The sequence below is a fragment of the Panthera tigris genome, chromosome X (assembly GCF_018350195.1).
Source record: "Panthera tigris isolate Pti1 chromosome X, P.tigris_Pti1_mat1.1, whole genome shotgun sequence".
NCBI lineage: Eukaryota > Metazoa > Chordata > Mammalia > Carnivora > Felidae > Panthera > Panthera tigris.
The window spans coordinates 57,237,514-57,797,349 of NC_056677.1; the positions used below are offsets into that span (position 1 = coordinate 57,237,514).

Below are 559,836 nucleotides of genomic sequence, written 5' to 3' on the forward strand. Positions count from 1 at the left end.
GAGAGAGTGTGTGTGTGTGTGTGCGCGCGTGTGCATGCGTGTGCGAGCATACTCGCTCATTTGCAGAGTCAGCGTAGAAATTGGTGTGCAGAGCGAGACACTGGGTCTCTCATCCAGCTGCTCACTCTGAAAGAATGTTGGAGGCTCTAAGGAAGAAATGGTTCCAAGCCTGCCCTAGCAGGAAGTCCCTGGCACTGGTTTTGGGGGTGCCAGGCTGAGCTCTGCCACGGTGGTGATGAGCAATATTCAGCTATAGTGTCAGGTTTGGAAGAATGTTTTTTAAGAGAACCAGGTCTAGGGACACAGTGTTGCTCTCCTGGCTTCTTCCTCTTGTGTTTTCTTTCCCTGAACTTCACTCCTCTATGTTAAGAGAAGAGCTCTCTTTTCCCTAGACACCTGGAGTGGGACCTGCTTCCTGAATTACATGCATGTGCATATGCACCCAGGGTGTCCACACGGCTCCAACAGACTCAGTGCCATCCCAGAGTGATTACAGAGCCAGCCTTCAAAATAAAATCCTTCCTGCTTACAGGAATTGACATGGAAGGGGGATTACTTGACATTGTCTAAGTAAAGATTTATTGCAAAACAATAAACAGTAGAAAAGGCCATAACTGAGCTATATAAACTTTTAAGAACCAATTTAATCCTGAGAAGTACTCATGTTCTGCCATATGCCTTGGAAACTAACTGTTCTGACCCTAACCTTAAACACCAGGTCACGCTGGTGAAATATTTCTCATATGGCTCATGGTGAATTGTAAACGTCTCCCCTGCTGCCTCACAAGGAGGGGCTCTGGGGTCCTGGGCTGTGGGAACTGGCAGGAGATGGACTAGTTCCAGTTGGGAAGGTCCTTTGTGTAGGCCAGCCTGATTCACAGTCATGGTCTACGTAGGTCATTGCCATCTGGACTGGTAGCTACTAGATCCAAGGGTGCCCTCATCCAAATGGAGGTTAAGTCTCATAATCCTGGCCAGTTCAGTAAGAAGCACTAGGTGCAGTTAGTTCTGCTTGTGAGCAGTAGGAGGTGGTCTGAAGTGAGATCAGTTCACTTCAGTTCACTGGATCAGCCTCAGAACCTCCATGCCAGACCCAGCCTGGTGAGGGTTTGCTGTTGGGTGGCCCAGCTAAGGGTTGGGGTGAGAGTTGAAACTGCCTAGTGCTTATTGTCTAGAAGCTGGGCTCATCCCCTGTGGTCTGTGCAACTCGGGTCAGTGTTGAAGGCCATACCTCACACTGCATGAAGCTTTCCTTGAAGGGTTTGGACAGAGTGAGTCAGTATTGGGCAAAAAGCTCCTTGGGATGACGATAATTCTGCTTGCTCTTTTGTGCACCCTTGGAGGGAAATGGTGATTTCAGGGGCAGAGCAGAGACCTGGGTTCTGTAGCTATAAATTTAGTCAAACCAGGTACTCTAAGCCTTGGAAAGTCACCAGGCCGGTCCTGTTGGGCTGTAGACTATAGATCACTTCAGAAAGGCCCTCCGGCAGCAAGTTGGACAGCATAAAATACATGTATCTTATCTGACGTTGGGGCATTCTATCTGTAGCAAAGTTCTTAACCTCACTATAATTATAGGTCTTCATAGTATTTCATACTTCTGTCGCTAATGCTCACCTGACTCTGTATTCTTCCTTCCCCTTGTCTTTTTTCTCTATTTTCTCTTTTGTCCCCATTTCTTTCCCTCCCTCCCCCACCCCCTCCTTCCCTCCCTCTTTGTCCTTGCTGTCTGTGAAATCAGGACTTCCCTGGGTTAAGTGACGATTATTATGGAGCAAAGAACCTGAGTAAGTCAAACTTACACACCACTAACTATTTCTGGCATGAGTGGAGGTGCTGGGGATGGGGGTATAGGGAACATGGGTGAGGGCAAAGGGTTAGGGGAGGACAGTGTTGAGAGAACTCATACCACAGCAGGAAGAGGAACAAGTGGCTCTGAGTGTCACACTTTTGCTCTGGATCCCTGGTACCCTAATAAAAGCCTGTCACTCATGTCTGTGTTTTCCTTTTGTACCTTGAAGGAATGGGGAGCCATCTTGGCTCCCCGCCTTAGAAACAAGGTGGGCAAGAAGTACTTCTTCAGGGGTGGCCACTCAGCTCATCTAGCCTATTGTTGAGGTGAGGGGTGCCTGCTGGTTGGATTCTTCTAGTGACACAACATTAAAGAATTGGGCTTAGGAATGAGGTGTTTCAGTCTCTCTGAGGGCAAGAGTACTATGGAGCCCTTTACCCAACATGCATCTGGGACATCCCAGCAGGTTCCAGGGGTCTCAGCAAACAACTGTGGGCTGGCTTTCCATGGAGCATCTCTAAGGGGCTGAGCCGGGGGGCAGGTCTCAGTAGCATTTATGGACCATATATATCTAATGCCTTAGCTTGGGAAAACTCTGACCTCTCCCGTCTGGAAGATAATTCTGGAGTTGAAAATGAAGGAACCTAGATGGCAGGACCTTAGCGTCCCCTCTGTGCACAGAGGGGTGCATACACACGGCTCTGCCGGGCAGGTTCTGTCCAGGTATACTCTCCTTCAATAAGTAATAAAGTCACAAAGGCAAAGGAGCTTCCTCAGGGGATTGCTCAGGAACTAGCCTTGGGGGCCACCACAGCCAGTCCTTCCTATGGGGGCCACAGCATATCACAGTCTGGAACAGTGTCATCTTGGCTGAAACGAGCAGTGTCTCTGTCCATAGTTTGTTGTATCTGTGTCCCATCTTCATTTGCCTGTTGTCTTGGGAGCAGTGGGCTCTGTTTGGGCCACACTGTGCCTTGTGCCTCCTTTGAGCATGGCTGCTCTGTCCACACTCAGATGTGGGCAAGTCCTGGTGGTCCGAGGCAGGAGGGTTGCCATGGCCTCCATATGTTCTTTGTTGTCTCTGTGTTTTGACATGTCTGTCTTCTTGTGGCTGGAGGAGCATCATCCCTCACCATTGAGGCCAAGCTAGGAGGAGGAAACTAGATAGTGGTGGCAGGAGGGCTCTTGGTGCCACCGAATGGTCAGAGCATTGTTCCCTGGTGACAGCTCAACTTAGCCAGTGCTTAGCCTCTTATTTCTGGAGCACTGCACAGTTCTGTACACTTCAGGGGCTCTGTCTGGGCAGGAAATTCAAGAGCAACCTGGTCCCTGGACTTCTCTTTGCTGCTGTCCCTGCCTTGCCTTTCCTATTGTTAGCTTTGGGAGATGTGTTTTGAGATAGGATTTGGAAACCACCCAAGTCAGTTCTTTTGATTCAGACGAAGAAGATGCTGCCAAAGAACGGAAGGCTTGTAGTGTCCAGGGAGGGACTTGGCAGACCGAGAGGGCTCTGGGGACAAGTGCAAGATGGTCAGGGGCTCTGGATTGGAGCTGTGCCTCCCAGTTGGTAGCCCGGATGTGGCAGGCCTCTCGTGGCCTGACTTGGTTGGCAGCTCAGAGTCTTGCTCCTGGAGCATTTTTGAGTTTTGTGCCACGTGTGACCTCTCAGTGGTGTGTTCTGAATCGGAGTCTCTTTCTTGTTGGCTTGCAGAGGGAGTGACATCCAACACCAGTGACAGCGAAAGCAGTTCCAGTAAGTGTGTGTCGCTCTCCCTCATGTCGTGTAGCTCCACCACATGTCCTGGCCATCATCCTCATTCCGGCATTGCATGGCTGCCGTTTCCGTTCAGAGGCTACTGCTTCTTTTAGCCATGTACACTTTGAGATCCTGGAAATGCTGTGGCCATTTTGTCCTTATGGGGTGGGGTTCGGGCCATGAATTAAAGGAGAGTATAAGCCCCACACTTCTGGCCAGGACCTGGCTGAAAGCTGTCCCTGGGGCCCTGGGAAGGGTGAGCTGCCAGTAAGTCAATCCCTGCCATGGGCCTCACAGGCTATAAATGCTGCCAGTTTTACACATTGGTTTGGAGACCAAAAGGCAAATGGCTCCCATGGGATACTGTCCCGAATTGCCTTTCCAGGTCTCTAGGATCTCCTGGGTTAAGGCTTGGTGTCCTTGTCTTTTTTTTCCTGACTTAAATGATCCAGGAACTGCCTAGTTTTCCTTCAGAGATCCTATGACCAAGTCAGAGAAGCCACAGTTGAAACCCTATGACCTTTGGGAGCACTGGCCTCTTGGGAGCTGTGGCGAGAGGGCCTTCTACAGTCTGCCCACGAGTCTTAGGCTCAGAGGAAGCCTGTGAGCAAGCATCCCAGGGCCTGATGCAGATGTTGCTGCCTTCCCCAGCACTGCCACCAGCTACCTGGGGACCTCTGGGCACCCGGCACCAAGTGGCTTGGTGACTGTTTTAGGAAAAGCTTGTCACTGCTGGATATACAGAGCTCTACCATGAGGAGAGAACAGGGCTCAGCATTGTTCTAAAGGGCGCTGGGGACCTTAGCCCAGCCTTGAGCCACTTGTCTGGATGTTTGTCCTAGTGCAGGGGGGAGGGAGAGGTAAACCGTTAAAAGGGCAAAGTTAGGCTGCAGCTTTGGGGGCCTGTGTGAGTGCCCTGATTCCCCTGCCTGCAGATTATGGGATATGGGTAGTGTTTCTCGACCTGTTGAAGCTTCCTCATAATCCTTACCAGAGCAAGAGGGTAACTGAGCACTGAGGGTAACTGTGACCTCTAAGGACAGTTCCTGAGAAATTGGGGTGGGTTTGGGTGGAGGCTTCCTGGCTGGCGGGTCGTGTCCCTTTGGTCAGCTATATTTTGCTGAACAAGAGGACTCCTGATTCCCGTCCCAGGGGTGGCGAAGGGCTTCCCGTCCTTTCTTGTTGGTGAGAAGCAGACAGGCCCACAGGGCAGGTGTTAGCAATTACTTCCTGACCAGGCTGTTTTCTGGCAGAGGTGGGGGTGGGGTGAATGTTGTAGGGGGACCAGGACACAGGGAGGCAGATTATAAAGTGCTAACATGTCTCCCTGTTTTGTTGCAGAAGGACAAGAGGACGCAATTTTGTCATATGAGCCAGTGACGCGGCAAGAAAGTAAGCCCCCTTCTGAGAGTCTTGCCTTCAAGCTTGTGTCATGGTCGTGGGCCAGCACAGCGGTTGGCCGTGTGGGCAGAGGGGAGAGCGCAGGTGGAGTATGAAGGCATGGCTCATTGCACATCCAGCCCCTGGGCACCTCCTTCTCTTCGACAACTTTCTATCATTCATAGAGAAGGGGGAAAGGGAACCCAGTGTGCACCCCTTGCCATACCTTTGTTGCTGCCCCGGGTGCCTTCCAGAAGATAGGGCAGGTTTGCAAAGATGGCAAAAGTCAATTTTGGTGGGTGTGACTGTTGCCAAAAGAAAGGTTCTGGTCCCTCCCTCCAGTGGCTCCTCTGAGAAAACCTTGCCTAGCTGCAGGTGCCCATGCAGAGATTTCTCCTGAATCTGCTGGGAGGGGAGATGTTTCTGACTTCAGACTTGCCTTGGCCTTAGATATTTTCAAATTAAAGGCTCTTTGATGTCTTTGTAGTTAAAAGCTAGAAAATGGGCTGCATACACTCTGCTCTGTCTGACTGGCGGCTCCAGAGCCTAGGTGTTCTAGGCAGACTTGGAGGTAGAATAGGCTGTCTGGTGGGAGGCCTCACTCACTGCCTCCATGCTCTGTCTCTCCAGTTCACTATGCAAGGCCTGTGATCATCCTGGGCCCAATGAAGGACAGAGTGAACGATGACCTGATCTCGGAGTTCCCACATAAATTTGGATCCTGTGTGCCACGTAAGAGCCCAGGAGGGTTTTGGGAGTGAGGCATCAGTGCCCAGGGAACTATTGCTCTGATGTTTTATGGAAAGGGTCTGGGGCCAGGTTCTAGGGTTCTCTGGGTACATGGTATATCTAACACTCTGGAAGAGATTAGGTAGCAATAGATCCCCACAAAGCTCATGGGGTTGGGAGGCCTAAGACATCAGGCTGGCCTGCTTCCTTCCTTGGAGAGAAGTTTGAACGGCAATGGTCAGGAAGGATTGGACTGATGGCAGGGGGTGGGCAGCCCGAGTGGTGTTGACATGGCCTGGTGGGCAGCTTGTTGGGTTTGCTGGCTCCCATACCACATTAGGCATCCTCTGCCAGGTTTTGGCCCAGGAAACCCCACCTTTCTGGTCCAGTTTAAGCTAAAGCAAATAGCTCCCTGTGTGTGAGACCTGGTAATTATAACAGGAGTAGACAAGACAAACTTCTTTTCAGCTGCTTCCCCCCTCACCCCACCACTCATCTGGAAAATACTTGAGTGGCCTCGGGACCCAGGTAGAGAGGAACAGGTCATCTCTTTGGGCCTGGGGTAGGTCATTGTCCTCGACCACACAGCATTTCTTCTCTTCCTTCAGATACTACTCGGCCTCGGCGTGATAATGAGGTGGATGGACAAGACTACCACTTTGTGGTCTCCCGAGAACAAATGGAGAAGGATATTCAGGACAACAAGTTCATCGAAGCGGGCCAATTCAATGATAATCTCTATGGGACCAGCATCCAGTCGGTGCGGGCAGTTGCAGAGAGGGTAAGAGGAGAGGAGATGGCCCTGCTAAATGTAACCCTCAAAGGAAAAACAGAAAAGTTCCTGCTGACTCTCCGTTAGGATCCTCCTCCTCCTCCTGGCACAGGGCCAACCAAAGGCGTGTCGGCTCTGTGTGTTCCCAGCTGCTGGAAGGAGGTGGCTGTCTGTCTCCTCCATGCAGCTCACCCCAGCGTGTCCCCCACATGAATAGGGACCCTTCTGCAGATGTGGCCTTTTCTGGGGGTAGGAGAAAAAGGTGGAACCTGGGTGCCTCAGGGGTAGAATCTTCTAGGCCTCTCTGGGTGGCCCCAGGTTCCTCCTCCCGCCCCCCCCCCCCAGGCAGATGTTTGGGTTGCCACCCGGTAAGTGCTTGGGACTGGGTAGACAGGGACTGGGTGGGCTGAGAACAAGTCTTTGCCTTTTCAGGGCAAGCACTGCATCTTAGATGTTTCCGGCAATGCAATCAAGAGGCTGCAGCAAGCACAACTTTATCCCATTGCCATTTTCATCAAGCCCAAGTCCATCGAAGCACTTATGTAAGTATTTGCTGAGACTCAGACACTTCCAGCTAGGAGAGGGCCCTGGAAAGGAACAAGAAAATAAACTGTTTTGTTGGGCAGGGGTGAGCCCCAGTGGAAGGTCAAAGGAAAGTCTGTACCCCATCCCTGGTCACTGAAGGCTCCTTCTGATTTGAGTGCCCATGCGTGTTATTCCCGGTTGTGCATTTACTTACTTACTTACTTACTTACTTACTTACTATTTATTTATTTATTTAATTTAAAGTTTACTTCTTGATTTTGAGAGGAGAGAGAACACAGCCAAGGGAACGGCAGAGAGAGATGGAAAGAGAGAATCCCAGGCAGGCTCCGCACCATCAGTGCAGAGCCCAACATGGGGCTCAATCCCACGAACTGTGAGCTCATGACCTGAGCCGAAATCCAGAGCCAGACTCTTAACCAAGTCAGCAACCCAGGCGCTCCATCCTGGTTGTGCTCTTAAACCTGGAAGGTTTGTGGAAGATGTTTAGCTATGAGCCACTGCTGCTCTCAGAGAGCAGCTGAGTAGCTTTTCAAGGAGCCTGGAGCAACTCTTTATGTCAATCAAAATGTAGAATCCGGTTTGCTAACCATTTTTCTTCCGTGTCTGTGGCAGGGAAATGAACCGACGGCAGACATACGAACAAGCCAATAAGATCTATGACAAAGCCATGAAACTGGAGCAGGAGTTTGGAGAATACTTCACAGGTAAGAGTTCCTGCTGCCCGGCTTGGGTAACATGGGACAAGCCAGACGCCTATTCTGGAAGTGTCTCCAAGAGGCTTAGATACCCGACACAGACTTTCTGGATGCGTTCGAGGTCACACCTTTTGAAAATACTCAAGTGCCTCCCATCCAGCTGGAGGATAATCATTTTGCAGTATCAACCACCACCACCCAGCTGCTTTAGATCATTTTGTTCATCCTATCTTCGTGTCCTTGCCACATCTAAGGCTCCCTATGTCACTTTGCTCCCCTCCCAACTTGTCCCCTCCCCGATCCAATACTCAGTTTTGCACGTTGTAGGTGCTGAATATATGTTTGTCGATGCTGTTGGTTCCTCTGTGTGGTATTCAAGTTGTCTGGCAGCATGTGTCTGTGTTGTGTGCGTGTGCGTGTGTGTGTACCTGCTCACCTATCCCGGAAGGTCAGTTCCTAAAAGGTTGTGATGCTTTCTGTGTCCCATGTTGCTTACCTTTAAAGGACAGTGCCCTATATGTGCAGGTTGGTGCTAAGTAAACCCCTGCTGGTGGTGCCACCAGGTTAAGTAGGGAAAGGATGCATGGCCATACTCTCAGACCTGGGCTTTTGGAGCTCCCTTTACCATTATGTCCCTGTCCTTCCTCATGTGCTGGGCTGGCCTCTGACATGGAGCAGATATGACAGCCCCAGGAGCACTGCCTCTTGCTGAAAACTGTTTCTTTCAGTTTTTTCTTTGGATAACTGAGATTTTCCCAGTCTTCTGCTAAGGCTGTTGAGAATGACCTGCTGCTGGCCTGACGGCAGCCTAGAGCAACATGAGCCACGAGGTCTGGCATCTAATGGATGCTCAGTAAACCTTTTTTAAGCAATACGTGTTCCTCTTCGTTGCTGCTTAGTCTCACTGTCTCAGCAAGTTGACATTAAGCCCTGGGCTTGGAGCACCTGCCAGTTTCCCTCGCTGCCCTGGGCTCACAGGCTGGTGAGACTGGCACCCACATCCACGTGGGCGTCTCTGCTGGACTGAGCTGTAGGGTGGCGGGGTCAGGCTAGATTGCCGGGTTGGGGGGTATTGTGGAGCACATTAATAATTTTGTTTTCCTCTTCACTGTAGCCATTGTACAGGGTGACTCACTGGAAGAGATTTATAACAAAATCAAACAGATCATTGAGGACCAGTCTGGGCACTACATTTGGGTCCCATCCCCTGAAAAACTCTGAAGAATCCCCACCAAGCACTCTCTTGTGAACAGAAGACATCAAGTCCCTCTTCCCTCCTCCCTCTTCAGTCCTGTCCCCACCAGGAGAACAAATGACTACTGTTCTTGTCCCCTTTTTTAGATATGTCCCAAAAATTGAGTTTTCTAGTCCTGTTCTGTTTTTTTAAATTTTCGTTTGATTTTAGTTTACTTTTTGGGATGATGCCATCTCACTTCATCATGTGACTGTGCCCATTCCTGCATGGACCTTTCCCAAGCGCTAGCACAGGTGCAAATCCATCAGAGTCATTGTTTTCATAAGAACCAAGCAGAAGCGAAGAGAAGAGAAGAGGACCTGCCAGAAAGATAGGCTTTGGACAGCTGCACGGCTTGTGAGGCGAGCTCAGTGCGCCGCGTGCCGAGATGCCCCGGGCATTTCTGCCTGTCGTGCTGCTGTCATGCGGCGCTGAACGGTGTAACGTATGGTGACAGAAAGTATCTTATTTATATATAGATATATATATGTAATTTATATAAAATATATAGAAATTATTATATATATATATTATACACTCTCATATAATATATATATATTCACTCACATTTGGACTAGAAAATCTATGGAGACTTCATCAATGGTACTGTGTTATTAGAGAAATGCTTTAATTTTCATAATCCAATCAGATGGCATCTTATATCCCAACTGGTTGGGGAGGGATCGAAAGCGGTAGTAAGTGCTGTACCAAGGGCACTCGCATATGGTCATTCTCTTGAAAGCGGAGGTTTGCTCTAGGACTGGTCGTGAGCGGGGCTTGTGCCTGGGGGGCGAGAGGGTTGGAGACTTGACCCAAAGGCGCTGCTGCCCTCGAGGTGCGGTCAGTCCTGTGTGTGGACAGAGAGAGAATGGCTAACGATGCTCCATATTAAATTGCCTATTGTTTTCTGCCACCTGATGTGTCTGCATGAGAGGTTTCCTTTTTGTTCATTTTTAAGCTGCTGTTAAACCAAAACCATGTTGTGCTACCGTGTCAGCCTTTTCATTATTCCAAATTTTACTTTTACTATTTAAGTGAATGCGTAGAATCCAATTTGACCGTGTTTTAAAGGCTCATGATGTGGAGGAGCCGGGCCTTGTGATAGAGTAGGTGATCCGGGCTCTGCCGTCCAGTCAGCAGAGGGGAAGTGGGGGCTGCTGAGAAGCGGGAGCTGGGGCTCTGTGTTGCGATGTGTCCCTTTCTTTACTCATGCACCTGGGACGCACTGGACTCCACTAAGACCCCTTCGTGCCCCCCCCAACAGGGACGGGGTGTCACTTGCCTTCCAGTTCTGTGCTAGGACGATGGGACAGCACTGGGCTTGGCCAGCCACGTAACAAGGAGTTTGATTTGGGTTTTGTTCACAGCTGCTTCATATGCCCTACCCTTGCGCCCTCACCAACAGCTGGTAGCTTACTGTTTCCTCAAGAAAGTAGACTTTAAGGCTGTCAGTTTGACCTGTAGAGCTGAGAGTCACTCACTGGCGAGACGTGAAACCTTGTTGGTTTTCCCCAGAGTCAGAAGGCAGTGACTGTGGTCAAAGGAGTTTTTCCCTGACCACGAGAGCAGGTGGCAGGTGCGGCTCGGGCCCCGCCCCTCCGTGCCCTTTGGAAGCCACCAAGCCTCTCTCGCCCCCACAATGGAGGCATCATGCAGGGGAGGAAGGGGTGGACATGCTTAGCCCCAGGGGTGAGTCTGTTGTTTTCTACCCGCTGGGTTGTGACCAGTGCAGATGATGCCACGTTGAAGACGCTTTGAGCACCACCAGCCAAACATAGGAAATCTGTTAACAGTCCTCCTACCAGCATAGTGAGGCCAGCTGTAAAGTGTGGGGTCCAGACCGAGGGTAAAGAAAGGGCAGCAGCTTTACCTGGGCAGTTCACTGGATTGAAGGCAAAGAGGGATAAGGCGATGGCCGATGGTGACTCTGGTGAGGAGGGGGGTGAGCAGGGAGTGTTGATTTCTCCAGTGTTAACTGATGTACTCTGAGTGGTGCTCAACCCTCTGCCCCTCCCAGGGAAGAAAATCAAGATTCAAAGTAAGCATGACACTAGTTGATTTACCAGTGTTCCTTCCAAGGAGACATATATTTTTTAATAAATGATAGTTGAAATGAACTGTGGCTTGGAGACCTTCTTGAAGGAGTGGAGAAGGGAGGGTGGGGGCACAGGGAGGGTGGGAGAAAGGCTCAAACCTCTGGGGTCCTCAGTGACCGTCTGCTGATTGAGTCAGGTTTTCCTCTGAATGGTTCGAGACCCTGGCGGTTGCACCAGTTCCTTTGTGAAGGCTGTACGCTTGGTCTTCTGCCATAGCCCCCAAATGTTGCCTCAGCACCAGCCAGTGGGGGGCGCGTCCATATTCTTGGTGGCAAGATGCTGACATTTCCCCCAAAGGTACAAAAGATGTGAGCCGCCTGCTGCAGCAAAGACATTCGGTAGAGAAAGCAGGGGCCAATCTAGCAGCAGGGGGCTGAGTCATAAATATGGCAAGAAAAACCTGGCCTGCCAGCTCCCAATGTTTCCAGAAAGCACTGAGGGCTCAGGGAAGGCCCCAATTAGCAGGGCAGGTGGCCATCCCCCTGCCGCCTCCTGAAGACAGCAGGAGCACCGAGAGCAGGAATGCGAGACATGGCTGATGGCGTTGCAGCTTCTGTGGAACAGCCTGAGGAGGTACCACCGTGATTATCGTCAAGAGCAATGACTGACCAGAAGAGCAGCCCTGACATGTGGGCTGAACCACACAAAGGGTGATAACCCTTAACTGTTTGTGGCACTTTCTAGTTTGCAAGGTGCTTCTTTTGACATGCTCTCTCATTTGCTAGAAGGTAGGCCGACAAAAGAGAGTCCCCAAGTGTTCTGTGAGGGCTTAAGGGAGTCTGGCTCCCAAGTACAAAGGGAACCAAGAACTGGCCTTGTCACCCCACCATGTGAGGCTCAGTCTGTCTTGACAGCAGCTGTTCCTCCTAGGGGAGGCTCAGCTGAAGAAAATTCAGCCCCAGCGGGAACATACTGAGCAACTCGGAAACCCCCAAAGTATACTACCCACCGACCCTAAGCTCTGCCATGACCAGAGGGATAGAGCCCCATCTCCATGAGGAGTCCGCGCCAGGATCTCTCCCCAGTTCTGCTGCTGATGGCCCAGCTAGTCACGCCTCACTTCCTTCATCTCTAACAGACCTTAAGTGAAAACATTCATAAGATCATACTCATGACTACAAAAAACATTTGTTCAGAGACACATGACCAACTTTGTCTTAAGGCGAAAGCACTGCTAGAAATTAGCTAGTGAAAGCCAAATCTGTATCCAAAATGTGTGTAGAAGTGCTCAAGGATGAAGCTGATATGGAGGCAGAAGAAAGTGGGATCGAGCAGCAGGACTGGAGAGAGCCTGGAGGTCAAGGGTCAAGCAAAAAAGGATGGGACTGTAGGGAACCTGGACTCGAGCAGAAAGGCAAGTGCTAAAGGGAATGGAGCCCTTTCCAAGGGACAGTGCTTGCCTGGTGCCAACCCCTGGAAGCCCAAGGTGTCAGAGAACCTTGTAGGAATTAGATGAGCATGTGTACAGAGAGCCGTTAGCTTTCTCGAGGCAATCCAGTCCAAAAAATGAGTGCCAAAGTTGGGGAGTAGTGCACCAAGCTGTCCTGGCCCTGGCAGGATTCATTTAGTCTCCATATTCTCAAGTTCTGTCCTTCATGCCCATTCCTACCTTGGATTTCATGGCTTTGGTTCCATTGATCTTTTTATCCATTTAGTCATTGCCTTGGCACCGCTAGGATATTTTGCCACCACACAAATAATTTTTTTGTATGACTTTTTTTTTTTTTTAGAGAGAGGGTGCAAACGAATGAGGGGCAGAGAGAGAGAGAGAGGCAGAAGTGGGGCTCATGCTCACTTGACGTGGGGCTCACACTCACGAACCGTGAGATCATGACCTTAGCCGCAGTCAGATGCTTAACCGACCACCGAGCCACCCAGGCCTCTACAAATAACTTTCTGAAGCTCAAATTACAGATGTGGAGAAACCTCCCCCACCCATCACTTGCAAGAAAGAGCAGAACTGGCTGCCACAACGCCTCTGTCCCTCCCCAGCAAGTGGGGTCTTCGTACCACGCGCTCTGCCCGAGAATAGAGGAGCTGCTTTAGCAGTGACGCCCTAGATTTTTTCTCTGCAGAGCCGTGCCCCTTGTCACACTATGACACCCACTGGTGGTTTTCATGCTGCAGATGAACTACCTGTGTGTCCGGTCCCTGTCCCGCCACTGGCACTCTAACCGGATGTATCCAGCGTAGTTTGAGGAACTGGAAAAGGGGTGGTTTGAGAACAAGGATTCAGACCTGCCTGGTCACCGTGAAGGGCATGTGCAAGAGGATGTTCTCCTGACTGGCTTTCCTGTCCCCAGAGTCATCCTCCCCGTAGTGGACAGAACCAGCCATCTTATGCTCTTCCCTTCCCATGGGGCCCACAGGAAGAAGTTCAATTCAAGCTCCTTAGCATGGCCCTTCTGCCACCAGGCCTTGGCCCTTCTCTTCTGCTTTATCTTTTGCTATGTCCCCATCTGCTCTGACCATGAATTCCCTGAACACCACAACCCCATGTTTTTGCTCACACTTTTCTGTGCAGTGTGGCCACCCCATCTTGAAGACTCCTCTTAATGTTTTCAGACTCAAGAGTTACCCTCCTACACTGCCTTTCCTGAAGCACCTCTTCTTCCCTCCCACCTCTTAGGTCAACTTGACTGTCCGTTCCTCTGTGCTCCGTTAGACCTCTAAAACCGTTTGTCACTGTAACAGCTGACATTTTGTGTTCCTATGTGACAAGCACTGTACCAAGTGCTTTACACATTGAAAAAAAAATTTTAATGTTTATTTTTGAGAGAGAGAGACCAAGCATGAGAGGGGGAGGAGCAGAGAGAGGGAGACACAGAATCAGAAGCAGGCTCCAGGTTCTGAGCTGTCAGCACAGAGTGTGACGTGGGGCTTGAACCCACCAACTGTGAGATCATGACCTGAGCTGAATTGGATGCTTAACCGACTGAGCCACCCAGGCACCCCACTGCTTTGCCCATTTTAATTCACTTATTGCCAACAACAGCCCTATGAGATAGGTGCTCATATTATCTCATTTTCCGGATGAGGAAACTGAGGCACAAGGAGGTGACACAGCTAACAACCAGCAGGGCTGAGTCAAACACAGGCTGTCTGTAGTAGTTGTGCTCTTAAGAGCTACACTGTGCTGCCTCTCACTTTGCCACACTTGGAACATTTTATTGCCCTTATCTCTTTCTGCCTTCCTGCCCTTGACTCCTCTTTGAGAGCAGAGACCACATCTTATTCATGTGTAAACCCGCAGCATTTAGCACAATATCTGTCATGTAGCAGGTGCTCAGTAAAAAAGGAGAGATGCACTAGTCTTTGGTTCAACCTTGCTAGGGAGAGATTTGACTAGGCCTAAACCTGTGGGAAATACAAATTTTGTTTTTATGGTCTATGGAGAGCTTCCGTTCTGGAGTCCCTGCAACTTCCTCTGGGATCTTTCTCCATCAATTATGACTCCTTTTCATCTCCAACCACTTCCTCTCCTTTAGCTCCTACCCCCTTCTTTTCACTCTGCTGTCTTCTCACCAAGAATTCAACAGTCTCCCTACTCTACCACTTACATCCGTGTGTTCATTCAACACGCTTATCGAGAGTGCCAGAAAGTTCTCAATGTCAGCCACAACCTCCCAAGCATGATGTTCAGTTCAAAGACTCCTTTCTGAGTCTTAACATGGCAGAAAGAAGAAAATGCCATGTCCCTGCTCTCACGGTCGATGTCATTTCTCCCTGGGCCACTTGGGCTTTTTTTTGACTCCTTCCCTCACTCCTCTCCCACTTCCTGAGTGCCACCATTTTCCTAGTCACTTGGGCCCCAAACCTGATGTCTCCCCCTTTGGTCATTGTATTCAACTTCTTACCACAACATGTTGATTCCTTATGGTATCTGTTCAATTTGGTCCTTTGCTCTCATCATCGCTGCTCCTATTCTCACAATAACAAGAGCCACAGCCTGGTAAGTACTTAGTGATAGGGACTGTGAGTGATGCTGAAAATACAACGGCAAGTCAAAGAATACAGTCCCTGCTCTCAAGGACCTAATAGTCTAGTTGGGGGAGAGCAACGAATAAGTCAAGTATATAAATACACATTATATGAAACGTTCTGAAGGGCGTACACAGGATGTAGCAATGGATTAATATAGTGAGAGGACCTGCTGAGGGAAGGTGCCCGAGAAGGCTTCCCTGAGGAGGTGACATTCGGGTTGAGACTTGTAAGATCAGTAGGATCAGCCTGGTGGAAGAGGGGGTGTGAGATGTGGGATACGGATTTATTCACCACCCTCCACTGGCCCCATTGTGCTTATCCAGGATTATCTCCTGATGGTTCTCTACAAACCACCCTAGACTATTTGTCTTTTTTTTTTTTTTTTTTTTTACCTGTGAGCCAGGTCTTTGTGTGGAGTGTTTCTGGTCCTCATGTCTATGAAATCCATCAAGCTCCAGCTCAAATGTCACTTTCCACGAAGATGTCACTGATCACTCGAGGAGAGCCTTCCCCTTGCCTTCTTTTGCACCACTCCACCAGGTTATAGGGAACATACCCTGTTCTTCCTTGCATGCTAGCTAGCTGTCCATTATGTACTTCTCTAGCCAGGCAAAAAACTTCTAGAAGGCTGGGATTGCATCTGGTATCTTTGTATCCCTCACAGCAGCTAAAATGTGCCAGACGCTCAATAAATGATTCTTGAGTGAGCTTCTTCTTTCTGGACCTGTCTTAATCTAAAACATGAGGGAAGTTGCACAGATGAGCTCCAAGGCCTCTCTTATCAATGATGATGAAGAGAAATCCTAAGGGACATGCACTATGAATCCTCAAAAAGAAAGTTCATGCCTTTTGCAATGTTTGGTTCAGAAAAACATGAACAGTGATGGAGATGACAGAGAAGGTTTAACTACAGCTGCCAAATAACATGGCACATGGCACATGAGCACATTAGGTTCCTACACAATTAAACATTACACACACACACACACACACACAGAGGCCATGTGCCTGCTGTGAGAGAGCAAAGGATACAGAAGAGATGCATGGACTATGACAGCGCAAATATCCTTTCCCCAGCTGGGAAGATGGGTAGGATTCCAGAACAGCTTAAAACATGGAAAATTTTGTCATAGAACAGAGTGCAGATTCCGATTACTTACAGCTGGACAAAGAAACGGTGCTACACGGCAGGGGGGCAGCGTGCCTGGCTGGCTCATTCGGAAGAGCATGCGACTCTTGATCTCGGAGTTGTGAGTTTGAGTCACACATGGGGTGTAGAGATTACTTAAAACTCTACAAAACTGAAGAAACTTCTAAAAAACTGAAGAAAGGGGCACCTGGGTGGCTCAGTTGGTTGAGTGGCCATCTTCAGCTCAGGTCATGATCACATAGCTCGTGAGTTCGAGCCCCATTTCAGGCTCTGTGCTGAGAGCTCAGAGCCTGGAGTCTGCTTCAGATTCTCTGTCTCCCCCTCTCTCTCTCAGCCCCTCCTTTGCTCATACTCTTTCTCTCTCTCAAAAATAAAGAAATGTTAAAAAAATTTAAAAAAAGAAATGGTGCCAGGGAACTAGGAGAATGGACATGCCAAATATACCACTCAATGCCCTTGTATGGAGGGTTCAGGTGCCCCACGGTGGCAAATAGCATTTCCTGGCAGGATTTCCAGATGAAGTTTATTTTGAGAGAGAGAGAGAAAGCATGAGTCAGGGAGAGGCAGAGAGAGAGGGAGACACAGAATCCCAAGCTTTGCACTGTCAGCACGAGGTCAGCAGGGCTGAAACCCACGAACTGTGAGATCATGACCTGAGCCAAAGTCGAATGTTTAATCGACTGAGCCACCTCAGCACCCCTGATTTGAATCATTCTGGAGAAGAGATGGCAAACAATAGGGAAGACGGAGGGGAAAAAAACCACAGTCAGGACTACTATGAGCAGAAGAACACAAAACACGAAATAAGAACCCATATCACTGGAGTTGCCCCATAATAAGTAGGAAGCCTTTCCAGGAGGTGATAAATACAGGTCTCCCAGAGTATGAGAGAACAAGAGGGTGTCAAGATTTAGTGGGTGTGGGGAAACAAAGAACCCCTACCACAGGGCATGAGTCGAACAGCAGCATTCAAAAAACACTTATATATCAGACATCACTGTAAGAGCTTGGCATGTTTACTCATCTGTTCTTTCCAACAACTCTGACTACATTTTATAGATGAAGAGACTGAGGCATGGACAAGTTGAGTCATTTACCCAAGGTCGTACAGCAAATAAGTGCAAGAGCAAAGACTTGAACGCAGGTGATTTTGTTCCAGGGTGCACGCTTCTGTGCTACACTGTCTCGTCTAGTTTTTACCATGTCCCATCTCAATTTTTCTTTGCAGTCTGGCTTTTGCCCTGAGCATGCCACTGAAACTGTGCTCTCCAAAGTCAGTATGGCTTCCAAGTTACCAGATTTTATGCCTTTGCAGGCCTCATACTCATCAACCTGTCTGCCACATTCAACATTGTTGAAATATTCTCCCACCCAGAATTGAAACCTCATCTCTGATTATGACTCTACAGTAGTCCTCACATTCACCATCACTGTTGGCACAACTGTAATTCCAGTTCAATTCTTCATTATTTCCATTCATTCAACAAACCCCTAATTGTATGTCAGGCCCTGCGGATACAGTAGTGAACAAAACATATAGGTCTCTGCCCTTATAGAGCTTACTGTTGAGGAGATAGACATTAAACAAATAATCACACAAATAAACACATATTTATAAACCAATAAGTGCTGTTAATGAAGACATGGGGCTTTATAAAAGGGTGAAATAGGAAAATTACAGTGGCCTCCAAATAAGTCTTCCTTCCTCTACACTCTTCCTTCTCCAATCCAATGTACCTACTATTGCCTAAATTAATATTACTAGAGTCCGTCTCTGACCCTACCACTCGCCAGCTCAAATTCCTTCAGTGACTTACAGAATAAAGTCCAAACTCCTTACCCAGATATTTGAGATCCTCCCTAATCTGGTTCCAACCTAGCTTTTTAAGCTTTTCCCCACCATTCCCCAAGCACTCTATGCTACAAATATACAGAACCATTCACTGTTCCTCAGATGGAAGGACTGCATGCCTCTGCCATGCTGTCATTTTTTTTTTTTTTTTTGGTCAGGAATCCCTTCTCATTCCTTATGTTCAAATTTTATATACATCTTTAAAGTCCAGTTCGACCTTCCCCATAAAGCACTTTCTCATCACCTCCTTTGGAATCTCAGCACTTTCCCTTCACTTTTTATAGGATTCATATTCTATCTTTAATATTCTAGTCACTCTAATGCAGTAAATGTAAGCCTAACCTCTTCCTATATTAGAGCGTAAACTCATCGAGGGCAAGATCTTGGTCTAGACCACCATTATTCATTGGTTGTAGATAGATTAATGAATGAGAGAACGAATGAATGAATGAACAGATGAATGAATGGTTGGTGAATTCCTGATTGACAATATGGAGGGATCATAAATATCCATATATATATGAATATTTTCCTTGATGTGTTGTCACTGCAGTTTAACAGAGAGCTGTGGGAAAGCTATTATATCAAACACATGCTGCTCATTTCCACCTGACTCTACCTCTCTTTTTTTGAAGATTTTTTTTTTAAGTAGGAGCACCTGGGTGGCTCAGTCAGTTAAGCGTCTGACTTCGGCTCAGGTCATGATCTCACGGTTTGTGAGTTCAAGCCCCATGTCAGGCTCTTTGCTGACAGCTCAGAGCCTGGAGCCTGCTTCAGTTTCTGTGTCTCCCTCTCTGCCCTTCCCCTGTTCACGTTTTGTCTCTCTCTGTCTCTCAATAAACGTTAAAAAAATTTTTTTTAAATTTATTTTAAGAGGAGAGAGAGAGAGAGAGAGAGAGAACCGGGAGGGGCAGAGGAGAGAGAGAATCCCAAGCAGGCTCCATGCTATCAGCGTGGAGCCCCACACAGGGCTTCATGTCACAATCTTGGGGTCATGACATGAGCCAAAATCAAGAGTGGGACACTAACCGACTGAGCCACCCAGATGCCCCTAAAGATTTTAAGTAATCTCTACACCTAACGTGGGGCTCAAATTCCTGACCCCAAGATCAAGAGTCCCGTGCTCTCCCAACCGAGCCAGCCAGGCTGCCCTCACCTTCCTCCACCTCTTAATCTAACAGGTGTACGCCTTCTAGGGGGGAGGGGCCCCACCAACGGAGACATGGAAATCATCTTCAAGGACTATGAAATTGTGGATAGCAAATTCAAGGACTTGGGGGACGATGTGGTGTTTTCTCTTCTTATTACAAAGGAAAACTGGTACTTAGGAATAGAAAAGAATATGTGGAAGATGAAATGGCTGCCTATAGAAATGGAATTTTAGAATAGGATTTGTTTTGTCTGGACCATAGTTTAAAATATCAGATTGCTTGGCTCTTGGCTAGGGACAGAGTTCTCTATGATAACTAAAAAAAAAAAAAATGTGTTTACCCAGAGCCTTGCTGATCTGATAAAGAGAAATTGAAAATGGAAGGGAAAGCAGAAATGCCCTGATAATATTATAAAATCAATTACTATGGATGATATCAGATATGACAAGAGCACTATTGTAAGAGGTGCCCATTCAGTCACAGAATACATCTGGGAAAAGAGAGTCATAAACAGAACTTACGGGGTTAAGGTGTTTCTGCATCAATGCACAGCACATGCATCGTGTTGCCATATGAAATTGCCAACATTCAACCATTTGGGGCTTATAAATTTGCAACTTCATATGGTACCACCTAATATTATGAAGTAAATATGAAATTTTAGTTTATTAAGACTTGAAGGAATGAAACTTACAACTGGAATTTTGCATCTAGAGGAACATATTGTTAAGAAAAACAATGGCTTTGAGAATGGGAGGTTACATAGTGCAGTCTGCATAGAAATCCACAAACATGAGGGGTGCCTGGGTAGCTCAGTCAGTTAAGCGTCCAACGTCGGCTCAGGTCATGATCTCACTATTCGTGCATTCAAGCTCCACATTGGGCTCTGTGCTGACAGCTCAGAGCCTGGAGCCTGCTTCGGATTCTGTGTCTCTCTCTCCCTCTGCCCCTTCCCAGCTCGTACTTTGTCTCACTCTAAAAAAAAAAAAAAACAAAAACAAAAAAAAACAAAAAAAAAAAAAAAAAAAACAGTAAAAAAAATTTGCTAAATATAAAAAAACCCAACAAATCAGCAAGAGGGACTCTTTGTTCTTTAGGTCCTAATTCTGACTAGTAATGAAGAGCTGATTGGTGAAGGGGAAATTTGAAGAGCAAGCATTTTAGCTAAGAGTTTGTAAGAATGTAAGGCTGGACACAGTAAGGTATTTTGCCATAGAACTTAAGAAGGCAGACTTCAAACAGCTCAGAGGAAAAAAAGGTAGCACGAGGGCAAAGAAAAAGCAGGGGTCCAGGGGCGCCTGGGTGGTTCAATGGGTTAAAGTGCCTGACTCGAATTTGGCTCAGGTCATGATCTCATGGTTCTTGGGATCAAGCCCCTTGACCGGCTCTGTGCTGAAGGTGAAGAGCCTGCTTAGGATTCTCTCTTTACTCTCTGCCCCTCCCCTACTTGTGCTCTCTCTCTCTAAATAAATAAATAAATAAACTTAAAAAAAAAGAAGAAAAAGCAGGGGTCCAATAGATCTTAGCTTCAAATCATGGTTCTGTCATTTTGCAGCTGTGTGACCTTGGTTAAGTTACTTATACTTTCTGAGGTTCCATTTCTCACAGAAATGACAAGGGAGGGAGGGAGAAAGAAGAAAGGAAAGAAGGAACAATAACAGAATGCCACTGACTACTTTCTGGGCTTGTTATAACAATTAGAAAAGATAGCACATGTGAAGTGCTTAGCACTTAGTAGGTATTCATTCATATCTACTAAGTTTTCTGGCATTTTCTGTTTGGCCACCCTTCCAAAGGGCTGAAAGGTTCTTAGAAACTAAATTCTGACCATGTAATTGTGAAATGTTTTAATGAAGAAATAAAAGGAAAGGTATCTAAAGGAAATGATGTAGATGCACAGAGAATTCTTTGATGATGAGAAATGAGAAAGGTAGAGAGGAGGGCAGCTGACCAATGCCGAATATGAAACAGTAACACCAGAACCGCCAAAATTCTATTAGGAAGGCCTGACCCAAAATGAGCTAATTCCAGGAGTAAGAAAAAGAGGCTGCTTTCACTTTTGTTTGCATGAAAAAGCAAATGAAGGCGGCCTTGAAGTCGGCAAGATGGGGCAGATAGTACATTTTGTTTTAATTAAAATTAGTTTTTAAAATTATAAGCATGTGCCAAAAGAATTCCAGTAGTGCCACAAGGTATAAAATAAAAAAGGAAATGGAGTACTGTTGTCAGACAACACAGATCAAGAAACCTCTTTAATTCCCACTTTGCTTTGTTTGGTCTTCTCTGCCATACAAACTCTGCCTGTGAGCCTGGAAAGGGTCAAGCAGACATTGCTAAGAGGGAACCATCATAGTAAGTACAAAAATTCTTTAAAAAAATTTTTTTGACAGTTTATTTTTGAGAGAGAAAGAGAGAGTGGGCGTGCATGGGGGAGGGGCAGAGAGAGAAGGGAGAGAGAATCCTAAGCAGGTTTTGCACTGTCAGTGCTGAGACAAATGTGGGGCTCAAACTCACAAACCACGAGATCAAGACCTGAGCCGAAACCAAGAGTCGGATGCTTCACTGACTGAGCCACCCAGGTGCCCCCATAAGTTCAAAAATTCTAAGAAGCATCAAGGTGCTTTAAATGATTTTGAGTCTCTTGGCCCAAATTCTATTTCAGGAGGTTGGGAGAACCCACAGATGAGATCACTGCACTGGAATCTGTGACCCTTGGGGAGCCAGGGGGAATAAGAAAGATGCTGGAAGCCTAGAGAAGGCCGTATGCTCCTTTTTAAAGGGAAGATGGTAGGCATCACAAGCTTCCGACAGGTACGTTTCATCTTGATCACAGGCAAGTTTCCAGAATACATTATGGGAAGGGATGGCTTGCATGACACCTAGAAGGGAACTCGTGATCACAAAGGGTTCAGAAAGCCCTTTACTTAAGAATAGCTCAAGACAGACTAAGCTCATTTCCTCTGCTGAGACGACCTTAGTAAGTGTAAGTAAACGGGTAAAGCAGAGGAACATCGCATAGTGTATCTAGATTCCAGCAAGGCATTGACAAAGTCATTCATGATATCCTTGTGAAAAAGTTGGGAAAATGTAGATAGTACCTTAGTACCTTTATCAAAGGGGTGAGTGATCATCCTCAAGTGTGCTAACTGATGGGCCAATGTTTATTTACGTACTAGTTTGTTATCTATCCTGCCCCCACCACTCAAATGTTAAAGCAAGCTCCTCGCGGGAGAGACTTTGTTTTCTATTTTGTTCACTCTATTCCCAGTACCTATCGTAGTGCCCAGTATATGGTCTACCGTGTACTTTCTCCAAGTGTTCGGGAAGTACTTGTTGCATGAATGAATAAACTTGGAAGTAGGACCGCGAGGCATGTCACCAAGCTTTGTCTCAGCCCTCTCCCTATTCAGGACGTTTGATCATTTATTTGGATAAAGGCATTAGAGGGGCGCCTGGGTGGCTCCGTCGGTTAAGTGTCCGACTTCGGCTCAGGTCATGATCTCATGGTCTGTGAGTTCAAGCCCCGCATCGGGCTCTGTGCTGACGGCTCGGAGCCTGGAGCCTTCTTCAGATTCTGTGTCTTCCTCTCTCTCTGCCCTTCCCCCGTTCATGCTCTGTCTCTGTCTGAAAAATAAACAAACATTAAAAAAAAAAAGGCATTAGATGGCATGTGGACAGAATATGCAGATAAAGTAGGTCTGACAGGGGCGCCTGGGTGGCTCAGTTGGTGAAGCATCGGACTCTTGATTTCGGTTCAGGTCATGATCTCATGGCTTCGTGGGTTCCATCCCCACATCGTGGTCTGTGCTGGCAGTGCACAGCCTGCTTGGGATTCTCTCTTGTGCTGTCTCTGAAAATAAACTTTAAAAAAATTTTATTCAAGATAAAAAGTAGGTCTGAGAGGCATAATGACATAATACAGATAGACTCTACCCAAAAAGAACAACTGGCAAGAGCAACGTAATAGGGATGAATGCAATTAGATGAAAAAACTGGAAGTACAACTGAGGTGCTAATTAATGACAGGAAGGTATGAAAACAAACCAAGTTCTCACTCATTCCTTCAACAACTATTTGCTGAAGATGCCAGGACTGCGCTAGACAATGGAGATATACTCTGGTGAGGAAAACATACTGTCTGCCCTTACGGAACTTAAACACTATTGGGAGAGACTCATATTAATCAAACTAGTCCACGAACAAACATATATTGACAAATTATGATGAATAACAACTGAGTGCTAGGAGACATATGACAGAGGAACCTGACCCAGGCAGGGAAGTTTTCTCTGAGGAACTTGCCTTTGAGCTGACTTCTCAAAGCTAAGTACGAATAAACTAAGGTGAAGGCCGGGGAGAGTCAACAGTAAGTCCAGTGAGTCGACAATAAGAAATGCCTGTTTAAATGCGAATGGGGTATGGAAACCAATTTGACAATAAATTTCATATATTAAAAAAAATAAATAAATAAATAAATAAATAAATGCGAATGGGGTCCTTTGCCCTTTACCTTGATGGGGACTCAGCTAAGGGCTCAACTTGCTTCCTAGAGAGGCATGGGGGCTTGGCTGATGACTTGGTCAGTGTGTTTTCCAGGGCTTGCCAAAGGGGCAGCCCTCACAGGCCAGGATGGTGGGGTTAGGACTGAGGAGACAGCCGCATGGCTGGGAGAGTGTTCTCAAACAGGGAGATTGAGCCAGTAAGTGGTTATTTGGAAGTCACAGGAGCCAGGTTTCTCACTGTTGGAAGAGACAGTTGCAAATACGGAAGGGGAAGATGGCTAGAACAGTCTCGTGTTGGATTGGAAATGGAGGTATCGGTATGAACTCAGTTTTAACATACGTATGTACACATAGGCTTTTTTTTTGTCGATACAGTACTGTGAATGTATTTTCCCTATGATTTTCTTAATAAATTTTTCTTTTCTCTAGCTTACTTTAAGAATGCAGTGTATAATACACATACACATTATATGTTGGTCGACTGTTTCTGTTATTGGTAAGGCTTCCAGTCAACAGTAGGCTATTTGTAGTTAGGTTTTGAGGAGTCAAAAATTGTATGTGCATTTTTGACTATGCAGAGATTGGCATCCCTATCTAGGGTCAACTTTATCTATATCTGTCTATAGATATGCATGTACATGTGTAGATGTACATACACATACACACATTTTATTTCCTAGCACTGGGGGGCGGGCTGGCTGGGAGAGTATGTGACCCTTTATCTTGAGGTTATGAGTTTGACCACATTGGCTGTGCAGATTACATAAAAAAAGGTCTCTGGGGGTGCCTTGGTGGCCCAGTCGGTTAAGCACTAGACTTGATTTTGGCTCAGGTCATGATCTCATGGTTGGTGAGTATGAGCCCTGCATCGGGCTCTGTGCTGACAGTGTGGAGCCTGCTTAGATTCTCTCTCTCTTCCTCTCTCTCTGCCCCTCCCTGCCTCTCTCTTTCTCTCAAAATAAATAAGTAACCTTAAAAAAATATCTCTGGCTACTATTTCCTAGCTCTGTCCACTGAGAGGACCTAGAAACAATGGTGTCCGGTAATGAGTGCCTCAGATCTTGGGCACTAGCTACCATTCAATTAAAAAGGAACCAGAGATTCTTGGAGAAATTACTGATTCCAGTGCTGGGACAGGGAAACTATAACATGAGCCTGGAACATCTTACTGTGTCCCAAAGAAAGGAAGTGTTCAAAAACTGATAGGGACATGTCAAAAGGGCATAGGAGCCAGCTTTGAGCAAAATGATGATCTAGAAGTTCTGCACATGCCTGGCACCATTTCCTGCGAACACCAATGGGAGGTCATGCCTGATCTCTACCTCTACAGAGATCCTGAAGAGATTGAGAAGGAAGAGCAGGCCGCTGCTGAAAAGGCTGTGACCAAGGTGGAATATCAGGGTGAATGGACTGCTCCAGCTCCTGAATCCACTGCTACTTAACCTGAAGTCACAGACTGGTCTGAAGGCATGCAGGTTCCCTCTGTGCCTATTCAGTGGTTCTCTGCTGAAGACTGGTCCGCAGCTCCCATGGCTCAGACCACTGAATGGGGAGGAACAACCACTGAGTGGCCTTAAGCTACTCTTCCACAAAGGCAAATGAAATGGAAATAGGTGGACAGAAAAGAAACAGTTTCTTAAAAAACAAAGATATAGTGGATTATAACTCACTGAGTAAACCAGAAATCCATCAGTCTGTATTTAAACATTTTTAGGGGCACCTGGATGGCTCTGTCAGTTAAGTGTCCCACTCTTAATCTCAGCTGAGGTCTTGATCTCAGGGTTGTGAGTTCCAGCCTGCATTGAGTGTGGAGCCTACTTACAAAAAATTGTTTTAAAAATATGAATAAATAAATGGGGGAGAAGAAAATGTTCCACCTAACAGATGCCAACTAATAAATGAAGTGGGAATGATGGAAATTAAAAAATCAACATTTAGCAACCATCACAGTAAAAATGGATTCAGGCAAGAATCATCAATGGATGCTAAAACTAGTAAGTGGAAGCTTAATGAGGAATGGAAAATCTGGTCTCAAATTATCTTCCACAAAGCACTTCATAATTACTTTTTAATTACTAAGTACCTGGTCGATGCCATCTTAACCTTAACCAGTGATGGGACAAATTGACATTGTGTGCCTGTTGGTACAATGCACCAGGAAGAACATACCAATCTTGTTGCAGGCCTTCCCAAAATACGTAAATGGAATCTAATCATTAGGAAACATCAAACAGACCCTGGCTGCAGTTCATGCGACAAAGTAATTAGCCTGTACTCTTTAAAAATGTCAAGGTCATGAAAAGCAAGGAAAGACTGAGAACCTATTTCCATTTGTAGGAGATGAAAGAGACATGACCCTAAATGCAACTTATGATTCTAAACTTAGGGAGGGCTTTATTAGGACAACTGGTGAAATTTGAATGAGGTCTGTAGAATTGCATCCTTGTTAATTTCTTAATTTTGATGGATTAACTGTGGTCCTGTATGAGAGTCTCCTTGTTTTTACGAAATATGCACTGAGATATTAAGGGGTAACAGATCAGCCAATGTGATCTTATAGTACACTAATTCAAGTCCTGCCAGAATGAGGCTGCTGAATTCTGTGTGGGTCAGACCTTACTGGAATGTGGGATGTGGCTCTTGGAAGGTACGAGCCCGTATCATATGAGGAACAGTGGAGGGGTCTGGGAATGTTCAAGCAGAAGAAGAAAAAGCCAGGAAGACAGGGAGGAGACTGACTTCTGTCTTCAGTTCTCCAAAGTGTATCTGGGGCAGAGAAAGCAGACTTGTTATAGGGAGACAAATTTCTGTCTCCCTATCAGCAAAAAAGGTGGACTGAGCTATCTTGGGCGTTCCTGTCATACGATATGCTCTGATAGAGGCTGGATGACCCATTCTCAAGGGTGTCATAGAGCAAGTTTATGAATCTGATCAATTCAGGGCCCAGTGACGACTAAGGTTCTTCTATTGAATAGTCCGTGGTTCTCTGTTACCTTCAGGTAGTGGGAATTCAAGCACTTCTGGAATAGAATGCAACTTGTGTTGGACTAGAATGTTTTTGCTCACATGGGCCATGAATACTCTTACTCTCATATGGCTATTTCAATATATAATAACATCCTTGGCACTTTGGAAAATTTGTCCCCCAGAAATGAGCTGGCCACAGCAGTAAAAGTCAAAATGCTTTAATTCAGAAAATTTCATGTAACAACAAGAAAACAGGGTTTGACAAAACAGAAACAAGAACTCAAGATAAAGTCTGGCAAGAATTTAGGTATTCAACATCTTCAAGTAGATGTCAGCTTGTCTGCTTAGATGCCTTATTCCAGCTCTTCTCACTCTTCGTTGAAAACTGAGCCCTTGCTTTTGCTTAATGCTTCCACCAGCTCGCCATACAGAGTATTCATCTAGGAAAGAGAACAGCAAATAGATTTCCTGAGAGATGCAAGGTGATAGCACGGAAGTCTAACCTTGACCTTCTGAGTTCTGAGGAACCACTTTGGGGAAAAAATATAGTACTCTCTTAGGGAAGAAGGACCCCATAGCACCAGGTCCATTTGCTAGGGACAGGCAGCTATTGTAAGGGAGGTGGTACTTAAAACATAAAATATCCCCTGCCCTTATTTGGTAGCAAGACTTTTTTTTCCCCACCAAGCTTCTCCTGGTTAGCTAATGGCCTAAAAGTCTGCAACTAGTTTCTAGAGAAAATACTTTCGTAAACAGTGATCTTTTGCATGGTGCTCAGTCCTTCCCTACTTGCACTGGCATTGACAGTGATGCATCTTTCCTGAGCTCTGTCTTGGCATTCTTCTAATTTTTTTAATGTTTATTTTTGAGGAAGAGGTGGGGGAAATGAGAGAGAGAACACACATGCCCAAGTGGGGGAGGGGCAGAGAGAGAAGGGGACAGAGGATCCGAAGCAGCCTCCATGCTGTCAGCGCAGAGCTTGATGTGGGGCTTAAACACACGAACCCGTGAGATCATGACTTGAGCCAAAGTCAGACACTCAACCCACTGAGCCACCTAGGCGCCCCTATCTCGGCATTCTTCTTATTTAGATTCCATTTGCTATCCTTAAGTTCCCCTCTGTTCATCGCCCTTCCTGGTTTCCACTCTAAAACATTACTGTTTACAGTCCCCTAACTCTTGCTGTTCTATGGAACCACTGTGAGGAACAATGATCATGATTCTTTCCCAGACAAGGAAGGTAGGACTGAGTCTTTACTGAGTGCCCAGATAGAACCTCTCTGCTCCCCGAGTCATATCATCCACCCCTACTCTCTCCCTCCTCACCTGAGTTTCATAGTTTCTCTTGAGGGAGCCAAGGTGGTCAAGAAAATGCAGTGAAAGGTCACACCATTTTTCTGCAGATACATACTTCTTCCCACCGTACATATATATCCCAATATTCCAGGACTTGACCATCAGCCAGAGAGTCTCTGATTCTGGGTAGTCTTCCTGAAATCCAAGAACAGTGGGTTTATAGTTATTACTGTCACAGTCATTGTAGCACTGACTGTATCAGTGCTGTACCCCATTATTATTAAGCAAACAATGGGTGCTCTGCTAACGCGAAGAAGGAGCCACAGCCTCCATGAACAATCCTGTATTCCTTGAAGGTAGGAGGAGAGCATCTTAAAAGTTTGTCAGCTGTACATAAGGCAAGACGACTTCATGAAGGGACACATAAATTGAAAAAGCTCTGAGGCCTGCTTGGACTCATTCCTGGTCTCGTCTAAGCAGGAGAAAAGCCTCTATACTGTCTGGGGCTTCTCTTGGTGCTGTCCTCTGTCGATTATCTCACCAACACCTACCCCTAATTTTCAGAGAAGTGTGTCAAGAAGCAGTTTTTAAAATTTTTTAAAAATGTTTCCTTATTTTTGACAGAGAGACAGAGCATGAGTAGGGGAGGGGCAGAGAGGGAGGGAGACACAGAATCTGAAGCAGGCTCCAGGCTCTGAACCGTCAGCACAGAGCCCAATACAGGGCTTGAACCCACAGACCATGAGATAATGACCTGAGCTGACACTCAACCAACAGAACCATCCAGGCACCCCTAGAATTTCGGTCTTTAAAAGCAATGGGAAACCACAGAAGATTAAGCAAGGTCACATATTTGAAAATTTAAAAGATCATTCTGGTTGCTGGATGGAGAAAGGTATAAATGAAAGCAAGAGATGCAAGGAAACCAGCTAAAAGTTTCCTACAGTAGCTGAGGTAAAAGATGATAACTTGTGGGGTTCCTGGGTGGCTCAGGCGGTTGAATGTCCGACTTCATCTCAGGCCATGATCTCACGGCTCATGAGTTCGAACCCCGCGTCGGGCTCTGTGCTGACAGCTCAGAGCCTGGAGCCTGCTTCGGATTCTGTCTCCCTCTCTCTGCCCCTCCCCCGCTCACACTCTGTCTCTCTCTCCCTCAAGAATAAATAAACATTTAAAAAAGTTAAAAAAAAAAGATGATAACTTGAACTAGGTTTGGGACAGTGGAATATGGGAGGTGAATGAATTTGAGATATTTAGGAGGCAGAATTGACAAGACTTGGTGATATATTAGAAATGGGGGATGATTCCTAGATGCCTGGCTTGGGCAACTGGAAGAATGATGGCGCCATTCAATGAGTTAGGGAACACTGCAGGAGTTTTATTTTCATTTGTATTAGCTGCCCTCATGTCCAGTGTTGCTCAGGAGAATCATTAATCTTCAGTAAAGTAATGCATCAGTGCAGCTACTCACTCCAGAGTGACATGGACTGGCCTATGTGAAATACAAGTCACTGATGGCAAATAGAGGTGTTTGCTCTTAGGACTTTCTGGGGCTCATGATCGAAGCCAGTTTTTTCTATCTTTAACATCATAATAAATACGGCCGTCGTGAATATCTCTAATAAAACTGTAGGTGTTCTGGAACACGAATGCCTACATTTATAGGCTCTCCTCAGTGTTCCTGAAGTGATAATTGTGTACATCAGTTTTATTGAGATATAATTCACATACCATAAAATTTACCTACTTAAAGTATACAATTCAGTGGTTTTTATATTCACAGAGTTCTGTAATCATCACCACAATTAATTTTTATCCCCTTTAAAGGAAACCCTGTGCCATTAGCAGTCACTCTCCATTTCCCCCCATACCCACCCTACATCTCTGGGCAACCAGTAATCTAATTTCTCTCTCTTACAGATTGGCCTATTCTGGACATTTCAGATAAACGGAGTCACACAGTATATGTACTCCTTTATAACCAGCATATTTCACTTAGCATAATGCTTTCCAGATCCATCCATGTTGCAGCATGTGGCAATAATTAATTCCTTTTTATGGCAAAGTCTGTTTCCCTCACATGTGAAGCTTCTTACATTGCTTCTCAGAGGACACAGACTCTGTTCTCATAGATTGCCCTTCCCCTTGGGAAAAATCTCTAAGCCCCTGCTCCAGAGCTTTGAGGGGGGACAGTGGACCCTTTTTTTCTGAGTGATACATCTGCTTTTAGAGGTTACTGGGTAAGGTGGTAGTTTCTAGTGTTTTTGGCTTGCCTCTTTGGGTGTGGAACCTCTGCCCTAAGAGTTAGCTGAGGCAAGGGCTCCAGTGGTCTGACTTGCCTAAGGTAGGTCCTTTGCCCCACAAGTGGGGTTGGGTAAAGGAAGGGAGGCCTCATTCTTTTGGCCATACTTGCTCAAAATTGAGCTTTTGCAGCCTGGAGCTGAAGGTGGGATAGTAAGTCCTGGCAGCCTGCTGTTCTTTGTGGGACACCATATCCCTTGACTGGGAGACTGAGGAAAGTGAGAGCATTGTTTCCTTGGCCACACTTTCCTGGGGTGGAGCTTGCTAATGCAATGCTGAGCTGGGGGTAGGACAGGGAGGGAGTAGGTCATGGCTCCAGTACTATGGACTCTCAAGGTTCTTATCAAGATTTAGTAGATTTTCTTGAATGGATCCTTCTTCATCTTCTATATGCTCTTAAAAAAATTTCCAAAGACTTTAAATAGCTGTTTTTCCTATAATTTTCACCAATATGGCTGTTTTTCTGGGGAACATATCCATTTAGATTCTCATAGATTTAGATATTCCAGAAGTAGAAGTCTCTAGAAACCTTTTGTTACTGGTAAAGAAACTGACGCCAAGAGAGGCAGTGCCATCTGCCTAAGGCCACACAGTGTGTCTGTGGCACAGATGAGAGTAGAGGCCAGGGGCACTTACTCTTGATTGAGTGCTCCTTTGACCTTATATATTTTTAACATTATCCCAAACACACGCTCTAATTTAGAGAAAAATCTCTCCATTTTCACCTGATTTATCAATGAAATGTATTTTTGTTTATACAGATTTCCTTGATTAATTGTGTGGTTGAACAACTTTTGCATGTGTTTTATTAGGCAATTGCATGTCTTCTTTTGTAGCTTACCTGGTCACAGCTTTTGCCCGTTTTTTCTAGTGTAGGTAACCTTTTTCTTATTGATTTTTAACTCAAAAATGGATACATAGATCAATGGAGCAGAAAAGAGACCCCAGAAATAGACCCATGATTATATAGTCAATTAATCTATGACAAAGGAGGTAAGAATATACAATGGGGAAAAGACAGCATTTTCAATAAATGGTGCTGGGAAAACTGGACAGTCACATGTAAAAGAATGAAAATGGACCGCTTTTTAACACCATACACAAAAATAAACTCAAAATGGATTAAAGACCTAAATGTAAGCCTGAAACCATAAAAATCCTAGAAGAGAACACAGGCAGTACCTTCTCTGACACTGGCCATAGCGACATTTTTCTAGATGTTTCCAAAGGCAAGGGAAACAAAAGCAAAAATAAATTATTGGGACTACTTATAAATAAAAAGCTTTTGCACAGCAAAGAAAACCATCAACAAAACAAAAAGAACCTACTGAATGGGGGGGGGGGATATTGCAAATCATTTATCTGATAAGGTGTTAATATCCAAAATATATTAAAAACGTACACAACTCAACCCCCCCAAAACAAACAATCCAATTAAAAAGTGGACAGAGGGGGTGCCTGGGTGGCTCAACAAGTTAAGTGTCTGACTTCAACTTGGGTCATGAGCTCATGGTTCGTGAGTTCGAGCCCCGCATCAGGCTCTCTACTATCAGCACGGAGCCTGCTTTGGAACTTTGGTCTCCCCCTCTCTCTCAAGAATAAATAAACATTAAAAAAAGGGACCTGAGTAGACATTTTCCAAAGGAGACATACAGATGGCCAACAGACACATGAAAAGATGTTCAACATTACTAATCATCAGGGAAATGCAAATCAAAGCCATATCACCTTATACCAGTTAGAATGGCTAAAATCAAAATGACAAGTTATAGCAAGTGTTGGCAAGGATGTGAAAAAATAAGAACCCTCATGCATTCTTGGTAGGAATGCAAACTGGTGCAGCCATTGTGGAAAACAGTATAGAGATCCCTCAAAAAATTAAAAATAGAAATACCATATGATCCAATAATTCCATAATGTGAGTATTTTACCCAAAGAAAACAAGAATACTAATTAAAAAATATATATATATACACCCCTATGTTTTACTGCAGCATTATAGCCAAGTATAAAGCAACATAAATGTCTGACAGATGAATGGGTAAGGAAAATGTGGTACACACACGCACACACACACACATACACACACAAACACACACAGTGGAATATTACATAGCAATAAAAAGGATGAGATTGTGCCACTTAAGACAACATGGATGGATGAACCTGGAAGGTATTACGCTAAGTGAAATAAGTCAGACTGAAAAAGACAAACACCATATGATTCTACTCATAAGTGGAATCTAAAAAAAAAAAAACCCAAAAATAAATGAATAAACAAACAAAAAGCATAATCAGACCTATAAATGCAGAGAACTAACTGATTATTGCCAGAGGGGAGGGAGGTGGGGGGTTGGGCAAAATAGATCAAGGGGAGAGAGAGATAAAGGCTTCCAGTTATGGAATGAATGATTCACGGGAATAAAAAGCACAGCATAAGGAATACAGGCAATGATATTGTAATAGTGATATAATGGAACAGATGGTATCTACACTTGTGTTGAACATAGCATAATGTATACACTTGTCAAATCACTAAGTTGTACACCTGAAACTAACAATATTATGTGTCAACTGTACTAAAAAAAATAAAAATAAAAATGTTACAAATATTTTATCCAAGTCTGTGGCTTATTTTAAAGTTTTCTATGGTATCTTGGGTCATTTATTAATTTTATGTAACTGAATCTATTTTTATTCTGTACCAGCTTCTGGATGGGTCCTCTCCACCCCAGAGTTAAAAAAAGTACTTTCCTATATTTTTCCTCATACCTTTACAGCTTTGATTTTATGTTTAGTTTCTTAATCCATCTGGATATTCTTTCTTTCTTTTGGTGGTCATTTTGGTACATGGTATGAGGTAAAAACAGTGTGAATACTTACCACTTATATACTACTTATTATGTGCTAGACACCTAAGTACTTTACATGTATTATTTAATACTACTAACAACACTGTAATATTACAGATGAGGAGACAGAGGCACAGAGAGTTAGGTAACAGAACTCACATACAGCTAATAAATGGTATAGCCAGATTTTAAGATGGGCAGTCTGGCTCCAAAGTCTGTGCTCAACCACTGTGTTATAATGCCTCTCAGTTTACAGGTAAGGATTTAACTTTACTTTTTAAATTGTCCTAATGTCATGTTTTAAATAGATCATCCTCTCAGTGATTTAATATACCTCCTTCATTCCATACTAAATTCTCATAGGTATGTGGTCTTTTTCTGGGTTCTATCCTCTCCTATTACTATTTATGATTTCATTTAAGCGAAAATCATACTTTTTTTTTTGACAGAGAGAGAGAGGGCGCAAGTGAGTAAGAGGCAGAGAGAGAGGGAGAGAGAAGTGGGGCTTACCTGAAGCAGGGCTCGTGTTCACCTGAAGAACAGCTTGAGCTCACCCGGTGTGGGACTCAAACTCTTGAACCATGAGATCATGATGTGAGCTGAAGTCAGATGCTTAACCACTGAGCCACCCAGGTGCCATAAACTAATACCATATTCTTAAAATTAATAACACTTTATAATTTTTATATTTGATAGGACAAATCTTGCCTTGTTCTTTTGCAAAGATGTATTAGCTATTGTGGCTTATTTCCTTTGGGGAAAGAATTTTAGAATTATCAAGTTTCACTAAAAAAATCCTATTAAGAAATCTTATTGAGATTTTTATTTTGATTGAATTTAGGGAAACTGATCCCTATTAAGCCATCCAGGAACATGGTATTTTGTTGGAGACCTATGCCTTTTTTTAGAGTAGAAAGGGAAGATACGTAGAAAGACAGAGACTGAAAATAATGGAGAGATATTAAGGTACTTCAAGAAGTATAAGGAGATTGAACTAACAGTTTAAGGTTGAGGGAATCTCTCTTCTTTTGAGAAAAAGGTTAAGATGAGTAAAGAGGTACAGTGGCAAAACATTATGTTTGAGACATGGGGCAATGGAGGAACTCACACTTGATGCCCTTGATCTTCTCAATTAGAAAGATACAATGAGGCCATCTGCTGGGGTCATTGTGAAGTAGTTCTAAGTTTTTATGAAAGTAGGAAAGGCAGAAAAAACCTGAAGCAGACATTTTACTTGAGTTTGGAAAAAACTTGAGTGCAAGAATTCTGAGGAGTGTTAAGAACCCATTTAAAACTCAACATAGGGGCGCCTGGGTGGCTCAGTCGGTTGAGCGGCCGACTTCGGCTCAGGTCATGATCTCACGGTCCGTGAGTTCGAGCCCCATGTCAGGCTCTGTGCTGACAGCTTGGAGCCTGGAGCCTGTTTCGGATTCTGTGTCTCCCTCTCTCTGACCTTCCCCCGTTCATGCTCTGTCTCTCTCTGTCTCAAAAATAAATAAACGTTTTAAAAAAAACTCAACATAAATTTGTATTAGTTTTGTGCTTTTCTCTAGTGATTCTGCTTCTTAATATCAGGAGAAGAACTGATATTGGTGGGTCATTAGGCTAGAAAAAAATTAAACGGGAGGTATAACCAAATGAAAGAAAGAAAGAAAGAAAGAAAGAAAGAAAGAAAGAAAGAAAGAAAAGGAAACGGAAAAAAAGGAATGTGGCTAGACTGGACTATAAGAGAATGGGAAGGGTTGAGTTATTTGAAGTATAAGTGATAGCAAAGAACAAGTATGGAGAAGTAGGAGAGATTATAGTAACTCGAAAAACTTTGAGTTAACAATCTTGGAAGTGGAGCTTATATGGGGTACAGACAGAGGCTAAAGAAGGGCAAAAAACTGTGAAGTGGATGAATAGATAACAGGGATGCCAAAGTCACTTAGGATAATAAACTGAAGTTACCAAGGAAGGAAAAACTGGCTCAGAAAGTGCTAGTTCATGACAACACTGATAACTAAAAGATAGAAGACACAGATTACAAGTGAAGAGAAGCAGCAAGAAGATGGTGTGTAACAAGTACAAAGGAAGCAAGGATTCAGGTAATTTAGTTCCTTCTTCTGATGAGAAAAACGGAATGGGAGAAGATGAGACCTCCACAAAAACAATTAGTGACAGACATATCTTGAGGAAAGATCTTGCTTTGTTCTAAGAGGAAGAGGGAGAAGAGGTAAAGATTGATAATAAGGAGAATATTGCCTACATTTGTGTGTGGGAAAACACTGTCTTTTTTGGGGGGGGTGGTGGTGGTGGATGAAATTAGAGGTAGCCTTTAGAGTGAGGGTAAGGATTTAGAAAATGCAGAGCTTTTAGAAATCTAGAGGGAAAAAGAGATTTGGGGGAAAAGGACTGATAAAGTTTGTGTTTTAGGGAGATACATTTAATAGAGATGAACAGGTAAAACTGGAGAAGAGAAGAAAGAGTTACAGACCACTTAGGAAACCAACTACAGAAATCCAGAAGAGACACAATATCAAAGCCTGAATCAAAGATATATTTGCCTGAACCTCAATTCCAGTTTCAAGGAGATGTGAAGCTTGGAAGAAGAAAGATTTAGATGAAGGAAAACCCAAGGACCATTGTGCTATGAAGGAAGTGCACTGGGTTCAATTCTCAGCTTTGCTGTTACATAGTTGTATGAGCTTGTGTTAGATATTTAATCTTTCAATGCTTCAGTTTACAAATTAATGGAATAAATAACCTTTTTCAAAGATCATTAATTTCACTTCTAAATTCTATCAGACAATGAAGCTTTACCTTTCATTTACTTTAGATCCCAAGTCTTGTTTATAAACTATTTTAAGATTGGCAGAAGTAGTAATTCTTTCAGTTGAACTAAAAGATCAAATGTGAGATGTTAAGATGATACCGACAAATGAGTAAGCAGTGTTTCTCAATCTTTAAAGTGCATACAAGTCACATGGGAATACTGTTAAAATGTAGATTCTGACTCATTTGGTCTGGGATGGGGCACAAGATTCTACACTACTCATAAGCTCCCAGGGGATGTTGATGCTGCTGGTCCATGGACTATACTCTGAGGAGCAAACTCCTAGAAAATGTAGCTCAGTAGTTTGGACCACCTTAGCTTCCCTTGTAAAAGAATAGAGGCTGATTTCTTCTGGGCTTCTTCCTGGTTATGCAACATGCCTTTGTGACTCTTTGTGACTCTGATGTCAGCTACGAGGGTTTGGTTTGTCCCTTCTATTTAAGTGTAGGGATTCCCCACTCCCCATTATCTATGTTTCTGTATGGTGAGAAAAATGAACCAGGGAACTTCCACTTCTATGAGATGGAGTAGATGTACTCATCCCTATTCCTTCTACTAAGTAGAACTAAAACCCTAGACATAAAATAAACATAAGACTCAAAAAAGACACTATTCATAAACATAAGGAGACTGAAAGGTAGAGAGAAGAAAGATTGGTTAGAGACCTTGGGGCCAAGGAATGATACAGTGGTGAGTTCTCTGGGTTTTCATTTGCTTCATATAGCTCAGAGTTGGTGGTACAGATGCCAACAGGCATAGACAAACCAAAGCCCCAAGAAAAGACTGTTCTCTCTAGACAAAGGACCAGAAAAAGGGCAGCAATGCAAGACAGAAAACCTTTAGACATTAACGGCTCTAATATAGCTGAACATCACAGAAAAGCCTGTGATCCCAGCCCCACCCACTCCAGAAAAAGCTAACTGGGGAGCCTAAATTTTTCCCCTTGTGAGGGTGTAAGGAGGCACCCTGCATAGTATCAGAAGGCCAGATAGGGAGACAAGACTTTCATATCCAATGGCTGGTAATAAGGCATTCCCCTACCCCCTGAAATATCAGTGGAACCTACATTTCCACCCCCAGAGAAGGTGGAACAAAGGAGGAACAAAGTCTGTAAACACTCATGAAGAGGCAGGACTTTCACCATCACACAGCAGATAATGAGGCCACCTCTATCATGGTGTTAATGGAGACCATGTGGGATACTATCTCCACCCAGCAGTAACAAGGAATCCTCCACCCTAAGTATCAATGGAGGCCAAGTGGGGAACCTGAGCATCTACTTCCACCTAGAAGTAATAACGTCATACTCTCTTCCCTGGCATAGCAGTGTCAGAAAAGTCCAGCTGAAACAGAGGTTTAAATGAGATCCAGAATTTCAGAAACATAATATGAAAATGTCCATGTTTCAATAAAAAAAACCACTCATTAGACCAAGAACCAGGAAGAACTCAAAACTGAATTAAATCAATTGATGCTAGCACCAAGGTTAGAGAAATGTCAATATCTGACAAAGATTTTAAAGTAACCATCACAGCACAGTGAAGGAAACAAAACAAAACTAAAAGGCAACCTATAGAATGGGAGAAGATATTTGCAAATGACATATCCAATAAAGGGTTAGTATCCAAAATATATAAAGAACTTGTAAAACTCAACACCCTCAAAACAAATAAGCCAATACAAAAATGGACAGAAGACATGAAGAGACATTTTCCCAAAGACATACAGATGGCCAACAGACACATGAAAAATGCTCAACATCACTCATCATCAGGGAAATACATATCAAAACTACAATGAGATGCCACTTCACACCTGTAAGATTGGCTAAAATCAACAACACAAGAAATAATAGGTGTTGGCGAGGCTATGGAGAATGGGGAGGAACCCTCATGCTCTGTTTATGGAAATGCAAACTGGTACAGACAGTCTGTAAAACAGTATGGAAGTTCCTCAAAAAGTTAAAAATAGAACTATCCTATGATCCAGCAATTACAGTACTAGGTATTTACCCAAAGAACACAAAAATACTAACTCGAAGGGATACGTGCACCCTGATGTTTATAGCAGCATTATATACAATAGCCAAATTATGGAAAGAGCCCAAATGTCCAATGACTGATGAATGGATAAAGAAGAGGGGGTGTGTGCGTATATATATATATATATATACACACACACACACACACACACACACACACACACATACATACATACAATGGAATATTACTCAGCCATCAAAAAGAATGAAATCTTGGGGCATCTGGGTGGCTCAGTTGGCTAAGCGTCTGACTTTGGCTCAAGTCATGATCTCATGGCTTGTGGGTTCAAGCCCTGCATCAGGCTCTCTGCTGTCAGCACAGAGCCCACTTGGGTTCCTGTCTCCCCCTCTCTCTGTCCCTCCCTAGCTCGTGCTGTCTCAAAAATAAATAAAAACATCAAAAAAATTAAATCTTGCCATTTGCAACGATGTGGATAAAGCTAGAGAGTATTATGCTAAGTGAAATAAGTCAGTCAGAAAAGACAAATGCCATACAATTTCATTCATTGTGGAATTTAAGAAACAAACAATCAATCATAGGGGGAAAAATGAGAGGCAAACAGGAAAGATTCTTTTTGTTTTTTTTAAAGAATCTGTTCTCCTTTTTTTTTCAGAGTCTTTTTTTTTTAAGTTTATTTATTTTTAAAAGAGAGAGAAAGAGAGAGAACGAGTGGAGGGACAGAGAGAGAGAATCCCAAGCATGCTCTGCACTGTCAGCATGGAGCCTGATTCAGGGCTTGAACTCATGAACTGTAAGATTATGACCTCAGGTGAAATCAAGAGTTAGATGCTTAACTGACTGAGCCCCCCCCCCCCCAGGTGCTCCAGGAAAGAGATTCTTAACTATAGAGAACTGATAGTTACCAGAGGGGAGGGAGGGGGATAGGTTAAATAGGTGGTGGGGATTAAGGAATGCACTTGTTATGATGATCACTGGATATTGTACTGAAGTGTTGAATCACTGAATTGTACACCTGAAACTAATATTATACTGTATGTTAACTAACTGCAACTTAAATTAAAACTGGGGTGCCTGGGTGGCTAAGGTGGTTAAGCATCCGACTTCAGCTCAGGTCATAATCTCACAGTTCATGGGTTCGAGCCCCATGGTGGGCTCTGTGCTGACAGCTCAGAGCCTGCTTCAGATTCTGTGTCTCCTTCTCTCTCTGCCCCTCCCCTGCTCAAACTCTGTCTCACTCTCTTTCTCAAAAATAAACATTAAAAACTTTAAAAAATATAAATTAAAACTTAAAAAATCATAAAATGTTTCAGTAATGTACATACTTCATAGAAAAAAATGGGAAGTCTCAGAAAAAAATAAAAAACAGAAGATATAAAGATCATACGGAAATCTTAGAACTGAAAAATATTATAGCTGAAACAAAAACCTCCACTAATAGGTTCAACAGCAGAATGGAGGAGGCAGAGGAAAGATCAGTGAACTCAAAGACAGAACAACAGAAATTACTGAATCTGAACAACAGAGAGAAATAGGCAAAAAATAATAGAATAAAGCCACCAGGGACTCGTGGAACAATAACAAAGGTTCTAACCTTCCTGTCATTGGAGTCCCAGAAAGAGGAGAAAGAGGGTGGGGGCTGAAAAAGTACTCAAAGAAATTATATCTGAAAACTTACCAAATTTGGCAAAGATATAAACCTACAGATTCACAAAGCAGAGTGAACCCCAAACAATACAAACCCAAAGAAATCTACCCAAGAGACATCACAGTCCAGCTTCTGAAACCAAAGACAAAGGAAAAATGTTGAAGGAGGTCAAAGAAAAATAACACTTTATTTATAGAAAGAAAACAAGTTGAAGATTAGCAGATTTCTCACCAGAAGCCTTGGAGGCCTGAGAGGAGTGGCACAGTATTTTTGAAGTACTGAATGAAAAGGATCATCAACCTGGAATGCTATAACCAACAAAAACATCTTTTGGGAATGAAGGGGGGATAGAGACATTATCAGATAAAGGGAAACTATGAGAATTTATCAACAGAGCTTCTCTAAAAATAATGTCTAAAGGAAGCTCTCTAAACAAAAGAAATGATAGAAAAGGTACCCTGCAACATCAAAAAGGAAGAAAGAAAATGATAAGCCTGCATTTTTATATTATGTAAATACAATAAAATACAATTCCTTCTTCTTTTGAGTTTTCTCAATTATTTTATTTATATTTTTTAAATGTTTATTTATTTGCTTTGAGAGAGAGAGAGAAGGCACAAATGGGCAGTGGAGAGGCAGAGAGAGAAGCCCAAGCTTCTCCTAAGCTCAGGTCATGATCTGCACTGACAGTGCAGAGCCCAATTTGGGGCTTGATCTGACAAACTGCAAGATCATGACCTGAGCCAAAATCAAGAGTTGGATGCTTGACCAACTGAGTCACCCAGGCATCCCAAGTTTTCTAAATTATGGTTGAAGGATTAAGTAAAAATTATAACACTGATGTAGTTCTAAATGTAGGTACAGGAAAATTTAGGACAATTATAAGTGGGGGAAGGTAAAGAGAAGTAAGGTTTCTATACTTCACTTGAACTGGTAACATGATGACAGATGTAGACAGTAGTAAGTTTTACACACACACACACACACACACACACACACACACACACGTATGCACTCTGTAATACCTAGAGCAACCACTAAAAAAGAAGCTGTACAAAGAAATACAGTTAATAATACTACAGATGATGCAACATGGAATTCTAAAAAATGTTCAAGTAATTCACAGGAAGGCAGGAAAGAGAAAAGAGAAATGAAAAACAGAGAGAACAAAACAAACAAAACAAAAAACAAAAAAATGAAGTGGCAGACTTACACCCTAACAGATTAGTGATCTAAACATACTGATTAAAAGACAGAGATTAGTTGGGGCGCCTGGGTGGCTCAGTCGGTGGAGCATCCAACTTTGGTTCAGGTCATGATCTCACGGCTTATGAGTTCAAGTCCCACATGGGGCTCTGTGCTGTCAGCTCAGAGACTGGAGCCTGCTTCGGATTCTGTGTCTCCTCTCTCTGCCCCTTCCCCACTCGTGCTCTGTCTCTCTCTCTCAAAAATAAATAAACATTAAAAAAAATTTAAAAATTAGCAAAGTGGACTAAAAAATGTGCTGTCTATATGCAGTCTACAAGAAATTCACTTCAAATATACAATTGTAGGGGCACTTGGGTGGCTCAGTCGGTTGGGCGTCTGACTTCAGCTCAGGTCATGATCTCATGGCTTGTGGATTCGAGCCCTGCATCGGGCTCTGTGCTGACAGCTCAGAGCCTGGAGCCTGCTTCAGATTTTGTGTTCCTCTCTTGCTCTGCCCGTCACCCGCTCATGATCTGTCTCTCTCTCTCTCTCTCTCTTAAGAATAAATAAAACATTAAAAAATATATACAATTGTAGGCAGGCTGAAAGTAAAAAGATGGAAACAGGTATAACACATAAACATTAATCTCTGCTGCTCCCCCATTCACGTACTTGCTCTCTCTCTCTCCCCCCTTTCAAAGTTAAGTACATAAACATTTTAAAAAAGAATTCTCAAAACTGAACAGTAAACAAGCAAAACAATCCAATTACAAAATGGACAAAAGGCATGAACAGGCATTTCACCAGAGAAGATACAGAAGGCAAATAAGCACATGAAAAGATGGTCAGGATCATTAGCAATTAGGAAAATGCAAATTAAAAACACAGTAAGATATTGTGACACACCTATCAGAATGGCTAAAATAAAACAAAGGTGGCAACACCAAATACTGACAAGGATGTAGAGATTCCATATTATTCACACATTTCTGGCAAGAATGTAAAATGTTACAGACACTCTGGAAAACAGTTTGGTAGTTTCTTTAAAATCTAAACATGCAATTACTATATGAGCCTGCAATTGCCTTCTTAGGTACTATTCCAAAAAAATGAAGACTCATGTTCACACAAAAACCTGTACACAAATGTTGACAGCAGCTTTATTTGTAATAGCCCCAAACTGGAAACAGCGCAGATGTCCTTCAATAGGTGAATGGTTAAGCGAACTCTGCTACATCCATACCATGGAATACTACTTAGCCAAAAAAGAGATGAAATACTGATATAACCAACAACTTGAAACTTGAAGAATTTCCAGAGAATTCTGCTGACAGACAAAAAGCTAATCTCAAAAGGTTATATACTATATCATTCCTAATCTCAAAAATTATATACTGTATGATTCAATTGATAGAACATTATGGAAATGACAAAATTATAGAAATCGATAATAGCTTCATGGTTGCCAGGAAATAAGGAGGGGCTGGGGTGGGAAAGAATTGGGTGGACGCTATAAAAGGGCAACATGAGGTATCCCTGTGATGGAAAAGTTCTGTGTCTTGACTGTAATAATGTCAACATCCTGGTTGTGATACTGTTTTATAAGATTTTACCACTGGGGAAACTGGGTAAAGCATATCTAAGATCTCTTATATTTAATTCTTATGACTGCAAGTGAATCTACAGTTATTTCAAAATAAAATTTTAACTTAGAAAAACAACCAGAGCAATCCATTTTCTCTTAAAAATAATCTAGAATATCAACCTACTGTATATAATCTTGCCTGCTTAAGCATAAAAGTCATCCAACCTGGTTTTTCATTGCCAGTAGCTTCTGAATACCAACTTGAGCCTTTTCCTTTGAACGGAATCCTAGTAAGAGCAGGTAAGGAAGATGTGTGTTCTGGTGGAAAGAGCCCTGGAACTGAGGTCAGATGATCTGAGTTCTAGTCCTCTCATTCATTAACCATATGACCTTAGGGAAATTGGTAACTTGACTTTTTTGGAAGGCAGCTATGCTCACCACTATATGACCAATGTGGTAACTTGACTTTTTTAAATCTTAAAAATTTCCTCATTGTCAAGGTTAATAATACAGCACTCTCTACTTCACAGAATTGCTGGTGGGGGGGGGGGGAAGGAGGATATCGTATGAAATAATGGAGGTAAGAATGCTTTGTAAAATATAAAGCACGATACTGTGAGACACGAGGTTTTATATCTGTGCCATAGCCATTTTGCCAAGTATGGAGGCATTTGATAAAGGTTATCTGCTCAATAAATAATGAATGAGTGCCTGGTCATTAGAAAAGTCAAACAAGGGCAGAATTTTCTCTCAAGCATTTAAAACAAAGGAGATACACAACACATCCAATTGAAAGGAAAAAGCAACATATACTCTATAAAGAGCCAAGGGTATTACTAAAATAATCTCTGTATAAGGAAGTATACCTTCCCGTCATGTTTCAGGGGATGAGCAATAATGGATGGGAGACTTATCAAAAAAGTAGAAAAAACATTAAGCTCTCCAGCAGGAAACCCAAGAGCCAGAGAGATGGAACAGTAAGAGACAGAATAAAAGTGGCACAAAAATGCTCAGAGTAGTTTGGGCCTTATATAGAGACTATGGAAATGGATCAATTTGGATTTACAGTAAAATTTAATTTTAGTTTGTATTAGTTACTATGGCAAACACATCTGAAGGTCCAGATGAGGCTCATGGCTTAGAAATAGAATTTTCTCTTCTTCCCAAAAGAAAGTAAAAAAATATACACATCCAAAATGTTCAATGCTAAAGTTTTTTTTTAAAACTTAAATTCACACAGGCCATAATTACATAGCTCCAGGAGAATTCTAGGTTTTTGAAGTCGATGCTGGTTTGTACCAGGTTGTCACCCTACTATATTGTTCTGCCATCTGCTGTGGATTGCAGATATTTTTATATGAAGAGGTAACTGAGCCTAAAGCAGGGTCAGGATCCTCAGTTATTAACATGGACTCAAATAATGACTTTCTGAGTGACTTTAAGCAAGTCGTTTAACCTTACTATTTTATAGCTCCCCTATAATAACAATACCACCTTACATGTGTATAAGCTGTTTATATAAGGTTTACAACACATATTATTATTTCAACTGATCCTTAAAACCTCAGTGTGGGAATCAAAGAAGGTATTATTTCCATTTTACAAATGAGAAAACTGAAGTCAAACAGCATAGGAAGGATATCCATATGGAAAGTCAAACAAATAAAAGACTTACCTTACACCATCAACAAAACTGAAAACTCAAAATGGATCATAAACATGTATTTAAGGGATAAAAGCATAACAATTTCTACAAGAAAACACAGGAGAAAATCTTTGTAAATTTGAGACAGGCAAAGATTTCTTATCATGGCCAAAATATGAACCATAAAAGAAAAAACTGATAAATTAGACTTCATGAAAACTTAGAACTTTTGCTTTTCAAATGATGTCATTAAGAAAATGAAAAGACAAGCCAAAGACTGGGAGAAAACATTTACAAACTGTATGTTTGATAAAGGATTTATACCTATAATATATAAATAATTCTTACAACTCAACAAGAACCCAATTTTTAAAATGGGAAAATAACCATAGACATTTTTCCAAAGAAGGTAGACAAACGATCAATAAACACATAAAAAAAATATCAACACCATTAACCATCAAGGAAATGCGAATCAAAATCACAACAAGCTGCCACCACACACCTACTAAAATGGTTATAACAAAGAAGATGGACAGTAACAAGTGTTGATGAGGATGTGGGGAAATTAGAACCCTCATACACTGCTGGTAGGAATGTAAAATAGTGCAACCACTTTGGAAAACAGATTGTAGCTCCTCCAAAAGTTAAACATGAAGTTACCATATGACCCAGAAATTCATGTATTCAAGAGAACTGAAAACATATGTCCACATAAAGACTTGTACACAAATGTCATAGCAGTATTATTCATAATAGCTAAAAAGTGGAACCAACTCAAATGTCTACCAGCTATTGAGTCAGTGCAAAAAGAAAATGTGACATATCCCATTAAGTAGAACATAATATTCTATTTATTCAGCAATAGGAAGGATTAAAATACTGATACATGCTTCAACATGCACCAGCCTCAAAAATATTATGCTAAATTGAAAGAAGCCACACACAAGAGATCACGTATTGCATGGTCTCATTCATATCAAGGGTCCAGAAAGAGAAAATCTACAGAGATAGAAAGCAGATCAGTGGTCGCCTGGGCCTGCAGGTAGGAACAGGGATTGACTGCAAATAGGTAAGAAGAAACTTTGTGGTAATAGAAATATTCTATAACTGGATTGTGGTGACAGTTGCATAACACTATAAATTTACTATAATCACTGAATGGTACACATGTAAAGGGTGCATTTTGTGATATGTAAATCACACCTCAATAAAGCTAATTTAAAAATCATTGAATAAACCTGTGCTGAAAAGAAAAAAATCAACAGAGGAGGGACTAAAATACAGGTCCTCAGTGTTCCTCCTTCTCTATTACCTGCCTCTGAGAAATGGAAGGAATAACAATAAGGTTTTTCAAAGGCTTAGTACCTCACTGGGAAGTAACAATTCTACCAGGTTTTGAAAACACAAATAATTTAAAATACCAGGTGGTACTGTTATTTTCACTTAATCCATAGTATACTTGTATCAGAAATTTTCTACTTTTAACTATTTACATTTCATAAACCAAGGGAAATTTTATAATATTTAAGTATATTGTAATATGAACTTATTTACCCTAAAATTCATATCAGAAAGCACTAATTCTGTGTAATTTCTAACACAAAAGACAGTTCTTTAAAATTAGCTGATGGCTTAATATCACTGTTCGACTTACGGTGTGGCTAATAAAGCTCAGAGCATCTTCAAAATAACCCCAAATTTCTTCTGGGGGACAGAGTTCTGTACTTGGCACCCCATCTGGCACCAAGAGGTTAATCAAGTTTCGCACACATTTGCTGAAATCAAAAAGAGAAAACTCATCCCATAAGGAAATAAATCATTGGCTTCGTGGCTAAGATAAGTAAAATCTGGATCTCATCCCAGACTACGAGCTTCAAAACACTTCTGTTCTTCCCTCATTTTTATCTGGCCTCCAACCTCAGAAGACAGATTTTTGAAGCTATAAAAGGGGCTGACCAATCCTCCTTTTTATTATGCCTATGGTTTCTTTCACCTTTTTTTAGTTTCCTGCATCAAGGAGTAGTGGCTGTTTATTATATTTTATGAGCTGGTTCAATCTATAGGCACTTTAAAGCATCTCTTTATATCCTCAAACGGGCAAGGAAATTGGGATTTAACCTGGGAATAATTCCAGGAGAACTGTTTCTCACGTCTCAGAAAAGAAAGTCTGTAATAAAGTTTTCCGCAGAAAACTCACATAGCATCATTTTCCTCCATGTCTAGGTACAGAAAACATAAAATATGTAATAAATAATATTTTGTACTATGATGTACAGCACTTACTGGTCCTTAAAGAAAGGTGCTTAGGAAAAATAAACGTCTGAGGCAAAACTAGCAAAATGTCAACATTTGTTAAATTTGGGTGGTGGATACACTGGTGTTTGTTATATTAATCTCTGAAAGGTATTCAATAATTTTATCATATATATAGTCTCACAACAAAGAAGCAACTTTCTCCCTTTTTTTCTCTTTTGGGAAAACCAGACTCTGTGACATAACTAATTCTTGGTCTATAATACAACTCTAAATATGAAGCTGTTCTGAGGGCTTTTTAGTTCAAGAGTCTACAGGAGTGCCCCTGATCAACTTTTAAATTGGACCAGTTGAGTATGATTGATGACTTATATAGCTCTTTTGACTATCGAAAAGCTTGGCTTCAGTGTTGAGTTACATTTACTAACCTGTATTTCACAGCATCAATTGATTGTTTCTTTTTGTAGAGCAATAAAGCCCTATTCAAGGCCTTCAGAGCAATGGAAGGATAGTGTGCAGGCTTTTCCACTGCTAACACTATAAGAGGGAAAGAAAAAAGGCTGTGAACACCATAGTCTCATCCATCACCATTTTCATCCCAGGCTACAACTTGATTTTTCTAATGAAACTAGCCTGAAACAGATGAACACAAACCAACCAACGAACAAAAAAAAACCCACAAAAATTAATTTAATGAAATGATGAGTCCATGGTGGCTTTCAGAGAAAGTTTATAGTTTCTGGGCAAAGTAATATGGTAGGGTTATCAGGATTGTCTTTTATTCAGCAAACATCAAGAGAACCTACTGTTTCTGTGACCCTACACATAGTCATATAGGTAAAGCAATAATCTTATGAACCAGAGTCAAGGAGGGGCACACCAAGATGGAAACAAAAAGCATACCAGTAAAAGAGCAATAATCAAAAACAGATTTATACAATATACTGCTTTGGTCTGATACTATAAACAGGAATCACTTGACATAAGAGTGAGTGTCGGAGATGACAAACCTTGTAACTTCCAAATGCATTTACCAGGCCTCTGTAATTGGAGATCCATTATACAAGGAGAAGTGGTCACCATCACATGTCTACAAAGTATAGACCACGGGCTCCATGTCTCTAGAATTTTGTCTTGCAAGATAAGGAAAAGCAAATGTGTCCTTTGTGCACCTGGGGCTATCTAATACCTTTATTAACCACACATAGGCTCCCAAGGAGGGTGAGGGAGAAAAAAGGGAAAATAATTAGGTTATTTCCTGCAGCATATTCCCATACAGGCTCTGGGACCCCAACGACTACTTACTTAGAGCCCAACCAAAAATTTGAGAGTGGTAATTGTGTTAAAAAAATATTACCAGTATTTCTTTGTACACTTTTTTTGGGGAAAGATTATATTTTTAAGTAATCTCTACACCCAACATGGGGCTTGAACCTACAACCCCAAGATCCAGAGTCACATGCTCTACCAACTGAGTCAGCCTGGTGCTCCTCTTTGTACACTTTAATAAATTGCTGAGATTGCATTACCTTTGATTAGTGAAGCAGCTGTCATTTCTAGCTACCTGAGTAAAACTAACTTTCTGAAGGTTAAGCTCCCTCTACTGTGTAGTTATATAATTCAATTCCACACCTAGAATGACCATTGATTATGATTAATGCACTTCACTCAGGTTTATAAGTACAACAAATACAAGCACTTATTTTTCATGACCTTAAGGAGTTTATAGTCTCATATAAATAAAAAGATAAATGCATAAATGATTATAATACATGACAGTTCAAGAATGCCATTAGAGAAGGAGAAACATTATTATTATTTCCCATCTGAGGGCAAAGAATGAAGAATAGAGACTGGAATAAAAAGTATTGCAATCTAAATGGGTAGGTACCAGCCTACCAAAAACATAAATATAGCACTTACAGGCAATTGTTTCAAATGTTTTACTTTCCAAATGAGGCAGTTCCCACAGTGATTCCAGGAAACTGTCAAGTAATGGATCATTCATTTTGGCTTTAACTTCAAACTCATATAGCAGAAGCAGTGTCTCACATGGATCACCTGAGAAGTTCCCTAAGAAGGAGGCAAAAATGCAACATTCTCTGTGATTACATTTTATTATTCTATTCCAAGCTCTCTTCTGGGGAGATTTTCCTGTTGAGGAAAATTAATTTTATTTACAATTTGAAGACTGTCCCAGGTTCTGTATATAGATTTTTCACATTTTTAAAATTATAAAAAATGTTTATTTCTTTTCAGAGAGAGAGAGAATACCAGAGGGGAAGGGGCAGAGAGATGGAGGGAGAGAGAGAATCCCAAGCAGGCTCTGCATAGTGCAGAGTCCAACACAGGGCTCGATCTCATGAACTGTGAGATCATGACCTGAGCTGATATGAAGAGTCAGAAACTTAACCAACTTAACCAACCAAGGCAACCCAGATTTTTTATATGTTTAAATCTACAAACTCACCAATTCTTTCAGCACCCTATAATGCATTCAGCAGCATTGCTTACATTTCTTGAAATTATTGCCATGATGTTCCTGAATAGCCTGAAAAAGTCCTGCTGTTCATCTGCCTCAATCCAGATCCAATGTTTATCTGCCTCACTTTAATGACTGAGTTAACTGAAAGATACAGTGCTGTATAAACTAACTGTGGTTTTATTTCAAGCAAAGTAAAAGAGAGTTTCCAAATCGTTTCATTTAGTCAGTCAATATTTCTTGGGTATCACCATGGGCAGAATATTATATCAGGTGGCATATAACACATGATGTGAGATAGTTTTCATTCATGTTTGTTAGACTGAATTAAAAAAAAAAAAGTTTTGAGGTATAGCACCGATAAAATAAACTGAATAAAGCATGTTCATCTTAAACAAGCAGCTTATTGAGTTTTTAGATGTTTAAACCCATATAACCATTACCCAGATCATGATATAGAACACTTCTAACACCCGTGTTCCTTACCAGTCAATATCATCTTAGTATTGGGGCACCCGGGTGGCTCCGTCAGTTGGGCATCCGACTTTGGCTCGGGTCATGATCTCACGGTTCGCGGGTTCGAGCCCCTGTTAGCTGTGCTAACAGTTCAGAGACTGGAGCCTGCTTCAGATTCTGTGTCTGTCTCTCTCTCTGCCCCTCCCCCACTCACATTCTGTATCTTTCTCTCAAAAATAAATGTTAAAAAAAATCACCTTAGCAGAGTTAACAACTATTTTGGTTTCTATTCCTATTGATTGCTATTGCCTGTTCTTGAATGTCATTGCTAGTATAACAGAAATATAGTCAACTTTTGAAAATCTGACTTTGTATTCTGTAACTTGCTAAAACTCACTAATTTCAGTAACTTTTCTGTAGATTCTTTGGGATTTTCTATGTAGACAATCATGTAATCTGCAAATACAGGTGGTTTTATTTCTTCTTTTTCACTCTATGTCTTTTTTCCATTCTTTTGCTTGCCTTATTGCACTGGCTAGGACTTCTAGAATGATGTTGAACAGGAGTGAGAATAGAAAACCTTGACTTGTTCCTGCCCTTAGAAGGAAAGCATTCAGTTTTTTAATGTTTATTTATTTTTGACAGAGAGAGAGAGAGATAGAACATGAGTGAGGGAGAGGCAGAGAGAGAGGGAGACACAGAATCCGAAGCAGGCTCCAGGCTCTGAGCTGTCAGCACAGAGCCTGATGCAGGGCTTGAACTCACAGACCATGAGATCATGATCTGAGCCAAAGGATGCTCAACCAACTGAGCCACCCACGTGTCCCAGCATTCAGTTTTCCATCACTAAATATGATATGAGCTGTGATTTAATTTTTGTACACACCCTTTATCAGGTTGAGAAACTTCCCTACGATTCCTAGTTTCCTGAGAACTTTTTTTAAAATCATAAATGTATGTTCAATCTTTTCACTTAATCTGTTGATATGGTAAATTAATTGAGTTTACAGTATTGAACCTAGGATAAACCTGATTTGCTTGTGGTCTATTACCCTTTTCAAATTTTACTAAATTCACCTTGCTAATATTTTGTTGAGGATTTCTGCATCTATTTTCATGAAGAATATTGGTTCATAATTTTTTATCATATTTTTTGTCTAGTATTGGTATCAGGGTAAATATGATCTCATAAAGTGAGCTGGGAAGTATGCCCTCTTCTTTCTGGAAGAGTTTGTATAAAACTGGTATTGTCTTTAAATGGTTGGCAGACTTCCTTAGTGGAGTTTTCTGTTAGAAGATTTTAAACGACAAATTCAATGGGTATAAGACTATTCAAATTATCTATTTCTTCTTGAGGGAGCTTTGTTGGTTTGTGCCTTTCAAGGAATTTATCCATCTCATCTAAGCTGTCAAAGTCATGGGCATATAGCTGTTCATAATAGTCCTTAATCATCTTTTTAAATGTCTGTAGGATCTGTAGTGATGCCTCTATTTTCATTCTTGACATTATTAATTTGTATCTTTATTAATTTTGTATAGATAATGCTGCTATAAACATTGGGGTGCACGTATCCCTTTGAATTCATATTTTTGTATTTTGATATTAATATAGCCACTCCAGCTTTGTTTTTATTAGCATTTGTTTAGTGTACCTTTTCCAATTCCTTTTATTTTCAACTTATCTATGTCTTCATATTTAAGTGTTTTTTTAAAAATAGAAAGCATGTAGTTGGGTCTTGATTTTTTATCCAATCTGACATTCTTCATCTTTTAATTGGTATGTTTACACCAGGGGTGAGCAAACTACAATCTGTGAGCTGACTGCCTGTTTTGCAAATAAAGTTTAATTTGAACACAATCATGTCCTTTGTTTAAATATGGCCCATGTGTTCCTGTGACAACAGCACAGTTGAGTAGTTGTGTCCAAGATTGTATGCCTGTTAGCCTAAAATATTCACTACTGGCACTTTAAAAAACATTCCCTGACCTCTGATTTAGACCATTTATATACAATGCAATTATTGATATAGTTGGGTATTCTTGAACTTGATAAAAATGAATTGTACTTAGAACAACTAGACAGAAGATAAGGAAATTTAAAAAATGAAAACATTGTAAGCCAACTAGACCTAACAGACATCTATTTTTTTTTAATTTTTTTTAATGTTTATTTATTTTTGAGGCAGAGAAAGAGACAGAGTATGAACGGGGGAGGGGCAGAGAGAGAGGGAGACACAGAATCGGAAGCAGGCTCCAGGCTCTGGGCCATCAGCCCAGAGCCCGACGCGGGCTCGAACTCACGGACCGCGAGATCGTGACCTGAGCTGAAGTCGGACGCTTAACTGACTGAGCCACCCAGGCGCCCCGACAGACATCTATAAAACACTCCTTTCAACAGCAGCAGAATATACATTCTTTGTAAGTACCCACAGAATATTTTCTAGGATAGACATATGCTAGGTCATAAAACAAACTTCAATAAATTTCAAAATATAAAATAATGCAGAGTATCTTCTGTGATCACAATGTAATAAAATTACAAATTAATAACAGAAAAAAGTTGGGATATGCACAAATATATGGAAAATAAACACTCCCTTAAACAACCAATAGGTCAAAAAATAAATCAAAAGAAAAATCAGAACACACTTTGAAATGAATAAAAATGAAGACACAATATACCAAAACATAAGAGATACAGCTAAAGTAGTGCCTAGAGGGAAATTTATATCTGTAAACACCTACATTAAGAAAGAAGAAAAACACCTCAAATCAGTAATCTGAACTTCCAACTTAGTTAAGAGAAAAATAACATAAACAAGTAGAAGGTAGAGAATAACAAAGACTGGAGTGGAAATGAATAAGTTAGACAATAGGAAAACAATAGAAAAACTAATGAAACCAGAAGCTGGTTCTTTGAAAAGATCAACAAAATTAACATATCTTTAGAAGCCTCATTACTAGAATCAGAAATGGAAAAGGAGACATCACTACCAACCTTAGAGAAATAAAAAGGATTACAAAGGACTGCTATGGACAATCTTATGCCAATAAATTAGATAAACTGGATGAAATGGACAATTTTCTAGAAAGAAAAACTACTGAAATCGATTCAAGAATAAATACAGTATCTAAATAGACCTATAATGAATAAAGTAATTGCAATAGTTTTAAAAACTATAGAAAAAGAAAAGCCCAGGCCTAGACAGTTTTACCACTGGACTTTATCAAACATTTAAAGAAGAATTAATACTAATTCTCACAAATTCTTTTAAAAATAGAAGGGGACAGACCATTTGACAACTCATTCTAAGAGGCCAGTATTAATGTGATACCCAAAACCAAAGACATCACAAGAAAAAAAAAATCACAAAATACTAGTAAACTTAATTCAGCAATGTAAAAAAGAATTATACTTAACAAACTAGAAGGGAACTTCCTCGATCTGATAAAGGGCATCTCTGAAAAACCCACAGATAACATCATACTTACTGGTGAAAGACTGGATTATTTCCCTCTAAGATATAGGACAAGAAAAGGATGTCAACTTTCACCACTGCCATTCAACACTGTACTGGAAATTGCAACCAAATAGACAAGAAAAATAAAAGACATCAAGACTGGAAAAGAAGTAGTGAAACTATCTCTAGTCATACAGGATGTAATCTTGTAAATAAGGTTCCTAGGGAATTCAGTAAAATACCATTAGAACTGATAAATAAGTTTAAGATCAACAAATAAAAATCAATTCTAAATTCTATAAAGTAGTAATGAGCAAAGCGAAAATAAGATTGAGAAAATAATTCTACTTACAATAGCATCAGAAACAATAAAATATTTAAGAATGAATTAAACAAAAGAAGTGCAGGACTTATACAATGAAAGTTATAAAACATCATTGAAAGAAGTTAAAGATGTAAATAAATGGAAAAATATTCCATGTTCATAGATTAGAAGACTTAACATTGTTAAGATGGTAATACACCCCAAAATGATCTACAGATTCAACATAATACCTATCATAATGCCAGCTGGATTTCTTCTTTTTTCAGAAATTGCCAGGCTGATTCTAAAATTGATATGGAAATTCAAGGAACCCAAAATAGCCAAAATGATCTTGAAAAAAGAACAAATTTGGAGGACTAACACTTCCAGACCTGAAAACTTACTACAAAGCAGTGATAATCAAGACAGTGTGGTACTGGCATAAGGACAGATATACATATAAATGGGATATAATTGACAATCCAGAAATAAAAACATTGCCTATGATCAACTAATATTCCACAAAGAGGCAAAGATTATCCAATGTGGAAAGAATATTAAAAAAAATGGCTCTGAAGATGGTGGAATAGCATGGAAGCTTTTTGTGTGTCTCGCGTCCATGAAATACAGCCAGACTAACACTAAACCATCCTACACACCTAGAAAACTGATTGGAAGATTAACACAACAATCTGCACAACCGGAACCACAGATTTTAGCAGTCCTTTTCTCCCTTCAAAATGACAAAATGAAGGAATTCACCCGAAAAGAAAGAGCATGAAGAAACGATAGCCAGGGATTTAACCAACACAGACACAAGCAAGATGTCTGAACCAGAATTTAGAATCACGATAATAAGAATACTAGCTGGAGTCGAAAATAATAAATTAGAATCCCTTTCTGCAGAGATAAAAGAAGTAAAAAATAGCCAGAATGAAATAAAAAATGCTATAACTGAGCTGCAATCACGGATGGATGCAGTGGCGTCAAGGATGGATGAGGCAGAACAGAGAATCACCGATATAGAGGACAAACTTATAGAGAATAACAAAGCAGAAAAAAAGAGGGAGATTAAGGCAAAAGAGCATGATTTAAGAATTAGAGAAATCAGTGACTCATTAAAGAGGAACAACATCAGAATCATAGGGGTCCCAGAGGAGGAAGAGAGAGAAATAGGGGTAGAAGGGCTATGTGAGCAACTCATAGTGGAAAACTTTCCTAACCTGGGGAAAGACACAGACATCAAAACCCAGGAAGCACAGAGGACTCCCATTAGATTCAACAAAAACCGACCATCAACAAGGCATATCATAGTCAAATTCACAAAATACTCAGTCAAGGAGAGAATCATGAAAGCAGCAAGGGAAAATAACTCCCTAACCTACAAGGGAAGACAGATGAGGTTTGCAAGCAGACCTATCCACAGAAACTTGGCAGGCCAGAAAGGAGTGGCGGGATATATTCAGTGGGCTAAATCAGAAAAATACACAGCCAAGAATTCTTTATCCAGCAAGGCTGTCATTCTAAATAGAAGGAGAGATAAAAAGTTTCCCAGACAAAAATTAAAAGAATTTGTGACCACTAAACAAGCCTGCAAGAAATTTTAAGGGGGACTCTCTGAGGGGAGAAAAGATGACAATATAAATAAATAAATAAATAAATACCAAAAGCAACAAAAGATTAGAAAAGACCAGAGAACACCACCAGACACTCTAACTCTACAAGTATCATAATGGCAATAAATTCATATCTTTCAGTACTCACTCTAAATGTCAGTACTCACTCTAAATGTCAATGGACTCAATGCTCCAATCAAAAGACATAGGGTAACAGAATGTATAAGAAAACAAGACCCATCTATATGCTGTTTACAAGAGACCCACTTTAGACCTAAAGACACCTACAGATTGAAAATAAGGGGATGGAGAACCATCTATCATGCTAATGGTCAACAAAAGAAAGCTGGAGTAGCTATACTTATATCAGACAATCTAGACTTTAAAATAAAGACTGTATCAAGAGATGCAGAAGGGCATTATATCATAATCAAGGGGTGTATAGACCAAAAAGACCTGGGGCGCCTGGGTGGCTTAGTCGGTTAAGTGGCCGACTTCGGCTCAGGTCATGATCTCACGGTCTGTGAGTTCGAGCCCCGCGTTGGGCTCTGTGCTGACAGCTCAGAGCCTGGAGCCTGTTTTAGATTCTGTGTCTCCCTCTCTCTGACCCCCCCGCCCCGTTCATGCTATGTCCCTCTCTGTCTCAAAAATAAATAAAACGTTAAAAAAAAATTTATAGACCAAAAAGACCTAACAACTGTAAACATTTATGTGCCAAATGTGGAAACACCCAAATATATAAATCAATTAACCACAAACATAAAGAAACTCATCGATAGTAATACCATAATAGTAGGAGACTTCAACACCCCACTCACAGCAATGGACAGATCATCTAATCAAAAATCAACAAGGAAACAATGGCTTTGAATGACACATTGGACCAGATGGACTTAACAGATATATTCAGAACATTTCATCTTAAAGCAGCAAAATATGCATTCTTCTCCAGTGCACATGGAACGTTCTCCAGAATAGACCATATACTGGGACACAAATCAGCCCTAAGTAAGTACAAAAAGATTGAGATCATACCGCACATATTTTCAGACCACAACGCTATGAAACTTGAAATCAACCACAAGAAAAAATTTGGAAAGGTAACAAATACTTGGAGACTGAAGAACATCCTACTAAAGAATGAATGGGCTAACCAAGCAGTTAAAGAGGAAATTAAAAAGTATATGGAAGTCAATGAAAATGATAGCACCACAACCCAAAACCTGTGGGACGCAGCAAAGGTGGTCATAAGAGTGTATAGCAATACAGGCCTAGGATTCCTAAAGAAGGAAGAACGATCTCAGATATACAACCTAACCTTACACTTTAAGGAGCTGGAAAAAGAATAGCAAAAACCCAAAACCAGCAGAAGACAGGAAATAATAAAGATTAGAGCAGAAATTAATGCTATTGAAACCAAAAAAACAGTAGAACAGATCAATGAAACCAGAAGCTGGTTCTTTGAAAGAATTAACAAAATTGACAAACCACTAGCCAGTTTGATCAAGAAGAAAAAGGAAAGGTCCCAAATAACTAAAATCAAGAATGAAAGAGAAGAAATCACAACTAACACAACAGAAATAAAAACAATAATAAGAGAATATTATGAGCAATTATATGCCAACAAAATGGGCAATCTGGAAGAAATGGACAAATTCCTAGAAACATATACACTACCAAAACTGAAACAGGAAGAAATAGAAAATTTGAACGGATCCATAACCAGTAAGGAAATCGAATTAGTAATCAAAAATCTACCAAAAAACAAGAGTCCAGGGCCAGATGGCTTTCCAGGGGAATTCTACCAAACATTTAAGGAAGAGTTAACACCTATTCTCTTGAAACTGTTCCAAAAAATAGAAATGGAAGGAAAACTTCCAAACTCTTTCTATGAAGCCAGCATTACCCTGATTCCAAAACCAGACAGAAACTCCACTAAAAAGGAGAACTATAGGCCAATTTCCCTGATGAACATGGATGCAAAAATCCTCAACAAGACATTAGCCAACTGGATCCAACAATACATTAAAAAAATTACTCACCACAACCAAGTGGGATTTAGACCTGGGATGCAGGGCTGGTTCAATATCCTCAAAACAATTAACGTGATTCATCACATCAATAAAAGAAAGGACAAGAACCATACGATCCTCTCAATAGATGCAGAGAAAGCATTTGACAAAATATAGAATCCTTTCTTGATAAAAACCCTCAAGAAAGTAGGGCTAGAAGGATCATACCTCGAGATGACAAAAGCCTTATATGAGCGACCCAACGCTAATACCATCCTCAGTGGGGAAAAACTGAGAGCTTTCCCCCTAAGGTCAGGAACAAAACAGGGATGTCCACTCTCGCCACTGTTATTCAACATAGTATTGGAAGTCTTAGCCTCGGCAATCAGACAACACAAAGAAATAAAAGACATCCAAATCGGCCAGGAGGAGGTCAAACTTTCACTCTTTGTAGATGACATGATACTCTATATGGAAAACCCAAAAAGATTCCATCAAAAAACTGCTACAACTGATTCATGAATTAAGCAAAGTTGCAGGATATAAAAATCAATGCACAGAAATCAGTTGCATTCCTATACACCAACAATGAAGCAACAGAAAGAGAAATCAAGGAATCAATCCCATTTACAGTTGCACCAGAAACCATAAAATACCTAGGAATAAATCTAACCAAAGAGGTGAAAAATCTATACACTGAAAAATATAGAAAGCTTATGAAAGAAATTGAAGAAGACACAAAAAAATGGAAAAAGATTCCATGCTCCTGGATAGAAAGAACAAATATTGTTAAAATGTCGATACTACCCAAGGCAATCTACATATTCAACGCAATCCCTATCAAAGTAACACCAGCATTCTTCACAGAGCTAGAACAAATAATCCTAAAATTTGTATGGAACCAGAAAAGACCCCGAATAGCCAAAGCAATCTTGCAAAAGAAAACCAAAGCAGGAGGCATCACAATCCCAGACTTTAAGCTATACTACAAAGCTGTAATCATCAAGACAGTATGGTACAGACACTCAGATCAGTGGAATAGAATAGAGAACCCAGAAATGGACCCACAAACGTATGGCCAACTAATCTTTGAAAAAGCAGAAAAGAATAACCAATGTAATAAAGACAGTCTCTTCAGCAAGTGGTGCTGGGAAAACTGGACAGCGACATGCAGAAGACTGAACCTGGACCACTTTCTTACACCATACACAAAAATAAACTCAAAGTAGATGAAAGACCTCAATGTAAGACAGGAAGCCATCAAAATTCTCGAGGAGAAAGCAGGCAAAAGCCTCTTTGATCTTGCCCGCAGCAACTTCTTACTCAACACGTCTACGGAGGCAAGGAAACAAAAGCAAAAATGAACTACTGGGACCTCATCAAAATAAAAAGCTTCTGCACAGTGAAGGAAACAATCAGCAAAATTAAAAGGCAACCGACAGAATGGGAGAAGATATTTGCAAATGACATATCAAAAAAGGGTTAGTATCCAAAATCTACAAAGAACTTATCAAACTCAACACCCAAAAAACAAATAATCCAGTGGAGAAATGGGCAAAAGACATGAATAGACACTTCTCCAAAGAAGATATCCAGATGGCCAACTGACACATGAAAAAATGCTCAACTTCACTCATCATCAGGGAAATACAAATCAAAACCACAATGAGATACCACCTTACACATGTCAGAATGGCTAACATTAACTCAGGCAACAACAGATGTTGGCAAGGATGCAGAGAAAGAGCATCTCTTTTGCATTGTTGGTGGCAATGCAAGCTGGTGCAGCCACTCTGGAAAACAGTATGGAGGTTTCTCAAAAAACTAAAAAGAGAACTACCCTACGACCCAGCAATTGCACTACTAGGCATTTATCCAAGGGATACAGGTGTGCTGTTTCAAAGGGACACATGCACCCCATGTTTTTAGCAGCACTATCAACAATAGCCAAAGTATGGAAAGAGCCCAAATGTCCATCGATGGATGAATGCATAAAGAAGAAGTGGTATATATATACAATGGAGTATTACTCAGCAATCAAAAAGAATGAAATCTTGCCATTTGCAACTATGTGGATGCAACTGGAGGGTATTATGCTAAGTGAAATTAGTCAGAGAAAGACAAAAATCATATGACTTCACTCATATGAGGACTTTAAGAGACAAAACAAATGAACATAAGGGAAGGGAAGGGAAACAAAAATAATATAAAAACAGGGAGGGGAACAAAACAAAAGAGACTCATAAATATGCAGAACAAACTGAGGGTTGCTGGAGGGGTTGTGAAGTGGGGATGGGCTAAATGGGTAAGGGGCATTAAGGAATCTACTGAAATCATTGCTTCACTATACGCTAACTAATTTGGATGTAAATTTTAAAAATTAAAAAATAAAGTTAAATTAAAAAATAAAAATAAAAAATAAAATAAAATTAAAAAATGGCTCTGAAACAACTGGATAACCACATGGAAAAGAGTGAAATTGGACTCTTACCTCATACCACATACACAAATTCACTCAAAATGGATCAAAGACCTAAATGTAACAGCTAAAAGTATAAAACTTTTCAGAAGAAAACATAGACATAAACAGTCATGAATTTGGAATTGGCAGTTGATTCTTACACATGATATCAAAAGCATGAGCAACAAAAGAAAAATAAATTGTACTTCATCAAAGTTAAAAAATTTTGTGCTTCAAAGGACACTGTCTAGAAAGGGAAATGACAAGTTACAGAATGAAAAACAACAACAATGAGATACTACTACATTCCTATTAGAATCACTCTGCACTCACTAGGATGGCTAGAAAGAAAATCAGATAATACAAGTATGCTGGAGGTGGAGAAATCAGAACCCGCACATATTGCTGATGACAATATAAAATAGTGCAGCCACTTTGGAAAACTGTCCTGCAGCTCCTCAAATGATTAAAATGCAGTTACCATATTACCTAGGTGTAACCAAGAGAAATGAAAACATACACTCACACAAAAACTTATATACTAATGTCTATAGCAGCATTATTCAAAATAGCCAAAAAATTAAATTAATTTTAATTTTAATCTATCAACTGATGAGTGGATTTTTAAAATGTGGTAATCAATAGTGGAGTATTATTTGGCCATAAAATGGAACGAAATATTGATACATGCCACAACAAGGATGAACTTTGAAAGTGTTACATTAAGTGAAAGAAGTCACAAAAGTCCTCATATTGTATGATTCTATTTATATAAAATGTCCAAAATATGCAAATCTAGAGAGATACAAAGTAGATTGGTGGTTGCATAGGGCTATTGGGGGAAATGCAGGGATAGGAATGTGATGGTGGTTTCTTTCTGACGGGATGAAATGTTCTAAAATTTACTGTTGGTGGTGGTGTATATATCTGTGAATATACTAAAATCTACTGAATCATACACTTTAATGTGTGAATTGTATGGCATATGAATTATATCTCTATAAAGCTGTTTTCTAAAATGAATTTATACCCTGTGAGATAATTCTTTTTGCCTGACTTCTTTTGTTCATGATAATGTCTGTGATATTTATATTTTTCTGTGTCAGAAGTACATTCCTTTATTTTATTGCCTTGTAGTATTCTGTTACATGAATGTACAATTCATTTAGTCCATCCTCCTGTTGATGACACTAAAATTTTCAATCTTTAGCTCTTATGAATAGAGCTGTCTTGAACATTCTGGTACACATTATGGTAAACAGATACACTCATTTCACCTGAGTATATACCTAGGAGTGGGATTGCTGGATCATTGCTATAACAGAAGCATGTTTGGTTTTAGCAGATACTGCCAAAAGGTCTTCTAAACGAGCTGTACCAATTTACATTTCTACCAGCAATGTATCAGAGCTCCAATTGCTTCCCATCCTTACTAACACTTGGTATCTTAATTTTAGCCATTTCAGTGAGTATGTAATGATCCCTCACTGTGGACTTAATTGGCATTCCTTGATGAGTAATGATGTTGAACATTTTTCCTTTGTTTGTTGCCCATTTGTATATCTTCTTTTGTGAAGTTCTTGTTTAATTCTGTTGCCATTTTTTATTTGGTTGTCTTTTCTCATTAAATTTTAAGAGTTCTTTATATACTCTGGAATTTGTCCGGCTTATGTATTAACACATCTTCTGCCTGTCTATCCATGACTTGTCTTTTTCCTATCTTGATTGTATCTTTTGACAAACTGAAATTCCCAATTGTAATGAAGTGCACACTATCAATATTTTATTTTACAGTTGGAATTTTTTGTGTCTCCAAGGTCATGAGGATATTCTCCTGTTTGTTTTTAGAAACCTTACTGTTGTACCTTTCACTATGATACATCTCAAATCAATGTTTCTGTATGGCAGTAGGGAGGGTCAAGGTTCATTTTTTTCCATATGGATATCTAATTGTTTCAGCATCATTTATTATTAAAAAAATATTTTCCCCACTGAACAGCACTGGCACATTTGCTGTAAATAAAATGATCATGTGTGAGTCTATTTCTGGACTCTATTCTGTGGTGTAAATTCTCAGACTCTATTCATCTTTTTCAAAATTATCCTTTCATCTCCATAGAAATTTTAATATCATCCTGTCAATTTCCATAAGTAAATCAGCTGGGATTTCAATTGGGATTGTCTTGAGTCTATGGATCAAACTGGGAAAATTGACATTTTAACAAATTTGAGTTTTCCAGTCCATGAACATGGTATGTATTTTCATTCATTTAGGCCTTTAAAGTTTTCCCTCAGCAATGTTTCAGTGTTTTTTTAGTTTTCAGTGTATTTATTACACTATATTGATTCAATACATTCACTATATTGATTACTAAACATTTGATGGGTATTCATGCTATTAAAAATGGGATACTTTATTTTAAGTTTATTTATTTTGAGAGAGATTGAGAGAGAGAGAGAGAGAATGAGAGGGGGAGGGGAAGAGAGAGGATCCCAAAACTGAATATCAGAAAAGGCCAGGAAAAGTATAACATTCCAAAGTGAAGGGCACACCCCAAGGTGCATTTCCTTTATCTATAATAACGAAAACAGAGTTTTTAGGCTGGTGTAAGGAACATATCTGGAAGACAGAAGATAAAGCGCTGAAGAGTATGTAGCTCGTTAGTGAGGCAGTAGAGAAGAATCTCTGTTATGAGAAGCCCTATAGCCACCTCTATCAAATGTAGAGACTACAAGAAATCATTTATACAACAACAACCTTATGTCATAACCATTAATTTCTGCAAGACTGAATCATGGCCCTGGCCTCCTTTCCACATGAATCTTCTGCAAATACACTAGTTGTAAAAACAAACAAACAAACAAAAAAAAAAGTAACTCAATTAAAGATAACTTATCACAACTCAATAGCAAAAATAACTCAATTCAAAAATGAGGTAAAGACATGAATAGATATTTCTCCAACGAAGACATACTAATGGCCAACAGGTATATGAAAAGATATTCAACATCACTAACCATCACATAAATGCAAATCAAAACCACAACGAGGGGCACCTGGCTGGCTCAGTCAGTAGAGCATGTGACTTTTGATTTCAGAGTTGTGAGTTCAAGTCCAACGTTGGGTGTAGAGATTACTTACAAATAAAATCTATAAAGAAAAACCACAATGAGACATCACTCGCCCTTTCAGAATGGCTACTATATACATGAAGACATACATATATATATAAAGATAACAAGTTTTGGTAAGGATGTGGAGAAATTGGAACTCTTATACATTGTTGGTTGGAATGCACAATGGTACAGCCACTATAGGAAACAGTAGAGAGGTTCCTCAAAAAATTAAAAATAGAGCCACTTTGTAATCCAGCAATCCTATTTCTAGTATTTATCCAAAATAACTGAAATCAGGATCTTGAAGAGATATTAGCACTGCAATGTTCACTGCAGTATTATTCACAATAGCCAAGATGTGAAAACAATGTAAATATCCATTGAAGGAAGAATGGATAAAGAAAATGTGTTATTTACATGTAACAGAATACTATTCAGCCTTAAAAAGGAAGAAAATTATTCAATATGTGACAACATGGATTAACCTTGAGGACATTACACTAAGTAAAATAAACCAGTCAGTAAAGGACAAATGCTATATGATTCCACTTATATGTGATAACTAAAAGAGTCAAATGTATAGAATCAAAGAGTGGAATGGTAGTTGCTAAGAGCTGGGGGCAAGGGAAACAAAGAAATGCTAGTCAACAGGCATAAAGTTACATTTGAACAAGATGAATACATTCTGGAGATCTTCTATACAACACAACACCTATAGTAAACACTACTATATTGTACATTCCATACTCTGTTAAGAGGATAGATGTCATGTTAAGTGTTCTTACCACAACAAAATAAAACTTTAAAAAAGATAAAAGAAATAACAGTAGAAGATATTACTTGAAAACGAGATAAGGAAAAATGGTAGGAAGAAAATTCTCACCAGAGAAATATTGTTATAAAGCAGAATAAAATAGTGACCAAATATGTCAGCCTGAATTTCAAAATATTAATTAAGTAATCATGTCTATAAAATAAGAATATAAAGCAGGGATTCAAGAGCTCAGGAATGGCTTGTAGACAAAGAAAGTGAAATATGAGCCATTTCAGACATATAAAAGGAAATGAGAAGACAAAATAAAACCATCACAGAAATAACAGTAAACTATAAACAACAAAAGAGAGAAGAGATACTGCTGAATTAACAGTAAGAATATAAAAAACAAGAGAAAAACAAGCAAAGTGAAATTAAAATTGAAATTGGTTCTAAAATCTTTAGGCTTCTTCATCAATTAGTGACCTAAATAAAATCTTTAACACATGTTCATTTTCATGGACTGCTTAAACTCATCTTCTCTTGGCTTCCAGGTTGAATTTCAAGCGCCAACAAAACTTTGATGAATACTTTTTTCTTGCCTATTGAGTTTATGTTTCATTTTGTTTCTGGTTTGCATATAGCCAGTAAGCTATTCCCCCTGCCCCCAGTAGCAGCAATGAATGGGAATGTGGTCAGACCATTTGGTGACTTCTGTAAATGGATTCAATGGATTATGTCCCTGGGTAAGAAACAACAGGCAATTTAATTTGTTAGCCTTTTTTGTTGCTTTTTTTTGCCCATTTTGAGCTCAAATTATACAATTATTTCAAGTCTTCTGGAAGGGAAAACAGCACTATGGTATCTGGACTGGTGAGTTTCTGTGTTTACTGTTGACCTGTAGCTACTGAAGTTGTAGTTCTGAATCCATAAGCTCCCTATGTCTGTGCCTCTCTGTCAATAATTGAGAAAGGCCTTGACCTCACATCATGTGAGAGTGAAATGTTTTCTCATGTCTGGCTGGTCCCCACAAAATATTATAAAGTCTTGTACGTTAAAGGAGCTCTCTTCTGGCTTATAGACATGAGTAAGCACTTATATACAAATATTCTTAAAATTCCCACAAAAAGGAAATTGAACTTCTAATACTTTAAACATGCTAATCTAGAAGTATTCTTATAAAAAAATTCTGCCAACTCAGAAACATTTTAAGGTTAGGGTAAATCTTTGGCAAATGAGCTTAGTTAAATAATTTTGGTTTAAAATAAAGAGTGGTCTTTTTTGAGATTTATCTGTATAAAGTATAAAACAAGCATATATTTAATTTTACTTGGGTCTGTTTTTTCCTAATGTATACAGGTTTACTGATTAAATGTTATACAGTTCTCATATATAACATTTAAGATTATAAAAAATGTAAAGTGTATTTGACTAAAATTGAATCACTGTTGTGACAAACTTGATTTCAGCAGTAACTATATGCTGTAGTATGTTAGATTTAAGATAATTTCCAAGATATTTAGTCAACTTAAAATGTTAGACTACTATTGAGTTAATTAATAAACAATTACTGGATAAAAAGACAAATTTTAAGTAAAATCGAATACTTAAATATTAATTACAAAGCACAGATTTAAGTTTTATACTATCACTTCTTAATTTATGCAGAGTTGGTATCTCTGAGTGATGTTAATGAACGTGTTCATTTTTCCTTTAAAAAAATAAATAAAAGGGATGGGGGTGGCCACAGAAAGCTATGCTATGTGTGCTCATGAACTTTGCTATGGGTAAGAGATGGTTCTCAACTGCACCTCTCTAAATTTTCTTTTTGAAATAAAAATTATTTTGGTTAAAAGTTACAATTAAAACAAGTGGCTGACATTATATTATAAGCAATATCTAACAAATGGATATGTGTTTTTGTTTTTAAAGGAAAATGTAGTTTATTCCTAAAGCAGTACTTCTCAAGCTTCTGTTCTTGGGACCCCTTTGCACTCTGGAAAAATTATAAGGAGCTTCCAAAGAGATTTTTCATATGTAGATTATATCTACCAATAACTTCCATATTAGAAATTAGAACAGAAAACTTATATATACTGATTGAACTTATCTGAGACAAAATCACTGAATGCTAATGTCAATTTTCAAAATAAAATTGTATTTCAAAAATCAATGAGGGGCGCCTGGGTGGCTCTGTCGGTTAAGCATCCAACTTCAGCTCAGGTCATGATCTCACGGTCCGAGAGTCCGAGCCCCGCGTCGGGCTCTGTGCTGACAGCTCAGAGCCTGGAGCCTGTTTCAGGTTCTGTGTCTCCCTCTCTCTCTGACCCTCCCTGGTTCATGCTCTGTCTCTCTCTCTGTCTCAAAAATAAATAAATGTTAAAAAAAAATCAATGAGAAGACTTGTAAATTTCTGAAAATCTCCTTAATCTGACTTAATAGAAATAGCTAGATTCTTATATATGCTTCTGTATTCAATCTATTACAGTATCACATATCACATAGACTCTGGGAAACTACATGTCTTAGTACTGTGAAAATAGTTTTGACCTGGCAGATCACAGAATAGATTGTCAGTTTGTTTCAGAATATAAAAGAGCATATAATGAAGGAATGATTTGGAAAGTAAATTTTATTTGCACTGGTTTAAACCTGAGTCTGAAATAAAGTTCTGTAACATATTTAAATGTAGCAAAATTATATTGATTTTGATGGGACTTCTTCCTTTAGTTCACTGATTAATGCCTTCATTTATAATAAGAAAGGTTATTCTTTATTTTCTATGTAATCTGCCTAGATAGCAGAGTCTGTGTTTTACTTGCATAATTTTCTGATCTTTATGTTGTCTTTATGCTTGATCATTTAATGGCAGGCAAAGAACAAAAGTTTCCTCATTTATCAAAGAGCTAAATTTCTTTATAATTGTGTTATCTCCTATGCTTCTTTTTAAAATGTTTTGATGTCAGGGCACCAGGGTGGCTTAGTTGGTTAAGCATCTGACTCAGGTCAAGATCTCATGGTTCGTGAGTTTGGGCCCCATGTTGGGCTCTGTGGTGACAGCTCAGAGCCTTGAGCCTGCTTCCAATTCTGTGTCTCCCTCTCTCTCTGCTCCTCCCTTACTCGCGGTCTCTCTCAAAAAACATTAAAAAAATTAAAAATAAATAAGTTAAATGTTTTGATGTCAGTTTGTTTAGATAGGTAACCACGTGTTGTTTCTGAGGCATCCATGATCCTATCTTAATCAAGTACCCAAATCCCCTCTAACAACTTTTGATTTGCCTTCCAAAAAGCCACTTTACCAGATATAAAAGATATAAAGGTTTCAGGATAACTTTTAAACCTAAAACTATCTTTCAGATTTCCAAAAGGAACCCTGAAAAAATGCAAAAATTCATTCTTTCTCCTCATAAAGAGAGAAATGTGAGAAGTAATTAGGTTCATTTGATGGGTTAGTATTCCTTAAGAGTTGTAAGAGTTGCAAAATCAGAAGAGATACTTAGCCTTCCTTATATTAAAGTTTTATAAGTAAAACTCTACTAACATAAAAATTTTTGGAAATTGCACACCTTCTGAGCAGTTCCTAGAGATTATTATCTTGAGTAAAACCTCAAGAGAAAACTAATCATAAGTCTTATAAGTTTTTTTTCAATGGACAGAATATCAGGATAGAGGATCAACTAGGAAATACAGGATGGGAACAACAGTATAAATCAATTAGGCCTAATAGGCATATAGAAAATACTCCACCTAACAATATCACAATACATATTCTTCTCAAGTGCTCATGAAATATTCTCCAGAATAGGCCATATATCTGGCTACAAAACAAGTTTCAATAAATTTAATAAGACTAAAATCATACAAAGCATATTCTCTGATCACCATAGAATACAGAAATCTGTAACAGAGAGAAAAGTGGAAAATTCACAAATATATGGAAATTAAATAACATAATCTTAAATAATCAGCGGGTCAGAGAAAAAAATCAGAGGCACCTGGGTGGCTCAGTTGGTTAAATGTCTTGACTCTTGGTTTTGGCTCAGGTCATGATCTCAGGCTCATGAGTTCAAGCCCTGCATCAGGCTCTGCCTGCTTGGGATTGTTTCTCTCCATCTCTCTCTGCCTCTCCCCCACTTTCTCTCTCTCTCAAAACAAATAAATAAACTTAAAAAACTCTCATGATGTAGTTATGTACTGTACCCCAACAGAGAATTTTACTTTCCTTCCATTCTGATATTATTGGTTACTTTACTAAATTAACCACAGACATTAAATCTCTGTAATGTACAAACAGTTTTTGTTTTACTCTGATGTTTTCCTGAACACTCTACCATAAGTGACAGGCAAGAGTTTGTATATTTAACCAAGTACTACAGTCTCAGAGCCTCACAGGAAAGGGCTATATCAGGTACTTCAAACTGTCGACATGTCAGAATAGACTCTAGATTACAAGTTTCTGAGTTGACACTGCATAGACAACTTTGGGACCATACCAGTGCACTTAATGAGGATTTCCAGGTTTTTTTTCTAGTTTAAAAGCATACAGTTTTATGAAAGCAGACGGCTGGCCCAAGATTCAGCAGAACATCAATTACATAGGACTGAATAAATTGACGTGGGAAATCTTATTGTGGTTATGTATTTGGAATATTGTTGATGTTGTTTTAATGTTCTATTTTCTGAATATAGGAGAAAATCTTTTCTTAGTAAATTATTTGTAATTCAAAACAATTTAGTAGACACTATATCTGTAAATTAAATTAAAATACTTAAAATAATATGGTTCTCATTCATCTCTTCCCTATCTTATCCCTCCTTCTTTTACAAAGTCTCCCTACTTTTCATGGCAGTATAGTTATCTGCATTGGTTGTATAAGAATCTGTCCTTTTTTATAAACTTCTAAATAATAGTTTGTTAGTTTATATTTTTATATTTTTTATTATGGTTACAGAGACTTGACAGTAGATTATCATTAAGCTTGAATACTGCAGATTTTTATACAACAGAATTGAAAAACAAATACCATATGATTTCACTCATACGTGGAACTTAAGAAACAAAAGAAACAAGAAAAGGGAAAAAAGTAAGAGATAAAGCCAGAAACAGACTCTTAATTATAGAGAACAATCTGATAGTTACGAGGGGGGACGGTGGTGGTGGGGGGATGGGTTAAATAGGTGATGGGGATTACGAAGGGCACTTGTCCTAATGAGCACAGAGTGATGTATGGGACTGTTGAATTACCATATTGTACATCTGAAACTAGTGTAGCAGTGTATGTTAATTAACTAGGATTAAAAAAATTTTAAAAATAAACATTATAAATGTACTCAACATCTGCTATTCCATTTAATCTAACATACGACAGCATCAAAACCTAAAAATCAATTCTGTTGCCTTTTTAAAAATTTTTTATTTTACTTTAAATGCTATTTATTTATTTATTTACTTACTTACTTACTGGGAGAAAGAGGGAAGCAAGCAGGAGAGGGGCAGAGGGAGGGGGAGAGAGAATCCCAAACAGCCTCCACACTCCGCATGGAGCCTGACGTGGAGCTCAAACCCATGAACTGTGAGATCATGACTTGAGCTGAAATCAAGAGTTGGACACTCAACTGACTGAACCACCCAGGTGCCTGGAGTATGTTTAGTTCTGTAAGAAAGTACCAAACTGTCTTCCAAGTGTCTATACCATTTTCCATTCCTGCTAGCAACGAATAGGAGTTTCCTGTTGCTCCACATACCTGTCAGCATTTGGTGTTGTTAGTGTTTTAGATTTTTGTGATTCTAATAGGTATGTAGTAGTATCTCATTGTTGTTTTAATTTTCAATTCTGTAATAACATACAGATAGATAGAGATACAGATACAGATATAGAAATATATAGGTATATATATAGTCCGGCTATGTTCCTAGAAAGAAGAAATTATTTTCTCAGTGGACAGTTGACATTCTGACATACTTGTTAAATGAAAGTCATTGAAGCTATGAATTTTGCTCTGAGAACTGCTTTAGTACTTTAGATTCTGTTATAAAGTATTTTCATGATCAGTATTTTTTAAGTATTTTGTAGTTTCTGTGTTTTAAAATGTCCCAAGTGGTCAAGGGTTTTGTTTCTAGATTCCATCAATTAGTTGTTTTACTTCTATGTTTTGGAATTTATTTAGGCTTTCCTTGTGATCAATTTTGTAAATGTTCAAAGGGCACATAAAGAGAAGATTAATTTTCTATTTTCAGGCTATAGTGTATATTTCTAATAAATCTTCTATAAATGTTACTCAGGTATTCTCTACCCTTTCTTTTGGTTGTTTTAATTCTTTTAAATGCCTATCAGAGACTGAGAGAGGTGAATTAAATTTTATGTGTTTATGTTCTTCCTTATAATTCCTAGAGCTCAATACCAAAATTCATCAAAGATGTCACATATACACAAAAAGAAAATAACAGAACAATAATTTCTAAATATTAGGAAACCAAATTCATCAACATTTATAGTAACATACCATGATCAAATAGGGTTTATTCCAGAAATGCAATGATGACTTAATTTTGGAAATCTATTACTTTAATTCAATATATTAATACTTCAAAAGAGAAAAACCATATAGTTATCTCTATAGAAGCTGAAAAGGCATGTAATTCAATTCAATATTGATTTTTTAAAATTCTAAGTGAAATAGGAACAGACGGACAAAATATATAAAAGTCTGTCTAAACCTAAAAGCCACTACCATCCTTAATGAAGAAACATTAGCAAGTTACTACATAACTTTAAAAGGTTTATTACTATTTTTATTATTTCATAACAAAATGTTAATAGTATCTGATATGATTATCATTTGGAAGGCTCTGTAGCCTACATTCACTCAGAATCAGAGCTTGATTAAATTAGACACAAAATCTAGTGACCTAAGGGCAATAATGTCATATTGAACAATAATGATCCTATTTTTATACTCAATACTATACCTCCACAAAAAGCAAAGTAAAAAAATTATTAGTCCAAGCAGTGTGTCAGAGTCAAACTACATACAGACAGTAGGGAAAAATTAGTCTTCAAAGAAACACTTGACTGGTTATTAAGCACTGAAGTGGCACAGATTTCTGGTAATAAAGACTGGGTTATTTAGACTTGAAATGCCTTTCATAACTGTGTTACCAAACTCCTAGTTCCCACTGTACCTGTTTCTTTCAGAATATTCCAGATGTGTTTGCATTCATTTATCTCCTCAAGTGCACGATTCAGTAGCTGGGTCTATTTGGCAACAATGGAACAAGAAAATTAGTCTCAACCAGACAAAACTTTAAGCAAGTTAAAATAATATATCTTATTCATGAAAAACAGTTAAAATACAATGATAGAAAAGTAACAGTTGAAACTGGACATTTCATAGTTTATATAAAAATAACTCTATTTGTAGTTTTCTTAATGTCCCAGGAAATGAAGATTAAATAGAAAATCTTGAGCACTACCGATTTGTTTAATAATCTAGGAAAAAAGAGTAGCACTTCCAGAATGATAGTATGAGGAGTTCCATGGACCCTCTCCCTAGCAAAACAAACATAACTGGTGAATTATAAAACACAATTATGTAAACTCTCAGGAAACTATCCAAAAGGCAAACAGAAAACAGACAAACCTCTATTTACAGAAATCTCCTAATCTCAGTAAGAACAGTAAGCACCTGTGATAGTTGGAACCATGATTTGCTCACCAACCACCCCCAGCTCAGTATGAGTGCGACTTTAGGTGGGTATGGCCAAGAAGATGGGGGTCCCTCTACTCTCAGCTTCCAGGTTAGGGATTTCCAGAAGGCATCCTGCCAGCATCTCTCCTCCTCCTCCCCCAGGTCTGTATTGCAGAAGCTCTATTATAAAAAAGCACAAATGTGGGGCGCCTGGGTGGCTCAGTCGGTTAAGCGTCCGACTTCGGCTCAGGTCACGATCTCGCGGTCCGTGAGTTGGAGCCCCGCGTCGGGCTCTGGGCTGACGGCTCAGGACCTGGAGCCTGCTTCCGATTCTGTGTCTCCCTCTCTCTCTGCCCCTCCCCCATTCATGCTCTGTCTCTCTCTCTCTGTATCAAAAATAAATAAACGTTAAAAAAAATTTAAAAAAAAAAAAAAGCACAAATGAGAGGCCTGGAGCGCTCTTCCTCTGTTCAGGCCCAATAACCAGGCATGGAAAACTATGATTATTTGGTCTCAATTTCCCTCACTTCAGCTTGCTTATAGGACAGGATTTCCATGGAAGATGGAATCTTTGGATTCCAGCTTGCTGGAAGAAGCAAGCTCAGAATGACAGGTACTATGACTCCTGCTCAGCCCCTTACTCATACAGCTGCACTGTCACTCTGAGAGAAATGTGCCACTGTTCCCACCTCCAGCTCTAAAACAGTGGTACAAAATTTCTTCTCAGGAGGAGGAGAGGCAGGTTATTAGAAGAATGAGCTTAAGGGGAGTCTGCGTGGCTCAACCAGTTAAGTGTCCAACTCTTGATTTGGGCTCTGGTCATGATCTCATGGTCATGAGATTGAGCCCCACATCAGGTTCTATGCTGGGCGTGGAGCCTGCTTAAGATTCTCTCTCCCCCTCTGCCTCTTGCTCATCTGTGTGTGTGTGTGTGTGTGTGTGTGTGTGTGTGTGTGTCTCAAAGAAAAATAGAAAAAAGAAGAGTGAGCTCTATATCTCCCCCTAAGGGGACTGACTTTAATTGGAACAGAGGTTGGGGATGTTCAAGTCTAAGACCACTACAAAAAAAAAACAAAAACCAAAACAAAAACCACAGAGGAGATTCTGGTATTGGGTGCTTAAAAAGAGGCTGACAGCTCAATGATATCAACATGCAAAACAGAAGATCAGCCACAGGTTTACAGAGGGAACCAGAGAAAGAGAAAGTTAAGAAGATCCCTACTACTTCAAAGGGGACTTACATTAATTGGATCAGACTCTGGAACAATTTATGCCAAAAAGCATTTTTAAACACACACAAATGCACATGTGCTCACACACACACCTACAACCTACACATAAAGCAACCACCCTAGTAATTAGTCAAGATTAACATCTGTGTGTAATACCAACAGAAGATAGTTTAGAAGTTAACAGAGAAGGGGGGCCTGGGTGGCTCAGTCGGTTAAGTGACCTCAGCTCTGGTCATGATCTTGCAGTTCGTGGGTTCGAGCCCTCTGTCAGACTCTGTGATGACAACTTGGAGCCTGAGACCTGCTTTGGATTCTGTGTCTCCCTGTCTCTTTCTCTGCCCCTCCCCTGTTCACACTCTGTCTCACTCTTTCTCTCAAAAATAAATAAACATTAAAAAAAATTTTAAAGAAAAATGCAAATCAATACTGCAATGAGATAGCACTTCATACTCACTAGCATGACCATAATCCAAAGGACAGAACAGCAAGTGGTGGCAAGGAGGTGGAGAAAGTGGAACCCTTGTCCAGTGCTGGTGGGAGTGGAAAATGGTGTAGCTGCTTTGGAAAATAGTCTAGTAGTTCCTCAAAAGATTGAGCATAAAACCTAGCAATTCCACTCCTAGGTATATACTCAAGGGAAATGAAAAGCATATCCATACAAAATTTGTACATGAATGATCATCATAGCATTATTTGGAAAATAAGCTAAAAATCGGAAAAACTCAATATCCATCAAAGGATTAGTGGATAAACAAAATGTGGTATATTCATACAATGGAATATCATTCAGCCATCAATGGGAATGGAGTACCGATCCAACTGAAACATGGAGAACCTATTAAACATTATTGAAAAATTATAAAAGGAGCCAGTCAGAAAAGACTAAGTCCTATGATGCAGTTTATATGAAATATCCAGAATTGGCAAATCTATAGAGACAGAAAATAGATTAGTGGTTGCCTAGGTTTGGTGCTTGGGATGGGGAATGACTACTAATAGGTAAGGGATTTCTTTTTAGATTGATGAAAATGTTTTAAAATTCTGTTGTGTTGACAGTTGCACAAACCTAAATATTCTAAATATCATTAAATTGTATACTTCACAGTGTAAACTGTAAGGTATGTTAATTATACCTCAATAAATCCGTTAAAAAATAATCTAGGATAGGGGTCAGGATATTTTTCCATAAAATGTCAAACAGTAAATGTTTTAGGCTTTGCCAGCCACACAAACTTTCATTGACATTTTAAAAAAAATTTTCATTTACAACCTTTTACCAATGTAAAAACCATTCTTAACACTCAGGCTGTAGAAACAGAGGCCATGGGCCTGATTTGGCCAGTCAGCAGTAGTTTAACCACCCCATTCTAGGAAAGTGATATAGTGCCTTGATAAATTTAAATTGCTGTATATTTTTTTTGAAGTATAACTGACATACAATGTTTATTAGTTTCATTTGCAAGACATATTGATTTGAAAATTCTATACAGTACTCAATGCTCACCGTGATAAGTGTAGTCACCACACAACGTTATTAAAATATTATGGAATATATTCCCTATGCTGTACTTTTCATGTCCATGAATTATTTATTTTATAACTGAAAGTTTATACCTCTTAATCTACTTCATCTATTTTGCCCATCACCATAATCACTTCCCCTCTGGCAATCACCAGTTTGTTCTCTGTACTTAAGACTCTGCTTGCTTGTTTTCTTTTTTATATTTTATTATTTTTAATATACATATTTTTAATGTTTACTGTTTATTTTTGAGAGACATAGAGCATGAGCAGGGGAGGGGCAGAGAGAGAGGGAGACAATCTGAAGAATGCTCCAGGCTCTGAGTTGTCAGCACAGAGCCTGACACAGGACTCGAACCCATGAACCATGAGATCATGACCTGAGCCAAAGTGGGATGCTTAACTGACTGAGCCACTCAGGCACCCCTAATTATTATTATTTTTAAAATATGTATTTATTTTGGGAAGAGCGCAAGCAGGGGAAGGGTACAGAGAGGGGGATAAAGGATCTGAAGTGGGCTCTGCGCTAACAGTCTGACAGCAGTGAGCCCAATGTGGGGCTCAAACTCACAAACCACAAGATCATGACCTGAACCAAAGTCAGACACTCAACTGACTGAGCCACCTAGATGCCCCATTATATTTTATTATTATTTTTAAAATGCTGAATGATTTGCTCAGTTTCTATTTTGACACCAGCTTTCCCCAACAAATTCCTGCCCTGTTTCTTTTTCCTTTTTATTTAATGTTTATTTATTTTGAGAGAAAGAGAGAGAGACAGCATGCGAGCACGAGCAGGGGAGAGGCAGAGAGAGAATCCCAAGCAGACAGTGCAGAGTCTGATGTGGGCTCAATCTCACAGACCGTGACATCACAACCTGAGCCAAAATCAAGAGACGCTTCAAGAGACACTCAACCAACTGAGCCAGCCAGGGCGCCCCTTTGTTTTCTTTTTTAGATTCCACATATTAATGAGATCATATGGTATATATTTCCTTTCTCTGTCTGACTTATTTCACTTAGCATAATATACTCTATATCCATCCATATTGTTGCAAATCATCAAATTTCATTCTTTTTTTATGGGTCAAAAAATTAAACATAGAAGGAAGAAAGGAAGATGGTAGGAGAGTAGGAGAACACGAGGCTTGTCTCTCCCCATGAACATGACTAGATAACTATCAAATCAGGGGCACCTGGGTGGCTCAGTTGGTTAAACATCTGACTCTTGATTTCGGCTCAGGTCATGATCTAATGGTTTTTGAGATCAAGCCCCATGTCAGGTGTTGCACTGACAGCACAGAGCCTGCTTGGGATTCTCACTATCCCTCTCCCTCTGCCCCTCCCCTGTTCACTCATGTGTGCATGCTCTCTCTCAAAAATAAATTAACTTAAAAAAATAACTATCAAATCATCCTAAATTCCCCAGAAACCAACCTGAAGACTGACAGAACAAACCACAAATAAAAGGACAGAAGAGACCACACTGAAAAAGGTAGGTAGTACAGAGACTTTGTTTAGGGGAGAAACAGATCATGAGTGCTGTGGAGGGGAGGGAGCTGTGGTTGCAGAGAAGAGGGAGGGAGGGAGGCAGGGGGGGCAGTGGGCACATAAGGGAATGCACAAGGAGAATGTTTCACCAAAGCCACTGGCTTGTAAAATGAGGAAAATGAGAAGGGCTGAATTTCGTGTTTTGCAACCAGTGGGCTTAAAGCATGAAGTTTGAAAGGTCAGCAGGCTTCGCTGGGATAGAAAATGGAGGGCACTGCACTGCTCCTGGAAAGAAGGCAGGCAAATAACCTGGGGTAAGACAGCATGGAAACAGCAATCTGAAGAACGCCTGGGGTACACAGGAGGAAGACTATTCCTTCAGGCCTCTCTGGGAATGAAAGAGCTAGCTGGCAGTGTTTCCCTCCCCAGCCCCTCAGCATAAACACAGAGCCACCTGAGGGATGCAGCTCAGCACGGACACTGGCTGCCAGACTTGCTTACACCAATTCCCACCCCGCTGTGCGCTAGTGGGACTGCCCTTCTCAGTTAAGCTTGCCTCAGTCTCAGCACAGCAAGCCACTTCCCCAAAAGACCGGCACAAACCCCTGCCCACACATCTCCCAACCAGAGAGTTCTGTAAGGCCTCAGTTCTGGTGGAGCTGATGTCAGGTCTGGTTTCACAAAAAGACTGAAGCACACCTAGTTTAAAACTTGCCATATTCAGGCCAAGGACCAAACATTGCCCACAGAAGGCAAGGAGAACCTCTGCAAACAAGTGGCCTAAAAGAGCAGCCAAATCACAAAAGCAGATCACATGCAGCACACACTGGAGACACTCCCTGAAGTGTCATGTCTTGGGTACTACATAACCTCTTCTTCAAAAGGACATTTCAGGAGCAGAAGACATTAACTGGCTTTTCTTTTCTTAATTTTTTTATGTTTATTTTTGAGAGAGAGAGAGAGTGTGAGCAGAGGAGGGGCAGAGAGAAAGGGAGACACAGAATCTGAAGCAAGCCCCAGGCTCTGAGCTGTCAGCACAAAGCCCAACGTGGGGCCAAAACTCACGAACTGGGAGATCATGACCTGAGCCGAACTTGGACACCTAACCCACTGAGCCACCCAGGCGCCCCACATAACTGGCTTTTCTAACACACAGAAGGCAGAGACTCAGACAAAATGCAAAGATGGAGGAATTTATACCAAATGAAAGAACAAGATAAGGCCACAGGCAGAGATCTAAATGGAACAGATACAAGTAACATGCCTGACAGAGAATGTAAAGCAACAATCATAAGGTACTCACTGGGCTTGAGAAAATAATAGAAAACATCAGTGAGACCTTTACCACAGAGATAAATGAGCTGAAAAAGAGTCAGAGATGAAGAGTGTAATACACAAGATTAAAAACTTGCTTGATGCAATGAACAGTATGCTGGTTAGAAGTAGAGGAATGAATTAGTGAACTAGAAGACAAAATAATCAAAAATAATGAAGCTGCACAAGAGGAAGATGAATTAAGCAACACAAGAATAGATTTGGGGAACTCAGTGACTCCATCAAATGTAGTAACATTCATTTTATAAGAGTCCCAGAAGAAATAAGGGGGCAGAAAATTTATTTCAAGAAATAATAGCAGAAAACTTTCCTAATATGGGGAAGGAAACAGACATCCAGATCCAGGAGGCACAGAGAACTCCCATCAAAATTAGCAAATGCAGGCCAACAGCACATACTATAATTAAGCTGGAAAAATACAGTGATAAAGAAAAAAATCTTAAAAGCAGCAAGGCAAAAAAGTCCTTAACTTACAAGGGAAAACCCATAAGCCTAGGTGGAGAATTCTCAACAGAAACTTGGCAAGCCAGAACACAGTGGTATGACATATTCAAAGTGCTGAATGGGAAAACTCTGCAGCCAATAATACTCTATCCAGCAAGGCTATCATTCAGAATAGAAGGAGAGATAATGGGTTTCCCAGACAAAAACTAAAGGAGTTCATGACCATTAAACCAGCCCTGGAAGAAATATTATAAGGGACTCTTTTTTTAAAAATTTTTTTTAGTGTTTATTTTTGAAAGAGAGAGGCAGAAAGAGAGGGAGACACAGAATCTGAAGCAGGCTCCAGGCTCTGAGCTGTCAGCAGAGAGCCCGACGCAGGGCTCAAACCCACAGACTATGGGATCATGACCTGGGCCAAAGTTGGATGCTTTACTGACTGAGCCACCCAGGCACCCCTATAAGGGACTCTTTTGAGTACAAAGGAGAGACTAAAAGTGACAAAGACATAAAAAGGATCAGAGACAATCTCCAGGAACAATGACAAAAGTAGTAATAAAATGGCATTAAATACATATATATCAAGAATTACTCTGAATGTAAATGGACTAAACGATCCAATCAAAAGACACAGGGTGTCAGAATGGATAATAAAAACAAGACCTATTTATACGCTGTCTATAAGAGACTCATTTAAAAATTTTTTTAAATGTTTATTTATTTTTGATAGAAAGACAGAGTGACAGCAGGGGTGGGGGGGTGCAGAGATGGAGGAGACACAGAATCTAAAGCAGGATCCAGGGTTTGAGCTGTCAGCACAGAGGGACTCAAACCCACAAACCATGAGATCATGACCTGAGCCAAAATCAGATGCTTAACCGACTGAGCCACCCAGGTGCCCCAAGAGACTAATTTTTAGACCTAAAGACACCTACAGATTGAAAGTGAGGAGGTGGAGAAACTTTATCACACAAATGGATGTCAAAAGAAGGCCAGAGTACCAATATTTATATCAGACAAATTGGAATTTTTTTGTTCTTGTACTGTTTTTATCCTGCTTTGGTATCAGGGTAATGTTGGCCTCACAGAATGATTTTGAATGTGTTCCCTCTATTCCATTATTTGTAAGATTTTGATAGATTGTCATCAATTATGTTTTTTAAAGTTTGGTAGAATTCACCAATGATACCATGTAGTCTTGGGCTATTCTGTGCTAGGAAATTTTTTATTCCTAATTCAACTTTCATTCTTGTTAATGGTCTAAGATTTCTTATTTCTTGGATTCAAGATTCATGATTCAATCTTGGTAACTTGTGCATTTTTAGGAATTATCTGTTTTTATTTTTCTAAGTTATCTTATTTGTTAGTATATAATTGTTTATCCTAATCTATTATCACAATAATAATAATAATAATCTGATTAACTCTTGTATTATTTTCTCTTCCATTTCTCATTTTGGTTTTTGAGTCTTCTCTCTTTTTTTCTTAGTTAATGTAGTTAAAGCATAGCCAATTTTATTTTTTTGGAAAAACTGGTAATTACTTTCAATGTTATGTTGCTGTTTATTCTGGTCTCTATTTTATTTATTTATTTTTATTTCCTTCCTCTACTAAATTTCAGCTAAGTTTCTTCTTTTTCTAGTTCTTTGTGGTGTATTATTTATTTAAACTTTTTTTAGAGAACTTTTTAAAAAAATGTTCACTTATTTTTGAGAGAGAGAGAAAGAGACAGAGTGCGAGCAGGGGAGGGGCAGAGAGAAAAGGAGACACAGAATCCGAAGCAGGCTACAAGCTCCAAACTGTCAGCACAGAGCCCAATGCCGGCTCAAACTCACAAACTGTAAGATCATGACCTAAGCCAAAGTTGGACACGTAACCGACTGAGCCACCCAGGCACCCCTTTAGAGAACTTTTTTTAAAGTTTATTTTTGAGAGTGAGGGGCAGAGAGAGAGAGAGAGAAAGAGACAGAGTATCCAAAGCAGGCTCTGTGCTGACTGCAGAGAGCCCAAGGTGGGGGGTTGAACCCATGAACAGTGAGATCATGACCTGAGCTGAAGTTGGATGCTTAATCTGACTGAGCCACCCAGGTGCCCCTGAATTTGTTTCTTAACACAAGCATTTATAGCATAAATATCTCTCTAAAACCTGTTTTTGCTGCATCTCAAGGTTTTGGAATATTCTATTTTCTTTTTTATTTGTTTGTTTGGAGACATATTTTGATTTGCAGTTTGATTTTTGATTTGGTCCATTGCTTGTGCAGTAGTGTGTTATTTAATGTTTACATATTAAATATTTAATACCTACATTGAAGAAATGAGAAAAAAAGAAATATCACAACACACAAGACCTGTGGTACAAAATACCATATAGTCTACTATATGTGTAAATTGAACCCTAGGAGGAGAAAAGAGATTAATGGGACAGAAGAAATGTTTGAAAAGATAGTAGTCAAGAAGTTTTTTCAAATTTAATGAAACACATCAAACCATAATTGCAAAAAGCTCAAAGAATGGCAAGGATTTAAAAAGAAATTTTTTAAAAACCTAGATATGCTATATTCAAACTGCTAAAAAGCAAAGATGAAAAGAAATTCCTGTAGGCAATCAATGGGAAAAATAAGATATCTATATACCAAATAAAGATGAGACCAACAGACTCCTCAGCAATTGTGCAAGCCCAACAGCGGAGTGATATCTCTAAAGTGCTAAAGTTAAAAAGAACTGATGAAAAAGGAAAAAAGAAAAAAAACCTTAACGTTCTAAAGTCTATGCACAGCAAAACAATGTTTGAAAAATAAAGGAAGAGGCAGAACGGAGTCTCCAGAGCCAAGCGCAGACGAGAGGCCCACGGAAGAGGGTAGGAAGGGCGGCGAGGCAGTGCGCGCTCCACGGACTGGCGGGAGGGAGCCGGGGCGGAGGGGCGGCTCGCAGGCCAAGCAGAGCCCCCGAGTCTGGCTGGCAAAAGCGGAGGGGCCAGACAGACTGTGTTCCGACAGCAAGCGCGACTTAGCGTCTGGGAGGTCATAAGTTAACAGCTCTGCTCAGAAAGCGGGAAGGCTGGAGGACAAAGGGAGGGAGAGCTGCTGAGCCCCCGGACAGCAGAGCTCAGCTTGGCGGGGAACAAGGGCGCTCGCCAGCGCCATCTCCCCCGCCCATCCCCCAGCCAAAATCCCAAAGGGAACCAGTTCCTGCCAGGGAACTTGCTCGCTCCGCGCAAACACCCAACTCTGTGCTTCTGCGGAGCCAAACCTCCGGCAGCGGATCTGACTCCCTCCCGCTGCCACAGGGCCCCTCCTGAACTGGATCACCTAAGGAGAAGCGAGCTAAGCCTGCCCCTCCTGCCCCCGTGCACCTTGCCTACCCACCCCAGCTAATACGCCAGATCCCCAGCAACACAAGCCTGGCAGTGGGCAAGTAGCCCAGACGGGCCACGCCACCCCACAGGGAATCTCGCCCCTAGGAGAGGGGAAGAGAAGGCACACACCAGTCTGTGACCCCAGCGGTGGGCTGGGGGCAGACAATCAGGTCGGACTGCGGCCCCGCCCAGCAACTCCAGTTATACACCACAGCACAGGGGAAGTGCCCTGCAGGTCCTCACCACTCCAGGGACTATCCAAAATGACCAAACGGAAGAATTCCCCTCAGAAGAATCTCCGGGAAATAACAACAGCTAATGAACTGATCAAAAAGGATTTAAATAATATAACTGAAAAATAAAGGAAGAATGCTTTTTCAGAAAAACATTAAAGAAATTCAATAGATTTACGCTACAAAAAAATTGTTCATAAAGTTCTTGAGGTAGAAGGAATAGGGTATCAGACAGTAATTTGGATCTCCACAAAGAAATTAAGATTTGAAGAAGTACTTAAAATGTACATAAATATAAAGAACATTTTACTTCTATTTCATAGCTCCTAAAAATTTATGGCCCAATAAAAAATAAGAACAATATACTGAAGGTTTATAACATATGTAAAGTAAAATGTGTAACAACAATAGTACAAAAGATGGAAGGGAAAATTGAAAGCATGTTAGTATAATATTCTTAGATGACTTACATTAATTATAATGTGCTTTAATATGTTTTCAATTCTTGGTTGAGCTTAAGGTAAGTACAGATTTCATTTTCACCTGAAATAAATAAGCCTATTCACACATGTAAGGAGTTAAAAAAATTAAATATAGAAATACCATATGATCTAGTAATTCTGGATCACCAAAGAAAACAAAAACACTAATTTAAAAAGATGTATGTATCCTTGTTTATTGCAGCATTATTTTATAATAGCCAAGTTATAGAAGAACCCAAGTATTCATTCATAGGTGAATGAATAAGATGCAATCTCTCTCTCTCTCTCTCTCTCTCTCTCTCTCTCTCTCACACACACACACACACACACACACACACAGATATATTACACCTGCTGTATTTTTTAAAGCATCTTTTACTTCCCCCTAACTCATACTCAGGGGAGTACAGACAATGTTGATAACATTACATATTCCATCTATATTCCTTCATCATCTATTTATTTGGAAAACTCTAATTCATGAGTATTTAGAGAACAAGGAGTAGATAAATATAATAGAATTCCACAAGTCTTTACTGAGAGACAGCACCAAGGTCTAATTCATAGGGATCAGACTTAGATGGTGATAGGAAGAAGTGCATCTTCAATGATCTATTCTTTCAAAAGCAAAGAAGATTATAGAAGGGTTACTAGGTTAGAGTTTTTAGGGAACATTAATGTATGCAAGAGAAAGAATACAGAAAAAAAGAACAGTTGTTGGAAAAAGACAAAACAAAGGAATGAATTTAAGAGTGTGAAATTTCCCTCACATCAATTTGATCTCTATTCACTGAGATACAAAATTTAACAAAGTCAGGACTATCAACTTAAGGAAAAACTTTTAAAAGGTTAAAAGCACTATGCAAAAACAAGATATTATTACTATTTTTAAGTAAAGCAAAAGACCCTATCGAGAATAAAATCACATTTACTCATACTTGTTAAGAAGCAAAATGGTTGGTTTGATTTTGCTCTGGGGCACAAAGATTCTTTTCTCATCTTTTACAATGGAAAGATTTCTAAAAAGAGGCCCCTTTACTCCTCAAGGATAAGGATTTTGTCCTCTTTATCTCCAGTACCTAGCAGAGTACTTGGTACTCAAATGGTCTTCTTTTCTTTCTTTTTTTTCTGTCGTTGTTTTTTAGAGAGAGAGGGAGAATGAGCACGAATAGGGGAAGGGGCGGCGGGGGGGGGGGGGGGAGAGGGAGAGGGAGAGGGAGAGGGGGGGAGAGAGAGAGAGAGAGAGAGAGAGAGAGAGAGAGAGAGAGAGAGAGAATCCCAAGCAGGTTCCATGCTCAGTGCAGAGCCCTACAAAGGGCTCAATCCCACGACCCTGGGACCATGACCTGAGTCGAAATCAAGAGTCAGAGAATCAACTGACTGAGCCACCCAGGTGCTCCTCTAATGTTTAGTTGAACTCAACAAGGGAACAGAAAGGAAGGGAAATATGTTGGCAGAGATGTGGTGACAGTTTGTTCCAGATCTGAAGAATAATATGAAAGAAGAAATTAACAGAAGGAAGGAAATAAACAGCAGGAAGGATTTTATACGATTTGGAAAGAAAAGCTGGCAAATATGGGAAATTGGGAAGTTTTCTTTGTCTAGGTAAGAGATAATAAGCAGAGAGATCTAGATTTTAAAATCATACCAAAATGCTACTGGTCTAACTTAGAGACAATTTTCTTAGCTTGGAAGAAAGATGGTAAAAAACTAAAGATAAACCAATACTCTGGTCCATGGGAGACAGGGATGTTGATGTTGGTATTTCTTAAAAGGGGTAAGATTTACGAAGCTAAGAGTGGAATTCAGGCAAAGGCAGTAATTCTGTCTTCTTGTTAAAATTCAGTTACTGATAAAATATTTAAGGGTGTGGGCCAAAGAAAGCAAATCCAATTAGAGTGAAGAAAAACAAGCCAAGTAAATAATCAGATGGTTATCAAAGCTGTGGAGGTAGATGAATTCTTCCTTAGAGAATGTGTAAAAGGAAACAAAAATAGAAAAAAATCTCATTCTTATAGGCCACATATGATTGCAGGGAGATGATGAAGAATAGCTAAAAACAGATTCAGAAAGAGTGGTCCATGGAAAGAGACATTTTAAAAGAAGAGATATTCAATCTTTTTAAAAGAAGAGGCCAAGCCAAATGTGACCTTTCCTTAGGGAGGAATGAGCCATTACAAACCTTTGAAATCAAGATGCTGCTGGAAAGGATGAAAGGATTCTTTAAAGAGAATCAGAAAGAACTGCATCAGGGAAGGCAAACACACCAAATGGCACACTAAACTCTTCCTTGTGTTTTCTTTGAAGGTTGCACATTACCTGTTCAGAAGTTGTTGAAGCTTTTCTCCCTTGCTCTAGATCAACTGCAGCTGCCATAAGTAAACATGTTTTCTGTGCAATCAGAATTACTTGATCAGAAGGACAAAACCGGGACAGCTGATAAGAAATAACCAGAACATCAATGAATAGTGCGAATTCTGCCAGGTGAACACAAACAATCAAAATGAATATCAGCAACATCCTGTCTGAATGAAAAAATTCAGCTGGAAAAACACACCTCACCTTATACAGACTATAACACTGATTTACGGTTTTAATTTTATATTACTTTCCATTGTTTTTAAGGAACTTTCTAGAGATAAAAAGCTTCATGTCTTCACAATTTTCTTATCTTCCCAGTGATAAGTACTGTCATTTGGCCCTGTATTTCTATCTAGTGATTTACTTCTTGCTTTATGTTGTAATTTCTAAGTGAGTTTTCCCCTGGCAAATAGATTTCTCCTTTGTATTGAATAGAGCTGAAAATACCACACATATTGTCATGGTTGAAAGAGACAATACCAAATCTTGACAGGCATTAGGATAACCTAATCATTAAACCTTGTCCTCTAACTTTAGAAAAAGCTCCCAGCTTTTACTACAATAAACCACTGGGCCACTTCGGATTCTTACATAGAACCCTGCTAGTACTATCAAAAATGTTCAAACTAAAACTAATTTATTTCACCTAATTTAAATAGCAATTATACCTAAGCTGTGAAAGACTATTTCTTTTTTTTTTTTTAATTTTTTTTTTAACGTTTATTTATTTTTCAGACAGAGAGAGACACAGCATGAACGGGGGAGGGGCAGAGAGAGCGGGAAACACAGAATCCGAAGCAGGCTCCAGGCTCTGAGCCATCAGCCCAGAGCCCGACGCGGGGCTCGAACCCGCGGACCGCGAGATCGTGACCTGAGCCGAAGTCAGATGCCCAACCGACTGAGCCACCCAGGCGCCCCGAAAGACTATTTCTTAATCTCTCAGAATGTTTAGTGATCATAATCATCACTGTCATTGAATTAACAGCATTTCAAAACACCCAATATCTCTAGGTCTCAGGTTACTCGTATTTAAAATGAGGGAGTATACTAGATTAGCTCTATAGTTCATTTCAGTTCTAAAACTCTTAACATTTCATCTATATCAACATATCAGACTGTGTACTCCTCAATGTGTAAGACAGATATTCTTAGCCCCTCTTTTTTTATTCTCTCATCAATATTGTTTCCTTTCTGGCATTTGATCTCTCCAACTTGGAGGCTAATGACTGTTTTAAAATGTTTCTAATTGCAAAATAATCTTACAAATACTTATACCCAGAACCTGTTCTAGGAAAAATTATAAAGTAGGCCTAAGATTCTTAGCATTCTTTTCACATCCTGATGACCCCAGTTGCCTATTCTATACTCCTATTGACTTATAACTGTTCCAAAACTTTATTAGTTGACAACTTAGAGTATTCCAATCCTAAAGAGAGTTATATTTTAATATAGGACTCTGAGAGACTGAAATTCCTTCAAAAGTAAGGGAATAAGTCCCTTACGGTAGAACTTTAGGTTCCCTGATTGTTGTTCGTGCTATTTTGGTATGGGGAGACCTGCTCCATGTTTGCACATTGTTCCCCTAGGGATCTAATTCTCCGTAGGCCATTCCTGTTTAGATGTGTATTCTAAAAGTTCCCAGTGTAAAAGTCAATACCACTCTATATTTAGTCCTTGGCCATAGCCAGAGTGGACATACCCTTGTTGCGGTCCCTTCATGAGATTCTTATTAGAAGAGACTTACCTTGTAAGAAAGGATGAAAAACTCTCTCATTGTCACTGGGTCTTTGTCGCATTGCACAGCCAAATTCCAAGCTGAAAGTTAACAAATATGAAATGTAATTATGGAAATCTACTCTTTAATCTGTACCATTATAATCTTCACTACCTGCATCTTTAATATTAATATGCTGAGGTATTTCTTGGGTTTAAAAAGCTAACTTTAGATTTTTAGAGAATTTTTTTTCCAGGTAAATTTAAAGACTTCTGTCACTTCCAATCTTTGATTCTAGCCAATAACTAATGGAGGTAGTGCTGAATATTTTTTAAAAACTGGGGACATACGATATGTTCTTAGATGGAATAAATCTATCTAAAAAATAAGGATCACCAAGGAGCTCACCACTGGAATTGATAAAAGTATGTTAAAATTCAGCAAAGGGTAGAACTGATACATGAATTCAGCAAAGTTGCAGGATACAAAATCAATGTACAGAAATCAGTTGCATTCTTATACACTAACAATGAAGCAACAGAAAGACAAATAAAGAAACTGATCCCATTCACAATTGCACCAAGAAGCATAAAATACCTAGGGATAAATCTAACCAAAGATGTAAAAGATCTGTATGCCGAAAACTATAGAAAGCTTATGAAGGTACTTGAAGAAGATATAAAGAAATGGAAAGACATTCCCTGCTCATGGATTGGAAGAATAAATATTGTCAAAATGTCCATACTACCCAAAGCTATCTACACATTCAATGCAATCCCAATCAAAATTGCACCAGCATTCTTCTCGAAACTAGAACAAGCAATTCTAAAATTCATATGGAACCACAAAAGGCCCCGAATAGCCAAAGCAATTTTGAAGAAGAAGACCAAAGCAGGAGGCAGCACAATCCCAGACTTTAGCCTCTACTACAAAGCTGTCATCATCAAGACAGCATGGTATTGGCACAAAAACAGACACATAGACCAATGGAATAGAATAGAAACCCCAGAACTAGACCCACAAACATATGGCCAACTCATCTTTGACAAAGCAGGAAAGAACAATCAATGGAAAAAAGACAGTCTCTTTAACAAATGGTGCTGGGAGAACTGGACAGCAACATGCAGAAGGTTGAAACTAGACCACTTTCTCACACCATTCACAAAAATAAACTCAAAATGGATAAAGGACCTGAATGTGAGACAGGAAACAATCAAAACCTTAGAGGAGAAAGTAGGAAAAGACCTCTCTGACCTCAGCCGTAGCAATCTCTTACTCGACATATCCCCAAAGGCAAGGGAATTAAAAGCAAAAATGAATTACTGGGACCTTATGAAGATAAAAAGCTTCTGCACAGCAAAGGAAACAACCAACAAAACTAAAAGGCAACCAACGGAATGGGAAAAGATATTTGCAAATGACATATCGGACAAAGGGCTAGTATCCAAAATCTATAAAGAGCTCACCAAACTCCACACCCGAAAAACAAATAACCCAGTGAAGAAATGGGCAGAAAACATGAATAGACACTTCTCTAAAGAAGACATCAGGATGGCCAACAGGCACATGAAAAGATGCTCAACGTCGCTCCTTATCAGGGAAATACAAATCAAAACCACACTCAGATATCACCTCACACCAGTCAGAGTGGCCAAAATGAACAAATCAGGAGACTATAGATGCTGGCGAGGATGTGGAGAAACGGGAACCCTCTTGCACTGTTGGTGGCAATGCAAATTGGTGCAGCCACTCTGGAAAGCAGTGTGGAGGTTCCTCAGAAAATTAAAAATAGACCTACCCTATGACCCAGCAATAGCACTGCTAGGAATTTACCCAAGGGATACAGGAGTACTGATGCATAGGGGCACTTGTACCCCAATGTTTATAGCAGCACTCTCAACAATAGCCAAATTATGGAAAGAGCCTAAATGTCCATCAACTGACGAATGGATAAAGAAATTGTGGTTTATATACACAATGGAGTACTACATGGCAATGAGAAAGAACGAAATATGGCCCTTTGTAGCAACGTGGATGGAACTGGAGAGTGTGATGCTAAGTGAAATAAGCCATACAGAGAAAGACAGATACCATATGTTTTCACTCTTATGTGGATCCTGAGAAACTCAACAGAAACCCATGAAGGAGGGGAAGGAAAAAAAAAAAAAAAGAGGTTAGAGTGGGAGAGAGTCAAAGCATAAGAGACTGTTAAAAACTGAGAACAAACTGAGGGTTGATGGGGGGTGGAAGAGAGGGGAGGGTGGGTGATGGGTATTGAGGAGGGCACCTTTTGGGATGAGCACTGGGTGTTGTATGGAAACCAATTTGACAATAAATTTAATATATTGAAAAAAAATAAAAATAAAAATAAAAAAAAATAAAGTTCAGCAAAGGGGACAGAAGTTTTTTGAGGAAATAATAGCTGAGAACTTCCTTAATCTGGAGAAAGAAACATACAAATCCAGGAGGCAGAGAGAACTCCCACGTAAATCAACAAAGCAGGGTAACATCAAGACATACTGTAATTAAATTTGTAATTAAATTAGCAAGTCAGAAGGGAGTGGGGTATGATATATTCAACATGCTGAATGAGAAAAATCTGTAGCCAAGAATACTGTATCCAGCAAGGCTATCATTCAAAATAGAAGGAGAGATAAAGAGTTTCCTCAAACAAAAACTAAAGCAGTTTGTGACCACTAAACCAACCCTGAAAGAAATATTAAAGGGGACTCTAAGTGGGAAAGAAAGACCAAAAGCAACAAAGACTAGAAATATTAGGGAAAATCTCCAGAAACAATGACAAAACAAGTAATAAAGTGGCACTACATATCTATCAATAATTATTACTGTGAATGTAAATGGACTAAATGCTCCAATCAACGCACAGGGTGTCAGAATGAAAAAAAAAACAAGACCCAGTTTTGTTTTTATGCGCCTACAAGAGACTCATTTTAGACCTAAAGACACCTACAGATTGAAATGAGGTGATGGAGAAATATTTATCATGCAAATGGAAGTCAAAAGCAAGCCAGAGTAGCAATACTTATATTAGACAAACTAAATGTTTTTTTTAATATAATTCGTTGTCAGATTGGATTACATACAACATCCAGTGCTCATCCCAACAGGTGCCTTCCTCCATGCCCAGCACCCATTTTCTCCTCTCCCTCACCCCTTCCCATCCACCCTCAGTTTGTTCTCTGTATTTAAGAATCTCCTGTGGTTTGCCTCCCTCCCTCTCTGTAGACAAACTAAATTTTAAACCAAAGACTCTAACAAAAGATGAACAAAGATACTATATTATAAGAAAGGGGACTATCCATCAAGAATATCTGACAGTCCTAAATATTTATGCCCCCAACTCGGAACACCCAAATATATATAACAATTACTAGGAAACATAAAGGAACTTATTGATAAATAACACAATAGTAGGGGACTTTAACACTCCACTTAGGGCAATGGACATATCATCTAAGCAGAAAATCAACAAGGAAACAATGGCTTTGAATAACACACTAGTTTAGATGGACTTAACAGATATATTCAGAACATTTCATCCTAAAGCAACAGAATACACATTTTTTTCAAGTGTACATAAGACATTCTCCAGAACATATCACATACTAGGTCACAAATCAGGCCTCAGCAAGTACAAAAAGACTAAGATCATACCAGGCATATTTTCTGACCACAACACTATGAAATTTGAAGTCAACCACAAGATACAAATTGGAACAACCACAAACACATGGAGATTAAACAACATGCTACTAAAGAACGAATGGGTCAACCAGGAAATCAGGGAAGAAATTAAAAAATACATGAAAACAAATGAAAATGAAAACATAATGGTCCAAAACCTTTGGGATGCAGCAAAAGTGGTCTTAAAAGGGAAGTATAACAATACAGGCCTACCTGAAGAAGCAAGAAAAATCTGAAATAAACAACCTAACCTTACACTTAAAGTAGCTAGAAAAACAACAACAAATGAAGCCTAAAGCCAAAGAAGGAAATAATAAAGATTAGAACAGAAAGAAATTATATAGAAACTACAAAAACAGTATAACAAACCAATGAAGCTAGGAGCCGGTTCTTTGAAAAAATTAATAAAGTTGATAAACCGCATGCCATACTTATCAAAAAGAAAAGAGAAAGGACGCAAATAAATAAAATCACAAATGAGAGAGGAGAAATAACAACCAACACCACAGAAATACAAACAATTATAAAAGAATATTATGAAAAATTATATGACAACAAATTGGACAACCTAGAATAAATGGATAAATTCCTAAAAACATATAAACTACCAAAACTGAAACAGGAAGAAATAGAAAACTTGAACAGACACATAACCAGCAAAGAAATTGAATCAGCAATCAGAAAACTCCCAGCAAACAAAAGTCCAAGGCCAGACAGCTTCACAGGGGAATTCTACATAACATTTAAAGAAGAGCTAATGGGGTGCCTGGGTGGCTCAGTCAGTTAAGTGTCAGACTTCAGCTCAGGTCATGATCTCACAGTTCGTGATTTGGGCCCCATGTTGGGCTCTGTGCTGACCACTCAGAGCCTGGAGCTGGCTTCAGATTCTGTATTTCCCTCTTTCTCTCTCTGCCCTTCCCCTGCTTGCGCCGTCTCTCTCTCTCAAAAATAAACATTAAAAGAAAATTTTAAGAAAACAAATAAAGAAGAGCTAACATCTATTCTTCTCAAACTATTCTAAAAAACTAGAAATGTAAAGAAAACTTCCAAATTCATTCTATGAGGCCAGCATTACCCAAAACCAGACAAAGAATCCACCAAAAAAGAGAATGATAGGTCAATATCTCTGATGCACATGGATGTGAACAATTCTCAACAAAATCCTAGCAAATTGAATCCAACACCACATTAAAAGAATCATTTACTATGATCACATGGGATTTATTCCTGGTCTGCAAGAGTAGATCAATATTTGTAAATCAATCAATATGATACACCACATTAAAAAAAATTCATTAAGCAATCAATGTGATATACCACATTAATAAAAGAAAGGATAAGAAACATGATCCTTTCAATAGATGCAGAAAAAGCATTTAACAAGGTACAACAACTATTCATGATAAACACCCTCAATAAAGTAGGGATAGAGAGAACATATTTCAAACTTATAAAGGCCATATATGAAACACCCACAACTAATATCATCCTTGATGGGGAAAAACTGAGAGCTATTCATCTATGCTCAGGAACAAGACAGGGATGTCCACTCTCACCACTGTTATTTAACATAGTTCTGGAAGTCCTAGCCACATTTTTTTGGAGTCTACCAAAAAATTGCTAGAACTGATACACAATTTCCTTAAAGTCACAGGATACAAAATCAATGTACAGAAATCTATTGCATTTCCATACACCAATAATGAAGCAGCTGAAAGAGAAATCAAGGTATTAATCCCATTCATAATTGCATCCAAAACCATAAGACACCGAGGGATGAACATAACCAAAGAGATAAAAGGCTTGTACTCTGAAAACTATAAAATACTGATGAAAGAAACTGAGGATGACACAAAGAAATGGAAAGACATTCCACGCTCATAGATTGGAAGAACAAATATTGTTACAATATCTATACTACCTAAAACAATCTACACATTTAATGCAATCCCTATTCAAAATACCACCAGTATTTTTCACAGAGCCAAAACAAACATACCTAAAATTTGAATCTAACTGCAAAAGACCCTAAATAGCCAAATATTTTCAATATTTTGAAAAAGAAAAGCAAAGCCAGAGGCATCACAATTCCAGAATTCTGGTTATATTACAAAGTTGTAGTGATCAGTTCAGTATGTTACTGGCACAAAAACAGACACATATAGATCAATGGAACAGAAGAGAAAACCCAAAAATGAACCCACAACTATATGGTCAACTAATCTTCGACAAATCAGGAAAGAATACCCAATGGAAAAAGAGTCTCTTCAACAAATGGTGTTGACACAACTGGACAGCAACATGCCAAAGTATGGAACTGGACCACTTTCTTACACCATCATGAAAATAAATTCGCCACCATGTAAATAAAAAGTGGATGCAAGACCTAATTGTGAGACAGGAAACCATCAAAATCCTAGAGAACACAGGCAGTAACCACTTTGACAATGGCCATAAGCAACTTCTTTCTAGATATCTCTCTGGATGCCAGGGAAACAAAAAGCAAAAGAAACTATGAGGAGTACATCAAAATAAAAAGCTTCTGCACAGCAAAGAAAACAATCAACAAAACTAAAAGGCAACCTATGAAATGAGAGAAGGTATTTGCAAATGACACATCTGATAAAAGGTTAGTATCCAAAATATATAAACAACTTATACAACTTAACACACCAAAAACAAATAACCCAATTAAAAAATGGGCAGAAGACATGAATAGACATTTTTCCAAAGAAGACATCCAGATGGCCAACAGACAAATGAAAAGATGCTCAATATCACTCATCATCAGGGAAATACAAATCAAAAGTACAGTGAGATACCACCTCACACCAGTCAGATTGCCTAAAATTAACAACACAGGAAAACAACAGATATTGGCAAGGATGTGGAGAAGGGGGAACTTTCTTACACTGCTGGTCAGAATGCAAACTGGTGCAGCCATTCTGGAAAAAAGTATGGAGGTTCCTCAAAAAGTTAAAAATAGAGCTACACTACAATCCAGCAATTGCACTAGCAGGTATTTACCCAAAGGATACAAAATACTGAACAGAGGGAAATAAAAAAGAGAGGCAAACCATGAAACAGATTCTTGACTATAGAGAACAAACTCAGGGTTATCGGAGGGAGGTGGGTGGGGGATGAGTTAAATAGGTGATGGGTATTATGGAGGGCACTTGTGATGAGCACTGGGTGTTGTATGTACGTAATGAATCACTAAATTCTACAACTGAAACTAATATTACACTATATATTAACTACTGGAATTTAAAAACTTGAAAAGAAAAAAAAATCAGCAAAGAACACAATACACTAGAATCAAAGGATGAAGAAAATTGCTGGAAAGATTCATATCTTTCATAGAGCACTGGAAGACCCCATTAGGCAACATTTAGTATAATCTTCACATTGGAAAATGAAAATGAAAATGAAAAGTCAGTAAAAGAAGTATTGGAAAATAACTTTTCAAACGTCCAAAAGATCTAAGTCATTGATCCTTTATGTAGTTTAAATATCTGTTATTTTCCATTATTTCCATAGGTTTTTTAGAAGCCAGACCAATGTGTTTATTCCATTTTCTCCTAGATTAGAGCCCCAGTAAATCCTGTAAAGTAGAAAAAGATTCATGTAGAATGAGTCTACTTTGTGACATTGCTGGTTAATTGCTCTTGATTACTTATCACTGTAGTTACCGCCTCCACAATTTCTGTACTTGATTTTAGCCAAAAGGCTGAGAAGGAATTGCCTCCACAATTTTTAAAATGGTTTTACTGAAATTAAACCTACAAAAAGTAAATTACACAACATATAATTGGACATCTTGATTAATTTTCAAAGTGAATATATCCATGTAACCAATCCAGATCAAGACAGATCTTGATTATTAGCAAAAACTCAGAAGCAACCCAATTACCCCTTTTCAAGTCCAACCCTTTTTAAGGGTAACCACCATCTTGAGCTCTAATATCATCAATTAGTTTTGCCTGCTTTTTTTGCTACATATAAATAGAATCCATGTCTGACTTCTGTTCAACATTAGTTTGTGAGATTCATCCATTTTGTTGCATGTAGTTTATTACTTGTTTATTTATTTTAAGTAATCTCTATGCCCAACATACGGCTGGAATTCATGACCTTGAGATCAAGAGTCGTATGGTGTACTGACTGAGCCAGCCAGGCGCTCTGAATGTAGTTTATTCTGATAAATCAAACTTAGAGATAAGTTAGGCATTCTAGACCAAATTTAGGAGCACACCCTTGGGAATTTGCAGTTATAATTCATCATTTTATTCTTAGACCCATTTCTAGAGAAAAAGAAAACTAACATTTATTAAGTACCTACTATGTCCCAGGTACATACACAGTTTTACTTAAAATCCTTAGTAGCCTTATAAAGTATGTTTAATTGTTCCCCTTTTATAAATAATGAAATTGAGATTAATTTATCCTTGTACCCATAGCTACAAATAAAAGAGCCAGAATTTGAATCCATATATTTCTGATTCTATACATAGCCACGGAATTTCCTTTTACCTATTTTTCGAAACCACTGAGCTTCATTAACCGTTGAGTCTTCAGTCGAGTTCTCGTCATGAAAAGAATGAGCAATTTTCAGGACTGCTGCAATGAACAGAAAGATTTTATATTTGAAGTCTTTTACTTTAATCTTTAGCAAAATTGTTAATACTGCCTTAAAAATTCAAACATGAATTTGAAAGTAGAACGTTGTTTTGGTCTGTGTGTGTACAAGCCCATACCAAAAGTAATTAAAATGACAGCATTACCAAAGCTCTGAGAAGCCGTTAACTCAAATTTTCGGGAACAAACACATCTTTGGAGAGGTTTAAAATTTTAATTAGAGTAATCACTCAACACCTGAGGCAGAAAGATAGTATTTACATGTAAAGAAACCAAGAGTAGGAACAATCATTAAAAAGACTGAAATGGAGATAGAGAACTGGAAGAGTATCAATAGGTTGGCATTAATACTTACTGAGCTCCCAGAGCAAGCATGGTAAAGAACCAAAACATGCTGTCATCATCAGAAGGCATTCATTACATACCCACACCCCCTTCTGATAGAAAAGAATACCAACAAGCAAAGTTTAAAAGCTTTTAAACCACTTTGCTACATTTGACACCTTGTTGACAGATATTTGAGTTATAAAATTGAACAGCTGCAATAAATGGAATAGAGTTTCTAAGATAGGGACTTGGGAATGTGTTTGGACAAAAGGAAATCGGTACATGAGTAGCGGAAATAGGAAGACCGGTTAGACAAAAGAGACAGCGGGTAAGAAAGCATAGAGTTGGAAAAAAGAATTTGCTGTGGTGGCTAGGACGTTAGCTTGAAGTGCAGAGGGAAGAATTATTAATAGATAAGGGAGATGACATGGACTCGGGTAGTTAAACAAGTTTCAAAATAACAGAGTAAATAATCAAGTTTTGATTCAGAGGGCGTGAAAATTAAGCGGAAGGAAGGATGGAAAGAAGGAAGCAAGGAAGGGACGGAGGGAGGAAGGAAGGACATAAAGGTCTTTAAAACGAGTTGGAATAAAAAGAGAGCTGAAATCACATTTGGAGATGAATGTTAGTGATGACAAACTCTTCTCTGCTTGTGAATGAAGAAACCAAAGTAGACTGCTATGGCAAACATTAATAAAAGCATGACGTTTAACTCAAACATGAAGTCTGAGTCCGTGTGCTCCATGTACTTGGAGAATTTAATAGAAGACAGAGGCAAGATGAAGAACTGAAAATAAACAAGATATTTACCTTTATTCAAGCAAGCCAAAAGTCGATCCATTTCTTTCTTCCTAAAAAATAAAGAGTGTTTTCTGACTGTTCCAAGGCTTTACTTATAAAACAAAAAGTACCAAAAAGAGACCCCAAGAGAGCTGCACAAAGACAACATAAAATTGTGAAGTTTATTGTTCAAGGCTCCAACCTATCATTTCAACACCATTTTTCCTCACTATACGATACTGTTTCTCATTCCCCAGTGCCCTCACAGTTTTTTTCTCTCTTCCCCTCTACCCCCACTCTCAGCAAAGCATTTCAATGGCTGGTAAGGTTTTATGACAGAGTCACAGAATTTTGGAGCAGATAGTGATCTTTGTGATGTTAAAGTTTTTGTTTTTTTTTTTTGAAGAGGGGGAATTGGAACCCTTACTTCATTTTTTTTAAATATATGAAATTTATTGTCAAATTGGTTTCCATACAACACCCAGTGCTCATCCCAAAAGATGCCCTCTTTAATACCCATCACCCACCCTCCCCTCCCTCCCACCCCCCATCAACCCTCAGTTTGTTCTCAGTTTTTAACAGTCTCTTATGCTTTGGCTCTCTCCCACTCTAACCTCTCTCTCTTTTTTTTTTCCCTCCCCTCCCCATGGGTTCCTGTTAAGTTTCTCAGGATCCACATAAGAGTGAAAACATATGGTATCTGTCTTTCCCTGTATGGCTTATTTCACTGAGCATCACACTCTCCAGTTCCATCCACGTTGCTACAAAGGGCCATATTTCATTCTTTCTCATTGCCACATAGTACTCCATTGTGTACCACAATTTCTTTATCCATTCGTCAGTTGATGGACATTTAGGCTCTTTCCATAATTTGGCTATTGTTGAGAGTGCTGCTATAAACATTGGGGTACAAGTGCCCCTATGCATCAGTACTCCTGTATCCCTTGGGTAAATTCCTAGCAGTGCTATTGCTGGGTCATAGGGTAGGTCTATTTTTAATTTTTTGAAGAACCTCCACACTGCTTTCCAGAGTGGCTGCACCATTGCATTCCCACCAACAGTGCAAGAGGTGGAACCCTTATTTCAAATAAAGTTTTATGAAAATCTACTATATGAGAAAAGATACAAGTTTAGTTGCTCTGGTTGAACCAGTGGTGGGTAGAGGCCTAGAGCCTCATCTTCCTGGAAGTCCATGAGGCAGTGCCACAGAATTTCCAGAGTTCTGAGGAATAGATTTTAAAAACCACTTATCCAGTCCAGATCCTTTATTTCACAGATGAGGAAATAGATCTGGAAATGGGGGATTATTTGTCCAAAGTCATGCAATTAATGACAATTTCAAGACTACTACACAGGTTCTTGACCCTTTGTCAAACTTCTTTAAGGGGTATATACATTTTAACAGAGGAAAACATGCCATTTTATTAAACAAAGGAATGAATATGGAAGTACTGGCCAACTCAACTAAGGAAGTTAACAGGAGATAGGGTAGAGCATACTATAAGACTAGCCTCATCATGAAGAGCTCTAGTATTATAATAAAAGTAGCAGCTTTCTCAGGGATAAATATTAGAAGTCTGGTTTTTATAAAGTAACTTCTTAAAGTAAATTTTATTAATTTGAATTTCAGCTGCTCTAAAGTTGACTTCTTCACTTATTTAATTCAGTCACTATATAAAATAATCTAGTTAGGGTTCATTAATGCAAATAAATAGTATAAATAAGAATGAGGACCTGGAAAGGGATGTATATAGTCTATTTAAGAGACAAGTTGTGTAGAAAATTTTTAACATGTGAATTGTTATACTACTTAGGTAGATTCTGCTAAATGAAAACCATGGAATTTTTAGAAGAAAAAGGAACTTTAGAAATTACCCAGTCTAGCTTTATTTATTTATTCATTCATTCAAAAAAATTTTTAATGTTTATTTATTTTTTGAGAGAGAGAGACAGAGACAGAGTGTGAGCAGAGGGTGGGGGTGGGGGTTGCAGACAGAGGGAGACACAGAATCTGAAGCAAGCTCCAGGCTTTGAGCTGTCAGCATAGAGCCGAATGCGGAGCTCAAATTCAAGAACCGTGAGATCATGATCTGAGCTGAAGTCTGACGCTTAACCAACTGAGTCACCCAGGTGCCCCTGGCTTTTTTTATTTAACAGATGAAGAAAATAAAGCTTAGAGAAGTTAAATAAATTGTTGTTGTCTAATGTGAACCAGAGTTAGTGAAATAGCTAAAACTGGAACTCAATTCTTTGACTCTTCCATTGAATCGGGCTTAAAAAAAAAAAACAACCAACAAATTAATCTATTTGTTAAATAAGGTCCTGACTGCTATCTGAAAACACTGCTAGCAGATGTTCTTTATTACTGTATTTACTTGAAAACAATATAGGTATATATTTAAACAATTCTGTAATTTAAGTTATTATGAATTTAAACAGGATTCCTTTCCTTTCCCCATTTCCAAATTGTCTTTAATGAATGGGGTTTGACTATATGATACAATTACATGGAATATGAAGTGCTTTGTAAGACCAGTGCTAAAGATCTTCTTGTGAAGAACTGATATTCAGCCATTTCAATAAACTGAGGGAATATTATGTGTCACATACTGTCCTAGGTTTCAGAGATACAAAGATAAATACAAATAGTCCTAGCCCTCAAATAGCTGTTATAATCTATTAGCTATGTTTAGTCTCTGAGTTTCCTCTTTTATTTAAAAAAAATTTTAAGATGATTTTGTAAAGTTTTTTTTAAATTGAAGTATAATTGACACATAATGTTACTCTATTTTCAGGTGTACAACACAGTAACTGGACAAGTTTATACATCATGCATTGCTCACTACAAGTGTAGCTGCCATTAGTCACCATACAATGCTATCATCGTACCATTTTGTTTTTAAATTTTCTACTGTGGAAAATTCCCAAGATGTTTCTATGTTAACAGATAAATGAATCACCATGTACCCATTACTCAGTTTCAATAATTAGTAAACTCATCATCAATCTTATTTCAATGATACCTCCACCCACTCCTTTCCCTCCCCTACTATTTTTAAGCCAATTCCAGACATCACATCATTTCATTAATAAATATTTTAGGATGTATCTCTAAGAGATAGAAATTCCTTTAAAAGACATAACCACACTTCATCTTATGTCTAATGATTAATTTCTTAATATCATCAAATATGTGGTCATTATTAAAATTTCCAATTGTCTCTATCTTTTTGTATTTTTAGTTCGATTGGGTTCCCTCTTAATGTACTCATACAACCTATAAAGAAGAGGCCAAATTTATATTATAAAAAATAATGTCATCAGTCATATCAGTCAGACATTTCCTAAAGAATTCAGCTGAAAAAATGTATTGATCCCAAGTACAAATTATATATATAGGAAAAGCAAAGTATAGATACATTGTTACAGAGTTTTTATCTAAGCAGAGAATATAGAGATGAATAGTTACTTCTCTAAAAGTTATCCCTAAGCAAGACCTTGATGGAGTTTTCTTTCAAATCATTAGGAGGTAGTGTATTTTGTGAATGAAAAATTGGTGACCCAATTCTTCCACCAATTGTTAAGTTCCTGATGTCTTATGCCACAGAAGCTGTGAGCAGAAATGTATTTGAATACTCCTAGCTGAGCTAATACAGATTCACAATCAACAAGCCAACCAGGTTATACATTTCTGTGGGAAAGTAAGAGATATGACTATATATGCGTCATGTTAAGAAAGGGGGAAACTGGGGTGTCAGGGTGGCTCAGTTACTTAAGCGTCTGACTTCGGCTCCAGTCATGATCTCACAGTCCATGAGTTCGAGCCCTGCATCAGGCTCTGTGCTGACAGCTCAGAGCCTGGCGCCTGCTTAAGATTCTGTGTCTCCCTCTCTCTCTACCCCTCCCCTGCTCGCATTCTCTTTCTCTCTCTCTCAAAAATAAACATTAAAAAAATTAAATGGGTGAATTTTTAAAAAAGAGGGGGAAAACAGATGCAATGTCATAGTAAAATCATAGCTAATATTACTGAGAGCTTAGTAAGTGCTTGGCACTCTTTTTTTTTTTTTTTTTGAGAGAGAAAGGGGAGGGAGAGAGGGAGAGGGAGAATCCCAAGTAGGCTCCATGCCCAGTGCAGGGCCTGACATGGGGCTTGATCTCACAATTGTGAGATCATGACCCGAGCTGAAATCGTGAGTTGGACATTCAACAGACTAAGCCACCCAGGAGCCCCTTGGCACTCTTCTTTGAAGTGTTTTCACATATTTATTCATTGAGTCATAACAGCAACCCCAGAAAGTAGATACTATTATATTCTTATTTTACAGATGGGGAAACAAAAGCCCAGGTTACACATCTAATGAGTTGCAGAGATGGGCTATGAACCCAGGAAGACTGCCCCAGAGCCTATATTAATCTTACCCACAAGACTATACATCTCTCAACATAAGGTTTATACTGAAAGTTACTACAACTTTTCTAATGGCAAATACACCACTTCTACTGAAATAATGTACCTGCTTTCAGATTCTGACATCTGGGAAACTTTTGGAAGAGCCAGACGAAACAAACACCTGTATGATAAAGTAATACAAAAAAATGATGCTTAGAAAAAACATGTGAAAGAATATTTACCAAGTTATTAATCTTGATTATCCTAGGAGGCAGAAGTGAGAAAAGAGAGGGTAAGGAGGAGACTAAGTTTATTTTACTTATAGATCTTTGTATTGTTTTAATGATTGTAATGAAAACATAAATTTTATAATTTTGGAAGAGTAATTTAAGAAAATAATTTAAAACAGAAGTGATGCTTATGACGAATTCTTAAATAGTTCCCCAGTTTATATCCAAATCACCTGCTAGAACATCAGGTACAATGTAGAAATCTTACTATTTTTTTAAGGAAACTGGAACTGGCCTTTGGGTTCCACGTAAACTAGGATGACTGTTCTTTCAAGGGAATATGACAGCATCATGATGAACTGACAAAATAAGGTAGTTTATAAAGTTTCAAACCCTAAAAATCTTTTTAAAAATACCATCTAATCCTGAATGATTTTATATATTTATCTGAGGTGTACATCTATCTTTTGATAAACCTTTTGGTAAACCATTTTTCTTCACAGAAAGAGAGAGGGGAGAAATCAAATTCAACTGGTATCATTTTTTAACTTTAAGCATCCCTATCAAATTTCCAAGGACATTTCCCACAGAAATAGAAAAACAATCTTAAAATTCATATGGAAACACAAAATACCCTGAATAGCCAAAGCAACCTTGAGAAAGAAGAATAAAGCTAAAGACATCATGCTCCCTGATTTCAAACTATACTACAAAGCAACAGTACATTAGTAATCAAAACAGCATGGTAACAGCACAAAAAATAGTAACACAGACCAAAAGATAGACAGCCCAGAAATAATAAGAGAGCCAAAAATATTCAGTGGGGGAAAGAGAGTTTTTCAATAAATGTTGCTGGTAAAACTGGATATTCACATGCAAAAAAATGAAATTGGACCACTATCTTTCACTACTCACAAAAATTAACTTGAAATGGATTAAACACAGAAGACCTGAAAACAGTAAAACTCCTAAAAGAAAACATAGGGGAAAAGCTCCTTGACAATGATTTTTTGGATATGACACCCAAAGCACAAGCAACAAAAGCAAAAATAAACAATTGAGGCTACATCAAACTACAAAGCTTCTGTACAGCAAAGGAAACAAAATGAAAAGGCAATCTATGGAATAGGAGAAAATATTTACAAACCATGTATCTGATAAGGGGTTCATATACAAAACAAATAAGGAACATATACAACTCAATAGGAAAAAAAAAGCAAAAAATGTGATTAAAAAATGGGCAAAGGAGTTGAATAGACATTTTTCCTTTCTTTTTTTTTAAATATGAAGTTTATTGTCAAATTGGTTTCCATACAACACCCAGTGCTCATCCCAACAGGTGCCCTGTTCAATACCCATCACCCACCCTCTCCCCTCCTTCCCACTCCCCATCAACCCTCAGTTTGTTCTCAGTTTTTAAGAGTCTCTTATGTTTTGGCTCCCTCCCTCTCTAACCTTTTTGTTTCCTTCCCCTCCTCCATGGTCTTCTGTTAAGTTTCTCAGGATCCACATAAGAGTGAAAACATATGGTATCTGTCTTTCTCTGTATGACTTATTTCACTTAGCATAACACTCTCCAGTTCCATCCACGTTGTTACAAAAGGCCATATTTCATTCTTTCTCCTTGCCAAGTAGTATTCCATTGTATATATAAACCACAACTTCTTTATCCATTTATCAGTTGATGGACATTTAGGCTCTCTCCATAATTTGGCTATTGTTGAGAGTGCTGCTATAAACATTGGGATACAAGTGCCCCTATGCATCAGCACTCCTGTATCCCTTGGGTAAATTCCTAGCAGTGCTATTGCTGGGTCATAGGGTAGATCTATTTTTAATTTTTTGAGGAATCTCCACACTGTTTTCCAGAGCAGCTGCACCAGTTCGTATTTCCACCAACAGTGCAAGAGGATTCCCGTTTCTCCACATCCTTGCCAGCATCTATAGTCTCCTGATTTGTTCATTTTAGCCACTCTGACTGGCGTGAGGTAGTATCTGAGAGTGGTTTTGATTTGTATTTCCCTGGTGAGGAGCAACGTTGAGCATCATTACTTTGCTTCCTAAACCAGACAGAGACCCAGTAAAAAAAGAGAACTACAGGCCAATATCCCTGATGAATATGGAGGCAAAAATTCTCAATAAGATACTAGCAAATCGAATTCAACAGCATATAAAAAGAATTATTCACCATGATCAAGTGGGATTCATTCCTGGATGCAGGGCTGGTTCAACATTCACAAATCAATCAATGTGATACACCACATTAATAAAAGAAAAGATAAGAACCATATGATCCTGTCAATCGATGCAGAACAAGCATTTGACAAAATTCAGCATCCTTTCTTAATAAAAACCCTCGAGAAAGTCGGGATAGAAGGAACATACTTAAACATCACAAAATCCATTTATGAAAAGCCCACAGCTAATATCATCCTCAATGGGGAAAAACTGAGAGCTTTCCCCCTGAGATCAGGAACAAGACAGGGATGTCCACTCTCACTGCTGTTGTTTCACATAGTGTTGGAAGTCCTAGCATGAGCAATCAGACAACAAAAGGAAATCAAAGGCATCATAATTGGCAAAGATGAAGTCAAGCTTTCACTTTTTGCAGATGACATATTATACATGGAAAACCCGATAGACTCCACCAAAAGTCTGCTAGAACTGATACATGAATTCAGCAAAGTCGCAGGATACAAAACCAATGTACAGAAATCAGTTGCATTCTTATACACCAATAATGAAGCAACAGAAAGACAATTAAAGAAAATGATCCCAGTCACAATTGCACCAAGAAGCATAAAATACCTAGGAATAAACCTAACCAAAGATGCAAAAGATCTGTATACTGAAAACTATAGAAAGCTTATGAAGGAAATTGAAGAAGACATAAAGAAATGGAAAAACATTCCGTGCTCATGGAATGGAAGAATAAATATTGTTAAAATTTCAAAACTACCCAAAGCTATCTACACATTCAATGCAATCCCAATCAAAATTGCACCAGCATTCTTCTCGAAGCTAGAACAAGCAATCCTAAAATTTGTATGGAACCACAAAAGACCCCGAATAGCCAGAATAGACATTTTTCCAAAGAAGACATGCATGGTCAACAAATACATGAAAAGATGCTGAACATCACTAATCATCAGGGAAATGCAAATCAAGACCACACTGAGATATCACCTCACACCTGTTAGTATCAAAATGTAGAGGTAAGTGTTGGTGAGGATGTGGAAAAAAGGGAAACTATGAACACTGTTGGTGGAAATATAACTTGGTACAGCCACTGGAAAATAGCATGGAAGTTCCTCAAAAATTAAAAACAGAACTACCCTATGATCCAGCAATCCCACTTTTGGGTATAGATCTGAAGGAAAGAAAATCACTATCTTGAAGAGCTACCTGAACCCTCATGTACACTGCAGCATTATATACAACAGCCAAGACATGGAAATAACCTATGTCCATTGATAGATGAATGGATAAAGAAAATGTGATATTTACACACACACACACACACACACACACACACACACACACACAGACATACAACACACACACACACACAGGAATATTATTCAGCCATATAGAAAAAGGAAATCCTGCCTTTTGTGACAACGTGGATCAAGTTTGAGGGCATTGTGTTAAGTGAAAAGAAAGACAAATACTGTATTATCTCACTTACATGTTGAATCTTTAAAAAACAGCCAAACCCATAGAAGGAGAATAGAATGATGTTTGCTAGAAGGTGGGTGTGGAGGAAGGGTACAAACTTCAAATTCTACGATGCACAAGTTCTGGGGCTATAATGTAGAGCATGGTGACTATGGTTATTAAGAAGACTGTATTATGTATTTATTACATATTTGAAAGTTGGGAAGAGACGAAATCTTAAATGTTCTCACCAAACCCAAAGAAACTGTAATTTCTTGAGGTAATGAATATGTTAACTAATTCTGTTGTGCAAACCACTTCGCAGTATCAGGTTATACACCTTAAACTTACACAATATTATTTGTTGATTATATCTCAATAAAGCTTGGAAAAAAATTTAAAACAACAGTTGGTATAGTAGACCTGATCATATCAGCACCTTTTCGACAAAGCTTATAGATTAAGAATAAGATTTACAAGAAATCCTTCCACATCTATAGGATGTGAATTACTTACTTTAAAGCCGAAAGGACTTGTTGTGGGTCTTCTGAATATTGAGCTAAATATTCCAAAGCTTTTCCTGCCACAATTTGTTGTCCATTCTAAACAGGACAAATATAATATGTTAAATTATCTCTCAAAGTGATACTTAGAAAATGTTATCTATATTCCTGTCCATTAATGACAAGAAAAAATTCTGAATTTGTTCATTTTTTATTATCGAAAGAACTAATGCAAGATGGTAGAATGAAGAAATAACTCATTGACAAAAACAGAACAGGTCATGTTGGCCCCAGAAACCCACTCCTCCTTATCCATAAATACTCACTGCCTTGCCAACACTGCCTTGAATCCACTCAGACTAATCTTATTGTGCTCTTTATCCCAGTTTATTAGCAGTAACCAAAAGAACCCCGGACTCTCATTTCCAGCACTCCAATCATGATAAAGCTCTATAAATCCTTTCTTTTTTCCTCTTTTCCAATTTCTCCCCACCTCCCCCAATCTTTCTACTACGGTCTCTGAAGTTCAGTTCATTTTCATCAAAATCTTCTCTAGGAGCAACATCTTCCCTAAAGTTCCCTCCACATTCTTTCTATGATGGAAATCTAGGTCCCACCAAGGATACTGCTTCCAAAAAGCCCTCTCAAGTAGTGGTGGTTTTTCTCAGATCTCCCTTCTATCCATGGACCTGGAGATGTAATAGGTGTCATTTTTGTTCTTCATTGCTGTTTTAAAATTATTCTCCCTTCTTCCTCCCTAAACTCCCCAGCTTTGAATTTCCTGTCATCAGACTATATCACCCACCACTCCTCATTGTGCTGATCTATCAGCTCTCAGGCCATTTCTTTTTATTTCTTGATGACCTATCTATTGCACAGTTATTTTCTCAAAAAACTTCTCCTGTCTTAGTTTTTGGCACTTTCAATATATAGATAGATGATCCTCCTAATATCCTTGTCTCTTATTTCCTTGAACTCTACTCTGTCACTTACCTTAGCTGTTCACTAGCATAGTCATCAATGGGACCCTATCGTTATTGTTGAGGGTCTTTTCATGTGTCTGTTGGCCATCTGGATGTCTTCTTTGGAGAAATATCTGTTCATGTCTTCTAACCATGGATTGTTTGTTTTTAGGGTATTGAGTTGTATCAGTTCTTTATATATTTTGGATACTAACCCTTTGTCGGATATGTCATTTGCAAATATCTTCTTCCATTCCACAGGTGGCCTTGTAGGTTTGTTGATTGTTTCCTTCACTGTGGAGAAGCTTTTTATTTTGATGGCGTCCCAATAGTTTATTTTTGCTTTTATTTCCCTTGCCTCAGGAGACATATCTAGAAAAATGTTCCTATGGCTGATGTCAGAGAAATTACTGCCTGTGGTCTCTTCCAGCATTTTTATGGTTTCAGATCTCACATTTAGGTCTTTAATTCATTTCGAGTTTATTTTTGTGTATGGTGTAAAAAAGTGATCCAGTTTCATTCTTTTGCATGTATCTGTCCAGTTTTCCCAACACTGTTTGTTGATGAGACTGTCTTTTTCCCATTGCATACTCTTTCCTCCTTTGTTGAAGATTAATTGACCATATAATTGTGGGTTTATTCCTGGGTTTTCTATTCTGTTCCATTGATCTCTATGTTGGACCCTGTCAATACTAATGGTTGCAAACCTTCCACACTCATAGTCAGGGCTGGGACTAAGGTGAGCTAGGTAACTGATGCAAGTGGGGCACCTAAGGTGCAAAATTTAAGGAAGCACTCGCTCTCAGGATCACGCAAGAACTAACTCTGCACTTGCATGACTCACAAAGTGAGTGCTTCCTTAAGTGCCTCCTTTCCTCACCCTAGTCCTGCACCCTGCTCTGCTTCCTGTATTCTACTTTCTGACCACTATCTCCTACCTTTCTAATTCACTCCTTTATATTCACTCTAGCAATCCTTCAACTGCACTTAAACCTCCAATCCATTCATGCTACTAATTTTTCATTGTCTCTCATCCCCTTGATGTCCTCCTCCATGGCCAGGTGAAATTCCATGGGAATTTATTATAACCAGTACCTTGTTCCTTGATTATCCTACTCCTCTTTTGCTTCATTGTATTCATCTGGCAAAACGACAAGCCTGGTTAAATTCAACTTTCCACTGACTTTTGTGCCTACATCCATGCAGCTGAAAGTGGCTGGATAAAAACCTGTATAACTATTTGTTTTATTTTAAAAATTCATCAAATAGGCCTTAATTCTTACTGGGCAAGCATCCCACACTACCTTTGTCATTCACTTTCTTGCTTTTCTGAATGATTAGTTTACACCTTATCCTAACTTCTCAAACTCCCCAACACCTCCTCTCCCATTCTCACTCTCAGGTGATGATCTTGTTTCCTATTTCGTTGAAAAAACTGAAGCAGCCAGGAAAAAAACTTCCAGATTACCACTACTACATTTATTCACACACCAGGGACCACACCACATACTCCAACTTCTCAACTGCTAGCATAGATGAACTATGCATGTTCTTTCCTAAAGCCAATCCCTGAATGTACACACTTGTGTCCATCACTTCCCCCCTGCTTAAGGACATTGCTCTAACAATTCTCCCTTTTCTCTCTCGCAATGTCAACTTTTTGTTCTTTACTGGATCATTTCCATCAGCATATAAACATTCTCATTCATCTCAAACAAACAAACCCTTGATCCTACTTCTCACAACCAACTGACCAATTTGTTTTCTTTGTAGCAAACTCCTCTAAGGACTTCCATTAATTATATCTTAAAAAGGAAAAGAGGTAAAAAAATCTTATAGATAAATACATAAGAATTACCTCTAGAGCAAATTGGGCAATTAAACTGAGAAGCGTGACAGGTGAATCTTTGTCCACACGTAGCGCATTCTCTTTTGGTACTACACCTGTTATTAACTTCTCTAATGTATTAATTGCCCGCAAAGCTGAAAAAGAAGGAAAGAGTTAAAAAAAAAAAAAGAAAAGGAGATATTCTTATCAAAGATAATAGCAATCTAGGGTTAATTATACCACAGTGACTTTGGAACTCATTTTAAGAGCAGTAACAGCTTTAAAATATTAGTTAATTTTCATAAATTCATCTAAATTGCTAAACTGTCAAGGAAGACTTGAATGTCAGAAAAATGCCCAATTGAGCAATTCACCCCTGTGAATTTATCCCATGGATATATTTGCAAAAGTGAACAAAAACATAAAAATATGTTCATCCTGCAATTTTTTTAAGAGTGCAATATAGGGGCAACCTAAACTCCATCAATGATGGATGGGCTAAATACATTTTGGTACACTCATAAAATGGATTATAAAACAGAACGAAAACTGAAAAACGAATGGTGGTATTACATTCAATTATATATCTTAAAGGTAGAATACAGTAAGTTAAGTATATGCACTACAGAACTTAAGTAACAATTAAAATAACACAACAAAGAGAGCTAATAAGCCAAAAATGAAATAAATACAATCATAAAAGGTAATCCAGAAGAAAGTAGAAAAAAGAAGTGGCAAAAAAGAACAGGACGAACAGAAGACAAATAAGATGCTACATTTAAACCTAACCATATCAATAATCATGTTAAATAAAAATAGTCTATATGACTTGAGTAAAAGGCAGATAGTCATGCTGAATTAAAGAAAGCAACTTTCGGGGCACCTGGGTGGCTCAGTCGGTTAAGCGTCCGACTTCGGCTCAGGTCACGATCTCACGGTATGTGAGTTCGAGCCCCGCGTCGGGCTCTGTGCTGACTGCTCAGAGCCTGGAGCCTGTTTCAGATTCTGTGTCTCCCTCTCTCTCTGACCCTCCCCCGTTCATGCTCTGTCTCTCTCTGTCTCAAAAATAAATAAACGTTAAAAAAAAATTAAAAAAAAATGTTTAAAGAAAGCAACTTTCAACTATATGCTACCTACAAGAAACATACTTTAAACATAAAGACAAAATTAGTTAAAAGAAAAACCATGGGATAATATATATTATGGTAAAGGTAATCAAAAGAAAGCTGGAGTAGCTATAGTAATATCAGACAAAATGGATTTCAGAGCAAAGAATATTATCAGTGACAGAAAGTTACTCTGTGATGATAAGGAGTTAATTCATTTAACTCCTTAGATAGATATTCAATCCTAAATATCTATGCATCAAATAACAACATATCAAAACACAAAGAACAAAATCTTATAGAACTACAAGGAAAAATGAACAAATCCACAATTGTATTCAAGGATTTCAGTACCTTCTCTTAATTGATAGAACAAGTAGTAAATCAGCAAGGATATAGTACACTTTACACTATTAATCAACTTGACCTGAATGTTATAAACATCTATAGTTTATATACATTTTTCTCAAGTGCACATTGAACATTTATAAATAAAGACAATATTCTGGGTCATATAACAAGCCTCAACATAATTAAAAGTATTAAGTCACATAAAGTTATGATCTTTGACTACATGATTTCAAATTTATTACACAGCTAAACTAATTAAGACAGTGCAAAAGTGGTGTAAAGATAGATGAATAGATCAATGCAACAGAATTAAGAAACCAGAAAGAGACCCAAACACACATATTACAATTGATTTTCTTTTCTTTTCTTCTTTAAAGTTTTATTTATTTATTTTGAGAGAGAGAGAGAGAGAGAGAGAGAGAGCAAAAGCAGGGGAGGGGCAGAGTGACAGTGAGAAAGAGAGAATCCCAAGTAGGCTCCATGCTGCCAGCACAGAGCCCAACATGGGGCTGGGGCTCAAACTCAAGAACTATGAGATCATGACCTGAGCCAAAATCCAGAGTCGGATGCTTAACCGACTGAGCCACCTAGGCACCCCGACAACTGAATTTTTAATAAATGTGCAAAGGTAATTCAGTTGAAAAAAGATAGTTTTAAAATAAATAATGCTGGAAAAAATGATGCCGAATGATTAGATAGCCATGTGCAAAAAAATAAAAAATAAAAAATAACTTTGGTTCATACCTTAAATTAAATACAAAAATTAATATGAAATTGATCATAGAACTAACCATACACTTAAACCTATAAAATTTCTAGAAGAAAATATAGGAGAAAATTTTTGTGACCTTAGATTAGATGAAGATTTCCTAGGTATATTACCAAAAGCACAATCCATAAAACAAGAAAAAAGATAAATTAGACTGTCAAATTTCTCATGAAAGACATTGATATGAAAATAAAAATAAAAATTTGTAAAACACACCTGATAATTTATATCTAAAACATATAAAGAACTTTCAAATCTCAATAATAAGAAAACAAAGTTCCCTATATCTCAGTAACCAAAATATATTTCTTTCCTATGTTCGAGCTACTATGGTATAAGATGAATAAAACATATAGAGATGAATTAAAGAAAAAGAAAACAAAGTTCCCTATAGAAAACTGGTTAAAAGATTTATAAAAACACTCTGCCAAAGAAGATATATGGATGTCAAATATTAGACATTACAAAAATGCTAGTTAAAACCACAGTAAGATATCACTACCCAACTATTAGAATAGGTAGAAATTTTTTTAAAGGACAATTCAAAGTGCTGGTGAGAATGTAGACCAACTAGAACACTAATACATAGCTGGTTAGAATGTAAAATTGTATATCTACTTAGGAAAACAGGTTGGCAGTTTCTAATAAAGTTAAACACATATTTATCATACAACCCAAAAATCCAATTCCTGGAAATTTACCCTACAGAAGTTAAATCTGTCATCACACAAAATCTGTAAACAGATGTTTATAGCATGTTTATTCACAGTCACCCAAAATGGAAACCATCCATACTTCAAATGGGGAATGAAGAAACAAACTGTGGTACATACATACGATAGATTACTATTCAGCAATAAAAAAGAACTACGGAAACACAACAGTATGAATGAGTTTCAAATGCATTATCCTAAGTGAAAAAAAGGCACAAGAAGCTTCATATTGTATGATCCCATTTATATCACATTCTAGAAAAGGCAAAAATATTAGTTGTTCCCAGGGCTAAAAGTGGCAGGAAGGTATGACAACAAAGGAGCCTGAGTAATTTTATTGTTCTGTATCATGATTGTAATGGTGGTTACCTAACTGTATATACTTGTCAAAACAAATAGAATTATTCACAGAATTATTAATATAAACCCCACAGAATCATACACTAGTAAATTTTATTCTATATATCATCAATAAACATGGCTTTAAAAAATGGTCACAGGGGCGCCTGGGTGGCGCAGTCGGTTAAGCGTCCGACTTCAGCCAGGTCACGATCTCGCGGTCCGTGAGTTCGAGCCCCGCGTCGGGCTCTGGGCTGATGGCTCGGAGCCTGGGGCCTGTTTCCGATTCTGTGTCTCCCTCTCTCTCTGCCCCTCCCCCGTTCATGCTCTGTCTCTCTCTGTCCCCAAAATAAATAAAAAAATAAAAAAATAAAATAAAAAATAAAAAATAAAAAATGGTCACAGATAACTGGGGAAAAAGTAAAAAGATTGAGCTGGTGTTATGTTTAAGAAGTAAAATTATTTTATTTTAATAGAATATGACAAAGTTTAATAGGAAATCTATTTTGGGGCACCTGGGTGGCTCTGTTCAGCGTCTGACTTCAGCTCTGGTTCATGGGTTCAAGCCCCGCATTGGACTCTGTGCTGACAGCTCAGAACCTGGAGCCTACTTCAGATTCTCTGTCTCCCTCTCTCTCTGACCCTTCCCTGCTCCTGGTCTCTCTCTCTCTCTCTCTCTCTCTCTCTCTCTCTTAAAAATAAATAAACACTAATAAAAAATTAAAATAAAAGTAAGCTGGAGACTTTGATTGTCTAAAACAACTCTTAACTGAATTGGGTTTACAGTATAAACTCCCTCCTATCCCAAAGCTTTGTAAACATAATTTTTAATTACATAGGAAAGCTAGAATATAGAATATACAACTCCGCTGTCTTAAAAACAATTTTTTTCCTTTAAAGTATAAAAGGATTATTATTATTTGTATTAACAGTCAAATATAATTCATAAATAACATTTATACCTCTGGTAGAGTTTTGCTCTAAAACAGCAATCTTGAATATATAAAACTGAGTGAAAATATTTGTAGGATCATGTCGTTCAGCTTCTCTCACTGATGCTCTAGCCTGAAAAAGAGAAATATTGGACCTCTTTTATAAAAGTAATAAGGAAGACCTTACCATATTTTACTAATATTATTAACATAATCACAACGGCTGAGGATACTCATCATGAAAAGATGTGATTCTAAGTAAAATTTTTAAAGAACTGTTCTCTTAAAACACTAAAGAAGCAGTGAGTTCTGCTTATGTAAATAGTGTGCATTAAATACGTCAGACTGACCCTCCTACTGAAAACAATGAAAAATGTTAGATAACATTTTTTTCTATTCCAAAGCAACTTACAAGACACTAAAACCTAAGGAAAAGTGAGGTTCCAGAGAAACAAGCAGAGAATTAAAGCCACTTTTTTTCTGGGGGCATTTATAAATCTAAACAAATGTTAGCTTAGATTTAATGAAACTCACCAGGTCAGGGAAAAAGACATCAAGACCCAAGGGATCACACTCTTAGGCTAAGGGCAAACCACAAGTAAACTACTCCTACCCACATCCCCAGGGGAGTGCAAAGAAAGTTCCTTTGGTTCTGAGAGGAACACAGCAGAATGGGGTGGGGAGAACCAATCTCTGTGGGGTGACACAGGCTTTCTCATACATTTACAGCACCAAATTACATCATAGGGGAAGCCAAAAGACCTCAAGTGATGAATGGTTGATTCATGAATGGTTGATGTTGGTCCCAAGCATCTGAAGAAGCAAATGTAAATCCTTTCTGGGGGAAGGAAACTTCATCTTAAGCTTCAAAATGTTTCCAAAAATAATTTTTCAAGAATCATGAGTAGTAAACATAAAAAAAATCAAGCATACTAAAAAGCAAGGCACCATAAGTGAGACTCAGCAGAAACAACAAATAGCAGAAACAGATTCTCAAAATGCAGACACCAAAATTATCAAAAACTGTCTATAAAACACCTGTTTTTAAAGTTCAAGGAAATAAAAGATATATATGTATTTTTGATATATATATATAGGTTGATATTCAATAGGACATTTTGATACAATACAGTGGTTGTTTCCACCTGATATCAATTCTGACTGACTACTGCCCATGCCATATTAGTTGTTACACATCTTGTATATCACAGAACTTTGTAGGAAACATAAAACACAAAATATGACCTTGATGATTTGAAAAGGAGGAACTACTTGAAATGAAAAATACAATAACCCAAGTGGAAACATAATGGATAGGCTTAATGGCAGATTAGAAACATGAGAAGGGAAAATTAATGAACTGAAAAATAACGTAAATTAGCAAAAGTGCAGTACAGACATTGAAAACATGGACAGTTAAATAAGGACTCTACTCTTAAGACAACCATTAAAAGAACTGAAACACTAAGTAATTTCCACACTGGTAGAGGGGGTTACCAGAAATTTAAAAAAAAGAAAGAGGATAGTCCTTTCAACCAATTGTGTTGGAACAGCTGGAAATCCACATGCAAACTAAAAAAAAAAAAAAAAAAAAGAATCAGAACACAGATCATAAACCTTCCAAAAATTAAGTCAAAATGGGTCATGAACCTAAATATAAAACCCCAATGAACAGAACTCTTAGAAAGTAACATAGAAGAAAATTGAAGTGATCTTTGATCTGGTGATGACTCTTTATTTTTTACTTATTTATTTAAAGTTTTCCTTTAAATTCCAGTTAGTTAACAGACAGTGTAATATTAGTTTCATGTGTGAACATTCAACACTTCCATACAACACCCAGTATTCAGCACAAGTGCACTACCTAATCCCCATCACCTATTTAACCCATTACCCACCACTCACCTCTCCTATGGTAACCATTAGTTTCTTCTCTATAGTTAAGAGTCTGTTTATTGGTTTGCCTTTCTCTTTTGTCCCCATATACTCATTTGTTTTATTTCTTAAATTCCACATATGAGTGAAATCATATGGTATTTGTTTTTCCCTGATTTATTTATTTATTTATTTGTTGGTTTATTTATTTATTTACTTACTTATTTATTTTTGGGAGAGAACAAGCAGGGGAGCGGCAGAGAGAGGGGACAGAGGATCCTAAGTGGGCTCAGTGCTGACAGGTTGACAGGCTGACAGCAATGAGCCCAATGTGGGGCTTGAACTCATGAACTGAGAGATCTTGACCAGAGCCGATATCAGACACTCAACCAACTGAGCCACCCAGATGCCCCCTTTTCCCCAATTTATAATTTAGTAGTTTGTTGCTTTATTGTTGAATTCTTTGTATATTTTGGACACCAATTTTTTATCAGGTACATATTTTGCAAATATTTTCTCTCACAGTATGGCTTATGTTTTCATTCTCTTAACAGTCTTTCACAGATCAGAGGTTTCTAATTTTAATGATGTCCAACCCACACTTTATTCTTTCATGGATTGTGCTTGTGATGTTGCATTTTTATTTTTTATGTTTGTTTATTTATTTTGAGAGAGAGGGAGAGGGAACGTGAGTGCTCTCCCAAAATACAAACAAACAAACAAATTGGGAGAAAGACTTGAACAGACACCACACTAATGAATACATACAGATGGCAAATAAGCACAGAAAAATATGCACAACATTATATTTCACCAAGGAAATGCAAATTAGAACAATATCACTGTACAACTATTAAAATGGCTAAAATCTAAAACACTGACAAAAGCTAATGCTGGTGAGTATGTGGAGAAATTATACTTCTCATTCATTTCTAGTAAGAAAAAATATAGTAGAGCCATTTTGGAAGATAGTCTGGTAGTTTTTTATAAAACTAGACATACTCTCACAATATGATTCAGCAACTGTCCTTCTTAGCATTTACCCAAATGAGCTGAAAGCTAATGTCCACACAAAAATCTGCATGTTAATGGTTATAGAAACTTCACTCAAATTGTGCAAACTTGGAAGCATCCAAAATATCGTTCAATAGGTTATAAAAATATATAAAATTCAGAACACCCCAATTCTGTTATGATACTGTGTAAATCACTTTTATCTCTACTATAAAAGTTAAAAACAATAATATTAAAAACAACTATAGCTATAAAAATTTGTTAACAGGTGTGCAATATAAAAGTATGTAAAGTGTGACATGAATAGCATAAATGTGGGGAGAGCAGAAGCAGAAGTGTAGAGTTTCTCTATGCATTTGAAGATAAGTAGTTAACAGCTTAAAATAGACTGTTATATCTAGAAGATGTTTTATGTAAACCGCATGATAACCACAAAGAAAAAACTCATACTACATACATAAAAGATAAACAAAAAGGAATTATAGCATACTACTACAAGAATAATTTTTATTTTATTTTTTATTTTATTTTATTTTTTAATTTTTTTTAACGTTTATTTATTTTTGAGACAGAGAGAGACAGAGCATGAATGGGGGAGGGTCAGAGAGAGAGAGGGAGACACAGAATCTGAAACAGGCTCCAGGCTCTGAGCTGTCAGCACAGAGCCCGACGCGGGGCCCGAACTCACGAACCGCAAGATCATGACCTGAGCCGAAGTCGGACGCTTAACCGACTGAGCCACCCAGGCGCCCCTACAAGAATAATTTTTAAAAACACAGCAAGAGAGGGGCGTCTGGGTGGCTCAGTTAGTTGTCTGACATCAGCTCAGATCATGATCTCATAGTTCATGAGTTCGAGCCCCACTTTGGGCTCTGTGCTGACAGCTTAGAGTCTGGCACCTGCTTGGGATTCTGTGTCTCCCTCTCTCTCTGCCCCTCCTGTGCTTGCGGTCTGTCTCTCTCAAAAATAAATAAGCATTGGGGAGCCTGGGTGGCTCAGTTGGTTAAGGGTCTGACTTCAACTCAGGTCATATCTCATGGTTCGTGAGTTCGAGCCCCACGTCAGGCTCTGTGCTGACAGCTCGGAGCCTGGAGCCTGTTTCAGGTTCTGTGTCTCCCTCTCTCTCTCTGCCCCTGCCCCACTCATGCTCTGTCTGTCTCTCTCTCTATCTCTCTCTCTCAAAAATAAATAAGCATTAAAAAATTTATAAAAATAAATAAGCATTAAAAAAAGACAGCAATAGAAGGAAAGAAATACAGGAATTAAAAACTAAGAAAACAATTAACAAAATGGGAATAGTAGGTACTTACCTATCAATACTACTTTAAATATAAATGGAACAAATTCTCCAATCAAAAACACAGAGTGGCTGAATGGGTTTTTTTAAAATAATTTTTTTGGATGTTTATTTATTTTTGAGAGAGAGAGAGAGAGAGACAGAGCACGAGCGGGGGAGGGGCAGAGAGAGGGAGACACAAAATCTGAAGCAGGCTCCAGGCTCTGAGCTGTCAGCATTGAGACTGACACGGGGCTCAAACCCATGAAGTGATCATGACCTGAGCCGAAGTTGGATGCTTAACCAACTGAGCCACCCAGATGCCCCTGAATGGGTTTTTAATAATAACAATAATAATAATAATAATAATTATAAAAACTCCAACAGTATGCTACCTACTAGAGACTAACTTATCTTTAAGGAAACACATAAACTGAAAGGACTGAAAATGATATTATATGCAAATGGTGAGGAAAAGAGCAAAAGTGGCAGTGATTATATCAGATAAAATAGACTTTAGTCAAAATTGCTCACAATAGACAAAGAAGGCGGCTATATAGTGATAAAGGGGTCAATTAATCAAGGGGATATAACAATTGTAAATATATACACACTCAACATTAGAGCAAGGAAATATTTTTTAAAATTTTTTAACGTTTATTTTTGAGAGAGAGAGAGAGAGAAAGAGACAGAGCACAAGTGGGGAGGGGCAGAGAGAGAGAGGGAGACAGAATCCAAAGCAGGCTCCAGGCTCCAAGCTGTCAGCACAGAGCCCAATGTGGGGCTCAAAGCCACGAACCATGAGATCATGACCTGAGCTGAAGTCAGACACTTAACTGACTGAGCCACCCAGGTGCCCCTAGAGCAACTAAACATTTAAAACTTATATTAACCAAAAAGATATTCAACATCATTAATCATCATGGAAATGCAAATTAAAACCACAGTGAGATACCACTTCACACCTGTCAGGACGGTTAATTCAAATACACAAGAAATAACAAGTGCTGGCAAAGATATGGAGAAAAAGGAACCCTTATGTACTGTTAGTTGCAATGAAAATTGGTAGCACCACTGTGGAAATCATTATGGAGTTTCCTCAAAAACTTAAAATTAAAATTACCATATGATCCAGTAATTCTACTACTGAGCATTTACCTAAAAAAGGGAAAACACTAATTTGAAAACATTACACCCCTATGCTTATTGCAGCATTATTTACTGTATATTGCAACATTATTTAAAATAGCCAAAATATGGAAACAACCCAAATGTTCATTGATGGATTAAAAAAAAAACATAGTATATATACACTGTGGAATATTACTCAGCCATAAAAATTAATGGACTCTTGCAATTTGCAATAACATGGATGAAACTAGAGAGTCTAGAGAATATAATGTTAAGTGAAATCAGTCAGAGAAAGACAAATACCATATAATTTCACTCATATGTGTTATTTAAGAAACAAAACAAAGGCGGAAAAAGGGGACAGACATTAAGAGACTCTAAATAAAGACAACAAACTGGTGGCTGCCAGAGAAAAGGTGGGTAGGGGATAAGTGAGACAAAGGTGATTAAGAGTACACTTATCTTTTTTTTTTTAAGTTTATTTATTTTGAGAGAGAGGGAGAAAGAGCATGTGTGCATGAGTGAGTGGGGTAGGGGCAGAGAGCTATGGAGAGAGAGAATCCCAAGCAGACACGGGGCTCAATCTCACAAACCATGAGATCACAACCTGAGCTGAAACCAAGAGTGAGATGCTTAACTGACTGAACCACCCAGGCACCCCAAGAGTACACTTATCTTGATGAGCATTAAGACATGTATACAATTGTTGAATCATTAGATTGTACTCCCGAAATTAATATAACAATGTATATTAATTATACTTGAATTTAACAATTAATCAATCAAATGCTAACCAACTGAAGAGAGTAATAGAGAGCAATAATAAACAATAGGGGACTTCAACACCCCACTTTCAACAATGCATAGATCACCCAGGCAGAAAATTAAATAGTGGACTTGAATAACACTATAGACAAAATGGGCCTTACAAATATTTACAGAACATTCTATCCAATAGCATCAGAATATATACTTCTCCTAAAGAGCACCCAAGGATCATTCTCTAGGATAGACCATAAGTTGGGCTAGAAAGCAGGCCTTAACAAATTTAAGAAGACTGAAATTCTATCAAGTGTCTTTTCAAAACGCAATGGTAAAAAACTAGAAATAAATGACTGAAAAATGAAAAATTAATAAATACATGGAGATTAAACAACACATTCCCGAACAACCAATGGGTCAAAGAAGAAATCAAAAGGAAAATCACAAAGTATTTTGAGACAAAAGAAACTGGGAACACAGCATATCCAAGCTTATGGGATGCATCATGTTTGGCTTAGAACATGAAAACTGACACCACAGAAATACAAATGATCATAAATTATTACTATGAATAATTATATACCAACAAATTGAAAAAACTAAAAAAATGGATAAATACTTGAAACATGCAACCTATCTAGATTGAATCAGGTTGAAATAGAAAATCTGAACAGACCAATAACAGGTAAGATTTAATAAGTAATCAAAATCTTCAAAATCAAGTGCATATGAAAATTTCTCCAGGATATGTCACATGATAGCCCACAAAAAAAGTCTTAATAAATTTAAGAATATTGAAATCATACCAAGCATTTTTTTGACAACAATAAACTGAAATAAGAGACAAAATCTGGAGTGGCTTAGTTGGTTAAGCATCTGACTTCCACTCAGGTCATGATCTCAAGGTTCCTGAGTTCCAGCCCCGCCATCGGACTCTGTGCTACAGCTCAGAGCCTGGAGCGTGCTTCGGATTCTGTGTCTCCCTCTCTACCTCCCCCCTCTGGTGCTCTGCCTCTCTCTTGCAAAAATAAATAAATATTTAAAAAATTGTTTTTTTTAAAAAAAGATAAAATCTGGAGGAAAAAGACACATGGAGGATAAACGACATGATACTAAACACATAGGTCAACAAATAAATCAAATAGGAAATCAAAACATACATGGAGACAAATAAAGAAAACAGAAGGGTGCAAACTCTTTGGAATGCAGCAAAATAAATTCTAGGAAAGAACCTTATAGTGATACAGGCCTCTGTAAAGAAACAAGAAAAATCTGAAACAAACTAACCTTATACCTAAAAGATAAAAAAAAAGAACAAGCTTAAAACTAGTAGAAAGAAGGAAATAATAAAGATTAAGGCAGAAATAAATGAAATAGTCTTAAAAAATAGAAAAGATCAAGGAAACCAAGAGCCGGTTCTTTGAAGACATAAACAAAATTGATAAACCTTTAGCCAGACTTCTCAAGGAAAAAAGAGAGATGACTGAAATAAAATCAGAAATGAGGGAAGAGAAATAAAAACTGACACCATAGAAATACAAAGGATTCTAAAAGCATATTATGAAAAATTATAGGACAACAAATTGGCCAAACTAGAATAAATGGATAAATTCCTAGAATTATATAAACTATCACAACAGAAACAGTAAGAAATAGAAAACTTGAACAGACTGATAATCAGCAAAGAAATTGAGTCAGTAACCAAAAATCTCCCCAAAAAACAAAAGTCCAAGGCCAGATGGCTTCTTCTCAAACCATTCCAAAAAAACAGAAATGGAAGAAAAACTTCCAAATTCATTCTATGAAGCCAGCATTACTCTGACTTCAAAGCAAGGAAAAGAAAAAAAAAAAACCTCCACTGAAAAATAGAACTACAGGCCAATATCCCTGATGAACATGGATGTAAAAATTCTCAATAAAATACTAACAAATTGAATCTAAAAACACATTAAAAGAATCATTCATCATGCTCAACTAGAATTTATTCCTAAACTTTAAGAGTGGTTCATTATTCATAAATCAACCAATGTGATACACCACATTAATAAAAGAAAGGATAAAAACCATATAATCATTTCAAAAATGCAGAAAAAGCATTTGACAAAATATAGTATCCATTTTTGATTAAAAAAAAAACCCTCAACAAAGTAGAGAGAAATTACCTCAACATAATAAACACCATATCAAAAAATACCACAGCTAATATCTTCCTCAATGGGGAAAAACTGAGAGCTTTTCCTCTATGGTCAGGAACAAGACAGGAATGTCAAGTCTCACCACTGTTATTTAACATAGTCCTGGAAGTCCTAGCCTCAGCAGTCCAACAACAAAAAGAAATAAAAAGCCTCCAAGGGCGCCTGTGTGGTTCAGTCAGTTAAGCGTTCGACTTCAGCTGAGGTTATGATCTCACAGTCTGTGACTTGGAGCCCCACGTCAGGCTCTGTGCTGACAGTTCAGAGCCTGGAGCCTGCTTCAGATTCGGTGTCTCCCTCTCTCTACCTCTTCCCCCACTCATACTGTGTCTCTCTCTCAAAATAAAATAAAGACATAAAAAATTTTTTTTCAAAAAGGAAAGAAAATAAAAAGCCTCAAAATTGGCAAGGAAGTCAAACTTTCACTATTTTCAGACAACACAATACACCATATAGAAAACACGAAAAGACTCTACCCAAAAATTTGCTAGAACTGACACACAATTTCAGTAAAGTTGCCGGATACAAAATCAACATACAAAAATCTGTTGCATTTCTACACACTAAAAATGAAGAAGTAGAAAGAGAAATCAAAGACTAGATCCCATTTACTATTACACCAAAAATCATAAGACACCTAGGAATAAACCTAATGAAAAAAGTAAAAGACTTATACTCTGAAAACTATCTAACACTGATGGAATATATTATTCCATCAGTAATGACACAAAGAAATGGAAAGACACTCATGTTCATGGATTGGAAGAACAAATATTGTTAAAATGTATATATCACCCAAAACAGTCTACATATTTAATGCAATCCGTTTCAAAATACCACCAGTATTTTTCACAGAAGTAGAGCAAACAATCCTAAAATTTGTATGGAATCACAAAAGACTCCAAATAGCCAAAGCAACCTTGAAAAAGAAAAGCAAAGCTTGGAGCTATCACAATTCCATATTTCAAGTTATATTACAAAGCTGTAGTGATCAAAACAGTATGGTACTGGCACAAGATAGACACATAGATTAATGGAACAGAATAGAAAACCCAGAAATGAACCCACAACTATATGGTCAACTAATCTTTAACAAAACAGGAAAGAATATCCAATGGAAAAATGACAGTCTCTTTAACAAATGGTGTTGGGAAAACTGGACAGCAACATGTAAAAGGATTAAACTGGATCACTTCTTACAACATCATAAAAATAAATTCAAAATGAATCAAAGACCTAAATGTGAGACCTGAAACCTTAACACAGGCAGCAACCTCTTTGATATTGGCCATAAGCAACTTCTTTCTAGATATGTCCCCAGTGCAAGGGAAACAAAAAGAAAAACAACCTATTGGGACTACATCAAAATAAAAGTCTTCTGCACAGTGAAGGAAACAATCAACAGAACTAAAAGGCAACCTATGGAATGGGAGAAGATATTTGCAAATGACATAGCTGATAAAGGGTTAGTAGCTAAAATATATAAATGGTTTATAAAACTTAACGCCCTCAAAACAAATAATCCAAGTTTTAAAAAAATGGGCAGAAGACATAAATAGACATGTTTCCATGAAAAGATGCTCAACATCACTCATCATCAGGGAAATACAAATCAAAGCCAAAATGAGATAGCACCTCACACCTGTGGGAATGGCTAAAATTATCAACACAGGAAACTATAGATGTTAGCAAGGATGCGGGGAAAGGGGAAACCTCTTACACTGTTGGTGGGAATGCACACTGGTGTAGCCACTGTGGGAAACAGTATGGAGGTTCTTCAAAAAGTTAAAAATAGAACTACCCAGGACACCTGGGCAGCTCAGTTGGGTAAGCATCTGACTTTGGCTCAGGTCATGATCTCACAGTTCGTGAATTCAAGCCCTGCATCAGGGTTTCTGCTGTCAGCGTGGAGACCACTTCAGATCCTCTGTCTCCCTCTCTCTCTGGCCCTCCCGCGTGCTCTCTCTCTCTCACTCTCTCTCAAAAATAAACATTAAAAAAATAGAACTACCCTACAATCTAGCAGTTACACTACTAGGGATTTGCCCAAATGGTACAAACATACGGATTCAGTGGGGGCACATGCACCCCAATATTTATAGCAGCCTTATCAACAATAGCCAAACTATGGGAAGAGCCTAAATGTTCACTGACTGATGAATAGATAAAGAAGAATGAAGAGTGAAATCTTGCCATTTGCAACAACGTGGATGGAGCTAGAGTGTATTATGCTAAGTGAAATAACTCAGAGAAAGACAAAAACCATATGATTTCACTCATATGTGGAATTTAAGAAACAAAACAGATGAACAAAGGGGAAAAAAAGAGAGGGAAGCAAACCTCAAGAGACTCTTAACTACAGAGAACAAACTGAGGGTTAATGGAGGGAAGGGGTGGGGGATGAGCTAAATGGGTGATGGGTATTGAGGAGGGCACTTGTTCTGTGGGGCACTGGGTGTTATATGTAAGTGACAACTAAATTCTACTTCTAAAACCAATATTACACTATATGTTAACTAACTAGAGTTTAAAAATTTGAAACAAAAAAGGGAAATTATAATGTTGAAACAATGAAAGAATGGAAATATAATTTTTTAAGTTTATTAAAATTAGTCAATGATAAGAACAAAAACATTAAAATAAGATACCACCTCATACCTGTCACAGTGCCTAAAAATCAACAATGTAAGAAACAATAGGTGCTGGACAGGATGTGGAGAAAGGGAAACCTTCTTATACTGTTGGTGGAAATGCAAGCTGGTGCACACATTCTGGAAAATGGTATGGAGGTTCTTCAAGAAATTAAAAATAGAACTGTCCTACGATCCAGCAATTAGACTACTACGTATTTACATAAAGGAAACAAAATACTGATTCAAAAGGATACATGCACCCCAATGTTTATAGCAGCCTTATCTACAATAGCCAAACTATAGAAAGAATTCAAATGTCCATCGACTGATGAATGGATAAAGATGTGGTAGTGTGTGTGTGTGTGTGTGTGTGTGTGTGTGTGTGTGTGTAATGGAATATTACTCAATCATCAAAAAGAATGAAATCTTGGGGCACCTGGGTGGCTTAGTCAGTTAAGAGTCTGACTCTTGATTTTGGCTCAGGTCATGATCTGACGGTTCATGAGATTGAGCCCTGCATCAGGCTCCTGAGCATGGAGCCTGCTTGGGATCCTCTCCCTCTCTCTCTGTCCCTCTCCCAGCTCTCTCTGTCTCAAAGTCAGTAAATAAAAAGAATGAAATCTTTCATTTGCAACAATGTGGATAGAGGTAGAGAGTATTATGCTAAATGAAGGAAGTCACAGAAAGACAAATACTGTATGATTTCATTCATAGGTGGAAAATTTAAGAAACAAAACAAACAGGTAAAGGGGAAAAAAGAGAGGGAGTCAAACCTAAAAACAGACTCTTAACTATGGAGAACAAACTGATGGTTACCAGATGGGATGTGTGTGGGAGATGGGTCAAATAGGTGATGGGGATTAAGGAATGTATTTGTGATGAGCACCGGGTGTAGCATGGAAGTGTTGAATCACTATATTATACACCTGAAACTAATATTACACTGTATGTTAACTAATTCGAATTTAAATAGAATCTTTAAAAACCTGATTTATAATTGCACTAAAAAGAATAAAATAACTAGGGATAAATTTAACCAAGGAGGTGAAAGACCTATGCTCTAAATCTATAAGACACTGATGAAAGCAATCCAAGAAGACAAACGGCGAGGATGTAGAGAAACAGGAACTCTCTTGCACTGTTGGTGGAATGCAAACTGGTGCAGCCACTCTGGAAAACAGTGTGGAGGTTCCTCAAAAAATTAAAAATAAAATTACTCTATGACCCAGCAATAGCACCACTAGGAATTTATCTAAAGGATACAGGAGTACTGATTCATAGGAGCACATGTACCCCAATGTTATAGCAGTGCTTTCAACAATAGCCAATTTATTGAAAGAGCCTAAATGTCTATTAACTGATGAATGGATAAAGAAGATGTGGTTTATATATACAATGGAATCCTACTTGGGAATGAGAAAGAATGAAATCCTACCACTTGCAGCAACGTGGATGGAACTGGAGGGTGTTATGCTAAGTGAAATAAGTTAGCCAGAGGAAGACAGATATCCTATGTTTTCACTCATATGTGGATCTTGAGAAACTTAACAGAAGACCATGGGGGAAGGGAAGGGGAAAAAATAGTTATAAACAGAGAGGGAGGAAAGCAAACCATAAGACACTCTTAAATACAAGCAACAAACTGAGGGTTGATGGAGGGGGCAGGGGAGAGGGGAAATTGGGTGATGGGCATTGAGGAGGGCACTTGTTGGGATGAGCACTGGGTGTTGTATGTAAGCAATGAATCACAGGAATCTTCCCCCAAAACTAAGAGCACATTGTATACACTGTATCTTAGCCAACTTGACAATAAATCATATATAAAATTTTTTTTAAAGTTTAAAGTTTTTGAAGTCACATTAGACGAGGTAAAGAACCTCCAAAGCCTTTGAAAGCACCCTCTTCTTCCTCTAAGCCTGCTTTTCCTCATCACCTTCATTTATGAAAAATAAAAGAAACTATTTATTATATAAAAAAGGAATACAGGGGTGCTTGGGTGGCTCAGTCGGTTGAGCATTCGACTTCAGCTCAGGGCATGATCTCATGGTCCGTGAGTTCAAGCCCCGCGTCGGGCTCTGTGCTGACAGCTCAGAGCCTGAAGACTGCTTCAGATTCTGTGTCTCCCTCTTCTCTCTGCCTCTCCCCCACTTGCACTCTGTCTCTCTCTCTCTCTCAAAAATCAATAAACATTGCCACGTAGTACTCCATTGTGTATATAAACCACAATTTCTTTATCCATTCATCAGTTGATGGACATTTATGCTCTTTCCATAATTTAGCTATTGTTGAGAGTGCTGCTATAAACATTGGGGTACAAGTGCTCCTATGCATCAGTATTCCTGTATCCCTTGGGTAAATTCCTAGCCATATACAGAGAAAGACAGATACCATATGTTTTCACTTTTATGTGGATCCTGAGAAACTTAACAGAAGACCATGGGGGAGGGGAAGGAAAAAAAAAAGAGGTTAGAGTGGGAGAGAGCCAAAGCATAAGAGACTGTTAAAAACTGAGAACAAACTGAGGGTTGATGGGGGGTGGGAGGGAGGGGAGGGTGGGTGATGAGTATTGAAGAGGGCACCTGTTGGGATGAGCACTGGGTGTTGTATGGAAACCAATTTGACAATAAATTTCATATATTGAAAAAAATGAATAAACATTAAAAAAAAAAGGAATACAAACAGAAAGATATACCCAATTCATGGATTGGAAGAATATTAAAATGTGCATACTATCCAAAGTAATCTATATATTCAATGCCATCCCTCATTAAAATACCAATAGCATTTTTCACAGAACAAGAACAAATAATCTTAAATTTTGTATAGAACCAGAAAAGATCCCAAGTAGTCAAAACTATCTTTAATATTTTTAATGTTTATTTTATTTTCAGAGAGAGCGAGTGCAAACACAAGTGGGGGAGAGGCAGGGGCAGAGAGAGAGGGAGACACAGAATCTGAAGCCAGCTCTAGACTCCGAGCTGTCAGCACAGAGCCTGACGTGGGGCTCAAACCCACATGACCTGAGCTGAAGTTGGATGCTTAACCATCTGAGCTACCCAGGCACCCCCAAAACGATCTTAAGAAAGATCAAGCTGGAGGTTTCACAATTTCAGATATCAAAAGATACCACAAAGCTATAGTAATCAAAACAGTATGGTACTGACACATAAACAGAAACATAGGTCAATAGAACAGAATAGAACACTCAGAAATAGACCCACACCTGTATGGTCAATTAATCTATTGACAAAGGAGGTAAGAATATACAATGGGGAAAACAGTCTCTTCAAAAATGATGCTGTGAAAACTAGACAGCTACATGCAAAAGAATGAAACTGGACCACCTTCTTACACTATATACAAAAAATAAAATAGAAATGGATTAAAGACCTAAATGTGAGACCTGAAATCACAAAACTCCTAAAAGAAAACATAGGCAGTAATCTCTTGGACATCAGCCTTAGCAACTATTTATGGATGTGTCTTCTCAAGCAAGGGAAACAAAAGCAAACAAACTATTTGGACTATACCAAAATAAATAGCTTCTGCATAGTAAAAGAAACAACCAACAAAACTAAAAGGTAACCTATGGAATGGGAAAAGACATTTGCAAATGACATAGCCAATAAAGGGTTAGTATCCAAAATATATAAAGAACTTATATAGCTCAACACCAAAAAACAAACAACCCATTTTTTAAAAATGGGCAGAAAACCTGAATAGATATTCCTCCAAAGAAGGCATACAAATGGCCAACAGACACATGAAAAGATAACTCAACATCACTAATTGTCAGGGAAATGAAAATCAAAACCACAATGAGATATCACCTTACATCTGTTAGAATGGCTAGTATTAAAAAGACAAGAATGAACAAGTTTTGGCAAGAAATGTGGAGAAAAGGGAATCCTCATTGCAGTGTTGATTGAAATGTTAATTGTTACAACCCTTGTGGAAAACAGTACAGAGGCTCATCAGAAAAAATAAAAAACAGTAATACTATTTTTATAGTAAAAATTAATATATGATCCAACCGTTCCACTGCAGGTATTACCTAAATAAAATGAAAAGACTAATTCAAGAAGGTATATGCACCCTTATGTTTACTGTAGCATTATTTACAATAGCTAATATACAGAAGCAACCCAAGTGCTCACTGACAGATGAATAAAGTGGTGTATACAGTGTGTGTGCACGTGCACACACACACACACACACACACACACACACTGGAATATTACTCAATCATAAAAAACAATGTGGTCTTGCCATTTGCAACAACATGGATGGATCTAAAGGGTATTATGATAAGTGAGGTAAGTCAATCAGAGAAAGATAAATACTACATGATTTCACTTATATGTGAAATCTACAAAACAAACAAAAACAACAAATACTGAGAAGTAACTGGTGGCTGCCAAAGTGGAAGTTGTGGGGGGGGGGGGATGTGCAAAATAGATAAATGCGATTAAGAGGTACAAAGTTCCATTTATAAAATAAGTCATAGTGATGAAAAGTACAGCATAGGGAATATGGTCAGTAATATTGTAATAATGTATGGTGACAGATGGTGTCTACACTTATCAAGGTCAGCACTAATTATAGAACTGTTGACTGAATGTGTTGTACACCAGAAGTTAATATAACATTGTATGTTAATTATACTTCAATTACAAAAGGTCAAAACTGTAACCAACCATTTCAAAATGAGGTTGAAAACATTAAGAAAATTATACAAGATATAAAAGAATGGCATAAAATCAGAATTAGAAAAAATCAGAAATGAAGTGTTAGATATCAGAAAAAATTAGAAGAAATTACTTCAGAAATGAAGACTGACAAAAAGAAATATGAGAGTAATAAATACAGTCAATAATGTCATAAGAACACAGGGAACATTTTAAAATTTTAAAGGAGGAAATTTTTAAAATTAACTAGAATTGAAGATTATATATATTCTACCACAATAAAAGATAAACATTAAAAAAAGAAGACAACCAAAGTGATCTACAGATTCAATGCAACCCCTATGAAAATCTCAATGCCATTTGTTTTGTTTTTTGTGTGTGTGTGTAGAAATAGAAAAACTCATCCTAAAATTCATATGTAATCTTAAGGGACTCTGAGTAGCCAAAAAAACTTGGAAAAAAAAGAACAAACTTGGATGACTCACACTTCCTAATTTCAAAACTTAGTACAAAGCTACAGTAATCAAAACAGTGTGGTACTTGCATAAGGACAGACATACAGACCAATGAATCGGAATAGAAAGCCCAGATATAACCCCTCACATATATGTTCAAATGATTTTTTATTAGACTGATAAGACCATTCAATGGAAGGACAGTCTTTTCAACAAATTATCCTGGGAAAATAGGATATTCACATGGAAAAGAATGAAGTCAGATCTTTATTGTACCCCATATATAAAAAGTAACTTAAAATGGATCAAAGACCTACATGTAAAAGTTAAAATTATAAGTCTTAGAAGAAAGCATAAGAGGAAATTATGACATTGGATTTGGTGGTGATTTCCTGGATAAGACACTAAACTAAAAAATAGATACTTAGACTTCATCAGAAGTACAAAATGTTTGTGCTTCAAAGGACATTATTCAAGAAAGGAAAATGACAATCCATAGAGTGGGAGAAAATATTTACAAATTATATCTTGATAATAAAAATATCCAGAATACATAAAGAGCTCCTACAACTCATCAACTAAAAAATAAACAACCCAATTAAAAAATGGGCAGAAAGACTTGGAATTTCTCCAAAGAAGATATACAAATGACCAATAAGTACATGAAACGATGCTCAACATCAGTGCTCATTTAGGGAAATGCAAATCAAAATACAAGAGACCACTTCATACCCACTAGGATGGCTATTATCAAAAAACTAGAAATTGATCAGGATGTGGAGAAATTGGGACACTTCTGCTTTCTGGTGGGAATGTAAAATGACATAGCCATCATGTAAAAAACAGTGGCTATTCCTCAAAATGTTAAACATAGAATTACCATATAATCCTAAGTATATATACAAAAGAACTGAATTCAGGGACTCAGATACTTGTATACCTAGCTCATAGCAATTTTATTCACAAAAACTAAAAGGAAGCAACCCAAGGGTTCATCAACAGATGAATGGATAAACAAAAAGTGGTATATACATACAGTGGAATATCACTGAGTCTTAAAAAGTTAGGGAATTCTGATACATTCTACAACACAGATGAACCTTGAGGACATTACACTCTGTGATACAAACCAGTTACAAATGGACAAATATTGTCTGATTCCACTTATATGAGGTAGCTAAAGTAGTCAAAGCCATAGAAACAGAACACATAATTGTGGTTGCCAAGGGTTAAGCAGTGAAGAGATCAAGGAGTTATTGTTTAGTGGATACAGAGTTTCAGTTTTGCATGCTAAAAAGAGTTGTGGAGAGGGATGCAGAATATTGTGTATGTACTTAATGCCACAGAACTGTGCACTTAAAAAATGGTTAAGATGGTACATTTTACCATAATTTTAAAAATCAATTATATTTCTATATGTTAGCAATGAACATTTGGAAATGTTAGAATGAACATTTGGAAATTGAAATAATAAAGTAAGACCATTTACTATACCATCAAAAACACGGATTCTCGGGGCACCTGGGTGGCTCAGTAGGTTGAGCGCCTGACTTCAGCTCGGGTCATGATCTCGCAGTTCGTGAGTTCGAGCCCTGCGTTGGGCTCTGTGCTGACAGCTCAGAGCCTGGAGCCTGCTTCGGATTCTGGGTCTCCCTCTTTCTCTCTACTACTCCCCTGCTCGTGCTCTGTCTCTGTCTCTCTCTCTCAAAATTAAATAAACATTAAAAAAAAAAAACACGGATTCTCTGGGATAAAGTCAGCAAAAAATAAGCAAGATTCTTGTGCTGGAAACTATAAGATAATGATGAAAGAAATTAAAGAAGACCTAAATAAATAAAATGCTATGCTGTGTTAATGGATTTGAATACAATTCTGTTAAGATGTTAACTGTTTCTTAAGTTGACCTAAAGATTCAATGCAATCCCAATAAAAATCCCACCAGACACTTTTTTGTAGTAAATAATAAGCTGATTTTACACTTTATGTGGAAATATAAAGGATTTAGAGTAGTCAAAAGATTCTAAAAAAGAACAAAGTTGAGGACTTACCAGCTGGATTTCAAGAGTTACTGTAATACAACATTAGTCAAGACAGTGAGGTATTATTAGCATAAGGACATATACAAAGAAATCAATGGAATCAACAGAATAGAGTACAGAATAGAACAGAGTACAGAAGCAGATCTCAATATTTATGATCACCTGATATTTGACAAAGGTGCCAAGATAATTCAATTGGGTAAGGACAGTCTTTCAATACTGGTACTAGAAGAACATGGAATCTGTATGGGGGGAAAATGAACCTTAACCTTTATCTCTGTCTCTCTCTTCTTTATGTGCACACACACAAATACACACACACACATAGATTAACTCAAAATGGAACACAGGTCTAAAAACAGCTAAAACTATAAAATGTCTATAAGAAAGCATAGAAGAAATGTACAGCCAATGTACAGCCAAGCTTATTAGGAATGCTATAATAAAACATATCAAAAGTGAAAAAAAAGAAAGCACAGAAGAAAAATTCTTTCATCCTGGGGCAAGAAAAGATTTCTAAGGACATAATAAACAAACCATAACAGAAAATATAATAAATTTGACTTTATTAAAACAAACCCACAACATACCTACTAGAATTATAGAAATTAAAAAGTTGAAAATACCGTATGTTGACAAGGATGTGGATGAACTGGCACCTTCATCCATTGATGGCAGGAATGTAAAATGGTAAAACTCCTTTGGAAAACACTTTGGTGGTTTCTTATAAACTTAGAAATATTGTTACCATATAACTTACCATAACTCAGCAATTCCACTTCTGGATACTTCCCCAGAGAAATCAAAACAAATATCTATACAGAGACTTCTGCCTTGAATGTTCATAGTAGCATTATACATAATAGCCTCAAACTGGAAACAACCAAAATGTCCACCAATAGATAAATGGATAAACAAATTGTGATATATCCATGGAATATTACTCAGGAATGATAAGGAACAATCTACTGATATATGTAACAACATGAGTGATTCTCTGAAACATTATGATGAAAGAAGTTAGACCAAAAGAAAGCACAGACTGTATGATAACATGTATATGAAACTCTGTAAATCTAGATAAATCTATAAGTAAATCTAATCAATAGTGATGAATAGTGTATTAGTCATTGCCTGGGGCCGAGAGTGTAGATGGGGACTGACTTGGAAGGAGCACAAAGGAATCTTCTGAGGTAGTGAAGATATTCTATAACTAGATTGAGGTAGTGGGTATACTGGGGTGGTTTTTAGTGTAAATTATACTTCAATAAATTCAATTTTTAAAGTAAATTAATAATGATTTGTAAGAGCCCCTTTGGTTCTAAAAATTCAACAATCTTTGAACTTATGAACTCCAAAAAATCTTCTTTGACTATTTATAGATTTTGCCAGACTATAATATCTTAGACCGATATGGTTGGAAGATTCTCTTAGTCAAAAAAATTCTTCTGATGCTTGAATCTTCTTTATAACACTCACACCAAGTAGTCAGTCATTCAGTCTCTGCTTAAATACCTTCAGGGAGAGGGAATTTACTATATTTTAAGAAAATCCATTTCAGTTTGGGACAGGTCTAATCATTAGACAGAGTTTCCTTATGATGACCTGAAATCTTACTCCCTATATGTCTCACCCATGGAAATATGCATGAAATAAATATAATTCTTTTGATCATTGGCATTCATTCAAATATTAGGAGGAAGCTATTAATGTTCCTTCTAAATCTTCCGTTTTCCAAGTTTAAAATCCCTATCTACTTTTAACTATTCTTCAAGTAAGATGGTTTGAGTGGTCTCACCACCCTGAGTGCCTACCCCTTGGCACTCTATTTAGAGTTTGTCAAAATCATCCTTCAAAAGTGTTGCCTCCTAGTCCTACACAATAACTGCAGGTATGCTATAACCAGAGCAGAATACAGGGCGATTACCACTCCTTCACATTTCTATTGACACAACTTAATTTGAATTAATTTTCTTAGCATTATTGGCTTATGTTGAGCTCACAGTCAACTAAAAACAACAAATCTTTTACATGTGCTACTGTTTTTTTTTTAATTTTTTAAAATGTTTTATTTATTTTTGAGACAGAGAAAGACAGAGCGTGAACAGAGGAGGGGCAGAGAGAGAGCGAGACACAGAATCCCAAGCAGGCTTTAGGCTCTGAGCTGTAAGCACAGAGCCCGACGCGGGGCTGGAACTCACAAACCGCGAGATCATGCCCTCAGCTGAAGTCGGATGCTTAACGGACTGAGCCACCCAGGCGCCCCTACCTGTACTACTGTTAAGTGACATTTCATCTATTCTGTTCTTGTACAGTTGTTTTGGGGGATCCAAGTATGGAATATTTTGTTATTCCCATAACTGGATCTGCATCTTGTTCAAATGGGATCACCATTTCAGCCTATTGAGGTGTGATTATCTATCTGACTCTGTCTTCTGACATATTAGTTACTCTTTTCAGCTTTAAGTCATATGTACGTATTCATAAAGCTTCAGTCAGGGGCGCCTGGGTGGCTCAGTCGGTTAAGGGTCCGACTTCAGCTCAGGTCATGATCTCGCGGTCCGTGAGTTCGAGCCCCGCGTCGGGCTCTGTGCTGACAGCTCAGAGCCTGGAGCTTGTTTCAGATTCTGTGTCTCCCTCTCTCTCTGACCCTACCCCGTTCATGCTCTGTCTCTCTCTGTCTCAAAAATAAATAAATAAATAAATGTTTAAAAAAAAAAGCTTCTGTCAGTATTCATAAAGTCATTCATACAGTATTCATAGTCAGTATTCATAAAGCTTCATCGACATATTCTGATTCTAAATTCATATGATATATATATATACCACACTACTTGATATTTGAATGTGTACTTTTATTACTTTGTAATTATGTTGTACATGTAAACTTTGTTTCTACAGTAATACTTTAAGCTGATCTATATAGAAAGGATCATGTATTCTACTTATTCTATAATTCCAGGCACAAATTAGGCATTCAATAAATATTTGTTGACTTGAAACCTCAATTACAGTATTTTTATGGTATAGCTGTATCAAGAATGAGCTACAACAGAACTTCGTCTCATTTTTACTTGTGTTTTCTTTTATATTCATACAGATACATTTGTGGGAACAGCTATACCTGCCAAAGCATCACAAAATCAATGAAAAGCTATTATAATAGAAACAAAGCCCACAGTGCCACCTAGTGAACATTACTAGTTTATTTCTTCTGATCACAAGGTCATTTTCAGTCCTACAATGGAATGGCATGATTTTAAAACTCTATATAGTAAATAGAACCAATGTAAAACCGACACATGAGACGTGGTTGTCTTCACTTTAGGTTATATAAATATTCTATAAAAAGTCTTATCTTGTAAGTCTTATCACCACACTGTGCTTTGAGAATGTGCTTTAATTTCATCAATCTAGAGTAGTACTAATGATATTTCATGTAGCTAAATTGCAGTTGTTACCTGAGGATGAGATTTCTGCACTGAGTTAAAGAATGCTCAGCTGAATATTACCGTTTACCAAGATCACCAAAATATTACCCATCTCTTAATGAAAATTAAGGTTTTGTTATGATTTGCAACAAAATCTCATTATATCAAGTTCTGATCAATTGCTCCTATACTTAGACCCACTAAATCTGTCTATTCAAGCCTATGACTTACACAAACCACTTAAAAACTCTCAAAAATAATATAATAAAATTAAGATACTGGACTTAAGGTACTAGAAACTCAGAGTTGATGTCTATGAAACTACATAGTTTAATATTGTCTCAAACAAAGTATTGGAGATACTCAGTGGATAATGGCAATGAAAAATATACATTTATATGATTTCAAAAATAAACCAAAGAAATTACCTATATTTAGAATTGCTATCTCAAAAGGATGTTGCTAAATGCATGAACTAAGGAATCTGTAACATAATCTACTAAGAGTTTAGAGGAATATATTCTCCAACTCCTTTGACCCACCCAAATTAACTTCTGAAATATGATTTAGTATTTCATTTAAAAAAAAATAAAACAAAATGTGTTTCCCTCTTTCAAAAGGAAAAGAAATGATAGAAAGGAATAATGGGGTGATTTCTAATATAATACAATCTCCTTCAGTTCTGATAATCAAGCACAGATCTTGATCACTTTTAGTTTCCAATTATCAGAAATAGCATGAACAAGTGCAATTCCTTTCATCACAAGAAACTGACAGGTATTTATTGAGTTTCTATGACTATTCTTTATGTAATGAGTGTTCACTATGCATTAGGCTCTATGCTAGCTATCAGGGAAAATAAAGGTAAGCTATGGTCCCTCCCTCAAGGAGGTGGCAATCTAATAGGGGACTAAGTCAGGTATATAAATAACTAGAACACAAGGCAGAACATAAGCACCTGGGTATAAACAGAAATGTTACAAAGTTTTAGTGGAAGAGCAAGACTCAGAAATTTCCTTATAAAGCTAAGACTGTCACTAGGATAGGCTCTGAAAAGGGAAATTTCATAATGTAGGGATGCAGCGAAGAGGTATTTTGCAATGGAGAAGCATGGAAAAGGGTACAGAGGTAGAAAAGCATAGATCATGGTTAGGAAGCTACAAATAATTCAATTCAGGCTAAACATAGTATACATGTAATGGAAATAAAACAGGATCATTATGGATTCTGGAGGACACTAGAACTAAGGAATTTGGTCTTTATTTACAAGGAGCCACTGAAGACTATCGAGTGGCTCCCTGTAACTGTTAAAATATTATTCTAATAGTCATAGAGGTGATGAAAGCTTGGATTAGAGTAGTGAGGTAAAGATGGAAGAGGAGACAGCTGGCAAAAATATTGCAGAGGTAGAATTGATCAGACATGGCACATGATGAATAGAAAAGAAGGAATCCATGAATCTAAAATTTCAGTCTTAGACAAGAGCTGGATATACCCAAAGATAGTATAAAAGTGAATGTGGGCTATGACAGAGATCAGGGCTAGACATACAGATTTGGGAATGAAGAGTTGAAGCTAAAAAGGATTACTGAGGGTAGAGTGTACAGAAGAAAAAAGAGAGATCAGAGAATAAATTCATTCAACAAATGTTTATTGAAAGCATGGTTGTGGGTGTTAGGGATAAAATAGTGAACAGGATAAACATAGTACTTGCCCTCATCCAATATTTATTTGGTGAAAAGAGACAGTAACAGAAATAGAGAAAGAATAGTCAGAATAATAAATAGGATTAAGAGAAGATGTCATAGAAGCCAAAGAGAAGGTTTCTAGAAGGATGAAGTGGTTGACAGTATTATACTGTTTTGTTCTAGAGAGATCAGAAGACAAGAAGGACTGAGAAAAGATTAGACTTGATCATTAAAAGGTCACTTGTCTTCAAAAGAGCAGTTTATAGAATCATAGATGTAAAAATCAAGTGGGGAGTAGGTGGTGAGGCCAAAAACCTTAGAGTCAGCCTTGTCTATTCTTTCTCTTCTACCCTGTCTAGTATGTCAGGGAATTCTATCATCTTTACTTTTATAATCTATCCAGAATCTGATCCCGATCCACAATTCTTCCGCACTGGTCCATGCCACCTCATCTCTTGCCTTGTTATTTCAATGGCCTCCAAACTGGTCTCCTTGCTTCCACCCTTGCACCCACCCTAGTCTATCCAACACAGTGATAAGAGTGATCTTATTAAAATGCAAGTCATATCATGTGATTCCTCTGCCCAAGGCCCCTCATTAGCTTCCCATCTCACTCAGAGTTAATGACATAAATCGTTACAATGACCTACAATGTCTTTCTTATGGGATCTGTTTCCCCACTACTTCCCTGATCACAGCTTCTGCTTTTCCTAATATTACTTCTGTTGCAGCCACATTAGTCCTTTTGCTATCCCTCAAATACCCCAGGTATGCTCCTATCCCCACAACCTTTGCACTTTCAATTCCCACTATTTGGACTGCTGTTTTTTCAGATATCCACATAGCCAGATCCCTCACTTCCTCAGGTCTCTATTCAAAAGCCACCTTCTCACTGACGCCTTCCTTGGCCACTGTTATCTAAAATTTCAACCCTTCATTGCTCTTCTAAAATATTTAATGCCACCCTTTCCTGCTTAGTTTTCTCCTTAGCACTTACCACTATTTAATATAACAGGGTCAGAAAACTATGGCATTTGGGCCACTTCTAGACCACCATCTATTTTTGTACAGTCCACAAACTAAGAAGGGTTGTACATTTTTGAAAGGTTGAAAAAATTCCAAAGAAGAATAATATTTTATTACACATGAAAATTATATGAAATTCAAATTTCAGTGTTCCTAAGTAAGTTTTATTACAACACAACCATGCCAAATTGTTTACATATGGTCTACAATTGCTTTCATGGTACAAAATCAGAGTTGAGTATTTACAACAAAGGCTGTATGGCCTAGAAAACCTAAAATATTTACTACCTGGTTCTTTACAGAAAATTTGTTGACCTCTGTAATATACCATAATATTCATCTTTTTATTGTCTGTCTCTCCTAGTAGAACGATAAACTCCATGGGTATAGGTGTTTATGTCTACTTTGTTCATTACTATACTCCAATGCCTAGGACAGTACTTAATGTATAATAGTCAATAAACATTTTTTTTAATAAATGGACACTAAAAAAATGTCAGCATTAATTTTAGGTTAAAAAGATTGGTGAAAAAAGGAAGGACAAAGAGAGAACTGTAATTTGAGTAGGATGACAAGAATGAAGAAATGTTTCTGAATAAAAAAGACCTCAAAATAACTGTAGTGACAAGGAAAGAAATAGTTGAGAGAAAAATATTAAAGAGCTAAAGTGAGATTGGTAGAGAAGGTTTCCAGAGAACGTTCTTTCTAAGAGATAAGGAAGAAAGAGTAAAGAGATGAATAAAGAAAGGAGAAGTTGATGAAGTTCATGTTAGTGGCTGCAAGTTCAGAAACTTACAAGATAAAGTTTTTTTTAAAAATTTTTTAATGTTTATTTATTTTTGAGACAGAGAGAGACAGAGCATGAGCAGGGGAGGAGCAGAGAGAGAGGGAGACACAGAATCCAGGAGAGAGGGAGACACAGAATCCAAAACAGGCTCCAGGCTCTGAGCTGTCAGCACAGAGCCCGACATGGGGCTTGAACTCACAAACCGTGAGATCATGACCTGAGCCAAAGCGGGACGCTCAACCGACTGAGCCACCCAGGCACGCCACAAGATAACGTTTTTTTTTTTTTTTTTTAAGATAAAGTTGTTTGATAAAGGGAAGGGTAAGGTATGGGGGCTTAAAAACAAAAAAATCCTGGAATCACCATTGTGAGGAATATGACAGAAAGTTAACAAGAGTCCGTTTTACGGAGTGCCTAGCTGAAAAACTATGAAATTTTAGCAGATCCAATAAACATGGTTTCATAAATTTCCTGAATAGCATTCAAACAGCTCAAGGGAAGGAGTGAAAAAAAAAAGCAGACGATGAAAATTAACAAGGTGGGAACAGTAAAATAGTAAAATATAATGGACTGTGTTACTTCTTCTCACCTTTCTGTCTTAGTGCATAGGAGAGTATTCCTTACATATGAAGGGTACCAAATCAATGTTTAAGTTCGAGACAGGAAGGATGAAAGAGAAAAATACACTAACAGTAATCAAACAAGATTACATTGATCATACTGAAAATAACCTTCGGCTTCACCACCAATCTGGCCTTAAGTGATATAATCGCATACTGAACATACACTATTAGGATGGGCCTGGTTTCCTGCTCTTTTCTTCTTCCCCTTCTACCAATACCATTTGAACTCCAAATTATAGACTAAGTCCTATATTAGGCTCTAGGATCAAACTTCATATTTGTTAGAGGAGACTTAAGAAGCACTGCTTCGAGGTGCGTGGATGGCTCAATTGGTGGAACATGTGACTCTTGATCTCAGTGTCTTGAGTTCGAGCCCTACATTGGGTATACATTACTTTAAAAAAAAAAAAAAAGAAGCACTGCTTCAAGTCTTGAAAGATTGTGTCTACTCACTTCATATTCTCCTAGGAACTGCATTCCAGCCTGGCCTGCTATTCCTGACCTTTAAAACAGCCTTGTATTCTCATCCCTTTAGGTTTGGAACTCTACCTTGCTCTTTCTAGTCTGTCTACATAAAGATTTGAGTTCTGCCTTTGAATCCAAATCTCTATGGCTGAAGACCTGTTCCCTGCTGATATACTTATATGATACCAACTATTTGCATGCCTAACTTATAGAATATTTCCAACACTTAGATTTTCTTCCTTGCCATGACCTGTTTATCTGCCTATTAAAATACCCTGATGCCAACTGCTTGGTTGAATCAAAGGCAACTACGTCTTGTTCACGTCTGTAACCTCAGAGGCTATCATAGTATCTTGTGCCGTGCCCTTTCCGTTGGCATTAGCTGAACAGATATCCTTCCTTGGTGTGAAAATGCAACCATTCCCCACAAATGGCATGTCTGGCTCCAGGTGCAGGTCCTTCGCAATCTGCCAGGCCAACATAAATCATGGAAGTTACAGTAACTTTCTTATCACCTTCTTTAAGTCTTCAAGTAAGCAGTAAGCAACTATCTTTCTGAAATAGTTAATAGTATCCTATGCAGAAATATAATGAATTAGGTAACAAAATCTGTGTGATAACTTTTTCAGGACTTTCAGTAAACAGTAGTCAACTGTCTTTCTGAAACACTTAAGTGCTAGCCTGTGCTGAAATATCATGAGCTAAGTAACGTTTCAACTTCTCTTCTAGAACTATGAATTTTGAATATATAAACTAAATGGTAAATATTGTTTTGAAAGAAAATTTGAAGTATTTAGTCAAATAAACAACCCCTCAAAGTAAACAAAAACTCAAAGAAAATGTCTGGAATTACAACCCTTAATCACATATCCCCCCCTAAACTTATCATTAAAACCTGAAAAGCAACAAAGGCCTTCATATTTTATCTGGGTCCACACTTGTCCTTTTCACCTGTTCTTCCACAAGCCAATACCCTTCCCCAATATGTGCATACTACATGATACCCAAAGGAAGAAATGTCCCAATTGCTTTGGGAAATATGAATGGTTTATCTTTAAATAAGTTGTTTTCTCATTCACCTCCTAGAATTTTGTCCTGATAAACAATCAAATGCTAAACATTTTCTAGAGTGGTTGTATAGGCAACAGGTTACCCAGTAAGTAAAAGACCATTTTATACAAGTATTTTCCCACACTGAATGCTTGACCAATAAAAGCATACCTTATAATTTAGTCTGTTTCAAAGGACAATGCTGCAAATGGTTAGTAGCAGACAACTTTGCTTAAAAGTTCCAATGATATATTACTTTTCAGAAAAAGGTGCCAACTCCCCCCCCCCCAGTAACTAATGGAATTAATGGTTTTCCTAATTCTCTCCTTCTGGGAAGTCCCAATCAGGAAAATATCAATTTGAGTTCATCTTATATGAAGAAACTCTCAGACATTCTAACCTAATAGCCAAGATGTCACACCAAACTGTGTCTATCTCTCTGCCATTGCACATGACATTTTCTGCCACTGAAAAATAGATAAATCAAAGGACCTTATCAAGTTGTTTCAAATGCAGGTAACAGGAAGCCATATTCCTCTGCAGCTTGGCCAAGTCCAGATCCGTTTTATCGATTGCATAAAATCTCAGAGAATAATGGTACCAGTTTAGGGCTTCAGCATAATTTTGTACCTGAAGTTTAAAAAGAAATAAGAAAATTACAGAGGTATCTCCACATGTGACCTTAATTTTTCTAAGTCACCTCTAGAAAAAAAACAAAAGATTGTTTTATTTTCCTTTTCAGGCAACAAAACCACAACACCCTCTCTAGTTGAGTTATAAGTAAAATTTATGATCCATCTGGATCAGTGTAAGTTACAGATAAAGTGACAATTAATATTCTCTCCTTTCCCCATATTAGAAATTTCACAGAAACCATCAACAAAAGTAAAAGGCAACCTATGGAATGGGAGAAAATATCTGCAAAGCACATAGTCAATAGAGGGTTAATATCCAAAATATACAAAGAACTCCTACAACTCAATAGTAAAAAAAAAAATCCAATTTAAAAATGGGCAAAGGATCTGAATAGACATTTTTCCAAAGAAGACATATAAATGGTCACCAGGTACAAGAAAAGGTGCTCAACATCACTAATCTTTCAGAAAATGCAAATCAAAACCACAATGAGATGTCATCCATCTCACATCAAAAACTGCTATCATCAAAAAGCAAAAGATCATAAATGTTAGTGAAGATGTGGAGAAAAGGGAAACCTTGTATGATATTGGTGGGAATGTAAAATGGTAGGATCACCATGGAAAATAGTATCGAGGTTTCTCAAGAAATTAAAATTAGATCTACCATATGATCCAGCAATCCCACTTCATTATGTGAGATACCTGTACTCCCATGTTAAATATTCACAATTAGTCAAGCTATAAAAAACCCAAGTGTCCATTTACTGATGAACGGATAAAGAAAATATGGTATATGTATGTCATAGAATCTTATTCAGACATAAAAAAGAGGGAAATCCTGCCATTTGAGACAAGGATGAACCTGGAGGACTAGTATACTAGTGAAATAAGCCAGAAAGAGACAAATATTTCATGTGATCACTTATATGTGGAATCTGAAAACAAACAGTCAAACTCATAGAAACAGAGAGTACAATAGTGGTTGTGAGGGGAAGGGGTAGGGGAAATGGGGAGAGGTTGGTAAAATGGTACAAACTTTCAGTTATAAGATGAAAAAAGCCTGAAGATCTAATGTATAATATGGTGACTATAGCTGATAATACTGTATTGTATAACTGAGTTTTGCTAAGAGAGTAGGACTTAAGTGTTTTCGCCAGAAAAGGGTGACAAATATGTTAATTAAATCAATGGTTAGAACTCTTTCACAATGTATACATATACCTAACCAAATCATATTGTACACTTATATAATTTTCTCAATTTTACCTCAATAAATTTTTAAAAAGAAACGTCACATGTAGGATGAAAAGTCTGAGGGGTAATGAACTACCCTAGAAAACTCAAAATCTAATTTTTAAGTTATTAAAATGACAGTGATAAAATTTTTAAAAGAGAATATCCATAATTCACCATGCTAATACAGCTATTTTTATTTTTCTACATTCCATTTTAACTTTGTCCTTTTGTATTTGTATATAGTTGCAATCATAGCTTATGTTAAGAGTTTCACGTCCTATTCTTTCCATTTGACTTTGTTTTGTAAATGTTAAACTATGTTATTATGGAGTCTCAACAGTTGTCAATTTAAGGAATATTTATATTAAGTTAATACGCAATGATTTTCTTAATATTGGATATCTCATTGATTTCTAGGTTTTCACTCTTATAATAAAATGCCACTGTGTTTTTGTAGAATGTTTGTTTTGCTTTTTTTTCACTTTTGAGGCACCAACAAATTTTCAGTGGTAAGACACCATTAGGAAAAATGATAGAAATAACCTGGATAACTTTTTTTTAAGCTAAGAAAATTCGGATTGCTCATGCACACCAAGGTAAGGAAGATGAGTCTCTTGGACCCTCTATCATGAAGCTTCACATTTTCAATGAAGAACAAGAGCCATTAGGACCCAAATGGAATAAAACACTCTGTAACTGGAAACAGCTATACTGTGTAGCTCCAACATTGCCTTTGACTATTTAGAATTAAGATTATATTCTTCTCCAGGGATGGAAATGGGAGTTTAAAAATAAACATCCTGCAAGACTGGAAAATGAGGGGAAGGATACAGAATAATAGAAGAGAATTCTGAAGTAATTTTACATCTGCTCAGTAAAGAAATACAGGCCCTCTAAAAGAAAACAAGAATGCCATTCTATTTTGCAGTACCTGATTTTATGGAGTAAAAGAAGACATTTTGATATATGAATACATTGTGAAATAATCACCACAATCAAGCTAATTAACATATCCACCACCTCAAATAGTTACCTTTTTTGTGGTGAAAACACCTAAAAATTATTCTCTTAGCAAATTCCAAGTACACAATACATTATTATAATTATAGGCATCATGAAGTAACTTAGGTCTCTGTAACTTATTCATTCAAAAACTGAAGTTTGTATCCTTTGACCAACATACCCCCAATTCCCCCAATTCCCAAACCCTGATAACTACCATTCTATTCTGTTTTTAGGAGTTCGAATTATTTATTTATTTATTTGTTTGTTTGTTTGTTTGTTTTTTATTTTTAAAAAATGTTTATTTTTGAGAGAGAGAGAGAGAGAGAGAGAGGCGGAGCACAAGCAGGGGAGGGGCAGAGAGAGAGGGAGACACAGAATCCAAAGCAGGCTTCAGGCTCTGAGCTGTTAGCACAGAGCCTGACGCAGGCTCGAACTCATGGACCGCAAGATAATGACCTGAGCTGAAGTTGGACACTCAACCAACTAAGCCACCTAGGCGCCCTGAGTTTGACTCTTTTAGATTCCACATATAAACTGAGATCACACAGTATATGTCTTTCTGTGTCTGTCTTACTTCACTTAGCATAATGTCTTCCAGATTCATCTGTGTTGTTACAAATGACAGGTTTTCCTGTAGATATTTTGGCTAGTATGAATATTTTAACACTATTAATTCTTCCAATCTGCGAACACAAGATATCTTTCCATTTATCTGTGTCTTCAATTTCTTTCATCAATGTCTTACAGTTTTCAGTGTACAGATCTTTCATCTCCTTGGTTAAATTTATTTTTAAGTATTTTAGATGCCATGTTAAATGGGATTGTTTTCTTAGTTTCTTTTTCAGATAGTTCATGGATTATACCTAAAAGGGCAACTAATTTTTGTATACTGATTTCATATCCTGCAATTTCACTGAATTTCTTCAGCAGTTTTATTTGGTGGAGTCTTTAAGGTTTTCTATATATAATATTATGTCATCTGTAAACACAATTTTGCTTCTTCCTTTCCAATTTGAATGCCTTTTATTTATTTTTCTTGCCTAAATGATCTGGTTAGGACCTTCAATACTATGTTGAATAGAGGTGGTAAGAATGAACATCCTTGTCTAGTTCCTGATCTTTGATGAAAAGTTTTCCATTTTTCACCATGGAATATGATGTTACCTGTGGGCTTGTCATGTAAGGCCTTTATTATGTTGAGGTACATTCCTTTTACACCTAATTTGTTGAGTTTTCATAACGTAAGGATGCTGAATTCTGTGAAATGTTTTTTTCTGCATTTATTGATATAATCATATGATTTTTATCCTTCATTCTGTTCAATGTGATGTATCATATTTACTGACTTGCAGATGTTAAACCATCCTTGCATTCCAGAGGAAAATCCTACTTGGTCATTGGGTAAAATCCTTTTAAAATGCTGTTGAATTCAGTTTGCTTGTATTGTGTTGAGGGTTTTGTTCATCAGGGATATTGGCCTGTAGTTACCTTTTCTTGTAGTGTCCTTGTCTGGCTTTGTCAGGTCAATGTTGGCCATGTAAAATTAGTTTGGAAGTGTCTGGGATAAGTGTGAGTTTGAGAACAAATTGGCATTAATTCTTCTTCAAATGTTTGGTAGAATTTTACCAGTGAAACCATTTGGTAGTAGCCATTACTTCATTGGGAGATTTTTGATTACTGATTCAATCTCCTCAAATCATTATTATCTGTTCACATTTTCTATTTGTTCATGATTCAACCTAGATACATTGTGTATTTCTAGAAATTTATGCATTTCTTCTAAGTTATCCAATTTGTTGTCATATAATTGTTCACTATAGCTTCTTATAATCCTTTGTATTTATGTGGTATCAATTGTAATGTTTCCCCTTTCATTTCTAATTTTATTTGAGTTTGCTGTCTTTTTTTCCTGGTTAGTCTAGTTAAACATTTGTCAATTTCATTTATCTTTTCAAAAAACCAACTCTCATTTTCACTGAAATTTTCTACTGTTTTTTAAATCTCTATTTCATTCATTTCTGCTCCTGCTTTTTGTTGTTTCCTTCCTTCTGCTATCTTTGGGCTTATTCTTTTTCTAGTTCCTTGAGGTATAAAGTTAGGTTGTTTATTGTTTTTATGTCTATTTTAATTCTAGTGTAGTTACCTTGCAGTGTTCTATTAGTTTCATGTGTACAATACAGTGCTTCGACAATTCCATGCATCACCCAGTACTGATCATGACAACCGCAGTCCTTAATTCCCATCACCTATTTCACCTATGGCTACAAACACCTATCCCCCCACATACCACCCTTTAGATAACAATCATTTTGTTCTCTATAGTTAAGAGTTTGTTTCTTGGTTTGTCTCTCTTTTTTTTCCCCTTTGCTCACTTGCTTTGTCTCTTAAATTCCACATATAAGTGAAATCATATGGTGTTTGTCTTTCCCTGCCTGACTTATTTCACTTAGCATAATACTCTCTAGTTCCATCCATGTCATTGCAAATGGCAAGATCTCATTCTTTTTTATGGCTGATTAATATCCCATTGTATATATATACCACTTTTTCTTTATCCATTCATCTATCAATGGACACTTGGGCTGCTTCCACAATTTGGCTATTGTAAATAATGCTGTTATTATTTACAGTAATAGGTGCATTCATCCCTTTGAATTAGTGTTTTTATATTTTTTGGGTAGATACCCAGTAGTGTGATTACTGGTTAGTAGGGTAGTTCTATTATTCACTTTTTAAGGAACCACCATACCATTCTCCAGGGCAGCCGTACCATTCCCGCAAACAGTGAAAGAGGGTTCCTTTTTCTCCACATCCTCACCAACACTTGTGGTTTCTCATTTTTTTTACTTTACCCATTTTGAGAGGTGTGAAGTGGTGTCTCATTATAGTTTTGATTTGCATTTCCCTGATGATGAGTGATGTTGAGCATCTTTTCATGTGTTTGCTGGACATCTGGATGTCTTCTTTGGAGAAATGTCTCTTCATGTCTTCTGTCCATTTTTAGCTGGATTATTTGCGGGGAGACTGAGTTGTATCACTTCTTTATATATATTTTGGATACTAACCTTTTAATGGATATGTCATTTACAAGTATCTTCTCCCATTCCAAAGATTGCCTTTTAGTTTTATCGACTGTTTCCTTTGCTATGCAGATTCTTTTTATTTTAATGCAGTCCCAATAGTTTATTTTTGGTTTTGTTTCCCTTGCTTCAGGAGACATATCTAGAAAAATGTTGCTACCACCAATGTCAGATAAATTACTGCCTGTGTTTTTGAGTATTCTTAAGTTTTTTTTTTTAAGGTAAGCTCTACACTCAACATGGGATTTGAATTCACGATCCCAGTATCAAGAGTCACATGTTTCACTGAGTCAGCCAGGCACGTGTATTCTTTACTTTCTAAACAAAACAAAACAAAACAAAACAAAACAAAACAAAAAAAAACTTGTCTGAAGTTTCAAATTTTTCTACAATAAACCTGGATTCTTTTGTAAAGAGAAAAAATATTACTACTTTTTGGCATTTTTATTGCACAATACCTATTTAAAAAGCAGTTTTAGGTTTGGGGCACCTGGGTGGCTCAGTCAGTTGAGTGTCTGACTCTTGGTTTTGGCTCAAGTCATGATCCCAGGGTCATGATATTAAGCCCTGTGTCAGATTCCATGGAGAGCATGGAGCCTGCTTGGGATTTTCTCTCTCTCTCCATCTGCTCTCCACCCCAGCTCGTGAGCTCTCTCTCTCTAATAAATAAGTTAATAAAAAATTTTTTAAAAACAAAAGTTTTTAGATTCACAGAAAAATTGAGAGGAAATGTACAGAGATTGGCTATATACCTCCTGCCCCCACACATGCATAGCCTCCCGCATTATCAACATCCTCTACCAAATTGGTACATTTATTATAACTGATGAACTTACATGGACACATCATAATCACCCAAATTCCATAGTTTACATTAGGGTTCACTCTTGGTGATGTATATTCTATGGGCTTACACAAATGTATAATGACAAGTACCCATCATCATAGTATCATTCAAAATATTTTCATTGCCCTACAAATCCCCTGTGTACTCTAAATCAGTTTTTTAAAGGGAATATAACTCTTTCTTGCTCATCATGTTACAATAAATTACTTCCCTATATCTTAATATCAGATACATCATTTCCCCTTCACTGTAAGCTCCTAATGGGGATAAACCACTTCTTAGTAGCTTTAAATAAATTCTTATCCAATGCCCATTAACATTCTACATTATGAATATTTAATACATAGGTGGTACCTAAACAAAGAGATTATTCAAGTATTTGATGCTCTATTATTTTTCAGTGAACACACTTATTTGTTAGATTAGAGAAAGAAGATAAAGAATGAAAATAGATTGCTCCCAAACCTCAAAACTTCTGGCAGCTTTCTGCCACAGAATGTTGTGAAAACAGCTCACTAATTCTGGTTTCAGTTTTCTTCCTCTTCGGTGACCTGAAAATAAAAACCCAAGCTCTAAAAACAAAAATCAAGATCTATCACATTAAATAAAGAGTGCTAACTATATTCAGAACCTATAATCTTTAAGTAATGGCTACAAACACAATCACATTCAGACAGATTTTCATCATCAATTTTAGATTTACTAGCAAAACTGATTATGTAATACAATCAGAGTTTGCTATAATCACAGTAATTCTTCTATCAATTTGTGATAGTTTCCCAGCCTAGTCTCTTTTTAACGTATTTTCCATGTTCCAAATTTGATCATCATCTGGTGCTTTAATGTTACTGTGAATGAACAGACAGCAATGTTAAAAATCGTTAATAAGAACTGCTTATATTATTATGTACTAACAAGATCAGATCAAGTTCACAAGAAAGGCCAATTATACCTTAAAGCCTTTGTAAAATACTTTAAGACCACGTTTACACATAAACTTTATTACTTTAAATTGTAACTCATGTCTGATTGTTTCTGGTCTAGACATTTACAGGGCTCAAATACATTAGCACAGATTAAGGTAAAGTTTAAACTGTAATAGAATTCTATAGTCCCTTCTCTCCTACCCTTTTGGCACTATCAATTTCCACAAAACTCTTAATAAGAACACTAAGAATCTCTGACGCCCCAGCCCAGTCAGCAGACATAATTTGTTCCATGGCTTAGATAAAATAACTCACATGAGACTAAAAAGCTATTGAATATTACTTAAAATATACTTTGAGAATGTAAGTTTATAATTAGGTGTCACAACAAAACTGGCTAACTATAATCTTAGGAAAATTAGTCATTTTGGATAAACACATTTTCTAGTAAAGCGACAGTTAACTTTCATTAAACATAAAATTTTTTATTTTAAAAAGTCTAAATTATTTCACTAAAGTTCTTAATTTTTCTAAAAATTATGTTTTATAAATTATGTTTTTTTTAATATACTTTCTAGTTTTCTGAAGCACAATTTAACATTTGCTCATTCAAGGTCAACAACAGTAACAGCTATTGTATTTTACTGTACTATTAACATATCATAGTGATACCTTTGGGAATTATTATATAGTACAGATTTTTGTTTTTTAAAAAATATTTTAAATTAAAAGTATTTGAAACTGATTTATAAAATTTGTAGAGTTTTCTCCTTCCTTGTAGTCACATTATCTGTGTATTTCCCTGTAGACCCTTTCTCTGTAATATGCTACCATTAAAATCCTAAGGATTGGTTGGGACACCTGGGTGGCTCAGTAGGTTAAGCGACCGACTTTGGCTCAGGTCATGATCTCACGGTTTGTGAGTTCAAGCCCCGTGTCGGGCTCTGTACTGACGGCTCAGAGCCTAGAACCTGCTTCTGATTCTGCGTCTCCCTCTCTCTCTGCCCCTCCCTGACTCATGCTCTCTCTCTGTCTCAGAAATAAATAAACATTAAAAAAATCCTAAGGATTGGAAAACCAGGTAATCAAACTTATCAAAATTGGGTCTAAAAATAACTGGATACTTAGTGAGGGTCTGCAAGGAGCATATTATCAGTAAAATATGGTTCACAGAATCCAGAGTTCAAAAGGTTCTTCGAGATTATCTACTCAAAATATTTCCTTTTAAAAAGTATCAATGATTATGTTTTTATAAAAACATGATACAAACTTGTAAAAATTCAAGAAATCTGGTAAAATATAAAGAAAGCAGTAAGTCACCTACTACACCATTACTCAGAATACAACCCAGTATTAAGATTTACTATCACTCCTGTTATATCTCTGTATATGTGTAGAGTTAGGAGGATGTATTGGGGTGAGAATTTTCTAAGAAAGGGATCATACTTATCTGTGTTCTTCAAGGTATAGAAATCTGCAGAGAGATAGAGGGTCAGGGAAATGATGAAATCTGGTTCTACATCTCTGCTTTAACAGAAACTCTAATCTTTTATTTGGGACAGGATTCAAATAAGATTGCATTAAGAAAGGATCATGGGGTTAAAAAAGAAGTTAAAAACAGGAATGCAAAAAAAAAAAAAAATGGGGCTCCTGAGTGGCTCAGTCGGTTAAGCACCCAACTCAATTTTGGCTCAGGTCATGATCTCACAATTGGTGAGATCGAGCCCTGCATCTGGCTCTGCATGGAGTGTGGAGCCTTCTTGGGATTCTCTCTCCCCCACCCCCTCTGCTCCCCGACTTGTGCTTTCTCTCTCTCAAAATAAATAAATAAAAACTTAAAAAAAAATAGGAATGTATTTCACAACCTCTAATTTTTTTTTTAATTTTTTTTTAACATTTATTTATTTTTCAGACAGAGAGAGACAGAGCATGAACGGGGGAGAGGCAGAGAGACAGGGAGACACAGAATCGGAAGCAGGCTCCAGGCTCTGAGCCATCAGCCCAGAGCCTGATGCGGGGCTCAAACTCACGGACCGCGAGATCGTGACCTGAGCTGAAGTCAGACACTCAACCGACTGAGCCACCCAGGTGCCCCTCACAACCTCTAATTTTATAGTTAGAAAAAAACAAGATCCAGAGATGTTATTAACTTGCCAGAAGGCACACAGCTTACTTGAGATCACACTGAAATCATGATATTAGGTCTCTAATCTCACAATTTTTCACTACATAGGAGGATTTAAGCTCAGAGGTTTGTATGTTTTTGCTGTTTTGCTATTTCTGCTTAGTTTCTCATTCTAGCTTGCTGAACATGTGGAATCTGAATCCATGAGGTGTTACAGTTCATGGCGATTAGGGAGAAAAAAAGGAAGTTAGAAAAATGAATCCTCTGACCTAAGAATTTTGCCACTGTTCTGACATCTATCTAAGAATTATATGTATGTTAACACCTTTCTAAAACCTGCAGAAACCCTACTGACCTATAATGATTTCTTCAATCTTCTCCTTGGCAAGCAGTTCTTCCTTTCTTTGTAAAAGCATGTCAATGTGGAGCAGTAGAGCTTTTCCAATATCTTCTGATGACTTAAAACGTTCACAGATAATCTTCATTAAATCAAACCCAACAAATTCTCTGTTCAATGAAACACAATTTTAAATGGCATGAATAGAATAACTGGTTTTAGATCAATGGGACTATTGACAGTGAGCAAAACATGCAAGATAAAACTGTATCTGAGCTTAGGTAATATAATTACATGTCTAAATAAGCCAATTTGTTAACAATAAATTATTTAGGGGCACCTGGGTGGCTCAGTTGTTTAAGGGTCCGACTTCGGCTCAGGTCATGATCTCATGGTTCATGGATTTGAGCCCTGCGTCAGGCTCTGTGCTGACAGCTTGGAGTCTGAAGCCTGCTTCAGATTCTTGTCTCCCTCTCTCTCTGCCCCTCCCTCACTCATACTCTGTCTCTCTCTTTTTCAAAAATTAATAAACATTAAAAAAAACAAACAATAAACTATTTAATTCAATTTCAGTTTAATTTATTCAGCCACAAACATTTTCTTGTCATGAACACCTACAGTCAAATAATCATCTCTCTCCTAATGTCTAATTTATGCTTTTGCCTCCAGAACTAATGCCAATTTATAAAAATTGGAACATGAGATCAAGCAAAGACACATGAACTGACATTAGAAATTTACTAGTCCCTTGTGATGAGAACTTTTGGGATCTACTCGCTTAGCAACTTCCAAATATACCATACAGTAGTGTTAACTACAGTCATGTTGTATGTAATACCCCCAGTATTTATTTACCTTATAATTGGAGGTTTGTGCATTTTGACCATGTTAGGCCATTATGATATACTTTATTTTTTTTTAATTTTTTTAACATTTATTTATTTTTGAGAGACAGAGTACGGACTGGGGAGGGGGAGAGAGAGAAGGAGACACAGAATCCAAAGCAGGGTCCAGGCTCTGAGCTGTCGGCACAGAGCCCAATGCGGGGCTCGAACCCACAAATCGTGAGATCATGGTCTGAGCTGAAGTCAGATGCTTAACTGACTGAGCCACTCAGGTGCCCCTATGATATACACATTAAACTTACACAGTGATGAATGTCAATTATATCTCAATAAAACTGAAAGAGAAAAAAAGAAATTTACCAGTTCCCTCTGCCAACAGCTCCTTTAAAAAGTTTATTTATGCTTGATCACACAAATAGTACACCAATATATCTGGATTATTTAAAAATGCAAACAGCTCACGGATTAGAAGATGTAATATTGTTAAGATGCCAACACTACCAAAGCGATCTACAGATGTAAATGTAATCCCTACTGAGGCACCTGTGTGGCTCAGTCAGTTAAGGGCCCAACTCTTGATTTTGGCTCGGGTCATGATCTCACGGTTCTGATTTCTAGCCGGGCACGGGGCTCTGCGCTGACAGCACAGAGACTGCTTGGGATTCTCTCTTTCCCTCTTCCTCTGTTCCTCCCCCGGCTCACATGTGCTCTCTATCTCAAAAATAAATAAACATTTAAAAAAAATAAATGTAATCAATCTCTATGAAAATCCCAATGATGTTTTTTTTTTGTTTTTTTGCAGAAATGGAAAAATCCGCCCTAAAATTCATATGGAATTACAAGGGACTCCAAAGAGCCAAAACAAACCTGAAACAGAAGAACAAAGCTGTAAGACTAGCAATTCCTGATTTCAAAATTTACAACAAAGGTAATCAAAACAGTGTGGTACTGGCATAAAGACAGATATATACACCAATGGAACAGAACAGAGTTCAGAAATAAAATGCCTCACATATAATCAAATGATTTTCAACAAGGGTGCTGAGACCATTCAGCGGAGGAAAGAACAGTCTTTTCAATAAATGATCTTGGGACAATTGGATATCTGTATGCAAAAGAATGAAATTGGACATTTATATTATACCATATACAAAAATGAACTGAAAATGGATCAAATGACCTAAACAGAATAGATAAAGTATAAAACTCTTAGAAGAAAACACAGGGCTGGATGGCTTAGTTAGTTGAGCACCTGACTCAATTTTGGCTCAGATCATGATCTCACCGTTAGTGGGATCAAGCCCCAACATCAGGCTCTGTACTGACAGTGTGGAGCCTGTTTGGGATTCTCTCTCTCTTGCCCCCCTCTCTCTGCCCCTCCCATGCTTGTGCATGCTCTCTCTCTCTCTCTCTCCCTCTCTCAAAACAAATAAACATTAAAAAGAAGAAAATATAGGGGAAAATCTTCATAACACTGGATTTGGTAAGAATTTCTTGGATATGATACCAAAATCACAGGCAACAAAAGCAAAAATAGATAAACTGGACTACATTAAAATTTAAAACTTTTGTGTAACAAAGGATACAACAGAGTAAAATAAGCTATCTATGGAATGGGAGAAAAAATTTCAAATCATATCTGATATGGGATTAATATCCAGAATATGTAAAGAACTCCTAAAACTCAACAACAAAAAAAGCAAACAACCTGATTTAAAAAATGGTAAATAGGGGTGCCTGGGTGGCTTGGTCGGTTAAGCGTCCGACTTCGGCTCAGGTCATGATCTCACGGTCCGTGAGTTCGAGCCCCGTGTCGGGCTCTGTGCTGACAGCTCGGAGCCTGGAGCCTGTTTCAGATTCTGTGTCTCCCTCTCTCTCTGCTCCTCCCCTGTTCATGCTCTGTCTCTCTCTGTCTCAAAAATAAATAACGTTAAAAAAAAAAAGATTAAAAAATGGTAAATAACTTGAAAAGGCATTTCTCCAAAAAAGACATACAAGTGGCAACAATCACATGAAAAGATAATCAATATCACAAACCATTAGTGAAATGCGAATCAAAATTACATTGAGATGCCACCTTACACCCATTAGGATAGGTGCTATCAAAAAAAATAAAAAATAACAAGTGTTGGTGAGGATGTAAAAATTGGACATCTTGTGCCACTGTTGGTGGGCATGTAAAATGACATAGCTATTATGGAAAAAAATATAGCAGTTCCTTAAAAAATTAAAAATAGAATTTCCATATTATCCAGTAATTCTGTTTTGGGGTATAAACCAGAAATAACTGAAAGCAGGGTCTCAAATAAATATTTGTATATCCATTTTCATAGCATTATTCACAATAGCCAAAAGATGGAAGTAACCTAAGTCTCATCAACAGCTAAATGGATAAATGAAATGTAGTATATACATACAATGGAATATTATGCAGGTTTTAAAAGGGAGGGAATTCTGACACACGCTACAAAATGGTTGAATTTTGAGAACATTATGCTAAGTGAAATACACCAGTCAGAAAAAGGCAAATATACTGTATAATTTCACTAATATAGGGTACTTATACTAGTCCTTCATAGAGACAGAAAGTAGATTAGTATATACAAGGGGCTTGGGGAAGGGGGACTCAGGAGTTATTGTTCAGTGGGCATAGAGGTTCGGTTTTGCAAGATGAAGAGAGTGCTCTGGAGATTGGTTGCAAAACAATGTGAATGTACTTAACAATAGTGAATTGGACACTTAAAAATGGTTAAGATGGTAAATTTTATGTTATGTGTATTTTACAAAAATTTTTAAAAATTTAATAAAAAAGTACAAATAACAAAGATAAAGCTTACATTTCCTTGGACCCCTACCCTGTACCAGCCCCTTGCTAAGAGGTAGACACTTGTAAGATTAATAAGTACCTTCTTTGGGCCTTCCCTGGTACATTTATATGTCTGTACTTAAACATAGTTTTTACAATATATAAATGACATATTACATATACTTTGTTTTTTTTTCTCTCAATACCATGTCTTAGAGTTCATCACATATAGATTTACCTTATACTTTTTAATTCCCACATAGTATTTTTATAGTATAGAGATAACTTACTTTTCTAATCTATTCCTCTATTGATGGTATTCAGGATGTTTTCAATATTTCACTATTACAAGCAATGTTCCAGCAAATATCCTTGTAAACATGCGAGGTACCACATTTAAATATGAAGGAATAAAACTGCTGAGTATGAGCACTTTAAATTTTGATCCCGTCAATTTGTCCCCCAAAAGAATGGGTGCTGGAGAAGCTGGCAACTTGGAAATGTCAATCGGTGCATATAAAAATTTAAATTCCCACCAGCATCACCTAATATAATGAAACTTTGGTTTTGGCCAATTTGATTGTCAACCATCTCAAATCAGAAGGCTTTACCTAAAAGTTCTGCTTGGTTTTTTATTTATTTAAATTTTTTTAGTTCTGCTTGATTTTTAAACTTTCACTATCCCTTTTCTCCTAGTAGTCTCCTTAACACCTAAAAAGAGGAAAAAGAAAAAAATTGATATCCAAGTATCAGAAGATAACTATATAGATATAAATCATGTAACATAGATTTCTTTTTTACACAGAAATCTATAGGAAAGAAAACCAGAACTCCCAATTTGGCTTTTCCTGTCATCAATTCTGGAGAAAAATAATTAAAAAACTATTAAAATCATTCTCCCCATGAAAAACCCAAATTTTCTTCAAACATTACAAATGAAGAATATTTAATGGCATGATACAAGATACTGTTCATAGAAAATGCATAAAGAGAGTCAGTCATGAAAGTAATGAAAGGTTACAAATATTGAGTATTTGTTCTATGCTAAGTAGTGCATTAAGCACCTTATACACCCTATCTTATTAAATTTTCATAGTAACACCATAAAGTGTGTTGCATCATACTCATTTTGCAGTTGAGGCTCAGAAATCCAGAAAATAGACACAAAAGCAGCATGCAGGATTTGCAGCCAAGTCTGTTTACCCCAGAGTTTTTCCCATTTTATTCTGACTTCCTGTGAAAATAATATTCAGGGTCACAATAACAATGGTGATAGATATGATTCGAAGGAAAATTATTTAACTCCCCTATTAAATGTTTTCAATAACTTAAGTTACCTATAAATCATTTTACTTGAGTCCTCTTCCGCCCATGAGATATCTGTACAAATGCTAAAGATGTGGTCAAAATAAATGCTGACAATTAGGATATAATAAAGTCATATGAACTGCTGCCAGGAATATGCTACCATATACAAACTCTCCATCTACAGAGTGAGGCAGACAGGGTGGGTCAGGCCTTCCACATTTCTTTAAGCCCTTTCACTCACCCAACCAAGCTGCTCAGGGCTTTGACAACTCAGAACTTAACAGCAAATCCAGGCTATTTGTTGCCTCTACCAGATCCACGCTTTCAGCAACTTCCCCTTCTCTCTACAGACTCAGCCCCTATCCACAGGCCTTGTCTCTTAGTGTCAGCTCTTAGGAATCTGTTACCTGGGCATGATGTCCTCTCTAGCTTTCCCTGGAGCCCTCATCCCTTCAGGGATCTGAAGGAGAAGGAAAGGCTCCTCAACAACCCCTCCTGAAAGCCAATGGCCCTTTACTTTCTTTTTTTCTATGTGAATAAACCATTAGCTGTAAAGGAAAACGAGTATTTTACCAAAATATAATTGAAAGAAGAAACAATTGTTGGGGGGAAAAGATACAGTAAAGGAGAAAAAAACTAGAATGCATTATTATATTAGAATAAAAAAACCGAAAAACAAGATTTTGAGGCTGAAAAACTAGAGAAGCAATTCAGGCAATGGAATAAAAATGTAGATAAATACATATATAGAATCTTGAAACAGGCACATTAAAAAGGACTTGGAAATGCTACTTTACAGAAATTACAGCCTTAGGGGTATATACCCATCAGTTATATGTTTATGTTTGGTAAGAATATATACATCAGTAAATGACACAGTGCAGAAAAGAGTACACATAGCAAAGCTGAGATTGCCTATTATTAGAAAGCCCTGCTTGCACACAAGAAACAACAGGTGTTGGCAAGGATGTGGAGAAAGGGGAACCCTCTTGCACTGTTGGTGGGCATGCAAAGTGGTGCAGCCACTCTGGAAAACAGTATGGAAGTTCCTCAAAAAGTTAAAAATAGAACTACCTTACGATCCAGCAATTGCACTACTAGGTATTTACCCAAAGAGTACAAAAATACAAATTCAAAGAGATACATGCACCCCAATGTTTACAGCAGCATTATCTACAATAGCCAAATTATGGAAACAGTCCAAGTGTTCATTGACTGATGAATGGATAAAGAAGAGGTGGTATATATATGCAATGGAATATTGCTCAGCCACAAAAAGAATGAAATCTTGCCATCTGCAACTATGTGGATGGAGCTAGAGTGTATTATGCTAAGCAAAATAAGTCAGTCAAAGACAAATACCATACGATTTCACTTGTATGTGGAGTTTATAAAACAAAACAAAAGATCATAGGGAAAAAAGGGAGAGGCAAAACCAAAAAACAGACACCTAACTATAGAGAATAAACTGATGGTTACCAGAAGGGGATGGGTAGGGTGAAATAGGTGATGGGGATTGAGGAGTGCACTTCTGATGAACACCAGGTGTTATATGTAAGTGTTGAAACACTAAATTATACACCCAAAATTAATATTGCATTGTATGCTACCTAACTGGAATTTAAATGAAAACTTAAAAAAAAAGAAAGGCCTGCTGGCAAAGTTGGCCCTTGGCTGAGTTCCCTACACTGATATAAAACTTTCCCTTAACAATAAGGGTGACTCACTATGCCTGGACTGTGCAAACAAAATGGTTTATACTGAACATCTACTTCCCTTCTGGGTGTCTGGAATCTTGTATGTGCTAGGGAGGGGTACTGTAAAGCCTTAGGGACTTAGTCTCTAATGAGCTGCCTGATAACGGTTCACACGTGTTGTCATACTCATTGCTAGAAGAATTAAGCATGTCCTGTGCAACTCTATTGGGAAGGAACTCTTGGAAGCTTGTTCCCAGTGTCCTTCAGACTTTGGTCCTAGTGCCTTTTAGCTTTACTTTTCCTGACTGTGCTTTGTAGCTTTTAGTTGTTAAGAAAGCTTTGCCATGGAGGCACCTGGGTGTCTCAGTCAGTTAAGCATTCAGCTTCAGCTCAGGTCATGATCTCGCAGTTCATGGGTTCAAGCCCCATCTCTGGCTCTGAGCTGACAGCTCAGAGCCTGGAGCCTGCTTCAGATTCTGTGTCTCCCTCTCTTTCTGCCCCTGCTCCATTCATACTCTGTTTCTGTCTCTCAAAAATATACATTAAAAAATATTCTTAAAAAAGAAAGCTTTGCCATGATTATTACTAGCAAAAAAGAAGATATAAACCTACATACACACACACACACACACACACACACACACACACACACACACCTGCAAAGCACAAGAAGCAAAACCGGTTAGAACTAAAAGAAGAAATAAGTCCACAATTAGAGTTGGAGACTTCAACACTCCCTTTCAAAAATTCACAGAACTAAACAAAAACCAGTTAAGATACATACTCATCAACTAACAGGATCTGACATTTACAGTAGACATCATCAAACAGTAGCAGAATACACAATCTTTCCAAGTGTCCACAGAATATATACTGAAATAGACCATATTCTGGGCCATAAGACAAACCTTAAGAAGCTTAAGTAAAAACATACAGTATGTTCTCTGGTAACACAGATCAGATAGAAATCAGTACCAGAAAGATAACCGAGTTAAACTGAAAACAATATACCAAAATTTGTGGGGTGCAGATATAGCAGCACTGACAGGGAAGTTTTTTATCCTTAAAGGCTTACATTAGAAAAGAAAAAAAAGTCTCCCAATCAGTAAGGTAAGCTATCACTGTGAAGAAACTAGAAAAGGAAGAACAAATTAAACCTCTTAAAGTAAGCAGAAATAAGTAAATAATAAACATAAGAGCAGAAATCAATAAAATTAAAACAAAAAATAGAAAAATCAATAGATCTAAAAGCTAAAGTTGGTTCTTCAAAAAATGTATATTAACAAAAAAAAGACACACAGATGGTCAAAAGATACATGAAAAGATGCTTAACATCATTCATTATCAGAGAAATGCAAATCAAAACCACAATGAGATATCAGCTTACACTTGTCAGATGGCCAAAACAAAAAGACAAGATAAAAGTGTTAGTGAGGATGTTGATAAAAAGAAACCCTCACGCACTGTTGGTGGAAATGTAAACTGGTACAGCCACTGTGGAAAACAGTATTGAGATTTCTCAAAAACTTAAAAATAGAAATACCATATGATCCAATAATTCTACTACTGGGTATTTACTCAAAGAAAACAATAACAACTCCAGAAGATGCATCCCTGTGTTTATTGCAGCATATTTTACAATAGCCAAGTTATGGAAGCATCTTAAGTGTCCATAAACAGATGAATAGATTAATATATATGCAATGGAATATTAAGCAGCCATAAAAAAGAATGAGATTTTGCCATTTGCAACAACATAGATGGGCCTACAGGGTATTAAGTTAAGTGAAATAAGTCAAAGACAAATACTGTATGATTCTACATGTGGAATTTCAAAACAGAAAAAAATGAATAAATAAACAAAAGAGGGGTGGGTGAATGGGCAAAATGGGTGAAGGGGAATAGGAGATACAGGCTTCCAGTTGTGGGATAAAGTCATGGGAATAAAAGGAACAGCATCAATATAGTCAATGATATTGTAATAGTTTTGTATGCTGACAGATGGTAGCTACACTTGTGGTGAGCAAAGCATAATGTATAAAGATACTGAATCACTATGCTGTACACCTGAAACTAGTTTAACATTGTGTGTCAAATTTAAAAATGAAAAATATATATATATATATTATATGAAATTGACAACCATCTAGCAAGACTGAGAAATAAAGAGACCAGATTCAAATTACTAGTATCAGGAATGAAGCAGGGGATATTATTACAGACCTTCCATACATCAAAAGGACAAGAGGATACTATGAGCAATTCCACATACATAAATTTAATAAGTTTGATGAAATGGACCAATTCCTCCCAAAGCAACAAAACTAACACAATTCACCAGTGAAATATAAAATATATAATTTGAATAACAACATATTTTAAAATATATAAAATTGAATAACTACAACTATTAAGGAAATTGAATTTGTAATTTAAAAACTCCTGTAAAAGGGCCGCCTGGATGGCGCAGTCAGTTAGGCATCTAACTTTGGCTCCGGTCATGATTTCACAGTTTGTGGGTTTGAGCCCCACACTGGGCTCTCTGCTGTCAGTGTGGAGCCTGCTTGGGATCTTCTGTCCACCCCGCTCTCTGCCCCTCCCCTGCATGTGCTCTCTCTCTCTCTCAAAAATAAATAAACATAAAAAAATAAAAATAAAAACTCTTGAAAAAAATAAAAAATAAATAAAAACTCCCGAAAAAGATGTTTCAGAACAAAACAGTTTCACTGAGGAATTCTACCAAATATTTAAAAAAGAATTAACAAAAATTCTATAAAATATCTTCCAGACCTAATAGAGAAGCAAACACTTCCCAATTCATTTCATCAAGACAATATTATCCTGGTAACAAAGTCAGACAAAGGCAGTACAAAATCAGAAACTATAGACCAATTTCCCTCACAAATACAGATGCAAAGATCCTTAACAAATATTAACAAGTAGGAAAAAGCAATACATTCAAAGAAGTAACACCATGACCAAGAGGGTTTATTTCAGGAATGTAAGACTGATTAGCATTTGAAAAATAATCATTGCAATTTACCATATTAACACAGTAAGGAAGAAAGATCACATGCTCATATCAACTTACACATAAACAGGATTTGACAAAACTCAATACCAATTCGTGATTTTAAAAAACTATCATCTCGAAAAGGTGAAAATAGAAGGCCACTTTCTCAACTTGATAAAGAACATCTACAATAAATCTACAGCTCTCCTCATACTGAAAACACACCCAACTACAGCAAAATATACCTTATTCTCAAGTACACACTGAACATTTGCCAAAATAGATTATCCTCTGGGCTATAATACAAGTCTCAGTGTATTCAAAAAAATTCAAATCATACAAAGTATATTCTCTGGACACATAGAATTAAATTAGGAATCAATTAACAGAAAGATCTTTAGGAAAATGCTCAGATATTTGGAAACTAGCACACTTCTAAATAGCCCATGGGCTAAATAAGAAAATCAAAAGGGAAATTTGACGGTATTTTGAATTGAGTAAAGATGAAAAAACAACATTTAAAATTTGTGGGATGTTGCTAAAAGGTGATACTTCATGGAAAATTAATAGTAGTAAATTCTTACCAAAAAAAAGAGAAAGTTCTCAAATCAATCATATCATCATCTATCTTAAAGAATTCTAAGAACAAGAGCAAATATAACCCAAAGTAAGCACAATAAAGAAATAAATAAACTTCAAAGCAGAAATCAGTGAAATGAATAGCTATTTCCTTGAGATCAATAAAATTGGAAAATCTCTAGCCAGACTAATCAAAACAAATGAGAGAATATACAAATTACCAATAACAAAAACAAGAGGGTTGACATCACTATAGACATTTACAAATGTTAAAAAAAAAAGTTAACAAGGGAATATTATAAAGAACTATCTGCCAATATATTTGACATCTTCAGTGAAACAAATTCCTTAAAAGACTCAAATTATGAAATCTCACTCAAGAAGAAATCAGTAACATGAATAACACTATATCTATTAAAGAAATTGTGTATGTAGTGAAAAACCTTGCCACCAAAGAGACTTCCAGGCCCCAAAATTTCTCTATTTAATTCTACCAAATCCTTAAGGAAGAAATAATATTAATTTATTTCAGAAAATTGACAGGGAGGTTGTACTTGTCAACTTATTCTATGAGGCCAGCATTAACCCTGATACCAAAACCAGATACATAAATTATAAAAAAATAAAACTACTAATCAATATCTGTCATCAACATACATGCAAAAATTCTAAACAAAATTTTGCCAAATCAAATCCAACAATATATAGTGCTCACTTCGGCAGCACATATACAAATTCAACAATATATAAAGTATAATATATCATAACAAAGTGGGGTTTATTCCAAGAATGAACATACAAAAATTAAGTCAAATGGATCATAGACTTAAATGTAAAACCTAGAGCCAAAAACACTTCTGACAGAAAACATAAGAGAAATTATTTGTGACCTGGGTTAATCAAAGATTTCTTTGATAGGACACCAAGGCCTCCATATGAGAGAAAATTGATAAACTAGACTTCATCAAACTAAAAACTTCTGTTCTTCAAAAAAGTCTATTAAGAGAATACAAATCCAAACCACAGGCGGAAAATATTTGGAAATCATATATCTAATAAGAGATTGGTTACAGAATAAAGAACTCTCTAACTCAATATTGAGAAAACAACCCAAATTTTTACATGGGCAAAAGACCTGAACAGACACTTCACAAAAAAAGGGTGCACAGATGACAAGCATATGAAAAGATGATCAACACTATTAGTTATTACAAAAATGCAAACTCAAGCCACAATGAGATGTCATTCTGTACTTACTGAAATTAAAAACGCTGAACATTCTATGTGTGGGCCAGGATGTGGAGGAACTGACACTTTTCATACGTTGCTGGTGGGAATGTGAATTGTTACAGCTACTTTTGAAAAGAGCCTAAAAGTTTCTTAAAAAGTTAAACATACACTTACCATCCAATCCAGCCATTTCACTTCTAGGTATTTACTAAGGAAAAGTATATACCCATATAAAAACGTGTATGAATATTCACAGCAATTTTATTTGTAACAGACCTGAACTGAAAATAACCAAAATGTTTTCATCAACAAATGAATGGATAAACAAATTGCTATATATCCATACAACAGATTACTACTCATCAACAGAAAGGAAAGAACTATTGATAGACATAGTAACATGGATGGATCTAAGGTAATTATGGTGAGTTAAAGAAGCCTGACTAAAAGGAATAAATACTCTGATTCCATTTATACAAAATTCTGGAAAATACAAACTAATCTATAGTGACATAAGTGATCAATAAATGATCCAATGGTTGCCTGGTAAAGAGGAGGTGGCAGGGGGAGGAGGCATTATTAAAGGTCACAAGGTGGGCGCCTGGGTGGCTCAGTCGGTTAAGCGTCCGACTTCGGCTTGGGTCATGATCCTGCGGTTTGTGAGTTCGAGCCCCCCGTTGGGCTCTGTGCTGACAGCTCGGAGCCTGGAGCCTGCTTCGGATTCTGTGTTTTCCTCTCTCTCTGCCCCTCCTCTGCTCATACTCTGTCTCTCTCTCTGTCTCTCAATAATAAATAAATAAATGTTAAAAAAATTTTTTTAAAAAGTTCACATGGAACCACTTGGGGGTGATAACTATGTTCATTATCCTGATTGTGATGATGAATTCATAACTGTGCATGCATGTATGTATGTAAATACACACATATGTATATCCATGCATGTGTGTATATACACACGTGAAAACATATTCATCCTATGTATACAAAAATGTATGTATATACAAATGTGTGTCTATACATGAATATATAGTACATATCATTTATATATGTCAATATTTATTGAATTGTGCACTTATTTTAAATATATGCTGTGAATTATATGTCAATTACACCTCAATAAAGCTGTTGTTTAAAAAATAAGAAAATAAAGGATATTCAGCATTAATTTTTAAATTTTTTTTATTTTTGATAGACAAAACACAAGTGGGGGAGGGGCAGAGAGAGAAGGAGACACAGAATCCGAAGCAGGCTCCAGGCTCCGAGCTGTCAGCACAGCCCCGACACGGAGCTGGAACTCACAAACCGCAAGATCAGGACCTGAGCTCAAGTCGGACGCTTAACCCACTGAGCCACCCAGGTGCTCCAGTATTACTTTGCATAATTGCTAGAAGTGGATGGGAAGGCCAGCTAGAACTGTCATTACAAACTCACTGCCACCTTGCACAAAGAACCCTGAAGATTGCTCTAAAAATACTGTTACATTTCTAAGGAATGCTCTACTTATTTACAGATAATATCAAGATCTCTGCTCCCTGGAGTTAGTTTCACACACAAAAAAAGGATATGTAAGCCAAATATAATGAAATGTGAGAATTTGCTATGTGTTAGAAATATAGGATATAACTGATTCCTTAAAGTATTAGGAACTACAAATTGTTATAATGCTAGTAGGTATATAGACATCACTGATCTTCTGGTTTAATAGTAACAATAATTTTCCATTTAAGGGTATAAATAATCTACACATAGAAAGTAAACTTTTCATTGAACACTAATTTTAGGCTACACCTGAAGAACCTGGCTTTGGCTGCAATTATTTGCTTTGCAGTTGAAAAAAACCCACTTAGCAATCTAGCATTACAGTGTCCCCCCAACCTGTAGCTTTGCCATATGTAACCTTTAAAGATATGTATCCAGTATAGTATTTTTTTGTCTGTGTGTTATGTGACCATCCTATTTATGATTGTTAGGCTTTAGCTCACAGACCAGCAGCTAACTGAGAATCCTGCAACCACAATTTAGAGCTAGAAAGAACCCTAACGTTTATTTATTCCAACGTCCTCTAACCCCTCATTAACAGAAGCACTAGAGGCTTTGGTTTTCTACTGCTGCTGTAACATATTATGACAAATTTAGCAGCTTAAATCACCCGTTTATTATTTCACAACTCTGTAGGTCAGAAATCTAGGCAGGCTCACCCGGGAATTGTGCTTAGAGTCTCACAAGGCCAAGTCAAGGTATTGGCTGGCCTGGGCTCTTATCTGGGGGGCTCTAGAGGAGAATCTGCTTCTAGGCTTATTCGGGTATTGGCAAAAAATCAGTTCTGTAAGGTTCTGGGGACTGAGTCTCATTTTCTTGCTGGCCTTCAACTGGGATTTGTTCTCAGCCCCTCGAGGCCACTTGAATTCCTTTTGAACACTGTGCTTTGAATGTATCTGACTTCACCTTCTGCATACCTCTTCTGCTTTTAAGGGCTCATGTGATTATACTGGGCACACCCAGATAATCCAGGATAATATCCCTATTTTATATTCAACTGATTAATAGCTTTATATGCATAATTCCTTTTGCCTTGTAAGGTAACAAATTAAGAATCCCAAGAATTAGGTTATGGATGGGCCTTAGGGGCCCATTATTCTGCTTTTCAAAGGCCCTGAGAAACTAAATGATGCGTCTGAAGTCATTCAGTTAGTAGCAGGGACTCATTCCAATACACTACACGTTGTCTCTTGCTGACATATAATCATTGCTCATGCTAAATAGCATTTTAGTAATCATCAGTTCAATGCTTGTAAATGGGCTCACTGTTAGTAAAAGTGTCCTGTAATTTACTCTTATGCACAACTCACAAGTGATGCTCATAAAACTGCTTAACAAGCTAAATGTAGCATCTCAATCATGTCCAGTACTACTAGCCTTATATAAAATGGTAAACATGAATTCTATTCTGGAGACACATGGCTCAACTTGAAATAAAGTATTAGCTCCAATAATTCTTCAAAATTAATAATAGCCAAAATCTATCGAATGCTTACTATGTCCCATGAATATTACATGAATTACTGTACTTAATCCTCAGACATATAGGTATGTTCCTTCTATACACAATTTGTTCAAGGATTTTTTTTATCATGAAAGGATATGGTAACTTGTCAAACACTTTTTCTGCATCTAGGGAAAATCATGATTTTTTAAATTTATATGCAGTTGAGATACAATATTGTATTAGTTTCAGATGTACAATATAGTGATTACATAAATTACAAAGTGATCACCATGCTAAATCTAGCTACCATCTGTCACTATATAATGTACTACATATCATTAACTGTATTCCCCATGCTGAATATTGTATCCCTGAGTCTTATTTATTTTATAACTAGAAGTTTGTATATATTTTTTTTTGAAGTTTGTATATTTTAAACTCCACCTATTTTCCCCATTCCTCACATAAAAAATCATGATTTTTATCTTTCATTCTATTAGTGTACTGTATCACATTTACTGTTTTGCATATATTGAACCATCCCTGCATCCCAGGGATAAATCCCACTTGGTCATGCTGTTTAGCCATTTTAATGTGTGTTGATTTCAGTTTGCTAATATTTTATTGAGAATGTTTACATATATATTAAGACTATAGGTCTATAGTTTTCTTGTATCTGGCTTTGTTATCAGGGTAATGCTGGCCTAGTAAAATGAGTTTTGAAGTGTTCCCTCTTTTCATTTTTTTGGAAGAGTTTGAGAAGTATTGGTATTAATTTTTCTTTGAGTATTTGGCAGAATTCACCAGTCAAGCCTTCTGATCCTTGGCATTTCTGTGTTGGGAGGTTTTTGATTACTGATGAATCTCCTTACTCATTATTGTTCTGTTCAGATTTTCTATTTCTTCCTCATTCAGTCCTGGTAGATTGTATGTTTCTAAGATTTTATCCATTTCTTCTAGGCTATCCAATTTGTTGTCATATAATTGTTCATAATATTCTCTTATAATTCTTTATATTTGTGTGGTGTCAGCTATAATGGATCCTTGTTCATTTCTTTTTTTTTAATTTTTTTTTAATGTTTATTTATTTCTGAGACAGAGAGAGACAGAGCATGAGTAGGGGAGGGGCAGACAGAGAGGGAGACACAGAATCAGAAGCAGGATCCAGGCTCTGAGCTGTCAGCAAAGATTCCGACACGGGGCTCGAACTCACAAACCGTGAAATCATGACCTGAGCCGAAGTCGTTCACTCAACCAACTGAGCCACCCAGGCACCCCTCCTTGTTCATTTCTGATTTTATTTGAGTCTTGTCTCCTTTTTTCTTAGTCTAGTTAAAGTTGTATCAATTTTGTTTATCTTTAAAAAAAAACTCCTCTTCATTTCATTATCTTTTCTATTGTTTTTCTGGTCTCTACTTCATTTATTTCTTCTCTAATCTTTGTTACCTCCTTTCTTCTGACAGCTTTTAGATTAGTTTGCTTTTCTTTTTCTAGTTCCTTGAACTATGAAGTTAGGTTGTTTATTTGAGATCTATTTTCTTAATATGTGCATGTATTGCTATAAACTTCCCTCTCAGAACTGTTCTTGCAGCATCCCACAGATTGGGGGGGAGGGGTGTTTCCATTTTCATTTGTTTTGAGATATTTTTTATTCCTCTTTTGATTTCTTCTCTGACCCATTGGTTGTTTCAGAGTGTGTTAATTTCATACTCCTGTTGAACATTTGTAGATTTTCCTGCTTTCCTCTTGTTGCAGACTTCTAATTTCATACCATTGTGGATGTAAAAGATAACTAGTATGATTTCAATCTTCTTAAATTTGTTAAAATTTGTTTTGTGATATTATCTATCCTGGAGAATATTCCATGTGCACTTGAGAAGAATGTATATTCTGCTGCTGTTGGATAGAATGTTCTTCTATAAATGTTTATTGGGTCCATTTGGTCTAACATATGGTTCAAGCCCAAAGATTCCCTGTAGTTTTCTGTCTGGATTGCTGAAAGTAGGGTACTGAAGCCTGCAATTATTATTTGTCAAGTCTTTCATTTCCATCACTTCCTTCCATTTTCTATACTGGAAGGTCTGAGAACAAGATTCCTTATTTGTATAGTTTATGGCAAGAACTTTTTAAAATAGTTCATGGCTTTACTGTGGAAATGTTTTAAAAAAAAAAAGATAGGTCCTGAAGATAGTGTGGGACTGGCAAATTAGTTACTAACATGGTTGGGAAAAAAAGCATATATAGCAAGAGAGCACAGTAACTCAAAACAATGTAATTCTAATGCCAAATATGTAGGTAAGAATAATTTTATATTTATAATCATCTACTTACTAGGCCCTCTTTGGTGACACCAAAATATTCCGTGATTGTATTTGTTTCATAATTATGAGCTATTCTTCCCCATCAGGCAATGATCTCCTTGAGACCAAGGACTATATATTATTTAATTTTTGTATTTTTAATGCCCAGCAACAAAATTGCTAGTACATAATAAGAACTCAGATGGGAAAGAATGAATTCCCACTACTATCAACCTGACTCAAGTTCTTATCACTTCATATGTGAGCTACCTGCAAGGATTCTTAATTGATTTTCCTACCTCTAATCTCACCCCAGTCAACTTCTTGCATATGTTTTCATTAGCACGTCACTACCTTTGAAAACCTCCAGTGGATCCTGATTTGCCTACAGCATAAAGTCCTTTAATTTGATTTTCAAGGATTTTCACAAATGACTCCAATGTACCTAACTTTATATCTCATTACACCTTTTATATAAAATGTATGCTACAGCCTCTCTGATCCATTAGTCATCATATTCTGAACAGATGACGCTGTCCTCCTATCTACTCACTACAAATGTCCTTAACTCCTCCTTTCCACTTTATTAAATTCTCTCCCATCTTCAAAGCCCAGCTGAAGTCTCACGTTCAAAGAACTCTTTCTGACGTTCCCAGTCTATAATGATCTATGCCTCTTCTGAATTCCTATACTAATTTGGCAGTTATCCCCATTTACTATGTGCTATCTTATATTGTTATCTTTACACATACACTCTTTCCAATAAGGCTTGTAAGTTCCCTAAAAGAAGTGCCTATGCCTTCCATATGCTGCTCTTTACATAAAAGATGCTAAATTGGACTAAATTAATGTCTCTAAACCTGCCTTGTGCTCACATTTTTGCTCACTCTAATCTTCCTGCCAGGAATTCCTAATTCATTCACCTATACAAATCTTATACATTCTCTAAGTCCCTATCTCCTCCACTTAGCATTCTCTGATCAATGGAGCCTACAGTGATCTTTCGCTCCCCCTTCTAAATTTATATAGGATTTATCACCTATACCATGCATTTCTCATTTCCTGCATTTTATTGTCAGTTAACTGATCATATATATGCTTAGCTTGCTGTGGCAGATTGTAAATTCATTAGAAGAATGTCTATTTCTTTTTTTAATTTCTTTAAATGTTTATTTATTTTTGAGAGAGAGAAACAGAGCACAAGCGGGGGAGGGGCAGAGAAAGAGGGAGACAGAATCTGAAATAGGTTCCAGGCTCTGAGCGGTCAGCACAGAACCTGACGCAGGGCTCGAACTAACAAACCCTGAGAGCATGACCTGAATCAAAGCCAGTCACTCCACAGACTGAGCCACCCAGGTGCCCAGAGGAATGTCTGTTTCTTATGTTTCTTTTTATCTCCAACCAGACCCCATACAACATGCTGCATCAGGCAAAATTTTTGTTGATAAAATGAACTTAAATGTATCCAATGTGCTAAGGAAAATCCAACTCTTGTCTCCAAGAAGCAATAAACCTTAAAAATCCCTTCAATTCCTCTTCCCATCTCAAGTACCCTAAAACCAAACCCCCGGGGGGGAAGAAAACACATAAACCAATGATCCAAACCACATACAGTGAAGATGCAAGAACTGAATACATATTCTGTACCACCTTCCTTTCCTATAAAATGGAACTATTTTTTCTAACAATAAACTCATTAAAAATTTTTATTAGAATAAACAATTCTAACAGATTCCCTACAAAGTATGTTGTTTGGATACTTGACCTGAAATGGGAGAGGAGATGAAAGATCTATGGTGATAATTCTTGCCAACAGAGAGCTTTGACAGTGGCTGTTAGGTGAGAATATCCATGCAAACATGATTAAATTAAATCCCAAGAGCCAGTGATGTTTGCTTTTACTTCCTAGTGTCTGGTGATAACCTTTTAGATCTATCCCAGGAAGGAATTAGTGTTGAGAGTATTAGGTCTTCAATATTATATCTGTCTCTTTCTCCAGATTTTCAGGATATTATCTCACTCATCTCAGCATGCCATTTGTGCAACCCATTCAAGAACTTGTTATTATATTATCAGAAGAGTAAATTTCATTTAAATGTATGATTTAAAAAATATGCTGCATCCCCAAATATAACTTTATTATATATTAGAGCCAAAAAAATTTTTAGAGGTAAGTCATTTTTATTTTATAATGTTAATCCATGGAAAAATAATATTTACTGTATTAAATTTTTTCTAAACAGAACTTTTCTGGAATTCATTCATTGTGTAGAATTGAGAGAGCTCTAAAAATTTTATTGTAATATTCAACAGTGAGTTCAAAAACTGTTGATAAAACATCAGGTCTTTTATAATAGGAAGGTTGAGAACAAAGTAGTTAATCTGCAAGGTTTTTTGGTCTTTCTTTTTACTTGAGCCTAAACAAACTGCTTTCCCTATATCTAATTCTGACTTCCAAAAATTCTGATCTTGACTTTAGAAGCTTGATTTTGCTTCTCTCTATTCTTCTTTTTTTTTAGTTTATTTATTTATTTTGGGAGAGAAAGAGATGGCATGAGCGGGGGAGGGGCAGAGAGAGAGGGAGACAATCCCAAGGAGGCTCTGCACTCTGAACACAGAGCCCTACACAGGGCTCAAACCCACAAAAACTGTTGCAGTTATGACCTGAGCTGAAACCAACAGTTGGATGCTTAACCAACTGAGCCACCCAGAGTCCCCGCTTTTCTCTATTCTTGATTTTAGTTTGGCAATGTCAATCTGATCTCCTACAATCTTGTTCAAATTTTTTTTCTGTTGCATAGACATTTCTAGATCACTTTATCTCAAGGTTTCTGACTCTATCTTGGAAGTCTCATTCCAATTCAAAATCTCTTAGTTTGATTATGTGATTTAGTATTCTTATTACTGGAATGAACAGTAACTGATTAACCCCACCTAAGCAGTACAAAAGAAAGAGTCTGAGCCTTTTTGCCAATAACAAGATAAAGTGATCTATGTTAAAATTACAACTAAGAAAAAGCATGTACTAATACAGACAAGGAGTTGATGGAAAGAAAAAACTAATACAGACAAGGAGTTCAAGGAAAGAATAAACTAAATACAGATTATTTGTTAGGACAATAAAACTAGATATGATCTTTTTCTTTTCATTTTTTTATTATAATCATATGTTTACAGAGTAAAAAATAAAATAGATAAAAATTTTGAAAGGAAGGAATTAAAGCTCAAGGTGAGAAGCCAGTAATAGAAACTTAGCTGTTGTAAAAGAGTTCAGGTCCCCTAGGTTTATAAATGAGACTTATAAGTTATAGATGTCTTTAATAAAATTACAGAAAATTGAAGGGGTAATGAAAACTAGAGAAGGAAAACTTTGATTTTGTTTTACAAAAAGAGCAGTAGAGGGGCACTTGTGTGGCTCAGTCAGTTAAGTGTCCAACTCCTGATTTCAGTTAAGGTCATGACCTCAGGGTCATGAGATAAAGCCCAGCGCTGGGCTCCATGCTGAGCACAGAGCCAGCATAAGATTCTCTCTCTCCCTCTCCCTCTCTCTGTCTTTCCACCCACCCCTTTAAAATGAATGAATGAATGAATAAATGAATGCAGTAGAGTCCTAAATTTGGCTACTCAAAGTGTGGTCTACAGACCAACAGCATCAGCATCACATGGAAAGCTTATTAGAAACGCAGATCTCAAGCCTCATTCCAGACCTACTGAATTAGAATCTCTATTTTAACAAGATCTTGAGCTAATCATACACACATTAAAGTCTGAGAACCATTAACAAAACATCAAGGATTTGTTCAGAAAAGGGCACGCAAATTCAACTTACTTTATCTTTTGACAAGTTTACTTAAATGATAAAGTCAGAGAGTAAACAGACATAACCTAACAATTTCAGGAAAATGACTCATAATAACAGAGTATCAAGCCATCTATCTGATTTTCTAGAATGTAAAGCATATGTTCTTCCCTTATCTTAGCACCACATATTATCAGGATCTCATAAGTGGATAGCCTAGAATTGTCTACACTCTGACTTCTAATGAAGCTTGGCTGTAAGTGGTGAAATTAAAAAAAAAAAAAAAAGATCACTTAAGAGACATGGTATTTCCATCCATTCATCAATGCATTCAATATTTTATCTGTGGGGCACCTGGGTGGCTCAGTAAGTTAAGCATCCAACTTTGGCTCAGATCATGATCTCGTGGTTTGTGAGTTCAAGCCCTATGTCAAGCTCTGTGCTCACAGCTCAGAGACTAGAGCCTGCTTTGTATTCTGTGTTTCCCTCTCTCTCTGCCCCACCCCCCCTCACACTCTTGTCTCTCTCTTAAAAAAATAAACATTAAAACAATTTTTTTAAATTTTATCCTTGCATCAAGGTAGATCATCAGAAGCTTAGGTCTGTACTACATTAGCTTATAGTACATAGCAGAACTGCATTCACTTTCTAACAGTTAATGCTCTGTACACTTAGCTCTTAGCTTTAATTGATAAAACAAACTTCTATACATAAAATATACTTATGCTTTTGCTATAAAATTATCATTGTCCATTATATAATGCAACTTCCTATACTGTCTACAGATGCCAAATATGTAACATAAATGAGTGAGACAGACTATAAGAAAAAGCAACTGCCAGATACATAATGAACCTTTAGTATTAACTAAACAATGGTATAAGTATGTTAACATAGTACAAACAGGTAAGAAAATAGAAGCTATACTTTAACTTTGAAATTTAAAAATAAATATACTTAATTTACCAAATTTTTCTTCTGACTTTGATTTCTCTGTTGATTGGGAAATAGAAAGCTGAAATTCTTTCTTCTCTCTCTTTTATACCAATATGTCAATATTCATATGGCTGATAGGGAAAAAGTAGGTGCCTACATGAAAATCTGGATACTGTTATCAAGAGAAAAGTGGAATGAATGACTGACAGCCGATCAAGAGCAATTAATGTCCACTACATCTGATATGCCAAAGTTGTCTAATTAGAATTCAATACCACACTACACTACAGTTCAATTTGTAGTTCTTCATTCACGTTAGTATTAATTGAGAAAGTCAAAATAAATAATGTTTTTCATTATCATGATGTTGGAAATGAGAAAACATTTTAAGAATTCAATCTTTGAATATGTAGTTAAGGTAATCATTTCTATCTCTGGAAACCAATTTCAGCATAGAAAAGTGAGTCAGATTATTCTTTGACAAATGAGTTTCCCAAAGAAATTACTTCACTAAGAACATATGAATTACAATTTACATTTGTGTAATTACTTATGAATGCATTTGCAGAGGCAGATTCAGAGTGTTTATATGGGTTGTCATATTCACCAAAGAGGTCAAGTCTTTGAGCGAAGGCAGAGATTTTTCCCACGGATGACAGGAACAAGTTGAATTCTTTCAACAGTTCCAAAAATATTAGTACCTTGTCATGAATGCTATATCACACAAATCTCCCCTTCAGGACTGAAGTATTTATTTCCAGGTGACTCTTTAGGAACTACCCTTGAAGAGAGCCACCTCACCCAAGGTGATGCCCCCTTTCCAGGGCAGCTGACATCCAAGACTACTTAATTAACACTGGCCTTCAAGACATAGCCATCTTATTCTAACTGAAAACAATTCTGAAGGGCCATCCCAGCTTCAGAGTTCCCCATGGGGTAAGCTGAAGCCTTCTAACTTTAAATTAGCCCAATTTCTCCCCTTACCTAGTTTAGTCTCCTTTTCTTCCCCTCATAGGTATTGATCCTAAGAGCCCTCCTTTATAAACTATCTGGACACTAACCACCATCTTAAAATTTGCTTCTAGAGCAACACGAGCTTTGAAAGCATCTCATCCAATAAGCCCCCTAACCTCTAAGAAATAGATGCAAGTTTTCCTTCCACTTCTATTTTTTGGAACAGTTTAAGAAGAATAAGTATTAACTCTTCTTTAAATGTCTGGTAGATTTCCTCCTGAGAAGCCATCTGGCTCTGGACTTTTCTTTGTTGGGAGATTTTTGATTACTGATTCAATTTCTTTGCTGATTATGGGTCTGTTCAAATTTTCTATTTCTTCCTATTTCAGTCTTGGTAGTTTGTATGTTTCTAGGAATTTGTCCATTTCTTACAGATTGCCCAGTTTGTTGGCATATAATTTTTCATAATATTCTCTTATAATTATATTTTGACACAGGCACACTTTGTACATTAAACACAGAAATCTTTTACTTCCATCACAAAGAAATTTGTTCTTTCTCATTTTCTTAAAACGTCCTCTCAGGCTAGCTTACATTCTCTCATTTTTGAAAGAGATGTGTGTGCCATAAACATTTAATTTCCTCTTATATTTGCTATAAAAATAATAACACAAAAAAAGATAAATGACAACTTGACACATAGGTTAAGGTAGAAAATAAAGAAGTGTGGGGACTATGTCAAACTGGAGAATACATGCCCCATGTCTAAAGATAGCAATGACCATTTAGCCCCAAATGATTGTTGCTTAGTAGGAAATATTGACCAAGTGTTTCCAGATCTTTCAATTTTTTTCAAGAAGTCAGAAACCCTGGGGCGCCTGGGTGGCTCAGTCGGTTAAGCGTCCGACTTCAGCTCAGGTCACGATCTCGCGGTTCGCGAGTTCGAGCCCCGCGTCGGGCTCTGGGCTGATGGCTCAGAGCCTGGAGCCTGTTTCAGATTCTGTGTCTCCCTCTCTCTCTGCCCCTCCCCCGTTCATGCTGTGTCTCTCTCTGTCTCAAAAATAAATAAACGTTAAAAAAAAATTAAAAAAAAAAAAGAAGTCAGAAACCCTGATTTTCATGTGAAATTGTTAAATACTGGCAATTAATTCATCCCTAAGCAACACATCTCTGGCCACACCCACCCAGCTCATGGTTCACTGATTTGCAAACTCTTTCCTATGTGATAGATTCCTTTAGAATGTAAAATTGGGAAAAAATGTTTGTCACTCTTAAAGATAATATTCAGGTAATGAGGGATCAAAGAAATCCATGAGGCATATATAAAACAAAAAATAAAATAACAAAGTAAGTCCCTCCTTATCAGTAATTTCTTTAAATGTAAATTGATTAAACTCCAATCACAAGGCAGAAATTGGAATAATGAATAAACAGAATCCAGCTACATACTGTTTGGAAGACACTCACTTTAGACCCAAAGATACAAACAGGTAGAAAATGAAACGATGGAGAAAGATATTCTATGCAAATAGTAACCAAAAGTGAGCAGTGGTGGTTATACTAGTATTAGACAAAACTGACTTTAAATCAAAGTTACAAAAGACAAAGAAGGACATGATGCATTAATTAAAAATCCAATAATCCAATAAAGCAAGAAGATATAACAATTATAAATATTTACATACCTAGTAACAAAGCATCAATTTAAGAGAACTGATGGTAAAATAGCATGCTACAATAACAGTTGGAGACTTCAAGACCTCTTCTCAAAAATGAAAAGAACAACCATCGGGCAACTGGGTGGCTCAGTTGGCTGAGCGTCCGACTTCAGCTCAGGTCATGGTCTCACAGCTCGTGAGTTCAAGCCCTGCGTCGAGCTCTGGGCTGACAAACAGCTCAGAGCCTGGAGCCTGCTTCAGATTCTGTATCTCCCTCTCTTTCTGCCCCTCCCCTGCTCACGCTCTGCCTCTCTCTGTCTCTCAAAAGTAAATAAATGTTAAAAAAAATAATAAAAAAAAGAATAGAACAACCAGACAGAAGATAAGTAAAAAATAGAGGATATCAACAACACAATAAACCAACAGACATATACAGCACATTTTACCCAATAACAGAATATACATTCTTCTCAAGTGCACATGGAACATTTTCCAGGATAGATCATAAGTTAAGCCACAAATTTAGTCTCAATAGAGTTTAACAGCTAGACATTATACAAACTACCTTTTCTGACCACAAAAGTATAAAGTTACAAATCAGTAACAGAAGAAAATATGAAAAAATTCAGAATTTTTAGAAATTAAATAACACACTGGGGCACTTGGGTGGGTCAGTTGGTTAAGTGTCCAACTTCAGCTCAGGTCATGATCTCACAGCTCCTGAGTTTGAGCCTCACATTGGGTTCTGTGCTGACAGCTCAGAGCCTTGGAACCTGCTTCAGATTCTGTGTCTCCCTCTCTCTGCCTCTCCCCTGCTCATGCTCTGTCTCTCGTTCTCTCTCTCTCAAAAATAAATAAACATTAAAAAATTATTAAAAAAGTTAAACAACACACTTAAACAAGCAATGAAATGAAGAAGAAATCACAAGGGAAATTAGAAAATAGTTAAGATTGAATGAAAATGAAAATACAAATTACTAAAATTTATAAAAAACAGAAAAAGCCAGGTTAAGTGAGATATTTAAGTCTATAAATGCTTATATTCAAAAATAAGAAAGATCTCAAATCAACAACCCAATTTTATAATGTAGCAAATTAGAAAAGAAGAACAAACTAACCACAAAGCTACCAGAAGGAAGGAGATAATAAAATTAGAGCAGAAATAAATGAAATAAAGATCAGAAAAACAATAGAAAAAAATCAATGAAACTAAGTTGGTTTTTTTGCAAAGATAAACAAAAGTGATGACAAATCTTCAGCTAGGTTAAGAAAAAAAGAGAGAAGACTTGAATAAAATCAGAAATGAAAGAAAAAAATTACAACTAATGTCTCAGAAATTAAAAGAATTATAAAGGACTACTATGAAAACTCATATACCAAATTGGAAAACCTAGAGAAATTCATGAATTCCTAAAAACATAACCACCTACTAAGGCTGAATCATTAAGAAATAGAAAACCTGGAGCGCCTGGGTGACTCAGTTGGTTGAGTGTCTGACTTCAGCTCAGGTCATGATCTCATGGCTTGTGAGTTCGAGCTCTACATCAGGCTCTGTGCTGATAGCTCAGAGCCTGGAGCCTGCTTCAGATTCTGTCTCCAACTCTCTCTCTGTCCCTCTCCTGCTCATGCACTGTCTCTCTCTCTCTCTCAAATATAAATAATAATAATAATAATAATAATAATAAAGAAAATCTGACAGACCTAGAACTAGTAAAGTGACTGAAGCAGTAATCAACAATCTCTCAACAAAGAAAAGCTCAGGATCAGATGGCTTTACTCCCAAATTCTACCAAATATTTAAAGACTTAATGCCATCCTTCTCAAAGTCTTCCAAAAAACTGGGGAGAAGGAAACACTTTGAAACTTATTAATGAAGCCAGTATTACCCTGATATCAAACAACAACAATAAAAAGAAAATACAAATGGCATTTTTCTCAGAAGTGGAACAAAAATCCCAAAATTTGTACAGAACCACAAAAGACCAGAAATAGCCAAAGCAATCTTGAGAAAGAAAAACAAAGGTGGAGGTATCATGCTCCTGGATTTTACACAGATACAATACAATACAATAGAGTAATCAAAACAGTATGGTACTGACATGAAAACAGACACATAGATCAATGGAACAGAATGGACAGCTGAGAAATAAACCCACACATATTTGGTCAGTTAATCTATGGCAAAGGAGGCAAGAATATATAATGGGGGAAAGACAGTCTCATCAATAAATGGTGTTAGGAAAACTGAACAGCTACATGCAAAAAAATGAAACCAGTCCTTTATCTTATACAATATACAAAAATAAAGTCAAAATGGATTAAAATCTTGAATATAAGACCTGAAACCATAACGCTCCTACAAGAAAACACTGGCAATAAGCTATTTGACATCAGTCTTAGTGATATTTTTTTGGACCAGGCACCTCAGGCAACGGCAATAAAAGCTAAAATTGATAAAGGAAATCACATCAAACTAAAAAGCTTTTGCACAGTGAAGAAAACCATCAACAAAATGAAAATAGAACCTACTGGCTAAGAAACAATATTTGCAAATCACACATCTGATAAGGGGTTAATATCCAAAACATATAAAGAACTTATACAACTTGATGTTAAAAAAGTAAACCATATTAAAAATGGGCAGAGGACTTGTATAGACATTTTACCAAAGAAGACAAACAGATAGCCAGTAAGCACATGAAAAGATGCTCAGTATCACTGATCATTAGAGAAATGCAAATGAAAACCACAATGAGATATCACCTCACACCTGTCAGATTGGCTATTATCAAAATGACAAAAAATAAAAAGGGTTGGCAAGGATGTGGAGAAAAAGGAATCTTTGTATACTGTTGGAGGGGATGTAAATCAAGGCAGCCACTATGAAAAACAGTATGAAGTTTCCTCAACAAATTAAAAATAGAACTACCCTACAATCCTGCAATTACACTTCTGAGGATCTGAAGAAAATGGAAACACCAATTTTTTTTTAATGTTTATTTTTGAGAGAGCGAGAGAGAGAGCAAGCACATGCAAGAAAGAGCACAAGCAGGGAAGGGGCAGAGAGAAGACGGGACAGAGGATTCTAAGCAGGCTCTGCTAACAGCAGAGAGCTCAATGTGGGGGTGAAACTCACAACCATGAGATCATGACCTGAGGTGAAGTTGGACACTTAACCAAATGAGCCAACCAAGTGCCCCGAAAACATAATCTGAAGAGAAATTTGAACCATTATCTTCATTGCAGCATTATTTATAAAAGCCAAACTATAAAAACAACCTAAGTGTCCAGTGATGGATGAATGGATAAAGACGTGGTACATTATCTCCAATGGAACACTACTCAGCCATAAAAAAAATAAAATAAAATTTTGCCATTTGTGACAATGTGGATGGACCTAGAAGGTATCAGGCTAAGCAAAATAAGTCAGCGAAAGACTAATATTGTATGACTTCATTTATATGAGGCATCTAAAAAACAACAGAAACAAACAAACAAAACAAACAGAAACAGACTCATTGATACAGGAAACAAACTGTTGATTACCAGAGTATGACAGTAGAGGGGGTTTGGAGGGTGAGTGAAACAGGTGAAGGGGATTCAGAGGTACAAACTTCCAATCATAAAATAAATAAGTCACAGGGATGTAATAAACAGCATAGAGAATATAATGAATAATAATGTAATAATTTTGCATGGTGACAGATGGTAAGTAAACTAATCACAGGGATCATTTTTCAATGTATAAAAATATCAAATCACTACAATATATACATTAAACTAATAGGATACTGTATGTCAATCATACTTCAATAAAAAAAAAAACTTCTTCCTAAACAAACAAAGACACTACAAGAAAAGAAAACTACAGGCCAGTATTCCTGAAGAATACATATACAAAAAACCTCAACAAAATACTAGTAATAAGGTAATCCTCAACAAAAAAAATTAAACAGCATGTTAAAAAGATCATATACCATGACCAAGTGGGATTTATTCCTAGGATACAAGGATGGTCCAACATATAAAAATCAGTAAATGTGATACACCACATTGACAGAATGAAAGATAAAAATCACACAGTCATCTCAATAGATGCAGAAAAATAATTTGAAAACTTCAACAAGCTTTCATAATAAAAACATCCAACAAGCTAAGAATAGAAGGAAACTACCTGAACATAGTAATATGAAAAACCCACAGTGAATCTCATACTCAATGGTGAAACACTAAAAACTTTTTCTTTAAGACCAGGAACAAGGTAAGGATGTCTGCTTTAGTGACTCCTGTTCAGTACAGTACTGGAAGCCAGAGAAATTAGGCAAGGAAAAGAAATAAAAAGCATCTATCCAAATTGGAAAGTAAGAAATAAAATTATCTCTGTTCATAGATGATATGATCTTATATATAGAAAATGCTAAAGATTCTACAAAAAAAAACTTTTTTTGTTAAGGGTTTAAAATTTTTTTTTGATGTTTTTATTTATTTTTGAGACAGAGAGAAAGCACAACCTGGAGAGGGGTAGAGATAGAGGGAGACAGGAACTGAAGCGGGCTCCACAATAACAGCAGAGAGCCCAATGTGGAGCTCAAACTCAGGAGTGCCTTGAGATCATGACCTGAGCCGAAGTCAGACGCTTAGCCGTCAAGTGAGCCACCCAGGCACCCCTCCACAAAACAAAACAAAACAAAAACAAAAACAAAAACAAAAACAAAAACCTGTTAAAATAAATAAACGAATTCAGCAAAGTAGCAGCATATAAAATCAATCCACAAAAATCAGTTGCAATTCTATACACTAACAATAAACCATCTGAAAAAAATTTAACACGGGCACCTGGGTGGCTCAGTCGGTTTTTGGCTCAGGTCCTGATCACATAGTCATGGGATGAAGCCCACATCAGGCTCCAAACTTGAGCATGAAGCCTGCTTGGAATTCTCTGTCTCCCTCTCTCTCTGTCCCTCCCCCACTCACACTCTCTCCCTCTCAAAAAAAATAAATAAACATTTAAAAATTTTAAGAACACAGCCCCATTTATAATAGCATCAAGAAAAGAAAAAACTTTAAGAATTAACTCAGCCAGGAGGTAAAGAACTTGTACAATGAGAACGATAAGATATTTCTGGGTGCCCGGATGGCTCAGTCAATTAAGCATCCGACTCCTGATTTCAGCTCAGGTCATGATCTCACGGTTCATGAGTTCAAGCCCCACATCAGGCTGTGCACTGACAGTGTGGAACCTGCTTGGGATTCTCTTTCCCTCTCTCTGCCTCTCCCCTGCTCATGCTCTCTCTCTCTCTCTTGCTCAAAATAAATAAATAAAAATTTAAAAAGACATTTTTAAACAAAATTAAAGAAGACATAAATAAATGGAAAAACATTCCATGTTCATGGATTGGAAGACTTAATATTGTTAAGATGCCAATACTACCTGAAGTAATCTACAGATTCAATGCAATCCCTACCAAAATCCCAATGATGCTTTTTGGCAGAAATAGAAAAATTCATCCTAAAATTCATATGTAATCTCAAAGGACTCTGAATATGCAAAGCAATTCTGAAAATAAAAAAGCTGAAGGACTCACACTACCTGATTTTAAAACTCAATACAAACATAAAGTAATAAAAACAGAATGGTACTGGCATAAAGATAGACATACAAAGCAATGGAACAGAATAGAAAACCCAGAAATAAACTCTCACATATAAGGTCAAATGAATTTTAATAAGAGTGCCAAGACAGTTCAATGGGGAAAAGATAGTTTTCTCAACAAATGACGCTGTGGAAACTGGGTAGCACATGCAAAAGAATTAAGTTGGAACTTTGTCTCACACCATATAGAAAAATGATCTCAAAATGGATCCATGACCTAAATGTAAGACGTAAAAACTATGAAACTCCCAGAAGAAAACATAGGGGAAATCATATTATATTTGGCAAAGATCTCTCAGATATGACACTAAGAGAATAGGAAATAAAAGGGGAAAAAAACACAAATTGGATTTCATGAAAAAAAATTTTTTTTAATTTTAATGTTTATTTATTTTTGAGAGAGAAAGAGACAGAGCACGAGTGGGGGAGGGGCAAAGAGAGAGGGAGACACAGAATCTGAAGCAGGCTCCAGGCTCTGAGCTGGCAGCACAGAGCCCAATGCCAGGCTCAAACTCACAAACTGCAAGATCATGACCTGAGCTAAAGACGGATACTTAACCGACTGAGTCACCCAGGCACCCCGAAAAAAATTTTTTTAATTGGGGGTGCCTCACTGGCTCAGTTGGAAGAGCATGTGACTCTTGATCTCAGAGTCAAGAGTTCAAGCTCCATGTTGGGTGTAGAAATTACATAAACAAATAAATAAACAAACTTAAAAAATTTTTTAATTTTGCATCAAAAGACGCTACCAACAGAGTGAAAAGGCAATCCATAGAATAGGAGAAAATATTTGCAAATCATATATATTCAAAAGGATTTAATATCCAGAATACATCATGAACTCCTAAAACTAAACGACCTGATTAAAAACTGGGCAGGTCGGGGCGCCTGGGCGGCTCAGTCGGTTGGGTGTCTGACTTCAGCTCAGGTCATGATCTCACAGCTCATGGGTTCAACCCCATGTCAGACTCTGTGCTGACAGCTCAGGGCCTGGAGCCTGCTTCAGATTCTGTGTCTCCCTCTCTCTCTGCCCCTCCCCTGCTCACACTCTGTGTCTCTCTCTCTCAAAAATAAACATTAAAAAAAATTTTTTTTTAAATATGGCAGGGGACTTGAATAGACATTTCTCTAAAGATGAAATAGGCCAAAATCACATGAAAAGATGGTCAACATCACTAGTCATTAGGGAAATGCAAATCAAAACTATACGAGATACCACTTCACACCTATTGGGATAACTACTACAAAAAAACAAAACAAAACAAGAGTTGGCCAAAATTTGGAGAAATTGGAACCCTTGTGCCCTGTTGCTGAGAATGTAATGTGTACACCCACTGTGAAAACAGTATGACAATTCCTGAAAAAATTAAAAATTACCATATTATCCAGCAACTCCACTTCTGAATATACACACAAAAAAACTGAAAGCAAATTCTCAAAGAGATTTTTTTTACACCCCCATTCATCGCAGCATTATCCACAATAGCTAAAATGTGGAAGTTTTACCTTCCATCAGCTGATGAATGGATAAGCAAAATGTGGCATATACACATACAATAAAATCTTCCTCAGCCTTAAAAAGAAAGGAAATTCTTTATATATAAAACATCCAACTCTTGATCTCAGCTTGGGTCATGATCTCGCAGTTCATGGGTTCGAGCCCCACGTTGAGCTCTGTGCTGGTGGCCCTGTGCCTGCTTGGGATTCTCTGTCTCTCCCTCTCTCTCTCTGCCCCTCCCCCAATTGTGCTGTCTCTGTATCTCTCGAATAAATAAACTTTAAAAAAAATACTGGAGGGTTGCCTGGGTGGTTCAGTTGGTTGAATGTCTTACTCTCTATTTTGGTTCAGGTCATGATCCCAGGGTCATGGTATCAAGCCCCGCATCGGGCTCCATGTTGAGCGTGAAGCCTGCTTAAGATTCTCTCTTTCTCCCTCTTTCCCTCTTTCCCTCTCTCCGGCTCTCTCTCTCTCTCTCTCTCAAAAATAAATAAAAACATTAAAAAAATTTTTAATTACTGGCAAATATGTATCAATTGTATATAAGAAAAAATTTTGTGTTCTAGCTTTGTAAAAACATGATGTTATCATCATCATCTCCTCTTCCATAGATATTCTATACGAGGCTAAATGACTTCTCATCCAAAAGTCGTGTGTCAGGTAGGAGATCGGTCTGCAACAATGGTTGGCAAGCTATATAGTTGCAGGCCAAATCTAAACAGCGACATGTTTTTATAAATAAAGCTCTATTGGAACACAGTCACTTCCATTTATTTACAGATTTTCTGTGGCTGCTTTTTTCTCACACTACAACAGCAGAGTAAAGTAGGTGTGACAGAAACTTTATGCCTTACAAAGGCTAAAATATTTACTACCTCACCCTTTATAGATAGTTTACTAACTGACCTAAAATAGCGGTTCTCAGAACCACCTGAAGAACTAATAAAAAATAGAGATCAGGGCTTGCTGGAATAAGGTAGAGCTTGATCTCTATATTTTTATAAAGTACCCTAGTGAACATTTTTGATAAGTTTTATTGAGGTATAATTCCCATACCATACAATGCATCCATTTAAAGTACACAATTCAGTGGTTTTTAATATATACACAGAGTTGTGCACACATTACCCAATCAATTCTAAAACATTTCCATCACGTCAGAAAGAAGTGCCATAACCAATAGCAGTCTCTCCCCATCTTCCCCAACTCTCACAGCCCTAGGCAACCACTTATCTACTTCCTGTCTCTATAACTGCATCTATTCTGGAAATATCATATAAATGGAATGAAACAATATGTGATCTTTGTGACTGGCTTCTTGCACTTGGCATCATGTTTTTAAGGTTCATCCATGTTATAACATGTATCAGTATTCTGTTTCTTTTTATTTTTCTTAATATTTTTAAGTTTTTCTTATTTACTTTTTTTAAGTTTATTTATTTATTTTGAGGAGAGAGGGGCAGAGAGAGGGGGAGAGAGAGAATCCCAAGCAGGCTCCGTGCTGTGCAGAGCCCAATGTAGGGCTCAAACCCACAAACTGCAAGATCATCACCTGAGCTGAAATCAAGAGCCAGACACCCGAAAGACTGAACCACTGAGGCACCTCTTAAGTTTTTATTTTAATTTCAGTTAGTTAATGTACAGTGTTATATTAATCTCAAGATGTACAATAGAGTAATTCAACACTTCCATACATTACACCGTTTATTGGCAAATGATATTCCATGATGTGGGTATACCACATTTTGTTTACCTATTCATCAGTTATTAGACATTTTGGTCGTTTCCACATTTGAGTATTAGGAATAATATTATGAACATTCACATATAAGTGTTTTATGGACATACTTTTTCTATTTAACTCAGGAGTGGAATTGCTGGGTCAAATGGTAACTGTTTAACTTAGTGAGGAACTAACAGTTTCCAAAGCAGCTGCCCAATTTTACATTTCCACCGTCAGTGTATGAGGGTTACAATTTCTCTATATCCTTGCCAACATATGTGATTATCTGTCTTTTTGATAATAGCCATCCTACTGGTTCAAAGTGGTTTCTCATTGTGGTTTTGATTTGCATTGCCCTGATGGCTAATGATGTTGAACATTGTTTCAAGTGCTTATTCCTCAGTAATTCTGAGGCACACTTAAGTTTGGGAACGATTAAGAAGTCTTTATGTACTTTAAGGCCCCTTTTGACATTAATGGTAACATAAAGACAGAGCCAGAGAGGTGTATTACTCATAGAACTGCACTCATTCATGCCTTCCTGTTCCACATGACACTGCCCTGTAGGTTAACCTAGGCCTAACTCCTGTTTTATAAAGCACCAACTACCTTATTCCTTTTTCATTTTATTTCTTTTTCAAAATTTTAATGTAAATTTTAAAATTAACTTGACTATTGATTGTTTAAATCATTAATCAAGCAGTTCCATCTTCTAATTTTATCAGCATAATGGCAGATATGGTGCTATGTGAATATGGATGGATATAAATGGATATATTCAATACATATTAATAGAAACCTTAAAAAATGTTAGTCTTTAGAGAAAAGAAAATCAATTCTGTACCTTTCATGATCCATCAGCAGTTTAGCAACGTTCAGACAAAAGTCTAGAGACATATCAAGATGTAGTATTTCCATGACAGCTAAAAAAGAGAGAAGATGAAATAATCATATCAGTTTCATTTCTGAGGAAACTTAGCTATTTTCAATAACTTTCCTTTGTTCAAAATCTACTTTCTAAACGTTTGCCATACACCACATCTTGCCTAATAATTTATCAAAATCTTTTGGGGCATCTGGGTGGTTCAGTAGGTTAAGCACCAGACTTCAGCTCAAATCATGATCTCACAGTTCATGGGTTTGAGCCCCACATTGGGGCTCCACGCTGACAGTGTGAAGACTGCTTGGGATTCTCTCTCTCTCTCTCTCTCTCTCTCCCCACCCCCCACCCCACTAGCTCTTTCTGTCTCAAAATAAATAAACTTTAAAAAATCTTTTTATAAAGTAAAGACATCCAATGCTAGAGTATAGTGAAACAGGTACTCTTCTAAGGATGTTAAAGTAACTTGACAAAATGTTTTTGTAAAGCAGTTTGGTAATACTATATGCTATGAACACAGTGGTTAAAAGCTTGAGACTTGAAATCAGATAGACTTATATTTGAAACCACTTGCCACCTATATGGTTATAGGCCATATAGGCTATAGTTTTTTCTGAGCCTTAGTTTTGTCATCTGTAAAATGGGGAATATATCACTAGTCACTTAGGTCTGTTGAGAGTGTTACATGAGAAAATGAATGAAAATTACATAGTAAAACACCTAGAACTTAGTAAGACTCAGTAAATGACACCTGTTGTTGTTATGTATCCTCTCTAACGCAGAAAGTATACTTCTGAAAAGTCATCGGAAATATGGGAAGATGTTTATAAGCAAAGATATTAAAATCAGTGTATATATAATAACAATAAAAAGGAAGTATATTCTCGAATGTCCACTATAGGCAGATGATAAACTATTATGAAACTATTAAAAGTGTTGAATATGAAATAACATAGAAAAACTGAATATGCACTAATATGAAAAATGTTTATAAGACTAGTAAGTAAAAAAATCAGAAAATAAAGCCTGCATGTATTATGTGGTCAAAATTCTAGAAAACAAACAAATTTATTTTTTTTTTAATTTTTTTAACGTTTATTTATTATTGAGAGACAGAGAGACACAGAGCGTGAGCAGGGGAGGGGTACAGAGAGGGCGAGAGACAGAATCCAAAGTAGGCTCCAGGCTCTGAGCTGTCAGCACAGAACCCAACGTGGGGCTTGAACTCACAAACTGTGAGATCATGACCTGAGCCGAAGTTGGTCACCCAACCAACTGAGCCACCCAGGTGCCCCGAAAACAAACAAATTTAACCAAAATAGAAAAATGCTGAAATTAAATGATCAAACTGCCAGAAATGATTGTGTTCAGATTATTTATATACCAAATAACTAACAAGTGTATTCTCTGTGCCAGGAACTATGATCAGTGCTAAGAACCCAGTAGTGGACAAAACACAAAAATCCTTATTGTACAGGAATTGTACAGTGAATGATGAAGACTATGAATATCTTTTCCATAGTCTCATGGAATGCATACGGACAACTTTTCCAAAAGTTCTCTTTAATGCGTGTTGCTAGTCTTTCATAATAAAAAAAAATGTATATTTTTTGATTTCCACTTTTTTTACTTACAAAAAATACTGGTGAAATGCTAATGCCAGCAGTTAGAGTGACCATTTTATTTTTTTCAGTCTATATATTCATTTTGAGAGACAGGGAAAGAGTGAGCTGGGAAGGAGCAGAGAGAGGGGTAGAGATAGAATCCCAAGCAGGCTCCGCATTGTCAGCGCAGAGTCCCATGCAGAGCTCAATCTCACAAACCATGAGATCATGACATGAGCTGTGACACTTTCCCAATGAGCCATCCAGGTGCCCTAAGATTGACCATTCTGAGTGTAAAGTACTTTCACTAGCAAAGAAATGAACAGACTATAAAAAATGCAAGTTTCATATATTCTCTCAACACAACAAAGTAAAAGATAATTTAATATTTTAAACTATAGAAAACTTGGATTCAGAGAAGTCTCTTAATTTGTAATCTGACATAGCAACTTCATTACTCTGAATACCAAGAAACGAGATTAAATAAAAACAATCTGGGAATAAAGAATAATTTCATTTTAAGCTCTTCTTTTTATCTGTGTTTTGGTAAAATTTGTAATGGAGAATTCTAATCTAAAATTAATCAACTTTAAAGTAGTTGACTCCAGGGGTGCCTGGATGGTTTAGTTGGTTAAATGTCTGACTTTGGCTCAGGTCATGATCTTGCAGTTCTCAAGTTTGAGCCCCACATCGGGCTCAGTGCTGACAGCTCAGAGCCTGGACCCTGCTTCAGATTCTGTGTCTCCCTCTCTCTCTGCCTCTCTCTCTCTCTCTCTCTCTCCCTCTCAAAAATAAATACACATTTAAAAAATTATTGTGGCGCCTGAGTGGTTCAGTCAGTTGAGCATCCGACTTCGGCTCAGGTCATGATCTCATGTTCGTGAGTTCGAGCTCCACGTTGGGCTCTGTGCGGACAGCTCAGAGCCTACAGCCTACTTCAGATTCTTTGTCTCCCTCTCTCTCTGTCTTCTCCTACTCGTGCTCTGCCTCTCTCTCTCGAAAATAAACATTAAAAAATTTCATAAAAATATAAAGTAGGTGACTCCAAAAATCTCTCTGGTCTTCCTATATTGTATTGGTTTCAGTAAACCTATTCCTCTAATTGGTTAATTGATTTGTTTATTCTCCGACTACAAAACAAGTGGAGTTGTCCTCCTGGTTCCTAACATTTTTCAGCCTGTGTATACTGAGATGATACCATTACCTAGAGATACAGAATCCTCTATATATTTCAGCTTGAGGTCTCTTATTGATTAGCTAAAATTTTAGAGGGCACAGAAAGTTTCAGAAACTAAATTAGCACTAAATTTAGAGCTACTACTAAATTTGATTATTGTCCTATTTATTACAAATTGTTATTGTTGGGGCACCTGGGTGGCCCAGTCAGTTAAGCGTCTGCCTTTGACTCAGGTCATGATCTCACAGTTCATGAGTTTGAGCTCCGTATCTGGCTCTCCGCTGATAGCTTCAGATTCTCTGTCCCCTTCCGTCTCTCCTGCTCCCCTGCTCCTGCTCTCTGTCTCTCTCAAAAACTAAACATTAAGGGGTGCCTGGGTGGCTCAGTCGGTTAAGCGTCTGACTTCGGCTCAGGTCATGATCTCACGGTCCGTGAGTTCGAGCCCCGCGTCGGGCTCTGTGCTAACAGCTCAGAGCCTGGAGCCTGTTTCAGACCCTGTGTCTCCCTCTCTCTCTGCTCCTCCCCTGTTCATGCTCTGTCTCTCTCTGTCTCAAAAATAAATAAACGTTAAAAAAAATTTTTTTTAAATAAACATTAAAAACATTTTAAATTGTTATTGTTTAATGGATAATCAGTTATTATTATACTAGAATATACTTTTATATAGTAAAAATAATGCAACTCTATAATGCAACTATATTTTTATATAAAATTAAAGCATGTACACATTAAAAATATTTAGAGTCAATTATTTTATGTCTAAACATAGTTGAAACACTATTAAGTGGTCAGTGTGCATAGAGAGACTTTTGGTAGTAGTAACAGCAATAATAGCTACAATAATATGTAACATGTTTTGCACACTCTGCACCAGGTATGGTGCGAAATGCTTTATATACATTTTCTCACTGGATTCTCAAACTAACTAATCAGGTAGACATTATTATTATATCTCTTTGAAGATGAAGAAACTGAAGCACAGAAAAATTCAGTGACTTGCCAAATGACACACAGATGTATATCAGGATGTTTACCCTGTGAGGTGTAAATTTTAGTCCCTTAAGAATTTTGAAAAAAAAATAGCAATGTTTATACAAGTGATTATAAAAAGCACAGCACTACAAAGGCTTTTTCTATCCAAAGTTAATCTTTTTTCATTGTGGTAAACAACTTCAGAAGGGTTGGGCAGCTGCAATTTTTGCTAAGCTAAAAAAAATTGATAATTCTTATTCAGCTTTTTTCACTACCTATTATATTTGTAACTATTCCCTTTTCCTTCTCTTTTTCTTCCTGGCTAACAATCTTCTCCCTTTCCTACGTGACCAATTTCCTTCTCAGTCACCGTCAAATTGCACCTATTATTAGCATACTATAAACGATCTGATATTCAACAAATTGGTTATGATATTCCAAAATTGTGTGTTCTTCACACAGATGATACCTTCGTGGAGTTCTTCATTGGCTGTTTCACTCTTCAAGAGGATTTTCATCTTTAGGAAAATCCCAGCTGGATTTAAATGTTCCTATTTTAAACAGAGAAATCACAATGACATTAAAACTGTAGAATGTAAAAGACAGTTTTCAAATAATTGCCTGCTTTGTTCAATCATAACAGAATAACTCATGATCAAAGAAAATCAAAATTATAAAAGATCAGATCACAAAATCCAGTTTATCCCTGAGGATATTTTCTGATATTTCATTCAATCTAAATGAAATAATACAAGGGGAAAAAAACACATTTGATTGAGTGGCAAGCATTTAATGGTAGGTCAATAAACTGTATAAATATAAGGCTGTATTCTTATCCTTGTAAGCAAAATTCAATATCAATTACATTTGCTTTCTTTTGAGATTTTAATAACAATTAAGGTGCTTTGGAAACATGGTTGAATGAAATGAAAATATACTGTCTTCCCTGCAGGACATGCCTGTCAGATTTACTACTAATAACAACGTACTCTCAACAGTTTTTCCAAATCCTTGTTAGCTGGTTCTACACCCTCTGTGGGTTTCTTGCCTAGTTCCACTTTTGCCTGACAGAACACATCTTTACACAGCTGGCTAAAATTAAAAGTGCAGTCTAGGCCCATAGAAGAGAAACTTTCTCTCTACAAAGCCAATCAGCTTCTACATGAACATTGTACTCAGCTCTAAACACAGCAAATAATTATAGCAATTCATGTGTGAGATGCCTTAAGAATGGAAAGTTAGGGAAAGTATGCACTGGTATTAAAAGGGTTTGCAAATATAGATGACATAAATACAAATAATAAGCTGAGGTTGCAAATTTTAATTTATTGCATTACTTCATTTCCTAAAAGATACGTTGAAATAGGTCTTGGATTCAATTCCCTTTTACCTTCAGAGATGTACATGTCTTCCAAATCTTGGCAGGATCTGTTTTTCTTCAGTCTACTACACTCACACAAGTTGACATTCTGGTTTTCTCTTTGATTTCATTAACAAACAATTCCAGAGAATGGACAACGCTTTGCATTCATTGTATAATCATAGATTCACTTGTATAACATTTGCACTATAGTGTCTATCCTTGTTTCCTGAACTTACACTTTCAGAAATCATAACTACCTGTTAAATCCATCAGCTTTCTCCCTACAATATTCTTTTCTTTTCTGTAACTTTTCTCACTGGTGTTTCTCACTCGATTTCACGCATCCCCCAACCCACCTCCCTTCTGGCAATCACCCAGAAAAAAAAATGTAGGGCTCTTAATATGAGAGAAACATTTTTGTTTTACCTGGTACCATCTGTGAATTGTCACTAAGTCAAGGCAATTTAATTATATGTTATTTTTTACTAAATATAAAAGATACCACCAAGGGGCACCTGGGGGCACCTGGGTGGCTCAGTTCATTAAACATCCGACTTTGGCTCAGGTCATGATCTCTCACAGTTTGTGGGTCCAAGCCCCATGTTGAGCTCTGTGCTGACAGCTTGGAGCCTAGAGCTCACTTTGGATTCTGTGTCTCCCTCTTTCTCTGCCCCTCCCTGGCTCACATATACTTTCTTTCTTTCTCTCAAAAATAGACATTAAAAAATACCACCATTTTCTTTTTTACTTCTAATTTTCCATTATAATGCAATCTGCATATCATAAAAAAATAGAGAGCGGGGTGCCTGGTGGCTCAGTCAGTTAAGCGTCCCACTTTGGCTCAGGGCATGATCTCCGGGTTCATGGGTTCGAGCCCTGTGTCAGGCTGCTTTGGATTCTGTGTCTCCCCTACCCTGTTCGTGCTCTGTCTCTGTCTCTCAAAAATAAATTAAAATGTTAAAATTTTTTTTAAAAAATAAAGAGCAAATAAATTAAAAAAGCAGGAATACTGAAGCAAATGGCTAAACTAGATTTCAAAATGTGAATCAAAGCTTTAAAAATTCATTAAGTTAATATGCAAAACTAAAAACCTTTCATACCTTGTTTGCTAGGTTTACAGCATGGAGAGCCTTATCACAATATTCTCTGTCATTCCAATCCAAATAAGCAGTGGCTAGTAACCGAAGAACTTTAGCCTAGAATTAAAAATAGAAAAAGCACTCGGTCAAAGGGTTAAATTGCAATACAATGGCTGCCTAGTACTTACAAAGTGACAGGCATCTTCTCAAACTTAAGTCGTTATTATTAAATAGCATTTCCTTAGGTAACCACATAGTCTTGGGTTACGTCTCATCATTATGCTGCCCACATCAAATACTGTCTAAGAATTTTATAATAGTTTATTTCAATTTAATACAATTGTGTTAATATAATGATTTTCCTAACAGTGTTTTAGCACTGAAGTACTTTATTATTCTCACTTTAAAAATAAAGGAAACTAAAGCACAGCAATATTCAATTTAATCATCTTCCCACTTATTGTATAGGTAGCATTGCATTAGGCCTTCATCAAAAGAGATAAATAGAAAGACACAATCCCTCTCTCAAATACTTTACAGCCTACTTGAGATTAACCAAATGGACCAAGAGCACACATACCATCATTTTAATAGTGACTCATATACTTTCCTGTAAAGAAGATCTCTCCTAACTCAGCTAAGTTTTAAAATTAATAATGTATTCCTGAATAAGTCAGTTTCTCCAACTAGGTTTACATTGATAAGGGGAATAACTCTAGCCAGCATTGATATATTTAACTACAGACTTAGATTTTGAAAGAAGGAGCTCTATTTCACTAAAGAATCTGCCTCTAAATATAATGAGGATGTTGAGACCAGGCAAAGATAATCTTAACATATTAGAGCTCTGTAAATCTAGAGAAATGGTACTTAGTGTGTCCTATTTCTGAGTTTTTAAATTCAAAAAGTAAAATGGATCAAATAAGATGTATATAATGTACTTAATATTATTATTATTATTATTATTATTATTATGGAACAACTCTCAACTTATAAACTCCCCAGAGCTTTTGTGGAGTAAATATGGCATCTCTAAGAAAAACTGTAACTATTTCATAATACTAAAAGAGTCAAATAATCAGAAAGATGTAACAAAATGAATGAATCTCAAAACCATTACGTAAGGAAAAGAAGCCATACATAAAACAGTAGATACTATATGATTCCATTTATACAAAGTTCAAGAAAAAACAAAAATAATCTACAGCCACAGAAGCCAGAATAGTGGTTTTATCTTGGGGCTATGAATGGCTATTAACCAGAAAGGGCCAAGGGAACTTTTGAGAGTCATGGAAATTTCTGTATCTTGATCTGTATGGTAGTTACAAGACTATCTAGACATGTTAAAATTCATCAGGCTGTACACTTAAGATTTGTACAATTAAAAAAAAGATTTGTACAATTTAGTATATATAAACTATACTTCAATAAGGTGCTGCTAGCATGAAAGAAAAACTACTTCATAATCTATTTCATGATCTTACCTCTCCATACTTCACAATATGAATATGACATTTCAATCATGCTTAACTACTGTAGTCTTCCATCCCTAATCCCTCCTCCAGACATCATCTCATCTTGGTCCCTTGCCTGGTATTCTCTTCTCTCTCCATTTTCACTGTATGGACCCCATCTACTTTTCATGGCCTTCCTACCAGAAAGCTTCTTCAACTGCTCTGGCAACCCTGATATTTCCCTTTACTGTACCACACAGTTTATCACTTATTTTTCCCAATTGTTTCATTTATGCTAGTTTTTAAAATCTATTTTTGAAACTTTAACTGAAGTATACAATACATACAAAAAAGTTCAAAAATCTCAATAGTACAGCTCTGAATTTTCACTAAGTTAGCACGTGTATGATAACAACATAGAAATCAATAAATATAACATTAACAGCAACAGGTTCACCTCAAGACTCTCCTTGACATGATTTCCAAACAAGAGTAACCAATTACTTGTTTTCCAGTACCATGTACACTTTAGCTCTACTTGCTTTTGGCATTTACATTTATGGAATCATACAGTATGTACTACTTTATAAATTGCTCTGTTTATTCAACATTGTATGTGAGAATATATCATTGCAATTATTGTAGCTCATTTATTCTCATTCCTATATAATATTCCATGTTACACTATAACAATTTTTTTATTATTTTAATTGTGCTAAAATACACATAAAATTGACTATCTTAACCATTTTTAAGTGTATGGTTCAGTAGTATCAAATATATTCACACTGTTGTTCAACTATTACCATCATACACCTCCAAAACTCTTAATATTGCAAAATTGAAACTCGTATCCATTAAACAATAGGTTCCCATGTTGTCCTCCCTCCAAACTCCTTCAACCACCATTTTACTTTATGTGTCTATGAATTTGACTACATCAAGATACTTAAATGGAATTATACAATATTTTTCTTTTTGTGATTGGTTTATTTCACTTAGAATATTGTCCTCAAGGGGCACCTGGTCTGGCTCAGTCAGTTAAGCATCTGACTCTTTTTTATTTAAATATAATTTATTGTCAAATTGGTTTCCACACAACACCCAGTGCTCATCCCAACAAGCGCCCTCCTCAATGCCCATCACCCACTTTCCCTTCTCCCCCACCCCCCATCAACCCTCAGTTTGTTCTCTGTATTTAAGAGTCTCTTATGGTTCGCCTCCCTCCCTCTCTGTAACTTTTTTTTAGCATCCGACTCTTGATTTCAGCTCAGGTTACAATCCCAGGGTCTTGGGATCGAGCCCCGTATCAGGCTCTATGCTGAGCTTGTAGCCTGGTTGGGATTCTCTCTCTTCCTTTCTCTTTGCTCCTCCCCTGCTCATACTTTTTTTCTCTCTCTCTCAAAATAAATAAACATTAACAAAAATAATTCTGTCCTCAAGGTTCATCTATGTTGTAGCATATGTCAGAATTTCCTTCCTTTTTGAGGCTGAATAATATTCCATTATATTCATTTCTATTAGTTTTACCCTTCAAACAGAAGCTTTTTAAGGGTAGAAGTCATGTTTCACACTTCTCTTTTAGTCCCCAACTATCACATTGCTAGATATACATAGGTATTCAGTTATATTTTGATTGATACACCATAATGATAAGAAGGAAAGATGAATATTCAAACAAAATTCCATTTTGCTATGGTATATATTTTAAATTACTTTTACATCAGATTTACATACCTAATCATATTTTACTTGATTAAATATTAAAATACCAAGCACATTCTATATGGGTAGTTAAGGGAAAATCTATATTTTTAACATGCAATAATAAAATCTAAAATTTACATAGCTAAACACTGTTCCAAGTGTTTACATATATTAACTCATGGGTGTAAGAACCTACCATACACGTAAGATTCTATTAGTATGTAATTTTACAGAAACTAATGTACTAAGACATTAATGATGTGCCCAAAGGATAATCTACTCAAAAAGGAGTGATAGGCTATTATAATTTAGTAACAATAACATAAAATGTATTTCTTCAACCTACTTCTGCAATATTTAACATGATCCTTACCAGCATTTCTGGCCCAACAGTATTCTTATCCATCTTCCCAATATCATAGCTTTGGCTATCATTAAAAAAAGGAAAAAAAATACATGTTCATTTCAAATTATATTTTTAAGATTATGTATCACTAAGAAGACATGGTATAATTAGACTTTATTCCAACTTTTCTATTTTGCACTACAATATATTATTAGCCAATTAATATAGGAATATCAATTATATAAAGCAATTCTTTCAAACTGTAAAAAAACACAATTTCCTCAGGATGTATAGCCAATAAATCAATACCATATTATTGTTCTTTTCCATATTGTTCCTATATAGATGTCTTACATATATAGTATTTTGCTGCATTAGACTAGTTCACTTGTGTACATAAGCTCTTATTCAATGAGCACATTTTAAAGTCTAAGAAATAGGAATACATTTTTAAAATAAAACAAATACAGGAGTTTTCACAGAAACACATGCTTTAGCAATATGTATTAAGCTTCACAACACCCTTGTGAGGCACTATTAGTTCCATTTTGCAGCTGAATGAACCAATTTAGCAGTTAAGTGATTTCTAATATTTCCTAGATTGGTACTGAAAATGAGAGTGAAGGGTTGGGGAGTAGTGAAATTTGATTTCCAGTCTATGCTTTAATTAGCAAACCATATTATCTATGGGACATTCCAATAATCACAAATAATATATTAATATGAGCCTCAGGGTTTTAAAACCTAAAACTTAAAAAGCAAAACAAAGATTATTCACCATAAAACTGGTATTCCAAGGAAGGATGTCAGTAAAATTTTGGTGAGCTGAACTAAATTGAAGACATTACTTTGAAATACTCCCTTTAAAAAACTCTAAAAGACTCAAAATTACCAAACTGAGTTTTCAGATCACTAACAAGAATACAACATGAGCCTAGTTATTCTAAGCTCTATCTCATAGAATGGTCTCCTTTGGTATATTAAACCTACTTCCAGTTTTTAAAATAACCAATGAGGACAAAACTTCTGCAATGGTGGTATAAGGAGCTCTTGGACCCTCTCCCCAGTGAAACAACAATTTGCCTGGAAAAATCAATTAAAAAAACAACCAGTTAAAGTCTCTGGAAATTTTCCTAAAGGCATATGGCAAATGGAAAAACATTTCTTTAAAACAACAACAACAACTAAATGTCAGTAAGAACAGTGAGAGTCTGTGTCATTTGAGTCACAATCTGCTTCTATCCACACCAGCTCCCTGTGATGAAAACTACTCCAGATGGGTGCTGTCAAGAAGGTAGTAATTCCCTTTCCCTCCAGCTCCTAGACTCCTAGGCTATGGTTTCACCTAGGAGGGACAGACTGCTAGCCTGTCTTATCCTCTCCAGGCCTGTGCTGTGGAAGTGCTATTCTGGGCAGGCACAATTAGAGGACAGGATCTTCCCTTACCCACCCAGTTTTCACTCTCAGGGTAAGGACTCTTACCCTAGGTGTGACAGGTCAAGAATACTGATACCCCAATCACCTTCAACCAGACTCATTAAGCAGAGGTTCTATGCCAGGAGGACATGCTAAGAAGATCAGCGGTTACCAATCTCCCCAACATCCACTCTTATACCAAAAGAAGCAAACCATGCTCCCCCTACCAACTCCAGTAGTGTGGCACACAGCTTCTGCCCAGGGGAAGAAACAGGCAATAAAGAAAAAAGAGTTCAGCATCTATGCTTATTTGGAATGAAGCAAAAAGTTCCTGCCTGAGGACACTGTCAAAAACAAGGGAAATTTTGGTAGTGAGCAATTTAAGAGGGGGTTGGTAGCTCTGTGGTAATAGTAGCAACAAGTGAAATAGCAGACCAGCAAGATTTTTAACAGAGAGAACCAGGGAAAGGGATAGCCAAGAAGAATAATGTGGGAGGTCACACTCATCCCTGGGGATACAGAAGGCTATGCATATGCTCTAGCTGCACCCCCTCAGGAGCAACCAGAAGGATATGTGGGGCAGACTAGAAAGCATTCCTCAAGGCACACACATATACATCAGCAAAGAGCCCTAAGCCTGGGACGCCTGGGTGGCTCAGTCGGTTAAGCATCCTCTTGATCTCAGCTCAGGTCTTGATCTCAGGATCATGCTTACGTACAAGCCTTGGAGTTGGGCCCCACACTGGGAGTGGAGCCTACTTAAAAAAACAAAACAACCCTAGGCCTGAGTGGCTCAAGTGACTTAAGTAGAACCTCTTACCAAATGCAGAAAATTTAACTACTCTGATCCAAGGTAATGGTAAGGAAGCTAAACTTAAAAATCAAATCACACTTCCAGTTTTCAGTTCCACATGGAACTTGGAAGTCACTACTTCATCTTAACAAGTAAAAAGCTGTAAAGACTAAAAAATCAACAACTCTTCTTGGATCCCTAAGAGAGGGGAGGACAAAGGGCAAACCACTGGCCCCCACATTGGAGAGATGGACAGGCAAATACAAGGAACTGTGGCTTACCATAGGAAGGACTCACCAGTGGAAACTGCCAAGGGAACCAGTGCTGAAGCAGGAAACTGTGAACTATAATTTACAGATTGCTGGAGGTTCATTGTGAACAAGTCTGAGAACTTAAAACTCCAGGAAAACATAGTCTTAGGGGGATACAGACAATATTGTCAGATTTACCTCCAGTTGCTCAAGATTCCCATAGTAAATATCAAAGAAAATCCTCTTGGGCTCTGTCAGGAATTGATGATAAGGAACCAATCTGTTCTTAACAAGGCCTGACTTCAAGGGAAACTAACTAGTGTCTAACCTCCTGGGGTATTATCAGAGACTAACTGACCTGGGGAAGAGAAACACTCAACTCTAGACTACTCTAGCCAGGCTATACTACCTAAGAGTGAAAAAAAAACTGGTAAATATTTGTGAAGTTCACAGTTCAGAGGCATACACTCACCAAAAGACTAAGAACCAAACACAGGACTATAGAACTCTTACCCTCCCCAACACCTAACCACCATGTTAGTAAAGACCTATTTACAGGGGTGCCTGGGTGGCTCAGTCGGTTGAGCATCTGACTTCGGCTCAGGTCATGATCTCATCAGTTGATGAGTGTGAGCCCCGCGTCGGGCTCTGTGCTGACAGCTCAGAGCTTGGAGCCTGCTTCAGATTCTATGTCTCCCTCTCTCTCTGCCCCACCCCTGCTCATGCTGGCTCTCTTTGTCTCAAAAATAAATAAACATTTAAAAAAAGACCTATTTACAGCAGTTCCTTTTACCCAGTACAACATGTCAAGTTATCAAGAAAAAATCACAAGGAATACCAAAAGGCAAAAAGAAACACAATTTGAAGAGACAGAGAAAGTACTGGAACCAGATATGGCAAGGATATTAGAATTAACAGTCCAGAAATTTAAAATAAGACAGATGGGCAATGTAAGCAAAGAGATGGAAATTCTAAAAAAGAACCAAAAAGGATTGCTAGAACTAGAAATGACTGTAAATGACATGAAGAATGTCTTTGATGGGTTTTTTTAATAAACTGGACATGGCTGAGGAAACAATCTATGAGTATCCTTGAAAACAAAAAGCAAAGGGAAGAAAGACTGAAAAAAAACCCAGAACAGAATATCCAAAAACTATGGCACACCTACAAAAGGTATAACGTAAGTATAATGGGAATACAAAAAGGAGGAAAAAGAGAAAAAGAAACAGGGGAAATATTTTGAAACAATAAAGAATGAGAATTTCCCTAAATTAATGTCTGATATCAAACCACAGATCCAGGAATCTCAGAGAACACTAAGCAGTATAAATACCAAAAAAAAAAAAAAAATTACACCTAGGGATATCATTTTCAAATTACAGAAAATCAAAAATAAAGAAAAAATCCCTAAACAAGCTAGAAGAAAAAATACCTTATCTATAAAAGTACAAAAATAATAATTACACTCAACTTCTCAGAAACCATGCAAGCAAGAAGAGAATACAGTGAAGTATTTAAAGTGTTGAGAGAAAAATACCACCAACCTAGAATTCTGAACCCTAAGAAAATATCATTCAAAAGTAAATGAAAAATAAAGACTTTCTCAGATAAACAAAAACTGAGAGAATTTGTTGTCGGTAGACTGGCCTTATAAGGAATGTTAACAGAAGTTCTTTAGAAAGAAGGGAAATAATACAGGTCAGAAACTCGTATCTGTATAAAATAAGGAAGAGCATCAAAGAAGGAAGAAATTAAGGTAAAATAAAAACGTTTATTTTTCTTAATTTTTCTAACAGAAAACAATTTGAAATAATAGCAACAATATATTCAATTATGTATGCTTATTTATAGGCTATATATATATATATATATATATGCTTAGAATAAAGTAAAATAAATGACAGCAATGATACAAATGGATGGGAAGGGGGAATTCTGAAGAATTCTTACAAAGTACTGACACTACTCATGAAGTGGTATAGTGTTACCTGAAAGTGGACTTGGATTAATTGTAAATGTATATTGCAAACTTTGGGGAAGCCACTAAAAAAGTTAAAATAAAAAAGAAGTGGGGCGCTTGACTGGCTCAGTTGGTGGAGCATGCTTCTCTTGATCTCGGGTTGTGAGTTTGAGCCCATGCTGGGTATAGAGATAACTTAAAACTAAAATCTTTTAAAAAAGTAGTATAACCTATATGCTAATGAAAGAAAGATGGAATCGTATAAAATACTCAACTAAAACCACAAATGACAGTAGGAAAAAAGCACAAAGGCAACAAATAGACAACAGTAATGAATATTGTAGATATTAATCCAACAATATCATCATCACTTTGAATTTCAATGGTCTAAATACACCAATTAAAAGACAGAGACTGTCAAAGTGGATCAAAAATATACCCCAACTCTGTGTTGTCTATAAGAAAACCACTTTAAATATAAAGACACATAGACATTAAAAGTAAACAGATAAAGAAAAAATATACCATGCTAAAATTATCCAAAGAAAGCAGGAGTAGGTATATTAATTTCAGCGAGCAGAGTTCTAAGTAAGGGAGGGGCGCCCGGGTGGCTCAGTTGGTTGAGCATCAGACTTCGGCTTGGGCCATTATCTCACTGTCCGCGAGTTCGAGTCCTGCGTCAGGCTCTGTGCCAACAGCTTGGAGCCTGAAGCCTGCTTTGGATTCTGTGTCTCCCTCTCTCTCTCTCCATCTCCCCGCTCGTGCTCTGTCTCTCTCTCTCAAAATAAAATAAAAACATAAAAAATTAAAAACAAAACAAAGTAAGGGAAAGTATTAGGGATAAGGAAGGGCATAACATAATGATAAAAGGGTCAAAACTCCAGGAAGACATACAATTCTTAATGTGTATGAGCCTAACAGAGCATCAAACTGTGTGAGGCAAAAACTGATAGAACAGCAAAGAAAAATAGATGGATTTACTATCATTGTTGAATATTTCAACACCACTCTCTCAGAAATAGAGCAGGCAAAAAAACAAACAGTAAGAACATAGTTGAACTCAACAACACCATCAATCAATTGGATATAACTGACATCTATAGACTACTACATCCAACGACAACAAAATACACATTCTTACCAAACTCATATGGAACATTTACCAAGATAAACCACATTGTGGGCTATAAAACAGACTTTAACAAATTTATAAGTATAGAAGTCATATAATGTCTGCTCTCAGGCCACAATGGAATTAAACTAGAAGTAAATAATGGAAAGATAGCTGAAAAATCCCAAAATATGTGGAGATTAAACAATACCCCTCTAAATAACACATGGGTCAAAGGAGAAATTTCAAAATAAGTTTAAAAATATTTTGTACTAAATGAAAATGAATACACTACTTATCAAAATGTGTGAGATGCAGCAAAAGCAGTGCTTAGAGAAAAAGTTATATCATTGAAAATATAGATTAGAAAAGAAGATCTAAAATCAATAATCTAAGTTTCCACCTTAAGTAACTACAAAAAGACAAGCAAATTAAATCCAAAGAAAGCAGAAGGGAAAAACTGAAAAGAATTAGAGCAGAAATCATAAAATTGAAAACAAGAAATCAACAGAGATCAATAGAGTAAAATCAATGAAACCAAAAGCTGGTGTCTGAAATTATCAGTAAAACTGATAAGCCTCTAGCCAGGCTAAGAAAAAAAGAGAGGACACAAACTATTACTGTCATAAATGAGGGGCACCTGGCTGGCTCAGTTGGTAGAGCTTGTGACTCTTGATCACCGGGTTGTGAGTGCGATGTTGAGTGTGGCAATTACTTTTAAACAATCGTAAAAAACAAACAAAAAAAAACCCCAAACCAAGAAAAAGGGGACATCACTACAGATACCATGAAAATTTTAAGGGTAATAAAGGAATACTATAAATAACTAAATAACTCTGTGCCCACAAATTTGATAACCTAGATTAAATGGACCAATTACTTGAAAGATATAAGCAGGGGAGTGTGGGTGGCTCAGCCTGTTAAACGTCCAACTTCGGCTCAGGTCATGATCTTACAGTTCATGGGTTCAAGCCCCACATCAGGCTCTGTGCTGACAGTGCAGAGCCTGCTTCGAATTCTCTCTCTCTCCCTCCCTCTCTCTCTGCCCCTCCCCCACTTGTACTTTCTCATTCTCTCAAAATAAACTTTAACAATGTTTGAAAAAAAAAAGATACAAGCAGCCAAAACTCACACAAAAACAGTCTAAATAGGCCATTATCTACCAAAGAAATTGAATAAAAACTTAACAATATCCCAAAACAGAAAGCACCAAGCTCAGATGTGCTCACTGGTAAATTCTACTAAACATTTAAGGAAGAAATTATACCAATTCTCTACAATCTCTTTATGACAGAAGCAGATGGAATATGGCCTAACTCATTCTATGAAGCCAGCATTACCCTAATACCCAAACCAGTCAGACATTACAGGAAAGCTATGACCCAATACATGTCATGAACACAGATGTAAAAATACTCAATAAAATATTAGCAAATAAAATCCAAAAAATAATTTTAAAAAATTATACACAACAACAAAGTGAAATTTATCTCAGGTATGCAAGGCTGGTTCAACATTCTAAGTCTATATGAAGTGGCAAAAGATGAGAATAGACAATACAATATTGCAGGACAGGACTGCAGGTACACAACTTTAAGGTTTATTATAAAGTTACAGCAATCAAGATAGTGCATTATTATGGTAATCAAGGAATTGGCTAAAGAAAATACAAATGGATTAATAGAACAGAATAGAGAGCCCCCATAAATACCTTAAACTGATCTTTGGCAAAGGAGCAAAGGTAATACAATGGATCAAAGATAAAGATAGTCTCTTCAAACAAATGATGATGGAACAACTGAACATCAACATGCTCCCCCCACAAAAAAAGAATCCAGACACAGACCTTACATCTTTCACAAAAATTAACTCAAAAAGAATCATAGATCTAAATGAAAAGTGCAAAACTATAAAACTTCTAAAATATAGGATAAAACCTAGATGATGATCTTGAGTATTGTGATATCTTTTTAGATACAATACCAAGGAAACAATCCATGAAATAAATGACTGATAAGCTAGGTTTCATTAAAATTAAAAACTTCCTGGGGTGCCTGACTGGCTCAGTTGGTAGGGCATACAACTCTTTACCTTGGGGTTGTAAGTTCAAGCTCCATGTTGGGTATAGAGATTACTTAAAAATAAAATCTGTAAGAAAGTAAAAAAAATAAAAATAAAACTGCTTTGTGAAAGACAGTATCAAGAGAATTGGAAGATAAGCTGCAGATTCAGAGAAAATATTTGCAAAAGACACATATAATAAAGGACTGATATCTAAAATATACCAAAAAAAAACTTTTAAAACTCAACAGTAAAAAAAAAAATAAACAACTCAATTAAAACATGGTCCAAAGTTCCTAACAAATACCTCACCAAAAAAGATATACAGATGGCAAATAAGACTATTAAAAGATGTTCCACAGCGGGGCGCCTGGGTGGCTCAGTCGGTTAAGCCGCCGACTTCGGCTCAGGTCATGATCTCGCGGTCCGTGAGTTCAAGCCCCGCGTCGGGCTCTGTGCTGACAGCTCAGAGCCTGGAGCCTGTTTCAGATTCTGTGTCTCCCTCTCTCTGACCCTCCCCCGTTCATGCTCTGTCTCTCTCTGTCTCAAAAATAAATAAACGTTAAAAAAAAATTAAAAAAAAAAAAAGATGTTCCACATCATATGTCATGAGGAAAATGTAAATTAAAACAATAATAAAATAAATGCCAGTACACACCTATCAGAATAGCCAAAGTCTAAAACACTGACAAGCACCTAACACTGGTGAGAATGTGGAGTAATAAAGCTCTCATACATTGCTGGTGGGAATACAAAATTATACAGCCACCTTAAGAGAGTTTGGTGGTTCCTTGCAAAACAAAATATATTCTTACCATAACCCAGCAATCACGGTCCTTGGTATTTGCCCAAAAGAACGGAAAACATATGATCATACAAAAGTCTGCACGTGGACATTTATAGCAGCTTTATTCATAATTGACAAAATTTGGAAGCAACCACATGTCCTTCAGTAGGGAAATGGACAAATAAACTGTGGAACATGCAGACAATGGAATATTATATAGCACTAAAAATAAATGAGCTACTGAGACAAGAAAACACATGGAGGAAACACAAAACATTATTACAAAGTGAAAACAAGAAGCCAATCTGAAAATGATATACTATATGATTCCAACATTCCAGAAAAGGCAAAATTATTGGGACCAAAAAGATCAGTAGTTGATAGAGTTTAGGGAAAAGGGAGGGATGGATAGGCAGAGCACAGAGGATTTTTAGGAAAGTGAAACTATTCTGTATGATAACTAAAATGTTGTAATGGTGGATATATGTCATTATACATTTGTCTAAACCTGTAGAATATACAACAAGAGTGAACCCTGAGGTAAACTATAGAGTTGGGGGATTACAATGTGTCAATGTAGGCTCATTCTTAGTAAAAAATGTACCATTCTGGTGAGTGATGTTGATTAGGGTTAGGCTATGAATGTGCAGGATCAGGGGGCATGTGGAAAATCTCTGTACCTATCTCTCAAATGTGCTGCAAACCTAAAACTTCTCTAAAACACGTCTTTATTCAAAAATCATATTGCACTCATATTTGAGGGTCTGGGAGGTTGTGCACATGCCCAAGACTGCCCTCTCAGGCATGATCAGAAAAATAACCTACTAGCTATTAGCCCCTGGCTGAATGGAGAGCAAAATAATAAACTCACTGAACTATGAAAACAACCTCTAAGTCAAATACACATCCAACAGGAAAGAGTGAATATCTAACTGGCTAAGGGACTTTACATACCTTTGACCAACAAGTGGCTTATGTGGCTGCAGAGGTGAAGCCTAGAAAGCCACAGAAAGACAAAAACAAGGGGAAAAACTCTGAGCAGGAACATTATAGGTCACACACTGTGAGAAAAATAAACAGAATTAGTCCAGTCAAATGACCAAATAAATAAATAAACGAACAATAAAAAGAACAGTAAGTTCCAGAAAGGGGAGAAATTGGTATGCACACTTGCTGCCAGATATTATCCAAAATATCTAGTTTTCAACAAAATATTACAATACATGCAATAAAACAGTAAAGTGTGACTTATACAGAGGATAAAGAGAAGGCAACAGAAACTGCCTTTGAGAGGTCCCAGATATTGCACTTCAATACTTCAAAGCCGCCATTATAAACATATAGTTCTTTAAAGAAATATAGGAAACCATATTTAAAATATTAAAGGAAGGCATGATAACAATGATGCAAATAGAGAATAAGAGTACAATAATTAAGGGGCGCCTGGGTGGCCCAGTCGGTGAAGCTTCCGACTTTGGCTCAGGTCATAATCTCACGGTTCATGGGTTTGAGCCCCACATTGGGCTCTGTGCTGACAGTTCAGAGCCTGAAGCCTACTTCAGATGCTGTGTCCCCCTCTCTCTCTCTGCCCCTCCCCTACTCAAGTTCTCTCAAAATAAATAAACATTTAAAAAAATTAAAAATAAGAGTATAACAATTAAATGACAGGAATTATAAAAGAACTGAGTAGAAATTCTGAAGTTGAAAAGTAAAATAACTGAAATGGAAAATGCACTAGAGAGGCTCAAAAATAGATTTGAGCAGGCAAAAAAAAAGAATATATAAACTTGAAGATAGATTGATAGTGATTATACAAATCTGAAGAACAAACAGGGGAAAAGAGTGGAAAAAAAGAATAGAGTTTCAAAGACATGTCAGACATCATTCAGTATGACATATGCATGAGAGTACTAGAAGGAGAAAAGCAAGAGAAAGGAATAGAAAATATATTCAAGGAAATAGTGCTTGAAAACTTCCCAAATTTGATGGAAAACAATAATCTACACATCCAAGAAGTTTAATGGACTCCAAGGAGGATCACACATAAACAAATCCATGCCCAGACACATCATGGTCCAGTTACTGAAAGTAAAGATAAAGAGAAAATCTTGAAAGCAGTTAGAGAAAAATGACTCATCATTTAAAAGGAAATAAGATTAAAAGCTGGCTCTTTATCACAAATTATCAGTGCCAGAAAGCAGTGATGACGCAAAGTGCTTAAAGAGAAAAAACTGTCAACTAAGAATCCTATATCTAGAGACACTATTTTTCAAAAGAAGACTAAATACATTCCCAGATAAACAAAAACTGAAAGAATTTCTTGCTAGCTGATCTGCCTTACAAGAAATACAAAAGGACATTCTTCAGGCTGAAAGCAAATGACCCCAGAAAATAATGTGAATTCATATGAAGAAAAGTGTTAGCAATTATTTGAATAATTATAAAAGACAATATGACTACATATTTCTTATTTCCTCCCTTATTTAGAAAGCAACTACATAAATATCTATAAAATTTTATTGTTGGGGCATTACGTATTTAATATATTTTACTATGACAACACAAAGAAATGAGTGGGAATAAAGATATAAGTAGGGTAAGGAAATAAGACCAAATGTTAACTTAAATCTACAGGAATAAATGAAGAAAACCAAAACTGATGAGAAGACTAATTATATGAAGCAATAATTATAACCATGTATTGTTGAGTGTTTAAATATATGTAGGCACATGTATAATGAGCATAGCAAAAAAAGAAAAAAGGGAATCAAGTCAATATAGAAGTAAAACTTCTGCAATTTACTGAAAGTTCATATAAATCTGAAGTAGCTTCTAATAAATTAAGATGTATAATTGTAAGCCCAAGAACAACCATAAAGAAAATGAAGAATATATAATTTTAAAAATTATTTAACAATTTAAAATGGTATACTGTAAGATATCCATTTACAAGACCCAGCAATTCCACTTCTAGGTATATACACAAAAGAAGTGAAAGCAGGGACTTGAGCAGATACATATATACCAATGTTTACAGTATTATTATTCAGAATAACAAAAAAGATGGAAATAACCCAAATTTTCATCACCTGGTGAATGGATAAACAAAACGTGGTAAATCCATAAAATTGAATATTATTCACCCATAAAAAGAATGAAATACTGATACATGCTACTACATGGATGAACACTGAAAACATTATGCTAGTAAGCCAAACACAAAAGGACAAATAATGTATGACTGTATTCATGAGGACCCTAGAATATGCCAAGTCATAGAGATAGAAAGTAGAAAACAGGTTATTAGGGGTGAGCGAAAGGGGAGTTAGTGTTTAATGGGTACAGAATTTGTTTAGGATGATGAAAACATTCCAGAAGTAGACAGTGGTAATGGTTACACAACACTGTGAGTGTACTTAATGCCACTGAATTGTACACTTAAAGATGATTAAAACGGCAGTAAACTTTATGTTATGCATATTTTACCACAATAAATTATTGGTAAGGGGGGGGATGAAATTCTCATACACGCTACAATATGGATAAATCTTGAAAATATTCTCCTAGGGGGCACCTGGGCGACTCAGTCGGTTAAGCATCTGACTCTTGATTTCCGCGCAGGTCATGATCTCACAGTTTGTGAGTTCAAGCCCCGCATTGGGCTCTCTGCTGTCACCGCAAAGCCTGCTTCAGGTCCTCTCTCCCTTTCTCTCACTGCTCCTCCCCCCTTCAAAAATAAATAAACATTAAAAAAAAGAAAAATATTCTCCTAAGTGAAATAAGCCAGACACAAAAAGACAAATATTATATGATTCCACTTACATGAAATACCTAAGATAGGCAAATTCACAAAGACATAAAGTAGATTAAAGATTACTAGGGACTGGGGAAGGAGGAAGGTGGAGTTAACGTTAAAAAGTTAGAGTTTTTGGGGCGCCTGTGTGCCTCAATCAGTTAAGCGTCTGACTTCAGCTCAAGTCATGATCTCACGGCTTGTGGGTTCAAGCCCCGCATCGGGCTCTGTGCTGACAGCTCAGAGCCTGGAGCTTGCTTCGGATTCTGTGTCTCCCTCTCTCTCTGCCCCTCCCCCACTCACACTCTGTCTCTCTCTCTCTCTCTCTCTCTCTCAAAAATAAATAAACATTAAAAAATTTTTTTAAAAGTTAGAATTCTGTTTGGGGTGATGAAAAATTTTTTGAAGTAGATTGTAATGATGGTTGTACAACACCATGAATGTAATTAATGCAATTGTACATTTAAAATAATTAAAATAGCAGATTTTATGTTATATATATTCATTACCACAATAAAAAATAAATTCATTAAGTTTCAAAAGATATTCACTTAGGATAAAAAAAGTAGTAAAGGAGGAAAAGGGTATTTGAAATATGTAGTCATGGACATGTAGAAAACAAAAAGCAAAATATCAGCTATAAATCCAACAATAACGTCAACATTGGAAAGATGAATGGATTAAACAATAAAATCAAATGGCAGGGATTTCAGACTGAAGTTTTAAAAAATATCCAACTACGTACTGTTAACAAGAAACACACTTTAGATTCAAGGATACAAAGAGGTTGAAAGAAAAGGATGGAAAAAGATATACCACGTAAACAACCATAAGAGTACTATCTAGAGTGGCTATGCCAATATCAGACGAAATAGACTTTAAGACAAAAAACAAATATTACCAGAGATAGAGGGATATTTTATAATGATAAAAAAGCTAATCTATCAGGATAATAGAACAATTATAAACATATATAAGCTTAACAACACAGTCCCCAAAATACATAAAATGAAAGTTGACAAAACTGAATCAAGAGATACATAATTCAACAATGACAGTTGAGCATTTCAATACCCCACTTTCAATAAAAGAAGTAGGCAGAGCATCAAAAAGGATAGAGAAGACCTGAACAACACTATATTACCTACTAACATAACAGACATCTATACCATACTCCACCCAATAGCAACAGATACACCTTCTTCTCAAGTGAACACAGAACATTCTCCAGAATAAAATATATTAAAAAGCCTCAGATTTAACAGAATTGAAGTCATAGGAAGTATGTTCTTCACCTAAGTGAAATTAAATTAGAAATCAAGTAGATATGTGGAAATTAAACAACACACTCCTAAATAATCAATGAGTCACAAGAGAAATTAGAAAATACCTTGAGCTGAGTGAAAAGGAAAACAACATACCAAAACTTATAGGATGGAAAGCAATGGTTAGGGGAAATTTTATACCTATAATAATACTAAAAGAGAAGTAAGATCTGAACTTTCCATATTAGGAGAATGGAAAAGAAAGAGCAAACTAAATCTAAAACAAGCACAGAGAGGGAAAGTCATAAAGATTACAGGGGAAATTAAGTTAAATAACTGAAATACAATAGGAAAAAAACAATAGAACCAAAAGCTGATGCTTTGAAAAGATCCAACAAATTGACAAACATTTAGCTAGACTGACCAAAAAAAAGGAAAGACTCATATTAGTCAAAATCAGGAATCAAAGATGGAACATCATTACTGACCTTTGGAGAAAAACTATTCCTAAAAGACTGGAGATCTTGGGGCACCTGGGTGGCTCAGTCGGTTAAGTGTCCGACGTTGGCTCAGGTCATGATCCAAACGGTCTGTGAGTTCGAGCCCCGTGTCAGACTCTTTGCTGACAGCTCAGAGCCTGGAGCCTGCTTCGGATTCTGTGTCTCCCTCTCTCTCTGACCCTCCCCCATTCATGCTCTGTCTCTCTCTGTCTCAAAAATAAATAAATGTAAAAAAAAAAAAAAAAAAGACTGGAGATCTTGTGTCCCAGCTAGATGTCCCTGTATAAATCTCTCTACACGTACATTTTCATATCTACACAAGATGAAATTGATCAATACCAGTCATTTTCAAACTGTAAGCAAGCTAATCATTTTTTTCAAACAAAATCTTACAAGGATATACTACTTTAAAAAATTATTAATGTCTAACTTCTCTAAAACAAGATGAGTATCTTAGAGGATTGCGGCTAAGTCTCCTTTTCCTTTTAGAGGAGATTCTGAAGTTTTTCTGGTAGAACCAGAGAGCACCACAGAATATAGTTCCTAAATTACTGAACCAGACGATCTATGAAGATTCTTACAGCTGTTTAGTAAAGATTCTTACAGTGTTTAGTAAATTATCTTGTTAAAATTGCTGTTATACACTCTTATGTGGATCCTGAGAAACGTAACAGAAACCCATGGGGGAGGGGAAGGAAAAAAAAAAAAAAGAGGTTAGAGTGGGAGAGAGCCAAAGCATAAGAGACTGTTAAAAACTGAGAACAAACTGAGGGTTGATGGGGGGTGGGAGGGAAGGTAGGGTGGGTGATGGGTATTGAGGAGGGCACCTTTTGGGATGAGCACTGGGTGTTGTATGGAAACCAATTTGACAGTAAATTTCATATATTAAATAAATAAAAAATAAAAAATAAATAAAAAATAAAAAAAAATTGCTGTTATACAATTCATTCTATTTCCACAAGATGGTGCTAATACATTCCAGTTACCATTAAAATAGGTCTTATATATGATCAACTTTATAGTTAATAATTTTATGATAGTCTATGATTATATAATACCTTTAACTTTTCAAAGTCCTATTATGTCACTTATGTCATCTTCATTACAAGCTTGTAACACAGATAATACTGTACCCATTTTTCAGATAAGGACATTGCAAGCACATTGTTAGGTGAATGACACAAAGTCACACAATTGATTAGTAACAGATTTTCTACTGCTAGCTCTGTGATCGTTCTTTAGATCACATTGCCTGCCCATAAATAATACTGCTGGGGCACCTGGGCGGCTCAGTTAAGCATCCGACTTCAACTAAGGTCGTTGAGTTCAAGCCCCATGTCAGGCTCTGTGCTGACAGCTTGGAGCATGGAGCCTGCTTCAGATTCTGTCTCCCTTTCCCTGCCCCTCCCCCACTCATGCTCTCTAGCTCTCTCTCTCTCAAGTATAAATAAACAAAAATTTTAAAAAATACTAATAATACTGTCAAATTCTCAAGATTTTGGGCTGAGAATAAAGGGAAAATAAAGGGATAAACATTAAGGAGCATTAACTGATGCATGGCGTCTGGGTGGCTCAGTCAGTTGGCTGGCTGACTCAATTTCCACTCAGGTCATGCTCCTGCAGTTTATGGGTTCGAGCCCCACATTGGGCTCTGCACTGACAGTGTGAAGTCTGCTTGAGATTCTCTCTCTCCCTCTCTCTCTACCCCCCCACCTCTCTCTCTTTCTCTCTCAAAATAAGTAAATAAACTTTAAAAAAAACTGATACAAATTTTCATTGGGCTCATATACTGAATCATCAATATTTGTGCATAAAATACACTTCTATTTCCTTTGTTCTTTCCTTATTAGAAGACCTCTGGTGGGGTGTGTGGCTGGCTCAGTCAGTAGAGCATGCAATGCATGATCTTGGGGTTGTAGGTTCAGGCCCCACATTGTGTATAAAGATTACTTAAAAATATAAAATCTTTAGGGGCGCCTGGGTGGCTCAGTCAGTTAAGCAGCCAACATCGGCTCAGGTCATGATCTCGCGGTCCGTGAGTTCAAGCCCCGCGTCGGGCTCTGTGCTGACAGCTCAGAGCCTAGAGCCTGTTTCAGATTCTGTGTCTCCCTCTCTCTGACCCTCCCCCATTCATGTTCTGTCTCTCTCTGTCTCAAAAATAAATAAACGTTAAAAAATTTTTTTTAAATAAAATCTTTAAAAAAAAAAACAGAAGACCTCTGGTAATATATATTCCTGTATAACCACAGTAAAGGCTAAGCACTGATAAATAAAAATATCTCATAAATACTTACCTTATTGTAAACATAATAGCTATTTTGAAACCCAACATGGAAATTTCTAACTAATCTAGTTCACTACCTCTAAGCACTATGAATTTAGAAAACAGTAGCATAATTTTTGCTAAATTCTCCTCTTTTGATCCCATGAGAGATGCAAGAAGTTTTACAGAAGCAGGAAAGAGACACACATCCCATGCAGAGTAAAAACTATTCCTAACTAATAGGAAGCAACTCACATTAGCTACCAATTGAGTCAGGTTTTAGATTAGCTTTAGAGAAATTAAAAGTGGTGTTAGAGGGCACGTGGGTGGCTCAGTCGGTTGGCGTCCGACTTAGGCTCAGGTCATGATCTCGTGTTTCTTGAGTTCAGGCCCCAGCCTGCTTTGGATTCTGTGTCTCCCCTCTCTCCGCCCCTCCCCTGTTTGTGCTCTCTCTCTGTCTCTCAAAAAATGAACAAATGTTTAAAAACAATTTTTTTAAGTGGTGTTAGAAGACCTCAAAAATTACTCCTCCTCTAACATACTGTCTACCTAATCCAAAAAGTCTAGCACACTACGTCTAGATTGTGGGGTTTTTTAAAAGAAAATATAAACTCTAGGGGCACCTAGGTAGCTCAGTTGATTAAGCATCCGATTCTTGGTTTTGGCTCAGGTCATTATCTCCCAGTTCATGGGTTCAAGTCCCATGTCACGTTCTGCACTTACAGCTGTGGAGCCTGCTTAGGATATTCTCTCTCTCTCTCTGCCCCTCCCCTGCTCGCTCTCTCTCTCTCTCTCTCTCAAAATAAGTAAACATTAAAAAAAGAAAATATAAACTGTAATCACGGTCTCAGAAGAACGCTGAAGAAATCACGCATGCTTTCTTTGGATTCTGAAGGGGAAAGGGCAGCACAGAGCTCTCGCACAAAGGGTTGAGAAATACTCCCAATTTAACCTACAAAGAACTTGTCAGGAATTTATAAGCAATCTCTGACCCATAGGTCAAAGAAATAGGGTCATTTATATTTCATTTATTAAGATCAATTAGATTATTTTTTATAGAACACCTTCAGGGCTTTATCCAATTCTCCATGATTTTGTTCAATTCAAATGTCTTCTGTCATCTTCTCAATCTATCTCACTGTCTCTAACAAGAGATCACCAAATCAGAATTGTCCCATGTATACTCTTTGGCTTGGTTTCATTCCATTAATTTTCCTTATTTACAGTCCATTTTGAAAAAACTCCTCAATTCCTTAAATCCTCCAAATGCATTTCAATGATTGTCATGTCTTCCTTGTCATTTAACATATTAAAAAACCTTTTAAGAACTATTTGTGGCACACCTTGGTGGCTCAGTTGGTTGAGCACTGGACTCTTGATTTCAGCTCAGGTCATGATCTCATGGTTTGTGAGTTCAAGCTCCACATTGGGATCTGCACTCAGCACAGAGCCTGCTTGGGAATTTTTCTCTCTCCCTCCCTCTCTCTCTGCCCTTCTCCCCACTAAAAATAAATGAATAAACATTTTTTTAAACTTTGAAAAATGTTAATACTGAACATTTATGAGTGTGGGATTACAAAGGACTTTTACTTACCATATATATTTGTAACATTTAAATTTTTATAATTAGCATATATAACTTCTTTAGTCAGCAAAGAAATTTTATTTTATTTAATCAGCAAAGAAATTTTAAACATTCCTACTATATCCACTATATTACCCTTTCATTTTGACAGTTTTCCTCTATATTTAATTTGCCACAATTAGCAAATAGGTCTTCTTACAGCAAAAGGAAAAAAAAGTGAGCCTCCCAAGTGTTTCCCAACCAGTAGCTCCAAGTAACATAGTTGAATGATTTAGAAAAAAACTACTAGACATAAAAGAAAAATTATCCATGATTAAGAATATGACTAAGGTAGAGGTTAGAGTGGGAGAGAGCCAAAGCATAAGAGACTCTTAAAAACTGAGAACAAACTGAGGGTTGATGGGGGGTGGGAGGGAGGGGAGAGTGGGTGATGGGTATTGACGAGGGCACCTTTTGGGATGAGCACTGGGTGTTGTATGGAAACCAATTTGACAATAAACTTCATATATTGAAAAAAAAAAGAATATGACAAAGGTTTGGGATTAAAGTCCTTTTCTCCCAGGGAGAAAAAATATCTGTAAAATCTCTGCAGTAAATCAGTGTAACCACGAAGCCTTTTGAGTTAGACTTATTTGTATTTGTTTGGTTTACAGTGCTTCTTTTAGAATACTAATTAGTTACAGTGCAATTTCTGTACACCTTTTATAAAAAGCCAAATTTAACATAATATATATACAAATTGTTAGGACTTTAAAAGATCAACACTACATTTAAATTCCACCAGGACAATTGAAATCCCCTAGATTGTGGAAGAAAGAAAGTTCTGTATCTGTCAATAGTCTCTTCCCATCTACTTATGCGTGTCTTATGCTAGGAGCAGAGAGCAGAGCTCAATAGGCAAGAACTACAAAAGGGGAGGAGTTGGAGGGAGGAAATTTTTTTTTAAAGTTTATTTATTTTTTAATAATCTCTACACCCAACATGGGGACTGAACCCACACTTCAAGATCAAGCGTCATATGCTCTTCCAACTGAGCCAGCCAGGTGGCCCAAAAAAATGCATTTTATTAAACAAAAGAACTCTTAAATATTATTTCCAAAGCTAGCATTCTGATTTCAAAGACCTCAAATTTTATATTGAACAGAGTCCTAACTAAATTTGTCATTGAATACACTGAGGTGGGTACCTTGATTCCTATAGTAAAGTAACCTAAAGGATTCCCAAATTTCATTCATAATTACAGCAAGATTCCCTTAATCTGTGGACCTCTAATAAGGGGACATGATCAAAAGAATGTGGCAGAAAGCAGGAATAATAGCAGCTGTTCATGAACTTTTCATAGCAAAATAAAAGGCAGGGAGAGACAAAAACTGAGAAAGGTCCTGAATTGAGTGAGATCTGTTAACAAGAATTGAGAGACAGAAAAGAACTTTATAAATAATACTCACCACCACCCTTTATGTTCTAGGCTTCTATTTCAACAAAATTCTAATATACTATAGCAATTTTTATATCTTATTTGTGTAAAACTGTGGTTTTTCCTTTTAGACTAAATGGGTACTTTCAAATTGTATATAACCTGTACCTTAAGATATTCACTAACTTCAAAAGACTTAAGCCTGTAGAAAGCACACTCACTTTCCATTGCCTCCTTCTGGTATAAAATTTATAGAGAAGGATGCTTAATTAGCAGCTGTTTATTCCTGCTGTAGCACCAACTGCTCCCAATACTCAACACATGGATAATTAAAGCACAAAGAAAAATGGCTCCAAAGATTAGCAGTGTATGATAGAAAATGTAGGTGTTTGTCTTTATGATATACTTACCTGGGAAATCAATAAGTAATCCACATTTGATATGACTGTCATAAATTTCAGAATAAACTAGTGGACTGGCCACATTAGGGTTCATTTGCTGTAAATAGCAAACATGTCATCTAGAGATAGCAGCAACAGCTACCATTTACTAAGCAGTTTTCTATTTCCCAAGCAAGCTATTGAATGCTCTACAATACATATATCAACATATTTAAGTTGTGCAATAATCATAAAAAGTAGGTATCACAATATTAATAATTTCACACCAAAATCATAGATGACTCAAATTTTGACTGAGTTGATCTAATACTAGAAAAACTATCCATTGTGCTGAAATTCCTATCGTTAATAAGATTGATATATTTTTTGCCTCTTTTACAACACACTAAAATATAATTTTTCAGGGCATTTGAAAATACTTCACCAAGTTATTTTTATATCCCCAAAAGAGGAGAAAAATACAACCAAGCAGAGATTAAAATCATATATAATAACTAGCACTAGATAGAATTCAAGTTCTTCCTGTTTTCTCCATTCTCATTCTAATTACAAGAACACAAAAGACTCAAAATGCAGTGGTTCTCTATTAAATTTATCATATAGATTTTGATGAAAATATGACTGTGGGTCAAATTATATTCCTAAAAATATAGCCAATAAATATACAGTAAAAATCTGATGGGGCGCCTGTGTGGCTCAGTCAGTTAAGCATCAGATTTCAGCTCAGGTCATGATACGTTTGTGGATTCGAGATGCGTCAGGCTCCCCCCCTCTGTCCTTCCCCCACTCACTCTCTCTCTCTCTCTCTCTCTCTCTCTCTCAAAAATAAAAAACATTAAAATAAATTAAACCTGTTATAAAACCCATGCTAAACTAGTCAGCTCCTTTGGTTATAATTGAAATAATTCAATTTATTAAAATGTGATTATATAATTATAAAGTGATTTCCACTTGTGTGAAACATTCTAAATTGAGACAAGTATATCTCTTATAACTGTATAAGCCTGTTCTGCGAGACATGGTTCTTTATAGACTTTGATCACTCTTTACACTTTAAAAAGTCTTTTACATAAAAAGTTATTTGCATAAATATTTGGTTAGAGATATATACACCTGTGATTGCTATAATCTTAAAGTCCATATATGTATTATTTTGTTAGTGGCAAATGTAATTTTCACCATAGTCAAACTAACCCTGAAAACATCTCCAAATAACCAGAACTAACCCTATACTGAGAATGGAGAAACATTTAGTGAACTGATTTGATGTATTTCACTCCATAATCTTTTGAGGTCCAAAGCACCTTATGTGACATCTCCAGAAAAATTCATTTTTCACATAAATTCATTTAACTAGCAATTATTAAGTATCTACTATGTGTCAGAACCTGTGCTGTGCCTAGGTATTTGGCCAAAGACAGAGTTCTTGTATACAGTTGTTATATTTTTACGCTATTCCCTTAATATTTATAGATTCAACACAACAGTATAAATATTAGTATAATACTGATCATATAGTAAGTGCTAAATATATACTTATTTCAATGACATTAAAATACCAAAATTCACTTTAAGACTAACAATTTTAGGGGCGCCTGGGTGGCTCAGTCGGTTGAGCATCCGACTTCGGCTCAGGTCATGATCTCACGGTTCGTGAGTTCGAGCCCCATGTTGGGCTCTGTGCTGACAGCTCCGGGCCTGGAGCCTGCTTCAGATTCTGTGTCTCCCTCTCTCTCTGCTCCTCCCCTGCTCACACTCTGTCTCTCTCTCAAAAATAAACAAAGATTAAAAAAAATTTTTTTAATTCATGTCTTTAAAAAAAAAAAGATTAACAATTTTAGCTGATCCTGATCCTATTCTCACCCATCTACCTTACACTCTGGGGTTGGCGGACAGCAATATGTACCAAAACAAAAATTTTTTTTTAATTCCATGTTCTTGATGGTGATACAAAGGAGGAATTAAAGAAGAACATACACTTCTGTTATATCAATAATAGAATACATTTTCCTATCAACTGGCAACATGTAAGAATAAACAACACATGTTAAAGGAATAAATAAATTTAGCATGTTGGCTTTTGACGTCACAGAATGTTTAAACTGACAAAGTACCATACAGTAAGTATTAAGTGAACTGTATGATATCCCTAAATTTTTTATTTATATTACCTAAGCCAGAAAGAACTTTCATCATATTTATTCTGCTTGTAGGCTTCTATTCCAAAGTTGTAACAGAGAATATGAAGATATCCAGTCTGCAATAATAAAAAAAAAAGTCAGATTCATGATTTAAAGTATTCTGTGCATCAAAATAACCCAATCTTCCTTATCAAAACCTCCAAAATTATGTAAAGAGGAGTTACAAAATATTCATGTTGAGGCATTAGTTATATATGGAAAGTACAATACATTACTATTAGAACTTGAAAGGTACTTTGTAACAGGAAATGGGAAACCTAATCATTGCCTAGCAAAACAACAACCTCCTCTGCAGGTTGCCAAATCCAGTAAGAGGCATTATTAGGTCAGCGAGTATAGTCAAAAGAAAAAAAAATCACCATGGAAGGGGATTTTTTTAGAGCAAGACAACTTTTAAAAAATTCTAAAGTTTTGGGGTGCCTGGATGGCTCAGTTCGTTCAGCGCTCGAGTCTGGCTCAGGTCACGAATCTCACAGTTTGTGAGTTCAAGCCTGACATGGGGGGTCTGTACTGATAGAGTGGAGCCTGCTTTGGATTCTCTCTCTCTCTCTCTTTCTCTCTCTCTCTCTCTCTCTCTCTCTGCCCTTCCCCTGCCCTCTCTTACTTGCTCTCTCTCAAAAATAAATTTTAAAAAATTCTAAAGTTTTGAAATGCATCCAACACAAGTCATAGGACTTATTTAATTTAGATATAGCTTAATGAACCTTCTTTAACAACAAAAATATTCATTTTTTAATGTTTATTTTTGAGAGAGAGAAAGAGACAGAGTGAGAGCAGAGGAGGGGCAAAGAGAGAGGGAGACACAGAATCCGAAGCAGGCTCCAGGCTCCACGCTGTCAGTCAGCCCCAACATGGTGCTCAAACCCACAAATCGTGAGATCATGACCTGAGCTGAAGTTGGAGGTTTAACCGACTGAGCCACCCAGGCACCCCCACAACAAAAATATTCTTTACATAAATTACCACTAAGATAAAAGTAGAAATGAGTATGTGAATGGTGCCATTGGAAAATACTTTTTATGGATTATCAGCATCTTTGTGCCTGCATCAATGCCATATCGTACATAATTTTCATCTGTCAAAATACTAGGAAATAGAATAAGAGAAAAATTTTTTAATTCTAAAAATTTATCCAACTATCCCTTCAATATTTATAGACACCATCTCTCCAAAATCTGATATACCCATATAATGGAATCCTTTATGAGTTTTACCTGAGACTACAGAAGCAGACCTTCAATTACGAATCCAAGATCTGAGGCAAGTTATTCATAAGTAATGTATAAAGACCTGTCTTCCTTCAAAAAAGTTTCCTTTTGAATTACAGTACATTCAGAAAGAAATTCAATATGCATGCCTGAGCACTTCAGACCTACTGTATATTTGAATCTAAAATAAAGAACAGTCTTGGTAATGTGGGACTGGCAAGAATCCAGAAGTACTTAAATGCATTCTTGACACTTCAGCAGAAAAAGCTTAACCCATTACATGCCCCAGATCCCACAGGTTCACACACCAATTATACAGCTATACTGGTATAATGCAGCTCACATCCATTTACTACAGAGAAGCCTGCAACTAACTTGTACAGGAGAAAATGGAAAATAAAACTTTCTATGAACATCTGATTGTACTGAGTCTTCATTCAGTTTCCTTAGTATTTGTCTCAGCCCTCACAATACCTTCAAGTATACCTACGTTAAATGTTACTTCCTAGGAACAAAAAAAAGAATAGAAAATAATAAACTTACAACAACAAAGCTACAAAATACTAAAATATCTTTCAAGAGACTCACAGCTTATTTTCAATGTAATGACAAGAAAAATCTTTTTAACTACCAATACTGCTCCATGCACTCATTTATACATTCAATAATAAATATTTACTAAGCATCTCCTGTCTATCAGACACTATTTTATTTTATTTTATTTTATTTTTTCAACGTTTTTTATTTATTTTTGGGACAGAGAGAGACAGAGCATGAACGGGGGAGGGGCAGAGAGAGAGGGAGACACAGAATCGGAAACAGGCTCCAGGCTCCGAGCCATCAGCCCAGAGCCTGACGCGGGGCTCGAACTCACGGGCCACGAGATCGTGACCTGGCTGAAGTCGGACGCTTAACCGACTGCGCCACCCAGGCGCCCCTATCAGGCACTATTTTAGTCATTACAGATAGATCAGCAAACAAAACAGACAAAATGGGGTATGAAGTATTAAAATTCATAAAAATAGGTCTTTAACAAATATGTTCCACTGCCCCTGGGAAGATGGCGGCATAGGAGGACGCTGGGCTCACCGCGTCCTGCTGATCACTCAGATTCCACCTACACCTGCCTAAATAACCCAGAAAACCACCAGAAGACTAGCAGAACGGAGTCTCCGGAGGCAAGGGCAGAGGAGAGGCCCACGAAAGAGGGTAGGAAGGGCGGGGAGGCGGGGAGGTGGTGCGCACTCCACGGACTGGAGGGAGGGAGCCAGGGGGGAGGGGCAGCCCGCCGGCCAAGCAGAGGCCCCGAGTCTGGCTTGCAAAAGCGGAGGGGCCAGACGGAGTGTGTTCTGACAGCAAGCGGGCCTTAACATCTGGAAGGTTATAAGTTGACAGCTCTGCTCGGAGAGCGGGAAGGCTAGAGAACAACGGGAGGGAGAGTTGATGAGGCCCTGACGACAGAGCTCAGCTTGGTGGGGAACAAAGGCGCTCAGCAGCGACATCTTCCTCGCCCATCCCCCAGCCAAAATCCCAAAGGGAACCAGTTCCTGCCAGGGAACTTGCTTGCTCCGCGCAAACACCCAAAGCTGCGCTTCTGCGGATCCATCCCTCCAGCGGCGGGTCTGACTCCCTCCCGGTGCCACAGGGTCCCTCCCGAAGCGGATCTCCGAAGGATAAGTGAGCTGAGCCTGCCCCTCCTGCCCCTGTGCACCTTGCCGATACCCCCAGCTAATACGCCAGATCCCCAACACCACAAGCCTGGCAGTGTGCAAGTAGCCCAGAGGGGCCACACCAACCCACAGTGAATCCCGCCCCTAGGAGAGGGGAAAAGAAGGTACCCACCAGTCAGACTGTGGCCCCAGCGGTGGGCTGGGGGCAGACATCAGGTCTGACTGCGGCCCTGCCCACCAACGCAAGTTATTCAAGACAGAACAGGGGAAGTGCCCTGCAGTTCCGCACCACTCCAGGGACTATCTAAAATGACGAAACGGAAGAATTCCCCTCAAAAGAATCTCCAGGAAATAACAACAGCTAATGAACTGATCAAAAAGGATTTAAACAATATAACAGAAAGTGAATTTAGAATAATAGTCATAAAATTAATCGCTGGGCTTGAAAACAGTATAGAGGACAGCAGAGAATCTATTGCTACAGAGATCAAGGAACTAAGGAACAGTCAGGAGGACCTAAAAAATGCTATAAATGAACTGCAAAATAAAATGGAGACAACCACGGCTCGGATTGAAGAGGCAGAGGAGAGAATAGGTGAACTAGAAGATAAAATTATGGAAAAAGAGGAAACTGAGAAAAAGAGAGATAAAAAAAATCCAGGAGTATGAGGGGAGAATTAGAGAACTAAGTGATGCAGTAAAGAGAAATAATCTACGCATAACTGGTATTCCAGAGGAGGAAGAGAGAGAGAAAGGTGCTGAAGGTGTACTTGAAGAAATCATAGCTGAGAACTGCCCTGAACTGGGGAAGGAAAAAGGCACTGAAATCCAAGAGGCACAGAGAACTCCCTTCAGACGTAACTTGAATCGATCTTCTGCACGACATAGCATAGTGAAACTGGCAAAATACAAGGATAAAGAGAAAATTCTGAAAGCAGCTAGGGATAAGTGCTGTAACATATAAAGGGAGACCGATAAAACTCGTGATGGATCTCTCTACTGAAACTTGGCAGGCCAGAAAGGAATGGCAGGAAATCTTCAATGTCATGAACAGAAAAAATATGCAGCTGAGAATCCTTTATCCAGCAAGTCTCTCATTTAGAATAGAAGCAGAGATAAAAGTCTTCCCAAACAAACAAAAACTGAAGGAATTCGTCACCACTAAACCAGCCCTACAAGAGATCCTAAGGGGGATCCTGTGAGACAAAGTACCAGAGACATCGCTACAACCATGAAACCTACAGACATCACAATGACTCTAAACCCATATCTTTCAATAATAACACTGAATGTAAATGGACTAAATGCTCCAGCCAAAAAACACAGGGTATCAGAATGGATAAAAAAAACAAGACCCGTCTATTTGCTGTCTACAAGAGACTCATTTTAGACCTGAGGACACCTTCAGATTGAAAGTGAGGGGATGGAGAACTATCTACCATGTTACTGGAACTTAAAAGAAAGCTGGAGTAGACATGCTTATATCAGACAAACTAGACTTTAAATTAAAGGCTGTAACAAGAGATGAAGAAGGGCATTATATAATAATTACAGGGTCTATCCACCAGGAAGAGCTAACAATTATAAATGTCTATGCACCGAATACTGGAGCCCCCAAATATATAAAACAACTACTCACAAACATAAGCAACCTTATTGATAAGAATGTGGTCATTGCAGGGGACTTTAACACCCCACTTACAGAAATGGATAGATCATCTAGACACACAGTCAATAAAGAAACAAGGGCCCTGAATGATACATTGGATCAGATGGACTTGACAGATCTATTTAGAACGCTGCATCCCAAAGCAACAGAATATACTTTCTTCTCGAGTGCACATGGAAAATTCTCCAAGATAGATCACACACTGGGTCACAAAATAGCCCTTCATAAGTATACAAGAATTGAGATCATACCATGCATACTTTCAGACCTCAATGCTATGAAGCTTGAAATCAACCACAGGAAAAAGTCTGGAAAACCTCCAAAAGCATGGAGGTTAAAGAACACCTTACTAAAGAATGACTGGGTCAACCAGGCAATTAGAGAAGAAATTAAAAAATATATGGAAACAAACGAAAATGAAAATACAACAATCCAAACGCTTTGGGATGCAGCGAAGGCAGTCCTGAGAGGAAAATACATTGCAATCTAGGCCTATCTCAAGAAACAAGAAAAATCCCAAATACAAAATCTAACAGCACACCTAAAGGAAATAGAAGCAGAACAGCAAAGACAGCCTAAACCCAGCAGAAGAGAAATAATAAAGATCAGAGCAGAAATAAACAATATAGAATCTAAAAAAACTGTTGAGCAGATCAATGAAACTAAGAGTTGGTTTTTTGAAAAAATAAACAAAATTGATAAACCTCTTCTCTTTTTGAGAACAAAAAGAAAAGGGAGATGACCCAAATAGATAAAATCATGAATGAAAATGGAATTATTACAACCAATCCTTCAGAGGTACAAGCAATTATCAGGGAATACTATGAAAAATTATACGCCAACAAACTGGACAACCTGGAAGAAATGGACAAATTCCTAAACACCCACACACTTCCAAAACTCAATCAGGAGGAAATAGAAAGCTTGAACAGACCCATAACCAGCGAAGAAATTGAATCAGTCATCAAAAATCTCCCAACAAATAAGAGTCCAGGAACAGATGGCTTCCCAGGGGAGTTCTACCAGACGTTTAAAGCAGAGATAATACCTATCCTTCTCAAGCTATTCCAAAAAATAGAAAGGGAAAGAAAACTTCCAGACTCATTGTATGAAGCCAGTATTATTTTGATTCCTAAACCAGACAGAGACCCAGTAAAAAAAGAGAACTACAAGCCAATATCCCTGATGAATATGGAGGCAAAAATTCTCAATAAGATACTAGCAAATCGAATTCAACAGCATATAAAAAGAATTATTCACCATGATCAAGTGGGATTCATTCCTGGGATGCGGGGCTGGTTCAACATTTGCAAATCAATCAACGTGATATATCACATTAATAAAAGAAAAGATAAGAACCATATGATCCTGTCAATCAGTGCCGAAAAGGCATTTGACAAAATTCAGCATCCTTTCCTAATAAAAACCCTCGAGAAAGTCGGGAAAGAAGGAACATACTTAAACATCATAAAAGCCATTTATGAAAAGCCCACAGCTAATATCATCCTCAATGGAGAAACACTGAGAGCTTTTTCCCTGAGATCAGGAACACGACAGGGATGTCCACTCTCATTGCTGTTGTTTAACATAGTGTTGGAAGTCCTAGCATGAGCAATCAGACAACAAAAGGAAATCAAAGGCATCAAAATTGGCAAAGATGAAGTCAAGCTTTCACTTTTTGCAGATGACATGATATTATACATGGAAAATCCGATAGACTCCACCAAAAGTCTGCTAGAACTTTAAATTTTTTTTTTCAACGTTTTTTATTTATTTTTGGGACAGAGAGAGACAGAGCATGAACGGGGGAGGGGCAGAGAGAGAGGGAGACACAGAATCGGAAACAGGCTCCAGGCTCCGAGCCATCAGCCCAGAGCCCGACGCGGGGCTCGAACTCACGGATCGCGAGATCGTGACCTGGCTGAAGTCGGACGCTTAACCGACTGCGCCACCCAGGCGCCCCAAAAGTCTGCTAGAACTGATACATGAATTTAGCAAAGTTGCAGGATACTAAATCAATGTACAGAAATCAGTTGCATTCTTATACACTAATAATGAAGCAACAGAAAGACAAATAAAGAAACTGATCCCATTCACAATTGCACCAAGAAGCATAAAATACCTAGGGATAAATCTAACCAAAGATGTAAAAGATCTGTATGCTGAAAACTATAGAAAGCTTATGAAGGAAATTGAAGAAGATATAAAGAAGTGGAAAAACATTCCGTGCTCATGGATTGGAAGAATAAATATTGTCAAAATGTCAATACTACCCAAAGCTATCTACACATTCAATGCAATCCCAATCAAAATTGCATCAGCATTCTTCTCAAAGCTAGAACAAGCAATCCTAAAACTCATATGGAACCACAAAAGGCCCCGAATAGCCAAAGTAATTTTGAAGAAGAAGACCAAAGCAGGAGGCATCACAATCCCAGACTTTAGCCTCTACTACAAAGCTGTCATCATCAAGACAGCATAGTATTGGCACAAGAACAGACACATAGACCAATGGAATAGAATAGAAACCCCAGAACTAGACCCACAAACATATGTCCAACTAATCTATGACAAACGGGAAAGGACATCCAATGGAAAAAAGACAGTCTCTTTAACAAATGGTGCTGGGAGAACTGGACAGCAACATGCAGAAGGATGAAACTAGACCACTTTCTCACACCATTCACAAAAATAAACTCAAAATGGATAAAGGACCTGAATGTGAGACAAGAAACCATCAAAACCCTAGAGGAGAAAGCAGGAAAAGACCTCTCTGACCTCAGTCATAGCAATTTCTTACTTGACTCATGCCTTCCCAAAGGCAAGGGAATTAAAAGCAAAAATGAATTACTGGGACCTTATGAAGATAAAAAGCTTCAGCACAGCAAAGGAAACAACCAACAAAACTAAAAGGCAACAAATGGAATGGGGAAAGATATTTGCAAATGACATATTGGACAAAGGGCTAGTATCCAAAATCTATAAAGAGCTCACCAAACTCCACACCCGAAAAACAAATAATCCAGTGAAGAAATGGGCAGAAAACATGAATAGACACTTCTCTAAAGAAGACATCCATGGCCAACAGGCACATGAAAAGATGCTCAACGTCGCTCCTCATCAGCGAAATACAAATCAAAACCACACTCAGATATCACCTCACGCCAGTCAGAGTGGCCAAAATGAACAAATCAGGAGACTATAGATGCTGGAGAGGATGTGGAGAAACAGAAACACTCTTGCACTGTTGGTGGGAATGCAAACTGGTGCAGACACTCAGGAAAACAGTGGCTTTATTAAATATTAAATATTAATATTAATTAAATATTAAATATTAAAAATAGACCTACCCTCTGACCCAGCAGTAGCACTGCTAGGAATTTACCCAAGGGATACAGGAGTGCTGATGCATAGGGGCACTTGTACCCCAATGTTTATAGCAGCACTCTCAACAATAGCCAAATTATGGAAAGGGTCTAAATGTCCGTCAACTGATGAATGGATAAAGAAATTGTGGTTTATGGGGCGCCTGGGTGGCGCAGTCGGTTAGGCGTCCGACTTCAGCCAGGTCACGATCTCGCGGTCCGTGAGTTCGAGCCCCGCGTCAGGCTCTGGGCTGATGGCTCGGAGCCTGGAGCCTGTTTCCGATTCTGTGTCTCCCTCTCTCTCTGCCCCTCCCCCGTTCATGCTCTGTCTCTCTCTGTCCCAAAAATAAATAAAAAACATTGAAAAAAAAATTTTTAAGAAATTGTGGTTTATATACACAATGGAGTACTACGTGGCAATGAGAAAGAATGAAATATGGCCCTTTGTAGCAACGTGGATGGAACTGGAGAGTGTGATGCTAAGTGAAATAAGCCATACTGAGAAAGACAGATACCATATGTTTTCACTCTTATGTGGATCCTGAGAAACTTAACAGAAACCCATGGGGGAGGGGAAGGAGAAAAAAAAAAGAGGTTAGAGTGGGAGAGAGCCAAAGCATAAGAGACTCTTAAAAACTGAGAACAAACTGAGGGTTGATGGGGGGGTGGAAGGGAGGGGAGGGTGGGTGATGGGTATTGAGGAGGGCATCTTTTGGGATGAGCACTGGGTGTTGTATGGAAACCAATTTGACAATAAATTTCATATATTGAAAAAAATAAAAATAAAAAATATATGTCCCCAGCCTTCTATGGAGTATTAACCTTTCATTTTGCAAGCAATACACATGGCAAAAAAAAAAATACAAAGAAGGCAGAGATCTGTAAGTGTGTTGTATATTGGTCATACAGAAAGGGACTTATGCAAGATTCAGGACCCATGGGATCTCTAGAACCTCCAGCCACTGTTATATCTACCAGCCCAGAAATGATAGCTCCAACTGAATATCTACTTTACAATGCCAACATGAGATTATATGGATGATTTTTAAAACTCTATTAGATATTGCTGCTACAAATGAATTTGATCACTAACTTTTCAGTTCAATCAGAGGTTTTGTATTTTTAATTAACCAGATAAGTTAATCTTCTACATATTACTTTATATATTAGGATTTTAACTCAGAAAAAAACAAACTTCCTATTATTTTTCCAGTCCCAAGTTCCAAGCTATTTTCTTTGTGATTCTGTTATGTTTTATACGTTTATAGATCATGTATTTTTTAATTTTGTTCAATTATAACGGTGTAGCAATAATTGAATGATAATTGCCTGGCTTTCTTCCTTAATGGCTTTAAGACATTTACCTTCCAATCCCTCCCTGACTCAGCTTTCTTTAATCCTCTGATAGCTCAATAATAACCAACAATAGGTCATTAGTTACTTCTCTTGTACCCTAAGACACAATTTTCCAAACACTTAATTTCTCTGCTGAACCAATACAGAGTCACCTTCTGCCTTCATGTTAACACTTTACAGTAATTCCTAACCCAGTTTTGGCATACAGGAAGGATGTCTCAGAAAAAGAGGATTGGTTTATTTAGTTCATTAATTCCTTTTAAGCGAATAACTTTATGTTAGCTCTTCTCTAACCTGTATCTGATCATTTCCTCTCATAAGATTTTCTGCTCTAGATTTTCAAGTCCCGTCTAAACCTTAAGCCCATCAAAAACACACTACATAATTTCATTGACCTTTAAAATTGTTAGTGTCCTGGGATGCCTAGGTGGCTCAGTCAGTTGAAGATCTGACTCTTGATTTCAGCTCAGGTTATGATCCCAGGGTTGTGGGATTGAGTCGCATGTAAGGTTCCATGAGCATGCAGCCTTCTTGGGATTCTCTTCTCTCCTCTGCCTCTCTTCCCCACTCGTTCTCTCTCTCTCTCTCTCTCTCTCTCTCTCTCTCTCTCTCTCAAAATAAATAAATAAGCTTCAAAAAATTAAAACTGTTAGTGTCCTAACAATATAATTCTATCAACCACCTTCCACATAAAATACAAACTCTGAACTCTAGAATTAAAGGTCATTTACTAGTAGCCCCAATCTGACAAAGGCATAATTACTCTTGTATTATATATACTAGATCTTCTAATTCAGCCCTTTCCTCTCTCTCTGCATGTGCTTTTCCCTTTATCACCTCTAACACTTTGCAAGATACCAAAAACTTTCTTTTCCTAAACACTACCTAAGAGTCTCCTTTCATATCTTCAATATACTATTCAGCGTCCATTTACTCTCCAAAGCATATTAAAGAAAGGTCTCTGTCTTAAAGCAAATTATAATGTGAAATAGATAGCAACAGAGCCAGAGCCAAAAGAAAGAGATGGTAAAAACATTAAAATGCAAACAATCCAAGAGATTTTACAAAAAAAAGTTTTTAATTAATTAGAGTTCAGAAAAGTTGCTGGATATCAAACATTTAAAAGCAGCTTCATTCTTATACATCAATGACAATCAATTTAAGAATATAATATTTAAGATATCACTTATGATAGCAAATGAATATGAAATATCTTTATGCAGAAAATTACAAAACTATGTTGAGACACATTAAAGAAAATTATATAAGTTAGGATTTATCAGTCAAGGATAGGAAAACTCAATATTATATAGATAGTGATGCTCTCCAAATTAATTTAATCAACTATTTCAATCAACATCCCAATAGTTTTTCACCAAACTTAACAAACTGTCTCTAAAATGAATATGGAAGTCTCAAGTCTTAGAAAAGCTACAATGGTGAAAAAGAACAAAGTAGGACCTGTCCTATTAAGACTATACTAGGTTAGGGGTGCCTGGGTGGCTCAGTCGGTAAAGCATCAGACTTCAGCTCAGGTCATGATCTCACAGTTCGTGGGTTTGAGCCCCATGTCAGGCTCTGTGCTGACAGCTGACAGCCTGGAGCCTGCTTCAGATTCTGTGTCTCCCTCTCTCTCTGGCCCTCCCCTGCTCACCCACTGTCTCTCTCTCTCTCTCTCTCTCTCTCAAAAATAAATAAACATTAAAAAAAATTAGAGAAGACCATACTAGGTTTGGGGCACCTGGATGGCTCAGTCAGTTAAGCGTCTGACTCTTGATTTTGGCTCAGGTCATTATCCCACGACTGGTGAGTTCAAGCCCCGCATCAGGCTCTGCAGAGCCTGCTTGGGATTCTCTGTCTCTCTGCCCCTATCCCACTCGCACTGTTATTCTCTCTCTCTCTCTCTCTCTCTCTCTCTCTCAAAATAAATAAATAAATATACTTTAAAATAAAAATATTTTAAACTGATAAAAGTAACTCGGTAAATATAAAAGTATTATTGTAGTTTCAATTTATAAATCTTTTTTTCTGTATGATATAAAGGGAAAATATATTTAAAAATAAGTATAAATCTATGTTATTGGGCACAAAATATATGTCATTTGTGAACACAGATGTACAGTAACAGAGTTTATGTATAATATTAAAGCTAATAAGGAGCTAAGATGGCAGAGAGGTAGGAGGACCCTAGGCTTGCCTCATCCCTTGAACACAGCTAGATAAGTATAAAATCATTATGAATACCCAATAAATCAATCTGAGGACTGACAGAACAAACTGCACAACTACAGGGAGAGAAGAGGCCACATCGTGGAAGGTAGGAGGTGCAGAGACATGGTTTGGGGGATGAACAGCTGCAGATGTTGCAGAGGGGATGGAGCCCTGGTCATGGACAAAAAGAAGAGACAGAGAGAGAAAGAGGAGAAAGAGAGAGAGAGGTGCACAGGGGATAGCACAATCATATAACTGGCAATATGTAAATATTTACTAAATTAAGTTCTATATTATAACAGAGTATTTGGGGGAAAGTAACACCAAACTCACAAGTAGGAACATTCACCCTAATATCCAAATATATCTTTGTTATCAATTCCCTCTGTGATAGTAGAGAATGAAGTAGACATAGTCAGTGAGAAAAGAAAAAGAACAGGATAAGAATAGGAGATGAAGTTGAAAAATTAAAACTTATCAACCCTGGATTTTTTTCAACCCTGGAACTGTGATGAGAACTGGTCTGGGAAGTAGGCTTTATTTACCCTATCAAATTTCTCACACTTCCGCAACCCAAGATAGAAAAACACTGTGGCAGTGATATGACTAACTGTTGTCAACCTTGCCAGCAGGGAAAAAAAAAACCTCTTTTTTTTTTCATTTTTTTCATCACAGAGCTTGAAATATGAAGGAAATATTATCAAAATGGTTTTGACAAAAAAGGAAAGCAAAGAAATTTTAAGAAATAACCTTTTGCTTTTTTAAACCCCCTTTCTAGTAAAGAACAAAGAAAATATTTCAAAGATCAGCTAAGTAAGTGGAATGGACTCAAATACAATCTCTAAAAGGTTGCATGAAGTAGTAATGATTCTTCCTAGAACTTGATGTAGCTCATGTTCAAACTCTTGGAGAATAAATGCAGATTTCACTCACCATTTTGGGGAGCCTTATCAACATATCCTTACAGCGCAGTGAACATGAAGATGCTCTTTGAAAATCCCCTAAAGCAATTGCCTAGGAAAGTGGAAAAATATCAATAATTGGTTAAAATAAAATGACAAGCTATTTGTCTATAAGTCAATTTAACATATTTGTAACTGGAGTTAAAAAGTCTTAATTTGTTTCCTAGTCTTTTTAGCAACACTGGTTGGTCTAACTACACACAATAGCCAGCTCTAAATACAGAAAAATAAAAATAATCCTGGGTAACACGAGTTGACAGTGAATGGGAGTCATTTACTTTGTTCTGGAAATGGCAAAACTGGTGTACAATCTTATGTTATTATATTATGATATAATGCCATGTCTAATAGATGTTTACCCAGCTTGAATAGCTCTTGCATTTATCTCCACATTAGAGGGATTTTTTTTTATTTATTTACTTATTTATTATTTTAGAGAGAGAATGCACATGCATGAGCATGAGCAAGGGAGAGAGGCAGAGGAAGAGAGAGAAAGACAGAGAGGGAGACAGAGAGAGGGAGAGAGAATCCCAAGCAGGCTCTACGCTTAGTACAAGCCTAATGCAGGGCTCAATCCCACGACCCTGGGATCATGACCTCAGTCCATGAAATCAAGAGTTGGGTAGGGGCGCCTGGGTGGCTCAGTCAGTTAAGTGCCAACTTTGGCTCAGGTACTGATCTCACGGTCCAGTCCGTAAGTTTGAGCCCTGCGTTGGGCTCTGTGCTGACAGCTTGGAGCCTGGAGCCTGCTTCAGATTCTGTGTCTCCCTCTCTCTCTGCTCCTTCCCCACTTGTGCTCTGTCTCTCAAAAATAAATAAACATTAAAAAAATTTTTTAAATAAAAAAAAAGAGTTGGGCAGATAAGCATCCCTAGAGGGATTTTTAAATGTTAAATAGGAGCTTTTTGTCCTAAAATAGGCTCCTAATAACCTCACAGTCTGAACTGCTGTGAATATCTCTCTCTCCCTCCCTCTCTGCCTCTCCCTGGTTCACATGCACATGTGTTCTCTCAAAATAAATAAATAAACATTAAATAATAATTAAAAATTAAAAAATAAAATGAAGAGCAAAGTTGCAGGGCTCATACTTCCCAATTTCAAAACTTACCACAAGGCTACAGTAATCGAGACTGGTAGTGACAAGGGACGTATAAATCAATGGAATAAAACAGAGTCCAGATATAAATCCTTACATTTAAGATCAAATGACTTTTTATAAGAGTGCAAAGACAATTCAATTAGGAAAAATTGTCTTTTAAAAACAGTGATGCTGGCACTGGATACCCAATGTTAAAGAATGAAGTAGGATACCTACCTCACACCATATGAAAAACTGACTAAAAATGGATGATGGATTCAAATATAAAAGCTAAAAACTATAAAATTCTTAGATTAAAATACAGGAGCGTTAAATCTTCATGACCTCATGTTAGGTGATGATTTCTTAAATATGAAAACTAAGGCTCAAGCAACAAAAACAAAAAATTAATAGATGTAAATTCTCCCCAAATTGATATACAGACTTCACACAACTCCCATCATAATTCCAGAAAAAGATTTTTTGGTAAATGTAGACAATATTTTTGTGAATGTAGATAATATTCTAAAATTCATGTGTAGGCAAAAAACCTCTTTGATCTTGGCCACAGCAACTTCTTACTGAAAACGTCTCCGGAGGCGAGGGGAACAAAAGCAAAAATGAACTACTGGGACCTCCCAAAATAAAAAGCTTCTGCACAGCAAAGGAAGCAATCAGAAAAACTAAAAGGCAACACACAGAATGGGAGAAGGTATTTGCAAATGACATATCAAATAAAGGGTTAGTATCCAAAATCTACAAAGAACTTATCAAACTCAACACCCAAAAAACAAATAATCCAGTCAAGAAATGGGCAAAAGACATGAATCGACACTTCTCAAAAGAAGACATCCAGATGGCCAACTGACACATGAAAAAATGCTCGACATCACTCATCATCAGGGAAATACAAATCAAAACCACAATGAGATACCACCTTACACCTGTCAGAATGGCTAACATTAACAACTCAGGCAACAACAGATGTTGGCAAGGATGCAGAGAAAGAGCATCTCTTTTGCATTGGTGGTGGGAATGCAAGCTGGTGCAGCCACTCTGGAAAACAGTATGGAGGTTCCTCAAAAAAGTAAAAATAGAACTACCCTACTACCCAGCAATGGCACTACTAGGCATTTATCCAAGGGATATAGGTATGCTGTTTCGAAGGGACACATGCACCCCCATGTTTGTAGCAGCACTATCAACAATAGCCAAAGTATGGAAAGAGCCCAAATGTCCATCGATGGATGAATGGATAAGGAAGATGTGGTATATATATATACAATGGAGTATTACTCAGCAATCAAAAAGAATGAAATCTTGCCATTTGCAACTACATGGATGGAACTGGAGGGTATTACGCTAAGTGAAATTAGTCAGTCAGAGAAAGACAAAAATCATATGACTTCACTCATATGAGGACTTTAAGAGACAAAACAGATGAACATAAGGCAAGGGAAACAAAAATAATATAAAAACAGGGAGGGGAACAAAACAGAAGAGTCTCATAATATGGAGAACAAACTGAGGGTTACTGGAGGGGTTGTGGGAGTGGGGATGGGATAAATGGGTAAGGGCCACTAAGGAATATACTCCTAAAATCATTGTTGCACTATATGCTAACTAATTTGGATATAAATTTTTAAAAAATTAAATTAAATTAAAAAAAAACTTTGTACAGATATTTTAATGGCTGAAATATCCTTCAAATATAGATGTGCTATAATTACCTGTGATAGTAATTTGACTTTGTAAAATGCTTACATTTTTGGCCTATTATAAATAAAAAAATGATGAATACAAAAAATAATAAAAAAATAAAATTTATGTGTAAAGGCAAAGGAATTAGACTAGAATTAAACAATTCTGATAAACAATAAAATTGAAAGAATCTCCGTACTAAACTTTAAAACTTGATAGCCACAACAATCAAAACTATTTGGTATTGAAAGAATAGATCCATAGATTTAAAAGAGATCCCAGAAATAGATACACCCAGATAAATAAGTGTGGTGAATTGATATTTAACAAATGTGCAAAGAAATTCAGTAGTGGAAGGATAGTCTTTTCAACTAATGGTGCTGGAGCAATTAGATATCCATAAACAACGACAACAAAGAGTTAATCTAAGCCTCACTCCTTATAAAAAAAAAAGTAAATCAAAATCAATCATAGATTTAAATGGAAAAGGTAAAGCTATAGAACTTTTTTTAAGGTAGTTTTTCTATTTTTTTAAAGTTTATTTATTGAGAGAGAGAGAGAGAGAGAGAGAGAGAGAGCATGGGAGGGGCAGACAGAGAGGGAGAGAAAGAGAGAAAATCCCAAGCAGGATCTGCACTGGCAACACAGAGCCTGACGTGAGGCTGGAACCCACAAACCGTGAGATCATGACCTAAGCCAAAACCAAGAGTCAGACACTTACCAACTGAGTCACCCAGGTGCCCCAAAGCTATAGACTTTTAGAAAAAAACAGAGGAGAAAATCTTTCAGATCTAGAGCTTGGTGAAGGCTTTTGAGACAGAATACCAGAAGCACAATCCATTGTAAAAAATCAACTAAACTTTATCAAAATTAAATACTTTTGCTCTGCAACCCTATTAAAAGGATGAAAAGACAAGCTGCAGACTAGAAAATATTTATAAATACATATACAACAAAGGACTCAAATGTAGAATATATAATTCTCAAAATTCAACAATAAAAAAATCAAATAATCCAATTAGAAAATGGATAAGAAGCATGAACCTACATTTCACTTAAGAGAATATACAGATAGCAAATAGGTACATGAAAAAATATTCAACATTATTCATTAGGGAACTACAAATTAAACCATGATGAAATATCACTAGACATCTAATGGAATAAGTAATATAATTAGTCACAATACCAAATGCTGGCAAGCATGCAGAAAATGGGATCTTCCATATATTGCTCATGGGTTTAAAATGGCACAGCGATTCAGGGCACCTGAGTGGCTCAGTCAGTTGAGCGACCGACCTCTACTCAGGTCAGAATCTTGCGGTTCGTTGAGTCCTGCGTCGGACTCTGCTGACAGCTTAGAGCATGCAGCCTGCTTCAGATCCTCTGTCTTCTTTTCTTGCTGCCCCTCTCCCCCACTTTCGTGCTCTCTCTCTCTCTCAAAAATAAACAAACATTAAAAAAATAAATTAAATTAAATTAAATTAAATTAAATTAAATTAAATGGCACAGCCATGCTAGAAAATAGTTTGGTCCTTTCTTAAAAAACAAACTAATAAACATACACTAACAATTCAACCGAGCAATTGCAATGCTGGGCATTCATCCCATAGAATTGAAAATTTACATCCACATACAAACCTCTACACAAATGTTCTGACCGACTTTATTTATAATAGCCAAAAACTGGAGAAACCCAAATGCCTTCCATACTGAATGGCTAGACAAACTGTGGTACATCCATACCGTAGAATACTACTTACAAATAAAGAACAAAACTTTTTTAATGTTTATTTATTTTTGAGGGAGAGAGAGAGACAGAGTGTGAATAGGGGAGGGGCATAGAGAGAGGAAGACAATTCCAAGCAGGTTCCAGGCTTTGAGCTGTCAGCACAGAGCCCAATGTGGGGCTTGAACTCATGAGCCACAAGATCATGACCTGAGCTGATGTTGGACACTTAACCAACTGAGCCACTCAAGTACCCCTAAAGAACAAACTATTGATACACAAAACTTGGATGGATGTCAAATAAATCATGCTTTTAAAAGAGCAATATCAAAAGGTTACATACTATATGATTCTATTTATATAATCCCAAGTGACAAAATTTTAGAATATTAATATTCTATGATATTAATACAGAGAATTAGCTACTGGGAGAGAGAATATTAGCTGATGGGATTTGGGAATGGGGGAATGGACATGGTATAACTACAAAGAGGAAACACAAGGGATCTTTGTGGTGATGGAATTGTTCTAGATCTTGATTGTGTTGTTGGTGGTTATATGAATCTATCCATGTGATAAAACTGTATAGAACTACAGACACACATAGAAGTTTATCATGTAACACTGGTGAAATATGAATATGGCCTATGGATTGTAATAATGTCAATTTCCTGGTTTTATAATGCACTATATTTACATAAGACATTACCACTGAGGAAAACTGGGTGAAAGGTATACCAGAATTCTCCTTACTGTTTTTGCAACTTCCTGTGAATCTAAAATTATTTCAAAGTAAAAAAAAAATTTAGGGGCGCCTGGGTGGTTCAGTCAGTTTAAGCATCTGACTCTTGATTTCAGCTGAGGTCATGATCTCACAGTTGGTGAGTTCAAGCCCCACAATCAGGCTCTGTGCTGACAGCATGGAGGCTGCTTGGGATTCTCTCTCTCCCTCTCTCTCTGCCCCTCCACTGCTCACTCTCTCTCTCTCAAAATAAATTAAAAAATTTTTTAAAAAGAAAGGTCTTTTAAGAAAAAAATTTTTTAATCACATTAGTTAATATCATCAATTTCATCAGAAAAGTTTAAGTATCTGGAAGCTGTCAAATTCATGATGGAGATAGAAGTTTTCCAAAATTCTAACTTTTACTTAAAAGCTTAAATTTTATCCCCATCAACAAGTACTGTCGGTTGCTTTCCTTGAAGTCACATTCTCACTTTATTCATTTTAATGAAAATACATGCTGGAGCGCCTGGGTGGCTCAGTTGGTTAAGCGTCTGACTTCGGCTCAGATCATGATCTCGTGGTTTGTGAGTTCGAGCCCTGTGTCAGGCTCTGTGCTGACAACTTGCTCAGAGCCTGGAGCCTGCTCTGGATTCTATCTCCCTTTCTCTCTGCCCCTGCCCCGCTCACACTCTATCTCTTTCTCTCTCAAAAATAAACATTAAAAAATTTTTTTAATGAAAATTTATACCAAATACCCAAATCTGAATGAACACAATTTATCTATCAGTCACTCTTTCCAGTAAAAACAGTGATATGTGAAAACAGAAGTAGCTAATTCAGCTCACTCGAAGCAGGGCTCATGCCCACCCAAAGTGGGGCTTGTGCTCACCTGAAGCAGGGCTCGAGCTCACCCGATGTGGGACTCGAACTCACAAAGTCAGATGCTTAATGACTGAGCCACCCAGGTGCCCAAGAGAGACAATCTCAAGCAGGTTCCATGTCCAGCTGGAGCCCAACACAGGGCTTAATCCCACAATGCTGGGATCACGAACTGAGTCAAAATCAAGAGTCAGACACTCAACTGACTGAGACATCCAGGCACCCCATTACTACTTTTTTAACTAGTAGAGAGAGACAGTAGACCACAGCCCTTGGTATAATAGAGAAACTGGGCTTTCCACTTGCTTTGCATTGTCAGGGTACCCTCCATCAGTTTTTATGGATAAACTCATGTTTCCTATATCCATGTGACCCTGCCAGAGTCTACAAGTGGTCTTACCCTAGTAAAGGGGGGAAGGGAACAGAAGCAAAACAGACATATAGATCAATGAAAAGTAATCAAGAGTCCAGAAATAAACCCTCAGATTTATGATCAATTGATTTTTGACAAGGGTGCCAAGATCATTCAATAGGGAAAGAATAGTCTTTTCAACAAATGGGGCTGGGACAACTGGATGATTTCACTCATATGTGGAATTTAAGAAACAAAACAGATGAACATATGAAAAGGGGAAAAAAAGAGAGGGAAACAAACCATAAAAGACTCTTTATGATAGAAAACAAACTGAGGATTGATGGAAGGTAGTATGTGGGGTATGGGCTAAATGTGTGATGGGTATTAAGGAGGACACTTATTGTGTTGAGCATTGGGTGTTACATATAAGCGATGAATCACTACTACTAAATTCTATACCTGTAAACAATATTACACTATATGTTAACTAACTAGAATTTAAATAAAAAATTTATAAAGAAAAAAAGGAATTTAAAAGCATCCTCCCTTGTTACATTTATATCACATAAAAGAACATGTGAGTTAAAAATGTTAGTTCCATTAATTAAAATACATATGCAATACTATAATTTGCATATTTTCTTTACCTGTGTTTTACACCTTTTTTATGGATAGCTTCTTCTGTATCTACTTTATAGCATATATTCCATTATACCACAGTAATTGAATAACAGATATGACTAAAATCCCTACCAGTTTATCTTGACCCCTATGATGATGCAATTATCTCAAGAGCTTCTCACTATAATCATGGCAAAGTCCTGTTGAAATGAAAAATTATGTCCAATCCAAATGAAAAACTTTGTGTAAAATAAAGTTGAATATATCTTATAACAAATGTTAAACTTTTACATGTGAATGGTTTTCCCCAAGAACATACAAAAGTTAATAAAATCCTCTTACTTTTCACATTAAAAAAATTTTACTTTTAAGTAATCTTTCCTCCCAACATGGGGCTTGAGCTTACAACCCTGAGATCAAGATTCGCATGTTTCACTGACTGAACCAGCCAGGCATCCCTATTAACTCTTCTTTAAATATTTGGTAGAATTCCCCTGTGAAGCCATCTGGCCCTGGACTTTCGTTTGTTGGGAGGTTTTTGACTACTGATTCAATTTCTTTGCTGGTTATCGGTGTGTTCAATTTTTCTATTTTTCCTGTTTTGGTTTTGGTAGCTTATATGTTTCTAGCAATATATCCATTTCTTCCAGATTGTCCAATTTGTTGGCACATAGTTTTTCATAATATTCTCTCATAATTGTATTTTTGTGGTGTTGGTTTTCTTTCGTGGTTTTATTTGGGCCATTTTTATTATTTTTAAAAATTATTTTTTTTATCATTTTTTGTTTATTTATTTTGAGAGAGAGAGCACAAGTGGGGAAGGGGCAGAGAGAGAGGGAGAGAGAGAGAATCCCAAGCAGGCTCCACAAAACCAGCACAGAGCCCAAGGCAGGGCTCAAACTCACTGAGAGATCATGATCTGCACCGAAGGATACTTAACCGACTGAGCCACCCAGACACCCCTGGGTCCTTTTCTTTTTGATAAGTCTGGCTAGAGGTTTATCAATTTTATTAATTTTTTTCAAAGAATCAGCTCCTGGTTTCATTGATCAGTTCTATTTGTTTTAGTTTCTAAATCATTTATTTCTGCTCTAATCTTTTTTTAAAAATTTTTAAATGTTTATTTTGAGGAAGATAGACAGAGTATGAGCAGGGGAAGGGCAGAGAAAGAGGGAGACACAGAATCTGGGCTATCGGAGCTATCAGCACAGAGCCGGACAGGGGCTCAAACCCACTAATCGTGAGATCATGACCTCAGCCGAAGTCAGATGCTTAACAAGACTGAGCCACCCAGGCGCCCCAATTTCTTTCTTTTTTTTTTTTCAATATATGAAGTTTATTGTCAAATTGGTTTCCCTATAACACCCAGTGCTCATCCCAAAAGGTGCCCTCCTCAATACCCATCACCCACCCTCCCCTCCCTCCCACCCCTCATCAACCCTCAGTTTGTTCTCAGTTTTAAGAGTCTCTTATGCTTTGGCTCTCTCCCACTCTAATCTCCTTTTTTTTTTTCCTTCCCCTCCCCCATGGGTTTCTGTTAAGTTTCTCAGGATCCACATAAGAGTGAAAACATATGGGGCGCCTGGATGGCTCAGTCGGTTGAGCGCCGACTTCGGCTCAGGTCACGATCTCGCGGTCCGTGAGTTCGAGCCCCACATCGGGCCCCTGTGCTGACAGCTCAGAGCCCGGAGCCTGTTTCAGATTCTGTGTCTCCCTCTCTCTGACCCTCCCCCATTCATGCTCTGTCTCTCTCTGTCTCAAAAATAAATAAACGTTAAAAAAAAAATTAAAAAAAAAAAAAGAGTGAAAACATATGGTATCTGTCTTTCTCTGTATGGCTTATTTCACTTAGCATAACACTCTCCAGTTCCATCCATGTTGCTACAAACAGGCGCCCCAACTTCTGCTCTAATCTTTATTATTTCCTTCCCTCTGCTGGCTTGATTGTGGTAAAGGTTGCATAATTCTATGAATATACTTAATCACTGAATTGTGCATTTTAAATGTGTGAATTTTGTAGTATATGAATTATATCTCAATAAAGATGTTAAAAAAATAAAAATAAGTGGATTATACTAGATGATTTTTAAAGTCTCTTTCATTTCTAGAATTACATAATTATAGACAGCAAACTCATCATGGCTTACATTTTGTCAACTAAAAATGCATACCTAACTGCATGGTGACAAAGGAGGAAATCCACAAGCCAAACAGAGGTAATATACAACTTTAAACACTGATAACAGCAGACTTTCAGAAAACATCAGCAAACAACCCAGAACAATTGCAAATGAGAAGACTCTTTTCAGGCAATTAATTTTAGGCAGACTGTGAAGGTAACAGAGAGTCACAAACAGACAGGTATTTCAAGTACAGGCTACTGCCATAAATAAATGATGGATATTACATGCAATGATTGAAAACGATGTTTAGTTATATATCAGCCTTTCTAACTTCAACCACCCCCACACAGATACCAATCACCATTAATAATGTTACCTTCAGATATAAAACAGAGATAAAATAAAAGGTCAAATATAATATCCTATATAAAAATCCAATGACACCTGACTTTCTTCTAATAAGTTATATCTCATCACTTTTGCATTTATATATACAAAATGCGCCACTATAAGACTGTAGTGACTATGATACTTACCGCCTCTGCTTGGTAAGAAACCACTTTGAAAAGGTCCCTCTCCATAGCACTCTTCTGCAAAGTTATGTCGGCCTCAGTGGAGGCTCTCTGCATTAATTTGCAATATAACTGCTCTAGACCCTGAAAAATAAAATCACAATACAATGTCATGACAAGAATAACCACAACTGTTACTAATAATGGCCACAGCTAAAAATCAGTAACTTACAACCATGGCAGCTTGAAAAAATCCATCAGCCATCATAGCATTTCCAACATCCACCCACCCTTTTCCTGTTTTCATATTCATCTGGAAGAGAGAAGTAAGAAAATAATTTTTAAAATTCGCAACTTCTCCAAACTGGTTGAGGAAGGTAGTAGATAAAATATTTAATCGTCTGTCCATATTCAGTAGTGTAATCCACAAAAATAAAGTAACAGCATTTATTATAGTTCTATGTTCTGCTTTGAACTCCATAATTTAATAGAAATGGTCTCAAGAAAAGCAATAATAAAAAATTAATAATTTGAAAACACATCTTCTAAGAAATATTAAAAGAAAACATTGGGATAACTTAGGAGCAGACATTTCTGAAAAATTAATGTTTCACATACTTGAAGAAAGTTATATGATAAGCATTAGAATGTAAGTCAACACATCTCAGTTCCAGTTCTTAATTATATCTCTAATAAAATTTTTACTAATCCAACAATGTTTATTAAGTATCCTTTACAAGCCAGGCACACTAAAGAAGCTCACAATATCGTAACTAACAGACATCTAAATAGTTGATGTATAATATGGAAAAATGCTATGGAAGCAAACAAGAACTGAATCAAGATGGAGGATTGAGCAAACACTGCAGCCCTACCCCTTCTACCACAAATCCCTAGAAATGATGTGTATGTGTATATAAAATATATATAATAGATATACTATACATTTTCCTATATATTTATATATAGGACATAAGTACACTATAAACTTTAGTATAAATTTTTATATACTATAAATCCCTAGATTACATATGTCATATCATATATTTGTAATGATAAATATAATCTCTAGGGATACACCCTAGAAATAAGAGAAAATATATTTTTTTCTTATTCAATAAGAGTCCTGGAAAATAAGTGGCATTTTCAGTTGACCTGAAATTATACGGAACCTCTGAAAAATAGCAAATGGGATGAAGCAAAAACCCACATACCAAAATGCATAAAAATGCAAAATGTGGAAACATCCTGGATGTAAACAGTAGTATCAGGCAGTTGGCTTCCCCACCAAGAGATATCTTCTCTCCTCCCCAGGAAGGAACAGTGAGTACAATCACATAGGCTGGAGAAAAATAGAGTTCCAGCAAAACATCCAGTCCTACTTCTCCATCAGTCACTGGATCAGGGTTATAATAAATAGCATGACTATTAAACTATCAAGGAATCTCAAATCAAATATGAGCAAGAATCATCAAACCCTTGAGGGAAACCAACCCCATGAAAGGACATCACACTCAACAAACAGAAGAATATCTGAAGAAATAGAATTAAGGGAACTAACAGATAGAAATAAGGCAATATCATTTTTTAAAGCTTTTTTAAATGTTTGTTTATTTGGGGAGAGAAAGGAGCAGAAAGATGGAGAAAAACCCAAGCAGGCTCTGTGCTGTCAGTGCAGAGCCCAATGCTTCAGAAGAAACCAAACCTACCCACACCTTGATCTTGAATGTCCAGCCTCCAGAATTGTGAAAAAATAAATGTGCATTGTTTAAGCCACTCAGTCTGTGTTATTTTGTTATGGAGGCCCTAGCAAACTAATATAGTGATACTAGCATATGATTAAAATATATAGAGGTAGGGGCACCTGGGTGGCTCAGTCGGTTAAGTGTCAGACTCTTGATTTCAGCTCAGATCATGATCTCACAGTTTGTGAGATCGAGCCCTGCGTCAGGCTCTGCACTAACAATGTAGAGCCTGTTTGGAATTCTCTCTCTCCCTCTCTGCTCCCCCTATCTCTCCCTCTCTCAAAAATAAGTAAATGAACTTTAAAAAAAATTTAAGAAAATAAAATATATTGAGGTAACCATGAGAAATGAAAACAGAAATGATTACAAGTAATAGCCTTAAAATAGGAAGAAAAAAAACCCATATGTACAAGGCAATTCATTGCAGCACTGAAATGTCCATGGAAGGAAGCTGGTTGAACACAATAAGGTACATGTACCAACCGAATACTATGTAGCTATAAAAAAAAAAAATGAGGAATATCTCTACATACTGCTATGGAATGATCTCTAGGCTATAATGTTAAATGAGGTAAAAAAAAAAAGTGGAGAAAAGTATATATATGGAATGCTACTTACTATTTATCTAAGAACCTTTGGGGGAGGGGAAAATTTTATTTTTATAAAACAAATGTTTGCTTTTATTTAAAAAACAAAAGGATAAACAATAAAATAAACAAAAATAGCTATCCACAGGGGAAGGGAGGGAACAGGGTGGAGAGGACACAAATGGAGGCTAGACTTAACTGAATATACTTCCCTTAGTAGATTCGACTTTGGAACCATGTAAATATTTGACACAATTATAAAAGAATATTCAATCAAAATGGCAGAAAAAAAGCAACAGCTAAAAAGCAAAAGCAAACAAAAATAAATGAATCTAAAAAAATTTTTAAAAATAATAAATAAATAAATGAATGAATCTAACTATGTATCGAGTCAATCTATAGTTTTATCACAGAAAATGAAATTATTTCAAGTACTTTTAAAACAATATTTCAATAATATTAAAACAATACTTTGACTATACACCCCTAGTGAAACAGATCCTAAGAATAAAAGCAGTGCAAAAAAATCTCTTGAACTATTTTTAGAAATCATTCTTTATTATCGACATTGCTATCTTATGAAACTATCATACATTTTTTGGATAAAACCAGTTATTCACTACATTAATGTTGTTAGGCACCAATATTGTCAGGACTAGGAAAAGAGACACAAATATAAAATTAAGAAGCTAAGTAAAATCCTATAATCCTAAATATCACTGGAAATATCACTATGAATTCATCATATATTTTCCCTTTCAAAAAATATGTATTTCATATCTATGTCCAGTAAAAAGGTCTAGGAACAATGACCAATGCAATAGCAATGAGCACTTGTAATTTCCAGATTGTGGTTTCTAAATAACACTCTCCACTAAAAGGAAACAGGGCTCCTTCAAAGAATGAATAATTTCTGCTCTAGGGCAAGAACTACACAAGATGAGCCTGGACATCTTGTCACATTAGAAATCAAATTTTAGGGAGCCTGGGTGGCTCAGTCGGGTAAGTGTCCGACGTCAGATCAGGTCATGATATCGCAGTTTGTGGGTTTGAGTCCCGCGACGGGCTCTGTGCTGACAGCTCAGAGCCTGGAGCCTGTTTCGGATTCTGTGTCTCCCTCTCTCTCTGCCCCTCTCTGACTCGTGCTCTGTCACTCTCTCAAAAATAAATAAAAATTTTTTAAAAAGAAATCAAATTTTATGTGATTATTATTTCAGTTTTACTATTAAAGATTACTGGAGTAGTGTCAAAAGGCTTCAGAATCACTTCCAGAGGCTCCTTCTGGCCAAAGATAGGTGCTTCAATAAGAATAATTACAATGGATTTAAATGCATTAAAAATGTTAAAAATCCATGAGTTCACAACGAAACTTTTAAAAAATCTATGTGAGTATCATTTAAGGATGTTAGAGAAAATAAGTCATTGTTCTGAAAACTGCTAAATAAAGGGAAAGAGTCAAGACCGCCCTTTCTTATAAAGGTATACTTCAAGGTAGCCAAATAGTTGATGAGGGAAAGTTTCTCTCTATTCCAGTAAATAAACAAAGAAGGAATATAGAAGTAGAATATGCAAACACCTACAGAAATAATGGATCTAAGGACAATAATCATCAAAGGGCACTAACACAAAAGAGACAAACAGACATTGGTGCTTCCTGATGGAAGTACACCATATTGCCTATGAATTATTCTTGACAAAAATCAAACCTGAATCAGATCAAGTTTCTAAATCCACCTGCCAGTTTACAGTAAAAACAGGGAACAGAGGACTATATTAAATGACACCATAAGGATACAGTCATCGGAATCCAGAATTTAGGAAACTCTATAGTACCAACAATCTCGTTTCTTCAACAAATAAATTTTTCAACAGATTAAAAACAGGAGGGGAAACATGTAGATTAAAAGAGACATATTAACAAAACACAAGATGTGGACTTTCTTTAATTCTGGTTCTAAGAAAACAACGGGAAAGAGGGAGAGAAAGAAGTGAGCAAGAACAAATGAGAAAGTAAGAATGTGGGAACATACAGCCAGAAGGGGAAGACTGGATATTTGATTATTTTAGGAAATCTTTGTTAAATTTTAGCAGGTGTGATAATGGGCATTGGGTTTCTCTGAATAAAAAAGACACCTTAGGGGCTCCTGGGTGGCTCAGTTGGTTGAGCGTCCGACTTCAGCTCAGGTCATGATCTCATGGCTTGTGAGTTCGAGCCCTGCGGCAGGCTCTGTGCTGACAGCTCAGAGCCTGGAGCCTGCTTCAGATTCTGTGTCTCCCTCTCTCTCTGCCCTACCCCTGCTCACACTCTTTCTCTCTCAAAAATAATAAATAAACATTAAAAAAATGTTTTAAAAAGACACCTTAGGGGCACCTGGGTAGCTCAGTCGGTTAAACATCTGACTTTGGGTCAGGTCATGATCTCACGATTCGCAAGTTCAAGGCCCACATAGGGCTCTGTGCTGAAAGCTCAGAGCCTGGAGCCTTCTTTGGATTCTGTGTCTCCCTCTCTCTCTGCCCCTCCCCCGCTCATACTGTCAAAAATAAAAATAAAACATTAAAAAAAATTTTTAAAGACATCTTGTCATTTAGAGACACATATTGAAATATTTATGAACAAAGTGATGTATTTTGGATTTGTTTCAAAATAATCCACAGGGCCAGGGATTTGCTGTTGGAGAAGATATAGAAAAAATGAGTGGTCAGGAATTGGAGGTTATTCTAGCTGAGCGATGGGTAAATGGGGGAATCATTGTACTATCTTTGTGCATACACTTGAGCTTTTCAATAAAATAGTGTTTTACAACACTGGACAAATATTTTCCACTAAAAAAATATACTTACTTCCAGGGAGCAGGACAGGTGGGAAGGATGGAGCAGAGAACTATTATTTTTTTTACTTATCATAAATCCTGAATTTAAGTTCAACATTTAGTCCACTGAATCACTGTAATGACAATAGCACTGCTAAGACCTTTAATTGTAATAGGTATAATTATCCTAAAAGGAACATGTATAGCACTAAAGGATATAACCCCCTTCCAGGTTCACACTAACTGTAACCATCTTCATAAGGAGTAACGACTATCTCATTGCATCTGCACTTTCTCCTCATTTAATTAGGACTTACCAAAATCTGTCTTCGAATAGCATCTTCTGAAGCAGTTGAGACTTCACACATACACACCAACTTGCAAGCAACATGCCGTACTGCAAAACAGTAATTAGATGCCCATAAACACAAAACATTCATTCTCCTTTTATATACACTTAACAAAAAGAAATGAGGAGCAAAGTGCAAGCACTTTTGTTGTTAAAGTAGTAACTTTAAAGTCTTTTTGAAAAAAATCAATTATCAAAAGTAAATGACCTGAAAATTATCAAATGAATTATTTGCTTAATGCTCCAATCAGATATTTAATTTTCAAATTTTAATTTCTGCAAGTCTTAAATTCTGAAGGCTTACTAAAGATACCTGATTCCATTTGATGCTCTTGTATGTACCATGCTGACAGCAAAATAATTCTAAGTACAACTGGAATCTAAAGATATTCAACATCTGACAAAATTTCTGAACATTAGAATAATTTTGTTTTTTTTATTTTTTTAATGTTTACTTACTTTTGAGAGAGACACACAGAGTGTGAGCAGGAGAGGGTCAGAGAGAGAGGGAGATACAGAATCTGAAGCAAGCTCCAGGCTCTGAGCTGTCAGCACAGACCCTGATGTGGGACTCGAACTCAAAGAGTACGAGATCATGACCTGAGCCAAAGTCGGACACTTCACCAACTGAGCCACCCAGGCACCCCGGGCATAGTTTTAGATTATTCCCCTAAACTGTGAATCTGTCTAAATATATTCTTTTCTATAGATGATGTAAAAGTTCTTGAGGTATAACTCAGAAAATATAGATATCCTCTTCATACAGTTCATTTCCCCTGAAAATAGGAAAGTCTGAATAACTGTAAGCTCTTTATTTACACAGTTTCTCTCATCAGAAAACATGTCCACGTTTTAAAGATGACTTCAGGGGCACCTGGGTGGCTCATTAGTTAAGTGTCCAACTTCGGCTCAGATCATGATCTCACGGTTCGTGGGTTTGAGCTCCACGTGTAGCTGGCTTCAGATCCTCTGTCCCCCTCTCTCTGCCCCTCCTCCACTCTCTCTCTCTCTCTCAAAAGTAAATAAAAATTAAAAAACAATAAAGATGACTTCACAAGTAACTGAACTAGTTGCCCTGATGTTAGATGATCTCAGCAGCCATTCAACCTATACTAATACCATTTTCAATTAATATTCCATCGAAAAAGAGATTTGCCCAGGTGAAATTATGGGGTAATTGAAGTCAGTTTCTTATTACTCATCATGAAATGTACATTCTAATCATCCTTTAATAAAGTGGTTTCTGAAAAAAACTTTCATCAAATTAATTCCTAATCATGTATTTACATTGTCTTACATTTCCAGTTTTGAAAATGTTTCCTTTATTTTTCGAAAGTTTACTAATTCTTTGGTATTCTCAAGGAACCTGATCTCTCAATTATTTTCCCACTCTGGGAGAGGTCCATCTACCAAATCTCTATTTGACAAGTAGTGAAAAATAGCTACAACAATGTTCCTTGATAGGCAGAATTGTAGGAGCTTAGAATTAATGCATTTTAATATCACACAGTTCAACTATGTACTATGTTTCTTCAACAGATAAACTTCTAACTCTTCTCTCCCCATAACTACAAGAACCAAGACTCCTAGGAGCAATGATATCCATATTTATCCGACAGTTACAGAGGTAGACCTATTCTCTAAGCATCCTAACAGAGGTATAGACTAATGAGTAAGTATATTATTGACTGTATTAACCACTAATTAATTACCCTAGACCTACACTGAAATTGTATACAGTTTGGTTTATATTCATAAACATAAATACTTAGCAATGAATTCCATTTGCTGCATACAGACAAAATTCATTTGTCTTCAGAAAGCCAAGCAGGCCAGAGATTCACGTTTTGGCTTGTTGCCTCGATGTATCCTTTATAATGGAGCAATATACTTTCCACAAATGCATTAACTGTCACTATCACTGTTGGAAATGAGAAACTGTCAGCACACTAACCCAGCCAGTTAGCTAAAGCACTAGAATTCTGCCAGACAGTGGACCACATTTAATGCATCCAAGCACATGAGTTTGGTTTGGGGGTTTTGTTTTGTTGTTGTTCTTTTAGTTTGCTCTCACAGGTAGAAAAAACTCCTATAATTGTTCTCAAGTAACTCAGTCCAAAGTCCATCAACCCACCTCATGAGGAAACTATTCTTTACCAATTTTTAAATCTAAATCTCTCACTTAGCAACAGTTCTCATTCTATTATTAATGGAGAAAGGAAACTGCTATTTGAGAGTCCTTCAGAATCCTGAAGATTCTGATCATCTCTTCTCCAGGAAAGATAATCCATGTGTCCTTTAACGTGCCATCAAGTTCTCATTTTCCCATCCTTTAATCATCTTTGTTTTTCACTACCAGACAATTTCTTGAGGTGATGCTTTTATTTGTGTGTATTTGTGTGTGTGTGTTAAACTGCATTCATAAATTAATATATTTTCTTTTACTCTTTACTCACTCTGTGGATGTGTATTTGTAATCTCCACTTTTCCCACTTAATTCTTTTGTTCCAAATTTTTATTTGGGGTGTCTGGGTGGCTCAGTCAGTCAAGCCTCCGACTCTTGATTTTGGCTCAGGTCAGGATCTCAAAGTTTGTGAACTGGAGCCCTGCATCAGGCACTGTGCTGACAGTGCAGAGCCTGCTTGGGATTCTCTCTCTCTCCCTCTGCCCCTCCCCTGATCGTGCTCTCTCTCTCTCAAAAATAAACACTTTTTAAAAATAATAAAATAAAAATAAATTCTAGTTAGTTAACATACAGTGCAATGTTGGTTCCAGAAGTAGAATTCAGTGATTCATCACTTACATACAACACCCAGTGCTCATCATAACAAGTGCCCTCCTTAATACCCATCACCCATTTAGCTCATCCCTCACCCACCTCCTTCCATCACCCCTCAGTTTGTCCTCCAATTTAAGAGTCTCTTATGGTTTGCTTCTTTTTCTTCTTTCCTATATGTTCACTGTTTTGTTTCTTAAATTCCACATATAAGTGAAATCATATGGTGTTTGTCTTTCTCTATTTCGTTTAGCATAATACCCTCTAGCTCCATCCATGTCATTGCAAACAGCAAGATTTCATTCTTTTTGATAGCTGAGTAATATTCCATTGTATATATACACCACAGCTTCTTTATACACACCCTGATGTTTATAGCAGCATTATCAACAGCCAAATTATGGAAAAAGCCCAAATGTACATCAACTGATGAATGGATAAAGAAGCAGTGATGCTTTTAAACTTTTATTAATCAGGAGCTAACCTCTGAAAAATCACAAAATTCAAGATGTTTGCTTAAGAAACTTCTATGTATAGATCATTTTGTTTATTTTTCTTTTCATAAATACCCATTTATGAACTAGTCAAAATATTATTTAAACTGCAGGAACACAACCTAATGTATAATAAAAATATTCCTTATAAAATGAATGTATACATACATTTAGCTTTCTGCTCTTCACTTATAACTGAACCTACTCTCTTGGTAACTGCCCAGTTCCATAGGTTTACTGCCATTTCTTCAACCTGGACAAGAAAAACATTTTATTAGCCAGTTAAAATACCATCCACCTCCAATGATATGGATTTTCTTGCATGTTTTATGCTTATGTGACTATTGTGGGTCATTTACAGGCCCCTCATAATCTAATCCCATTCTACCTTGCCTCCCAAAAACGTAGTCACATTATGTGACTGTCCCATGAACACAACTTGTTTATTTATATCTATGCACTTTTATTCATACTACTGGTTTTACCTAATATACCTCCTCCCCTTGTTTTTATGTAATTCAAATCCAGTTCGGTCTCACACATGAAGCTTTCAGCAACCACTATAGTCTATATTGATCTCTCCCTTCTTTGAACTTCTATATTCATTAAATTTCACATAATTGAGCAATTAATTATGCCACTTTGTATAATTTATTCTTTGCTTTAGTTGTTTTTAAGCCATTAGGCTTGAAAATCCAAAGACAGATTTCTATGTATTTATAATGGTTAATCACAATGGCTATTTTTTTATATAATTAAAATGGTGAATCATCAAAACTTATCAGAGGCACCTGGCTGGCTCAGTCAGTGGAGCATGTGACTCCTGTCTTGGGGTTATGAGTTCAAGCCCCACATTGAGTGTAGAGATTCCTTAAAAATAAAATCTTTCAGGGGCACCTGGGTGGCTCAGTTGGTTAAGCGGCCGACTTCGGCTCAGGTCATGATCTCACGGTCCATGAGTTCGAGCCCCGCATCGGGCTCTGTGCTGATAGCTCAGAGCCTGGAGCCTGTTTCAGATTCTGTGTCTCCCTCTCTCTGACCCTCCCCCGTTCATGCTCTGTCTCTCTCTGTCTCAAAAATAAATAAACGTTAAAAAAAAAATAAAATTAAAAAAATAAAATAAAATAAAATAAAATCTTTCAAAAATTTTTCATAAACAAAATTTTTATACCAACCTGAGCATCCTGTATTTCAGCCATAGAATCCCTGTTGATATTTGCTATGTCATTGAAGAGTCTTTCAATTGCCTCAGGTATGCTAGGTGAATTATCTCTTACAATCAGGTTTTCAACAATTTCTGAAATAACAATGGATGATACAAGTGCTGTGAACTATCACCATTGGGAAAAAGTAGAAAATCATCTTTAAATCTGTTCTTAGATCTTTGGTAAAATAAATATAGCATGAAAAAACTTGAATTATCATTAGAGTAAAACCAAACTGGAGATAAAGTTTCTTTTAGGTAAGGGTAGAGTACAATTTCAAATAAAATTTGCATTCCCTGAGAGTCACTTGTTTAATAACTTAATCATCACTCATTGTCAGAAAGTAAAATGGCTTGACTTCACAAATAGATCATCTTACAACTACAAGATTTAAATTAACAATGTCTTCAAAACTAGAAAATGTAGAAATTCTGAAGGGAAACTGAGAATACCCATTAAAATTGAAATACTTATTAATATTTTTAAGCATTAGACAGACATAACTAACTCATGCTGGCACTGAAGTCTTGACCTTACTTTGTGAGAAAAAAAAAATGACATGCCCAATTACCAACAACATTAACCAATTATTGAATCTGTACAAGTGATGTCACCATTTTCTAAACAATCTAAGTTCCAGATTCCATATAACTGAATCTTACTAGGCCACAGAATTCCTTAAAACCCAAGTATGATGTAAAATCATAATTAATGCCCTTCATATTATCAAATTGAGGTTTTTCCAAACTCATGTAATAGAAGTCTCCATAACCTCTACACATCTCTAATTTCTTACATTTCTGAGCATCAACTAGCAAGAATGTTAATATTCTTAACAATACTATAAGAGCACATTCTGAAAGAATTTTTAACATGCTACAATAATAAATCTGCTAAATTAAAAACTTTCAGTTAAGCATCAGAAAATAGATTCATATTAAGACTTCATAAAGCAAACAGGCACCCAGCTGGCTCAGTTAGTAAAGCATGCAACTCTTGATCTCAGGGTTGTGAGCTCAAGTCCCATGTGGGATGCAGATTACTTAATAAAAAAAGCAAAAAAAAAAAAAACCCCACTTTAAAAATGGGCAGAAGATCTGAATAGACATTTTTCTAAAGAAGACATACAGAAAGCCAATAAGTACCTGAAAAGATGTTCAACATCACTAATCATCAGGGAAATGAAAATCAAAATCACAATGAGATAGCACCTCACACCTGTTAGAATGGCTAATATCAAACAGACAAGAAATAAGTGTTGGCAAGGATGTGAAGAAAAAGGAACCCCTGCACACTGTTGGTGGGAATGTAAACTGGTGTAGCCACTACGTAAAACAGTATGGAAGTTTCTCAAAAAATTAAAAATAGACATACCATATGATCCAGCAATTCTACTTGTGGGTATTTATTCAGAGAAAATGAAAACAGTAACTTGAAAAAAATATATGCTCCCCCACATTCATGGCAGTATTATTTACAATAATAACCAAAATATGGAAACAACCTAAGTGAACATCAACAGATGAATGGATAAAAATTTGCGGAATACATACAATGGAGTATTATTCAGCCATAAAAGAATGAAATCTTTTTATCTGAATGAAATCTTGCAATCTGTGACAACGTAGATGGACTTTGAGGGCATTATGCTAAGTGAAATAAGTCAAATAGAGAAAAACATATATAATCTCACTTATATGTGGAATCTTAAAAAAAAAACAAGCTCATAGATACAGAGAACAGACTGGTGGTTGCTGGCAGTGGGGGGTGCAAAATGGGGGAAGGGAGTCAAAGGTACAAACTTCTAGTTATAAAGTAAGTCATGGGGATGTAATGTACAGCATGGCAACAATAGCTAATGATACTGTATTGTGTATTTGAAAGTTGCTAAAAGGGGCGCCTGGGTGGCTCAGTTGGTTAAGCGGCCGACTTCAGCTCAGGTCATGATCTCGCGGTCCGTGAGTTTGAGCCCCGCGTCGGGCTCTGTGCTGACCGCTCAGAGCCTGGAGCCTGTTTCAGATTCTGTGTCTCCCTCTCTCTCTGATCCTTCCCCATTCATGCTCTGTCTCTCTCTGTCTCAAAAATAAACGTTAAAAAATAAAAAAAAAAAAAAGTTGCTAAAAGAGTAAATCTTAAAAGTTCTCATCACAACAGGGGCACGTGGGTGGTTCAGCCAGTTGAGCACCGAGCTCGGGTCATAATCTCGTGGTCCTTGAATTCGAGCCCCACATTGAGCTCTGTGCTGACAGCATAGAGCTTGGAGCCTGCTTCGGATTCTGTCTCCCTCTCTACCCCTCACCTGCTCATGCTGTCTCTCTCTCTCTCTCTCTCTCTCTCAAAAAACATGAAAAAAATTTTTAAAGTTCTCATCACAAAAAAAAAACAACTTTGTAACTATTCATGGTGACAGATGTTAACTAGACTTGTAGTCATTATTTCACAATATGTACAATTACCAAATCATTATGCTATAGACCTGAAATTAATAGAATGTTGTATGTAAATTATACTTCAATAAAAAAATAGGAAAGTTTAAAAATGTTTTTAAGTATCCAAATATTATTTAAAAACAGATTCTTGAAATGTTTTTGGAAAGGAAACAAAAACCCAATGTAAATTTTTAATTTGAGCTCCTTTTTAAAAAAAGTCAAATATATTTTAGTAGAATACTAATTATAACTTGTGGTTACATAATACATGAGATTGTAAAGACATTAATTCTGACTTGTGGATGTTCTCTTAATGTTTTATAGAATTCATTGTCAGTATAATCCTGGTACTTTCAAAACATATTCTCAATGTCATTCAGTTGAGCAACTTGATTGACACCAGCTGAGGCAATGACAGCACTGCACTGTTTTATGATAAAACGCAGTCAGCAAAGCTAGGTAAGTAGTAGAGATCACAGAGCTGAATCGTTGACTTACATTATGAAGGAGACACTTCTGGGAGAAGCTCACAAAAGAGCTTCTATAAATACAGCCTATTCCCGAGATCTGAAGACAACACGCTGTATTAACGTTTTATCAAGTAAGATTGTACATTTTGAAAGAAAATAATTACATTATCTTCCTAGCTGCTGAAATAAACTATGATTTACAGCATGACTTCAGTCAATTTAATTTAAATGAGATTCATCCTGATGGGGTCACTCTATTGAGATAGCCATGTTAATCAGTACCAATTAATTCTGATTTGGTAGACAGCATTCTAGGTATGGAATAATATAAAATAAGCATTTTCCCTACCCTTGAGAAAAGGAAGTTCCATTACAACATGGAAAAAATCTATCAAAAGTCCTGCCAAGTCTCTCCCTATGGCCTCCATCAGCTCAACCCGTCATTTGAAAGCCAAAGCAGCTCAAAGACCTGCCAGGGTCAATTCAAGATTTTACTCGGAGTCACAATGATTATCTGCAACCTCTTTAGTGAGAAAAAAACAAAAATGACAATAAAATTAACATTTGCATAATGCTTTACAGTCTCAAAGCTTTTTCACCTGCATTCTCATTTACTCATCAATCTACTCTGCAAGGGAGCATTTTTTATTTTATAAGATGCAGAAACTGAAATTTAAAAAGTGCAGCGACTTCTCAAAGGTGATAAAAAGAAAAAGTAGCAAACTAGGATTTGAACTCAGGCTTTCTCATTTGAAATCCTATACTTTCAACTATACTAGTTCTATAGGGAAAAGCCTGAAGCAAGTGATATGCCAAGATTGACACAACTAAAAAACAGCAGGGAAAGAAAAAATGAGCCAATACCATTCAGAGTACCACACTATAATTCTTATTGTGGGCTAAGAAAAGGTATTCCAGCACAGACTGGCTTGAATGAGGAGAGCCAAATATCCAAAGTGTCAAAAGGGCATGGCAAACTCAGGCAAACAGATTTAGTCTTACACTAAAATCAGAGTATAGATCTTATTTTCTGTGGTCAAAAAGATAATCATTTTTTATACAATATTCCAAGAGGTCCCAACTGACAAACTGGGTATGGTATAAGGGAACCCAAGCAGTGACTCATAACGCAGAAGTCAGGTGGAACTGCATGCATCACAGTTCAAAGAGAACTATTCACAGCAATGTATTGTACTTCTCAGCAGCATCTTGGTCCTAGAGGACTAGAAAAGGATGCAGGGCAGGCTAACTCCATGAAAATCATGACAAACAAAAATGATACAGCTAGCTCCAAAGCTCAACAGGTGCCTCGAGTATGTCCCCAGCATGTTAAATCTCAAACCTGATGGCCAGTATGACTTCACTTCAAACCAAACTCTTCCCTACTCCACTTTACTACTATTCTCTTTTTTGCCCTGGACAGTACCAGCTCAGGGACTGGAGCAAATCTAAGCCTGAGCTCAATAGGAGATAAAAAGCTATATAAAGTGTTGGAGGGCAAGTGGCTGGGAGTGTGGGGGAAGCAGGAGCTGACAGTATCATGTTAACCAAAAAGGAATTTCCAGCTTGATTCTGGTAAGGAAATACATCCAGTCACATTCGGTACACTAAACTTTGGAGACCATAGGACTAAAAAAACAACTACCCATATATGCAACAATATGGATGAATTTCAAAACAATTATGCTTCAAGGCACCAGGGTGGCTCAGTCGGTTAAACGTCTGACTTCAGTTCAGGTCATGATCTCTCAGTTTGTGAGTTCGAGCCCAGGATCTGGCTGTTGGCTGTCAGCACAGAGCCTACTTGGGGTCTTCTGTCCCCTTCTCTCTCTGCCTCTCCCCCGTCTCAAAAATAAATAAATATTAAGAAAAACAATTATGCTTAGTGAAAGACAGCATAGAAAAAAAGGATACATACTGTATAATTTCATTTATAAATTAATCTACCGTGAGAAATCAGAACAGTGGTTGCCTAGAGTGGAGGGAGGGGTAGACTGACTACAAAGGGGCATGACAGAATTTTATGAGACGAAAATGTTGTTTCTTTCTTTACTTAAAAAAAATTTTTTTCAGGAGGCTCCACACCCAATGTGGGGCTCAAACTCACAACCCTGAGATCTAGAGCTGCATGCTTTACCAAATAAGCCAGCCAGGCATCCGGAGAATGTTCAGTTTCTTGATTCAAATGTTGTTTATATGGATTACATTTGCCCAAAAAAGGCATCAACCTGGACATTTAAAATATGTGAATTCTACTGTATGTAAAGTATGCCTAAATAAAACTGATTTCTAAGAAAGAACAAGAAAAGAAAAAAAAAAGAAAGGAAAAGGAAGGAGGGAGGAAGGGGAGGCAGGGGAAAGAAAGAAAGAAAAAGTTCTACAGTGTTGAAATCCCTGGAGGCTATAGGTCAAGGGCAGGATAGCACAATATGGCATCCAACTTTGTTCAACATCAGGAAAGCAGCCTCGGGGCCACCTAGCTGGCTCAGTGGGAGGAGCATCCGACTCCTAATCTTGGAGTCATGGGTTTAAGCTCCATGTTGTGTATAGTGATTACTAAAAACAAACAAAAAACTCAAAAAACAAAAGGCAGCCTCAAAGGTAAAGGAGGTTGGTCCACTTCGACAACCTTTACCCATTTCCCCACATCCCAGAAACACTGTAACCTATGTGAGAGGACAGAGAAGATGGATGTGTTAACTAACCTTATTGTGGTAATCATTTACATATATATATATATATATACACCACACTGTATACCTTAAATTTACACAATGCTATATGTCAATTATATCTCAGTAAAACTGGAGGGAAAATGGTGAACAGGAGAGTTGGCAACTGGAGTGCATATACAAAGAGCCCCAAGAGTCCTTTGAAAAGATGAACCAGAGATTCTAAATCTAGGGCCAAAGCCAAGTATAAAATAAGACAGCTGCTAGACTTTGGAGACAAGAACAAATCAGGCAGGTGGCAAAGGCACACCAAAGCATGCTGAGTAACAGACTGATGTCAACCTTAAGTGAGGTTTTTCATGGCATAGCATTCTGTTCTTAGACCTGTCCTATTTAACAATTTTATCAATGAGTTAGATGAAGAAGCTGAGACAGATGATATAATCAGCAATAAAAATGAAATCTCCAGTTCGTAGCAATAGGATTAATGTCAGATAAAAAATTATTAGGGGTGCCTGGCTGGCTCAGTCAGTACACCAAGCAACTCTTGATCTCAGGTTCATGAGTTCAAGCTCCATGTTAGGTATGGAACCTGCTAAAAAAAAAAGTATAGTCCTGCATTTAAGTCTTCAAAACTAACTGTACCAATATATGACAGGCAAGATGTAGCTTAACAGCAGCATGTACTAAAAAAAGACTGAGGGTCTTTTGGGGGCAAAAAGCTCAAAATGAATCACTAGGGTAGTGCGACTGGCCACACACACACACACCCCAAAAAAGGAAAACATAAATTTGATCTTAACTACATCAGTATATAACAGAATGATCACTCCTAAATCTATAAAGGATTGTTTTGTGCTGATCATATAAACCCTAAAGAATTGTGTTGTTATGAGTACCATGCTTTAAGGAATAACATGAAAAGAATAGAGCATGTTCAGAGGAAAGCACACAAGACATTGAAAGGACTAGAAACCAAGGAATATGAGGAATGACTGAAGAAACTGAAAATGCTTAATCTGAAGAAGACTTCCCAGGCAACATAAATATCTTCAAATAGTTGAAGAGCTGGCATACAGAAAAGGAATTACACTTATTTAGCCCAAATGGGTATATAACTGAGACCAATTTCTTCTTGGTCTTGAAACTGAACTGTTTATACAAAAAGATGGATATTGGGGTGCCTGGTGGCTCAGTTGGTTAAGCGTCCAACTTCGGCTCAGGTCATGATCTCGTGGTTTGTGAGTTCCAGCCTCACGTGCTCCGTGCTGACAGCTTGCTCAGAGCCTGGAGCCTGTTCTGGATTCTGTCTCCCTTTTTCTCTGCCCCTCCCCCGCTCACACTCTGTCCCTGTCTCTCTCAAAAATAAACAGTAAAAAAAAATTTTTTTAAAGATGGCTGTTATATCAATTTTCCCTGACAAGAAAATGACCTAGAACTGCCACATGGTCTTTTGTGGTTCATTTTAACAAAATTTGACTGAAAACATTACGTGTACAGAAGAGAAAACACAAATGACCCATAAATCTATAAAAATACACCCAACTTCACTAGTTACCAGGGAAATGAAAACTAAAATAACACTCATGGGAACATCTGGAGAGCTCAGTCAATTAATTGAGCATCTGACTCAATTTCAGCTCAGGTCATGATCCCAGGGTTGTGGAATCAAGCCCCACATTGGGCTCCATGCTGAGAGTGGAACCTGCTTAAGATTCTCTCTTTCATATAATTTAGAAGACATACTGTTGAGTTTCCCTGAGCTATGCTCACTTCTGTCTTTAAAATGTATTTGTGGGGCGCCTGGGTGGCTCAATCGGTTAAGCATCCGACTTTGGCTCAGGTCATGATCTCCGGTCCGTGAGTTCGAGCCCCGCGTCAGGCTCTGTGCTGACAGCTCAGAGCCTGGAGCCTGTTTCAGATTCTGTGTCTCCCTCTCTCTCTGACCCTCCCCCGTTCATGCTCTCTCTCTCTCTCTCAAAAATAAATAAACGTTAAAAAAAAAATTTTTAAATGTATTTGTGCCCGGGGCGCCTGGGTGGCTCAGTCGGTTAAGCGGCCGACTTCAGCTCAGGTCATGATCTCACGGTCCGTGAGTTCGACCCCCGCGTCGGGCTCTGTGCTGACAGCTCGAGCCTGGAGCCCATTGCAGATTCTGTGTCTCCCTCTCTCTCTGACCCTCCCCTGCTCATGCTCTGTCTCTCTCTGTCTCAAAAATAAATAAACGTTAAAAAAAATTTTTTTTAATGTATTTGTACCCATTCACAATTGCACCAAGAAGAATAAAATACCTAGGGATAAATCTAACCAAAGATGTAAAAGATCTGTATGCTGAAAACTATAGAAAGCTTATGAAGGAAATTGAAGAAAATATGAAGAAGTGGAAAAACATTCCACGCTCATGGATTGGAAGAATAAATATTGTCAAAATGTCAATACTACCCAAAGCTATGTACACATTCAATGCAATCCCAATCAAAATTGCACCAGCATTCTTCTCAAAGCTAGAACAAGCAATCCTAAAGTTCATATGGAACCACAAAAGGCCCCGAATAGCCAAAGCAATTTTGAAGAAGACCAAAGCAGGAGGCATCACAATCCCAGACTTTAGCCTCTACTACAAAGCTGTCATCATCAAGACAGCATGGTATTGGCACAAGAACAGACACATAGACCAATGGAATAGAATAGAAACCCCAGAACTAGACCCACAAACGTATGTCCAACTAATCTATGACAAGCAGGAAAGGACATCCAATGGAAAAAAAGACAGTCTCTTTAACAAATGGTGCTGGCAGAACTGGACAGCAACATGCAGAAGGATGAAACTAGTCCACTTTCTTACACCATTCACAAAGACAAACTCAAAATGGATAAAGGACCTGAATGTGAGACAGGAAACCATCAAAACCCTAGAGGAGAAAGCAGGAAAAGACCTCTCTGACCTCAGCAGCAATTTCTTACTTGACACATCCCCAAAGGCAAGGGAATTAAAAGCAAAAATGAACTATTGGGACCTCATGAAGATAAAAAGCTTCTGCACAGCAAAGGAAACAATCAACAAAACCAAAAGGCAACCAACGGAATGGGAAAAGATATTTGCAAATGACATATTGGACAAAGGGTTAGTATCCAAAATCTATAACGAGCTCACCAAACTCCACACCTGAAAAACAAACAATCCAGTGAAGAAATGGGCAGAGGGGCGCCTGGGTGGCTCGGAGGGTTAAGCGTCCAACTTCGGCTCAGGTCATGATCTCACAGTCCGTGACTTCGAGCCCCGCGTCGGACTCTGTGCTGACAGCTCAGAGCCTGGAGCCTGTTTTGGGTTCTGTGTCTCCTTCTCTCTCTGCCCTCCCCTGTTCATGCTCTGTCTCTCTCTGTCTCAAAAATAAATAAACGTTAAAAAAATTAAAAAAAAAAAAAAAGAAATGGGCAGAAAACATGAATAGACACTTCTCTAAAGAAGACATCCGGATGGTCAACAGGCACATGAAAAGATGCTCAACGTCGCTCCTCATCAGGGAAATACAAATGAAAACCACACTCAGATATCCCCTCATGCCAGTCAGAGTGGCCAAAATGAACAAATCAGGAGACTATAGATGCTGGAGAGAATGTGGAGAAACGGAAACCCTCTTGCACTGTTGGTGGGAATGCAAACTGGTGCAGACACTCAGGAAAACAGTGTGGAGGTTCCTCAGAAAATTAAAAATAGACCTACCCTCTGACCCAGCAGTAGCACTGCTAGGAATTTACCCAAGGGATACAGGAGTGCTGATGCATAGGGGCACTTGCACCCCAATGTTTATAGCAGCACTCTCAATAATAGCCAAATTGTGGAAAGAGCCTAAATGTCCATCAACTGATGAATGGATAAAGAAATTGTGGTTTATATACACAATGGAATACTACGTGGCAATGAGAAAGAATGAAATATGGCCCTTTGTAGCAACGTGGATGGAACTGGAGAGTGTGATGCTAAGTGAAATAAGCCATACAGAGAAAGACAGATACCGTGTTTTCACTCTTATGTGGATCCTGAGAAACTTAACAGAAACCCATGGGGGAGGGGAAGGAAAAAAAAAAAGAGGTTAGAGTGGGAGAGAGCCAAAGCATCAGAGACTCTTAAAAACTGAGAACAAACTGAGGGTTGATGGGGGGTGGGAGGGAGGGGAAGGTAGATGATGGGTACTGAAGAGGGCATCTTTTGGGATGAGCACTGGGTGTTGTATGGAAACCAATTTGACAATAAATTTCATATATTATAAATAAATAAATAAATAAGTAAAAAGTGATTTAAAAAAAATAAAGTCCACTGTTTAAAAAGTCAAAAAATATAAAAATAAAAAATAAAATAAAATAAAATGTATTCGTTGCTTAAGTATCTTGCATTTGTAAAACACTTGTGTTCTGCCAATAAAATTTGCCTCAGAAAAAAAAATTCTGTCTCTCCCTCTGCCCCCTCCCCCACTTGCACCCTTTCTCTAAAATAAATAAATATAAATAAATAAATAAATAAATAATAAAAAAATAAAACAACACTCATAAGATGGTAACATTAATGAAACAGAAACTGGCTAGGGATAATATGGGAACTCTGCACTATTTTTGCAATTTTTCTGTAATTCTAAAACTATTCCAAAATAAAATGTTAATTAAAAACAACAGGGGCATCTTGCTGGCTTGGTTGGTTAAGAGTCTGACCTCAGCTCAGGTCATGATCCCACCACTTATGACTTTGAGCTCCACATGGGGCTCTGTGCTGACAGCTCAGAGCCTGGAGCCTGGTTCACATTCTGTGTCTCCATCTCTCTCTGCCCCTCCCCGGCTTGCACTCTGTTTCTCTCAAAAATAAATAAACATTAAAAAAATTTAAAAACTAGGGGCACCTGGGTGGCTCAGTTAAGTGTCTGACTCTTGGTTTCAGCTCAGGTCATGATCTCACAGTTAGTGAGTTCAAGCCCCACATTGGGCTCAGTGCTGACAGCACTGAACCTGCCTGTGATTCTCTCTCCCTCTCTCTCTGCCCCTCCTCTGCTAGCTCACTCTCTCACTCTCAAAATGAATAAAAATAAACTTTAAATTTTTTTAAAAAATTTTAAAAAATACAAAATAAAAACAACAATACTCTTCACACTTGCAAATTTTTTTAAGTCTGACAATACCAATTCTTAGCAAGGATACAGGGCAAAGAGAAAGGAAGAGAGTATAAACTGCTAAAACTACATTGAACAGAAATTTGGAAATATTTATAAAGTTAAAGATGCTCATAGCTTTTGACCCAGCAGTTCCACTCCTAAATGTATACCCTAGAACAGCACTGCCACTACAGGGTAGATACTAGCCACATGTAACTATTGAGAACTCAGAATGAGGCAAATCCAAAATGAGATGTGCTTTAAGTATAAAATACGTATCTGACTTTTTCAAAGACTTTGGACCAAAAAAAGGATGTAAAATATCCCATGAATGATTTTTATATTGACTATATAAATATATTTTAGATATATTGAGCTATATAATTTGTATTGTTTTTAAGTTTATTTATTTTTTTAAATAATGTCTACACCCAACATGGGGCTTGAACTCACAACCCCGAGGTCAAGAGTTGCATGCTCTACTGACTGAGCCAGGCAGGCACCCCTGGCAGGGGTTTTCAGACATTTTTTGACCACCACCTATGGCAAAGAAATATATTTTACATCACATCTACACTTTGGACCAAAAGTTTAATGAAATGATTTTACCCTTATTATATGCAGTACACGATGACATTTTCTGCTCTGTGGTTTTTCATTTAAAAATGTTGGTTATTACCCACTAAATTTATTTCTCGAGCACTGGTGGGTGAGGCTGTAGTGCAGTACTGTCCGACTGAAACAGTGCAGACACAAATAATTTTCTAGTTTTTAGTAGCCACACGAAGAAAGGCTAATTAGGTTAAATTCTGACAATCCAAATTATAGGGGTGCCTGGCTGGCTACCTGTCGGGAGTTTAAACCCCATGTTGGGTGTCGAGATTACTTAAAAAAAATAAAAGAAAAAAAGAAAAAGTCCTGTTAAACTCTCTGAAACACAATGTTCATTGTAGTGTTGTTGTTTGTAATAGCAAATATTACAAAAAACAACTCACAGCCAACAAATGAGATTGGATTAATAAATTGTGAAACACCTGTATTCAAAGTAATAGTAATCATCAGCAGTGGAAACAAATCAACTAGAACTAAACTATCCATATGGGTAAATATTAAAAACACACACTGAGCAAAAAAAGACAAGCTGCAGAAAAAAAATTACACAAACTGATATAATTTATGTAAAATTTTAAAAGATGAAAAAGTGGTACATGTAATCTTTTAGTTCTCTGAAACAATGAACTATCTGAAGCATATAGCAAATTGTTAAGACTCCACAAAATTTGGAGTACCTGGATGGCTCAGTCAGTTAACTGTGTGACTTTGGCTCAGGTCATGATCTCAAGGTTTGTGGGTTCGAGGCCCGCATTGGGCTCTGTGCTGACAACAGCTCAGAGCCTGGAGCCTGCTTCAGGTTCTTTGTCTCCCTCTCTCTCTGCCCCTCCCCCACTCATGCTCAGTCTCTCTCCCAAAAATAAACAAACATTAAAAAAAAGTTCAACAAAACTTAGTGCTAGGTATACAGATGTTAGTTCTGATATTCTCTATAATTTTCTGTGTGCTTAAAATATTTATGTAAATATAAGATTTCAAATACCATATACAATTGACCCCTGAACAACACAGGGGTTAGGGTCACTGACCCCTACACAGTCAAAAATCTCTACGAATTGACTCTCAAAAAACTTAACTATAATAGACTACTGTTGGTCAGAAGACTTACCAATAACATACACAGTCAATTAACATATTTTGTTATGTTATGTATATTATATACTGTATTCTTACAATAAAGTGAGCTAGTGAAAAGAAAATGTTAAGAAAATCATAAAGAAGAGAAATATTTATAATATCATACTGTAAAAAATCTCCACGTAAGTGCACATCCACAGTTCAAGCCTGCATTGGCTGACAATTGTACTTAAAAGTCATAATCTTTATTCCATGTCTGTATCTTTAAGATACTTTATTCTTGGTGTGCCTAGCTGGCTCAGTCAGTGGAGTGTGCAATTCTCGATATTCGAGTTGTGGGTTCAAGTCCCACTATAACTGGAGAGATTACTTTAAAATAAATAAGATAATAATATAAATAGATACTATATCCTAACTTAAAACTTAAGGCTTTGGAGGCCCCTCACCGGCTCAATCAGTAGAACATGCAACTCTTGATCTCAGGGTCCTGAGTTTGAAATCCACATTTGGTGTAGAGTTTACTTAAAAAATAAAAATAGGCAGCTTTTGGGTCCCTGGGTGGCTCAGTCGGCTAGGTGTTCAACTTCTGGTTTGGGCTCAGGTCATGAACTCGCAGTTTGTGAGTTTGAGCCCTGCATACAGCTCTGTGCTGACAGTGCAGAGCCTTCTTGGAATTCTCTCTCTCCCTTTCTCTCTGCCCCTCCCCTGCTTGCACACTCTCTCTCTCTCAAAATAAGTAAATAAGCTTAAAAACATTTTTAATTAAAAAAAAAAAAGGCAGCTCTTTTTGCCCACAGGTCCTGTCCCCATGAATAAAACCACTTTTTTGCATCAATAAACAAAAATAATTTAAAAATTAAAAAACTGAAATTAAAAAACAAATTAAATTAAATTACCCTCATTAAAAATAAATAAAAAGTTTTTTTAAAATACTTAAGGCTTTATTGGTGTTTTTAAACGACAAGCATTGGAGCTGCCTGAAGGGCTGTCCAGGAAAGAGGAAGAGCCAGATTCTTCAAATATAGCCTGTACCACTTAAATACTAACCTACAGAAAGGAAATAAGGAGGAAGATGGCGGCATAGGAGGATGCTGGGCTCACCACGTCCTGCTGATCACTTAGATTCCACCCACATCTGCCTAAATAACCCAGAAAACCACCAGAAGACTAGCAGAACAGACTCTCCGGAGCCAAGCTTAGACAAGAGGCCCACGGAACAGGGTAGGAAGGGCGGAGAGGCAGTGTGCACTACACAGACTGGCAGGAGGGAGCTGGGGCGGTGGAGGGGCAGCCCACCCGGCAAGGCAGAGCCTCGCAAAAGCAGAGGGGCTGGATGGAGTGTGTTCTGACAGCCAGTGGGACTTAACATCTGGAATGTTATAAGTCAACAGCTCTGCTCAGAGAGTGGGAGGGCTAGAGAACAATGGGAGGGAGAGTTGTTGAGCCCCTGAGGACAGAGCTGAGTTCAGCAGGGAACAAAGGCACTGGGAAACACCATCTCCCTTGCCCATCCCCCAGCCAAAATCCCAAAGGGAACCAGTTCCCATCATGGAACTTGCTTGCACCACACAAACACCCAACACTGTGCTTCTGTGGATCCATCCCTCCAACAGGTCTGCCTCCCTCCCAGTGTCGCAGGGCCCCTCCCGAAGCAGACCACTGAAGGCAAAGTGAGCTGAGTCTGCCCCTCCTGCCCCTGTGCACCTTGCAGATCCACCCCGGCTACCACGCCGGATCCCATCAAAGCAGCACCACAAGCCTGGCAGTGTGCAAGTAGCCCAGACAGGGGCCACACCACTCCACAGGGAGTCCTGCCCCTGGGAGAGGGGAAGATAAGGTACACACCAGTCTGACTGTGGCCCCAGCGGTGGGCTGGGGGCAGACATCAGGTCTGACTGCAGCCCCGCCCCCCAACGCAAGTTACTCCAGACAGCACAGCGGAAGAGCCCTGCAGTTCCACACCACTCCAGGGACTATCCAAAATAACGAAACAGAAGAATTCTCCTCAAAAGAAACTCCAGGAAGTAGCGACAGCTAACGAACTGATCAAAAACGATTTAAGCACTATAGCAGAAAATGAATTTAAAATAATAGTCATAAAATTAATCGCTGGGCTTGAAAACAGTATACAGGACAGCAGAGAATCTCTTGCTACAGAGATCCAGGGACTAAGAAACAGGAGGAGGAGCTAAAAAATGCTATAAATGAGTTGCAAAATAAAATGGAGGCGACCACAGCTCGGATTGAAGAGGCAGAGGAGAGAATAGGTGAATTAGAAGATAAATATTATGGAAAAAGAGGAAGCTGAGAAAAAGAGAGACAAAAAAATCCAGGAGTATGAGGGGAGAATTAGAGAACTAAGTGATGCGATGAAACCCAATAATGTATGCACAATTGGGATTCCAGAGGAGGAAGAGAGAGAGAGAAAGGTGCTGAAGGTGTACTTGAAGAAATCATAGCTGAGAACTGCCCTGAAATGGGGAAGGAAAAAGGCACTGAAATCCAAGAGGCACAGAGAACTCCCTTCAGACGTAACTTGAATCGATCTTCTGCACGACATAGCATAGTGAAACTGGCAAAATACAAGGATAAAGAGAAAATTCTGAAAGCAGCTAGATTTAAACGTGCTGTAACATAGAAAGGGAGACCGATAAGACTCGTGACGGATCTCTCTACTGGAACTTGGCAGGCCAGAAAGGAATGGCAGGAAACCTTCAATGTCATGAACAGAAAAAATATGCAGCCGAGAATCCTTTATCCAGCAAGTCTGTCATTTAGAATAGAAGGAGAGATAAAGGTCTTCCCAAACAAACAAAAACTGAAGGAATTCGTCACCACTAAACCAGCCCTACAAGAGATCCTAAGGGGGATCCTGTGAGACAAAGTACCAGAGACATCGCTACAACCATGAAACCTACAGACATCACAATGACTCTAAACCCATATCTTTCAATAATAACACTGAATGTAAATGGACTAAATGCTCCAGCCAAAAGACACAGGGTATCAGAATGGATAAAAAAAACAAGACCCGTCTATTTGCTGTCTACAAGAGACTCATTTTAGACCTGAGGACACCTTCAGATTGAAAGTGAGGGGATGGAGAACTATCTACCATGTTACTGGAACTTAAAAGAAAGCTGGAGTAGACATGCTTATATCAGACAAACTAGACTTTAAATTAAAGGCTGTAACAAGAGATGAAGAAGGGCATTATATAATAATTACAGGGTCTATCCATCACGAAGAGCTAACAATTATAAATGTCTATGTGCCGAATACGGGAGCCCCCAAATATATAAAACAATTAATCACAAACATAAGCAACCTTATTGATAAGAATGTGGTAATTGCAGAGGACTTTAATATTCCACTTACAACAATGGATAGATCATCTAGACACAAGATCAATAAAGAAACAAGGGCCCTGAATGATACATTGGATCAGATGGACTTGACAGATCTATTTAGAACTCTGCATCCCAAAGCAACAGAATATACTTTCTTCTCGAGTGCACATGGAACATTCTCCAAGATAGATCACATACTGGGTCACACAACAGCCCTTCATAAGTATACAGGAATTGAGATCATACCATGCATACTTTCAGACCTCAATGCTCTGAAGCTTGAAATCAACCACAGGAAAAAGTCTGGAAAACCTCCAAAAGCATGGAGGTCAAAGAACACCCTACTAAAGAATGACTGGGTCAACCAGGCAATTAGAGAAGAAATTAAAAAATATATGGAAAGAAATGAAAATGAAAACACAACAATCCAAACACTTTGGGATGCAGCGAAGGCAGTCCTGAGAGGAAAATACATTGCAATCTAGGCCTATCTCAAGAAACAAGAAAAATCCCAAATACAAAATCAAACAGCACACCTAAAGGAAATAGAAGCAGAACAGCAAAGGCAGCCGAAACCCAGCAGAAGAAGAGAAATAATAAAGATCAGAGCAGAAATAAACAATATAGAATCTAAAAAAACTGTAGAGCAGATCAACGAAACCAAGAGTTGGTTTTTTGAAAAAATAAACAAAATTGATAAACCTCTAGCCAGGCTTCTCAAAAAGAAAAGGGAGATGACCCAAATAGATAAAATCATGAATGAAAATGGAATTATTACAACCAACCTCTCAGAAATACAATTATCAGCGAATACTATGAAAAATTATATGCCAACAAACTGGACAACCTGGAAGAAATGGACAAATTCCTAAACACCCACACACTTCCAAAACTCAAACAAGAAGAAATAGAAAGCTTGAACAGACCCATAACCAGCGAAGAAATTGAATCAGTTATCAAAAATCTCCCAACAAATAAGAGTCCAGGACCAGATGGCTTCCCAGGGGAATTGTACCAGACATTTAAAGCAGAGATAATACCTATCCTTCTCAAGCTATTCCAAAAAACAGAAAGGGAAGGAAAACTTCCAGACTCATTCTATGAAGGCAGCATTACTTTGATTCCTAAAGCAGACAGAGACCCAGTAAAAAAAGAGAACTACAGGCCAATATCCCTGATGAATATGGATGCAAAAATTCTCAATAAGATACTAGCAAATCGAATTCAACAGCATATAAAAAGAATTATTCACCATGATCAAGTGGGATTCATTCCTGGGATGCGGGGCTGCGGGGCTGGTTCAACATTCACAAATCAATCAATACGATACATCACATTAATAAAAGAAAAGATAAGAACCATATGATCCTGTCAATCGATGCAGAACAAGCATTTGACAAAATTCAGCATCCTTTCTTAATAAAAACCCTCGAGAAAGTCGGGAAAGAAGGAACATACTTAAACATCATAAAAGCCATTTATGAAAAGCCCACAGCTAATATCATCCTCAATGGAGAAAAACTGAGAGCTTTCTCCCTGAGATCAGGAACACAAAAGGGATGTCCACTCTCATTGCTGTTGTTTAACATAGTGTTGGAAGTCCTAGCATCAGCAATCAGACAACAAGAGGAAATCAAATGCATCAAAATTGGCAAAGATGAAGTCAAGCTTTCACTTTTTGCACATGACATGATATTATACATAGAAAATCAGATAGACTCCACCAAAAGTCTGCTAGAACTGATACATGAAGTCAGCAAAGTCGCAGGATACAAAATCAATGTACAGAAATCAGTTGCATTCTTATACACTAATAATGAAGCAACAGAAAGACAAATAAAGAAACTGATCCCATTCACAATTGCACCAAGAAGCATAAAATACCTAGGGATAAACCTAACTGAAGATGTAAAAGATCTGTATGCTGAAAAGTATAGACAGTTTATGAAGGAAATTGAAGAAGATATAAAGAAGTGGAAAAACATTCCACGCTCATGGATTGGAAGAATAAATATTGTCAAAATGTCAATACTACCCAAAGCTATGTACACATTGAATGCAATCCCAATCAAAATTGCACCAGCATTCTTCTCGAAACTAGAACAAGCAATCCTAAAATTCATATGGAACCACAAAAGGCCCCGAATAGCCAAAGCAATTTTGAAGAAGAAGACCAAAGCAGGAGGCATCACAATCCCAGACTTTAGCCTCTACTACAAAGCTGTCATCATCAAGACAGCATGGTATTGGCACAAGAACAGACACATAGACCAATGGAATAGAATAGAAACCCCAGAACTAGACCCACAAACGTATGGCCAACTAATCTTTGACAAAGCAGGAAAGGGCATCCAATGGAAAAAAGACAGTCTCTTTAACAAATGGTGCTGGCAGAACTGGACAGCAACATGCAGAAGGATGAAACTAGACCACTTTCTTATACCATTCACAAAAACAAACTCAAAATGGATAAAGGACCTGAATGTGAGACAGGAAACTATCAAAACCCTAGAGGAGAAAGCAGGAAAAGACCTCTCTGACCTCAGCAGCAATTTCTTACTTGACACATCCCCAAAGGCAAGGGGATGAACTATTGGGACCTCATGAAGATAAAAAGCTTCTGCACAGCAAAGGAAACAATCAACAAAACCAAAAGGCAACCAACGGAATGGGAAAAGATATTTGCAAATGAGATATCGGACAAAGAGCTAGTATCCAAAATCTATAAAGAGCTCACCAAACTCCACACCCGAAAAACAAATAATCCAGTGAAGAAATTGGCAGAAGACATGAATAGACACTTCTCTAAAGAAGACATCCGGATGGCCAACAGGCACATGAAAAGATGCTCAACGTCGCTCCTTATACAAATACAAATCAAAACCACACTGAGATACCACTTCACACCAGTCAGAGTGGCTAAAATGAACAAATCAGGAGACTATAGATGCTGGAGAGGATGTGGAGAAACGGAAACCCTCTTGCACTGTTGGTGGGAATGCAAACTGGTGCAGCTGTTCTGGAAAACAGTGTGGAGGTTCCTCAAAAAATTAAAAATAGATCTACCCTATGACCTAGCAATAGCACTGCTAGGAATTTACCCAAGGGATACAGGAGTGCTGATGCATAGGGGCACTTGTACCCCAATGTTTATAGCAGCACTTTCAACAAGAGCCAAATTATGGAAAGAGCCTAAATGTCCATCAACTGATGAATGGATAAAGAAATTGTGGTTTATATACACGATGGAATACTACGTGGCAATGAGAAAGAATGAAATATGGCCCTTTGTAGCAACGTGGATGGAACTGGAGAGTGTGATGCTAAGTGAAGTAAGTCATACAGAGAAAGACAGATACCATATGTTTTCACTCTTATGTGGATCCTGAGAAACTTAACAGAAGACCATGGGGGAGGGGAAGGAAAAAAATAAAGAGGTTAGAGAGGAGAGAGCTAAAGCATAAGAGACTCTTAAAAACTGAGAACAAACTGAGGGTTGATGGGGGGGTGGGTAATGGGTATTGAGGAGGGTACCTTTTGGGATGAGCACTGGGTGTTGTATGGAAACCAACAGGACAATAAATTTCATATTAAAAATAAATAAATAAAAAATAATAATAAATGACAAGCATTAATGAAACATCAACCTAATAGATTTATAGCCATGCTGGTTAAAACATACTTCACTATAATATGAATATGAATGCACCACAGGTCTAATCATGTTCCCAGAAAAAAGGAAATACCATAAACTCTCTCATGTCTGGTATGATTGAGGAATCTGGTGTTCTGGTCAAATCAAATTGCTTTTGTTTGTTATGATTTCCCATAAATACCATACATGGATTACCAGTTTTCAAAATAATTAAGATACAATAAAATGCACTTAAACTTAAAACTACACAGAAAAAATAAATAAATAAAACCACACAGGATAGAATTTATTTTTAACTGTTAATTATGCAAGTCACTTCAGGATCTTCCAGTAATATTTTTAATGCACTTTCAGCACAATTGATATCTAATTCAGATTAAACCATTGTTATTTTGCATGCCATAAAAATTGTCAGAAAATAATCGATGAGTTGTGAATTGTTTCCCTGTACCAGCTTATAAAAGGGTTCCAGTGTCGTAAACATCTATGTTGTTTTTCCTGTACATAAATGAGAAACTTTGGACCTAAATTTGGAAAATTTGGACCAAAGTGATAAAATTCAGAAACAAAATCCATTTAGAGGATCTTAGATAAGGCAACAAACAGTGTGACATTTTTCTTCATTAACATCTAAAGCTATATACCTTTAAAGTCCATGAAACGAAAATCCGTTTCGTCCATTATTAAATCTCTGGCTCAGACCTATGAAATAAGAAAATATTTTCAATATTCTGTCCTTTATCCTCAATAAATTTCTTTTCAAATTTTCCAGTTATTTGTTATCCTAAGGGGTAAAATGCTGAAGAAATTTTAAAACCCTGAAAAATCAGTTAATGGGGGGCCAGAGCCAGGCTGCCGCAGCGCCAAACATGCGCGACGCCCAACAGGCGCGGCGCCAGGCTGCGGCAGTCCAACGGGGGCCACGGCTCAGAACCCGGTCTGGGGTAAATTTTCATAATCCACCCCACGACAAGAAAACCAGGGCCCGGGGTATCTTGTGATTGGTCCGGCTGATACACATTGCCTCCTAATTGGTTCAAAATCCCCCCCCCTCCACTGCCCACACGTTCAAAGTATCCAATCACTCACTGTCTTTTTTCCCGCTCTCGCAGAGCCAGCTAGCGCCTTCAGCACCCCGCCCCCAAAAAATCTCCGACCCTCCGGCTTTAACAGAATTTTGGTCATTCATATCCAAACTTTTACCTACTGCTTCCAGTGGCCGCGAACCAATCCCATACTTCATCAAGTAAAAAAAACAAAACAAAACAAAACAAAACAAAAAACTGCCTTTGCCCATTTTCCTTCACCTGAGAGTCAGCTACAGCAACTCTGTAGTTCAAAACCACTGCCTCAGGGCCACTCTAAAAAGTGTTTAAATGAGGGCCACATCTTCCTTCTAGTTATAAACCACTCAACTAGCCCATGGCTGATCCACCTTTAGCCCTTCTACCTACTAAATCACGCACCTCAGTGGAGAACGCCACGGCCGAAGCCTCTTCTCCACAAACTCCGTGCACAGTGCCAGTCGACGCTCAGAAGGCACCTCCCCCGATTGCGACGTCACCAATGCCACGCCCAATTGGTCTTCACCCAGGATGGGGAACGTAAGCGTCATAAGCGTCTAGGCCCTTAAGTCCAGGGGTTGCAGTTTAGAGAGCCAGGGTGAGAATCACTGAGAGTAAGGGAATGTCGTGCAATAGCGGAAGTATACTACAGTTATTGAGAGAGGGGTGCAGGCAAGCAGAGCAAGCCTTCCAAAGAAAAAGGAGACAGGGATGGAGGGAGGGGAAAGAGAGAGGAAGGAAGAAAGATAAACAATGTTGCCCACTAGTTTTAGATTGTTAAAGGTCAGAAATATCAAAAGTAGATGGGTGCCTGGGTGGCTCAGTTGGTTAGGTGTCTGACTCTTGGTTTCAGCTCAGGTAATGATCTCATGGTTGGTGAGTTTGAGCCCCGCCCCCCCCACCACGTTCTGCCCTGATAATGCAGAGCCTGCTTGGAATTCTCTCCCTCTCTCTTTGCCTCTTTCTCTCTGCATCTTTCTCTCTCTCAAAATAAACTTTAAAAAAATTAAGAAGAAATATCAGAAGTTGAGAGGAATGAAAAACCCTGTAGTTCCAAAACATGTTTCTGCTGCCATGCCTTTGTCAAATCGGAGGGAAATTAATGATTCCCCTGCAAGGCTTGCAGTAAGGGCAGGGGTCCCATCCATTTCCAAACAAATGGTTTTAAGGATGGGAGTGGAATATATAAAGAAACATGTTTGGTTCCGGCTAAATCTATGGAGTGATGCTTGCAACCAAGGAGTGGCCTTTTACTGAAATCTCTATTCAGAGACAACAGGGTTAAGGCATGAAGCCTCCAAATTTGGGGGGAAAATTCAAAATCAAAACATTAACAAGCTTTCCGTCTGTTCCCTCACATACCCCTCTTTTAAGTCTTGTGTACCTCAGTCAAGCCAGATGTGAAGCTGGCTAGCAGGATTAAAAAAAGAGGTTGTGGCCTCAATTCTGGGAACATTGAGAGTTTCCTCCTGACCCTGACAGTCTCAGAGTCAGGCATTACTTATCATGGAAAAGATGGAGTTTCTAAAAATAATTTCTTTTCCCTCTTCAAAATTCTCTGCTAGATCACATAGTACAGTGAACAAAAAAGGGAAAAGAGGGAAAGTACAGCTATTACTCCTCTTCTTTTGCATCCTGCAATTTGGTATTCATTTTACAATCCTAGATTGCTAAATTTGGGGAAGAAGTCTGGTGGAAAAGGGCGGTAGAGTATCACATAGTTGACTGAATCCTCATGCACCACATACTCTGTGCTAGCTGCTTACAGTCTCACTGCCTCAATTTTTGCCTCTGTAAAATAGAAATAAAAGTAGTTCTAGGATTCTTGTTCAATAGAATAGTATACACAAGGCATCTAGAACAGTGGCTAACATATAGCAAATATTAGTTCCCGTTATTGTTCCCCATTTCCCTGTTGACAAACTAAGGGCTCCCAACTTCCATCATCCCACCAAGGACCCTGGCTCTACCATAACTTCTTTGTTCATAAATGAACAGGGAACAGGGAGAAAATTAGACCTTGTCTGTCAAGCCCAGGGTGGTCCTTTCATATACATCTTAGAGCTCTTAGTGATTAATAATGTCTGTAGTAGGGGTGCCTGGCTAGCTCAGTCAGAAGAGCATGCGGCTCTTTTTTTCTAATTTTTTTAATGTTTATTTATTTATTTTGAGAGAAAGCACGAGCAGGGGAGGGGTACAGAAAGAGAGAGAGAGAGAGAGAGAGAGAGAATCCCAAGAGGCCTCCTTGCTGTCAGCACAGAGCCAGACACAGGGCTCCATCTCACGACCCTGAGATCATGACCCGAGCTGAAATCAAGAGTTGGACATTTATTTTCTTCAAAAGTTTTTTGATGTTTATTTATTATTTTTGAGAGAGAGAGAGACAGAGTGCAAGCAGGGGAAGGGCAAAGAGAGGGAGACACAGAATCTGAAGCAGGCTCCAGGCTCCGAGATGTCAGCACAGAGCCCAACACAGGGCTCGAACTCACTAGCCATGAGATCATGACCTGAGCCAAAGTCAGACACTCAACCAACTGAGCCACCCAGGTGCCCCTCAAGAGTTGGACATTTAACTGACTGAGCCACCCAGGCATCCCAAGCATGCAACTCTTGATCTTGGGGACATGAATTCAAGCCCCGTGTTAGGTGTACAGATTACTTACAAAATATAATGTCTGTAGTAGAATGGATATTGTGTTATCCAAGATTATATAAGGCATACAAGAATCAAATGGCTCTATTGATTAATACTGGTTGTAAATACGCCGCCAAATTCAGGACTTACTGAACTGTTACCACTCCATTGAAAGGGCCAGTGAATAAAGAAAAATATGCAGAAAGGGTGAAACCCCTTATGTCGTCATATGGGTTTCTCCAATGTTTTTGTTTTTGATCTAGATAGCCTCCCTAGATGTTACAAGTAAGGAAGAAGAATTAAAAGAGAAAAAAAAGTAAAAGAAAGAAGAGGAAAGGGGATAATAAAGGAAGCAGGTGCATATTAAGGATGTGCAAGAATGAGTAGTGAAATGCCATTAAATGGCACTCAACAGGCTGTAGCTTATCTTCCCTTACCCTAGCATAAACTATAAATTTCATTCTCCTGCTCTTTGACAAATTATTGCAGAAGTGGTGAAATAAATAGCACATAAGACAGGTGAACAGCTCGGACTCTAATGAGAGCTTATTAAGACTCTCATTAATAGAGTAGGTTAAAAGAGAGTAAGCAACCAAGAATACAAATTAGTTAATAAGGTAGCATTACACCTTGTTAAAAAAAGAAAACAAAAACACTTTCCCAAAAAACATGCAATTATAGTCAGAAAAATTCTAAAAACGACAGTGATAATGGAGTAAGGGAGAGAAGCTGGCTCTACCAAATATTAAAACTACTGTAAACAGGGGTGCCTGGGTGGCTCAGTTGGTTAAGTGTCGGACTTCGGCTCAGGTAATGATCTCACAGTTCATGAGTTCAAGCCCGCATCAGGTGACAGCTCAGAGTCTGGAGCCTGCTTCAGAAGCTGTGCCTCCCTCTCTCTCTGCTTCTCTCTCTCTGCTTCTCTCTCTCTCAAAAATAAAATATTAGGAAACTAGGTCCCCGCCTCACTTCATATACCCAAATAAATACTGGGCAGGGTGCCTGGGTGGCTTAGTCGGTTAAACATACAACTTCAGTTCAGGTCATAATCTCATAATTCATGGGGTTCAAGCCCTGCATCGGGCTCTCTGCTAACAGCTCAGAGCCTGGAGCCTGCTTCAGATTCTGTGTCTCCCTCCTTCTCTGCCCCTCCCCCGTGTTCTCTCTCTCTCTCTCTCAAAATAAACATTAAAAATAAATAAATAAGGAGGGCACCTGTTGGGATGAGCACTGGGTGTTGTATGGAAACCAATTTGACAATAAATTTCATATTAAAAAAATAATAAATAAATAAATTAAAATAAATGAATAAATAAACAAATACGGGATTAATCAAAGATTAAATTGAATCATAAAATTTCTCAGAGAAAATATGGGTGAATATTTTATAAACACAATGGCAAGATGTAAGCATCATCCAAAAACCAGAATCAAAAAGGAAAACTAGTAACTTTTACAACATAAAAATTAAAATTTTCTGAGGCACCTGGGTGGCTCAGTCTGTTAAGCATGCAACTCTTGATTTCAGCTTAGGTCATGATCTCATGGTTCTTGAGTTCAAGCCTACATAGGGCTACATGCTGATGGTACAGAGCCTGTTTGGGATTCTCTTCTCCCTCTCTCTCTGCCGCTCCCCTACTCTCTCACTCTCAAAAATAAATAAGTAAAACCTTTAAAAATAAATAAATAAAATCTTCTGAATGGCATTAGAAGCAAGGTTGAAAGATAAACCACAGACCAGAGAAAGATTTTTTCAACATATATAACAGATAAAGAGTTGCTATATCTAACATAAAAAGTGTTCTTTAAAAAAAGCTCTTAAAATTAAAAAGACAAATTACTCTAGAAAATATATCAGAAAAGGACATGATCAATTTACACAGGAAGAAACATATATGAAAAGATATTCAACCTCACCAGTAATCAAAGAAGTGAAAATTAAAACAAGGTAAGATTTTATCATTTATCAGATTGGCAAAGGTTGAAAGGAGGATTAACAATACCTCAAATTAGCAATATAAACAAAGCAGGCACTCTTGTGCACTGTTGGTAGGAGTACAAATTATTGCAACTTTTCTGGAGGGCAGTTTGACAATATATATCAAAATCTTACATGTGTGTACTATTACCTAACAATTCTTCTCCTAGAAATCTTCCCCAAGATGAAATTGGAAAAATTTGCAAAGATAAACAGAAACATGCACTGAAGCATTGTAAACCACTTAAATGTTCATCTAGTTAAATGTGGACTAGTTATACAACTTAAGGTAATTAGTGCCATACAGTGGAAGACTTACACAGCCTCTAAAAACACTTCTGTGAAAACAATCTAATGGTATAAAACTAGGGAGATGCCTATATGCTACCATTGAGCTTAAAAAAGAAAAAAGTCAGCAACTGCTCAAAAAGATGTAATTATATAGATTTGAGTGACTAAAAAACTCTTGGGATGCTTTCCACCTGGGTATGAACTGCATAAATCATAAAAAGAAACGAAAGGAAAAGAAAAAGTTTACAGAGAAGGTATACACTTATGTAAAATTGTATGAATATTTCAACAAAAATATCTGGAACAGTATTTACCAAAAGGTTAACAGTGTTTATCTTCTGAGTGGTGGAATCTGGGAGAATCTTTACTTTCTTTATATTTGTAGTTTTCAATTTCCTACAATGAACATATATTTTTATCATTGGGGAAAAAAAGAGAAGCTATTTTAACTTTTTTAAAAAATAATCTTTTGAGTCATTTTTAAAAATGTTTTTAAGTAATCTCTATGCCCAAGTGTTCGACTGGGGCTCGAACTCATGACCCTGAAATCAAGAGTTGCATGTTCTACCAATTGAGCCAGCAAGGTGCCCCGAGAAGCTATTTTCATTTAAAAAAATCCACAGGAAGATGAGGGAGTTTTTATCTGATGGGCATGTGTTTTCTCAATAAAATATGAGACAAAGTCAATAGCAGAGAGTAGGAGGGAGAGACTTGAAGAATGTGAATAAGGTAAGAAACAGTTGTTTCAGAGTTCTGGGGAATCAGTGAGAAAAAAAAGGTTCCCCAGTAGTCTTGAGGACCTAATGAAGGTTGATCATCATTAAGCTGCCCAATATATGATTATCTCCAACAATCCTGGACAGCACAGGTGTGTTATTTGGATTCCTCTGGGGAGCAGGGTGTAAGTACTCCAGAGTATTGCCTAGGGAGGTGAAGATATTTGCAAGACTCATAATGATAATAAATTCAGGAATTTAAGTGGGTAAGGGAGCAAGTGAAGACTGGAGGAAACCGATAAAAAGAGACAATGTATGTGGGAGAGGAGAATGAATTAAGGAATTCATGAGGTCAAAGAATTATTGTAGTGGGGTTACTTCTGATGTTTGAATTAGTGATTTCAGAGGTGTACATTCCGACAAGATCTAGAGTATAACCATGTGACTGGGTAACTGAGGTGTAATTCATTGAAGCAAATCACAGAACCACTCTTTCCTTCACATGTTAGAACATGCATCGACACACTTCTTGCCCTGAAATGAATGGCCATCAAGAGTCTGACTGGAATCTATCTTTCCTGCTTTATTTTTCCACTTTATCCCTAAGCAAAATCCTAGGCTGTAGGCAAACTGAATTATGAACTTTCCCAGTTTCTTGTCTTTGTGCACAAGTTTCCCTCTTCCTGAAACACTCTCCCCACGATTTCTGAAATTACATATTTTACCTATCCTTTGTGCCCCAATTAGCCTCAACCTCCATGAAGATTTCCCAGAACTCTCTGATGTGAACTCTCATGCATACCTCTCTTAGGACACTCACTATTTCCTGCTCTGTCTTTATACATATTTGGGCCATTAGACCACGCCTAAAGCAATTTTCTACTCATCTTCAAGCATAACATCCTACAGAGATTATTCATTGACGGCTTAAGTATTTCTCTTTTTACAATGTTTATTTTTTTTTTTAATTTTTTTTTTCAACGTTTTTTTATTTATTTTTGGGACAGAGAGAGACAGAGCATGAACGGGGGAGGGGCAGAGAGAGAGGGAGACACAGAATCGGAAGGAGGCTCCAGGCTCCAAGCTGTCAGCCCAGAGCCTGACGCGGGGCTCGAACTCACGGACCGCGAGATCGTGACCTGGCTGAAGTCGGACGCTTAACCGACTGCGCCACCCAGGCGCCCCTACAATGTTTATTTTTGAGCGTGAGAGAAAGAGAGAGAGACACACACACACACAGAGTGTGAGCAGGAGAGGGGCAGAGAGAGAGGGAGACACGGAATCTGAAGCGGACTCCAGGTTCTGAGCTGTCAGCACAGAGCCTGATGCGGGGCTCGAACCCACAAACCATGGGATCATGACCTGAGCCGAAGTTGGATGCTTAACAGACTGAGCCACCCAGGCGCCCCCAACAGCCTAAGTATTTCTAAAGTGTGGTTATGATAGTCCGTCCCCCTTAATCCACAGGAGATATCTTCCAAGACCCCCAGTAAATGCCTCCCAGATAGTCTTGAACACCATATATACTGTTTTTTCCTATACATACACACCTATGATAAAGTTTAATTTATAAATTAGGCACAACAAGAGATAAACAATAAATATTAATAAAATAGAATAATTATAACAATATAAGTTATGTGAATGTGGTCTCTTTCACAATATCTTGTACTGTACCCACCCTTCTTCTTGTGATGATGTGAGATGATAAAATGCCTCCATGATAAGATGAAGTGAGGTAAATGACATAGGCATTGTGATGCAGTGCTATGGACCTACTGACTATACATCAGGAAGACCATTTGGTTCCAGACCAACGATAACTAAAACCATGGAAAGCTACAGATAAGGATTATTTTGTATGGAGCCAAACATTTTTTAATAGTTGGATATTTATTTGGACATCCTTATATGTATTAGGAAAATACTTTGCTTTCCATGTATGATAGTGGTAAAATGTTTTCCTTTGAAAATCAGTGTATTGGAGTGCCTGGCTGGCTCAGTTAGAAGAACATGCGACTCTTGGTCTTGGGGTCATGAGTTCAAGCCCCACATTTGTTGAAGAGATTACTTAAATAAATAAAATGTTTAGGGGCGCCAGGGTGGCTCAGTCAGTTAAGCATCTGACTTTGGCTCAGGTCATGATGTCGCGGTTCGTGGGTTTAAGCCCCGCAGTGGGCTCTGTGCTGATGGCTCAGAGCCTGGAGCCTGCTTCAGATTGTCTCCCTCTCTCCCTCGCACGCATGCTGTCTCTCAAGAATAAACATTAAAATTTTTTTTTGCCATTTGCAACTACATGGTTGGAACTAGAGAGTATTATGCTAAGTGAAATTACTCAGTCATAGAAAGACAAATATCATATGACTTCCCTCATATGAGGACTAAGATACAAAACAGATGAACATAAGGGAAGGGAAGCAAACAATATAAAAACAGGGAGGGGGACAAACATAAGAGACTCTTAATTGTGGAGAACAAAGGGTTGCTGGAGGGGTTGTGGGAGGGGGATGGGCTAAATGGGTAAGGGGCGCTAACGAATCTACTCCTGAAATCGTTGTACTGTATGCTAACCAACTTGGATGTAAATTTTTAAAAAAATTTTTTAAAAAATTTTTAAGAAAACTTTTTAAAAATACATATAGAAAATAAATGCATTTAAGCTTTAAAAAGTGAACATTACAAGATTACACATTTTTAACATTACATTTACATTACAAGATTACACAAATAGAGAAAAATTCATGAAAGTCTAAGGTTTGGGAAATATTGCACTGAATGAAAAAAGACTAGAACACCAAATCAGAGAAGTAGTCCCTCCTTCACAAATGATTTACTTAAAAAAATTTTTTGATGTTTATTTATTTTTGAGAGAGACAGAGTGCGAGCAGCGGAGAGGCAGAGAGAGAGGGAGACGCAGAATCCGAAGCAGGCTCCAGGCTGAGTTAGTTGTCAGCACAGAGCTCGACGTGGGGCTGGAACTCAGGGACCATGAGATCATGACCTGAGCTGAAGTCAGACACTTAACCCACTGAGCCACCCAGAACCCCACAAATGATGTATTTAAACAGTAGTTACAAAGTGTATTCACTTTGTTGGCAATCTTCTTTTAAGCATATAAATACAAAAACTGCCCATCCTAGAAATTCCCTTCAGATGTTGGCCTGAAATGCTGTATCCACTTCCTCACCCTCCATTTACTCAACCCACTCCAATGTGGCCTCCACTCCCCACCATCTGACCAAAACTACTCTTGAAATAGTTTCAATGAACTACTAACTGACAAAACCAATGAACCCTTTTCTGTCCTTATTTTTTTTTTTTTTTAATTTTTTTTTTCAACGTTTTTTTTTTTTTTTTTTTATTTTTGGGACAGAGAGAGACAGAGCATGAACGGGGGAGGGGCAGAGAGAGAGGGAGACACAGAATCGGAAACAGGCTCCAGGCTCCGAGCCATCAGCCCAGAGCCTGACGCGGGGCTCGAAGTCACAGACCGCGAGATCGTGACCTGGCTGAAGTCGGACGCTTAACCGACTGCGCCACCCAGGCGCCCCTTTCTGTCCTTATTTAACTTGACTCCCTAAGGCAGCATTTGGCATTGTTGACTGTTCCTGCAAAGTGCTTTCCTCCCTCCTTCCACCATCACTGTCCTGTATCTTCAGTCATTCCTTCTCTTTTGTGCTGAGTCTTCCCCCTCTATCCCTTAAATGTTAGAATTCCCCCCAATCTTTTACTGTTATGATATAAAAGGAATGAAAAAAAGTATTGTTTGTATCTGGGTTAAAAAGAAAAAAACAACTGAAAGTACAGACGAAAACCCAGAGGTTAAGTTTGCTATATATTTTCCCAGAAAATAAATAATGTATAAATACATCCTCTTTTGCACTTTCACACAAATGTTCTGCACCTTGGGGGTTTTGTTCCTACTCAATAGTATATCTTGGAGATCTTTCCATATCACCTCTTGGCACATATAATTCTCATTTTTTTTACTGGCTCTATAAATATTTCAATGAATTAATGCATTGTAACTTAACTAGTTCCTTGCTGATGCACACTAGGTAGCTTCCAAGTTTTATTGTATTATACTGTCACAGTACATATCCTTATATATATGTAAAATGTTTTAAATTCCTGTAAGTGGAGGGGTGCCTGGGTGGCTCAGTCAGTTAAGCTTCCCACTTTGGCTCAGGTCATGACCTCATGTTCATGGGTTCGAGCCCCGCATCAGGCTCCAGGCTGACAGCTCAAAGCCCGGAACCTATTTCAGAATCTGTGTCTCCCTCTCTCTGCCTCTCCCCCGCTTGCACTCTGTCTCTTTCTCTCAAAAAACAAAACATTAAAAAAATTAAAAAATAAATAAACCCCTATAAGTGGAGCCATCAGATCCAAAAGAATGTTTTTAATTGTTATATTAGCAAATTACTCTCCAAAAAAGTTACAAAAATGTACATCCCCATGATGCAGGAGACTGCCTATTCTCCCTCACTTTTGCCAACACCTAGTCATCGAAATGTTTTGCTGTGGGGCACCTGGCTGGCCCATTCAGTACATCACAGACTCTCAGACTCTCAATCTTGGGGTTGTGGGTTTGAGCCCCACATTGGGTATAGATTACTTAAAGATAAAATCTTAAAAAAAGTTTGTTTTGCTGGTCTGTAAGGTAAGAACCGAGATCTCATTGTTGTTTTGATTTGCATTTCTTTAATGTGTGAGACTGAGTATCTTAATATTTGTTTGGTGTTATATGTTTTTTCTGAAAACTATTTACATCTTTTATTCATTCATCAGGTGATTCATCATATTGATTTGTAAGAGCTCTTTATATATAAAGAAAATTATACAATTTATGCTACAAAAAAATTTTTTTAAGTAATCTCTACACACAATGTGGGTCTCAAACTTACAAGCCCAAGATCAAGAGCCACATGCTCTACCAACTGAGCCATCCAGGTGCCCCCAAAATTTTCTTCACATACATGTATGTCCTGAGTTGATGCCCCCTCAATTTGTAACTCTAGCCCAGACTTCTAACCTAGCTTCAAGTTCCAATTATTGATTACATTATCTTCACCCGTAGGAAGCTAAATTTACATACTTATAAATGAGCATATCGAACTGAATTCATCTTTCCCCCAATATGCTCTTCCTCTTTTGCTATCTCAGCTAATAATTTGATCATTCGATCAGAAACTCCACCCAGAAACCTAAGCCATCTGCTTCTCTCTTACCCTACATCCAACTGACCGAGAACCCCCAAATGATCACAATTGTCTTCCTAACTAATTACTACTAGCAATGTCACACAATGGTTAAAGAGCATAGACTGCAGAGTCAGGCAGAACTGGGTTCTGTATCCTGGCACTGACCATTCCAAGTTATGTGATCTAGAGCATATTTTTTACCCAAAGCCTGTCCCCGTCATCTGTAGAAATGAATTTTCGTAACTTCTATATCATAGAATTATTGCAAGGACTAAATGAGATTGTATGCACAAGGGCTGGCATATCATTAATACTCAACAAATGGTAACTATTAGCTCACTGCTCTAGCTTCCCCCAGCCTCTTCCAAGCCATCCTCCTTGCTGCTGCCAGACTAACAAATCCAACCATCTTCCTTACTTAGAATCCTTCAGTAACCTGCCCGCCTCCCCTCCACACACACACCACGTATAAAGAGAGTACCTAAATTCCTTGGTCGGATATACAAAAGCCATTCATATGGTCTCTGCTGTATTTCACAACCCCCTATACGCTACCCTCCAGCCACACTGAACTACGTGTCATACCTCCAAATACAATCTGCTCTTTCACCATGCACATGGCTTTGTGCACACTATTCACTGACAAGTGAACCCTTCCCTCAGTCCACTTCAGAAATACCTATTCAAGACTTGGGTCAAGCACGTCCGTTGTGCTTCTGTAGCACTCAGCACTTACCCTGCCCTGGTCCAGGTCACATTGTTTCATGTTCACCTGCTTGTCTCCTCCCCTGGATTTTGAGTTCCTTGAGGGCAGGGACTGTTTTATTCACGTTTATACCCCTAGGACACAGCATGGGGCCTAGCATTTTAATAAGAGCTCCACGTATGTTTGTTGAAAAAATGGACAAATGAATAGTTCATGGTGTGAGCAAAAGCTCTGACCTCTGTTTCCTTACTACTTCTATAGCAATCACTATCTAGACATACATACAGTCCTTTACCAGTTACCCTCCTATTGTCCACCCCTCCTCCCGGCAGTGCCAAATACCCCAGCCAAAATTTCTGTTGCCCAGGAAATCACAAGAGTCTGGGTCTGGTCCAACTAGAAGGGGTGGAACAGAAGACAATGGTCTCAGTGTAGGTCCCAACCAATGCCAGTGTTGAGATCAGAGTCCACCCCCAAATCCCAAAGACAACTATTGCTGTCCTACTTATTTAGAATCTAACCTTTAGTACAGCAAGAGGGAAACCTATCTCAAGATCGTTCCTTCAAGTGTGACTAGACTTGACAAGTGGTCACACCACCCTCCTCAAAACCTGAGCCAACAAGAAACACACACAGGCACAAGATACTTTTGTGGTGACTGGAGTGCACAGAGGACACTCATCTGAAGCTCTCCACACGGAAAGTCAGGCTCCACATCATCTCTAGCAAGCAAAGAACAAGACATAGTTTCTTTTTCTAGTTTCCTTTAATAATAACTTTGTAAAAGCCAGTAAGCAACTACAGACACAATTGAGAAGTAGACCAGTATAAAAAAAAAAGAATGAGGCACAGCAAAGACACATCTTTCACTCCACGATAAATACAGAGCTCTAGTGTTCCCCCACCAACATCCCATGGGAGGCCTAGCTTCCCATGTGCTCAAGAGTACTCTCCATTATTGTGCAGGGGGACCAGACAGCATTCAGGTATGACGATGTCAAATCGAAGGTGTACAGGCACTGCTGAGATCAAGGTCTAAGGTTTTGGCTCTAGACTTGAGTGGAGGTTGGTCACTCTTAACCTCTTCCAGGCTGTGGTGGATCCCATAGCCGAAGTAGATAGCAAACCCTAGTGGGGAAAGGTAGCTGTGAGGTAGGGAAATAGTGACCTGTAAAGGCTTAATAGGTCTCCCTACTTGAGACCAAGAGGGAAAAGCATTGGGATAGGATACCCAAGAGGACTACCCTTCCCAAGTGGATACCTACCAATTAGCATCCAGACCCCAAATCGGGCCCAGGTGCCAGCTGTCATCTGCATCATAAGGTAAACATTCACAAAGATGCTCATTAGTGGGAGAAGAGGCAAAGCAGGTACCTAGGAACAAAGCAAAATCTCCTTTGTAGATACCATGCGGTGACCTAGAAAGAGATTCCTAACCTACTGGGGCCAGGAAATGGAGGGTCCAACTCCTACTCATATTGTGTATTTCAATGCCCACTCACTGAATGTACATCGTATAGGACTCCAAGAATACAACGTTTGGGGAAATAGAACTGGAAAGGAACTATGGAGAGTGAGAGAAGAAGTCATTGGCCTAGGTATCTCCTGTATCTTTCCTTTCTTGTCCAATGAAAGAACACTTACAAACTCTATTAGATCACAAGGCATCTGGAGCCTAGTCTTCTGACATGGGTTGGTAGGTGGAAAGAAAGAGGTCATTTACCTTAAAGTGAAGGGGAGTGGAGCTCTGTGGCTGTCTCCAAATGACCCCAGTGATCCCAGTAATGAGCATCAGGAGGAGCACAACCACTGCAGTCCACACTGGGTCTCCAGAAAGCAGTGGAATGGGCCACTTGGTCAGCACCAGGCAAAGAAGAGTCAGCAGCAGAGCTTCAAGGGTCAAGTTGAGAAACATCAAAACCAACTCTTGAGACCAACACGTTAAGACATTAGGCCACCCCATTCCAAGGAGGGTCACCGTTCTCTCTAGGCTGTCCTCGGCCACCAAATGCCACACCCTCTCTCCCCCCATCATGCTGACCTCAAAGCCACCCCAGAGAAAATTTCTATCGCTCACCAACCAATGAGGAGCAAACATAGACAACTTGGCCAGAGAGTGGAGTGGGGTTGGAGTTGAGTGGACAAAATAGTCCCTGTAGGGTCAGCTTCTCGGCTTCAGCTGTCTTCTCCTCCTGCAGCTCCACCTGATCCTCCTCATTCTTCACCTCAGACTGATACCTGAGGCAAGAGTAAGAAGGCAGTATTAGGAACAACCCTTAACCACTTGAGCATCTTCTCGCAGGCAGCTGAAGCTCCCACGTAAGCCAGAAGGGTGGAAGCTCCTTTTGGCGGGGAGGAATATCCATATTCCTCCAGGAGAGTCAGGATAACGAAGGCAGAGGAAGGAGGAGGGAGAACACATCCCCATCACTCCTCATCCAAGAACAAAAACCCAAATCCTAGCTCACAGAGGGAGTCTCACCTGAGGATGAGGACACAAACAGCCACCAGGGAGTAAGCAAGCAGGGTCCCAATTGACATAAGGTCCACAAGATCAGCGAGCTCAAAGAGGAATGCCATGAATGCTGGAATTGATGGGCAGAAAGCAAGATGTGAGGGAAGCCAAAAACAAAGTTGAGGGAATCGGTCAAAGAACGAGGGGAAGGACAGAGACAACCGTTTTACCTGCAACAATGCCAGAGACCACAGTGGCCACGATGGGGGTGTGTGTGCCGCTGTGGATCCTGGCGAGGACACGGAACAGGAGGCCATCCTCTGCCATCGCATAGATCACCCGAGGCATGGGGAACATAGAGCCCAAGAGGCTGGAGGGAGGAATGCCCAGAGTGGCGTGAGGTGACTGCAATCTCTATCCCCTGAGCCTGTGAGGTTAAGGAGTCTCCCCCTTCTCCTCACAGCCCTTTTAAGGGTTCTTCTCAGGTACCAAATGCTCAAGCCTAAGACTCTGACTGCAGAGGAGAACAAACGTTTGCCACTGACCTGGTAGAAAGAGCACAGAGGGATCCAATAGCCACAACATAGCGGGCAGGGGCCCATCCAGTGTGGAGAAAGGCCTCCGGCAGGGGGCTCTCAGGTTGAAGCTGGTAGTAAGGCATCATAAGCGTAAGTGCCGAAGAGACACCAAAATATGCCAAAAAGCAGACCAACAGTGAAATCACAATGCCCACGGGGATGGAACGTTGGGGATTCTTAGCTTCTTCGCCTGCAGGAAGGGGCACAAGTTTCTGAATCAGCTAAGCAGGTTCGCTCCTCTGCCACCCCCAATCTGCATGCAAACTGAGCATTCGCTGTGTCCAAGCCCCAGACAGAACCCGCATGACTGTGTTACCAGTGGTAGCAATACAGTCGAAACCAACAAATGCATAGAAACAGGTAGCTGCTCCATGGAGAATCCCCTCGAGGCCGAAAGGCACAAATCCTCCAGAGCCCAGAGGGCCCAGGCTAAAGTGGAAGAAAAGGGTGGAAAAGGTAAAAGGTGTGTTCAGCCAACTCTGTGCCTTTTCCCTAATGCCAAACTACTCAGCCAGGTGCTCAAGACCTAAGCTCCCATTCCTCCCCAACCCAATCCTGAATGCCTTAGCGCAGACGCCCCTGGCTCCCCGTCACGCTCCCAGCTCCGAATCTCCGGAGAGTGAATCTCCTAACCTATACGTGTCATTGAGTCGAGCCACGGTCAGTTTGTAGTCCTCTTCTGTGAGTTTCCAATTGTGCAAGTCCCCCTTAATGAAGCCAGAGACGATGACAAAACCAAGAACCAAAAGGTTCACCACTGTGAACACTTTGGTAACCAGGGCTGACTCACTGGCCCCCAGAGCCAGCAATCCTGTGGGAAAGAGGCAATCAGGACTCATGAAGTCCTCAGTCCAAGATTTGTTTCCCCGCCTCAGTGCACACCTTTCCTGCCCAGCGTCTCTGCTTTCTCACCATTATCACCTCCATCAAGCCCTTCTCAGGCTTGGTCCCTCCTAGCCCTGCCTCCCACCATTAACCCTGTCTTTTCCCTCACCGGTGAGCAACAACACAAGGCCCAGAGCAAAGAAGTCTGGATGTTCTGCGAGGACATAGGGAACATGCAGTGAGATGCTCCCCTGCAGGGTACGAGAGATGTGGTTCCCAATCAGGTTGTCGAAAGCCGAGCTCCAGGCCCGGGCCACACTGGCTGTACCTGGTAGAGCAGAGGGAGAAACAGGGGGTCAAGTTTCCTCCCTCCCCCAAATCAGTCACACAAATAATCCCTACTGTTTTCATCTATTCTTACTTTTTTTTTAAGTAGGCTCTACGCCCACCGTGGGGCTTAAACTCACAACCCCTAGATCAAGAGTCACATGCTCCAACGACTGAGCCAGCCAGGCACCCTTAATCTTACTTTTTAAAAACCCAAACCAGTTAATTAAGGAAACCAGAGCAGAGATAAGTAGAAGGAACAATTTCTCCACCACACCTTCAACCCTCCCAGCCCCATAACAAACACATTTAAGGGTATTGGAGTCCTGTGAATGTTGAAGACTACATCACTTCACCACTTCCTGATTTGAAGCCCCTCCCTGCCCCACCATCTCACCGATGACATAGGAGAGGATGAGGTTCCAGCCAGTGGTGAAGGCCCAGAGTTCACCCACGGTGACATAGCTGTACAGATACGCAGAACCAGAACGGGGAACTCGGGCACCAAACTCCGCATAGCACAGTCCAGCCAACACAGAAGATAGAGCGGCCACCAAAAAGCAGATCACAATGGATGGTCCAGCTTTATCTTTGGCCACCTCGCCAGCCAAGACATACACACCTGCACCCAACGTGCTGCCCACACCCAGGGCCACCAAATCCAGAGTGCTCAGGCATCTGGCAAGGCGAGTGTCTGCCATGCCAGGCTCCAGGGTACGTCTGCGTACCAGCTTTTGACCAAATCTGCGAAGTGCGTGCCACAGCATTCTAGCTGGAATTGAAGAGGATTCTAGGATCTGGTGAGAAACAAGACAAAAGCCCTTCAATAGGGCTCATTATCCCTAAGCTCTAAGAGTGCATTACAATACACACTCCACCAAGCCCAGGCGCGATGGGGGGGATGGGGAGGATATTCAAGTCTCTTCCTCTAACCTCAGTTTCTTCCTTTAACAAGTAGGAAAAATAATACCTCACAGGTTTGTAGGACTAATTTGCAGAAAAAGCAGGTGAAAGATCCCTATGGTACAGTGGCCTGGCACCTCATGGGTGTTCAGTCAGTATCCATCTCTTTCTCTGACGGAGAAACTAGGGTTTATCCTAGACCCCAACCCAGAAACCATGGAACCTGTTCTGTGTCCGTTTTCTGGCCTGTGGCTGCTTGGGAACTAAACAAACTCATCCCAGGGGCAGCCAGCAACTCTGGGCAGAACGCCCTTCTCACATCCACTCTCCACGTTCCTTTTCAGTGCTTACCCCAAGGGCTACTTAATAGGCAAGGTTCCCAGATTGCCCGGAGGGAGGAGAGGACCGACCTCCACTGCTGATCAAAAGTGAGCACCGACTCAATTCCATCCCTACTCACCCTGCCCACACCGTGTAAACCGTGCTACTGTCGCCCAGGGGAGTAAGCAAATGTTCCCCCACTTCCTCCCGCCTTGCTAGGCTGACCAGCAAGAATCAACAGTGGGGCGGGGCTTCGACATCTAAAGATTTGGAGATGCACCCCGAGAGGGGCCCCAGAGCAGCCTGAAATTGCTCGCACTAGAGACGGTTCCACCCTATGCCCCCTAACTCAGCTCCCAGATTCTTATGTCCCCGTTAGAAACGGTCTGGGGCTGAGGTGGAGACGGGAACCTTGGTTCTTGGGGCCGGGGTCTCGCCAGCAACAGGTCACGGCCGCGTTGATGTAACTGCATGCTCTGGTTGCCAGAGAATCCTAGGTATGCCCAGACCCTCGCCATCCCCTTCCGACACACTTGTCGGCCCCCAAGGCTTACCGGAGAGCTGTTGCAAGCCCAGGGAGAGGAGAGTCTCAAATCGGGTTGGGTGAGGCGGAGTTAAACCGAGTTGGGCTGGGGCTAGCGACTTCAGGTGCTCAGGCTTCAAAGCTGCTGCTTGGGGTCGTTGCGCGCCCAGCGCCCCCTTATATACATCGGGAGGCGGAGCCGGTAACGTCATGGAATCCCACCCCTAATCCTCCCTACACCACCTCTCTGTCTCTCTTTCTCTCTCTCCCTCTCATTCATTCACTCCTTGGCTTTGCAAAAAGGACTGCGTGCGGCCTGAGACTGCTTCCCACTTGCAACAGCAGCCCGGCGTGGCAAGGAGCGAGACAGGGGGCGGGGGAGGGGAGCCTTTTTCCATTCTCCGCGCTTATAGTCAGAGCAGGACAGTGAGACTGGCCTGGCCGGAGCCTCCATGGGATTTTCTACCTTTATCTCTTAATGGTCAGAATCTGTGATTGGCGGGAGTGGGGGAGGGGGAGAAGTGGAGGAGGAAACAGCACAGGAAGTCTCCAACTCCCACTCCCTCAGTCTTCCTTGCCTTGCTTTTCTACACGAGGTTCCTCACCTCTAAAATCTTTCCCAAGGACTATACCAGATTATGGACAGCCATCTGACTCTGATCCCTCAGCTCTCACCCTCAGCTGTGGGCATTTCTATTGCAGTCAGCAAGAGAATGGAAGATGATTTCAACCACCACAGATAATTAATCCCATTTAGATTTTCAGGCCCCAGTCTCTCCATGGTGTATTTCTGGCTGCCTATAAATGTTAAACTATTAAGTATGAAATTGTAACAATATTGAATTATTGGAGGAAAGGGTGTGTTTAATCCCATTTTCCTGATGAGTAAGCTGAGGCTCAGAGGCATGATTCATCTGACATCACACCATAATTATTTGTTGACCATCTTACTGAGAAACCTGGCCTATTATACTTCAATGCCTGCCTCCTATAGATACCATACTTAATTTGCACGAGAAAGGTGGCAGTGGGCGCTTGGGTGGCTCACTACCCGCCCAACTCTTGGTTTCCGCTGAGGTCATCATCTCACAGTTGGTGAGTTCCAGATGCTGATCATTCATCGGGCTGCCAGCTCACCAGGCAGAGCCTGCTTGGGATTCTGTCTCCCTCCAACCCTCTCTGCCCCTACCCCATGCACATGCGTGCTATAAATAAATAAATAAATAAATAAAAAATCAAAGAAACTTTTAAAAAATGCACAAGCGGCGCCTGGGTGGTTCAGTCTTATCCCTTGGATAAATGCCTAGTAGTGCCATTGCTGGGTCATAGGGTAGTTCTATTTTTAGTTTTTTGAGGGGGACAGGCCCTTTTAAGCTAGGAGTTTCTGGGAAACAGAAGAGCTGAAGAATCAAAGAATGATCACATTTGGTGTCAGACCCATAATCCCATCCAATTTAGTCAGTTCTCACTAATAATGGAGCAACAAGGGTTGTGAAGGTGTGGTTCTCCTCCATCAAGACATCTCAAGTATTAAAAATGGATCCAAATATCCCTGCTCCCTTTTACGTCATCCGTTATGAATATGTCACCCATGAATCTGACTAAAATCTAAATCCTTTTATTTATTTTTAAATCATTTTAATGTTTACTTATTTTTGAGAGAGAGAGAGACACACACACACAGAGTGTGAGCAGGGGAGGAGCAGGGAGAGAGGGGGACACAGAATCCGAAACAGGCTCCAGGCTCTGAGCTGTCAGCACAGACCCCGATGCGGGGCTCGAGCTCACGAACCGTGAGACCATTACCTGAGCCGAAGTCAGACACCCAACTGACTGAGCCACCCAGGCGACCCTAAAATCTAACTCCTTTTAAAAGCAATTGGTATTTTCAGCTAGCTACATCTCCATTTTGGCATTCCATAAGTATTTATTGAGCACTGGCTATGTGTATAAGCAGCTAGTATAGCAACGAAAAGATTACAAAATAAACAAAATAAAATCCTTGTCAGGGCGCCTGGGCGGTTCAGTTGGTTAAGCATCTGACTCTTGGTTTTGTCTCAGGTCATGATTTCAGGGTTCATGAGTTCTGACAGTGGGGAACCTGCTTGGAATTCTCTCTCTCCCTCTCTCTCTGCCCCTCCCTGCTCGTGCTCTCTTTCAATAAATAAATAAATAAATAAATAAATAAACAAACTTAAAAAAAAAACAATAAAGTCTTTACCAAAAATCTAGTTAGGGAAATAAAATACACACAATACGATTAAAACAGTTTTACATAATGGTTAGGAGTGGAGTCTTTGGAGTTAGATGTAGGCTAAAGTCCTTGCTCATCCACTGTGACCTTGAGCAAAATTATCCTAACATCTCTGAGCCTCAGTTTCTGGATATAATATACATATTTCATAGGGTTGTTGTGATGCTTAGGTGAAATTATGAAGTCAATACTTCCTGCCTGGCACATGGGCAGTATTCAATGGAAACTTATACATATTTAGAATAATATATTGGTGTGTAATATATATTAGTGTATAATCATCTGGCTGCTTAGATTAGCTGATTGATTCGACTATGAGATTGACAAACTGGTGTTGTAAATATTCAGGAAGAGGATATCAATACAGACTGGAATACATAAAGAAGACCTCTTAGGGGCGCCTGGGTGGCTCAGTCAGCTAAGCGTCTGACTTCAGCTCGGGTCATGATCTCGCGGTCCGTGAGTTCGAGCCCCGCGTCGGGCTCTGTGCTGACAGCTCAGAGCCTGGAGCCTGTTTCAGATTCTGTGTCTCCCTCTCTCTCTGGCCCTCCCCTGTTCATGCTCTGTCTCTGTCTCAAAAATAAATAAACGTTAAAAAAAATTTTTTTTTTAAATAAATAAATAAATAAGAAGACCTCTTAGTTTGTAAGAGGTTGAGAAGAGGTTGGCAGGGAACTTAAGGTGAGCCTTGAAGGATGAAAGGTGGATGAGCTCTGGACCTACAGAGGCATGAAGTAGCATAGACAAGCTTAGCAAGTGTAGTGTTTGTTAGTCAGCAGTGAAAGATAAGATTGGGTAATGGACCACTCCCTCTTGGAGTAATAGGTGTCATAAATTTATTATCCAATATGTAAACGGTAATACTTACCTTTGGTCATAAACTCACACCAATGAAGTCGAACAGTGGACTTAATAGGTACTCAATTATTCAATAAAAATTTGGTCAATGGAGTCACGTGGGTGGCTCAGTTGGTTAAGTGTCCGACTCTTGGTTTTGGTTCGGGTCATGATCTTAGGGTTCATGAGTTTGGCCCCTGCATCAGGCTCTGGGCTGACAGTGTGGTGCTTGCTTGGGATTCTCTATCTCTCTCTGCCCCTCCCCTGCTTGCTCTCTCTCTCTCTGTCTCTCTCAAAAATAAATAAACAAACTTAAGAAGTTAAAAAAAAATTTTGGTCAATGAAATAGAAGCATCAGGAGGTGCCTTCCAATCCTAGGATTCCCAGATTTTGTGAACAACTATCACCATTGACCTATCCATCCCTTTCATGAATTTGTAGAATTCAACCATATTTCCTTCCACAGCTTTTATATTTCCAGAAATTCCATGGTGCCCTCAATTATTATGGACTTCCTCCAACTTCAATATCTCTTTCTTGTAGTACAATGGCCAGGTGTGAACACTAATCTTTTTCCTTAAAGTAAGCTCTACACCCAACATTGGGCTTAATATCAAGAGTCACATGCTCTACTGACTGAGCCAGATGCCCCCAAACATTAAAGTTTTTGTTTGTTTTTATTATAAAAGAATTTAACACTAGTGAAAACTGCAAAAATTCACTAATAATTCCTAACAGACCAACTCTTTATATTTCTGTATGTTCTGTAATGATCTTTCGTTGTTGTTGTTATGGTCTTTGTCTATATTCAGTTATCATACAATTTTGCATTCCCTTTTTTTCATGATCAAATATTTTTTCTAATTACTACTTCTGTTCAAAATTATCATTGTTAGTAGTTGCATCATATTCCACAGCATTGATGCAACATTACTTATTTAACCATTTAAACATTTATTCAGGTTGTTTCCAGTTTTCCTTTATTCTAAGAAATACCTTCATTAACACAATGTCTCTATTTACTTGAATTCCTTTCTTAGGCTTCATTCACAGGAGTGGGATTATTGAGTCAAAGATAATGAAGATATTTATAAAATTTGATACTTGTTACAGTGCTTCACCAAAGGAATGTTTTTTCAATTTAGAGAGCTATCAGTCATGTTAGAGTAAACCAGCTTTACCACAATTCCATCAGCATAGCTATCACTTTAACAAGTTATTTGCTACCAAAATAAAATTAGAAAGAAATTCATTCTGTTTGTAATTAATAAACAGTTCAGTAAATGGTCACAAAACGAACACAAAAAATGAACACACACATGTAACACAAAACACACACATGTACACACAAAAAAAATGAACACACACATGTAACAGCATCCACATCAAGAAACAAAACATTATCAGGACGCCTGGGTGGCTCAGTCAGTTAAGCGTCTGACATTGGCTCAGGTCATGATCTCATGGTTTGTAGGTTCGAGCCCCAATTCAGGCTCTGTGCTGACAGCTCAGAGCATGGAGCCTGCTTGGGATTCTGTGTGTCCCTCTCTCTCTGCCCCTCCCCTGTTCATGCTCTGTCTCTCAAAAGTAAATAAACATCAAAAAAATTGAAGAAACAAAACATTATCAGTGCCCCAGAAATTCCCTTCATGCTCCCTTCCAGTTACTACTCCCATCCCCAACAAAAGTAACCTCTGTCCTGACTTCTAACAGCATAGACTTTTTTAAACCTGTTTTTTGTACCTTATATAAATGGAATCATACAGTATGTACTCTTTTGTTAAGATAAAATTAACATACCATAAAATTCACCCCCTGTAAAGTACACAATTAAGTAGTTTTTAGTATCATCAGGGCTGTGCATCTATCATTACAATCAATTTAATTTAATTTAATTTTAAAAACATTTCTCTTTTTTTCTTTTTTAAATATTTACTTTTTGGGAGAGCACAAGTGGGGGAGGGGTAGAGAGAGTGGGACAGAGGATCTGAAGCGCGCTCTGGGGTGACAGGCTGACAGCAGCAAGCCTGATGTGGGGCTCAAACTCACGAACAGCAAGATCATGACCTGAACTGAAGTCAGACGCTCAACTGACTGAGCCACCCAGGTGCCCCTACAATAAATTCTAGAACATTTTCATCATCCCAGAAAAAAAAAACAAACCTTTTCCTATTCCCAGTTATTCCCCATTTCCTACCAACCCCCTCACCCCATCCATTCCTAGGCAACCATAATTCTACTTTCAGTCTCTATAATGTGGCTGTTCTGGACATGTCACATAAATGCAATCATACAGTATGAGATCTTTTGTGAACCAGATTTTTTCATTTACCATAATGTTTTAAAGGTTCATCCACGTTGTACCATGTTTAATAAGCACTTCACTTCATTCTTTTTTATTGGCAATTAATGTTTCATTGTATGGAAATACCATATTTTCTCTATTCATCAACTGATAGACATTTGGGTTGTTTCTGGGTTTTTTTGCTATATGAGTAACATTGCTATGAATATTAGTGTACAAGCTTTCCTGTGGACATGTTTTAACTTCTTTAAAGTACATACCCAGGAGTGGAACTGCTGGATCGTTTGGTAAATCTGTGTTTAACTTTTTGAGGAGCTGACAGATTGTTTTCTACAAAGGCTGTACCACTTTACATCCCCCCCAGTAGTGTATAAGAGTTCTAATTACTCCACATTCTCACCAATACTTGTTATACACCATCTTTGTAATTACAGCCAACCTAGTGGTTGTGAGGTGGTATTTACTGTGGTTTTGATGTGCATTTCCCTAGTGACTAATGACATTGAGCATCTTCTCATGTGCTTATTGGCCATGTGGATGTCTTATTTGAAGAAGAACTTGTTCAAATATTTTGCCCTTTTTTTTTGCATTTTTTTAAAGTTTTTTATTTATTTATTTTTGAGAGAGAGAGAGGGAGAGGCAAAGGAGAGAGAGACAGTCCCAAGCAGGCTCCACCCTGTCAGTGCAGACCCTGACTGAGGGCTCCAACTCACAAACCTGTGACCTGAGCGAAATCAAGAGTCAGACACTTAACCAACTGAGCCACCCAGGCGCCCCTCTTTTGTCCATTTTTAATTGGGTTATCTTTTAGTTGTCGAGTTTTAAAAATTGTTTATATTGTCTAGACACTAGATCCTTAGCAGATATAAGATTTGCAGGGCACCAGGCTAGTTCAGTCAGCGGAGCATGTGACTCTTAATCAGGGAGTTATGAGTTTGAGGCCCATGTTGGGTATAGAGATTACTTAAAAACAGAATCATTTTAAGTAAGCTGTTTGCCCAACATGGGGTTTGAACTCACGACACTGAGATCAAGAATTGCATGCTCTATCAACTGAGCCAGCCAGCCACTCATTGCTAACATTTTTGCCCATTCTATGGGCTGTCTTTTCACTTTCTTTATAGTGTCTTTTGATACACAAACGTTTTTAATTTTGATGAAGTTCAATTTATTTATTTTTTTATTGCTTCTGCTTTAAGTATCACATGTGAAAAAACACTGCGTAATCCATGGTGACCGAGATTTATGCCTATGTTTCCGTCTAAGAGTTTTATGGGGTTTTTTTCATATATTTAGGTCTTTGGTCCATTTTGAGTTAATGTTTGTACAAGGTATGAGATTGGGGTCCAAATTCATTCTTTGGCATGTAGATATCAAGAATTCCAATACCACGTATTGATAAACTAATCTTTACCCCACTAAATGGTCTTGGCACCCTTGTCAAAAATCAATTGACCACAAATCCACAAATGAGGATTTACTTATGGACATTCAATTCTGTTCCAATGACATATATGTCTGTACTTATGCCAGTACCACACTGTCTTGGTTACTGTTAGCTTTGTAGTAAGTTCTGAAATTGGGAAATGTGAGTTCTCTAACTTTGTTCTTTTTCAAGATTGTTTTGGCTATTCTAGGTCCCTTGAATTTCCATATGAAATTTAGGATCAGCTTGTTAGCTTCTGCAAAGACAGCTGGAATTTTGATGGGTATTGCCTTGAATCCATACATCAATTTGAGGAGTACTGCCATCTTAACAATGTCAAAGCTTCTGATCCGTGAACATGAGATGTCTTTCCATTATTTAATGTCTTCTTTAATTTCTGTCTACAATATTTTGTAGTTTTTAGAGTATAAGTTTTGTACTACTTTTGATAAATTTATTCCTTAGGTATGTTATTCTCTTTGATGTTATTGCAAATATAAATATTTGCTTAACTTCATTTTTAGTTTGTTCATTGTCCTTATAGAAATACAATTGAGGGGAGCCTGCCTGGCTCAGTTGGTAAAACATGCAACTCTTGATCTCAGGGTAGTTAATTTGAGCCCCACATTGAACATACAGATTACTTTAAAAAAGAAAAGAAAAGATGGGGCATCTGGATGTCTCAGTCAGTTAAACATCTGACTTCGGCTCAGGTCATGATCTCGCGGTTTGTGAGTTTGAGCCCCACGTCGGGCTCTGTGCTGACAGCTCGGAACCTGGAGCTGGCTTCGGATTCTGTGTCTCCCTCTCTCTGCCCCTGCCCCACTTGCACTCTCTCTCTCTCAAAATAATAAACGTTAAAAAACATTAAAAGTAAATTTTTTAAAAAACCTGGTAAATGCTGACAATTGATGAATCTAGGTGATCAGTATACGGGTATTCATTATACTACTCAAGTTATCCAGAAGTTTGAATTTTTTAAAAAATTTCAGAATGATCACCCTTTTATAGATAATATCTCACTTTTTCTACTTAACTGTGTAATCCATTTGGAATTTTCTTTGGTGTATGAAATGTGATATATATGTTATATATAATATCCATATGTATTATATATAATTTGAATTTTTGTCAAAATACAAATCAGCTGGCCTAATACAATTCATTAGTCATTCTTTTCTGAACTGTTTGATGATGCCCACTTTATCATATAGTAAATTCTTAAATATACTAGCATATAGTATGAATTTTCCATTTTTCCATTGATCTATGTCTTCTATTGGGCCAGCACATTAAATTTGGTTTTCATTTTTTTTGTTTATTTTTTAAGTAAACTCTATGCCCAAAGTGGGGGTTGAACTCATGACCTCGAGATCAAGAGTCACAAGTTCTACCCACTAAGCCAGCCAGGTACACCTAAGTTAAAATTTTAAAAATTGCAAAACTAGGGGCACCTGGCTGGCTCAGTGGGTAGAACCTGTGACTCTTGATCTCGGGGTCGTGAATTTGAGCCCACGTTGGGGGCTCAAATAAAAACTTTTTTAATTAAAAATAATCACAAAAGCAAAACATGTTCATGAGAAAGAAAGTAAAAATCCACTCCCACCCAGTGTGATAGCCCCCCTGTTAACAGTTCATTTTGTTTTCTTCCAGATTCTGTGTTTATATAAGAAAATATATGTGTAATATAAACACATATATTCTTTAAAAATATGAATATGATTATAATATACATATTCTTCTGCTCTTTACTTTTTTTTCTTAAAAGTATACTTTGGATACTTTGGTACTTTCCAAACCAGTACTCATAGATACCACCCCCCCCCTCACTTTTTTAAATGGCTCACTCCTGTTCCACAGTTTGGAGGGCCCATAATTTATTTAGCCACTCCCCTATTTATGCACATTCATGTAGTTTCTAAGTTTCTTTTCCCAGCACAACCTTGGAAATAATAAGTGCTTTGCCATATTTTAACATTTGTTAAAGCAAGACTTGCTTTTTTCACAAAGTACTTCAAGCAGTTTATTTTTCAAAGTCATTTTAAGTCATTTCTGCTATAATGCTTATTTAGAAAATGAGAATTTGTTCCAAAGCAAGTGATGTATCAGGCAACAATTTGAGCAAAATGTGAATCTCGCCTTTGCTTATGTGTAATTCATGTGTGGGAAACAGTAAATGAATGCAGCAAACTGCACCCAGATTAACCAAGCCATGCAGGAATACACATAATGAACATACTACATACACTGCAGACATCTACCAGCTACATCAGTGTGTTATGAGTCACACCCATCCACATCTGGTGTTACAGCTTTCTGTCAGATTTCAGAAAACTCCTTTTCCACAGCTTCACAATAATTCACAAGCGAAAACCATTCAATGCCCACTTCCACGAGTGCACTTTAGGTCTTTTTCAAGGTAACTTGACATATTTATTGTAGTATTCATAGGTTTCTTATCATTTAACATGTGCAAAGTTGTGATATCCATTTTTATTAGCCTCCTATCTTTCTTATGTCACCGACACAGATTTTTAGCGTTGTACCTCTAATCCTACCTTACCTATAACCCATGTGGCTTTGATTGCAAAATTTTGCATAGCTGAGTGATTTTTAAAAATGCATATTTTGGGGCACTTGGCTGGTTTACTTGGTTAGGTGTCCACCTCTTGATTTCGGCTCAGGTCATGATCTCACCGTTTGTGAGATCAAGACCCACACCAGCCTCCACACTGACAGTGCAAAGCCTGCTTGGAATTCTGTGTCTCTCTCTCTCTCTCTGCCCCTCTCCCACGTGTGCTCTCTCTCTCTCTTTCTCTTTCAAAATAAATAAACTTAAAAAAAATAGGGGCGCCTGTGTGGCTCAGTCAGTTGGGCATCCGACTTCGGCTCAGGTCATGATCTCGCAGTCCGTGAGTTCAAGCCCCGCGTCGGGCTGTGTGCTGACAGCTGAGAGCCTGGAGCCTGTTTCAGATTCTGTGTCTCCCTCTCTCTCTGACCCTCCCCCGTTCATGCTCTGTCTCTCTCTGTCTCAAAAATGAATAAACGTTAAAAAAAAAAAAAAGAAATGTACATGTTGCTTAGAGCAGAATTGACTGTATTGAGTTTCAAGAAAAGTTTTGTTGAGACTCTGAGTAGAATCATGATAAATTCATAAATTTATTTTAAGAGAATTAATATTCTTTTGTAAAAAGTAAACTCTGCACCCAACGTGGGGCTCTAACTCACGACCCTGAGATGAAGAATCGCATGCTCTATTGACTGAGCCAGCCAGGTGCCCCTATAGAACTAATATTCTTGTATTTAGTTTTTCTTTTTTTATAATGTTTATCTTTGAGAGAGAGAGAGAGCAAGTAGGGTAGTGACAGAGAGAGAGGGAGACACAGAATCTGCAGTGGGCTCTGTGCTGACAGCAGAGAGTACAAGGTAGGACTTGAGCCCAGGAACTTCAAGATCATAACCTGAGTCAAAGTCAGACGCATAACCGAGTGAGCCACCTGGACACCCCTATAGTTAGTTTTTCTAACCGGAAACAAAAGATGTCTCTATTTCTCAGTTAAGCTTTGTAGTTTTTCTTAGGCCATATGTATCTCTCATTGAGCTTATTTCAAAATATTGTATGCATATATGTTAATTACTATCATGCATAGGATCTCTTTTATTTGTTTTTTTTTTTCCTAACTGGTTAATTATGGTGTACAAGATTGCTACTGATTTTTGTATATTTTTCTTACCTGGGAAATACTTAGGCATACAACCACGTCATCTGTAAGTATTGGTTTTGTCTCTTCTTTTCAAATATTGATTCCTCTCATTTCTCTTTCAAAACTTATGGCACTAGCCAGGACACCCAAGACAATATTGAATAATAATGGCAATAACAGGCATCCTTATTTTATTTGCAATTTAAAAGGGAGTACCTATGGTGACTGTTTGGGGTTCTTTCTACCACACTGAGAAAACATCCTTCAATAAAAAAAAAGAAAAAAGAAAACATCTTTCTATTTCTATTTTTTTAAATTACTTTATTAGGAATAGATGTTTACAACATTGTTCCACGTAAGATGTTTTCTTTCATTTTCAATTCTTTCTTTTATTTGGCATCATGTCAGCCACAAGTGAACATTTCAAACTTCTAGGCTTTTGCCCATGCTGTCTCTTGTTTAAAATGTTCCTCCTGGGGTGCCTGGGTGGCTCAGTCGGTTAAGCGGCCGAACTCGGCTCAGGTCATGATCTCGCAGTTAGTGAGTTTGAGCCCCGCGAAGGGCTCTGTGCTGACAGCTCAGAGCCTGGAGCCTGTTTCAGATTCTGTGACTCCCTCTCTCTGACCCTCCCCCGTTCATGCTCTGTGTCTCTCTGTCTCAAAAATAAACGTTAAAAAAAGAAACTTTTAAATAAAATGTTCCTCCTTTCTCAGCTTAAAAGTGCCTACTCACGTTTCAAGACTGTATTACGCAGGCCTTTTTTCTATTACCACAGGCAAAAATCCTTCACAATATTGTACACCTGAAACCAATATAACAGTGCATATTAACTATACAGGAATAAACATTTTTTAAGTTTATTTTATTTTTATTTTTTATTTTTTTTAACGTTTATTTATTTTTGAGACAGAGAGAGACAGAGCATGAACGGGGGAGGGGCAGAGAGAGAGGGAGACAGAATCGGAAACAGGCTCCAGGCTCTGAGCCATCAGCCCAGAGCCCGACGAGGGGCTCGAACTCACGGACCGCGAGATCGTGACGCCGGGCTTGAACTCACGGACCGCGAGATCGTGACCTGAGCCGAAGTCGGACGCTTAACCGCCTGAGCCACCCAGGCGCCCCTTAAGTTTATTTTTATTTGAGAGAGAGAGAGAGCTTGCGCAAGCAAGGGAGGGGCAGAGAGAGAGGGAGACAGAATCCCAAGCAGGCTCTGTGCTGTAAGGGCAGAGCCCGACACAGGGCTCAAAGGAACAGTGAGATCATGCCCTGAGCTGAAATCAAGAGTGGGACGCTTAACCAACTGAGCCACCCAGGCGCCTCCAGGAATTGAAATTTTAAAAAAGAGACAGAAATCCAACTCAAATTACTGGAAGCAAAAAGGAGACTGTATTGGCTTACACAATCAGAAAGGGTAAGGAAAATGAACCTCTTTTTTCTTTCTGCCTCCTCACTGCTCCTCTATGGAAAGAAAACTGATGAACGTGACTAAAGACTTTAAGAGGAGGTACTGGGTATGCATGGTTCAGCTCTTCCTGCGTTCCCGGTTTTGAGGCCATCGAGCCAGCAGATGGGGTGCATTCTGATTTGCTCTCTGTGAGGGTAGCTTAGGTTGCCTAACTAGGTAAAGTGTCTCTAATTCAAGAACTAGAATTTAGAATTTTAAATGTAATTTGTAGTGCATTTTTCTCATTATAGAATACCCGTATGATCACTCTAGAAAATGGAAAAAAAAATAGAAATGTATAAAGAAGGGGCGCCTGGGTGGCTCAGTTGGTTAAGCGGCCGACCTCCGCTCAGGTCATGATCTCACAGTTCGTGAGTTTGAGCCCCGCATCTGGCTCTTTGCTGACAGCTCAGAGCCTGGATCCTGTTTCAGATTCTGTGTCTCCCTCTCTCTGACCCTTCCCCGTTCAGACTCTGTCCCTCTCTGTCTCAAAAATAAATAAACGTTAAAAAAAAATAAAAAAAAAGAAATGTATAAAGAAGAAAAAAAGTTTCAATTATTCATAACTCCCAAGCCCTAAGAAAACCATTGTTAATATTTGAGTATTTCTTTCCAATATTTTCCTGCATATGTTTATAGAATTAGGGTCACACCAACTATTGTATCTTGCTTTTTTTACTCATATTGAAAATTTTTTCCTGGGAAGATGGCGGCGTAGGAGGACGCGGGGCTCACAGCGCGTCCTGCCGATCACTTAGATTCCACCTACACCTGCCTAAAGAACCCAGAAAACCGCCAGAGGATTAGCAGAAGGGAGTCTCCGGAGTCAAGCGCAGACTAGAGGCCCACGGAAGAGGGTAGGAAGGGCGGCGAGGCGGTGCGCGCTCCACGGACTGGCGGGAGGGAGCCGGGGCGGAGGGGCGGCTCGCCGGCCAAGCAGAGCCCCCGAGTCTGGCTGGCAAAAGCGGAGGGGCCAGACAGACTGTGTTCCGACAGCAAGCGCGACTTAGCGTCTGGGAGGTCATAAGTTAACAGCTCTGCTCAGAAAGCGGGAAGGCTGGAGGACAAAGGGAGGGAGAGCTGCTGAGCCCCCGGACAGCAGAGCTCAGCTTGGCGGGGAACAAAGGCGCTCGCCAGCGCCATCTCCCCCGCCCATCCCCCAGCCAAAATCCCAAAGGGAACCAGTTCCTGCCAGGGAACTTGCTCCCTCCGCGCAAACACCCAACTCTGTGCTTCTGCGGAGCCAAACCTCCGGCAGCGGATCTGACTCCCTCCCGCTGCCACAGGGCTCCTCCTGAAGTGGATCACCTAAGGAGAAGCGAGCTAAGCCTGCCCCTCCTGCCCCCGTGCACCTTGCCTACCCACCCCAGCTAATACGCCAGATCCCCAGCAACACAAGCCTGGCAGTGTGCAAGTAGCCCAGACGGGACACGCCACCCCACAGTGAATCCCGCCCCTAGGAGAGGGGAAGAGAAGGCACACACCAGTCTGACTGTGGCCCCAGCAGTGGGCTGGGGGCAGACATCGGGTCGGACTGCGGCCCCGCCCACTAACTCCAGTTATACACCACAGCACAGGGGAAGTGCACTGCAGGTCCTCACCACGCAAGGGACTCTCCAAAATGACCAAACGGAAGAATTCCCCTCAGAAGAATCTCCAGGAAATAACAACAGCTAATGAACTGATCAAAAAGGATTTAAATAATATAACAGAAAGTGAATTTAGAATAATAGTCATAAAATTAATCGCTGGGCTTGAAAACAGTATACAGGACAGCAGAGAATCTCTTGCCACAAAGATCGAGGGACTAAGGAACAGTCACGAGGAGTTGAAAAACGCTTTAAACGAAATGCAAAACAAAATGGAAACCACGATGGCTCGGCTTGAAGAGGCAGAGGAGAGAATAGGTGAACTAGAAGATAAAGTTATGGAGAAAGAGGAAGCTGAAAGAAAGAGAGATAAAAAAATCCAGGAGTATGAGGGGAAAATTAGAGAACTAAGTGATACACTAAAAAAAAAATAATATACGCATAATTGGTATCCCAGAGGAGGAAGAGAGAGGGAAAGGTGCTGAAGGGGTACTTGAACAAATTATAGCTGAGAACTTCCCTGAACTGGGGAAGGAAAAAGGCATTGAAATCCAAGAGGCACAGAGAACTCCCTTCAGACGTAACTTGAATCGATCTTCTGCACGACATATCATAGTGAAACTGGCAAAATACAAGGATAAAGAGAAAATTCTGAAAGCAGCAAGGGATAAACGTGCCCTCACATATTAAGGGAGACCTATAAGACTCGGGACTGATCTCTCCTTTGAAACTTGGCAGGCCAGAAAGGCTTGGCACGATATCTACAGTGTGCTAAACAGAAAAAATCTGCAGCCGAGAATCCTTTATCCAGCAAGTCTGTCATTTAGAATAGAAGGAGAGATAAAGGTCTTCCCAAACAAACAAAAACTGAAGGAATTTGTCACCACGAAACCAGCCCTACAAGAGATCCTAAGGGGGATCCTGTGAGACAAAGTACCAGAGACATCACTACAAGCATAAAACATACAGACATCACAATGACTCTAAACCCATATCTTTCTATAATAACACTGAATGTAAATGGATTAAATGCGCCAGCTAAAAGACATAGGGTATCAGAATGGATAAAAAAACAAGACCCATCTATTTGCTGTCTACAAGAGACTCATCTTAGATCTGAGGACACCTTTAGATTGAGAGTGAGGGGATGGAGAACTATTTATCATGCTCCTGGAAGCCAAAAGAAAGCTGGAGTAGCCATACTTATATCAGACAAACTAGACTTTAAATTAAAGGCTGTAACAAGAGATGAAGAAGGGCATTATATAATAATCACAGGGTCTATCCACCAGGAAGAGCTAACTATTATAAATGTCTATGCGCCAAATACCCGAGCCCCCAGATATATAAAACAATTACTCATAAACATAAGCAACCTTATTGATAAGAATGTGGTCATTGCAGGGGACTTTAACACCCCACTTACAGAAATGGATAGATCATCTAGACACACAGTCAATAAAGAAACAAGGGCCCTGAATGATACATTGGATCAGATGGACTTGACAGATATATTTAGAACTCTGCATCCCAAAGCAACAGAATATACTTTCTTCTCGAGTGCACATGGAACATTCTCCAAGATAGATCATATACTGGGTCACAAAACAGCCCTTCATAAGTTTACAAGAATTGAAATTATACCATGCATACTTTCAGACCACAATGCTCTGAAGCTTGAAATCAACCACAGGAAAAAGTCTGGAAAACCTCCAAAAGCATGGAGGTTAAAGAACACCCTACTAACGAATGAGTGGGTCAACCAGGCAATTAGAGAAGAAATTAAAATATATATGGAAACAAACGAAAATGAAAATACAACAATCCAAACGCTTTGGGATGCAGCGAAGGCAGTCCTGAGAGGAAAATACATTGCAATCCAGGCCTATCTCAAGAAACAAGAAAAATCCCAAATACAAAATCTAACAGCACACCTAAAGGAAATAGAAGCAGAACAGCAAAGGCAGCCTAAACCCAGCAGAAGAAGAGAAATAATAAAGATCAGAGCAGAAATAAACAATATAGAATCTAAAAAAACTGTAGAGCAGATCAACGAAACCAAGAGTTGGTTTTTTGAAAAAATAAACAAAATTGACAAACCTCTAGCCAGGCTTCTCAAAAAGAAAAGGGAGATGACCCAAATAGATAAAATCATGAATGAAAATGGAATGATTACAACCAATCCCTCAGAGATACAAACAATTATCAGGGAATACTATGGAAAATTATATGCCAGCAAATTGGACAACCTGGAAGAAATGGACAAATTTCTAAACACCCACACTCTTCCAAAACTCAATCAGGAGGAAATAGAAAGCTTGAACAGACCCATAACCAGCGAAGAAATTGAATCGGTTATCAAAAATCTCCCAACAAATAAGAGTCCAGGACCAGATGGCTTCCCAGGGGAGTTCTACCAGACATTTAAAGCAGAGATAATCCCTATCCTTCTCAAGCTATTCCAAGAAATAGAAAGGGAAGGAAAACTTCCAGACTCATTCTATGAAGCCAGTATTACTTTGATTCCTAAACCAGACAGAGACCCAGTAAAAAAAGAGAACTACAGGCCAATATCCCTGATGAATATGGATGCAAAAATTCTTAATAAGGTACTAGCAAATCGAATTCAACAGCATATAAAAAGAATTATTCACCATGATCAAGTGGGATTCATTCCTGGGATGCAGGGCTGGTTCAACATTCGCAAATCGATCAACGTGATACATCACATTAACAAAAGAAAAGAGAAGAACCATATGATCCTGTCAATCGATGCAGAAAAGGCCTTTGACAAAATCCAGCACCCTTTCTTAATAAAAACCCTTGAGAAAGTCGGGATAGAAGGAACATACTTAAAGATCATAAAGGCCATTTATGAAAAGCCCACAGCTAACATCATCCTCAACGGGGAAAAACTGAGAGCTTTTTCCCTGAGATCAGGAACACGACAGGGATGCCCACTGTCACCGCTGTTGTTTAATATAGTGCTGGAAGTTCTAGCATCAACAATCAGACAACAAAAGGAAATCAAAGGCATCAAAATTGGCAAAGATGAAGTCAAGCTTTCGCTTTTTGCAGATGACATGATATTATACATGGAAAATCCGATAGACTCCACCAAAAGTCTGCTAGAACTGATACATGAATTCAGCAAAGTTGCAGGATACAAAATCAATGTGCAGAAATCAGTTGCATTCTTATACACTAACAATGAAGCAACAGAAAGACAAATGAAGAAACTGATCCCATTCACAATTGCACCAAGAAGCATAAAATATCTAGGAATAAATCTAACCAAAGATGTAAAAGATCTGTATGCTGAAAACTATAGAAAGCTTATGCAGGTAATTGAAAAAGATATAAAGAAATGGAAAGACATTCCCTGCTCATGGATTGGAAGAATAAATATTGTCAAAATGTCAATACTACCCAAAGCTATCTACACATTCAATGCAATCCCAATCAAAATTGCACCAGCATTCTTCTCGAAACTAGAACAAGCAATCCTAAAATTCATATGGAACCACAAAAGGCCCCGAATAGCCAAAGTAATTTTGAAGAAGAAGACCAAAGCAGGAGGCATCACAATCCCAGACTTTAGCCTCTACTACAAAGCTGTCATCATCAAGACAGCATGGTATTGGCATAAAAACAGACACATAGACCAATGGAATAGAATAGAAACCCCAGAACTAGACCCACAAACGTATGGCCAACTCATCTTTGACAAAGCAGGAAAGAACATCCAATGGAAAAAAGACAGTCTCTTTAACAAATGGTGCTGGGAGAACTGGACAGCAACATGCAGAAGGCTGAAACTAGACCACTTTCTCACACCATTCGCAAAAATAAACTCAAAATGGATAAAGGACCTGAATGCGAGACAGGAAACCATCAAAACCTTAGAGGAGAAAGCAGGAAAAGACCTCTCTGACCTCAGCCGTAGCAATCTCTTACTCGGCACATCCCCAAAGGCAAGGGAATTAAAAGCAAAAGTGAATTACTGGGACCTTATGAAGATAAAAAGCTTCTGCACAGCAAAGGAAACAACCAACAAAACTAAAAGGCAACCAACGGAATGGGAAAAGATATTTGCAAATGACACATCGGACAAAGGGCTAGTATCCAAAATCTATAAAGCGCTCATCAAACTCCACACCCGAAAAACAAATAACCCAGTGAAGAAATGGGCAGAAAACATGAATAGACACTTCTCTAAAGAAGACATCCGGATGGCCAACAGGCACATGAAAAGATGTTCAACGTCGCTCCTTATCAGGGAAATACAAATCAAAACCACACTCAGATACCACCTCACGCCAGAGTGGCCAAAATGAAGAAATCAGGAGACTATAGATGCTGGAGAGGATGTGGAGAAACAGGAACCCTCTTGCACTGTTGGTGGGAATGCAAATTGGTGCAGCCGCTCTGGAAAACAGTGTGGAGGTTCCTCAGAAAATTAAAAATAGACCTACCCTATGACCCAGCAATAGCACTGCTAGGAATTTATCCAAGGGATACAGGAGTATTGATGCATAGGGGCACCTGTACCCCAATGTTTATAGCGGCACTCTCAACAATAGCCAAATTATGGAAAGAGCCTAAATGTCCATCAACTGATGAATGGATAAAGAAATTGTGGTTTATATACACAATGGAATACTACGTGGCAATGAGAAAAAATGAAATATGGCCTTTTGTAGCAACATGGATGGAACTGGAGAGTGTGATGCTAAGTGAAATAAGCCATACAGAGAAAGACAGATACCATATGGTTTCACTCTTATGTGGATCCTGAGAAACATAACAGAAACCCATGGGGGAGGGGAAGGAAAAAAAAAAAAAAAGAGGTTAGAGTGGGAGAGAGCCAAAGCATAAGAGACTGTTAAAAACTGAGAACAAACTGAGGGTTGATGGGGGGTGGGAGGGAGGGCAGGGTGGGTGATGGGTATTGAGGAGGGCACCTTTTGGGATGAGCACTGGGTGTTGTATGGAAACCAATTTGACAGTAAATTTCATATATTAAAAAATAAAAAAAAATAAAAATAAAAAGAAAATTTTTTCCTGTTGTAAGGCCTGAACTGTATTTCTCAAAAATGTGTATCTTGAAGCCCTAACTTCCAGTACCTCAGAATGTGACTGTATTTGGAGATAGAGCCTTTAAAGAAGTGAAGTTAAAGAGGCCATTAGGGTGGGCCCTAATCCAATCTGACTGGAGTCCTTAGGAAATTCAGACACAGAGAGACAACAGAGATGGGCACACACTGAAAAAAGATCATGTGAAGACACAGAGAGAAGGTGGCCATCTGCAAGCCAAGGAGAAAGGCCTCAGAAGAAACCAAATTGCCATCTTGATTTGGGACCTCTAGACTCCAGAAGTATGAAAAACTAAATTTCTATTCTTTAAGTCACCCGGTCTGTGTTATTTTATTGTGGCAGTTCTAGTAAACTATTAAACTTGCCATTGAATAGTCTACAAAATCTACTGTAATATCCTTTTAAAGTATCCTAAGGGGCACCTGGGTTGCTCAGTTGGTTAAGCATCTGACTCTTGATTTCCACTTGGGTCAGGATCTGAGAGTTCTTGAGAAGGAGCCCCACAGTGAGATCGAATCCTGCATTGGGCTCTGCAGTGAAAGCATGGAACCTGCTTGCAATTTTCTCTCCCTTTCTCTCTGCCTCTCTTCTGCTCTCTCTCTCTTTCTCCCAAAATAAATAAACTTAAAAAAATAAAGTATCCTAAAATAACCATTAAGGTAAATTTATGCTGTTTTCACATTTTCACTATTATAAATAATGTTTCAATGAATAGGAAATTGGATATTCATATATATATATATATATATATATATATAATTTTTTTTAAGTAAGCTCTACACCCAATGTGGGACTTGAACTCACGACCCCGAGATCAAGTGTCACATGCTCTACCCGACTGAGCCAGCCAGGTGCCCCCTCTTTGACATATTTTTCATTAAACATGAATAGTTGAGGGGCACCTGGGTGGCTAATCAGACTCTCGGTCTCAGGGTCCCAAGTTCAAGCCCCACCTTGGGCATGGAGCTTACTTTAAGAAAATTATAATTGGATTAATTCCTCTACTGCACTCTGAAGAAATTTATGTCTGTTCTCAAGGTCAAGCGTAGTGATACACTCACAAATTCTCACTTTGGGTTCAATTATTCCTATTGTTCTCAAAGAACACAACTTTCTGGTAACTTCAAACTGACTATAACACGATGAAGTGAATTCATTCTATATCAGTTATATTCCACATTCCCATTGTGAGGATTAGCCCTCCATTAGATCTGAGAATTACTCTGGGCTCTTCCTCAGAGGGGAGAAGATATTCAGGTTCCCTTGATAAAAATTTGTAGAATGTCCCTGTCTCATAAGTACTACACTTTGCTCAGAGGGTGACATTTCTTAAGTCTGCTCCCCACTCTTGGGAATGCACTACCCCAAAGTAGGAAATAAACATGGGTATAAATTTGAGTTAGAGAAGAAGGTGGCAACAATCCCATAGACAGTGTAGTATATTTAACCTATACCACTGTGACTCAGGTATTCAGGCTCCATTAGTTTCTGCCACAAGAAAGTCTTTGTGATACCATAATTTAAAATAAGTATATATGCTTGGTCTTCATCCCTCTGACACTGAGCTCTTAAAACCCTTGGAATTTCCTAAGTGATTAGAATGATCAAGGTGTCTTTAGTTATGTTAATTAGTGGCTTTTGGACCACACCTCAGGTTGACAGCTGGTTACCATGAAAACCAACCACGTGATTACAGGGTTGGAACTTTTTTCCATCCCCTGGTCTCTGGGGAGAGGAAAGTGATGGAGGATGAATCAATCACCAATAGCCAGTGATTTAATCAATCATTCTATGATATGAAGCCTCCATAAAAGCCTAAAAGGACAGGGTTCAGAGAGCATCAGGGCTGGTGAACATGTGGAGATTTGGAGAGACTGATACCCTAGATACCCTTGGAAGCTCCAAGCCTTTTCCCTGTACTTTGCCCTATGCAACTTTTCCATCTGATTATTCCTAACTAATATCCTTTTGTAATAAACTGGTATCTGGTAAGCAAAATATTTTTTTGAGTTCTGTGGGCCGCTCTAGCAAATCAGTCAAACCCAAGGAGGGGGTCATTGGAACCTCCAATCTATAGCTGGTAGGTCAGAAGCACAAGTGACAATTTGGACTTGGAATTGGTTTCCGAAGGTGTGGGGAGTACAATCTTGTAGGACTGAGCCTATGGGATCTAATGCTATCTCCAAGTAGATAATGTCAGAATTGTGTGGAATTGTAGGACCCCCAGTGGTGTCTCAGAATTGCTTGGTGGTATGGGAGAAAACTGACACATTGCAATTGGGTACAGAAGCATAGTCTTGAACTATATGTACCTGTCAAGTACAGCTAGGTCAGGGAAGGGGCCCCATAAGCTGCAATGGACATAGGGAGGCCTATGATCATAACTCTATCCTTAAGTGAGAAAATATGGAAGAACAAACTAATGGTTGCCAGAGGGCAGGGCATAAGAGATGATAACTAGATTTATTGTGGTGACCATTTCATAACATGTATAAATATTGAATCACTATGTTGTACACCTCAAACTTTGTATGTCAATTATTCTGCAATTAAATGAATGAATGAATGAATAATTTCTAGGAAAGAAAATAAGCTCAGAACGTACCTCAGAGAGGGCTTGAATTTTTCATGGAGACCTCAAATCATATGTTACTTAGATATCTTATGCTTAAGTCCTCTGAAGAATTTCTTGTTGCTGATTACCTTGTCTTACATTTTATTCATTCAACAAAAATAATTATTGAGTTTCTATTACATGTCAGGCCCTGCACTAAGATGTGAAAAGTCAAGGTCTTCAAAGACTTCACAGTCTAGTGGGGAGGATGAGCATGCGAGCAGATATTTCCAATGCACTATAATAAGGGCTATTAGATCTCAAAAGAAAGAATAATCCACAGTGTACTCAGGGAAAAGGGCAGAGAAAAGCCATTCAGGGAGAACTCACAGAGGAGGTGAAACCTACCAAATAATCTACACGCTAGAATACTGATTCTAAATCAAGAAGGTGGGATTTAATGGTAATAAATATTTTTAAAAATCATATATTGCTTATTTATTTCTTTTGAGAGAGAGAGAGAGAGAGAGAGCATGAGCCAGGGGAGGAGCAGAGAGAGAGGGAGAAAGAGAGAATCCCAAGCAGGCTCTGCACCAATGCAGGGCTTAAACCCATGAACCTGAGACCATGACCTGAGCTGAAATCAAGAGTCAGACGTTTAACCGACTGAGCCACCCAGGTGCCCCTCATGTATTCAGTTTAAAAACTTAATCTCAGGGGCGCCTGGGTGGCTCAGTCGGTTAAGCATCTGACTTCAGCTCAGGTCATGATTTCACAGTTCATGGGTTCGAGCCCCACATCGGGCTCTCTGCTGTCAGTGTGAGGCCCACTTCGAATTCTCTGTTCCCTTCTCTCTATGCCCCTCCCCCTCCCAAAAATAAATAAACAACAAAAATAAATAAATAGTTAACCTTGGGGCACCTGGGTGGTTCAGTCAGTTGGGCATCTGACTTGGGCTCAGGTCATGATCTCACAGTTCATGGGTTGGGGCCCCACGTCAGGATCTGTGCTATCAGCTCAGAGCCTGGAGCCCAGAGCCTGGAGCCTGCTTCAGATTCTGTGTCTCCCTCTCTCTGTGCCCCTACCCCGCTAATGCTCTCTCTCTGTCTCTCAAAAAGAAATAAACGTTAAAGAAAATTAAAAATAAATGAATAGTTAATCTCAAAGGGGTTAAATGGAGTGCACCGACTTAAAATGATATTAAGAAAACCAGTAGGTACTCATTTATGACAAACTCTAAATGGGTCAACAATTTAAATGTATTAGTTTTCTATTGCTGTGTAAAAAATTACCACAAATTTAGCTACTTAAAAGGATCCCATTTATTACTTCATACTTTCTGTGGGTCAGGAATCCCATCACAGATTAGCTAGGTCCTTTTGCTTAGAATCCCACTAAGCTGAAATCAAGATACAGACCTTCCTTGACTTAGAAGAGGGTTATATCACAATAAACTTATCATAAGTTGAAAATATTGTTAAGGTGAGAATGAATTTAATACACCTAACCTGCATAGCTCGGACTTACAATATTTTCAACTTATGATAATATGTCAACTTATGACATAACCTCCTTCTAAGTCAAGGAAGATCTGTATCCTAGCCTACCTTAAACATGCTCAGGACATTTACATTAGCTTATAGTTGGGCAAAATCATCCAACACAGCGCCTATTTTACAAGGTGCTGAATAACTCATGTAATTTATTGAATAGTGTACTAAAAGTGTAAAACAGAATGTTTTCATGGCTACAGAATGGTTCTAAGTATATTGGTTGTTTACTCTTGTGATTGTATAGCTGACTGGGAGTGTGGCTCGCATCTGCTGCCCAGCATCATGAGATGCTAGCGTATCACTAGCCTGGAAAAAGATCAAAATTCAAAATATGGTTTCTACAGAATGTGTATCTCTTTCACATCATTGTAAAATCAAAACATCGTAAGTCAAACCATCATAAATCGGGGACCATCTGTATAGGCCGGGGCCGGGGGGCTCATCTGGAGCTTGGGATGCTCTTCCAAGCTCACATAGTTGTTGGCAGAATTCAGTTTCTTATAGTTGTTAGGACTGAGACTCTCAGCTCCTAGAGGCCACCAGCAGTTCCCTTCACATGGCCCTCTCCATAGACAGTTTATCGTACAGCAGTTTGCTTCTTCAAGGCTAACAGGAGAGTTTCTCCAGCTCTGTTTCTCCGGCTCTTAATGTAACCTAAAGTAATCATGAGAATGAAAAATCATCACTTTTGCCCTATTCTTGTTTTTAAGATTCATTTTATTTTCAGAGACAGAAAGAGAGAGAGAGAGAGAGGGAAACAGAGTGGGAGAAGGGGCAGAAAGAGAGAAAGAGAATCTTAAGCAGGTTCCATGCTCAGTGCAGAGCCCAATGCAGGGCTCGATCCCACGACCCTGGGATCATGACCTGTGCTGAAATCAAGAAGCAGACAACCAATTGAGTCACCCAGGTGCCCCCACCTTTGCCATACTCTATGGATTAGATGCAAGTCACAGATTCTACCTGCACTCAAGAGAAAAGGATTATACAGTGGGTGAAGAATCATTTTAGGGTATGTCCATCATAGTAAAGCAGGCTCTAAATATGATTAAAAAAAAAAAAGTAAAGTATCCATATTGTTCATTCAAACAACATTTACAGATGATTGCAATGGGCAAGGAACTTCATCCCTATACTTGAGGACAAATAGGTAGCTATCTAGAAATAAGTAAGTTGGATACATAGATACTACTTACACCAAAATACAGCAAAATAGATTACGTTTGGATGAAAACAATTTTAATATAAAAATGAAACCATAATGTAATAGGTCAACTTATAAGATATCAGAAAGCTGATTGTATATAAGTTCGGCTTAAACTCACCTTTCATGAATAATTGAGATAAAAGTTTATGTAGTTCCCTATTAGGGTTATCGGAAATTACTAACTGCCCTATCTCGCTTCTGTAACTTCGCCTGCTTGCTAAATGGATAACTTAAGTTGCAAAACGCTCCACCATCCCTTCTACCAAGATCTGGCCTAGGCAAAGACCAACATGTAAAAAGTCACAAACTCACTGCCCCAGGGTATCTTAGGTGTCTAACTATGATTAATCATTTTAAACCCTCTTAGGACAAAGAACTTTAAATTGATAGGTTCCCACCAAAACTAACGTCTGTATGTCACAATACAATTGGCTACCATGAAATGTTGTAAATTGTAACTGGTTAACTAAATAAAGACGTATTCTGACTTTCTAAAATCCATATAACTCACTGCTACCTTTGTTCGGGGCCATTCTCCGCACTTTTCTCCTTAAGATCAGATCAGGTTTGGCCCAGCTGTGAATAAAATCTTGCCTCGCTTCTATTCGGTGTCTGGTGTTTTTTTCGACAGCACCCTGTTTCGCATAACAGTACTAGGAGGAATCATGGGAAAAATTTTTTTCTTATCTCAGAGCAGGGAGGGGTGATGCCTTTCTTGGTATGACTTGAACCTAGAAATCATATAATAAAAGATTGATGACTTTGACCGTATTGTTGCATCCACACGACTCCTGAAACAGAATGCTATGGGCACCAGTGACAGTCACAACAAAGTTTATTGCAATGAGAGGCAAGGCAAACTGATCGATAGGGATCGACACTCTTGACCAGAGTCGGGGTACAGAGTTTTTATAGCTGACCACATCGTCTTATCACCTGGGAACAGAACAAAGGAATAGTTCCCAGGTAGAAACAGTTCAAACAGGCCCTTGCCCCAATCCAATCAAACACTAATCCATCCTTTGATTGATAGGATAAGGCTGTTATCTCTTAACCTATAGTGTTAAAACAAAGCTGTTATGTCTTAAGGCTACAGGCTAGCCCTACACTACAATTTAACCCTTACAGTATAAAAATAAAAGAGGGGTGCCTGGGTGGCTCAGTCGGTTAAGCCTGCAACTCTTAATTGCAGTTCATGAGTTTGAGCCCCTCATCAGGCTCTGTGCTGACAGCTTGGAGCCTGCAGCCTGCTTCAGATTCTGTGTCTCCCTCTCTCTGCCCTCCCCTACTCACTCTCTCTCTCTAAATAAATAAGTAAATAAATTTAATTTTTAAAAATTAAAAAAAATCAAATCATTTGTCACATAATATGGCTAGTGGAGACCCCAAATTTTGATAACACACTATGGTGGCCAGAGTATAAAGAAATAGATACTCCCTTATGTTCCTGGTGGAAGCCCTCTCAGAGGGCAATATGGCAGCATCTTTCAAAGCTATTTTTATTCATATTATTTGACCCAGAAATTCAAATCTGTATTACAGCTACACTAGCATACACAGGGGTTATTAAGTACACATGATTTTTACCGGTAAAGTATTTTGATTGATTGATTAATTAATTAATTAAAATGATCTCTACACCTAATGTGGGGCTCAAACTCATGACCCCAAGACCAAGAGTAGCATGCTCTTCTGACTGAGCCAGACAGATGCCCCAATGGTAAAGTATTTCTAAAAATCTAAATATTAATCCCTATGGGACTGGTTACATAAAGTATGGTCCTTTCAAGGTGCCGGGAATGGCCAGCAAACCCTGTGCCAATGGATGAAAGATTACTCCATACTTTGCTAAGAAAGAGAGGAGAAGGCATGGGGTCAACACTCGTGGCGGAAGACCCGGTTCACTTCACTCATATTCTCCTTTCTTGCAGTGTCAGGCCAATCACAAATCTCAGCTGCTTTGTTGTGTACACAGGGCGTATAACATTTCAGGCATGCAAAAACAAAGGGAGCAGGACTTAAAGGTGCACATTCACAAGAGACTAATCAAATCAGAGATACACAGCAAGGGTCTATGGGTCCTATTGTTTTGCTAAACTTTGTATATTATGTGTAGATAGCTGAGTTCCCCAAGGACTGCAGAAACACCTGGGAGGGCCCACCCTGGGGCATTCTTCAGTCAGGGCAGTTAAGCAGGCCTCTGGCATTCCAAGAGACCCAGGTCCGTCCCCAGCCTAACTGCATAACTGCAGCCCACCACAAATCTCCATGTTTGATTTTAGCTAGCCAACCATTGTATAATCTTGGGCCACCAACCCCCGCACAAAAATCTGCATATAGGGGTACCTGAGTGGCTCAGTCAGTACAGCATGTGACTCTTGATCTTGGGGTCATGAGTTCTCGGGGCCATGAGTTCGAGCCCAATGTTGGGAATAGAGTTGACTTACAAACATCTTAGGGGTGTCTGGGTGGCTCAGTTGGTTGAGTATCTGACTTTGGCTCAGGTCGTGGTCTCGTGGTTCTCGAGTTTAAGCCCCATATCAGGCTCTGTGCTGACAGCTCAGAGCCTGGAGCTTGCTTCAGATTATATGTCCTCTTCTCTCTCTGCCCCTCCCCCACTTGCACTGTCTCTCTCTCTCTCTCTCTCAAAAATAAACATTAAAAAAATTTTTTAAATCTGCATATAACTTTTGACTCCCCCAAAACTTAACTAAAAGCCTACTGTTGGCTGGAAGCCTTATGGATAACACAAATAGTCAATTAACACATGCTGTATGTGTTATATACTGTATTCTAACAATAAAGTAAGCTAGAGAAAAGAAAATGTTAAGAAAATCATAAGGAAGCGTCACCTGGGTGGCACAGTCTGTTAAATGTCCAACTTCGGCTTGGGTCATGATCTCGCGGTTCATGAGTTCGAGCCCTGTGTTGGGCTCTGTTCTGACAGCTCAGAGCCTAGAGCCTGCTTCAGATTCTGTGTCTCCCTCTCTCTCTACCCCTGCCCTGCTCACACTCTGTCTCTCTGGCAAAAATAAATTTAAAAAAAGGAAAATCATAAGAAGAGAAAATACATTTACATTACTGTACTGTATCCCCCCAAATCCACATATAAGTAGACCCATGCAGTTCAAACCCATGTTGTTCAAGGGTCAGCAGTAGGTAGTTTTCATAATGTTTATTTTGAGAGAGAACACACACAAGCCGAGGGGAGGGGCAGAGAGAGAGATGAGAGAAAGAATTCCAAGCAAGCCCTATGCTGTCAGAGCTGAGCTCAACACTGGGCTCGATTCCATGAACTGTGAGATCATGACCTGATCCAAATTCAAAAGTTGGATGCTCAACCGACCAAGCCACCCAGGTGTCCCAACTGTAGTTATTTTTTTTTAAACATTTATTTATTTTTGAGACAGAGACAGAGCATGAACGGGGGAGGGTCAGAGAGAGAGGGAGACACAGAATCTGAAACAGGCTCCAGGCTCTGAGCTGTCAGCACAGAGCCTGACGCGGGGCTCGAACTCACAGACCGCGAGATCATGACCTGAGCTAAAGTCGGCCGCTTAACCGACTGAGCCACCCAGGCGCCCCTGTAGTTATTTTTAAAATGGAGGAGATTCCACTTCCAAATGGCAATGTGGGAAATTCTGCATACCCACTCCCAAATGAAACACCCATAAGTGGCAAAAATTATTTTCCTAAACATGCAAACAACCATTTAAACTCTCTGGAAATTGTCCTAAGGGCATAGAGCAAATGAAAAAAAATTATTCAAGAAAATCAAAATCTTATTAAGAAGAGGAAGAGTCTGTGACATTTGAGCAATGACCCACAACCTCCTCCCTGACCTTAGTTCAGCATGACTGAAGAGCCACTCTGGGCAGATGTGGCCAAAAAAACAGGATGTCCTCTCCTCTCAGGTTCCAGTCAAGGATTATGGTACCTTCCCAGGAGGGGCAGGCCTCCAATATTTCCCAACCATTCCTAGATCAAGTGGCCTAGGCCAAATTCCCAGCAATTGAGGCCATGAGATGGGGGGGCTCCCTTCCTCCACCCAGATCCCAATCATAGATTGGAGGCTCTTCCCAGGTACCAGTAAGGCAAAAATACTGCAGCCTTGAAGGCCATCCCAGCTAGCATGTAGGGCAGAGGTTTCACACTGGCAAGCCAAGAAGACCAGAGGCCAGTTACCAGCCCTTTCCAGTGCCCTGGTCATAAAACAGTGGCATTACTCCAAGAGGCTACTTACTGTCCCTGTTCAGATCTCCAGAGTAGAGGTTCAGAGATTCAGCATAGGAGGAGAGGCAGTCCTTAAGAACTATAAAAAATCCACAATTACATCATACTTAATCATGAAAAACTGAATGCTTTGCACCTATAATTAGAAACAAGACAAGGATGTCTACTTTTACCACTCCTATGCAACATTGGAAGCTTGAGGTAGAACAATTAGGCAAGAGAAACAAATAAGATGCATCTGTATTGGACAAGAAGAAGTAGGGACACTAGGGTGGCTCAGTCGGTTAAGTATCCAACTCTTGGTTTCGGCTCAGGTCACGATCTCTCAGTTTGTGAGTTCGAGCCCTGCGTGGGGCTCTGCACTGACAGTGTGGAGCCTACTTGGGATTCTCTCTCTCTCCCTCTGCCCCTCCCCTGTTTGTGCTCTCTCTCTCTCAAAATATATTAACTTTAAAAACCAACAGAATAGGTAAGTTCTAATAACTAATAAGCTAAGTTGCAGGGTACAAAATCAATATACCAAAATCAATCGTATTTCTATACAGAAACAATAAACCAAGAATGAAATTTATTGTTTTAATGTCTATTTATTTTTGATGGGGGAGGGGCATAGAGAGGGGGACAGAGGATCTGAAGAGGATCTGATGTGGGGCTTGAATCCACAAACCATGGGATCATGATTGGAACTGAAGTTGAACGCTTAACCGACTGAGCCACCCAAGCGTCCTCAAAAATGAAATTTAAAAATTCTATTTACAAACACATCAAAAAAATATTTAGTAATAGGTTTATCAAAGAAGAGCAGGGGCACCTGGGTGGCTCAGTCAGTTAAGCTTCCGACTTCAGCTCAGGTCATGATCTCCTGGTTCATGAGTTTGAGACCCACATCGGGCTCCATGCTGACAGCTCGGAGCCTGCTTCAGATTCTGTGTCTCCCTCTCTCTCTGCCCCTTCCCTGCATGCACTCTGTCTCTCTCTCAAAAATAAAATAAGACATTAGAAATCTTTTTAAAAATATTGTTGAAAGAAATTAAAGACTTTAAAAAATGGAAAGCTATCCCATGTTTTTGATTCAGAAGCCTTGGTATTGTTAGGATGGCAATATTTTCCAAATGGATCTGTAGACATAAGGCAACCCTTAAAATTCTAGCTGTCTTCTTTGCAGAAACTGACAAGCTGATTCTAAAATTCATATGGAGGTTCAAGGGACCCAGAATAGTCAAAACAATCTTGAAAAAGAAGAACAAAGGGGCGCCTGGGTGGTTTAGTCGGTTAAGTGTCCAACTTCGGCTCAGGTCATGATCTCACGGTCTGGGAGTTCAAGCCCGTGTTAGGCTCTGTGCTGATAGCTCAGAGCTTGGGGCCTGCTTTGGATTCTGTGTCTCCCTCTCTCTCTGACCCTCCCCCACTCATGCTCTCTCTGAAAAACAAATAAATATTAAAAATTTTTTTAAAACTTATTTTTTTTAATTTTTAAGAAATTAACTCAAAATTGGGGCATCATGATAGCTCAGTAGGTGGAGCATTCCACTCTTATCTTGGGGTCGTGAGTTCAAGCCCCACATTGGACATGGAGCCTACTTAAAAAAATTAACTCAAAATTGATCAAAGAGCTGAAAAATATAAAATTCTTAGGGTGCCTGGCTTGCCCAGTCAGTACAACATGCAACTCTTGATCTTGGGGTTGTGAGTTCAAGCCCTACATTGAATGTTTAAAAAAACATTAAAAAATAAAGAAAATATGAAATTCTTATAAGAAAACAGGTATAAATTTTCCTGACCTTGGATTTGGCAATGGAGCCCTAGATATGACAACAAAACACTAGCAAAAGAATTAAAAATAGATGAATCAATTTTCATCAAAATTAACTTTTGTTCCTCAAATGATACCATCGAGAAAGTGAAAAGACAACCTATAGAACAGGAGAAAATATTTGCAAATCATTTATCTGATAAAAGGCTTGTATCTAGAATATATAAAGAATTCTTTCTGGGCATCTGGGTGGCTCAGTCAGTTAGTTAAGCATGCGATTCAACTCAGGTCATGAATATACGGTTTGTGAGTTTGAGCCCCAAATCATGCTGTCTGCTGTCAGGACAGGGCCCCTGCTTCAGATCCTCTGTCTCCCTCTCTCTCTGCCCCTCCTTTTCTGGTTCTTTCTCTCAAAATAAATAAATAAACTTAAAAAAAGAATTCTTACAATCTAATAATAACAAGATAACACCTTCATGTCCACTAGGATGACTATTATAAACAAAAACAAAAACAGGGGCACCTGGGTGGCTCAGTTGGTTAAGCATCCGATTTTGGCTCAGGCCATGATCTCACAGGTTTGTGGGTTTGAGCCCTGCATGGGGTTCTGTGCTGACAGCTCAGAGCCTGGAGCCTGCTTCAGATTCTGTGTCTCCCTTTCTCTCTGCCCCTCCCTTGCTCACACTCTTTCTCTGTCTCTCAACAATGAATAAATGTTTAAAAAAATTAAAAAAAAAAAAACAAATACACAAATGAACCGAGAGGGGCACCTGGGTGGCTCACTCAGTTAAGCACCCGACTTTGGCTCAGGTTATGATTTCACAGTTCCTGAGTTCAAGCCCCGCATCGGGCTCTGTGCTAACAGCTCGGAGCTCAGAGCCTACTTTGGATTCTTTGTCTCCCTCTCTCTCTGCCCCTCCCCCGCTTGCATGCTGTCTCTCTCAAAAATAAACATTAAAAAAAATTAAAAACGAATGAATAAACAAAATGTGGTATATACATACAATGGAATATTATTCAGCCTTTTTTTCAGTTTATTTATTTATTTTGAGAGAGAGAGAGAACACATGAGTGCAAGTGGGGGAGGGGTTGGGGGGGGAGAAAAGAGAGAGAGAGAGAGAGAGAGAGAGAGAGAGAGAGAGAATCCCAAGCAGGCTCCATGCTGTTAGCGCAGATCCCAATGCAGGGCTCAGTCTCACAAACCCCAAGATCATGACCTGAGCCGGATCAGAGTTGGATGCCTAACCAACTGAGCCACCCAGGCACTTATGTTATTCAGCCTTTTAAAAAATTTTATTTAATCCAAGTTAGTTAATATATAGTGTAATAATGGTTTCAGGAGAATTTAGTGATTCATCACTTACATATAACACCCAGTGCTCATCTCAATAAGTGTCCTCCTTTTTTAAAAATTATTTTATTATTTTTTTAATGTTTATTTTTGTTCGAGATAGAGACAGAGTGTGAGTGGGGGAGGAACAGAGAGAGGGAGACCCAGAATCCGAAACAGGCTCCATGCTCTGAGCTGTCAGCACAGAGCCCGATGCAGAGCTTGAACTCACAAACCATGAGATCATGATCTGAGCCAAAGTTGGATGTTTAACCGGCTGACCCACCCAGGCACCCCACAAGTGCCCTCGTTAATGCCCATCACCCATGTAGCCCATCCCCCCACCCAACACCCCTCCAGCAACCCTCAGTTTGTTCTCTGTATTTGAGTCTCTTATGGTTTGCCTCACTCTCACTTTTTATCTTATTTTTCCTTCCCTTCCCCTATCTGTTTTGTTTCTTAAATTCCACATATGGGTTAAATCATATGATATTTATCTTTCTCTGACTTATTTTGCTTGGCATAGTACACTCTAGTTCTATCCATGTTGTTGCAAATGATAAGATTTCATTCTTTTGATTGCCAAGTACCCTATTATTCAGCCTTAAAAAGGAAGGTCACGTTGACATATGCTACAACCTAGATGAGTCTTCAAGTTATTATGCTAAGGAAAATAAGTTAGTCACAAAAGGACAAATATTATAAGATCCCACTTACATGAGGTTTCTAGAATAGTCAAATGCATAGAGACAGAACACTGAATGGTGGTTGCTAGAGACTGGGGAGAGAGAAGAGAGAGTTAGTATTTAATTGATATAGTTTCAGTTGGGGAAGATGAAGAAGTTCTGTAAATGGATGGTGGTGATGGTTGCATAACAATATGAATACACTTAATGCCACAGAAATGTACAGTTATAAATGGTTAAAATGGTAAATTTTATGTTATATATATTTTGCCACAATAAAAAAATAAGATAACCCAATTTATTTATGTATTTTTAATTTTTTAAATGTTTATTTATTTTTGAAAGAGAGAGAGAGAGGATGAGAGTGCATGTGTGTGCAAGCTGGATAGGGACCAAGAAAGAGGGAGACAGAGAATTCCAAGCAGACTCTAAATTGACAGCAGAAAGCCCAATGCGGGGGTTAAAACTCACAAATTGCAAGATCACGACCTGAGCCAAAGTCAGAAGCCTAACTGACTGAGCCACCCAGGCACCCCAAGATAACCCAGTTTAAAAATGGGCACAGAATCTGAATAAACATTTCTCTAGTGAAGATATGCAAATGGACAAAACATGAAAAGATGCTCGAGGTCAATAGCCATCAGGAAAATGCAAATCAAAACCACGGTAAGATACCACTTCATACCCACTAAGGATGGCAATGATCAAAAAGATACTAGGGGTGTCTGGTGGCTCTGTCAGTTAGGCATCTGACTCTTGATTTTGGCTCAGGTCATGATCTCACGGTTCATGGGATAGAGCCCCATGTCAGGCTCCAAGCTGACAGCAAAGAGCCTGTTTGGTATATTCTCTCTCTCTTTCTGCCCTTCCCTTGCTCATGCACTCTTTCTCTCTCTCTCCAAATAAATAAATAAATTTTAAAAAAAGAAAAGACAGGGGCACCTGGGTGGCTCTGTCAGTTAAGTGTCTGACTCTGGATTTTGGTTTAGGTCATGGTCTCATGGTTTGGGGGTTGGAGCCCCATTTCAGGCTCTGCACTGACAGCAAAAACCTGCTCGCAATTCTCTCTCTCTTTCTCTCTCTCTTTCCCTCTATCTGCCCCGCCAGTGCTCTCTCCCTCTCTCAAGATAAATAAACTTAGGGGCGCTTGGATGGCTTAGCCAGTTGAGCATCTGACTATGGCTCAGGTCATGATCTTGCAGCCTTTGAGTTCGAGCCCCGCGTCGGGCTCTCTGCTGACAGTGTGATAGGGTCCTCTCCCTAAGGGAAAAAAAAAAAAAAAAAAAAACCTCAAGGCAACCTTGCTATTCAGTACTTGACAACATCCCTCACGACCTTGTAACATGAGACCACTTAATCAGACTGCATGTTTGTGTGTTACTATATATGGGAGACAAAGAAGTAAAAAATATATAAAAAACTAAGCCATGTGGCATTCGGGGCTCAGTTCTTTGGGTAGGAACCCAACTGAACTGTGCCGGTAGGAATAAAGTTGCTTCCTGGAAAGAAAAGCCTCAGTGTCACGACTCTGTGCGAAAACCCTGCTACAACAGTTCAGAGCCTGCAGCCTACTTTGGCTTCTGTGTCTCCCTCTCTCTCTCTGTTCCTCTGCAGCTCATACTCTATTTCCCTCTCTCTCAAAAATAAATAAACATTTAAAAACTAGTAAAATAAAAGGTAAATAAACTTAAAAGCTATTAAACAAACAAACATATAAGTAAATAAATAAAAATAGAAAAGACATGAAAGGGCGGGCCTATGCTGGCCGACTCCATCTTGTTCTGTGTCCTTCACCTTGAGCACGCCTCCTCCCCTTGAGTAACCTCCCGCTCACCCATTCAAACTTCCCGATCAAAACACTCCCGGCGATCTGCGTAACAGGACTCCGACCCTTCCCCAGCCAATCGGCTGAGGCCACAGCCATTACCTCACCAACTGCCCCTAGACCCCAATAAAACCTTTGTGCTTTTGAAACTCGCTCTCTCTCCCTGGCATCTCACCGCTGCGTCGGTGCAGGTAGGCGATTGAGCTCGAGCTAGCTCGAATAAAGGCTCTTTGCTTTTGCATTGGACTCGGCTCCCTGGTGGTCTTTGGGGATCATGAATTCTGGGCATAACAAGACAGAGGTGAGTTTTTTAAATGAGGGAGCTCTTGGGGCGCCTGGGTGCCTCAGTCGGTTAGGCGTCTGACTTCGGCAGGTCATGATCTCAGGGTTCTTGAGTTTGAGCCCTTCGTCGGTCTCTGTGATGCCAGCTCAGAGCCTGGAGGCTGCTTCGGATCCTATGTCTCCCTCTCTCTGCCCCTCCCCTGCTCATGCTCTGTCTCTCTTTCACAAAAATAAATAAACATGTAAAAAAATTAAGAAACATAAATGAGTGATCTCTTTAGGTTTGGAGATACATGTAAATATAGTTACCTATCTGTCCCTAATAGATTATAGATAGAAAAAAAAGAAGATAGATAGATGTCCAATGCACATTAAGTGAATAAAGATGCAGCACGTAAGATTGTACCAGTTCTTTTTCATAAAAGAAGAAAAATTACATATATATCCACAATTGCTTATATATGCACAATTTATCTCTATAGCTTTTCTCAACCAAGGTTCACAGAATAAAGCCCCATAGGAAATTATTTGTGTGACTATTCTCTCAATTCTCTCAACTGCAAAAAACTAACACCATTCTAGAAGCATGGGTAATAAGTTCATTTATTGCATATAATGGATGCTTTGGGGCATTGGGAATGAGCTGCAAAAGGATAAACAAGAAACTGAAAACCCTGATTACCAGCTGGAATAGGAAGGGGAACATAATTTTTCCTGGTATGCCCTTTATAACTTTTTTTTAAAGGTAGGCTCCACGCTCAATGTGGGGCTTGAACTCAACCCTGTGATCAAGAGTCAGAAGTTCTACCAACTGAACTAGCCAGGTGCTCCCCTTTTATAACTTTTGAATTTTGAACCAAAAAGGAAACAATACAAAATTTTAAATGAAGTTTATCTATGAAAAAAGGAAGAAAGCAAATTTAGGATGTAGGATTAATGAAGTATACTTTTTTTATCATAAGATAGTATATACCATGATGGTTGGCGGGGTTGGGTGAAATGGGTGAAGTGGAGAGGAACATACAGGTCTCTCAAAAAGGAGGGGGAGGGAAGTTCACACATATGCTAAAAAAAAAGACAGTACATACTAAAGCTTGTTTACTAGCTGAGGGCAAGAATCTGTAGAGGGGATAGAAAGATTGAAGATATAAGAAAAAGAAGGAGGGGCCTGGGTAGCTCAGTCAGGTTGAGCATCCTGACTCTGATTTCAGCTCTGGTCATGATCCCAGGGTTGTGGGATGGAGCCCTGTGTTGGGCTCCATGCTGAGCATGGAACCTGCTTAAGATTCATTGCCTTTCTCTTCCTCTCCCTCTACCCACCCCGCTCTCTCCCTCAGCCCCTCTCCCTTGCTTGTACTCTAAACAAAAAAAAAAAAAAAAAAAGAATAACTGACCTAGCCAGGACCCTGTGGGGAGATGGAAGGATATGGGACTCAGCACAGGCAGCCGATTAGCTTTTCACAGAAGGAGGGAGACAGGAAATGCTGAGCATAAATATAACTAAATTTTGAAGTAGAGGAGCTGGTATTCATCTTCAGTTTTCTCTATGAAGGGAAGGCAAGAACATCTTCAGAAACAGAGGGAACAACGGGGTGCCTGGGTGGCTCAGTTCGTTAGGCGGCTGACTTCAGCCCAGGTCATGATCTCAGGGTTTTGAGTTCGAGCCCCGTGTCAGGCTCTGTGCTGACAGCTCACAGCCTGGAGCCTGCTTAGAGTTCTGTCTCTCTCTCTCTCTCTCTCTCTCTCTGCTCCTTCCCTGCTCACGCTCGTGCTCTCTCTCTCTCTCTCTCAAAAATAAACTTTAAAAAAGAAAAAAAAAGGGGCACCTGGGTGGCTCAGTCGGTTAGTCCTTCGGACTTCAGCTCAGGTCATGATCTCATGGCTCATGAGTTCTCTCAAAAATAAATAAATGCTAAAAAAGGAAACACAGGGAATGGGGATGGAGCAGGCAACCTGAGAAGAGAGGTGAGAGATTTATTTTTTTTTTTATTTTTTTATTTTATTTTTGGGACAGAGAGAGACAGAGCATGAACGGGGGAGGGTCAGAGAGAGAGGGAGACACAGAATCGGAAACAGGCTCCAAGCTCTGAGCCATCAGCCCAGAGCCTGACGCGGGGCTCGAACTCACGGACCGCGAGATCGTGACCTGGCTGAAGTCGGACGCTTAACCGACTGCGCCACCCAGGCGCCCCGAGAGGTGAGAGATTTAAAGCAGCTATGGGGAATGGGAGCAAAAGCTGCCTAGTAACGGTCATTGTGGCTCCACTATGTCTTCACTGGCAGCATCATGCACTGCACCCAGGGCTCCACATCTCAGGAAGGCCACTGCCAGCTGCAGTGTAAGTTTGGGACAAGGAAATTAAGATGGTAAGTTTTCTGGAAACACTGTCACATGAGGACTTGCTGGAGAAGCTAGAGCTATTTAAACTTAAATAAAGTGAATCGAAGAATGGGCAGGTGAGAAGGGAGCCATAGACAGTAGTCAAATATTTGATGGTTTGCCATACGAAAGAGGGCAGAATTAGGAGGGCTTCTAGCTCTGAAATTCTCTGACTTGCTCCTCATCATTCCAAATAGACTACACAGTCACTGGTTGGTGAATGGATCTGTATAAGGACTGCAAACAACCCACTACTGAAATGATGGGGGTTAGAAAGCAGTGGATTAAGGAGGGAACAAAAAGGGAGGAAAGGAAGACAGTAAATATGACTATGCTTTTGAAAAGCAAGGCTGAGGTGCCTGGGTGGCTCAGTCGTTTGAACATCCGACTGGTTCAGGTCATGATCTCCTGCTTTGTGAGTTCTGAGCCCTGCGTAGGGCTCTGTGCTGACAGCTCAGGGCCTGGAGCCTGCTTGAGATTCTGTCTCCATCTTTCTCTGCCCCTTCCCTGCTCTCTCTCTCTCTCTCTCTCTCTCTCTCTCCCAAAAATAAATAAATATTACAAAAAAGAGGAAGAAAAGCAGGGCTATGAGGGAAAAGAGGAAAAAATACACTGAGCTAAAGAGAAATGCAGAATTCAAGAAGGGCACGGTGATAATATCTAATAGCGTATTTCATCAATTCAGAGATACACATTTCTTAATGTTTTTAAAATTTTGGAAATGGAGATGCATCTTCTAATTAATGGAATCTCACAACTGCTGTTGGCCAGGCAACAGTTGTAATATAGCTGCCATTGTCTGACACCTTCTGGTAAGATAAAACACCAGCGTCAAAATTTTCAGAATGGCACCTGGCTGGTTCAGTTGGGAGACCATGCCACTCTTGATATCAGGGTTGTGAGTTCGAGCCCCACGTTGGGTATAGAGATTACTTTAAAAAAAATGCTGAATGGCTGTCAGCAACTTTGAAGAAAACCCTGGAAAACAATAGAACACTTTTCCCCCCATAAACACTACATCACCAATGTTCTTAATGACAGGGAGAATAACATTATGTGGAAAATCCAGAACATGTTGCCTGAGCCAAAAAGTAATTCAGAAGAGTCAAATTCCAAATGTGAAGATGTTTTAGGAATTCCTTAACCAATTTATTTCATTTCAGTGTTCTTGTAATGTATGCACAAGAATGATATATGATAAAAATCCATTTCTAAAATAAGTCTTTAAACATTTTTTTTAATGTTTATTTATTTTTGAGAGAGACAGAGACAAAATATGAGTGGGTTAGGGGCAGAGAGAGAGGGAGACACAGAATCCAAAGCAAGCTCCAGGCTCTGAGCTGTCAGCACAGAGCCCGACAGCAGGGCTTGAACTCACAAGCTGTGAGATCGTGACCTGAGCCGAAGTCGGACACTCAACCGAATGAGCCACCCAGGAGCCCCCATTTCTAAAATAAGTCTTAAAGAACACTCTAAATAATTATAAAATATAAATTCCAATTATATTATAATTTAATTGGTAGTGTCTTGTTCTTTTTTAGTGATGAATGAAACAAGGGTACTTTTTTTTTTTGAGAGAGAAAGAAAGAGCAGGGGAGGGGCAGAGGAAGAGGGAGAGAGAATCCTAAGCAAGCTCCATGCCCTGATAGATGGGGCTAGATCTCACAACTGTGAGATCATGACCTGAGCTGAAATCAAGAGTCATCTGTTTAACCAACTGAGCCACGCAGAAGCCCAACAAGGGTACATCTTGAATGTACCTATCAGTATACCATATAGTAGATGCAAAAAAAAAAAAAAAAAAGAAAAGCTCATTTATGGGCCATTAACAGATATATTCACTCATTTATTCAACAAATATTTAAAGTTTACTACATGCCAGGTACTGGAGGCTGGATATACAAAGGTGAATAAGACAGACACAGTCTTCACTTTCAATTAAGTTTAATTACTAAATGAGACAGCAATTCCCAAACTGGTCCCTTAAAACTAGTTCCTAAAGATACTCCAGGAAAAAATAGTTCTGTGGCCAGATTAGTTTCAGAAATGTTGTATACTGAATTCATGTCTTCACAATGGACATTATCACATTAAAGGCTTTTAAAAATCCTGTGGTAAGGGGTGCCTGGCTGGCTTAGTTGGTTAAGCATCCAACCCTTGGTTTCGGCTCAGGTCATGATCTCATGGTTCATGAGTTTGAGAGCCACATCCAGCTCTGTGCTGACAGCATGGAGCCTGCTTGGGATTCTCTCTCTCCTTCTCTTTCTGCCCCCGCCCCCATGCACCTGTGTGCATGTGCATTTTCTCTCTTCCTCAAAATAAATAAATAAACTTTAAAAATAAATAAACTAAAAAAATCCTGTGGTAAAAAAGTTTCCTTAATTTTTGTTTTACTCTGCTTATTCCAAACATATAAATGACATAAACCCAGAGTCAGAATTGTGATTCATAATAAAAACTCCTACAAATCCATTGGAAAAAGAAACAATATGGGCAAAGGACACCAACAGGCAATTCACAGAAGAAATTACATATGAAAAAAATACTCAACCTTACTCATATTTAAGAAATACAAATTGAAACAATGAGAGAGCAGACTTCTGCTCACATGATTGGCAAAGATGGAAATGATTAATGATAGTGTTGTGAAGATGTGGGGAAGGAGATACTCATGCACTGCTAACTGGAGCATGGAGTGGGTCAATGTTTTAAGAGTGCAATTTGGCAATATCTATCAATTTTACTTCTATGAGTTTATCCTATAGAAATACTTGCACAGGTGCCCAAAGATGTACGTACAAAAGATATTCACTGCAGAATTGTTTGAAGAGTGAAAAACTGGAAAGAACCCAAATGTCGACCCACTGGGCATTTAATAAACTATATTACATCCACACAAAGGTTTACCATGAAGCCATTATAAAGATAAGAGAGCTCTAATTGAAGATGTCCGACTAAAGATATATGCTTATCTCCCTCCATTTTGACATCCCATTGAAATGGTAATAAAGGAATAAGCCCTTAATAGTGAAAAAAATGGGCTTAACAAATTTCTGAAGATTGGAAATGTGTCAACTGATGAAACAGAATGGAACAAGCCAATGTATCTGGCAGAATCCCAGGAAGGCTCCCATTTCAGAGCTGGCAAGTATTCAAGGTCAAAATAAGGGAGTCTGAAAGCTAGGGAGTGAATTGAAAGCCTGTCTATGAATCAAATGCCTCCATTGGCTCCCCATGATCCCTCCACCCATCATACCCATACTCAGTATAGTTAACCCAATCTTTACTAATTAACAAAAGAGGAAGGAAGGAAGGAAGGAAGGAAGGAAAGAGGGGCACCTAGGTGGCTCAGTTGGTTGAGTGTCTGATTTCGGCTCCGGTCATGATCTCACTGATAGTTCAAGCCTTGCGCCCGGCTCTGTGCTGACAGCCCAGAGCCTGGAGCCTGCTTCAGATTCTGTGTCTCCATCTCTCTCTCTCTGCCCCTTCCCTGCTCATGCTCTGTCTCTCTCTCTCTCTCAAAAATAAATAAACATTAAAAAAAGAAAGAAAAGAAAAGGGACGAGAAGAAAAAGAAAAGAAAGGAAAGAAAGAAAGCAAGAGAGAAAGAAAAAGAAACTCAGTAGAAACAGAGTAAACACCTGGAGAAAAGTGAAGGGTAGTATAGGTATTGGTGCCCCAGAGCAAGTTTTAAAACTCTTATTTTTGTTAAAAAATAATTATCGATTTTTTAACTAAATTCTACACCCAACATAGGGCTCAAACACAACCTCATGATCAAGAGTTGTATGCTCTACCAACTGAGTCAGCCAGGTGCCCCAAGTAAAAATTCTTCTCAATCTGGAATTTGGGGACCCCAGCCTAAAGGCAGCTTCCAAATCCAAGTCTAAAGAGAAGGCTGCTAGTCATAAGCCCTGACCAGTTACACTGATGTATGTAGTCCAATCCCCTATTCAGAGGAGGAATCTAGTGAGAAAGTGGATCTACATACATGAAATAGCGGAACCTATATCAATTACCTATTCTTTCATTTATAAAAACACCATAAGAAATGTGAAGAGGGGCACCTGCATGGCTCAGTCGTTTAAGCATCCAACTCTGGCTCAGGTCATGATCTCACAGTTCATTAGTTTGAGCCCCACAGTGGGCTCTCTGCTGTCAGCATAGAGCCCACTTCAGATTCTCTGCCCCTCTGTCTCTGCCCTCTCCCACTCATGCTCTCTTTCTCTCTCTCTAAAAAATAAACATTAAAAACTAAAAAAACAATTTAATTAAAAAAAAAAAGAAATGTGAAAAGACAGCATTGAAAGGGTGCCTGGCTGTTTCAGTCAGAAGAGTATGCAAATCTTGATCTTGGGGTTGTGAGTTCGAGCTCCACACTAGATGTAAAGATTATGAAAAAAAAAGAACTTAAAAAAAAAAACAAAAACAGCATTATGAAAATAAAGGCTAAGATAAACAAGCAGAATTAACCCTAGAGGAAACAGATAATGCAAAGAGAAGATTTTAAGGGCCTACTAAGACCAAAGGGGAGAAAAGACCCAATATAACAATATAGACACTATACTGTTTTGCAATATTAGAAAAAGAGAAAACTGTTAAGTGCTTCCAGAAAAAAGATAGGTTACCCATAAAAAAAAAAATCTTTTTTTTAAATTTTATTTATTTACTTTGAAAGGTAGAGCGACAGTAAGCTGGGGAGGGGCAGAGGGAGAGAGAGAGAGAGAGAGAGAGAGAGAGAGAGAGAGAGAGAATCCCAAGCAGGCTCCACACTGGCAGTGTGGAGCTGGGTATGAGGCTCAAACTCATGAACTGCAAGATCATGACCTGAACCGAAATCTAGAGTTGGACACTTAACCGACTGAGACACCTAGGCACCCCAAGATTTCTTTTTTTTTTTTTAATAAACCCTACTCTTAACGTGGGGCTTGAACTCACAACTCTGAAATCAAGAGTTGCATTCTCCACTGACTGAGCCAGCCAGGCACCCCAAAATCAGATTTCTCATTAGCAACACTAAATGCTAGAATAACACTTTATAATTCTGAACCTGGAAATTAAAATCTAGCCAAATCACCAATCAAGTAGGGATACAAAAAGATATTTTCAGAGATGTAAGGACTCAAAAGAATATCTCCATATATACCCTTTCTTTGTATGTTACTTGAAGATGTATTCCAATAAAACTAGGGTAAATCCCAAAAAGAAAAAGACAAGAAATAGTAGACTTAACTCATAAATCCAGTGACCAAAAAACTCCAAGATAACAACTGTGAAGTAGGCCTGGAAAGCAATCATTCCAAGTTAGAATAAGAATTTAGGGTGCTACAAAAAGAATGTCTTCAAGAAGACTATTCCAAGTGATAGATTAAAAAGCTAGAAAATGCTAATGATATGAAGGAATCATATCTCTTTCCTCAAAAAGAAAATATAAAAAGCAATTAGAAACTCCAACAACAACAACAACAAACTATACAAGAAAAGAGTTACAGAAATATGAGGCAAGATTTCCATTCCTGGTTATATGGTAGGCTAGGTATCTGAACCACCTCTCCCACAAAAAAACACTTAAGAGACTGGATGAAACACAGAGCACCTTATTCAAAGCATCAAAGAACTGGTAAGTAAGGCATTATTAAGATAAAATAAAAGAGAATCCATAAAGATATGGTACACTGAAGCTGCCTTTGCCCTGGACAAACCTGGTAAACTTCAGCTAAAATATTCATGGACTCCTAGGTCCATGCAACGTAGGGAGTCTTTTTAAAAGGCCCTCTTTCTGTACCCTTTGGTTTTAGCTCGATCTTGAAAGGACTGCAACCTTAAGTAAGGGCAAACTAGAAAGTAACCTCACCAAACCACACTTCCGCAGTTCCAGGGGACTGAAGGAAAGGTTGCTTTTGCTCTGAACAGAGCAGAAGAGAGAATCAGGTACTTGAGAAATTGAACAATAAGATGGCCCTTGCAGAAGTTTACAGCTCAAATACATATGAGCTCGTGGTTCAAAAAACTTCATTTAGTTTACATGGTCCCAGACCATTGTCTGTAAGTGCCTAGCAGAAGCAAACACAAACCCTTTCTGAAAGAATGCCCTTTCACCTGTGGCCTCAAAAAAAATGATCATGATACAGGAGTACTGATGCATAGGGGCACTTGTACCCCAATGTTTATAGCAGCACTCTCAACAATAGCCAAATTATGGAAAGAGCCTAAATGTCCATCAACTGATGAATGGATAAAGAAATTGTGGTTTAATTTTTTTTTAATGTTTATTTATTTTTGACACAGAGAGAGACAGAGCATGAATGGGGGAGGGTCAGAGAGAGGGAGACACAGAATCTGGAACAGGCTCTAGGGTCTGAGTTGTCAGCACAGAGCCGGACGTGGGGCTCGAACTCACGGACTGCGAGATCATGACCTGAGCTGAAGTCGGCCGCTCAACCGACTGAGCCACCCAGGTGCCCCAAGAAATTGTGGTTTATATACACAATGGAGTACTACATGGCAATGAGAAAGAATGAAATATGGCCCTTTGTAGCAACATGGATGGAACTGGAGAGTGTTATGCTAAGTGAAATAAGCCATACAGAGAAAGACAGATACCATATGTTTTCACTCTTAGGTGGATCCTGAGAAACTTAACAGAAACCCATGGGGGAGGGGAAGGAAAAAAAAAGAGGTTAGAGTGGGAGAGAGCCAAAGCATAAGAGACTTTTAAAAACTGAGAACAAACTGAGGGCTGATGGAGGGTGGGAGGGAGGGGAGGGTAGGTGATGGGTATTGAAGAGGGCATCTTTTGGGATGAGTACTGGGTGTTGTATGGAAACCAATTTGACAATAAATTTCATATATTTTTAAAAAAATAAAACTCCTTTTTGGAACATTAGGACTCAAAAAAAAAATGATCATGTATAATGTTCTAAGGAAAATGAGCAGCTGTCAAAAATTAGTAAAACACACTTCTCTCTCACCAGAAAGGTTATTTTACTTTACTTTTGTGAGAAAGGTTATTTAAAAAGTATGTTGACGTTGAATCACTATATTTGTACACCTGAAACTAATATGACACTGTATGTTAACTATACTGGAATTAAAATTTTAAAAAAACTTAAAAAATATTGAAAATACCAATTTTGGGGGCGCCTGGGTGGCTCAGTCAGTTAAGCATCCGACTCTTGATTTTGGTTCAGGTCATAATCTCATTGTTTGTGAGCTCAAGCCCCCATGGGGCTCTGGGCTGACAGTGTGGAGCCTGCTTGGGATTCTCTCTCTCTCCCTCTCTCTCTGCCCCTCACAGAATAATGCCCCTCTCATGCTTGCTCTCATGCTTGCTCTCAAAATAAATAAACTTAAAAAAAATTTTAGGGGCACCTAGCTGTGTCTCCCTCTCTCTGCCCCTCCCCTGCTCATGCTCTCTCTCTCTCTCTGTCTCAAGAATAAATAAACATTAAAAACATTTTTTAATACCAACTTTTGACAAAGATGTGGAGCAATCTGAACTCTGATAATTACTAATGGCAATGTAATTGGTACAACCACTTTGGAAAACTATTTGGCAATATCTAATAAAGCTAAACATGCATCTACTCTATGACTCAGCAATTCCACTTTTGGGTAGACATTCAACAAAAATTAGTGCATGTATCTATCAGAAAACACATTAAAGAATATTCATAGTGGCTTTATTCATAATCAAACATTTAAAATGATCCAAATGCCCATCAACAGGAGAATAAATGAATAAATGGGGGCATAATCCACGCAAAGGAATATACTCAGCTTTAAAAAGGGGCTATTGAGGGGCGCCTGGGTGACTCAGTTAAGTGTCCAACTTTGGCTCAGGTCATGATCTTGCGATTTGTGTGTTCAAGCCCCCTGGTGGGCTCTGTGCTGACAGCTCAGAGCCTGGAGCCTGCTTGGGATTCTTTGTCTCCCTCTCTCTCTCTGCCCCTCCCCTGCTCGTGCTCTTTCTCTCTCTCAGAAATATATAAACATTAAAAAAAAATTTTAAGGGACTATTGATACAGGCAATAATATGAATGAATCTGAAAAACATGCTAAACAAAAGAATTCAGACACAAAAAGTATATATTGTTTGATTCCATTTGTATGACATTCTACAAAAAGCAAATCTATAGTAACAGGAAGCAGATGAATGGGTTGCCTGGTGCCACAGCGGTAGGGGTGGTGGGGAGACTGGGAAAGGGCACAAGGGAACTTTCTGGAATAATAGAAATGTTCTCTATTGATGTTGGTGGTGGCCACCCAGGTGTATTTCCTTGTCAAAACTCATCAAACTGTATGTTTAAAATAGGTACATTTTTGTATATGTAAATAGTACTTCAAAAAGTTGGTTAAATTGCTTTAAAAACTTATAAATATGAGAAATATAATAACTGCTGCTAAAACTCAACGGACAGGATGATTCTTGAAAGGTGGTAAGGTGACATAGCTTTTTAATTCCCCCAAGTCCTGTAATAACAGAGAAAATAGGATAGCAAAACTAAAAACCAGTAGTTTGTATCTGCAACAAAACTAGGTAACAAGATATCTTCATGAACCCTAAAATATGAGGCAGGGGGACAAATTACCACAGCTACAAGACATGTATGGAATCAGCAATTGTACAGAAGGAAGCAGTAGGCATTTGGCATGCCAGAGAAACCCCCAATAGCCAAAGTTACTTGTTGGAAAGTTAAATTTTTTTAATGTTTTTATTTTTGATACAGAAAGACAGAACGTGAATGGGGGAAGGGCAGAGAGAGAGAGAGAGACACACACACAGACTCTGAAGCAGGCTCCAGGCTCTGAGCTGTCAGCACAGAGCCCAACACACAGGGCTCAAACTCACAAACTGTGAGATCATGACCTGAGCTGAAGTTGGATGCTTAACCGACTGAACCACCCAGGTGCCCCATTTAATGGAAAGTTTAGAGGGCCAATTTGAGGACAGCAGTTGAAAGTGGGAGAAGTTTTTGCATATTCCAAAAGCAGGGCAGTAGTAAAACCTAAAGAGGCCAGAATAATCTGGCCCTGGAGCAGTGTGAGTCCCATGAACTCTCAACACTAACCAGCTAATGCTCCATTCCAGAACAAAGCTCCACATTGAGGAGAGGCTGCTGGGAATAGAATGTAAACTGGTAAGTGCAGCAAGAAAAGGCCTCATGAAAGTAGGGGAGGGGAGCAGCACCAGGATATCATTTTTTAAAATATTACACAAAAGCAACAGAAGAGGGAGCTCGAAAGCCATGAAGTTAAAGAATCTACTTTAAATTCGCCCTCCTAGGGGAGGGTAGGTGATGGGTATTGAGGAGGGCACCTTTTGGGATGAGCACTGGGTGTTGTATGGAAACCAATTTGGCAATAAATTTCATATATGAAAAAAAAAGTAAATAAATAAATAAATTCGCCCTCCTAAAATTAAATTTTTTTTCCGTAAAAATTAGTGACAGAAAAAGATAAAGGTTATATTTATAATAAAAAGGGGAGTAAGGATAATGACACCCCTTGACAATGAAAGCATGGCAGAAATATTACACTACAAAACATGGAAACTACTATTTTTTTTCAATATATGAAGTTTATTGTCAAATTGGTTTCCATACAACACCCAGTGCTCATCCTAAAAGGTGCCCTCCTCAATACCCATCATGGAAACTACTATTTTAAAACAACTAAAAAGACATTAAGGAAAAGATGCAAGATATAAAAGAACAACATGAATCAAAATTAGAAAAACTCAAAAGTTAGGCAATAAAACTAAGGAAAGAGTTGGAAATAAGAGAATATATCAGAAGTGGATTTTAAACCAGAGGAACACAAGAGCAAATAAACTCGACACACAGTGCCCCAAGAGAAGCAGAAAAAGAAAAGAGAAAACTTTTTAAACCAGAAAGAAAAAAAGAAAGATGTAAAAAGGATTTGAGGAAAAGTGATAAATTTAGAAGATAGTTAAAGAAAATCCAACATACATAGAAGAAAATCAAATCAGGAGAACATAATGAATAATAAAGACTATACAAAAGTGTTCTTGGGGTGCTGGCTGGTTCAGTTGGTAGAACTTGATCTTGGGGATATAAATTTGAGCCCTATGTTGGGTATCGAAATTACTTAAAAATAAATTACTTAAAAATAAAATATTCACGGGGCGCCTGGGTGGCTCAGTCGGTTAAGCATCCAACTTCAGCTCAGGTCATGATCTCGAGGTCTGTGAGTTCGAGCCCCGCATCAGGCTCTGTGCTGACAGCTCAGAACCTGAAGCCTACTTCAGATTCTGTGTCTCCTTCTATCTCTCTGCCCCTCCCCCACTTGTGCTCTGTGTCTCTCTGTCTCTCAAAAATAAATAAATGTTAAAAGAAATTTTACAAAAATAAATAAAATATTAAAAAATTAAAAAAAATTACCATATCATAGGAAAATTACTGCACTTTAAAGAAAAAAATCTTACAGATCCAGGCAACAAAACAAAACAAAAAAAATAAGGGTAAGAAAATCAGCCAGGGGCGAATGGGTGCCTAAGTCAGTATACTCTTGAATTCGGCTCGGGTTATGATCTCAAGGTTTGTGAGTCTGAGCCCCACATAGGGCTCCATGCTGACAGTGTGGAGCCTGTTTGGGATGCTCTCTCTCTCTCTCTCTCTCTGCCCCTTCCCTACTTGTGCACTCTATCAAAATTTAAACAAAAAAGAGAAAACCAGCCAGTCATCAGGTATATTGACAGCACTGGTTTACGCCAGAAGAAAATAAAGTTATGTATTCAAGATACACAAAGAAAGAATATGTGAACCAAAGATTTTATATCCAGCCAAACTGACTGATATGGGTTGAACTGTGTCCCTTCAAAATCCATGTGTTGAAGCCCTATCTCCCAGTATCTCAGAATGTGACCATACTTGGGGACAGGGCCTTTAAAGGGTAATGAAGTTAAAATGAGGCCATTAAGGTGGGTTGTAATCCAATATGACAGGTGTCCATATAAGAGGAAAATGGGACACACAGAGAGATACCAGGGATATGCAGGCACACAGAAAAGACCATGTGCAGGTAGCCATCCGCAAGTCAAGGAGAGAGGCCTCAGAACAGATCAAACCTGCCAACACTTTGATTTTGGACTTCTAGTCTCCAGAACTGAGAAAATGAATTTCTGTTGTTTAATTCACCCAGTCTGTGGTATTTTGTTATGACAGCCCTAGCAAACTAATACACTGACTCTCTAAAATAGAGGCTACAAACTAATATCAACGTGCAAACACTCAGGAAAGACTGTTCTCTTGAACCCTTCCTGAGGTATGTACTAGAGCATAAACTTCAGAAAACCAAAATAACTAGAAAGACATTGACATAGGTACTTGTAGTGAGCACTAAAATAAATACAACACACACGTAGAACTAATATTCAGTGAAAGTTCTAATTAATAGTATAGTATGTAATTGACACAAAAGGGGGAAAATGGAGAGAGAATATGCAAAAAACACTTAAAATTTTTTTAACGTTTATTTATTTTTGACAGAGAGAAAGAGACAGAGTGCAAGCAGGGGAAGAGCAGAGAGAGGGGGGACACAGAATCCGAAGCAGGCTCCAGGCTCTGAGCTGTCAGCACAGAGCCCGATGTGGGGCTCAAACCCATGAGAGCTGTGAGATCATGACCTGAGCCAAAGTCGGACACTCAACCGACTGAACCACCCAGGCGCCCCAAAAGACATTTAAAAATAGTTTTCGTAGGCGTGCTTGGGTGGCTCAGTCGGTTGAGTGTCCAACTGTGGCTCAGGTCATGAACTCTGACCAGCTCTGGTCATGATCTCACAGTTCGTGGGTTTCAGCCCTGAGTCAGACTCTGTGCTGACAGCTCAGAGCCTGAAGCCTGCTTTGGAATGGATGTCTTTCTCTGTCCCTCCTCCGCTCATGCTGTCTCTCTCTCAAAATAAATAAATAAACATGAAAAAATTTATTAAAAAAATAAAATAGTTTTTATAATCACATTGGTGGTGCTATTATTAATACTATTATTCTGGGACAGTTATGTATGTTAGTGGGATAAAGCGAAGGAGTAATTATGGGATATTCTAATTCTATTCTCCCCTATATCTTTGGGAAGATCTTCTTTTCTTTCATGAAAGAAAGGAGATTCAGATATAAGATGAAAGTTAAGGAAAACCCTGTAGGTCTGAATTTGAATTGAAGTGTCTTAGTGAACTCAGGAGGCATTTGTCTTAAAAGGCTTGGAAACAAGGGTCAGCCCTGTAGCTTTGAGCACTGCTAGCATCCAGATTGTGGCCTTGAAATACCATGTCTCACTTAAAATAAACCAGGGCTTTTCTGAAAAGTGGCTGATTCTAGTTCTGGGGCAGGAAATGTCTAAGATGAGTACGAAATGTCAAATGTTGAAATCTATGAGGTCACAATGATTCCATTTTTGTTAAAAAAGAAATAAAACTATACATATTTAGCACTGTGAAAAGGGCCTCTACAAATGTTATAGCAAACTGCTAACAGGGTTGATCTCTTGGGAATTGGATTATAGAGAATTCTTCTTTCAAACTTGCAACTTTTTAGGTTGTTTAAAATTTAATGAGCATGTATTACTTTTGTAATTAGTAAAAACAGTGATTACAGAAAAAACATTTGGGGGCGCCTGGGTGGCTCAGTCGGCTAAGTGTCCGACTCTTGCTCTTGATTTCAGCTCAGGTCATAACCTCATGGTTCATGAGTTCAAGTCCCACATTGGGCTGGCTCTGTGCTGATGGCTGGAGGCTGCTTGGGATTCTCTCTCCCTCTTTCTCTGCCCCTCCCCTGTTCGTGTTCTCCCTCTTTCTCTCTTTCTTTCTCAAAATAAATAAATAAACTTCAGAAAAAAAATGTTTGAAAGAACTGTGATAATAGCACAGTTGTCAAGAACCATTTTATAAAATGAGTCATTCTCATCAACTTAATCAAAATGAAGCAAGGACTAACACTAGGCTTTGATAAATGGTAAGAAGAAGAGTTTCCTAAACTGAATTTTAGACTGCTTTTGTATTATTGCTTAAAATCCATAGTTCTGAATAGTTACAGGGTTATTGTTACCAATACAAATTCATATACCCTCTCACACATAGATTTCTGATCAGGTGGTTCAGTACTTAAAAAAAAAAGTAGAACTCTGCTTTACATTTTAGCTATTTTCTTCTCTTCTGCTCTGATGGTGTGGGGGAAAGCTTCACAGAGGCAACGCTCTTAACTTGCACCACTTAACCTATTTGCCAAGGGGTCTCCAAAGCATCTTCCCTCTACCAGCATATGCAAATTCTCAGGCCCCATCTACAGCTGCTGAAATCAGAATCTCTGGGGGGTAGGGCCCAGCAATCTGTGTTTTAATAAGCCCTCTAGGCAAGGTTGCCAGATAAAATACAAGATAGTCCAGTTAAAGCTGAATTTCAGATAAGCAACCAATAACTTTTTAGTATAAATATTTGCAATATTTGGGACGTACTTATATTCAACTTCAAATTTAACTGGGCATTGTGTTGGTTTGTTTTTTGTTTTATTTTTTCCTAAATCTGGCAACCTGACCTCCAAAAGATTCTGATCCATGCTAAAGTTTGAAAAACACTGGGGTAAAGGAAAGAGGCTGGGCCTTGGATTCAGATAGATCTGACTCCACCACTTTTTTCCTAACAATGGATGGAATCTCACAAATATGACTGGCATCTCCGTATGACAAAGGAGACCATGAGGGAGAGAGCCAAACAGCCTCCGGGCTTAGAGGAAAGTTTGGTAGCAGAAAGGGCCTGGATTACACCAGAATATTCAAACACACTCTGAGTGACTGCTAGTCTAGTGCTCATGGGGTGCTCTTCTCATACAAAACACAACTCTGGCCTTATATGGGAGAAAGAGCTGGGGCAGGGATGGAGGTGGGGTATCCCAAGGAAGGGACAAACAGAAATCTATGTCCGAAAGGGAGGAGTGTAAAGGGCACAGGAAAAATGCTAGGATTTAGAATTGGTCGAGGTCAACTAGTGCTCACATCGAATTCCCTCTGACTGACTTTGTAGGGAGAAAAGGCTGGGTAAGAGTCCCTCTTTCAGTATATAGAGGCTCCTGGGCAGCACTGGCCCTGTTCTGTGAGCCTCTAAGGCACTGGTTCTCAACTAGGGGTGGTTTTAACCCCTGGCAACGTCTGGAGACATTTTTGGTTTTCACAACATAGTCGGGTGGGAAGGGTGTGCTACTGACACCTAGTGGGGAGAGGCCAGAGGTACCGGTAAACATCTTCCAAAGCACAGGACAGCACCCCGACTACAAAGAATTAGCTGCAAACAGCAAGTTGCAAGGCTGTAAAACCCTGCTGTAAAGCGGATCAGGGAAGAGAAAGAGCCACCCTCTATGCCACAGCCTCGCTCCTTACCCCAAGCCACTGACCCACCTCTAGAGTGAAGCATATGCACTGCACTGCCGAGATTTTTCGCGTGTGCATGCCCGTGAGCCTGAACTTGGGCAAGCTACGAAATTCCATAAGCCTTTGTATCCTACTCTGTACAGTGTAAATAAAATTATTGACCTCCTAAATTACTGCAGGGATTAAGTGAGGTAATTTAATGGTTTAGATTCAAACATTTATTGAGCACCTACACTATGTGCCAGATGTTGAAGGTAGAGACAGAGTGCTTGCTGTTAAAGATTCAAGTCTAGTGAGTTTGAAGGCACACGTGGTATATTTTCAAACAAAGGCTCATTTCCTTCACAGTCCCCCCACCCCTCCCCGCCATGTTCTTCCCTTTCATTATTATCAGACAGGGTCCTAATCCTCTCTTCCTTACCAGAGAACTGGAAGGAAGAGCAGAATTAATACCTATTATGAAAAGGAGCTACATCACCAGTTTGTGCCATATTTGCTAATGCTTCTCATCATTATTTCTAAATACAGCACTGAAGCCAATGTATTGTTCTTAACAATCAAAAGAAGTTCTGTTAGCTAGTTCAGGCTGGCATTTACCCTGTTCTCAAAATGGACTATTATCCTTGAACATGGTCAGGAAATAAAAAGCAAGCCCACCCTCTTTCTGACCCTGACCTGCGTGGTTCCTACATCCTCCTTTGGCAGGGTTTCTGTAGGCAAGGTGAAATTGTTAGGGTATTTAAAAACTGAGGTCCTCTCTTGGTGCACTTGGTTGACTCAGTCAGCAGAGCATATGACTCTTGATCTCAAGGTTGTAAGCTAGAGCCCCTGGTTGGGTGTAGAAATTACTTAAAAATAAAATTACTAAAAAATTACTGAAAAAAAAGAAAGAAAAGAAATTCGGTGCTCTCCGAACTGTCCCACTTGCTCAGAAAATGGAATGAGAGAAAGGGAGGACTCAAGGGTCATATCCAGGTTTGGGGGTTGAGCAACTAAGCGACAGTAATGCCATTTACTAAGATTGGAAAGTCTTGGGGGAGAAGCAAGTTTGGAAGGGAAATCAGGAGTTCTGCTTTAGACTTAAAAAAAAAAAACTCTCTAAACCTCTCCCCTCTCCTCTCATTCTGCTTAAATGATCAAGTCTCTTCTTTCTTAAAACAAATGTAGCCCTCTCTAAACCTCAAAATCCCTCTAACTATTGCCCTTTCTTCTTTTCTTTAAGTCCAAACTTCTTTAAAGGATCATCCATTTTTTCACTATACCTACACTTCCTCACCTCCTAGTCTCTTCTTGACCCCCTGCAATCGGGTTTCTGCCCTCACCATATTACTGAAACTACACTCACTAAGGTGACAAATAATGCCCTAATTGCCAAATCTAATGGATACTTTTCAGTCCTAACTTTCCAGGACCTCCCTATAGCCTTTGATACCAACTGATCACATGTTCCTCTTTGAAAACTCTCTCCTCCCTTGGCTTCCCTGGGAATCACTGTCTGCTGCTTCTCTTCCTCTGTGACTTTTCCTTCTCACATTCTTCCTGAGTCCTCTTCTATCTGCTGCTTGATTGTTGGATTTGCAGAGGTTCTATTCAGCTCTTTTTCTCACTTTACGCTGTTTTCAAGGATGATTCTATCTTTTAGATCCTATTTAGATGACTTTGACTATCACCTACAAACCATCAACTTTCAATTTGATATCTCCCAACTCCAATTCTCTTTGGAACAATAGACTCATATTTTGAGTTACCTCCTAGACAAGTCATCTGGATACCCCTAGCTGTCACAAACTCAATGCATTCAGAATTCAATTCTAAACAAGACAGCTTACAGAAGAAATTCAGATTGTCAAAAACATATGAAAAGATGCCCAGCCTTAGCTCGCAATCAGGAAAATGCAAATTAAAGCAATAAATGCAATATTTCTCGCAAGGACAGGCACATTAATGAGAATAACATTGAGTGTTGGTGGAGATTAAGGAAAACAGGCAGTCTCATACACTGCTGGTACAGGTATGACCGTACCCATTATAACCTTTTAGGAAAGTAATCTGGCAATATCTAATAAAATATAAAATACAGGGGTGCCTGGCTAGCTCTGTTGGTAGAGCATGCAATTCTTTTCTTTCTTCTTTCTTTCTTTCTTTCTTTCTTTCTTTCTTTCTTTCTTTCTTTCTTTCTTTCTTTCTTATTTTTTGAAGTTTTTATTTTATTATTATTTTAATTTACATCCAAGTTAGTTAGCATATACGGCAACAATGATTTCAGGAGTAGATTCCTTAATGCCTCATACCCATTTATCCCATCCCCCCTCCCACAACCCTTCCAGTAACCCTCTGTTCGTTCTCCATGTTTGAGTCTCTTATGTTTTGTCCCCCTCCCCGTTTTTTATATTATTTTTGCTTCCCTTCCCTTATGTTCATCTGTTTTGTATCTTAAATTCATCATATGAGTGAAATCATATGATATTTGTCTTTCTCTAATTTTGTTTAGCATAATACCCTCTAGTTCCATCCATGTAGTTGCAAATGGCAAGATTTCATTCTTTTTGATTGCTGAGTAATACTCCGTTGTATATATATATATATATATATACCACATCTTCTTTATCCTTTCATCCATCAATGGGCATTTGGGCTCTTTCCATACTTTGGCTATTGTTGATAGTACTGCTATAAACATTGGGGTGCATGTGCTGCTTTGAAACAGCATGCATGTATCCCTTGGATAAATACCTAGTAGTGCAATTGCTGGGTTGTAGGGTAGTTCTATTTTTATTTTTTGAGAAATCTCCATACTGTTTTCCAGAGTGGCTGCATCAGTTTGCATTCCCAGAGCATGCGATTCGTAATTTCAGAGTTGAACTCATAGCGTTCAAGCCCCACATTGGGCATAGAGCTTACTTTAAAAATCTAAACTGGATGCTTAACTGACTGAGCCACCCAGGTGCCCCATGTAGCATATATTTTTAATTGTGGTATATCCACATTTGGAATAGCATGCATTTATTAGAAAGAGTTACAAAGAGATACATGCTAAGACATAGAATAAACTTCTGAAAACAAAAGACAAAGAAAAAATATTGAAGTAAGCCAAAGAAAAAAGATGCATTACTTATAGGAAAACATTAATTTGAAATTTTTTTATGTTTATTTATCTTTGAGAGATAGAGTACAAGTTGGGGAGAGGTAGAGGGAGAGGAAGACACAGAATCCAAAGCAAGCTCCAGGCTCTGAGCTGTCAGCACAGAGCACGATGCGGGGCTCAAACTCATGAATGGTGAGATCATGACCTGAGCTGAATTTGGACGCTTAACTGACTGAGCCACCCAAGTGCCCCTGGAAAACGTTAATTTGAATCATAGCAGATTTCTCATCTGAAACCATGCAGGCCAGAAGGAAGTTGCACAAAATTTTTCAAGCGCAGAAAAGTGTCAGAGTAGGGCAGGAAATATACAGTATGAGTCTAGAACAACTTGTCGTGGCAGAAAGTAAGGAAGAGCTCAAAAGAAATACACACACACACACACACACACACAATAGGGTTATGTCCAAGGGATCAGGAGCCAAATAAAAGAGCTCCCAATGGCCAAAACTAGAACAATTTGAGCAACACAGTAATGTGGTACTGGATTATAAACCAAAGTATAAAATAAATATCCATGAGTCTGTACCGATATGAATATATGATTGGCTGATTAGATGGATAAATGCATACAAACAAATATACATATATACATCAAAGTAAAGAGACAAATCTCCCATGAAAAATTCTGAATAAGTTATGTTGCTACTTTTTTCTCAAGGAGGTGGAGCTTAACTCTCTATTCCTTAAGCTTGGGTGTACAAGAGCACAATATAGAAAGGGAGGGTAAAAGAGCAACTTTACTGTGAAGAAACCTGACAAATGCCACCTCAGACAAGTGTTCAAGGTGAACATCGAAAGTAGTCAATCACAGGGGCCCCTGGCTGGCTCAGTCCATAGAGCATGTTATTCTAGGTCTTGAGGTTGTGAGTTTAAGCCTCGTATCGCGTGTAGAGCTTTTTTTTTTTTCTTTAAAGTGGTAAGTCATTTGCACAGCATATACCCTTAATATGTTGTGATGAAAATGGTACTTTAACTCTGTGGTCTTCTTCCCCCAAACCCATGACCCCAGTATAATCATGCATCAAATTCCAACAGAGGGATATTCTACAAAATAGCAGACCAGTTCTCCTCAAAACTATCAAGGTCAACAAGTGTAAGAAAAGTCTGAGATACTGTCACAGCCAAGAGGAGCCTAAGGACATATGATGACTAAATGTAATGTGGTGTTCTAGATGGTCCTGGAATAGATAACGGGCATTAAGTAAAAACTAAGGAAATCTGAACAAGTATGCACTTTAATAATAAGGTATTAATATTCCTTTGCAAATTATAACAACTGTGCCATACTAATGTAAAATGTTAACAATAGGGGAAATTGAGTATGGGGTACATGGGAACTCTCTGTACTATCTTCTCAATTTTTCTGTAAATCTAAAACTGTTCTAGAAAATAAAGAGTAGCAAAAAGAAAAGAACTGGTCAATAATAAATCCTATAATTGGGTAAAACTATCCATCTGATAAAGGAAAACTGAGAGAATTTGTTGCTAGCGAATCTGCCCTTAAAGAATGGCTAAAGAAAATTCTCTAAACAGAGAAGAAATGATAAAAGAAGAAGGCCTGGAACTTTGGAAAGGAAAGAACATCAGAACGTGCAAAAATAGGGGTATATTATCCTCTTCATGAATTTCTTAAATCATATTTGATAGGTAAAGCAAAAATTATAACACCATCTGATGTGGTGGCTCAATACATGTAAAAGAAATACTTAAGACAATTATATACGTTTAAAATTTGTTTTATTTATTTTTGAGGGAGAGAGCAAGGGCAGAGGAAGGGCGGAGAGAGGGAGACACATAATCTAAGGCAGGCTCCAGGCTCTGAGCGATCAGCGCAGAGCCCAATGCGGGGCTCAAACCCATGAACTGTGAGATCATGACCTGAGCTGAATTCCAATGCTTAACCGACTGAGCCACCCAGCCGCCCCAAAACAATTATATATATATTTTAAGTGGGGAAAGCAAAGGAATCTAAATGGAAGTAAGGCCTCTACACTTCACTTGAAGTGATAAAACACCAATACCAGTAGACTGTAATAAATTACATATTTATATTGTAATACCTGGATCAACAACTAAGACAACTTATATAGGAGGCCAATGCCTTATCCATTAGGCAACTGGGGCTTCTTAAGACAGATACATAGAGCAGTGTGCTCAAAAATACTAGAAATAAGTTAAGGTAGGGGCGCCTGGGTGGCTCAGTTGGTTAAGAGTCCGACTTTGGCCTAGGTCATGATCTCTCTGTTCCTGAGTTGGGGACTGTACTGACAGCTCAGAGCCTGGAGCCTGTTTCAGGTTCTGTGTCTCCCTCTCTCTCCCTGCCTCTCCCCTACTCATGCTTTGTCTCTCTCTCTCAAAAATAAATAAACATTACAAAATTTTTTAAAAAAGAAAGAAAGGAAGATAGAATCCTAAAGAATGTTCAAGTAAACACAAAGAAACATAAAAAGAGAAAGAGAACAAGAAACAGAGGAAACAAACAGGAAACAAATAATAAAATGGCAGACTCAAGCCTTCACATATCAATAATTACTATTATAATAATAATAATTATAATAATAATAATTACTACTATAGGTTTGAATTGAAGTTCTAACACCTCGTGCCTGTGAATGTGACCTTATGTGAAAATTAGGTTGTCCTTGTCAGCTCAGGCTGCTATAACAAAGTACTATACAGATGGTGGCTTATAAACAATAGACATTTATTTTTCACAGTTCTGGAGGCTAGAAGCTCAAGATCAGGGTGCCAGCATGCTCAGGTTCTGGTGACAATTCTCTTCTGGGTTGCAGACTGTGGACTTCTTGTGGTCTCCTCACATGGCAGAAAGGGCAAGGGAGGGTTCTGAGGTCTTTTTTAAAAGGGCATTAATCCCCATTCATGAGGACTCCACCCTCATGAATTCATCGGCTCCCAAGAGCCCTATCTCCAAATATCATTACATTAGAAATTAGGTTTCAAAATATGAATTTGGGGGGGGAGACACAAATGTCTTCACGGATGTAATTAGGTGAAGATGATGTCATTAGGCTGGATCCTAATACCGTATGTATGACTGGCGTCTTTATAAGGAAAGGAGAACATGGGCATAGACACACAGAGAAAGGAGAACACCATGTCTTCACATGACACATGAAACACAGAGAGGGAAGAGGGCCATGTGAAGACAGAGACAGAAATTGGAGTCATGTCTGCTGCGAGTCAAGAAATGCATGAAAGAGGAAGAGGTAACGAAGGATCCTCCCTTAGAGTTTTGAAGGAACATGGCCCTGCAGACACCTTCATTTCAGACTTCTAGCCTCCAGAACTGTGAGATTAATTTTCTGGTTTTTAAAAAAAATTTTAATGTTTATTTATTTTTGAGAGAGAGAGAGAGCGCGCACGAGCATGAATGGGGGAGGGGCAGAGAGAGACGGAGACAAAGAATGAGAAGCAGCTCCAGGCTCCAAGCTGTTAGCACAGAGCTCATCACAGGGTTTGAACCCACAACCAGTGAGATCATGACCTGAGCCAAAGTCAGATACTGAACTGACTGAGCCACCCAGGTGTCCCAATTTTCTGCTGTTTTAAGCTACCCAGCTTATGTTACTTTGTTACAGCAGACCTAGGAAACTAGCATGATTACCTCAAATGAAAATGGCCCCAACACACCAAATTAAAAGACAGAGCTTGGCAGAGTGGATTAAAAAACACGAAGTGAGTATATGCGGTCCATAAGAAACTCACCTGAAACACAATGACATAGGTAGGTTGAAAGTAAAAGTATATACAACGATAAACCATGCAAACCTGAATCAAAAATAGCATGGGCTAGGGGCTCCTGGGTGGCTCAGTGGGTTAGGCGTCCCACTTTGGCTCAGGTCATGATCTCACGGTTTGTGAGTTTGAGCCCCATGTCAGGCTCTGTGCTGACAGCTCAGAGCCTGGAGCCTGCTTTGGATTCTGTGTCTCCCTTTCTCTCTTCTCCTCCCCTGCTCACACACTCTCTCTCCTACAAAAATAAATAAACATTCAAAAAAATTTTTTAAAAAAAGCATGGGTTAGATTAATATATTGATCTGGGATAATCCACTGAAGTATTCATGAGAAAATCAGGTTGCAAGATTATATGTATATCTACCCATAACCTCATTTTTATAAAAAAAATAATCATCAAAATCATACACACATAGGCACATACGTATACCTACATATACATATATATACACATACACTCTCGTGAAGATGGTGTGAAAGGCTACACAAATTGGTCCCCTCAATGTTACAAGGGGGACAGGAGGGGGATATAAAAAGAGAGATTGTTAACTTTATCTTCTTGTATTTTTGGATTATTTCATTTGTTACAGTGAGAACATACTGTATTTGTAATTTAAAAGAAAACTTGCAATCAAATAAATTTTTGAGGAAAATTTTTTTCCCTCAAATTTACTTTTGCTCTTGTTCTCTACTTTAGTGAATTGGTATCATCATTCACTCTCAAGACAAGAGACCTAAAAGTAATTCTAGATGCTTCCTTTTCTGTAATCTTCCACCCTTCTACTTAATTAGTCACCAGATCCAGATTTTAGTTCATAAATATCCTATCTTCCTCTAATTAATCATTAATCTTGTCTATTCTAGTTCCTAAATCTCTTTTTAAATCCCTTCCTCTCTTTACCACCTCTGCCAATAAGGCTTTTTTTTTTTAGTTCAGGACATCATCTCTCAGTGTTTCGATAGCCTTTAAAATGATCCCCTGTTTTACTACTCTACCCAATCTCTCTTGCACAATGCTCTCAGAATTATCTTTCTAAACAGTTACAGTGTAGTACTGTTGGTACACAAATAAATATATTTTTATTTTAATAGGCATATTTTGGTTTTAAATTTCTTTTTTTTATTTAAATTCAAGTTAGTTTAACATACAGTGTGGTCTTGGTTTTAGGAGTAGAACCCAGTGATTCATCTCTTACATATGACACCCAGGGCTTATCCCTAAAAGTGCCCTCCTTAATGCCCATCACCCATAAGAAAATGTATTAAATTCAAGATTTCTAAGATATCGGGGCGCCTGCGTGGCTCAGTTGGTTAAGTGTCCGACTTCAGCACAGGTCATGATCTCACAGTTCACGAGTTGATGCCCCACATTGGTCTCTGCGCTGACAGCTCAGAGCCTGGAGCCTGCTTCAGATTCTGTGTCTCCCCCTCTCTCTGCCCCTCCCTTGCTCGTACTCTGTCTCTCTGTCTGTCTCTCTCTCTCTCAAAAATAAATAAAACATAAATAAAAAAAGATTTCTAAGATATTATTGCCTAAATTTAAGAAATTAAAATGGTGAAGGTAGGATATGATTCAGTGAAGTTGGTCTACAAGAACAAAGCCCAACTTCATGAGTTTTTATGGTCGGGTCCCATCCTACATTTCCAAATTTACAATCATAAATGCACCATTCCAATTAGAAAAAATTTTCTGGGGCACCTGGCTGGCTCAGTCGGTGGAGCATGCGACTCTTAATCTCGGGGTTGTGAGTTTGACACATTGGGCATAGAGATTAATAAAAAGAAAAGAAAGAGAAAGAACTTTCTGACGACCTCCAAACATGCCGTGTTCTTTCATTCTTCTCTGCCCCTCCTCATGCAGTTCTACTCTTGTATCTAGTAAACTCCTCCTTTCCCTTCAATATTCAGGTCAAATATTTCTTTCTGTGAGGAATTTTTTTACATGTGAATGTTTACAGCAGCTTTATTCATAATTACCGAAACCCAGAAACAACCAAGATTTCTTTTAAAGTTTATTTATTTATTTTGAAAGGGGGGGTGCAGAGACAAAGGGAGAGAGAGAGAGAGAGAGAGAGAGAGAGAGAGAGAGAGAGAGAGAGAATCCCAAGCAGGCTCCACATCGTCAGTGCAGAGCCCAATGTGGGGCTCAAACTCACAAACTGTGAGATCATGACCTCAGCTGAAACCGAGAGTCCGATGCTTAACCGACTGAGCCACCCAGGTGCCCCCAACCAAGATTTTTTTAAGTTTATTACTTTTTAGTAATTTCAGCACCCAACGTGGGGCTTGAACCCACAACCCTGAGATCAAGAGTCACACATGGTCCTCCGACTGAGCCAGCCAGGCACCCCAAGATGTTTTCCAGATAAACAAACTGTGGTATATCCAAACAATGAGATGCTATTGAGTGATAAGAGGAAATGAGCTATCGAGCCATGCAAAAGCATGCATGAATCATAAACACATATTTCTATGTGTAACAAGCCAGTCTGAAAAGACTACATACTGTATAATTCCATTTATGTGACATTCCAGAAGAGGCAAAACTAGATTGACAGTAAAAATATCAATGGTTTCCAGGAATTTGGGGAAGAGGAGGAGGGTTGAAAGGTGAAGCATAGGGGAATATGTTAGTGCAGTGAAACTATTCTCCATGATACTGTAATGGTGGATACTTTACACATTTTTCAAAACCTATAGAACTTTACAGCACAAAGAGTGAAAGTTAATGTATGCAATTAAAACAAAAAATCACTTAGAAGATCAAGGGATACAAGGTCAGAATGTAGAGTGTGAAAAAAGAATCTAAATATATTACAAATGTATGAAATAACTTTGCTGAAACAGGTAAGGAACTTTTGTAAATGGGCGAGGTCTGGAAAATTATAGGCAAAAGGGGCTATATATAAGCACTCCATTGTGGTTAAAACAGTTGTTTCCTATGAAGTTACACGCTAATAATTTGAAACCATTATACGTGTATACTGGAATTGAACAATTAAATAACCAGATGATGGGCTGTGGGAGCCAGGTGTCTCACTGTGGGAATGGGAGTGTACAGATAAGTAAAGGGAAGAGGCTAAAATGATCCAAATGGAAATGGATAAGAACTGGAGACATCAGTATACACTCATGTTGAGCATAATACAGATACATTTATAAATTTTTTTTAACGTTTATTTATTTTTGGGACAGAGAGAGACAGAGCATGAACGGGGGAGGGGCAAAGAGAGAGGGAGACACAGAATCGGAAGCAGGCTCCAGGCTCTGAGCCATCAGCCCAGAGCCCGACGCGGGGCTCGAACTCACGGACCGCGAGATCGTGACCTGAGCCAAAGTTGGACGCTCAACCAACTGAGCCACCCAGGCGCCCCCAGATACATTTATAAATATTTATATGTATGCTGTAAAATTAATTAAATAAGGGGGCTATCAGACAGCTCTCATGCCAATGGTGGCCTACATAAGTAAACCAAAATCTAAGCCTATGAATGCCTCAGGGTTACCAAATCCAAGCATTAAGGACCCTCAATTACAAACAGCCAACCAGGCTTTAAGCTATCAGTTCTAACCACCTCCAGTTCGAATAGATTTTTGCTCAAAATTCCAAAATATTTTCAGGTTTATTTATTTATTTTGAGAGGAGAGAGAGAGGGAGAGAGACAGAAAGAATCCCAAGCAGGCTCTGCACTGTCAGTGCAGAACACCATGCGGGGCTTGAACCCACAAACTGCGAGATCATGACCCCAGCCGAAACCAAGAGTTGGACACTTAACCAACCGAACCACCCAGGTGCCCCAACTTCCAAAATTTTTAATATGCCTGAATTTATCTTCCAACAGCACTAGTGTCAGAAGAGGGAACTGAAGGAGAGTCCCAAGGGCCCCCAGGAACAACAGGTAACCAGAAGGCACCTGCTGATCCCTTTGAGCTCATCACCCCCTCACTGCCTCTGGAGGTGGTGGGCAAGTCCATCACACCCATCCCAGCTCCACAGCATTAGCTTTAAGAGCTTTCAGGGGCGCCTGGGTGGCGCAGTCGGTTAAGCGTCAGACTTCAGCCAGGTCACGATCTCGCGGTCCGTGAGTTCGAGCCCCGTGTCAGACTCTGGGCTGATGGCTCAGAGCCTGGAGCCTGTTTCTGATTCTGTGTCTCCCTCTCTCTTTGCCCCTCCGCCGTTCATGCTCTGTCTCTGTCTGTCCCAAAAATAAATAAAAAACGTTGAAAAAAAAAAGAGCTTTCAGACTCCACCTGAGCATTTTTCTCTGGACTGGGTCAGAAAACCAGCCAGAGTTAGACTGGATCTGACCTAAAATTGGATTCTGGCTTGAGGATTTTTTTTCTAACAGTACTCCTATAGCAGCTCTATTCTAGTACTCATACTTGATTTTTTTAAGTTTATTTATTTAGAGAGAGAGCATGAGCAGGGAAGAGGCAGAGAGAAAGAGAGAGAGAGAGAGAGAGAGAGAGAGAGAGAGAGAGACAATCCCAAGCAGGCTCTGCACTGAGAGCGCAGGGCCCCATGCACAGCTCAAACCCATAAGCCGCAAGATCATGACCTGAGCCGAAATCAAGACTTGGGCACTTAACTGGCTGAGCCACCCACAGTACTTGTACTTTATAATGTGGTAATTATTTGTTCATATTTTTGTGTTTCCCACCAAATTATGAACCATTACTGGACAGGGCCTAAACCTTACCCAATTTCTTATCTCAAAGTCTCAGAAAATACCTGGCATACAGAAGTGCACATAAAATGTAAGTTAAATGGAAAAGACTGAAGTCTGGAATCTAGAGCCAAGGAGAGCATTCCCTAAAGGCAAGTCTACTTTGCATGTTACTACAGCTTCCTGTGTTCTTTTAGACATCACTCTGGTCACCTAGAAAATAATACAAAGGCCAGAGTCATGAAGGTTTCAAGGATAGGAACAGAACTAATTAGAAGGGTTTAAGGTGAGACCAATCTACTTTCAATTGGCACTAAGTCGACTGCTCTGCCCACCCACTTGTCTCTGTGGACCAAGCCTCCTTGCCCATCTTCTCTGTCTGTCTGGTTTCTTCTGACTATCTGGGGAGAATAAACTCAAGAATTATGGCCTCTGCCTGCCTCTGGGAACGGCAAAAAGGGCCCTGGACTCGAGTAACAGAATGGACATTGCTCTGCTGAAGTTTCATTTCTGTGTTGGAGTTGGGAACTCTCTGGATTGGTATTTCACTTGTAGATAAGGCAGAGTAGTTGTAAAAGGTTGCTAGTGGTAGTAGGGAACAGAGATGCAGGTGAGAGGAAAGAGAGAGAACTGGGTTGACTATCACCATACAAATCTTACACAGAAAACATTTAAACTCTTTGGCTTAAGGTCAGCCATGATGATAGTCCTACTTCCTGTAGGAATGCTGACTGGGCAGACAGAGAGAACTGGGAAAAGGCTGCAGGTCCCTGAAGTGACAGACTTGGAGCTATCCCTCTATATGCCTATTTTTCTCTTCACACTAAATACCAACCCTTGTGGTATACTATCTCTGTGTGATCTTTGGTTGGAGCACCTTGAGAAAGGAATAAGTGCATCAAGGTCAAATGTTTCCAGCTTTCTAGGGGCTCTCTTTCTTGAGAAATGCAGGGCTACAGCTCCCACAATCCATGAATATGCAGTATGACACTGACCTTCCATGAAACTTAATATAAAAGGGTTTCCATTGAGAATTAGTGTTTGCTTTTTTAGTTATTGTTTGGGGAATGGGAAATGGTACCAAGAAAGAAGTAGTAGATTAAAAAAAAAAAAAAAACAAAACCTAAGTCTCTTTACTAAGCTTCTCTTCCTTTAGCCACTTGAATTTGAAAGCCAGACAGGATTAGGCAAATGTGGGGACAGGAAGAAGGGAAATGTGCCTCACTTTAAAAAAAGGCAAATGTGAAGGTATAGGGTGTGTAAAAAGAACTATGAACCTGAGAGTTCACTAAACATCAGTATCCAATATTTTAAAAGATGTTTTCCATTTAAAATGATACATGATTTAGGGGTGCCTCGCTGGCTCAGTCAGTGGAGTGTGAGACTCTTCATCTCGGGGTTGTAGCTTTGAGCCCCATGTTGGGTGTAGAAATGACTTAAAAATAAAATCTTAAAAAATAAATAAAATAAAATAAAATAAAATAAAATAAAACCTGTTCATTATAGAAAATACGGCAAACGAAGTCCTCCAGGTGATCCTGTCTATATTCACTCTCTAAAGCAGGCTCTCTCAAACATTAATGTGCATAAAATCACATGAAGTCTTAATACACATAACAGAGAAGCTTGTTATAATTCACATTCCTAGATTCTAACCCAAGAAATGGATTAAGTAGATCTGGGATTCTGTATTTTACATAAGCATGCTAGGTAATGCAGAGGGTCCACACTTTGAGAACATGGGCCTAAGGCCTCATTCTTAGTATAAAGATGGAGGATTCTTGGGGCACCTGGGTGGCTCAGTGGGTTGGAAGGCTGACTTTGGCTCAGGTCATGATCTCACAGTTCGAGCCCCCTGTCAGGCTCTGTGCTGACAGCTCAGAGCCCGGAACCTGCTTCAGATTCTGTGTCTCTCTCTACCCCGCCCACGCTCACGCTCTGTCTCTCTCTCTCTCTCAAAAACAAATAAACAGTAAAAAAAAATTTTTTAATAGAGGATTCTGAATTTCCTCTTATTCTGTCTTTCCTTCCTTCAGCAAACTTATCCATTGATGTACTCACAGTCTCACTCATATGAACAGCTCATGAATGTTTATTTGTACCCTCAACCTCTGTGAGTTTCAGAAACAAGTTTATAACTACTTGCAAGATACTGTGTGCCTTGCCAGTGCCTCAAACTCGACATGTTCAAAACTGAAGTCATTAGTCATTCAGTGAACAGTGACTTCTTACTATGTCCCTGAAACCATGCTAAAGATCTGGGATAGAAAAATAAATTAAAATTCAGTTCTTATCTTTGAGAAGTTCACAGACTATACACCATAATAAAACAGAATATATGCAATAGTAGAAGTATGCATACAGTATTATAGGGATACAAATCTCAGAGCAATTAGTTCTGCCCAAGACTGGGTAAACAGGGTATGGTGGTAAGGGGTCTAGTCTAAGGGAAGACACTGTAGAGGACACTTCCCTGTATTCCCTACTAGAGAAATGAGTAGATAAGCTACTGAGAACTTAATATTTTTATATAAATTTGTACTAGATTTCGGTTTTTTTTAATGTTTATTTTTGAGAGAGACAGAGACAGAGACCGAGTGCAAGTGGGGGAGGGGCAGAGAGAGGGAGACACAGAATCCGAAGCAGGCTCCAGGCTCTGAGCTATCAACACAGAGCCTTACCTGGGGCTTGAACCCACAAACTATGAGATCATAACCTGAGCTGAAGTTGGATGCTTAACCGACCAAACCACCCAGATGCCCCAATTTGTACTAGATTTAGAATGAGTTAGTATGATCAACTGAAGGATGGTATAACCTAATTAAGTCTATTGTAATCTATCTGGGAGAAATGAAGTATTAATAGAAAGGAAGTTGTCTATATGCCATCTAGGCAAAAATGGAGCAGGAAAAGAATATGTCAGTGTATTTCCAGGGCTAGCCATGAAGGGAAGAACCTGGTTAGTAGATACAAGTACTAATAGCTCACAATTACTGAATGTTGCTTATGCTTCAAAGATTAAACTATATGTATGATACGGCTGATTTAATTTAATTCACACAACTCTAAGATGTAGGTACTGTTACTAACCACATGTATGGTGGGCCATATGACATATATATACTTCCTTAAGTGGCACTAGGGACATCATGTTTTTGTTTTGTTTCTCAAGTGCTGCTATTTATTTCAGAGCAATGATACTAGAACTTAATCATGTTTATACAGGTGAATGGCTTTGTATTGTAGTAAAATATACAAAATATATAATTTACCATTTTAACTCTTTTTAGGCATACATGTCAGTGGTATTAAGCACATTCATGCTGTTGTGCAACCATCAACACCATCCATTTCTAGAATTGTTTCATCTTCCTCAACTGAAATTTCATACCCATTAGATAATAACTTCCCATTCCCTCTCCTTTAGTCTCTGGCAATCACATTCTACTTTGACTACTCTAGGTACCTCATGTAAGTGGAATCATGCAATATTTGTCCTAATATGACTGGCTTATCTCATGCACTATGTCTTCAAAGCTCATCCGTGTTGTGGTATGTGTCAGAATTTCCTTCATTTTAAGGCTGAACAGTTTTCATTGTGTATAAACTACATTTGCTTTATCTATTCATTCATTGATAGACACTTGGGTGGCATCCACCTCTTGGCTACCGTGGATAAATGTTGCTATGAAGATGAAAGCACAAATACCTTTTCAAGTCCCTGCTTTCATTTTTTTGGGTATATAACCAGGAGTGGGACTGCTATTTTGTATTTTAAATCATATTTTAGATTTTGCCTCTCAACTTACTTTTTTTTCCCGAATGTGTTAGTTTTCATTACAAAAAAGTTATTAGAAAGGAAAAATAAAAAATGATATATACATTTAGAGCATGCAACTCTTGATCTTGGGGTCATGAGTTCGAGGCCCACACTGGGGGTAGAGATTACTTAAAAATTCTATATACGTTTAAGAAAAATTAATACAGTGGTATTTCTGATCTATTGGCCACAGAATTCAAGTTAGTTCTGAATCTGATCATCTTTGCACGAATTGACCAAACTAGGTTTCTGGACCTACAAAACAACAGATCAGACCTTGGTCTTAGAAATGCCACAAGGAGGGGTGCCTGGGTGGCTCAGTCAGCTAAGCATCAGACTCTTTATTTCAGCTCAGGTCATGATGTCACAGTTCATGAGATCAAGCCCCATGTCAGGTTCTGTGCTGACAGCAAGGACCCAGCCTCTCTCTCTGCCCCTCCCCTACTCGCTTTCGCTCCCTCTCTTTCTCTCAAAATAAACAAACATTTAAGAAAAAAAAAAGGATAATGGCATCTTTAAGGTTCTGTGTAAAGCAGCCTACTGACTCCTTTCTGATCTCTCTTTAAGCTGCAGTGTGGGTAACTCCAACTTTAAGAACAGTGAATACTAAATTTAGAAATAAGGAATTTCTTACTTCCTTTCCTTTCAGTACTTTCTTGAATGAATTTCAGAGATAGAAGAAACATGAGAAGTCAGTTAGTATAATCCTTCCATAAAACAATCCACTTGAAATGAATGGGTCTTCTGAAAGTGACTCTAGTGTGTGTATTTGGCCTCTGATGGCATTAATTAGGGTATGGATCTCTTAAGACATATAATTTCAAGGCTATTGTTTTTATAAAGTAATATTTCAGGAGATAATTTCCAAATACTCTAAACCCATTTATACCAGGAAAGCTATTTTCTCTATATTACTGAGTAGGAAACTTTACCATAAGCTCTCAGGCTGACTACGCAGCTCAGCAGCTCTTAAGGTCAACTACAAATACACCAAGTAAAATCTTCCTTGAAGAACAGAACAGTGGGGAAGCAATTGCAAATGGGTATGGGGTTTATTTTTGGAGAGATAAAAATACTTGAAAATTAACTGTGGTGATAGTTGTACAACTCTGTGAACACACTAGAAACCAGTTAATTGTATACCTTAAATGGGTAAGCTGTATAGTATGTGAATTATGTAATAATAACAATAAAGCAGCTATTGAAAAAATATATCAAGAGAATGAAAACACAACCCTCATAATAGAAGAAAATATTCGCAAATCATATATCTGATATATGGTTGTACACACACATACACACACACGTGTGTGTGTGTGTGTGTGCGTGTGTATCCAGAATATATAAAGAATTCCTACAACTTAATAATAAAAAAGAGAACCCAATTTTTAAAAGGGCAAAGATTTTAATAGACATTTCTCTAAAGAAGATATACAAATGGCCCACAAGCACATGAAAAGAGGTTAACCATTACTAATCATTAAGGAAATGCAAATCAAAACCACAAGGATAGTTACGATTAAAATAACAGATAATAACAAGTGTTAGTGAGGATATGGAGAAATTGGAGCCCCCTACATATTGCTGGTGGAAATGCAAAATGATACAAGCTGCTGTGGGAAACAGTGGAAAATAGTTTGGCAATTTCTCAATAAGTTAAACATAGAATCACTACATGACCAAGCAATCTCACTCCTAGGTATATATTCAAAAGAATTACAAACTGGAGCCCAAACAAAACCTTAAACATATATGTTTATAGCAGCACTATTCATGATAGCCAAATGGTGTAAACAACCCAAATGTTCATCAATGAATGAACGGATAAGCAAATTGTGGAGTATGCCTACAATGGAATATTATTCAGTCATAAAAATTAATGAAGTCCTGGTACATGCTACAGTGTGGATGAGCCTCAAAAATATCAGGCTAGGGGCACCTGGGTGGCTCAGTCGGTTGGGCGGCCGACTTCAGCTCAGGTCATGATCTCGCGGTCCGTGAGGGCTGTGAGTTCGAGCCCCACGTCGGGCTCTGTGCTGACAGCTCAAAGCCTGGAGCCTGTTTCAGATTCTGTGTCTCCCTCTCTCTGACCCTCCCCTGTTCATGCTCTGTCTCTCTGTGTCTCAAAAATAAATAAATGTTAAAAAAAAATTAAAAAAAATATCAGGCTAATCATTTCACAATGTATACAATATCATTGTATACATATATCAAAATATCACATGGTACTCCTTAAATATATGCAATGTTTGCCAATCATACCTCTATAAAGTTGGAGGAAAAAAGAGAAAACATCATGCTAAGTCAAAGAAGTCAGAGACAAAAGATAATGTATTGTACGATTCCATTTATATGAAATATCCAGATTAGGTAAATCCTAAAATGGAAAGCAGACTAGTGGCTACCAAGAGCTGAGGACTGCTTGATGGGTCCAGGGTTTCCATTTTGAGTGATGAAAAACTTAGAAAGAGGCGATGGTTGTACAACATCATGAATATACTTAAAACCACTGAGTTATACATTTTAAAACAGTTAAAACAGTAACTTTTTTGGTGTGTGTTTTTTGCAACCATAAAGAGAAAAGAAAAATTCACACATATAAGAGGTTGTAGGAAAGCATTAGAAATGACAAAGTACAAATGAGATTTAAGCTTCATTATGCCACAGTTGAGAAAATAAAAGTGCAGCAGATCTAACCAGTTGCGATATAGGAATGCATTTAGCAAAAGCATCACTCCGTAAGACTTCACTGCTGATTGAAATCTTTCATTGTGTAAAAAACAATCTTAGTATTGGAAAGAACCTTAGATGCCATCCTAATCTTCTCTACAGTAAAAAAATGATGAACATGAGGGAAAAACATGAACAAAATTATTTTCAAAAACATCAGGTCCAACACCTAAAGACCTCAGAAAGTCATCACTCCTATCTTCACACACACACAAAAATGCTGAAAGATGGGAAAATCAACAACTATTCTTAGGTTCATCAGACAATTGAGGTCACAGGGCAAACCACTGCCTCCAAAAGTAAAGAGACAGGTGAATACAGAGAATCACAGCTTTTGAGCACAGAAGCCCACCACTGGAGCTAGTATTGGAATAGGGAAACTTAAGCTGTAATTGACCAGTTGCTGGAAACTCGGTGTGGACAAGCATGAGCTAAAAAATCCAGAGGAAGGGCCCAATCTTAGGGAGGCCCCGACACTTTTCTTGAGTTTTACCTACATGAGCCCCACTAAATCCTCAGTGTGAAGACTGGAGAAAAATTCCCTCAAAATTTTGATGGTTGTGGAGGGGAACCATTCTGATATGTTGAGAATATTCTGTTCTTAACAAAATAAAGCCTGCACTCAAGGTAATCTGTTGTATCAGACCCTAACCACCTTGGGTTGTACCACAGCCTGGCCAATCTGGAGGAATGGAAATAGCCAATCCCAGCCCCTTCTAGCTTCCCTGTCTCACTTAAGCTGGGGGATGTGGTAGAATGAAAAGCACTTATAAAGAGTACAGCTCAGGAACACAGGTTCACTAAAAGACTGAGACCTAAACATAGGAATATAGAATCCTCCTCTGACACCATACCACCATATTAATAAGGCTCCTGTATAATAACAGGATTACAACAGAAAGAACTGTACATCTCGGACCTTACTTAAAAACAACGCTCTAGGGAAATCCAAAGACAACAGGGATGATAAAAACAAGGGCACCAGAGGGAATTTTATCTCTGACACAGCTACAGTAAACAGCAAACCCAGCCTAACTCCTAGTCAGATAAAAATAAATTCTCACACTAAATGCCAATTTACTTGAGTTCCTTTTACCCGGTACATAATGTCCAGCTTTGAACAAGAGATTATGAGACATACTAAATGGCAAAAACAAAAGTATAAACAGACAGAAAAACTCAGAACCAGACTAAGATATGGCTGAGATTGCGGAATTCCTGGAACAGGAATTTGAAATAACTATATGCTAAGGGCTCTATTAGAAAAACTGGACAACATACAAGAACAGAAGGGTGGTGTAAGCAAGGAGATGGAAACTCTAAGCTAAGATAAAATAAAAAGAAAACGCTAGAAATCAAAACACTATAACAGAAATGAAGAATGCCTTTTATGGGCTCATCAGTAGGCAGGACATATATGAGGAAAGAATCAGTGAATACAAAGATATGTAAATAGAAATCTCTAAAACTGGAATACAAAGAGAAAAAAGAATGAAAAAGATATAATATCTAGTAACTGTGGGATAATTATAAAAGTTGTAATATATTTACAATGGGAATACCAGAAGGAGATGAAAGAGAAAAAGGAACAGAGGAAATAGTTGAACTAATAATGGCTGATAGTTTTCCAAAATTAATGACAGATAACAAACCACAAATCTAGGAAGCTCAGAAAACACCAATCAGAATAAATATCAAACAAATCTACACCCAGGAAAGTCATATTTAAATTACAGAAAATCAAAGACAAGGACAAAATATTTAAAGAATTCAGGGGTAAAAACACCTTACATATAGACGAATGAAGATAAGAATTACATCAGACTTTTCAGACACTATGCAAGCAAGCAGAGAGTGCAGTGAAACATTTAAAGTGTGGAAAGAAAAATCACCAACTTAGAATTCTGCATCTAGCAAATTTATTCTTCAAAAGTGAAGGAGATCAACAATAAAAACAACCCAATTAAAAAAAAAAAGGCGAAAGATTTGAATAGCCATTTCTCTGGGGAGATATACAAATGGCCAACCAGCACATGAAAACATGGAGAATATCGCTAATCATCAGGGAAATACAAATCAGAACCACAATGAGATATCACTTCACACCCATTAGAATATTAGGATGGCTATTGTTTAAAAAAAAAGATAACAACAAGTGTTACTGAGGATGTGGAGAAATTGGAACACTTATGCATTGCTAGTAGGAATGTAAAATGGTACACTATGACAATGCCACAAAAAATTAAGCATAGAATTACCGGATGAAGGGTGCCTGGGTGGCTCAGTCAGTTAAGGGTCCAACTTTGGCTCAGGTCATAATCTCACGGTTTGTGAGTTCAAGCCCTGTGTTGGGCCCTGTGCTGACAGCTTGGAGCCTGGAGCCTGCTTCAGATTCTGTGTCTCCCTCTCTCTCTGCCACTCCCCTGCTCGCACTCTGTCTCTCTCAAAAATAAATAAACATTTAAAAAATTTAAAAAAAGAATTACCATATGATCCAGCAATTCCACTTGCAGGTATAGACTGAAAAGAACTGAAAACAGGAACGTGAACAGGTATTTGTACATCTGTGTTCACAGCAGCACTATTCACAGTAGCCAAAAGGCAGAAACAACACAAATGTCCATCGACAGAATGGATAAACAAAATGTGGCATATACATACAATGGAATATCATTCAGCCCTAAAAAGAAAGGAAATTCTGATACACGGATGAGGTGTGAAGACATGAGGACAAATATTTTATGATTCCACTGATATGAGATACTTAGAGTTGTCAAGTTCATAGAGACAAAAAGTAGAATAGTGGTTTCCAGTGTCTGAGGGAGGAATGGGGAAATTACTGTTTAATGGGTACAGAGTGCCAGATTGGAATGATAAAAAAGCTCTGGACATGGAGAGTGGTGATGGTTGTATGACAATGTGGACTTAATTAATACCACTGAACTGCACACTGAAAAATAGTTAAAATGGTAAAATTAGGCTATGTACATTTTACCACAGCAAAAAAAATGAGGCAGATGTAATATGTACACAAGAAAATATTTCTACATATTTTGTTAAAAACTAAAAGACATGCGGAAATACTGTAGTAATCTTAAAAGCCTATAAAATGTTTACAGAAATGCTTTCTTTTGTTATCTCCCATTTCTAAAGTTGTACCTTGATTAATATGTTTGTTTCCCATGTTTGTGTTAGCAACATACTTGTAAACCACTACTACAGATGGCTAATCTCATCTCTTAGATGACTATTGTTATTAAAATTTCAACATTTCTTTTTCCAAGTTCTTAGCTTCCAACATACTCATTATAACACTAATCAGTTCATCTGACAGTATCTATTCACTAATCAATTCCCAGTGAGAATTATAAAATATTCATGTCCAGTAGCAGGAAAGAAAAAATTAGAATCCTTGAAACAGATGGTTTAGTGATATGTTGCTTTCAAATCTAGGATGTACAGAAAACAAAAATGTGAGACTCCCTGGTGATTCCCAGAGGAAATAACATCATAATCAGTGCACTGTGCGGCTTATCAAATAAATAATACAGAAACCTTAGTGGGACCATTTGGAATCTGAAAGAAGGAAGCCCTGTGGAAGTGGTACTGGGGGTTGGCTATATGCACAGCCATTGCACATAGAAAAAAGACTAGAAGAACATATACCAAAATATTAACATTGGTTATCTTTGGGGAATAGGGTTACCAGTTTTCATTTCTTTTCTTTTTCTTTTTCTTTTTCTTTTTTTTTTTTCTTTTTTTTGTTTACCTGTATTTTCTTTCTCTCTTTTTGTTAAGTAGGTGTGGAGCCTACTTATATGCAGGGCTTGAAATTACAACCCTGAGATCAAGACCTGAGCTGAGATCAAGAGTCAGATGTTTACCTGACTGAGAGACCCAGGCGTCCCATGCTTACCTATATTTTCTAAACAATTTAAAATAAACAAGATAACTGCTATAATAGAAAAAATTCGAACAATAAAATTTATCAAAGTCACCAAAATGGTGATGTAGGAGACCCCAGCCTCTGCCTCCCAACATAGATCAACAAACAGCTGTTAACAAAAACAGCCTGGGAGAGCTCTGGAATCCACTTATTTTTTTTTTAATAATCAAAAAAAATTTTTAATATTTATTTCTGAGAGAGAGAGAGAAAGAGAGAGACAGAGAGAGTGAGTGCGGGGGAGGGGCAGAGAGAGAGGGAGGCACAAAATCCAAAGCAGGCTTCAGACTCTGAGCTGTCAGCCCACAGCCCAATGTGGGGCTTGAACTCACTAACCATGAGATCATGACCTAAGCCAAAGTCGGACGCTTAATCATCTGAGCCACTCAGGGGCCCCTGGAATCCACTTAAGCTTTAACAACACAGTGGAACAAAAAACCTGAGAATAATCACACAGAAAGAGAAAGAAGACAGCTTAATTTTGCCTGTATCATCCCATCCCCCAAGTCAGCATTGCTCAGCACCAAGAAAGAACTTCCCAGTTAGAAAGGGTTCCCTTCACCAGGTAACGAAGAATAGGGTCAGTGCCCAGGATTCTGGGCACTGCACCAAGGTCCCACTTCAGCTTCGCTCAACCCAGACCAGCAAAGCTGAGACATAAAGGGATGGCTAGGAACAAGGAAGAAAAGCAGGGGTTACTTAAGCAGTCACACAGTGGAAACAATCATGGTTCATGGTGACTTGCTCTGCAGAAAAACACAAGAGATTTGACCACCAAAGAAACTAAAAGCCAACACAGCTGCCATAGATCTACAAATTTCACCATCTTTTTGCCCTACAGGTATTCACTCTCACTGACACCACCAGCTGTCTAAGTCCTTTTCCACCCCCCTCTCCCACCAAAGCCGAGGAACCACACTGGCATCCAGCCCAGGCCTCTGTGGCTGTATAAGTGCAAGACACCAGCAAAGGGCCCCCACAGCTGACCCTTGCTGCCACGTGCACATCTGAGTCTAGCCCTTCCAGGTGTGCACCTACATGCTGCTGGCCTGACATCTATCACTGGTCTCCACTGCAGTGTACATGCCTAGGAAAGACTGTATGGACATGAGAAAGCCAGGGCCCCTACAGATGCCAGAGAGTCCATAATTGGTCCCAGCCTTTGTTACACGCCTTGGCCTCCACCACTGCATGTGTGTTTGCATCTGGCCCCTGCCATTACCAAGGCACCTGCAGCTGACTTCCATAACTAAATGTACATAACCACTGGCTCCAACCACCACCAGTACTGACACATGCCCTGGTCCCTAGCCATGATAACAGAAGATGATGCTGAGGGTCCTAATACCCCTTGAAGCCACTGTGGACTGCCAACAGTGATCACCAAGGACCATGGAGCTGTCCATGCTGTGGAACCGCACGGCCTGAGCCAAAGAAATATCACAAACCCTGGACCCAGGGCTATCACATGCCCCTGCACTTGGTGCCCTACACCACTAGACCTGGAGTCACAGCATGGTCAAGGGAGCATGCATCCCCAGGTGAAACGATTCTCTTACCAAAGATAGTCAATAATGTCTGTAAGAGGTGACTGCTTCTTGAAATATGCAGATACCTACACAAGGCTACAAGGCTCACAAAGAAAACAGGAAGCATGATTCCAGCAAAAGAATACAGTAAATCTCTAAGAACAGGCCCCAAAGAAATGGAGATCCAAGAATTATGCAATAAAGAATTCCAAGAATTGCTCTAAAGATGCTCAGAGAGCTATAAGAGAACACAGATAAGCAACTTAACAATATCAGAAAACAATACAAGGACAAAATAAGAAATTCAATGAAAAGAAAAACAATTTTAAAACTCAGAAATTTGAGGTAGAGCATGTGACTCTTTTTAAAAAATTTTTTAATGCTTATTTATTTTTGAGAGAGAGACAGAGAGGCAAAGTGCGAGCTGGAGAGGAGCAGAGAGAGAGGGAGACAGAATCTGAAGCAGGTTCCAGGCTCTGAGCTGCCAGCACAGAGCCCGATGCGGGGCTCAAACCCACAAACCGTGAGATCATGACCTAAGCCAAAGGCGGACACTTAACCGACTGAGCCACCCAGGTACCCTGTGCATGTGACTCTTGATCTTCGGGCCATGAGTTAGAGCCCCACAGTGTATGTAGAGATTAGCAAAATTAATTAATTGATTGATTGATTGATTGATTAATTAAAAAATAGAAAAAAATCCAGAAAGTTTGGAGCTGAAGAGTACAATAACTGAACTGAAGAACTCAATACAGAGCTAAAATAGCAGACCCAAACAGAAGAAAGAATCAATGAGATAGAAGACAGATGAATTCAAATTATCCAATCAGAAGAGCCAAAGAAAAAAAGTATCAAAATGAATAAAGAAAGCCTACAGGAGTTATGGAACACCATCAAGAGAAATAATATATGCATCAGTGGAGTCCCAGGAGGAAAAAAGAGGGAGAAAGGAGTGAAAAACTTATTTAAAGAAATAATGACTGAGAACTTCCCAAACCTGGGGAGAGTTTTGGATATCCAAGTTCATGAAGTTAATTGGCTGTCTCAAAATTTCAATTCAAATGATCTTCTCCAAGAAATATAATAATAAAGCTATCTAAAATCAAGAAAAAGAACTTTAAAAGCTGCAAGAGAAAAATCCTCTCATACAAAGGAACCCTCATAAGGCTATCAGTGGGTTTCTTTATAAAATTTTTTTTAATGTTTGTTTATTTTTGACAGGGGGGGGCGGATAGGGCATGAGCAGGGGAGGGACAGAGACAGAGCTGAAGACACAGAATCTGAAGCAAGCTTCAGGTTCCAAGCTGTCAGCACAGAGTCCGATGTGGGGCTCAAACCCACGAACTGTGAGATCAGGACCTGAGCTGATCTTAACTGACTAAGCCACCCAGATGCCACTATCAGTGGGTTTCATAACAGAGACCTTACAGACCAGGAGAGAATGGGATGATATTTTGAAAGGGCTGAAAGAAAGAAACTGCACACCAAGAATACTTACTTAGCAAAGTTATCCTTTGGAAACGAAGGTTTTCTTTAATAAATATAAGTTGAGGGAATTCCTCACCACTAAATGTGCCTTACAAGAGATGCTGAAAGGAGTTCTTCAGGCTTAAACAAAAGATGCTATTTAGTAATATGAAAGCATAAAAAAATATAACACACTAGTAAAAAGTAAGTATATAGACAGATTCAGAATACTCTAATACTGTAATATGGTGACGTGTTAACTACTTAACTCTAGTATAAAGGTTAAAGGACAAAAAGTATTAAAAAATGCTATAGCTTCAACAATTTGTTAATGGATACACAACATAAAAATATGTAAATGACATCATAAACATAAAAGGAGGGAAGTAAAATGATAGAGTTTTTGTATGCAAAGTTTTTGTATGTGATATATTGTTATCAGCATAAAACAGACTGTGTATATACACATACATATATATATTCATGTAATATGATATATAATATGAATATATTATATATGAATATATATAAATGAATGATGTTTTATGTAAGTTCCATGGTAACTATGAAGCAAAACCTACAGTATATTCATAAAGGATAAAGAGAAAGGGATCAGAACATATTGCTATGGAAAATCATCAATTCACAAAGGAAGGCAGAAAGAAAAGAAGAAAGAAAAAAGGGAACTAGAAAACACTTAATCAAGTGGCATTAGTAAGTCCTTACCTATTACTAATTACTTTAAATGTAAATGGATTGAACCTCCAGTCCAAAGACATAGAGTGGCTAGATGGATTAAAAAAAAAAAAAAAACAAGACCCAATTACAGCTAACTGAAAGACACTTTCTTCAACTTTAAGGACACACACAGGCTCACAGTGAAGGGATGGAAAAATATACACCACGCAAACAGAAACCAAAAGAGAGCAAGTGAAGGTATACTTATATCAGAAAATAGACTTTAAGCCAAAAACAGTGACAAGAAACAAAGATGGTTATTTTATGATAAGGGGGTCAGTATATAAGCAAGATAAAACAATTGTAAATGTATATGTATCATGCATCAAAGCACTTAAATGTATTAAGCAAATACTAACAGATCTAAACAGAGAAATAGACAAAAATAATAGTAAGAGACTTCAATATCCCACCATAAACGATGGATAGATCATCTAGACAGAAAACCAACAAGGAAATGCTCGCCTTGCAGCATACTTTAGACCAAGTGGGCCTAACAGACACATACAGAACATTCCATCCAAAAGCAGCAGAATACACATTCTTCTCAAGTGCACATGGAACATTCTCTAGAACAGATCATACGATAGGTCACAAAGCAAGTCTTGGCAAATTTAAGAAGACTAAAATCATACCAAGTATCTTTTCTGACCACAATGGTATGAAACAAGAAACCAGTAACAGGGGGAAAGCTGGAAAAATCACAAACTTGTGGAAATCAAACAACACACTGTGGAACAACTGATGGGTCAAAGAAAAAATAAAAAGTAATCAAGAAATATCTTGGGGGAAAAAAGGAAGCACAACATACCAAAATGTATGGAACACTACAAAAGGACTTCTAGGAGAGATGTTTGCAGAAATAAATGCCTACATTAAGAACAAAGAGAGGGATGCCTGGGTGGCTCAGTCAGTTAAGCATCTGACTCTTGATTTCAGCTCAGGTCATCATCTCACGGTTCGTGAGTTTGAGCCCTGCATGGGGTTCTGCGCTGATAGTGTGGAACCTGCTAGGGGTTCTTTGTCTCCCTCTCTCCGCCTCTCCCCCACTCCCATGTGCTTTCTCTCTCTCTCTCTCCTTCTCTCTCTCAAAAATAAATAAATAAACATTTAAGAAAAAGAACAAAGAGAGATCTCAAACCACCTAACTGTACACCTCAAGGACCTAGGAAAAACAGAATAAACTAAGCCCAAAGTTAGTAGAAGGAAGAAAATAACAAACAGCAGACCAGAAATAAATGAAAGAGAGATCATAAAACAATAGAAAAGATGAAATTACGAGCTGGTTTTCAAAAAAATAAACAATGGGGCGTCTGGGTGGCTCAGTCGGTTCAGCGTCCGACTTCGGCTCAGGTCATGATCTCGCAGTCTGTGAGTTCGAGCCCCACATCGGGCTCTGTGCTGACAGCTTGGAACCTGGAGCCTGCTTCAGATTTTGTGTTTCCCTCTCTCTCTGCCCCTCCCCTGCTCATGCTCTGTCTCTTTCTGTCTCAAAAATAAATAAAAACATTAAAAAAATTTTTTTAATTAAAAAAATAAACAAAATTGACAGGCTTCAGCTACACCAACTCAGAAAAAATGGAAGGAGAATTTAAATACAATCAGAAATGAAAGAGAAGACATTTCAAGAGATACTACAGAAATACAAAAAGATCATGACAGACTACTTTGAACATTTATATGCCAACAAACTGGACAACCTAGAAGAAATGGATAAATTTCTAGAAACATGCAACTTACCAAGACTGAATTATGAAGAAATATAAAATAGGAACAGACCAATAACAAGTAAGGAGATTGAATCAGTAATCAAAAACCTCACAACAAAGAAAAGCACAGAACCAGATGGTTTCAATGGTGGATGTTACCAAACATTTAAAGAAGAATTAATGCCAATCCTTCTCAAAATCTTCCAAATATTGAAGAGAGAACACTCCCAAACTCATTTTATGAGGCCAGCAGTATCCCAATACCAAAGTCAGATTAGGAGACTACAAGAAAACAAAATTACAGCGCAATACCCCTGAGGAATACGGATGCAAAATTTCTCAGCAAAATATTACCAAACTGAATTCAACAGTGCATTAAAAGGATCATACACCATGATGAACAGCAATTTATCCCTGGGATTCTAATATGCTTCAGCATAGGCAAATCCATGTGATACACCACATTGATAGAATGAAAGAAAAAAAAATCATATGATCTCGATAGTTGCAGACAAAACATGTGACAAAATACAGCATCCTTTCATTATAAAAACTATTAAAATACAAATTACGTATAGAAGGAACATACCTCAACATAATAAAGGCCACATATGACAAGCCCACAGCTAACATTATCCTCAGTGGTGAAAGGTTGAAAGTTTTTCGTCTAAGATCAGAAAGAAGACAGGGATGTTCACTCTCAACACATCTATTCAACATAGTATTGTGGGGCGCCTGGGTGGCTCAGTCAGTTGGGCATCCGACTTCAGCTCAGGTCATGATCTCATGGTCTGTGAGTTTGAGCCCTGCATAGGGCTCTGTGCTGACAGCTCAGAGCCTGGAGCCTTCTTTGGATTCTGTGTCTCCCTCTCTCTCTGCCCCTCCCCTGCTCACTCTCTCTCTCTCTCTCTCAAAAATAAACATTAAAAAAATTAACATAGTATTGTAAATCCTAGCCGGACCAATCAGACAAGAAAAAGCACCCAAATTAGGAAGGAAGAAGTAAAATTGCATCTGTTTGCAGATAATGTGATTTTACATAGAGAAAATCCTAAGGACGCCACCAAAAAAAACCTGTTAGAACTAATAAACAAATTCAGCAAAGTTGCAGGATACAAAATCAACATATAGAAATCAGTTGCATTTCTACACACTAACAATAAAACATGTCAAAAGATATGAAGAAAACAATCCCATTAACAATAGCATCAAGAACAAACGAAATAGTTAGAAATAAATTTAACCAAGGAGGTGAGAGATCTCTATACTGAAAACTATAAGACTTTGATGATAGAAATTGAAGAAGACATAAACAAATGAAAATATATGCCATATTCAAGGAGTGAAAGAATTGATACTGTTGAAATGTCTGTACCTCCCATAGTCATCTATAGAATCAATGAACAGAAATAGAAATAATCCTAAAATTAGTAGGAACCACAGAAGATCCCAAGTAGCTAAAGCAATCTGAGAAAGAAGAATGAAGCTGGAGGCATCACACTTCCTGATTTCAAAATATACTACAGAGCTATAGTAATCAAAACAGTATAGTACTGGCCATAAAAATAGACGAATGGAATGGGATGGGATGGGATGGGATGGGATGGGATGGGATGGGATAGGATAGAATAGAATAGAATAGAATAGAATAGAATAGAATAGAATAGAATGGAATGGAATAGAATAGAATAAATGGACCAATGGAACAGAACCAAGGGCCCCAAAATAAACCCTCACATACAGTGAACTAATATTTGACAATGAGCCAAGAATACTCAATGGGGAAAGGATAGTCTCTCCAATAAATTGTGCTGGGAAAACTGGATATCCACATGCAGAAGAATTAAATCGGATCCCTATATTATGCCAGTTACAAAAATAAATTCGAAATGGATTAAAGACTTAACCATAAAACCTGAAACCATAAAACTCCTAGAAGAAAACATAGAGAAAATGCTCCTTGACACTGGTCTTGGCAATGATTTTTTTGATATGACACCAGAAGCACAAGCAACAAAAGCAAAAATCAACAAGTAGGACTATATCAAACTAAAAACCTTCTGCGCAGAAAAAGATACAATCAACAAAATGACAAGGCAACCTACTCACAGGGAGAAAAGATTTGCAGATCGTACATCTGATACGAGGTTAATATTCAAAATATATAAAGAACTTATACAACTCAATAGTAAAAAAAAATCTGACTGTAAAAATGGGCAGAGGAACTGAACATTTTGCAAGAAGACATACAGGTGGCCAACAGGTACATGAAAAGGCACTCACATCACTAATCATCAGGGAAATGCAAATCAAAACCACAATCATCTCACATGTATAAGAATGGCTGTCATAAAAAAGACAAGAGATAACAAGTGTTGATGAGAATGTAAAGAAAAGGGAACCTTTGTACACTGTTGTTGGGAATGCAAATTGGTACAGTTACTATGGAAAACAATATGGAGGTTCCTCAAAAAAAACTAAAAATAGACCTGCTATTTGATCTAGCAATCCTACTTCTGGGAATATATCCAAAGGAATGAGAACATACATCTACATTCTCATGTTCATTGCAGCACTATTCACAATAGCCAAGATGTGGACACAATCTAAGTGTCCATCAATGGATGAGTGGATAAAAGTGGGATAAACTATGGAATATTATTCAGCCACCATCTGGACTGTAAGATCCATAGTGATAGCAACAAAGTTTCCCTACTCTTTGTATGTGCTTTAAGCACATTATCAGTGCTCAGTAGGTATTAACTGTATAAATGAATTCCAAAGCCTCTCTCTGGCTATAGCCTTTTGGGTTGCTGCATGATTTTTTTCATTTTTTTAAATGTTTATTTATTTTTGAGGGAGAGGGAGAGACAGAGCGCAAGCAAGGGAGGGACAGAGAGAGAGGGAGACACAGAATCCGAAGCAGGCTCCAGGCTCTGAGCTTTCAGCACAGAGCCTGACGTGGGGCTTGAACCCATGAAACGTAAGATCATGACCTGAGCCAAAGTCGGACACTTAACTGGATGGAGACACCCAGGCGCCCCAACTTTGGCCATTTGGATATCTACCAATGCAATACATGCAGAAGTTTGAAAGGCACTTGTACACTGAAACTTGCCATCTTATGAAGAGGTACAAACCTTCTAGAGAGGACACATGGAAGAAAATCTAGGCCTGCCAACTGCCAGGCATGAGTGAGTTTATCTTAAATCATCCAGCCCCTACCAAACTGACTGCCACAGCATCACGGAGCCTAGGCAAGACCAACATAAGTGCCCAGGTAAGTTTAATCCAAACTGTCTACAGAATTTTGAGCAAACAGTGAATGTTTTAATTAAGTAGTTTTGGAGTGGTATATCTATATCAGTAGTATCATATCAATATATGGCATTGCTTCTTCATGATGTGATTTTCACATAGAGTTGTAGTTCATTCATTTCAAATGAATTTTAATAAAGAATCCTTTCATACGACTGTACCACAATTCATTTACCCATTCACTTGCTAATGAACATTTGTGCTTCTAGGTTTTCACTACTATGAGCAGTACTATAATGAACATTCCTGTAGCAGTCCTTTTGTTCTAGGAGTGGAATTACATGCTTGAAAAGTGAGGACATCTTCAACTTTACTATATACAGTGCCACGTTGCTTTCCAAAGAGGTTGTACGGGTCCTCAATCCCTTAATTGTAACTCTGAAATCCAAAAATCTCTGAAAACCTGAAGAATTTTTCATGAGTTTGGCATTTTCCATCATTTAAAAGTTTTTCATTTTAATGTAGTCAAACGTATTAATCATTTCCTTTATGACTGTACTTTACCTTAGTAGTCAGCCCACTATAAACTGGCTTCTGAACCACAGCACTCCAATAAAACTGCTCAGTAAGGTCAACAACTACTTCTTAAAAGCCAAATCGCATGGACATGTTCTAGTAAGGGTGAATAACCAGTTGACCTTTGCAGCATTTGCTATTATTCACCTTTCCTACCTTAGAAATTCTACTTCCCTTAGCTTCTTTGACACTACTGTCTTCTTATCTCTCTGAATCTCCCTCTCACCCAGCAGTCTGTACACCACCAGTGGGATATAGCAGGGTGCAGTGGGATTCAGAGTTTTACTAAAATTACCGAGAACCCATGCTCCTTTATGTCCATCTGTGTAATCATGCTATGTATAGTAGGTATGATATATTATTAAAAACTTACTATGCAAAAGTGTTAATGAGTAATTTGCAAATGGATTCTATACAACAGTGATGTGACATTAGTGGCAGTGAATGTAGAAGAGTAAATTATGTATCTGCTTCCCCCTCTACGAATTGTTCTGTTTCTTTTCTCTCCAAGTCCCTATTTGTTCCTTAGCCTAGCATATGGTTAGCTACTGATTAAGGGGTATCTTCTCAAGAAGGTAAAGGTAGTCATAGTATTCACAATACTGGCATGAAATAAGGTTCGGATACTAAAAAAACCTTTATTGTGCTATATTTTGCATGCACCACAATAACAATTATTTGGGGCAAAAATTATCAACGAATGTTAAAACTAGTGTAAACAAGTATAACATGTAAAACTAGTGTAAAAACAAGGTATTTTCAAAATATCCCTCTATAAATTACTTATTTACTGCAATGGGAATAACAGTAGCTTTACAGCGGAGAAACCTGGGAGACTTTAACCAACTGATCAAAGCTAACATCGCCAGTAATCACACAAACAGGTGTCATGTGCCTCCTGATATTATACACCGAGAAGGACACAAATTACTTCTGTGGTAATTCCTGTCCAGAATGCATAACTTGAATCTCACAGTGTGGAAAAATCAGATAAGTCCAAAATGAGGGGAATTCTGCAAAATAACTGGTCTGTACTAAAAACAATACCAAAGCCATGAATAACAAAGAAAGACTGAAAAACTGCTCCAGATTAAAAGAAACTCAGGGTGATGGTTCCTCAAAAAGCTAAACATAAAATGACCACATGACCCAGCAATTTCCCTCCTAGGTATGTACCCAAAGGAACTGAAAACAGGTGTTGAAACAAAATCTTTGACATACATATTCATAGCAGTGCTATGCACAGGGGCTAAAAGGTAGAAACAATCCAAAGGTCCATCAATGACTAAACAGATAAACAAAATGTGGTGTATCCAAACAATGGATTATTATTATTCAGCTACACAAAGGAATGAAGCACTGACACATGCTATAATATGGATGAACATTGAAAACATCATGCTAAGTGAAAGAAGCCAGCCACAAAAGGTCACATATTGTATGATTCCATGTGTACGAAAGTCCAAAATAGGTAGATCCACAGAGACAGAAAGCAGGTTGGCGGTTGCCCGACACTGGGTATTGGGTGGGAGGGGAAGGAGAGAGACAAATGGGGAGACACTGCTTAATGGATATGGGATTTTGCTTTGGGGTAATTAAGATGTTTTCGAAATTTATAGGGGTGGTGATTGTACAGCATTTTTGATAGGGGTGGTGGTTGCACAGCATCACAAATGTACTAAATGCCAATTGGTCATTTACTTTAACACAGTGTTAGGTGAATTTTTACCTTAATTTTGAAAAAATAAACTAAAAGAGACATGCATGATACTTCAGTGCAACTTATTATCTTGATTTGAATCCTGGGCTAGACTTTTTTTTTTCTTTTGCTATAAAGAACGTTAGTGGTTTTGATTTGTATTTCCCTAATGAGGAGTGACGTTGAGCATCTTTTCATTTACCTGTTGGCCATCTGGATGTCTTCTTTAGAGAAGTGTCTATTCATGTTTTCTGCCCATTTCTTCACTGGATTATTTGTTTTTCAGGTGTGGAGTTTGGTGAGTTCTTTATAGATTTTGGATACTAGCCCTTTGTCTGATATGTCATTTGCAAATATCTTTTCCCATTCCCTTGGTTGCCTTTTAGTTTTGTTGATTATTTCCTTTGCAGTGCAAAAGTTAGAGACGGAGGGAGACAAACCATAAGAGACTCTTAAAAACTGAGAATAAACTGAGGGTTGATGGGGGGTGGGAGGGAGGGGAGGGAGGGTGATGGGCATTGAGGAGGGCACCTGTGTAGGGATCAGCACTGGATGTTGTATGGAAACCAATTTGACAATAAATTTCATATAAAAAATAAAGAATGCTAGTGGGATAATTGGTAAAATTTGAATAATTCAATCCCTTAACTATAACTTTGAAAGGTCTGCAGGTCAGATAGTAGTATCATGTTGATGCTAATTTCCTGATTTTAATCACTGTACTATAGTTATATAAGAGAACGTCTTATTCTTTTAGGAAAAATGCTCTGAAATATTTAGGGGTAGAGGGGCATTATGTGTGCAATTTGTGTGATTCAGAAATAATTGGAGAGAGAGAGAGACAGAGAAAGAAGAGAGGAGGAAGAGAAAGGAGGGGGGAAATGATAAAGCAAATGTGGTAAAGTATTTATATCTGTGGAATCTGGGTGAAACATATAAGGTAATTATATACACTATTTTTACAACTTTTCTATAAGTCTTAATTGTTTCAAAACACAAAGTTTCTCATTATGTCAAAGAGATATCTGTAACCTCATGTTCATAGCAGCATTATTTACAACAGCCAGGACATGGAAACAACCTAAGTGTCCATCAATGGATGAATGGATAAAGAAAATGTGGCATGTACTGCTGTGTCTTCAAGTTCACTAATCTTTTTTTCAGTAATGTCTAATTTGATCAAGTATATCTTCTCAGACATTGTATTGATCATTTCTACAAGTTTAATTTCAGTCTTTTATATCCTCTTTGTCCCTCCTCGACATGATCACACATTAGTGTTTTCCTCTCCATTATTGAACACATAGAGTATATTCATAATAACTGTTTTAATGTCCTTATCTACTAATTCTACCATCTGTGTTATTTCTGGGTCTGTAACTGTAGATTGATTTTTCCTCATATTTTCCTGCTTTGTGTACTTTATCATTTCTTATTGGATGAAAAGCGTTGTGGATTTGATACTGTTGTGTGCTGGGTTCTTTCCTTTATTGCTCCTTTAAATACTTTTGAGGGGCGCCTGGGTGGCTCGGTCGGTAAAGCATCCGACTTTGGCTCAGGTCATGATCTCACAGTCTGTGAGTTCGAGCCCCGCGTCAGGCTCTGTGCTGACTGCTCAGAGCCTGGAGCCTGCTTCCGATTCTGTGTCTCCCTCTCTCTCTGCCCCTCCCCTGTTCATGCTCTGTCTCTCTCTGTCTCAAAAATAAATAAACATTAAAAAAAATTTTTTTTAAATAAATACTTTTGAAATTTGTTCTAGGATACAATTAAATTACTCAAAAACAGTTTAATCCTTTCAAGGCTTTCTCTTAAGTTTTGTTAGGCAGGACCAGAGTAACCTTTAGTCTAGAGCTAATTTGTCTCCACTTCTGAGTCAATATTTTCTCTCTCTCTCTCGACCTCGATCTCTCAATCTTTCTTTGCAGGTATCTTCTCTTTGGTACTGTGTCCTGCAAATTTTAGTCACTTCAGGTTTCTTGAATATTCAATTCTGTCTCCCAAACTTAGAGAGACTGCTAGGCTCTAGCTAGTTTCCTTCTCTCTGAACTGTTGTTTCATGTATTTTAATCAGTTTTATAGTTAAGGCCAAAGGGTAAGCCAGGCCTTCCTACTCGACCATAATGAGAAGCGTAAGTCCGTACCCTTTTGAAAAGATTAGCATATCTACTCTGAGAAAACAGACTACAGAAGGGCAAAAGTGGAAGCAGTGAAACTAGGCTATTGCAATAATCCAGACAGGGGTGGCTCAGTCAGTTAAGTGTTTGGCTCTTTTTTTTTTTTTAATGTTTATTCATTTTTGAGAGAGACAGAGACAGAGACAGAGCACAAGCACGGGAGCGGCAGAGAGAGAGTGAGACACAGAATCAGAAGCAGGCTCCAGGCTGTGAGCTGTCAGCATAGAGCCCTACCCAGGGCTCGAACCCACGAACCACGAGATCATGACCTGCGCCGAAGTTGGAAGCATCTGAATCTTGATCTCAGCTCAGGTCTTGATCTCAGGGTCATAAGTTCAAGTTCCACGTTGGGTTCCACGCTGGGCATGGAGCCTACTTAAAAAATAATAATAATCCAGATAGAACTTAATCAACCTGGAGTAGGGTGGTAGCGGTAGAAATGGAGAGAAACAGAATCTGTGTGCATTTTTGTTTGTTGTTTGAGAGTAGCAAGTGGTTCTGTTACTTACCACTAAACCTTTAGGAGAGTACCTGGTCCGTAGTAGATGTTTAATAAACAAAAGGCAATATGTCATCCCCACTGACTAGCTCAAAGATAAATAATACATGGTCTCTGTCCACAAGAAACTCAAAGTCTAGTGCTGAAAAAAAAAAAAGATCTGATTATGTTTCCCTTTGGGCTCAAAAGCCCTTTGATGGTTCCCCGTTACAAAATAAAGTCAAAATTCCTTAGCACATCATGGATCGTCCTCCTTGATAACCTTCTTTCTGTCTAGCCTATCTGCAACTGAACTCCTACTGTGCCAAACTCTCATTCTAATCTCACCAGACTACAAGTAAATTGGTGTTGGGTGAACAAATAAATGACATACAAAAATATAGAGTTCTAATATTTTCTAGTTCCTGCTTGTATCTTAGGAAGATGATAAATTCAGAGAATCAACATCATATACCAAGCCACAGCTATTGTGAATTTTTAATAATTTAGAACAGATTATTTACCCTAACACTGGGCTCCCCTTCTCAAGTATACCATCCCTGTCCTTTGTACCACAATTCTTCCAGTATTTTAGGTAAAAGTCTTGGCCTCATCTTTGGATACAGGGTTCAAAAACAGATCTCTTGGGGCACCTGGGTAGCTTAGTCGTTTGAATGTCCAACTCTTGATTTTGGCTCAGGTCATGATCCCAGGGTAATGAGATCGAGCCCTACATTGGGCTCTGAGCTGGGCGTGGACTCTGCTTAAGATTCCCCCTCTCTCTCTATCTCCCTCTACCCATCCCCCTCAAGCTCTCTCTCTCTCTAAAAGAAAAAAATCCAAAAAACAAAAAACACAATTTCTCATTTATTCCATCCTAATGTGTCTCATATATTCTTCTTCAATGTTATTGGGGCCACTACCATCTAGGATCTCATTGCTTCCTAACATGATTTCCATGACAGATTTCTAGCCGGTCTCCCTTTGCTGGTTTCCAGAATATCTTATACACAGCTATTGAGTCTTCTACTGTTTGCTCTCCTTTTACAAACACAATACTACCTTATTTCCTGTTACTCTCACACTTGCAACTGCCAATACGTTACACCAATTTCCTCCTCACTCTTCCTGGATCATACCAGGAACATTCCTGTCTCCATACCTTTCGTCATACTGTTTCCTCTTCTTAGAAGGCCCTCCCATCACCTCTCTCTATCTAAACCCTCTCTTGTTTAATAACCCACCCTAGTCCCACCTTTTCGGTGATGCTTTTTTCAATCACTGTAACCTTGAGCACACAAGGTATCTCACAGCTCCCAAAGCACCTGGCATGGAGCTGGGCATAAAGAACCCAAATAAGTATGTTCCCAAGCTGATGAGTGTATAAAATTAAAAGAACAAAATTCATAAATATTCAATGTACATAAACTCAATCTCCTTCACTGACTCCTCATTCTCTACCTACCCCTTAAATACTAGTATAGTACTACTTACCTCATTTAAGGTTGTTGCGAGAATTAAACGTTACAAGTACATATAAAGCATTTAGTATAGTGCCTGCCACACTGTGGGCTCTCAGTAAATGTTAGCAATTACTATATCCCAGTCACCAGGCTCCAAACTGGTTTTACTGCTTAGTTACTGTTTTACTGCCAATAGTCTCATTCTTAGTTCATGGTCTCACCATAGATCTAGGCTCCTACACCAGGGCCCTTTCAAGCTATAAGCCATTCGAATGCCATTTAATGGTTTTAAGCCCTTAACTCTTCTCATACTCTCCATATTCATTTAGTCAGCAAAGGCCTATCAATTCTTCAGAAACACCTCCCTGAATTAAGTGTCTGAGTTAAGCGTCTGACTTCATTAAGTATGGACTTGGGACTTTGGCTCGGGTCATGATCTCGGTTCGGGAGCTCAAGCCCTGCATCGCATCGGGCTCTGCGCTGACAGTATGGAGCCTGCTTGAGATTCTGTCTCTCTCCCTCTCTCTCTGCCTCTCCCCCATTTGTTCACTCTCTCTCTCAAAATAAATAAATGAGGGTGCCTGGGTGGCTCAGCAGGTTAAGCTTCCAGCTTCGGTTCACGTCATAGTCTCACGGTTCATGAGTTCAAGCCCCACATAGGGGTCTCTGTTGTCAGCACAGAGCCTGCTTTGGATCTTCTGTACCCCTGTCTCTCTGCCCCTTCTCCACTTGTTCTCTCTTTGTCTCTCTCAAAATAAGTAAATAAGCTTTAAATAAATAAACTTTTAAAAAAACCTAAAAAAAAAAAAGACCTTCCTGAATCTATAACTGCCTCTCTTTTGTTCAGGATCTCATTCCTCCCTTGAGACAATTCCAACAGCTTGTCTCCCTTCCTTTGATCTTTCCCCTACCCACTCTATTCTTCACAATGTAAACAGGTGTCTAAAACACAGCTCACTTTCCCCTTTAAAATTCCTCAATAGGGGTGCCTGGGTGGCTCAGTCGGTTGAGCGTCCGACTTCAGCTCAGGTCACGATCTCACAGTCCGTGGGTTCGAGCCCCGCGTCGGGCTCTGGGCTGACAGCTCAGAGCCTGGAGCCTGCTTCCAATTCTGTGTCTCCCTCTCTCTCTGCCCCTCCCCCGTTCATGCTCTGTCTCTCTCTGTCTCAAAAATAAATAAATGTTAAAAAAAAAATTTTTAAATTCCTCAATAGATAACAATTATATCTCATGGTTTGGCATGCAAGGCCCTTTTGTGCTCTGACCCCTGCCTACCTATCCAACTTCGTCTTCTATCAATTCCTCATTCCATACCTTTAGTTCAGCTATACAATCTAACATTTGTTTGTTTCTTTTAAGTAATCTCTACACCCAACGTGGGACTCAAACTCACGACCCTGAGATCAAGAGTTGCACGCTCCCCCAAATGAGCCTGCCAGGTGCCTCTCAGCTATACAATCTATTCTCAGTGACAAGAATGGGCCATGCTGCTTTATGACAGCATGCCTGGGTAATTTAATATCTTCCTGAAATGCCCTTCCTGACCTTGTGTACTTAGTAAATGCTTACCCACTCTGTGTCTCCATTTAATTACCTTCTCTGTGAGGATGTCTCTAATCTCACTCTCCATTGTTACACTTTATCACATTTTCTACATTTATGTTCCTCCTACTACTACATTTTCTTTCTTCCTTTACAGCAAAAGCTGTGTCCTATTCATATTTTTTATTCTTAATGTACTTTTTTTCTCAATTCCCCCACTTGTGTTCTCTCTCTCAAAAATAAATAAACATTAAAAAAATTAACAAATAAAGTGTTGCCCTCATGCAAACCAAGAAACAGACTCTTTTATAAAAATGTTTATTGGGGCGCCTGGGTGGCACAGTCGGTTAAGCCTCCGACTTCAGCCAGGTCACGATCTCGCGGTCCGTGAGTTCGAGCCCCGCGTCGGGCTCTGGGCTGATGGCTCGGAGCCTGGAGCCTGTTTCCGATTCTGTGTCTCCCTCTCTCTCTGACCCTCCCCCGTTCATGCTCTGTCTCTCTCTGTCCCAAAAAAATAAATAAAAAACGTTGAAAAAAAAAATAAAAAAAAATGTTTATTTATTCTTGAGAGAGACAGAATGTGAGCAGGGGAGGGGCAGAAAGAGAGAGAGACAGACAGAATCCAAAGCAGGCTCCAGGCTCTGAGCTGTCAGCACAGAGCCTGACACAGGGCTCAAAATCACAAACTGTGAGATTATGACCCGAGCTGAAGTTGGACGTTTAACTGACTGAGCCACCCAGGTGCCCAAGAAACAGACTCTTAATTATAGAGAACTGATGGTTACCAGAGGGAAGGGGTGGGGGGATGGGTTAAACAGGTGATGCAGATTAAGTAGGGCACTTGTGATGAGCACTGGATATTGCATGGAAGTGTTAATCACTACATTGTATACCCCAAACTAATATTACACTGTATGTTAAGTAACTGGGATTTAAATAAAAACTTAAAAAATAAGTATTGTTAATTCCCAGGTCCCACTCCCAGTTACTGAATCAGGATCATTGGAGGTGGGCCCCAAAGATTTTCAACCATCCCTCTACGTGGTACTTTTATTCACTAGACTTTGAAAACCCCTGTCCTAGGTTATGAGCCCCCCCGGTGACAGAGTTTTCAAGGTGAAGAGTAGTTCTCATTAATCTTTGGATCTTATTGATCTTAAAATCTCATGCTATAATAGAAAACAGAACATGAAATGGACTATTTCCAGCCATGGCGATCAGAAAAGGTAGCAATAGGAGATGAGAGTATTCTGGCCCTTGTCAAATAGGTAGGTTTTCAGTAGATGATGGGAAACATTGCAGGCACAGAGACCGGCAGAGGCAAGGAAGAGCAGCTAAAAAGGTCTATAGTCTCAGTACATATGCACTTCCTCTTAAAAATATTCTAAACATATTGAATGTAAAACTTCCCTTTTGCACTTCTGTGTCTTCATATTTTCTGTTCCCTCTGCCTAGAATACTAATATTCTTCTATTCTACTAGGTAAACCTGTCCTCATTTTGGAATATCCTTCTAAAGTGTTGCCCTTGCCTGGGTGGCTCAGTCACTTAAGCATCAGACTTCAGCTGAGGTCATGAACTCATGGTTCGTGGGTTTGAGCCATACATCGGGCTCTCTGCTGTCATCACGGAGCCTGCTTCAGATCCTCTGTTCCCCTCTCTCTCTGCCCCTCCCCTGTTCATGCTCTCTCAAAATAAGCATAAAAAATTTAAAAAATAAAAAGCTTCTGCACAGTGAAACAATCAACGAAACTAAAAGGCAAGCTATGGAATGGGAGAAGATATTTGCAAATGATATATCCAATAAAGTGTTAGCATCCAAAATATATAAAGAGCTTATACTACTCAACACCCAAAATCCAAATAATCCGATTAAAAAATGGGCAGAAGACATGAACAAATATTTTTCTAAAGAAGACATACAGATGACCAACAGACACATGAAAAGATGCTCATCATCATTTATAATTCACTTATAATCAGGGAGATGCAAATCAAAACTACAATGAGCTATCAGGGCACCTGGCTGGCTCAGTCAGTGGAGCATGCAACTCTTGATCTTGGGGTTGTGAGTTTGAGTCCTACATTGCATATGGAGATTACTTAAAAAATAAAATCTTAAAAAAAAACTACAATGAGCTATCACTCACACATGTCAAAATGGCTAAAATCGACAGCACAAGAATCAATAGGTGTTGGCAAGGATGTAGAAAAAGGGGAACCGTCTTGCACTGTTGGTGGGAATGCAAACTGGTACAGCCACTCTGGAAAACAGTATGGAGGCTCCTCAATAAGTTAAAAACTGAACTACCCTATCTAGCAATTGCACTACTAGGTATTTACCCAAAGAGTACAAAAATACAAATTCAAAGTGATACATGCACCTCGATGTTTATAACGACATTATCTATAATAGCGAAATTATGGAAACAGCCCAAGTGTCCATTGACAGATAAAGCATACAGAAGAGGTGATACACACACACACACACACACACACACACACACACACACACAGGACTATTATTTACCCATCAAAAATAATGAAATCTTGCCACTTGCAATGATGTGGATGGAGCTAGAGAGTATTATGCTAAGCGAAATAAGTCAGTCAGAGAAAGAAAAATATGATATGATTTCACTCATATGTGAAATTTAACAAACAAAACAAATGAACATAGGGGAAAAAAGGGAGAGAGAGGCAACCCAAGAAACAGGCTCTTAACTATAGAGAAAAAAACTGATGGTTACCAGAGGGGAGATGGGGGGTGGGTGAAACAGGTGACAGGGATTAAGGAGTGCACTTGTTGTGATGAGCACTGGGTGACTAAAATTTTTTTTAAATATTAAAATGGATCTTGAAAAAAAGGGTACTTAAAGCCATGGGTATAAATGAGATTTCTCACAGAGAATGTGTAAATAAGACAAAAAAAAAAAAAAAAGAATCAAGGATTGAAATCTCCTTTTTGGGGTATTCCTTAACCCATCCTCTAAACATTCTTTTGGGAACCAACCTTAGCCCATTCCTCTTGTTATAATCACCCTAAGCAACTCATATTTACCAAGCTTTTAACAATTACGTAAGTGCTGATAGGTGGGGTTTTTTTGTTTTGTTTGTTTTTTTTTTTTTTTTTTTTGAGAGCAAGAGAGAGACAGAGTGTGAGCTGGGGAGGGTCTGAAAGGGAGACACAGAATCCGAAGTAGGCTCCAGGCTCCAAGCTGAAGCACAGAGCCTGATGCGGGGCTTGAACTCATGAACTGTGAGATCATGACCTGAGCCAAAGTTGGATGCCTAACTGACTGAGCCACCCAGGTACCCCAGTGCTGAGAGTTTTTAAATCTCGACTTCCTACCTTTGTCTCTCCTCTCAACTTCAAAATCTCATATCCTATTGCCTGACTAATGCCTCTTGTTGAATACTCCTAAACATGTCAAAAACTGAACTTATTATCACCCTGACCACCAAGCCTGTTTGTTCTATGTTCCTCATCTCAGTTGGTGGTACAATTTTCCTCCTAGGTGAAGCCAGAAACCTGAAAGTCACCCTCTTACTCAACAGTGCTGCTAGCAACATACACATCTTACTCCTCACTAGGGTTTCGCTTTTCTTTTAAGTAATCTCTATGTCCAACGTGGGGCTTGAACTCATGACCCCAAGAACAAGAGTCATATGCTCTACTGAGTGAGCCAGCCAGGTGTCCCTCTCATTAGCTATTATTCTACTCTTCTGAAGATCTTGAATGCATCCTCTCCAACCCTCCAACTGCCCTAGTTCAGGCCCTCATCATCTTGTACATGGTATAACAATTGTATCCTCACCAGTCTCCTAGCCTTGGATCTTGGCCAAGGCTCTTCACTCCCCCCACCACAATGATCTGTTTAAGATGAAATTCTGACTATTATCTTTTCTTATAGTCTCCTTAGAGCCCTACTGGACTCTTCTCCAATGACCACAGCACTGATAGGGGTTAGCAGTTCCCAGTAGTCCTAGCCACTCACCACTTGTTACTTCTCAGTGCTGTCCAAAGTTCATCAAAGTCGGAGAACTAACGACCAATACTGATCTACCTTGGTCTCCCTTGCTAGAGTAGGAGAGGTAGAAGACATCTTCCAGTGTGTTGAGAAGAAAACTACTGGAAGGTGAGAAAGGGCAGACTCAGATACCCAGTGTCAATGTTGTTTTTTTTTTTTTAAAGTAATCTCTACGTCCAATGTGGGACTCGAACTCATGACCCTATGATCAAAAGTCACATGCTCAGTCACTGACTGAGCCAGCCAGGTGCCTCAGTATCAATGTTTTGACAAATTTATCCAAAAATTGAGTGAAAGGAAAGAGGAAAATTATAGTTTGAGAAGAAGTAGAACATTGTTTTTGAATTAAGGATTTGAATATATTTGTAGAGAGGGAAGAAGAAAGCAATGAAGAGGAAGAGAATAAAAATACAAGAAAGATGATGATAGCTGATGGAGTAAGATATGGAGAAACAGGGAGGGGATCATCAAGAGCTAAGATAGACAGTGCTTTTCTCTATTTATTATATTATTTAACTTTCCATAATAAGTGTGTAACATTTTTGTAAAACCAGCAAGTTAATTACTTTAAATAAAAAAAAAAAAAACAGGTGGAAGCATTAGCTTTAGACAAGAAGGCCTGAGTCTAAAAGAGAAGGAGGGAAAGATGAGTGCTACCACTAGTCAGCTTGGAGGTAAAGAGAGGAAATTTCTCATCTGATGATTAGTATGTTCTCTGAAGCAGAAGACAGGCTCATGAAAGAATAAGGCCACAATGGAGGGCTTAAGAAGAATAGCAAATTCTTGGGGCACCTGGGTGGCTTAGTCTGTTAGGTGACCGACTCTGGATCTTGGCTCAGGTCACAATCTCACAGTTTGTGAGTTCGAGCCCCACATCGGGCTCTGTGCTGACAGCTCAGAGCCTGCTTGGGATTCTCACTCTCCCTCTCTCTCTGCCCCTCCCCTGTTCTCTCCCTCTCTCAAATAAATAAACTTAAAAAAAGAAGGACAAATTCTTAGAAGAGGTAGACAGGAGAGTGAGAAAGGGTTGACAACAGAAAAGTACAAGGCTGCAGAACAGTATGGCAAAACCAACTGAATCTGGGAACACTAATTGTGCAGTAGCTCCTATATGGACTACTGTATGGACTATGATCCATACTATGATCCATAGTAGGACTATGATATTTACTACAGCAATGCTGGGCATGTTGGAAGTATAAGGGCAAAAGCACATGGCTGACTTTATTTTAAATGATTTTTTTAAACGTTTATTTATTTTTGAGACAGAGAGAGACAGAGCATGAACGGGGAGGGTCAGAGAGAGGGAGACACAGAATCTGAAACAGGCTCCAGGCTCTGAGCTGTCAGCAAAGAGCCCGACGCGGGGCTCAAACTCACAGACCGCGAGATCATGACCTGAGCCGAAGTCGGCCGCTTAACCAACTGAGCCACCCAGGCGCCCCAGCACATGGCTGACTTTACTCAAGACTGGGAATAAGTTGAGCTTGTACAAAGAAATTTAATTTTAATACAACATATATTTTTATCCCCCCCCCATTAGCTATACTTCATTGACCTTTCTATTCCCTAAAGTTTTGTACATATTATATTTTCAAATATTCTAGAAGGACCCTTGACTAGATGGTTTTCACACCAGAAGAAAAAAGTATACTAGGTATTGCCCTATATTCCAAAATCCAGCTCTTAAGAATGGTTCCCTTATAGGTAGCAGCTTCACCTGTCCAATTTATTTCTTTTTTTATTAAGTTTACTTATCTATTTTGAGAGAGAAAGAGAGCAAGCAGGGGACGGGCAGAGATGGAGAGAGAGAGAGAATCCTAAGCAGGCTCTGCACCGTCAGCATGGAGTCTGATGTGGGGCTCGAACTCACGAACTGTGAGACCATGACCTGAGTCAAAATCAAGAGTCAGACGCTTAACCGACTGAGCCACCTAGATGCCCCACAACAACTTTCTCCCCCCACAACAACTTCTTGTAATAACTCTGATAAATACATTCTTCAAATGAAGTGATCTGGCCTTAATATAGTATGTTACTTTCTCAGGTCATTTTGGAAGAAACAAAAAGATCTGTAATTTCCTGCCTATGTGCTTCGCCCAAATCATCAATTTTCCCAAACTGTTCTTAGTATTAGTTTTAGGTGCTACCAACTGCTACTAAAACCCTCTGGTGTCCATTAAACACACTTTGCAACAAGTCACTATGCTAGCCAAAAGGAGTCTTGGAAGATAAGGAGCTGGGGAAATTTGAAACAAGTTTTCTAAGCTAAGGGTTTTTTTTTTAAGTTTATTTATTTACTTTGAGAAAGAGAAAGAGAGCAGGGGAGGGGCAGAGAGAGAGGGAGAGAGAGAGAATCCCAAGCACACTCTATGTTGTCAGCACGGAGCCTGACAGGGGACTTGATCTCACAAACCATGAGATCATGACCTGAGCCAAAATCAAGACTCAGATTCTTAACTAACTGAGCCACCCAGGTGCCCCTCTAAGCTAAGTCTTTTTTTTTTAATGTTTATTTATTCTTGAGAGAGAGAGAGGCAGAGTGTGAGTGGGGGAGGGGCAGAGAGAGCTGGAGACAGACTCCAAAGCAGGCTCCAGGCTCCAAGCTGTCAGCACAGAGCCCAACTCAGGGCTCAAACTCATGAGCCATGAGATCATAACCTGAGCCGAAGTCAGACGATTAACTGACTGAGCCACCCAGCTACCCCTAAGCTAAGGCTTTTTAATCTTAGTTTCAACTCACCTTAATACTCCTTCTAAGAAGAGGAAGGTTCTTTTCTTTTCTTTTTTTAAGTTTATTTATTTATTTTGAGAGAGAGTGCACACACATGTGCCCCTGTGCAGGCAGGGGTGGGGCAGAGCGGAGAGGGAGAAAGAGAATCCCAAGCAAGCTCCATGTCATCAGTGCAGAACCCCAAGCAGGGCTCAATATCATGAACCATGAGATCATGACCTGAGCCAAAATTCAGAGTCAGATGCTCAATAAACTAAGCCACCCAGGTGGTCCGGAAGGTTTTCTTTCTTTTTTTTTTTTTTAATGTTTATTATTTATTTTTGAGAGAGAGAGACAGAGAGAGCATGAGTGGGGGGAGGGTTAGAAAGAGAGGGAGACACAGAATCCAAAGCAGGCTCTAGGCTCCAAGCTGTCAGCACAGAGCCTGACAGGGGGCTTGAACCCAGGAACCATGAGATCATGACCTGAGGGAGGTCAGATGCCCAACCGACTGAGCCATCCAGGCGCCCCTGGGAAGGTTATTTTCTAAATCCTAATTAAATACAGAGAAATTCATGGGATATCGAGCCACCTACAAGGCTGCACATTAGATGTATCCTTCATTAGATACAACAACTACAAAAATAATTAAAGAAATTAAAGTGTTACATTAGAAAATACTCACTTAATACAAAACAAAGCAGTAAAGGAGGACTGGAGAAACAAAAGAAAGAAAAAAAGAGAGATGAACCATACAGAAAACAAAAACTAAAATGGCAGATATAATCAACTATATCAGTAATATTAAATGTGAATGAATTAAAGAATACAATCAAAAGGCAGTTATTGTCAAATGGATTAAAAAACAAGATCCAACTATATGCTATCTGCAGGAGAAACACTAGTTTGTGTTTATTTATTTTTTAAGAGAGGGAGAAGGAGAGGGAGAGAGAGACGGTCTGTGAAGGGGGATGGGCAGAGAGAGAGGGAGACAGAATCCAAAGCAGACTCCAGGCTCTGAGCTGTCAGCACAGAGCCTGATGCAGGGCTCCAACTCACAATCTGAAAGATCATGATCTGAGCCAAAGTCAGACACTTAATCGACTGAGTGCCCTAGGCGCCCCAAAGAGAAACATTAGTTTAAAGATACAAACAGGCTGGAAGTAAAAAGATCAAAAACTACATACCACAAACAGCAACCATAAGAAAGCTGGAACTGCTAGACTAATACTGGACAAAATGGACTTTAAGAATAAAATGTTATGGGGCACCTGGGTGGCTCAGTCGGTTAAGTGTCCAACTTTGGCTCAGGTCATGATCTCACGGTTCCTGATTTCGAGCCCCACGTCGGGCTCTCTGCTGGTAGCACAGAGCCTGCTTTGGATCCTCTGTCCCCCCTCTCTATCTCTCTCCCCCCTAAAATAAGTAAACATTAAAAAAGAATAGAATGTTACTAGACATAAAGAGAGATATTTTATAATAATAAAGCTATCAAGACTATATAACAATTAAAATATATACACACCTAACAAAAGAACCCCAAAATATGTGAAGCAGAAATTGACAGAATTAAAGGGAGAAATACACATTTCAACAATAATAGGTGGAGACTTCAATATCCCACTTTTTTTTAGTTTATTTATTTATTTGTGTGTGTGTGTGTGTGAGAGAGAGAGAGAGAGGGAGGGAGGGAGGGAGGGAGAGAGAGAGAGAGAGAACAAGCAGGGGAGGGGCAGAGAGAGGGAAACACAGAATCCGAAGCAGGCTCCAGGCTCCGAGCTGTCAGTGCAGAGCCCCACACAGGGCTTGAACTTGCAAACCGGGAGATCATGACCCAAGCAGAAGTCGGACACTTGACCAACTGAGCCACCCAGGCACCCCCAATATCCTACTTTTAATAATGGATAGAAAAACAGTACAGAAGATTAACAAAAGAAACTGAAGACTTAAACAATACTATATACAAATTAGACCAAACATACGTCCATGGAACACCACTTCTGGGGAGCCTGGGTAGCTTAGTCTGTTAAGCCTCTGACTCTTGATTTCAGCTCAGGTCATGATCTCAGGTTCGTGGGATTGAGCTCTGGATTGGACTCTGTGCTGACAACGCAGAGTGTGCTTGGGATTCTCTCTCTCTCTCTCTCTCCCTCTCTCGCTGCCCCTCTCTCCCTCCCTCAAACATGCATATGTGCTCTCTCTCTCTCTCAAAAATAAACATTAAAAAATAAAATAAGAGGGGTGCCTGGGTGGCTCAGTCGGTTAAGCGTTGGACTTCAGCTCACGTCACGATCTCACGGTCCATGGGTTCAAGCCCCGCGTCGGGCTCTGGGCTGATGGCTCAGAGCCTGGAGCCTGCTTCCGATTCTGTGTCTCCCTCTCTCTCTGACCCTCCCCCGTTCATGCAGTCTCTCCCTGTCTCAAAAATAAATAAACGTTAAAAAAATTAAAAAAAAATAAGATAGAATAGATACTAGAAAAACAATAGAGAAAAATCAAAAGTCAATTCTTTGAGAGCAACAAAACTGTCAAACCTTTAGCTGGACTGATGTGGAAAAAAGGAAAAAAGCCTCAAGCTACTAAAATTGGGAATGAAAGTAGGGAATCACTACTCACATTAGAAATATAAAAAAGATTATTAGGCAGTACTATGAACAACTGTATGTCAACAAATTAGATAACCTAGATGAAATGGACAAATCTCTAGAAATATATATAATAACTAAAATGACTCAAGAAGAATAAAAAATCTGAATACATCTAAATAAGTAAAAAGATTGAAGTATTACTCAAAACATTTCCCATAAAGGAAAGCCCAGACACAGATGGCTTCACTAGGGAATTGTACCAAACACTTATGAGTCAATACCAATTCTTCACAAACTCTTCCAAAAAAATAAAAATAAAAGAAGGAACACTTCCCAACTCACCCTATGAGGTTAGTATTACCCTGATACCAAGATCAAAGACGTTTCTGGAAATGAAATTACAGACCATAATCTCTCATGAATACACACACACACACACACACACACACACACTAAAAAGGATTATAGACCACAACCAAATAAGATTTATCCCAAAGATGCAATGTTGATTTAACATCCAAAAATCAGTTAGCATAAAATACAATATCAATAGAATAAAGAACAAAAAGCACATAATCATCTCAATAGACACAGAAAACTGACAAAACCTCTTTATAATAAAACATTCAATAAAGTAGGAGCAAAAGGAACTTCCTCAACTTGGTAAAGGGCATGTATGAAAAACCAACAGCTAACATGACGTTTCATGGTGAAAGAATGAAGGCTTTTCCCTAAGTTCAGGAGCAAGACAAATATGTCTACTGTTGCCATTTGTATTCAACATTGTACTGGAGGATCTAGCCAGGGCAATTAGACAAGAAAAAGAAATCCAAGGCATCCAGACTGTAAAAAAAGTAAAAATATCTCTGTTTATAGATGACATTGTCTTATATGTAGAAAATTCTGAGAAATCCACTAAAAAGCAAGTAGAACTAATAAGTGAATTTAGCAGGGTTGCAAAATATGAGATACATAAGTGTATTTCTATACACTTATACACTTGCAAAGAACAACCCAAAAATGAAATTAAGGAAACAATTCCATTAGCAATAGAATTAAAAAGAATAAAACAATTATGAATATATTTATGAGGAAGTACACAACTTATAGTCTGGAAACTATAAAACATCGCTAAAAGAACTGGAATAAGACCTAAATAAATGGAAAGGCATCCCATTTCAGGGATTATCAGATATAACATTGTTAAAATGTGAATATCCCCACAACTGATCTGCAGCTTCAATGCAATCTCCCTCAAAATTCTGGGGTTTTTTTGCAGAAATTTATAAACTGAACCTAAAATTCATATGGAAATTCAAGGTACCCAGGAGAGCCACATGCAAAAGATGAAATTGGATCCTTACCTCACATCGTAGACAAAATTAACTCAAAATGGATCAAATACCTAAAGGTAACATAAACGTAAATCTTCATTACCTTGGATTGGGCAATGAATACTTAGGTATGTCACCAAAACACAAGTAACAAAAAAAAACAAAAAAACAAAAACAAAAACAAAAACAAAACAGATATGCTGTACTTAACCAAAATTAAAAACTCTGGTGCTTCAAAGGGCATATCAAGAGAGTAAAAAGATTCTCCCTCTTCATCCCAGGAGGATAAGAAATGAAATTCCCAATATAAATAGAGACTTAAGAGCTTAAACAAGGAAGAGAAAGAAGTCGTAGCTATAAACTGCATCTAAATTATTTTCTTATAGTTTTTAAGCCCAAGACAACCAGGATTATGAAGTTTTCTGTAAATGCAATCAGCTTATCTAACTTTATTCTTGAATGTAATCTCACATGCCTAAATTTTAGAATGCTCACAGAAAATATACAACATATCAGAGACACTACTTTACTTGTGAGAATAACTGCTTAGGGAAAGCAGTGCACAGGTGCCTCAGTGGGTTAAGCGTCTGACTCTTGGTTTTGGCTCAGGTCATGATCTCATGGTTCGTGAGTTCGAGCCCTGCATTAGGCTCTGCGCTGATGGCACAGGGCCTGCCTGGGATTCTCTCTCTCTGCCCCTCCCTTGCTCTTTCTCTCTCTCAAAATAGATAAATAAACTTTATGGAAAAAGTTTTTAAAATTAAAAAAAAAATAAAAAGAGGGGCGCCTGGGTGACTCTGTTAGTTAAGCGTCCAACTTCGGCTCAGGTCATGATCTAATGGTCTGTGAGTTCGAGTCCCACATCGGGCTCTGTGCTGACAGCTAAGAGCCTGGAGCCTGCTTCAGATTCTGTGTCTCCCTCTCTCTCCGACCCTCCCCCATTCATGCTCTGTCTCTCTCTGTCTCAAAAATAAATAAACATTAAAAATAAAAAATAAAAAGACAATTCAGCAGGGAAACTATGTTTTAAAGCATAAAAATTTACTTAGGGAGAATTCAGAAGATGATTTATTTAGACAGTAAGTTGTATTTTACTCTCCCTGCTTTCAAGAGTCAAAATGTGAGAGGTGTTAAAACCTCCCCATTCTAAATTAGTGACCACACCATGTGTCCTGAATCTTGGCTCCCTAACCCAAGGACTTCAATGACTTTTATGTCACAGAACCTAAAAAAAGAAGTTATCAAACACATGGAAGACAAAAATCCCCCAGTTAGTGCCATCAGATCTTGTTTGAGTGATGACAGCTTATCAAAAGGTCTTCGTAGAGAAAGTGGTTCAAAGATATGGGGAAAAATAACTCAAATTTGGAGGATAAGGTTAAGCTTCTCCAGGACAATGAGGAAAGAAGGTACTAAACTTCCAGGGAGCAATAGAAAAAAAAGAGAGAGACAACTCACCGAACGAGAGAAAATACTTGCATGCGAATTATATATATATAGATAGATAGATAGATATAGATATAGATATAGATATAGATATAAAATCAACATATATATAAAATGAACATAGGGGCGCCTGGGTGGCGCAGTCGGTTAAGCGTCCGACTTCAGCCAGGTCACGATCTCGCGGTCTGTGAGTTCGAGCCCCGCGTCGGGCTCTGGGCTGATGGCTCGGAGCCTGGAGCCTGTTTCCGATTCTGTGTCTCCCTCTCTCTCTGCCCCTCCCCCGTTCATGCTCTGTCTCTCTCTGTCCCAAAAATAAAAAAAAAAATGAACATATATAAAAATCAACATATATATAATCAACACATACATACATATATATGTATATATATGTTAAGGGGCTAGTATATAAATTCTTACAACTTGATAATAAGATAAATAGTCCAATTAAAAAATCGTCAAAGGAGACTTCCAATATCCAGTCTGGCATATTAGGAGTTTAGAAGTCACCATTCTGTCCTAACAAGTAAAAAGCTTAATAAACTGAAAAATCAACAACTCTTCCTGGATCTGTCAGAAAAGTAAGGTCACAAGGCTAACCATTGCCCCCAAAATTGGAGAGGTAGGCAGACACAGAGAATTATAACTTGCCACAACAGAAACCCATGAACAGAAACTTCTGTAGGAACCAGTACTGGCATAGAAAAATCTGAACTATACGTGGGTTCAAGCCCCACATCAGGCTCACTGCTGTCAGTGCAGAGCCCACTTTGGATCCTCTGTCCCTCCTCTCTCTCTAACCCTCCCCTCATCTCTCTCTCTCAAAAATAAATGAACATTAAAAAATAGAAGAAAAATCTGAACTATAATTGATGAAATGCTGGAGGCTCAGAGTGGACAAGCCTGAGAGATTAAAAAATCCAGGGAGACCCAGTCCTGGGGGATCCCCATAATTTTGTGAGTTTTACCTCCAGATTCTCATAGGGCATACTAATAAAAAATCTCCTCAGGATTCTAGCAAGAGGAGAGGAATGTAATCATTTAAAAATATGCCATGTCATTCTGTTCTACCTAACAAGACCTGCCTTGAAAAGAAACTACTTTATGACAGCCTAACCTATTGGGGTTTTATCAGAGCATAACCAACATGGGGTAAGGGAAATACCCAACTCCTGACCCCTCTAGCCACACTGTATCACCTAAGGGGTAGAAGGAAAAAATTGAGAGACACAAGTTCACAGCCCAGGGGCACAGGCTACTAAAAAACTGAGACCTCATCATAGGATGATAAAATGCTTACCCTCCTGCCACACTTTGCCAGTATATTACTACAGGCCTATTTACCAAAGTTCCTTTCATCTAGCACATCATGTCTGGTTTCCACCAAAAATTACAAGCCATACCAAAAGGCAAAGAACACAGTTTGAAGAGACAGAGCAAACATCAGAACCAGACTCAGATGTTGGAATGATCAGACCATAAACTTAAAACAATTATGATTAATATGCTAAGGGCATAACATGCAAGATAACATGCAAGAAGAGATGAGTAATGTTTTTTTTAGAAATTTTTTTAATGTTTATTTATTTTGAGAGAGAGAGAGAAAGCACAAGCAGGGGCGGGGCAGAGAGAAAGGGAAAGAGAGAAAGGATCCTAAGTGGGCTCTGAGCTGTCAGCATAGAGCCCGACACAGGGCTCAAATTCACAAACTGTGAGATCATGACCTGAGCCAAAATCAAGAGTCAGACACTTCACCGACTGACCCACCCAGGCACCCCAAGAAAAGATGAGTAATTTTAGTAGAGAGATGGAAATTCTAAAAAAGAATCAAAAAGTATTGCTAGAGATCAAAAATACAATAACGAAAATTAAGAATGCCTTTGACAGGCTCATTAGTAGACTGGACGTGAATCTCTGAGCTTGAAACTAACTCAATAGAAACCTCCAGAAATGAGGGACGCCTGGGTTGCTCAGTCGGTTAAGCATCCAACTTCGGCTCAGGTCATGATCTCACAGTTCGTGGGTTCCAGCCCCCCGTCAGGCTCTGTGCTGACAGCTAAGAGCCTGGAGCCTGCTTCGGATTCTGTGTCTCCCTCTTTCTTTGCTCCTCCCCCATTCATGTTCTGTCTCTCTTTGTCTCTTAAAAATAAATAAATAAATAAATAAAAAGTTAAAAAAAAAAAAAAAGAAAACTCCAGAAATGAAAAACAAAGTGAAAAAGACTTTCTTAAGACAAGGGGACAAAAAATCTAAGAACTGTGGGTAAACAAAAAAGGTATAGTGTATACATGATGGGAATACCAGGAGAAGAAAGAGGAAGAGGAATAGAAGAAATTTTTCTTATTCTTAAGTAATCTAACAGTTTGCTCAAAATAATAACAGCAACAATGTATTCAATTATGTGTGTATGTGTGTGCGTGTATGTCTGTATGCTTAACATAGGTGAAATGAATGACAGCTATGATACAAAGGATGGGAGGGAAGAATTAAGATTATTTTGTTATTATAAGGTATGCACATTACCTGTGAGGTGGTATAGTGTTGTTATTTTGTTATTTGAAAAGTGGACTTGGATTAGCTGTAACTGTATATGGAAAACTCTAGGGCAATCACTAAAAAAAGGTAAAAAAAAAGAAATATAATCGATATACTAAGAACAGAGACAAAATGGAATCATATAAAATGCTCAATTAAAACCACAAAAGGCAGGGACGACTGGGTGGCTCAGTAGGTTAAACATCAGACTTCAGCTCAGGTCATGATCTTGAGTTTGAGCCCCGCGTCGGGCTCTGTGCTGAGAGCTCAGAGCCTGGAGCCTGCTTCAGATTCTGTGTCTCCCTCTCTCTCTGCCCCACCCACGCTTGCACTCAGTCTCTCTACCTCTCAAAAATAAATAAACATTAAAAAATTAAAAAAAAAAACACACAAAAGGCAGAAAAAGAGTAGAAGAAAATGCAGAAAAAAATGACAAGGATAACAAAGAAAACACTAACAAAAGTGGTAAATATTATCACTTGAATGTTAATGGTCTAATGTACCAATTACAAGAGACTGTCTGAGTGGATCAAAAAACAAGATCCAGCTATATGTTGCTTACAAGAAACTCACCTTAAATATAAAGACATATAGATTAAAAGTAAATAGGTAGAGGAAAATATTCCATGCTAGCACTAATCAAAAGAAATCAGGAGTAGCTACATTAATTTCATACAGAACAGACTTCAAAACAAGGAAAGTTATCAGGGATAAAAAAGAGCATTGCATAATGATAAAAGGGTCATTTCTCCCAAGAAGATAGTAACAATCTTTAACGAATATGCACCCAACAACAGAGCATCAAATTATGTGAAGCAAAAACTAATAAAATTTCAAAGAAATAGATGAATTAAGTGTCTTAATTAGAAACTTCAATACCCCTCTGTCAGAAATGGACAGATCCAGCAACCAAAAAATCAATGAGGATATAGTTGAACTCAACAGCACCAACAATAAACTTGATATAATTGACATTGGTAGACTACTTCATCTAGCAACAGCAGATTACAAGTTCTTCTCAAGTTCACATGGAACATTCACCAGGACAGATCACATTCTGGGCTATAAAACACACCTTAACAATTAAAAAAAAATTTAATGTTTACTCATTTTTGAGAGAGAGAGCACAAGTGAAGGAGGGGCAGAGAGAGAGACACAGAATCTGAAACAGGCTCCAGGTTCTGAGATGTCAGCACAGAGCCTGACACGGGGCTTGAACTCACGAACCATGAGATCATGACCTGAGCCAAAGTTGGATGCTTAATGGACTAACCACCCAGGCGACCCACCTTAACAATTTAAAGAACAGAATTTAAAGGAATAGGATTCATACAATTTCTGTTGTCAGGCCACAGTGGAATTAAACCAGAACTTAATAACGGAAAGATAACTGGAAAATCCCCGAATATGTGGAGGTTAAACAACACACTTCTAAGTAACACACAAGTCAAAGAAGAAATCTCAAAAGAAATTTAGAAAATATTTCCACTAAATGAAAATGAAAACACAACTTCCTGAAATGTGTGAGATACAGCAAAACCAGTGCTTACAGGGGAATGTATAGCATCGAATGCATGTATTAGAAAAGAAGAGGGGTGCTTGGCTGGCTCAGTCAGAGAACAGGCGACTCTTGATCTCGGGATTGTGAGTTTGAGCCCCATGTTTGTGTAGAGATTACTTAAATAATTAAATAAGCTTTTTTAAAAAAAAGAAAGAAAAGAAGAATGGTCTAAAAGCAATAATCTAAGTTTGCTCCTTACACAACTAGAAAAAGAAGAGCAAATTAGATCCAAAGTAAGCAGAAGGAATAATAAGAATTAGAGTAGAAATCGATAAAATTGAAAACAGGAAATTGATAGAGAAAAATCAATGAAACCGAAAGCTGGTTCTTTGAAAAGATCAATACATTGATTTACACAATTGATTCGTACACTTTAAATGGGTGGATTATGTAGTGTGTGAATTATACCTCAATAAAGCTGTTTTTATTTTTTTATTTTTTTATTTTTTTTTAATATATGGAATTTATTGTCAAATTGGTTTCCATACAACACCCAGTGCTCATCCCAAAATATAAAGCTGTTTTTAAAGAATGGAAACAGGGGTGCCTGGTTTGCTCAATCAGTAGAGCATGTGACTCTTGATCTGGGGGTCGTGACATCGAGCCACACGTTGGGCACAGAGATTACAAAAAGAACCACAAAAAAAAAAAAAACTATGGAAACAATAAAAAGATCAGTGACTCTCAGGGGTTAAGGAGGGGAGAGAGATGAATAGGCAGATAGGCAGAGCACAAAAGATTTTTGGGGCCGTGAAATTATTCTCTGTAATACGATAATGGTGGCTATATGTATGTCATTATACATTTGTCACCATCCACAGAATGCACAACACCTTTCACTTTTAGAGTGAACCCTAAAAGTAAACTATGGATTTTGGATGATACCGGTGTGTCTATGTAGGCTCCTCGATTGTAACAAATGTACCACTCTGGTGCAGGGTGTTGATCTGTGAGGGAGGCTTGGGTGAGGGGTCAGGGGTATATGGGAACTCTCTGTACTTTCAGCTCGATTTTAACATGAATCTAAAACTGCTCTAAAAATAAAGCCCACTTAGGGGGAAAAAAATGAAAATCAGAGATGCTTCAAACAGAATGTGAAATAACAACCTGTACCTTTAACAAAAATCCTGTACCTTTAAACTTTCTCTTCCATGGCTCCTTTTTCGGCCTTTTATGTGTCCATAAAAAGCACAGTCCATGTCCTCCTTTGCTATAGACTGAGAGGCCAACCTCCTCCTCTTTAACTTGAACAGGTTGGCCAGAGAGCCACATTAGAACCTCTGTGACACTTCAGCTCCAGGCATTCTTCTTCCCAGACAAGTGAGCTCATAAATCCAATCCAGAAGGTGATCTGCACTAACTATGGAGAAATCTTCACCCCTTACACTCTTACCATCTTCTGTGTTTTCAACCAGCATGCCCTGTCCACCTAACCTGTCCGCCATTTTGCCTTCCTCCTGAAAAGTTAAGATCCGAGTCAAACAAACACAAATATTAAAAAACACTGATGGTAAATATATGTAAGAATGCTAATGTTAAAAGCACTATTCCGGAAAGAAAGTGTTACGGGAGACCTAGTTCGTTACAAACTCAGGAAACAGGAAGTCAGCCACCTTTGAATTGGCCTAATTAGCACTCACTGTAGCCTGATCTCCAAGAGATTTTGACCCTGAAACTACTTGCCACAAGCCTCTCTGACAAGAAATAACTAATTGCATACCTACCTGTGAAGAATAATTCATCTCATTATTGAACATCCATCTTGCTAATTCTCCCTTCCACTGCCTGATAACAGTGACTATATATTGAGTTCTAAGTATGTGCCAGGCATCATGCTACACACTCTCTCTATATATATTTTTTCATTTAATTCTTACAATAACCATTTAAGTATACTTTATCTGATAGGTAAAGAAACTGAGGTTTGGAGAAGGTAAGTCACTTTCCCATGATCACACAGCTAGTAAGTAAAAGAGCCAGGATTCATTCTCTTAACTCTTAAACCATAAAGAAATCCTGGGGTGCTTGAGTGGCTCAGTCAGTTGAGCGAATGACTTCACTCAGGTCATGATCTCATGGTTCATGAGTTCAAGCCCCGCATCGGGTTCTGTGCTGACAGTGTGGAGCCTGGAGCCTGAAGCCTGCTTTGGATTCTGTGTCTCCCTTTCTCTCTGCCCCTCCCCTGCTCGCTCTCTGTCTTCTCTCTCTCTAAAAAATAAACGTTAAAAAAAAAAAGAAAAAAATCATAAAGAAATCCTTAAAATATGATTATCATCTCTATATAGCTAATATTCCATCGGAAAAGACACTTCATTACAATTACATTTCTATCCATTTCAGCTTCAAAGCATACTTCCAAAAGCATACTTCCTTCCTATTTAACCTTGCCTTCACAGATATTTTTATTGCAGTTCAATCTAAGTTTCCTCATTCTTGAAGCCAAGCCAGGTCCCAAAACAGACTTAGTTCTCTCAGTGTTTATAAAATCTCATGAATACCACTCTACCAAACTTGTACATAACCCCCAGGGTCCTCTCCCCATGTTTTTGCTTATGGCCCAGGCCTTAACTGATCCTGTAGGGCCTAAGATTCATATCTATATTTTTCCACATTACCTTTCTTTGCTATTTTTCCTTGTTCTTTTCTAGAGAACAAGAAACTAGTCCATAGGGACTACTCATCTGGCTAGACCAGAATGACACAGGCTGTCTCATGAACTGGAATTCTGCCAGCCCAAGAGCTCAATATCCCAGGTCACAAATGATGAAGAGGATTGTACAGGCAATAGCTCTTTTGTGATCTCTTTCCTGACGGCTGCTAGAATGACAAAAAAAAAAAAAAAAAAAAAGAAAGAAAGAAAGAAATATTACATCTATGAGTAACCATTAAACTCTTTCATATTATTACAGAGTAGAAATCAATGTAATAAGGCCCCAGCATGATCATAAATAATTCTTATGCTGCTATCAACCAATACCAAATACACACTATTAATATAAAAACACCTCTGCAGCTCCTTGCCAGCTAACCAACTCCCCTCCTCCAGCCCGTTGCTGGCAATTATGCACCTCAGCATCCAATTATTTCAATGTTCTTTCAGTTCATAACAAATGATAGCTAGAACTGAATATGTGCCAGATTACCATCACAGCAGTTAATCTTCTTAAGGTTTTCATAACTGGAGCTCTGATGTTTCCAATTCAGTCTCATTTTTGCTTTATGTTTTCTCTTCCCATATGCTTCTAGCTAAATATCTTACTTGGACATAGACACAATCATATCAAACAGAGTCAGGGCAATTGGGATCAAAACTCTCACACTAAGCAGATCCTACACAGTCTCCCAAATACTATGGGTTTCAAATGGTTCTGGAAAAGAACAGAAAAAGATTATTCCAAAAAATCAATACATTTTTTAACATTTATGCATTATTGAGAGATAGAGACAGACTGAGCATGAGCAGGGGAGGGGCAGAGAGAGAGGGAGACACAGAATCTGAAGCAGGCTCCAGGCTCCAAGCTGTCAGCACAGACCCTGATGCGGGACTTGAACTCACAAACCGTGAGATCATGACCTGAGCCGAAGTCGGACGTCCAACAGACTGAGCCACCCACCCAGGCGCCCCAAAATCAATACATTTTTAAAGCTCCACTCTTCGAATTACAAAAAAGCCAAAATTCATCACAGTCTACTAGACACATTCCTATCAAAATTATGATCCATAGCCAATTTCAATTCCAACGGTAGCATTAATAACTTACCAAATATATACCAATTTCCCACTTGTCACAGTCAAAATATTCCAAAGCTGTCAAATTGCTTCCCGGCTACGAATACCAATTCCAAAATTTCTCTAAGATCTAAGCAAAAGAACTTCAAAAAGTTGCCTTCGTATACCATCTAACTAATAAATATTTTAAACAATAATGATCCTAGTTATATTTTAATGTTTACTTATTTTTGACAGAGAGAGAGAGAGAGAGGGAGAGAGAGAGAGAGAGCATGAGTGGGGGAGGAGCAGAGAGAGAGGGAGACACAGAATCTGAAGCAGGCTCCAGGCTCCAAGCTGTCAGCACAGAGCCCAACGGGGGGCTCGAAGTCACAGACTGCAAGATTATGACTTGAGCTGAAGTCGGATGCTCAACTGACTGAGCCACCCAGGTGCCCCGACCCTAGTTATATTTTAGATCCAAACTAATCACATAGATTCCAATATTACCTCCTATTATACCTCTAATTGCACCTTATGCTTAAACAAAAACAAATCAAACAAAACTATACACCATTTCCTAAAACCTTCTTGCTTTTGGTCTTTTTCATCCATTGAGCCTCCACCCCCTCTTCTTAACTCTGTGTCCCAAATTCTACTGTTTCCTTTGCAGAGCTCTTAATCAGAGACTGCTCATTTTCCTTTACTCACCACTTCCCATAAGTCAAAATCAGGTTAGCATCTTCCTATGTCTTCTTTATTGGATCCCCAAAGTATGATTTCACCATCTTCCCTCAACAACCCTTCTTTCTTCCAAGTTCCTACTAGTCAATTTTATCACCCTTTCAATGTTAAATGTCAACTTCCAGGTCTCCCTCCCCCCACCTACATTTACTAAGGACTTTAATACTAACTGCTTTCCTTTCACTTTTTCATCCTGAAAGCCTTCATCATCCCCCCTGGATGATCTAACATCCAAATTTCACAGCTCCTTGACACATTCTATTCTAATTTCTTCATCTCAACTGTTTCAATCATTTGTTTCTGTAGTGATACCTGGAATGATTCTACCCCTAACACCGAACACAAAGCCTACTCTCAGAACTACTTGATTTTCTACCTCTGCTACATCTTACACTCCTTAAATTTACCCTTCAACTTTTTCAAGGCCTTTAGTTCATCAGCCCTCTTATCTATTCTTCAAGGCCACCATGTCCCTTTGAACTGCACTTAATTCTCTACGTAGGAAACATTCCAGGGACAGAAAGGCTTCATTAACCAGCACTCTCAATTGTCCTATTCCCTTGATTTTCCATCATACCTATTCTGCCAATCCCAAAAACCAACTCAACTATTTACATTTTCCATTCCTATTTACAAATAACAAAGTACTAATGAGTAAAATCCTATACCCCCAATGACCACCAGTTTCCTCACCACCCAACTGACATTCCACTGCTGTCAGAATTATCTTTTAAAATATCAATTAGCGGGGGCGCCTGGGTGGCTCAGTCAGTTAAGCATCAAACTTCGACTCAGGTCATGATCTCGCAGTTCGTCAGTTCGAGCCCCTCATCAGGCTCTGTGTTGACAGCTCAGAGCCTGAAGCCTGCTTTGGATTCTGTGTCTCCCCCTCTCTCTCTGCCCCTCCCCAACTCATGCGCGCGCGCTCACTTGCTCGCTATCTCTCTCTCTCAAAAATAAATACACATTAAAAAATAAAATATCACTTAGGGGCGCCTGGATGGCTCAGTCAGGTAAGTGTCAGACTCTTGACTTCAGCTCAGGTCATGATCTCACAGTTCACGAGTTTGAGCCCTGCTGATAGCGCGGAGCCTGCTTGGGATTCTATCTCCCTTTCTCTCTGTCCCTCCCGCGTTTGCTCGCTCTCTCTCGCTCTCTCTCTCAAAATAAATAAAATTATAAAATAAGATATCAATTAGGCAGGACTTCAGGAATGGCAGAGTAAGGGGCTCAGCAAATCCTCTCCACATCAAAAACAATAATGTAACCATAAAAACTTGTCAAAAACAGCCGTTTCAGGACTCTGGAAATAGACAAAAACTAAACAATAAATTGAGAAATGTTCAAGAAAACCTATTGAACCTTGGGCAAGAACAGTGGGAATCTATGGTGTTTTTAGCCTGAGGCTGTTCACATCCCCGAACCAACCCCCTTCCCAACTCCACGGGAGCTGATTTTACAAGGGCAGGGCAAGACAAACCATAAAAACTAACAACTTAGCTGCTAGAGGGGAATTACTTGTTCAGGAATGAGCACAAAAAAGTCCTATGTCCAGAGGTATTGAAAACAATAGCAAACTCCCTAGATCAGGGAAAAACACATCAGTTACCTGAGGTCACAATATTGGTTGGGGCAAGCCACAGAAGAGCAGGCCTGCTGAAGTTCAGCAGAGAGATCCAGAAAACAAGACAGCACTAGTGGGACTTGATAAGCTCACTCATATCCCTGGTGATCTAGAAGGCTGTGCATATGTGCAAGGCTGCACTCGAACTCAGGGTACTGGAGAGGGCCCTAGTTATCTACATTTCTCTGGCTGAATGTGAAGTCTTGCTTAGGCACAGAAGAGACATGAGAAAGCCCAGCACAAAATAAAAATCAGGGAAGACTTGTAAACTCCCTGAACTTTGAATTTGTGGCCCAATCCACACACAATGCCATCAACAAATAGTGGAAGACAATACTGGTCCAAGGTGTTTAAGGACAACCTCTAAAAAAGCACTGGCCGACCGTTAAGTTACCCTGACCCAGGTAGGACACCTACAAAGCCAGGCTTAAAAATAAAAAGAATTTTTTAAAAACTGAAGAGAAACATCGATGGGCTACACAGTGTGTACATTCTGTGAAAACAGAATCTACAGAATTAGTCCAGGCAAATCATTAAAAACAAAACAAAACAAAACAAAAAAAACAGGGGCACCCGGGTGGCTCAGTCAGGTTAAACAACCAAATTCGGCTCAGGTCATGATCTCACAGTTCATGAGTTCGAGCCCTGAGTCAGGGGGGCTCTTCACTGACAGCTCAGAGCCTGAAGCCTGCTTTGGATTCCCTATCTCCCTCTCTGTTTCTCTGCCCCTTCCCCATTTGCACTCTCTCTCTCTCCAAAATAAAAATAAAATAAAATAAAATAAAATAAAATAAAATAAAATAAAATAAAAGCAGTCAGGAAGCCAGAAGGGGAAGCTCTTGTGCCATACCACTCCTTGCAACCCTCTGTAGACCCAACTGGTAAGAAACTTACTTTACTATCTCAGCAGGATGAAGAAGATTTTCTCCTTGCCCAGCAACAGCCCAGGCAATGAGAATCTATTACAACTCAGCCAATGAAAAGCCACTACACTTCAAATTCCCAGTTTACTCCAATGGATTTTTTGTTTATAACAGCCCTTCCCAACACTCCCCTTTCCTCTAAAAAGGAGCCTTTCTCTCCTTTGTTCTCTGGACTTGGCTATGGCTTTTGCTATAGCTCGCTTGTCCCAAATTGCAATTCCTCTGCTACTCCTGAATAAACCCCCTTTGCTGGTGAAATAACTGGCTATTTTACTTTTAAGATGGACAGTGTGTTCATACAATAGACTACTATTCATACATAAAAAGGAATCAAGTACTGATACCTGCTACAACATGGACAAACCTTGAAAACACTATGCTAAGTGAAAGAAGCCAGGCCAAAAGGCCACATGTGGTATCATTCCATTTATATGAACTGTCCAGAGTGGGCAAATCCATAGATTCTTGGTTGCCAGGGGCTAAGTGGAAGGAGAAGTGGGAAGTGATTGCTAACCAGTACAGACTTTCTTTTTGGTGTGAAACAAATGTTCTGGAACTATATACTGGCACAGTTGCACAACCTGTGACTATACTACAAAATACTGAGTTATATACTTCAAACTGGTGAATTTTATGGTATGTGAATTCTATCTCAATAAAAAAAAAACTAATGCTAAATGAAAGCATCCAGATGCAAAAGACTATATAGTGTATGATTCCACTCATGAAATCTCTAGAAAATTCAAGTCAATAGAGACATATAGCAGGTTAGCAGCCACCTGGAGCTAGGGGTGGGAAAGGGGAATGACTGAAAAGGGTACATGAGATCTTGTAGCCTGATAGAAGTATTCTAAAATTGGACTGTAGTCAGGGCGCCTGGGTGGCTCAGTCGGTTGAGCATCCAACTTCAGCCCAGGTCACGATCTTGTGGTTTGTGAGTTCGAGCCCTGTGTCAGGCTCTGTGCTTGGAGCCTGGAGCCTGCTTCTGATTCTGTGTCTCCCTGTCTCTCTGCTCCTGCCCTGTTCACTCTCTCTCTCTCTCTCTCAAAAATAAACATTAAAACAAAATAAAATAAAATTGGATTGTGGTCATGGTTGCACAACTGTGTAAATTTACTAAATTATATTATTTAAATTGAATCATAGAATTGTTTGTTTATTTTAGAGGGAGAGAGTGCGAGCTGGGGAGGGGGCAGAGGGAGAGAGAGAATCTTAAGCAGGCTGCACATTCAGCACCAGAGCCCAAAGCAGAGCTTGATCCCATGACCCTGGGATCATCACCTGATCTGAAATCAAGTTGACGCTCAACCAACTGGGCCACCCAGGCACCCAGAACTGTATACTTTAAATACATGAATTTTTGGCTCAGGTCATGATCTCACGGTCCGTGAGTTCGAGCCCTGTGTCAGGCTCTGTGCTGACAGCTCAGAGCCTGGAACCTGTTTCAGATTCTGTGTCTCCCTCTTTCTCTCTCCTCCCCCACTCATGCTCTGTCTCTCTCTTCTCAAAAATAAATAAACGTTAAAAAAAATTAAATACATGAATTTTGTGTTATGTAAATTATACATCAATAAAGATATTGCTAAAAAAGAAAATACAACTAAGCTAGAGTTCCTTAGAGAAATGGCAGTCCTGGAGCAAGAAATATACATGTAAGCTTTGTTCCAGAAATAGAGCAAATATGGAACCCTAATGAGCAGTGTCAGAGGGATGGATATAGGAGATAACGCTCTGGCAAAATATGGGACAATTTGAGCATTAACAAGAATAATTAATGAATGCAATCAATTGAAACCCATCGAATACATTTTAAAAAATGAGTTCACAATGATAGAGAACAAGCACAATACATTAGATATCACTGAAAATAAGTAACTAGGGCACTAACACTTTATTCTGAAAATTGCCAATCAAGTCCAAGATCAATATTCAAGCATTTCTCCTCCCTTCCCTTTACAGGTAATCCATAAACCCTAGTTGGTGAGGGAAAGTTTACTTTCAGAAACTTGTAATTAATGTAGAATATAGAATTAGGAAATCATCATTTTGAAACTCCCAGTAAAATAATTACTTTTGCCAATGATCATCAATGGACTAAACCATTAGATAAAAGATGGATCAGAAATATCATAATGAAAGAATCAGGTGTCACTTGTTCATTAATAGACATGCGCCTCCAGATATGATTCAAAGTGAATTAAGGTGCCTGGGTGGCTCAGTCGGTTGAGCATCCAACTTCGGCTCAGGTCATGATCTCGTGGTTCGTGAGTTCAAGCCCCACATCGGGCTCTGTGCTGACAGCTCAGAGCGTGAAGCTTGCTTAGGCTTCCGTGTCTCCCTCACTCTCTGCCCCTCCCCTGCTCACAATCTGTCTGTCTGTCTCTCTCTCTCAAAAATAAATAAACATTAAAAAAAATAATTTTTAAAAATTTTTATTTTTTATTTTTTTAATATGAAATTTATTGTCAAATTGGTTTCCATATGACACCCAGCCCTCATCCCAACAGGTGCTCTCCTCAATGCCCATCACCCACTTTCCCCCCCCCCTCACCCCCGGTCAACCCTCAGTTTATTCTCAGTTTTTAAGAGTCTCTTATGGTTTGCCTCCTTCCCTCTCTGTGACTTTTTTTTCCCCTTCCCCTCCCCCATGGTCTTCTGTTAAGTTTCTCAGGATCCACATAGGAGTGAAAAAAAAATGTTTTAAGTGAATTACACGGCAACCTCTGTGAAGTATTCTTAACCAAAAAAAAAAAAAAAAAAGAGTTGAATCTGAATATGACCAAGCCTTTAAAGCTAACATCCATTATAGAAAAATATGGAGTACAGAGGAACAGAGTAAATGACAGCATAAGAAAGAGAAGAGACAAATCCACAATGTGGGATTTTCTCTAGGACAACTGACCCTCTTTATGCAATAAGTCAATGGCTTAAAAGAGAAAAAGTGAGGTGCAGACTGCTCTAGATTAAGAAACTTAAAAAGTAATAATCATCTTGCATAACTGAAACTTTGTATCCCTTGACCAACTTTTCCCACTTTACCCCCTTCCCTTCGACTGTGGTGAATATTCCACAAATATATGAAATCACCAAGTTACACACCTTAAATACATACAAGTTTTAATTGTCAATTATACCTTATTTTAGTCTGTCGGGGCTGCTATAACAAAATACCATATATTAAGTGGCTTATAAACAATAAACTTTTATGTCTCACAGTTCTAGAGGCAGGAAATTCTAAAGTCAAGGCACTGGCAAACTAAGTGTCTGGTGAAAGCCTGTCTCCTGGTTCATAGCTGACTTTCTTTTTCCTGTGTCCTCACATGGTGGAAGGGGTGAGGGATCTCTCTGGAGTCTCTTTTATAAGAGTACTAATGCCATTCATGAGGGCTCATCCTCATGATCTAATCCCCTCCCAAAAGCCCCACCTGGGATTACCATTACATGGGGGGGGGGGGTAGGCTTCAACATATGAATGTGTGGGAGACACAAACATTTAGTCTAGAGCAACCTCAATAAAGTTGGAAAAAAATGAGACAGTAACCCAATGTAATGTATGGGCCAACTGTTAGATAATCTTTTTAAAAATATTGTATTTAGTTTTGAGAGAGAGAGAGAGAGGGAGAGAGAGAACAAGCGGGGTAGGGGCAGAGACAGAGGGAGACACAGAATCCAAAGCTAGACCCCTGGCTCTAAGCTGTCAGCACAGAGCCGGCCATGGGGCTCGAACTCACAAACCGTGAGATCATGACCCGAGCGGAAGTCAGACACTAAATTGACTGAGCCACCCAGGCGCCCCAACTGTCAGATAATCTTTTGAGATAATATGATAATTTTTATAATGAACTAGGGTATTAGAGTCTATTAAGGAATTATTAATTAATTAATTAATATTAATTAATTATTATCATTAATTATTACTAATTTTGTAAGACAGCATAATGACAGCATGGTTACACCAGAAAATGTCTACATCTGAGACATGCCTATGAAATAAGCAGGGATGAAATAACATAATGTCTGAGATTGGCTTTAAAATACTTCAGCAAATTCTTGTTTATTTTTATTTTGTTTGACAATTTTTAACATTTTATTTATTCTCAAGAGATAGAGACAGAATGTGAGAGGGGGAGGGGCAGAGAGAGAGGGACACGCAACATCCGAAGCAGCCTCCAGCTGATAGCACACCCACGAACTGTGAGATCATGACCTGAGCCAAAGTCAAACGCTTAACCTACTGAGCCACCCAGGCGCCCCCTTTCAGCAGATTTTTAAAAAGAAAGGAAAGGAAAAAAAAAGAGATGGCTGCAACACGATCAGCCAAATCTTGATAATTACTGAATGTGGTTAACATTGCGGTTAACATATGAGGGTTCACTGTACTATTTGCTTTACTTATGAGCACATTTGAAAATACTTAATAATTTTTTATTTTTAATTTTTTGTAAGGTTTTATTTTTAATTAATCTCTACACATGTGGGGCTTGACCTCATAACCCTGCGATCAAGAGTCACGCACTCCTCTGACTGAGCCAGCCCCCGAAAATACTTAATAATTTTTTAAATTCACAAATCCGACCATGTAACTTCCAATCATAAAAAACCTTCAGTGGTTCCTCAAGGTTCACAGACATGAAGTTCAAATCTACAACAGGGTCTAGAAAGCCCTCCATAACATGGTCCCCAGCCTCACCACTTACCACGCCCTAAATTACAGCCACTAAACCTATTTCATATCTCCATGCCTCTGCATCTACTGTTTCCTCCATCTTCATTATCACACTTCCTCCCACACCTTTCAGGCCTGAGAACAGTCTTCTGATTCCAACACAAGCCTCCTCCGTGAAGCCTTTCTTGACTTCCAATGTTTAGTCTACTTTGGTTTTTTGAAACTTATTCTCCCATCACAAAATGCCTGGGCTCCTATCTGCAGCCTTTAGAGTCTTTGCTTAGGTTTGAACTCCTGTCCCCAGGACCCCTGTTACTGGAATTCATAGAAGCCTTACTATCTAGTCCTTCCATGGCTCTCACTGCTCTCTTTCCCACTGACGGACCTCAGAGTCACTATCATAGGGCACAACATTTACGAAGGCACTCACCCTCAGGTCCAAGTGAGTGTAGGATGGGCACTACAGGCATCTCATTTGTCTCTCCCTAGTCCTGGCCTTGGTCCCTCCTCAGACCTTACAGTCCTAGCATTAAAGTCCTTTCTCTTATCTTTTACCACTCTCAGCTCAGTTTCACTCACTTACATCCACCTAACTGCCCTTTAATACATGGCATGCTGGAAAATGTGCCTGTCTCCATTTGCAAGCTGAAATTTTGCCGTGATTGTGGGCCCTGGTTGCTGAGTGTAAGAGCAGTGTTGGTATTACACCAGTCACAAAAATGGAAATAGCTTAAAACCTTAGTGAAATTAGGCATAAGAACAAGTACCATCAAATTCTAAAAGCTCTTGAAAGCACTCAGCAGATCCCTTCAAATCACCATAAGTATCCATCTACCTTTTCTTCCTCTAATTAAGGCTGCCTTTCTCTCAAGTACTAGTACTTAAGTTAAACTTTAAAAACATATTCAATTTTATGTTAATAACTAATATTACAAAAATATTTTTATTTTTCATTGCTTATGTGTAATGTTTCATTTATGCTGTGGGTTAAGTAGGCTTTTATCTGTTATTCTGGAAACATAAATGCCACTTGTAAATGGTTTCTCTGATAAAATTGCCCCAAACTCCAAATCATTCATTTAAATAAACTTAAAAGATACAATCACAAAAGAATCAAACACTTACCTTTCCAATCATGCACACACTGTATTTTAGGATACCAAATAGATCTAGTCAATAAGGAAAATTCTATACAAAAGAATTCCAGCTAATAGGTGTAGAAGGAATGACAGGACTAGAAAAATCACTGATTTGAATGATGATCATCAATGGATGCTGAAACCAGTAAGAGAAAGACAAATGAGAAACTTTACAATGGAAGAGTCAAGAGGTCACCAATCTGTACTCATCCCTTAACCACATCACTAAAATTGGAGCAACCAGACATTGGAACAGCACATGTGAAGGTTTGGATTCTGAGGAAAAGAGCATAGCATTCTCCAAGAATACAAAACAGAGTTTAGAATGACTGAGATACAGAGTTTAAGATGGAGAGTTTTGGTAAATGGAACTGAGGCAGGAGCAAGACGTAGGGCCTTGCAAGCTACTCCAAGAATTTTGGACTTTCTCTTAATGGGACTAGGAAGTCACTGAAGGGTGTGTTTTAGAAAGCATTCCCTGGCTCTAGTACAGAGAATGAATTGGGGTAGGAAAGGGAAAGATAGGTGGAAAGGGTAGGTAGATAAAGTAGGAAACGGTTGCAATAGTTCAGGTGAGAGGTGATCGTGGGCTGGACTAGGATTGTGGCAGTATGAATAGAGAGAAGCGTATGGATTCAACGCATATTTAGCAAATGCTTCTGAAAGGGTTTGGTAGTAGAATAACTAGAGGGAGGGTGATATGAAGGTTTCAGGCTTGGGCAACAGAGTCAACAGTGGTGCCATTCACTAAAATAAAAAACACAAGAGGAGGTGGGGCACCTGGGTGGCTCAGTCAGTTAAATGACTTCAGTTCAGCTCATGATCTCACGGTTCCTGAGTTTGAGCCCTGCATTGGGCTCTGTGCTGACAGCTCAGAGCCTAGAGCTTGCTTCAGATTCTGTCTCCCTGTCTCTGCCCCTCCCCTGCTTGCGTGCGCACGCTCTCTCTCTCTACGAGATAAATAAACATTCAAAAAATGAAAAAAAAGTATTCACATATTACCTATATAATTAAAAATAAACAACAAAAAGAACACCCAGAAAAGGCTAAATAAACCAAATGTTATTCTTTCCCCTCCAGGCTCCTTGCAGATAACCACCCATCACCCTTCTCTTCACAGAACACTATCTCAGGTGGACAAGTTATAAGGTAATTGAATAAATTAGGATTTCTTTGCATTATTACATTTCATTCTCTTCCTCCTGAAACTATACTCTGGTCTTTGATGGCAACTTGAAAAATAGTTTCATTAAAAGAAAACTTAGAAGCTCTTTCTTAGGGTAGGTTAATTCTGTACATATATTAAGAGACTCTTAAATACTGAGAACAAACTGAGGGTTGAGGGGGGGTGGGGGAGAGGGCAAGTGGGTGATGGGCATTGAGGAGGGCACCTGTTGGGATGAGCACTGGGTGTTGTATGGAAACCAATTTGACAATAAATTATATTTAATATTAAAAAAAGAAATTCTGTACATGTATGCTTTCAGATCGCTACTTTTATCCATTACATTTAATTTTACTTTACTTTAAGACAATGACCTTTTCCAATCCTTATTTATAATTCTGAGGCACCTTTCTATAAGGCACCTTTCCTCCTTTTTAATAAAGTGTGTAAGTATTCGTGACTGATACAGCAGATTTAAAATGAAGGGCACATTAATAGGAGGCTTTATCAGACAGATTTTTGAAGCTTGAACTAGTTGACCCCTAAAATTCCTTAGATTCAACAAAGTTTCTATGATTAAGGTAGAATAGCCTAGGGTCTCTGAAACATTTCTCTTAGCCTCTGGCAACAAAGAGGACACAGACTGAGCCAGGCTGGCCAATTTCCACTCAAGAATAAGTCTGGACTATGTGAAAGACCCCCATTTTACAATAAACAAGCCTTCCTATGATCTTGAAGCACTGACCCTATGAAAAAACTAGTGATTGGATCTTTTTTTTTTGTATTGTGACAGGTCTGTGTGTTCATACCCTATACACAACAGCAGCTGAAGGGAGATGAATAGCAGCCACCCTTATTGGATGGATTGACTTAAACATGGGAGAAAGTCTCAAGTCAGGCTAAAAAGATTTGAGCTCCACCTTGCCCTTCTTGCTATTTTTATATAGTTACTTGTATAAAGACATTAATGGCATACTAATCAACCTTGCAAATGGTAAACTGGAAAAGATAGCTAGTATACTGGATGACATTTGAGATCCACAATAAGCTTGACAAGCAGGAATAATAGACTAAATTTAACAAGCCAAAAAGAAAGAAATGAAGACTTGTGCTAGGTCCTAAAACATAACTGTGCAGGGGCGCCTGGGTGGCTCATTCAGTTAAGCTTCCGACTTCAGCTCAGGTCATGATCTCATGGTCTGTGAGTTCGAGCCCCGTGTCCGGCTCTGTGCTGACAGCTCAGAGCCTGGAGCCTGCTTTGGATTCTGTGTCTCCCTCTCTCTCTGCCCTTCCCCCGCTCATGCTGTATCTCTCTCTCCCCCTGTCAAAAATGAATAAACACTAAAAAATTTTAAAAAAAGACATAACTGTGCAAGCACCAAACAGATGAACAAAGCTGCAGAGTTAAAGTCTTAGAGATTTCAACTAACTATAGGTTCAATATAAGTCAACAGAGTGATTGATGCGGCTGTCAAAACAAAGAAAAAGTGAAGTTAATCTTGGCCTGCATGAGTAGTAGAAGGTCTAGAACACAGAAAGTCATTGACCCACTCCTTTGTACTGATCAGAACATGTACCTGAAATAGTCCATTCCATTCTAGATGTCAACATTTAAAGAGAGATATTAATGAACTGAAGTATGAACAGAACAAAACGGAATAACCAGAATGATGAGTAGACCTTAAAACTGTACCAGGAGAATAATGGCTGTAAAGGAACTGCTAATACTTAGCACAGAGAAAGCAAGACTTAGTAAAGGAAACCAATAATCACTGTTTTCATATACAAAGGGTTATCAAATATCAGAGCTGACTGATAGTGGCAGAGACTATCTCTGGAGCAATATCCTCAAATAATGAAGTGTTCAAGCACAGACCTAGGTAATGACTTGGTAGGGATATCGAGAGGGATTCAAAAGCCTAGGATAATTCCTAGGTCTCTCTGCTAACAACAACAAAAGCCCAAAAGCTTTGACACCCCAGTAACAATAAGTATAACCTAGCACCCAGATCTTGGTTTCTAAATATCATTCCTCACTTAAAGGAGCCAGAGCTCCTTAAAGAAATAGCCGATTCCAGGGCTAGGGGCAGGAAAATACAGGATAAGCCTGGAGATATTCTTGTTGTTCCAGAAAGTAAGGAAGTGCTAAAGAATGGTGGGCACATGTCAGTGGACACAGACATCAGCTTAAAGGGCTCCCACTGGCCACATTTAAGCATCAAATTGAACAATGACAGTAAAACACAACCTATGCACTAAATAAGAATCCATGTGTCCATACTGATAATCAATCAATCAATCAATGCACGGTGTAAAGGGAAAACTCTTCTTTACAGTAGAATACTAACTAATAAATGTAGAACTAGAGATGTATTTTAAAAGTCATCATTGTTGGGACACCTGAGTAGCTCAGTCGGTTAAGCATCTGATTTCGGCTCAGGTCACAGTCTTACGGTTCATTGGTTTGAGCCCCACATCAGGCTCTATGCTGACATCTCAGAGCCTGGAGCCTGCTTTGGATTCTCTGTCTCCCTCTCTGTCTGCCCCTCCCCCACTCACACTCTGTCTCTCTGTCTCTCAAAAATAATAAATAAACATTAAAAAAATTAGTTAAAAAATTCTAATGTGCATACCATTTCATACACCAATACATTTCTAAAAATTTATCCTATTTTCACAGAAATATTCACAGAGGCACACAGCTATCTGTACAAACAACATAGCAGTATTTGTAATAAACATTAGAATAAACCAAATGCCTATCAGTAGGTTTGGCTAAATAAAATCATGGTTCATGTATACAATGGAACAGTATGCAGATGTTAAAGTGAATTAGTTGGCACAGAATCAGAAAACAAATTGCGGTTACCAGAGGCTGGGAGATGAGGGAAAAGAGGAGATATTGATCAAAGGATACAAACTTTCGGTTTTAAGATAATTAAGTTCTGGAAATCTAGTGGACAGCATGGCAAATGCAGTTAATAATGTATTACATACTTGAAATTTGCTGAGAGTAGATCTTGGGGCACCTGAGTGGCTCAGTCAGTTAAGCATCTGACTTCGGCTCAGGTCGTGATCTCAGTTTATAAGTTCAAGCCCTGCATCCGGCTCTCTGCTGTCAGCACACAGACCACTTTGGATCCTCTATTCCCCTCCTCTCTCTGCCCCTCCTCTACTTGTTCTCTCTCTCTCTCTCTCTCCTTCAAAATAAATAAAGAAAAACTTCAGTAATAAAAAAAAAGGAGAGTAGATCTCATGTGTTATTACCACACACAAAAAGGTAACTATAGAAGGTATGTTAATTAATTTGATTGTGGTAATCGTTTCACAATGTATACATAAATCAAAACATCACATTGCAGCCCTTAAATATATACAATTTTTATTTGTCAAAATAGATAAATAAAATTATTTTAAAATTTTTTTAATGTTTATTTTTGAGAGAGACAGAGCGTGGGTGGGGTAGGGGCAGAGAGAGAGGGAGACACAGAATCCAAAGGAGGCTCCAGGCTCCGAGCTGTCAGCACAGAGCCTGATATTGGACTTGAACTCACGAACCGTGAGATCACGATGTGAGCCAAAGTCAGATGCCTAACCGACTAAGCCACCCAGGCACTCCGAAGTAAATCTTTTATAATACATGATACTTTAAAAATAATTAGAGCACATTTTAGAAAAAATGGAGGGGTTATGGATCTGAAGGTCAATAACAAAAGGATTAAGTTAGTGAGAAAGCTAGAACAATCTGAAGTTGAGGACAGAGAATGAAATAATGGAATTTTATATTTTCAGTAGAGTAGTTCTTGGAAATGACCAAATCCTGCATCTGCTGGAACAATTTTGCTGCAGGAATAGCATGCAGAAGATGAGCACTAGCTGGTCAGGGACCTGTGAAACTAAAGTGTTGCTTGGCCAATCCAACCACAGAGCACTGTGACTGGCTAGCAGGTGAAGGGCAGGAGTTTGGGTAAAGGGGAGAAAATGAGCCAGATGCCCAAGTCCTCAAAGAATATAAGGAAATAAAAAAGAAGTTAATAAGTGACTACATCAAGAAGAAATAAAAGGTAATACTGCCAGAAGGCAGGAGCCTCAAAGGAGAGACTTTTCATCTGAAGGTAAAGATGATAATGATGTCTTCTGTGAAACCAATAACCATGACCAATGACTAAAGAAGATTAGTAACTCTGTGATATTGGTGAGGTATTAGAATATGGGCACTCTCATTAAGGTTGGTAAGAAGGCACACCAGAAAAAATTTTCTGGATAACAATGTGGCAGTACTTATCAAATTTGTTAATGTTCCTGCCATCCAATTCAGCAGTTCCAATTCCGTAAATCTATCCTACAAATACATTGACACATACACAAACATACATGTAAGGATGTTCATTGTGGCATTGTTTGTAATAGCAAAACAAAAAAACTGCAAGCAATGGAAACCTTCATCAGTAAGTAACATCGGTTAAATACATTATGTAAGACTTGCACTGGAGGGCCACAACAATAAGGGAAGCATACTTTGGGAGGAGAAGCGAGGTTTCAGTTAAAAAAGAAAAAAAGTAGAGAGGCACCTGAGTAGCTCAGTCAGTTAAGCGTGTGATTTCAGCTCAGGTCATGATCTCGCAGTTTGTGAGTTCAAGCCCCGCGTAGGGCTCCATACTGATAGCTCAGAGCCTGGAGCCAGCTTCTGATTCTGTGTCTCCCTCTCTCTCTCTCTGCCCCTCCACCTCTCTCTCTCTCTCTCTCTCTCTCTCTCTCTCTCTCTCTCTCTCCCTCTCTCTCTCTCTCTCTCTCAAAAATAAATAAACATTTAAAAAAGTAGAAGGATACTTTGGGGAGGATATCTAGGGTACAGTAGAGTTTGTTTACAATGGAATCAATTTTCCAGAAAACACAGTGCAAAGATTGGCAAGACTGACAACAGTGGGTGGATGAATGGGGGTAAAGGAAGGCATAGAAGGGTAGCAGGAAGCCCAAAAGGGTTCAAGAAAGAGTGAATAAACAGGCAAATGAGCAAAGAGGCTTGCAGGATAAACTGGCTTTCAAGTTAACTGGAGCCTTCAACTTAAAATGCCCTTCCCCCACCCTTGATAGTCTAGGAAACCCCTAATCAATCATTAAGTGACAGACCAAAAAGTATCTTTCAATGAGGCTTTCCTTGATACCTTGTGTTAGTTCATGAAATCCTTCCCTCAAGTTCCACAGCAACTTATACAACCACTATTATAGGAGTTATCACTTCTGATTAGGGTACTTAACATGAGATTTATGGATGGGCAGCAGGGAGAGCGCCCACGTGTCCCTTCAAGCTTCATAAAAAATTCTGTGTATCTCTGGGCATTTTTTCAGCAGGAGGGGAAAGTCTACAGTTTGTTTTTTAAAAATTTTTTCTTTCTTTTTTTTTTTTTAAGTTATCTCTGTCCCCAACGTGGGCCTCAAACTCATGCCCCTGAGATCAAGAGTTGCATGCTCTACTGACTGAGCCAGCCAGGCACCCCTTAAAGCCCACAGTTTTTAATCAAATTCTTAAAGAATTACTGTAATGTAACTTATTCATCAAACATTTATTGAGCAGTCTAATATATGCCAGGCACTATACATACACAGATGAAACAAAAAGGTACCTATATTTGAAAAGTTTACAGATAAGAAAGAGAAAGAAGTAAGCAAAGAATTAAAAAATAGTATAAAACATAAAAGAAGCCTAATCAAAAAGAGACACATACCATTAATGAAGACCTACATAAATGGAGGGATATACCATGTTTCTAGTTGGGAAAACTCAATAATGTGAAGACATCTACTCTCCCCAAACTAGGCTGAAAGTTCAGTGTAATCTCAACTAAAAATCTCAACAAGATGTTTTGTGGAATTTATTGACTGATACTAAAAATTCTTGTGGAGGAAAAATGAGCTAGATTAGCGAAGAAATGTTTTAAATACAACAAGGAAAACCTTGCCCTATCACATATCAAAATATATAATAAAGCCACAGTAGTTGTTTTAATATTGATATGACATTGATATTGGTGTAAGTACAAACAAATACATCAGTGAAACAAAAGAGATGTTCAGAAACAGACTCGTGTGTATAAGGGAATTTGGTACGTGATAAAGGTGGTATTTCAAATCACTGGAGAAAGTCAATAAACAGTATTGGGACAATTAGCTATTTTTTTGGAAAAAAGCTATAGCAATATCTCACGCTATTCACAAAAACAAATTCTAGACAGTTTTTTTCTCTGCACTGTTCCAATTTTAGTATACGTGCTGCTGAAGTTTAAATAATAAAACCTAAAAAACCAACTCAGGAACAACCTGTGTTGGACGAAGATTTCTTAGATATGAAACAAAAGCGTGAGTCATAAAAGAAAACATTAATAAACTGAACTGCATCAAAATTGTGAACATCTGCTCTTCAAAAGACACTGGTAAGAGAACGAAAAGACACACTACAGATTGAGAGAAAATATTTGCAAACCACACATCTGATAAAGGATTTGTACCCAGAATATATAAGGATTCTAAAAACTCACGGGGCACCTGAGTGCGGTTGGTGGATTCAAGCCCTGCATGGGGCTCTGTGCTGACAGCTCAGAGTCTGGAGCCCACTTCGGATTCTGTGTTCTCCCTCTCTCTCTCCCCCTCTACCACTCACTCTCTCTCTCTCTCTCTCTCTCTCTCAAAAATAAACATTAAAAAAAAAGAATTCTAAAAACTCAGTAATAACAAACCAAATTATCCAATTTTTTAAGTGGGCAAAAGATTTGAGCACACTATACCAAAGATGCTCAACATCACTAGTCACTAGGAAAATTTAAATTTTATTTTTTTTAATGTTTCTTTATTTTGAAAGAGAGAGAGTGTGAGTGTGTGCGCGTGAGCGGGGGAGGGGCAGTGAGGGAGGGAGACAGAGAATCCGAAGCAGGCTCTGAGCCGCCAGCACACATACAAGGTTAGAAAAGTATGAGAGAGTGGCGCCTGGGTGGCTCAGTCGGTTGAGCATACGACTTCGGATCAGGTCATCATCTCAAGGTTCGTGAGTTCGAGCCCCGTGTCCAGCTCTGTGCTGACAGCCTGGAGCCTGCTTCGAATTCTGTGTCTCCCTCTCTCTCTGCTCCTCCTCAACTCATGCTCTGTCTCTGCCTCTCTCTCCTCCAAAAACAAATTTTAAAAAAAATTTAAAAAAATTAAAAAAAAGAAATGTATGAGAACAAAAGGACACACACTTTCGGGGGTGATGGACATATTCATTATTTTGATTGTGGTGATAGTTTCATGGGTGTGCACATATGTCAAAAGCCATCATATTATATCCTTTAAGTATGTACAGTTTGTTGTACATCAATTATACCTCAGTAAAGCTATAAAAAAGGAGGAACAGGGGTGCCTGGGTGGCTCAGTCGGTTAAGCGTCCGACTTCAGCTCAGGTCATGATCTCGCAATTCGTGGGTCAGAGCCCCACGTTGGGCTCTGTGCTGACAGCTTGGAGCCTGGAGCCTGCTTTGGATTCTGTGTCTCCCTCTCTGCCCCTCCCCAGCTCGCACTCTCTCTCTCTCAAAAATAAATAAACATTAAAAGCAAATTTTTTAAAGGAGGAAGAAATGGATGAGAAGAAAATATAAGTGAGTATGTTTAAACCCTTGGAGTAGTGACAGCCTCCTTAAACAAGACAATAAAAGGAAAAGTCATAAAGGAAAAGAATAATATATTTGACTATATCAAAATTTTAGGTTTCTATTCTTTTTTTTAATGTTTTATTTACTTTTGAGACACAGTGTGAGTGAGGGAGGGGCGGGGAGGGGGGGATAGAGGATCCCAAGCGGGCTCTGCACTGACAGCAGCGAGCCCAAAATGGGGCTTGAATTCATGAACCCTGAGACCATGACCTGAGGCGAAATTGGAAGCTCCACTGATGAGCCACCCAAGCACCCCTTAAGTTTCTATTTTAATGACACTGTAAATAAATATAAAAGAAAAGGCATATTAGAAGAAAATAATTTCAGGGCACCTGGTTGGCTCAGTTGGTTAAGAATCCGACTTTGGCTCAGGTCATGAACTTGTGGTTCATGAGTTCAAGCCCGGCTTCAGGCTCTGTGCTGACAGCTCAGAGCCTGGAACCTGCTGTGTGATTCTGTGTCTCCTTCTCTCTCTGTTTCTCCTCCACTCACACTGTTTCTCTCTCAAAAATAAAGACTAAAAAAAATTTTTAGTAATAAAATAAAGAAGAAAATATTTGTAACATATATAGACAATGGATAATTAACATTCATATAAAGAACACCTACACATCAATAAGAAAAAACAACCCAATAGAAACATGAGAAAAATATATAACAAGCAACCAATAAGAGGAAATGCAAATTCTAATAAACACAGGAAAGGAGGCTACATAAATTGACTAGCAATCAGAGAATTATGAATTAAAACATCACTTTTTGCCTAACAGATCAACAAAAGTTTAAGAAGATCAATAGCGAGGGGCACCTGGACGGCTCAGTCAGGTTAAGCATCCAGCATCTGACTTTGGCTCAGGTCATGATCTTGGGGTTCGTGAGTTTGAGCCCCACATCTGACAGCTCAGAGCCTGGAGCCTGCTTCAGATTCTGTCTCCCTCCTTCTCCCCACCCCCTCCACTTACGCTCTGTCTCTGTCTCTCTCTCTCAAATATAAATAAACATTAAAAAATTAAAAAAAAAAGAAGATTGATAGTATTGGCAGGAGTCTATAGAAATAGGTGCTCCCACATACTGTTGTTATTAATTTGGCCTTAAAAAAAACAAAGAAGTATTTGGCCTTTGGTGAGCAATTTTGTATTACCTTAAAATGTAAAATGTGTGTACCCTTCAACCCAGGAATTCTATTCTTCATTTACCCATCCTAGAGAAACACTTGTGTGTTTTTTGGGAAAAAAACCAAAAACCCAGAAACTACCCTTCAGGATTCTCAAGCTATATGCAGTAAAGGACCAGGGTTTTGGGGTGGGGTTGCTTGTTTGTTTGTTGTAAATTTCCAAGTGAAAAAGGAATTACTAGAAGAGTGACCATGTGCTCAGATGTCACAGCAACATTAAATTGCCACAAATGTTTTATTTATTTATTTATTTATTTATTTATTTATTTATTTATTTTTAGAGAGAAAGACAGAGAGAGTGAAAGCAGGGGAAAAAGAGAGAATCTCAAGTATGCTCCATGCTCAGCACAGAGCCCAACGTGGGGCTCAATCCTATTACCCTGGGATTAGGACCTGAGCCGAAATCGAGAGTCAGATGCTGTACCAACTGAGTCACCCAGGTACCCCACTACAAATGTTTTAAATGCTTACTTTCAACTTCTGTACTTACCTCGTTGTTCATGACCGGCACCAGTCCCTGGAATACAGTTTGAGTGGCACTGATCTAAATGTCCATCAAAAGGGAAAAACGAATTGCTATATGACCCAGCAATTCCACTTCTGTATATACACCCAGAAGAATTAGAAGCAAGGACTTGAAAGGATATCTGTACACCCATGTTCAAAGCAGCATTGTTCACAACAGCCAAAAGGTAGAAGAAGCAACCCAAGTGTTCACTGATGGATAGTCAGATAAACAAAACAGGGTATATAAATACAATGGAATATCATTCAACATTATAAAGGAAGAAAATTCTGGCACATGCTACAACATGGATAAACCTTGAAGACATTATGCTAATTGAAATAAGCCAGTCACAATAAAACAAATTCTATGTGATTCCACTAGAGGTGCTTAGAATAGTCAAATTTATAGAGGCAGAAAGTACAATGCTGGTTGCCAGCGGCTGGAGAGAGGAGGTAGTAGGAGTTATTATTTAATAGGTAAGGAATTTCATTTTGGGAAGATGAAAAAAAAGTTCTGCAGATGGATGTGGTAATGACTGCACCACAATGTGGATGTATTTAATGTTACTGAAGTGCGTGCTTAAAAATTCTTAAAATGGGGGCACCTGGGTGGCACAGTCGATTAAGTGTCCCACTGTTGTTAACACCAGCTCAGGTTGTGATCTCCTGGTTGTGAGATCGAGCCCTGTGTCAGGCTCCATGTTGAGCATGGAGCCTGCTTAGGATTCTCTCTCTCCCTCTCTCTGCCCATCCCCTGCTTGCGCTCTGTCTCTCTCTCTCAAAAGTAAAACATTAAAAAATTTAAAAATTTAAAAAAGTAAAAACATTAAAAAATTAAATAATAAGCATATACGTGTGAGGATTTCTTAGTTTATTTACTTACTTTGAGACAGAGCACATGCACACGAGCAGGGGAGTGACAGAGAGGGAGGGAAAGAGAGAATTCTACTCTAACAGCGCAGGGCTTGAACTCACCAACCATGAGATCATGACCTGAGCTGAAATCAAGAGTCACACTTAACCAACTGAGCCACCCAGGCACCCCTATATTTCTATTTTTAAATACAAAGAAAATGATCTGGAATAACAAATACCAATCTGATAACATTGGTTTCCTCTGGGACAGGGACCTGCATCAGGGGGTTGGAAAGGAGAACTATGTTTGACTTAAACAACAACAACAACAAAAACATATTCATGTATTATTTGAAAAATTAACATGATTTTTATAAAAAATTAAAAGAATGGGTCAACCACAGAAAACATGTAGTATGGTAACTAAAGACGGCACAGGTCCTGTGGGGATACAGGGGTATACAAGAAAGTACACGTGCTATAAGCATACAGAGAGGTATCCAATCCCATCCTAGGAAAAACAAGGAGGCTTCTCAGAGGAAGTAGAAAGGAAAGCCTCAAATGAGTTTTGAAAGATGACTAGAAATTATCCAAAAAATAAAATGTGAGTGGGAACACAAAGATGGAGAGGGTATTAGCGGCAGAGGGAATGGTATGTGCAAACACATGGAGGTACAAAAGAACATAGCTTCCTCTAAGAACTGGAAATAGTCCACCAGGCTTAAAGCATAGAATCTATGTAGATAAGTACAGAATCTGGCTTTTACACTGAAAACAACAGGAAATTTTTTAAGCTTATAGAAGTCATCTGCCTGTATGTTTTATTTTTTTTTTAGGTTTTATTTATTTAAGTGATCTCTACACCCCATGTGGGCTCAAACGCACAACCCTGAGATCAAGAGTCACATGCTCTTCTGACTGAGCCAGCCAGGCCCCCCTGCCTATATGTTTTAGAAAGATCACTCTAGCTGCTGCGCATAAAATGAATTAGATAGTAGGTATAGACACAAAAAGGCTACTTTGAAAGCTACTTTAGTAACCCAGAAGGGAAATGATAAAAGGGGGTGGGAGTTGATGAAGGGGGGCAGGCAAGGAACAAGAGAGGGTTAATATTGGACATTTTAAGTTTGAGAAGGATTTCCAAGTGGACATGTTTAATAGGAAGTTGGATTATTCCATGTTTGGAACATGGAAGAGATGTCTGATTATAACCACACATTTGGAAATCAGGTTACTGAAACCATGAGAACTCAAAGTCTCTTCCATATCATAAACCTTACCCTCTCAACTGGCTCAAGTATCTCTCAACATTATGGGGGAAAAAGTCCTTTCAAATCCATTCTGTCATTCTCTACTCCTTCATAGAAAAATTTAGAATATTCTTTTCTGGGGTGCCTGGGTGGCTCAGTCGGTTAAGCGTCCGACTTCAGCTCAGGTCACGATCTCGCAGTCCGTGAGTTCGAGCCCCGCGTCGGGCTCTGGGCTGATGGCTCAGAGCCTGGAGCCTGCTTCTGATTCTGTGTCTCCCTCTCTCTCTGCCCCTCCCCCGTTCATGCTCTGTCTCTCTCTGTCTCAAAAATAAATCAATGTTAAAAAAAAAAAACATTAAAATAGAATATTCTTTTTCTTTCTTTCTTTCTTTTTTTAACATTTGCTCTAGGCCCAATGTGGGGCTTGGGGCTTGGGGCTTGAACTCAAGATTCATATTCTCTACTGACTGAGCCAGGCAGGCGCCCCTAGAATATTCTTTTTTTTTTTTTTAAAGAATATTCTTGTTTGAGCTGTGTACTCAATGTTCTTCCCACTTCCCATCACTCTACGAAAATAGCTATTGCAAAGGTCACTAAATCTAACAGATGCCTTTCAGGCCTCATCTTATTTTGGTGTCTCAGCAGCATTTAATACAGTATTAAATGTACTCCTCCCTTCCTTCCGTTAATACTGTTCCCTTGGCTTTCAGGATATCTCCTTCTCCTGTTTTTCCTCCTCCATCTCTTCCCATTCCTCAGCTTCCTTTGTGAACTTCTGCTCTTCTACCTCCTGCTTCCTCTTATAATCCAACCAAAGGCAGAGAGAATATTAGAAAATTATTATGGAAGGGTTACAGATTCTATTGCAAATAATCCTGCAAACCTAAAAGAAAGATACTTCTCTCTTCACTGTGAATTGGTATCAAATGAATAAGCATAGCCTTCTGAAGTAACCCACTGTGGTAGGCCAAATAGCAAAAGATGTCCAAGTCTGAATCCCCAGAGCTTGTGAATATCTTCCAAAAGAGACTTTGCAGAAGAAAAATAAAAGGCTTTGAAGAGATGATTAAGGTAAAGATCTGATAGTGAGACTTTCCTAGTGGCCTCAACATAAGCACAAGGGTCCTTAAAGTGAAAGAGAGAAGAGATGTGAAGACAGAAGTAGATTAGAGCAGAGATTGCTGGCTTTAAGGTGGAAGGGGACTGTGAGCTAAGGAATGCAGGCAGTCTTTAGAAGCTGGAAAAGACAAGGAAGATTCTCCTCTACAGCCTCCAAAAGGAACACAGCCCTGCCAACATGTTGATTTTAGCCCATAATGCCTATTTTAGGCTTCCGACCTCCAGAGCTGTAAGATAATACAAATCCAGCCATTTGGAGGGGCACTGGGTGGTATCTACTAAGATGATAAGTGCACATAGTTTACGATACCACTCCTAGGTATATGCCCTAGAAGAGTTGTTCAGATGCTCTCAAAAGGTAGTCCATAGTTCCCAGGTGGTTCCCCCTGAAAGCAGGGGGTCTTTGAGATTCAAAGCTATTTTCATAATAGTATTAAGATGTTGTTTGCCTTTTTTATTGTGTTGACATCTGCACTGATGATGCAAAAGGAAAAGTGGGAGGAAAAAAAAAAGCAAAGATGTATAAAACTGCTGGTGCCTTAAAGCTCATCAAAGATACTGGTGTCACCAAACTGTCCTGTGCCATTGTATTTTTCCTCATCACACACTTAAGAATGTCCTTGATAAGGCAGTAAAAGTTGTTAAAATCTCCATGCCTAAATGCATGGCTTTCTAACATTCTGTGTCACAAAACAGAAAGTACAGAAAAAGCACTTCTGTTGCATACTCAAGTACAACGTTTGTCCCAAGGAAAAGCACTTGTCTGACTGAGTTGTGCGCTGAAGTCACTTTTCTCATAGAACACCATTTTTCTTGAAATAATGACCGACAGGGGCGCCTGGGTGGCTCAGGCGGTTAAGCGTCCGACTTCAGCTCAGGTCACGATCTCGCGGTCCGTGAGTTCGAGCCCCACGTCGGGCTCTGGGCTGATGGCTCAGAGCCTGGAGCCTGCTTCCGATTCTGTGTCTCCCTCTCTCTCTGCCCCTCCCCCGTTCATGCTCTGTCTCGCTCTGTCTCTCTCTGTCTCAAAAATAAATAAACATTAAAAAAAAAAAAAAAAGAAATAATGACCGACAGATAAACTGTGGCTATTCAGACTTGGGTATTTGGCAGGCACTTTCTCAGAAATAAACAAAGTGAGCGTGTCACTTCAAGAACTAATAGCATCTGGTGCTAATGGTAAAACTTGAGTTTTCAAGCAAAAATTAGAACTTTGGAAAACTTGTACCGCTACCATAGGCTTAGCAGCTTTCCAATACTTTTAAGACTTCTCTGATGAGAGCAGTGGTGATATTAATGAATGCAACTTTTTGATACCGTACAATGAACTGTATCAACATTTGAAAGTTCTGCATGACTCAGTGAACCAATATCTTCCAAACTGTCAATGCATTATGTTAAAAAGTCATGCACAGGTAAAAAAAACCCACAACATATTAAAGTACAAGGCAGACCAATGGACTTCAATGTAATCAAGTATGACAAGTTTATTTATATGATTGATATGGTTTCAAAATTCACATTAAAAGTCATTTTTAAGAAACTACCACTTGTTAAAGATTGATGTAGTATTAACAAATAGCCACAATTACCTTAAAGGCTATTAAACTACTCCTTGTTTTTCTAAGTACACATCTGTGTGATATATACTTCAACCAAAACATTATAATCAAATGCAGAAGCAGACATGAGAACCCAGATGTCTCCTATTAAGCTGATTAAAGAGACTTTCAGAAAATGCAATACAAGTTTACTGTTCTCACTAATATCTTTTGCTTTGGACAAGTTATTTTTCATTTAAAAATATTATTTTTGTTAACATGCAATGGGCTTATTGCTGTTAATTTTAATGAATAAACAGCTAAACTTTTCCTTTTAATTTCTAACACATTTACTAGTGATAGATATAAACCTATATAAACATTTTCTCTTAGGAGTATAAAGGGGTTCTGAGATCAAAAAGTTTGAGAACCACTACCCTAGAGAAAGTCTGACATGGAGTTGTGAGCAGGAATGTTCATAGCAGTACTACTTAGAAAAGCAAAAAATTGAAAAAATCTAGTAGTCTATCAATAAGCTATGGTTAAATAAGCCATTTTATAGCCATACTGTGGCATATTATGCCAGTAGAAAATGAAAACATTTAAATGTAGCAAAATAAAAATATTTCCAAAACATGTAATAAACAAATTTGCAGGATATGTACAGTATGGTATAATTTTTGTAGAGATAAAAACACAACACAATGTGTTTTCTTAGCAAACCAACACAAAACCTGGAAGGCTACCAGGATACACAGCAAACTGTAAAGAGCGGCTACCTTTGGAAAGGTAAAGAAGGACTAGGAGTGTGGGTAATGACCAAAGCATACTTTAGCCCCATCTTTGTGCAATGTTTTGAGGGTTTTTTCTTAAAAAGGAGAATGTACTAGTGCAATTAAAAATATTTAGGAGAAAGGAATAAAGCAACAAGATCAAGCCCAGACATTGAGGAAGAAAAGGGACTCGCTTTGAGTCCAGGCTGAGAGGACCAGTGTTTTTTCTGCAGCTGTTCTGCAGCTGTGAAGTCTAGGAGGGAGCCACGAGGGATGAAATCAGGCGACGGAGGGTATGGTTGGCTGAAACGGTAAGGGCCACCTAGATGGCGGAACTTTCCGGGCCAGACACTTCCCACCTCCTTCCAGGGACTTAATACAAAGAAGGCCTGCACGGCCACAGAGGTCAGCTTCTCCCGCTTTCTCCATCATGAATCTCGCCCTGAGGCCCTGTAACTCTCATCCTACTCCCCGTCTCCGATCCCCACTCCCCCGGCCCTGATCTAGGACCTCAGCGGCCACATCGGAGAAAGAGTTCTGGGCAGGCGGTGGTGAAAGGAGACCTGCAGGCTAAGGAGACTACGGCGCTGAATCGCCACGGCACACCGGGAGACAATGAAACACCGGAACGGTGACCAAGGGACAGGAGGCGGAGAGTAGCCGGCAGCTACGCCGCAGGAGGACGCAGTTACCAAGTAAGCCACAGGAGCTCCGAGGCCAGACTCGCTACCTCTCCCAGGTGCCCTCGGGTAGGCTTCGCTTTCGAAAGCAGCGCCACAGCGCTCCCATTGGTCTTCCATTCCAGCCCAACCAGCAGCTCTGTGGCCCGCCCCTCGGTTAAAAGGCCAATCAGAAGAGGGTCTTGTGTTTCCCATTGTGTAGGACCAACTAAAAGCTTGCTCACTTCTGACTGACGTGTGGACAGCCAACCAGAAGAGCCTGGTGATTCGGCCCCTTGCTTCAGTCATCATCTCGGTCTAGGTCCCTGTCCTTGTCCCGTCCCTGCCTGGAATCTAAGGTTTGGACCTGAGAGAAATAAGCAAAAAGGAGGTCCAAGCTTTTTAGATGGTGGCTCAAGAGGCACAGTAATATTTCCCGGAGTTTCCAAGGAGGTTGGTTCCGAGGTCTGAAGAGTTTGTAATTGAGCTGTCAGTGCTGCTCTGGCGTTCGCCCCAAGTAGTGCCGATCTGAGAAAAGTATCCGTCACGAGAGCGCTTCAGATAATGTTGCTTTGCCACCAGGCTTATTGCTTCACTTCCCCCCAAAGTCAGGTGGGAACCTCGGGGCTTCAATGAAGTGTTGGTTTATCTACAGTGAGGAACGTTAGGGATGCTCAATTAGCAGCGATAAATACTGCTTCCAGAATGACTAAAATGAAATGGGTGGGAAATTTTTATTATGATTTGTGTGTGTGTGTGTGTGCGCGCGCGGGGAAAAAATTAAAAACCTGATAGTGGTATCATTACAACTAAAAGTATCAGAAAATGCTAATTAAAACTAAGAAATATCATTTTCACTAAATAGTTTGCATAATTACCAGTTGTTTAATATTGTGCCATTTGGGCAAAGCAGCTTTGGGAAGGGGTGAATGGCAATTTCTCCACTTTTGGTAAGAAAACAGACATTGTCATTTGCTGTAAGCGGGGGCCTAATGTAACACACATCCTTTGACCCAGCATTTATTTCTCTCAAAATCTATCCCACAGAAATACTTAAACACATGAGCAAAGTTATATGTAGCATTCCTTGTAATAATGAATGATTGGAGACAAATTTCCAACAGTAACTGTATCACTAAATTGTTTTACAACCATACCATGAAATGTTATGCTGCCATATTTAAAAATGAGGTAAATTTCCATATACTAATGTGAGAGGAAGTCCACAAAACACTGCAAAGTAAAAAAAAATGAGTTGCATACATACAGCCTCCCATTTTGTTAAAAAAAACACGACATACAAGTGTGTGGGTATTCATACATGTACATGTGTATATGAATATGTGTATATTCATACATACATATATGTACATATTCACATACATATATCTGTCCATAGAAAAAGGTCCAGGAAGACACATACCAAATTAAGTTATTTTTGGAGAATGGGTGTAGGGAGGGGAATAAAGAGAAATCTCACTTTTTACACATTTATGTTTTGTTCAACTTTGTCAACTAGCATTAATTACTTTTGAATTTTTATCACCACAGAAAACATTTTAACAAAATAGACACTTTTGTAATAAGAACAATGAACAAAATGACAATTTCTACATTTTAAATAAGAATAATTCCATACAGGAATGAGGTGACTATTTCATTTAAAAATTTCAATTTAGGGGTGCCTGGCTGCTCAGTCGGGTAGAGCATGTGACCCCTGATCTCTGGGTTGTAAAGCCCGGGTTGTTCAAGCCCCACACTGGGTATAGAAATTACTTAAAAACAAAATCTTTAAAAAATAAATACATAAAAAATTTCAACTAGAAGACCTAGGATAAAATTAGGGCAACTGTAAATCAATTCAACACCGAGTTTCAATGTGGTACTACTCATGACTTGATACTACAGGATGTGGGCAAACAAACTCTAATCAGGGTAAGTGAAGGGTCATTCATTTCTGGGAGAGAAAACTACACTACAGCAAACCCCATCAAATGGGGAAAACTTTGCTTCTGCCTGTTTGGTATTATCACCTCCAGGGTTTACTCAGTTCCTTAGGGCAAGAGTTGGAAATCATAAAAAAATAGAGATTTAGGATACCTCAGATACCATTCAGTCAAATGCCCTCAGTTTACAGTTGAGAAAACAGGTCCAGATGGGTGAAGCAATCTGCCTGTAGGTGCTATATAGCCAGCTAACTAGCGTAGCTGGCTCCAGGACCCAGGTTTCTATTCCAGGCCTACTATTCCTTTTCTGCTTCTCAGAACTTCCTGAGTCTTCTTCTGATGACATATTAGGAAATATTTTAAAGTCTTATGCATAACAAAATAAAAAGCTCTCCATTAGCACAGATGATCAAAAGTTGACTGTATTTGGATAAAAAACATTATGGGTAAAATAACATTTTCTTGAAAAGTAATGTATAAATTTCTGTGACTCTAAATGTATTTCACTGTTCACTTAAGAACTGTTTTATCTAATTTCTGATTGCTCTTCAATTGGCAGTACCTCTTAATCCTGTACATTCAGTTTCTCTGTATCAGGTAGTTGATGATCTATATACAAACACTTAAAACCACTGCAGGAAACACCTATTTAACGAAAACCTGCTGTGAATTAAAAAATCCTTTATTCCGTGTAATGTTAATAATTATCCAATTTGTTTTGTAAGGAATGAGCTTTCTGTTCTCAAAAGCATAGATAGATAGATGATAGATAGATAGATAGATAGATAGGCAGGCAAGAGAAAATAAAAATAAGAACAATTATTTCTTTTTGTAAAAGCAAAGCAAAGCAAAACAAAAGATAAGAGGAATGAAGGGTGGTGGATGGTCGGGAAGGGAGTGGCAGAGAACCACAAGCTAAATTAGTCACAAAGTATTTATATTTTAAAAGTAAACTTGAATACTGGGATGTATAAATGGACTAACAACCACCTAACATTCAGGCTATAATTAAAGTGGTGTCCAGTTTTAGACTCTATGACTTAGGAACATATAAGGACCTTGGAGAGATTTCAGAATAATAAAGTTAAAAGGGTAAAAAACGAGCCAAGTGAGGAAAAATTAGAGCTGTTATTGTGTCTAAGAAGAGAAGACCAGAGGTGACTCAAAAGTCTTCAGGATATGAAGAAATATCCATTTCAGTGAGCCGTTGGTCTGCATTTCCACAGTAAAAAGTAATTTTACTTAAATTATGACAGCATATATTTGAAGATAGAACTGTCTCAGCTAGGATGTCTCATCAAACAAAAACTCTAGCATAGTTTGAAGGCCGCTCACCTCTTCCATCCTTTACCAGCTCAACTCCTCATGTCAAAGAATGGGTCAAAGGGTAGTAGATAAGTCATCTCCAGAATGTGAAGATTTAGACTTCTTTTGGGTCTAGCTACTATGTTTAAAATTTTTGGTTAGCCTCTGTCGCCCAGGTCCCAGTATAAGGTTGAGCTGCTTCAGTGCTATGAATAAAAGGAATTAATTAGTGATAAACATTTAGGTACATGCAGAAATGTGAATTCCTCATGAAAGAAACCTTCTCCTTGGTGTTGGTGGGTACGAGGGCTTAGATTTGGGGCTCTTTCAGGACCCAGTTACTATGCTAACATGACCCATTTGACTCCAAAGAGGGAATAAAGTCTACAAAGTGTACAAAATAAATATAAAGTCTATGAAGAAAAGAGAATGTAATCCTCTTTTATTTGTACCACAACCACCCCACCCCATCCAGCTTTTAGCATAAGACTGGGCACACAGAAGGCTAGGAATTGGTACTTGTTAAATGAATGTCATTTGTCCAAAATTTTGAAACTTTATTCTATAGTTGCCTTTTCTTTATTTTTTATTTTTTTTTTTTAAATTTTTTTTTTTAATGTTTATTTATTTTTGAGACAAAGAGAGACAGAGCATGAACAGGGGAGGGGCAGAGAGAGAGGGAGACACAGAATCTGAAACAGGCTCCAGGCTCCGAGCTGTCAGCACAGAGCCCGACGCGGGGCTCGAACTCACGGACCGTGAGATCATGACCTGAGCCGAAGTCGGACGCTCAACCGACCAAGCCACCCAGGCGCCCCTATAGTTGCCTTTTCTAGTTATTCTCTAATTCATTCTCTAACACTGCTGTTTATGAAGGTTGCATTTCTCTCATTATTCTTCTTTTCTTTTATCTCACAGAAACTTCTATTCTTCCCTATCCCCTCAGATACCTTTAGTCATCTAATTCCCGAACTACCAAAACCTCTTAACTTCAATTCAGCCGCCACTCTTCTACTTACACCCAAGTACATTGTTATGTCACCTTAATTCATGTTTTGACCACATCCCTTTCTATACCTTCTTTCCATGCTCAACTTCATGATTAAAACTTGCTTTGCCTTCCCAAATGACCAAGACTCCTACCTCTTCTCATTCCAAACCTTTACTAAAACCCACTTTGTGTAGGAAGCCATTTCAGAACACATCGGTCAGATGAAAATATCCACCCATCAAAAGTTCTCAGAGGGGCACCTGGCTGGCTCAGTTGGTTGAGCGTCCGACTCTTGGTTTTGGCTCAGGTCATGATCTCAGTTTCATGGGTTCGAGCCCCACATCGGGCTCAGCGCTGACAGTGTGGAGCCTGCTTGGGATTCTCTTTCTCCCCCTGTCTCTGCCCCTCCCTAACTCACACTGTCTCTATCTCAATAAATAAATTTATATTTATAAATAAACCTAAAAAAATGTTCTCAGAGTTAAAAAAAAAAAAGTTCTCAAAGTTCACTCACCTTTCTGCCTGCATCAAATCTATTTGAAAGAAAAAAGTCTCAATTGAGGTAAAAAAAAAAACTATAAAAGAAATAGTGTTTGTAGGTGGTAGGTTGGATGATGAGCACTTGCACACACGTGTTTATGTACACATATAGCATATGCATATATATGTACACACACACACACACACACACACACACACACTATAAATATATTCTGCCCAAATTAGTAGAAACCCACAAGCTTAAAAACCAAATCTGCTAAATCTGAACCAAACCACAGGTATTGAGCCCTATGGCTACTTCCTGCAAGAAGACGCATTACCTCGGTGACAAAGTCAATTGGGAGTTGCAAGGATAGGTAAATATCGCTACAGGCAGCTAGGATTCTGGTTGTTGTTTTTTTAATTTAAATGCCAAACTTAACTTATCACCTCAGGATACTGACCATGTTGTATGATTTCTGCACAATACCAAGAATATCCTAGACACTAAAAAATACTACAACTTAAGCAGGAAAACAGAGGCTTGCTTCACAGTGGTTTAATATGAACAGAGTTGAATATGACATTGTCTGACAGAAGAATGAACAGTTTGCTGAATAAAAGCCCCGAGTCAGGATATATACACAGCAGAAATGGGGCCTCAGGCTTTCAACACTTGTGCACAATGAAAGAATTCTTAAAAAAAAAGTCAATAACAGAGGATACAAATCAAAAAGGCAGCAACAACACCAACATTTGGGAGGTGGGAAAGGGAGCACAGCCTCTCTCTAGGGGCTGCTCAGCCCCTGGTACAGGCTCAGCAGCTGGAGAGCTGATCTGTCTCAAGGAACTTCAACATTGAGAAGGACTCCAAATCCCATGTCAAAATCCAATCCTAAACTCTCTGATCAGGGTCTTGTCCGACTCCACAATCCTTTTCCCCAAGACCCCATACAGAGAATTCCGATCCTTCCATGATAGAGAGTCTAAGCAAAGAGTCCCCACTTTTGACATGACACCAGTTAACTTGCTCCCATCCCACCACTGGAGAGAGATATCAGGCCCCAGCAAACAAACCACTATCCTCCAGATAGAAGCCCAGGAAAGCTGCTTCAGACTCTTAAGATTTGGGACATCCATACCCAGCTGCTATCTCTAGCTTAAATTATGGGAAGACTACTGGAGTTCCATGAGAAACAAGTACAGGCAGTTCAGTAACCCTGTGACCAAGCTGGGGAGGGCAGCGACAACTCTTGCCCCTGAGCCCCATTCAACAGCTCAAAGTGCTTAGGAGAAGTCAGAGACTGTGTGGTTTGTTCATGTGCTTCGGCCTTGTGGCAGCACTAAATGGGATGGCGGGGGTGGGGTGGGGAGGAAGAATGGAAGGAAGAGGGTGGTGATGCCCTTCCCAACCACTGGGAGGTACCTAGAAAATGATCCACTCCCACCCTTTAGGGAGTTACCTGGCAGTGGTGAGTTGTCCCCACCCCTCAAGCCATCAAACCCGCAAAGGTAACCTATAAAGTAGCAAGGGCTTGTGGGGGGGGGGGGGATGGAAACTGCTGGCCTGTACTGACTCACCTGCTGATGAGCGAGAACAGGCAGCAAGAGTGGGGAGCCATAAAGGAGAGGGGCTAGACAACAAGAGTTCCCCTACTGCCCTATGGCTTTCTTCTGACTCTGAAGCAGCCATGATGAGGGGCCCAGAAAACCCACACACCTTGCTCCACACAACGGACTGCTTAGACTCAGGAGGATTTACTGCCATGAAAAGCAACAAAGGAGAGAGAAAGGAACAAAAGAAACCGTTGAGAAAACTGGGAGCAGGCCTAGAGAAAACAAGGAGAACTTCTGGGTCTCTACCACCTTCCCCAAAAGAAAAAAGTTCATGCAGGTAGGAAAGGCAGGGTTTTTCCCTGCTAAGCATTCCTGGTTAAACCTAAGAGTAAGAAAATCCCCTGGACTTGCAGCATCAGTATGTATCCGAGTGCCCTACCAGCACAAGACCCCCTCCCATAAGATTAGCCTTCTGGCAAGGGTAAATGCCCAAGGAATTGCCTTCCAGTCCAATCCCCCCACCCGCACCCCAAGCAAAGAGCATCTGCCTGTGGTCTCCCACCTCTCCTCAGAGAAGAGGATCCTAGCAGAGTGCCCACGGTGTAGTCAGGTACCAAGAAACACAATGCCAGACAGTCTATCAGGCCAGGGGATGGGCAGCCAACTTCAGATCAAAGAGACAGAGAGAGAGGCTTAGTGTAAAAATCAATGTCATTTCAGCAGGAAAGTAGAGGGCAAGTGGTGAGAGGGGCTCCTACTGGCGCACCTTCCCGGGGACGTAGTTCCTGTCAATTGCCTCCTCCTGCAGGAACATGTGTAGGCAGCGTTCATTCTGAGCCAGTGGGTGCCCAGCAATTCTATAAAGAGACCAAGATGGTTATCAGTAGTATCTGGGATCAGAGAGAATTCACAGAGCAATGGGGGTGTGGACAGGGGAGAAAGGGCAACATCAGCTCTTCCAGAGGTTCAAGTAAGTAGAGGACAGCAACGAGGCACCACTCCAACCCTGATGTTGTAGGAGAAGGGAGATAGACAGGTGAGGTAGGGGAAAATCCCCAAACACATCCAAGGCCTTTTCAGGCCCTGAGGTACAGGATCAGAATTCTGCTCAAAGGAATGGAGTTTTACTGTCCAGTCAGCTCACCACACAACCGGCAACACATCTTATTACACATCACAAAAGAGGAGACAGACAAAACACAGAAAGACCATGATGGCAAAAGGAGCAAGAGGAGTCCCCGGGAACTTGGCTTACTTGTTAATAAACTGTTCGAGGCCCTGCCTCCTTTCTTCAATGAAGGACTCCTCAAAGATCCCTTCATCTCCTCGAAAAGGGAGCTGACGCTTCAAGGCTTTCCCAGGCAGTGGTGGTACTACAATCTGCAGGCAGACACAAAATATCAGCCACATGGGAGAGGATGAAGAGGGAACGAGATGGTGAAGCACTGTATACCTCATTTCTTATTAGACTATTAGCCAGGGTCTATCTTATCCCACAGCTGGCAACTTGTAAGAACTGAGGCCATAAGAACAGTAAAGATGGCTTAGGTCAAAAATGAATCCAGGGGCACCTGGGTGGCTCAGTCGGTTAAGCGTCTGACTTCAGCTCAGGTCACGATCTCACCGTTCTGAGTTCGAGCCCCATGTTGGGCTCTGTGCTGATAGCTCAGAGCCTGGAGCCTGTTTTGGATTCTGTCTGTCTCTCTCTCTCTCTCTCTGCCTCTCCCCTGCTCGTGCTCTGTATCTATCTTAAAAATAAATAAACATTAAAAAAATCCAAGTGATTTTATGGAAGGACAGATTTACCACCTCAAAAAAAAAAAAGGAAATAAACTCCAAATATCCCTCACTTTCTTTAACAATCCACTAGTATCCAAGAATTTAGCTAGGTCTTTTCTGACACGATCTATACTTATATTTTTAGTACCTATATAAGTTAAGTTTTATGACTTTACTCACCACTGATTCAAGTAATATTTTTTCTTTTAAAATTTGTCCTGAACTTACCACTTTCAAGTTTCAAAGGGTATCACCCAGATCCAATGTGCTGGGATTTGATAGTGTTCAGCCTCTCCACTGCCTTTAAGATTTTATAGACCACAGGGGCACCTGGGTGGCTCAGTCGGTTAAGAGGCCAACTGTAGCTCAGGTCATGATCTCGCGGTTTGTGAGTTTGGGCCCTGCATCGGGCTCTGTGCTGACAGCTTGGAGCCTGGAGCCTGCTTCAGATTCTATGTCTCCCTCTCTCTCTGCCCCTCCCCCACTCGCACTTGTCTGTCTGTCTCTCTCTCAAAAATAAACAAACATTAAAAAAATTTAAAAAGTGGCACCTGGGTGGCTCAGTAGGTTGAGCATCCGACTTTGGCTCAGGTCATGATCTCACTGTCTGTGAGTAGGAGCCCCGCATCGGGCCCTGTGCTGACAGCTCAGAGCCTGGAGCCTGTTTTGGATTCTGTGTCTCCCTCTCTCTCTGCCCCTCACAAATAAATAAACGTTAAAATTTTTTTTAGGAAACCAATTTGACAATAAATTTCATATTAAAAGGCGAAAGATTTATATGATCTGAAGAGAAACCAGAGTATAATAAATTTCATATTAAAAACATTTTTTTTAATATTTTATAGACTAGAATCTTATTCCTTCTGAGCCTATGTAGATCTCCTCCTCCAAAGATTCCACACAGGGAATGGGGTCATACCTTACTATCTCGCTCCAGCTCATTTTTAAGCCACTCAAAGTCACTATAGCGCCGCCGTACACAGGACTCCTTCAGCTTGAAGATAGGTAGGTTTGTCTACAGGGAAGGAAAAATGAGAGAAAAGAGATGGTAACTAACGTTCAGCCTGTAGTGGCCACCTGTCAGAACCACTTAGGTCCCAATGAAGAAATAATTCCTGTGGACCATGCTCCTATAACTCCTTTAAAATACCACCAGGTAAATACCAATCCTTACCACATCCAGCCTTGTCACAGATGGTGACTAGAAGTCACTTGCTGCTTAGAATTTATCCTATAAAGAGACTTGAAGTTCGGGCCCCTGGGTGGCTCAGTCGGTTGAGCGTCCAACTTCGGCTCAGGTCATGATCTCACGGTTTGTGAGTTTGAGCCGCGTGTCGGGCTCTGTGCTGATAGCTCAGAGCCTGGAGCCTGCTTTGGATTCTGTGTCTCCCTCTCTCTCTGCCTCTCCCCCACTTGTGCTCTCTCTCTCTCTCTCTCAAAAATACATAAAACGTAAAAACAAATTTTAAATAGACTTGAAGTTGTATGCAAATATGTATATACAAGGGTTTTCACTGTACTTTACTTGTAATAATTATATATGTCCATCAATAGACAATTGGTTAAATAAATTATGCTATGCCTATACAGTAGAATTACTATACAGCTATGAAAAGAATGTGAAATATACATGTGCCAGTATATATTAAGCATCAAATCAAGTTACAGAACAGTACATACAGCTTACCCCTATTTGGTTTAAAAAAAGGCTATGTATATTTACCCAAAGAAAATGAAAACACTAATTCAAAAAGATATATGAACCCCTTTGTTGATTGTAGCATTATTTACAATAGCCAAGCAACCCAATATGGAAGCAACCCAAGTGTCCATCAAAAGATGAATGGATGTGGGGCGCCTGGGTGGCTCAGTCGGTTAAGCGTCTGACTCTTGATTTCAGCTCAGGTCGTGATCTCATGGTTTATGGGTTCAAGCCCTGTGTTGGGCTCTGTGCTCACAGCACAGAGCCTGCTTGGGATTCTCTGTATCCCTCTCTCTGCTCCTCCCCCGCTTGCTCTCTCTCTCAAAAATAAATAAATAAACAGAAAAAAGATGAGGGGTGCCTGGGTGGCTCAGTCAGGTAAGTGTCAGACTCTTGATTTCAGCTCAGGTCACAATATCTCCATTTGTGAGTTTGAAACCTGCGATGGGCTCCACAATGACAGTGTAGAGCCTGCTTGGGATTCTCTCTCTCTCCCTCTCTCTGCTCCTCCTCCACTTGTGCGTGCTCTCTCAAAAGAAATAAACTTTAAAAAGAAAATATGGGGGCGCCTGGGTGGCTCAGTCAGTTAAGCATTGGACTCTTGGTTTCAGCTGGGGTCATGATCTCACTATTCGTAGATTCAAGCCCTACACTGTGCTACTGTGCTCTGCACTGGCAGCACGGAGCCTGCTTGGGATTCCCTCTCTCTCTCTCTCTCTCTCTCTCTCTGCCCATCCCCTGTTCACACACTCTCTCTCAAAATAAGTAAATAAACTTTAATAAAACAAAATAAAAATATGAAGGGATAAAGATGTGCTACACACACACACACACACACACACACACACACACACACACACAGTGGAATATTACTCCGCTAGAAAAAAAGATGAGATCTTGCCATTTGTGACAACATGGATAGACCTAGAGGGTATTAGGCTAAGTGAAATGAGCCAGGAAGATAAAGATAAATACTATATGATTTCACTTATATGTATAATCTAAAAAACATGACAAATAAAGTAGAAGCAGACCCATAAATAAAGAGAATAAACTGTTGGTTGCCAGAGGGGAGGGGGCTAGGGGTATGGGCAAAATGGGTGAATGGGAATGGAGATATAGGCTTCCAGTTATGGAATGAGTAAGGCATGGGAATAAGAACACAGGAAATATAGTTATATATATACACACACATATACATATATATATATACACACACAGTATACATACCACATATACTTGTGGTAAGCATAGTGTAATGTATAAACTTGTCAAATCACTACGTTGAACACCTGAAACTAATGTACCATGTATGTCAACTATACTTCAATTTAAAAAGGGATATGTATATGTGTATATATTTGTATTTATGAATAAAATGTTTATTCATAACAGTGATTGGTTTTGGAGTATAAGACTAAACAACTGGAATGGGTGGGAGGGTCACATTTTTCACTGAACAATTTGAACTTGTCACATGCATGTATTACATTTTCAATTGAAAAGTGTTTTTTTTAATGTTTACTTATTTTGAGAGAGAGTGCACGTGAGCGGGGGAAGGGCAGAGAGAGGGGGTGAGAGAGAATCCCAAGCAGGCTCCATGCTGTCAGCGCAGAGCCCTACATGGGGCTCAAACTCATGAACTGTGAGTGAGATCATGACCTGAGCTAAAATCAAGCGTCAAACACCTAACCAACTGAGTCACCCAGGTGTCCCCAAAAGTGAATTTAAGTTCCCTGTAAAAGAATAAGAGAAAAGTACCTCCAAGGTATGATTTCCTCAAATCATACCCATTCCTCAAATTTCCTCAAATTGTCCCCATTCTACAAGTCCAAGCTCAAGTCCCATTTCATCCAGGAAATCTTCCTGAACACACCAGCTTAATTTACTGGTCTCCCTCTCCTCTGAACTCCTATGACATTTATACTTTAGTAGTGTCTGACACACTATTGTTTTATGCATCATATTAGTCCTGCTACTTAACTGAACTATAATTTCATTGAAATCAGAAGCTGTCACTACTTCTGCATCTCCCTAAAGGCAGACTATGCAAGTTACTCAGTAAATACTCAACTGATTAATAGAAGCCCTAGGTATGTTTACCTTCTCCCTGTCTAGAAAGTACGGCAGAAATAGCAATTACATTAAGTTGGGTTACCATATCTTGCTCCCTCATATAGATCAGCTTATTCCCACATCTTAATCATTGATAATTTTCCCAAGGCTCTAATGGCAACATGAACTACCAACAAACAAAAAGCCCTGATCCTCACTCCTGTCTACAAGTTCTAAATAGAAATGGCCAACCACATGTATTAAAGTTGACTGTATTTTCCACCAGCCAACTCGTATCAGCAGATGGAAATAAAAGGAACTAGTTTCCCTCCTGAACTATGACCTGAGCCTCCACAACTGCCTCAGGGCAGGAAAAGAACATCTCCCAGTTATGCTAGAGCTTCACACAGTCCTCACTACATCATGCTTTGTAGTCCTCATGTCTGGAAAGTGTCTTTCCAGGATCCAGTTCTAGGTATAGGTCATCAAAAGCTAAATAACTAGCCAACTTACACTAGTTACAACTCCATCTATGATCAAGGTCCAAGGAATGTCAATGAGTTGAAGGAGAGTGAGATACAGGTAAAGCAATGTTTTATTACAACCTATTCTTTAGGAGAATAAATTAAAAAACTGGAAACAATGGTTTCTTTGGAAAAAGGAACCTCTAGAGGGCAGAGGGTGGAAGACTTAGTTTTTACAGTACATCTTTTTTGTATCTTTTGAATTTTGTACATGTGCATATTTTAACCATTTAAAAGAAAACATTATAAAGAAAATACTCAGAACCCTGCAAGAAATCTGTATGAGTATTAAATAATCACATCGTACACCTTAAACTTATACAATGTTATATGTCAATAACATCTCAACAAAGATGGGGAGAAAAATAATCCTGCAAGAAAAAAAGAAGTGCTTTGGTATCATGTAATTCTAAGTTTCCACCAGAATTCATTACAAATACTGTGATCCCCAAAGAGTAGAACCTTAACAAGTAGGCTTTTACAGAAGCTAACAGAACAAAGGGGGGAAAATGCTGAGTAGCTGCTTCCAAGGCATAGTGAAACCATCCACTGCCATTTTGTGGACTTCTTCCTTTGACTCACAAAACTCCTATTCTTCCCCTACCCCCACAGGATGGTGACAATAATGACCTCTCATCTTCACACCTAGCAATGTAAGGAAGGGGCCACTATGTACTAAGCTCCAACCTACAGCTCCCAGCTCCAACCTACAAATCATTTGAGGAAGACAGGATTGTGTAGTACAGGATATACAGAGTCGTTGGCTCTGATCAACACAAAGTCAAGGGAAAGGAGAGACAGAAACAAAATTCAAGTCCTCAGGACAACTGACATTTGAAAAGTTCCATACACATTATGTGAAGTCACCAGGATACCTCTCCAGACTCCTAATTTCTTGGAAGGGTGGGAGGGGGGAATTCTTTCCTGAGCAAAATAAGAGAACACCTTCAGAAATATTTAGTTATTATATAAAGAAGAAAGTCAGTGCCATCTGCTTCTACCATATACAATGTTTAATTCCCAAAGCCCAGTCTCTTGAGTCTCATACTCCCTAAAATGCCTACCATGATCAATCACCTAATATAGCAACTAAAAACTAAATGAATTTACCAACTTCTCCCCTACACAGAGTTAAATTAAAATATTAAGTCTAGATAGCCATACAAATTAATATAAACAATACAAATTAACTTAAAATTCACACAACTAGGAACTGCCATCAAACCTATCATCACCGTACAATTAGAAATCGTGAAAAGGATAGATGGAAAGCTTGGTGGGTAAAAAAATATTGTGCACTAAAGTTTTGCAACTAGGCATTGCCAAAGAGACTGAAGTGTAATGCAAAGAGTATGATGGGCTTTGGAGTCAGTCAGATCTGGGTTCAAATATCAGCCCTGTCACTTACTAGCTATGTGTACTTGGGCAAGTTACTTAAACTGCATTCCTCCTCAGTTTCCTATCTGTAAAATGTCATTTTTGTAAGGATTTAGAAACTGAACCCTAGTTCAGTGCCTGGCACATAGTAGACACTGGATGAACAGTCTCTGTTGTTATTAGAATGCCTTAAGAAGAGAGCTGTTTCATTCATAATCCCTAAGGCTCTTGGGTAATGGATGGAGATGTTGTCTCCAAAACCCCACAGCAGAGAATCCTCACACTGAACAAGTTATGCCCAAGCTTCCTCAGGTAATTAAGTTCTCTATCACTAACAGTTCCAGACTTTTGATCATATTTTGAGGGATCTAACTTCCATTCTTCTTCAAAGAGTTGATTTCAGGTAGTTCTTATATAGATGAGTTTTTCTCAATTTTTGCTTCGATTTTTTTTCTTCAGTTTGGACTTTGCGAAACTTGGAATTTGGACACCATTTTTCAATTAAATTCCAAAGCCCATGTAGGAGACACACTCTCTCATTCAATTCATTCAGTCAAAAATGAAAGCACATACACTCTTTTATAGGTCTTCAAATGCTGTTTGAGCAGCATGCTGTCCATAGAGAATATTCTGGCCCTCTAGTCTGAGAAAAAAAAAAAACATAAGGAAAATTAGAAAATGGGCCTCTAACTTTTCTTCCTGTAACCACTTCAACTGGGCTAAAGAACGTGCAAACCACTACTTTATCTGCACATTCCATCCTTGTAATGTGGACTAAGAACTAGAGAATAAAGTCCTCTGTAGTGCACATTGGAAGAAGCCACTCCTGGGCAGTCCCGAAATGTCATACATTAATGTAACCGCAGACAACAGTCTTAATCCAAAAAGTTAATCTAGAACAGAAAGGGCAAATGGCCATTTGTATACAGAAAGCCCAAATGGGAGCCAATACTGAAATACTGGCTACTTCAAATCTAAAGGATCAGCACAGGATGCTTTGAGTACCAACTGACAATCCACCAATCCCAGGGCAAGGCCAGATTTCACCATAAGACACAGCATGTGATACCTGAGAAAACTTAAGCAGAAAACATTTCTCTCCTTCAGATGCTAATTCCACACAAGTCTGGGAAGCACTCGGTGTCAAGGAGACTCCCTTTCTTATTTCTGCTCTACCAAGCCCACTCTCTCCCTTTCCTGGGGTCTATCTTCCCTTCAATGCAGGCTTTGCTTAACTCCATCATCCCAGGGAGACTTCATGAGGAAGAAATCGGGGCTTCCTGCCCTCCCTCTTCGGATTGACTTCCCACAACCTAGTTTAGTTATGGGACCCAGCGATATATCACCTTGTCTTTCCATCCCCCAGCCCTCTGTCACTCTTCCTTCCCTTCTTCTGTCGCTGCACTCAGGGTTCCTATTTCCTTGAATTCCCCACTCTAATCTTCCCCATCCTCCCCACCCTATCCAGCCAGGCTTCACTTCTTGCTCATAGGTACTTATTTTCCGTCACCCCAGTCCGATGTCCCCCTCTAGACTTTTCTGTATCCTAGGGCCACAACCGAGTCTGGAGACCTCTGCCCCCAACCCCCAAATGACCCCTTCGAGCGCCTTCTGGCAGCCCCCGCCCAGCCGCCCGGTCCTCCCTCAGCTGTCTCCCTCACCCCGTGACTCACCCGCATGCGAACCTCATAGGTGGTGAAACGCGCGCGGCCCACGCCCACCGTCTGTGGATTAAAGATGTCGATCTCCAGGAAGTTACTTGGCGGCCCGTAAGCGTCGGTCAGGTCCTGCGGCTTCGAGTTAAGGCGCCGAGTGTCAGCCACTGCCGTGTCCGACATCTTTCCGAAGGAGAGACTGGGACCGGGGAAGGGGGTGGGGGACAGAGGCGGGAGGCAGGAGCGCGCACAGCCCCTCCCGCTCGCAAAATAACCAGCCAACCCACAGACAGCGGCGCCGCGCACGCGCGCCCACGCACGCACACACGCACGCGCACGTTGCCTTGGCCCCGGGCCCGGCACCCTGAATAGCGGCCACGCTGAGGGCTGTGAGTCCTGTACTTCGGAGGCCTCATTCAGGCTTCCGGGTGGTGTTTGTGGCCGCCCCGGAACCGGCATCTCGGACACGCAGCGCCCGATGTCCTGGGAAGCATTACAGGCGGGATCCGCCAATCGCTGCTCCTCAACCCAAGAAATTGTCTTCTACCCAGTATCTATCGGCAGCGGGCACTGCCCCGCAAACGGGGACCTTGCAGTGATAGGCCGAAACCCCGTGACCTGAATAAGTCAGGGTTTTGCACGAAAACCCTGTTCTCCAGAGGGAGGGGTTCCAACCATAATACTAAGAACTTAGAACGCAGCCCTGCCACTTGTGCCACTGATCATTTCAATTCATTCCACCCGCAACTGAGCACTCTGCACAATGGTGCCAGGGAAGCAGCGGGGATGGGGTAAACATGATTGCTCATTCTCCCTTTCCAGGAAAATCGGGGCATAGCTTCATCCTCCACTTGTTACCACAGAAAGCTTAAGCCCAGGTGTACTCAGATAGTTTATTTCTCAGCATATTGAAGGCATTTATTTCATACGTTCTGTCTCTACTCTGCAGAACACCATACTTGGCACTGCTCTGAGGTTGCTTGCAGCCCATAATGGAGAAAGAGTACGTATCTAAATGAGAAAATATCCATAGACATATTGATATTTTTAGACATATTGATATTTATATGATTAATGTATACATGGCGCACATGAAGGGGTGGTGCCCCACATTAACAGTGGTGATTTTAGGTCATCCTTTCTCCTCCCTGCACCTGCCTCTTCTGATTTTTCCCGTACCACTGATGCCTGAAATCCTTTCAACAGAGTACAAGGCCCAAATTTTCACAGTTATTTAATTCAATTTAACCGATATCTACTAAGCAACTACTTATGTGCTAGGCAACATGCTAAATACTAAAGTTGAATAAGAGCGACCCAGCCCTCAAAGAGTTAACATTCTAGAAAGGGAGACAAGAAAATAAAACTAACGACAAATACAAAATAAGTGAATGTTTAAAGCAGCACATGGGACATGAATAATTGGAGGAATTAGGGAAGGCTTCCTGGAGGAGGAAACATCTGAGTTTGACAGACATGAAAAGACATAAAGGACAAATAGGAGTGGAAATGGGGAAAGGCAATTTCTTGCAGAGGGAATAGCATGTGCAAAGTCATCCCAATAAGAAACAGCATGTTTTTAGGCAATTGTGACCAATTCAGATCCTGTAAAGAAAGTGCTTAGAGAGGTAGGCCGGCTGGGGACAGGCAATGAGGGTGCTCCTTCTTTATGAAGCAAAGGATTTCTGGCTTTACAAAGTAAGTGATAGGGAGCCACTGAAGGATTTTCAACAGGAAAAAAAGACGTGATCATATTTGTGTTTAAGAAGGATTATTTTTCAGGCAACATGGAAGATGAATTGAATGAGACTAATGATGAGAGTATTGACAATAAGACTTGGAATCAGTTAGTCGTGGTGGGAACGGAGAAAAGGAAACAGGACTGAGAGTGAGGAAATAGGTAAAACTTGTACCTGATGAAATATGGTGGTAGTATAGTATGGGGCTTAAGAGTGTGAGCTATGGACTTAAACTGCCTGGGTTTAAATCCCTGCTTCCTAGCTGTACAGCCTTGAGCAAGTTATCCAGTTTTCCTCAACTGTGAAATGGAAATGATAAGACTAAAAGCCACCTCTGGGGCTTTCGTGAGAATTAAATGAAACAAAATATGTGTGAATAGTGAGTGTTCAGTAACTATTAGCTATTATTACTATTTGCAGGGAGAGGGAAGAAATTGAAAATGACTCCTAGGTTTCTGATTTAGGTAATGAGATGGATGCTGGCACCACCAATCAAAATTGGAATTACAGAAAGAAGAGTAAGTGTGGGAAGGAAGACCATGAGTTCAGTCTAGAAAAATCTGGGATGTCTGTAGGACACCCGGGTGGAGATGTCCAGCTAGAAATACTGGCCTGGAACTCGAGGGTGTGATCAGGGTTAGAGATAGAGATTGGGGAGTTTTTAGCATACAGTGCAGAAAGAAAAATGTGAAGGGGCAAAGACAAAAGATTTAAAAATCAGTGAAAGCAGGCAATGTTGATGAGAGTGTAAAATCCATGCAATTTTTCTGGGAGGCAAATTGGCAGTATTTATTTAAAAAAAAAACTTGACATCAAGAAACTTGTAGTACTGGTTGTCTCTGGAGAACAGAAGTCAGGGATGGCAGGGAGACTTGTTTTTTTAATTTTCATTGCATTTATGTTTAAGCACTTTTGTATTAAAAAACTTTTTTTAAAGTTTTATTTATTTTGAAAGAGACAGAGACAGCACGAGTGGGGGAGGGGAAGAGAGAGAGGGAGAGAGAGAATCTCAAGCAGGCTGCAAGCTGCTAGCACAGAGCCCGATGTGGGGCTCGAACCCACAAAGCCGTGAGATCATGACCTGAGCCAAAACCCAGAGTCAGATGCCTAACTGACTGAGCTACCCAGGCGCCCCTGTATTTAAAAAATTGGGGGGGGGGTGCCTGGGTGGCTCAGTTGGTTAAGCGTCCAGCTCTTGATCTCAGCTCAGGTCATGATCTTGGAGTTTGTGAGTTTGAGCCCCACATCGGGTTCTGCACTGATGGCATGGAGGCTGCTTGGGATTCTGTTTCTTCTTCTTTCTGCCCCTCCCCTGCTTGTGCTCTGTCTTTCAAAATAAATAAATAAATAAACTTAAAAAAATTTTTTTTAAAGTTTTAATGTTATTTACTGAAACTTGACTAGAAATTTCACTTCCAATAATTTATCCTGAGAAAATAATCAGGCACACAAAGATACAAGTACACAGAGCTTGTCTCTAAGAGTAAAGAATTATTCATTTTATGCAATGAAATATTTTTGTAGCCATTTTTTCCCCTAACTTGCAAATTTGTGTATATGGCAAGTCTCACATAGTAGTGGGTCCTACATTTTACAGACTTCATATCTCAGTCACTTCCATCATAAAACACAGTCTTTTGTGTAAATGGCCAAATTCAGTGTTCTCTTTTATATCCACTTATAATTTCTCTTTTTTAAGTTTTTATTTATTTATTTACGTAATTTCTACACCCAACGTGGGGCTCAAACTCACGACCCGAAGATCAAGAGTCGCATGCTCTTCTGACTGAGCCAGTCAAGCCCCCTCTTTTGTATCCATTTAAAACGATGTTCTATACTCATTGAGGTGGAATGATGCCCACAAAAAAACAAAAAAGAAAAAACCTGGTAGAACATATAGTAATGTGATGCCGTTTGTATTACTGGATAGGATATATATACCAATTTTTAACAACTGGAAGGATATAAGCCAAAATGTTAATAGTGGTTACTTCTGTGTGGTGAGGTTTCCGTTGGAATTTTTCCGTTGGAATGTTTATATTTATAATTTTCTAAAAGGTCTTATTTTTACATAATGAACATGTATTTCTTTTTTAATCAGAAAAAAATTTTCCATTTGGGAAACATATTAAAGGATAGGCATGAGAAGAGAAGCTTGTGAAGGAGACCAGGAAGGAATAAGTTGTCCAGGAGGTAGAAAGAGAACCAAGAGACAATAGTGATCCGAGCGGGAGGGATAAGAAATTTTCCAAAAGGAGCAAGTGAGTAGTTAACAGTGTTTAACACAGTGCAACTGTCAAATAATATAAGGCCTGGGAGCTGTCCACTAAATTTGACAATTGCTTAAATGAGAGCAGTTTCAGTGGAGGATGGGAGGTAGAACCCAGACTGCAGTGGACTGAGAATGCAATCAGAGATGGAGAAGTGGAAATATTTAGTAGAGACCGTTCTTTTGAGAGGCTTGCCTAAGAAAGAAAAGTAGTAGCTAGAGGGCAATGCTTTGTCAAAAAAGGGTTTGTTTGTCTGTTTGTTTAAAGGGAGGAGAGACATGACTGTGTTTAAAAGCGGAGGTGGAGGGGAGGGATGTCAGTGAAAGTGGGAAGTTGAATATACAGGTAAGTGAAGGGATAAGGCTTAAAATCAAATAGCCCTAGGAGAATTGTGCAAGTTAAATTCATAATGAGGTGTAAATACACGGTCTTTTTTTTTTTAAGAGAAAGATTTGATGGGGAGGGAGAGCAGAGTAGAGGGTACTGGGCTAATTAAATCCTTTGCAGTAACAACAGATAACAGCTGTTACCAGCTGGCTCACCAGGGCCCGTGCACACACACATAATTTTTTGCTTTTCATGAGAGGCACAGAGCTTCACAGTTACCAAGTGATGTTGAACAAGGCACAGTTATCCTGTGTACTTCAATTATCACACCAAGAAAAAAAAATAACCCGGTCAAACCTCTTGGCAAACAGGTGACATCAAAACTCAATGGTCACATTGGGTTTCCTTGATCACACTCATTCTTTGCTAGAAGGAGTCCAGAGTGGGGAAAAAAAAACCCACAAAAGACAGAGATGTCGGACCCTTGAATTTGAAGGAATCTCACCCTCCTGCCCATAAAGAATACTGCACCTTAATCAAACACCTATCAGGGTGCTTGGGTGGCTCAGTTGGTTAAGCATCCAACTCTTGGTTTTGGCTCAGGTCATGAACTCACAGTTCGTGGGATTGATCCCTGCCTCGGGCACTGGGCTGGTAGTGCAGAGCCTGCTTGAGATTCTCTCTCTCCGCCTTTCCCCACTGTCTCTCTCTCAAAATACATAAATAGGCATTTAAAAAAAAAACCACCTATCCATCTTCCTGCTCTTCAATTTTTCCAAAAGGAGATTGCACAATCTCCAACTCAGTGTTATGCAATCATACTGACAAGAAGTTCTTTTTAGTCTTTATTCAGGCTGTCCTGAGGAAATGGCAAACCAAAAATCCCTATAATTTGGGGTGTTTGTGTTCCTGGGAGTACGGGTCTGGAACTGCAAGGAGGGAATAGGGAGAAAGTCTGAGTGTAAAAGAGGTAGGTCAGTGAGGAAAACCGGAGAGCAGCACTTATAACATACAATCTCTACTCCAGGGAATGTGGATCCAGAGTTTAGCTGCCTTTCTATAGAGCCCTGCTCTCTTTCCACACACACACATCTATCTAGCTGCCTACTACTATTATTGACTTCTCCCCTTCCTGAAGTTCATTTAACCCTAATTTCAACTGGCACCTCCCCAGGGATAAGTCTCTATTTTAAATCCCTTCTGAAAGTTGTCAGTTCCCTCTCTGTGTTGATGAAATGTCCTTTAAATACCCAACTTGTCTTCTTAAGTTGGTTTTGTATTTATTTTACTAAAATCTCTCTGTCCTACGGTTGAGAGCAATTTGGGGAAAAGTGATGTGGCCTAAGTGTGTGAGCATCTATGCAGGTTTGTCAAGGGTGGGTTGCCAAAGACCTAACTCTTTAGCTGATATGAGTCTGTCTGTCGTGCAGCTTCCGTATAGATGTTTGTTAATTATATAATGAATTATCCAGCAACAATGAGACCTGAAAAGATAATAATGTTTCAGTTAGTCATCTTTCTTTCCTTAATAAAAGCTAACATTGGGACGCCTGGGTGGCTCAGTTGATTGAGTGTCTGACTTTGGCTCAGGTCATGATGTCATGGTTCATAGGTTCAAGCCCCATGTTTGGCTCTATGCTGAGAGCTCAGAACCTGGAGCTTGCTTCAGATTCTATGTCTCCCTCTCTCTCTGCCCCTCTCCTGCTAGCTCTCTGTGTGTTTCTCTCTCAAAGATAAATAAATATTTTTTAATTAAAAAAATAAAAGCTAACATTGAACACTTACTATGTGCCAAACACTCTTTTAAGTACTTTATATATTTTAACTCTGTTAATCCTCAAAACAAGCATATGACATGTGGGCTATTTTTATATCTGCATTTTATTGGTGATGCACGGACAGATTAAGCAACTTGTTCAAAATCACACAGCTAATAAGTGGTAAAGTCAGGATTTGAACCCAGAGAGTCTGGTTTTGGAGCTCAGGTTTTTAAACTGCCTCTCAAAGAAGATTCTTTTAGCCCTGTATGTCACCATAAAGGGAATAATATGAAAAAAAAATAGAAAAGGAAAAAGGAGAGAAAGAATAAAAGTGTATATAGTGGGAAGGGGTAGAATGTTACTAAAAACTGCTCAGTAACATTCTGGTATAAGCTGCCTACTCTTGCCCAGATGTTGTTCTTTATCTGTTTGGTCTTTTGCCGGAAACATTTTTTGTTGAATTCTATTTTCTTAATAACTATGGGAACTTCAAACCTATTTAATTTCTGCCCATCCTTCAAAGCCAAGTGCTGATCCCACCTCCTCCATAAAGCCTCCATATCCGTCCAGTCTACAATAAATTTTAAAATTTTTACAGACTTCTCTTCTTGTCTGTAATGTTCATTTGGCTCTGACTCGCATTCTTTCTTTTTTTTAAGTAGGCTCCACGCCCAATGTGGGGCTTGAACTCACAACCCTGAGATTAAGAGTCTCATGCTCCACCAGCCAGGCGCCCATCTGACTCACATTCTTTTTTTTAAAGTTTATTTATTTAGAGAGAGATAGAGAAAAAAATGTGCACTTGAGCACAGGAGGGGCAGAGAGAGAGAGAGGAAGAGAGAGAATCCCAAGCAGTCTCCATCCAGATGCAGAGCTTGATGTCATGAACCCATGAAATCCTGACCTGAGCCAAAATCAAGAGTCAGAAGCTTAACCAACTGAGCCATCCAGGCATCCCTGACTTGCATTCTTGATTAACCTTGTGTGCCTTTATGTCTCATCTTACCAACCATACTGTAAAATCTCCAAGGGAAGAGACTAAAACTTCTATTTCTCTTGCATCTTGTGTCCCCCATAATGCCTAGCACGGTGTCTTGCAAATAATAGACAGTAAATATTTGTTGGTTGACTGAGTGATTGAAAAATGTCAGAGTCTGTACCAAGTCTTGGTTAACCCATGCATCATTTAATAAAGAACTATGCACTTAATGTGTACTTACTAAACATTAATAATGATTACAAAATCATTCAAAAAGTCTTCATGGGGTTTCTACAGCGTGTAGAGAATGGTGCTGTGAGGACAGAAATGAAATAAAAGAATACAGCTTCTACCTTTGAAGAGCTTAGATTAGTCTTCTCTTACTAACTCAATGCATACTATCTCCTTTCTCTGAATTCCTGCTGCATTTGAAGTCAGGACTAGTGATCACTCAGTTGTTATCTCCCCCAAATTGGTTGTGAGCTCCTCGAAGGAAATGTATAGCACTGTGCTGGGAACATAATAGAATCATAGAATTGGAAGAGACATTAGAGCTTTCCCTATTGTCAAACTTCCCACCCAGCACAAGAGTCCCTTTTGCAACAGCCCTGATCCAGCTCTTATTTAATTATATGATTCCAGTATCAGGAATTAACCAAAATAGGAAACATAGGAGGAAGAGTAGGTTCAGGGGCTAGATAATGAGTTGGATTTTTGACTACGTGCAGTTTAATGTGATTGTTAGGCAACCAGGTGGAGACAAACAGCTTAAATTCAGGTCTCAATCTGAGGAGAGAGGTCAGGGCTGAAGATAGAGATTTAGGAGTCTTGGCATGCATGTACGTTGTAGTTGAAACACTAAGATTGAGTAAGACTGCCAAGGACAAGAAAAGAAAGGCATCAAGGACAAAGTCTTTGAGAATTCCTCTACCTGGAAAATGAGAGGAGAAATCAATGAGGTGGAAGATCTGGAAGACAAAAGAGAAAGTTGTAAGGAGAGGCTGGTCACCAGAGTCAATGGAGAATGGAGCAATAAAGTTACAGTTCTAAGACTGAGATAAATTTATTTGATCTGGTGATTAAGAAGACAGACCTTTGGCAACCTTAAAGAGAGCAGTCTCAGTGAAGTAGGCTCTATTTTTACTTTTGTTACCCCTAATGCCTGGCACAATGCCTGACTTAATGTATATTTGTTGCATAGCTGAATGAATAGATGGATGAATTGTAGTTCCTGCCCAAAACAGGAGGTGATGGGAAAAAGTAAACAAGTTACCCCTTTTTCCTCTAAAGAGAGTATGAGTGATAATTTAGAGAAACGTTAAGGTGAAAAACAGAGAAGTTGAGGCCTATAATTTTCCCCCCAAAATATGAAGTAAGCTCATCTGAGAATCTCTCACAGATTCCATTCTCAGTATGATTGAGTAAACTCTCAATAGATAGCAACTATAAACTCTGAATAACACACACACACACACACACACACACACACACACACACACACCTGAAAGTTCCAGACAGTGAACAAAAAGCAGGCAGATATTGAAGGGGGTTTAGAACAAGGGAACAGCATAGAAAAAGTTTCCCATTTTTATGGCTTTAGCCTGAGGGCAGACAGCAGTCATCATCCACACCACCAGAACTACATCAGGAAACCCTCATCTGTCTAACCTGAAGAACAAGAGGACAGGGCCTGGGGCAACCACAGTTTCTAGAAAGTGAGGGAATATTTCAGAAAGAGATCTGAGAAAAGGGCCTTACATTATCTGTATGAAATTCTTTCAAGACTTATCCTGAACCACACATGCATTGATAGGGCAGACTCAAAGCAGCTTCAATCTAAGACAAACAAAACTGAGATTTGAGCTGCCACCTGTGACAGGCAAGGCAGAGTTTTCAGTTACAATTTAACTAAGCTAATTGTCTGCTGAAACAAATCCACACTCTTCAGAGGAATATAACAGAATCAAGTCTCCACAATAGAACATTCACAAGGTCTTGGAAACCCTCCAAAATTATTCAAATATAAAGAATCAGGGAAATGTGACCCATTCTCAAAGGAAAAAACAACTGATGGAAGCTAACCCTGAGATGATGACCCTTGAAGAGAGAAAAATATCCCGGCAATGAATGAAAAGATAGGAAACCTCCGCAGAAAAATAGAAAATATAAAAAAGAACTAAAAGGAAATTCTAGAATTGAAAAACACAATATATGAAATAAAAAATTAACTAGATGGACTCAAAAGCAGGTTTAAGTGACAGAGGAAGGAGTCAATGAGCTTTCAGATATAGTAATAGAAAGTAACCTGAAGACAAGAGGATTGAAAAAAGTGCACGGAGTCTTGCAGACCTGTGGGACAGCACAAGAAGTCTAAAATATGTGTTACTGGAGTCCCTGAAGAAGGGGAAAAAGAAAATGGGGTCAGAACCATTATTGGAATAAATAATGATTGAACGCTTCCCAAATTTGGCAAAAAAAAAAAAAAAAAAAAAAATTTACAGATTCAAGCTCAGCAAAGCCCAAACAGGATAAATATGGAGAAAACTGCACCTATGTGTAACATAGTCAAACTCTTGATAACCACAGATCAAGAGAAAATCTTGAAAGCAATGAGAGGAAAAAAACGCATTGCATATAATGACCCAAATAGCAATGGACTTCTCAGAAACTATGGATACTAGAAGACAGCAGAAAAACATCTATAAATTGCTGGGGGGAAATCACTGTCAACCAGAATTCTATGTTCAGTAAAAATATTCTTCAAGAACAAAAGCAAAATAAAGACAGTTTCATGTAAAAGAGAGTCTCTCATGCTTATAAGTCTTTTTTAAATTTTAAAAAATTTTTAATTTATTTTTGAGACAGAGAAAGACAGAGCATGAACAGGGGAAGGTCAGAGAGAGAGAGACACAGAATCTGAAGCAGGCTCCAAGCTGTCAGCATAGAGCCTGATGCGGGGCTTGAATTCACAAACCATGAGATCATGACCTGAGCTGAAGTCAGATGCTCAACCGACTGAGCCACCCAGGCACCCCAAATACTTGTAAGTCTTTAGTCTTGCTGTTCACTCTGTCTGGAACAGTCTCTGCCCCACTCCCCTCCCTATCTTCAGCTTGCCTCATAGAATCCATCCTGATCCTCCAAGGCCAAATTAGATGCCCTTCTTTTATTTTTTAAATGTTTATTTATATATTTTGAGAGAAAGAGCATGTGAGCAGAGGACGGGCAGAGAGGGAGACAGAGAATCCAAGCAGGCCCTGCTCTGTCAGCACAGAGCCTGATGCGGGACTCCATCTCATCAGCCGTGAGATCATGACCTGAATCAAAATCAAGAGTAAGACACTTAACCAACTGAGCCACCCAGGCGACCCAGATGCCCCTCTTTTATACACCTAGCCCCTCATATTTTCCCGGTCTTAGTATTTATCCTGCTGTATGTAATTCCTTGTTTAATTGCCTGTGAAATCCACTAGACTATATGCTCCATGAGGGCAAGCATTTTTTCTTATTGGTGTATTTACAGTCCCTGGCAATGTAATAGGCCCTCAATTAATATTTATTGAATAAAGGGGGGGGAAAAAAAGATCTGATTCCACACCATGCTGTCATCATGAAGATAAAGGTCCTGACACTACTATAAGATTCACTATTACTATACTGTCTTAAACTTTATGGAGAAATATACTGTTCTCCGAAAAATTGCAGCTTTGATTGAACTATCATTATCCTATGATTACATGGGCAGTTACTGTTTGGGGGCAATCTATATGTACTTAACATAGATCCTTGGCAATTAATGCTTGTGAAAATCCTCATTTTAATACTACTTCAAGATAAATGGCTTAGCAACATGCTAATGAATAACTATGGTACATTCAACTGATAGACTATTATGCCAATACTAAAATTATATTTATCAACCTGTGTAATAATTTGAAAACATCCTTATATGTTGGGGGGGGGACCTGACACACAAAATTATTCATATAGTGTGATTATAACAATGTTTTTTAAAACTCTACATAGGACAGGGGTGCCTGTTTTATGGCTCAGTCAGTAGAGCATACAACTCTTGATCTTAGGGTCATGAGTTGAAGTCCCACATTGGTGGTGGAGTTTACTTAAAAAATATCTATGTAGAAGGAAAAAATAACAATGGAAAGAAATATAGTGAAAGTTACTGTAGTTTTCATTGGGTGATGGCACTATTGGTACTTTAAATATTTTTCTCTGCATTTTACAATTTTTCTTCAATAAACACACATCACTCCTATAGTAGGTGGGGGAGAAAGTCTCAAGGGAGGTAGAAGTCCCCTGGTATACACCAGACCACAGTCTCTAGGAAAACAGGACTGTGTTTAAGCCTTCTTTCTCTTTAACTTCTATCTTAATGGCCTCATACCACTTACGGATTAACTGGGTGCATGACCTTATGGAAGGATGCTAGAAGACTGGCCTCAGGAAAAGAAGAAAGGGGATCAACAGTGGAAACTGCCAGAGGCAGGAAAAAAAGAGACTAAGCAAAGAGATCAGAGAAAGTAAACATAAAAGAACAGGAAACGGGAGGGGGGAAGGAAAGACAAGAGGATAGGTATACTTTCATACATTGTCATCCGAATGAAAAAGAGGAGTTAGTCATGGATTTTTATGATAGGCATAGCTAGCATATTTTTCATGTTATTTTATTATTGTCTGTATTAAATGTTTGTGTATTTGTGCTTTGTGCCTCACTATTCCTTCCAGGGGCAGGCTGTGTACTTCTTCAGCCAACACGTGCTGTCATATCTGCCTGATGCTGCCAGGGAAGATCAGCTAGACATTAGATCTGGACATTCTGGAGCCTACTCTAAGAGAAAATTGCATAACCACGTGCCTATCTGTGTGAGCTATAGATTTAGCAAGTTATATGGGACAGTCAGGAACCTTCTGGTTGATAAAGGAGATCTGGATGGGGATTCAGGGAGTCCCAGAGGTGTTTGTGGAAAACAAGAAAGTACATCAGTTCCATCTGGGTCTAAACCCCATCAATGACACACAACTCAACTAACTGAACAATGCTGACTCGTAGCCTAGACTGTTTTTGTAAGATGTTTGTATTATTCTGTTGATTTTTTATACTACTTCTGACATTTTTGAAGATTTTACTGGGCTAGTGGGATGACTAATGGGGTATTTTAGTTTATTAAATGTCAAGGGAAGGTGTTAGGATTAGAAATGATTTTCTACATGGTTTGGTTTGAGTATAGTCATTCCCAGAAAGGCAGGATTTCTGGCAACTTTGTTTTTTCCGTCTGATAATCCATCTTTTTAACCCATCTGGGAACTAGGAACAAGGAGACTTAACCTTGAAAGAAGGACATGTAAAAGTGCCAATACAAGATCTTAGCATCGTCCATTGACTTTTAGAGGGTGGACACAATTGTCTTAGAGTTCCTGATCATGTAATTTGTAGTATATAGAATTGTGGCTTCCATTATCCTATGCAAGAGCTGTGCAAGAGTCTTGTACCATCCAATACAGTATCCACTAGCCACATGTGACCAAGTTTAAATTAAAGTTAAATAAAATTAAAACTCAGCTCCTCAGTTTCCTGGCCACATTTTAAATGTTCAATAAGCACATGTGGCTAATGGCTACCATATCGGACAGGGCAGATATAGAACATTTCCATCATCACAGAGTTCTACTGGACAGCACTGTGAATCTAGCCTCACAGAATGGTGATATGTGGGGACGAAGCATTTCTGTGACTGCAGGTAATGTGACTTATTTTTTCTTACTTCACATTGTCTCTTTGCATTGATATGCTCAGAGTGACTAGGGAAGTTGAGGAAGTTCAGCAGATTTGTTAGCCCTCTTCACACACACACACACACACACACACACACACACACACTAATTCTCCTTTAGGGAATGACTAAATAAATGTAGCATAGTCATTAAATGAAATATTATATAACAGTTATGGGGAATGAACTACATGTATCAATAAGGATAAATCTTAAAAACTGTTTGTGTGAAAAAAGCCAGTTGCTGAATGTAATCATTTCTTGCACACAAAACAAAACTGTATTTTGTCTCCATGGGATTATTTTTTAAGATCTGGACGAAAACATATCAAACTCATGACAGTGGTAACTTAATGGAGGGGTAAAGGTAAATGGGATAAGGGACCAAAGGGACATTTAACTGTTTCTACAATGTTCTACATTTTTAGAAAGATATTATTTTTGAGTAATCTCTACACCCAACATGGGACTCGAACTTAACAACCCCAAGATCAAGAGCTGCACAATCTACCTACTGACCCAGCCAGGCACCCCTGTAATGTTCTAAATTTTTAAAGGAAAACATATTCATGTATTACTTGTGTAATTATAATTATTCAAACAGGACACAAATTTATATACAAAATATGAATATAAACACGAAAAAATATGGTCGTGAAAAAATAAAGGAAGTACACAAAACTCTAATGACAATCATGTTGAAATGGTGGGATTGTGGGTATTTTCTTCTATTTCCCTATTTTTAAAGAGTTTTTTTGTCTTGTGGCTGTAATGTTAATACAATAAAAATTTTTTAAATAAAAAATGAATCCACCTTTCTGCTGCAGACATAGTATTATCACATATCAGGTGTAGCTCTCAAGAGGCAATTGGCTCTGGTACATAATTAGTGCCAGAAATAACAGTTCAACATCATTTGTGTAAAAAAAAAAAATAGTTAATTGTCCTTGGTGGCAGTCTCCAAAATTCAATTGGTCAATATAAAACCCCACTCTGCAGCTAATTCATACCGGCAGGCACACTGGGACCCTACAGTTCGTAAAACCAGAGGTTCCATTAGAATATTTATGAAACTTCCCTTCTTATACAACAGACCACTTGACTGGTTATGGGCTTTGAAAATTGCTCAAATCAAAAATCCCTCTTCTGTTGTGTGGAACTCAGATCCAAAAGCTGCTTCCTACAAAAAATCCGGCTTTCACCTGCACCCTACCTCCACAGGGACGTGAGGTAAACTTCCGTGGAAGACAACAACGCTGGTCAGTCTTCTCAACTTTCAAGCCGGAATGTAAACCCTGTCACCCAACCACCTGTTCATCTGGCTTCCAAAACATATGGATCCTGCCTCAGTCAACAACAGAGCATACCAACACTTCTGGCCTTCACCAGAGAAGTGTAGTCAGCCTCTGAGGTCCTGTCAAAAGCTTGGCTGTGGGAAGAGATATTTATGGAATATATTGTAAGGGACATTCTATCCATCCACTCCTTTAGGTGGCATTTTAAATTGTGCCCTCAGATCAAGTTAAAGCACCAGAAGATTGCATGCCTGAACCATATTAGCTCAGCCTCTGCAGAAATGCTTTAATGTTACACCCTTGGCTTTTAGCCAGGGTAGTTACCAACAAGTAATATGAAAATCTCTTCTGTGATGTGCTATGAAACTGTTACTGAGGACATTGTCCTTTATGTTAATCCCACGTGAGAAATTTCTTATGGAATTTAGTGCCAGCAATGAACCATTATGTAGCTGTTAAAAATTATAATTCTGGGGGCGCCTGGGTGGCGCAGTCGGTTAAGCGTCCGACTTCAGCTCAGGTCACGATCTCGCGGTCCGTGAGTTCGAGCCCCGCGTTGGGCTCTGGGCTGATGGCTCAGAGCCTGGAGCCTGCTTACGATTCTGTGTCTCCCTCTCTCTCTGCCCCTCCCCCGTTCATGCTCTGTCTCTCTCTGTCTCAAAAATAAATAAACGTTAAAAAAAATTTTTTTTAAAATTATAATTCTGGAAGACTAAATATGAAAGCGTGTTTATGATATGTTCATTGAAAACAACAACAACAACAACACAAAACGGTAGATAGACTTTAATTGCAGCCATGTAAAATTATTTGTGTCTGTGGATGAGGACCAAAAGCTGACAGGCAAAGATGAAAATTGTACGAGGGCAATGGGATTGCAAATGTTTTGTTTTTTCAAGAATTTTTGCTTGCTGTCAGCCTGTCTTTGCAATTGGGAGAAAAAAGAATTTAGTGACAGGAGAATCTCTGTCTGTGTTGAGGAATTGCTATGTGTCTTTCTTTCCAATAACAATTTGTTATGTCCCCCCTTTCCCCTGGCTGCCCCAAAAGATGGACTTAATGACTGGTCATGGCACTTTAGCTCCTTCTTCCTTTCCATGCCTCTGATGTTCTATTTCTACAATCTTATAATGTTTGTACTCTTTTTTTTTTTGGTAAAGTGCCCAAATCCCTTATAGAAAGAGGCAAAATATAAAGCATTTTCCCCCTCTTTCTCTTTCTTCCTTTCTCTCTTTCTTTCTTTCTTTCTTTCTTCCATTTTTTCCCACTTTAAAAATTATACACATAGTAAATTGGAAATATATGACAGTAACAAGAAAAAAGCTACTCACTGGTAACACTTTTTGGTATTTCCTCCTATTTTTTCCTCAATGTATTATAAACAAAATTATGAGCATATACATATAAAGTATCACATCCTGCTCTTTTCATATAACTTTAAAATATAAGCATGTAAAAAAATAAATAAAATAAAACATAAACATGTTTTCCTGTATTGGAGACTCTTATGGTTAATAACCCTGGTAAATATCATGCTGGTAGGACTTTCTTTTTTTTCCCCAGTAGGACTTCCAAAGGTTGGAACCACTGAGGCTACAGGAAGGGTTAAAGACGAAGCTGGAGGGGCACCTGGGTGGCTTAGTCTGTTGGGTGTCTGACTTCAGCTCAGGTCATGATCTCACGGTTGGTGACTTCAAGCCCCACATCGGGCTCTCTGCTGTCAGCCCAGGGCCTGCTTTGGATCCTCTGTCCCCTTCTCTCTCAGCCCCTCTCTTGCTCTCATTCTCTCTCTCAAAAATAAATAAACATTAAATTAAAAAAAAAAAAAAAGACAAAGCCGGAAAGAGCCAGAAAGTCAGTTCAGGTGAGCCCAAAAACTGAGAGATGAAGCTTTGTAGACCTTATTTCTGCAGGGGGCCAGAACCGAATTGTGTGGGTATGAAGTGTAATCTCCGGGAAGCCTGAGGCCAGAAGGGCAATCCGGGGTCTTGTACCCAGATCGGAGATCACAGGAAATAGGATTTTTGAGCTAGGAAAGATGTTAGCTGTCATCTAACATAATATGCTCATTTACAACTGAAGAAACCAAAGTCAGAAGGCAGACAAATTGACTTGTGTGGGCTCTGGAGTCAGAATGCCTGGATCTGTCCCTCTGCTCTACCACTTAGTAACAGCGGACAATAAGTAGATGCCTTTACTCTCTCCAAGTCTCATTTTCCTCTGTGAAAGGAACGTAGTCAAAGCATTTAACTTACATGTGTATTGTGTGGATTAAATCAGATAATCCACATAAAGCACTGAGCACAGTACCCAACACGTAATAAAAACTCAATAAATGTTACTTTTTAATAGTAGTGTAATTATTATCATTATTCAACTAGTTAGTGCCAGAAATATGACAAGGTCTCAGGGTGCTTGGGTGGCTCAGTCGTTTAAGCATCTGACTTCAGCTCAGGTCATAATCTCCCAGTTTGTGAGTTTGAGCCCCACATCTGGCTCTGTGCTGACAGCTCAGAGCCTGGAGCCTACTTCAGATTCTGTGTCTCTGTCTCTCTCTACCCCTCCCCTGCTCATGCTCTGTCTCTGTCTCTCTCTCTCAAAAATAAATAAACATTAAAACAAAGAACTGTGACAAGATCTCAGATATCCTGACTCAAGCTAGTGCTCTTTTTTTTTTTAATCCAGATTTCTGGCTTATTTATTTATTTATTTATTTATTTATTAAAGTTTATTTATTTTGAGAGAGAGGAGAGAGAGAGAAAGAGAGAGAGAGAGTAGGGGAGGGGCAGAGAGAGAGAGAGAGGGAGGGAGAGAGAATCCCAAGCAGGCTCCATGTTGCCAGCGCAGAGCCCAATGTGGGGCTTGAACTCACAAACCGTGAGATAATTATCTGAGCTGAAGCAAAGAGTCTGACCCTTAACCAGCTGTGTCATCCAGGAGCCCGTAGTGTTCTTTTCACTGTATTGAACTAAGTTCCAGGGTCCAGAAAGGACTGAAAGTTGCCTTGAACTTAGTAGTGGTACCAACTCAAATCTACCTGGGGCTAAACCTGAAGACTTTAGTCTGGGGTGCACTTTATGTAAAAGCACTTAGCCTAGTGTCTGGAAAACAGTAGGCTCTTATGAAAGGTTTCTTGGGGAGCCTGAGTGGCTCAGTAGGTTAAGCGTCCAACTTCAGCTCAGGTCATGATCTCTTGGTCTGTGGGTTTGAACCTGCATTGGGCTCTGTGCTGACAGCTTAGAGCCTGGAGCCTGCTTCAGATTCTGTGTCTCCCTCTCTCTCTGCCCCTCCCCTGCTCATGCTCTGTCTCTCTCTCTCTCTCTCTCTCAAAAATAAATAAACATCCAAAAGTATTTTAATTAGATAGATAAGAAAGCATATATATATATATATATATATATATATATATATATATATATATACACACACATAAGCTTTCTTAAGAAGATTTTTAAAAACAGTGACAGGGTTGGGAGGGTGGTACTGGTTTCTAAGAGAAGGACTAGAAATCTTTCACAGAAGCACATAAATAAGGACTTGGGGAAGAGGGCTACCAAAACTATGTACATTCCATACGTGTCTGTGAAGACCAGAGACAAGTAGAGGTTGTGATTTCTGAGATTCCTCGAACTTTCTCATTGTTATTTTTGTTAACCCTTGCATCTTTCCCTATAGTTACTAGCAAAAAAATCCTATACAAACCCTCGGTGGGGGTTGTGTGATTTTTCAGAGTTGGGCAGGATAATAAAGAAGTGGGGAAATATCTATCTCAATTCAAATTAATAAAGCCAATTCGGCAGCAGAGTTGGGGGGTGGCACCCAGGTAGAAAAGTGGGCAGTAGCAGCAAAAGATGCAAGAGAGTCACACCCCTCTATGATCCTCAAGAGGGAAAAAGCAAGTCATGAGTGGGGAGCCAATTGAGTCCATAAACTCAGGGGTTGCAACTGGGAAAAAGGCCTGTGTCACCCCCCCATATCCTGCCATATCTGTTCATAATTTATTACTACAGTGGTTTTATGGAGGCCTCCTGTTAGTCTTCTTTCCTGACCAATGTCTTTTCTATTTTCCAAGGCTACCTTGCTAACACTGTCCCTCAACTAATGTATATTATTTTCTTTAATATTTTTAATGTTTATTTATTTTTGAGAGAGAGACAGAGTGTGAGCAGGGGAGGGGCAGAGAGAGAGAGAGAGAGAGAGAGAGAGAGAGAGAGACATAGAACCCAGAGCAGGCTCCAGGATCTGAGCTGTCAGCACAGAACCTGACATGGGGCCCAAACTCACGAACTGGGAGATCATGACCTGAGCCAAAGTCAGATGCTTAACCAACTGAGCTACCCAGGTGACTCTAATGTATATTCTAACATTCCCACAGTAATAAGGTGAATAACCTTGACCTCTCTGGATACATGCTTTAAAGTAGCAGTGTTTTTTACCATTGCACAGATTCTTTAACTCTCCCTCCTAAATCATCTGGTCTTATGGGTTATGGTCATTTTTGTCTTTCTGGGATTTCAAGCCATACTCTCATCTTAACAGTAAAGACTCAGTAAGTATTTGTTGATTTATTTCAGAGTTTATAATCGAGTGGGGGAGACAATATGCCCTCATGAGATGAAAAACTATGTAACCACAAGGACAAAATTAAAGAATACAAACTGAGCTCGTAGAAGTTCAGGAGACACAAAGCAGATAAGTGATCTGTCAGGTTGGGCTAGTTGGAGAAAGTTTCCAAGAGCATGTAAGTTTTGAGCTTTGAATTGGAAATTTAAGGAGGTGATGGACATGAGTTGGTGGAGAGGTGGACCTTTCCAAACAAATACACAGACAACACAAGATAGAACCCAAGCCGGGACAGATGCCTGCCCCACCCTTGCCATTTCCCTAGCTCAGCAGCTCTGCATGATCTGTCACCACACCTCTTTCAGTTCGAAGAGAGCTCCTTGTGACCTAGTGGCCACCAGGCCCTCTCCTCTATCAAACTTACCATTCCCGCGGCACTTACCAGGCTGTGTACTGCAGGAGGAAGAGACACACACAAGACATGTTTACAGGCATTGTGAGCAACTAAGTCCCATCTCTCTAGTCTGGACCTCAGGTAGGGATACATGGTCTTCTATTTACCCTGTACATGACAAATGGAGTACAAATGCACTTTGGAGTAGAAGGAGGCAGGAATATATAGAACCAAGATGGTTACGTTACCGTGAGTAGCCTAATATCTCTTTGAAGCCTCGATGTAGCGCCACCTCTAGAAAATGCCAAGTTGTATAGCTGTCCTTCCTGACAAGAGGAAGGCCTTGTCATCACATAGCACATATCAAGCAACACTGCAAATGGTACAATGCTAGGCACTGTACAGACAAGTTATAGTTCCTACCTGTAGGAGTGTGCTGTCTAGCAGGAAAATTGAGACATGGCCAGACAGAAAGTACACATGATACGCTTATTAAAAAGTTGTCAAGGGGCGCCTGGTTGGCTCAGGTGGTTAAGCGTCTGACTTCTGCTCAGGTCATGCTCTCACAGTTCGTGGGTTCAAGCCCCATGTCCGGCTCTGTGCTGACAGCTCAGAACCTGGAGCCTGCTTTGGATTCTGTGTCTCCCTCTCTTCCTGCCCCTCCCCCACTCATGCTCTGTCTCTCTCAAAAGTAAACATTAAAAATTTTTTAAAAAAATTTTTTAAAAAATTTTGTCAAATGTACAAATGTAATGTCATTCAATTCCTGATCCCATTCATTCTGCCAGCATTTGTCCAATGTGACCCCTGGCTAAGGGTCACAGAGATACATAAAACTTGTCTCTCTGCCCTCGAGGAGTTCAGTTTAGCGGAAGAGATGTATGTGTAAAGAAATAATTACAATACAATATGGTCTGTGCTATAAAACACAAGCCTGCACAAAGTGCTTGGGAATGCAGAAAAGGGAGAACTCCACCTGAGGGGAACAAGGAAGGCTGAATAGGAGTGTTCCAAAATAAGAGACTTGGGGAGGGGACGATGAGAGGGAGGACACCCCAGGAGGTGGAGGTATAAAAGGGTATGGCATTTCCAGGAAACAGTACAAAACTCTGGTTGGAACTTAGTGTGCCCAGTGAAAGATGAAGCAGGAAATGTGGGAAGTGTCCTGAAACTGAAGATACTGTGTGTACCTTGCTAGAGAGTTTGAACTTTATCGCATAGGCAATAGGGAAAACCAAAGGAAGTTTCAAGCAGGGAAGATTTATGGTCATAAATAAATGTTATGATCCTAGTTCCCCTGCCTCCTAGCTGTGACTTTGGGTATGTCACCGAATCTCTGAGCACTAGTGTCTTCATCTGTAGAGTGCGGTTGATAGCAGTACCTGCTTTACAGGGTGGATTTGAGGAGTAAATGAACTAATGTATGTAAAGCAATTAGCACAGCGCCTGGCACATAATAAGCACTCCATACATTTTAACTATTATTACCAGGAGTGTTTCTTACAAGGGAGATTTGTTGGCAGCATGGAACATAAAACCATAGTGGGGGAAAAGACTGACGGCAGGAGGTGCAATTAAGATGATATTGCAATTTAATCCTGTGATAAATAAGGTATGCAACTGCGAATTGGATGTGAGAAGTTAAAGAGATGAAAAGGCAAAAGGTATTTTAGCTTGGAAGACTGGGTAGATCAGGACAGCTATTGACCAAATTCAGAGATAAGGGTAGCCAGAGCATAGGGGTGTGGGTGCAAGAACAGATGAGTTAAGTTTGGGACCTGTTGAATGAGAAGTGAAGCGGCCCAAGACGGGAACCTGGAAACTATCAATATTTAAGGGCAGGCCAGAAGAGCCAGTGGAGAAAACTGATTGGTCAGCCACCGCACGGTCACCGTGAATTGCACTTGGGGGCTTGGGGGGTGGGGAGAGGCGGGTAGAGGAGACACTATCATCAGTATTTGTTTATGTTACACAAGCCCGTCCATTCTTTGCTTCTTGCCTCTCGGTTTTCTGCTTCTTGTAGAGACCACATTTTTCCCCCTCCCCTCTCCACTAAAAGAAGGAAAGGTCTAGCACCCCTCAACATGGTCACCTAGGCGACCCGAAGTCACACGGGAGGAGGTGGGAAGGGGGGAAGAAAGGAGGAAAACGACTTTTCAAGAAAAGAAAAAGTCCGCAACGACCTCTATTAATTAAAGTTCCACCTCCCTATATCCTGCCACGCCGCTCTCCAGCCGCCCTTATCGGGCTCCTGGCCGCGAAGTAGGACGGGAAATGTAGTCCTTAAGGCCGACTAGGGTGGCAAGACTGAAGAACTCGGTTTCCCAACTGGCTCTCCAGGCGCGTGCGCAGATGGCTGCCCCGGCGAGTGGTAAACAGAGACGTCAGGCGGGGGCTGCGGCTGGGAGCAAAACAAAAAGGAAACCCGGGGGGCGGGGGGTGGGGGGGTTGATAGGGGAATTGGTGCGGGAATAGGAGAGGCTGGGGCCGCGGGGACGTGGACCCCATTAAGAGTGGAGGGAAAGGAAGAGGCGGGGGGAGGGGCAGCTAGGGGAGGGGCAAGTGACGCGGGGGAGCGGGGCGTGGGGGAGGGCAGTGATCCGGGTGGAGGAAATTTGGGAGGAGTGTCCGGGGGGCAGCAACTTAAAAGGGGGAGGGAACCGCGGCTAAGGAGACGTTTGGTGATGGGAGCGCAATGTATGAGGGGATACGGTGCCTCAGGTTTAAAAGAGCAGGAAGCTGAGTGAGAGGCTGGAAAAAAAGTGCCTTCGCTAGGCGGAGGTTACAGGTGGTGTCTCAGAAAGAGCTCTGAGGCTGTCCGCTTGTAGTCGAGAAAAGGATCAGAGAACTGTGTAGAAGGGACAGCTTTGGGGGCTAGCGTTCTGGGGCGAGGGGGAAGTTCGCGACTTTCTGAGGACCGGCAGGAATGTGCCTCCTGGCCCTCGGTGCTTCCCCCCTGGGGGGAGGCATCGTGAGGGACTGTGGCAGGCTCCTCTGAACGCTGAGTGGCGGAGGTCCAACTCCACGTATGGATCCAAGGAATGAGAATTCAGCCACAGAGGCTGCTGCGATCATAGACCTCGATCCCGACTTCGAACCCCAGAGCCGTCCCCGCTCCTGCACCTGGCCCCTTCCCCGACCAGAGCTCGCTACCGAGGCGTCCGAGCCGCCCGAGCCGCCCGAGGTGGAGCCGGGTCTGAGAGAGAAGGTACACACGGAGGGACGCTCAGACCCGATCCTGTTGCCCTCCCAGCTCCCCGAGCCGGCAGGGGGCCCCCAGCCCGGGATCCTGGGGGCTGTAACAGGTCCTCGGAAGGGAGGCTCCCGCCGGAATGCCTGGGGAAATCAGTCATATGCAGAACTCATCAGCCAGGCCATTGAAAGCGCCCCCGAGAAGCGACTGACACTCGCCCAGATCTATGAGTGGATGGTCCGCACTGTGCCCTACTTCAAGGACAAGGGTGACAGCAACAGCTCAGCAGGATGGAAGGTAACTATGACCCCCTTACCTCTGTCCCAATACCATCTGCCCCTGGGATCCCTAGCCTCCTTGCTGCCATTCTGGGGCCCCTTTTACGCCCCCACCCGAGAGACCCACCTTCAATCATCAATTACACATTTACTTAGGACATAGTATATACCACGCTCAGTGCTTGATGCTGGAGGATGGCAGATGAATAAGACACTGTCCTTGCCTTGGAGAAAATTGAATTCTCTGCTCACTGCTCAGCACTTCCAGCACTTTGGCTTGAGCTGCCCCCAAACACTTATTCCCACAGAGAAGTCTTTATCCTATGTACAGCAGGAACTGTGTGGATTCCCCACATGAACCTGGCCTTCCCTCCTCCCCCACCTCCCACCCCAACACCTTTTCTCCCATTCCTGTGGGATTACTTGGATTCCCTGCTTGCTTCTCAATACCTCAGGGTAGAGGTACTGTTCAAGAACTCCTCTACCCAAGAAGAGGAGGTAGAGTGGCATAGGTTAAAAAAAAAAAGGTGATTTTCATGGGGTAAGGTAGCTGATCTTACGGACCAGGAGGGGAAAAAAGGGGCATGAGCTGCTACCTGCCTCAGTTTACCCTGTAGTGCTAAGAAACTCCCTAGTAAGGTGCTATCTAAGTCTGGGAGGGGAAGAGTTTTCATTTACTGTTGAGGAATATTAGTTACAAAAAGAGAGAGAGAGAGAGACAAGGCTCTGACTTTAGAGCAAAAGGTTGGGAGTTCTCTTGGCCTTCCATGAAGAAACTGTGAGGAAAGATCTCACTAGATGCTTGGAAAACTTGTCCTGAGAAGGGGCCCTAATCGTGAAACGGGGAGCTTCAACTCCTTGACATCCCGCACCCCCATAGGTGGTGAGATCAGTGTACAAGAAAGTACAGAGGGTTGAATGAGCAGAGGGTCCTCCCCTAGGTAGAGTAGATGGAGGGAGGGATCAGATCTGCAGTATTCCTAGGAGTTGGGCAGGACAGAAAACAGGACAGCTGACTGAGACCCTTGGCACTATTTCTGGGTAGACTGCCATGCCACAGTCTCAGCTCATAAAGAGCTCCCTCCCCTCCTTGGACCCAGCCTACACAGCTGTTTTTTCTTTTCCCTTAGGTTCATTTTCCAGGATAGAAGAAATAATCATGAGTTGTTAGTTATGCTGTGGGAATGTAGTCCCTCCTTATAATTTACACTTATTTGCTGCTTTTTAGTTTACAAAGTAGTTTTGACATTTTTTGTTTTATTAATTTTCCCAGCAATTCTTGAGATTCCACGTTTTACATACTGGGAAACTAAGGTATGGAAAGGTCAGGAAGCTCACCTAATATCAGTAGAGTGAGGACTTGAACTCAGGTCTAACTATAAATCATATATTCTTTCTGCTAGCCCATGCTGCCAAATTCTCTTCATTGGGCTGAGTGCTGGGCCTTCAAGGCTCTCATTCCCCACCCCCCACCCCCACTCCAAAGAGTAAGCTTCACAGCCTGAACTGGCTTCTCTGGGGATGTGCTGAGATTACTCCCACCCCACGGTGGGGGGGGGGTGGCACTCACTTAGAACAAGAAAGCTTAGTTTAGGTGGCTTGGGGAACAATTACCAGTCACTCCCCCCACTTCTAACAGGTAAGAATTATAGGGAGCTGACCTCTCCAGGTAGGAGGTTGTACTAGTTCTGAGGCCTAAAGGAGAGGGGATAGAAGAATGGGCCTCATGGGTATTGAGTGTGGAGAAAGAAACGGACCTTCTCAGCAGACCCAGAGTTAAAGGATGGAAGGGGTGGGGAGTCACAGTGCCAGAAGTCACAGTGGTTCTCAGTTACTAAGGATGGATGGTTACTGTGTAGGTGGACAAGTGGGATTCCTCGAAAGAACCAGGAGTACCAATGTAGCCAGTGTGTTTAGGAATGCCATTACTGAAGGGTCCCAGGGAGACACGGAGTTCTTTGCCTCAAGAGCCCTGGAACAAGAAGCTACTTAAGCATCTTTCCCCAGGCAGAGGGTCTCCTTATCTGGAGCACCAGTCAGAAATCAATTCATGTGTTTCTGACTGTCCATAGCCTCAGCCTCTAGTTTTGCTCCAAGCCCTTCTGGGCTCCTCCTGATTTTCCAAACACTAAAGAGCTCCATGTGGGAGGTCAAATGCCCCTAAGGTTGGAGATCTTAGGCACAAATTCCTGAGGAGAAGTAGGGGAAAGGAGGTAGGAAAGAGTAGGGAGGTGGGGGGGGGCGGGGACACAGAAGGATGGTGTAACTAGCCTGGGGCAACCAGTAGCAATAAGCTGCTCTGGGGGCTCAAGAAGCTACCAATCTCAGCTCCCTAGGCCCCTGAGGAAAAAAAAAAAAAAACTTATCTCTCTCAGAATATCAGCAGTGAGGGAGAAAGGGAGAACAGAGGGAGGAAAGGAGGAAGGGAGAACATGGAGCTTCCAATACCCAAGGCACTCCAAAGCCGATAGAGCCTCAAGGGGCCACCCACCAATAAGGTAACATATCGATTATGTACTGGCAGCTTGGCACTCTGAGGGGGCCACCGTTTGAGGGCTGCCTGACTGGACAACATGGCCTGCGCCATGGGCACTTCTACTTGATTCGTGTAATTGCATGAGATGGTAAATAGTACAATATAGGTTGGGTAAGGTGGTGTAGAACAGATTAAAAATACCACACAAGAAATTTGGCAGCAGCAGTCAGGAAGCCACTTAATAGAAGAGAGGGGACTTCTGCTTGGTCTTGAGGAACTAGCAGAATTTACTGAGGGGAGATCCTTCCTAGGACAAGGAATGTGTCTTGTGGATTTGAGGCACGGTGAGAAGCCTGGCCTGAGTGAAGTTGAGGGTGTGTGCCCAGTGATCGGGAGGAATCAGGAACAAAGGAATCTGCAAATCCTATGGAGAGCTGGGGCTCCAGTGCCCCATGGGGAGTAGAGCGCCAGCTCTGTTGAGGGTCCAGCCCCTCAGCCTATTCAGAGAACTGGCTCAACACAGGGTCGGTCAGTCCTGGGCCGGTGTTACGCCACTTTCCCGTAAACTCCACCCAAGCCTCCGCTCAAGGAAAGAGATTGGAGCTGTGGAATTCTCTTTCCCCACCTAATCCTAGCTCTTGCTGAACCAGGAGTGTGTCTCCCCAGTGACCACCAACACCAGACAGCCCCTCAGAGACCTGGGAGGAGTGCAGTGCTGTGAGCTTTTCCAGAGCAGGCCCAGTGCCCTCTGCAGTACGTTGTTACTCAGGCTGTCTCCTGGGCCCTTGTGCCAAAAAGTCTGGAGCAGAGGCTGAGTGTCTTGCCTTTGGGTGGGAACTGTGTATGGTCTCCCCATACACACACCCTCCTTCCCTGCCCCTACCTTTGCCTGTTCTCCTCTGGATTTGGATAGCTCTGAGTTTGGAGGAATGCCCCTGCTATGTCCCAGCGTCCTTTGAGGCTGGACTGCTGGCCACTGACCTCCCCTGCACGTACCTCATGCCCCTTTCCTCCTGCCTCTGCCCCCTCCAGAACTCGATCCGCCACAACCTGTCCCTGCACAGCAAGTTCATCAAGGTTCACAACGAGGCTACTGGCAAGAGCTCTTGGTGGATGCTGAACCCTGAGGGAGGCAAGAGCGGCAAGGCTCCCCGCCGACGGGCAGCCTCCATGGATAGCAGCAGCAAGCTGCTTCGGGGCCGCAGCAAGGCCCCCAAGAAGAAACCAGCCGTGCTGCCAGCCCCGCCTGAAGGTGCCACTCCGACCAGCCCCGTTGGCCACTTCACCAAGTGGTCAGGCAGCCCTTGTTCTCGAAACCCTGAAGAAGCAGATGTGTGGACCACCTTCCGTCCACGAAGCAGTTCAAATGCTAGCAGTGTCAGCACAAGGCACTCCCCCATGAGGCGAGAGTCTGAGGTGCTGGCAGAGGAGGAGATACCAGCCTCCGTCAGCAGCTATGCAGGGGGTGTCCCTCCCACCCTAAATGAAGATCTGGAGCTGTTAGATGGGCTCAATCTCACATCTTCCCATTCCCTGCTATCTCGGAGTAGTCTCTCTGGCTTCTCTTTGCAGCATCCTGGGGTGACAGGTCCCTTACACACCTACAGCACCTCCCTCTTCAGCCCAGCAGAGGGGCCCCTGTCAGCAGGAGAAGGGTGCTTCTCAAGCTCCCAGTCTCTGGAGGCTCTGCTCACCTCTGATACGCCACCACCCCCTGCTGATGTCCTCATGACCCAGGTAGATCCCATTCTGTCCCAGGCTCCGACACTTCTGTTGCTGGGGGGCATACCTTCCTCCAGTAAGCTAGCCACAGGGGTTGGCCTGTGTCCCAAGCCCCTAGAGGCCCCAGGCCCCAGCAGTCTGGTTCCCACCCTCTCTATGATAGCGCCACCTCCAGTCATGGCAGGTGCTCCCATCCCCAAGACCCTGGGGACTCCTGTGCTCACACCTGCTACGGAAGCTGCAAGCCAAGACAGAATGCCTCAGGATCTAGATCTCGATATGTACATGGAGAACCTGGAGTGTGACGTGGATAACATCATCAGTGACCTCATGGATGGGGGTGAGGGATTGGACTTCAACTTTGAGCCAGGTATGGTACCTCTTAATCAACAGTAGCATCTCACAACCTCTGGCCACCCCCTAGGTGCCCAGCTAGTCCCATGAGCTGAGCAAGAGGGAGATTTAGAGCAAGGAGTAGCTGGAGCTCCTGGGGAATTGGGAGGGTATCATAGTGGAGAGGCAGAGTTTCCAGATGGGACCTCCAGGCCCTTCAGCAAAGCCCACCCCTAGCATTAGCACAGGAAAACGTGTGGGGAAGGGCTGTCTCTGTTTTGGGGGCGTGTGACCTTAATGGTGGAAAGTTGTCACACCCCAGATCAGCCTCTTACCTTGTCTTCTGTTTTCTTCTTCCCACAGATCCCTGAGCCATGGCTAGAAGCTTTGTCCCCTGCTTCAGAGGTGGAGCCAGGCGTGCCCATATCCACTCTTTACCCTTGACCCTTCCCTGGGAATTTGGGACCCTGCTTTAGAGCTAGGGTGGGGTCTGCTCACACAGGTGTTGAGGAAATTAGAAAGATAAAACTGCCCCATATGGTAACTATGGGGGGAGGGAGGGAGGGAAAGGGGTGGGGGAAAGGGAGAAAGGGCTTATTCTCACTGTGCCAATTAGGGGGTGAGGCCCCCTCTTGGGAGCCTTCCTAGGCTCCCCCCATTCCCACTCCCTAGGTTTTATAGCAGGGGTGGGCAATGCTGTTGGAAATGTGAAGTCACCAGTGGCCTTACCCCTGCCTTTGGGAGCAGGATTTTTTGTAGTCTTATCTGAGCTGGTCCAGGCTAGGTTAAGCCTTGGATTTTTATGCAGTGGCCCCCTAGGCCAGTGGTGTGGGGTGGGGGGGAGGGTAGCAGGGACATGGAAGGGCCAAGGTCTGAGCACTGGAGAGGCTCACCAGGCCAAATCACCCTTGGAAGGCTGCAGATCACAGAAAGGCTTTTTATAAACTTTTAAAGAAATATAAACACAAATATAGAGATTTTTAACAGTGGCAAGGTGCTAGTGGTGGGGAGAATGCTTTTTTTTTTTCTTTTTGAAGGCTTTGTCATAGTGACATGATACAAACACTACAGACATTACTCGGGGAAGCATGGGAAACGGGGTGAGAGAACACCAGGCCGACAGAGAGCAGGGGGCAGGGGAGCAGCAGTGGAGAGCAGGGGAAAGAGCTCCAGCGACGATGACATGGAGACGTGGAGATGTGGAGAACAAGGTCTGGGCAGAACTAGCTTAGAATTTCCCTATGGAAAAAGCTAAGCCAGGCCCCCTCATTCACCTTGTGTCTGGGAGCATGTGGTGTTCGGGTGCAGCCACACTCTCCAATGACCCGCTGCGGGTTAGTGCTATGGTGGGAGAGTGCATTGAAGGCCTGGAATTAGTTTGCGGCCGGGGAAGGGGAGGGGGAGAAGAGGGAAGGATTTAGGGTGGTAAAGTTAGGCACAGAGACCTCCCTGTTCCAGGCCCTTGACAGCTGTTCCTGCCCTTCTTCCCCTTGCCTGACTACAGGGGTTATGTGGAAGTGTGTGTGGTGGCAGGCAGGGGGAGGGGCAGAACAGGGAAGGGGGAGCTGGGGAGCTTGGCTGAGGGTCTGGGAAATGAGCGGGATGGAGGGGAATGTGGATCAGGTTTACTAGCACCTGCCAGGGTGGCCATCTGGGGCTCCTTCTCCACCCCAGCCCCCAAAGCAGCCCCTCCCCCAGTCCCCTTTACATTGTCCCCTCCCCCCGCCCCTGCTGTGGGTTCCCATCATTTCCTGTGTCAGCGCCTGGCCTACCCAGATTGTATCATGTGCTAGATTGGAGTGGGGAAGTGTGTCAAATCAATAAATGAATAAATTCAATAAATGCCTATAACCAGCTCTGGTTTCTGCTGCCTTTCTGCTCCCCTCGGATAAGGGGTGGGGGGGTGGGGGAAAGGCAGAGGACTGGCAGGAGGGACAGCAAGGAGGCAGAGAAGTAGGGGGTTGGGGAATTTCAGCAGGAGGAGTCGGTAGATTGTGGAGGCGGGGAGGGAAGATGCCAATCCGTCACCTAACCCCAGCAGTAGTAGGCAGGCTCTCTGGATAGAGTGATAGGCCTCTCTGGAGGGGAGGTAGTTTGGTTGGAGAAGACCCCACCTCCTACTCTGTCCCTCAAAGGCTCATTGTAGGAGACTTCACGGTTTTTCCTCACCCCCACCCATGTGCTCCCCCACCCCAGCCCTCTCCTGCCACTCCTCCCCACCCTCAGAACCTCCACGGTGCCTGGGGCACACTCAAGCCTTGGTACAGATATTGGGAGACGGTGTCTTCTTGAAAAAGGGGCCTCATATAAAATTCCAGCAATTCCATACCTAATATTACTGCTCTCACTTGGTCACTTTATTCAGTTAGCGATGTCTATCCCTTCTACTGAAAACGTCTGCTCTGGTCTTAAAGGTCAGACCCCTGCGAGGGGGAGGGGGCCCCTCTTCATCTGATCTTCCGGTAGACTTAGACTGGAAAAGGAAAACGTCCATAAGTAGATAAAGAGGCCCCTTCAGGGAAGCTTTCTACAAACTAGGGTCAGAGGCAGGCCAAAAGAGGTTGGAGGTAGGTCTTGGGCTTGGACCTTGGACTTGGAAAGGAAATTCATTCCAGGGGGCCAAGGTGCAGGAGGCTTGTGTTGGCTGGGAGGGAGGGGGGAGTGTGGGGGGGGGAAGAGCACATTTGGGGAGCCTTACTGGGGCGTTCGCAGTGGATTCGATTGCAACGACTTTCTTGGCTTCTTGGATTTTAAGCATTTTCAATCGATTCTTCTCCATGACATCACATTGTGAGCGCAAGTTTTCTAAGAACCAGGAAAAGGCACCCCCCATCCCCCCTGCCTCTGAGGACTAGAGATCTTATCTACCCATCCCATCCCTCCCATAATTCCGGTGATCCCTTGGAGTAATGGGCCTAAAGCTAGGCTGAGGAGTGATCTGAAGGTGCCTAGGTTTTGCTCTTTTCATTGCAAATTGGGTCACCAAGACTCCAAGAGAAAAGGATCAAGAGCAAGATGGAAACGATGGGGTTTTGATAGGGAAATATATCAAGACAATGCTTGAGAAATGGGGGTGGGGGTAGGGGTGAGTGACACATACAACTTCATCTGATTTGAGCTACACATCCATCCTAAAGTGGACCTAGGCTGTATTCCCCTTTTCCTAGGATCCTGTGATCCTACCTGCCATATCACACCATTCCCACTCTATACAGAGAATATACTATATCATCCAGCTACATAAGGTCTTTTCCATGTTTCTCCTTCCTCCATCATGTTCCTTACCGATTAGCTCAGGTTCTGGATTCTTCAGAAGGGGCACAAAAGCTTTGTAGGCATTCTCTAGTCGGGTTCCTATGAACACAGCAGTGTGCTATCCCCAGCCCCTGCCACCCGGTCTCTACCCTTCCAAAACCCAAGATGTCAGGACCCTAGCACTCAACACGACCTTGAGCTGATGTACCTTATTTCCTCCCCTCAAGACTAATTCTAGGTGGGAGGGCATAATATGTGTAAGCCTACCCTATTGTCATAGAGGCAGTGCTCTTTCTTAGGCAGTCTAGAGATGGTCAGTTTGGATCTGGTTGAGGGGACCCTATGCTAAGGACAAGGTTCACAATCCATTTTGAGGGCCTTGCACTCTCAGGAGTGCTCCCAAGCCTCTACCTCGTGCTCCACGCTCCACCTTACAAACGTAGTAGGTGCTTCGAGCTGTAAGGAATTTGCTGGCATAGTCTCCAGGGGTCTTCATCACGAAAAACATCTTCATTGTCCCTGTTTCATCACACAAGTCGATGGTGTCTGGAGGGAGGCCATAGGGTAATTGGGGCAGTTAAGGAAGGAGAGTGGGATCCTATCCTGAATGGGTTGGAGAGAGCTGTTAGATTCAAGGAGCTCTCTTCTTGCCAGTCAAAGGGCTTGGGAGCTAGAAATGATCCTACTTACTTCTGACCATCTGCCATCAGTCCCCTCCCCCAACTCCTCACCTGTTTTAGGCAACCCTACTTTTCTGCGGGTGTAGTGCATCAACAGAAGGACAGAGCAATTGATATTGGCCAGAAACTGCTGATTATCTGAGAAGACATGGGATGGGCCATGTGGCCCTTCTCTAGTTATACATGCCATCCCTGTGATCTCCACTGCTCTCAAACCTCCCAGGCCCTACACACAGACTCCAGCTCTGTGATGCCCCTCACCTCCATGTGTGATGAAAATGAACATGCTCTCAAGATCTTCTCACTCTTCAGATAGAGGCCTGATGAGTCATTTGGAAGGAGAGTGTTCTAGAGGTCCTGGGGGAGCTGCAAGTGGGCCCATAGGATTGTGGATCTAGAGAGGTAGATGGATTGCATAGGCTGAAGGGGCCCAAAGAGAGCTACTGGCAGTTGTGGATAACCAGCATCCCTAGGGGTGGGGCCTGAGGCTGCAGTTGAGGGATTATGAGGTCAGAAGTGGTATGTGTGGCAGAAGGTGGAGTAAGGATAAGGAGAGAAGAAACTGAGTGGGGTCTGTGAAAGATTTGCTGGGAGTGGGAGCACCACAGTAAATCTAATTCTTTTTTTAAATGTTTATCTATTTATTTTGAGAGAGAGAAAGGGAGAATATGAGCAGGGGATGGGCAGAGAGAGGAAGAGAGAGAATCCCAAGCAGGCTCCGCACTGCCAACACAGAGCCTGCTATGGGGCTCGAACCCACAAACCATGAGATCATGACCTGACCTGAAACCAAGAGTCGGATGCTTAACCGACTGGGCCGCTCAGGTGCCCTGGTAAATCTAATTCTAGAATGCATCCTGGAAGGAGTGCAGGACCCCTAGAGAAAAGCCAAGTTTCTGGAACAGTCCTGTTCTCTAGTTCATTTGTGGTACTACTGCTTCCACATCGTGAGTCTACAACTCCTTTTTCCTACCGTCAGCACCATGCCTCCCCCGCTTATTGCACCCCACGTTTCCCTTGCCCCTGCCCCAACAACAGACATTCTTGATGATTATCAACAGAAGCTTTATTTCTCATTGATTCAAGAATAATTGAAGGGTAGATGGAAAAGAGGGAGGGAAGGACGGAGGGATGGCGGGGAGAAACAATCCTGTGAGGAAGAGGGGCTGGATTGGGGAAGATGAGAAACCCGGTTCGGTTTGGGGGCAAAGGGCCAATTGGATGATAGGAGAAATTGAATGCGGGTTGTGGGGGGGGGGGAGTTATAGGGGGCATAAAATTCAGAATCAGCCACAGGGGGGCGAGGTGAGCATTGGACCCAGGCTGGCTGGATGAGGGGAAGTTAGTACAATTTAGGACTACAGGACTCTGGGGTTTTGTCAGGGTATCAGGGCTCCGGTTTCAGGGTGTAACACGGGGGAGCCCAGTAGGGGCTATGCTGGCTGCAGGGGGAGCCCCCAGGCCCCTCCCCTGGAGCCCCTCCTTTTGGCGGAATCTCACTGACGTGGCAGAGCCATTCACTGTAGTCTGGCTGCAGACTCTCCGCCAGTCCCTTAGATACTCCACTCCAGGCCTAAAGACAGATATCTCCAGGTCAGGGGTCAATAAGGGGCAGGGAGTAAAAGACCCAGGCTCTGTGCCAAGGGAGCTCTTACAACGTCTGCAACTGCAGTGATCACGGAAGGGACACACAGACTCTTGGGGCCCCCAGTACCACTGTTTCCATCTGCCTCAACCAATTTGTAACCAGTTCTTCTGTGTGTCTCCATCCAGCCCATCCCCCAATCGGTTGGCCACATCCTGACTGTTAGTGCAGGCCCCCTCCCATTCCCTCTGCTCCCCATACTCTGTCTGACTTGCTGGCAGGCAGTCGCTAGTTGACAAACTGCAGTTGCCTATGACAATGTTCTCACCGAAAAGTTCCCGTGATATTCAGTAACCAGATCCTCTAGGTTCTTGAGGGTAGGAATCCGGGGCATCGTCCTGACAGAGGAGAAAGAGGGGGCACAGCAGGTTATGCTCTTTTATTATCTGTCTCCCAGTTCTCCCAGATGGAATGAAGAAGGGATTCTGTGTTCTCTGTTCCTGTGGCTTCCTTCTAGCACCATGCCCACTGGAGTGATCCCTCATTCCTTACTGTCCTGCCCTCTATTCCTGGAGACCCTGTGATAATCCTCCTCTACTATTTATTCCCAGCGGCAACCCCCCACCTCATCTTCCTGGTATATCTGAAATCTCACCGTTCCAGCCAGCAGTACACACAGATAAGGCTAATAATCAATCCCACGGAGCCAAGGGGGATAAGCACAGCTTCCATTGCAAACAACAAAGGATTCTCTATAAAAAAAAAAAAAAAAAAGGAGGAGAAAGAGACCTAACATTTGTAGTGTCCCTACTATGTGCCAACATTTGTACAGCCCCAACTTGGTGCCTGGCGCAGTGCTAGACACTGTCCGTATACTTAATCTTCATGACTCCTGAGAGGGACAAACAATTGTTATCTCCACTTTACAGATGAGGAAACAGAATCAAAGAGGTTAGTGATATGCCCCAGGTCAAAGAGGCAGTAAGTAGCAGAGGTAGGTTTAAACCCTAGATCTGTCTGCTTCCAAAGCCATCTATCTTTACCATGCACGATTTCTGGGAGTGCTGTAGGGGAATCTTATACATTCTATATCCCCTCTGCCTCCTTCTCAACAACCCCCCCCCAACACACACACACACTCCAACAACATACTGACCCAACCCTACACAGAAAAGCCCTGCTGCCTGAGGGTTGAGGTTCAACAGTGAGGGGAGATGGGCCACCAAAATTGGGGGCTTAGGGGTTGAGCGGTAGAGCAAAAGGCAGAGACGCTAGAAAGGTTGGGGTGCTGGGTTCGTGGGTAGGGGGGTGCCTTAGGCCCAGTTTACCCTTTGAAGTATTGCTGCCCCAGTGGATCGGGCGGCTCCATTCACTCCAACGCTGAGCGCTTCCACAGAGTGGGTTATAGCGGCTCCGGACACGGAACGTGTAGAATTTCTGCCCATCCACGCTAGGCAGAGAGAAGCTATGTCTGTGGTCCACTGATTGTTCCTTGGGGAGAAAGAGGGTGAGGGAGAGATGGGTGTCTAAAAAAGAAGGAAGAATTAAAACTGCTGCCCCTCCCCACATGTCATCTGGTTCTCCCCAGTTCTTCTCTCCTCTCTGGACTGCTCAAGCCACATTGCTCCCTTCACTGACTAGAATCTAATCCCTCCCCTCCAGATCCCCTTGAAGGCTTCCTTTTGTTTACTTGCTTAACAGGCATTGAGGAAAGTATGGGTACGGAAATGTTAATGGAAAGTCACGGGTGTTGATAGGAAAGGGAGTTGGATGAGGGTGGACAGAGCAGAGGAACTGGGAGGCAGAGGACAGGAGCTTGACAGCAGGCCCCCCTATGTGGCTGATTGAATACTTTATCCCCATTTGCTTGGCCTCAGCTGCTACATTCATAACCCCAGTCACTCACTGTCCAGCTGTGGTCCCAGTCACTCCGGTACTGCACAAGGTGCTCCAGACAGTGGTCCAAGTGTCTGTTACTCCAGGTCAGTTCTAGCTGGGTTTCACTCAGGTTGCGAAGCGTTAGGTTCTCCGGAGCCCAGGGGATCACTGGAGATATGCGTGTGTGTGTGTGTGTGTGTGTTCATTCCCCTGGCCTAGACAAGTTAGGATCCTGAAGGTAATGCCCCTGATCCCTCTCCCTTCCTTTATTGGATCCCTCGCCTCCTCCTTTCTGCCTAAGTACCCTTAAGGTGAAAGAAAACCACTCTGGACACTCCAGCACACCACAATATTTCCCCGGCACCCCCACAATATATCCCTGGACTCTTGATGCCCTTTCCCCATTACCCAGATTCTGCAATTTCAGCCTCTGTGTGGACTGCCTCCTGGGTTCCCGTGGGTCCTGGAGCTGGACAACAAATGTTTCATAGAGATGTATCTCTTCTTTTTGCAGCCAGCAGCCAGAAGTGATCTCTCCAGAAAATAGATAGTGGCCACACTCCTGGACTCTATCATCATTGGAGTTCTTGTACCTAGAGAAGGGTTGAGAGGAAGAGGAACAGTGGCATAAACTTGGGGACTACAGATAAGACAGCCCAGCCTCATCTCCGAACTGACGTATGATTTACCCCATGAGAAAATGGTAGGGAGGCTGGGATGCTGGCTACCCTCTTTCTTGGTCCCCACGAAGTCCCATCCAGCCCACCTCATCTTACTCCCCTGTGCTCCCCTCTTCCCTTCTCATACCAATAGTGCAGAGTCAGGTTGGTGGGATGGGGCTCAGAGCTGCTGTTCCAAGTGCAATTCATGTACTCAACATTGAACACAAAACACTGGACCTCTGGGAGGGGCAGAGTGGAAACACTGAGGGCCTCAGGGGGTGTAGCGGTCAGGAAGAAATCTAGGTTGGGGAGAAAACGAAGTGGGGGAGGGGAAGACAAGAAATGATGGTCAGGAGAAGCAGCAGCAGGAGGCAGAGAACCCTTCCCCTTTCCTTCTACACAGTACTCTTAAATTCTACCCGCATCATTCTAACGTCCCATGGCAGGTTCAAGCTTTCCGTAAGGCCCCTTCCCACAGCCTCTCTTCTCACCAACCCCCTTCAGTCCCAGGTTTCCCACCAGCTGTGATGTCTTCATTCCCATTGGGCTTGGGGCCTGTCGAGTTCAGCCCCACCCCCAGCAGAGGCAGCTGCAGGAATAAGAGGGATCTGAGTGGCAATGGTGGCTTCAACATGGCGCTTGCTCTTCGTTCCCTGGGTGTCGACTGTCAGGAACCTGGGCCCCTCACCCATTACCCCTCCCCACCCACACATTTCCTTCTGTCATAGCTTCCGGTGGAAAGAACCTTAGAAACCAGGGCTTTACAGAGGGTGTGGCAAATGTGTGCTATGACACAGGCTAAATCCTCTGGGAGATTAAGTGTTAATCTAATCTGTAGGTGTACCACCACCGCTGTAAAGTGGCATTATAAGTAGAGACTGAGGGTGGGCACACAATACTGTCACAGACTCAAGAATCCTCAGACCACCTAGATCCTGGGAAGGATCTGTTCACCACCACCAGCATCACCATGACCACTCCCAACCACCTTCTCATCTAAGTCATTTTATCTTGTAGAGTGGAGGGTCTGGACCTTCCTCCCCCTCCTGTGCTATGCTCTTTCCGGGACTCAGTCACCCTGAAACCTCAGTCAAAGCCCCACAGTCTTGGGTGGAAAGTACAGTCTTGGCTCCTGTGGGCACATGTATAGCTGTCTTTCTTCTGACCTGATCCAAACCAGAATATCCACCCAGAGCTGCTGCCTGATCTGGGTCCCTGTTGAGACTGGTGAGGAGGTCTGACTTAGAAGTAGATTCTGGAAATGGAGGAACAACAATACTGGCTTCGAACTCATCTTCCCCTAAATCTGCTTCTCTTCCTGTGTTCCCTATCTCAGTTAATGTATCATCACCCTCTCAGTCACCCAGACTTGAAACCTCAAAATCGTTGTCAACTCCTCCCTCTCTCATCCTGAGAACCCAATCAGCTCTACGTGTGTTGTTTTCCCCAGAAGTGTCTTCCTTTCCATGAGCACAGCCACTGTGCTAAGTCAGCCTCTCATGCTCTGTAGTTGTGATTATTCCTAGAACCCACTAACTGGTCTCCCTTTCTAAAGTCCCCCCTGCTCTCTAACCCATTCTTCATCTTATTGCCAGATTTTTCTTCCCCCAAACACAAGATCTGATTGGAGATGCTGTTTATAGAAATTGTTTATTTAGCAAACATTTATTAAGCCCTAAATATGTGCCAGGCACTGTGCTTATGTTCTAACGCACCTTAATTTTCTGTGGGTTAAAATTCCTTAGGGTTAGTTGAAGTGTTACCTCCCCAAGTATATTCTCCTCTCCCCAGTCAGAAATAATATGGTCTTTCTACTGTGCTTCAATAGCATTTTGTTAGTGTTACTTTTATTTATTTGTTAGTTTTATTTTTTTTAAATTGTTGTCTGTGAGTTTTATTATAGCACTCTGTCTTTTAACGGGTGATGCCATTGCAGAAAGGGTACTGGCCCAAGAGTCAAGGAGACATCTTAGTCTCAGTTCTGTTACTCAGTACCTGGATAATATCGCACAAGTGAAATTTTACTCTTTGAAAAATCAGCTTCCTCATCCACAAGATGGAGACAATTACAATCCCTAACAGTGGAGCTGTTTGCAGATTAAAGGAGATGATGTCTGGAAAGTATCTGACACTTAGTAGGTGCCTCTTTCGATAGAGCGAGTGTTCTTCTCAACCTGGAGTTCATGGACACTTAGGGGATGCATCGATAAGCTTTAAGGGCTCTAAGAATCTCCCTGGAAAGTATGCAACATTTTGTACACCTCTGCATTTTTCTGGGAAGAAGGGCCACAGCGTCTATCAGCATCTTAAAGGAGTTGCCCACCAGAAAAGGTTAAGAACCTCAGTGCCAGAACCTAACGACCTTTAGGGATTAGAGCTGGCCTTTCAGGGTTTTAATAAGTGCTTTCTTATGCAAACAGTTTCTAATCTTCACAATAGCCTTTGAAGGAGGGAACAGTACACCCATTTTTCAGATGCATAAACTCAGAAACGAAGAAGTGGTTTTTACTAAGAAGGCAGAGTTCCTCACCAATGCAAACACCCTTGAGCACAGATTCCAAGCCAAGAACTGCGCGAGGCATCGGGAACCCAGTTCCAGCTAGAGCTCGGCGCGGCGGCCGCCTCCCGCCTCAAGGGGTCGCACCCCGCGGCACACCGCGCGGCTCGAGGACGTTTCGCAGATACTTGGGGAATGAAATCGATCTTGAGCCGCGCGGGCCCAAATGCTCCGCGGCCGCGGAGCTCCGCCCCACGCCGGGCTGGGCCCCGCCCCCGCTGCAGTCGGTATTGTCCGACGGTTCCCGGCGTCCCTCGGTTCCCCTCGGTAGTTTCCGGCAACGATCGAGAGTTTCTAACGTGCCCCCTGTTGTCTCTCGGCTGCCGTCCTCCCAACCGCCGCCCCCCTTTTCGGTTCCCTCTCCCCCTCCCCCGTCCGCCGGCCCCGGCTGGCGCCTCTGGCGCTACGGGCTGGGCAAGATGGCGGCCTTCGGGATCTTGAGCTACGAACACCGGCCCCTGAAGCGGCCGCGGCTGGGGCCTCCCGATGTGTACCCTCAAGATCCCAAACAGAAGGAGGTGCGTTCAAAAATCGGGGCTCTGGAGGGGCCTGAGGCAAGCGATCGGCATAAGAGGAAGCGTTGATGGTTTGGGGAAGGGGGGGCGGGGCGGTTTGGTGAGAGCCAAAGTCCCAAAAGGGGTAAGAGTAAAGTGGGCTGGTGTGGGAGAGTGCGACCTGGGTGGTGGGGGTGGGTTCCCGGGTGTGAACAGGGAATGATGTAGGGGCCACGCTGGAGGCGCCCCCTTCCACACACACACACCTCAGAAAGTTGTCTGAGGCAGCTTGGTGAGCTGCAGCTGCTCGCAAGCTCGCAAGGAAGAGTGATGTTGAGAGAGCGCTGGGTGATTGGAAATCTTAGTGGCTGTGGGGGTGAGGGTGGGGTCCAAATGAATATAAGGGCCTAGCTTTAAATAACAATCTGTTCTACTCAGAATCCTCCTCCTACCTTTTTTCCCCCCGTTGTTCCCTTCTCTTTTCCTGCCCTCCTCTCCCACCACCACCACCACCCCCAAGGGGGGAAAAAAAGCTAAAATGACGTTTTCCTGCCTCAGGATGAACTGACGGCCTTGAATGTAAAACAAGGTTTCAATAACCAGCCTGCCGTCTCTGGGGATGAACATGGCAGTGCCAAGAACGTCAACTTCAATCCTGCCAAGGTGAGACAACCCTGCCAGGCTGGGGGAAAAGGCTGGAAGAATCTGAGAGGGAGCAGAGGCCCTGGGTTAGGAAGACCTAAAGGGATGACCTAAATGGCTGAGGTTTCCTTCGTAACCTAATGCTGCCACATTGGCATTTGCCCATCAAAGGCATGACCACCCCTCTGCCCCTTCTTTCCCACCCCGACATATACTTTTATTCCCTCAGATCAGTTCCAACTTCAGCAGCATCATTGCAGAGAAGTTACGCTGTAACACCCTCCCCGACACTGGTCGCAGGAAGCCCCAAGTGAACCAAAAAGACAACTTCTGGCTGGTGACTGCACGATCACAGAGTGCCATTAACACCTGGTTCACTGACCTGGCTGGCACCAAGCCACTCACACAACTAGCCAAAAAGGTGAGGTACTGTTTCGTCTTCTTCAGGCCAAGGTTAGGAGCATGGGTACGAAGTACCATCCTATTCTCAGATTAAGCTATGTGGGTGCCAGCTTGTGGAGGTAATAGAGGTCTCACTATTTGCGATGTTCATCCAGGTCCCCATTTTCAGTAAAAAGGAAGAAGTGTTTGGGTACTTAGCCAAATACACAGTGCCTGTGATGCGGGCCGCCTGGCTCATTAAGATGACCTGTGCCTACTATGCAGCAATCAGTGAGACCAAGGTTAAGAAGAGACATGTCATTGACCCCTTCATGGGTGAGTAACTCCTAATACCAGGGGTCCCACCACCTATCTCATCAAGGAGTGATAGATGCTTGGAATCATTCCCCTTCCTCCTCTGTATTTCTTGTTCCTTTTTTTTTTTTTAACTATTTTGTAAGTTTGTTTATTTTGAGAGAGAGCACGCACATGAGCAGAGGAGGGGCAAAGAGAGAGGGAAAGAGAGAATCCCAAGCAGGCTTTGTGCTGTGAGCACAAGCCCGACGTGGGGTTTGGTCCCATGAATTGTGAGATCATGACCTGAGCTGAAATCAGGAGTCGGACACTTAACCGACTGAGCCACCCAGGCACCCCTGTATTCCTTGCTTCTGCTGTATCTTGCATTCACTCAGTTGGTAAACATTGGATATCTTGACTATCCACTATGTGCATGTACTGGGCTATCAAGGTGACCGGTACCTTATTCCTGCCCTTAGGATGCTTATAATCGGGTAAGGATGCTAAGGCATATGTGTGAATCACATAATTATATGTAGGAAGTGTGTGTGTATGTATATACACAGTATATATATTTAAGTGTCAAAAGAGAAAGCAGAAGGTTTTTTGAGACTTCAGTGGACAGAAAGATTACTTACAATTTTTTAAAGTTTATTTATTTTGAGAGAGAGACAGAGAGAGTGAGCAGGGGAAGGGCAGAGAGAGAAGGAGAGAGAGAATCCCAAGCAGGCTCTGCGCTGTCAGCTTGGAGCCCAGCATAGGGCTGGAACTCACGAACTGCGAGATCACAGCCTGAGCAGAAACCAAGACTCGGCTGCTTAACCAACTGAGTCACCCAGGTGCCCCAGAAAGATTACTTTCTTCTGGGGACACCTGGGAAGGCTTTAGGAAGGTGGCATTGGACTAGAGCCTAAGAGGATGAATAGGATTTTAGAAGTATGGTAATTGGGGGCGTGGGTGCTGGGGGGTAGGGGAGACAGAAGATGTCCTAAGGGGAGAGAGGGTATAAAATAGCCCTTTTCCCATCTTTCTCCTAGAGTGGACTCAGATCATCACCAAGTACTTATGGGAGCAGCTGCAAAAGATGGCTGAATACTACCGGCCAGGGCCTGCAGGCAGTGGCGGCTGTGGTTCCACTATAGGGCCTTTGCCCCATGATGTAGAGGTGGCAATCCGGCAGTGGGACTACAACGAGAAGCTGGCCATGTTCATGTTTCAGGTAGGAAGAAGGGCATGTCGTGCAAGCCCTTGGTGGAGCCTGGCCTCACATTCTGCCAGTGTAGGACAGAATCTGCCTGCCAGTTTGCCCCAGCCGTGGTTCTTTTCCTCCTTTCATTTACTTTATCTGCCTTAGCTCTAACAGTCCCTGGGTACATGGATACTCTTCCCACCCCTTGCATTCATAGGATGGAATGCTGGACAGACATGAGTTCCTGACCTGGGTACTTGAGTGTTTTGAGAAAATCCGCCCAGGAGAAGATGAGTTGCTTAAACTTCTGCTGCCCCTGCTGCTTCGAGTAAGGCCTGGGATTTGCGGGGCGGGGTGGGGGCGTCTAGGGAGGCTTGGAGGAGGAGGAATAAAATGTGAGTGCCATGTCCCGTGGGGAAAACTAGGGGTTTTGATCGGCATGTCTTCACAGTACTCCGGGGAATTCGTTCAGTCTGCGTACCTCTCCCGCCGCCTTGCCTACTTCTGTACCCGGAGACTGGCCTTGCAACTGGACGGTGTGAGCAGTCACTCCTCCCACGTTATGTCTGCTCAGTCGACAAGCACACTGCCCACCACTCCCGCTCCTCAGCCCCCAACTAGCAGCACACCCTCTACACCCTTTAGTGACCTGCTGATGTGCCCTCAGCACCGGCCCCTGGTTTTTGGCCTCAGCTGTATCCTTCAGGTAGGTACTGGGTGGGCCCAAGGAAGTAGGGAGAAGCATTCTGAGAAGATTTGGGTGTCTGTCCTGGAGAATGGGGGGATTCTAAATTGGAGGTGAAAGCAGGCACCGGGTACTTGCATGGGGATTGCTGCTTTTCATTCATGGGGTGCTGGTTCCTTTTCAGTTAGTTTCTTCCCGGGATGAAATAGTAGGCCCAAAGCCTTTTAGGAGAGTGGATGAGGGGAGGGGCTCAGAGATGGAGTGGTACTACTCTCCGGGCTCAGAATAACATTGGATCAGAAACCTAAGGGTTGGCTCTTATAATGGGATTCTGGAGACACAGACATGGTAACTGAGTTTGACTTAGCTGTTCCTGTCTGGCAGACCATCCTCCTGTGTTGTCCTAGTGCCTTGGTTTGGCACTACTCACTGACTGATAGCCGCATTAAGACTGGCTCACCACTTGACCACCTGCCTATTGCCCCCTCCAACCTGCCCATGCCAGAGGGCAACAGTGCCTTTACTCAGCAGGTAAGTCTCCCCAATAGCTTGGTACCCCCGGATTGGGATGTGAAGGTGAATTGCTCTTTCAGCAGTAGTGACTTGGGGGTGCCTGGGTGGCTCAGTCTGTTAAGCGTCTGACTCTTGATCTGGGCTTAGGTCATGGTCTCATGGTTTGTGAGATCAAGCCCTGCGTCGGGCTCTGCGCTATCAGCACAAATGGGATTCTACTTGCGATTCTCTCTCTCCCTCTCTCTCTGTGCCTCCCCCCCCACTCACACACACACACTCTCTCAGAATAAGTAAATAAACTTAAAAAAAAAACAAAAGAAATAATGACTCGGAGTCTGGTGCTATTCTCTTAGCCTGAGCCCTGACCTTATGCATGCCTTGGTGCATCTTTAAAGCCTTCCTTTTCCATGTCGCAGGTCCGTGCAAAGTTGCGTGAGATTGAACAGCAGATCAAGGAGCGAGGACAGGCAGTTGAGGTTCGCTGGTCTTTTGATAAATGCCAGGAAGCTACTGCAGGTGGGTGCCAGAGGACAGATGGAAAGAAGGATGTTTGAGGAAAGAATGGTAAGGACATATAGATCTGAGAGTTGGAATGCATCAGGTCTCTAGTTAAGGCCCCTTTACCACTTTTCCTCCTGAGGCTTCACCATTGGACGGGTGCTCCATACTTTGGAAGTGTTGGACAGCCATAGTTTTGAGCGCTCTGACTTCAGCAACTCTCTTGACTCCCTTTGCAACCGAATCTTTGGATTGGGACCTAGCAAGGATGGGCATGAGGTAAGCGAGAAGGGGAACAGAAGGAGAAAAAAGCATTGCAAGAGCAGCAGTGTATATGAGGGGAAGACATGGAGGGGCACCAAGACCAGGGATGTCCGAAGAGACTATCTTACCGGGCCTAGGATGGTGTTAAGATGGGGCTCAGTCTTGAAGAAAGTGGAGCTTGGTTCTTTATCCTCAGCCCTACCTTACTCACCCCCAACTCCTTTTGGTCTCCAGATCTCTTCTGATGATGATGCTGTAGTATCATTACTGTGTGAGTGGGCTGTCAGCTGCAAGCGTTCTGGTCGGCATCGTGCTATGGTGGTCGCCAAGCTGCTGGAGAAGAGACAGGCCGAGATTGAGGCTGAGGTTAGGGGACAGAGATAAGAGAATGCGATTGGCTGATGGGGCAGGGGCAACTGGGGCTGGAGACCAACTGAGCTGGAAGTGGAACCCAAGTTAAAGATGTGGGAATAGGGGCGCCTGGGTGGCTCAGTCGGTTAAGCATCCAACTTTGGCTCAGGTCATGATCTCATGGTTCGTGAGTTTGAGCCCCCACATTGGGCTCTCTGCTGTCAACGGGCAGCCCGCTTCGGATCCTGTCTCCCTCTCTCTCCGCCCCTCCCCCCCACACTTGTGCACCATTTCTCTCTCTCTCTCTCTCTCTCTCTCTCTCAAAAATCCATAAACATTAAAAAAATAAAGTTGTGGGAATAAAGAAGTGGTAGGGAATCTAAAGGGAAAGTTGAGGACATAAGGCCAAAGTAGAAAGGAGTAGATTGGTGCTAGAGTTAGGGAAGCAGTCAAAGCTTCAGTTGGGAGGCAGGAATGAAAATGGAGGTCAAAGCAGAGATGGGAGTGAAAAGCTTGGGGTGGAGGCAAAACAGGTGGTAGTTCGTGCATTACACGTGGAGAAGTAAAGACCCGGGTCAAAAGCAATGCTATGGTTTGTTCTCTCATCTTACAGCGTTGTGGAGAATCAGAAGCTGCAGATGAGAAGGGTTCCATTGCCTCTGGCTCCCTTTCAGCTCCCAGTGCTCCCATTTTCCAGGATGTCCTCCTGCAGTTTCTGGATACCCAGGCTCCCATGCTGAGTATGGACCCCTGCTACTCTCTGGTTACCTCTGCCTAGACCCACTTACCCGCCACTGTCACCAGGAAGCATAACTAAGGGCTTTCTGGTATATATTTCTGTCTTGGGCTTTATGCAGAATGATTTTTGGACATAATTCTAGTCTTTGATCATCTTACAGTTTAATGGAATAAAGAAATAAAAAGAAGAATAAAAACAAGAACATACGATGGAAGCATTTTCACATATAAATAGCAGCAAGGATACTGTATTCCTTTCCAAGATGGGGTGTGGGGCAGGAGGGGGTGGTAACCAACTGTGCTCTGTCCCTCAACAGTATTGGGGTGTTTCTTTTTTGGGGGGATAATTCCTCCTGCCTATCTCAGGTACTCTGGGAGCACTGTGCCTTAGGTGTGTTTCTCTCCCTTGCTACCCATCTCTTGTGATCTCAATTCCTTTTTTCTCATTCCCTCCTGCAGCGGACCCCCGAAGTGAGAGTGAACGAGTGGAGTTCTTTAACTTGGTACTGCTGTTCTGTGAACTGATTCGACATGATGTTTTCTCCCACAACATGTATACCTGCACTCTCATCTCCCGAGGGGACCTTGCCTTTGGAGCCCCTGGTCCCCGGCCCCCCTCTCCCTTTGATGACCCCGCTGATGACTCTGAGCGCAAGGAGACTGAGGGCAGCAGCAGTAGCAAGCTGGAGGTGAGTGGGCTGTGCCTGCGCTAGCCAGTTTCTTCTGACATTCCCATCTGGCTCCCAGTGTCCTCTGCGAATCTCTTACCTAATAGTGACGGTAGTATTTGCTTAGTGCTTTGGGGCCGGCAAAGCCCTCTCATACAGAATCTGAAGCAGACTCCAGGCTCTGAGCTGTCAGCACAGAGCCTGACGCGGGGCTGGAACTCATGAACTCATGAACCGCGAGATCATGACCTGAGCCGAAGCCGGAAGCTTAACTGAATGAGCTACCCAGGCGCCTGCACCCATTTTAAAGCTGAAGGCAATGGCCCGTGGCGCTTGTGTGACCCATCAAAAGCTTGAGCACAGAGCCAGTGCTTTTCCCAACATGGTCTCCTCTCTCTAACTTCCCTGTCAACTTTTCTAGATGGTGGGGAGCAACTCCCTGGGGCTAAAGCAACCTTGCTTATGTTCTGTGCCCTCAGGACCCAGGGCTCTCGGAATCTATGGACATTGACCCTAGTTCCAGTGTGCTCTTTGAGGACATGGAGAAGCCTGATTTCTCAGTAAGTTAGTTAGATCCCTGTGTAGAAGAATTCAGCTCCTGAGGTCCTCCTGTTACACCTCTTTGGGGAGTTTCTTTCTGCCCCTTGCCCCCTTTTCTTCTTCTAAATGTTCTGCCCTTTTGCCTTATCTTAGTTGTTCTCCCCTACTATGCCCTGTGAGGGGAAGGGCAGTCCATCCCCTGAGAAGCCAGATGTTGAGAAGGAGGTGAAGCCCCCACCCAAGGAGAAGATAGAAGGGACCCTCGGGGTTCTTTATGACCAGCCGCGGCACGTGCAGTACGCCACACACTTTCCCATCCCCCAGGTACTGTTCCCCAAGCACCTGAGACCATCCATTTTGAGCCCAGGTTTCTGTCCAAGCAGTGTGCCGAGGGGTTGGAGCTGGTCCTGAGGGTGTGGCGTGCTGGGAAGGACTGGAGCACTGGGGTGCTGAGGGGCATGGAGCATGCTTTTAAGAGGAGGGCAAGAGATCCATGCTGGAGTCTGACGGTGCTGCTGGGATGCAGGAGGAGTCATGCAGCCATGAGTGCAACCAGCGGTTGGTCGTACTGTTTGGGGTGGGAAAGCAGCGAGATGATGCCCGCCATGCCATCAAGAAAATAACCAAGGATATCCTGAAGGTTCTGAACCGCAAGGGGACAGCGGAAACTGGTGGGTTTGAGGCTCCTTGAACAGCTCTCCCCAAAAGAGTGCCCTAGTCAGTCTCTCCTTCCCCAGCACAGGGAACCCCCAGTCATGTCCCAATGTCCTGTCTCTTAGAGTCTCCTGAGAGCTCTAGTCCTTTTGAAACTTCCCCCCTCATTCCCCCCCTCTGCAGACCAGCTTGCTCCTATTGTGCCTCTGAATCCTGGAGACCTGACATTCTTAGGTACCTCACAGTAAGCCCCGTACTGCCCGCCCTCCCTCTCCCTTCCCTCCCTCGACCTAGCACCTCCCTGTATGTATGCCTCAAAGGTCCACGTAGCCTGTGGTCCTCGAAACCTTTGCTTCACTGTCCCCTTCCCTTTATCCCTTCCCCAACCCCTCCTTAACCCTCCCTTCCCTTCCCTTCTCCTTTCTTCCCTCACACCCTTCCTCCCTCCCTTCCTTCCCCTGTCCCTCCCTCCCCCCACCCGTAGCCTTCTCTCCATACCCCCCTCCCTACCCCTAGTCAACTAGTTATCTTCCCTGTCCTGACTGTCCGTTTCAACTGTCCCCTCAGGTGGGGAGGACGGGCAGAAGCGGAGGCGCAACCGGCCTGAAGCCTTCCCCACTGCTGAAGATATCTTTGCTAAGTTCCAGCACCTCTCACATTATGACCAACACCAGGTCACAGCTCAGGTGTGGGCCTAAGTCCAGCCCCCTTCCCACATTCTGGCGTCCTGCCCTGTTTTCCTTTCCTCCTTATCTTCCCCCCCCTCCCCCCCCGCCGGCAGGCTAAGCCTCCCGGTCTCATCCCCTTCCACCACCATCCTTTCTTGCTTCCCTGGTTCTTCCCACCTCTCTCCACTCCCGTCTCACTCACACTGCCCTTATCAGGTCTCCCGGAATGTTCTGGAGCAGATCACGAGCTTTGCCCTTGGCATGTCATACCACTTGCCTCTGGTGCAGCATGTGCAGTTCATCTTCGACCTCATGGAATATTCACTCAGCATCAGTGGCCTCATCGACTTTGCCATTCAGGTGGGGAAGTGGGGGAGACGGGGGTGGAGGAAGGAGTCTGTGCCGGATAGGGTCACCAGGTCAGGAGTAGAGGCTCAAGCCGGTATCCTGGGGCTACTTGGAGGGGCAGAAAGGCTAGCATGGTGGGGGCTGGAAGGTGAAGTGGAATATGAGCTAAGAAGGCAGGAATAGAGGCTCAAGTGCTCCGCAGGGAGGCCCAGGAGATGGATTAGAGCGTTGGGCACAGACTGTTCTCCCACTGCGGAGTTCATAGAATTGTATCCTAGAGACTGGTTAGATCATTGATGCGGCTTGTGTCGTTAGTAGAATAAAGGACAGTGTCATATGGCAACAGAGCTCTTCTAGACTGAGGCAACTCCAGCAGGAAGGGGCCCAGGCCTGCCTTGGCAGTGTCCTAGCAGGAAGGAGGGGTTACCTATACCATGTAGGGCCTCTTCTCATTTTTTCCTCTCCCCCACCCCCCACACTCACTCTGCTAGCTGCTGAATGAACTGAGCGTAGTTGAGGCCGAGCTGCTGCTCAAATCCTCGGATCTGGTGGGCAGCTACACTACCAGCCTGTGCCTGTGCATTGTGGCTGTCCTGCGGCACTATCATGCCTGCCTTATCCTCAACCAGGACCAGATGGCACAGGTCTTTGAGGGGTAAGCAGGGCTTCGGCAGAACGTGGGGGGCTCTCACTGTGGGGAAATGCATGCCGTTTGGGTGGACAGGGCGAGAAGGTTGCCAAGAGCCTTGAGCCCATCCGTGTGTGGGGACCTTTGTGCCTTGGCCTGTGCACACCACCCACTGAACCTCCTGACCTTGCTCCCTCGTGACAGGCTGTGTGGTGTAGTGAAGCATGGGATGAACCGGTCAGATGGCTCCTCTGCAGAACGCTGTATCCTTGCTTATCTCTATGATCTGTACACCTCCTGTAGCCATTTAAAGAGCAAATTTGGGGAGCTCTTCAGGTAAGAGAGGTGGGAGGTGAGAGTGGAGAGCAGGACCCTGTCCCATCTCCTTTCTGTTACCACTCAACTCAGGAGCAGAGCACAGCCCGGGACCCTGCTGTCCCTGCAGGGCCATTTGGGAACTGTGTCCTCCACAAGTTCTTGGTTCCTAAAAGTAGGCCTGCCTCCTTCTCTTCCTTATCAGCCTGGCCTCCAGCCCATCTCTGCGGGGCCCACAGTCCTCCTCCCTGCCTGCAGAGGCTCCTGTGCCTTACTCTCCCTGAGGCCCTTTCCTGACCCATCTGCTTTGTCCCATCTCCCTTTTTGTTGTCCCAAGGTCACTGGTCCCTCACTTTCTTTCTTTCCTCCCCTCTCCCGACCATCCCCACTACCTCACCAGATCTTCTTCGACACTACTATCTCCTTTCTCTCCCCCACCGCAGCGACTTCTGCTCCAAGGTTAAGAACACTATCTACTGCAATGTGGAGCCATCAGAATCCAACATGCGCTGGGCGCCCGAGTTCATGATCGACACTCTGGAGAACCCTGCAGCTCACACCTTCACATACACGGGGCTAGGCAAGAGTCTTAGTGAGAACCCTGCTAACCGCTACAGCTTTGTCTGCAATGCCCTTATGCACGTCTGTGTGGGGCACCATGATCCCGATAGGTATGGGGCGTACTGAGTGAGGAACGGGCACCGTGCTCCTGCCTGATATTGGGAGGGATGAGATGCCTGGGAGGTACTGCAACCTTGGTTATTGCTGGGGTGGTGATGAAAAGTTAATGAGTCTGAGGTTTTGTGGAACAAGGGCTTTCCTGAGGGCATTTGTACTTCTCCCCAGGGTGAATGACATCGCAATCCTGTGTGCGGAGCTGACCGGCTATTGCAAGTCACTGAGTGCCGAATGGCTAGGAGTTCTTAAGGCCCTGTGCTGCTCCTCTAACAATGGCACTTGTGGTTTCAACGACCTTCTCTGCAATGTGGATGTGAGACTTGGGCCGGGGTCCTGCTGGGGCACGGAACGGTTACCAGGGCAGGGGACCGGTCACAGTAATCAAGGTAGTAGGGGGGCAGAGCTATGTCGAGTGGAGGCGTACCATTTTGACTTGGCACCCTGTCTGCACACTGAGTCCAGGGTGTCCATCTGCTTTTTCCTCCAGGTCAGTGACCTGTCTTTTCACGACTCCCTGGCTACCTTTGTTGCCATCCTCATCGCTCGCCAGTGTTTGCTCCTCGAGGATCTGATTCGCTGTGCTGCCATCCCTTCACTCCTTAATGCTGGTGAACTGCCAATCCGTAACCCCTAGAATTTCTGGACCCCGAGTTTTGCTATGCATTCGATGGCCCCGTTTCTCATCGTTTGGTGCGGGGCTCCCCGCTTTCACCAGAGGCCAGTCCTGTGGTGTGTCTCAGGCTGGGAGCGGCCTCTTTCTAACCTGGTGTCGGCTGCCCTGATCTTTCCAGTTTTTTTTTTTTTTTTTGACCTTGCGAGGTACTCCCCTTATACTGCAAGACAGTTCGCCTCTCTACCTCTCCTCCAGCATTATCTGGTTATTTCTCCTTTTGCGTGACCTCGTCTTCCCTCTCAGGCCCTCACCGCTCACGAAACCACGTACGGTCTGCCTTCACCCTGTCCAATTGGCTCTGTTTTCCTTTTTTTAGCTTGCAGCGAACAGGACTCTGAGCCGGGGGCTCGGCTTACCTGCCGCATCCTCCTCCACCTTTTCAAGACACCTCAACTCAATCCTTGCCAGTCAGATGGGAGTAAGTGACCCGGATCTGAGTTGGCGGCAGGGCAATAGAAAGCTCTGCTACCCCACCCCCTGCCATTTCTACTTTTGCTTCCCCTGATTTGAGCTCCCTCCGCAGACAAGCCTACCGTAGGAATCCGGTCCTCCTGTGACCGCCACCTGCTGGCTGCCTCTCAGAACCGCATAGTGGATGGAGCTGTGTTTGCTGTTCTCAAGGCTGTGTTTGTGCTTGGTATGGGGGTAGGAAGGGAGTGGTGCCAGAAGTGTGTGTAGGGTGGAGTGCCAGCTAAACTACAAAGGACAGTCTTTCTCTCTCCTGAAGGTGGTCTCTCTGCCCTTTGGGGGAGGCGAGGAGGGAGGGAAGTATATTTCTGTCCTGTAGGGCAGGATTTGGGGAGTTGCTGCTTCTGTGGGTTCGGGGTGGGTCTCTACACCGTGTTCAGATCTCACTCTGCCCTCCCTATCTCCTGCCCGTGAACCACAGGGGATGCGGAACTGAAGGGCTCAGGCTTCACTGTGACAGGAGGAACAGAAGAACTTCCAGAGGAGGAGGGAGGAGGGGGCAGTGGCGGTCGGAGGCAGGGTGGCCGCAACATCTCTGTGGAGACAGCCAGTCTGGATGTCTATGCCAAGTACGTGCTACGCAGCATCTGCCAACAGGTCAGTCTCACCTTCCCCCCATACCTCCTAAGTGCCTTGATACAATATAGTCCTGTTTCCAGCCACCATCATGCCACCTTCCTGCCATACGTCGTGTCCCTCACCAAACCCCAGCCCATCCCCGCCCCCCTTACTCCTTACCCCACTCACTGGTTGCCCCAGTCCCCTGATTATCAGCTTCTTCAGGAATGGGTAGGAGAACGTTGCCTTAAATCACTGTGTGAAGACAGCAATGACCTACAAGACCCGGTGTTGAGTAGCGCCCAGGCTCAGCGCCTCATGCAGCTCATCTGCTACCCACATCGATTACTGGACAACGAGGATGGGGAAAACCCCCAGCGGCAACGCATTAAGCGTATTCTCCAGGTAGGCCAAGGTGATGGGGGTCTTAGAGGAAGCAGTGGGGCCCGGGCCTGGGGTGAAACAATGGGAACCCTGAGAGAAAAAGAGGGAAGGAGTCAAGTAGGAAGGTGAACAAGGATGTGGGCAAAAGGTGGTGAGAGAAACAGCCCCAACATGGGTTTAGAAGTCAAGCTCATATGGTTTAGACTCTGGAGTAAACTGTCGGGTGAGGGCACAGCTACCTGGAGTGGGACCATAGCTTATCAGTGGGAGGCATGACATCTGGGAAGCCTAGTTTTGGGCCTCACTCATCTGGCGGCTCGGTAACTAACACAAGTACTACTGAATAGCTCCCAGTTACTGTCTGCTTCGTGCCAAGTATCGTGCTCATCCCTCTGTGCACATTTTCTCATTTAATTCATACAACCCTGTAAAGTAGGTAGGAGTAGCTGTGTTTGACCAATGAGGGGACAGACCGAGGCTTGAAGAGGTTAAATAGTTTGCCCAAGGTCCCACACTAGTAAGTTTAGACTCAGCATGGGAACCCAGGTGTCCCTGTGCCTTTTCTGCCTCGCCGCACTGCTTCAGACATGTAGGTAACTGGGGGGTGGGAAAGTAAAGCCATTAGGTAGGAAGAGCTAAAGGAATGAGGTCTTTTCAGCCCAGAGGAGATAATGTCAAAGAGAGATTAACTCACAGTAGCCTTCGGGTCTGTAAAAGACTTTGAGCAGCTGGTTTAAAACAGGAGAAGCAGGCTTCAACTTTCACATCAAGGATTTAGGGCAAGCGTTAGGCAGAACTTTCTGATGCTAAGGAATGTGAGGCTCTGGAACAGGAGACCGGAGAGAGATGTGAAGCCTTTCTCGAACCGCTTTTGAAATAGGATAGGATTTTTGGGGCGCCTGGGTGGCTCAGTTGGGTAAACATCCGACTTCAGCTCAGGTCATGATCTCACGACTCATGGGTTCGAGCCCTGTGTGGGACTCTGTGCCGACATCTGAGAGCCTGGAGCCTGCTTCAGATTCTGTGTCTCCCTCTCTCTCTGCCCCTCCCCCACTCATGCTCTGTCTCTCTCTCTCTCAAAAATAAAATACAAACATAAAACAAATTGAAATAGGATAGGGTTTTCAACCATCTTGGATCATTTCGGTGCAGTCTTTCCAAAAGACTGGGACGTAGAGGTTCCTTTCAGACTAGTAGGCATATGTGTCTCAAGGTTATGAGAGATCAGGAACTGGCCTCGGGGTGATAATAGCTGGGGGTGTCAGTGGCGACTTAGTGTGGGGTGGTGTCTCTGTCACAGAACTTGGACCAGTGGACCATGCGCCAGTCTTCCTTGGAACTGCAGCTGATGATCAAGCAGACCCCTAACAATGTGAGTGGTGCCCGGCACCCTCTTTCCCATGCTCACGTCCAGCTCCATGTGCCAGGGAGGTGGGCTACCATAGAAGAACCTGTGTCCTGCCCTTGGGCTCTTGAGCTGGGAGACATAAGAGAGTGTGGGAAGATGGCCGACGCGTGGGGCCGATGAATAGGGAAATGGGTTGGGAGGGTTGGGGCTCTGAGCTGTGGGGGAAGGTTGATGGCGGCGACGGTGGTGGAGGCTGTTTCTGTGGTCACAACGGTAAGGAGGCATACAAGGAATAGACAGTGGTTAATTGGAGGAATACAGAGGTGCCAAAGGGCACAGCTCCCAGCAGAGTTGTGTCTCTACCCTCCTGTTACCCTCCTGATGCCTTTCTCTGCCCTCACCTCCTATCCCTCCTACCATCTATTTTCCATTCACCCCCAGTCACTATTTAGCACCCCTGTGCCTTTTACCCTCCCCAGGAGATGAACTCCCTCTTAGAGAACATCGCTAAGGCCACAATCGAGGTTTTCCAACAGTCGGCAGAGACAGGGTCGTCTTCTGGAAACACTGCAAGCAACATGCCTAGCAGCAGCAAGACCAAGCCTGTGCTCAGGTTGGGTAGAAACGTGTTAGGAACCCTCCCCATATGGGTTTTTCTTCTGGTAGTGTAAATTATTTCAGCCTCATGGAGCTACTAGGCATGTCCCTCAAAGGATGGAATGTCCCATCCCTTGCCTGACTCCTCTGGAACCCTGTGTACTCCGTCTGTCTTCTAGCTCTCTCGAGCGCTCCGGTGTATGGCTGGTGGCCCCCCTCATTGCCAAACTGCCCACCTCAGTCCAGGGGCATGTGTTAAAGGCTGCTGGGGAGGAATTGGAGAAGGGTCAGCATCTGGGGTCCTCTTCCCGCAAAGAACGCGATCGCCAAAAGCAGAAGAGGTAAAGCAGAGGGGACTGGAATTGAGGGGTAGACAGGAGAGGAGGCAGGCCCAGGGCAGAAGAAAAGTTGTGAGAAGTTGGGACAGAGGGGTGGGAATAAAAACCACAGAAGAGTGGAAAACCAGAGGGTAGGAGGTGGGCATGGTTGAGCAAGAGGCTAGAACTTAGGAGAGTGGAGTTTGGGGCTTGGAGTGATAGGGTTGGAAGTTTCCTGACTTCTATCCCATGGTCCCGTTCTTTTTCTTTTTCTTTTTCTTTCTCTTTCTCTTTTTCTTTTTCTTTTTAATGTTTGTTTATTTTCTAGAGAGACAGAGCGTGAGCAGGGGAGGGGCAGAGAGAGAGAGGGGGAGACACAGAATCCGAAGCAGGCTCCAGGCTTTGAGCTGTCGGCACAGAGCCCCACATGGGACTCAAACTCGCGAACCAAGAGATCATGACCTGAACCAAAATCAGGCACTTAACCAACTGAGCCACCCAGGTGCCTTCCGTTCTTTTTCTTTTCCTCCCTTCTCCAGCATGTCCCTGTTGAGCCAGCAGCCCTTCTTATCCCTGGTGCTGACATGTCTGAAAGGGCAAGATGAGCAGCGTGAGGGACTCCTCACCTCCCTCTACAGCCAGGTGCACCAGGTACAGGTCTCTGGGACTGCAGAGCTGGGCGGGAGGGCAGAGAAGGTGCACCAGGAACCTTCGATACTTTCTCATCAATGCCTTGGGTGTTTGGGGATGGAAGCGAGAAGATCCCTGAGCCGTGTGTTATCCTTGTTTCTGTCTCAGATTGTGAATAATTGGCGAGATGACCAGTACTTGGATGACTGCAAACCAAAGCAGCTAATGCACGAGGCGCTCAAGCTGCGGCTCAACCTGGTGAGAAGGCAGCCGGGGACAAGAAAGAAGCGGGTAGCACTAGAATTACACCGCAAAGAAGCCCCCTGCCTGGGGGAGGGTGGGCGCAGAGATGGAGGGCCCAAGTTCTTCTGGGTCTTCAAGTATTAACTTGTCCCTCCTAAGGATGCAGGACCTAAAAGTGGTTGAGGGACTGGATCCTTACAGGGACCCTGCCTCGGTATCCCAGATTCTGGATACTAAGCCCTAGAAACCCACTGTGGAATGCTGAATGGGATTCTGGACATCCTTTCGTCCAGCTCCCATCATTTTAGAAGTCAGGAAACCGAGGCCCAGAGGTGTCAAGAACTGAGTCATTGGCCTGAAATCACGTAACAAATCATAACTACAGCTAGACCATGGCCTAATGTGTCCTAAGTCGCAACCAAGCCAGGTTCTAATGTAAGCTTTCCCTGAATGCTAGCCTTTGCCCCTGAGCCATCTGACTGACTTGTGGCCCTGGCAGGTGGGGGGCATGTTTGACACGGTGCAGCGCAGCACCCAGCAGACCACGGAGTGGGCTGTGCTGCTCCTGGAGATCATCATCAGCGGCACTGTCGACATGCAGTCCAACAAGTAAAGCATCCCCACCCTCTTCTTTCAGTTTTTTACCCGAGAGGAACTCCCTTCCCCCACCCCAGGTGCACGACCCGCCAACCCGCTGCGATCTGTGTAGGTGTCCCCACTCGCGTCCCACCCTGAGGCCCTGGTCTGTGTCTTAGCTTCTCTCCTTCTCGGGTTTTCTCCCTGACTTTTCATCACAGCGAGCTCTTCACCACTGTGTTGGACATGCTGAGCGTGCTCATCAATGGGACCCTGGCTGCGGACATGTCTAGCATCTCTCAAGGCAGCATGGAGGAAAACAAACGTGCCTACATGAACCTGGTGAAGAAGCTGCGGGTGAGTAGAGGAGGCCTGGGCGAGGCTTGAGGGGACTGGGATCTGGGTTCCCTGTCCCCTGACTCTGGGGGTGCCGAGTAGCCTCAGGGACTCCGTCCTGGCCAGAGCCGCCCACACTCCCCTTTGACGTCCACTTTCTCGTTCGTATTTGTATGGCGACGGTTTGCTCAGTGTCTTTTTCCTGCCAGGTTCTGGGCTCTCCCCAGAGACTTCTAATCCCTCTTTTTCCGTGTCCTTGAGCTCTCATCCCATCTTCCTCTGCCCGCAGAAAGAGTTGGGGGAGCGTCAGTCGGACAGTCTGGAAAAAGTTCGCCAGCTGCTGCCACTGCCCAAGCAGACCCGAGATGTCATCACATGTGAGCCACAGGGCTCCCTTATTGACACCAAAGGCAACAAGATTGCCGGCTTCGATTCCATCTTCAAGAAGGAGGCACGTTCCATTTTCCTCCCATCCCCACACCTAGCCTTTTTCCCCCTCTGGGCAAGAACTTTCCCTGCATTAACCTTGTGGCTGCGACAGGCTCATCAGGCCAGGGAATCCATCGGGCTCTGCTGGTGGGAGCCATCTCAGGGGTGTTCAGGTTATCACTGAATTTCTTTATTAATGTTTCTTTATTTTTGAGAAAGAGTGTGTGTGAGCAGGGAAGGGCAGAGAGAGGGGGAGACAGAGAATCCCAAGCAGGCTCCATACTGTCAACGCAGAGCCCAGTGCGGGGCTCACACTCACCAGCTGTGAGATCATGACGTGAGCTGAAGTCAAGAGTCAGACACTTAACTGATTGGGCCATCCACGCGTTCCATGATCACTGAACTTTTTGTACATTTCTGCTCCCCATCATGGGAGTCTCATCCTCTTTCCTCAGTCTCTCCCTTCACCTCTGCCCACCATCCCCACCCACCTTTTGATGTACCACCCATTTCCCAGCACCCTGTCTTCCTCTTTCCTCTGCCCCACCTGCCTCCTGGCCGCCTCCACCCTTGCCTGTACCCCGCCCATCTGGCCAACTGCCATATCTCTTTTATCCCTGCACTCCTCTGCCCCTACCTACCCATCTCTGCACAACTTTCTCTGTACCCTCTGTCAGTTGCAGTATTTGTTGAGTAACCATAATCATTGTGGAGAGCAGAGAGAGAGAGGGGAAGGAGGATGCAGAGTCTGAAATCTACAGTCCAACCCAGTCATATATACATTGTCTTCATTTCTTTTCCCGGCCCATCTGTCTTTCTGAGTCTCTCTCCCTCTCTCTCTCTCCCTCCCTCTCTCTCTTTCTCTCTCTCTCTCTGCCTGATTCTCACTTTGCTTTTCTCTGTATCTCTTCACTCGCCTTTTTGTCTCTCTCTTCCTGTTTTTCTCTGTCTCCCTGTGTCTGCTTCTGTCTTTGCTTGTCTTTAGTCTCTCACCACCTTCCTGTTTCTGACCGTGTCTTCCTCTGAGTGTCGGTGTCTGTCTCTGTTGCCCCTGCCCATCGCCCTCTCCCCTCCTCTCTGTCTTCCCCATGAGTGTGCATGTGTGCTGGTATATATATATATATATATATATATATATATATATATATCCGTGTCCGGCTGTCTTTCTCTCACTGCCTCCCCTGAATCTACCCCTGACTTTTTTCTTCTTTTGCTGCCAACAGACATTTCCCCCTCCCTTACCAGTCCTCAAGGTCTATCTTCTGTTTTCCAGGTCTCAGCAGCTCACTGTTTCTCATTTTCTGGAGCAGGGTCTACAGGTTTCCACCAAACAAAAGATCTCTCCCTGGGATCTTTTTGAAGGCTTGAAGCCATCAGCACCACTCTCTTGGGGCTGGTTTGGAACAGTCCGGGTCGACCGGCGAGTGGCCCGAGGAGAGGAACAGCAGCGCTTGCTGCTCTACCACACGCATCTGAGGCCCCGGCCCCGTGCCTATTACCTGGAACCACTGCCACTGCCACCGGAAGATGAGGAGCCCCCTGCTCCCACCCTGCTCGAGCCTGAGAAAAAGGCTCCAGAGCCCCCCAAAACTGACAAACCTGGGGCCGCTCCACCTAGTACCGAGGAACGCAAGAAGAAGTCCACCAAGGGCAAGAAACGCAGCCAGCCAGCCGCCAAGACAGAGGTTAGCACGGCCCCCCACTCCCCTGTTATGCTTCTTCCACAGCCCCCCTCTCTCCGTGATTCTGTACAGTTTCTGATTCCTGGGGGCGGGAGTGGGGAGGTGGGGATGAGGTGCCATTGGAATTAAGAAGATTAGCCACATGGGTCTAGCTCCTCTTGACCCCGGATACCCCTTACCCCACCCCACCCCGCTGCGGTCCACTCACCCTCGTCCTCTGCTATTCACACAGGACTATGGAATGGGCCCAGGAAGGAGTGGCCCATATGGTGTGACAGTGCCTCCAGACCTCCTGCACCACGCAAACCCTGGATCCATATCCCACCTTAGCTACAGGCAGGGCTCCATAGGCCTGTACACCCAGAACCAGCCGCTGCCGGCAGGTGAGTGCCAGCCCCTAGGACGGAGGGTTACCCGAACGTTCCTCCTGCCCAAGGGAAGATGCCACATCTGTGAGGATCTGTGGATGACCTGGACACTGAGCAGGGGATGAAGGGGGATGAGGAGCCTAGAGAGGTCAGCCCACTCCCCTTTCCAGGTGGCCCTCGTGTGGACCCGTACCGCCCCGTGCGATTACCAATGCAGAAGCTGTCAACCCGACCACCTTACCCGGGAGTGATGCCCACGGCCATGACTGGAGTCATGGGACTAGAACCCTCCTCCTACAAGACATCTGTCTACCGACAGCAGCAGCCCGCGGTGCCCCAAGGACAGCGCCTTCGCCAACAGCTCCAGGCAAAGATAGTGAGAGGGGCAGTAGGGAGGGCCGTCAGGGAGAGGGGATTTTGAGGGTCACGGGACTGAGGACACACATGGGATCTTCACAAGGACTTGCAGAGTGGGAGATAGGAGAAACGAGATGGCGGAAAGCATTTCCTGAGTTTGAGTTTGTCTCCTTTTTCCTTTTAGCAGAGTCAGGGGATGTTGGGACAGTCATCTGTCCATCAGATGACTCCCAGCTCTTCCTACGGTTTGCAGACCTCCCAGGTGAGGGCACGAGAGGGTGAAGAGCCAGGGGCCTTAAGGCAGGCTGCTGTGCACACTCTTGGCCCTGACCCCCTCTGTCTTTCTCTGCAGGGCTATACTCCTTATGTTTCTCATGTGGGATTGCAGCAACACACAGGCCCCGCAGGTACCATGGTGCCCCCCAGCTACTCCAGCCAGCCTTATCAGAGCACCCACCCTTCTACCAATCCTACTCTTGTAGATCCTACTCGCCACCTGCAACAGCGGCCCAGTGGCTATGTGCACCAGCAGGCCCCAACCTACGGACATGGGCTGACCTCCACTCAAAGGTACCCAGGGCAGTGGGGGCCATGGAGACACACTGAGATGACAGGGAAAACCCATGCCAGGAGGTGATGGGACTAGTCAGAACATTCAGCAAAGCGAAGAACACTTACCTGGCCGCGAAATGCCGGAGCTGGAAGGGACCCTGGTGACCAGTAGTCTCATATCTGCTTGCCCGATATTTCTTCGAGGCCCAGAGAGGGGAAATCATTCACACAACTATGATGAGGAAAGATCCTGGGTTCTTAGATGTACTGTGTGGTAAGGAGTCATCAAGTCAGTAGTAGAGCAGTTCTACACTGGAACAGACTGGCCAACCAGCCCTCCTACCATGCTGAATGCTCCTCACGCCTTAGTTAAGACATGGGAATTATATCTTGAGGCTTTGCAGCTTAGGATTGAGAATGCTGGGGAGTGGACTGGAGGAAAAGTCCTTTAATTTAGAAGTATCAGTTGAGGCGCCTGGGAGGCTCAGTAGGTTAAGCATCTGACTTCAGCTCAGGTCATGATCTTACGGTTTGTGAGTTCGAGCCCCGTGTTGGGCTCTGTGCTGAAAGCTCAGAACCTGGAGCCTGCTTCAGATTCTCTGTGTCCCTCTCTCTCTGCCCCTCCCCTGCTTGTCTTCTCTCTCTCTCTCTCTCTCTCTCTCTCTCTCTCTCTCTCTCTCTTTTTCAAAAATAAATAAATAAATAATTGATATGTGTCAGTTGCCCGCTGTGTGGCCAGTGTGGCCAGCACTGCGCTGGGATGGGGTAAGGTGAGTAGAGATTTTAGAAAATACAAAGTCCCTCACCACAGGGAATTTTTAGTCTAGCTGGGAAGATGAGACACGGAAAAACATTTAAAAAACACGATGAGGAGAGATATAATCAGGTGCGCAGTCGTGTGCTGTGAAGTACATGGGAATTCAGAGAAGGTATGAGATCATGGCATCGTGGGCCTGAGTCATCAGAGAGTTTCACGAAGGGGGTTAGATCTGAGTTGGCCTTTTTTTGTTTTTTAGTTTATTTCTTTTTGAGAGAGAGAGCAGGGGAGGGGGAGAGAGGGGGGAAGAGAGAGAATCCCAAGCAGCAGGGCTCAAACTCACAAGCCATGAGATCACGACCTGAGCCAAAGTCAGATGCTGGACCGACTGAGCCACCCAAGCTCCCCTGGAGTTGGCTTTTGAAGGATCACTGTGATTTGGATTTGTGGAGTGGAGGATCAGGAAGTGGAGTCCAGGTAGAGGACATAGCATGAACAGAGACATAGGAACCAGAGTGAGGGGGGTGGCTGGGAGGATAGGAAGAAGAGCTCGGATAGAGTGTAAAATTCATGCTGGGGCAGTAGCAGGAGACAGGCCAGGGATGGGCAGGCTGGTATGGGGCCTTGGGTGCCCGATACAGACTTGAGACACAGTCCCACCAAGAGCTCTTTTGATCAGGAAAGCCATATGGTGTGTTGGTGTATTGACAGATTAACATAGGATGCAGGGATAGGATGCATAGGGAAGGCGAAGGAAGACCAGAGACAAGGGGGTCCAGTCGGTAAGTAGCCTGTTGCAGTGATGTACATGGGAAGGCACGAGAACAGTAGAACTCATATCTTTCATAGTCTGGAACGTTATCGGTGGACCACCATCAACAGCAACAGAAACCACCTCAGTGGGTGTTTATAGAATGTCTATCCTGGGCTGAGGCCGTTTTTCGTTTCCGTAAGAGAAAAACAGCTAAAACAGGATTGGAAGATTCTTAACCATGGAGGTTATGAGGCACTAAAATGTGGTGTTGTCTCTGCCCCTTATTCCCCAACCTCGAAATCTGTCTGAACCCAAGGGGTCCTTCTGGTTAGTGACAGGAGGAATGAATGAAGTGACTTGTTGATGTTTCTTTCCGTTCAGGGACCCAGGACTTCTACTTCTACTCCTATGTCCCTCCCTCCCTCCAGTGCCTTGACCTTTGGACCACTTGTCTTTGCAGGTTTTCACACCAGACCCTGCAGCAGACACCCATGATAGGTACCATGACACCGCTGGGCGCGCAGGGCATCCAGGCCGGCGTTCGATCGGCTTCCATCCTGCCTGAGCAGCAGCAGCAACAGCAACAGCAGCAGCAGCAGCAGCAGCAGCAACAGCAGCAGCAGCAGCAGCAGCAGCAGCAGCAGCAGCAGTACCACATCCGGCAGCAGCAGCAGCAGCAGATCCTGCGGGTAAGGCCCTGGGATGGCAGCTGGGCCCTAAGAGCCTCAGGAGGGGAAGAGGCCGCAAGCGCCTCCAGGTCAAGCCCCTCCAGGTCTGGCAGAGTGGCTGTGGCACGCAGCAGGGGCCTAAGGAGTCGCTTTCCTCCCCTCCCCCTTCTGTTTTCCGGGGTTCCTGGTGGAAGAGATTTGGGAGTTGTCTGGTGGGAGGAGGGAGGGCAGTGGCCCCGGGTCCCCTCCCTGCTGCCGCTTCTGGGGCTCAGCTCCTTTGCTCCCCTTAGATGTATCTATGTCTTGTCTTCACAGCAACAGCAGCAACAGCAGCAGCAGCAGCAGCAACAGCAGCAGCAGCAACAGCAGCAGCAACAGCAGCAACAGCAACAACAGCAGCAGCAGCAGCAGGCGGCCCCTCCCCAGCCCCAGCCCCAGTCCCAGCCCCAGGTAGCTGCTGGACTACGACCCCTGGCTCAGGGACAGCTGCCCAGGTTGGGCACACAGCCAGTGAACTGGGATGGGAACAGTGTTCAGAGGGTTAGAGGTGGGAGGCAAAGGCCTAGCACTCCAAAAAGGGGGTCAGGAGATGGGGAAGGACACAGAAAGTTCAAGTTCAATCTTCCACTCCCCGTTTCCTCCTCAGTTCCAGCGCCAGGGGCTTCAGCAGACACAGCAACAGCAACAGACAGCAGCTTTGGTCAGGCAACTCCAACAACAGCTCTCCAGTAAGCCTGCTTTCCTCCCCGAAGAGAGCCCCCCCAGGGGACTGAATGGGGGGGAGGGGGGAGGGGGGAAGGAGGATGTGGGGAGGAGCTGAGCTGACTGCTTCAGGCCCAGGTTGTAGGGGGATGCATGGCGTCCCATCCCTTCCCTTGGTACCTGAGTAGCTTTCCTCGTGCATACCCACATCCCTGCTTGGTCTCCCACCCCTGATAATCTCTGATTTTTCACAGATACCCAGCCACAGCCCAGTACCAACATATTTGGACGCTACTGAGCCACCTGGAAGAACCGCTTGTGCACTGGATGTGGCCCCACCCTTTCCTCTCAATTCCCAATCCCCCTCTGGGGCTAGCACCAGTAGTGGTTGGGGCTTTTCCCTCAGGCTCCATTTTTAATAAGTTTTTAGTATTTTTGTTAACGTGAGGCATTGAGCTGTTGGGTTTTGTATATTATTTATATAGAGACCCCAGAGCTGTTGCACCCAATACACAGAGCTTCTTTGCAAAGGGAGTGTGTGAGTTCTGCATGTCCGGTAAGGGCGGGCTCTCGGGAGAGTGCTGGGGACTGGACTAACCAGTCAGAGCCTCTGTTCCATTCAGATCAAGTCCCCAGTTTACCGTCTATCCCCTAAATTCCTTGATTCTAATTGGATTGCTACTCTCTCCTTCCTTCTCCAGCCTGGCAACATATTATATAGGTGTGGGCCCTGAGGTTTTTTTTCCCTTTTTTTAATGTTTATTTATTTTTGTGAGAGAACGCAAGCAGGGGAGGGGCAGAGAGAGGGGGAGATAGAGGCTCGGAAGCACACTCCGTGTCAGTGTAGAGCCTGACTTGGGAGCTTGAACTCGGGAACTTCGAGATCATGACCTGAGCCTAAGTCAGATGCTTAACCATGCTTAACCGGCTGAGCCACCCAGGTGCCCCAAGGGCCCTTAGTTTCTTAAGAAGGGCAGCTTACCTTCTCAGTGAGGTGTTGCAGGTTCTCTATAGCTTCTCTCCATGAGGGATATACCACTGGGATGGGGGAAGGCCAGTGGGGGGTGTGTGGGGGGGGTAGGAATTGGTGGAACCCGATTCTTCTTCCACCCATCCCACAAGCTTCAGGGTGGAGGGTGTGACAGACACTGCCTACCCTTGTTGCCACCTTGTGCGCTCCCTGTTGGGCACCAAGCAGTATCCTAGACGGAGCACTTTCCTGAGAATTCCATTTCTGAGATGAAGACTTGCCCTCAGGTGGCAAGTGTCCCCATGGAATTGGTGGTTGAAGGTTGGTGTGGTTATAGGAGGAAGAGAGACCCAGTAACAGGAAGGACCCTTTCCTCTCTCTGCTCTGTTGCTGGAACTCTTTGTTTTTCCAGTGACCCACCTTGGCAGTTTCCCAGGGTGACTGTTGCTTACTCCCATGTTACTATAGAGAAAACCCAAAACTGTTGCTCCAGAGTCACATTTGGAACTGTGGCAGGGTCATTCTCAACCCCTTTGCCTTCAGGTTTGGGGCCCTAGATCTAAGGCTATTCAGGAGAGCCAAATGGTTTACTACAAAGGGGTCTTCTGGTGTGCGCAGCTGGGGCTGGAAGAGGACCAGCCTCAGCCTCGTGGATGGGTGGTACCAGATGATTTGACGACTTCAGGGTAACATCCAAGCCATAGTTGCACGGGATCACTGGGAAGTGTCAAGTGTGCTGGCAAAACCAGGAGCACCAATCAATACCCAAGCTCTAAAAAATAAAACAATAAAGTAAAATCCCACTTTGAGGTCCACAACACCCTTGCTCACATGGGACTTACTGAGTTAAAGAGTTGTGCTCACAAGGAATGGAACTCCCCGGCAGGGTCAAGGCAGACCTGGCCAGGGCTTTCTTCCAATCTGTTCTATCCTGCTGCGAACATTCTGAGGAACTACAGGGTTAGGGGCTTAGCTGGGATAAGGGACACTCCGAGGGACTTGGGGTGGGGGGTGGGGGCTAAACAAACTGCACAGGTGCACTACATATACAGAAACCCAACCCTGAGACCCAAAGAGGGCCGGATCTGGAGGGGAGAGACTCAGTGGTGGGACAAGTGGCAGGCTGCTGGTCTCTGTCTGACGTGCTCCAGCAGAAGCAGCAGGAAGGAACAACATTGACCTTTGAGAGAGTGACAGGATGAAAGCAAAGTGCCCCCACCCTCCGCTGGTTGCTGCTAGAGTTGCGCTGGTGCTGAGGAGGGAAGAGGCGATGGATGCTGAGCCAGGTGGAGGCTTGTCTTTTGTAGAGCACGACTGGGGGCTCCTGCAGGCAGTGCCTCAGTTTCTCCCTTTGTCTCAAGGTTGCAGGTAAAGTTTGAGCTAGCTGCCCTGGATGATCACCTGTCTTGAAATGAGAGGTGTGCGTGTGAGAGGGAGAGAGGGTGAGCAGAGCGTGCTTGAGCAAAGGAGGAATCGGGCCATGCCCCAGGACTTGAGCCATCTCTGGCACAAAAGGAGTTAATGGCAGGGACCGCGCCCCCCCGTGTCCGGGCACGCGCAGCGCGCCCCCTCGGTGCGCGGGCACAGCAGCCAGGCTGCCGGAGAGCAGATCTCGGGATTCAGGTGCGGAGCCCTTGGCCTGGAGGCGATATGGGTGGTCCGCGGCCCGGTTCAGTCGCCCGCAACAGCCCGGGGAACAGGTGAGGCCGCCTGCCCCGGTCTCTCATCCTCTAGCTGCCCATACCTTGACCCGATCCTATCCCCTCCCAATCCCGGGCTTCTCCACTCCCCAGCCAGTGCTCCCCATCCTTCTCAACCCCATGTTCTCCATCGGCACTCCTGACCACCAATCCAACCCCCCTCCGCTGCTCTCCTCCACCTCCTCCTTGAATCCCGCATCCCTATCATCCTACCACCCGTGGTACCTCTATTTCCACAGCCTGGCCGCATGCTCCTCAAAATACCCCTACTAAGGGCCCCCAGCCCTATTCCTGTATTGCACATTGCCAGTCCCCCCTCCCCCGCAGTGCAGCCCCATCCCTCTTCCATCATAGCATCTCACAGCCAGGCTCCCTCCCCCACTCTCTGCAGCCCCCCTCCCCCCCAGGCCTTTATCCTATCCTCCCCCATTCCGATGCAGCTCTGTCCCCCAATACCATTCCCAACCCGCGTAGCCCCCAATACTGCAATTCTCAATACCAGTCCATTCCTGCACAATGCCCCTCGCCCAATACTGCTCCAGCCCCAAAAGTACCCCAGATGCCACTCTAATCCCCAGCATTGCCTCCTCCCCTTGTCTTCTCCCAAACTGCAAGTTGGGCCAGGATGGAGATCTTGGCCTTAGGGACTCAGAGCGGGTCTTAGGGTACAGAGGGCGTTTGGGGGTCGGTGGATTTGTCTAGGTGTTCGCGGGGGAGGGGCTGCAGGGAATTGACTCTAGGGGGACTGGCATTTGGCACTGAAGGGTTACAGGGGAAGGAAGCATCCTGAAAGGGTTAATGGAATTTGTGGGGAGGGGCGGCACCGAAGGGGTTAATGGTGGGGGGGGGTTGCCGGCGGGGAAGCCGTGTGAATGAGCGGTCTGTGCCCCAGAGTTGCCATGGAGACGGTGAATGGGGGGATTGTGTGAACTCAGCTGCGGACTATTCCCCCCCCCCATACACACACACACCCACTCCCCCCTGCCCCACCTCCCTACTCCTACCCCTTCCTTCCCTTTCCCCTCCTCCCCCCAACCCGGGTGCATTCTGGGCAGTGTCTGGGATCTAACCCCCATACTTTACTCCCCATTTCCCCTGAGCCTCCACCCCTTCAGTTGCTTTGCCCGCCCTCCCTCCTCCTCCTCCTCCTCCTCCTCCTTCTTCCCTCCCTCTCTTTCTCCTTCTCTCTCTCTCGCTCTCGCTCTCGCTCTCGCTCTCGCTCTCTCTCTCTAGCTCGCTCTCTCCCTCCCTCTTCTTCCCTCTCCCTTCCACTCTCTCGCTCTGTCTCTGTCTCTCTGCCTCTCTCTCTCTCTCTCTCTCTCTCTCTCTCTCACACACACACACACACACACACACACACACACACACACACACACATTCTCATTCCCCTCTCTTGGTAGCCGATTCCGGGCGTTCCCAATCTCCCTCCCCCACCCCTTCAGCCAGTTCTTAAAGGAGCAGGCCAGCAATCTGGGAAGGCGGCAGAAATAGGGAAAACTAAAGTGTGTGTGTGGGTGTGTGTGTGTGTGTGTGTGTCCATGCAGCAGTGTCTGTGTGTGCCTGTGTTTATGTGTTGACTGTATAACTGTGTGTCAGAAAGCCCGTATATCTTGAGTGTGCTGTATTTCTGTTTCTGTCTCCACCTATGTGTCACCATTATGCTGTGTATGTCTCTGGATATTTACCTATGTGGTGTGTGTGATTCTGCTTCAGTAAGTCTCTGTGTGTGTGTGTTTCTGAATGTATTTCTCTGTGATTCTCTGGCTCTGTGAAGCTCTCTGTCTCAGACTGTGGGACTATATGAGGGGATCTCTGTGGGTTTGGAATATATGTCTCTGTGAGTGAATATCGCAGTGTCTGTGATCCTGGCTTGGTCTCTCTCACTCCCTCTTTGAGTCTTTGTGAGTTTATTTCCATGAGGCTCTGAGTGTGTGTCCCCCACACTCCGTTGTTTATTTTACACTGGCTGAGCATCAACAATGCCTGGGGTGCTAGGCAGAGCGGTTTCTGCCTCAGTTCTGGCACTCAGTGTGAATTAGAGATAGCCGACAGAAAGGACCAAGGCTTAAGACTTTGGGAGCAGTGAGGGCTGAAGAGAAATGTACAGGAGGGGCGCAGGAGGGTCTGGGGACTCTGGTGAGTGGCCATCCTGCCCCTTGCCCTGGTTGAGGGTGAGGGGGTCTCTATGTGGGACCTTTTGCCTATATGCTGCTTTTCCAGAACCCCAGAGTGAGGTTCACAATCCTTCCCTCTCCTCATGTGGGAGGTCCCCGTGTGGGGTTCCTGGGGCCGAGGGTCTAGAGAGTTCGGTGTTCACTTGTGGCGTGCTCAGGGACCTGGGCTCCATGTCCAGTCATCCCCACCCCCTGCTCCCACATGCTGCTCTGGCTCCAGCTGACCCTGATGAGCTCCATCAGCTGAGGAGTCAGAGTTGGGGACTAGGAGCTTTGCAGTGGCAACAACTGTCACCGTGCCAGTTCCCTAGGATTTTCCAACCATGCCAGGCACCTAGACTGGTTCTGACCAGCAGTGGAGATCATCCGTGGGTCCCTCGAGGCCCTGGCGCGGGAGCGCTCTCCTAACTGTAGGAGAGCAGCCCGAGCCCAGCAGGGCCCCAAAGACCCAGCTAGGCTCCTAGGCTCCTAGGCTCTGTAGCCCTCCCTGACCATCTTGGATGACGCATGCTTCCCTCTTTCCACAGGCCTGTCTGGCCCTGAGGGAGTCCCCTTTGTGAAGCTGTGGTGCTTGGACGACCTCTCTGCATTGCGGGGCACCTGTAGGTGTCCCTCGAGAGCTCAGTCTTGAGGTTCAAGTCAGTGTGGCCATGAAGGGGCTGCCTATGGGGCTGATGCTGTGACCCTGGAGTCTGCCTTTCCTGCCAGTCCCCCTGCCCGGAACATGTGGCTGCGGCTTGGCCCGCCCTCGCTGTCCCTGAGCCCCAAGTCCACCGTTGGCCGGAGCCTGTGCCTCACCCTGTGGTTCCTCAGCTTGGTGCTGAGGGCCAGTACCCAGGCCCCAGCGCCCACAGTCAATACTCACTTTGGGAAGCTAAGGGGTGCCCGGGTACCATTGCCCAGTGAGATCCTGGGGCCTGTGGACCAATACCTGGGGGTGCCCTACGCAGCTCCCCCCATCGGCGAGAAACGTTTCCTGCCCCCTGAGCCACCCCCATCCTGGTCGGGCATCCGGAACGCCACGCACTTTCCCCCAGTGTGCCCCCAGAACATCCACACGGCTGTGCCCGAAGTCATGCTACCCGTCTGGTTCACTGCCAACCTGGATATTGTCGCTACTTACATCCAGGAGCCCAATGAAGACTGCCTCTACCTGAATGTCTATGTGCCCACGGAGGATGGTGAGTGCTGTGGCCAGGCACTGTGCCCTCCCCGCCTCCCACCCGCCCTGTTGTGTTTGTGGCTCGCATGTGGTCGTGTGCCCTGCAGCATGCATCTGTCTGTCTGTGAAAATGCTTCTAACCATCACTCTGCTCGGCCTCCCCCCTTCCTCCTCCCTGTTCTTCCCTCTCCCAGCATTGTCTGAGCTCCCATGTGTGAGTGACACTGTTACCAGGAGGGGCCTGGCCAGGCCTGAGAGCTTTGACAGATCTAGGGCCAGAGTGCTGGATGGGGGTTCCCCGGGGGAGTATGGGTCACTGTTGGCAGCTGCCCGCGGGAGGATGCTGGCTCCACCAGGCCCCCCTGTTGCCATTCCGCCTGCTTTGAAAGGTGGTAGGTGTGTGTGGCCAAGGGAGCTGGGTGCGTGTGGGGGGCGGGGGGCAAGCCTGGTGGGCATTGCTTAGGTGCCTCCTCTTTGGCTAGCTGATGCCTCCTCCCGCGGGGGTCACACTAAGGTAAGTGACAGAAACAAGGAGATGGTGGGACAGGCTCTCTGCCATGTGCCGCCCGCAGAGCAGCTCTTGGGGCCTGGGGTGGGTGGGGGGTGCATGCCCCTGGGCAGAGGCCTCCTGTTATTTTTTAGTTTTTTATTCATTTTACAGTAAAGCGGATTTCCAAGGAATGCGCCCGAAAGCCCAACAAGAAAATTTGTAGGAAAGGAGGTAGGTAGCGAGCCGGCGGGGAGGGAGAGAGAGAGAGAGGGAGGGCTGCCTGCCCACCTGCCCTTGCCCCTGAAGACCCAGCCTTCCTTCAAGTAGCCAGGCTCAGGGGGCGGTCGGTGAGCAGGCATAAGCTCTACCTTATCCAAGGGCCCTGGCTGCTTTTCAGGGAGGATTTGGTGGCCTAAGGCAGGTTCAGAGCAGAAGCAGCAACCCCATTTCTGCCAGTCCCCCCAGCCCCAAGTTCTGCCTTAGTGCATGTGCCAAAGACAGAGCCTGGTAGTTCCACCTCGGGGGAAACTCTAGGCATTTGAGAGGAGCCAGGGACCCTGCTCTCTTCCTGGCTGGGGAGCCACCAGCTCATCCCTCCGTGCTTTTTCCTGGGTCCAAAGTCTAGACTCAGCTCTCTGGCCCTGAAGTTTAGAGCAAAGTTGTCCTGCCACCACGTCTGGCCAGAAGCCTGGCCAACTGACCCTGGCTAGTCTGGTGGCAGACCATGGGGGTCCCTGGGAACTAAGGACTCTGAAGGAGGCACGAGATCCTGAATTTTAAATTTACCCTCTTGCTCGGGAGGAATTTGGTCCCCCTGGGTCAAGGATCTTTCCCGTCCGTTTACCACGTCATGTTTTCCACAAAGCGCTTTCATGCTTAGCTCATAAAATCCTCCCCACGTCTCCGGAAGCTTCTAAGGCCTGAATCAGTTTCCCAATTTTACGGATGAGGAAACGGGCCCAGGGGAGTGACTTGCTGCTGCTCGAGGCCCTGTCGCTGGTCTGTGGCAGAGCTGCGACCCAAACCTGGGTCTCTTGACCCTCGGGGCAGTGTTCTTTCCACTATAGAACGCAAGGCAACTCCCATCTGCTCATTTTCACCTCCCTGCCTCTGGAAAAAAATGGTGAAATGTGGATGAGCTGGGCCAAATTGGCACCGGGAACAACTTAAGGAACAGGTAGAAAATCACAGCCTGCTCCGTACAACCTGTTGGCAAGCTTGGAGTCTGTTTTCCTTTGAAATCCTAGGGCAGGGTTTCCCTGAGTGGGGCCAGCAGGATTCCTTCGGGGCCCGGATGCTCCCCTGCTGAGGAAGTGTCTCCAGGGGCAGATTCCGGGAAGCCACATGCTGAGCCACATGCTGAGCGTGTTCTCCATGCGTTCTTGATGCACGGAGCGGGCCTGCTGCTCTGGGATAGTGCTCCACTACATCCCCACACCCTGCCCAGGACCTCACACGCACTAGGCCATCAGTAGACGCTTCTTTGCACAAAGGAAGGAGCATTCACGGTGCTGCAAAAAAGACTACAGGTCTGTGACCCACAAAGCCTGACTGAGTCGCAGCTCTTCTGCTAACTCACAGTGAGAGACTTCAGGCACGACTTTTCCCCCGTCAGAGCCTCTGCATCTGCCTCTGCGGGGAGGGAGGCGTGGAGGAGGGCATAGGGGACCATTGTGGCCTTAACATTCCGTTGGCATGTGAATGAATTCAGGAAGAGGGTCTCGTAGACCTGCTCTTCATGGGTTACTTCCAGGGGCGGTGGTGGGCGAGAGGACGGTAATGACATTCATGATAACCATTTCCTAGGAGGAATGATCTCCCTGGGGTGCCAGCGAGAGCCCAGGGCTGTCTGGTCCTGAGAGTTTGGCTATAGCACTCCCTGGCAGCTCCACTCAAATGCAAACATTTACCTATCATGATTGTTGACTGTGGGCAATGCCCGCGAGCTGGGCACTGTGGGGCTGTGGAGGGATATGAGGCAGAGGAAAGATTTAGAAATAAGTAAAGGCCTCACCACTACTCCAAAGAAGCTCCTATCCTGGTATTGGAACTCAGCTGGTTTAGCTAAGCCTCACAGGCCAAGCTGGGAAGTGAGTTCCAGACAGTGTGGGGGAGGGCATTTGGTCATTTTCCTTGCTTAGATCAGTTCCTTATCTGGGGCCTGGTGGCCATTTGGAACGGAATTACAGTCCCTGCTTCTTGGGGGAGATACGCCCACAGAGGTCATTAGGATTGTGGTGTGGGTAGGGTAGGCAGGACTGGCCTGGTTGGGATCCTGCAGCAGCACAGTGTTGGGACAGGGTATGGTGGTCGGGGTATGGTGGTCGGGCTGGCCGGGTGACCGCCATGGCAACAAGGAGTTGCTCAGCAAGTGCTAAGCTGAAGGAGCAAAGGCATCTGTGCAGAGGAGGCTGGGACCATGCGGCAACCCAGGGACGCTTGGGGGGGGGCGGGGGCTGGGGGCGCCGAGGAGGTGGGGGTAGAGGAGGTGGGGGTAAAGCGGACTCACCTTCTAAGTCAGTGCCCACAGGAAGTAAGGGATTTCTGGGGGAAGACCTGCCCCATCCCCCCACTTTCACCCCCATCAAGCTGGAGGGAATTCACATTTAGGGATGAGGAATTCCTTTCCGTGTGGGGTTCTGTCCATTGCGTGGATGATGCTGTCCCGTGCCCCACAGGGTTTCTGAGGGCAGTAACTGGCAGGTGTTAAGAGGGTAGGTGCCACTGAAAGTCCGGGAAGCCGGAGGCAGTTTCTGCCCCTCGGGGCCGGGCTCTTGCCCTAGTCGAAAAGCCATTTTGTAATATGAGGGCGGTTCCTGTTTTGATTAATAGCTGTGAGGGAATTCAGTCACCAGAGCCCAGACCAGCTGATAAAGAGGGCTATTTGCTGCCTCCAGGCTGAGAGCATCTGGTGTCACAGACAAGAGGGTAAGCCCTGGGGTGCTGGCAGAATGACCTCAGTCTCCCTACTCTGACCAGCTTCCAGGCAGTAGGTCCTCTTTCTCCACAGCCACGCTCAAGATGCACGTCTCATCAACTTAGAACAGGAAGGAGAGTTGGTGCCAGCTTACCCACAGGTCCTTAATGTCTCTCTTCTCTCCTCCGGTCCCTTCTTTTCTCTCCTTCCCTTCCCTCCCCTCCCCTCCATGCTCCACCTCTTTCTCACTGATGTTTTCCTTCCCTTTCCCCACACCCCCCACCAACCCCGTCCTGGAAAGGTGGCATGGTGCAGTGGAAAGACCATGGGCTTTGGAGTCAAGTAGACCTGGGTTTGAATCTGACCTCTAGCACTTCCTAGCTATGTGATCTTGAGCAAGTCACTTTACCTCTCTGAACCTCAGTTTCCCCATCAGTGAAACAGGAATAGAGACAGTGCCTACCTCATTGGGGTGTAAGGATCAAACCATATGGCAGAAGTAGAGTGTCTGGCACATGGTAAATATTCAGTAGATGGTAGGAGCTATTACCATTATTCCTGTCTCTCTGTCTCCCTCCCTCTCTCTCCATATCTCTTTCTCTCTCTCTCTCTCTCTCTCTTTCTCTCTCTCTCTCTCTCTCTCTCGTCCCTTTTTCCTTCTCCCTTTTCCTTCTTTCCCTCCCTCCCTCTCTGGCTCTCTCTAGATCTCAGAGCAGCGCTTACTGCTCTTAGACCTGGTTCCTGTGAGCAGGAACCCCATTTGCCATTAGCCAGAGCAGGGGGCCCCAATGAGGAAGACCAGAGGGAAAGCTTCATCTCCCAATTTTTTCCTCTGGGAATCAGGGTCAGCTGAGGCCCAGCTTGAGCCTTCCCACTGGGCCCAGGTAGCTCAGGGCTGGGCACCCCAGTACCCGTCTCTGCCCGAATAGCTCATGTCCATGTCCAACATGCTGGCGATGCCATCTCTCACCCTCAGTGCCTGCCCCTGCTCTCCAGCTCAGCCTGCCTACGTACACGTGCACAGCCCCTCCCACCCGGAGGAAATCCTTTCCCTGAGTGGGTCTCTGGCTCTGTGCCCTGGCCCACGGGCTGCTACCTCCTTCCTAACTGGGAAGGTAGTTGGTTGAGATGGGCTGTTGGGGGCAGGGAGGCGGGGTAGGGAGGTGCAGGGAGGCCAGCACCGCAGGGGTCTGCAACACCATCCTCCTGATGAAGGTCTGGGCCTCAGCCCACCCATTCCCTCAGTTCTTGCCATCCCTCCTGCCTGTCCTGGGCCCAAGCCCAGAGCTGGCTTGCTGGGCCACACTGCAGTCATGCTGTTTTTGAATTCTCTCTCTGTTTTGTTCTCTGTTCTGTGCTGTTGTGTCTCCCCGTGTCTGGTCCCCAGGATCCGGCGCTAAGAAACAGGGCGAGGACTTAGCGGATAATGACGGGGATGAAGATGAAGGTATTTGGGGGCTGCAGGGTGCGGCGGCTGGTGCATGGCACAGAGCCCCTCCCCCTCTCGATGGGGAGAAGCCCCGTCTGTCTGTCTGTCCGTCCGTTGGTGTGTTTCTGTTCCTCTATGAGGCTGTTGGGCTGTTCATCCATCTTTGGCCTGGTTGGCCGCTGGGAGTTCCAGGGTGATGGACACGGCTGGCTGGAGCAGGGGACCACAAACAGAGCCATGGGGAAGGCATCCTCCTCGCCCCGGTCCCCTACCGCCCCCCCGCTCCGTCCTCAGTCCTCCAGTAGAAGCAGCCACTGCCAGAGACAGCTTCCTCCCCCATCTTCTGTGGTTCATGGGCACCTGCCCCGACTGATCAGCAGGGAGAGTGGAGAGAAAGCAGGGCTGAGGGAGGGCGAGGAGAGGCGTGAAGGAAACCGGATGGCGAGGAGATACCTGTGTTTCATTGCGGAGGCCCCTGTGTGTTAGGGGGAGACTGGCTCCTGGGAGAGGGGCCCAGCAAGATGTTGCACTGAGGAGTGAGGCAGTGACAACTGAAGGGGCTGGAGCATAGCACTACCGAGAACCTCCACGGCCATCTCCCAGAAAGAGAGACTCGGCCTCAGGGCCAGGGGCTGTGATAGGCTCAGGACAGGGCCAGAAAGGCTGAGGGCTACAGTGCCAGGCTGAGGCCAGGACACCACAGCCCAGTTAGTAGATGGCATGAGATCCTTGCGTGATGGTTGAACCAGTCTTCCTTCCTCCTTGGGAAAACAGGGTGTGTTTGCTTGGCAGCAGAGAACATCCCCTTCCACCTCCCTGCCCTGGCCCTGCCCACCCCCCGGGGGGGGCCAAGCAGCTCAGGGGGAGCCCCACTGGTGGCTGGTAGGGCCGTGCCGCTGGGGCAGAGTGTTGTTGGTCCAGCTCACACACTGAGAGGCTGCAGGTGGAGGTGGTCAGGTGGAGAGCTTTCTCTAGACGGCCCAGCCCCAGTGCCACTGTGCCGCCTGGACTTAGGAGCAGGCGGCTTGAAGGTCTCTCCTTGAATGGCCTCTGGGGAGGCTCCACCTTCATCTTAATGCTGACTGGGGGCGGGGGTCTCTCTCCTTCTTAGTTCCGGCCCTCTCCTCTTCCCCATCCCCTGTGCTTCCAGTTAAGTCTGCCTGGTGCCCGGGGAGAATGGGGTAAATGAGCACATGGCTGAGAAACCATGTCAGTAAGGTTCCCCCCACCCCATCTCTGCCATTCACCCCCTTTTACCCACACCCTTCCTTGTTCTCTCCCTGTGCCACCCCTTATTCCCACCCCTCTTGTCTCTGTCTGCACTGGGGGGCCAGCTGCTGCCAATGGTCGTATTTCCATGTAACTGGTCTAGTCTTGGGGGTTTCAGGGCTCGCCAGCCCCTGCTCTCTGAAGCTATGTCAGGTCCCAGGACCCCTGGGTGCCCAGGGCAGGGACTCACTCGATTCACCTAAGAGAACAGCCCTTCCTTTTCCTCCTGCTCCCCGTCCCCAGAGCCCAGCCATGGCCTACCTGAGCCTGGATGTATCAGGCATGGCTGACTGCCTTCAGCTGTGAGGCTGAAACCAGAGTCTTTACAAACATCACTCAAGTCCAACTCTGGCCAAGTCTCTGGCTGATGCTTGAGCTCCAGGCTGAGCAGTCCCCATGAGTGCTGCCCTCAGAGCTGGCGGTGGTGTCCTGGCACCTGGGATAGCTTTGCTGCCCACACCCCCCCAGGGCTGGCTGGAGGGGGTGAGGGAGGAAGGGCATCCTACCCAGCCTGTGTCTTACCCCTTCTCCTTGCAGACATCCGGGACAGTGGCGCTAAGCCCGTCATGGTCTACATCCATGGAGGCTCTTACATGGAAGGGACAGGCAACATGATTGATGGCAGCGTCCTCGCCAGTTATGGCAACGTCATCGTCATCACCCTCAACTATCGTGTTGGGGTGCTAGGTACGGTTCCTTGCTAGGTGCCTAGAAGGAAGCCTGGGTTCTCAGGGAAGGAGGAAAGAATGCTGGGGACTTAATGCTGGCCTTGGTTCTCTAGCTGGTGCTAATGCCCATAGTCAAAATGTTGTTATCACATGGCCCCTCCCCAAGTGCTGGAAGCTCCTGGAATGTTCAGCTGCCACTGGAAATTCAATTCAACCCCCACACCTTCTCTGTCTTTTTTTAAAATGTATTTTGTTGTTGTTTTTATTTTCATGTTTTTTATATATTTTTGAGAGAGCCCAAGTGGGGAAGGGGCAGAGAGAGGGGGACAGAGGATCTTAAGCGGGCTCTGTGCTGACAGCAGCAAGCCCGCTGCAACCTCCACACCTTCTCTTAAGTCTCAAGCCAGGTCTCTGCTTTCAGACTTTTGCTTGGCTGAGTTTTGCAGGGCCCATTAATTTTCTGGTGTCCTTCCCTCATCCCTGCCCACCCATGCCCACATCCCTAAAACCTCCACACATACAGGGATATTCCTCCTAGCCAGTCACATATCCACACACCCACGTACCCTCACATGTTCACACATCCACACTTCCCACCATACACCTCCATGCTTATGATCATTTCTCACGTACCCCACAAATACACACATACAACTGTAAACATATAGGCGCCCCACATCCACACCTACAAACTCCCTCTCACATACACACGTTCCCCTGCCACTCCATATACTCCCCACACATACAGTTTTCCCACACACACATATCCTCGTACCCATATACCTCTGTACACTCTACATCCATACCCCATACGTACGCAGTTATCTCCCACTCTCCCCATTCCCATAGATCTCTCCCTCCACATCTCCATATCCACATCTATACTCATACACACTACACACGCCCACATTCCCACTTCCTTCTACCCCCATGTATATGCTCTATGCAAAGACCCACACCCCGCACATTCACATCTACACATAAACCCCACACACGTATACCTTAAATGCATATACATATTCCTTCCACACATACACACACATCCCTGTATCCCCCTTCACAGCCCACTTTCACACCTACTCCAACACCCACATACACATATGTCCCTCACCTTCCCCACATGAATACAAACCAACATTCCCCCCTCCCTATGCATATACATCCATACCTGCACGTCCACACCTCCCCACCCCACGCTTACACAAATACGACAGACACACACACATACACACACACACACACACCTCCTATCCTTGCTTCCACATCTATGTATGCATCCTGCACACTACACTTATGTATCTCCCCACCATATGTAGATATCCATAGGCCTCCAGCACATGTACCCACATTCTTACATACACATACATACATAGACACTCTTCCCATACATACCCTGGATACATACAGCCAGTGTACATATGTACATATTCCCCCACCCTACCCAACAAATATGTACATATCCATATACCCACACCTGGCCATCCAAACTCATCTGTGCACATACTCCTGTACTCACCCCCACACCGGAGCATACCCCACATGTCCATACCCTGTATATACACACGGACACATTTCTACTACTCTCTCCATGCCTACCTCCCCTTATACTCCCACCCCATTATACAAATGCACCGCCACACATACACACTAATTTCCCAAACGACTCCTCATCCATACCCATGTGCCCTTCCGCACACATAGTCTGCCGTCCACCCGCTTGTTTGGGTGATTTAAATGTATATGCATTTAAATCTGTGCTGTATCTTCCTTGGTGACTCTTTTTATTTTATTTTATTTTATTTTTCCTTGGTGACTCTTAATGCCTATCTGTGGCCAAGGTCCTGAGGTAAACAAGTACCTTAGAGCATGTGACTACACATACAGGGTCTGGCTCCCTTTCAGATGCCCACTCAGGCCTCAGAGGGCACATGCGGTCACATATCCTGTACTTTCATGAGGAAGACAACTTCTTCGCTGGTGGGCTTGTATCTTCAAAGTTCCAGTGAGGGGTCTAGGCTATACATCAGGTCTGTAGGCCTGGATGCCGCACCAGCAAGGGCATGATTTATTCCATGGCCAGTTGGCTGACAGGACCTTATTTTACGTATTTATTTTTTATTTTTGTATAATTTGTTTTAATGTTTATTCTTGAGAGAGAGAGGGAGAGAGAGAGAGAGAGAGAGAGAGAGAGAGAGAGAGTGAGCATGAGCGTGCACAAGCAGGGAGGGGCAGAGAGAGAGGGAGACACAGAATCGGAAGCAGGCTCAGGCTCCAAGCTTACAGGACCTTATTTTAATTTGCTTCTGAGTGTACTGTTTTTGCCAGTTCTAATCCCAGAGGCCCTGGTGCTTCAGTTCTGGGAGCAGTTTATGAACACGGAAAGGCAAACTTTTCTTGACTTACTCTTAACGCTATGTGGGGTAGCAAGACACCTTTTTTTGGGTTTAGACAGGAGACATGATATTCCCTGAAAAAAGTGGAGCCCATGTCCCTTCGGTGGCATCTGGATAGTGGGCATGAAGCGTGCAAGGCCTCTCTCCCTGGTCTCTCTTGGCTGGCTACTGGGTTTGCGTTGCGTGATTCTGCCGCTGCTCCTCCGTCTTTATGAGTTGCCCCAGACATCACAGGAAGGCTCCCTTAAGTGTTCTGTCCTGTTGAGGAAGGGGATCTGAGTCTCTGACAGTAAAAATGGTACCATGAAGGTGGCTGTAAATATACACACTCGGGCTGCACAGTCCCTGAAGGGTATACAGGAGTAAGGTCACATAGGTATACAGGCACACATACCCAGTAGCTGAAGGCCAAAAGTAATTTGCTACTTTATTTATTTGAGAGAGATTGACTGCGAGTGGGGGGGAGGGTGAGAGGGAGAGAGAGAGAGAGAGAGAGAGAGAGAGAGAGAGAGAGAGAAAGAATCTCAAGCAGGCTCCACACTCAGCAAGGAGCCCTGATGCAGGGCTCGATCCCACGACCCTGGGATCATGACCTGAGCAGAAATCAAGAGCCGGACGCTTAACCTACTGAGCCGCCCAGGAGCCTGTACTACTTTATTTTCTTAGTGAGAGTGATAGAAAATATTCCATTCAGCTGCTTTTATTGTTTTAAAAATTTTTAATGTTTATTTATTTTTGAGAGAGAGAGAGAGGGAGACAGAGAATCCAAAGCAGGCTCCGTGCTGTCAGCGCAAAGCCAGATGTGGGGCTCAAACCCATGAACTGTGAGATCATGACCTGAGCCGAAGTCGGATGCTCAACCAACTGAGCTACCCAGGCGGCCTCAGCTGCTTTTAAAAATTAGGAACACAAAGTTCCATTCCATTTTTTTTTTTTTTTTATTTTTGGGACAGAGAGAGACAGAGCATGAACGAGGGAGGGGCAGAGAGAGAGGGAGACACAGAATCGGAAACAGGCTCCAGGCTCCGAGCCATCAGCCCAGAGCCTGACGCGGGGCTCGAACTCACGGACCGCGAGATCGTGACCTGGCTGAAGTCGGACGCTTAACCGACTGCGCCACCCAGGCGCCCCCCATTCCATTATTTTTATTGGAAAGCCCAGAGAGTACCAAGAATATGCTTCAGTTCCATATTATTGGACCAGCTGGGGTTGCAGGAGAAGAAAGAGTGGAGGAGCAGGGAAAAGAGGGGAGAAAAGTAAGGAAGAGGGGCGGGGGGAGAAATGGGGAAAAGAGTGACACAGAGAAAGGAGGCAGAAGGAGAGATTCAGGATCTGAAGCATCACTTGAGAGCTGTGGGCTGCACAGAAGGCTGTTGCAAGTGAGTGCTCCCTGTGGTATCCCAGTTTGCCGATTACTGCACAACTGTTCTTTGGGCTTCTATATCCTTTAGGCTTCCTAACCTTTGGGGGAGTCTTGGACCCCTTTGAGATTCTAATGAGAGCTATGGATTCTGCCCCATAAAAATGTGCACACACAAACCTATAGAAATGGTTCCATGGATACCACCAAAACTCATCCCTGGAACTCAGGTTAAGACCCCCCCCCACTGCCACTTTACCACCTCCTCTCATTTGGATAACCAGAACAGCACATCTGGGGGCAGGAATACTGTAAAGCCTTGGTTTGCGAGCACAATTCGTTCCGGGAACATGCTTATAATCCAAAGGACTCGTATATCAAAGTGAATTTCAAGAACCATTGGCTCCAGTTGTGATCATGAATGTCAGTTTGGTATCACGTACTACTTGTAACACAAGACATTGCTCATTTATCAAGTTAAAATTTATTAGAGGTGTTTGCTCGTCTTGCAGAACACTCACAGAACAAGCTACTCGCAATCCAAGGTTCCACCGTATTATTCTTTGGACTTCAGCAGTTAATGATCATGATATTACCCAGACCTCAGGAGTCACAAACTGAGATTCGGTCAGAAGTTCCCCACCCCTTCCTGTGTATCCTACACTGCCTGCTCTGGAACACAAATGTAATCAATGAGCCACTGATTGGATTCTGGGTCCATACAAGATGTTTTTGTCTCTTGATGCCAGATGCAGAACATAGATTTGTCCCTGACACTTGGGGACTTTGCTGTGTAGCTGAGACTGTCATTTTGTTTCTCAAAACATCCCAGATCAGGCGGCCAGTTTTGGACTCCAGTTACATGCAAACATTCAGCCTCCCTTCGGCTTCTCTGGAAGCACTGAGCCCAAAAAGATGGTTTACTCTGAGGTGCTTGTTTGGACATCTTGAGTGATTCATTTATTTGGAGAATGTCACAGGCCAGTCCGTGGATCCCATCCTATTATTTGAGGAACCCCCATGGGGCTTGAGACCAACAAAAGAAAAGGACCCCAGCAGGATATAGGATGTGGACATCCCTGGGGCTGAGGAAGTAGGGGTTTGCCAATTCTGGGTGCTAGAATTTAATCCTACATCTTTGCTCAGGTACCCTCCAGGCAAACTGAAAACCTGGTAAACGTCAAGCGTTGAGTGACAGAGATATCTGGTTTGGGTACACTGTGCCAGATTCCCTCATCTCCTGTTGACAAGCAGCTAACCATGTACTGCAGTTTAAACTTGGACCCAGGGAGACTGTCTCAGATTTGTTCTGACAGTTCACGGAGTTTGGGATTTCAGCCCTCACCCTCACGTGGTTTCCATGGATGGCTGAGTTACTGGGGAACTAGCAGCGAGTGACTGCTCTCCCAGACTGCCAGGTTTTGTGTGCTCGTGGTCAGTCATGTTGGATCCAGCTTGATCCCGTCGGATAATAGCTCTTCACGCAGGACTGTTGTAGTAGGTACATTTGACATGGCGTCATCCGCGTGCTTTATGCCTCTCATCCCGAGGTTCATGGGAGCCTGGGAGCAGAAAGTGATGGTTGACTCCTCCACCCAGCCCTTTCAGGCCTTTGTTCCTAACCCAGGGAATCGATACATGTTGCACAAATCTCCTTTACCACATTCAAGCGCAGGCTCTTCTGCTGGTAGGACAGATGTATTTGACACATTTCAGTGAACGATACCTCACCTCAGCCAAGGCTGAAGCCAAGTCTACTGTTGCTTTAAAAAAGAGAAAAGGGAAAGAAAATATGGAGGAGGGAGAAAGGAAGGGAGAGAGGACAGGCGGGCTAAGAGAAGCACATGGTGGTTTTTGCCAGAGGGTCTCAGGCTCAGACAGCTGGGTTGGGTCTTGGTCAGCACACTTTTTAAGACTCGCAGCAGAAGCTTCAGTTTGTGAATGGGCCAGGCAAAGGAGAAGCTGGTTCCCTTGTCTAGAGGAACAAGGGCTCCTCCGTTCATCCTTATTCAGGCTCTCTCTAATTCCTTCACGTTTCCTCACCAGGAACCTGAGGCTAAAGAGGGCTTGCGACTAGGTCCTGAGAGGAATAACTAAGTGCTTTACATACTTAATTGTACCAAACATAAATTAATAACACCCTTGAAGAGGATGAAATGAGCCCTTCTGCCGAAGCTAGAAACAGAAGGACTTGAGAAAGACAGTGATGAGGTCTTGTGCCTGCCTGAATCCATTTGAACCTGGCTTCTGCCCCTGGACTGCCAGAGAGCTCTCTGTGAGTGGAGGGAGCCTCCTCGAACATGACCTTGCACAAAGTTCATCCCAGGTGCTGCCACTGAGCTTTGAAATGTGGGGTCAAAAAATACTGAGCCAGGTATGGGTTTCTAACGTGTAGGAGTGCCACAGCTATGCACCTAGGAAGAACCCTTCCGAAAGCCCAGGGCAGGAGAAGGTAGAGCCTTCCAAGGAGCCTAGGGATCAAGGAACAGAGATGAAATGAGACAGCAGGATCAGTTTGAAATGGAAGCAGGGTGTGTGGGGGGGAATATAGGACATCTCTGTGAGATAGCCAGCAGGTGGGCGGGAAGGTAGTCTCCATGGCAACAAGTCTCCACAGCAGCAAATCCCAGCAGGTGGGTGGGAAGGTAGTCTCCATGGTGACATGTCTCCTCAGCAGCAAATCCCAGTGAGTGGGCGGGCGGGCGGGAAGACCTGTTTCTGTGGTAACACACTGCACCGACTTCCCGATTTCTCCACCAGATGAAAAACATGGTCCAACCCAGTGGTTTTCTAACTTTAGCAGGCATCAGAATCACCTGGAGAGCTTGTTAGAAACACAGATTGCTGGGCCTCCTCCCCAGAGTTTCTGATTCATTAGGTCTTGGAGGAAGGGAAATGAGAACCCGTCCTGACAATGAGAGGAGAGGGGCCACCTGAGGCCTGGGAACGAGGTGCAGATGGACTACCTCATACAGGAAGGGCAGGGAGAGCTTAGGAATTGTTGCCTCTTGGGATCTTCACTTCCTTCAGAGAGGGGAGGAAGGGGAAAGAGAAGTAACTTTAGATTTACCAACTGCTGAGCATATTAGAGATGCTTAGGTTCGTTTTATGCTTGCTACAACACTTTAAGCATTTTTTGAAAGTTTATTTGTTGATTTTGAGAGAGAGTGAGCATGAGCACGGGAGGGGCAGAGAGAGACAGAGACAGAGAATCCCAAGCAGGCTCCATGCTGTCAGCACAGAGCCCAACACGGGGCTCCATCTCACAAACTCTGAGATCATGACCTGAGCCGAAATCAAGAGTTAGATTCTTAACCGACTCAACCACCTGGGTGCCCCAACCCTTTGAAGCATTTTTATCTCCATTGTACAGAAGAGGAAATTACAGCCCACAGATTTTCAATAACTTGCCCAAGGCTATATGGCTAGTAAGCGGTAGAGTCAGGACTCGAACCAAGGACCATCTGACTCCAGGACCCCTGCTCTTCACTTCCTGCATTTTACCCCCAACTCGCAGCTGGAAGCATCCCCTTGGATAGTGTGCAGACCCCTCCCTTCAAACTGGAGAATGGGTGGGGGGCCAGGAGCCGGTCCTTCCTATATGGGTGGTGCTGGGCCTTGCAGAAAGAAGCAATGGTGTATAGTAGCTAGGCAGAAAGAACCACGCTGCGTGCTCATCCTCTGTCCTTGTGCCCCCATCTGCCTGCCATTATAACTCAAATCTGCCATCCCTCTGCCTTTACCGTCCTCATGCCCTCTGTTGAATCCAGGTTTCCTGAGCACTGGCGATCAGGCTGCCAAGGGCAACTATGGGCTCCTCGACCAAATCCAGGCCCTCCGCTGGGTGAGCGAGAACATTGCCTTCTTCGGTGGTGATCCCCGCCGAATTACCGTCTTTGGCTCAGGCATCGGTGCATCCTGTGTCAGCCTCCTCACGCTGTCGCATCACTCTGAGGGTGAGTAACACTTGGGGCAAAACCTGAACTAGAGAAGTGTCGGGCCTCCTAGGCTCCGGCGTGCCCAGGGGGATCAGCAGGCCCTCTTCTGACATTTCGGTATCCCTGTGGGGAGATGTGGGTTGGAAATGTTTCTCTAGGGGAAAGAAGGAATTCGCCCAGTGTGAGAGAGGGAAAGAGACAATCCTGTTTATATCCTGAGAAAGTAAGATCCTCTTTCTGATGTGGGAGTCAGATTTGGGTGACTGGGAGCAGACAGTCTCTCTGAAGGGACAGTGGTTTTTGGGAGGCCAGGGAGGGGGGGGACAGGGGAAATCTTTCAGTTTGGGAAGGACATGTGACTTCAGCGTAGATATCCGGGGTGGGAATTCATTTTTAGGTGTAAGAAACACTCATTCTCTGCCTTTCTCTGAAAAGCAAGTCTGTACAAGAGGGGAACCGTCCTTGAGCGAGGAGATGGGTCTGAAGTGAGGATCACTGACCTGCACGGTGGGCTTTTTCTAAGGGATTGGGGGTCTGTTAGCAGACTCCAGACCTCCTCCCAGGGCTGTATAACCCTCCTAAGGGAGACTCTCATTTTTACCGAAGGAAAGCCTCTATCCTTGCCATGGGTCCCTCTGCCAGTGAGTCTTCCAAGCAAGCCAAACAGGCCCTTTTTGGCTCAGCAGGAAAAGTTCTCTTCACCCTGGACTCTAGAGCACATTCTATCTCTGAGAGGCAAACGTGAGCTTCTCATGAAGAAGAGATCTTCCTGAAATAGGTGCCCTTCTTTGAAGTGAGGAAATCTGTGGGAGAGGACAAGGTTTTTTGTCGAAGTCAACCCTGTGAGTTAGTGATATTGTCACAGGAAGACTATCAGTCTCTCTTTGAAGAAGGGCTGTCTCTCTGAGAGAGAAAAATCACCTTCTCTGACCTAGAAATTCTGTCTCTGTCCCTCCAGGGACTACCCTGGTGAGGGAACACCATTGTGGGACCTGCATCACGCCTTAGAATGTGTTTCTAGGTGACAGTAATGGGGATGGGAATCTCATTCTCCACAAAGGAGGGTGAAGTGACTGGCTGTGAGGGTGTCCCTGTCTGAAAAGCGGAACGGTGTCTCTTCCGATTTCCCTGCGGGGAGAAGGCCTTTCTTGGAGTGGTGCTGTATTCTGTCTCCTAAGGGTCCTGGCTGCTGCAAAGCGTTGTTCTCTGCCTTTCTGCAATTGATTCATGGAGAAAAAGCAAGGCTGTCTCTTAAGTAGCAATCTATATTTCTTTCCCTCTCTTTCTACCCATGCAAACTGCCTTTCTCTTAGAGGAAAGGAATTGTGTGCCTGGGGGCCAGATTATTATCCCTCACTTGGGAATGTTGGGGCCAAGGGGATCATGATATCCCTTTCCCCCCCCCGGGGAGGGGGGACAAATCACCCACTTTTTGAGTTTGGGGGACTGGCTCTCTGTTGGCCAGGGGGAAACTGGATCTGAGGCATCAGTAGCTTCAGCAAAAGGAAACTCTCTGTGGAGACTACACCCTGGGAGGGCACGTTCCCTGGAGACTTTCACACCCCAAGGCCTTTGCCCTCGGGAATCGTTCCCCAAACTCCCAGAATGTGAGGCTCTCTCCTGCCTGCGTTTCTCATCTCTCATGAAAAAGACCCCTTTGTGGCAGAAGCGCCAGCTCCCTGGTGGTGCGCTGGCACAGAGCTGGGCCCAGCTGGGCAGGAAGCAAGGAGGGAAGACAAGGAGAGATAAAGAGAGGGAGCATAAGGAAGCTGATGCCTGGGACCCAAGGGGTTAATTCTTTCTGGCATTCCCTTAACCCTCAAGTTACCAACCGTCCTCCCAGAACAAGGAAGCAAGAAAGCAGGCAGGGGTCTAGTCGGCGCAGGGGCCTGGCAACCCCTCTGCTGGTCCTAATCCATCATCCCAGCCAAAAGGTTTGTTCTTCTTGCATAGCTCATTCCACCCGTAGGGCAGCCTCAGTAACAAAGGAAGGAGTGAGGAAATGTTGTAGTGTGTCCCTCAGGGACAGGCAAGGGAGGCCTAGGCTGTGGGTGATGTGACAGGTCTGATGTGGTGCCGCCTGTCTTCTGCAGGGCTTTTCCAGAGGGCCATCATCCAAAGTGGTTCTGCTCTGTCCAGCTGGGCTGTGAACTACCAACCAGTGAAGTATACCAGCCTGCTGGCAGACAAGGTAGGCTGTAACGTGCTAGACACGGTGGACATGGTGGACTGTCTTCGTCAAAAGAGTGCCAAGGAGCTGGTAGAGCAGGACATCCAGCCAGCCCGCTACCACGTGGCCTTTGGCCCTGTGATTGATGGCGATGTCATTCCTGATGACCCTGAGATTCTCATGGAGCAGGGCGAGTTTCTCAACTATGACATCATGCTAGGTGTCAACCAGGGCGAGGGTCTCAAGTTTGTGGAAGGGGTGGTGGACCCTGAGGATGGTGTCTCTGGCACTGACTTTGACTACTCAGTCTCCAACTTCGTAGACAATCTGTATGGCTATCCTGAGGGTAAGGACACCCTGCGGGAGACCATCAAGTTCATGTACACAGATTGGGCAGACCGTGACAATCCTGAGACCCGCCGCAAAACACTGGTGGCGCTCTTCACTGACCACCAGTGGGTGGAGCCCTCGGTGGTGACCGCTGATCTGCATGCCCGCTACGGCTCACCTACCTACTTCTACGCCTTCTACCATCACTGCCAGAGCCTCATGAAGCCTGCTTGGTCAGATGCAGCTCATGGGGACGAAGTACCCTACGTTTTTGGTGTCCCTATGGTAGGCCCCACTGACCTCTTTCCCTGCAATTTCTCCAAGAATGACGTTATGCTCAGCGCTGTCGTCATGACCTACTGGACCAACTTTGCCAAGACCGGGTAAGGAGAAATTGGGGGGTTGTTCTTCTTTGGGACCCCAGCATGCCCTCCCCTCTGCTCCTCTGTCTGAACCTCTTCCATCATCTCCTTTTTTAAAGATACTCCCAAAATCTTGCTTGGTAAACTCTTCCACCCCCTTCCTTCTTCCTTCTTTTGAGTCGTGCAATTTCTCGAAAATTTTGTTGAGGCTCAGAACTCACCTAGCACTAGGACCAAGCAGGAATGAGAGTTACCAGCAGACCTATTGGGGTTCAAGGTTAGATGGTCAGAGGCCTGGTGCATAAAGAGCCTTTAAAGGGTTCTTGGAAAAACTAGGCAGCTGAAAATATTGATGGATGCAGCGTAGCACGTGAGAAGAAAAAGCATCTACAGCATGACTTTACAGGATAGGCACAGGGAACGATGAGTTTCCATGATGCAGTGGGCAATAGGAATTCAGGGCTTGGGGAAGAGGAGGGGTATGGACAGAAGGAGGGACCCTGAAAAACATGGAAATGGTGGGCAGTTACAGACTATGGACGAGGTTCAGAAGTGGGTGTGAGAGGAAGAATTCTGGGCCCTTTCCTCTTGTAGGTAGAGTGGTGACCCCAGATTTCCATGTGGTATTTCAGGGATCCCAACAAGCCGGTCCCCCAAGATACCAAGTTCATTCACACCAAGGCCAACCGCTTTGAGGAAGTGGCCTGGTCCAAATACAATCCCCGAGACCAGCTCTACCTTCACATCGGGCTGAAACCAAGGGTCCGCGATCATTACCGGGCCACTAAGGTGGCCTTCTGGAAACACCTGGTGCCCCACCTATACAACCTGCATGACATGTTCCACTATACGTCCACAACCACCAAAGTGCCGCCCCCGGATACCACCCACAGCTCCCACATCACCCGCAGGCCCAACGGCAAGACCTGGAGCACCAAGCGGCCAGCAATCTCCCCTGCCTACAGCAATGAGAATGCCCAAGGGTCCTGGAACGGGGACCAGGATGCAGGGCCACTCCTGGTGGAGAACCCTCGTGACTACTCCACTGAATTGAGTGTCACCATCGCTGTGGGGGCTTCCCTCCTGTTCCTTAATGTTCTGGCCTTCGCTGCCCTCTACTACCGCAAGGACAAACGGCGTCAGGAGCCCCTGCGGCAGCCTAGCCCTCAGAGGGGAGCCGGGGCCCCTGAATTGGGAGCTGCTCCTGAGGAGGAGCTGGCAGCGTTACAGCTGGGCCCCACCCACCATGAATGTGAGTCTGGCCCCCCCCATGACACACTGCGCCTCACTGCGCTGCCTGACTACACACTGACCCTGCGACGCTCCCCTGATGACATCCCACTCATGACACCCAACACCATCACTATGATTCCCAACTCCCTGGTAGGGCTGCAGACATTGCACCCTTATAACACCTTTGCCGCAGGGTTCAACAGTACTGGCCTGCCCCACTCACACTCCACTACCCGGGTATAGCTCCAGCCTAGAGCACAGCCTATCTCCTGGCTTCCTCCCTCCCAGATCCACGAACACACATGCACACAGACACACAGCCACAGACACACATACACACACATACACACACACACATTCAGACATATATGTATACGCACGCACCCACACCCAACAGCAGACCCACCTGCACAAACAGATGGACGTGGACATGCACCCGCATGTACAAAAACACAAATAAGGAAGTAAACCTGAACAAACCCTTCAAACGGGGACGCAAATGAGTCCTTGGGAAACTGAGGACCCGTGGAACAGCAGCTGAAGCCAGCTCCCTGAGCCTGATCACAGACATTCCTGGGGGCCTGAAAGCACCAGCTGGACACCCCCCTTGGTGCTCGCCTTCCGCCTCTCTTGGAACTGCACCACCGACCAACTCCAGACTTGGGAGCTTTAAAGAGCAGGGTAGCTCTTTCTCCCCCAGACTTGGTCTTTTTTCTGGGTCTTGTTTTTGTTGATTTTTAAAACAATTTTGGAACAAATGCCTCTCCAACCCATGAGTGCAAAAGGCTCTGGAAGGGAGGCTCCAGGCCCAGGTCTCTCTGTCTTTGGAACCCCCAGCGCTCACACAATCCGACCAAGAAACATGACCCCAAGAAAGAAACAGATTTGAGCAAGACCATGGGGTGGAAGGAGGAAGGGGCTACCGCTGGATGGGGTTGGAGGGCCATAGGGGGAGAACCCTCCAGCCATCTCTGTGCCCCTGTGGATGGCTGCAGAGACTGCAGGGTGACCTGCTTTCCCCAAAGGCCGCACGCACTGGCCTGGCTAGACCAGGGGACCCTAGATTTGGTGAATGAGGTTCTAGTGGAGGCCATGTCATTATTGGGCCCCTGGGTGTAATCTGGGTTCCGCCTCTGCCCTTGGGGTAATGGTATCAGAAATTCGCCCCATTTTCTTTACAGAGTCTCTTTTGTGTCTGTCATTTCTCTTTCAAAAAGGCAGTGTTTTTTGTTGTTGTTGGCTTTTTTTTTTTTTTAAAGAAAAGTTCTTAAAACACTAACGGAAACCCATGGAGTTTGTCCTTTGTAAAATTTTAAACACAGTGTCTTGATATAAAAATAAAAAATCCAGTTAGCACTCCCAATCTGCCTCCCTTGCACAGGCCTTGCCCCAACAGACGCCCCCAGCAGGGCACCTCTGTGGGCTCAGAATCCAGCCTGCCTCTGCATCCCATGCCTTTAAGCTGAGACAAGTCTGGGCTGCACTCTGCTGGCCCCCCTGCACACATCAAGGCCTGTCCAATCTTAAGCAGGTTGCTGCCCCCATAACGTGCCCCACCAAGTCCCCCCAACACTCTGGGTTCCTGCAGCTGAAGCCTTCTCTCAGCACCACAGGCCTCCTAATGAAATGGCAAAAATAACACTTCCTCCTCCTCCTCCTCCTCCCCTCCTACTCCTTCTCCTCCCCCTCCCCCACTTTCTCACCAATGCCTCTGCCACTGCCCCCATCACCACCATCCTGCCTTCATCCTAGACTGGGGGCTAGGAAGAGGTGTGACCTCTAACATGCTGAAATTTTTTCTCATACATGACTGAATCCAGTGTAGCATCAGATATGTGGATGCCCCCTGGCCTTGGGTGACTGACAGAGCAGGTGCCCTTTCCTCCCCAGGGATACTTGTTTCCTGTTCTGTGAATTAAAATTGGAGAAGGCCCTGGGGCCCCTGGGAGAGATTTCTCTCCAGGGTTATCATCAGTGGCTCCCTGTCAACCCCGGGGGACAGATTCAGTGGGGCTCCACAGGGTTAGCATTATGGTAGTTCATATTATTCTCAGCGACCTGAAGGACTGAACCAGGAGTCTGCTCATCAAGTGTGACAGTTGGGCAAGGTTGCTGACACCTCAGAAACCAGGAATAGAATTCTTCAAAGTGACCCTGACAAAATGAGGGAGATGAACCAACACGACAGGATGATGTTCAGATGGGATCAACACAAGACCAAAACTGAGAACTAATATGCTAATATGGTACATGGGGATGAGAGAGTTGGGCAATTGTTGGCTGGACACACTTTAGTTAAAAAGAAAGAAAGAACTGGGGGGAGAGTGACAGGATGGGTCACAAGTTGAATGAGTCCATAGTGTAGAACTGGTTTTCTCCTCCCTCCTCCTTCTGCCCCTCTCCTCCTTCCCTTTTTCCCTCCTTTTTTTCTTTCCCAAACTAATGTGAATACTAGCTTATAATAACAAAAATATAGCATGGAGTTGCTAGGAAGTACTCGGAGTGTGAGTTTTAGAATTAGAAATAACCTCAGAATCATACTATAGTACAACCCACTTATTTCATAATTGGGGAAATGAGCCCAGAAAAGCCCAACATCACGGTTAGTGTTAGAAACAGACCTAGGATCCAGTCCAATCATATATGACCTTTCCTATGGTCCTTTTTATTTTTCTTTTTTTGGCCTTTTAAAGCATTAATGGGTCTATCCTTGGTCAACACATTTCCAGCATATGTGGAAAAGCTGGAGAGGGTCTGGAGAAGAGCCAAACCAATGTGCCAAAGGACTAGGTCTTCATAAATTATTATTATTATTTAGAAAGGAAGAAGCTGATGAGGCAACCTTCAATAATTGTGGAGACCTACTATGTGCCAAGTGTGCTGTATCATCTTCAAAAATTGAACTCCTAGGTAAGGACAGAGATGATGGTCTCTTCTCCATTTTTTCTGAGAATGGCAGAAGGAAAAATATTACAGTAGACATAAGGAGAAACTTTGCTAAGGGAGTCAGTAAGTCCTCTATAATAGTGACTAAATGAAATGACTTACTAAGGAAAGCACTGGTGTTCATCTTCCTAAAAGCAGAGGGCTGGATTACATGAAGTTTTCAGGTCAATTCAGAAACTTTGTTGTTATGATCCTGTGACTGCTCCATCTCAGGTATTACCAAACTGGGCCTCCTTTTCTGGTGTGTGTGTGTGTGTGTGTGCGCGCGCGCGCGTGATTTGGGGGAGGATTTAGACATTGCCTCTCCCTGAAGAACTGAAGGTGTTGTAGCAAACCCAGATCCAATCGTGTTTCGGACCCATCAATAATACATTACAGTCAGTCTTTCACACTTTTGCGAGAGTTAGGCTTCAAGACAGCAAGGTTTCAGTCTAATTGGCAGTCAATGCTGTGCCCAACTAGCTTGAGTGTTCTCAGCCCCATTACTGACTACCAGTCCTGAGCCCCAGCTAAAATCCCAGCCCCTTGTTTGCAGGGGGGCTAAGGGTGTACTTGGATTTCATTTCACAATCCAAAAATAATTAGTGCCTAGACCAGGTCCAGCCTGCATCCCTCAATTTATCTGGTTTCTAGATTAGTCCTTCGGGGAGCTGGACACAGCTACCTTGGGATTTTAGCCACTGGTATGTGTGTGAAGGGCCAGAGGTTGGTCACTGTGGAAGTCTCCATAGGAAGTGAGTACGATTATCAGGACTGTAGGCCTGGCCCGATGCTAGTTTCTATACTATGAGGGAGAGAAGACAGCCCCTTTGGGGGTGTACACTGTTAGGAGTACAAAACTGAGGGGCGCCTGGGTTGCTCAGTCGGTTAAGCATCCAACTCTTGATTTTTGCTCAGGTCGTGATCTCGTGGTTCCGAAGATCGAGCTCTGTGCTGACAGCGCTGAGCCTGCTTGGGATGCTCTCCCTCTCTCTGAAAATAAGTAAACATTTTTTTAAAAAGGAATACAAAACTGAACTATGATAAAATGAAGTGCAGAGTCTAGCACGTGACTTCAGTTGCATGGTGAAGGTTAAAGTAGCTGGAGACATTTCTCCAGTGGCATTTGAGTGGGCAGCTGGAAGACCGGGCACTCCCAACTGGGAGAAAGGCCTCAGCCTGAGCTTGGAAGACGAGAAAATCTAGGCATGCTTGAGGAGCAGTGAGGGGACTGGCTTCACCGAATCAGAGGGTTCAAGTTAAAGGGTGGGAAATCAGATGGGAAAGGCAGGTCGTGGAGGTCTTCATAACAGCAGAAGCAGCAGAAGCGTTTGACCGTCATCAGACACAGAGTAGGACACCCTGACTCTTTTGCTAATGGCTTTAGAGAGAAAAAACAGAATCCCCTCAGCTCCCCTTTTGTCCCTTCTCTCCTGCAAGGAGAAGGATTTTCAGAGTGGACAGGACAAAGCAGCACCACAGAGAGACTCCTGAAGGCAGTCTAGGCCAAGAGAGCCTTTAGGGGCTCTGGATAACTCCATCTCATAGTGTGGGTCGATAACAGCCCAGGGCATCACAAAGACTTGCACCTCAAGTTAGAAAACCCCATGGAGAGCAAAGAAGATGCACACTGCAGCGTAGAGATGGGCAAATGTGACTCCACACTCTTAGGAATGGGAAGAGATCAATCCCACAAGTTACAGATCAATACGTTTAATATTGATCGAGGGCAAGATTCTAGAACAAATGATTAAAAGGACGGTTGGTGAGCACTTACAGAAGGAAGCAAAGATCTCTCGGCCCTCGCCTGGAGGCCAGACAAACAAATAATTCCCCACTCAGCTCATTTCCGTCACTAGGGTGCCTGGATGGGTAGATGAGGAGAATCCTATACCTCCAATGTATCTGGAGTGCAACAAAACGTCCTCTCGTGACAGTCTTGGGACAATATGGAGAAATGTGGAATGGATAAAGATAAACTTAGGCGGGTTATTAGCCAGTCGAATGACTACACACAAAAGGGTTCTGTTTTCATGTCACTAGATCAAATTTGAAAATTACATATATTTTGTAATGATGTAATGAAAGAGAGACCCAAAAGGTGAGATGACAGAATCAGAATCATAGAGATGTCAAGAGGCTGGTGTAATGGACACACTATAGGAAAATGAAAATTACTAGGGACAAATATAAAGTCATTTATTTGAACTCCCAAATTTAATACTGCAAATGTAGGATGTGAGGGATGGCTTAAAGGGTTTCAGAGTAAATGAGTGCTCATCATGAGCGATGAGTCAAAAGCACAGTTTTGTTGCTACAAAAAGTATTCTGACCTTCGGTTGTATTACTGAAGGTATACTGTCCATAATAAAGGAGGTGATCATCTTGTGCCACTCTGCACTGCTCTGTTCAGTGCAGGCATCACACCTCAAAGGAGACGTCAACAAAAGTATATGCAGAGAAAAAGTGGTGAGAGCAGCGAGGGAACTGGCAAATTCAGAGAGAGATTTGTCTACTGTCAGCAAATCATTGCTGGACTCAAGGGGAAGAGGAAGCTGCAGATTTGTTCTGTGTATGACTCCAAGGGCGCTGAGATCTAATGGGTGAAAGTCAGGGGAAAGCAGATTTTGGTTCAACATAAGGAAGGTTCTTTTTTCTTTCTTTTCTATAATGAAAAAAAATCTTAATAAAAGTTTCAGCTTATGATCTCAGCCTCTTGAAGTCTTTGTAGAATTTATTACCAACAGTTTTAAAAACACAGCAGAAAAAAAAATCCTAATCTCAACATCCTAATATAAGCGCATTGGTATGTTTAGGAAGAACTTTTTAATGATTAGTAGTACTCTCTGGAATTAGAATGGACTGTCCCAAAAGGTAGCCAGCTCCAGAGATAATCAAGCAGTGACTGGACAACCACTCCATACGGATGATGCAAAGGCAATGGAAGCATCTGATAAAGGACCAAACCAGATGACTAGGGTTACTGAGATTCTATGATACTTGAGCTGGAAGGTCTCATGGCAGAGAAATTCAGGGAAATATTTCTGGAGCCTAGGTGCAGGGCAGGCTGGAGGAGGAGAAACTAGAAGCAGAGATAATAACAGGTTAAGAGGTACCTACTCTGAAGGCTAAGACTATTTTCACCTCCAGCACCCCCCCCATCTCAAAATTACAGTGTCAAAAGCAGCCATAATGGTTGCCTAATTCCCCTCCCTTATGATCTGATGCTTGATTCCCTTCTGCAACCTCCTTGCCAAATTGTTATCTTGCCTCTGCTTAAATACCTCCAGTGATGTGAAAATCTTGTTCTTTCAACGCAGACCATTGCACAATATTTGGGCATTTCAAACTATTATAAAGTTCTTCCTTGGGTTGAGTCAAAATACGTTTCCCCATAACATGCACCCTTTTGCTCCTGATGGCACCCGCTTACAAAGCAAAACAAGGCGAATCCCTCTACTATATTATGAACTTTCCAATATTTGAAAACTAGTTCCTGAACTGCCGCCACCATCCTGGCAATCCCTTCTCCAGGTTAAACAGCTCCGGTAGTTCATATATGATGATTTTAAATCCTCCCACACTCCTGGTCTCTCTCTCTTGTGCATGCTCTAGGTTGCTAGTGCCTCTGTTCCTGTGTAGTGTCCGAGGCTGAAGACACTGTGGTCTAAAGAGCAGAGAAGAAAGCACAGCTGTGATCTCCTGCATCCTGGCCTCCCCCCGCCCCCCGTATTAGCATTTGGGGTAGTGACTGTCAAAAAATAATGAGCTTAAAGGCACCTCAAACTACTGAAACCTTTTTCACACAGATCATTAAGTCACATCTCCCCTACCTTGCACTTAAGCATTTGGTTTGACAAACTAGACTATGAAGCTTTACATTTATTTTGCCTGGTTCATTATGGCGTCCCAGGATCTTCCGGAATCCAGCTTCATGTCATTTACAAATTTGATCAGCATGCCATCAATGTCCTGATCCGAGTTGTTACTTAAATTATCGGACAGGCCAGGGACCTCCCTCCAGGCTGACAAAGATCCATTAGTCACCGGCTGTGAATACACCTTACTGTCCTGTCTTCACCCCACATTTTCCCTTATCCACAAGGACATCTCACACCAGGACATTCTTAAACAAAATAAGGTTGCATTCTGCAATCCTCTTTGGCAACAAGGGACTGAGGAGAGAAGAAAGCAGAAAGGAAACAAGGGACCAAGGAGAGAAGGAAGCAGAAATGAAACAAGAGGAATGTGACCTTTAGATCTTCTTTTTCCCCAGTCGCCGCCATGAGTCCCTTGCCTTCAGTCTCCACGAAGCAATTTCCAGCCAACGGCTCAGCTGTAGGAAGCTGAAAGCTGGATTTGGGGTCAGAAAACTTGCATTCAGACCCATCTCTGCCTCTGCCTAGCTGTGTGATCTCAGGAAAGTTGTTTCACTTCTCTGATTCTGTTTGCTCATCTGTAGAATAGGGATGGGAACACTTACCTCGTAGGGCTGTCCTGAGGATTAAGTGGGGGAAACGGATGTCAGTGTGCTTTGTAAACAGTAGGCACCATCCAAATGTAAGACATTATTATTATTATTATTTATTGAGTACCTACCAAGTTCATGAGTACATGTTATAAAAAGACAAGATGTAGCCCTTCCCCCCAGGGAGCTCACAGTTTTGTAGGGGAGGTCTGTTCCCAAATAGCTATACTAAGAAGGAAAAGAATAGGGCAAATGGCACAAGTTGTTATGGTAATTTAGAAGAGGTGGGGGTTCCTTCAGACCGGAGGAAATCCAGGAGGGCTTCTTGGAAGTCTAGTGGGCCGATCCGACAAATAGAAATGGCTGAGAGAGGACAACATTTGAGGTGGAGGAGCCTAGGAGTTGGCAATTTGAAGAGTGTGTTTGAGGTACTGGAAGCAGTCCTGTCTGACTGCAAGAGGCGATGAGGCTGGCCTGCTACATCTCCACCTTTGTGGACATGGTCATTCGCAGCATCCCCACAATGGAGCATTTAGTCCTTCCGAATGGGGATTGGCATTTGAGCAGAGCCTCCTCGGTCTCCTGTCTGTTATTCTTCAGCTCACCTCCTCGGAGAAAAACTCTTCTGCAGGGTGGAGGCATCTGGAAAGAATCCAGGAAAATCACCTTTTTCCTTACCTGCAGCTGAGAAACAGGTCTCCAGGAAGGGCAGAGACCAAGGCCACATTTAAATCCTAGGAATCTTTAGCTGGAAGTGGCTCTAGCTCAAGGATTCAAGCGTTTTTGCTGAGGCAGAGTTCTCCACCATATCCAAAAGGCTTCTTCTTCTTTTTCTTCAATTCCATGTGGGGAGCAGGGAGGGAGAGGAAAATAGTTCAAGGGCTCTCAAGGTCCGTTTCCTGGTTTCTTTGGAGTTATGGTTGTAATTTGGTGCCACCTGGTGTCAGAGATGGGATATAGCATGCTGCTGCCGCAGCCTCCTTCCCATGTTTGGAGCACCGAGCTGCCGCCCAGCTACTAGGCATAGGGCTGGCTTCCTTCACTTAGGGGGCACTCTGGGGTCTGGGTAAGGGAAAATACCAGAGAAAAAAGAAAAGTGCTACACCAGGCCTCATAACCATCCTTTCCTCTGCCACCAAAGTTTCTCTTTTCCTCAGAGTACCCCTGGGAATGTGTATTCCCTCCTCCCACCAAGTTCTAGAGGATTGTGTTTGCCATGTCCCCACCCCCTCCACCCACCACTCACTCACACACACTCTCCTGATGGCTTGAATATCTGTGACAGATGATAGAAGCTCTCTTTCAGACTTGACCATGAGAAATAGTTGTGTGTCCCCAGGGCGGCCAAGGGAGTCATAGTAAAAGGGTCTGTTCCCTCCGTGAGCTGGGGTTTAAGCTTTGTTTCCTCCTGAGCTCTTCTAGAATGAGCCCAAAAAGAAATCCACTCCTGAGGCCACACTTAGCATTCCTGCAGCCCTTCTCTCCGCAAGGCTAGGGGAGGGAGAGCCAGGGCCTCACAGAATGGAATACATGGTGGCCCCTTTTCCCCTCAAGCCCCATTCTTGAATAGATTCAAAGCCATCAATCAAACTAAAAGCAGATTGGTCTGAGGATGCCTCACAATGGGACAACAGTAGAGGGTAGACTGAGGGGGTGGCTTGAATTGGGATGGCCAGAGCTGAGTAAGCACAAGACTGAGCTAGTGAAAAGGCTAATCCCCCCCCCCCCCCCGCCCACACACACACACACACACACACCACTGCCTCCATTCTCAGGTACCCTTGAAGTCTTATTTTCTGTTGTGCGCTACCCTCTCAGACATTGCCTTTTCAGGCTCTTCTGAGTGCTGATGAGTCCCGGGCCAGCTCTCGGTTTGGAGTGTGCATTGTGGACGGGAGCATGAAAACGGCTTAAGTGCAAAAGGAAGGACTCAGATTGGAGTGATTCCATTCTTGGATCACTACTTTTACATGCCCCACTCTTCCCTGGTGTCTACAATACAGGGCGGCAGGAGCGGAGGCCCCCTATCTGGACAGGCCAAGAAGTTGGGCCAAATCCCTTTTTATCCCGTAGTTCAGTAACAGGGTTGCCACTTTTCAAAAGTAACGTGTGCTAGGAGACGAAGGGCTAAGAATATGAACAAAAGCACATACAAACAAATGAGTTTATGAGGTAACTCACATTTCTCATCCTATCCTGGATCAACTAAAGCCTAACGGTACGTGACCTTCTCTGGTGCAATGTACAAGGCAACCTTTCAAAACAGGTGAGAGGTCAGAAGTTAGACCAAGTTGCCTAGCCTTTAGCTTAACGTGGATCTGGTGAGATTGGCGGTCCCAGGTTAAACCATAGGTGCTGCCTTCTGGTTCTGCAGTCACCTTGGCCCCTGGGCTCCCCGACCATTGCCTGCTCCTTGAGAGAGAAGAGCCCCAGTGAAATTCCACCCCTTCACATACTGTTTTGCTGTTTCATAGGACGTGTGTTCTGACAAAAAAGTGTGCTTCTGGGTCTCATAGGGAAAATGTTCTGATTGAGCCTGCTTCTGAAAATCTGGATCCTACGGGGGCCGTCCCTATTATTCTCAGCTAGTATTTCGTCTAGTCCCTTAAAGCGGCCATGTGACCTTGGTGGCAAACGCCATCTTTCTGAGAAGCCTGCCTGTGCTATCAGACTCCGGGGCCGGCCACTGGCGCTCGGTCTTTTCCGATTTCAAAGCCGTTAGACCGCCCACCGAGACCCTTTTTTCCGGTCTGAGAGGCCCGGAAGGCTCTCAGGTCATTTGTGGAGTGGACGTGATTGACACGATCTGCGACTAATGAACGCTCGTCTCCTTCCCAGCTCAGATTACTAGTTCCGCTCTCTTTCCCAGCTTCTTTTTGATGACTCATCCCTCAAAATCTTCGCTCAGTCGCCTTCCTTAGCCCCGCCCCGCCCGTCCCTGCTTCCTCGGCTCCTAGTTGGCCCTCAAACCCCTGGGGAATGGTTTTGGCGAATCCTATCGGGCATAGTTTTTGCAGGGTCCTTGAAACATATAGGAGCACAAAAACGATCGCCGTACAGGAAAGAGGAGGTTCATTTCCTTATAAGGAGCTTAACCCGTCACTGCTCCTTCAGCTTTTTCTTTCACACGCCGGGGGTGGGTGAGAGAGAAACGCCAGCAGGGCTTCTGCCTCTGTTCTCATTCAATTCCGAGCCCCGGGTAGCTCTGAGTTCCCAGCAAAGGTCAAGCTGCTCCGCTCCAACGGCGGGCCTCACCGAGGGAGGCACAATTGGGATTGGGAGTTTTCAGACATTTCTATGGGTCTTGGGCATCTGTACTGGGCACCTATGGCAACTTTGCTGGAGACCACCGCCCTAAAGAGGAGACAGACCATGAGTCCTTCATGAGTGGGGAGAGGGAAGCGGGGACGCAAGGACAAGTAGGGGCTGAGACTGAACCAAGAAGCTGTCCTGGACCCAGTCCACTTGAACAGGTGCATGAATGGACTTTAACCTGGGCAAGGGGCCCTAGCCACGCTGTGCCCGTGCACGTCTTCACAGCACACTTTCCTGGGTAAGGCCAAGTGAAGCCAGTAGATCTATAGCAGGAAGCTGGCAAGGAACTGGCTAAATGGGTCCCCTTTGGGCGCTTGTAAGCTCAATTGTTCTTTCATGCTCACACAGTCATCACCACTTCTCTGCTGTGTGTCTCTTATGCCACAGCTAAAGCCTGTGAGTGAAAGCTTCCAGTTCCGCCTAGGCTTTACACTGCCTTGTATAGGGTTCTGTGCATAGTGGGTGCACAACAAACTCCTGGGAGTCTGAGTATCAGACCAAAGGCTAGAGACTCAGGGACCACCCAGTGTGCAGAGTGCTCTCGGACTCGGGCATCTATTGAGAGGGAGCTTTTGCACTTTGTTATTGTGTCTTCAGGAGAAAAGAAGTAGCTCTCCGCTTGAGGAAACAAAGAAGGTGCTGAGAAATAGGCAGTCACCTTCCTTTTCTAGTCCCTCCTAGCCAGCCCCTCTGCTCTCCCTTTGGAGGCCCCTTGGCTAAGTCTCATCCACAGCTCATTTGCATTGTCCAGGCTTGCCCCTCTGGCCTCTGAGAGGAATGTAGCCAACAGAGCAGGAAAGAGGCGGCTTGCTTTCTACCCCTGCTGGGGTGAAAAGTAAGTGGAGACGCAAATCTTGTCCCCTCCCCACCTTCTGCTTCCACCTTCTCTCCATCACAGAGCAATTCTGGTGCATTTCGCTGTCCAAGGCTCTGTCTGTTCTCCATGGTTTACACAGAGTCCCTGCCCTGACAGTCAGTGCCAACAAGGGCTGACTGACACCGAAAATGCAGAAAGCACATACACGTGGGGGAGGGAGAAGTGGGCAAAGATGTAGTATAATATGTATAGTGCAGAGATACACCCCACGGATGCACCTGGGGTCATCGCAACTGGGGGCTAAGGAATCAGGATAAATGCGTGTAATTGCAGGGAATAGTAGGAGTGAGCAATTGTGAGAGTTTTAGGTCCAGGCAGATTGGAATGAACGAAGCTATTGGCTCTCATCTGCAAAGGATTCCTAGAGGAGGTGGGACTTCAGCTGAGTGACAGAACCAAATGGTCATAATGTATTTACATCCTGAGGTAGGAGTGAAATTAGCAGATGGAGGTGACTTTAATCAGGAAAACTTGAATAGCCAGTGATTGTTATTCTTTCTCCTCCTCCCCTCTCAACACACGTTTCTGAGTGCCAACTCTGTCCTAGATACTGGAAAGATAAAAATAATAATGACAGCAAGCTGCTGTTGACTATTTACTATATGCCAGGTACTGTGTTGACCACATCAACCTTTTTAAATCTCACATTGACCTGATGGTGTAGCTATCATTATCATGCCCATTTTGCAAATGAGCCAACTGTGGTTCCAAGAGCTGAAGTGACTTGCCCCGAGATCACACAACTGGCTGGCTATAAGCAGAGGAGGTGAGATCTGAATCTAGGCAGTTACTGTCTGGAGCCCATGAATTTAATTGGGTGCTCTACTTAATCAGCGAGTAAAAATGGGACTCCTTTGGTGGCAGGGGAAGGGAGAACAGAGATGACCAGAACTTTGAGAGCAGATTAGGGAAAAGCAGAAGATTCCAGGAGCAGCAGCAGGGACCCCAGCCAGCCATTTAGACAGGCAGGTAGAGCAAGCATCTGGGATGCAGCACACACTAGAAGGAAGCCCAGGCAGGCAGGTGGTTGACAGCCAGGAGGCTATGCCGTGGGGCCTGGGCTTCCAGAGCAGGAGGCCAGCCATCAAAAGGTCTGGCAAGAGCTAGATAAAGAAGTACTTTTGTGAAGACTAAGGTGCCACGCAGGGCACCAAGGTAGGAATAAGAAGCTGGGGCACCAGAGTAGGGGCTTAAGGTAGGGGCTTTTATACAACAGATCAGGAAACATTCCAGTTATCAGAGATAGGAATCAACTCCATTCATTCACCTTCCCGTCTCTTTTTTCAACATTTTTGGTGCTCTCACCATGTTGCAAGTGCTGTGCTAGTCTCTGGGGTAAGACACAGTATAGTGTCTTTATGTATCTTTAAAACAGGTAGTGACAACACTGTGTGATTAGTTCTATATTAGAGGCACAGACTGTGTATGTGGTGGGGGGAGGAGACTAACTTTTCTTGGGAGAGTTCCCAAATGATATTAGCTCTGAGCTGGATCTTTAAAAGAAGAGGAGAAATTTCCCAGGCTCTGAGTGGTGGGGAAGAATTCACACAGAAGGAATAACACAGACCAAAACAAAGTTTTGAAAGAGTAGACCACATTTAGGGAGCAATGAGTAATTCAAACTGGACCATGGGGTATATGGTAGGGAGAGGTGGGAATATGAGTCTGAAGAAGACTCGTGGCCACATTATACAGGCTTTTGTGGGTGCTGCTGAAGGTCCTGGACATGCTCCCACAGGTAAAGGAGAGCCACCTATAGTCTTTTTTTGAAGTTTATTTATTTATTGTGAGAGAGCAGGAGGAGGGGAAGGGCAGAGAGAGAGAGAGAGAGAGAGAGAATCCCAAGCAGGCCCCGTACTGTCAGCACAGAGCCCGATGTGTAGCTCAATCCCACGAACTGTGAGATCATGACCTGACCTGAAACCAAGAGTCTGACAACCGACTGAGCCACCCAGGTGCCCCACCACCTATAGTCTTTATGTCGGCAAGTGACTGGCTTGCACTGGGGTGTTTTCGGAAGATTACAGGGAAAATAACATCCAGATACACTGGGGTTAAGAAGGTCACTCAAAAGGTTATTGCCATTGTGAAGGCAAGAGATGATGGGAGTGTGAACTAAGATAATGACAAAGAGGATTAGTTCAGGAAAACATTCCCTAGGGAGAGTTGACAAGAGTCAGAAGTGATTGACAGGGTGAGTGACCAGGATAAAGGAACCAGGGACAACTCGAGATTTCTTGTTTGACAACTAGGTCTATGGTGACATCATTCACAAAGAGATTGGGAGTTTAGGATGAGAAGCAGGTTTTATGGGAAGAGGTAGGAAGTTCAGTTTGGGACATGTTGAGTTGGAAGTGGTCAGTGGTGTTCTGGTAAATGTTTAAGTACCAGGTCTGGCTGGTGGAGAGAGACTTTATTTATTGGTTACTGTGGTGTAAATATGACCACCCTGGTCAACTTCAAGTTTACCAATGTGATGGTCACCCATTCACAAAACTCCTGAAAATTTAGCAGTCTCAGAGACCCATGGAAAGGACTGTGCCAGGTAGACTGGGGCACAGGCTTCTGATGGCATTGCTTAAATGATTTGGAGACCACACCACTGGACTGAGTCAAGATTTTTAGTACGCCAGTGGAGAAGCTAATGGGTTCATAAAACTGCCAACTCAAGATCAAGCAGAGCAAGAATGAATTCCATGGGACTGAGGGAACTGCTGAAGGATAATTATGGCTTTGGTTTGGAATATTGCTGCTGGTTTTAAGAACGCTTTTCTCTTTTCTTTTAATGTATCTATAGTCGTAACAACTAGTAAGATTATTCTTTTGTGAACAGCAATGAAACACTTATCTTTTCTCCCTAACTAATCTCTCCAGAATTTGAAATCTCTCACTATTTTTTTAATGTTTATTGATTTTTGAGGAAGCAAGTGTGCACGCGAGAGCAGGGGAGGGGCAGAGAGAGAGGGAGACAGAATCCCAAGCAGGCTCCTCACTGTCAGCACAGAGCACGACGCAGGGCTCAACTCACAAACCATGAGATCATGACCTGAGCTGAAATCAAGAGTCGGATGCTTAGCCGATGCTTAGCCACCCAGGCTCTGCTCTTACTGAGTATTTTTATTTTCCGTGGCAATATAATTATTTGCATAAGTTCAATAAGACTCTGTCCTCTTCGTAATAAGACATAATTGGAAACATTGCCTATATAACCAAAACTTTTATTGGAATGTCATATTTGAGAATGATGTGCACAGAATCAGATATGGCCAGTTTTAAGGGACTAAGGTTCACTTTATGGAACCAAAGCTTACAAAGTCGTCTTGGGAAAACTGCCTGGTACCTGGCTAACAGTATTGCCAGCCTTACAGGTGAGTAAGGGGGGGGCACTTTCTGGCAGACCCAGGAATCTTAGGCTATTTGGGAGGAGGAGTCTCAAGAAGAGATGATTTTGCCCAAATCTATAGGTATTGCAGGTGAAATCTGGTGGCAAGTTCTTGGCTTGGCTTCCGAGCCTCCAGAAGGCTTTTAAAGGTCTAATGTGAGATTCCTTATGAGATGCTCCAGCAAAGAAAACTTAAAAAGGCCTATTTCTTGCCGCATTATGCTAATAATCAGGCCAAGTCTAACAAGATCAGATTCATTATGAAAGCAAGAATAAAAAAGGTGGGGTGACTATAGAGAGAAATTTTATGTCTCAATCAAAAACTATAGCATACCTTTGTGGCTTATTAGATTCTACTCCCATTTATTGTCTTTGAGCTGTTTTTCCACTCTTGGTAACTCATTTTACTTACTACTTTGTTATCTATCTGTGAATTGGACTGGATCTTATTGTCTTACACACTGTATGTCAGTCCTTACTAATTCTTTTTTTTAATGTTTATTTATTTATTTTGAGCAAGAGAAGAGAGTCTGTGCATATGAGCCTGTGGCGGGGGGGGGGGGCAGAGAGAGGGGGAGAGAATCTCAAGCAGTCTCTGCACTGTCAGCGCACACCCCGAGGACATGCCTACAAGGGGCTTGATCTCACCAACTGTGAGATCATGACCTGAGCCGAAGTCAAGAGTCTGATGTTTTAACTGACTAAGCCACCCAGGCACCCCAGTCCTTACCAAGTCTTAATTCTTTTAGTTTCCTTCAATATATGGCTATAACTCTCCAAGCTGGCATTTCCAATTTTTTTCCCACTCTCCTGACTTGGTGCCAGTGAGAACTGAAACTTGACTGCCCAGAACGTTCTTGGGACTCCAGGTTGTCTTGTAGCTGGCCTACTCCCTGGATCTAAAGAAGCCCTATAAGCCGAAGCTGGACAACTTGATATAAACTTCAAAGGAGGCATCACCACAGCAGATCACATATGGACAACCTTTGTGCCTGCTGCTGTGTGGGCCATACAGGACGTTCACTGGAAGATCTGCATCTTCCATGCTCTCCTCCAGGAAATAACCCTGCAAACTGTAAACCAGGAAATCTGTCAGATTGCCACTGTTGTCCTCGTTCCACCATTGAAAGATGCTCTGAGCCCAGTGCCTACAAATTTTCTTGATTAGCTGCCCTCCAGACTCAGGAACTGGATTTATAGTCTTCTGTAACCATTAATCTTTGTTTTTCTTTTGTTTTTGTAGAAATTCCCCTTATTAAATGCCTGACAGTTCACACCATCCAACAAATATCTTCTACTACCAAATCTCAACTGGTCCTTAATGAATAAAAAATTTAAATGGACTTACATTTTTTTTAAAGTAGACTCCACGCCCAATGTGGGGCTCAAACTCATGACCCTGAGATCAGAAGTCACAGGCTCTACCGACTGAGCCAGCCAGATGCCCCTGGATTTAAACTATTTACAGGAAAGAAGAATATTTCTTCTTTCTTTGAACAGTAGGATTGACAAAGACTCTCTCCTTGACCACACTTTAGGCTCCTGTGAGTCCTCTCTTCAGTAGACCTCAGCCATGGCCCTCATTCTGTCTTTGGCCTTCACAACCCAGTCTTAGCAAAGACTCCTGCTACGTCATTCTCCCACCCTTGATATCTGATCAAGTTCTTCAGTGCCTACACTTGACGTGCAAGTCTTTGGCTTGCCTCTAGCAAGACTGTTAGGTGAATTTAACAAGAACCTTCCATCCTTGACATCTCCTCTTGGTAATTTTCCACCCACTGACCCCTTCTTTCTTCTCATTGGCTATAAATCCCCACTTGTCATTTTTTGTATTCAGGGTTAAGTCCAATCTTTCTCTCCTATCTTGAAAAAGTCTTCCTTATCATTATGTGAGTCAAGATTTGATAAAACTTCAAGGAGAAATAGATGAATCCACTATTATAGTTGGAGACTTCAACACCCCTCTATCAGAAGTGGACAGATCCAGTAGGCAGAAAATCAGTAAGGACATAGTTGAATTCACCAGCATCATCAATCAACTGGATACAATCGACATCCATAGACTACTTGTCCAACAACAGCAGAATATACATTCTTCTCAAGCTCATATGGAATATTCACTGGGACATTCACATTTAGGGGAAAAAAAAAAAAACACTTTAACAAATTCAAAAGAATAGAAATCACACAGTGGCTGCTCTCAGACCACAATGGAATTATAGAAATCAACGGGCACCTGGGTGGCTCAGTTGGTTAAGCATCCGACTTCAGCTCATGTCATGATCTCATGGCTCGTGAGTTTGAGCCCCACATCAGGCTCTGCACCAACAGTGCAGAACCTGTGCCTGCTTGGGATTCTCTCTCTCTGCCCTTCCCCTACTCATGCTCTCTCTATCTCTCAAAATAAGTAAATAAACTTAAAAAAATAAAATACAATAGAAATCAATAACAGAAAAATAATTGAAAAATCCAAAATACATGGAGATTAAATAACACAGTATTAAATAACACATGGGCAAAGAAGAAACTTCAAGACAAAATTTTAAATATTTTGAACTAAATTAAAATTAATATAAAACCTCATTGGAGTGTGTAAGATGCAACAAAAGCAGTACCTAGAAAAAAATTTATAGCATTCAATGCCCATGTTAGAAAAGAAGGAAGATCTAAAATCAATAATCTAAGTTTCCACCTTAGGAAACTAGAAAAAAAAAGAGTAAATTGAATCCAAAGTAAGCAGAAGAAAAATAAGAATTAGAGCAGAAATCAAAGACATTGCAAACAGGAAATCAATGGAAAAAAATCAGTGACACAAAAGCTGAGTCTTTGAAATGATCAATACAATTGATAAGCCTCTAGCCAGGCTAACAGAAGGGGAAAAAAAGGATAAAGGCACAAATTACTAATATCATGAATGAAAAGAAGGGTAATCACTACAGATCCATGAACATTAAAAGGGTAATGAGTAATGGAATACCACGGACAACTCTATGCCCACAAATTTGATAACATAGATGAAATGGACCAATTCCTTGAAACACACAAATAGCTGAAACTCACACAAGAAGAAATAGAAAACTGAATAGGCCTATATCTATTAATGAAATTGAATCAATAACCTTTCCAAAACAGAAAGCACAAGACCTAGAGGGACTCACTAGTTTGGTGAATTCTACCAAACATTTAAGGACAAAATTATATCAATTCTCTATAATCTCTTTGAGAGTATAGAAGCAAAAGGAATACTTCCTCACGCATTCTATGAGGCTAGCATTACCCTAATACCCAAACCAGACAAAGACATTACAAGAAAACTACAGACCAATATCTCTCATAAACATAGATCCAAAAATCCTCAACAGAATATTAGCAAATCAACTCCAACAATGTATAAAGAGAATTATACACCATGATCAAGTGGGGTTTATTCCAGGCATGCAAGGCTGGTACAACATTCAAAAATCAATTAATGTAATCAATCACATCAATAGGTTAACAAAGAAAAAATCACATGATCATATCAATTGATGCAGAAAAAGCATTTGATAAGAACCAACACTCATTCATGATAAAAAAAAAACTCTCCATGAGCCAAAGCATAAGAGACTGTTAAAAACTGAGAACAAACTGAGGGTTGATGGGGGGTGGGAGGGAGGGCAGGGTGGGTGATGGGTATTGAGGAGGGCACCTTTTGGGATGAGCACTGGGTGTTATATGGAAACCAATTTGACAGTAAATTTCATACATTAAAAAATAAAAAATAAAAAATAAATAAAAAAAATTAAAAAAACTCTCCATAAACTAGAAATAGAAGGAAATTTCCTCTAATTGACAAATAATATCTAAAAATAAAAACTACAGCTAACATCATACTTAATGGTGAGAAACCCAAAATTTTCCCATTAAGATCAGGAATAAGGCAAGGATGTCCCCCTCACACCGCTCCTTTCAACATTGTAGTGGAAGATCTAACTAATGCACATGAGACAAGAAAGGAAAACAAAAGTTGTACAGATTGAAGAGGAATAAATAAAAGTGTCTTTGTTTGCAAATGACATGATTGTCTATGAAATCTGAAAGAATTGACAAAAAAAACTCCTGGAACTAATAGCAAGGTTGCATGATATGAGGTTAATATAGAAAAGTCAATTGCTTTCCTAAATACAAATAACAAACAAGAGATACTTGATATTAGAAACACAATACTAATTTACATCAGCACTCCCCCCACTGAAATACTTAGATATAAATCTAACAAAATATGTGCAAGATCTATATGCGGAAAACTACAAAACTCTGATAAACAAAAGCATAGAAGAATTAAATAGATACTCCGTGCTCATGGACTGGAAGACTCAATATCATAAAGGTGCCAGTTCTTTCCCACTTGGTCCAGAGATTCAAAGCAATGTCACTCAAAATCCCTGCAAGTTATTTTGTGGATATCAGCAAACTGATTTTAATGGAGTTTATATGGAGAGGCAAAAGATCTAGAATAGCTAACACGATATTGAAGAATAACAAATTTGGAGGACTGACACTACCCAACATCAAGACTTACTATAAAGCTACAGTAATCAAGACTTGTTGCATTGGCAAAAGATAGACAAAGAGATCAATGGAACAGAATAGAAAGCCCAGAAATAGACCCACATAAATACAGTCAACTGACCTTTGACACAGGAACAAAGGCAATACAATGGAGCAAAGATAGTGTTTTCAATGAATGGTGCTGGAACAACTGAATATCTTTATGCAAAAAAAAAAAAAAATCTAGAAACAGACATTACACCCTTCACAAAATTTAACTCATAATGGATCATAGAACTAAATGTATAACACACAAAAGTATAAAGCTCTTAGGAGATAACATAGAAGAAAACCAGATGACCTTGGGCATGGCAATGACTTTTTTTTTTTTAATTTTTTTTTTTAACGTTTATTTATTTTGGGGACAGAGAGAGACAGAGCATGAATGGGGGAGGGGCAGAGAGAGAGGGAGACACAGAATCGGAAGCAGGCTCCAGGCTCTGAGCCATCAGCCCAGAGCCTGACGCGGGGCTCAAACTCGCGGACCGCGAGATCATGACCTGAGCCAAAGTCAGCCGCTTAACCGACTGAGCCACCCAGGCGCCCCGGCAATGACTTTTTAGATACAACAGCAAAGGCACGATCCATGAAAGTAAGAGTTGATAAGCTTAAATTTTAAAAACCGCTCAGTGAAAGACAATGCCAAGAGAATGAGAACAGAAGCCACAGACTGGGAGAAAATATTTGCAAAAGACACATCTGATAAAGAACTCTTATCCAAAGTATACAAAGAATTCTTAAAACTGAATAAGAAGACAACAAACAACCTGATTTTAAGATGGGCCAAAGACCTTAACAGATACCTCATTAAAGAAGATATATAAATGGCAAATAAGCACGTGAAAGTATGCTCCACATCATAGGCCATCAGGGAAATGCAATGGGATATCACCACACACTTAGTAGAATGCCCCAAATCCAGAGCACTGACAACACCAAATGGTGGGGACAATATCGAGCAAACGGGAACTGTTATACATTGTTGGTGGGCATGCAAAATGCAAGACACTTTGGAAGACAGTCTGGTGATTGCTTATAAAACTGCACATATTCTTACCATATGATCCAGAAATTACATTCCTTTCAACCCAAAAAAGGTAAAAACTTACGTCCACTAAAAAACCTGCACAAAGATGTTTACAGCAGCTTTATTCATAATTGCAAAAACTTGGAAGCAACCAAGATATCCTTCAGTAGGTAAATGGATAAGCTATGGTACATCCAAATAATGGAATATTATTCATTGCTAAAAAGAAATGAGCTATCAAGACAAGAAAAGACATGGAGGAAACGTTAATGCATATTACTAAGTGAAAAAAGCCAGCCTGAAAAGGCTACATACTGTATGATTCTGACTATATAACATTCTGGAAAAGGCAGAATTATGGAGACAGTAAAAAGATCAGTGGTTGCCAGGGGTTGGGGGTTAGGGGAGCGATGAAGAGGCAGGACACAAAGGATTTGGAGGACAGTGAAAATAGGATGACACTATAATCGTGGATATATGTCATTATACATTTGTCTAAACCCATAGAATGTACCAAGCCAAGAGTGAATCCTAAGGTAAACTATGGATTTTGAGTGATTATGATGTGTTAGTGTAAGTTCATTAATTATAGCAAAGGTACCACTCTGGTAGGGGATATTGATAATGGAGTAGGCCATCATGCATGGGGGCAGGGGTACATGAGAAATCTCTGTGCCTTCCTCTCAATTTTACTTGAACCTAAAACACCTCTAAAAAAACCTAAGTCTTTAAAAAAAATTAACAGGGGCTCCTGGGTGGCTCAGTCAGTTAAGTGTCCAACTCTTGATCTCAACTCAGGTTTTGATATCAGGGTGGTGAGTTCAAGCCCCTCATTGGGCGCCATGCTGGGCGCAAAGCCTACTAACTAACAACGATCAGTTGTAAGTACAAGCTGACTCCAACATAACAATAGAGGTGCTGAGGAACATCCATGAGATGTTTAAAAGGCCATTAGAAACAGATCTAGAGCTACAAAGGTCAGGGCTGCTCTGTCCTTGCCTCAGTCCTTGCCCCAACCCAGCTTTTCCTGATGGGCCTGCCCACGTACCTGCCTCTTGGCATAGGCTACCTCAGCCCTCTACTAGAGACCAGCAAGTCAGGACCAGGAATCCACCCTCCATAAACCCATTAGATTATAATGTAATCATTTCTGCCAGTCAGTGCAAGAGTGTCTTGCTAGACCCTCCAAGGACATAAAATAGCCCAGTTCTCACATGAGTGGCAGTATTTCCCAAACTATAGTCATTCAAGAATGACCTTCACAATTTTTGTCACATCCATGTGACCACTTGTACTATTATTTAATCAACATTTTCCTTTAAATTGCCTTTAAGGAATTTAACAGTTTAAATTCACAAGAAACAACAGTTTAACTCACCCTCCTCACCCCCAAAAAACCTGTGAAGAAGATGTCATTCTGGACACCAACATATCTCTCAAGAAATTCCACACAATCAAATTGTGATAGATTGCTATTTCATGAGTTGAGTCCTAGTTGAGTCATGGAAATGCAGTTAGGACCCATGTTGTTGAAAAAAAATCCATAAATTCGAGCCCCAGCTGGTGTCATGAGATTCCCATGGGGCTGGAGATCAATTAGGAAAAAACAGTAGATCCACATTTCCTATGTACCTCACTACAGGGTGCATGTTTATTTATTTTTTTAAGTAATCTCTATACCCAACGTGAAGCTTGAACTTGTGACCTGCAGATCCAGCATCAGATGCTCTAGCGACTGAGCCTGCCAGGCACCCAGAGGGTACATATTTATTAATTGGGAATAGTTGGTGTGGGGAACAGAGGTGGGATCTGGACTGTTTAAATATTTTTCTCTCTCTCACTATATATATATATATATATATATATATATATATATATCTTCAGGTGAATTCATTCACCTCAGCTTAATGTGCTTATGATGGACATCATTATATCCAGAAATGATCACTGTCTGGGAGCACAGAGGAGGGGGCATAATTTCTCTCAGAAGAAAGAGTTGGGAATCTGAGAAGTCTTGACAGAGGAAATGATATTAAAGTTGGGATTTGAAAGAGTAATGGAGGGGCACCTGGGTGGCTCAGTTGGTTAAGTGTCCAACTCTTGGTTTCGGCTCAAGTCATGATCTCACAGTTCCTGAGATCAAGCCCCACGTGGGGCTCTACACTGCTGGTGCAGAACCTGCTTGGAATTCTCTCTCTCCCTCTCATCATCCTACCCCCCACCCGCAGCTCGTGTGCTCTTTTGATCTCTCTCTCAAAATAAATAAATACACTTAAAAAAAAAAACACAGGGGGCGCCTGGGTGACTCAGCATCTGACTTTGGCTCAGGTCTTGATCTCACGGTTTGCGGGTTCGAGCCCCAGGTTGGACTCTGTGCTGACAGCTTGGAGCCTGGGGCCTGCTTCGGATTCTGTGTCTCCCCCTCTCTCTCTGCCCTTCCCCCCTCTCACACTCTGTCTCTCTCTCAAAAATAAACACTATATGTGTGTGTGTGTGTGTGTGTGTGTGTGTATATATATATATATATATATATATATATACATAACACACAGGTTTTTTAAAACAAGAAAGAAAGACTAGTGGAAGTTCTCCTGGTGAAGGGTAGGGAGGGTGTTCCAGGTGGAGGGACACGTGAGCAAAGGCTTGCAGATATAAATGCCTCTGTCATGTTTGGTGATGCCTAGGGGTTCAGTTCAGATACAGTGCAGGGTTGGACTGTAAAGGGGGTCTTTTGGCCATGTTAGCAAGTTTGGACTTTAACATAGATAATGGGAAGTCTTCCGAATTTCTTAAAGCTAGATCAGTCACGTGTCCAGAATTGGAAGGGTAAAACTGCAAGTGGGGAGACCAGCTGAGAAAGTTCCATAATTGAGCACAAGAGGATGAGAACCCATTCTAAAAGAGAGTCAAGATGTTGGAGGAGAATGAAGCAGAAATAGGGAAGTAAGGCAGTTGAGCTCATTTAGGAAATAAAAATGGTGACTTGATTTTAGGCTGATCATGGTGAAATTGCTAAGCTCTTGTGTTCTGGAATCAGGAGGAATCCTGGCTCTGCAATATTCCAGTTGTGTGACCTTAAACACGTTATTTAACATCACTGAGCCTCAGCCTTTTCATCTGCAAAAAGGGGATGATAAACTACCTACCATATAGGACAAAACAGAGTAAATGCTCAATAAGTGTTAGCTATTATTTTTAGTATTATTACTTTTACGGCAAGCTAAATTTCAGTAACTGATGGAAATATCCAATAGGCAGTGGGAAATGTGAACTGAAGTGCAAAAGGAAAATTAAGCCAGAGGTTTCTGACTCACCTTGTAGAGATAACAGTTGATCTCAGAGAGTGACTGAGCCTCTGTGAAGGGCAGAGAATGGAATTTTGCAGAATAGTCATATTTAGAAGAGGTAGAAGAAAGGGTCCAGAAAATCCGCAGCACTAGAGGGAGGGAGAGGGCCTTACCTTGGAGAGGATCTTCAAATCACCAAAAAAGTGGCTCCATATAAGTCCTCAGTCCCTGACAGTGCTGTAGCATTGGATGCAAGTGACCTCTTCAAGCTTTCTTTTAGAAACTGTCTTCTTCAGGGGGCACCTGGGTGGCTCAGTCAGCTAAGCTTCCGACTTCAGCTCAGGTCACGATCTTACGGTTCGTGAGTTCAAGCCACACATCGTGCTCTCTGCTGTCAGTGCAGAACCCACTTTGGATCTTCTGCCCCCCTCTTTCTCTGCCCCTCCCCTGCTCATGCTCTCTCTCTCTCTCAAAATAAATAAACTTTTTTTTTTAATTTAAAGAAACTGTCTTCGGTTTCCATGGCATTCTGTTCTCTTCTGTCTTCTCTGATTATGCATGGGGTGCCTCAGCTAAAAGCCTTGTAGCTTACTGGCTCCAACCCCTTCATTTTACAAATGAGGACACTAAAGAGACAGATAATGGAAGTAGCTTATTCAAGATTCACACTCACTTGTTCCTTCCTTGTCTTCTCCCCGCTTTTCTCACTTCCCACAGTTCTTTGCTCTCTACTCTCCCATACTCACTTTCTCTTTCTATAAACTCGTCTGTTTGTCTAGCTTTCAGGATTGCCTTCAGGTTTTTGATTGCCAAACTGAAATCTTCTACCCTGCCTCTCTCCAGAGCTGCTATTCCACCCTTACAACAGTTAACTAGGGGTTCCATTAATACTTCACACTCAGCATATCTGAAACATAATCGTTCTCCACAAGGAGACAAGGAGTCTTTCTTTGACTCCACTATCCTATTAATGGCACCTTCATTCTCCTAGTCAGCTAACCACTTACTAAATCTGAATGGTTAGTCCTCTATAAATGTCCATGTAGTCCAATGGTTAAGCACACTGCCACTAGGGACAAAACTACCTGGGACCAAATCCCGGCTCTGTGATCTTGGGTAAGTGACTTAGTTTGAACCAGAGGCCATTAGAACCGTAAGAGACCTCAATGATACTGATTTCCCCGAATTTCACCTTTTTCAGAAAAGAAATTTGAATCCATGAAAAATAAATCCCCATAGTCTGCAAAGAAGAGTCAGGACCGGAACCCAGGGTGAATGAAGCCCCAGTCTAGTGCACTTTGTACTACACCATATTGCCTCTTGTAACCCTACTGGATCCGTCACTACTGCCACCTCCCTAGATAAGGTATTTATTACTTCATGCCTGGATCATTGACATAGTCATCTCTACCTACTCTTGCAACCTCTTGTCTACCCTATCCCCAGTTCCTTCTGCCAAGTTAATTGGCATCATTTCCACCATTTCCTAAAGCATCATTTCCATCTTGTCATCCCCCTCATTAAAAAGCTTTTAATGATTCTTTGTTGCCTACTAAATAAAATTCAAATGTCCAAGCTACACATCAAAACTCTTCCAAAATCTGGTCTCAGCCAACCTTGTCATGCTTCATTGACCCACACTATCTTATACCAAATGGCCCGGCCATGCCAATACTCTATGATCCTTGAACAGCTCATGTACTTTCACGCCCTGTTGTCTTTTTACATATTGTTCTCTGAACTTTGAGTGTCCTTGCTTTGATTTTCCTCCTGTTGAATTCTTTTTTTAAAATTTTTTTAAATGCTTATTTATTTTTGAGAGAAAGAGAGACAGAGCATGAGTGGGGGAGAGGAAGAGAGAGAGGAAGACATAGAATCTGAAGTAGGCTCCAGGCTCTGAGCTGTCAGCACAGAGCCTGATGCGGGGCTCGAACCTATGAACCGTGACCTCATGACCTGAGCCAAAGTTGGATGTTCAACCAAATGAGCCACCCAGGCACTGCCCTCCTGTCAAATTCTTACTCAAGGCCCAACTCAAATGTCCTAGGGCATGAAGGCTTTTCAGATTTCCCTAGTGAGAAATACTCTCCATGAAAATATCTGTGACAAGAGTTGCCATCATAGATAGGTGTGTAGAAAACATGAGTTCCCATCTCCTTTCCTTTTTTCACCTGTGTTCCCACAACATATTGCTTATACCTCTATTTAACACTTATGTCACTATCTTATATTCGAGCTGGTTATTTATTTATTTATTTTGAGAGAAAGAGAGAGCACGAGTTGGGGGTGGGGGCAAAGAGGGAGAGCGCTGTTAATGCAGAACTCCATGTGGGGCTTGATCCCATGAACTGTGAGATCCTGACCTGAGCTGAAATCAAGAGTCAGATGCTTAACCAACTGAGCCACCCAAGCGCCCCCTAGAGCTGGTTATTTAAACAACTAGTGAGACCTGTCTCCATCTATGCATCTTCCGTGGCCCCTAACAGAGTTCCTGGCACACAATAGGCACTTAGCAAATATTTAATGAAATGAATTGAAAACTATGGAGCCAAGTCTTGAGATACAACCTCATTAGTAATTCAGCAAGACCAATTCCTGTTGTTCAACATGGAGTAACATGTCGAGAGAAGAAAAATCTGGGAAACCTTGTTGGTAAATCTCCAACAATGTGCTTTGAAACATCCTTGGTAGCTTTCAACCCGGCAGGTAAAATTCTTACCCGCACATTCTTTAAAGTAAGCTGAAGTTATGCAGGCCCATTGCCCCCCAGCCAGTGGGTTACAAATAACTGAAAAGCAGTGATTGGTGCTGAGGAGGTGAGGAGGTGGAAGCAGAAGTTCTTTGGAGTCATTTGTAAAAAGAGGTTATTAATCCAGAAATTAATCTTTCCCTGCAAGGGGAATCTTGACTGAGGTCCTTGGATCATTTCCCTTGGAAGAGTGGGTAACTGCAATGGGTGATGCAGATCAAGTAGCTTGGCATGTGTGGCACACCTTTATGGTTTCTCAGTGGCAGGATCTGTTCCAGACCATTCTGGACACAGCTTTTAGCTAAGGCTGCTATGCAGATCATTCCAATTCTGGAAGTGATGCTTGGGGTATGGCCAAGATAAAAGATGACTGCATTCATATGACACCTTAAAGAAAGGCTTCAAGTTCTCTCCTTTGTTGGCCACCTCCATTCATTCATTCAATTGTCATTTATCAGATATCTACTATGTGCCAGGAACATAGGTTCTGATACCTAGATGAATGGCCCCTGCCCTTAAAAAGTATTATTCTAGGGGCACCTGAGTGGCTCAGTTGGTTAAGTGTCTGACTCTTGATTTTGGCTCAGGTCATGATCTCATGGTTCGTGAGTTTAAGCCCTGCATCCAGCTCTGCACTGATAGTGCAGAGCCTGCTTGGGATTGTCTCTCTCTCCCTCTCTCTCTGTTCCTCCCCAGCTTATGCTCTCTCTCCCTCTCTCAAAATAAATAAACTTTAAAAAATAGTATTATTCTAATGGAGGAGACACACAGGTAAACAGACAATATGGTGGGCTATCGTAAGTACTATCACAGAAAAATACAGTGCAGTGAAGAAACAGGGAGATCAAGAAAATGGAGGGAATAAAACCCAAACTCCTGAATTTAGCACAAAAGGCTCTGGCTACCTCTCACCACTCCTGAGCCTTTGTATGTGAAGACTAGACTATCTAAGCTGAGTTCCAGAGAATGAAGAAGTGGTCATAAAGAAACAGGGAAAAGTTGTTATAGACAGATTTTATTCCAAAGGCAGTGAGGAGCCAACGGAGAATTTTAAGCAGGGGAGCGACATGATTAGATCTACATTTCAGAAAGACCACTCTGAAGAATGGACAATGGCTTGGGACAGGCCATGAATGGAGATAGGGAGACAGGAAATTGGTTTACCAATCCAATTGTAAAATTATCAGAGTCTGTACCAGGGAAGTGGAGGTGAAATTAAAAGAAAGAGCAAGAAGGGTGCCTGGGTGGCTCAGCAGGCTAAGTGTCTGGCTCTTCATCCCAGGGTCTCGAGTTCAAGCCCTGTGTTCAGCTATGCACTGGGCGTGAAGCTTACTTGAGAAAAAAAAAAAAAAGAAGAGAAGGAGTCAAAAGATATGAGGGGGTAAACCCTACAGGGCTTAGCTATTTATTGAATATGGAGTGTAGGAGAGTGAACAGGAGAGGGAAGTTCATGTCGACGCCCCAGATTCTTGGCTTTGGCAATTCAGTGGATGTGATGCTGTTCAATGGGATTAAGGAACACTAGAGGAGCAGCAGGTTTGAGAGCAAGAGAGATGAGATTAACATTCGATATATATGTATTTGGAGATCAGGAGTCAGTGTGGCCTGAAGATACAGATTTGTCAGTAATTGAAGCCATGGGAGTGGACGAGACTGCTCAGGGAGAGAAGAGTGATGAGAAGAGAGAGAATGGAACTCTGAGGAACATCAACAATTAAGGGGTGGAGTACGGGGTGCCTGGCTGGCTCCCCTGGTACAGCATGTGGCTCTTGATCTTGGGGTCGTGAGTTCAAGCCCCACATTAGGTGTAGAGTCTACTTAATAAATTTTTTTACATTCATGTTAGTTAACATACAGTGCAGTTAGTCTTGGCTTCAGGAGTAGAACCCAGTGATTCATCTCTTACATATGACACCTAGTGCTCATCCCGAAAAGTGCCCTCCTTATTGCCCATCACCATTTAGCCCATCTCCCCACCTCCCCTCCAACAACCCTCAGTTTGTTCTCCACATTTAAGAGTCTCTTATGGTTTGCCTCCATGTCTCTTTTTATCTTATTTTTCCTTCCCTTCCCCTATGTTAATCTGTTGTGTTTCTCAAATTCCACTTAATGCAAAATTTTTTAAGGGGCAGAGTGAGAGACAAGCATGGAACAGTCAGAAGGAAGAAAGAGACTAATAGAGAAAAGTGTAACAAAATTTGAAGGAGATTATGTAGTCATAAACCATGTTTTAGAGAAATATTTAAAGACATTTTTTTATTTTTCAGATTTTATTTTTAAGTTGTCTCTACACCCAACACGGGACTCAAACTCACAACCCCAAGATCAAGAGTCACATGCTCCACTGACTCAGCCAGTCAGACACCCGGTTTTTAAATTTTTTTTTAATTTTTAAATTTATTTTTGAGATAGAGACAGAGCATGAGCAGGGGAGGGGCAGAGAGAGAGGGAGACACAGAATCCAAAATAGGTTCTTCGGAGCTGAAGTCAGACGCTTAACTGACTGAGCCACCCAGACACTCCTGACACCCCTTTAATTACATTTTTAAATGGTCCTGATATAATGGCAAGTGAAGGATGATCTAAGATAATATGTATTGCAGAAATCAGATTGGTGGTTGCCAGAAGTGAATGGAGGGTGGATGAAAAGGTGAAGGGGATTAAAAGGTACCAACTTCCAGTTATAAAATCAATAAGTCATGGGGATGTAGTGGACAGCATCAAAACTGTAGCCAATAATGTATTTGAATGTTGTTGAAAGAGTAGATGTTAAAAATTCTCATCACAAGAAAAACACGTCTTTTTTACATTTTTAAAAAATCTTTATTTTTGAGGGATAGAGAGAAACAGAGCATGACCAGGGGAGGGGCAGAGATAGAGGGGGACACAGAATCTGAAGCAGGCTCCAGGCCCTGAGTTGTCAGCACAGAGCCCGGGGATGGGCTCGAAACCACGAGATGTGAGATCATGACCTGAGCTGAAGTTGGACGCTTAACCAACTGAGCCACCCAGGTGCCCCAAAACACGTCTCTTTTTTAAACGTTTATTTATTTGAGAGAGAGAGAGAGAGAGAGAGAGAGAGAGAGAGCAGGGGAGTGCAGAGAGAGAGGGGGAAACAGAATCTGAAGCAGTGTCCAGGCCCTGAGCCGTCAGCACAGAGCCCAACGCGGGGTTTGAACTCATGTACCTCGAGATCATGACCTGAGCCAAAGTCGGATGCCTAACTGACTGAGCCACCCAGGCGCCCCAAGAAAAGCATGCCTTTAACTATATATGGTGACAGGGGTGCCTGGGTACCTCAATCGGTTGGGCATCCGACTTTGGCTCAGGTCATGATCTTGAGGTTCGTGAGTTCGAGCCCTGTGTCAAGTTCTGTGCTGACAGCTTGGAGCCTGGAGCCTGCTTCGGATTCTGTGTCCCCCTCTCTCTCTATTCCTCCCCCGCTCACACTCTCTCTTTCTCAAAAATAAATAAAGATTTTAAAACAATTTTTAAAAAACTATATATGGTGACAGATGTTAACCAGCCTTATTGTGGTGGTCATTTCTCAGTATATGCAAATATCAAATCATTATCTTGTACACCTGCAACTAATATAATGTTATATGCCCATTAAACCTCAATAAAAAGTATGTATCATATGATGACAATTGTATTTTACAAATATATATGTGTATTTTTTTTCACTGAAAAATGAATGTAAGGTTTCACACCTGTTAGTAAAGGTTATCTTTGGGTGGTGGTATTACAGACTTATAATTTTCATCCTTATGATTTTGCGTGTGTCTTTTCCAGTTTTTCCACAAAGAACATGTGTTACTTGTGTATTCAGCAACCATGAAAATTAATATGACAGGGGAAAAAATCAAAGGAGAAGAAAGTTTCAAGGTGGGAATAGTCGACTGAATGAAACGCGTCAGAGTCAGTAAGACTTGTCTGAGGGGTGTCCATGGACTTAGCAACAAAATGACTGTGGTGAAGACTATTTCAATGGTGTAGGGACTGGGGCAGAAGACAGATGGGAGTGAAAATGAACAGCGAACGGGAGATGATGAAGTGGAGACAGCAAGTATAGAAGTGTCTTTCAAAAAACTTGGTTAAGAAGGCAAAGAGATAGGGCAAAAGCCCAGTTTAAGATGCCATCCAGTTTGATGGCTCAGTCAGTTGCGCATCCGAATCTTGATTTTGGCTCAGGTCATGATTCCGAGGTCATGGGATGGAGCCCTGCGCTGGGGAACTCTGTGCTGAGCGTGGAACTTACTTAGGATTCTCTCTCTCTCCCTCTGCCCCTCTCCCCAGCTTGCACACTGTCTCTCTATATATAATATATTAATATATATTAAATATATATTATATATATTAATGTAATAATATATATATAATATATACATACCCTCCAATTTGAGAATGCTGCACTGGGGGCTTGGACTGCCCTGAAGAGAGGTAGGTTGTGAAGGCCTTTTGACATTCATATTTGCAGGGTAAGTGGTATAGTGTAGTATGGAATTGGGAGCAGCGGCCAGCTCAGGGACTCAACATCAGAAATTGCTCTTCAAGCCTCAGAGGCAAACGTAGCATCACTAAGACTGAGTGAAACACTCCAATGCTACCTACATGGCTACATAATTTAGAAAGCTGGTGAATTTTTGGAAAAGAGCCCCCCCCCCAAAAAAAAAAAAAAAAGCTTGTGATAAGTCTGAAATAATTGTGGAGGTTCTTGTGACTCATGTGATAACAGTCAGGGCTTCTTTATCAAGGTGTGTAGCTCAGTTCTGTAGACAGTATTGTTCTCTAGGAATAATGCCAAGCCTCAGTGCATTCTACAGCTCAACCCAGCCCCAGCTCCGTGAGGTGAGACATCAGCGGTGAGAAAGAGCAGTTTGTGTTTATTGTAAAGCAGCAGCTCAGATTCAGAAATCAATAACTGCTTGACATTCTGAAAAGCACCCTCGTGCTGGCAAATCCAACGCCACTGAGCACCGATTTCCTGGGAGGCAATGAAGTAGCTCAATCATCCTTGTCTTTCGTAGGAACAAAAACAGCCAAAATGGAGGCCTGTTCAAAGGATCTGAAACTCTTCCTTTACATCTGAAGCACATCCGTGCAGATTATAGAATCCCTATTCTGGATGCGTCTGCTTTTGAAGTGGAGGGAAGAGAATCCTGGGGACACCCAACTAGAAGAGGGTTTCCCTGGAAGAGGCCCAGGGCAGCAAAGCCATGCAGGAGAACGATAATCTTTAAACAAAAGGCAAAATGAGGATGGACATAGAAGTAAGACAAAATCTTTGCTTGGGAAGCTTGGGACCAGGATTGTCCTGTTCAGGTGCAAGGAACAGGTAAAGGAAAGTAAGTTAGTTAGAATGAAGGCTCTAATGGGGCGTCTGGGTGGCTCAGTCGGTTGAGCGTCCGACTTCAGCTCAGGTCATGATCTCACACTCCGTGAGTTCAAGCCCCGCGTCAGACTCTGTGCTGACAGCTCAGAGCCTGAGGCCTGCTTTGGATTCTGTGTCTCCCTCTCTCTCTCTCCCCCCCCCCTCCCCTGCTCATGCTCTCTCTCTGTCTCAAAAATAAATAAAAACATTTAAAAAAAAAAGAATGAAAGCTGTAAAAGATGACGATGTATTAAAGCTTACTCCCCCCCCCTTTTTTTTTTGAGAGAGAGAGAGAGTGAGGAGGGGAGAGGGGCAGAGGGGGAGAGAGAGGGAGAATCCCTAAGAGCATGGAGCTCAATCCTATAACCCTGGGATCATGACCTGAGCCAAAATCAAGAGTTGGATGCTCAACCAACTGAGCCACCCAGGCGTCCCCCAAAACTTACCCTTTTATATGGTGCTCAGAAGCTGTTGCAGGGACTGCTTTGGCAGCCTAAAGAAGGTATACAGGAGGGGCGCCTGGGTGACTCAGTTGGTTCAGCGTCCAACTTGGGTTCAGGTCATGGTCTCCCAGTTCGTGGGTTTGAGCCCCACGGTTCATTGGGCTCTGTGCTGACAGCTCGGAGGCCGGATCCTGCTTCACATTCTGTGTCTTCCTCTCTCTCTGTCCCTCCCCCACTCATGCTCTCTCTCTCTCTTTCAAAAATAAATAAACATTAAAAAATTTTAAATAAAATAATTTTTTTAAAAATTTAAAAAAGAAGGTATACAGGACTAGATCCTATCTTCCCTTTGAGACACACACACGCACACACACACACACTGAATTGACTGAAGCTGGAGCTGAGTTGGCTCCATGGAAGGCACAAAGCATCACGGATGGGAGTTAGTGTTGAACTCAAGCTCTTATTGATGCCCCCTTGGCCTGCAGTTGTCTCCCTGGACCAGGTGCTGTAATTCACACTGGTGGGGCTGTCCAGGAATCCCTGTAACACATGTTCTGGCTCTCTCTCTGCCCCAGACTGAGTGGATGTTTTCGGGCAGGGAGGTGGGACAGCTTCAGGCAGAAGGCAGTGGAGTTAATGGTTTCACAGATCTGAATGAGCCTACAAATCAGTCCTCTAATTTGTAGCAGGGTTGGTGGAGGCAGGTAGGGTAGGAACAAAACCTACTGGCCAGCTCACCACATCTCCTATGAGCAGAAGCCTGGGCCTTCAGGGTGTCGTCAGTAGCCTGGCACTTCCCTAGCTATTGACCTCGTAGTGCTGGGCGGTTCAGGGAAGTAGTAAGAATAGAGGTTGTGATCACTGAGGCAGGGGGCGGATTCTGGATGAGGCATTCGTGGTGCTATTGCTGGCAAACTTGGCTGAGGTCCAAGGACGGAAGGGCCAAGGAGTCCAAAGAGTCCAAAGAGTAAAGAGAAAGGGTGAATACCAGGGCTTCTATTTGGGGCCCATTTACATGTTCTTATTGGGTCATTAGTTTGAGGGGGTGGGTGATAGACCAGTAGAGTCTTATTTGGAAGACCTGAAAATGGTTCCTATGAGAAAAAATCTCTTGCATATACAATATAATTTCAATGATGGGTGTGTGTATATAAAGAAAGGAAACTGGGTTGAGGTGCCTTGGTGGCTCGGTCGGTTAAACGTCCAGCTCTTGATTTCAGCTGAGGTCATGATCTCATGGTTCAGTGAGTGTGAGCCCCTCATCAGGCTCTGCACTGACAGTGTGGAGCCTGCTTGGTATTCTCTCTCTCTCTCTCTCTCTCTCTCTCTCTCTTTCTCTCTGCCCCTCCCACACGTGCTCTCTCTCTCTCTCTCTCAAAATAAATAAATAAACTTAAAAAATAAAGAAAAAGAAAAGTAGAAGGAAAGTACTAAACTACTAACAGTTTAATGGGCATGCTATCAGCCCATCAGGTTGACTCCCCAAACTTGGATAAGCAGAAGGAGCTAAATTCTTCTGTGTCCTTTTCACTTCACCCTTCAAACTTGACACTTGGCCCTATTTTTCTGGCTGTGACCTGGACTTCTCTCTGATTCTTCACCCTTACCACGCTACTTCTAGTCCCCTTGGGTAAAAATCCAGGATTGGATTCAACCTGGGAACTTGCTACCCCTGCAGAACTCTCTAGGTCCTACATTGCACACTCTATCCCCAAGAGCAGAAAGATCAGGAAATGGGCATGAAGATGTATTGGCTGAAACAAGCAACATTAAGATGGGAGACAAAGAGGCGCCTGGGTGGCTCAGTCAGTTAAGCATCTGACTCTTGATTTTGGCTCAGGTCATGATCTCACGGATGTGAGATAGAGCCCTATGTTAGGCTCTGTGTTGAGCACGGAGCCTGCTTAAGATTCTCCCTCTCCCTCTGCCCCTCTCCCCTGTTTGTGTGTGCTCTCTCTCTCTTATAAAGAAAAAAAAGTGAGAGGAGACCAAAAGTTCCAATTTTCCATTTCACTTTCTTCACTTGGCTGCCTAGTCTAATGAAAGGATGTGGAACTTTCTGAGATCTTTGGCAAGCACACCCTCTGTTGGTGCACTAATCAGATATCGGCGAACCATAGTACCATTCTTCAAACCCCAGGAATCAGGGTCTTCATAAAACACAAAAACAGAAGCAAAATGAATTCCAAATTGCAGGGAGTGGATATGGTGTTGCTTAAGGCTCTATTTCCAGGAAATCTACTAGCTCCAACAAGCACCACCTCACCTTTAGGCTTTACTGTTGGTAGAATGAGTGTGTTGTCCTATGTGAAGCTGGCTTCAGATATTTCATATGATTAGTTTTTCAGTAGGGGAAGGGTCTGAAACAACTTTGCTTTTGTTCCCCCCTCCAAACTGTCCTTATATCAAAAGGGATACTCCTGTCAAGTGAATTGGTGCACTATCTGGGTATAGGTCTTCAGAGGCCCCCTTGAAACAATATTGATAACTCCCTCTAGTTGACCTCTTTTAGGATATGAATCCCTGGGGGCACAGACCCATTCCTATAATTATGTGTCTTTTTGAAAAGGATTTGTGAAAAACAATACCAACTATGAGTACAGGACCACTTCCATCTTTCCCTAGCAGCCATTACTGGAAACAGTTTGCATAACCCTCCACAGCCTGAGCTGTAGGGGTGGGGACTTGTGAAATATTCTGCAAATGTTCAGGGTTAGCCATTTCCTTAATCCTATGGACCCATTTGGGAAGAGTTTTTTGCCTGTGTGTCTTAAGCAACATTTATATTGGAAGTTGTCCCTTTGATTTCTGAGCCATACAGCAATGCTGTCTCATTGATCAAAGCCATACGAAATACCACATTTTGTTTGGTAATGAGGCCCAGGGATGGGCTAGATGATGGACTCCACATGCGAGGCAGGCGTGCTGCATGCCATGTGAGGAAGCCTCAAGATTGCTGTGCTGAGGCAACCACACTTCTCCGTGATGTAATGATCAGAGCTCCCACCAGCCTGCGGATTCTGCTGAGGAGGTCCGAACCCCTGAACTTGGACGATGTGGCCGGTGAGATGTGCTCTTCAATCGTGTGATCGGTTTCCCCCATCTACTGTCCCGGTCTTTGGTGGAACGGGAATGGGGAAAGCCCTTGTTTGGGCTGATGTCTGAGCCATGCAGGAGGCAGCAGGCTGATGTTTAGGGCCTCTTTTGTGTTTCAAGACCGAAAGAAGATCTCCCTGAGTGACTCTGCGGAAATAAATAGGCTGATGTAAAATTTTAAAATATTCTCCCCAAACACCCATTGTAAGAAGAAAGTGTGTTTAGGATTCAAGGCAGAAGCTGATTTTAGCTGCTTCCCAGGAGCAAATAGATTTACATTGCTCACTCTAGTACACTTTTCCTCCTCTCCTCTCCTCATTTTCCTCTCCTCTTCCCCCGCCCATGCCACCCATGCCAGTCCCTTCTCTCTCCTTGCCTTTCCTCTCTCTTTTGCTCTCCTGCAGCAGTAGGATCCTATCCAGAAGATGTGTTCAAGTAGCAGTAAATAGGAAGAGGACAAGTCAATTCTAGCAACAATTTTTTTAATGTTTATTTCTGAGACAGAGAGAGACAGAGCATGAGTGGGGGAGGGGCAGAGAGAGAGGGAGACACAGAATCTGAAGTAGGCTCCAGGTTCCGAGCTGCCAGCACAGAGCCCGACACGGGGCTCGAACTCACAGACTGTGAGATCATGACCTGAGCCGAAGCTGGATGCTCAACCGACTGAGCCACCCAGGCACCCCAACAATTTTTTAATACAGCTATAAACTATTCAGAGGCACCTGGGTGGCTCAGTCGGTTGAACGTTTGACTTCGGCTAAGGTCAGGATCTCATGGTTTGTGGGTTTGAGCCCCACGTCGGGCTCTGTGCTGACAGCTCGGAACCTGGAGCCTACTTCAGATTCTGTGTCTCCCTCTCTCTCTGCCCCTCCCCTACTCTCTCTATGTCTCTCAAAGACAAATTTTTAAAAAACACTTAAAAATAAAATAAATAAAATAAAATAAAATAAGTAAACTATTCAAATAGATTTCCAGAAGCCTAGAACTACATGCTGAACTACACTGGCCCCAGAGAAACCCTGCCAGAACTCCAAGGAATGGTGAGTACACACTGATATTGGCCCGTAGTTTCCCTTCATAGAAGCTCTCTCTCTTCTGGTCAAACAGGTCTGCCCACCATTCCCTAAACACATCTCACTGCTTGCTGTCACCAGGAATGCCTGGACTCTCCGTCTCCTTTATGACCCAAGTTCAACTCTGCCTCTTCCATGAAACCTATCATTTTCTCCTACATCGGAATGCCTTCGGGCACCTCATATCTACATATGACATTTAGGACATACTGCATTGTTATAGGTACTCATCTCTCCTGCTAGCTGAGAACCTTCTAGAATCAGGAACTGGTCCTCACTCTGATTCTCAATGGGACCTGTAGAACTCATCAAGCTGTGTGAGGTAGTTAGTGGTTGAGATGAACAAGTTCTGGAGCTACACCGCCTGAGTTCAAATCCAGCTCTGTTACTAGCTGGATGACCTCAGTTATGTTACTTAACGTCAGTGTACCTCAATCCCCTGTAACATGGGAATGTTAGTAATGCCTAGTGCACAGGGCTATTTTGAGGATCAAACAAAGCAATACTTGCGGAGTACTTTGAACGCTGCCTTTCACGCATTATGTCCTCAAGAAGTGCTACTCCTCTCCATCCACTCAGCACCACTGTAGACTCATTCAGCAGGAGCTGCCAGGTGCCGAAGAAGGGCAGTCAGCCTTACCCCCATGGTGTGTAGCTCAGTTTTGCCTTATACCAAGTTTGCTAGACACTCACTAAAGGAATTCCCTACCTGACTTTAACTGTCCTTCCTACTCTGATCCCCTTAGCTGACTGATCTTATCTTCCACAGCCACCCTACGAAGCCTTGCCTCCTTTCTGTCCCCAGACGTGCCCTACTCATTCCTTCTCATTCCTTCCACTGTGCCTTTACTCACACTCCTCCTCCTCCCTGCAATGCTAATCTTGCCCTTCCCCTTTCAAACTCCCACATGTCCTTTATTTTTGTGCTCAAGCCTCACCTCCTCTAGAAAGCTTTCCCTGATTCCTTCAGTCTACTCTCATCTTCTTCCTCTTCAAACTTCCTCAGCAGTGAAAGTCAGAACCACATAACTGAACATTACATGGATAGTTTTCACGGTGACTTCTTGAGTCTTGGTCTTGTCTCCTCAGGAAGTTGATAACTTCCTTAAAAACAGCTGGGACATGGGGCGCCTGGGTGGTTCAGTCGGTTGAGCATCCGACTTTGGCTCGGGTCATGATCTCACTGTGAGTTCGAGCCCTGCATGGGGCTTGCTGCTGTCAGCGAGAAGCCCACTTCTGATCCTCTGCTCCTCTCTCTCTCTCAAAACTAAATTTTAAAACACATTGAAAAAACAGCTGGGATGTTTTCCCCTTTTCTGCCACCTACCCCTTCCTTACTTTTCTCAGGCTGAGTGCCCAATAGGTGTGCAGCAAAGATTTATTGGTTGGTGTATCCATGTGCCTGGGTTTGCCCAAGGGAAGCTGAGGTTCTGGCACTCTTTCTGGCAGTGAGCTCAGGCTATGTTGAGGAGCAGAAGCCAGGGGGCCGGTTTCTGTTGACTTTACCTATTTCTGCGCAGCCTCTTAGGCCACAGAATTAGCAGGGTCTTCAGGTAAATCGTCTTTCAAACTGGACTGACCATTCAGTTAATGGTTGACACTCTCTGTTTACTTTAATGATTGCCAAGATCTGTTCTGCACATGATATACTTTGCAGTTCAATTGCCTTGGCCCTGAGGGTAGAAGGCAATTTTTGAAGAGGTGTTTGGGTTCTAGAATGGGTTTGGAAATCCTTTGGTCCACCCCCAGCCACTCATGACACAGACAATAAGCAAAAGGTGAAAGAACACCATGGTACTGCCATACGGAGGAAGTACCACCATCCCCCATCTTGACCTCAAGGTGTCAGGAAGCACTGCCCATGTCTTTTTTTCTCCCTATGGTCATATCATTTCAGAAGCTGGGATCTGTAAGGGATGGAAGGGATGGTACCCAGTGCAGGAGCCCTCCGTGCAACTTACCCACACACTGGTCTACATATGGCTGGGGGATGGGGGAAGCCTGAGGGCTGTTGATGAGCCTAAGTCCCATTTAGTCTCCCGGATAGACTAAACATGGACACCTGGGTGACAATGATGCCTCTTTACCTTTGGGATAGGGCAGTAACTCCAGGCTATGTGATTTGTCTCACCAAACCCATTGGGAGCTCAGGGGATCAATCTTATTTAATGATTGTGTGCATGAGGAGGCGGGGCTGGTTAATGTTTGTCTGGTTCCTCTTGGGCTGTGGGCCATAATCTGGCTCTGGCCCTGGGCTCTTTGTCCCTCCCCTGGACTGGGCTGACAGTATCTAGTAGCACAGTGCAGACACGCCTGCAGACATTCCCTAGGAAAGACAGCAGCAGGCAGGTGAGGAAGCTGGGGACTGGGGGAGGTGGGCCGGGGAGGGGGAGCTGGTGTGGCACAGGAGGGCAGAAATGGGGGCTGGGGAGAGGCTCGGGCTTTGCCTTCTCTTGGCCTCAGCACTAAGCCACTTAGATCCCTTCTGTGCTTCCCTCTGGGAAGAGTGAGGCCCTTCCTGCCAGGTTCCAGGCTTGCTTAGCCTCTCTCTCTAAGTTTCAACTCTTATCCTCTTTCCAAGCTCAGAGCTGCTTCCCCTGTCCCCCTTTATTCCCAGCCATGGATTCCATTCATCCTCACAGGGCTGAATTCCCAGGAAGACTTGAGGGGTCTCCTCAGTACGAGGTGGCCAAGTTCGTCTCTTGAAGATGTTTCGTGCCACAGAGGGTTAGGGTTCGGTGGGACCATTGGGCACTGCCAGGTGCTATTTTCCTTCCCTGATTAGAAGGTACACCAGGCGTGCAACCAACCTGGGGTTGCGCTTGGGTGAATACAGTGCATTTAGCAGGTGCAGAGGTACAGCCAGCAGGGCTGGGATACGGGGGCACGGGATTCCATTTTCTTGAGGGGGTAGGCAGACTCAAGCTGAGCTTGAGTAACTGATGATTTGGAGATCTAAAGGAGGGGTGGCCTCCCAGCTGTTTGAAAGTTGTTCCAGCTGTTGGGAATGACATGGCAGAATGCACAGACTTAGAAAAGGAGGCGAGGAGAGGAGAATACAGACAAGAGGGGCATGAGTGGAGACACTTATGGATGAGGATGCCACAGAGCAATGGGGAAGGGACCCACACTTTGGTGACGGGTCACCATGAGTCCCAGGTTGAGCTCCAGCACTTGCTTACCAGCTGTGTGATAATTTACTTAGTTTCTTTGAGCCTCCTTTGGTCCATCTGTGAACTGCAGACAGCAAGCCACAGCTCACAGGCTTGTTATGAGGATGAGAGTTAATGAACATACAGCTTCTAGAGCACCATAGGCATTCCATAAATGGTGGCTGTTATAATAAGCCCAAGTGGAGAGCAACAGGAAGTCAGATAGCTGACCGAGGAGTAAGAGGGTGTAGTCCACACAGTGAGTAAGGGAGCTGACATTAACAGTTCTATGAAAAGACAATGGCAGAGAGAGAAGGAGAAAACTGGAATGAGCTGGAGTGGCCTTGACCCAAGTGTGGCCACACAATACATATGGCAGGGCGGAGAAGACGAGGGAAGTGACGGGTGCTGTGGGGCCACAAGGTGGAGGCAGGGGAGAGAAACAGAAGAGGGAGAAGGCTACAGAGGTCTGGCCTGAACCACACCAAACTGATGAAGGCAGCCTGAGATTCAGAAAGAATTCCCAAAGAAAGCCCCTTGTCCTTTCCCAGCCACAGACTGCTTGTGAACTGGAGGAGGAAGTGTGGAGTCTGGGGCTGAATATAACCTCCTCCAGTCCAGCCAGGGCCCTCCTCCAGAACCAAAACAAAAACAAAAAAAAACAAAAAAAAACAAAAAAAACCACACCAGGATTTCCTGTAGTTGGAAAGAGGGACAGGGAAGAGGTGGGGACAGAAAGAGAGAGAGACACACTCGATGAACGTGTGTGCTGTGCACACTTGCATGTGCGTGTGTGTGTGCATGCCCACGCATGCAAACACATGTGGGAAGGAGTGGAAGTTTTGAGTTGTGGGCCTGGTCTCAGTCAGAATGCTGACCGTCAAAGGCGGTGCGATGTACAAAGGCTTTGAGGTCAGGAGAAAATAAATTTGAAACTTGACTCTACCATTGAGCAGAGCTGCCTTTGAAGCAAGTTGTTTAACCTCTCTGAACCTCAACTTCCTTGTCTGAAAAATGGGGATAATATTACAGGACTGTTGTAGGGACTGAGTGTGATCTCCTGATTTTGAACTGTGCTCGAATGCCTGGGCAAATCTGAATCCAAGGACAAGGCCAGGGCCTGACATAGCCGGAGAAGTCTTGTCCAGTTAAACATGAGAGCAAAACACGCCTGGAGCCACACAGAGCTTATCAATACCTGGACTTTAACCCAAAGTCACAAAAACGGTTTGGATTTCAAAACCGGGTCACTCCCCTGGATGTTTTAAAATGAAACCCTTGAGATAAGGGATAAGCTCTCCATCCAAAAGGGAGAGCAAAATTGAGATCCCAGTGCCCACACAAGGGTGCTTAGGGGCCCCCAAATGGAGCTCCTGGCTATGCCCCAGAGAGTGCAAGAAGAGGAGAGGTGGAGAGCTACAAGAACCTAGAAACCCAGGAGAGGCCAGGCTGACTGAGGAGCAGAGAGGAGAGAACAGCTGGCATTTGCTTTGGAGTT

General features: G+C 40.9%; 9 protein-coding genes and 1 non-coding gene across 23 annotated transcripts in view; 4 read left to right on the forward strand and 6 right to left on the reverse strand.

Moving 5' to 3' along the window:
• DLG3 (discs large MAGUK scaffold protein 3) overlaps positions 1 to 11,008 on the forward strand; it is a 57,272-nt gene extending 46,264 nt beyond the window's left edge. For 3 of the 7 annotated variants that reach the window (XM_042974486.1, XM_042974488.1, XM_042974489.1), the window contains 7 exons: positions 1,742 to 1,787; positions 4,890 to 4,940; positions 5,559 to 5,660; positions 6,266 to 6,438; positions 6,862 to 6,971; positions 7,588 to 7,679; positions 8,785 to 11,008. In XM_042974486.1, coding sequence (XP_042830420.1) covers positions 1,742 to 1,787; positions 4,890 to 4,940; positions 5,559 to 5,660; positions 6,266 to 6,438; positions 6,862 to 6,971; positions 7,588 to 7,679; positions 8,785 to 8,891 — 681 coding nt within the window. In that variant the 3' untranslated portion in view covers positions 8,892 to 11,008. Of the gene's footprint in view, positions 1 to 1,741; positions 1,788 to 3,503; positions 3,546 to 4,889; positions 4,941 to 5,558; positions 5,661 to 6,265; positions 6,439 to 6,861; positions 6,972 to 7,587; positions 7,680 to 8,784 lie in introns of all 7 variants that reach the window. The other 4 variants (XM_042974484.1, XM_042974490.1, XM_015544490.2 and 1 more) reach the window with 2 other exon arrangements.
• Positions 11,009 to 26,808: 15,800 nt separating this feature from the next.
• On the reverse strand, positions 26,809 to 265,701 carry TEX11 (testis expressed 11). 4 transcript variants are annotated; one of them, XM_042974293.1, is made up of 31 exons: positions 265,641 to 265,701; positions 264,819 to 264,876; positions 244,739 to 244,860; positions 243,732 to 243,816; positions 240,262 to 240,341; positions 235,035 to 235,115; positions 234,827 to 234,946; positions 225,052 to 225,132; positions 212,610 to 212,695; positions 190,863 to 190,917; positions 187,350 to 187,445; positions 185,356 to 185,437; positions 181,098 to 181,176; positions 147,287 to 147,438; positions 144,346 to 144,431; positions 137,567 to 137,704; positions 111,437 to 111,511; positions 109,970 to 110,072; positions 105,760 to 105,884; positions 102,953 to 103,038; positions 98,674 to 98,730; positions 94,190 to 94,230; positions 92,948 to 93,034; positions 84,740 to 84,810; positions 82,954 to 83,070; positions 70,039 to 70,111; positions 48,116 to 48,265; positions 46,621 to 46,729; positions 45,594 to 45,714; positions 27,933 to 28,097; positions 26,809 to 27,046 (listed from the first exon to the last, which is right to left on the reverse strand). In XM_042974293.1, the coding sequence occupies exons 2-31, from the start codon at positions 264,853 to 264,855 to the stop codon at positions 26,975 to 26,977; spliced, it is 2,832 nt and encodes a 943-aa protein (XP_042830227.1). In that variant the 5' UTR covers positions 264,856 to 264,876; positions 265,641 to 265,701; the 3' UTR covers positions 26,809 to 26,974. The 4 variants fall into 4 exon arrangements, with proteins under 4 accessions (XP_042830227.1, XP_042830228.1, XP_007097636.2 ...); XM_042974294.1 differs by lacking the exon at positions 265,641 to 265,701 and adding an exon at positions 265,378 to 265,408; XM_007097574.3 differs by lacking the exon at positions 111,437 to 111,511.
• Positions 83,824 to 83,908, reverse strand: TRNAR-UCG. Its single transcript has one exon. It is a non-coding gene; the product is annotated as a tRNA-Arg (tRNA).
• Positions 265,702 to 277,557: 11,856 nt separating the features above from the next.
• On the reverse strand, positions 277,558 to 282,877 carry SLC7A3 (solute carrier family 7 member 3). The gene is made up of 12 exons (XM_007097573.3): positions 282,729 to 282,877; positions 281,348 to 281,747; positions 280,793 to 280,951; positions 280,432 to 280,609; positions 280,115 to 280,227; positions 279,766 to 279,988; positions 279,451 to 279,590; positions 279,248 to 279,350; positions 278,843 to 279,003; positions 278,489 to 278,655; positions 278,031 to 278,139; positions 277,558 to 277,893 (listed from the first exon to the last, which is right to left on the reverse strand). Exons 2-12 carry the CDS (start codon positions 281,715 to 281,717, stop codon positions 277,763 to 277,765), a joined length of 1,854 nt encoding a protein of 617 aa, XP_007097635.1. The 5' UTR covers positions 281,718 to 281,747; positions 282,729 to 282,877; the 3' UTR covers positions 277,558 to 277,762.
• A 140,345-nt stretch (positions 282,878 to 423,222) lies between these two features.
• Positions 423,223 to 433,618, reverse strand: SNX12 (sorting nexin 12). Its single transcript, XM_007089136.2, has 4 exons — positions 433,346 to 433,618; positions 426,934 to 427,029; positions 425,491 to 425,615; positions 423,223 to 425,092 (listed from the first exon to the last, which is right to left on the reverse strand). The coding sequence occupies exons 1-4, from the start codon at positions 433,508 to 433,510 to the stop codon at positions 424,990 to 424,992; spliced, it is 489 nt and encodes a 162-aa protein (XP_007089198.2). The 5' UTR covers positions 433,511 to 433,618; the 3' UTR covers positions 423,223 to 424,989.
• A 21,388-nt stretch (positions 433,619 to 455,006) lies between these two features.
• FOXO4 (forkhead box O4) lies at positions 455,007 to 462,295 on the forward strand. The gene is made up of 3 exons (XM_007099096.2): positions 455,007 to 455,933; positions 459,423 to 460,482; positions 460,809 to 462,295. Exons 1-3 carry the CDS (start codon positions 455,472 to 455,474, stop codon positions 460,814 to 460,816), a joined length of 1,530 nt encoding a protein of 509 aa, XP_007099158.2. The 5' UTR covers positions 455,007 to 455,471; the 3' UTR covers positions 460,817 to 462,295.
• Positions 462,296 to 462,780: 485 nt separating this feature from the next.
• CXHXorf65 (chromosome X CXorf65 homolog) lies at positions 462,781 to 464,867 on the reverse strand. 4 transcript variants are annotated; one of them, XM_042974698.1, is made up of 6 exons: positions 464,642 to 464,865; positions 464,432 to 464,548; positions 464,112 to 464,246; positions 463,731 to 463,799; positions 463,144 to 463,250; positions 462,781 to 462,918 (listed from the first exon to the last, which is right to left on the reverse strand). In XM_042974698.1, the coding sequence occupies exons 1-6, from the start codon at positions 464,664 to 464,666 to the stop codon at positions 462,811 to 462,813; spliced, it is 561 nt and encodes a 186-aa protein (XP_042830632.1). In that variant the 5' UTR covers positions 464,667 to 464,865; the 3' UTR covers positions 462,781 to 462,810. The 4 variants fall into 4 exon arrangements, with proteins under 4 accessions (XP_042830632.1, XP_007089188.1, XP_007089190.1 ...); XM_007089126.2 differs by having other exon boundaries at positions 464,432 to 464,518; positions 464,642 to 464,854; XM_007089128.2 differs by lacking the exon at positions 464,432 to 464,548 and having other exon boundaries at positions 464,642 to 464,867.
• A 561-nt stretch (positions 464,868 to 465,428) lies between these two features.
• On the reverse strand, positions 465,429 to 469,199 carry IL2RG (interleukin 2 receptor subunit gamma). Its single transcript, XM_007089125.3, has 8 exons — positions 469,025 to 469,199; positions 468,651 to 468,804; positions 468,252 to 468,436; positions 467,872 to 468,011; positions 467,294 to 467,456; positions 466,621 to 466,717; positions 466,294 to 466,363; positions 465,429 to 465,953 (listed from the first exon to the last, which is right to left on the reverse strand). Exons 1-8 carry the CDS (start codon positions 469,137 to 469,139, stop codon positions 465,768 to 465,770), a joined length of 1,110 nt encoding a protein of 369 aa, XP_007089187.2. The 5' UTR covers positions 469,140 to 469,199; the 3' UTR covers positions 465,429 to 465,767.
• Positions 469,200 to 471,270: 2,071 nt separating this feature from the next.
• Positions 471,271 to 494,789, forward strand: MED12 (mediator complex subunit 12). The gene is made up of 45 exons (XM_042974154.1): positions 471,271 to 471,580; positions 472,115 to 472,219; positions 472,428 to 472,619; positions 472,756 to 472,915; positions 473,914 to 474,095; positions 474,283 to 474,393; positions 474,517 to 474,771; positions 475,135 to 475,281; positions 475,680 to 475,779; positions 475,904 to 476,040; positions 476,260 to 476,391; positions 476,990 to 477,116; positions 477,574 to 477,803; positions 478,262 to 478,342; positions 478,476 to 478,646; positions 478,849 to 478,993; positions 479,160 to 479,210; positions 479,544 to 479,662; positions 479,861 to 480,004; positions 480,484 to 480,647; positions 480,825 to 480,956; positions 481,379 to 481,606; positions 481,782 to 481,926; positions 482,101 to 482,221; positions 482,603 to 482,704; positions 482,810 to 482,923; positions 483,176 to 483,351; positions 483,538 to 483,717; positions 484,997 to 485,068; positions 485,524 to 485,657; positions 485,821 to 485,982; positions 486,498 to 486,609; positions 486,757 to 486,846; positions 487,331 to 487,440; positions 487,629 to 487,764; positions 488,033 to 488,194; positions 489,483 to 489,857; positions 490,087 to 490,237; positions 490,393 to 490,589; positions 490,764 to 490,841; positions 490,932 to 491,149; positions 493,103 to 493,331; positions 493,626 to 493,760; positions 493,957 to 494,038; positions 494,267 to 494,789. Exons 1-45 carry the CDS (start codon positions 471,482 to 471,484, stop codon positions 494,308 to 494,310), a joined length of 6,537 nt encoding a protein of 2,178 aa, XP_042830088.1. The 5' UTR covers positions 471,271 to 471,481; the 3' UTR covers positions 494,311 to 494,789.
• A 1,837-nt stretch (positions 494,790 to 496,626) lies between these two features.
• Positions 496,627 to 519,823, forward strand: NLGN3 (neuroligin 3). 2 transcript variants are annotated; one of them, XM_015540666.2, is made up of 7 exons: positions 496,627 to 496,682; positions 499,384 to 500,037; positions 504,813 to 504,872; positions 506,661 to 506,810; positions 514,315 to 514,500; positions 516,576 to 517,365; positions 517,977 to 519,823. In XM_015540666.2, the coding sequence occupies exons 2-7, from the start codon at positions 499,581 to 499,583 to the stop codon at positions 518,818 to 518,820; spliced, it is 2,487 nt and encodes an 828-aa protein (XP_015396152.1). In that variant the 5' UTR covers positions 496,627 to 496,682; positions 499,384 to 499,580; the 3' UTR covers positions 518,821 to 519,823. The 2 variants fall into 2 exon arrangements, with proteins under 2 accessions (XP_015396152.1, XP_015396153.1); XM_015540667.2 differs by lacking the exon at positions 504,813 to 504,872.
• Positions 519,824 to 559,836: the final 40,013 nt, after the last annotated feature.

What these genes read in the sequence shown, in the direction of transcription:
- TEX11 (XM_042974293.1), bottom strand. Translation starts at nt 264,855, where the DNA reads ATGGACGAAACGGATTTTCGTTTCATGGACTTTAAAG. An exon ending in CAATGAAGAACTCCACGAAG is followed by an intron (nt 181,177 to 185,355) that starts GTATCATCTGTG and finishes TCTCTTTTTTAG; the next exon opens with CTGTCATGGAAATACTACAT. An exon ending in TTTGGCTTGCTTGAATAAAG is followed by an intron (nt 93,035 to 94,189) that starts GTAAATATCTTG and finishes TGTTCATTGCAG; the next exon opens with CAGTCCTGAAAATTGCTCAT.
- SLC7A3 (XM_007097573.3), bottom strand. Translation starts at nt 281,717, where the DNA reads ATGCTGTGGCACGCACTTCGCAGATTTGGTCAAAAGCTGGTACGCAGA. An exon ending in CATCCTCTCCTATGTCATCG is followed by an intron (nt 280,952 to 281,347) that starts GTGAGATGGTGG and finishes CTGCTCTACCAG; the next exon opens with GTACAGCCAGTGTGGCCCGG. An exon ending in TGTTTGCTCCTCATTGGTTG is followed by an intron (nt 278,656 to 278,842) that starts GTGAGCGATAGA and finishes TGACCCTTGAAG; the next exon opens with CTCTGCTGCTGACTCTTCTT.
- SNX12 (XM_007089136.2), bottom strand. Translation starts at nt 433,510, where the DNA reads ATGTCGGACACGGCAGTGGCTGACACTCGGCGCCTTAACTCGAAGCCG. An exon ending in AGCTGGAGCGAGATAGTAAG is followed by an intron (nt 425,616 to 426,933) that starts GTATGACCCCAT and finishes GTCTGCCTGCAG; the next exon opens with ATTGTAGTACCACCACTGCC. An exon ending in CTCGAACAGTTTATTAACAA is followed by an intron (nt 425,093 to 425,490) that starts GTAAGCCAAGTT and finishes GTCTCTTTATAG; the next exon opens with AATTGCTGGGCACCCACTGG.
- FOXO4 (XM_007099096.2), top strand. Translation starts at nt 455,472, where the DNA reads ATGGATCCAAGGAATGAGAATTCAGCCACAGAGGCTGCTGCGATCATA. An exon ending in ACAGCTCAGCAGGATGGAAG is followed by an intron (nt 455,934 to 459,422) that starts GTAACTATGACC and finishes TGCCCCCTCCAG; the next exon opens with AACTCGATCCGCCACAACCT.
- CXHXorf65 (XM_042974698.1), bottom strand. Translation starts at nt 464,666, where the DNA reads ATGTTCATTTTCATCACACATGGAG. An exon ending in TCCAGAACCTGAGCTAATCG is followed by an intron (nt 463,251 to 463,730) that starts GTAAGGAACATG and finishes CCTGGTTCTTAG; the next exon opens with AAAACTTGCGCTCACAATGT. An exon ending in AATCCACTGCGAACGCCCCA is followed by an intron (nt 462,919 to 463,143) that starts GTAAGGCTCCCC and finishes TTCCTTTTCCAG; the next exon opens with TCTAAGTCTACCGGAAGATC.
- IL2RG (XM_007089125.3), bottom strand. Translation starts at nt 469,139, where the DNA reads ATGTTGAAGCCACCATTGCCACTCAGATCCCTCTTATTCCTGCAGCTG. An exon ending in GCTGAAATTGCAGAATCTGG is followed by an intron (nt 468,012 to 468,251) that starts GTAATGGGGAAA and finishes GCATATCTCCAG; the next exon opens with TGATCCCCTGGGCTCCGGAG. An exon ending in AATATCACGGGAACTTTTCG is followed by an intron (nt 465,954 to 466,293) that starts GTGAGAACATTG and finishes ATCTGTCTTTAG; the next exon opens with GCCTGGAGTGGAGTATCTAA.
- MED12 (XM_042974154.1), top strand. Translation starts at nt 471,482, where the DNA reads ATGGCGGCCTTCGGGATCTTGAGCTACGAACACCGGCCCCTGAAGCGG. An exon ending in CAAGGGGACAGCGGAAACTG is followed by an intron (nt 478,994 to 479,159) that starts GTGGGTTTGAGG and finishes CCCCCTCTGCAG; the next exon opens with ACCAGCTTGCTCCTATTGTG. An exon ending in TCAAGCTGCGGCTCAACCTG is followed by an intron (nt 486,847 to 487,330) that starts GTGAGAAGGCAG and finishes TGGCCCTGGCAG; the next exon opens with GTGGGGGGCATGTTTGACAC.
- NLGN3 (XM_015540666.2), top strand. Translation starts at nt 499,581, where the DNA reads ATGTGGCTGCGGCTTGGCCCGCCCTCGCTGTCCCTGAGCCCCAAGTCC. An exon ending in CTATGTGCCCACGGAGGATG is followed by an intron (nt 500,038 to 504,812) that starts GTGAGTGCTGTG and finishes TCTGGTCCCCAG; the next exon opens with GATCCGGCGCTAAGAAACAG. An exon ending in ACCAACTTTGCCAAGACCGG is followed by an intron (nt 517,366 to 517,976) that starts GTAAGGAGAAAT and finishes GTGGTATTTCAG; the next exon opens with GGATCCCAACAAGCCGGTCC.